The sequence below is a fragment of the Pteronotus mesoamericanus genome, unplaced genomic scaffold (assembly GCF_021234165.1).
Source record: "Pteronotus mesoamericanus isolate MK-2021 breed Mesoamerican mustached bat unplaced genomic scaffold, CSHL_Meso_final contig_65, whole genome shotgun sequence".
Lineage (NCBI taxonomy): Eukaryota > Metazoa > Chordata > Mammalia > Chiroptera > Mormoopidae > Pteronotus > Pteronotus mesoamericanus.
This window is the reverse complement of record NW_026555228.1, coordinates 10,707,567-11,275,031: the sequence shown is the minus strand read 5'-3', so window position 1 is coordinate 11,275,031 and position 567,465 is coordinate 10,707,567. Positions and strand designations below refer to the sequence as shown.

Below are 567,465 nucleotides of genomic sequence, written 5' to 3'. Positions count from 1 at the left end.
TAAGAGGAGCTCTGAAAACCAAGTAGAAGTTACCCTTTTGTAAGAGACCTTTACATTTATAAAGGGAATCTTCATTTGCAAAGGCATCTCTCTCTCTCTGTGCCAGGAAGAGTAGGATGAATAAATATCTAGAAACGTTATCAATGGAGAAGGCAAAGACTTAAATCTGCATAACAACCTTACCCTTGTTTACTGTGCCTTCCATAACTGGCCTCCTCCTCATGCCCAACATCTTTTCTCTTCAGCTGGAGGTGGTATTTAAGGTGGTGGCTTCAGCTATTTTGGGGACTTAGTTTTATTGGCTCTGCAGGTTATTAAACTTTTGATTGTTTTGTTCCTGTTGTTCTGTCTCAGGTCAATTTAATTCTTAGACCAGCCAGAGGGACCTAGAAGAGAAGAGGAAAAAACTTTCCTCCCTGATTGCGCTTTATCCATGCTGTCAATTAAATTAGATTCTTTTCTCAACCTCTTCTATTAAAAAAATTTAAGATTGGTGTTATGGTAAAAAAAAAAATGGAGTTCCAGACATTTTAATATGTTTTTATGTTGACATATACTTGAGTATATACTGACCTGGTGTAGTGGGTCTTAACCTTGGTTGTGCATAAGGATCACTAGGGGAATTTTAAAATTACTTTTTAAAATTTTGGAGCCCAGAGCAATTGAATTAAATTGCAGAGCAGCGTGAAACCCACACATTAGTATTTTTTCTTCCCAAGAACTAGTATGTTTTTTTCAAACCCAGAAGCTGTAAAGTAAAATATTGACTATATGACTATATTAAACATTTAAGAATATAGAGTAATATATATTTAAAAAGTTAAAGGACAAATAATAGAATGGGAAGGTATTCACAACACATTAAACTAAAATAAGGTTAATAGTTTTTTGTGTTTTTTTTAGGGAAAAAATTCTACATTTAGTCAAAAAATGGATAAAGAATACCAAAAAGTCATTTAAAGCCTTTTTAAAATAATAGAAATAGGTAAGAAATATATAAAAGCAGGTTTAGTTTTAACAAATAACAAACACTTAAAATAAGATCATCATCACAATCAGTTTAGTAAGTATTAAAAATATTGGTAATATCAAGTATTGGTGACTGTGAAAGGAACTGGGTATTCATAGACTCTTTTTCTTCATCTTCTTAAAGCAGTCCCTTTAGCATATCTTGCAATGCTGGTTTGGTGGAGGTGTATTCTTTTAACCTTCTTTTGTCTGGGAAACTCCTTATTTTGCCTTACATTTTAATTGAGAGTCTTGCTGGGTAGAGCAGTCTTGGTTGCAGGCCTTTGCTTTTCATGACTTGGAATATTTCTTGCCAGTCCCTTCTGGCTTGGAGTGTTTCTGCTGAGAAGCCAGCTGCTAGCCGTATCGGGGCTCCCTTGTATGTTACTACCTCTTTCTCCCTTGCTTCCTTTAGGATTCTCTGTTTGTCTTTGATGTTTGCCATTGTAATGATGATGTGTCTTGGCATGGGCCTCACTGGGTTCCTCTTGAATGGGACTCTCTGTGCTTCCTGGACTTGTGTGACTTTTTCTCTCCTCGAATTAGGGAAGTTTTCCCTCATTACTTTTCCAAACAGGGTCTCTATCCCTTGCTCTTCTTCTCCTTCTGGTATCCCTATTATATGGATATTATTACGTTTCAGGTTGTCTTGCATTTCTCTAAACACCTCTTCATTCTTTCTGAGTCTTTTCATTTTCTTGCTCTTTCTGGGAGCTTTTTTCTACCTTATCCTCCAGCTCACTCATTCATTCCTTGGCTTCATCTAGCCTGCTTCTACTGTATTCTTCAATTCAGAAATTATATTCTTCATTTCCTCTTGTCTCTTTTTGATAGTTTCTATGTCCTTTTTCATGCTGATATAGTTTGCAGTAAGTTCCTCGTAGTTTCCCTGTAGTTTTTGGTAATTCTCTCTGAGCTCACTGAGCTCATTGAGTTTCCTTAGAACCATTGTTTTGAACTCAATATCTGATAGTTTACTTGCCTCTATTTCATTTAGTTCTTTTTCTGGGCATTCCTCTTTTCCCTTTGACTGGGAGGTGTTTCTTTGTCTTCCCATTATTTGTGAGACTCTTCTCTTTTGCTTCTGCTTCTTAAGTTGATCTGTCTTGATTTCCTGACTTTGTGGTGTGAACTTCTATGGTAGGAGACTGCTGTTTTTTCTTTCTGGATCTGCCTCTGATGATGTCAGATGCTGACCCTGTCTGACCTTAGGCAGTCTCTTTGAGACTTCCAGGAATCTACTGTCTGTGGCTGTCTCCTTTGGTTGTTATTCTCTATTTTTTAAAACTTCTTATGTTATTCTACTGTGCTGCCAAGATTGAAAACTACTGAACTAGATGGTCTCCAATGGGAAGGAAAGCTAATATTTATGAAGTGTTTTTCTGCATTCTTTTAATGTCCAAATCTCTAAAAGTTATTTGTTTTAACTTTTCTGGAAAAGCATCATCAATAAAAATACTAATACCCAAATACTGAGAACATACTACTGTCCTAAGGACAAGTATCCCAAATAAAAATGCACTTCCAAAACATCCTCTAAAGTAAAAATAAAGTGTAATACTAGAGACCTGTATTACAGATATTGCTAGTTTGTCTCATTTTCCATACTTTAACTAGAGTTTTAATAATTTAGCACCATAACTCTCTAGCTTCAAGAACCCTTATGATATATCTTCTTGTATACCTGTGTGTATATGTGTTGTTATAAACTGTTCTAATTTATTTTGGACATAGCTTGGCATAAATTATAAGAGTTTATACTCAAGCATCCTATGATTCCCCAGTTTTCCATGTATAGGTGTTCCAAAGGCCTCAGTGCAGTTTTAGGCTTTGATAATTTCAGAAGTATAAATGCTATATACTTAGAAAAAGCCTCACCTGAATGTTTACTTAAATTTTTTATACTTAGTCACTTTGTGAATTTTGAATATTTTCATTTTAAAAATATTTTATTTATTTATTCTAAAGAGAGAGGAAGGGAGGGAGAGAGAGAGGGAGAGAAACATTGATGTGTGAGAGAAACATTGATGTGTTGCCTCTTGTACACCCCCAACCGAGGACCCAGGCAAGTGCCCTGCCTGGGAATCAAAACGGTGACCTTTGGTTTGCCAAACAATGCCCAACCCACCAAGCCACACCAGTTAGGGAGAATTTTGAATAAATTTCAAATATTTAGGCCCCCTAATTGAGGATGTTAAACACTGGCTGAAAAAAAATTGAAACATGTTTACTGTTCAAAAATTTCTAAGATCAAATAAGGATGAAAGAAATTTAAATAATTTTACTTTCAAATAATGTTTTGTATAAATTTGTAGAATTTGTACTTCTGAAATTATTAAAGCCTAAAACTACACTAACATTATTGGTACACTATTGTATTTGAACTGACCTTTGCTCTTATATAATTTCCATTGTTTTTAATACTGTTTTTCCCTGGGAGGAGAACATTAATTTAATAATTGAAATGTCTTTTGTTACCCTGAGGCCTTGTCTGGACCACTTGCTGGGACAAGTACCAGCTGCTATGTGGCTATCTGATTACCCAAAGCATGTAGGAAATAAGTTGATTGGGTTTTTCTGTTCAAAACCTAAAAATCTACTTATTCAACTGACTTGGTGTTCTCATCAGGGACCCAGCAGTCAAAACAGAACACTGAATTGAATCCTGCTGGTTTCTGGAATTCAGCAGTAGTGGAAGCCAGCTGGTGGCAGCAGAAGAGACAAGATAGAGGATGCAAGATGGCAGCAAAAAACATGCCTGAATTCCATAAGATCAAGGTGTTCCTCCTCATGTAAGTATTTTAAGTAAAGGGCACATAGCCAAGCTTTTATTCATATTACTTTTATTTAGTATTTTTTAGATGGGCAAATAAATATACATTTTGGCTGAATGCAAAATAGCTACATATTAAAGATCAATATTTGGCTGAAGCAGAATATCACCATCTTATAATAAACTTCTAAGATACCAGAATCAACATGAAATATTAAAATTAGATATTAATTTTAAAACTTATTACAATTTCACTATTAAAAGATTAATATTCAGATTTTTAAGGTTTCACATTCCATTCAGGAATATTTATTTCTCATTGATGTAAGCTGGTAGTTTGCTCCCGGGGTCACTATATATTATGACACTATGAATAAATTACACCAGTTTGGATAAGCAGGGTTATGTTTGGGAAACCCTAAAATCCCAGTAGCTTTAAAAAACAAAGATTTATTTTTTGTTTGTGCTATGTATCCAGCAGGGGCTGGCAGACTGTTAGAGACCACCATCTTATCATGCCCACATCTCAAAATGAAGTTCAGGGTTCATTCACTGCTGCAGAGAAAGAGAGGACTAGAGTGTTTACTACAGGCAGCAAAATGCTATGGCCCAGATATTCAGTTATTTCACTCATGTTTCATGAGCTCGAAGCAGTCAAATAGCTGTGTCTAATTTTAAGGTCAGAAGGAGTGTGATTCTTTATACCTATGCATAGAGAAGAATATACCTGGAAGTAAACAGTAGTGTTTTCTACCACATAAATAGATGTTCTGTTTTGAAAAGGCTCAGAACAGGCCTCCCCAAAGATGTGCTTCTTTGGCATTTGGATTATTTTGAGCTGAAGGCAATCTAGCGAGACCCTGTGGGCTTAGAGAAATTTTTGCCTCTCCCTTAAAGAATTTAAATTAGGGGTCTTGCCCATAATAAGAGTTATTACCAGAAACAACTTTTTATGACCAGGGCAAATTTCTAATTACCAAACATCTACTCTTCTTATCTGTCTTCAAGTGACTCTCCTCCCCTCTGAAGCCTCAGGGCATCTTACCTCATCCTTAGCTCAGGATGCCATATATGCCACATTTTACTTTTCATTCATGAAACCCTCATGTATGTGGAGTTCCCATATATACATGTGTAATTAAATTTGGTTATTTTCTCTTGTTAATCTGTTTCACGGTGATTATTAGACCAGCCGAAAGAACCTAGAAGGACAGAGGAAAATTTCTTCCTCCCCCACACTTTCACCTACAGAGGGCAAAGGAGCAGATAATGTTTGGTTAGTGCTGCCATTATGGAATACTGGTATTTTTGATGCTGCCACAAAATTATTAAGCTTTCCTTTCTCTTTAATAGGAACCAATTAAAGTAATATTGATCTCCGTTTTGGTTGCTGATGATGGTACGGTTTGGTTGAAGCAGTCCCTCAAATGGAAGCGTCTAGCACCAGTTGAAGAAAACATTTTCTGAATCTCTGAAAGTATTGTCCCCACTTATATTTTTATGCCTAATATATTTGTGTTTTGCCCGCAATTGCTGTTTACACAGTCACATGAATAAAATTTGACCTTAAACAGTGGTTCTAACTATGTGGCTTTCAAGAAACCAATCATCTTAGTTTTTCCACCTGCATTTCAGTTTTATTTCATGTACACCTAATCAGCATCTTCCTGAAGTAGAATGATAAGAGAATCTTTTCAGTAGCTATCCTGTAAGAAATGCTTGCACTCTGAGAACATTGGTTTTTGTTACTTCTTCCTCAGGTGCCAGCAAACAAAGTACTTTCTTTGCAAGCAGTTTTAATAGGTGCAGATATATTGTTTTCATTTAAAAAGTGTGTTATTGTGGTTTTGTTCAAGGTGGCTTTTAAACATGCAGTGGCTATTATTTCATTTTGTTTAAGTATCTTGTGAAATATATGATGAGGCAATTCCAAAATCTTTGGACATAATGTATTTTTGTTTTTGCCTGAAGTAGGATGAAGTGGTCCACTATCCAGTGTACAGGCAGTTATAATTGCCTTTGGATTACAGCAATGAAGGGTATATGAAGAAAACATTGTATTCTTATGATTCCCAAATCACTCTTAGTCTTTACTATGTTTCTGTTATTGATAACAATGGACATGTTTAAAGGTTTTATTTATTTATTTTTAGAGAGAGAGGGAGAGAGGGAGAAAGAGAGGGAGAGAAACATCAATGTGTAGTTGCCCCAAGCGCACCCCTCTCTGGGGACCTGGCCCGCAACCCAGGCATGTGCCCTGACTGGGAATCAAACCAGTGACCCTTTGGTTTGTAGGCCGGCACTCAATCCACTGAACCATACCAGCCCAGGCACAATTGATATGTTTAAAAAACTGATTTTCCATCCTATAAATAGTTCTTCATTCAGACTGTATTATACTGATACTTGTGTGAGACCACAACAATTTCTCAACAATTAAACAGAAGTAGAGTCTAATTCATTGTTAATTTACCATACCACCAGACTTAAATGACTTGTAGTTGTTTTTGCATATCCAAATGTCTGATGTCCAAGAGAAAGTATCACATTTAGTAATATCAGAGCTTTTCTGTACATAGCAGAATACAATTTAAGGAGTGTTTTTATAACACATTTTCTAGAATGAACTTAATAATAAGGATTTATAGCTTCAGTAAATATGAAAACTCATCTTCAGCTACTAAAAATAGCCCAGTCTATAGTAGGTGTTGTAAAATATGGCCTGAGGATCAAATCCAACCCTCTGCCTGTTTTTTAAATAAGGCTTATTAGAACACAGCCATGCTCTTTGGTTTGCACTATCTATGGCAGCTTTGCAACACACCAACAGAGTTGAGTAGCTGGGAGAGAGACCTAATGGCCTCCAGAGCCTAAAATATTAACTATCTGGCCCTTAAAAGAAAAAGCATGCTGGCTTGTGGTCTATAGTAATATCAATAAGGTTGTTCTTTAAATTTTAGCTTCCCTAGACAGAGAAGTATAATGAATTCTCTTGTACAAGCTTTCCCATAAAGTCTACTATTTTGAAGTTTAATAAGTGGGAATAAAATTTTGATACCTTGCTTTGCTCTAACACTTTAATCTTTTTTTATTGTTGTTCTATTACAGTTGTGCCAATTTTTCCCCATTGCTCTCCCTTGCCCCGCCTACCTTCCTAACACTTTAATCTTATACTGTACATTTTTTATTGCATCTAAATTGAAGATGATTTATCAAGAATGCTGTTGAACAGGATCTTGGAATTTTTCCTGCTTATGAAATTTTCAGGTGGCAAACTGACATTCTGCCATTAATTTACCCTTATAAGATGTGAAGAATTTCCTAGAGGGACTCTTTCTTGTAAGGCTTATAGCCTAAATGGAAGTACATAACAAAAAATTAAATACAGTTCTTTATTTTAGAGTTTGTTGCCACAGCATAACCTAAGAAAAGCCAAACAATGCAGATTCTTAATAATTGGTTTTCTACATAAACTTAATAGTTTTAAAATCATAATTATTGCAGCATTTTACTTTTCAGTAATGGGTATAGATCTGTTATTCAAGTGAGAGATTTATACTCAGAAATCAAGTAAAAAAATTCAGCTTAAATTACTTTAGAATGCTATGTATATTTGAGAGAGTATATGAAAATATTTTCAATACATTGAAGTGACACATTTATTCATGTTATTGACATTATTTCTTTAATTATATATGATGATACCTACTGCATCATATGTTCACTGGTTGTGCAAATTTTCAGGGATGCTGGAAATGATGTTGAAATAGGCAGTTGGCAGTGTTGGGGAGGAAAAACAATTTTCCCTCTGTTATTCTAGGTTCTTGGCTGAGACACCATTGTAATAAAAAGAAAGATTAATAGGAGAAAAACAAACAAAAGTTTAATAGCATTTATACCTCCTGTGTTCATGTGAAATACCCAGGAAGACTGAGTAACTCTTCGGATGGCCCAGGTCACCACCTTAAATACTGTCTCTGGCTACAGACAAAAGATGCTGGGATTGGGAAGGGGTGAGGGAAGCCAATTATGGGAGGTGACCAGAAAAATCACAGTAAACAAAGGTAAGGCTGGTATGTAGATTTAAGCCATTGCCTTGTGCATTGTTAAGAGTTTCTAGAGATTTACAGTCATCCTCTTCTTCCTGGTACAGAGAGGAAAATGCCCTTACAAATGGAGATTTCCCTTATAAGTATGAATATTTCTTACAAAATGATAATTTCCACTCATTTTTCAGAGTTTCACCTGTGTCTGCTGTTTCTTAAAAGTAACCAGCTTAAAATAGGCCATATACCAAAGGGACATATTTTGGGTTCATATATTTCACTCCCCTTCTGCCACTTTGATTCCAGAGGCAAGGCTCATGGGCAAACCAAATCCCAAATCCCAAGTCCTGAAGTCTAAACTAAACTTCAGTTCATCCCTGTTATTTAACTCAGTGGGCTTTACAATTAATCTCTTTTCACTTGCCTGAAAATATCTTGATTTCTCTCTTATTTGTAGATGGTAGGTTCATAGGGGGTATAATTCCGAGTGGAAAGTTGTTTTCACTCAACATTTTGAGCATGTTACATATTTTCTGGCTTCCATTGTTGCTGCTGAGAAGCCTGTTGTCAGTCCAACTGTCACTTCTGTTAGGAAATCTGTCTTCTTTCTAGCTTCTTTCTAGTATTCTGAGTTTGACTTTGGTGTACTTAGGATTTTTTATTTAACCTGATTGGAATTTGGTATGTGAATCAGGTTCCGGGCAGGGAAACAGAAACCATGCTAGGCACTTTAAAACAGAGAGGATTTTATAAGGGAATTGGCTATGCATATATTAGAAGGTTAAAAGAGGAACAAAGGTGAGGAAGCCAGGAAATTAGAAAGCAGAAGGTAGCTAGTACATCCCTCGGGCTCAAGGCACCAGTGAGAGGAGGTTATGCGATGAGAATCCAGCAGGGTGGGCGTGGGGGCCACCATTTCAGGAATGGTTGGGCTAATGAGGCTGGATGGTTAGAGGAAGTGCTGTGGCTAAGGGTATGGAGCCAGAAGGAGAAAAAGAAAGAGAATGAAAAATGAGAAAAAGAACTCCTGCTATTATTCTCCTCCTGCCTGTTCTACGCTTGACAGACATTTATTTGGGGGTTTCCAGTGTTCGGCTATTATGAATAATATTGCTATGACCATTTTTTGTATGTTGTGTGCTATTGCATACCAGTGCCTCTTATTTGTGGAATCCAGGGGGTAGCCAGCTGCTAAAGGAGGCTGGGGAAGTATTGCCGATACCCAACCCTCATGTTGCCTTGCAGGGAATAGAAGGATGGGTGTGGAGCTGAAAGCTATGTAAGTAACCAGCGCAGTTTAGGTTCTTGAGTTTTTAGATTTGTCATCATCAAACAAGACAAATTCTCAGCCATTCTCTCTTTGAATGCTCTCTCTCCCTTGCTCTTTTAGCTTGTTTTGAAAGGCCAATTAGATGTAACAGCTCCTCTATCCTCCGTGTTTATTTTCCTTTCTTTAAAATTTTCCATCTCTTTAATTTGCTGAATTCTGGGTAACTTTTTGAGATCTATCTTTCAGTTCATTATTTCTTATTTCAGCTGTGTCCAGTCTGCTGTCTTGAACAATCTTTTGACTTTCTAATTTCAATTACTTTATTTTTCGTTTCTAGAAATTATCTTTATTTTTGTTTCAAATATGACTTACTGTTTTTAACTCTCTGTTGTTTCTTAGTCATATTTTAATTATATAGATTAAACATGCTTATTATATACATAATATGTATCTGATAATTCCAGTATCTGTAATATCAGCAGGTCTGATGCTTTGTTTTTGCTAATTGTCTCTCATGATGACTTGCATTTTTTCTTTTTTATTACATACTCGTGTTTGTTGGAACTCTACCTGGTAGAAGTACTTAATGCCTGAGCTTAAGGTGAGTTACTCCAAAGAGGATTGGCATTTACTTTTACCAAGTACCTAAAGGCCTCACTAACTTGGGGTCACTTAAACCTAAATCATTAATGTCCGGTATTTTAGGTTACAATTTTAGGTTATGGATTAGAAGTGTGGTGTCCAGTTGTGGTAGGTTGCTTCTGAAACGGCTCCCAATAATCTCTGCTTCTTGATAATCATGCCTTGTGTGGGCTGGACCTAGTGACATGCTTCTGAGAAACTGAATATGGCAGAAAAGATAGGATGCCCCTTCCATGACTAGGTTATAAAAGACAGCGACACACACTCTCTCTCTCCTCTCACCTGCTCTGATGAAGCAGGCTACTATGTCATGACCTGCCCTGTCTAAAGGCCCATATGACAAGGAACCAACAGCAGCCTTCAGCCAATAGCCAGTGAGGAACCGAGGCCTTTAGACCAACAGCCTGAAGAAACTGAATCCTACCAACAACAGCATGAGTCTACTAAGTAATAACTTCTTATTCTCCCCTGCTCCCAGACCCTGGTAACTTCCTATGGGCCTCTTCTAAAGGGATAGGTTACTATAGATCTTTGAGACAGTATCTGCTGAACCTCAGATAACCTCAGACCCCAGGTTGAGGAAAAAAATGGTCAAAGACTATAAATTTAACATTGGGGACTTACTCCAGGGAAGTGTATTGATTGCCTGTGTGCTCTGTGCCCATGACCAGTCCCTTTTAAAGTTGACATGTGCTGCCAATATTCATATTTTAGGAAACTGCAATTTGGCTCTTCTGCCATTCTCTAGAAGCCATGCTGCTTCTCAATTTTATCTTTAACCGTCTTCAGCACAAAAAAAAAAAAAAAAAAAAAGGCTGTATGGAATTCCTGGTATAGGCTAGTAGATATTGCTAAGAAGAGAAAGACAAAAACTTACTGCATTCTAGGTGTGGAGTCACTTGTTTGTACTGGCACCCACTATCATTAAAAAGAAATAATGACTCAGTGGCATCTTTTCCCTAGGAAAGTTCAATTAACTTCATCACTGAGGGTGTGTGAGAGGACAAGATGCATTACTGGCCATGCCTTCTCTGCTTCTCTCCCTGTGACTCTAGTAAAGAGAATTTTGTCTATGCTATCTTATTTGAGATCTTTCAGGATGCACATTTGGGAGAATGAGATAGATTTAGAAAGATGTAGACCTGAGAGGTGGTGGGCAAGAGGAAAGAATTTAGTAAAAAACCAGGTCAGACATGGGGTAAAGGTTGAAATAAGGGAGAGATAAAGGAAAAAAAATACCTGCTGAATGTCAGAGAGAGTTCGAGGGTGTGGTCAGTGAGAGGTACTGTAGCAGCTATGTGTGCAGGGGAATTGGGGAAGAGAGGAAAGCTGACTTCAGGGCTGTTGCTGTCAGTTATGATCTGGATCCACTTTAATATTCTTTGTTGATTTCACTTTCTAAACATTCTGAGATGTTATTCATGTACAGTGAAGTACACAAATCTTGAGGGGCTTGATGAAATTTTTTACCTATGTCTACACCTAACTACACCCAGATCAAGATATACAACATAACAGCACCCCCATGGCTTCCTCATCCCGTCCCTAGTTCACACCCACAGAAGTAATTACTCTTCTGGTTTTTGTTACCATAGATTTATTTTCATCTGTTTACTTAATTTCATAAAATGGAATTGTGTGATGTGTACTCTTTGTCTGCCTTTTTTTCCACTCAACATTACATCTGTAAGATTGATCAATATTGTTGTAGGAAGCAAAAGCAGATTTTATTTTTACCACTGTGTAGTATTTCACAAATTATTTATCTGTTCTATACTCGACAGACATTTATTTGGGTGTTTCCAATGTTTGGCTATTATGAATAATAAAGCTATGAACATTCTTGTATATAATATGTCCTGGTGGACATAATCATTGTTTTATGTTGGGTGTGTATCTAGGTGTGGAATTCCTGGGACATATATAGTGATTGCTACCAAATAGTTTTCCAAAGTTCATGGACCAATGTATATTCCCACCAGCAATGCAAGAGAGCTTGCGTTGCTCTACATCCTTGCCTGGGCTTGATATTTTAAATTTTATTAATTTTTTTCCCAGCTTTGTTGACATATTATTGACATACAAGGATTTTCATTCTTTTAGTCCCCTCTAACGTTATTTGAAGGGCATAAGCAGAGATTAGAACTCCTTTTAAATTGTTTTTGTTGTTACACTCTGCTTCAGTATAAAGGATTCTGTGAACAGACTGAGTGCATGAAGCCTTAGAAATTATCAGGGTCACAGGAGACCTGAGGTTTTGGGTTTGTGCAGATCCAGTTCAGCTGTTGAAAGAAGCACATATTTCAGAAAAACTAAACATCACTGTGCTCTTGAAGGCAAAACTTGATTCTGTAAAGATAGAAGGGTGGCTCTTTAAAGATGGATGGTTCAATAGAAACTGTATAAAGTTGGCAAAGTTGTTAGAAGACTGGATGAATGTACCTTCTTTTGTGTGTGTGTACACAGTTGTTAAACTCGAGTGTGTATCAGAATCTCTTGGAGGGCTTGTTAAAACATAGCTCGCTAGTCCCACCCTGAGCCTTTCTGAGTCAGCGGGTGTGGGATTTGCAGGGCAGAGAATCTTCATTTCTAACCAGTTCCCAGGTGATTCCCATACTGCTGATCCTGAGTCTACCCTGTGCCATGAGAGCCCCCGAGGTCCCTTATTGCAATGTCCCAGGGAGAGGCAGTGGTGAAGGAGGGAAAGTATTTGGATTTGGAATATGTTTGGAGGGACCTAGGCAATAAAACTTGATATGAAACATTATTGTCCTAGAATGTTCCTTAAGTAGGGCTCTTGCTTGTGTGCTTTTGCTTTTTAGTTTTTAAAATATGAGTCATGCAGTTTTGTGGTTACAAATAGACTCTAGAATTAGATGGCCTGCGTTCAAACAGCAACTCTACTACCTATCTTTCAAATTCATTTCTCACTTGAACAATGTGGATAATGTGAGCAGGGGCTTCTTGCAAGGAATAAATGAGATGCCTCACTTAAAACACTTACCATGGTACGTAAAATATGGATTTGTATTTGGTCCAGTTTGGGACAAGTGCACACTGTTTTGATATGATAAGGAGGATTGTTAAAATGGAGTAACTGAAAACATAATTCTGCATTTATTTTCTGACATTTTTGATAGCCAAGAAAATTGCCAGAAAATTATTTTTTTAATTTCAATTTGTATTACTTTTATACAAAACATAAGTTGTGTCAACAATAATTTTGATAGGTGACTCGAAAAATCTAGTTTGTACCTTCTATACAAACTCTGTATAATACGCTCTACAATATTTCACAGTGGCCATTTTATCCATTTGGATTTAATGGGTTTTGGTGAGAACTGCAAACTAGATAGCAGCTGTACTTGGTACTTGGAAGTTTTCATCTACTTACTTAGTTATCTTATCAGTGACATAATTAAAAATTGCTTTATTATTATCCAGTCAGCTAAAAAAACTTCCAAAGGTCAAAATCTCTGATACTGATTTTCAGCATATTGCCAGGCCAAAGCGAATGATGCAAAAGTTTTAAAACGTTTTCATAGCCCAGCAAAATTGTGGCCAACGAAAGTTTTCATGCAGGAAACATGATGGAAACATTTATTTTTTTTCTTACCCTTTCAGAAAATGGAGTTGTCCACTATATAATAATACATAATTCCAACATACTTTTCTGCATTCAATTAGCTATAAAAAGAACTAACCATCAAAAGGCAATCATCTGTAGCAAAGGCATTTTATCTTTGTAGATGCCAATAAAGATCCCATTTCTTTTTAAAAACAGGCAAAGATTATTTTCCTTTAAAATATAAACAGCCTCCTTGCATGATATAATTGATCCAGGCTTGTTATTTTCTGTTTCAGCAGCTCTTAAGTGGATATATACATCAGAATCATTTGGGGGTGGGAGGGAGCATTTTCAAAACAGCCCCGGTCGTGACCCTGGCTGGATGCAGGGCGGGGATGCCCTGAGGCCGGGGTGTGGACATGCGCAGGCTCTCTGGGCTACGCTAGGACTTTTTTCAGGCCCTGTAGCAGTTTGGATAGCCTGAATGCCTTTCTGTTATGAAACACCTAGAAGTGCTGGATAAAATGAGGTGAGCATTCTTTAAAACCCATAGTAAGGGTAGTTAGGGAAATACTTCAGGGCCAAGAGCAGAGCAGCACCTACTACTGTTCCACATGGTCAGCAGCTGCTAATATTTTGTTTCCCCTGGAAGGGAGGGTACTCCAATCTTTGGAACCAAGTACTCCTGTCTTTGGGCTTGAGTTTTAAGTGCTTTGTGGGTCTGGGGAAAAGGCTATGGGTGCAGATAAGATGGGGAATTGGAACGAAGAACCTTGTACAGACTTGGGACCCTGATTGGGCTACAGTGGAGCAGAAAGCAAAGCCATTCAATCAGCTGAGGTTAGAAAACAAAACAAAACAAAACAAAATATATCTATGTATCCATCAGAATTGATAATCACCACATTTCCTCAGGTGGTTTTCGGTCTGAATTAACAGTATCTGGGCAGTCTGGAAGCCTCGAGCTAATAAACGAGTGTAAGAATTGGTCCCAGGCTGGGACACCTGCCGGGCTCCTGGCAAGAGCAAATGCAGGATTCTATTGGGGGACACACTCTCAAACCAGACCAGACTGTGGTTGCAGGGGCTCATGGGGGTAAGGGAAGTAGAGCCCAGATGCTACTGGAGTGTAGAGTGGCTGAAGCCAGGGTGGATTGCCTGACTTTGGGCAGTCACCCCACTCCCTGCAGACCCTTGCAGCTGATGGAGACTGCCTCCTCCAAGTGCTGCTTCTTCTCTGCAGCTCAAAGTACCTGACCCAAGAACTTGCTCAGTGGGACAAAGTCAACAGGTGACTATTTCACCGTCTTGTCCCCAGCACATAATATAGTTTGGGTCTTGCTTAAAGACTTGTCTATTGGGAATACTTTTCACTGCTTCCCTTGAACTTTGGAATTGACCCAGATTATGGGCTGGCCTTTAGCCATTGCCTGTAGATATCATGAGGCCAAGTAGCCAGTACCTCCATGGAAATATGAGTTCATAGGCCAAAAGAACCAGTCATCTGAAGAGGACAGATACCTCGAAAGAAAAATGACAGACTGGAAACCATGTACCAATTGCATTAGAAATACTAACAAACCAGTCAGCCAAGGATTTTAAATAAATATGGAAGGACTTCCCCTTCTAGTTTGGAAATAGAAAGTTGGAAGACTGTTCTTCTCACCCTCCCAGGTGATTCTGAAGTAACTGCCCATTGAGAATTGTTTCAATAACTGGTATAGCCCACAGGCTAAGTGTGATGAATAGTGATCTATGGTGATGTTGTTTACACGCTTGTGCTTACATTTTAGAGCTGTGTAATTTCTTTTTTTAAAAAATTTTTTATTTATTTTTAGAGAGAGGGGAAGGGAAGGTGAGAGGGAGAGAAACATCAATGTGGGGTCGCCTGTTGTGTGTCCCCTACTGGGGACCTGGCCTGCAACCCAGGCATGTGCCCTGACTGGGAATCAAACCAGCGACCCTTTGGTTTGCAGGCCTGCACTCAATCCACTGAGCCACACCAGCCAGTGCAGTGCCATGTCGTTTCATTTTGAAAAACTGGTTAGTCGATTAAGAGATAGTTGGAGGAGATGCAAGGTGTATATACCACTGACAGAGTGATTTGTTACTCTGTGGTTCATTGGAAGACCAAAGATTGTGCACACGAACAGTTGTGAAGTTTTTCCCAATTAGAATCAGTGTGCCAGCACTGTGGTACTACAACCAGCTTTCTAAGAAGAGCCACCCAAATTTTAATTTATTTATCACTACTTCACTTGTTTTTTTTTCCCTTACAAATTGCATTTGTGTATTCAACCCTTTTGTATTGAAACATTCCACATGGGAGAGCCCATGGCCGAGCTTCATGGCCCTGATGCAGGGAACTGCCTTCAGAGGCTTTGTGGAAACTCAAGTGTCAATCAGAAACACGGATTGGCCAGCACTGCAGCCCTAGATAAAAGCAAGGTGAGCGAGGTAAACATGGACAGTACCTATCTAGCCACTGTCCTGGAGAAAGGGTCCCCTGTGAGTCTCAGTAAATACCCCAAATGCCTGACACTTCAAACCCTGAAATTATGTCCGACTAAGAAAACCTGATTCCATTTATACATCTACACTCTCTTTCTTTGCTCTAATTGGATATACCTCAAGCCACCTTCAAGTCATTTTCTGATAATTAGACATTCTGTACAGCTTGTTTAAAGGAAAAAAATGTACTGGTTAACAAAGTTCACATAATAATTGTATTTCTCTAAGCCAGGGGGTGAAAGACAAATACCATATGATCTCACCTATAAGTGGAACCTAATCAACAAAACTAACCGGCAACATTGAAAGAAAAAAGAAACCAACAGAATCAAGAGGGAAGGAGGGACGGGGGTGGCGGGGAGGGGAGTGGGACTGGGAGGGTCAAGGGACATGTGTGACGGACACATGGACAAAGCCAAGTGGGAAAGGATTGAGGGTGGGAGGTGGGGGTGGGTGGGGCAGGGGGAAGTAGTGGTGGGAAAATGGAGACAAATGTATTTGAATAAAAAAATTTTTAAAAATTTGTATTTCTCAATTGAAATTAATCATGGAGCATATTGGTGTGTAATACTTATTCTCTTATCAGGATCTCTGAGAAAAAGCTCATCATGGTATAACTGAGGGGCAGACTTAGATCAGCATTAATCCTTTAAGGTAAAGACCATTAAGGTAGTGGCCATCCTGCTGGCCCTTCTTGGCTGTGTACCTTCCTTCCCATATCCCCAGTGCTTGTGGTGAATATTCTAATCCCCACTGATGTAGAGCTTAAAACCAAAAGAAGCAGGATGAGGTAGCTTTGGTTGACAGTGTGCTTTGTTACCCAGCACTCCATTGAATATCAGCCCTCAAAAGTTAATAGCAACTTACTGGTGGCCCAATGCAGTGTTTTCTCTGTCTTCACCCTACTCTCTCTCTGTGACTTGAAACTACTGGCCATCATCATAGTGTGTGGGGATCCTATCTGAGGCAGTCCAGACCGAAAGAGAGAAAAGGGTGAATCTGAGGCAAAGTTTGAAAAATTAAGCACACGATCCAAATATTTATTAGGCACCTACAAATTATGGGTGCTAGGCATTTTCTTTTAGGTACCTGAGGTATATCAGTGAATAAAACAAAGACTCCTGCCCATAGGAGTGAATATAAATGTCTCCAGGAACAATAATAAAGGACCATATTCTCCTTTATGTTCCTATAGGTTTTATTTTCACTTTTATTACAGTACTTCCACCATATTCTTGCAATTATTTGTTTGTATGTCTGTCTTTCCTTCCTGGACTGTGGGCTTTGGGATGGCAGGGAAGTCATATCTTATTATTCTGACCCATGGCAAGCATTTAATAAATGGCTGTAGAATGAACAAATGAAGCTGGACTGTTAAACAGGCTGTTGAGTTCTAATGTCTTAGAGAGATTGTGCTTATCTTGGTCTTAGAGGAAAGTAGGGTTTACATTAAAATGAAAAAAACACCCATAAAATAAGAACATTATACTAAAAGACTAGGAATGAGTGCTTCTTTCTGTCTCCTACCACTGATGTCCTAGGCAAGACCACCATTAGTTCTCTCTCGATGAACAAAACCATCTCCCAACTGGTCTCTGCACCTCTTCCAACTAGTCTCTCCCTCAATCCGTTTTCCATAATGGAGCCAGGGAGCAATGTAAAATACAAGTATGACCTCGTCCTTCACCTTGGGAAAATTTTGCCATGGGTTTGTATTTTGGTCAGTAGTTGTTGTAAAACAGTCCCCAAATCTCAGTGGCTTACCAAAGTAAATATTTATTTTCATTCTCTCAGGTATGTGAGTTGGTGGCAGCTTGGCTCACTGAACCTGGGGTAGAACCCCAAGATTCTGGTTGGGTAAGGTCTGGTTCATGGACTAGACCCAGGGCCTAGACTAAAAGTGAGGCTAACTACCTGAAGTATATCCTTTTCATAGATGATCGCAGGGGCACAAGAGGACAAGAAGGCACAGCTTCTCCTGGCCTTTTCTGCTGACATTCCATTGGCCAAAGCAAATCATGTTGCTAAACCCAAAGTCAAGGGACAGGGACATACACTCTGCCCACCATGAAGCCAGGGTCTTTTCTGTAACATGAAGGGAGTGAAGAATTGGGAGCAATTCAGCCAACCCCATTTTTCCTTGACTTTATGGTTAAGTCCTACATACATGACAGCCTACATACAGGTGACCCTAGTAGTTTGAAGAGAGACTTTACCCTGTGGCTATAATAAAAAAGACAGAACTGGGCTGATAATGTTTGCAGCTATTCAAAGGATGCAGCCAGAATAATGATCAGCTCTGGTGGCTGATTAGATGCCAAGGGACAAAGGCATGCCCCCCCCCAAAGGAATAGTAGGATCTGCCTTTGTAAGATACACTGCTCCAAGTTATTTGTTTATAGCCAGAAGATTAATTCTTAATGGATGCATTTCTGAGTGAAAAGCCCCAGATGTTGCATGCTAATTTTCTTTTTTAGAGTGTGTCGATTTATGCAATTCTGGCTTGAGGGCTGGGAGAGTTAATCAGTCACACCTGACTATGAGCTTTGCATGAAAATATGAGCAATAATGTTTTGTCTCTGGAATTTGAGGAGGAAAATGTCATTAAAGACAGGAGCCATTCCTAGTCCCCAGTAAAGGGCAGATAAGAAGGATTTGAAAGTGATAGGCTGGTAGGTGGGGTGGGGTGGAGGTGCACATAGGTCGGATGGGAAAAGTCATGGAAGAGACCCAAATCTTCCAGAGTCCCCGCAGATGGATTTCTTGACTTTGAGAGGTAATTGCCAGCTGAGGCCTGTGTTCTTATAGCTCATTTTGAATTCTGCTGATAGGGAAATTATTCCTTTTTCTGATGATGAGAAATCTGATCCAAGTTGCATAGGCTTAGAAACATCTAAGCTAGTAATCTGCTAGATTTAAGTATATAGGATTTCACAATTAGATTCTCATTTAAGAAAAGCCACCTTGCTTATTTAGAGAATTAGTCTTTTATTAGCCAAAATGGATTTGCTTCTGAGGCCTAAACTACTCGGACTCATTTTAGGCAATGTTTTCTAAGAGCCGAGTTCTTAAATTGAAAGAGAAACATAAACCAACATAATAACATATTTAATGATCTGCACGAGTGCCTTGGAGAATCCCATCCTGGCCAAAGAGAACAGAAATCACTACCAAAGGTGCCGAATAGCTTCCATTTCCCCCAAAGGCCCAAATCATCTTGGTCACAGTATAGACACATGCCTTTATTGATTTTTTTATTTCCTGAATTTCTTGTATGAAGCCTGATTCTTTTAAAATGTGGCTTGATTTCCCTGGCTAACTTAAGGGCATGCTTGGCAATGTCAAACTAATTGTTTCTCAGATGAGATCCTGACCCTTTGGGAAGAGTGGGTGTGTCCACATGTGTGTGTCGGGGAGTGGTGGGAGACAGCTATGAAGAGACTTTGGAAACAACACTTTACACGCCCAAGCAGGAATGCGGATTACTCAAGGTTCTATGACTAACCTCTTCGTAAGTGTGTAAGAGCTCCCAGTCTTTGACTTGTGGCCCTTCATCTCACAATTATTTCAAAATGTGCCCTGAAATTCTCAGCATAGTTGTGTGAACTTAACAACAGCCTCGAAGACTTTCCTTCGTGCCAGTGTGTCACCCACAGGACAGTGAACCTCTCAAAGTGCAGAAGGGACTGTTCTGGTGGCTACAGAGAGGAGCCCAGCAGGCAGGGCCTGGGTGAGGGGTGGCGGTGAGGAAAGCAGGGCTGAGGGCTGGAGGGAGGGTGCTGTTCTGGGATCTGGGATGCTGGAGTGTCATGAAGTGTAGGGTGAAGGCATAGCTGCTCAAGGCACATGTTTCTAAAGTTCCAGAAGGAGAATGTTCGTGGATGGATGATCTGCTGACCATGCTCTTCAGACTAAATGTGACCTTTGGCCTTGTGATTCTCTCATGGGTGATGCTGCCACCACCAGCAGCACTCTTAGAGCCCTAGTGAACGAATCTAAGTCACTGTGGCTGCTTAGTCATCACAGGTTCTTTGGTAATACTTAACCATCAGAGACAGATGAGAGTTATGGGCTTCTTCCCCATAACCAGGCGGGAGAGCACTATAAAAGCAAGTCGCAAACCAAATTCTGCCAAATGCACAAGTACTTAGAGTGAACAGTCACCAAACAGGCAATCTGTTCCTGTGAGTTCAGTGGCCTTACTGTCAGTTTCTTAAGTGTTCTGATGAGTACCTGGCCCCGAAGGTTTGATCCAAGGTGGGATCTGCACTCTTTCTGAAGACAGGTGAGCAAGCTTTTTAGTTAGAGCAGGCCCTTTTCTCCTTCATGAAGGCAGCAGGTCACCGGATCAAAGGGAGTGCTGTGCCGCCCTGTGAGGCTGCTGGGTGTGCTGGATTCATCTTTTCTCATTTACGCAAGGGCTGCGAGGCTGGTGCGCTCTTTCTGGCCCATCACATATCTCGAACACTACTCATTTCACCAGTGAGAAATCATTTCTAACACCCCTTGAGTTAATATAAAAGCTCCAGGGCAGATTCAAATGGCCGTGTTTGCATAGCTATCCTGGAACGTGGATTACCGATTAGGGCCCTTCCGTGTTCACTGACTGCCCCTGGGGTGTATCATTTTCACTCACACACTTAGCAATTCCTGTGTCCTCCTCCCCACTCTAATCCCCATAAATGATATTGTAAACATCATTCGTGGAAATAAAATAACTCAGTGAAATCCCTGTCACTCACAGTAAAGCAGTGTGCAGGTTATTAAGCCATTGTTTCTCAATTCCAAACTGTGATGCTGCGGCAGAGACTCTGCAAACATTTGTGCTTCGCCAGCTGTCCCTGTTAGGCTCTGCCTGGAGGGGCACTGGAGAGAGACCACAAGTCTGAAGAAGAAGGGGCTGCTTCTTCCTGCGTCCAGCATTAGCCGGACATTTCATTTTATCAGCAGTAGAGGGTTCCGGCACCAGCTGGTTTCACTTTCCAGGTTGCTCTTAGCATTCCTGGAAACAGCCTCATCATGGTCTCCTCAAAGGTGTGGGTCCCGGTTCCACGAGGCCACATCCTCGTGCTTGCAAGGCACCAGCACCAGCCAAGCACCCTGCCCCCCATGAGAAGTCTGGACCCCCACTCTGTGGGGTCCCTCCTCTGAGCTTCTAGACTCTGGCGACTCTTCTTCCCTGTGTCTCCTGAGGCCCAGGACTGGTAGCTGCTTCCTGCAGTTACTGTCTTTGTGTTACCTCTGTGTCCCTCTTTGTTTTTCTGACCCTTTAACACCTGATTAGTTTAATCCCTATGTTAAATTTTTTCTGTTAAAATAACTAGTCTGGGTTCTATTTTCCAGACTGGATGCTGAAAGATACAGTTAAGATATAGAAATAAGAGCTGAAAAAATATTCGAGGAGCTTGACAAAGAAAATTTCAAACCAAAAGTTTCATTTATAAGGAAAGGACTAGTAGCACATGATTATCTTTGGATACCAAGGTCTGAAGTGTCAGTATGGCAGGTTGGATAGATAATTGGAAGGTCTGACAGCAGGTATTGCAGAAGCAGGCACAAGTGCCCAGGAGTCATACACAGTTTGCTAGCTAGTCTTCCAAGATGGCCGTAGTAATTCCTTTCCCCTCTCTATGCACATGCCACTCTTTACATCAAGGGTAGAACTTATTTCCCCTCCTTGTGGATCTGGGCTGGCCTTAGGACAGGCTTTATGCTAGCATTCTGGGAATTCTGAGCCCAGTCATTAAGAGGACAGGCAGCTAATGCTTCTTGCTCTTGGGTTGCTCATTCTTGAGACATCCTCACTCATTACCCAGTCACCATGCTGCGAGAAGCCTGAGCCACATGGAGATGTCACATAAAGGAGAACTGAGGTACACTGGTCAACAGCTCCAGTTGAGATACCAGGGGACAGCCAGCATTTACTGTCAGCCACGTGAGTGAGTCATCTTGAATGTTCTAGACTAGTTGAACCCCCAACTGACTGCAGTCCCAACTGACATCATGTGGAACAGGAGAACCACCAAGCTGAGCTTAGTCAACCAAGGGACTGGTGAAAGAAAGTGAAATGGTTGTTTAAGCCCCTTAGTTTTGGAGTGTGTTATATACAATAATAGAGAACCAAAACAGACAGGAAGCCCAGCTCCCAGATGCTGGGAGGCTAAGATCACTGACAGGAAACTTGGTGACATGGTTCCTAAGGTTGGTCAAACCCTTCCTAGCAGTACTATTTGTACTGCTGCCAAATGACTTCTTTTAATCTAGCAGGGTGAAATTTTGATTATATCAGCTGCTACTAGAGTTTAGGGGAGGGCCTAAAATTCTTTGATAGGCTGTTTGGGAGATGGAAGATGAAGCACTTGGACACTGAATGGAAGGAGACAATGAAGGTATAGGCAGAATGGCCTGCATAGAAATGGATAGGAATTGCTGGAGTGATCGAAGATGGAGGGATGAGGAGAAGGGGATGTGGGACTTTGAGAGCAAGTGAGCAAGTAAGCAAGGCCTAGGGTGACAGTGAGGCTGAGAATGAGAGTGGGCAGGTGAACAGGCCATACAGCAGGAGGCTGATTCTTGAAAAATTTCCAGTAGTGAGAGGGTGGAGGATGCTTAGAACAAGGCTGCCCAGTACTCAGTATTTACTGTAACCTATGCCTTTTTGGAAGGTTTTCGATTGAAATTGACATGGAAACGAGACCGCAGACTCAAAGTTTTTTTGAAACTGAAACATTTGACATTTACTTAAAAATATTCATGCAGAAGAAAGGGGGAGAGCAGCTATAAGACCAAGCCAAATGTGAATTGGCCTCAGTTCTTAACACATCAGTTCTTACCATTTCCCTTATGCATGAGTGCAATCCAAGGTGCTCCACCCTGCTCCTCCCATCCCTGTCCAGAAATTGTGTTGAGATCCACAGGGAATGGAGACTCTTGTATTCATTAACAAACTTATAAAACTTTGAAAAGCAATTCAAGTATATGTTTTGAAAGCAAAGGAAGTCAAAGTAATTAGAATGAGTATTCACTTGGAAAAAGATTCAGAAGACTATTTGAAAAGAAAGAGAATTACAGTGTTCACTCTGAAGAAAAGAGGGATTAAACGTTGAGTGATCTATTTTGTTGGATTTTTATCTTTTGGGACACATGACAGAACTCTTTTGCTTTTGGGATAGTGGATCTCCCTCAAGTAGATGAAGGATGAGGAGCTGCATTTCCCACCTGGATAGAGACGAGATAACAGAATAGAAAAAAATGTGTGAGTGAGATTCAGCCAGAGCTGGGAATCTTCTCAAGAAGTGGTCAGGAAATCATGAGCTTCTAGGAATTTTCAGACATTTGGGGAAAGTACTGAATTTCTCATAAGGTTTGGGGAAGCTTGAGCTGAGCTCCTCCAAATCCAAACAACACACAGATGCAGGTGACAATTACAGGAGAGTTCCAAGAGAGAATTAGATCCCCATGTGCTGTGGGCATCCACTGTATGTAATGAATTAACTTATTTCCTGCGCTTCTAGAATGGTACTTGTTATCAGCTCTTATGGAGAGAACTGAGAACAGAATCACTCAAATCCCCTTCTGTGTTCTGGGGTTCAGACATAGAACCCCAGTTGAGACATTAGTCTTTTTAGCCCAAATAACTTACTTTCTGTTAAAGTCAGAAGAGTTTTAGAGTTTTTAGAGACAGACTTTGGCGGTATACTCCAGGTTCTGGCTGGTAAGAGGACCCATCGTCTAGCTATCAGGAACCTCTGGTCTCTGAGGTAGAAGGCACCTTGAGAGTCATGGAATCCAGTCCCCTTATTTTCCTGATTGTGAAGGTGAAGCTCAAGGAGGGGAAGTGACTTGTTCAAGGTCCAGAGTTGGTTAGGTGGCAGGGCGGGAAGGGGAACCCTGGTTTTGGACTCTAAGCCTAGAGCTCTTCTGAGAAATAATCCTATGACTGAAGATGACTTGGAGCAGAACTGTAGTGTGAATGACAAATTCCTCATGTAGTGTGAGTGACAAATACCCTTCGCTTTCTGTAAACCACTGAAGTTTTGGAGTTGTTTTGTTACCACAGGCTAACTTAGCCTATCCTGACTGTTACAGTTTTCTTCTACCTTGTAAGTAGGCCCTCTGTCAAGTTGGGGAATTTATCATCTATTGGTTTACCTGGAAACCACATTTCTATTGTAAGCTATTAATTTGGAATGCTGCTACAGTTAATTTCATGTGAGTCTTGGTTGCAGTGTCTGAATGGATCTAATTGACCTGGATAACTGAAACATCAGCGCCAGGAGTTTAGGAAAGAGATGGCGACCTTGAGCCCTGCTCTGACCACCCCTTCCTCCACCAGAGAGTAACTCAGGGGAAGAGGCAGGAGAGTGAGGAGAAGGGGGCCAGGCCAAGGGGGGTCCATGGGGGATTGCAGGGAGGCAAAATTTCTTGACTGCTTATTTTTGCGGAGGGCCAGTCTTGAGAATTAGCTCTGTACCTGAGCCCTAGAAGGCTCTTCCTTACGTGGTACCATTCTATGCGGCCCACTCTCTCACAGAGGGCCAGTCCTCATCCTTAATCAGGGGCAGAAAAAACTTTGAAGATGGTGGCTTCTGGGCTGCATTGAAAGTATCAAATTTCAGTTTCCATCTCAGCAGAACAAAACAAAGTCTTCATTTTACAGTGCTCATTTTTTTATAATCAAGTTTTCAGTGCTCTAAGAGGCTGAATTAGGGTAATCACTGGTGACTATTTATTACATTATATCATTAATGTCACCCATTGTGTGTCATTGAAGTGAATCAGCTTAAAGTGAGGTAATGGGGGCCCCAGAATTGGATTATGTCATTAGAGAGTTACCCTTTGGATGAAAATATTGTATACTTGCCCTGTGATTCACACATTAGCTAGGAGCATATCCCAAATACCCAACTTAGGTAAAATATTATTTTTGAGCTTTTTGAATTTTGGCATTCCCCTTGATGGAGGCCGAGTTACTTCAAGGTGTTGCCAAAATCAGAGAGTGATCCAAACGTCAAAACACAAGGTCATGAAACAGTCTTTATATTTTAACCCCAATTTTATGAAGTAGTGAATAACCTTTAAAAGGAGCTCCTCCAAAGGGAATCCATGTATATAAAAGCCTTCTTAAAATGAATTTTATATTTGTTACTTCACAGACGAAAAAAGGGGCAAAGCAATTAAACGGGAGCAAGCTTTGTGTTTCAAATATTGGTACGTCATGACTCCGGCAGTTAAGACAAAAGCTATTTTCCCTCAGCATTAGGCGGGCAGCCATAAAATGTCTCTGAGGTAAACAGCATGTTTTGTTTATATATTGTAAAAAGTTCACAAAGGCTCCATTATGTGGGAATGTTAAGTATAACCCAAGTGACAACTCCATCCTCACATAGATCTGTCTGATGTTGCCTGGCTCAGAGCAGTCCAGGTATGGGGACTGTTCTTTGCACAAATATTTGGATTATGTGCTCCATGACCTACCACCACAGCACTGGGTGAAGGCACCAGGCCCTGGGCGCGCTTCCTACTGCCTCTGTGAGCTGCATTTCTGTGATGTTTCATTCAAAGCACTGCAAAGCTTACTTGGATAAGAGGCAATGAAGTAGTTAAGAGCATTGATTCTGGGGCACATTGCCCACCTTCAAATCCTGGCTCTGCCATTGACTATCTGTGTGAACTTGAACAAATGCCTTAACCTTTCTGTGCCTCAGTTTCCTCATCTATAAAATGGGTGTGATGATAATAGTACCTACTCACAGGGTTGTTGTGAGGATTAAATGGGTTTCGATGTATAAAGGGCATCGAACACATTCCTGGAGCATAGCAAATGCCACATAAGTGTTAGCTGTGACTGCTGCCTCTGCTTATAGTTGCTGTGATTTGGAGTTGCATCTATCAGGAGAAGGTCCCTTTGGTTTATTGGGACACTTAGTTGCTAAGACACTTAAAAAGCCTATCACAGGCACTAATTTGAGGCTCTGGACTCCCAAGGGGGTACCTGAGGAGGCCAGGGTCTTAGAGGGAAGTTTCACTAAATTTTGTCACTGGGTGGGGTCAGGGCAGGCCCAGCAGTTCCTGACATCCATGTAAAGATGGAGAGTAAACTGGTGGCAGCAGCCAAGCTCCTGGAAGGGCGTAACGATGGACTTCACCATTATTGCGCATGTGAAGAAAGCATTTTACGCATGCAGTTTTAGTTTAAGACCACTGTTCCAAAAACATGTCTGTGCTAAAGACCTTCAATGGAAGGTTTACTCTCATACAGATCCTGAGCCATCTGAACAAGAGTATTAGAAGCCCATCCCCACTAGCAAATGAGGGTCTGGAATTGGTCTGGCTGCCCAAGCCTGGTGTTTGGGATGCTTGGAGGACGGACCCTGGGCCCCAGAATATCCCATCAAGCTGCTGTGCCAGATGCTGTTGGCTGACTATCCTATAACCACTCCTCTTTTTTCTTTGCCTACCTCTACCAGTAGAAGTGCAAAGTCAAATACTCCTGGTTCTTGCGGATAGTCATTTGACATAGCTCTGTCCAATGAGACACAGGAGAATGGATCTGAGAAACACTTGCCTCTACTTTCTGCCTTTGGGGACAGTTATGTGAGCAAATGATGCTTATAGCTATGACAACCATTTTGTGACCCTCAGATAGCAAGTCCAAGGGCAAAGAAGCCAATATGCTGAGGAATGGTAGAGGGGAAGGATAGAAAAAACCTGCAATCTTGATGTCCTTGTTGAGCTGCTGAATAAATCCTAGGACTACATATCTCTGGACTCTTCATTAACTAAACAACAAATGCTTGGAAGGTTTATGCCACTGATAGCTGTTTTTCTCTTATTTACAGCCAGAAGTATTCCCAAGTTATTCCTTAACTCTCATCAGAGTGTCTAGTTAGTGTGCCTGAACTGCTGTCTGTTCTCTGCATTTGCACACCCCTTGACCGGGAATCAGGCTCCTGTTTGATCAGGCTTTGAGAGCCTTCCCAGCTCTTGCATATCTCTCCTTCCAAGGTGCTGGAGTTGACTATGTTCAGTCACTGGCTGAGACCCAAGGATGCCCTGCACTCACCTGCACTCAGACGCAGAATCTGGCCAGCAAGTCTTACTATGGAGTCCCAGTCACTGAATTACACCCCTTCTGTGTTGAAGTCTTTTCAGACCCAAGGTCTCCCTATTATTTGGAACACTGTGATTTGAACTACAGGCCACCCAAAATAAGGCCAACTACCCTAGTCCCAGGCCTGACTAGTTCTACCTTCCTCATGACTCCCTGATAGGTCTTCTGCTGAGGCTGTATCCCAACATGGCCGCTAGCTGGGCCCACACTGGTTGGGACCCACACAGCCTGGGAGTTTAGGACCCAGAAACAGTTCCTCTCAATCCTGAAGATTTTGAGTTCTAGGTGCTTTATCCCTCACTCCTCAGATGTTCTCGTGCTGCTGACTTGTCTTTTTGACCTTGGCCAAGAAACCTGATCTTAATTCCTGCATTGCATCTGTTCAGGATGGTATTTCGGAAAAGAGGCCTGGATTTTAAGTTAGGAGGTTTTGGCTCCAGCCCCGTCTCTCCCACAAACAAACCAAAACAGGCTGCTACTGTTCCCTTCTGGGCTCCTATTTTCTGTGCACAAAATGGAGTGCTGAGCCTTTGCCTGACACGGCCATTTACATATTTCACAAAGCAAATTTTAAACTTAGAGACGCAATAAAAATTATAGAGTACACCCTAAAGAAATGACTTAGAGCACAGAGATATTTCTCATGATTTTTTTTTTTTTAAATTTTGAAGTTTGGGGAGTATAATGGAAATTTCACTGGAGCCAGTCTTATTTTTTTTTTAAACCACATTAATTTCTCCCCTAGTGTTGTCTAACACACCAGAAATAAATTACAGAAAGGAGAAAATAAAGCACTAAACAGTAATTCTGCCCAGCTGTAAACCTTGCTTTTCATGTGAATTAAGTCTTTGATCCCTAAAAATCCATTTTGCCCTTGGACGAATTCCAGAGACCACTGTTCTCTTGGGGAAGCAACGGTGCCAGGGACAGAATGGCTGTTTGGAGACAAGGTTTCTCCCACGACTGCGATGATCTAAGGAAGGAGCTTGAGGAGTGGGGGTAGGTTGCGGGGGGCTGCGCTCAGTGTTCCCGCTTCCTGGCATGTGCAAGGTGCCTTCCCCCTCTTCAATGTATTCTCCTGCTTCTCTCTGCCATCTTAACAAACGCAGTCCCTGACTCTTTCCATTAGAAGTGCATTTGTCTTTGTAACCTTTCAAGGCCGCGCCAGTCCTGCTGATTAAACTCTGTTGGAAATGATGAGGCCTTTGGTGTATAGTCAGTTCTGTCCTTATGTAAGCTCATCTGTTTTTCACATCTGAGCACTTCTACGTGCCAACTACTGCCCGCAGATGCACCGAGAGTCAAAGTGGGTACAGGGCACCATAAGAAGACAGCCCCTTTGGGGTAACTCATACTGTGCTGGTAATAGGCACTTTTTTTAAGTTTTAAAAATTGTGGTAAAATATACATAACAATGTTTGTCATGCTAAACATTTGTTAGTGAACAATTTAGTGGCATTAACTACATTCAATGCTGTGTACCCATCATCACTATCTACACCCACAACTTTTACATCATCCCCAACATAAACTCTGTACCCATTAAAGAACAGCTCCTCATTCTTTCCTCTGCCTGCACTAGCCCCTGGTAACCTCTTTTCTGCTTTCTGTCTACGAATTTGCCTATTCTAGAGATTTCATATAGGTGAAACCATATAATATTTTTAATTTTGTGTCTGCCTTCTTTCACTTAGCATAATGTTTTCAAGGTTCATCCATGCTGTAGCATGTGTCATTATTTCATTCATTTTTATGGCTGAATAATATTTTATGATATGGACATACCACATTTTGTTTATCCAGTCATCTGTGGATGGGCACCTGGGTTGTTTCCACCTTTCAGCTGTTGTGAAGAGTGCTGCTGCAAACATTTGTGTACAGACATCAGTTCATGTCCTTGTTTTCAGTTTTTTTGATATATGACAGGCTTTGTCTGCAAAAATTCCAGCCATTGTTAATATAACAAGAATGGTTTGCGTGACAGTGATGCAACCTGTCAGTCAAGGAGACTGGACTGGTATGTGTATGTGTGAACAATGACGACTTCATTGTACTAGTCAGTGAGGGTGGTAGACGCTGTCGAGTGAGCATGTGTGCTGTGTGGCTGTCACATTCAAAATGACTGAACAAGTAGAGCAACAAATCTGCATCAAATTTTGTGTTAAGCTTGAGCATTCCTATGTGGAAACTTTTCAGATGATTCAGAAGGCCGCAGCTATGGGCAATGTGTGATTGGCAGCTTCATCATGACAGTGTGCCCACTCAGGCATCACATCCAGATCAGAGTTTTCTTGGTGAAGCATCAAATCACCCAGGTGACTCAGCCCCGCTACAGCCCAGAATTGGCACCCTGCAACTTCTTGATTTTCCCAAAACTAAAATCATCTTTGAAAGGGAAGAGATTTTAGACCATCGATGAGATTCAGGAAAATACAATGGGGCAGCTGATGGCAATCGGGAGAACTGTGCGAGGTCCCGGGGTGCCTACTTTGAAGGAGAAAGAGGTGTCATTGTCCTATGTACAATGTTTCTTGTAACTTCTTCAATAAATGCCTTTATTTTTCATATTACATGGCTGGATACCTTCTGGACAGACCTCGTATACATACCTTGGGGTGGGACTGCTGAGTTACATGGTTTTTACATGTGGATATGGTGTCATTAGTTTCAACACAGGCAGTGGGGGTTTGCGAACACAGGACATGTCCAGAGGGCTGAGGTAGAGATCAGAGCCAAGTGCAAGGAGAAGAATGGGTTGGAAGAGATGTACCATGCAGTTTTATAAAATGCTGCAGTTGGGCAGAACCAGGGACCACAAGCCAGGGAACTGTCTCTTTGTCAAAGGGTGTCAAGAGCTCTAGGGAGGGTGGGGCAGAGCAGACAGACAGGGAGACTGAGCATCCAGGAAGGTAAGAGTCAGAGGGTCAAATGGCAGCCAAGCAGTAAAGAAGCTGAGTCCACAGGAACCGAGCAGCAGGGCAGACTAGGGGACAGGGGCCAAACAAGCTGTCCAGGAAGCAATAGGACCCTGGCAACTAACAAGCCTTTATCCTTTGCATATTCCTCCCAAGCCAGAAAGCCTCTTACAGCCTTCCTGCTGATACAGGAAGAAAACCTGATGACTCTTGGTTTGTGAAGGAGAGTGTACAGATAAGGGCTGATCCTGACCCAAGCCTACCTGTGGATCTCTGAAGCAATTCCGTTTTGGAGACGAAAATTAGCAGCTAAAGAACCAAGATGATCCATCATCCTGGATACTGTACGAGCAACGATTACGAAACAGCACAGTTTTATTGTATGTGGCACACAAGGGTAAGTATATTACATGTGTACTGAGCAAAGTTTTCTGTTAGGAGGCCAAGGAACTCACATATTAAATTTGAGGTGATGACTAATTCCCAACGACTTGGCTTAAAAACAACAGCAGGGGGGGAAAAAAGAAAAAGCAGAGGCCATTCCAGGCCACTGTGGTCAGTAATTCCGTGAGGCACAAACCAGGTGGCATCCTAATCCCCCGTCCTACAGCCTGCTGGGAAGGGAGTTTGTACCTCATCTCTAGGTTTATCCCTGGAGCAGAGGCAACAGTGGAAAAGGTCACCTAGTGAAGACAGCCAGGAGAATGGCTGCCCAGGACAAAAACCAGGGGAGGTGAGCTCTCAGCCCAGAACTGTACAGCTATCCAAATTTGGGCTCACCAAATGAAGCTGCATGAATCTTGGATGGCGCAAAACCTGCTTGGCTGGAAGGTTCTCTTCTTCTTCCACATCCCAGCCACAAAGAACTGCACCAGTGCTACCAGTACACACACCAACACTGCTGTGAATTTGTCCAATGCACAGCCCCAGTGGGGAGAATCCCTATTATGAGACAATCAAGTTCATGTCCCTTCCTCAAGTGTTCTAAAATAGGCCTTGAGAGTAACAGGCCCAACTGTAGCCATTCCGACACCTGAGAAAGTCCCGTGCTTTCTGGACTCTGACATGTTCATGTTCTCTGGCCCTTTCTCTGGTGCCTCACACTCTCCATTTGTGCCAGTCTGAGCTCCTCCAGGCTGAGCGGTGCCTTTCATGAAGCCTTTCCTGGGCTCTCTTGCTGCTCCCATGAGCCTCTTTCTCTTCTGAAAACCTAGAGTCACTTTCCTATTCTGTTTTGTGTATATGAAAATCCCCTCTCCAATATAGTCAACTGCCTGCGATGACATTTTTCCATTGCTCCCTTGTGTCTTGCACTGAAGAGGCATGCAACAGATATTTACAGAGATAATTAATGAGTAACCTCATGAATATAGAAGTGAATTATATTTAGCACAACTCTGGAATCTCTAACCCATAAAGTGGTACAGTCAGTATATTTGTGGGATGTGTTCCCAAGTATCTCACCTAAGTTCCCAGTGTTCCAATGTATCTATTTTTTCCTGTCTATGTCTTAGGAGAAAAAGCACTATCTGCTACATAGCATTACTTAACTAATTAAGTGATTAATTAGGTCCTAAGTGCCTCTGAAGCTCCTCGTTTTTCAGGCTGGCTAAGTCCCATTCCATTTGTCCTCCATTTTCTACCACCTGTGCCTTCATTTTCTCAGCAGCAAAATAGGTCAGTAAGCTAGTCACCAGGCTGCTGTTGTGAGGACGAAAATCATACAGAGATCTGGAAATGTTTGGAAAAGCGACTGGTGCCTGGTGAAGTGATACTGGAGTAGGAACTTCAGCATCATCGAACAAGTTATTAGTCATAATGAGCTCTGGGGAGACTGTGTGCCATGGGATTCTAGAGAGGACTGGGCAGAGAACAGGACTAAGGACATTTCCTCCACCAATCTTGGTACCCAGAACAGAGCTCCCCTGTGTACTCAATCAAAACAGTGCACCTTCCTTCCAAAGCAGCCAACACCTAAAACGCATAGCACATTATTTCAAAGTCACAGCAGTTACCTTCCAGAAGAAGACATTCTATTAAAAACAAATAATGTGCATTCCTTCCTGGAAAGAACGAATCAATATGCCCCCCCGGCCCCCGCCTGCCTTGGGCCCAGTGCCACACACCAGCCTGCGCACCGTGGCTCACTTTCATCCAGAGGGAGGCGACAGAAAGGACTGCCTTGCCTTCCCTTCCTTCTGGCTCACCCGTTTTGCAAGGAGTGATTTTCAGTTGAAACCTGGGCATGTTTGGTATTATGTTATGAGATGCTGGATCTGATTTAAAGCTTCTGTTTCAGCTGGCCTCTTTTGGCATCACTCTGGCAGGGAGGAGGGAGGGGTGCTGCCTTGTTACTCAGTGGACATAGAAACCCAGGTTTTCCCTTGGCCTCCATTGACACCTGTGTGGGGAGGCCTCCTTATTGCTGCTGCATTGAGGTGGGAGTGCAGGTTGCTTCCCTACTGGGCCAATACCTCCCTGACTGGGAGGAACAAGGGCATCTCTTTACTGTTCCCCACATGGCTTCCACTGGTACTATGGGTGGGAGGCCTCATTGTTACCGGGCTGTGGGAAAGTCTTGATTCTACACTAGGTCCCTTCTGACACCCTTGCAATGGGGGACGGATGCCTCATTACTGCTGAGTGGGAATGGAAGTTTAGGTTCCCCCATGGTCTCCACTGATACTGAGAGGTGGATGAGCCTTGTTACTGCCCGGCTGAGATGCAAGTCCTGGCCCCTCACTTGGCCTTCCCTGGTAAACACTGTTGGGGGCTTTTGGTGCCTTGTTATAGCCTGGCGAGTGTAGAAGTATGGGTTTCCCACTTGGCCTTTGCTGGCGAAGACAGGGAAGCAGTATTATCTATGATGTTTAGCTGGAGTAGAACGGTTATTGTCTAAAAGTTTTCTGTGTTGCTGGGCTGTCCCTTTTGTGGTTCTTTGGCTAGAGAGGGAAGACTTTTCTTGGGGCTTTTTCTTGTTTGTGCCCATTGGAGTTTCCAGTTTGACAGTTTCTCCAGTACCCAGACCCCCATATTTGAGATAATAACAAAAAGAAAAGAGAGAGAGAAAACGAAAGAAAGAATGAAGGGAAAGAAGGAAGGAAGGCAGTTAAGGAAGGAAGGGAGGAAGGAAGAAGGAATCAAAAACCAGGAACTCACCGCCATGTTGTTTTTCAGCCTCCAAGTTCTTAGCTTGTCTGCCTTCTTTCTACCTATGTGAATCCTCTTATATTTGTTTCATATATTATGTTCAGAGTTTTTAGCTGTATTCAGTGGGTGAAATAGGAAAAAGGACATCTACTCCATCTTTCTGAAAGCATAATTCCTTTCGGAACAGTGTTTTTTTAAAATTTTATTTATTTTTAGAGAGGGGAAGGGAGGGAGTTACAGAGGGAAACATCAATGTGTGGCTGCCTTTCACGTGCCCCCTACTGGGGACCTGGCCCGCAACCCAGACATGTGCCCTGACTGGGAATCGAACCAGCGACCCTTTGGTTTGCAGGCTGGAGCTCCACTGAGCCACACCAGCCAGGGCTGAACAGTGGTTTAAAAATACTGTTTCATGGGGGTTCTCGGTTTCTAGAATGCTACTCCAGAGCCCTTACTGTGATATGATAGAGCAGCTTCACTTTTGTTGATTTCATGTATTGGAGATTCTTTCTAAGATCTCAGGAACAAAAAGTTTCTGCTGCTTCAAAGAAGTTGGAAACCACTGTCATAAACTATTGAAATTTCCTCAAATCTCAACATTTTGGTTTCCAAATGATGTCTCTCTCACTGTCTTTCACACCTGAAAGAAGTGAAAAAATCTTTTGCCAAAAACACGTGCCTATGTTTTTAATTTGGGCAACATGGTAACTATAACCATATGCCATGAAAGCAAAGTGTCTAGGGAAGTCCCAGATATTTGCACACCTAATGCAGATGTTCTATTTTGCTGATTTTTCAGGTAGTGGTACAGGGGAAAGGATTCAGTTTAGGGTCTAAATGCCCAGACTGAGCCTTCACTAATTCCTAGCTGTGTGATCTTATATGAGCACTAACTTCTCAGATCCTCCATGTCCTCATCTGAAAACAGGGATCATAAGGTCCAATGTATGTGATAACTTGTTCAGTGCGAATGGACCAAAACAAAATATAATCATTTAAAGGGCTGGCTTCTGCAATGCTGTCCAGTACTGCAGCCACTCGTCACATGTGGTTAGTGAGCATCTGAAGTATGACCAGTGCCACTGAGGGACTGAATTTTATTTGAATTAAAATTTAAAAAGTGATATTTGACTCATTTACTGGAAAACTTTGTAGTATATTTGGAACAACTTGAGTATGGAACATTTGTAAATGTTATGAAATCTAAACACAGGTCAAGAATTTCTAATGAAAATGAAATGTCTGAGTCGCAATGTGCTCTAAGTGTAAAATGAACTGGATTTTGCAGGCAGTATGAAAAAAAGAATGTAACATATTAATAAGTTTTTATATTTACTACATGTTGAAGTGGTAATATTATACATATATTGGGTTGAATAAAATATTATTAAAATTTATTTCACTCAGTTCTTTTTATTTTTATTGAGGCTACTAGACAATTTAAAATCATGTAAGTGGCTTATATCACATTTTTATTGGACAATGCTGCTCTAGAGTGACACATACAAAGTAGCTAAATTAACATCACATGCTTTTAACTTTGGTGAGACTGAGTGACTCCTTTAGTTTTATCTGCTTAAGCTATTAAAATATATTTGCTTAAACAATTATGCATCAAAGGAATATGAGGTCTTTCCAGAAAGTATCCAGCCATGAGCTATGAGAAATAGACATTTCTTGAGAAGACACCAGATACAAGAAACACTTTACATAGGACAATGACACCTTAGCCCCCTTCGAAGTAGACACCTTGGGACCTCACACAGTTCGCTGATCTTTATTGATTACAGCCCACACACGTTCAACACTCTCAGGTGCTCTGCTTGTTGCAGGCCTTCCAGGACGTCGGTCATTTTCAACAGATTCTCGACCATCTTTGAAGCATTTGTGCCACACTTTTATTTGTGCTGCACTCACTGCATTGTCCCTGAAAGCCTTCTGAATTATCTGAATAGTTTCCATGGAGGAATGTTCAAGCTTAATGCAAAATTTGATGCAGATTTGTTGCTCTCCTTGCTCAGTCATTTTGAATGCGATGGCCACACAGTACACAAGCTCACTCAGTAGCATCTACCACCTCCACTGATTAGTACAGTGAAATCATCACTGTTCACGCATGTGCACGCCAGTGCACTCTCTTTGGCTGCCATGTTACATCGCTGTCATGCAAACCATTCTCATCATATTAACAATGGCTGGCTTTTTTTGGACAGACCTCATAAGTAGAATTTTTGCTTAAAAGTTAGCCAACTGATGTTATAAGTTATAATCTCCTCTCATTAGTGGTGGGAATGCAAGCTGATGCAATCCTTACCAGATGACCAAGAGGTAGTTCCTGAGCTTCTGCTATGTGCCAGATCTTCTGCTATGTTTGCAGACACAGAGGTAAGCAGATATAAGATGCCTGACCTTGTAGAAGATACTGGCTATAAGGAACATCTGTGTTAAGTGTGCACATAGCTGGGACTTTACTGAACATTTTGCTTTCATGTCATATAGTATGGATACCATGTTTCCCAAACTAAAAACATAGGCACGTGTTCTTGAATAAAGATGTTTACACTTCTTTCAGACATGATTGGAAACCAAAATGTTGCCACTTTCTGACTACTTGGGAAGTCAGTGATTTGAAAAATAATCACAAGAATAGTCATTTAGTTGTACTTGTGGTAAGTTCTACAAAATAAAAATATCCTTTAAAAAGCCCTTTTAAAATAAACATGACATTTGTGCAGAAACTTCCCTGCTAGGAATTTATCCTGGAGAAATAATCACAGATGTGTCCGAATGATGTAGAGGGATGTTTCCTGAAGTATCAAAATAGCCAAAATACCTAGAAATAACCCAAATTGTCAACAACCTGAGATTGGCTATCTAAACTAACCACTTGATGGAATACTATGCAGCAGAAGAATCATGTTGAGAAAGATACTGAATGACTTTGAAATGTGATCATGAAAGCAATATGTGTACTAGGATCCTGATTAAAACAGAACAGTACAGGAGCGATCTTCAACCATGTGTTTGTTTCTCTGGTAGGGCCATGAGTGACTTTTCTTTGGTCTTTGTGAATTTTATACATTTCTCTTACAATGAACATCCATTAGTTTACTATCCAGAAGAAAAGATAAATATGATTTTTAAAATGAGTGAGCTGATTGAATCAAACTACGTATCATTTTATAATTGTGTTTAGTTGGGACAACAGACAGGAAATGAAAAATGGGAGTCCTGTAGGATTTAATAGTTAATTTAAACAGTTAGGCCATGTTTACTTTATATTCATTGCCAGTTTGGATTAATTAACATTAGGGCAAAAAGACATTTAAGATAAATAAAACAAGATAGCCACCTTAGCAATTTTGGTGAACAGGAAATGATCATTTCTTCTATGCTTTGGGTTGCCATAATGAGCCAGGTTTCCCTGTCTACCTTGCTTTCTCAGGAGTCACATCTTATAAATTTGGGTGCTTCACAAATTCACAGTAAAGGTGTTTAACCAAAGCTGAGTTTTGTTTTATTTCCCAGTGTAAAGTTCCCCTCTAACAAAACAGAGAGTACTTCATGTATAAATAGACTACAACACAAGAAGCAGCCTCCATTCTCACCACTCTCCTGGTACCGTTTGGCTCTCCCCCACTGTACGTGCTTGTTGGGCTGCTCCTGGCATTGCCCAAGCAAAAGGCTGCACAGTCCTGTCTAGAACAGAGATTTGACCGCACCACAATCTCTGAATGCAACTGCCTGAGGACTTTGTCTTAAGCAATAATCCCGCTGCCTTACTTCAGATAAAAATACATGTATTTAAGCAGTGACTTAAAGGAGGTTGGTAACAGTTAAACAGTGCCAATAAATTCAATTTAAAAAAAAGTGCAAGTGGAGGGGAAAGAGTGCCAAAGGGATTAAGGAAAGAGAACTTAGAATGGGGACCAAACCAAACCAGCTTTCGTAACTGCTGTTTCAGGAGCATGATGCACACCTCTAATTGCAGGTCATGTGCCCTGGGGTGAATAACTACGGTCCAGAAAACCTGGCCAAATAGTCGACCTCTAGGGATTTTGAGATAGTGAGTGGGGACTGGGATCAGTGAGGGGAGATCATGAGTCCTGGGCAAAGAAAAGCACACCAGTAGCAGTAACTACTATATTAATTGAATGCCTACTTTGAGCCACACGCTGGCCTGGGTATTTCAAATAAGTTATTTCATTTGTAAATTTATTCTCAAAACCCTTACCGAGTGGGTCTTATTTTTCTCATTTACAGGTGAAGAAAGCGAGGCTCAGAAAGGTTAGTAATTAATATTAATACTACTGCTACTTAATGACTGCTGGCTGATTTTATTGAGCAGTTGATATGCACCAAGCACATGGTCTGTATTTCTTTATCTCATTAACTCAGTGAAAGAGGCACCAGAGCACACACCTAATAATCTGAGATTCATATCCAGGTGTGTTTGACTTCAAAGTTCATCTCTTTTCATTGCATCATGTAGTGTCATTCACAACTGAGTGTCTCTAAAATGGTCATTTAATGATAGACATGACGGATAACTGAAGAATAAAAATTAACTTGATTTTTCTCCCAGTTCTAAATTTCATGTGGATTTCTTTTGGGAGAATACTAATATTTTATACATGCCGTTAATGCTTTGTCTTCCTCTTTGAGGAGATAAATTTTTGGGGACTTGCATTTATTACAATGTTAATTTCCATCCCATCCATTAAAGCAAGAACCCTTGGCTCCTCACTCACTGATGATCCTTGGGGTTGATTCTTAATCTATTCCCATGCTGAGTCTCCCTGCCAACCCATTCCTTAACAAACATTGACCGATGTTATTATTTTCCTTAAAAGCTTGTCCAAAGTTGAACGAGAAAGTATTTTTCACCTTAAACCAGGACAATAGAGATCCTGGCGAATAAAAGCCATCTAGTCTATTGGATTTGTCCTCAGTGAGGTAAAAGGAACTCCCAGACCCAGCCATATGTTCTCTTAGGCACATTTGTTCTGTTCACTTCTCTTGCAGATATTGTAGATCAAATGCTTATAAAATTATTTTCTGAACCTGAAAATACTACATCATGCTGAGATCTAAAGACTTCAAGATTAATGAAGAACTTTATTTAATACTCAGCTAGCTTTTTATTTCTCCCCCCTTTCCCATTCATTTTCAGCTACTTGCTCTTACAAGCATGCATTTCTATCCAGTCCCCTGGTCACGATACCAAATATCAGAGCAGCACAAAGCAGGGCTTGGAGGGGCAGAAGAGGCAGGAGACAGATTCTGCATGTTTATAATTGTGTCCCTGCCACTTCTTGAACAGTGTCCTTGTCCCTTCAAGGCAGTGCCTCTCAAACCTGGCTGCACGTTTGAATCACATGGGGAATTTTTATGAAATACTAGGTGCTCCCAAACCCCATCGAGATCAGCTAATTAAGAATTTCTGCGCGTGACCTAAAGATTGGTTTGTTTGTTTTTAATCTTAGGCGATTTTAATGTGCAGCCAAAGTTAAAAACCTCTGCTTTAAGTGATCTATGGTTAGATTCTTTTGTTTCATCTCTTTCAGGACTTGGCAAGTTTCCTTTTCATCTTTCCTGCCTCTTGTTCTAGTTTTCATATTCACTTTTGAACCTTTCACTTTTCCATTGTCGTTTGTTTCCTCACATCAAATTTCTTTCTAATTGACACAATGGGATGAGGGTTCAAGTGCAAGTAATTTCTTTGGGAAGTGATCCTATGAAATTCCAGTTGGGGAGTGGGAAAGTAAGACAGGGAAGGGAAGGCAGCCGATATTGGATGCGATATCACTTTGGGCAACTCTTGCTTAATCTGGTTGGGGATGTAAAACACATATCTCAAAGTTATCCCATTCAAGGGATACATAGTGCTCATCACAAAATATCATAAGTATTAATTTATGTGCTGGTTTCCTCAAATAGAAGATACATTTTAGGAAGACGAAAGTGATTTCTCTTTGCATTCCTTCCCCAAGTGTTGTATGAAAAGTTTGTGTTCCAAAAACATTTGTAGGATTAAATGAAATTCATGTTGAGTTGAAATTGATTTTGGAATATGAAAACTGCTTTACAGGTGTGTTAAAAATCACATTATGGAAGACATATCTAATTGACCTAGTCAGAGAAGTGAGTTTTGGGAATTGTCCTGATACCAGAGGAGTAACAATAAAAGTTAGGAAGTGACTGAAATTTGAGGAAATATATTTATCTACAGCCAAACTACACCTTGGAGGACAAATAATGAGAACATTCATTATGTTAGAATCATTGTCACAGTGCACAATTTGTTTATTATTTGTATGATAAAAATAGAACATCAATCAATGGAACACCAGGTACATCAGGCATAATAGCTTTCCATATAACAACAAGGTGGAGGTGGTAGAGAGCTATTGCGGGGGGCGGGGTGTCCTTTGACTGAAAGAATGGTGTAAAAGGAGATTCTAGAAAGGAAGTTGAGCTCAATTCTCCATTGAAATGAAGCTATTTTCATTTCAGTCTTGTCCTATAATTTTGCCCACCCTAATTTAATTGTCAACTCATTTAATAGGAAACTTTTCCTCCCTGAGATGTCATTTTACTTTTGTCTTTGTATTTATACATTTTAATTTCAACATTCTCGATTCAGGAGGTGGAAGTTGGAGGGGGTTGGGGTAGGGGTTCAGAGAGGGAATGTTTTGTGTTGGCAAATGGTTTGAAGGTGGACCAAATAAAATTTCAGGATGCGCTGATAGATCTACAATTTATGAGTTGGGAAACTTTTTCATATAAGGACTAGATAAAACATAATCTCTGTCTTTCTTCTAATTGAATTTATTAGTTACTTTAACCTTCTCCACTTTAGAGTAAATAAAATAAATTCCTTTATTGTTTTTGGTGTTATTTATTTATTTACTTTTAGTTTTAAAAAAATTAGAAATATAGAAAATACAGAGACCAATATAGTAAATACCTTTGTACCCATAAGCCATAATTGCTAATCATTAACATCTTATCAAATTTGTGTTTTTTATACTTTAATGACTTTTTAAATTATTTTTCTATGATGCTTGACTTCTGGTTATATGAAACAGTGATATGTGTATTTGTATGTATTCTTGTGTGTGTGTGGGTACACATGTAATTTTTATTTTATTTTTAAAAATTAAATCTTTATTGTACTTTTTAAAATTTGTTTTTAATATATAGAAGTAATTACTTGAAATGTCTTTCCCCATTTTTTCTTCCCTTCCTAAAGGCAGTTATTTTCATGCGTTTTATATGTACTATTCTCATTCAATTTTTTGACTAAAATAGTTAGGTTTACATTTCAATTTTTTAATTAATTTTGTTTCTGGAACGTTCTATAATCTCAAAGCTGGAGTTTATTCTTCCAGCCTTCTTTACCTAGAAATCTCCTACTCATCCTTCAGGACTCAATCCAAAAATTATTATTTCTTTGAACTCTTTTCTTAATCCCTTAAACAGATTAACAGTGAGTTTCTCAGTATTTTCACAGCATTCAGTTCCTGCCTCTATTACACCACCTGTCTGGTTACATTTATCTGTCCTTCTCACTCTGAGACCATGAGGGATCAGAACACTCCTTATTTATCATTGCATCTGCAAGTCTAGTTCATTGCCCATCAGAGAGGAGGGTCTCGGTAAATATTTGTTGAAAAAATACATGGAAGTTTAGGATATTTGAGCAGCTAAGGAATGAATAAAAAATGCTTTTACTAGAGGAAAAGAGACCTTATCTAGTGGGAAGAAAGAATTTATGTGCTAGGTAGTCTTCAGGATTGGGACTCATTTGACTTAAGTTTCATTTGAGAATTAAATATGTTTACACAAAAATCAGTGAAGAAAACTAACTGAAGTTTGGTAAAAACTTACATTACTTGTTTGCAATTTACTATGCCTTTTTCTTCCGTGACAACATGAAAAATTTAAGATGTTTCCATCTAAGGGAGATGTGTAAAAACAGCAATAATAAAGGTATTATGAATATTCATGAGGGATTAGTACTATATTAATAGAAAAATGAGCCAGGCCCAAATTTTGTTCAATCTAGGTCAGAATAGCTCACTGATATGAAGAGTGAGCTCTAAAGTACACCTACATTATAATTTTCATGAAAAAACATTATCTTTCAAAATATTTTAATTAAAACTACTCAGGTAAATACTTAAAGCAAATTCAAAGTTTTTTCCTCCTTTTTTTCTGGTGGGGTGGTCAGGAAGAAAGCAGGTCAGCAACAGCTCTGAGATGAAGGACAGCGTGTCTCGTACTCATGGACACAGACAACGGAGGGGAGACTGACTGGTCAAGAGGGGTGGGCTGGGTGAAGGGGGGCAAAAGGGAAAAAATTGGGACAACTATAATAGAAAAAACAATTTCAAAACAATGTCAATTGCAATTAACATCTTGCAAATCACATAGTTCACACTGTTGGCAAATGATTTTTTACAGCCGAAATTTCATATTCCAAATTGTTCCCTAAAATGCATTATTTCTACTTTTCAATGAGATCCTTCCTTTATTAATTCTAAGGGTGGTTTTATTAAAGATAGGAGTACAAAACAAGAGGCATTGGGACACAGAACCCGAGTTTCACTGGCTTCACAATTTGGCCTTGGATTTAGGACAAGGATCAGTCTATTTTTGTGGAATCAGTGCCTTTGCATACAAGTCTGTCCATTGCCTTGAAAAGCAATGAGTCTCTCTTACTTATGTCATAGATTTCTTTTGTAGCTGATCTAATTACTGTTAAGGACATACAGACTCTTTTCTTATGGATCCCTTGTCTTAAAAGCAAATAATTCCTGCCTCTCAGAATTATAGCAAGCTTTTAAAAAGATGGAAAACCCACAATTAGAAAATATGATAATTGAGTGCTTCTAATGATTAAAATCAGTTTCCTGAACTCCTGATCCTCAATGTCTTTAAATAACACTTTCTTGGGTCTTTTTAAAAAATTACCTCCCATTTCCCACAGATAGGAGAGAAATGAAATATAAATGTGTATGTGCCAGAATGTTGAGAGGCTGTGTCCCCACAGAGGGGACAATGTGTGGACTGTGGAGTTGGGTTTCCTGAGCATTTCTTCTGCTCCACTAAGACCAGCACTTGGCCTTGGGCAATTAACCCAACTTCTTGGTGTCTCAGTTTCTACAATCATAAAACTGGGGAAAGTAGCAGTACTACCTACCTTAGAAGATTGTGCTATTGAATAATTAATATCACTAAATCACTTACTACACTCAATGCAGGAAATATTAAATATGTTTTAGCCTTATTATGGGTACGTTCTTTACATTTTATTCATGTCTCATGAACTTGGTAGTAGCCAAAATCTCCAAAACCCTTCTCTTTCACAAAGTTGACTATTAAACTTTTGCTAGGATTCTTTTATTACTTTAATTATACTTTTTGACAGAGAGTTTGAATTAATTCATATTTGAGAGTTCTCTGGCTAGGTGAAACAAAACTCTTTAAATACAGAAATTTGATGGGTCCTTGTATATTTACCGTTCACCAGGAAAAAAATAACGAAACAGGAATCGAGATTATAAACTAGAGGTAATTATGCATATCGTGATTTAGAAAAGTATTATGTAAGTATTCTGGTTATTTGTATTTTGAAACTAGTGTCTCTTTTACCCCCAGATATTACATTCATTCTAATGCAATGATGGAATTAATGCATTGGTTTTTATTTACCAAAGAACTTTAGTTTGGAAGCCAGAAGTGGAACATTAATAGGCCAAGAAATAGCCACTTTAGTAGAGGGACGGAAAAGTGAACTAACCATGACTATATGTAGGAACACTAACTTAATACTGAGTTTTCTCCACAGTGGCCTGCAGAAGGAGCGAGCCTAGCGGGATGCCCTGCGATCTGGAGTGGTGCAGTTAATAGACATGTAGATGCTGACTGAGACTCTAATGGGGACCCTACTGTATAGATTTGCTAGGGCTGTTGTAACAAAGTACCACAATCTCTGGGGCTTAAGCAACAGAAATTTCTTATCTCACAGTTCTGGAGGCTAGTAGTTCAAGATCAAGGTGTTGGCAGAGTTTCTTCCTTCTGAGGTCTGCGAGGGAGAATCTGTTCCATGCCTTTCCTCTAACTCCTAGTGGTTTGCTGGCAATCTTTGGCATTCTTTGGCTTAAAGATACATTACCTGGGTCTCTGCCTTCCGCTTCACGTGACATTCTCTCTGTGCACATGTCTGTATCCAAATTTTTCCCTTTAAATAAGGACATCAATCATATTGGATTAGAGGCCCACCTTACTCCAGTATGACCTCAGCTTAACTGATTACATTTGCAATGATCCTATTTCCAAATAAGGTCACATTCTGAAGTACTGGAGTTTAGGATTTCAATATATGAATTTTGGGGCACACAAGTCAATTCATACTACTAGGAAAAGTACCAATTATGGCTTTAAATCTTCACTGTGCCTCAGGAATACATTGTTAAGGGGTAAACCCTTCAGAAAAAGAGTAGACATAAAATATATTCAGAATCAGCAAGAATCTTTCTAGCACCTTACTCTATCTAAACAGGAACCTTCCTTCCTTTGGCCTGAAGACATATCCTCACATCTACTTTCCAAAATCTTCTCATGTTAATGCATATGTGTCTCTCTAAGGCATTTCTTGGCCTAGACTGCTTCTTCACTTCTAGTTTTGGACAACATCAGGTGACCTAACATTCTCCAAACCACTCAATGGATGGTGATTAGAAGGAACTATTAGAAGAAAAGTTAGGGACTTGGGGAGTGATGTGTCCAAATGGCAATAATGAAGAGGACTGTGAATATTTAAGTATGACAATCTTTGGGATTTTCAAAGTTGACATTTACCTAATTCTAGGTATTTCTTTAGGGCCTTAAAAATGGTTTCTTAAGGTCTAGTAAAAAAAAATGAAGGCTTTACCTCTCTAAAACCATTCAAATGTGAAAGCATAGCAAACCTACTCGTTCTAGGTGAAGTGGTGATTTTTAGACTACATATTAAGCACCACTTGGCAGGGAAGAAGAAAGTTCATGCTGTCATTTTGGTTAGGCCACATGGCTGTGGCTGCAGGTTTCTGATGATCACAAAAGCATACATGGGATTAATTCAATGCTAAATAATATCTTAGTTTCTCAAAAGGGTTTTCACTGATGGTATTTGCTATATTCAAAGATTAAATGGTAACTGAAACCAACCTTGGGTCTAATGCAGCTGTCCCAGAGTTATATTTCAGTGTTTGTGTGGGCCACATTCATAATACACTTTGTAAGAGCTTAATATAAATTCCTGGAACTCAGATAGTACCTCTATGTCTATTAAAAGAAGTTAGAACTTTGGGATTTAAGATGAGGTTGCTTGGCAATAACAAAACAGAATAAAGTAAGTCACTTAAATACAAAGCAATTATTTATTCTACAAGACAGATTCTGAGAATTTAAGGGAAAATGTTTTCATCTAAGACCTGGCTAGTGTGGCTCCATGGATTGAGTGCTGGCTTGCAAACCAAAGGGTTGCTGGTTTGATTCCCAGTCAGGGCACATGCCTGGGTTGCGGGTGCATGAGAGGCAACCACACATTGGTGTTTCTCTCCCTCCCTCCCCCTCTCTAAAAATAAATAAATTTTAATATCTTTTAAAAAAAAGAAAATATTTTCATCTAGAAAAATAGCAAGTTACTACATGTAGAATACACCTTTTCATTTATAAAAGGAAAAATTTATCTCTAGTAATTCAGTGATATATAAAATAATAAAAATACCTGTATTCTGTGTTAATTTTATTAATATGTCACTATAATTATATACAGGTTCTGGCACAAATAGCACTCCTTTTCATTATAAAATCTTTTACTACAAAATCATAAGCATGTAATTCTGTAACATAACAAATATGACATTTTAGGTGAAGTGTTCAAATTAAAACTATAAATTATTACACCCATATCATTACTCTACCAACCACACTCTAAGGCGTTATTTCTGCCAGACCCTGTATATTGTTGGAACAGTTAAGAACATACCATCCCGTATTTTTCACATGATTAAAAAGAATCTGTTTGAACAAGGGTGATTGTTTTCACACAAGAAAGCAAACAATTTTTCCCTACAGGGAAAAGAAAGGAGATTCCCAATTGAGTGACCCAGGAAATGCCTGAATGACACTATAGACCAGAAGTTGTCCAAACTTCTGCTGTAAAGGGCAGGTAGTAAATATTTTGGGCTTTACAGGCTATGCCATTTCTGTCACAACTACTCCACTCTGCCTTTGTAGGGGGAAAGCAGCCACAGACAGTATGTGAATGAATGGGCCTGGCTGTGTCCCAATAAAACTTTATTTACAAACACAGGCAGCAGGAGAAAGTTTGCTGAGCCCTGCTTTATATCATCAGGGAGACCAGTATGATCAAGTAATAGTGAAAATATTAGTATAGAATTTGGTGCTTTATAACCCTTCAAATAGTTCCGCATAAATTTTCCCATGGGCTCAATCCATTTTTCAACTCTTCCCACCACTGCAGGGAGAGGTTTAACGAACGCTGTCTGAGCGTCCCTATCAGCTGTGAGTTCCTTGAAGACCATTTCATCTTATTTTCCAGTGCTTGGCAGCGTGTATTGAATCAGCGCATTGCCTGTGAACTCAATGCACACATTGTGCTTCCCTGCCTACTTCACATTCCTTGCCTCAAGGTTGCATTTTACTCTTTCAAGCAGCTGTTCCCATGACCCTTGTACACATTTGGATCTTCCATATTTATGCTGTGTATTTATATATACTCCTAAAGATATTTCTGTTGCCCTAAAGAATTAGGGTGGAGTCAAAGGTTTTTCCTCCTTGTGTCTAACCCTCCTGTGCGGATGAATGTAATTGAGCATCCAGCACCGGATATTTAAAAAGGAAACAAGGACTTTTCATGTGGGCACAGTGGACAAAGGAGGAAAAGGTAGTCAGTCTCCTACTCTGCTATTAACCTGTCCTTGGGAGCGAGGCAGGATGTTTTCTTGGTTTGACCATAACCTTGAGATGCAAGAGGCTAGACAGGATGAGATGTTAGTGATTATTTTTGGACAAAGTTGTGACTGCTGCTGATCCCCACTTCGAGTCACTTACTCCTAAGCAGGAAGTATTTGAACTCGCTAAATTGGATCTCAAAAGCTTCATCTAAATGAGAAGGTATATACTGCTGCAGTTTCCTAGTTATCTCACCAAGCCTTCCTATTTTTTGCCTTTATGGTAGGTTGAAAAGCATGGACTTACTATTTTGCATCTTCTTCCATCAAGAGGTAGGGCTTTAGGGCAATGAATTTTCCTCTGAGTGTGCACTGTTTTCACTACGGTTAATTTATAAAGGGCATTATAATTTTGATTTTTTTCTTTGATCCCCAAGTTATTTAGAAGAGTATTTTAGTGTCTTCTTAATAGTTCTATTTTTTTCTTTTTGTTGTTAATTTCAATTTTTTTAGCATCTGGGTCAGAGTTTGTGGAATATGAAATTTCTAAATTTGGGGATTTAAAGTTTTCTTGGTCTCATAATACCTTAAACACTTCTGTAAATATTTTGTGGCAGTAAGAAATGAAAGTTGAATTAAAAATTTATGTGTGTGTGTGTATATATATGTAATATCATGTATTATGTATTATACATATATGCATAATCATGTATGTGTATACATGTATATTCCATTATTTTTAGTAACTGTAATATTACAGTCTTTTATATCCATTTTTAGGTAGGTGGTTTCCCAAATTCTAAAGAGGTGTTTTGTCCAAAAAATGTTTGTCTGTTTATAATACTCTCTTCTCTGTATATTTTGACAAAATGTGAGTACTTAGAGATTCATGATTGATATATTTTGGTGGCTTATATTTGTTTTTCTTTTTAGTTATAGACAGTTTATATTTTTATTTTTATTATTTTTTTGGTGGCTTATATTTGTATTAAAAATACTCCTAACTTACAAATATTTAAAAAAATCCTTGTATATAGTAAATGGATGAAAGAGGAAGTAAAAACTGAAATTACACGCTATTAAAAAAAGTAGTAACAATAAAAATATTACATATTCAGATGAAAATTGACTGTAGTCTCACTTGAGATTTATGACCACAAACCTTAATTAGGCCTCAGGAGCTGCCCCAGTCTCTTACTATGTTTTTGGAATGATTCCCTTGCCCTTTCTGAGAGAGCTATTTTAAACCTTCTCAAAACTCTAAAACTTCTTCCTCACATCTCATTCTCAGATGCCAGCCTTGCTTCTTATTTCCCTGAAAAATTATTCTCAATTGGAAGAGCACGGCCTCCCCCACCCGCCGCAGGCGGACCGACCTGCTGGTCTCTGCCTGCACATTCCTTCCCTCTCCCTCCTGGGGCAGCGTCAGACCGTCAGCTGCCCTTGCTCCTCCAGCGGCCAGCCCCGCTGTCTGTGTAAATTGGATCCCCACCACTTGTGGCTGCTCCAAATTATAATCAGGGCGAGGTAGTTTTAAACATGGCCAGAAATTTTGTGACACTGCTCCGGTAGTGAGAGGGAGAGGTCTATGTCCCCTTGCCTTGAATCTGTGGGGTTTGTGGCTGCTTTGACAAAGAGCGCAGCAGGAGTGGTGCTATGAACTTTCCAAGGCTAGCGATAAAAGGTCATGCAGTTTCTGTTCTCCTTACTGGATCTCTTGCTCTTGGAACCTGAATCACCAGGTAAGAAGACAACTACCCTGAGGCCACCATTATGAAGAGGCCTCATGGAGGTATTCTGGTGGCCATTCCCAGCTGAACCAGCCTTCCAGCCATCCCTGATGAAGGGCGCTAGACAAAGGAGGGAAGCAACGATCTTGGAAGCGGTTCCTCCAGTCCCAGCTGACCCAATTTCCAAAATGAGGGCAATAATCCCTTGGATAAGTCAAACAACCCTAGACAAGCCCACATTTCTGTAGCTTTACATAGTAAATATTTCTCACGCATATCAGAGCCTGATGTGGGTCCCGTGATCCTGTTCCATTGTGTAGCTACGATATCTAGGACCACTGGCTTCTAAGGTTGCCTCAGGAAGGAGGAAAGATCTGGATTGCACAGGATGTTTTTAAGAGCCAAGCCCAGAATGGCTTACAGTAGTGCTTCTTAACCTTTCCAAGGACCAAGTTTCAAAAAATGTTAATCCATCATAGTCCAGTATGTTTATAAGAATGAAATGAAAATGAATTATTACAAAAAGGGAATACTGCTTGGATGTAGGGGCAATGTCAAATTGACATAAAAGTCCCTAATTGCTCATTTTTAAATTCTTCTATTAGCTCATTGCAAACTGGTAACAAACACTTTGCAAACGGGCACTGCTGCACGGACCACACTTTGAGTAGTACTGGCATACAGCAATTGGGCCCACATCCCATTGGCCAGAATTCACTCACATGACCCCTATCTAACTGTCATGGAGCCTGGAAAATACAGCGCTGGGAAGCAGAGATGGGTGTGCTGAACTCAGAGCGCTGCTCGGTGACATGCTTTACATTAGGGTTTTATTCCTCCTTTCTCTCTAGGAGGACCCGGTTGTTCATAGATCTAGTTTAGTTAAAAAAAAAACAAAACACCAAACAACTATATAGGGCAGGAGGAAAAGGAAACTGGACAAATTGCCCTGCTTAGTGTGTGCTGCAATTGTGATACTTCCCAGTTTTATAGATCTTGATCTTGGGTAAAATTCTAGTTGGGGAAGACATTTGTTCACGGCTCACAGGCCACAGTGATATTTCTGTTATGCTCCAGATCTCTGGCTCCTGTGCCAGGTAGTTACTGTTACTCCTTCAGACCCTGGAGGAGGACCCTCATCCATCTATCTGCCTGGTGTTACCAAAGGGATTACAGTTACCTCATTTTTGAAAAAGAGCCAGGTTATAGAGATCTTGTGTGACAATGAAGGAAAATATAATTTTAAATACACTTATAGGCCATCAAAACCCTGCAAAAATAGATCACTTCAACACTCATTAGAAAATGACTAATAAGATAGGTGGTCAAGATGGCGGGTAGGTAAATGTGGTACTGGGGGCCTCCCACAACCGCATCAGAATTGCAGCTAAATTATGAAGCAACCATCATTTAGAATGCTTGAAACCTAACTGAACAGAAGTCCTACAACTCAGGATATAAAGAAGTAGCCACATTGAGACAGGCAGGAGGGGCAAAGATGTGGAACAGGCTGGTCCCACAACCATGTGTGGCAGATAAAAATCTGGAGGGATATCTCGGTTGTGGAAGTCTCCCCTGAGGGGTGAGGAACCCTAGCCCCACACCATGCCCCCTGCCTAGGGTTCCAGTGCTGGGAAGAGAGGTCCTCATAGCTCTTGGCTATAAAAACCAGCAGGGATTATGACTGAGTGAGATGGAGTCTGCTGGAGTCCCAATGTTTCTCTTAAAGGGCCCACACATGGACTTACTTGGACTCACTTGCTCTGAGTTCCAGCACTAGGGCAGCAGATTTAAAGGCGCTGAGGAGGTATGGGGAGGAAATTAATAGTTTGGCATCAGGGCGAGAGCGAGAGGGGCAGCTTTATCCCAGACAGAAGTGCTGGCAGAGGCACTGATCCTTTGCTGAACTCTCCCTACACAAAGCCAGGAGGTGGGCGCCATATCTGAGACTCCATCAAACTGGCTATCACTGTTTGCCCCACCCTGGAGACTCTCTGAATCCCTGCCCCACCCAACTTGCAGGCCCAGCCAAGCTGTTTCCAGTGGCTTTCCCATCCAAAGAACCTCTCTTGGCTCATGCTTCAGGCTTTCCTAAAATCTCTCAAACAAGCAGCATCTGGTCTCTGTGTGCCCTGAACCTCTCGTTAAGCGGTCCCAGGACTGGCACTAGAAGTAGCCGGACTTGGTTTGCAGTTTAACCTTTCCTGGGCACCTCCAGGCCTAGCACAAGTAGCAGCCAACTGCAGATCACTTTGTGGCTCAAGCCAGGTGGCCTTGGGCAGAACAGGCAGTGTCTGACCTTGGCCTGCATCTCCCAGGAGACCCCAGAGCCAGACTACCTGGTGTCTAGCTTCTTACCACGTTGAAGCACCACCCAACCTCCTCCCCAAGGCACACACTCAAAGGGTGGACTCAGTCAGCACCAAAGCCCCACTAAAGCAAGTCCTCTGCGAGGTCAGCCCCTGCACAGTACCTCCTCTGCTGTAATTGCAGCTAGTCCTTGAAGCTTATCAGCCTGGGGGACAGTTGATCCCTCCTGGTAACATGCCAATAGCAATCAAGGCTGACCTACAACAGGACAGTGCACACAGCCCACACAGGAGGCACACCTGCAGTGTCCAGCTCGGGTGACAGGGAAGCTGTGCCACTGGGCCCTACAGGACACCTTCTATATAAGGCCAGTCTACCAAGTCCAGGAGATGTAGCATCTCTACCTCATACATAGAAACAAACACAGGGAGGCTGCCAAAGTATGGAGACAAAGAAACAGGTCTCAAATGAAAGAACAGGAGAAATCTCCAGAAAAAGAAATAAATGAAATCAAGGCAAGCATACTACCAGAAATAGAGTTCAAAACAATGGTTATAAAAGTCAAGGAACTTAGAACTTCAATGACATAGAAAAGGACATGGAAAGCATTTTAAAAAGCCAGTCAGAAATGAAGGATACACTAACTGAAATGAAGAATAAATTACAGAGAACCAACAGTAGAGTAGATGAAGCAGAGAATCAAATCAGTGATTTGAAATATAAGGAAGCAAAAAAACACCCAATCAGACAGCAGAAAGAAAAAGAACCCCCAAAATGAGGATATTATAAGGAACCTTTGGGGCAACTCCAAGGGTACCAACATTTACATTATGGGGGTGCTGGAAGGGGAAGAGAGAGAGCAAGGAATTGAAAATCTATTTGAAAAACTAATGACAGAAAACTTCCCCAACCTGGTGAAGGTAATAGTCATACAAGTCCAGGATGCACAGAGAATCCCAAACAAGATGAACCCAAAGAGGTCCACACCAAGACACATCATAATGAAAATGCCAATAGTTAAAGACAAAGGGAATATTAAAAGCAGCAAGAGAAAAGCAGTTGGTTACTACAAGGGTGTTCCCACAAGACTGTCAGCTGATTTCTCAACTTTGCAGGCCAGAAGAGAGTGGCAAGAAATATACAAAGTGATGAAAAGTGGCAAGGACCTATAAGATTCCTCTACCCAGCAAAGCTATAATTTAGAATAAAAGGACAAATGAAGAGCTTCCCAGACCAAAAAAAAAAAGCTATTAAAGTTTATCACCATCAAGCCAGTATTATAAGAAATATTAAAGAGTCTCCTTTAAGAAGAAGAAAAGAAGATAAAAAATATGAATAATAAAATGGCAATAAATACATAGCTATCAACAATTACTTTAAATGCAAATGGATTAAGTGTTCCAAACAATCGATATATAATGACTGAATGGATAACAAAATAAGACTCTTAAATATGCTGTCTACAAGAGACTCACTTGAGATCAAAAGGCACACACAGACTAAAAGTAAAGGGATGGAAAAAGATATCTCATGAAAACGGAAACAACACTAAGAAGAAAAAAAAAAAGCTGGATAGCAATACTTACACCAGACAAAAGAGATTTTAAAACAAAGGCTATAACAAGAGACAAAGAAGGACCCAGCAATTCCAATTCTGGGTATTTATTGGAAGAAACCCAAAACACTAAATTGAAAAGAGATGTATATCCATATGTTCATTGCAGCATTATTTACAAAAGCCAAGATATGGAAGCAACCTAAGTGTCCATCAATCAATGAATGGATAAAGAAGAAATGGTGCATATATACAGTGGAATATGACTCAGCCACAAAAAGGAATGAAATCTTGCCATCTAAAACAATGTGGATGGACATAGAAGGCATTGTGCTGAGTGAAAGAAGTCAGAGAAAGACAAATTTCACATGATTTCACTTATATGTGGAGTCTAGAAAACAAACAAAGAAGCAGGACAGAAACAGATGCATAGATACAGAGAATAAACTCATGCTTGCCCGAAGGGAGGGACATGGGGGACTGGGTGAAAAAATGAAGGGGTTTAGAAGTAAAATAAACTTCTCTGTTCTAGGAGCCCATTGTTCTGGTGGAGAAAACGAACACGTAAATAAAAACATGGTAATTGGATTTACTTGCTATTCACAAACTTACAGGAATTCAGAGAAAGGTGCCCCTTGCTCTCCCTTGGTGCTGAAGGCTTCACAGAGGAGGACGTGTTTGAGCTGAATGTCCTGAGCTTCTACTAAGTGTCAGCCCTGTTCTAGCATCATTGGGGAGAAAACTGTGAATAGGCCTGTTCCTGCCCTCAGAGCTTACAGTTTAGAAGGGGTTTGGTAGCCACAGGGATGTAAAGTTCAGCATTGGGAATACAGTCAATAATATTGTAATAACTGTGTATGGTGTCAAGTGGATACTAGATTTATCAGGGTGATCACTTTGTAATGTCTAATCACGGGGTGGTTGTACTCCTGAAACTAACATTGTACATCAAGTGTAATTTAAAAATAAAAAATGACAAAAAAGAAATGACTAATAAAAAAACAGACATATTCAACATTGCAGCAATATAACTTTGTAAGACTGTTTCAAATAAATTAGGCTTTTTAGAAACAAGATGCCAAATGTGGTTCAGAACAACTTGGCTGAGGTCTATGTGCCATAATGGATGGCTATGCTGGGGCAGACAACGACCATGCTCGGCCCAGATCCCCTCAGATCCCCCTTCCCTGTTTGCTCTCTGCTCCTGGCTTCAATGGGCATTTCCTTCCAACACTTTGGCTTGCTTTTGGAGGCCTGCCCTAGTGCTTCTGGAGCATACCTTTCCAGCTGGTAAGGAGAACCAGAAGCCCTGGGAATTTGTTGCCCTGCGCAGCCCTTAAGCAATGACAGATGGGTGCTGGTGTATGACAGCCCCGCTCCTTTCCCTGGATTGGGACAACTCTATGGCATAATTTCTACTCCCAAGCTCCCCTACAGGATCAGATGAAAGATTCCTTCCGTGGGACTTGAGATTGCGCCTTTGTCCCCCAGCTTTTCCTAGAAACACTTTCTTAATAAATCATGTGTACACAAATCCTCATTTCAAGATCTGCTTCTGGGGGAACCCAACTTGATGACAAGTGTTCTTTAGAACCAGCACCCGCTCCCCATGTCCCAGGCAGCAAGGTTTCCAGCCTCTGCTGGCCCCTTGGGCACCACCGGGCAGCATTTTCAGCTCTTCCTGTTCTCTCCACCCGATTTCCCCTTCGGGGCCCTCAAGAAGGTGAGGCAGGCTGTCGGTGGCCTCTGTTCTCCCTGTTTCTCCTCCCTCGGCCTCACAGACCTTGTTACAAACTCAGTTCTTGGGTAGGTGCTTCTCCGCCACCCCTGCCCCCGTTATTCTCTTCCCAGTCTTCTGTTCGTGTGTTTTCATATCACTTAACAATATTTATAATTATCTTGTTTATTTGTTCACTTAGCTTTTTCTGCCCGCATGACAGCCCCTGCTCCCTGTAAGCTCTGAGGCCAGGAACAGGCCTATTCACAGTTTTCTCCCCAGTGATGCTAGAACAGGGCTGGCACTTAGTAGAAGCTCAGGATATTCAGCTCAAACATGTCCTTCTCTGTGAAGCCCTCAGCACCAAGGGAGAGCAAGGGGCACCTTTCTCTGAATTCCTGTAAGTTTGTGAATAGCAAGTAAATCCAATTACCATGTTTTTATTTACGTGTTCATTTTCTCCACCAGAACATGGTGAATGGGCTCCTAGAACACAGAAGTTTATTTTACCCATTTTTAAACCCTCAGCATCTAGCACAGGGCCCAAATCATTGTAGGCACTTAATAAAGAAAAGTGATAAATAAATGTATGAATATGTGGATAAAATAGTATTCTCATGGCAAAGGGTACATTTGCTAAAAGCTGGGAGTGACTGGAAGATGGGTGCCAACAATTTCTCTGAGGACAGAAGAGCCGACACCATGTTTTTAGAAATGAAGGTCTGAATTCACTTCTGAGGCCAGAGAGCTCCTTTATCTGGCAGAGGAATATACTTTAGGGGAAAGAAAGTTATTTAGGTATATAAAAGTGAAACAAGGTCCCTTTTTGAAATGTGAGGTTTGTAGACAAGGAGATGTAAACTCTTCTGCATAATCATGTAAAAGTTATTTTCTTTGTGGGTAGGTATAAAACTCCGCACATTACTTCTTAGAAAAACTATTTTCCTCTCTGTGGGTCCTATGGAAGTCAGCTAAATTATAAAGAAGGAGAGGGAGAGAGAGAGACAGCCATTACATCATGCCCTAGGACCAGGGGCTAAGGAGAGAAGTGGCTTGGCTCATGCAATCACAGAAGGAAGTCAGTCATCACAATCACGTACCCCATGGGACAAACACAACTGGTCACCTCCTCCCCTGCATTAAAAGCAAGCATGGATTTGTTCCCAGTTACGGTGTCAAAATTTAAATTTAACATAGAGGTAAATGTTGTGGGAAAATAAAGTGTTTTCACTGGTTGTAGCTTAGTTGTTTTTTTTTTCACAACACTTTCTTTCTAGCTAATCATTCTTCATTTGTTAATTTTTCTTCTGTCTGTCACCATACACTTTTTTGGGGGGATTACATGTTTACAGATAATGTTACAAATAATTATCTACTCATTTATTTAAAAATTTTAATAATATGATTGATTTTACTCTCTACCTCAACTGTAGGTGGATATAGGGGAGTAGACCCAAGCAAAGAGGAGGCCAAAAGGAGCCTGTAATTTGGAGCTCAGGATAACAGTCCTGTCCATGAGGGCATTCGGGGAAGGGACAGTGGGATGGGCAGCCTGGTTCTCTGTTGGCTTGAGCATTGTTGAACAAGGGGAAACTCATGCAGTTTGGAGACTGAAGACCTAGATTACGGTTTTGACTAGGACACTTCTTAAGCATGTGACTTGACCTTTTCCAAGATATTCTGTCATTCATAAAATGGAGATAAAAACATCTGCTTCATAAAGTGGTGGGGCTAGAATGAGATTATGTGTGTGAAAGCACGTTTTCCACTAAACAGCTCTGTATGTACCTTGCCTACAGAACTGTCATTCCCTGTCTTCTTTGGTATTCTACTCTATTCATCCCCTGCTATTTTAAAAATTTTCTTAGCCTCCTTTGCAGCCAGGAGGCCCCATTTCAGCCAACAAGATATAAGGGGACATCTGCTAGGACCAAGAACAGGAAAGCCCTCTTTCCCACCATCATTACCATTTCTTATTTGAATACTAATGGAAGATCCTTGTTTTTGGAGCTGTGGCAACCATCTTGAGATGATGAGGTAAGAGGCATGAGGATAAAAAGCTGACTGTTGACAGTGGCAAAGTAGAAGAACTGGAAATTGCCTGGGTCTTTTTGACTTCATAAAATTTCTGAACTAATCTGGAACTTCTTCCTTTCAAATTTCTGGGTTTGTGAGATGGTTAAATGACTTTACTGATGGAGTCACTGCTAGTTAGGTATTGTTACTTGCAACTAAATGCATCCTAACTGATATTATACATATAGTGCTTAAACAGGGATGTGCATGTGAGTGTGTTACCTTGAGGTCATTGTGGTATAACAGGAGAGAGCACTACATATAAGAGTCAAAAGCTGGTGATAACTGGCTCTGAATTAACACTCTGAGCCTTGACTTACTGATCTATGTAATGGGAATAATACCATTCAACCCACAGAATTGTTGGGAGAACTAAATAAAGTACTATAAATGAAAATGCTTTGCTAAAAATGTAGAAGAATATGAGCTTATGGGAATGGCAGACATGCTAGTATCCTAATATTTTAAAGCTGGGGATCAAGAGACACCATATAGGGGTGGTGAACATATAACGTAATACACTGACAACATATGACAGAATCATATACCCAAAACCCATACAATCTCATCAACCAATGCTACCCCAATAACTCAACAAGTTTTTTCTTTTTGTTGAATTTATTGGGGTGACACTGGTCAACAAAATCATACAGGTTTCAGGTGCACAACTCCACAACATACCACCAGCACACTGCACTGCGTGTTTACTATTCCAAGTCTTGATCCCTCACCACTTATCCCACCTATACCCTCCTCCACCTCCCCCCACCCCCACTATCACTATACTGTTGTCCGTGTCCACGAGTTCTTTTCTTTTTTGCTCAATACCCCCACTCCACACCCAGCACCACCCCCCAGCTGTCAGCCTGCTCTCTATCCGTGAGTCTGTCACTATTCTGCTTGTTAGTTCAGCGTGTTCATTAGATTCCACATATGAGTGAAATCATATGGTATTTGTCTTTCCCTGACAGGCTTGTTTCCCTTAGCATAAATAGGTTGATTCTAAAAGTTAAAAATAGCCTTTTCAGAAAAAAAATGCTTTGTAACTCAACAAAGGCTATATAGGGTGTGTCAAAAGTAGGTTTATAGTTGTTCATATGAAAAATAATACAATAGTTAGTAAATAATAATACAAGAATAAACTCTGTCTCAGGTACTCACAGCTGTAAACTTACTTTTGCTCACTCTGTCTAGACCTAAGATGTTACTACATAGTCTCCTGCTGTTTGACTATAGTGGAGGAGGGATGAAGTCATGCAGGTAGGAATGGCTTAAGTGAATTTTGTTTTTGTCAGCAACCCCCTACCCTGTCCCTCTTTTGTGATCTCCACTGACATATTGCCGAAGGTCTCAAGCCCAGCACCCTCAATGACCAGTATCATCTAGCTCTCCACTTTCCATCCCAAAAGAGTTTGTGTTTCTTTTTCCTTCTCCTCCCATTTTGATCCCCCCAATAAGAAATGGACTCAAGTTGTACCCATCTTCTTGTGCTTTCTCTTCATTCACCAATCCGGTTATATGTTGATTTGTGCCTGGGGCTTCCTCTGTTATGTGGGAGCCTTAAACTGACAAAGTAACAATAGTAACAGAAATTTCAAGGGGCTCTGGTCAGGGGTCAAAGAAAAGCATTTGGCTTGTTGGTGCTTCTGGGAGACCAGTCGGGAAGGCTCCTCAGCTCACAACTATTCCTGCCTTTGGGAAGGACCTCATCCACAGATGTGCAGCCTAGTGGCTTCCTCTGTGCTGTGACCTTGCCCCAGGCCAGGAGTTGGGTGACTAAATCAGGCTGGGGCAGTCAGAACCCTGGGATTTTTCAACCTGGAGTTGGGGAACTCAATTTGGCACTTTCTAGTGAGGTCTGAGTTCTCTGTTCTAGTTATTTCTGAGGCCGCCTGCACCCCTGCCTTTCTTTCCACGATATAAAAGTTTACTAATGAACCCCTTTGTCTTGATTTGGGTCTCCTCAAATCCAGACAATGAAACAAGACCTTGGTTTCAGGTGGTCTATTTGGGTGCTGATCCTAGAGAACACAAGTGAGGGAGTGGGAAGTGAGACGGAGAAAGGAGACAGTAAGGTATAATAATGAGCAGGTTCCTGCTGTGGGTGACTGGGGCTCACTGCTGATGGGGACTTCTGGGACACTGTAGACTACATCTCAGAGTCATTCCACCAGAGAACAGTGAGACTTATCTTTGACTTTCATCCCCATTGTCTCAGGTTTGTCCCTAGGGGTGCCTGTTCCCTGGTACTTATGGGCCCCGCCTGCAGTACACCCAGGTAACCTGCCTTGGAGATGGAGAAAATGCCGATGCAGAGCAGAAGACAGATGAAGGCTTTTGACCTATGAGACTGGCAGTGTTCTGGGAACTGTCTTGGCTGACACTAGTTCACTTTGGGTTTCTGTCGCTTAGGACCAAAGAAGTCCTGATAATGCAGCTCACCTTCGGTCTTCACACAGAGGCAGCCGTGCCCATATTGGGTCAGCCCTGTGTTCCAGGTGTTGCTACCAGAAGCACTTCCTTTGACAATGTACAACACCAGTAGCTACTGAGGGATGATTGGGGAGAAAAGGACTGTGGCAAAATTTATGGGCTGAGTGCAGGGCAAAGGATCAGAAATGGCTCATTATTGTTTGTCCATGGAGTGATGTGACCTATTTTCTGGTGAAGAGCTCTGAACATATAGGAGAAGCCAGACATCTGGAGAAATATTAAGGTGTTCATTATATTTTCTCCCCCAGTGTATAAATAACTCACTTTGGGTGCCATATGATCTCAAAGCATGCTGTCTAAACTAAATTTTGAAGACACAATTATTTTAAATAGCACATGCATAGAACTTAGTAGTGAACCCCAAACTGAGACAAACCACAATGATCTGTTGACATCCTATGCTACTAGAAAGCTAGTATGCTTTTTACCCACCTGAAAACAAGGCAATTGCTTCCATTTGAAATGCATTCAGCTGCAGGGAACAAAAATCTGATTTCAGAGGCTCATATGACTCTGTAACAGTTCAGTGGCTGACCATGCAGTCAGGGTCTCAGACATGAAGTCACCTTCATCCAGTGGATGAATTATAAGCCTGTCCACTCTGTTTAATCTTCCTACTGAAATTGTATGTATAGAAAATTGCAGAGACTGCAGGAATAAAAAAAGAATTAAGTAGTGTTGAAAATAATGAGCACAAGAACCCCCCAAAAAACACACCCCAAAACAAAAAACTAAAACAAAAATGATGAGCATGCTCCTTAGGATTTGGCAATGTTCTGTATAAATATGTTTTGCTTCATACCTGCTCCTGGCCTTTGTCTTAGTTAAAATTGACATTTCCTCCCTGTGTTTTTTTCCTGTTATCTCCTGTGCTCTGAGGTCAAAGTCACCACCACCAGTAGAGGCAGTAGAGCAGGGAGAGCAAGGACTCAGTCCTGGAACCACATGAGTCAGTTGATCTGTGACCATTTTTGACCTACAAAAAGGGTGATGTTTTATAGTTCAACACAATATTATAATTATCATCATTTGGTGACTATTTATTGAATGACAATTATGAAATAACTTGAACAGGTCCTGAGTGACCAGGCTAGGACTCACACACGCTTTGAGGGCTGTGCCCCTGCGGAGAAGCTCAGTGCCATGCTGCCTCTCTCCTGTTCTTATTGAACACTCCTCATCTTCTGGCCTCCAGGTAATAAAGCTAAAGATAGAAACTTTTCCTACTTTTCAAACTTCACTGTGCCCCCTCAGAGTACGTGAGAAAATGCAGCCAGCATCTTCTGGAAGATTAGGAGGGCAGTAAGATTCCATAGCCACCTTCCGGCTGACATTTGAGCCCGGCTTTCAGCACGGTCAAGCCTTCTGGAGGCAGCCAGCGTATGGCTTGTATCAAACTCTATATTTAGGAAGAACAACTGTGAGCTATGACAGGAATTCTCTTTAACACTTAGCCTTAAACCAAGTTCCCCTCCAGCCCACAGCCAGGAGCAGCTCTCAATCCCGGGTGAGGCACCGAACACTTGAGCTATTTCAGCCACATGCAAAGCATCAGAATCGAGATCGCAGCTCAGAGGACACCGGGCATCCCTTTCACCTTCTAAGGAAGCTTGTATTCTTGCACCAGGCTGCCTGGGACTTTTCTTAGGCAGTAAACAAATACACAAAGCAGGTAAGCAGAAGGACCCAGCTCGGGCTACTGGACTTTCTGAAGGAAATTTCCTTGATACCTAACTTGAAGTGACTACTTATAACTTTGCAGGCTTGTAAGCAGTGGGTGTAGCTTCCTTGTAAATTCACTGTTTATGGGTGATGTTGCTGCTTCTGTTTTGTAAATTGTGTGTGTGTGTTGGAAAGAATATTGGACTAAAAGTAGTTTGTATTGATAGTGACAGTAAGAAAATTTTCATGGTCCAGGTATGATGACTGTGATCCTGAATATTGTGTCATTTTGATTCTTGTGGCCAGAGTTACAGTCAGTCAGCCGCAGACTGATTCGGGCTGTAAGCCTAGAAATTATCAGGAGAATTTGGGGCAGAGAAAAGCTATAATGCTAGCTCTTTGGTTTACCTAAATGCAAATTATAGCCAGAGTTGTTACACAGTTCAAGTGTAAAATGCTTTTCTGCTCTCCCTAAGTGCCAGGGTTGGCCTCAGTGACAAAGTTCTATCAATGTATAGATCGATTAATACTCTAGACCCATCTTTTCGAAAGTCCCACTTTTGTCACAGTGTTCCCTGTACCCAGCAGGGTAGAGGGCAACATTCCTGTCCCTTTGTGGGCACCAGGTTCTGATATGTGGGAAAGCTAAGTGCCTCTTCCCTCTAGGCGTATTTCAGACAAAGTGAATAAGGAGTTACTTCAGACAGCTGACCATCTTCCTACACCCTTCTCAGAATTATTTTTAGCTGCAGGATAGAAGATAATTCCCTTTGAGATTTCACTTTAGCCATTTAATTGACCTTTTAAGAGAACAAACAAAACCCCTTCTCTGCAAATATTGATTGACTTTCCTCAGAATCTACTCTTATTAAATTAGTGATATTAATGTTGACAAATTTTAGTAAGTGAAAGAGTCTTATTTAGAAGTCAGATACTCGATTCTGTCCAATGAAAAACCAGCAGAGACACTGTAAATGAGTCAGCATATAGACCATTAAAGGTGCCCAATGACTTGCAACTGCCAGGAAAACTCAACTGCGCTAAACTAGCAAGCGTTTTCACTCTAGCATAGGCTTTGTAAAAGTCAGTACACGCCATGTCAAACTTTCCATGTTTCTAAATTTTAGCCAGAGCCAGGAGACACAGTAAGAGAGTGCTGTAAAGAGTACCTCTTTGTATGAAAAGCAGTGGACCCGGTGTGAGTGGAGTTGTGCATCTAAGGCATAGCTTTCATTTTTGGTCCCAGGACGAGATGCGCAGATAAAGAAGGAAGATGCACTGTACACTCTGCATCCCTAACGGAGGTGAGCGCAGGGCCAGGGAAACAGCCAGGGAACACTGTCTATTTTTATTCATCAGTGTGCTTTGCCCTGATTTCTCTGCGAATAATGAGGACAGCAGGAACGGCTGCAGAACTGATTTACACAAATGTTATCTAGCCTGTTTGCTAGGAATGAGAGCTGGGATCTGACCAACTTTCCAGAGCTGTCTCTAATGCAGATTGACATATATGTTAAGAAGAAATTCATATGCAAATGAGATTATACCAAAACTGTACAGAAGATAAGGCCCAAGGAATACCCATCTCTTAAGCTTAGAGGTCGACAAAATGCAAAGCAATGCAGTTCAGTGGAAGAAACAAAATCAGCCTAATTAAAAAAAAAAATTCAATGCATTATAAATAGCACAATCATGCATTACCTGGTTTTTCTTTTACATTTCAACCCACTATTGTAATAACATAAAGAAATTCCCAATTCTCACATTTCAAATTGATGTACAAGAATTTTTTTAAAGTTCCCAAGCAATATTAGTTAAACTTCAGTTGTCCATGCATAAAGTATATTATATGCTGAGATACTTAAAGTCTGTGCAAATCATTGCTTTCCATGACTTCTACTAGCTTTTGAGGAATACAAACATTAAAAATTAAACTACCCTGCTTTTCCATTTGACATTGAGCTGTGTGTCCTAGATCCACAAATTAAAGATCCTTCATTGACTCTTTGACACAGCAGGAAAGACAGCAACCTATTTGAAATATATCATAGAACAAAATGCATTCTTGATTGTTTAATTTGTTGTTGCTTTATAATTTTTTAACCATATTGAAAACAATTCTACCTAGACCCATATGCACGGAGGCTATATTTCTATATTACTAAAACATTCAGGTGAAACTTTTTCAAAAATCTCATTGTTTTCATATATGTGGCTCTAAAGACTATATAGTTGGATATAATACTTATAGGTTGAAAAATATATAATTATTTAACTTTATATAATAAAGCCTAAGATTTTGAAGCTCTCAGAGAAAGTAACTTTTCACAGAATTGTGAGATCTTTATCTCTGAAGTATTGAGGGACATAACTACATCAATTCTTACTCTGTGCTTAAAGTTGTAGATCAGTATACGGTAGTCATAAGAAGTCACTAGCTATGGGCAATGGCAATAAAACAGTAAATATTTGTATCATGCTTTATAGTTTACAAGGCATTTTTGGGAACATTATGTCATTTTGATTCCTATCACAACCTGTGAGGCAGGTAAAATTTAAGAAAGTGGAAATGGGCCCAGAGCTTTTGAGTGACTTAGTCCAGGTTACACAGGACTTGTGGCCAATGGCAACACTGCTCTCTGGGTTCATTTTCTCCCCAGTTAGCACATACACTTACACCAATCAGTGGAGAAAAATCAGCCAACCCATTTTATAGTTTCAGTTTAAAAAGCAGCATATTTTTAATTCAATGAGTTTTTAACTTTTTCACTCGATTCTGTTGACATTTCATAGACCAAGTGATAACCACACTGATACACAGCTGGGCTCTCCCCTGCCCCCTGGCCCCCTGGCCCCAGTAAACCATAGTCACTGTGCTCTAAGTCAGGTCTCAGGAGCCGAAAGAGAGCCAAAATCCTTTGGGAAGGAAGCACTACTACGTCTTGGGGATCTGACATGGCCATGTAAGTCCTGTTTGCCTTCTGGGACGGTTTTGGTAAAAGAAAAAGAGGTGAGGCTTGCCAGCTGCCTGGCTTGCAGAGCCTGGGCTCTGAACACACAGGGAGAGATGCAGCCTACTTCCTCAGAGCGTTGCTCAGGTCACTGGGCAGGACAGACACGTGCACAGCAAGCAGAGAGCATCGCAGTAGTAAGAATGAAGCACAGGCCATTTCTTTCTGGATGTTCATCGGAGAGGGAGAGGAGGTGCTCTCAATTGACTGACGCGCAGCCCTGGCAACAACTAATTCAGATCAAAAGTTCAGTTTCAAGCGGAAAGCTTCCGAGGCCCCAAACAAAGGTGTTTTATTCCCACAGCCTCTTTGCTTAGCTGCTCTTGGCAGGGGGGCAGGAGGGCAGGGAAGGAGATGATAGCGCCTTTCAAGTTTCTGATGGCCTATCATTAGCATCAGGGGCGAGGCGTCTCAGCATTTCTGCTCCTGAATGATTTATCCGGGGCTCTCGTGTTCCCTCTCCCTGAGGCTTTAGGAAGGAGAGTCTCTAAGTAACTTAGGAAACTGAGACTGAAAGAATATATGGCCAGTGAAAGGGGTGACTGCCCAGTTGAATCATGACTTAAGTTCTAATTTATCAAGACCGAGAATCTGAATGCCGCCACCTCCAACAGTTTCTTACTTGTTTTTTTAGGGGTAAGACTGCATGAATATGTCGAAACAGCCAGTTTCCAATGTCAGAGCCATCCAGGTAAGTAGGCATATTTGTGTTTTAACATCAGCCCTGTGACTTCTAGCCTGTTTGCTTAATAAATCAGACTTTTCGCAGTTGTTCGACCCTAACTCATGATTACCTTTAAGAAGAAAAGAAAGACTCAGTGAAGGTGCAGTTAAGAAAGGATATAAGGCTGGTAATGGAGAAGGGAGAAGCTATTTTTGTTTAACTGTGCTGAATTGTAAGACAATGAAAGTTTATGAATGAGAATTAAATGATCTACAAAAATATAGTGTATATGTTTTTTCGATGTGTAAGTTTTTGATATGCTCATTGGTAGGAATTAAGAAATACAATTTCCATTTTCATATCCAATTGAGTTTGTTGATCCATCTGTTTAAAAGACACATTTCTGTAAATAATACCCTCTTCTTGTCAAGTGTTCTTCCCAAGGCGTGGGTATGTATCTTTTAAAGTACGTATGCTATTGTGTCTCATCAAGCCCTCCCAGCAAACAAATTCTTTGGTTCTTTAAACTGACTTACATGTCACTTACAAAAAGGGGAGAGGGAAGCAGGCATTTGGGAACATAAATATAATTATAAAGATAACTTTCAATATTTGTTTTTACCAATTTGTTATTTCTCTTAAGGGCTCTGTTTTTAACTCTCAAATGGTTCCCACACTGGGATGCTGGCCACCCGCTTAAGTGTAAAATTCCATCTTTCCTTTCCATCAGCATGGAGCTGTTTGTGTTTTCTCTAAAGGAACTTTTAGACATTTTTTCCCCTGGATTTTTCTGAACACTGCAGAGCATGTGGCGCTTCCTGAATATTTGGGGTCTGGTGCACCATGATGGCATATGCATACTCATAAGCAAGTGATGGTGTTTTGGAGGGGCGTGTGTATGGCCAGGTTGTGTGGTTAGAAATCCCAGCATATACCGGTGGTAGAGGTGAGTGAAGGGACAGATCTTCACCTGTGGTGACTAATGCATAGCCTTAAATGGATGGGTTTCTTAAGTGGCAAGGTCTGTAATGACCTCTGGAAACATGTCATAGAACAAACTGCCACGGAAGGGCCTGTTGGCAAGGATTCAACTTCACATTTCCACCTTTGGCCCTCTGGTGACCACCTAGTGAGTCTGGGACATACCCTGACATTGGTAGTGAATTTTATTTAGCCTCCCAGATCTGTGGGCCTCCTTGAGCCTTTGAACCCTCTCCTTGCCCAGTGTACATAGCTGTTAATGGCACAGGCTCTGAAGCCAGGATTACTGGAGTTTGAATCCCTAATCCATTTTGTACTGGTGTGGGATCATGGGAAAACAACTTTACCTACTATAACTCTCTGCCTCCATTTCCACATCTGTGAAATGGGAATAATAATAGTACTCACCACCTCTTACCACCTAGGGCTACTCGTACAAGATGCTTACAACAGCAGAGTAAGCCTTATTAAGTGTCAACCATTATCACAATGATTATCACTGAGGAATGGTCTATGTTACAGTGATGAGAAGTAATACAATTTAATAACTGAATTTGAAGCTCCCAAGGTGCTAAGCATAAATTTCCTTTTTATCTTGCAGGGCACAAAAACATAGTCATCTTGGGCTGCCTTTGCTTTCCTTCCTTTTAAAGCTAAAGTGTGTTATTTTTTCTTTCTTATTGCTTCCCTCAAATCTACAGTGAAAATTCATCAGTGTTTTATCTATTAATTTTGACCTTGATATATTTTTAGGTCTGCAATATTTAAAAGGTTGCTATCGACTGTTCTCAATAGCTGTTATTATACTGCATTTAAAAAGAAAATCCATCCACTCCACCAACGAAGGCAATACAGTGGTTCCTTATGGATGTGATATGGCCTCTTTCAATATATTTTATGCCACACAAAAACCTAATTTAATGCACCTTTGAATGAAATATTATTTCTTGTGGTTAAATAGGATCTTCATTATCTGATATTTTCCTTTTATCTTTGCATTAACCTAAAGTAAGGTCCATTTAAAAAAATGTGAAAACAGTTACACTATATAAATGGCTTATAGCAGGAACATTATCTAGGGTATGGTCTTGTCTGGTACAAATAGAAACCCCAATGGATGAGGAGTGCCCTGGTTGTGTAAATACCACTTAAAGATCTTAAATATTCTATTCAACACACTCCAGTTGCTTTTCCTTTTTTTAAAAATTAGGATCTTATGTCCATTCAGTACAACTGTGATTTCCTGGGTGCATATTTTGTGCCAGGCACTGCGCTACTGGAGGCTATGCAAAGAGGAATTGATCCCTGTGTTTGAGGAGCTCGTAGTCTCTAGGACTTACTAGCTGTGTGACTTTGGGCAAGTTATTTATCCTCTTTGTACCTTGGTTTCTTCATCTGTCAAGTGAGGAATTAATAACAGTACCAATCTCATAGGTTTTCTGTGAGGGTTAAATGAATTAAACCGTATACATGCTTAGGCCAGTGCCTGTCTCATTGTAACTGCTTAATAACTATTAGTGGTTATTATCAATCATTGTCATTGTTGTCATCATCATCATCATCATTATCATTATCATCTAGTTCGACAGTTCCCAAGGTATCTCTTGGAATAATAGTTTTACAGGATGTGGTTACCTAAAGGATTCCATGCTAAAGTGTTTGGGCAACATTATGTTGAGCAAAGTTGAATTAAGATCTTTGCTGTGGAATTTCTCAGAGTGCACAACTTGCTAATGGCTTTATAGATTCCCAGGAAGTTGGTAATGTATGCTATATTTTCTATATATATTGAACATTTTTCATGAGTACTTGCAGATTAGTATTTTGCAGTGCAAACTTCTGGAAGTAATACTTAGATCTCTATTTTGTCTGGAATGAATGAACCTTAGCCATTGTCAACCATACTTCTAATAGACATTTATGGAGCTCAATTACTTACTGCCCCTATGGGCATCAGAGAACTTGGAGCCAAATGGTTACAAATCTCTACCTGGCCACTCACTCTGTGATCTTAGTTCGCCCTTAGTTTACTCTTCTGCAAAATGGGGACACTCATACTACTTAACAAGATTGTTACAATGAATAAATAACATAATGCATGGAAAGTGTCTGGTTTATAGCACACAAATTCCTTAAGAGATGGCTTTTATAACTATCCAAGTAATGCATGGAACGGTGTTGCTTTTTCTGCAACTGGTTCCATTTCCTCCAAGCCCCAGAATAAGAGGGAGGCCAGAGCTAGACCCATCCTTAGAGGAGATGGACAGTTGTCTTTCACATCCATAATGAAGAAGAGATTGCCTTTGGATTGTAAGAGCATTCTATGTAATTCTACATTTCTTTCCTGTTGTATTAATGAAATCTTATTTATGCCAGGAACATAGATATATCCGTAAGAAGTCAGTTGATCCTTTCATAGCCTGGGGAGGGCCTCTGTCCCCAAAGCAGCTGATAAGGATATATACCAGATGTGGGTAAATCTTCTCTGTAAAGTACCAGAAAGTAAATATTTTGGTATTTGCAGAACATTGGGTCTCTGTTCCAACTACTCAACTCTGCCATTATAGCACAAAAGCAGCCATAGGCAATACATAAATGAATGACTGTGGCTGTGCGCCAAGGAAATTTCATTTACACAAACAGGTGGCAGGCTGGATTTGGCCCGCAGGCTGTAGTCTGCTGACCCTGGTTCTGTACTCTCCAGGCTATTAAACTCCGCTGTTGTTGGGAATGGAGTTGCAACCAAGGTAACAGCACACTAGGCATAGTGGGTCTAATCCCTTCAGATGAAAGAATTTGACGTGACAGGTGGTGAGGAAAGCTAGAACTACTGGGAAATCTAATGCCATCAACGATCTGCTTGGTGAGTCTCCCTAATGAGACCAAGTGACACTGGCCACTGGCAGCACCTATCTGTCCTTCCCCTTCCTCCTGAACACACTTTATTTGAAAATCACCATGGACCTCCCCAGGGCCTCAGCCCACCCAGAGCCAACATTTTCTTGGTCCTCATTGGTCCTCACTGGTCCTTTTTCTATACCACTGGTCAGAGTAAGCTGAGTATTATTTGTTCTCTCCCATGAGGTCTGAGAGCTTCATGGTTAATTGGAAAAGAGTCCTGTGCCCTAGTCTTAGCTCTGCTCTGTGACTTCACTCCCCTGGTCCTCGTGATCTGCAAAGGGAGGGTGTTTCAGTAAATGACCTCTAAAAACCTCTACCCAGCTTTTAATAGTCTATGGACTTCATGAGAATAACTTCCTAGGTTTATTATTAGGATGATAATAATAGTAACAATTTCTTCAGGGTTTACTATGTACTTGGCACAGTGCAAATGGGATTTCTATGGATTCTAATAAAAGGTTTAGAAAGGCAAAAAAAAGAAAACAACCCAATGAACCAACCAATCCAACAAAAAAACCTAACCCAGGGTCACTCATCTTGCAAGCAGGAGAGTCAGGACATAAACTCAAGTTGTGTGATCCCAAAGCTCATGTTTGGATCCACTCTGCAGCACTGTTTAGCCTCCTTACTTACCATCCCTGCCTTGGCACAGAGAGTAAGGATAGGATAATCATAAGTATTAAGGGTATTTAAGGGACAATTACCATCTTATGGATGCTGGGTCCTTTCTTTTAAAGAGCTAAACTGACATTCAGAAAGTGTCAGCATTTCAGCAAAGAGGCTAATAGGCTACACTGATTAAAGTCATCTTAAATGTAAGTTGGTTAGGAATAAAAAGTACAAAGTAAAGTGACTCAGTGACAAACACATTCTTGAAGTACAAATGACCATGGCCACGGAATTCCCACCTCTCTGCTTAACTGATTTAATCAAGCTCTTTGCAAAACTAAACCTAAATTCTTTATCATACATTTTAAAGCAATGATTATATGAGTCCTGTGTCATTAGTGAGTGTGTGGCTTCTTACCATGGGAAGTTTTCCATTGTTACTCAATCCAGGTATAGAACAGAATATCTTGATGTCCCGACTTTTAGTACTTCTTTCCCTTCCTCACCCATTATCATTGTTCTACTCTCGGCTGCTCAGGGCATAAAGGCCCCATGGAAGAATAAAACAGCCTGACCCCTCCACCCCCCCACAAAAGAAAATTACAGACAGGCTTTAGGGACTCTAAGTGTTTCCATTCTAGGATTTCCACTTTTAGAAAGATTCCAGGGGTGTGACAAGCCTTAGTACAAAGGTACAGACTATCGTCACCCATGGTTGGTCAGTTAATCCAATGCATTGATTAAACCAAAAATGATAATAATACATACATACGTTCATTTAATATTTCACTTACATTTAAAACATAAACAATATACTTTCCTTTGCCACTTGTTTTAATGTAGAGTTAAGGCCTTTTCTTTGCACATGCATCTACTGTTTATTTCTTAGGTAAATTACTATAATGAATTGTTTATGATTTCTAATGCTGTATTCTTTAAAGTGTAGCCAGAACACGAGTGTAGCAGTCTGATTCTAGTGGTTCAGTATTAATTTCAGTTGGTAATCTTTGCTGCTCTAACCAGGGCGCCATATTGGTGACATGAGACAAACAGTCATATACTGGCTAAAAGATGCCATTTTTTTGAGGCTGACATTCACATGTACTTCAGAAATATAACTTGTGTCCAACCAATTGTTCACATTAGCTGTATATCACATTTTTGAAGTCTGCTTTTCCCTGGATGACAAGACTACAGTTGAGTCATTCAGGAAATTATTGAAGAGAACAAAAATTGTTGAGAACAGAGAAAAAAAAGAATGAAAATCTTTCAGTGTGAAACATCATGGGTGAAGAACAGTGTCTGAGTGGGAGTTTCTTAAGTTGAGTCAGAAAGTTTTGTGTATTCTGGATCCATTCCACATTTCAAGGATTTCTAAAGACAAAGAAGTTATATATTCCATTCTACTTATATAGAATTTTATTTTAAAGTAGGTTGGACTATATTTTAGTTGGTATATGTATCTGTCTCTCTTAATTTAGGCTAATATGTCAAATAAGAATCTCATTTTCTAACGAGTTATTGAGGAAACACACCGCTTTCTGCAAGTCTTCTGTGAAAAATGCTAGAAATCTCAAAAGGCCATATCCTGCTCCATTCAGAGAAGGATGTGGACTTGAAGACTTAGGAAAGCACAGAAAGAAATACTGAAATACTACAAAATGTAGCCCTATATGGTTTCCTCTGTCCACTCACAGGAGAATGGCAAGGGGGAGGCTATAGATTCTGGCAGGAGCTGCTGGGGACCTTTGAAAACTAAAGATAGAATCAGTTGCGGGGGCGGGGGGGGGGGTGGTCATCTGAAACAAATGTGCAAAGGGAGGAAACTCCAAAAGCCTTAGCATTAAAAGGAGAGACGGAGTGGGGAGATATGAGAACAATGACCATGGAAAGAAAGTGGGTTGGGATTGTCAGTACCCTGTGGCTGGGAGCTATCAGAATCCAACCCACAGGGGAAAGAAGATGTCATTCCATTGTAAGTTACACAGGAGTGGCTGTGGAGGGAATATTGTTGTTTCCAGAATCCTTGGGCTTGAGGCCTGGAGCCAAGCAGAACAATACAAATAATTAAGGGAGTAGTGGAATTAACTTACAGGGAATTCTTTCTGCTTTTCTTCACCTGGTGAGATCAAGTGTAGTATTCATTTCACATCAGATAGGTCTATTATCAGGGAACTGTATCCTGTTCTGGCAAAAGATATCTAGTAGATTTTTTCCATTCCCAACTTCGAGGATGTAACAAATTATGTATAGCTTGGGAAAGCAATGCATTGGGTCTGCTGTGTTAGGGACATATTTAAAGATATCTAAGCTAAATAAACCCCAAGGAAGGAGAATGTATAAAGGATCCATGGACAAAGACAACCGTCGGCGGAGGGGTTGGATTGAATGCGAAAGATGTGGGGAGGGTAGGGCAGGGGAGAGTAATGGGGGGAAAAAAGAGGACAACTGTAACTGAACAACAATAAAAAACTAAAATAAAAAATAAAAATAAAAATATCTAAGACGAATAAACCTCAAGGATGGAAAAGAAATGCAAGGAGATGAGTTACAAAAACAAACAAACAAACAGTAAAAACAAAAGACTGCTTCATTTACATTTATACAGTCTATATAGAGAAGGAAGTCTAACCTTATATCAACTCCAGGCCATCAATGTTAGAATTTTTCTGTGTTTATTATTTCATTAAAAAGTAGCTCATATCCAAAACTAATTTTTAGTGGCAAACACCACACCTAATTTACAGATGGAAAAACTGAATCATTGGGAGGTATTTTATTTGCACCAAACAGAGCAAGTCAGTGAAAGAGACAAGAATATGACTCAATTGTCTGGGAGATGGAATAAGAACAGAGAACTACAAGTATATGTATTTCTTCAAATTCAAGTTAAAGGAATTATTCTTATGGGTATAATTTAGTCTATAATTTGTCCCTCAAATATCACCACCCTACAATTATATTAATGAATCATCTCTAACCATTTATAAGCACTTCTCTGACACTTCCTTCAGATGTACATTAATGACTGGATATTTGACATGTTCTTAGGCTCTGTGGATCCTGTCAATATTTGCTGTCAAAAACCCATCTAGGTTCTTGTTTTCTTAAGTGATGGCTCAAAGATGAAAAAGCATCAAGCCAGTGAGTTAATGGCTCATTTTTCATTGTGGCTTTCCATTGACACCTATTCTGGAATTGTCCATTTGCATGCCCCCAGGCCATTCTTAAAGTGTAAGCCTGCAATTTTAGAGCAAGTGTAGAGAATTTTAGAGTGGCTAGAGCTTTGGTCAAGTGAAAAGAGCTCTTCAGAGAAGGGTATGATAGAGTCAAAGTTCTATCTACACAGTTAGGCAGCTGTGCTTTAGAATCCTGGCTTTTCCTCAAACTGTGAGACCTCAAGAAAATCATCTAATTTTTTTGAGACTCAGTTTCTTCTTCATCAGTAAAATGAAGATGATAGTCTAAACCTCAGAACTTTGTTGTGAGGATGTCGGTATTGTGAAGACTAGGCTAAATATTGGGGTTTTGGGGTGAATTAGGTAGCTTGTAGGAGATGGGCATGGGGGTGTAGTTTCTGTCCCACAACCTCACCGCCTGGTTAAGATGAAAGCTAGTTTCAAACCCAACTCCGCCCCAACACAGGCATTTGTTAAACACATATTCATTAGCTAGCAAGCAAGCAAGCATGAAACCATTTATAGTCTGTTTCTGAGCTTGATGAAGCCTCAGTTCTTTTTCCTTTAAGTACTCCAAATAACTGCCACTTGCAGAAAAGGTTCACGTGAGGCTGGTGGGGATTCTGTTGCCCTTGGTTGGCAGCAGCCAGCTGGAAATCCTCATTATCAATGGCTGGAGACAGGCCTATTTCAGGATCACCTCTCGAGCTCTGTCTCTGAAGATGCAAGCTATAGGCAACAGATTCTTACACTCTGTTCAGCTGGGTGTCTCTAAAATATTTTAGCCAGCCTCCATATCTTAACCTCCTCAATTTCATGAATAAACACCATTTCTAATGCTCATTCCATTATTTCACTTGTTTTTTACATTTCTTCAAGCATTGAGGCCTCGGGGGCTGGTGGAGATATGGCTAACAGGAGCACCCGAAGCCGCGATCCTGGGAATGTCATCTTAGTGATATTTTGCCACCTAGTCACCCCAGGAAGATGAACTAATTAGAGCAATAGATATCCCCAGAGTTGCAGTTTAAACTATATAAAACATCACACTGTCTATGTTAAAGTAGCTTAAAATACATTACAGACATTTTCACAATAGACAGAGCAAAGATTTTTAAGTATATGTCAATACTCATCCACTTAGGGATAACCTCTTTCAATGGCTGTCAGATTGGCTCCCCAAGTGCCGAGGAACTGCTCATGGCCCAGAGCTTTAGGGAAGCAGATGGGGTTCTGGGTTCACTACCACCTCAGCCAGAGCAGCTTCATCTCCACCTAGTTTGCATTTTAGATGTTCTCACAATACTTGAAGGAAGGGTTTCATGGCTAAAGGTTTGAAAACCATTGGTGAAGCCTAACATTCATATTACAAATGGGGAAGATGAAACTCAGAGCAGTTGGCACTTCTTCAGGCACAGACAATCTGTAGGAATTCCTAGCATTGGGCCCTTTTCACTACCATAAGCGATCCCTGCACCATGAAGAGGCTACGTCCATGGGCAAAATCAGTCTCTGAGCAAGAAAAGGTGGTATTCTCATAGCATGTCTTACATTATCCTGGATGATTTTCACACGTTCCTTTACTGAAAACTGCAACCTACTATAGAGACACACACTTGATTAAATGGGTTAGTTTAGCAATCAAATATTTCAGAAACACTGTTAACTAGAACTTGTAGACACAATAAATAGGTCAGTGTAGCAGTGATCTAACCAGTTAACTTTCTCCCAAATAGTCCCTATATCGACTTTTCCTCTCTTTCACCCAAACTGTCTATAGTAGCAGAAATAGTTATTGGTTCAATGGAGATCATGTCCGGTGGATCTTATTTATGTTGTTTTGATCTTATTTCAGGACCCAAATGACGTTTCGTCCAATCTGTGATACTCAATTATAAAATACTATTATTTTATGTCCTGCTAAGAAATAAAACAAACATGCCAATTAAAATGTTAAGATACCACTGCTGTGAAGACACATTCTGATTTCAGAGATATTAAAAGAGCTGCATCTTGGAATTCATGGAGTATACTACCATATTTGCCACCGTATAAGACATATTTCCCCCTTATGCTCTCTCCTCCTTCCACTCTAGGCCACCTGATATTTCTATTAAGCAGAGGAATAGCATAGAAGGATCAGTCTTAGGTTTTCCAAAATGCTTCCCTCCAAAATAGTGCTGCCCTTATGTTTTAATATGTACGGTATATACCGATCAAAAATACTTTTTGGCTTCTAGGCCCTAGGAATGGTGATCTACCTCTCTTCTTAGCCAACACAAACATTTTGGGTCTGTTTCCTTTCTGCGGGATCAGCATTATTCTAGTAGGGAAAGGAGTTTTAAAGCCACTAGGTGGAAAAAGTCACTTCCTGCTTTCAGGAGCAGAACAGACCCACCATGTTGCCTGGACATGGACACTGGATACTCCCTGTGTCTCGAGTGAAACATTTCTCTAGCAACAGAGCTCATATCAAGCAGTTCCAAATGGATCTTACCACACTTCCTAATAATTTTGTTTGGTATGGTACCAAAATCATCCAAACTGTGTCAGAAAACAAAATAGTTTACTCTCCTTGCTCAGGCATCATTTTCATGTATAACATCAAAGTGCAATTTCAACTTTTCAAGCTCACATATCCAATGACTCATAGGGCAATGAATGCTTCCTCTTAAGTGGAAAAAAAATATGTTCTACCTTAACACAAGTTTTAATGCTTGTTTGATATGAGTGATACCTCTGCTTGAAGATGTTTTTAATCTGCATGAAACATTCTTGCCTTTTAATATCAGATGAAATAGGGACAAAAGTCAAATGTGCATATCTCTTCCCCAAGTTCAAATTACTGTGTCAGTATATTCCTTGCATAATTTAATGTTTGGCATAGTTCATGTTTACTAGAAGGTATTTTTGGTTTACTGCAGATGGAGATTAGTACGTTATTTTAATGAAGGACAAGAATCTATGAATTGTGATACCAATAAACTTGACTGTCCAGCACTCTTTTTTACACAATGGTGTGCTGGGAAGAAGGTAGAAAGCTGTTAATTACAGAGACTTAAGGAAGTGCTGAAGAGCCCTAGGATGTTATGGAAAGGAGGAGGGAATTTAGGAGGTATGATTGCTCCCCTCTCATGGCAAATTTGAAGGAACCTGAAGGAGGGCTCAGGTATAGGATGGTTTTTGTGGATGCTATTTCCTCCTTTCCTATCATTATGTGTTCCATCCTCATCCCACAGAGAGAATAATATTAAGCACCACAGGAGGGCAACAGCCAGAACAAGCTCTCTTCAAATTCTTTCCTCGAGTGGAGAATTGTAAAATCACTGCACAGACCTAAGGATGAGTACCAGAAATTTGTAATAAATGGAAGTCAAATTTTCCTTTGCTTATTTTTGTACTGTCATTACAGCAATTTTCTTGAGGTAAAAGCTTTGAAGATGTACTTTTCAGATGCACTTTTCCTCACAGCAATTACTGTCTCAGGATGTCATTACAACTTCTTACTTTTCTTGAGCTCAATCTTCCCTGTTTTCCCTTTTAGGCAAATATCAATATCCCAATGGGAGCTTTTCGGCCAGGGGCTGGGCAACCCCCTAGAAGAAAAGAATGTACTCCGGAAACGGAGGAGGTAAGGACAACTTAGCTGGCAGAGCTCAGCATTGTCTTTCTCCTCCAAAATCCTGGCTAGTGTGGGGGCAGAGGTATGTCGAGGGCTGGCTCTCCAGGGCAAGGGAGGGCACGAATGGAGCCATCACATAGTATATACATTCCTTTGATGTCTTGCTCAGTCAGCCATGAAGCACACTGCCCTTGCGTTCCTTCAGCCAAATTTAAGTGCCTGGCACAGTTATTTGATGATGATGAGTTTAACATGTAGTTTGTTGCTTGATTGTGTGTGTTTGTGGTGTGTGTGTATGAGGGGGTAAAGGAGCATAGCCTCTCTGATGCTCTTGGTCCACAACAGTCACTAGTTTGGTAAGTTTTCACTCTGAAGCTTTTATCAAACTAAACATAATGCATTTAGTACAGCATCGGATGAATAATGAACTCCACAGGGAACACAGGTAATAAGTGCATTAAATTACTTGTGGATTAAATAAAAGCTCCAATCTCTGAGTATTTCCTTGCAAAAGAGGACTTTACAAAAAAATCTATCAATTTCTGTATTTTTTCCTCCCTCTGATTCTTTACCTTTCCTCCAAATACAAATACCTGGTCTTCTAAAATGGGGGCTAAAATTAACAATGAATATAATAAGTACAGAAAAGTTTCTTCCCCAAATGTTTATATTTCATCCCCAACTGTGACTTTTCTAATAGAACCTGGAAGGTCTGATTCATAATTAAGGTTTTGGAGCATGTCATTAGCACAAGACAAGGAACACGGAATTAAATGAAGCCATATGATGTAGCAAACTGTGTTTTATCTTTTTTAAGGGGCGAAAAGGCGGTTTTTACCTTTTGTAGGTGACATTTTTGGTAATTGCCCCAAAAGAACACCTATCATCATTTCAAAGTTTCCTAATAACACTTTGGTTGTCCCTCATCTAACCCTTCTTTCCTCCATAAATAATTTCTAACACTGTCCAGAGTTAGTGGTCCAGCCTCCTATCAATAGAAAGATAATTTTTGAAGGAGGAGATGGAGTATTTGAGTGATATCACAAAATTATGGAATTTCAGCAGTTAAATCACCTTTGATGAGTAAAATTTTGAGCATACAAGTTGAAAGGATCCAACCCTAACCTTTTTCTTATGGTGCATAATCTCCAGCTCCGATGCTGCTAACTTGGCCATCCAGTTAACTCATGATCATGAGCTCTTGCTCTGGGATTTTGGTCAAGTATTTCTGAGTCTATGTCTGCAAAATACGATCCCCTCCATTCCTTTCAGGGTCACTGTGAGGAGAGAGTTGGTGATATGAGAGACATGGCATAGCCTAGCAGGTATTCAATAAATAATTGTTCAATCGATCTGTTTATCCAATTTTCATGAAGTACTCCTAGGCCTATTATTTTGCATGTTGTAAGAAAAAGGCATGGGGAGGCAGAAGGGTGGGCAGTGAATTTTTCCTAATTGGATTTTCTTCCTGTGCTTCCTCTAAAGCTGTGACTGTCACTTCCGTGGTAATCACTTGGAAGGGAGATAGACCTTATCTCACTAAATTGACGGATGTAACAGTTGTTTTGGAGGCTTACATTTCAGATTCCCTCTGTGGTACAGATGGCCTTCTCCTCCATGTGGCCCAGTTAGTGGCTTGGGGAAGCACTGTGCTCTCACTCCTACCTTGTCCCCAATATGATGGTTCAAGCACATTGTAAAATAGCCAAAACTGATACAACCTGGTTTGTGAACTACTTTATGACCAGCCACATATACAGGTGGCCAACCAGTATTTTTTGTAGGATGGACAGGAGTGAGGTCTCCACAGAAAGCTCAGGAGTGTTTCATGAACTGAGCTACACCTTTCTCCTGGGACTCATGGGCTGGGAGGGTGGAATTAGGGGTTATATTCCCTCATTGTAAGAGCAGAAATGATCTCTCAAGACTTTTAGGGTCTTAGGGAAGGGCAGAAAGTAATGCCTCAAACTCTGGGCTGGATCGTAGAATAAATTTCTCACAGAAACAACAGTGGAAGGGGAGAAGTTAGGTAGCTTGGCTTGGCTACAAGGTGTGTTTAGTAGGATTTTGTGAGCTTGCTTGAGGCCCCAGTCACTTTTTTTTTTTTTTGGACATAGTTTGATTGGGAAAGTAAAATCCAAATTCCAAATAACATACAGGCACATTTTTTAGTATTATCTAGTATGTAAATTTGGAATTGCTTGCCTTCTTAGACTTGGGATTCCTTACCTAGCCTTTCATTATGATAATCACTGGGTAAAGCAGAGATCATAAGATAAAATCCCTGAACAAAGAGGCTACCTCTATCACAGCCTGTAGTTTCCCCATCTCAATCCTGATACCATCTCAGCTGTCAAGAAAAGGACATACCCCAGCAGGAAGCCAGGACCAGCCTTTGGCTGGCTGACAAGGCCTGTGAGCACTGGCTAGGTCTCCAGGCCCACATGGTCTCTGAGAGCCCTTTCCTCTGCTCTCAGAGCTGGGGTGCACCCTCCATCTGCTTGGCCTGGCCAGAGTTTGGCATATGCCTGACACAGGCCTAACAGCCAAATCCTAATAAGCATGGCCGGTCTTTTCCATAAGACAAGGCAGTTGCTTGCCTGAAGTGATTTGAAAGGTATTGACAAGCCCTACTCTGCCTCCCAAGTCTCTCTTTTGACTGAAATGCCATCACTTTTAATCCAGAAAATAGCATGCTGTGATTTTCTGTTAATTACTTCCCTCTCCATCTGGTCCCTTTACAAGATGCAAATACACTATTTGATTCTGGTTCCACCACATCCTGGCTGCGTGGACATTGTGCCTCAGTTTCCTCAACTGTAAAATAGGGATAACAACAGTACCATATTTATAGGTTGATGTGAGGATTAGATGAGTTAGTATGTGTAACTTAGAACAGCCAGCAGTGTGTTTGCTGTTATTATTAAGTCTGCAGTGTCGGAACATGAAGGAGCACATCAGACTGCATTGTCCCACACAGGAGAGTTTAGGGAAAAACCCAGTATGGCATCTGGTCTCGAGGGCCAGATAGTTGGAAAATGGTTCAGCATTGTGCCAAATTTTAAAAATACTTCATCACCCTCAAAGGGACTATCTCCCTTGACAATAGCCATTCCTGAAACTGGAAATGATCTGGGGCTGATAAACCTTCTTTCCAGCTCTTTTTTTATCTAAACCAAGCAATGCCTTCCATGTCCCTTCTCAATTCAAATATCTACTTACAAAAAAAGGAGGAAAATGTACTTATTAGTCAAATGGAGCCAACTGGAACCCTGTTTGTTCATGCCTTAATCTATTATAATTCTTATAGTAACAAATTCATAGATTGCCATTATTTTTAAAAGATGAAAGAAGATTCAGTTAAGAATATGCATCATCACTAAAACCTTTCCTGAATTAATATCATATCTACTTATTAAATATATCTACTTATAATTTTCACTGTGTCACCTTAGCAAATCAAATACTAAAAGTCTTACCTTGATAAATAAAAATCACAGTGCACTGAAGTTTTAATAACTTGAGAGGAAAGTGACTAGTATTAAATATTTTCATCCTGTATGTGTATATTCATATAATAAACTTTTGCACATAGACACATAACTATAAACATTGGCTTTAGGTGTTAAATGTGTCAATACAGCATAGTTTGATATTACAAAGACAGTGAATGTGACTTACCTGGGAACCTAACAGAAGGAATTGGGAATATTTTTCTTCTTCATGCTTCTTTATTAAGATTTATCCACGTAAAAACCATGGGAACATTTATAAGTGAGGAAACATTTTTCATTTCACTGCTACAGATATTTAAAAAAATCTAAACATTTTATAGCCTTGTTTAAAATTTTTGAAAAGCTTAGCAAAGAACATTTTGGAATACTTGATCCTCCAAGTGGAGGTTTAGCAGCTTTAATTATTGCTTCTAAACCTGCATTTATAAATGATGAATGTGTGTGCGTGCAAGGAAGCTGATCCTATGGCTCTGTACATTGACCCAGGGGAAAATATTTTCTAGATATTTACAGCAGCCACAGTCTACACTGAATTACTTTATCATTTTGTGCAGCTGACATGTTAGCTAGTTCATCACCACTGTGCCAGAGTCAAAGAAAATGACTCTAGGAAAAAGAAACCCATTAGCCCTTCATAGAAGAACAGCACCTCACATTTTAAATTTCTACTCCTCCACTCAAACAAGCGATTTAAAAGCACTTCCATAAAGGACATGTCTACCAAGTAATTGGTTAGGGTTTGAGAAGGTTGAACACTTTTTTCATTTCCCGTTAGGGTCTAGACAATTTGAGAGCTAGATGTAGGAGCCAGATGGATGCACAGCAGCAGCTTTAATATCCAAGTTACAGGGATGCCTTGTTAGCCTGGCAACAAACATGCGGTTTCTTATTCTTTTTCCCCGGAACTGGATTGGTTCACTGAGTTGTTCGCCTAGCAGATGGAGCTCTGCCAGTCTCACATTGGGACTGTGTTAGCTTGGGCCCTCAAAGAAACACACCCAAAGATGAGATTAGACATGCAAAATATTTATTGGGGAAAACACTTGTAAGGAAAATGGGGGGCGTTGTCAGACAGTGACGCAGGTGAAGAAGAGTGGGACAGAGGGTTGGGCGGAAGCATCTCAGACAGTGCTGCTGTAAGGAAAATTCTCGAGCTGAAGGTCCCTCCCAGAGGAGTCCAAGTCTCCCAGGAATGGGCCCGCCTTAGGATCCTGTGGCACTCAGTCATTGGCCAAGAGTAGCCGTGGGAAGAGTGACCTCAGCTTGGTTTCAGGACAAAGCAGCTTGGGCCATCATTCAATTACCCTCCCAGAGGAAAACTGATCTGAGAGGCGTGTTCTCCTGGCTGCCACGGGTGCTCAAATGTTCCTCCGACACTTTCCTTCCAGAGCCGCAGAGAATATCCGCCTGACCTGTAGCAAATTGGAGGAAACAGCTAACAAGCAACTTTCTTCTGTAGTAAGGAGTTAGGGTCCTAGGAGCCACACACAGCAACTGATTTTATCGTCTTACAGTCACTGTTAATATGTGTGTGTGGTGTATGTACATATAGATATAGATTTGTCACTATGGTACATTCTCGGGATTAAGCAACTAACGAACAATCAACAAGTATGCATGTACACTTCTGCATCTAGTGTTAAAGGAGCCACAAGAAAAATATATAGAATGTGGTCCTTCCCAAAAGCTGCAACAAAATAAAAACATAATGTGATAGGAAATTTAAAATACTTTCTAAAGAAGGAGGGAAGAGCCGGGCCCCTTCTGTTGCTCCATCTCAGCCCACCCATATTCAAAGAGGTTTTGCTTATATCAGTTTCAGTTTGTTTATGCTTCTCAGAGACGTCACTGGAACAAAGGCTGGCAGCCAGGGCAGCCCCAAGCAAAAATTTGAAAACTCCTAGACTGAGGCATTGTTAGAGCCAGCTACGCACTAACATTCTACAAATCTTTGCTGTTCAGGCATATCATGACCACATAGTATCAAATTGAATTTGATCCTGTAGGATGCTTGTCTTGGAAACATGAATCCTTCCAACTAGTGGTAATTTTTATTGGTAATCAGACACTGAACAGTACTCTAATGTTTTCTAAGTCATGTGGAAATTGCTTGTTTTCTTTTTCCAACTTTATTCACCATTCCTCGACAAACTTCAGGATATCTTCTTAAAACTCTGAGGGTATCTCAACAGCTTAAGAAAAAAAATTACTCTGCTAGAATTACACTCTTATATTATCTGGCTTTACTTTTTTTCATGTCCATGACCCAGAGAGACCAAATTTCTTTTTCACTGAGCTGAATCTCCTTTCCTTTCTCTTCAGGGTGCTCCTCCTACCTCAGATGAGGAGAAGAAGCCAATTCCAGGAGCAAAGAAACTTCCAGGACCTGCGGTCAACCTGTCGGAGATCCAGAATATTAAAAGTGAACTGAAATATGTCCCCAAAGCTGAACAGTAGTTGGAAGAAAAAAGGTGAGTAAAAAGTTATTTTCTTTGTCTCAAAAAGATGGGATGGTTTAAGGAAACCTTCCATGGGAGGAGTCTGGAATTCCAGAAGCATTTAAGTATCAGGGCTTTCAATTTAGACCAGTATTTCAGGTGCAGAGGTTTTCTGGCATGTAAAGCTGAGCTTTGGGGCCTGTTTGATTCTGTAACCAGTCAGAGAGCTACTGAAGATGCTCACCTGCTGTCCTCTTTCTGGTCACCTTCTTAGCTGGGGAAAGACAGGGCTGGGAGAGGAAAGATGCATCAGAGGGGGTATTGAAGAGCATTTCATCTTGGGGTCCAGGGTACACTCCCTTATTTCATGCCTCAGTTTTCTCACCCAGGTGCCAGCAAGAGCAGTGAGCTATTTCTGTGTGGAGGATCAGAGGAGCAAGGGGCTGAGGAGATTTAGAGATGTAAAGAGGGTAGAGACCAGGAGTTGAGGCCTTGAAACCAGTAACCCTTTTGAGTAAGAGGCAGACGAAGAGGACTCGGTAATAACTCTGAATGTGGACGAGAGAAGGGTAGGCTCAAAACTCTATCTGCCACTCACCAAGGCACTTCAAGCAGGGCCTGTGACCTTGTTTTCATTTTAATTGGATTTGGTCAATAAGGATCCCCTAGTGAAGGTTAAGCTTTGTCCTGCATTTGCAGACCTGACACCTGCTGACTGGTTTGGGAATTCTGCCAGCAGGGGGCAGGTGGAATTGGCCCAAGTCATTCCTCTGTCTCCTATGAGACAATGACAGGAAATCTACTTTATCCAACATTACCGGATCCCACCATGCACAGTCTGTTGCATTTTTAAGCAGTTTAGGTTTAGAGGAGAGGAAAGTATACTGTGAACATAAAACAGGTATTTATCTTGCTGATTGTCCATTCATTTGTTTGTTCATCCACTCATTTATTCAAACAATATTTATGATTGTCTCCTATGTGCTGAACACTAGAAACATTTAATCATTTACCATATGCCAGATACTGTGTGAAGAGCATTATATCCACTGTTTCTGTTAAGCCTCATGATACCCAATTATTGCTCCCATTCCTGACATGAGTCATAGAGACGCTGATTTCCCCATCTATCGTGTATCCTCAAAAGGGGCCTGACTTCAAAGTTAGTGCTATCACCTACTTGTTATACTGCTTCACCCCTTCTTCCCACTGCACTTTACAGAAGGATTCACACTCTCTGTGGGTGTCAGGGTGAGATCTTCTGACCACATAGATGATGAAAGCGGGCACAGCAGTGGGGCGCTGCTCTGCCTTCTCTTGTAGAGATAATGAAGAACAGAAATGTTCTGTGTCACAACTCTATGAATAATGGCAATGTTACTTGTGCCACACTTATGCAGACTTTCTAGGATATTTGCAAGTTAGTTCTACTGAAAGAATTTCCTTATAATGTAGACAGACAGGAGGCATTTTGGGTTAAAATAACAAAACAGTATCTAGTGTTTTCAATACAGTTGCATGAAAGGACAAAAGAGTAAGAATAAAACACAAGGAATTGTATGACAATAGAAATGAATCACAGGAACCTGGAGAGGACAAAGTGACATTAGCAGGAACTGATCTGAAGCGTGGCTTCTTATTATTTATGACAGAATGCAACCAACTGATGACAGAGCATCATTATACTCAGTCCTGCTTGTGTTGCCAAGCTGAGCTGAAATATTCCAATATGCTTGGGATGAAGCTACAGAACTTTCTCGTAAGAAGGCCCAGAGAAGGGAAATCAATTTTTTGTTAATATTTATTATCATCACCCAACCTAAGCTGTTCAGTTATACAAGTGAATTTTTAATGCACACTTTAAAGGGTTTTTGCTTTTATGAAATTCATGTCGACCTAAATTTAACTTCGGTTTTAGTTTCAGAAGAACTTGGTTTTGAAGAATCAAAGGAAACCTGTTTTAAAATTAGCTCCGAGATGATCTTGCAGTGTTATCCAGCACTGAGGATGATTTCGTAGTCTCGAATCTATGGTTACAGTAACGGGGAACAATATACACTCAATAAAATATAAAAAATGTACCAGAACAACTTTTTTTTTTGTTATTTGATTTTCTCAGAGAGGAATTTAGTGATTCTTCTGTCCTGAATATATTCTAATAATGCAAAGCCACTTAGGCCGATTTGTCCTTATTCTACAGGAATGTGGAAACTTAAGTTGTCAGAGTAATTGATCTGAATGCCAAGTGAGTACAACATTGTTTTAAGCCAAGGAATGATTTTTATTTCTTGTAGAAGTATTAAGCTGGTTTGCCTTTGACTCATCAATTCTTCTTCTGCAAATAAGTCAGATTATGAGACTTCCATGGTCATGGTTTGTGTTTAGAGAGGGAGAGCACTTCTTTACATTGACTGATTCAATGAACTCATAAGCAATACATACCCTAGACCAGACATCATTTAGCCCTTCACTGGTTGGACTTATTTCCTCCTTCTTGGGCCACCACTTTGTCACCTATCCTCACCATCTGTTGTTCAATGATTTGATTGTTCATTGTTTAAAGATTGAGTGAACAAGTCCATAGTGCCAAACACTGGTAAAACTACAAGATCCAAGGCTCAGAGTCCAGATTATACCTATTATAGTACTTTAGACATATAAGATGGAGTAGCATCTCCTTCCAGCCAAGATAAGTACCTCTTTTTAAGTGAGGTTTTAGATTATTTCCATGCTCTGTGTCATGGCTAGAACTGTTTGTAGAAATCAATTAAAAACATGGGACAAGAACCAGAAATACCAATGGACTAGACAGTTAGGAATCAGGACTCATGGCTCGTGGCAAAGGACTTATTGCTTGGACCCAATCAGGAACCAGAACCAGGCCACATGGAGACAGAACACACTGAGTCAAGACCAAGAGACAGGGTTATCCCAAATGGGGTTCCAGACCAGGCTGGAACAGGCACAGGGCAGGGAAGGAAGGGTGTTTTAGCCACATACCTCTCAGGATTCTCCTGGCTGTGATTTAAGGTGGTCAGATGGTGATTTAAGCAAGTCCAGATGAAGAGATAGTGCCAGTGGCAATGCTGGAAAACCAAGAGCCCTCCGATGCTCCCATGCTTGCTGTTTGTTGCATGATCAGGAATCCCTCATGTTTACCATCAGAAGCCACTGTTGACTTGTTTGCTTATAGCTACAGTAGATGCTAACTCAGACCTCATAAAAAGGACTCTGGAGAACATGGAGAACTGCTAAGAGCTGTTGTCTAATAGACTCTGTGTCCACTTCTGCCCTCTCCTAACCTTCATAACAGATCACAGGCAGCCAGTAAAGAACCTCTGTAACTAGCTTCTGTATCATAGACTCCTTCTTCATTCCATGTGAAGATATATAGATGTCAAAGTGGGTCCCTGCTCTCAGGATACTTAAGTCTTGGTAGAAAAATAAAATAAAATACTTCAAAAGGTAGATAATTCAAGAAATAGCAACTCAGTGATTCAAGGTATCCCACAACAGTTTATGGCCCACTAACACATAGACAGTTGAGTTAAACAATGTTATGACTTAAGAGAGGAGGACCTCATGATGATTTGGGGTGATGGATAATTTTGAGGATGTGATGGGAATGGAAGGGTTTTAAACATAGGCTCAGAGATAGCTGGATGTATGGTATGTCCAGATCATCACTGGGGTACCAGCTAGGTGAGACCAACCAGTTCCTCTAGGGCAATACTTAAACTTTTGGGGAAGAGCAAAACAAGATGCCACGACATGCCCTCACCATCCTTCTCTTTTTCCAATGATAAAAGAATTCAGTGATAATAAATTGGAGAGCAACAAAATAAACATCAAAGTGGTAGCTATGCAGTAATTACAGGCAAAATGATTAACTAAGGTAAACCATAGGAACAATTCTACAATTATATTAATGAACATAAAAATAGCAGCAATTGAAAGCCTTGGGACTGATGAGGCACTAGAAAGAAATTGTCATTCTGAAGTTTCAGGAATTCCTCCTATCTGTGTTGGACATTGCAGCATGGCCAAATGTTGTGTGGCAGCCAGACTTCATGATTATGTACTAGACCATGGTTTCAGAAAGTGCAAAATTTTAGTGATTCTTACTAAATCACTCAGTAGCTTTTGGCCATGTATAAAAGAGAAAAATCTATGGAATTAATTACCATTTGCCTTTAAGAACTGAGGAAAACTTGCATTTTTGTATCAGGAAGTCTTCTGGGGATACACAGTGGGTGTTGGACCATATTTTGAGAAATTTCTATAGGTCAATAAGTGAGATTGAGTTAGAATGATCTACAACTCCTGTGTACCCCCACACAGTCCCATGCTCTCAAGTGAGCCTCCATTCCATACCCCACATCAGCCAATCAGCCCTGAATCTGTATTCTGTCAATCTGAAAAGGACCATTATAATGGCCTGTTGGGGAAGGTGTGCTTTCTCTCTCGAGCAATCTGCCTCATCCCTAGCATCTTCTGTTCATGCTGTCACAATATTTACCATAGTGATATATTGGTTTTCTTGTTTATATGTTCTTCATAATGCCAGAATATAGCACCTTAAAGCCTGGGGAACCTCTTGAGCACACAAGTTATGTCTGTAGAATGTTACTGGTGCCTTGACACAGCAAGTCTGATGTCCCTGAGGAATGTGTTCTTGTAGATAGACTTCCTAAGTACTTGTATTCTCAGGGAGAGTACTACTTTAAAGCAAGACTAGCTTTTCTTTCAAGGGCTGAAGGTAAGCTTGTTGATCATGATCAGTAAAGGGCTCAGAAGTATGACTTTAATTCATTGATAATAATTTTGTTCTTCTGGAAAAATGAAAAGTTATGGAAAATGTCAAGTTTGACTCATATTCCTCAAAAGGGGATAAAAACCTGTAAAAGCATTTAATCACTTCATTTTCAAGAATTCTTTGACTTTATTTTTTAAAGAACATTTATGTCCAGATTAGACATATTTACCAACCAGTAATCCACAGAGATTCCATCTCTGATCAAGGAGAACTTAAGGTGCTCATTAGTCTTAAATGTTAAGCTTTATGCATCATCATCATTCCTGCTGATTCAAGGGCTAATTTTGAGAGTGTTGGCAGGAGGGAAAATTGATATACTCAGACACTTAATGAAAAGTACTCTTAGTACCTAGCAACAGACCCCCAAAATACATTAAGTAAACTGACAGAATTCAAGGGAAAAATAAACAATTCAACAATAATAGAAGGAAACTTTAATACCACATTTTCAACAATGGAGAGAACAAATAAACAGAAGATCAACAAGAAAGCTTGTAGTTCGTTTGGGCTGCTATAAGAGAATATCATAGACTGGGTGGCTTATAAAGAACATAAACTTATTTCTTAAAGTTCCAGAGTCTAGGAAGTCCCATATCAAGGCTCTGGCAGACCTGCTTCCTGGTTCATAGATGGCCACCTTCTCATTGTTTCCTTACATGGTGGAAGAGGCAAGGGATCTTTCTGAGATCTCTTTTATAAAGAAACCTCATGACTTGAACATCTCCCTAAGCTCCCACCTCCAAGTACCATAACATTGGGGGTTAGGGTTTAAGATATGAATTTCAAGGGGACATAAACGTTCAATCTATAGCAGAAATAGAAGACCTGAACAACCAATCAACAACAGTGGAGTACCTATTCTTCTCAAATGCACATGGCACATTGCCCAAAACAGGCCATATGTTAGGTCATAAAGCAAGTCTCAGTAAATTTAAAAGGATCGAAATCATGCCAAATACATTCTTGGATTACCAAGGAATGAAATTAGAAGTCAATAACAGAAGGAAGTTTGGGAAATTTACAAGTTGTGGAACTTAACACACTCTTGAGTAACCAATGAGCCAAAGAAGAAATCACAAAGGCAATTAGAAAATAGTTTAGAGACAAATGTAAATGAAAATACAACATAGCAAAATTTGTGGGATGCAGCAAAAGCAGTTCTTAGAGGCAAATTTATAGTTGTAAATGCTTCTATTTAAAAAAAGAAGCTCTCAATTCAATAACCAACCAATCAAATCAACGTGAGCAACTTCATATTTGGGAAACCTGCCCTTGGTTATCCTGGAGTAAACAATCTATATCTACATAAATGGCAGATGATTAAGTTGTATACAAATGAAAATATTATCCTTTTCAAATGTTAAAATACTAAAAGTTTAAAAATCTATTCACATAAACATTATAAAAATGTAATAGAAGCTGGGAAATTAAGTAATTGCCCGTAAGATCACCATTTTAGCATAATCCTCTTAGCTTCCCTCCAGTCTTTTCCTCTGAGCTTACATACGGGATGAAATACAACAAAATTGCTAACAATATGGGATCTGGGGTCTTGAAGACTTGGTCTCATTACCTTCTACCTTTGCAACTTTCAGCTCTACATTTCTATTTCCTCATTTCACTAAAAGCAGAAAATAGCATTCCCCTCATAGGGTACTTGTGAAGGATTAGGGAGATGTATTTTAAAAATTTTATCCAGGCACTGCTCCTGGGATGGATATACTTTAAATATTCAGTATATGGGAAGTGGTTCTCTTTTTACTTTTTTCTTACATAGCATCATCCGTAGCACTTATGTGGTTTCCTGTCTTTTCCACTTTACATTTACTATAGAAGTATTTTTTATGTTGCTTTGCAGCCTTCAGAATTAGGATAATTAATTTCTCATAGTCTTTGACTTATCATGATTTCATAACCTTTGCCTTCTGCCAGAAGACAGAGGATGTATTTATTGTTTTCCACAGAACTAAACTAAAAAAAAAAAAAAAAAAAAAAAAAGAAACTAAAAAACTTCTCCAAATGTCTTCTCTCTGATTTTTTGGAAATTTTTTTTATCCTCAATTTTGAAATGCTCCCTGCTTTGACCCAATTACAGAAGCTCTATTCACTTTCTTCAAAGGAAATGTTTTTATGCTGAGATTTGCCACTCTCTAATGAAGCCACATTTCTTTTGATTTGTGATGTTTTTTTTTTCCTGCTCCCCACTTGATTAGGATAAAGATGGGTTCTGCAGTGTTTCTGAACTGCATCAAGGCGTTAGTCATTTGTTTTTCTGCCTGGCAAAGTTGTTGTTCTAGGCCCTCGTTATTGCCTGTGTGGCCTCAAATATTCTTGAGTGTGACTGTGAGGGGCTTTTAAGCTGATTGTGGTAGCTGCTTTAAGAGCCTCTCCACAGCAAACACACAGAAGCTACCTGGATGGTTTCAGGGGGAGTTGGAATTGGTGAGAGAGCTTTTAGGGAGTATACCCAAGATCAGAGAAGTATATCTACTCCAGCCATCTTGGTAGAAGGCTTAGGTGACTCAGGACCCAATTCTGTAGAACCTTGTACACTGGCACGTAGATTTTCATGGGTTAAAGGACATTTACAGCTGGCACTTGCCCTGCTGCCAATGCAGTGTAACTCATTACCCTACCTCAGTGGTTGGTGGGGGGTGGAGGAGGCCATGTCTGGAGACAGCCTGAGGTTTGAGTTGTCACAACTGGGGCAAGATACGAGCTACTACTGTCATCTAGTGGGGAGACACCAGGGGTGCTAATAGGTGACCCACAATGTGTAGGACAGCTCCCCACAACAAAGAAGTATATAGTTCCAAATGTCAGTAGTGCTGAGAGTAGGAAACCCTGATTTATCTCCTTGAAAGGTTGATGTCAGGACCAACTTGTTGTAAATTTTCTTTTCCAAGAAATCAATACATTGCATTTTACTGAAATCAAAACATTAATATAAGAGAATAGTAATTGATTGCCCAATATTTATAACATCTTCACAGTAATCAGAATTAGGAATAAAGCACTCTTAAATATGACTCTTTTGTCAGTTGGTAAACTAAATATATTTATGGTATAAGTCTATATGGAATATTCCTGGGTTATAGTATTAGGCCTTAAACCCAACTATTTTTTGTAGGTTATTTTATCTCAAATTTTCAGAAAGTAGTAGGTTACCCCTGCATCTCGAGTCTTTTAAAATATTAATGTTAAGCAGTAGTAATCATCAGCCCCAGCATCAATGCCATCATATTTATTGTCATCATTAGCATTGCCATTTAGTATGTGCTCATGATATGCCTGACGCCTTGTCTTGTGTTTCACTTACTATTTCATTTGTTCCTCATGCCTACTGCATGGAGTATATACTACGATGCCCATTTCATTTATAGGAGAAAGAAGGCCAAGCGAATTGATGTAACTTGACCAAGTTCACCCAGCTTCTAAGTCACAGAGATGAGATACAAACCATCATCTGTCAGTTCTTTCAATCACTGTAACCCATTGCATTAAAAAAAAAAATCTTTTAGTTGTAGTTTTCCAGGCTTTGCAAATGCTTCCCTGTGTTAGGTCAGAGAAAAACAAGTAAAGGCTAAAGAGACTGCAAAACTGTCACCTCCATAAAGAGGTGATACCACAACTCTGACATGTTGGTTTATTCGTTCGTTCATTCGTTCGTTCATTCTTTCATTCATTCTTTCATTTTTCTTTCTTTCATACATGCATTCATTCATCCAGTTAACATCTATTAAGCATAAAGTATGCACCAGGCATTGAGGATGCCATTTTTGGGGATACACATATGAACCAGGGTTCAGTTGAATAGGCAACACATAGCATGGAAGCACAAATAACTTGCTCTTTTTAAGAGTTCTGAAAAAAGGGTTAATGTCCTTAAATGTCAGAGAAAGCATGAAAGAGAGAGAGAATGAGAGAAAGGCAAAGGAAGAGAAGGAAAGGAACAAAAGGGGGAGGAGAAGAGGGAAATAGAACAGCAGTGATTGTGGCAGTGCTAGGGGTGACAAGGACCTGGTCCGATGCTGACAAAACTGCAGCAGAGAAATACCAGGCCTCTGAGCTCTGTAGAGCCTGCTTTTGCTCTTGGGATGAGTGGGATGAGCAGGATGAGGGAGGGCTTGGCAGGCGGCTCTGTGTCATCATGAGACAGCCGTCTCCTACCCATGAAGCCTTTTCTCTCATTCCTGCTCACGCTGTGTGCAGCCCACACAGCAAACCAGAGAAGTAAATTCCAAGCTGTCTAATCAGGCTTGGCAGCATCGTGACAATGCTGCTTGTTTGAACTCCCTCCACGTGTTGTGGCATTTGAGAGGGAGAAGGAATCAGGAGGAGCAGATTGAGACTTGCACATTTCACTTGTATTCCCTTGCCACCGCTCCCTGCCTGTGAACTGATCATCCCACACCCCCTGGTTTAGGGCTTTTTGCAGATGGTGAGGTGGTGGCTGCTTTAATCCCAGGCAGGAATGGTCAACTGGCTTCTCACCGAGGGAAATTTCTATTTAGCAGTCAACAGATTGGAATCACTTTCATCCAGGCAGGTGGCACAAAGGCTGCTCAGAACCCTGTATCTTCACTGCGGAAAAAACATCAGAAAGCAAGCATATCCTACTGCCCAAAAGTCATTGGATGCCTTCTGTAGGAAGGATGGTGGCTCTTCCTTCCACCCCAAAAGACTTGTCCTGATGTGTAGCAGGCATAGCCAAATCCTTAACAAGTAATACACATTTTACTGCCTAGCTCTTGCCTGATTCCCCATTTTGTATATAAATGATAGCAGTCACGGCTGCCCTTTAGTTCCAGAGGCAGCAATTAATTCCTGAAAATGTACCAAACAGGTTTATTAAATTCTGAGTGTTCAAACATACATTTATTCAGCCTAAATTAATTTTTACTTTCTAATCATTTTGTACATGAGCTACTTGGAACTTACCTTGGCCGAATTAACCTTTTTCTTCATAAGGCAAGTTCACAGCATGAACTAGATTTGAATGGAAAGGATTAAAGTAGTGGAATGAATTCACTCATTTAAGTGAACATCTATCTGTGCACCCGCTATATGCCAGGCACTATGCCTTTAGAGGTAGGTGATATAGGGGATGCAAAACAACCCCACTCGAGGACCTCACAGTCGAGCTGAGGATGTGAGAGGGGACATCAGTACATAATGGCTGCAGTGGGAATGAAGAAGAAACAAGACACAGTCTTTGGAATATAAGTGATGGAGATTCTACATGGGGTGTTGGAAAACAGATAGTCTACTGAACAAAGGTTGAAGAGCATACAATTTAGAGGCGATTAAGGTACAGGTTCATGTCCTGGCTTCGCTATTCCCTTGGTCTGTGATATGCCACAATCACTGTTTCTTTTCCTGAAAAATGATAAAAATAGCCACCTCACAGGGTGATTTTGTTCCCCACCCTAAGGGACATTTAGCAATGTCTGGAGACATATTTGGTTGTAACACCTTAGGGCAGGTACTACTGGCATCTAGTGGGGACAGGCCAGGGGTGCCAATAAACATCCCACAATGCACAGGACAGTGCCCACAGAAAATGTCAACAGTGCTGAATTTGAGAAACACCAAATTACATAGTGTGTTTAAAGTCCTCAGTACAGTGGTAGCTATTATTATTACTAATGATAGCACATTACTATTGGAAGGAACTTAATGTATGACAACAGGCACTGGATGTGCTGGATAGAGTGGACACACCTATGCTCTGCTTCCAGCTATGTCTGTGTCCTTGGACAGGTTCCTGATCACTTTGAACCACATCTATAAATGGGAATGATAACTCCAATCTTGACAGGGAGCTGTAATGAGAGCGAGTTGACTCAAATGGGGCATCTGGCATAAACTGACATCCAAAAAGTGTTCATTCCCTTTGTTTTCCCCACAACTTGCTGATGCCCTCTGCCCTTTTCTTCAAGGGCTGGGGTTGTTGGTTTTTGAAGGAAATACTCTCTAAAGAATAGCTCTACATGTTTCTCCATGGGATATGAAAAAGCTCACCAAAAATGAAAACCCACTAATTGTGACTAATATGAGCTCACTGAGGCATGAAGCATCTGGGAAGATCTCTTCCTCAGTCACCACCTACCCGTGAATCCTTTGAGCTTAAGCCAGCCATGAGAGGATTGCTATCCTGCAAGTATACTCTTTGTCCTGGAGGAGGCACTGCAGTCCCATTTTTGAAAACCTGCAGCACGTAACTGTTTCCAAAGAAAATTGGTAAGAAATATTTGGAGAGTAAAACTGGTATTGTCTTCCTATCACAGAAAAGTGAAACAAGCTATTTCAGACACCATTTTACTGAGCATAAAGAGGTATCTCATCTTTTTAGCAATTTTTTGTACATAGACTATGTACTGCTGGAGAACTAAAACAAGATCCATGTTGATCAAAACATCCAGAAGTGCTCTTGATGTCTTCTGTATGACATTTTGTCCTGGTTTATGCCCCATTCACACCTAATTTTCAACTATTATTACTCTCCAGAATTGTCTTCTCCCTTGTTTTGGTGTTACATAATTTGATAATTAAGTTATGTCTGCTTTGCAGTATACAGGTGTCAAAGAAGATGGTGGCTTGGAGACCTTGTGAAATGGCCACTTAAGGATGCATCATGAGCCAATCAATGAGGAAACAGAGACTTATTTGGAATTTTGTGGCAAAAAACAAAATCACATCTAACTAGAGGCTAATCGAAGCAATATTAACAAGCCCTTGCAGTTAATTTTAAGAATTCCAAAGTACTTCTGTATTCATTCTCTCAAGGCTCACAATAGTTGTCTCACACAGGTAGGGCAGGAATTGAATTTGCAGTTCATTCTTATGTGACTTCCAACTTCACCCAGGGTGGAAGATTGTGAGATGTATCCTCATCTCCCTCCAGAGAAATTTTATTTTAAGACTAATTATTAATTAAGCCTAGTTAAGTCCATCTATTAAAAATGAGTAAGATCTTTTTTAATCAGAAAAGTGAAATCACCATGTAGTCTATAGTGGTGCCAGGGTGCGCTTAGTTACAGCCTGTGCCACGGTCCAGAACTGAACAGATAATGTCTCTGCTTCTACCCAGAAGGGCTTTTCTCACTGACATAGAAAGATAGCTAGGATTAATCTACCCTCTTCTATCTATAGATATATTCCAAAGGAAAAGTACTATCTCAATTCACATCTCTATTTACTGTTTTCTTGCTGCCTAATTAAAAAAAAATTATACCATGGCCTTTATACACATACATATAAACACACACACACACACACACACACACACACACACACACACACACAGATTTGATCCAAATTTGAAAATCACATTGAAATGTGTTAATTTCAGAAAGACCAGGCACCAAACAAATGAGCTTGGGTAAAACTTCACTTTAAGATACCCCCAAATCATCACCCTAAAGGTCAACTCTTCTGGAAAGCCCTCCATCATTACCAACAGCCAAGAAATGGCAGCCCAGACTCCCTGCAGAAGTTGACTGCTGGTTATCTGCTGGGAGAGAGGGAGCCTGGGAGTCATTCTGAGCCAAATCCAATTCAATTACAGGTCAATTATACATCTGCTTTCACTGCCTGGAGCAGGCCACACCACCGACTAGGCTGGTCTAAGAGGCCCTGGCTGGCAGGGGCTCTCAGTGCATGGGAAGAAGAGCCCAAGACCCAGATAAGACAAAGCAGCTGATAATGTTCAGAGACCAGCACAGGTGGCAAATGCAACTGCATTAAATGACCCCTGGACCTCCTCACCATCTCACGTTCCTCCCCCCATAATTGACTGCAGATTCAGATTTCCATCCTTGGTGGCACCCTTTCTCACTAGCCGACATTATGAAATGACATGAAATTGCTCCTGTACTTGGGATCAATATGCTTCAATCCTGTAGTCTCAGCCACAGTGCTACCAAGGAACACAGTGCCTAGATACCCATGTCGTCCTGGAAAATTGCACTAAACATGTAGGAATTCAAATGCCAAGAAAGTTGAGTTAGAAACTTGTGTTAAGTAAAAATAAAGCTATCTCTATTAAAAATCAAAGCGAGTTTATGAATATTGGCTGGGACTTCCAACCAACTGAGATCATTTCTAGCATCCAAGAGTGTAGTTATTCCTCCAGGCTGGCTTTGCATGTTTGATCTGCCAGTTTAAGAAGCAAGCTCATCCCTGTCTTTAACTGAGATTTTGAGAAAAGTGGGGACAAGGCAGCACCAAGGACAGCATCCTGTGGGGTGGAGCAGTGGAAACTCTTTAGATTGGCCTACAGCAGTGGTTCTTGAACTTTCCTGTGCATCAGCATCATCTCTAGAGGGCTTTTGGAAACTTAGACTGCTGTCCCCCAACTCCAGAATCAGAGCTTCTGAATCAGTAAGTCTGGGGTGAACCTGAGAATTTGCACTTCTGACAAGTTCCCAGGGGCTGATGCTGCTGGTTTGGGGGCCACACTTCGATACACACTGACCCAGGGCCATTAATCTAGATTGTTTAGGTCTGGACATTAAAAATTCTCTAACTATTTCATCACTTGGTCCACAGTTTTATAGCTGTTATCCAAAGGTATAGTGAGCAACTTGGTCAAATTTCCTTGCTGAAATTCAGATATGAAATATCAATAAAATCACAATAATCAATGCTTATAATTGAGCTTCCAAGGGTCAGGCACTGTCCTAAGCACTTTACCTTGTGATTCTTAAATGAGTTAGTACACATAAGAGCTCCATTTTACAGGTGAGATAACTGAGGCACAGAGAGGTTATGTGATTTCCCCTGAGGTGTCACAACCAGAAAGTGGGCCAGCCAGGATTCATATCTAGGCTGCCTGCCTCTTAATCATTTTCCCAGGTTGACTGTTTATGTAGCAGGTGAGAAAAGCTGCATGGGATAAAATGTGCTGTGTAAATTATGCAGACAATCCTAATATAATGGATGAAGAATTCTGCTAGTGACATCAACTTTTCTACCAGTCACTTAAATGTACTGATACAACATTAATTTCTGTAACTGTTTATTAGGTTCTGACACTGCTACAGTCTAAGAGTTGGCAAACCAGAGCCCACAGGCCAAATGCAGCTCACCACATTTGTCAGAAATAATACAAAGAGATCCCTGGATGCAATGATTGGGCAGAAAGAAGAGGAATCACTTTTCTAATCTCTATGTAAATATTTCCAAGGAAAAACTTGCCAAATTTTAAATATATGCAGAGACCAAAAGCTGGGGTTGATAATCTTCATTCAAGCATACTGTTATAGATGTCCAGACAGTGGAAGCAAAACACAAAAAAAGGGTTCTAAATTTGAACACTTTTCAAGTCCAGTACAAAACAGGACCAGGATCACAACTATTTGGCTGATTAGGAAGCAGCTGTATAGCTTTTCTCAAATATTATGACATAAGAACTGGGGCCAGTTTCTGAAAATCTGAGTTGCCCAGCCTTGGGCTTTGGATGACCCATATTTTTATTTTAGTTAACTTAGTCCTGGAGTCAGGCAGCAGCAAATTGCTGGATACAGTTAGGCCCATGGTCCTCAGCACTAACTGCATGCTAGGGCCACCTGGACCTGCCTGAGCCCCACCTCTGAGCAATTAACTCTTTGAGGTATATTTCATGAGACTACCAGATGAGCCTAAGGACTTGGGTAAGAAGGGCTGAGTTAAAGGATGTTTCTCAGATACAACCTGGACAAGCCAGAATGAAATTTTTCTTGCTTGGAAAAGTATTTCTTTGGTTGAATGCCAATGTTGTTGGGATGAAAGTGTCTAAATGTGGAAAACAGCTAAGCATTCTTGGAAAATCATGCAGCATAGAGGTACATTTACTCAGAGGGTGATCCACTAGCGAGCTGCAGCCTCTGCTTGGGATAGAACATGGGGAAGAGATGCTAAGTTATCCAGACTGCCATATGAGTCAAGAACACTAGCCATATTAGGCTGAGAAGGAGCTGAGGACACTCTGGTCCCCAGTAATTAGTATGTTGTGCCTTGTCAGTGTTGTGATATGTGTCTAGCCACCAATATGTAGAGTCACATCCTCATAGGTCAGAGGACCATCGATGTCACTTAGTCCAACCAAGACACAGCCTAGTAGGTCCTCTCTATACCCCCTGCTTTCCAAATTTGTCCCCTACCCTGGGGAGTCACTTGGGTTTGACCATGAACTCAGTAACTTTTAACTCCTATCGCAACATTCTAAAAGCTGCCAGGGCTGCTTTCTCACCCTTTGGAGTGACTCATTAAGTGGAGAGTCCAGGGAAGTCCCCATTCCACTGGAGTTTCTTTTAAAAAGTTCAGTCTTTCAGTGTAAACATAATATAATTGGATTTTTTCAGTGTGATATGCTAAAGCGTAACTGATAGGTCAGCTAGCTATGTTGGCCTGCCCCCACAAAGCTGGATCCATGAGTTCTCAGGATGCCAGGCCTCTAGGAGTTGGCTAGTCACCATTTCAGAAATGCCTGAAGCCATGTGGTCCTACCCTAAAGCTAGGATCTGGTTTTGAACATAAAGGAAACACCAACTTTTTATGATTCTGACCAATAACACCTATTCATTAACATAAATGATAACAGCTGGGCTTGGTTTAAGGCAACTGTATTAGTTATAGTTTGCTGTAAAACAAATTATCCCAAATCTAGTGGCTTAAAACAATAATAAAAATTATCTCAGAGTTTCTGTGGGTCAGGAATCCAGAAGTGGCTGAGTGGGGGTGGTTCTGGCCTGTGGATCCTCATGAGGTTTCAGTTAAGATGTTGGCTGGGACTGCAGTCATTTAAAGCCTTGACTATGACTGGAAGGTCCACTTTCAAGATAGTGCACTCATGCCACTGGCGAGTTGGTGATGACTGTTGTCAGGAGGCCTTGGAGCATTCCCATGTAGACCTCACCATTGCGCTGCTTGAGTGCCCTCACAACATGGCAGCTGGCTTCTCTCAGAGCCAATAATCCGAGATACAGCAAGTCAAAAACTGTAATGGCTTTTATGACCTAGCTTTGGAAGTCACACTCCATCATTTCTGTGATATGCTATTGATTATGCAAGTCAGTCCTACTCAGTGGTGGAGGAAACGACACAAAGGTGTGAATACCAGGAGGCAAGACTCATTGGGGGCCAACTGGAGGATGTCCACAGCTGTAGTCTACCCCTCTTTTTTTTTTAACTGATGAGTAAACTGAGGTCCAGAGAAGTGAGGTTTGCCCAGAGCCTTAGCATTTCAGTATGTGCTTTTCTTTCAACCCCACTGATCTTCACCACCCACAGTTTCTTATATTTATTTTAAACACCAAATGTTGTTTATCTTTGGGGAGATTAGAAAGGTTATTTCCAAATGTGAAGCCAGTTTCCTTAGTGATTTTTACAAAGGAAGCCTTTATAAACTAAACAATCTATAAGCAAAGTGCATACTCCCAACACTTGGGAAAGGTTTTTCTTCACTTGAGTCATTAGGGACAAGGTGCTCCAAAAGGAGAGAAAAGAAACCAGAACCTCTTAGGGAAGGCAAATCCAGCGTTTTAGGGATAAATTTTAGCTTTTGCACACTGTTTCCTCTCCTTGGCTTGTTCTGAGAATGAAAACAAGAACGACCACAAGAAAAAAAGAAAACAAAAACCAAGAAAAAGAGCAAAGAGTATCACCAAAAATCAAACCAATGCAAGGGCCACCCTCCTCAGAACTTGCTGTTTTATGAATCCCAAATGAAAGACACTGAGACCCAGCCACAGGGGCTGCCTATGAGAAGCACAGGGTTGTTGTTGTTGTTGTTGTTGTTGTTTTCCCTGAAAACACACACAAACAGATATGCACATACCCCCACAGATTTTTAAGTACAAAGCTCAAAACTGTGATAAATGTTATCAGTTCTTTTCTTTTCAGGATCCTCTCTGAAACAACCATCTGAGAAGGGCAACAAGAAGAAAGAAACCCCTTGTATGTTCTCTTTGCCTTTTCAATCAGTTAGAAAACGACAAGGCCTGTCATCTCTGATCAACGTAACCAGTCAGGAGATATGATGACATTCTCCCTGCCTGACCTATTTCATCTAATGGGGCCCACTCCTTTGCCCTCTGACAAGTTACCTTCTCTCCTGAGTTCCATTTATAGCAAGCCTTTATTAATGGTTAAATCATTAGGAATGGATCCGTCTCCCCCCTATCCCCAAAATTTACTTTACTTGTTCAATAAATTAAGCCATGAGATTGGACAGACTGTCCATTTCTGCTTTATTTAAGCTCATATTCTTCCTAGTCCATAAAGTACTGTAAATTGACAGGTGAGAACAGTATGAGTCCCCACTGCCCACCCAGCAGTCTGTAATCACTTGTGATTTGTCTTGTATTTAGTTCTCCAAGTAATGCTTGTGTGGCCTGTGGAAATTTTCCTAAGTATCTGATGGCAGTTTGAGATCTGGAGCTAAAATGCTTCAGTGAGGAGCCCCTGGGCCTTTCCTAATGGTTGAGGGACCTCCTATTTTAGTCCTCAGGCAAGAGCCCTTGGCCAAGTGCTATGAATTCTGATGTTTGACCCCTCTGTTCATCTTGAAAGGTTTGCAAACTCCATTTGTCCACTGTTCTTGTTGCTGTCACACAGGTGACCTCAATGGACAACTGAAGCATTAATGGCCCAAAGCTGTCAAAGTGACTTGTGCACTTCACTCCTCAAAGCCTTTTCTTCTTGTTTTTTAGTTGCCAGAGCCCTGCAGTCAACAGATCTTTCGAAAAAAGAAAAAACACAGAAGTGATAATGTCACTGCCCCGTTGAGCATCCTTCAGTGGCTGCCCATTACCCTAAGGGCCTGCATTAATGGGCTCAGACTCTCCAGTTTGTTCCCATCTAGCATATCTCCCCACCCAGGGCATTCCTCGCTCCAATCCTAGTGAATGTCTCCCAGTTCATGGAGGTGCCGTGCTGACTCTAGGCTTTTACACATGCTCAGAGTATTAATTTCCAATTTTCCCTCCCCTATCCATTAGCTGGCTAACCCCTACCCATCATTCAGGTCTCAGTTTTAATTCTATTTCTGAAAAGCTTTTCCACAGCTTCTTAAAGTGGAGAAAGTGGTCACACTTCCTGTGTCTGTCCCATCGCAGCAGTACCCATCACCATGGAGGAGTGGATTGTCATCACTTACTTTATTGTCTGCCTTTCCTTCTAGATGTTCAGTCCCAGGAAGGGGGATAACTTGTCCACTAGTATGTCCACAGTACCTAAAACATTTTCTGGCATATAATGCAACCAAAATAATACCAGGAATTCGGTTTCCACCTTTAAGACCATTTAAACACAGAGCCTCACCTAAAAGAAACAAATTGATAGCCAAAAATGGCCCAGCAAGGAATGTAAAATCTTTACTTAAGAGATGTTTACATTGTACAACACACAGTAAAACTACCTAAAAAGTCTCTTGATATCAGCCCAATATTTCCTCACCCAAAACAGTACAAACCTTTTTCCACTCCTTCCCCAAAATCTAGTTATCTGCTGATGGTCCCAGCCCTTCTTCCTTCTGTAATTTCAACTGCATTCACTCCTTTCAATTCTCTTTACCCATGTAGAGCTCCACCAACCACCAGCTTGAGGCCAAGATGACAAAGACTGAATTCTGCTTGGATGGCAGAGGGGGAGGAAGGGATGTCTTGACTTACAAGCTTTTTGGGGTCTTCATCTCAGAATAAAAGTAATAATAAATGCACACTTATTGAGTATTTACTGTGTAGGAGGCATCTTACTAAAGGTTTGAATATATTATCCTCACACCAATCCTGTGAGCCCAATACTAATGTTTTCCTAGACTTCGGAAGGGCACTTGCTCCTGGTGACACAGCTAGGAAGCAGGTGAGCTGTGATCTGAAGGCACAGCCTGTGCCAAAGTGTTTCCACAGCAGACACTCAGTAATGTTGAATGTACAGGCAGGGTCCCACCTAGGCAGCAGCTTCGAGACTGGCAAGGCAAAGCTTATTGCAGCAATTTCTCTGATGAATTGATTGTAAGAATATCCTGAAGCTTTATTTCAAAGTTGCTTCAAGAGGCTTCAAAAAGCCAGTTCAAAAACTTAGAATTGGAAAAAAAAATGCGGTTAGGTAACATTGGTAGGCCAGGTACAAATGGTCATTAAACTCCATAACAAGGCTTATTTAGTAAGGCAGGTAAATCTAATTTCCCAGAAGGGACTCGATCTCATTAAAGTTGATCAGAAAATTTCTCATATATTTTATGAGAAATGCTTCCCAGAAGGGGCCACTCTTCACACCAGAACACACAGCTCTCCCATTTAGGGTTTGGGATATCTTCTTTTACAGAAGCATTTCTCAGTCTCAGTGCTAAAGACACTTGGGCCAGATAGCTCTTTGGGGTGGGGCTATCCTAGGTACTACTGTAGGATGCTTCGAGCAACCCTGGCCCTCATGCAGAAGATGGTAGTGGCACCTTCTCCTCCTGGTTGTAATAACAGAAAGTATCTCCAGGTATTGCCAAATATCCACCAGGGGGGCAAAATACCACCCACTGCCCCCTACTGAGGACCACTGCTCTAGACCCTTAGTCCTCAAAGCATGGTCCATGGATCGATAACAGCATCCTTTTGCAGGTTTGCTAGAAATGTACAACCCCAGGTCCACCCCTGACCTCTTGGCTCAGAATCTGCAGTTTAACAAGACATCTGACAAGTGCTTGCTTTTAGGCCAGTGATTCTCAACTGTGGCTGCACATCAAAGGCCTGGAGAAGTTTTAAAAAATACTGATTAAAAATTACTGATCCAAGAGCCAGAGGCTGTGATGTCATTGGTTTGGGGCAGCCTGGGCTTTGGGAGTTTTAAAAACTCCCTAGGTGATTCTAATGTGCAGCCAATTGGACGGTGAAATTCTGGGTGGTTAAAAAAACACCCTACAACTTTGAGAGTGATTTATAATAGCCTATAAACTAGACTCCACATTTTCAAAGTGATGCTTCTTTCTTTTCCATGAACATCTTTTTTGGATCTTCTATCACTTTTTAAAAAATTTATTGATTTGAGAGAGAAGAAAAGAGGAGGAGGGTGATGAAGAAAAAGAGGAGGAAGGCAGAGGAGGAGGAAGAGGAGAATGAGGAGGAGAAGGAGAGAAGAAGGAGGAGAAGGAGAGAAGAAGGAGGAGAAGAAGAAGAAAAGAGGAGTTGATTCTTGTATGTGCCCTGACCAGAGGTCAGGACAACACTCTAAGCAACTGAGCTACCTTCCCAGGGCAACCTCCTATCACTTTTAAGATGATAAAATTAAAGCTCTTTAATAATGCCTTCAAAAGTTGATATTTGGCTATAACTAACTTTTAAAATAATGGTGGGAATGATTTGGGGGAAAAAAATGAAGTCATTGATTAAGCTTCCCCAGATAGCATTTCAAAGAATTAAGAGCTATCGAAACCATCCCACAAAACCTTACTAATTAAAAAAAAAATTCTGTACTTGAAAAAACATTAAATAGAAAACTCGATCAAGAAAATTGTTTTGCATGAAATGTACAATTATGTAAAGAGCCCATGCAAATTGAGAAGCAAAACACTAACACCTTAATAGATAAACAGATAAAGGAAATGAGCTCACAATTCTCAAAAGTGGATGTGTAATTAGTAGAGAAGCATGAGAAAACATACAGCCTCACTAGTAATCAAAGGGATGCTCAATGAAGCAGAGTTATCAATTTTCTCTTTATAAAATTCACAGAGATGAGTGGGAAAATGATATGAAACAGACACTTGCTCATTCTCTCAACAGATATCGAATGTCCATTGTATAAAGCAGGTGCTATGTTGGTCTGGATGATGAGGGCAGGGGGCTTTGTAAATGGGAAAAGGCCTAACCCACTTAGGCCTTCGCAGAAGCCATCCTAAAGAAAATATCCATGTGGAAAAGTTTTGTTAATTTATGATAGCGCAATGGATTAAGAACCTAAGTGTCCAATAAAATGATTTGATTAAACTAAACTCTGGTGTATCCATCTGATAAAACAGACTATATGTGATACGATGAATGACAAATGAAAAAAAGAATGCAAACAGTAGAACACTAGAAAAAAATGGTTCAGCGATTGACTGAATTTTGAAAATTTTTCATGGTATTGTATCCACACACATCACATAACATGCATTTGGACATTTAAAACTCTGAGGAGCCCTAAAACTAAGAAAATGGTTTATTTTTGCTTAGCCCAGTATTTTTCAACTGATCTGACCATGGAAAGTTTCTTTTGTCCCCTCTCTTCCCCTCCCTTTCTTTTAAAAATGAAACTTGTTTTGTCATCACTTGAAACTAGTTTTTCTCAAACAAACAAAACCTTGAGGATATGCTGGCATATAGAGTAGTATTTAAGAGCTATGTAAAAATGAAAGCTTTACATAGGTATATACACATGAAAAAAATCATCAAGCTGTTCACTTAAGATTTGTGCATTTTACTCTATAAATATTAAATAGAATCCCTGCTAAAGTTGGGGAAGACATGACATTTTAAAAAATTAAATTTTGGTATTCATTAGCACAAGTACAAGAATGTTAAGTCAAATTATTGACACACTACAGATATATTTCCATGTATCACTTGTTCATGCAAGGTACTCTAATGTCCTGTCAATATGCACAGATTACTTATGCCTGCTTTATACGAGAGTTGAAAGAGTTTAGTATAGGGGAAAGAGCTCCAGACAGGCTTTAAATCCTGGACCAGCCATTAAATAGCTATGTGACCTTGGACAAGTAGCTCAACCCCCTGGATATTAATTTCCAAATTTCTAAAATGAGAAGCAATACTAAAGCTCTAGTTTCATTTATCTTTGAAAATAGTTTTACTATTTTAGAATATTGTAAAGCTTTATAGTTAGTTATATTGTTGCCTGATGGTACAAGGCCAGGTTTTTATCGGATTCTGAGTCTTTGGGTTACTCACTACCATCGTTGTTACTATAAAACCAAATAAACAAATAAGCAAAGTCAATCAGCTGTAAGGTGATCACCATGACAATATGCTTTCCAGGATGCCTTATTGGAGAGGGAGACAGGGAGGCCCTACATTTGTTTCATAGGTTCTGTTAACTTTATGTCAAGGAATTGGTTTTCCACTTGGATGTTCCAGAACCATTGGCTGCCACAGACTGTTGCTAGACAGATTTAAGAGGCTGGGTATTTTTTATCTAAGCACCATTGTCTGAAGGCTTCGATTGCACAGGCCTAAACAACATGGGAGGGTTTCACTGTCTTCAGAGACTCTGATAACTTCCTGGTTAAGAAAGCAATATGCTTGGCTGGTTTATCACTTTGTCTGCATCTGGGTGTTATTCAGCTCTGCTTGCTAGGGAAGTCTTGGGTTAGTGTTTCCCCAGGGAAGCCAGTGGCCCCTTTAGAAACAGGGAGTCCTGTGGTCTGATGGAGGGAAATTGACCACAGAACCAGGGTCCATTAGTGATCTTGATTATGCCTCTTTCTCCAACAAGATCTCCCAAATTCAGTGTTGTCTGAGCCACTGGCCCCCAACTCTGTCTTGATGCCCAATACAACAAATTCTCAATACAATTGGATTAAAAACTTTTTGAACTTATTTTAATGAAATTTGACTTGGACATGTAATTTGTCTTTGCCTTAAAGTGACTTAAATTCTCCACACCTAGCACATTACACTACTTGAATATCAATTTCAGGTGCAGAATCCCCTCCCCTCAAAGTCTGCTCTTTGTGACTCTCACACCTTTCCTGTTTTTAGTAGGTATTGGTTGAAACATTTCAGTTTTTATGTTAGCCACCGAAGTCTTCATGTGCACAAAAGCCAATTTTGGTGGATATTTTATAGTTTAAGAAAAGTGTTTAAAGTTTTTACTTGGAGCTTTCTTCCTTTTACTTTCTGAGTGGCTATTTGGGATACCAGAAAGAGTTCTAAGTTTGGAGTTGCCTGGGGGCAAATCCAGGCTGTGCACTTCCTGCCTTCTGACCTTGGTGCGTGAGGTTCCAAAGGAACCTTATTTGTAGCTTGCTCTGCTGTCCTCATCATGTGGTCATGATGAGTGCATGGGACAGTGCGTGCGAATGTGCTCCACAAATGTCCTCTAACAAACTCCAAAGCTTCAGCCAGCCTGCTCTGGGTGCACGGCCGGCCGTTGCATATGGAACTGGACAGAACATGAAGCACAGTCTTTTTCTTGACTACTTTTAAGTGTCACTGTGTTTATGGCTCTATGATTTAGCACCATGTAAGAGGAAATAATCATTGCACTGCCCCCGAGAGTCTGGTGAAAGGACAAAATGCAGACAAGTGTTGAGTGGAGTCTATTTCCTAAATGATACATGTGGGGCCATGGCTACTATGAGTAACCCAGCTATAAATGGGTCATGGCAAGGCATAAACATCACATGCTCCTCAGCCTGGACTTAGGGTGACATAGACAGGTATTGGGTGTATCATCCCTGCACCAGCCAAGGTGAGCCTTTCCCAAACTAGAAGTGGGGCTTCTGAGTCCTTTTGTTTTGGGTACAAAAGGTGTCTGGGGTACCTGGAGAGTGACTTTTCAGCAGGGTGTCTTGCCTCCCCCTTCATTCTTACAAACGTCCCCTATGGTAGAACAGGACACAGGGGAATAGCTGACAGCTGGTGTCTAGGCAGCACAGCAGTGTGGCCTGGGATACTGCCCAACACACTTGCATTCCAACAACCCGACAAACAAGTAAGCTTTCCAGCCTGAGCAATTTTAGCTCTGGATCCTTTCCCATTGTTCCCGTTTCTAAATTCGAGCCCTGACCCAGGTCTCTGGATTCCTGGATTCTTGTATTTCAGTAACATACAACCAATCTGAGTACACACTGAGTCCCACAAGGCCAAGGAGAGAAACTCTGGTCCTCTGGGGGACTTTGCACTTCTGGAAGGACCCTGTGTGACCTTATCCATCAGCAGTGTCATGTGTCCAAGGTTGTTGGGCCCTCTGGAATTCTACTGGGACCTGGAAAGGACAGGGGAGCTGGGGGGGGTGTGGATACAGGGTGGTCTGCAGAAAGTGAATTGCAACGACTCCTCAGTTCCCTCTGCTGCCTCCTGCCTGGCTCCTTCTACAAGGAAGAATCAGGTTCACTTTATAGATTAAATGAGGTAATGGTGCAGTCAGTGGTGGCATGCTTGGCACATAGTAGACACTCAAAGCCGGCAACATCACCATCAGCTAGCTGTTCCTCCACCCCCACACAGCACAGGCTGATGGCACTGTCCCAGCATCCCCCTGTTCAGCCAGGCTCCCCAGGCTTCCTTGGCTCACAGGCACATTGAGCAAAGGGGAAGAGAACTGTCCCTGAGGCCAGTAGGGCAGCAAGAATTCCATGCTTTTGTTTTTTTCTGAGCAATACAGCCACCTCGGTGGTTTGGGCAAACTGGATAAAGGGTTCTCTGTGTTTTTGAAACTGTCTCAAAGTCAGGGAGATCCACCAGCTGAAGCAATCATGAGGAACATCTCAGGGCTTTTAAATAGTCGCTGAAAAGTCACTGCGAATGACTCATCCTAAATTTCTCAGTATAGCCATAAATTCACTACCTGGGATAGATATGTGCTGGTCAAAGTCTATATCAAAGCTGTTATAGAAATGGTTCCCACTTCTGGGTTGCAGATGGTGCTTCACAGTCTGGTCACTTCTCAGAGAAAAACTACACCTCATAGAACATGCTTAAGTGACAATTTGCAATGAATCATCACCCCTCCCATGCTGCTCAGAGAAGCTGACGGAATGTCTTGGCTTCAAGGGCAGCTTGTCTTGGCCTCTCACTTAGCCTGACACTGGCCATATGTCACCCAAGACAGTGACCATAGCAGTAAAATGGCTTAAGTGTACACATAGCCATGATGAGGCTGTGGCTGGGGCCTAGGGCAGACCCGACAGCACTGTGGGGATGTGGCACATCCAATCAACACTCCTGATTTACTGCACCGATGGCCCTTTGCTCATTCCTGCTGCCTCACATTGGGGAATATGTAACTCCAACTCCAGTTCTTGTCCTATTCTCACTTCTCCAGTGTTCCAACTCATCAGCCCTCAGGCCCCTGCTAGGTGTCAGGTGCTATGATAGGCAATGGAATGTAAAAATGAATAGGACATGTTCACACCCTTCAGAAGGTCACAGCCTAGTGGCAGGACAGCTATGGCAGGAAAGCTGTTAAGGAGAGAGATTATGCCTATTGGTAAATGATTACAATACAGCATGGAGGAGATCTTAGTCAAAAGTTATAAGCAAACAGGGAGAGGCCTGAAGGTTCTTGTCATGTTATAGAAGCAGTAACTGACCAGCAAACTCAGTGCAGGCTGTATGAGAGAAAGTGGTCAGAGACAGGCCCATGTGGTGGGCTGGAATGAGGCTGTGGATTTGCCGTTCAACAAAATGCATTTCACCTGGAAATTCTGCACAGGGAAGGAGGTGGTATCTTGCTTCCTCCTGGTTACTGGCATGGAGTAAAAACTGAGTTTCTAAAAAAAAAAAAAAGCTAGAGAAATATATAAGAGTCTGTGCTAACTGCTGGTGATAATGTTTTTCAGTTCTGCAATCATTACCTTCCTACCTTTCCTTCTAGTTTTAGAACCATCCAAACCTTCCCTGTTAGTGGAGTGGAAGGAGCCCAAGCTGGGGCACGGATCTTGGTTCAAATCCTAGGTTTTCTACTTACCAGCAATGAGACTCTGAGCTACTCACTTTGCTTTTTGAATCTGTATGTATTTCATCTCAACAATGAGTATATATAACACAAACTGCATCACAGCAATGCTGCTAAATGACACAATAGGCTTTGTAGCATCTAAAGAAATACACAGGACAGCAAAGCTTTCTGAAAGACCTCTGCTGTAGAGTACTCAGGGTTCAGTGGCCAAAACTGGGTCCCATGCTGCCCTAGCTATAAGAGAGCCTGGGAAGTATAGTATTTGGTGACTAGTCTTTGTAGTAAAGAGCAAAGGAAAAGGTGACTGTGGGTGGATATGGAGAGAGCCATACCACAGTGTCTGCCACAGCAGGGGTGACACTTGTCTGTGGAGTTTTCTTTCTTCAGCCATTCATAATAAAAAAAAAAATGTGAGAATTCCATTTCTTAGAAAAGTTTAAACCCAATCACATAAGGAATCACACACAATGAATAGACACCAAGAAAAAAAGGGAAAACAAATGTGTAAATAATGTTCAATGATCCCTGACTATAAGAGCTTTGTAAAGAAATGGCATACCAATTAGCTATTGCTGCGTAACCAGCCACCCTCAAATCCAATGGCTTAGAACAAAATCATTTCTTATTCTGGCTCATACATTTGGGGCTCAGCTGGTCTAGACTGAGATCACTTGTGCATCTCTGGCAGCTGGGGGCTCTGGGCTAGATGGGGCTTGGTTGGGACACGTTAGCCATGGTGGCTCTGCTCCACATGTTTCTTGTCCTTCTCCTGGGATCAGCAGGCAAGCTTGGGCATACCCTGCTCATGGCAATGGCAGAGGCACAGAAGAGTAAACAAAAACATGTGATACCTCTTGAGGCTTAGGCTCAGAACTGGCATACCATCCCCCTGGCCTCATTCTGTTGGCTGAACAAGTCACGAGGCCAAACTCAAGAGGTGAGGAATTATACCCCACCTACAATAGTAGGACACTAAAAAGTGCCATGGCCATAGGGATGAATACAGGGAGGGGTGGAGAACTGGAGCCATGATTGCAAATTGACCACAAGTCACTGAAGGTCTTGCAAGTCATAAAAATAAGGTGAGTATCACACTCCGATTCTTTAGAAGGAAGCCATCCTAATTTAGTTTGGAATTAATTAAATCAATAGAGCCAAAGTTCATGGTCACACTCTCTACTCATAATTCACTTTACATTCATGGACTTGAGAGATGAACTGTCCAAGTTTGATTTTGACTTGTACCTATCGTACTGATTTTAAAGCTGCCCCTAAAAATATCTCATGAAAACTAACGCTTCCTTTGGTTTCTCTTTTGCAGGCTTGATGTGAAGAATTGAAGAGGAAGAGAATGGATTAAAATGAAAATAGCTCACTAAAAATTTTATATATATTTGTATGAAGATTATGAACCTCCTGAATGCCCAAGACTCTAGCAGAAATGTCCTGTTTGTACATTTATATCTCTTCCTTCTAGTTGGCTGCCCTTCTTACTTTAATTTACCTTCATGTTTGGCACCTTGAAGAACAGATAGCTCAAGAATTCACCCCTTGGAAGGTGTAGTTTTGAGAAGGGATATGATTTTATGAAGAAGGATATGGCAATATGCATAACAGCAATTTTGATTGGAAGCTCTCTAAGCTACTTCCCACACTATTTTGGTCATTATTTGGAATGTATTTTAGCTCTTTACCTTCTGAATTATGTCAATAAACTTTTTATGAGTTCAAATAAATATGCAAGTAAATATAAAATATGAATCAAGACTAAGTTAATTTTTATATCTTTAGAGAGCTACATATTTCCCCACATGGAGAGAAATGAGATATCAGAGCCAAGCAAACCTCACATTGCCCAAGTAGGGGCTGCTCATTCTGAATTATTGGGTACCATGGGTACAACTATAGCTGATTTATCGCTGCAAATGAAGTTAAGTATTGCCTGAGGAACTGGGCATCATTGATATTCCTCCTCCAAGCATGAACTTTATGGTGACTGCATTTTAATTCTATAGAGGCTCAGAAATTCCCTCTTCCCAGATGGGATATAGAGTTCACCACAAGGCACAATAAAATAAAGCTGAGGGATTAGAACTAAAGAGACAGACAGATCATACCTTAGTTGTCCTAAGAAAGATGAACCATGTCTTCTGCTGCTAACATGGAGAGTCTCTATGAAACTTAATCAATGGCCAACATGGTCACAAACCAAAAGGAATCACCCATGCCCCTCTAGAGTCTTCTGATCTTCCCAGATGGCCAGGCAACTTCACACGATGAAGATTTGAGAGACCAGTTTCTCAGGACCACAGTGTTTTAAACACTAGTGTGTCCCCTGCCTGGTATACAGAGCCCCTAACACCATGACTTTCTTCCTTTTCTCAGTGCCTGCCATTAAAATAAATCAGATGTACTTCTAAACATCCCAAGCAAAAATGAGTCTTTAGCTTTTTTTTGTGTCATAGAGTTCAGCTTCCCAAAGCAGGACTATCACTGTACGCATGTGACTGACTGCAAATTCAGTGATGCCTGAAAGGTTCAGGTTTTTGTGAGCGGGCGCCAATTTAGTCATGGGTTCCAGACATCCCACTGGGATGTGGCTTAGCCTGGTGATCTAAATCTAATATAGGTATACAGGGCAGGGAATATCAATCAGAACGAAATATGGCAGCCTGATCATCTGTCGGCAGAGCAGGTTCTAAATACTAGGGTATTGGTTGCCTTGGGCCATTCTGTGCCTCCCTTACGAAGGCAGTTGGGTAGGCTTACAAAATTTACCTCAGTGTTCCCTTTGTTTATATATATATAAGTCCATGTTCAGTCTCAAAATTAAATTCTGGCTTAATGTTATAAAAACTATCCTTATATTTTAATGCAGTCCCCCAAGTAAGATTTGCAGCGTAGTATAGACCAAAATAATTAGACAAGTTAAATGGATTTTTGAGAGTTTTATATTTAATATGGTTTTTTTTGTCATTAAGGCTTAAATTCACTGTGTCTGGGATTTAACAAGTTCTGTAGCCCATCATTTGTTGGACAATGCACATAATATATGAAAAGGCAGAGTTTATTTTTAATGAAGTCATAATTCTAAAAATTCATATTTCATGCAAAATGGCTCTTTAAAAACCCATACATCATGTTGAAACAGCCTGATTTTTCTTATAGGCTTGTAAACAACCAATTATTATGTAACTTTTCTTTGAAGAAAAACAAGGTACAAATTGTTGAAATTTCATTAGGAGAGAGAGACAGAGTAAACTATAAACAACATTGGTTTGATTATTTACAGTTAGACATAAGGCACAACAGCCAGTTTAGAGCGCATGTGCTGTAACCAGCACCAACTATAAGATGCTCCACTGACAGGTGAGGATCTGAGTACAATATGACAGTCATTCCACCCACACTGCTTGCCCACCTTCTCTGCGGCAGGCTCTGTGCTGAGGGCTGGGAGGAATACAGCACATTCAGCCAATCACCTTCCTTCAAACACCCCCACCTTCCTTCTCCACCTCTCCCACAATCTCCTCCCCAGCATGGGATTTTCCTATGTTGTGCTTGAGGTACCAATGAAAGAAGAAGGCCCCAGAGGGTTCAGAACTGCATGGGGGCACGTGAAAAGCTTCTCCCTGTGGAGCGGAGGCCATCTAGAACAAGCAAGTCTCTCCAGAATTTCTCAACCACTCATATTTTATGATCCTTACATTTCAAGAGCACCAATTGGAAGGTTTGGCTTTCCTCTTCCTGAGTAGATGAATGACACAGTAGAATTTTAAAAGTTAGGCCCAGGGCGTAGGGGATGATAATTACCCAAATGCATCCCCCATTTTTCACTAGAGAACTCAGATAACTTACAAAAGTCCTCCCATTACGATTAGATCCATATAAGGACCACCATTAATTGAAATGTACCATCCTGTGAACCCCCTTCTCCTACATCTTTGGGCTGATATAGAATTAGGGCACTCTCTTTGAGCTAAAACATAGAAAGGTTTATGTGGAAGAGAACAGGGCTCATTGGATTTTAAGGTTGATCATTAAAACTAGTTCCCTTTGCATATAGCAAGGACTCATGGACAAAACCAAAGGGGAAGAGTTGAGGGAAGGACGGAGGGAGGGAGGGAGCAAGGGAAAGTGGTGGGGGGGAGGCACAGACAAATGTATTTGAAAAAATAAATTAATTAATTAAAGAAAAACTAGTTCCCTTTGAAGGCCTGTGGCATTATCTCATTGCTTGCAACCTAGCTTGAAATAGAAGCTGCCTTTATTTTTTTTTTTTCTTTAAATTTTTATTGAATTTATTGGGGTGGCATTGGTTTGTAAAACTATACAAGTTTCAATGTACAACTCAATAAAACATCATTTACACACTGCAATATTGATGAGTGGATAAAAATGCTGTGGTACATCTATACTCTTTTTTTTTTTAAATTAATTTATTTACTTTTTAAATACATTTGTCTCTGCCTTCCCCCCCTCTTTCCCTTGCCCCCTCCCACCTTCCCTCCCTCAGCTCTTCCCCTTTGGTTTTGTGCATGAGTCCTTGCTATATGTTCCTTGACTTTCCCCTTCCCTTCCCTTTCCCTGCCCCCCCTTCCCTCTTGTCTCTGTTGATTTCTTTTCCTTTCAGTGTTGCTGGTCATATTTGCCTTGCTTCTTTGCATTGTTGGTTAGGTTCCGCTTATAGGTGAGATCATATGGTATTTGTCTTTCGCCCCCTGGCTTATTTCGCTTAGCATGATGCTCTCCAGTTCCATCCATAGAAGCTGCCTTTAATTTGGTAATGAATGCCCCCTTGGAATTTTTAACTTGATGCTCAGTATTTGCATCAGTGTGGCCCACAGATAGTTCTTTGCCTCACAGACCTTTAATGAAAAGTGCTTCTCCAAAGGCAAGGATTTACTGTCATAACATTCAGACACAATCGTGTGTTCAATCAACAAGCCATGCTCAGAGCAATGACTAAGGATAATGTGACCTGCCAGCCTATCACTAGGCAAGGAAAACCCTTAGAGTCCATACAGAGACTTTCTCTTTTCCCTAAGCAAATGGCTAAACCTGCTTAGATCCCACACTGAAGGCAAATCACACTGTGAAAAACATATGTGGGTTATAAAAGAGGGGATTTTGCTATAAAATAAGATTACAGTCGTAACAACACCATCACCGAAAGGTATTGTTCAGAGGAAGAAAAACAACCTCAGTTAAGCAATCAATTTCGTATTCTTGGCCTCATATCTTTCAATCCTATGCTTGTTTATTACAGGAGAAAAATAACTCCCACAACATTTGACTTCTCTGCAAAATAATTCAGCGCCACCCCTAACTAGGAGATACCATGGAATCAGATAACAAGGTTTTTGTTTTTTGTTTTTTTAATTGCCAGCCCTTCCTTGGTTCAGTGAGGATATATTCAAGATGCAGATTCCAGAAGGAAAGGGGGATTTTTCCCCTTGGGCTTCAGGTGCTTGCAGAGGAGCTGCACAGCAAAAGCAGGTCTGCCCCCTAAACTCTAATTTTCAAATTTGATCGCAAGGTGGGTAGAGTGGTGGGGAGAAGGTACAGGCAGGATTTCATGACATGTAGTCCATGAAAACCCTGGTCTCTGGCAAAGGTGGGGGCAGAGTGGGCCAGAGACACCCCAGGAGAGACCGCGGAAGGAGGCCCAGGGGAGAGAACTGAGAGAGCAGCCAGAGGGATCCCAGAGCCGACCCACCCCCCACATGGCAGAGCCATCTTGCTCAGGCAGAACCTATTCCTGCCCCTTAACATTGCTCACGCATCTGTGGCGCAGAAGACAAGACAGGGTTCTGGAGGAATTTCTGTTCAGAAGCATTTTGGAACAGACAAACGTTCTGTCCAATCGCCCACACAAGCCACATTGCTTTACAGCTAATGGCAGGATCGGGGCGGGGGGAATGGGGGGGGAGGCGGGGGGAAGGTTTTATGCTGTACTTATAGTCTCGTTTTGCTTTATTTTACACTTTGCTTTCTGGCTCCAGCCACACACAGAAAGATTCTTGGGCTTAGGCGCTCCTCACTCTCCTCACCTAGCCAGAGCTGAGTTTTTCTGCATTCGGTGGGAAGTGATGGACATTTGAAGAAGCCAGGGGATACATCTCAATGTCTAGGGCGCTGGATGCCCAGCAGGGCACAGACATTCCTATACAGTACTGGAAATCAGGCCTTGGTTAGTGTCCTAAAATAATATGGGTGAATCCAACCTTATTATAATTTCTTTAAAATGGTGCATTGCATTCATTTAATTTTGCAGGCAAGGAAATGGGCATAGCTCTTTCCAGTGACTAAATAGTACCTGTGCATAGACCAACATGCCTTGAACCTTAAAAACAAACCAAAACACCAAAAGAAAACCCCACCTCAAAGTTTTTTTTTTTCCAAATCTCGACAATGATGGCTGAGAAAGGAAAGGCTGGAACTCCATCTGTAGTCCAGGCAAGTCATACATACATAGGATGGGGTATTTGGAAGGTGGAGATAGCCAGGAGAGATGTCCCTTAATGAGGGACCCACTGGGCTCCAAACTCTGTAGTTAGATCCTAGTCAACTGCTGGGACCCCCAACCCATAGACTCAACATTTTGGCCCTTTCTCACTTATTGCTTGCTTATTTCCCTAGACTTTTCTCAGCATGTTTTCTTTACCAGCTTGGGAAAGGGACTCCCCTCCTCCTGTTGCTCTGGAACCTTGCTGCCTGGATAACCGGACTCTGGCTGTAGATATACCAAATTGACTGTGCCTTAATTTCCTTGGAGAGCATATTTCCACCAGAGGCTTTACCAATATCTGCTACCCTGGAGTCATTCTTTCCATTTGGCCCTGGTTATAAAGGATAATGCCTATTGCTGGCTGGAAAATAAACGGTGGGAATTGGCATGTTTTTCAATGAGAGGTCATAGAGAACAGCAATGGCAATGGCCCATTGTATCCCCCAGAACTTTCGTTTAAAGGCCAAACAGAGGCAATGATCTCTAACAGATGCGCCATTAGGCAAGACCTACATCTGAAAGCTTTGTTGATTCAGACACTCAGTAATTAAGTTGTGGGCCAGTGAGCACATTATCTGCAATCAAACATGTCCCTGATCAGTGATTAGACAGGCAAACATGTGACCTCATTGTCTCCGCCGAAGGATGGTTATGTAACAATCTCTTGGCCTCAAACATCATGGTTATTTGCCAGCTTTTGATCCCAGTAAATATTTAAGCTGAAATCACTTGCTGTGCTTCTGGGAATCAGATTTTTAGGACAAGTGATTCTTCCTTGGGAGGCCTGATGCATTTGACCCAATTATTGATGTGCTGGGAACTCTACAGAGACCCAGACGTAAGGTGGGTGGGCCCATGAGAGAGAGGTAAGAGCTGCAAAAAATGTCTGAGGGGCAGCTCTGTGTCACATGACTTTACCCAAACAGAGACATGTCAAAGAGTGTCTGTTTTTAAACTTCAGAGCTTTCTTGCTGCATAAAATGTGGCAAAGAGAAAGGTGTGTAGGAGGGAAAGAGAGAGGGAGGGAGGGAGAGACAGAATGACAAAGAGAAAATGAGAGGGGGAGAGAGGGAAAGGGAGAGGAGGAGAGAAAGAGCATTTGCTCCTAGAGCCTGTGGGGTCACTGAAGAAGATTCTGTGGCTTCTTTCTGTTCTGACTGAGCAGGGCAAGCCTATCTGTTTCATGCATAATCAAACACTCATCATCTATTTTCTCCTGAAGGATAAGGAGGATGCATGAGGGCTTTCAAGTGCATGTGGCCTGGCCACACAAGGACGATAAGATAATCTGGCTTGGGGTGACCTGAGTCATCTAAATGTCACATAGTCTTGATGCACATGTGACCTGGAACTGCCCTGAGTGACTCAGGCACCAGCCCTTTCTTAATCCCTTATTTGCTCTCCTTACTTCAGCGAGATTAACACAGCCACAGCCTGCCGCAGAACGGCTCAGCAGCCCTCCCTCCGCATGCAGTTATGAGCTTGGTCTCTGAATTCAGACTGAGCTGCCTCTAAATCCTGGTTGCTCTATTAAGATGAACAATCACTTAAAATACTGTATCTGCTTTCAAAACTAAACCTACAGCCAAATCAATAGGCAATGAGCCTCGATCCAGCAGAGGGCCAGACATTATTGGAGGAGAGAATACTGACTGCATTGTGGGGTCGCTTCCCCCAGACACTTTCAAAGCTGAGTTTTGATGGGTATGTTTGAGGGTCATATTTGACCAGTATAGGGAGAGCTAAGCAAAAATTACCAACAATGATTTAAAATAAATCTATATATCTAGTGATTTAAACCATGATTCAAATCATTTTGACTTAAATTAAATCCTACATAATCCAGATTCCTCTATCTAAATCAGAAGAAATGATTTAGGCAAATGTCCAGATGCTAAGCACATTAATATGCTCTTTTTTTTTTATTTTTTGGTTTGCTTCTGTCTTCCTTTCTTTTCCCAGCAGCAGACTCTGAGACAAGGATTCAAATAAAGGTAGCTTGTTTGGGCAGAGAAGGAAACACCAGCACAGGACTGGGGAGGAGAGATAAAGGCAGAAGGCAGAGGTTGTGTAGCAGTTACCACTATGAGTAACTGGCCCTCAATCCCAAAGAGGAAGCCCTGGGAGTCTGAAGAGAGCACATGCCCCAGAGTGATTCCTGTTCCATCTAGGGAGCTGGGGTATTTATGTGCCAACTCCCCCCCCCCCCCATCGTTGATTGAGGGCTGCGTGCTGCACCAGCAGGCAAAGTACACTTTTCAGGGAAAGCCCCGCCCCCATCCCAACAAAGGAATGCAGTGATTGGCAGGTTGGAAGCTGGCTCACCTGTGCTGAAATGTAGGAGCCAAGGGAATATGGGTGAGGTGTAGGGCCCTCACTGCTTCTGCGCACAAGTGGCCAAAAAATAAAAGTAAAAATAAAGTTCTTATTATAGCAGATCACAGGTACGTTTTCTACTGAAGATGTGACTAACTAAATATGCATATTTACGTTAATTGAGAAAGTGAATCATTCTTAGTATTTCCCCAATAAAAATAAGCGAGGGGCAAAATATTTGGATGTGGAAATGACATCCTCCCCCCCAACCCTCACAAGGGTACCCATTTTGAAACAGGGTTGGTAATAAAAAATAATTTAAAAAACAGAAATTCCATAGGACATCCTATGCCAATTAATTTCACAAATATTCTCCCCTCCTGCTCATTTTCCAAATTACACTTTCATCATAATGACACAGAGATAAAGCCAGGCAGGTATATATCTATATATAGTAAAGAAATATAGATCTATATAAGTAAATGTGTAAATATATCTATATAAACATAGACAATACTACATGATTAATATTACTTGCTCTCCATATATAATTAATATAGAAGATTATCACTATAAAGGCTTGTTTTTATTTTTAAAATAGGTGTGTCCCCAGAAGACCAGTTATTCTGATCCAGATACCACTTTTCTTAAAAGCAGCATTTTTCCATCTATTAGGATTTTTTAAAAAACTGCAATGAAACCACATCATGGTTAAACCCTATGGCCCAAAGGCACCCTAGACTTTCTGTCACTGTTGTTTCTTGTAAGCCATTGCAAAACTGCACATGACTTGGGGCTTAGGTATCAGTTCAATAAGAAAGCATCCTTGAATAAATTGATAAAAAGAGTGAAAGAGAAAGAGGACCTAAAGATAATATGTAATCAATATCGATGATTTGGTAGATTGCTAGGTAGGCTCTGCAGTGAAAATGGAAAATGAGGTAATTGCATTAAGAAAGAATAGCAAATGGAAGCATCAGCAATGGAAATGTGGTTGAATAGATCATTACGTGCTATCCTGAGAAGCCCTGACATTGAAGGGTGGCAAGCAAGTCTCTTCCTTTGATTGGCTTCCGCACCACAATGACTTGGGGGTGATGAGAGCACAGAAAAGGTAAAGGCAGGTTTCCCCACTGGAAAATGTAAAAATGTCTTGAAAGTGGCAGAGAGAGCTAGGTGCTCCCCAATATTCATTCTCCCCCACTTTCCTGAGTAATAAAACTTCTAAATGTTAACCAGCTTTACATCCCCTCCTTTTGCCGCTAACGGTGGCCCAGTAGGTAAATTCTGGCTAAGATTAATTAAGCAAAAGCAGTGTTTATGATTCCTGGTAAGTATCCCTGAAGGCAGAGGTCAGCTACTTCTTTCTTCCCTTTTCCTCTTCCCTTTTAGCTGCAATGCAGATGTAATGGTTGGAGCAGGAGTCGCCATCTTGGAACATGAGGTAAAAGCTGCATGTTGCTAAGAGCCTATGTCCATAGAGCCATCACACTAGACTTGGACTGCCTACATTTCTGAGGGAGGAAAACAAAACCACTTTCTTGCACTTTAGGGTTTTTGTTACCCATAGCTGAACCTTACTTTGACTAATATAAAGGCTATTCTTCCACAGAAATAAATGTGGGATCCTGTGAGTTATTTGCAGGAATAGATTTTCATTTCTGACCAACAGCTTTACTTACTTCTTATGTTTACAGGTTCAGTCATTCTGTATCTCTTCCGGCCTTCCCTCACAGAAAGGACAGATACTTACCCCCATGCAGAGACAGAGCTTGGGCACGTGAACTGAAGCAGGCCATTTCAGTATGGGAAAAGGAGCAGTGGACAGTTAAAATGTAGTTAGAATTGATTCCAGATTGATAGTAGTGGCCTGCCCACTTAAATGGGAGCAGTGCCTGAGGCAAGACTCAGTTGGCGTTGAGCAGTGGTATGCTGGTTTCCTAACCACACTTCTCTATGGCTTGATTTGGTGATAGTTTTGCCACATTTACTCTTTCCCCTCGAAGCCTCTTTCCAAGCTTGTTTCTCCAGCTCTCCCGCTGAATATGTGAACTATCCAAAATCTACTGCTTACAGTCATAAACCTTGACTCATAGGAATTGCTATCTGGGCATGAGTTGCAACAAAGAGTCTCCTAGTTGGGGCTGAAGGCAGTGTTAAGGGGAGGACTTGGGCAGCCACTGGTAAAACAGAAAAATTAAATAAAATAATCATCTATAATCACTCAGAATAATATATTCTTGCAAGACTCCTTGTTCCTTGGACTGCTACATCTTCCTTGGCAGGGTCAAGAGTGAAATCCTCACTCATGAGGCGGGATCATTTGTCTCCTGGCAGGAAAGAAACAGCAAGCGGCTGCTTCCCTCACCTTCCCCCAACACACCTGCCGTCACCATTACCTGCCTTAAGACCACTAGGATTAAGGTCATGGTGTCCTAAACTCCCTTCATTCATCACAAGAAGCCTAGCCCACCATGTCACCCACATCTGTGCTTCAATTCCACATGGCTCTGCATAGCCCCTATTCAGTTCCTAATTCCCAGCGCTCCCTAACTCCTTTGAAGAGTTTTATACACCCCTCATTGGTAATGGGCTTCCTATTATAAATATATTAGGAATATCTAAGAGTGACAGAGGCTAGGGATTGCTGCTTCACCACCAGAAGTAAGGTGTTCATGCTTACCAGAGTGGGAATCAGAAGAGTCTGAGCCACAGGGGTCTTTGGCAGTAATGAATTGATCATGAGACCGCCAAGTCTGAAGGTGCTAGGTAGTCTACTAAGGTCCTGTTTGACTTTTACAGCAACAACAACAAAACTCCCTATCTTGTTAACAGAGGTTTGACATGTGCCTAAAGAAAAAAAAATACTGAGTTGAGGCTTCTCGCCCAGTTTTAAAACCTGAGCCACCCTACTCCCAGACCAAAGCTCCTTGAATGAAGGGGAGGCTGTGTGACCCAAGAAAGGACCCTGCAAAGGCTTCCCTCAGATACATCCTGGATCTTCCTTCTAGCTCTCATCAGAGAGACTCCATTATTTACCCCAGCAACTGTGCACTGGGTAAAGGGAAATATGTACATCTATGGGGAATTGTTGGACACTGGCTCTACAATAACTAAGTCCTGAGGACCCTGAAAGTTACTGTGGCCCATTAGTCAGATTGGTCAGATGATTAATGGAGGTTAGACAGGAGTTCACCTCATGGTAAAGCCTGTGGGAAATGAACCCAGCCCCAGGTTGTTTCCTCAGTTCCTGAGTATTGATTAAATATGTTCTCAGAAACTTGCTATGGCAGATTGTATTTTCCAAAATGGCTGCAATGATCCCATGATCCCAGTGGTGTTCTAAAATGCAACCTTGTGTCTCCCCCAGTGAGAGGTAGAGTGATTCTCTACCCCTTGAACCTGCAGGGCTCTGGGACTGCTTTGATCAATAAAATAGGGCAAAGTGATGCTGTGCCAATTTTAAGTGTAACGCTTAACTGGCTGGGCAGTTTCTACCTCCTGAAAGGCAGCTGCCCAGTAAGGAGAGCAACTACCTTGATATCACCATGCTGTGAGAAGCCCATGCCAATATGAGATGCTACATAGAGAAAGACAGAGGCAAACTGATTTGACCAATTGGTTTGACAATGAGGATATCCTTTCCAATATAGATGAGACATTTTCTGTAACCTGGATGAGCTAAAGCTGTAGTTTCAAGCTTTTGATGGAAATGTAATTAAAGCATGTGATAATATAAAAGTAGTACTTTATAAATAATATCGTAGTGACAAATACCTAAAAGTATTTGCTAAACTTTTCTAGGTATAAATAAATGACGTTCGATCATATATCTTCATTTCTTTTACTTGTTAATGCAAACAAAATTATAATCTGATACCCACATCAGAACTACATGCATTAGTTAATGGCTCAAACAACTTCTTGGTTGAACTGAATAGACATCAAGCCTTTATTTGTAGTCTGGTATTTGTCAAATGATGGTTGAACTACAACCACAGGTTGGTCAAAAAAAAAATAAATAAATAAAGCACCAACCTTTGAGAATTTATTGGCTATATGGAATTTACAATAAAGGGTATTGTATATTTTATTACTAGTTGTAATTTGTGTGCTAAACATCCTTTATGTCAGTACAATTTATAAGGAATACTTTTTTTGGAGAGATTGTTGGTAAACATTTACCAGCATACTTCTGCAGCCAGCCAAGATGGGGCTGAAGACGATGGGAATATGGCATGAGTAACACAGGAGGGATGTTGTAAATACCTCATCATCATCTGTACAAACAAGGACCATAGCCTCTACCCATATTCTTTTTCTCACTATACTGTGTATATATTTACACATTTCAAGTTATTGCCCTTTCTTTCCCTTTTCTTTACATCATTATTGAACATAGATTGTGTTGGAGCTTAAGGAGGGATGATGGCAATAATAGATCTCCCTCAGTTAGGAGAAGTGACTGATGGGTTGTTTTTTTTGGGAATAGGGTCGGTTGCAGTATTTGATTTGGGGCATTATACATATATATTTCAAATATATATATTTTTAGACATATGAGAAGGTGAGTTTTCAGTGATGTTTGACAGCCAAAGGGCTGGAGAGCTCCACCTTGCACCCTTCCCTGTGTCTGGAGAATAGTGCACAGTGTAAGTCTTAGAGGGAAGAGCAGTCCTGCCTCCTACTAAGGAAACTAAACTATGTGCTTTTCCCAACGCTTGCTGACTGCAATTTTTTTCATATTATCTAAACTGAGAAAAATTAAATCCTTCCACTCGGGATTCTGGATCTGGAGACAGAAATAGGAAAGAGTTTAGAACTCTTTGCAGCTATAGGCATGGTAGCCAGCCTCCCGAGGTGACAGAGTCGTGGGCAGCATGTGCAGCTCAGAAGATGCTTCTTTAATCAACTCTTCGTGTGGTGTAATTTTAGCAGTGGATTGAACTGCCTGGCTTCTGTTGTTTTCTGCCCATTTTCAGAGTCGATTCTCCAACCTTCCTGTTAATTCTATGAGCTGTTCCATAAATTATTGCAATACAATCATTTTCTGCTTAAGGTAAGTAGAGTTGGTTTCTGCTGTTGGAGTTAATAAAATATGCCCAGAAGGAAGCCTTTTAAAGGATCATGCTGAGATTCTAGAATTCAGGCATTTCCTAATGAGACCCCTGGTTAGGAGGTAAAAATCTGTTGCTGGGAGATTGAGAAGACCATAAAGGCTGTGGATGTCCCAGCTGCTAAGCATAACATCCATGGCGGGGGGGGGGGCGGGAAACAAGATAAGCTGCTCAGGAGTCCCTACTGTTCTCATAGGTCTATTACAGGAGACAATTGTCTTGATGATAGTTAAGCCTCTGTTCCAAATCATATGTTTCATTTGACTTTTTTTTTTGCAATAGTCATAGTTCTGTATCATATTTTTACAACAAGCCTGTCCAGGAATCATAATTTCTAACACTCATCAGCATTTCCTTTTATTGTCTTTGAGGACTTTGTAGAAAGGAACATAATCCAAGTTGTCACCATCACAACTCATCTTCGGAAAGTCAACAATTAAGTTAAACGTTCCAGGAGTAAATTGACCACCAAAACTTGACAGGTTTTTCATCTCTCAGCTTGTGGTTTGTGTTCAACAATCAATGTTAACGTCACTAAAATTGTTTATCAACAGGATAAATAGTTCAAAGCATGCCTTGATAGTTATATTAGTTTTATGTGGCTGCCTTTAAAGATTACTACAAATTTAGTAGTTTAAAACAATAGAAACTTATCATCTCATAGTTCTGTATTTTAGAAATCTGGGCACACCCTCTGCTCCTCTGTTCCAGGTCTCACCTGGAACAAAAGAGCTCTGGCCTGAGCTCTTTTTTCAGAGGTTCCGGAGAAGCATCCCTTTCTGAGCTCATTCAGGTTGTTGGCAGAATCCAGTTCCTCATAGTCACTAGGGTCCTTTGCTGGCTGTGGGCATCACTCGGTGTGCTGCCTCCTCCATCTTCATTCCTGTGCTGGTGCACAGAGTCCTGCTCATGCTTTGAGTCCCTCTGACTTGCCCTTTGCAACATCTTCTCAGCCTCCAGCCAGAGAAGGTTCTCTGCTTTTAAGGACTCCTATGATAAGATTGAACCAACCCAGAAAATCCAGCATAATCTCCCTATAAGACCTGTAGCCTTAATTACATCATCAAAGCCCTTTCTATCATGTAACAGACTCACAGGTTCCAGGGATTAGGGCACAGACGTCTTTGAGGGAAAATTCTGCCTTCGTGGTAATTCTACTATGGCAGTCCTGTCAGTCTTAGCCCAGGACCCCAAAGACCAGGTATCCTACTACTTTTGTTAAGCTCTGGCTATGTGGGTTTCCAGGGGTACCTAGAAGACACTGATCATTTTAATTTACAGGTTCTCAGGAAATTGTATAGTGGTATGGACTGAGTGTTTGTGTTCCCCCAAAGTTCATAGGTTGAAGTCCCAAGGCTTCAATGTGATGGTGTTAAGAATGAGGCCTGTAGGAGGTAATTAGGTTTAGATGAGTTCACGAGGGTGGAGCCCTCTGATGGGATTAGTGCCCATATAAGAAGAAGAAGAGGTCCCAGGGCTTCCTCTCTTAGGCATGTGAGGACACGGCAAGAAGGGGGCCATCTCTATGCCAGGAAGAGAGTTCTGACCAGGAACACAATCAGCTAGCATTTTGATATTGGACTCCATATCTCCAGAATTGCAAGCAAGAAATGTCTGTTGTTTAAGCCACCCAGTCTACGGTATTTTGTTACAGCAACCCAAACTGACTAAGACAGATGGGTAGCATTTTTTTACTGCCATGTTGTGAAAGTAGAATCAATGGACTTCTCTTGTTTGGCCAAAATAAATAAATAAATAAATAAATAAATAAATAAATAAATAAATCTTGAATTAAGCTTATGAAAGAGTGAAATGTCTTTGCCTTCCAAGCTTTAGTTTGTTCCTCTTTCCCTGATGACCCAGAGAGCAGTGTCACCAGTAAAGGTAGCTGCAGCTGAGACCTCCATCCCCGCTTGGAGACTTCTGACTCCAGATGTCTCTTCCCACAGTCTCTATGGAAGCGCATTGCACTGTGGACCCCTCTGTCCATTAGCTCTGTAGGGTCCAGACTTTAATAGGCATCTGGGCACAAGGAGTGCCTGCTCTCAGCAGTGAAAGGGAAAATGCCCTAAGGCAGTGCTTCTCCAATGTCACTTTGCCAATACCTGGAGCTCTTGAAAAAAGCACCCATGCCCAGACCCCTATGCCCAGGGGCTCTGATTCAATCGATCTAGAGTGGGGCCTCAGTACCTGTTCTAAAAACCCCCCACAAACTTTGTAGCTGCTGTTAATGTGCATGCAGGGTGGAGAAGCACTGCTTTAAGACAAAGAGTTGCAGGTTGTCCCTGGGTGGCTCTGTTTAATAGATGAGTAAATTCAAGCTGTCAGGAACTATGACATTATCCATGTTGAAAGAACAAGAGGGAAGGAATAATTGTTAAAGCCTGACATTTAGGCAGGGAGCACAAAATAATCTCAATACTTCTGTTATTTTGTATGCAACTCTGCTTCCCTTAAGAGAAGGCGTTACCTGGGATAGGAACTCTGATGATGGGCTGAGGATGGCCTGACGGAGCCAAGGTAAGGAGACAGCTGCACACCTTGTCCAGCATGCAGAGGGCCCTCCTGTGCCATCAGCTGGCAGCTGGGCATTCATTAAGACAGGCTGATATAATGGAAAACTCACTAACCATTACCTCTGATGTCTGGTCTAAGTAGTTTAGTTAACCTTGTAAGGACTCACCCAGGCCACAAATGAAAGAAGCAATTCTCTTGTTACCATACTTACTGAAAGATAATCAGTCTCAAAAAGGATAATAATAATAATAGCTAATTTTTTGAGAATTAACTGCCATAACAATTTACTGTGAACTTATAGGCTTAACACAACTAAATGTATCATCTTACAGTTTTGTAGGTCAGGGCTCTGGCACAGTTCCCACCAGGCTAAAATCAAGGTTTTGGCAGTGCAGGGTTCCTTTCCAAAAGCTCTGGGGAAGAACCTGCTTGGAGCCTATCGAGGCTGGATGCAGGATTCAGTTCCCAGTGGTTGTAGGGGTGATGACCTGTTTTCTCAATGGCTATCTGCTGAGGCAGTTCACAGCTTTAGGGGGTTCCTGCATTCCTTGGTTCAAAACCTCCTTCCTTTGTCAACAGAGCCAGCAATGGCAAATCAAGTCCCTCGGCACTTCGACTCTTTCCTGCTTCTTTTTCCATCATCATGTCTCTCTGAGCACTTCTGCCTTCCTCTTCCAATTTAAGGACCCAGGTGATTACATTGGGCCCACTTGGGATTCCAGCATGCTCTACCCATCTGAGGTCCATAACCTTAATTCCATCAGCAAAGTTCCTTTTGTCATTTAATGTCATACTTTCACAGATTGCAGGGAATAAGACATGAATATTTTCAGGTCACTGTTCTGCCTACCATGGAACTTACCATGTTTTCCTCCTACTTCTGTGATTAGTCATTTTCATTCTTGTAGCCCAGCTGCTCTTCCTCTAACGCAATACCGTGTTGTCTTCTCTTGGAGCTCAGTCCCACCCCAATTTCTCCTCCCTGAACTTTGTCCCCAGGTGATCACTTCCATTCCCTAGGCCTTACATAGTGTCTGTATGCAGCATCTCTAATTTTTTTAAAGATTAAAAAAAATTTTATTTATTTATTTTTAGACAGAGAGGAGGGGAGGGGGAAAGAGAAACAACAATGTGTGGTTGCCTCTTGTGTGCCCGTCACTGGGGACCTAGCGTGCAACCCAGGCATGTACCCTGACTGGGAATTGAACCGCAACTCATTGGTTGGCAGGTTGCCGCTCTGTCCACTGAGCTACACCAGCCAGGGCAGCATCTCAAATTCACATCCTCTCTTCCATGCCTCAGAATCTTTTCTGCAATGGCTTAGGTGCTTCAGATGCATCTTCACAATTACTGAACTCTTGGACTCCTTTCCCCATTTCCAGCCATTTCCAACCCCCTCTTCCTATCTCCCTAATGACCTAATGACAGCACCATTGCCCATTTGATTATGCCCAACACTTGGGATTCATCCTACTTGGTTCCCTCTTATTCATCCACTTAATCATCTCCAAGCCCTGTTGTATCCCAAATCCTTTTCCACCTTTCCTTTACTGCATAGCCACAGTAACTAGACTGAACCAGGCCACTCCTAGTTATCCATTAAATGCACTTCTCCTTGCAACAGTGAACTAGATATTTTACAAGCTTTAATTGGAAGTAGCAATGCCACAAAGCAAAGAGGTTATTTCTGGATGGTGGAAATGTGGGTGGCTGGTATTTTCTTCTTGGCACTTTTTTGCACTTTAAACATTTCCATAGAGAACTTAAAACAAAATGTTCTATAAAAACAAAAACAAAATGTTACCTTCTCAGAAGGGCTCTCTCTCCCTACATTATTCTCTCTAATAGCATCTGCTGTTTTCCTCTCCATCTTTATCACCATTTGCAGTGGTTATACATTTTATTCGTTTGCTGTTTATTGTTTCTCTCGATAGCTCTAAGGCCATGAGGGCATTGCCATATTTACTGTGTTAATGACTATGTACCCAGACCCCAGACCTATGCCTGATACAAAGTAAAGGTTTAATTCAACCCGGTATCCCTTATTATCTGAACTCTTATGCTCCAACTACTCATTAAAATGACTTGCAAAAATGTTTATTCCAGATTTATTGTCTGAATCGAAAACCTGCTATTGCAAATCAGCAAGCAAACACCAGAAAGCCTGTTTAAGTTGTGAGTCCAGGTGAGAGGATGTATACTGTGTTGCAGTTTTATCTCGGTTGCTTTCTGGTAAAAATACATGTTTAAATGTGTGCCATCAACATCCAGAATCAGGTTTCCAGCCATTAAGTGAAAACGCCTTGTCTTCTCGGAAAGTATTACTCACTGAACTTCATGTTCATCATCATTTGGAAGAAAGGGAAAAAGAGGATCCATGTGCTGAATTTTCAAAAGAAATTATAGATCACGTGCTCAAAAACATTGCTGCAGCAAGTGTGACCATGAGACTGAAGGAAGCACAGCGCTCCAGAAATGCAATGACAAGCCCTGTCTTCTGCTATCTGGGGCTTCATATCCTTAAGCAAAGAGACTGTGAACAGATGCTCACTTGGAGAGCTTTCGTTCCCTTTGCATTGTTTTATCCACAGCTTCAGATGACAGTTCAGAGCCACACCCACTTTTGGAGTCTCGCATGCCAATCAGAGAAAGCTGTCCCCCAGTTCCTTGTATTTGGATTTGTGGGATGTGAGGCATCTACCTTTCCACTCAATCTTCCACTCACCCCCAAACCCCAACCATGACTGAAGCTATCTCCTTCTTCTGGCCACCAGACTGCTCAGGCAACTCTTCCATTGGCCAATGACTAGTATTTAAAAATTAGGTAGTTGAGTTTTTAAATGTTTTTACATTACATGGAGATCCTTGGTAGATGATTATAGAGGGCTTGGATGGTATTTTAGCAGTATTTGAGAAGACTGGTTGTGGCTTTTAGATGAGCTTCCTTTATCTGCATATTTGCTACCCAACATGCTTTCAGGAATAGATTAGATTCAGATAGCAATGGAGTTCTGCATTCATATAATGAATATTCAGAGTTTCAGAGGCATCAGCCAAGAATTCCTTCTAAGCATTTAGAATCTGTCTGGTTGAAAGCTTCCCCTTTTCTTGCCTTGCTTGTAACTGCCTCATGACAGACACGTTCATGGGCCAAAGGGGAAAAACCATGGGATGGCAGGATGAAATACTTGCGGAAATACATGGAGGTTTTTTAGGGTGTTAAGAAAAAAAGAGGTCAAGGAAACACCGAGGGAAAAGTCAAGGCTGTTTGGAATGTCAGCTTGAATTCTCATTTCAAAAAGTAATGATGGAGAGAGAATGGCAATTTGCAATCAGAAATGATGTAAACCAGATTCTTCAAATAACCTATTTCAGCAGCTCACCATTAACCACAGCCAGTCAAGGACAGGTCTAAAGGAAAACAGAGTACCACTTGGCAACTTTCCACATGCAGAAGCCATTAACGGAGTCTATACTCAAGCCTTCCATTTGTCACAACGGTCATGAATCAGCTCACTGACTCTGTTCAAAGAGAGTCAAACAACATAGAATGGTCCAAGAAGAGAATTCTTTGTGGATATGGGTGATCTGGAAAACCAGCTTTACCTTTCTATTTCAAATATACATAGTTCAAAACACGCACATGTTTTCTTTAATTCTGAGAAAATCTCTGTAAGAATAACTTACAACTACCTATCCAGTATGGGTAAATTACATCTGGTCTGGAATACTCACAAAAGGACCCCAAATACATAACACTGTATTCAGAGAATTTGAGGCAGAATAATGCTTTTATTTAGGCATTTATAAAACTTGGTCACGACATTTATCCCATGACCATATATGTAGCCCTGAATGATTTCAAAATTCATTCAACATATACTGAGTTACTAGAGGGAACCAATGTTAGGTAGCAGCTAGGAATGCGCGTCCAGAGGGGAGGTAAAGGCAGGGCTCTCGCCATTACAATCTATCTAACAAAGAACTTAATGCAGGAGGCTGGAAGCAAAGGAAGACAAGTCTCACCAACTGACTCAGCAGTCCTGAGCTCAGTTTGATAAGATTGCCGGGTGTCCAGATCAGTACAAACTAGCACAGGAGGCGGGGAGAGTCCTTGAGCCTGTGCTGAGAAAGGGGCTTCTGTAACAATCTCACCAAGATTGCCCGGTGTCCTGAACTTCACAAGCAGGAATCATACCGGAAGCGGGGGGGGGGGGTAGTCCTTGAGACTCCGCGCTGGGAGAGGGAGCTTCTGCAACAATTTCACTGAGACAAAGAGCCTTGACTAACTGAGAAAGAAAGCCTTTGTAGCTGGACATTGTTCCCAAAGGGGGGAAGAAAGGGGAACCTAGAAGCCAGCTGAGGTATATTACCTACCAACCCCAATAGTTGGCATACTTAGATTAGCTAAGTATCCACTTGTAGTCTCTGCTCAAATGTATAGAACAAATTTAATAACAAACTATTAACAACTTTCTTTCCTCTATATGCGGGGCTTTTAGAATAGCCGGGTGCCGGCTTGCAGATTTGTGCTTGTATGCATTTCATAAATAAACTTGCTATCTTATTTCCACTATGTGTATTTGTTTCTCACTTGAATTATTCTCTTGCAGACAAGACAAGAACTGAGGCGGGGGAGGAAGGCCTCTTGACTCGGGTCTCTCCCTGTCTGTAATACCAGTAGGAACTTTAAAGTGGAGATTATACTGTTCAGCAACTGTATCAATAGCTGTAAAGAATGAGGTAATGTGATGCAATTCTCTTTGTTTATCTCTACCCGAAAAGTCTAGCTGTTCTAAGATTTCTGGACGTGGGTGGAGGTTAGTCCTGTCATAACAATTGAGGCCATATGTCTTGGTATTGACACCTTATTATTTTTTCACTGGATATATACAATGGAGGCAGATGATTCTACAAAATTAATATATGAAACTATGTATTTTATAAAGCAGTCCAATTCTTATTACAGTATGGGATCACCACTTTGTTCTATTAAAATAAACCTAACTCTATTCATAAATACAGAATTTTTATATCTGCACAGTTACCTCTCAAATTATTTCCCTTATTTGGAATACCTTCCACCTTCTTTCTGAGAATAGGTATACCTTCTCTTTCAAATCCTTTGAAAACTTTTTTCTTAAAATCATCCCACACTAAAGTTAGTTGGTCTGGTCTTGTCAAAACATATGTATTGGGAACTCACCATGAGGTAGGTGCTGAGCTGGTCTCCAGGATGGGTCAGAAAGTCCCAAGATTGGCTAGATCATGGGAGACAGATAATTTAGCAAGAGTCACATGGTGTAATGGCACTCAGATCCAACAGCACAGGGGCTCTGGGAGCGCTTGAGAAATGCACTTAACTCCATGGAGTCTAGGACTTCTCCTGATGTCCTAGAGTGTTTACCATATCTATTCTGAAGACAAGACACCAAGTGCCCTACATTCTAAGGTCAAGGAATTTTCACAGTCTAGGGACAGTCACCTCAGGACTTGCTGAGGGACATCAGTTCAGACTCACTCTATCCCCCAAGTGTGAATAAGATGACCAAGAGTGTAAGATTTTGGAGCCTTTTGTGTTAGCACGGTGCTCAGAAAGAGAATAGTGTCTCTCCTCTATGTGTGTCGAAGCCAAGAGAATGACTTGCACACAAAGTGTTGGCAAGAAAGTTGGACTGACATTTCATCTCTGGTTGGATACAAGCTTAGCCATTGGACTTGTCAATCAGCCCCTGGCTTCCCTGAACAAGAAGAGCAAAGAGAACAGGAAATAGGTGATAGGGCTAAAAAAAAAAAAAAAAAAAAAAAAAAAGGACAAGGTAGTAGACCTGCTTGTTTATCCACAATTTAAGGTAGGAAACAATTTGGAGATTCCTGTGGGTTGAGAGGACATCTTGGAAGGTAGCTGGGCTTGAGCCATGTTTCGGGTCTCCCCCACCAAAGGGGTGCTGTGCAGTAAGAGGCTTAACAAGAGGTACACTTTTTTTTGTGGAGGTGAGAGGTGGGAGTGAAAGTGTCCAGGTGAAGATTGGTCTGCCAGGGTAGGGAGAAATGCAGTGGGGAAGACCCACACTGCTCCTCTGACGCACCCACATATATGCTCTACGGGCCTCAGCTTGAGAGGAACCTGCTGAAATGAGCATATGCTGTTGGCTTGCCAGGGCTGGCCAGAGAATCAGGGGAAACCAAAGGAGAGGAATGTCACCTTAATCAGTAAAAAGAAGGGACATCTGCTGATTTCCTTCACCTATCCTCTGCCCTAACAACTCGGAGAAGCTAGTCTCAACAGTAAGGAGGAAGGGACTGTGTAGTAAGAGACTATGCACCATCCTGGGCATAGAGAAATCAGGTGAATTTTAAATTGACCTTGAGATTGAAATTTGAGAATAAAGAGGACTAAATATTTAAGCTGGATGGAAATTGTTCTGATAATCAAGAGTGACTGGTCAAGATGTTTTTAAGGAGAAGGGGGAGGTGGTAATTGCACAAAACCCAGAGAAATAGATTCTCCTTAACAAACCAGCTCCATCTGTTTAGAGGGCAAGGGAGGGTCTCATGGGACATGTGGTACATTGTGAGAAATGTTAGTGCTGCTTATTGATAATTCTGGGTTTTGTCACTCTTGGCATTTGGAAAGATTTTATGTTTCTGTCCCCTTGATGTTAGGCAGGGCCTTGGCCTGGTGCCTATTCTGCTAATAGATTGTGAATGCAATTGACACCTGTCACTTCCAGGTCAGAACAAGCCTGGCTGGTATGAGACTCAGCTCTTCTTTCCCCTGCCTGCAGTGGCTGTGGAAGCCCATGCTGACACAGGTGCAGTCTCAAGCCTGCCTAAGGAGGAGGACTGTGCGGGAGCGGGGGCTAGGCCTGCCAAGGACTTTGTGTGAAACAGAAACAAACCCTTGTTGTTTTAAGCTACCAAGATGGGATGTTTGCCACTGCAGCATGACCTTAACCTGGCTGATCCATAATTTAACTGAGACCCAAAAATCAGCTGCTGGAACAAGGAAATGAGAAGAGTGCTGCAAGCAGTGGAGGTAGTATGTGGGAAATCTAGGAGGTGAGAAAGAGAACGGTACATTTGGTGACCTGAGGGAAGTACAGAAAGCTAAATGATGGTGGGCATGCGTGGTTTGGAGAGATGAGACACCAGGAACCAGATTCTAAAGAAACTTGCCAGCCATATTTCAGAGTTTGGGCAATTTTTAGATAATAATTTCTGTAAGGGCCAGGCTGCAATTTATCCTCCCCAATGAACTCACTGTGGAGTTCAGTGTGGGACAAGCAGCAGCAAATGCTGTAGATGGCTTGGCTCCCAAATTGAATCCTAACATTCAGTTTTTTCATGCATAAAATTTTACTTCCCTTACTAATTCTTTTTAGGGTTCAAGGAAGGGCATCAGAGATACTTGAAAATTGGACTTTAATAAACATAAAGTGGCTTGCCCACTAGTAGAGACTTCATGAACATTTTATCAAATGAATGAAAGCATGAATAAATACAAGGCTGTTCTAATACAGCCGCTAAGCTGAATGCATCTCTTGGTTTCAGAAATACAAGTAGAGAAATCTCTATTATTTTGATTTTGATTAATGGCTCCAACACTGTGCTTATTAAAGCAGGGTCCACATGCTATATACATGCTCCAGTAATTCATGCAGTTCATAAGAGATTAATAAACAGTATCACATCAACATCACCATAATTTTGCATAATTATATTGAATTGCTCCTCACTACAGTTGATATTCGTAATTTCATCAGATTTCATATTCTGTTGACCTTCATACCCTGGTTTGTGAAATTACCTCATCCTCTAAACAAATATAAATGAGCAAGCTTTAGTCCTTCAACCTGGAAGTATTACTCAGACCCACAAAAGCTAAAAATAGAGAACTGGCCTTTTAAGTATCAGGAGCACCAGATACAGGAAGAAAAAAAAAACATTAGGCCCATGGCTGAGAAATTTTATATACATTTAAAAGTACAAACTAGAAAGGAGAAAATGTCAAAAGAGTGATTATTACACAAAGTTCCACGGTGCAAGTTATTTATGATGCTGCCTCTAAAACTTCTGACCCTGGAATCAATTTCTAAATCAATTGGAAACCAATCTCATCTGGAGTGCAACTCATACATTCTCATTCAGAACTGGCTGGTATCTTTCCATTGTTCTCCAAACATCCTCCTGGGGATAATGTTTCTGGATGTGGAACAGGAAAGAAAGGTTTGTCCCTTCTTATTTGTCTTCTGCCCAGGACAGTTTTTAAGAGACACCGAATCATCCCCATGGTTCAAACCAGTTACCCATATCAATTCTTTGTGATTTTTTTTCTTTAAAAAACTTTTTAAATGGAAATAATGAAAATATGTACCAGGCAGAATAGCATAATGCACCCCCATGTACCCAACCCTCAGCTTTACCATTACCAACTCATAGCTGATATTATTGCATTTATATACCTATACTGAGCTCCCCTCCCATAAAATTTTGAAGTGAAATCCACTTAATTTGTGGATATTTCAGAATGTAGACGGTTCTTCTTTTTGGATAAAAAATTCACCACTCTTCCTCCCAGTTCTCTCAGATGGGGACAACAGCAATTCACCTGGCCGTGTCATTTAAAGAGTCTGCTCTTTGCAGGCTGCTCTGAGGCACAAACCTTGTCACACTACCCATGTGACCCATCTTAGGAGCTCTACTCCTACTTGGCAGGCAGGAAAAATGTTGACCCACATGCACCATTCAGCCAGTCTTCTGGTCCATGGCAGAACCATCATGGACCCAAATGCTTTTCATGTTTTTGCTTATTTTTCTCTCTAGGTATACCTCTGTTATTGGTTTCTTTTTGTTTGTTTGTTTGTTTGTTTAATCCACTGTAGTCTAAGAACTTTCTCTGTATGATTTCAGTCCTTAATTTATTGTGACTCATTTATGCTGTGGAATATTGGTCTATTTTGGTTAATAGTCATGAGATTTCCACTTCTATAAAAGTCGGTTAGGTCGTGTTAGTTAATAATGTAAAGGCTTCCACCACTATCCAAAAGCAGAATGTTCCTATGAAATCTTTACTAAGCTGAAATGGCGTAAAGCAAAGAAGCAATTACCATTAATTGATAGGGAAAAATTGTGAGTGTTTCCAGACCCCAAAAATAACCTACCAAATCATGCCAAATAACACATAATGCTTAAAATAACATTAAAATATAGTAAAAGCAGGGACGATATGATAAATACACAGCCTGCATGAAGTAAAAATGATGAATGCATAGTGTAATGTCACTTAACCAGAATTGGGAAGACAGACAGCACGCTGGAAGGCTGGGATGTGGTGATGATGATGTGTCAGGCTGCGTCACCAGATGGGGGAATGGTGGGAGGTACAGGAGACTGGGGTGTAGGAAGGAGAAGAAGAGGGTCACCTATTAACACCTAGTCATCTCAATCCATCAGAGCAGGCAGATCACTAATGCCTACACATTCTTCTGTGTCTACCTGCTTTGAGGTCCAAGGTTGAGTTTTGTCGCCTGCCATGGCTGATATGAAAGGTTTGAAATACAACAGTATGCTTGACTGCTTAGCCTCACACATTTTTCTATCATACATTTCTTTGTAGGCACTCAAAACATCCTGAAAACCTGCATGTGTAAAGTAGAATGTGCCCTTTCAAGATTAAAGTCACACTTTTCTGCAGTCATTGCAGCCATGTCAGTTGTAGCGAAAATTTCACAAAAATGCTTCATGTTTAGTTCCTGGATGACTTCACCTGTCAATCCACTCAAGGAATAGACCTTCCATTTTACACATTACTAGATGCTAAGAGACCACCTCGCTACTAACAGAACCAATAGTAACTTTGGCAGCTTTCAAGATTCTCTCTGCATGTAAATAGTATGAATAGTGGTCCCTATTACAAAAAGAGGATTGTCCTCTTTTTCTCTAGTGATAATTCTTTCCTTAAGGTCTACTTTGTCAAATTCATCATCACACACAATGCCTTTATTTTATTCACTAACATAGAAAATGCTCAATTACATCTAGTTTTATGCTAAGCCTAACACTCTTACAAGCTCGCTTAGGCTTTTCTGATACCTCAGGATGCATCTTGCTAACAGAGGCACAAAGTAAATTGAGATGAAGCATAGATACTCACAGACACAGTTCAAAGTGAAGGTGGCTGGCTGCTGAGACGTCGAGTATAGGTCCTGAAAAGGCACTTGGTGGCAGGGCCACTCTTGCTGCCGGGGTGCACGCTGCTTCTATAACAGTTGGTTTGCTGCAAAACAAATGCTGAACATTATTTTAGGTTTTTGCCCATTTTTGTAAAAGCAAAAATCCTCTTCTGATTTCTTTCAGTTAGCAAAAACAGGTACTGATGTCAGCCTTTCATAAAAATGAAGCAGCATAAAGTGAGCATTTGAAAAGTGGGGGATACTTGTATTTAAGTTTTTTTTATATCTGTGCTGATTTCTTCCTACTCATTTTAGCAATTAATGAGAGAGAAGTTTAAATTTGTGCAACTGAGATTATTGCTCTCTTTTTAAAATTTTTTTATTGTTGTTCAATTACAATTGTCCCCATTTTCCCATTATTTTCCCCTGCCCTCTACTTTTAGTTCTGTCAAGTTTTCCTTTATATATCTTAAAGCTATGTTACTAAAATGTATTCATGTTTAGATTACTATGCTTTTCTGTTGTGATCATTCTTTATCATTAAGGATTGTCCTCTTTTTCTCTAGTGATAATTCTCTTTTATCATTAAGGATTGTCCTCTTTTTCTCTAGTGATAATTCTTTCCTTAAGGTCTACTTTGTCTGGCATCCATATGAATGCCAGAGAGTTTTCTTTTCGGTATTATCTTTCCTATTCCCTTATTTTGAATTTTTCATGTGGTATCAGTTTTTCCCAGAGATCCTAAGTTTGATCATTTGTTTAAGGTGGGGTTCATCATATCACTGTATCGTAAAGATATATTTTCACCTTTGAAATTAGTAAGTAATCTGCGAGGTGATACGTTGAGATTATATGAATATCTTGTTACCCAACAACTTCTCACTCATTGGCCTTAGAGTCCATTGATGACTTTTGCTTAAATCAATTATTACATTATTGGTTGTAAAATGGTGATTTTCGAATTCATTCTATATGTCTAAGCTGACATTCCTTTCTAAATAAGAGCTTTCCCTCCTCCCGCCTTCCCATGTAGTATTACTGTGGACTCACTGATACCCTTTTGTTGTAGTCCATTAGTGCCTTTACTTATTGCAATCCTCAAATTATCCCAAATTTGGCCAGGGGAAGTCCCTCCCAGCCAGCCCGTGTCCTTATGATGTATCCCCTTTGTTCTTTGAGTACTTCCTTGCTTTCTGCACCCCAGGCTGCTCCAGGCTCACCTTGTACCTTCCGTGCCCCATGCCTGGAATGAACCATTTTTCCAAGGAGAGAGGTGACCTTTATGGTGGCGCCTAGCAGTCAGTAGTGCACAGGGTGCCCAAGGCCCAGGGGCAGCACTGATGATGTCTGCGTGGTTCGTGCACTGGGGTATGATTTGGGGCATTTGTCCTGATTGCAGAGCCTCCCAAGCTTTATTTTCTGGCCCTAATGGGGTTTTTATGAGCCACCAGATACATTTAATCATTCCTTGTGCATTTAAATGAACCAGAGTGACTGTTGCTTATAGCCAAGAAACTTGATTGATACAAGTACCAAATGATTCAAATAATAAGCCTCACCTTTATGTTCTTTGTGTGGCTGTGGATAATCCAGAGCCTTTGTAAAAGCGTGAAGTGATAATGACTCACAAGAGCAGACTCGATAAAAATGATTTTAATAGCACTTTTCAGTTCTTTGGTACTTTAAGCATCATCTTCAATACTCTGACATGTTTGAGAGACGTATTGTTTTCCTCATTTGAAAGATAGGAATTTGAAGTATATGTTATAAGAACGTGTATTAGAACTGAACTGTTTGAAGATAAAGATATCTTTACTTGAAAACTCAAGTAAAAAAAAATAGAAAAATATATCCAAATAAAAAGTTTTGGATGTCACATCGAGAAGCCAAATCAACAAGAGCATCCCGATGTTACTAGAACTGTTTTAATTGCCCCTGACTGGCAATTTATCTGTAGAGTTATACATTGAATTCATGAAGCTATTCCAGCAATGATTGAAATAAAACTGTACTGAGAATGTAGTATGAAAGTATGGAGTAAAAACAAATAGGTGTAAATTACTGAGGTAGAATGTTAATTTTAAATAATGGTAAATAATTAATTAATGGACTTGTCATAGCCAACTGAATTAAAAATCTGATCTGCATTAACTTTACTCTCTCTTTGTAACCTCCCTATAACTGCTCTTAACATTCTCACATGCTTTGTCTTGGCTCAGTGATTCCCTATGAGGGTGAACTGCCTGGAGGTGGTATGTGTTAGTATATGCTAATCCAAGTGTATTAGCTATCACTTGGTGTATAACAAATTACCCCATGAATTAGTGGCTTAAAACAACACACCTATATGGCCTTATATTTTCTGTGGGTCAGGAGTCTGGGCATGGCTTCATGGTCTTTTATGAAGTCTCAGTAAAGTGTTGGTAGCCAAGGGTTTGCAGTCTCTTCTGGATGTGCATTAGGGAAAGCGCACTCTGCGGTTGCCCACATTCTGGTCCAGGCTGACTGTTGGCTGAGGCTGCTCTCAGCTCCTACAAACATGGCCGCTTACTCTATCAAAAGCTGCAAACTGAAAAGTCAAGAGATATTAGCAAGATGGAAATCACAATCATTTGTAACTTAATCATGAAAGTGACATCCCATCACCTCTGCCATATTTTTTTTGGTTAGAAGTAAATCAGAGGCCCCACTCCTACTCAAGGTCAAAGGATTGCACAAAGGCATACACAGCAGGAGGCAGGGAACATTGAGGGCCATCTTAGAAAGCAGCCTAACACATCAAGGACGCAGTTCTGAACAGAGCACTGGGGCAGTCCTTGAAAAATGAGAGGTTCCCAGTGAGATGGAAAACAAATCTTCAGAATACTGTGATCCAAGGTATCTAGGGTAGGGCAGGGAGGGTAATGGGGGGAAAATGGGGACAACTGTAATTGAACAACAATAAAAGAATAAAAATAAATACTGTGATCCAGGGTATCTGAATTATTCTTTCTTGACTTTCTAAAAAGTGCTTTGAGGAAATTGGGATTGCTGAACATTTTTGTTATTTATTTTTGAGGACAGATATTTCTTAAAACAGACATTTAAATAAGCCAATCATCATTTAAAAATAAATTAGTTTAGGGACTCTTATTTTATTCGTCCCAGAACCATGTGTACAGGGAGGTAGGGAAGAATAGAGAAATATCCTGGATTAGTTTTTGCTGTATTGAAATATAAAATATTCATTAGCTTAAAAGCATTGTCTCCGATCCTCCTGGGACTCCTTTCCACCATCCCACTGCCCCATGTTCTGTTTTTTATTTTCATATTTTCCTGTGACCTAACACCTAAAATTTCCGCCAATGAAGGGCTTTGTAGCCTATCGGGAACCTCTTTCATTAGGTACATTCTTTGCTTTTACTCTTTGAAATATTCCACACACTTTTCCTCAGCCATGTTTTTCTTATCTTTTATGATGCTATTTCTCTTTAAAGGGATAAGCCCCACTATTGTGAGTTATGGAAGGTGCCAGAAGGAAAGAAGGCTGGGACTTCCAAAATCCGGAAGTATGCTTTATCTCATTGGGTGAGAAACATAAGCTACTGGTGGGGGATATGTCTGGGAAGTAAGTTCCCCTCATCCTAGGGAACTGTCTCCAGTCTACCACCAGCACCCAAGGGGCCATTGGTAGCAGTGCTAAGCCGGCTGGAACTGGGGGCTTCAAGGACACATGGGAGGAGGTGGGAAGCACAGGGCCTGGGGCAGGAGCACCAGGAGCACCAGAAATCCAGGAGCATTCAGGAAGGGTTGGCTGTAAGACTTCACAGGTCAGCCATGATGAGTAGGACGAGAAGGCTCTACATCACAAGTGAGAAAAGAATAATATAACACTGGACACTGGAAAGTGGCAAAAGAGAAGAGTGAGGTAGTGCGAAGTATGAGCACCCTCATTGTTCATAGCTGGGAGTCAATACTGCCTAAAACTGGAACAGGTAGTTAAAAATTCCAACTCCAACCACTTCATGGTAGTTTGGAATCCTTTTTTCCTTAAATTCAAGGGTCTCCTAGGAAATAATATGATGTGGTGAATAAATATCGATTAGGAATTTTTCAGTTTCACTTCAATTTAGATTTTTTCCATGGTACTAAAGTAAAATTAAAAGTCTCATTTTAATTCAAATCACATTGAACTATTTTATTCTTATTTTAATTAAGAAGCAGCATTTTCCTAAAAGTCTACCTAGCTGTGTATGTCTATCTATTCACTTATCTATCTTTTTGCATGAGTCTAGGTTGTTGTCTGGAACTCCCCTATTGTCAGTGAAAGTTGCTTCTTGATGGTGTTTTGTGGGTGAATGTCAACTTAACTTTGTGCTTTTGAAAACTATTTGAATTCTTTTTTTATTATTGTTCAAGTACAGTTGTCTCCATTTCCCCCTACCACTGTCCCCTACCCCACAGACCCCTATTACACTAAGTGAAATAAGCCAGGTGGTGAAAGAGAAAAACCATGTGATCTCACCTATAAGTGGAACCTAATCAACAAAACAAGCAAGCAAGCAAAATAGAACCAGAGACATGGAAATAAAGAATAAACTGGCAGTGACCACAGCAGAGCGGTAGGGGAATACTGGGGGAAAGATGGGGAAGGGTTATTAAGGAACATGTACAAAAACTATTTGAATTCTTAAAAATAAACATGTATTATGTTGACAAAAGAAGGAAAGTTTTTCTTTAGGTAAGAAAAAGTAAGAAAGACAAAGGAAGGAAGAGAGAGAGAGAGAGAGAGAGAAACAGAGAGAGAGACAGAGAGACAGAGAGAGAGAGAACACTCTGGAAGTAAATATGCCAAGATATTAACAGTTTATTCTGAATGCATAAATGTGGACAATTTTTATTTTCTCCTTTATGCTTCCTTATTTTGTTTTGTTTAGATTTCCAGAAACAGTTGTGTGCATGTGTGTGTGTTGTCAAGGACATGGAAACTTTTGATCTTTTCTTCTCCCAAAGGACAATTGTGAACAGGACCATTATTAAGAGAGGGGTTGTAAAATGTTTTGACTTTGCAAAACGATCTTCATAATGAAAGGCTGGGGATGAGTCCATGACACAGCCTCCTTTAAACTATTTGTGCAGGATCCTGAGGGAGTCGTTGGGTAAGTTTTATGGGACATGGGTGTAAATAATTAACTGTTCAAGGCGTTGCTTCTCATGGGTGAATCACATGCTGGGTATGTGACTCACTCAATATGCTTCCCCTGGCAAGCAGGTGGCCACCTGGGGTATTAACCCAGCGAGGCGCAAAGGATTTGAGCATATTGACTTAGAACCAGTCATCTGGACATGCTTCTATTTACCTGTGAAAATGCAGTGGCCTTAAGTTTTGCTTTTAAAGTTACCCTTTGAGGTTCATACCTACAAAAGTTGAACATATTCAAATGTAAGCCTTGTGTAAATTTTAAATATTCCTCTTGTAAAAACTAAGTAAATGTCAACTCAGAAGTTTCTGGTATTGTAACATTTTCTTTGGAGAAATGTCAGGCTTATCATAAAAGGAATTCTCAGGAGAAGAAAAACCCAACTCTGTACTTTTTTGAAAGGCCACTGAAGGCTGTGAAGGGGCTTTTGGCTTCGACAGATTTTAGGACATAACAATTGAGAAAGAACCCCTTATTCATGTTTCCAGTTTAACACCTCACTCCACTGTGGGAGAATAAATCAGTTAATAAATAAATAAAATGCATCAGACAAATAGAAATTTATTTTGTAAGATCCCAAGACTCAAATCAAAGAGAGAGCAGATTCATTCATGAAAGCTGATCAAGGGTTGATTAAATGACCAAAATGTTTGGAAATTTAAAATATCGCCAGGAGAGGGGCCAGGGAGCTGGAGTCTGGGAAGCCATCACTACTGTCATCTCATCAGAATGCTGGACCTGGAAGGGCTTCCAGCTGAATAACAGAGGATAAGAAGTTGCTTCTCACTGTTAACGGATGGGAAGACTTAGGACAGCCTGTCCTTTGGGCAAGGCCTTGTGGGAAATCTTGGGTTTCCACATAATGGGCGATAAGTTTCTAAAGTTGAGGAATATCTCCTATTTCCTATTTGGTGGAGGGAAGTGGTTGTGGCAATCCAGATATCTAGCAGTTTTGAGAAACTTGGTGTCAGCTCTAAATGCATCAAAAACCAGTGAAGCAAGACCCAACTGGATGGTTTTGGGGCTGATTTCCTCCCTACTTGCAGGAGTTTAGGGATAATCTGGCTCATTCAGTCTAGTTAGCTCAATGAAAAGACAAGCTGATACCAGCTACTGGGTCTGAAGTCTTCCTCTTTCTTTTTTAATATTTTATTGTTTATGCAATTACAGTTGTCCCACTTCCCCGCCTTTGCTCCCCTCCACCCAGCCTGCCCTCCACTTCCATAGTCAATCCCCATACTGTTGTCCATGTCCATGGGTCTGAAGGCTTCCTCTTTCTAATGAGGCAGCTCATCTACCCAGGAAGCTTCCACTATGTTACACAGTCGGATTGGTGTCCCTTGGCCTCCTGACCCTAGAAATACATTATGTGGGGCATCCTGGGAAGGGAAGGGCCCTGCCTACTGGAATGCTGGCCATGGCAAGCACTGGGATAATGCAAGTATGGGGGAGCCTGCACATGCTTTACAACTTTTTGATATCTTTTCCCTCAATAAAAACTATTTTTTCTTGCACCATGTGTCACTAGTGGTGTGTATCCTGACAATGGTCAGAAACTTGATTTTTATTTTTAGAGGTTCATCTCACAGATACATTTATTCATACCATGAAGTAAATGGTGCTTATCTAAGTGTACAGCAATGTTCCATGTTCCCATCTAACAAAGCTTGCTTAAATTTATAGCCAGGCTAATGTTCCATCTGATGTATAATCCAAGTAAAGCTAGCTAATGATGACCATGAGCAGCCTTAGGACTTGAAGCTTCCAAAGCTTTATTTCTTTTATCTGCACATTCCAGGCTGGTTGCTCACAAATGTATGACCAGCTAAATTTTCCAAAAGTCTAGTCAAAGAAACTGTCCCTGAATATTTTAATTACACTTTAAATTTTTCTGATTTGTTACAGTTATATAAAGGAAAGATTCTTTGTAATTATTGATTATATTTTGATACAATTTATAATTTTCTCCCCCAATAAAATATTTGTCATTGTAGAGAATTTGGTATATGCAGAAAAATACAAAGAGAAAAAATATCTCTTGTATTAGTTCCCTAGATATAATTACTCTTTTCATATCCCTCTAGTCTTTTTTCCCCCAGATTTTTTAGTGTGTGCAGATTTAATTAGAATAATACTACAACTACTTTTTGTAGCCCGGTTCTTTCATTTGATAATAACATATATGGGCATTTTCCATGTTATTAAACATTCTCCTAAAATAATTTTAAAAGTTGCCTAGTAGTCTACTATTTGGATCTTTCTTGAATTTCACATATTTGAAAAAATGTTTATAAATAATATAATAAACATCCTTGTATGTAAATCTTGTATACTCGTCAGATTAATTCAATTAAAAGGGTATGTATATCTATATAGCTACTTGAGAATATCCCCATGACATATGATTAAGGGAAAATTTTAGCTTCAAAACAGCACATGATATGATCTCATCCATGCAAAATTTCTTATCTTAAATTCACAGGAATATGTATATACTCCATTAAGCAACAACCACCATTGATAGTAATGGTTGTTATTGAATGGAAGGAACTTCAGGTGTTTTTGCTTTCTTCATTATTTTTTTCTGTTTTGGTCAAAAGTTTGAAATTTCTATATGTTTGAAAAGAGATGGGAAAAATTAACAACGTAGTTTATTTAAGGGGAAATTGTGTAAATGAGGTCTGTTTGGAAAAAAGTCCAGCCATTGTTAATTTGTTAATATAACAAGAATAGTTTGCATGACATCGATGTGACCTGGCAGCCAAGGAGAGTAGACTGGAATGCACATGTGTGAACAATGACAACTTTACTGCACTAGTCGGTGTTGGTGGTAGACACCATTCAGTGAGCATGTGTGCTGTGTGGCCATCACATTCAAAATGACTGAACGAGCAGAGCAATGAATCTGCATCCAATTTTGCATTAAGCTTGAACATTCCTCCATGGAAACCATTCAGGTGATTCAGAAGGCCGCAGCTATAGGCAACTGGTGATTGGCAGATTCATCCCGACACCATGCCTGCTCATGCATCACACTTCATGCAGTTTTTTGCATGAAATCACCCAGGTGATTCAGCCCCCTAGAACCCAGATTTGGCACCCTACAACTTCTGGCTTGTCCCCAAACGAAAATCACCTTTGAAAGGGAAGATATTTCAGACCATGGATGAGATTCAGGAAAATATGGGGCAGCTGATGGTGACTGGGAGAACTGTGAGAGGTCTCAAGGTGCCTACTTTGAAGGGGACTGAGGTGTCATTATCCTATGTACAATGTTCTTATATTTTGCATTTTCTTCAATAAATGTCTCTATTTTTCATACCACATGGCTGGATATCTTCTGGACAGACATTGAATGTTAGAAAAAATGCTAACAGTCTTTACTATATATTATTATCCAATAAGGCAATTGTAAGAAATGTTCCATGTCCATAATCTGAACAATGACATAGAGTGTCGTTATAGGCCACCATGGCTTCAGGTGGACCCTCCAATTTATACTCACAGGCTTATATGCTGTACTGTGTTTACAATGTCCATTTGTAAAACTATTCAATGTTTACTGTCTATTAAACATCTCTACTACACAAACTCATTCCTCAAGAATTTGTGGCTGAAGGAAGTATTTTGCAAAATTCCCTTGTGCTGGTTATTTTTTCAAATTATACTTCATTGTTTATGTTATTACAGTTGTCCCAAATTTTTCCCCTTTGTCTCCCTCCACCTTGCCCTCCATTCCCTCAGGCAACTCTCACACTGTTGTCCATGTCCATGGGGTGTGCATGTGTTGTTTGGCTACTCTGTTCCTTATGCTGTACTTTACATCCTCATGACTATTCTGAATACTACACAGCAGAAAGAAAGAAGGAATTCCTACTTTTTGCAACAGCATGGATGGAACTGGAAGGTATTATGCTAAGTGAAATAAGCCAGTTGGTGCAAGACAAATACCATATGACCTCACGTATAAGAGGAACCTAATGAATAAACTAATGAACAAAATAGAACCATGGGCATGGAAACATGGAACAGACTGATGGTGACCATGGGGGAGGGCGCATAATGGTGGAAAGAAGGGGGAGGGACTAAAGAACATGTATGTGCTGTTTATTTTAATCCAAGAATATGATTGCAGGGACAACCTCACTTGTTTTTCCTGTTACAGCACTTCCGAACACATTGCAGAATCCTACTCCTGGGGGCTCTGAAAACCTGAGTTTCCAGGCTGCATTCTTCCCCTAAGTAACTGTGAGTACTCTTGAGCAAGTGTTATGAGGGGGATCCTGGGTAAAGTCCCATTGCATGGCATGAACCTACTGGTCCCTCCCATGTAATGATTTCTCCTTCCTACAGGAACATAAATTACTAATGGATGGTGACTTAATAAGTTATATTGTACCAATCACTCTTTGCTGTTAAATACCATGGTTCAAGGGTAGCTCTATGCTTTTTTTAGAGATGTTTGTATATTTGCACTGAGTGAGAATGAATAATATAGGTAAACACCCAAATGAAAGTCATTTTCCTAGGTTGGCGTATATTTCCCTAAAGTATTTAGGATATTTATCTATGTTTATTATTTATAACATACCAAGTGCTGTCATGAATTAACACACTCCTCACCTATGTACTTAGGCAGGCCCTATGTACTTTTAGGATGAAAAAGCTGAAACTGAGAAGACACGTAAATTGTCCCAAGTTAAATGGCTTGAGAATGGTAAGGCCAGGATTTGAACCTGGGCATGTTGCCTCCAGAGCCCACACTTTTAACACTGTACTAAATCTATCTCTTTCTGCAGGCAAAAACCCATTGGGGTGAATTGCTATGTAGCCAACTTGTTGCTAGGCTCAGGGGAATAAGGAATAACAATGGGGAGATAAGGACAGACTGGGATGAGAGAGAAAGAGCAGGGCGGGTCCATGCAGTCATCCTAAGTCTTATTTGGACAGTATGCCCAGGGCTTGCCATCCTTCAGGAGCATTTGTCTACAATGTCCACCTGAAGAGTGGGGGGTTGGGGGATGCTGGTTGATCACTGCCCTAGTGGATGGACAGAGAAGGAATGAAAGTATGTTCCAACTTCCCTCACAGCACCTGTCAACCTGGTGCTGTGATTCGTCTATTTACTAATCTTTGGGCATCGGAGCAGTGTCTCTGGGTCGTCAGTGCTTAGCCATGTAGCCCCTGAGGACAAGTCTGTTCACTGCTTAATGGCAAACAGGTCTACCCAGCAGCATCTGTTGTCAAGCATTATCTGGGTAAAATGCGCCTGATCCTCAGGATATCATCAATAGCTGGGATTGCTGGGACCACAGAAATACCTGTCCAGTCTTCTCCTGGGCAGGAATGCTGGGGTCTTAGAGCCTCCCGAATTGTAAGCAGATGTTCCTCACCTTCTGTTAGTCTAATGTGGGCACAGCAGATGCAGTGAGTTCCCCACCCATGCCCTTGGCTCCTTTTACCATTTTTGTGCCCACTTGCTTCTGGGGGGAATGTCTCCATTCCCAATATCGAACACCTGCACCTCCTTGCTGGAGGCCTGACCCTGGATGCTGGCACGTGCTATGCCTGTGTGAAGAGAGAGCTGGAGGTACCCCATGGGTAACTTTTGACCGATGACTGACAATCCAGGAGTAGCAACACTCCAGTCCCTGTGCTCCTGATGGGGACAACTCTGAGATGTGACCTCCACTGTCCCCAGAACTCCCTCAGAACCAAGCCCAAGTTACCCTCTGCGTGCTTTGCTGGCTGCTGCACCCCTGCTTGGCCTCCTTTACTTCCCAGGCCCTCTTCATTTCTACTTCAGTTGTTTTTCCTGCAACGCATCCTACAAAACTACCTCTATGCACTGGGAGTCCGTTAAAAACTCAGACATATCTAAGTCTGCTCTGTTTACTTTCTCCCAGACTCCTACATCTCTTCCGTCCAGTGCAGGCTCTGTCAGCCAGGGACTTATGTATAAAAATGCCTTGGAGGCTCCTCTAAGTGGGAAAGGGCAGGCCTAAGACACAATCATGGAAAAAGCAAAGATGCCTGCATTCTCCACTTCTATTTGACACGGTATTGGAAGTTGTAGCCAGAGCAGTTAGGCAAGAAGAAGAAATAAAAGGCATCCAAATTGGAAAGAAAGAAGTAAAAATATCTGTATTCACAGATGACATAATCTAAAAGCCAAAGGATTTTTACACACGAAGACATGCACGCTGTTAGAACTAATTAATGCATCCAGCAAAATCACAAGATACAAAATCGGCAGGCAAAAATCAGTTGCATTTCTGCACACTAACAAAAAGAAAATCCATAAAAAGAAATAAACAGAAACAATTTTACTTACAACAGCATTAAAAAGAATAAAATACGGGGGAATCAAGATGGCAGAGGTGTGAGTAGCAGTCACACCGACCTCCTCCCAGGGCCAACCTGGAATTACAACTAAATTGTGGAGAAATCACCTGGAACAAACAACTGAACAAGAGCGAGAGGAGCCTTGTAACTTCGGAGACAGAAAAATTGGCTTGAGCGCAATCTAATTGGTAAGGAGTGCCGTACAGACTCAAGAAGGTGGGCGGGGCGCCTACGGGCAGCAGCACTAGAAGGATATTGAAACGGCCAGTTGGATCCCCCAGAGAAGAGCGGGGTCTAAATAAAAAGTGGGGATCTCTAGCCCACAGCACCAGAGTCCAAAAAGTACATAGAAAACAGCCAGCTGCAAAAAGCAGCAGGGTTGTTCTCTGCCAGAGACAGGCGGTTGGAGAGGCAAAGAACTGCTTAAAGGGCCAATGCATAAATTTTTATTTGCAGCCACTTACCCCGGTCTCTGGCAAAGGCGGGGCAGAGTGGGCTAGATTCACCTGAGGAGAGACTGGGGAAGGAGGCTTTGGGGAGAGAACTGAGAGAGTAGCCAGCGAGATCTTGGTACTGACTCATACCCCATGTGGCAGCAGCCATCTTGCTCAGGCAGAAACCACTCCCCTTGAGCGGCACCAGCATCAAAGGACCCAATAACTCCGCCTCCCAGTGGGATTCCACTCTGCCCTGTGCTGTCTAAGCTGCCTGCTGAGTGCAGAGTGGCAGCCACAGACAGTAGATCCCTAGATAAAGGGGGTGCAGAGAGGTCTGGTGACAGTTGAGGAGAGACTGGGGATGGAGGCTTTGGGGAGAGAATGGAGAGAGTAGCCCGCGGGATTCCAGTGTGGACTCCTCCCTCATATGCACCAGCGTGAGAGGACCCAACAACCCCGCCCCCAGTAGGGACTCTGTCCTGCCCTGAGCTGTCTGAGGTGCCCTGCTGAGTGGAGAGTGAATAGATTAACAGCTGAAGGAGACAGCCAAAGACAGTAGATTCCTGGAAGCCTCTAACACACTGCCTAAGGCTGGACAGGGATGACATCTGACATCGTCAGAGGCAGATCCAGAAAGTAAAAGCAGTGGTCTCCAACCATAGAAGTTCACACCACAAAGTCAGGAAATCAAGACAGGTCAACTTAAGAAGCAGAAGCAAAAGAGAAGAGTCTCACAAATAATGGGAAGACAAAGAAATATGCCCCACTCGAAGGGAAAGGAGGAATCCCCAGAAAGTGAACTAAATGAAATAGAGGCAAGTAAACTATCAGATATTGAGTTCCAAACAACGGTTCTAAGGAAGCTCAATGAGCTCCGTGAGATCAGAGAGAATTACCAAAAACTACAGGGAAACTACGAGGAACTTACTGCAAACTACATCAGCATGAAAAAGGACATAGAAACCATCAATAAGAGACAAGAGGAAATGAAGAACACCATTTCTGAATTGAAGAACACAGTAGAAGGAATCCAAAGCAGGCTAGATGAAGCTGAGGACTGAATCAATGAGCTGGAGGGCAAGGGAGAAAGAAGTTCCCAGAAAGAGCAAGAAAATGAAAAAAAGACTCAAAAAGAATGAAGAGGCGTTGAGAGAAATGCAGAACAACCTGAAATGTAATAATATCCATATAATAGGGATACCAGAAGGAGAGGAGGATGAGGAAGGGATAGAGAACCTGCTTGAAAAAGTAATGATGGAAAACTTCCCTAATTGGAGGAGAGAAAAAGTCACACAAGTCCAGAGGGCCCCATTCAAGAGGAACACAATGAGGCCCACTCCAAGACACATCATCATTAAAATGGCAAATATCAAAGACAAACAGAGAATCCTAAAGGAAGCAAGGGAGAAAGTGGTAGTAACATATAAGGGAGCCCTGGTAAGGCTAGCATCTGACTTCTCAACAGAAACACTGCAAACCAGAAGGGAATGGCAAGAAATATTCCAGGTATTGAAAAGCAAAGGCCTGCAACCAAGACTGCTCTAATTAGCAAGCCTCTCAATTAAAATGGAAGGCGAAATAAGGAATTTCCCAGACAAAAGAAGGCTAAAAGAGTACATCTCCCCCAAACCAGCACAGCAAAATATGCTAAAGGGACTGCTTTAAGATGCAGAAAAAATTTCTATGAATACCCAGTTCCTTTCAGAGTCACCAATACTTGATATTACCAATATTTTTAATACTCCTTAATCTGATTGTGAGAATGATGTTATTATAGTTGTTCCTTTACTATTTGTTGTAGCTAAACCTGTTTTAGTATATTTCTTGCTTATTTCTATTTTTTCTAAAAGAGCTTTAAATGACTTTTTGGTATTCTTTATCCACTTATCGATTAAAGGTTTGTAGACCTTTTTTCCCTAAAAACAAACAAACAAAAACAACCTATTAACCATGTTTTAGATGTGTTGCAAATACTTTTCTATTCTATTTCTTGTCTTTTAACTTTTTTTAATATGTATTTTACTGTATAGTTAAATGTTTAATATAGTCATATTGTCAATATTTACTTTCTAGCTTCTGGGTTTGAATATTTTATTTCAGGTCATGAAAAATATTAGTTCTATTTTCTTCTAAAACTCCTTAGATTCTACATATTGATTTTTAACTCACCTGAATATTTTTTGTATAATGTGTGAAATAGGGTTCTATATTTGTTTTATTTCAAGTAATAGTGGTCCATGCACCTTATTTGTTGAATAAGACTTATTTTCCCCATTGGTTTGAAATATCAACTTAATCATATATTACATTGTTAGACAAATATATATGTTTGTCTCTAGAATGTTCATTATATTTCATTGATCTGATTATTTCTGTGCAAGTGTCATGTTGGTTTAATTGGTGAGACTTTATAATGGTTTTAGATTTTTTAAATATTTTATAATTAACTTTTACATTTAAAAAATAAATAAAATCTGCATTTAAGAAAGAAAGAAAGAAAGAAAGAAAGAAAGAAAGAAGGAAAGAAAGAAAGAAAGAGAGATGGAACTCCTACCTTTTGTGACAACATGGATGGAACTGGAGAATATTAAGCTAAGTGAAATAAGCCAGTTGATGGAAGACAAATACCATATGATCTCGCCTGTAAGTGGACTCTATTCAACAAAATAAAGTAATGAACAAAATAAACCACAGGCACAGAGACATGGAGCAGACTGAAAGTGACAAAAGGGATGGGGAAAGAGGACAATGGTGGAAAGAAGGGGAAGGGACTAGACGAAGAACATGTATGAATGACCCATGGACATGGACAGCAGAGTGGGAATGGACTGTGGGACTGGGGGGTAGGGGTGGGGTGGGTGGAGGGGGGTGAAGAGGTAAAAACTGAGACAACTGTAATAGAATAAATATGATTTATAAATTAAAAAAAGATTAAAAAAGGAATAAGATACTTAGAAATTAACTAAGTTGGAAAAAGATTTGTACACTGAAAACTACAAACACTGCAGAAAGAAACTAAATAAGACACAGATAAATGGAAAGATATGATGTGTTTATGGATTGGAAGACTTAATATTATTAAAATGTGTGTACTACCCAAAGCTATCTACAGATTCAATGCAATTTCTACCAGAGTCTCAGCCATGGTTTTTGTAGAAATAGAAAACTTTATCCTAGAATTCATATAGAATCTCAAGGGACCCCAAATAGCCAAAACAATTTTGAAAAAGAAGAACAAAATTGGAAGGCTCACACTTCCAAACTCTAAAACTTAAAACAAAGCTGCAATAAAATCAAAATAGTGTGCCCCTGGCATAATGGCAAACGTATACACAATTGGAGTGGTATAGAGAGCCCAGAAATAAACCCTTGCATATATGGTCAAATGATTTTTAGCAAGGGTGCCAAGACCATTAAAAGGGGAATGGACAATATTTTCAACAAATGGTGCTAGGAAACCTGGATATTCACATGCAAAAGAATGAAGTTGGACCCTTATCTTATATACAAGAAGTAACTCAAAATGGATCAAACATCTAAATGTAAGAGCTAAAATTATAAAACTCTTAGAGGAAAACATAGTGGAAAATCTGCACGACTTTATATTTGGCAATGATTTCTTGGATATGACACCAAAGTTATAAGCAACAAAAGAAAAAATAGATAAATTATGCTTCATAAAAAAATTAAACCCTTGTGGCATCAAAGGGCACTATTAACAGAGTAAAAAGGCAACCCACAGAATGGAAAAGACTATTTTCTAGCCATGTACCTGATAAAGGATTTAATATCCAGGAAATATAAAGTACTCCTACAGCTCAACAACAAAAAATCAAGCAACTCAATTCTAAAATGGGCAAAGGATTTGAATAGAAATTTCTCCAAACAAGATATATAAATGGCCAAGAAGCACACAAAGAGATGCTCAACGTGACTAATCATTAGGGAAGTACAAATCAAAATCACAATGAGATACTACCTCATACCCATTAGGATGGCTACTATGAAAAACAGAAAACAGTAAGTGCCAGTGAGGATGTGGAGAAACTGAAACCCTTGTGTACCTCTTGGGGTGGATATAAAATGGTATTGCCACTGTGGGAAACAGTATGGTGGTTTCTCAAAAAATTAAACATAGGATTACCATATGATCCAGCAATTTCACTTCTGGTTATGTACATAAAAGACCTGAAATTAGAGACTCAAAGAAATATTTGTACCTATGTTCATAGCAGCATTATTTACAACAGCCAAAAAGTGGAAATAACCCAAATGTCCATCAGTGGGTAAATGAACAAACAAAACATGGCCTATTCATATAGCAGAATATTATTGATCCTTAAAAAAGAAGGAAAAACAGACACATGCTACAATGTGGATGAACCTTGAGGACATTATGTTAAGTGAAATAAGGTGATGCAAAAGGATGAATAGTATATGATTCCACTTATATGAGGTAACTGGAATAGTCAAATTCGTAGAGACAGAAAGTAGAATAGTGGTTGGCAGGAGATGGGGAGTTATTGTTTAATGGGTAGAGAGTTTCTGGACAACCATGTAAAAGTATTTAGTATCACTGAAAATGGTTAAAATGATAAATTTTAAGTTATGTATACTTTAAAGCACATACACATACCGTGTTCAGTCTGGCCAGGCAAAACTGCCCAGGAAAAAAGAAATCTGAAGTGTTTTGAACAATGGAATGGCATATATTGAAATATTTGGGGTTTCTGGGAGCACACAGGAGGTAGTGGGGGTGACACAGAAGAGACGGCAAGGAGATAAAGTCAGCAATATGGCACACTGGCCTGTGGGAGAATAAGCTGATAGGTGGGCAATTTTAAAGACAGGAATAGTTGTGGGTCCTATCAGCCACTTTATGCTTTGCTTCTCTGTTCCTGTCCTACCCACGTCTTCAGTAAAAGTTTTTGTAGTCCCTCACAGGTTGCACGAGAAATCAAGGGGCAGTATAAAGGCTTAGAGACTGTGCTCTGTGTGTGGGTGGGTGCAGGGAGGAGAGCAGAGAATTCCAAGAGGCAAAGCATGAATGAGACAAAGGCATCAGCAGAAGTAAGAATTGAAACAAGGAGTTACTAAGAGAGTTGTAAGTCCCTCAAATTTACTAAAAGTTATTGGGTCAATACTGGGTATTCCTGCCATCTTTGTGAAGGGGGCTGGTGCCATTTTTACTGAACAGTGAAAGGAAACTGAAAGGTTCAGGTGTCCTGAGGTTGGTGTTATGCTTGCTGCCCCTTGGAATGGTGGTGAGCAGCCCTCCTACAGTGGGAAGGCTCTGGAAACACTGCTCTTGCCCGTGTCCTCATATTCTGGCGGCAATGTGTTCTGTGGAGGGTGATAGGGGAGGGCAGATCTGACTGCTTTAGTGGGAAACGTCTCCTGCTTGGAGTGCAAACTGAGACTTACTGAGTGATGAAATTAAACATTGCTCAGAGAACAGTCACTTGTTTAATGACCATTTCTCGCCCATGACTGCAGAGGTAACTCTTAATACAGAGTTTTGTAGAATCTTTCTTAATAAGTGGACAAATGCGACAAGATTTTTGAGTCTGTTAAGATTATGACTACCTTTAAGAAGATTACAAGCAGCTGAGAGCAAATTATCCTGTAAGCTTCCCTCATTAGCAAATCTTGTGTAGAATTTTTCCGTTAATCACTAACCAGCATCATTAGAAAGGGGTTTTGAAAACAGCAGAAATAATTGGAACAGGTAACATGTTGGCCATGTATCAGACACACGGTAAGTTCAGGAAAGAATGTAGTATCTCTACAGAAGAGTGTTGCTGTTATTTTAAAGCATCTGAAATCCCAGGTTCTATGACTCCTTAAACAGGCATGGGTGATCGAAGAAATTTACTAACACCCCAAAGGGGTTTCATGATTTTCTCTCTGGTTGTGCTCAGAAGACATGGGTGAGCCACTTCTAGTGTATGACTTGGCTAGTACTGTGCAGCCATTTTGAAAGATGCATGAGATTCTGATGTTGATGTCAGAGTATGATTTCATCCTCCTGAAGAAGATCCAATCATCACGTCATAGCTTTGGTTGTCTGTATGCCTCTGTAAGTGGATGACAGCTGGCCCTTTGGGGTCAGATACTAAGAGTCAACCCACTTCCTCATGGGCTGATTGTGGACCTGGAGCAGGGTGACCTCAACTGACATGGTCTGATCCACCCTCCTCTGGGAAACAGGTCAGCCAGCCCCAGCCTGGACCTCAGTGACAGTCACTCAGGAGCTGGCACTAGATTCTTCTACTTACGCAGCTTATCGTTTAATGAGGTTGGAAATGCAAAGACTTCATGAAAGGGATCAAGGAGGCTAAATTTTCTTGGAAATCTAGAAGACATTAAAGCACCAACATGATATGAACTCCATTAAGACTTTAGCTCTTACAGGGCAGGGTCTCAGAGTGATTTGCTCATCATTGCACCCTCTGTGTCTAGCACATACCTAAAACACATTCATTTTTGAATGAATGAACTGAAATTCTACAAGTGGTTCTTGAACTTCAGGGCAGTGCTTTGCAAACCTTAGCATACATCAGAATCTCCTGGAGGGCTTGCTAAAACACAAATGTTTGGGCCCCATAATTTCTGATTCAGCTGCAGGTCAGAGACTGGGCCTGAAGTTTACATCTCTAACAAATTCCCAGGCAAGCTTAGCTGGGGTTAGTTGTGGTTAGCTGACCACAACTGTAAGTAGCAGCTCTTTAGAGTGAGTGAGAAGTGCCTGGGAAGCTTGTTAAATAGACTGATCTCCCTGCACCCAAACCCAGAGATTCTGATCCAGCTGGTCTGGGGCATGGCCCAGGAACCTGCATTTTAACCAGCTCTGCAGATTCTGGTGCTGGTTGTCTCCAAGAACATGGTCAGAACCACATATGGTTCACATCTCTCTTGTGGAGAATGGTATTAGAGTCCCCGACTGCCCCTTTGGAAACTGAGTCAGGTGAAAAGCTCAGTGGCAGCCAAACCCTAGCAAGCCACACACATGAATGCTGATGAAAGGGGGAGCTTGAGTGTGAGCTGTTGCAGAGTGAAGAAATGAACATGAGGCTATACCATGTAGGAAGGAGAAATATTAGAAAAAAGCACCTGGGCACAGCTCCAAGCCGTGTGAGGTATGGATGGAAGGTAGGGTGGTCAGATAGAGCAGTGGGAAGCCACTGACCTGAGGTGGGGGGGGTACAACACCAAAGAACCAAATGGATCCCCCGGAACAGAGACTTAGGTAAAGCTCACATTTAGATGGCATCTGCAGATGGACCTTCAGGGGTCAGTGGCTTTGAGCTGTTCCGTGCTAAGTTTGAAAGGACTCTGGAATTCACTTAGGTCTCCATAAGAGCCCTGAAAGCCCCCAGGAGTGGAGGGAAGATGCCCAGCCTCAGTATCAGGCTGTCTGGACTTCCAGGCCCCTCTGCCACCGGGCACATAGTTATCCGTACACCACATCTGCTGTTTTCTGTACCTGTCTGCAAGTGGGTGATGGATGGTCTTTTGGGGACATAATATGTGCCACCCCCTTCTGAGAAACCCACCGGCTGTATGTCTTGGGCTGGGTTCCCCAGAGGCAGGCAGGGATTCCTTCTGAGATGAGGATTCCTGGGAAAGTCATTTATTAGGAAGTGTTTCCAGAAAAGATAGTTGTGTGTATGGGGGGGGGTGAGACTAGGAAGGGAAGGAGGTCAAGCAAGTGACACTAAGCAGGGTCCCGTAGAAGGTAACTATGGCTCAATCCCATAGGCAAGCACCTGGAAAGGGAGCTGCCACCCTGCTTGTCAGTTGCTGGGCGAGGGTAGCCACTGGGATTGCAGGTGCTTCTGCTTTTGTTCACATGCACAAGCCAGGAGGGCTCCAGGGTCCCAGGGGTGTCTGCCCGGAAGGGGACGCAGATGGAAGTGAAAGTGACTGGATGGATATGCACAGAGGGTGTTCTGCTAAACTGTCACTTTGGGGGCCCTATCTTCTCCAAGCCTCAGGTAACTCTTCTTATGGCCTGCCACATTCTACTTCTACTTGTATGGTTTCTTTCAAGACCCTAAATTGCTAGAAGGTCCTTATTTGTGCTGTGGCAAACTTTCTTTGTAACTTCTATGTACTAGTCCTGAGTCTACCTTCTGTGACCACAAGAATACCTCTGCCCACTTCTGAAAGTTGAAAATAGTGATCATTTAACCTCAAGAGGGTTATTTTCTCTTAGCCTAAAACCTCCAGCCACTTCACCTGCTCCCTACATGAGAAAAAAATGTTCCCAGACCCCACCTCCTTCTGGTTGGCCTCTCTGGGCATTTCCTGATTTATACAAGAGCCTCTCAAAATGTGCTGTCCAGATAGGAAATCGAGGCTACAGGTACCTTCTGATCTGAGTATTGAATCAAGTGTTGTCTGGGAAAATTTGTTGGTTACCAGTGATCTGCTATTAATAACATCATCTTGTGGGGGGACAGAAGGTCAAACAAGCCCACAACCTAGTTTTGTTAATATGACCAGTCATATTAACATGGGGTAGAGGCCACTAATTTTTCCCATCTGAGTCTCCAACCTCTGATCTTTTGGAGCTAGGGAGCTTCCTCTTTTTTTTTTTTTTTTGGAAGATGTTGACATCACATCTATAACAAGTCATTACTGAGAATAGTAAATTCAGGATGTAGCAGGAATTACTAACAATCCTCTGTCACACTTTTCAGTGCATGAGAACCACTAGGACTGCTTGTTAAAGCAGATTGATGGGCTCCACCCTCAGAGTTTCTGATGTGGTAGGTTTGAAGTGGGGCCAAGAATTTACACTTCTTAAGATATTCCCAGATGATCCTGCACGGGACCACTGAGAACCACTGCTCTGTTAAATTTCCTGGCTGCTTAGGCTCTGGTGTTATGAGTGTTCAGAGGGTTTTAGCCAAAGGAGGGAGAAGTAGGAAAAACTCATATCTGTTGTGGGTACCTGTGCCAGGAGCAGTCATATATGTATCTATATATAAATAATATATATATATTATATATCTAAAAATATATATAAAATTATAAATAATAAATATATATTAAAATTATATATAAATAATATAATTTTAACAATGCTATGTGTAGAGTCAGTATCTCCTTTTTAAAATAATGACACTCATAGGATTTAAGTCACCTACTTAAAGAAACATGGCGCAGATCTGAAATTTGAGCCCTGGTGTGGCTGACCCCAAAGCCCAGTCCTTCCTTGCCCACCACCCTGCTCCTTAAGCTGTCAGCTGGGTAAAAATATTAAAGTCACTCATGATTAAAACTCTCCCCTTGAAAGTCTTTTACTTGAACTGCATGTCACAAAGAAAAAATACATTTCACATAAACAAAAAAAGGTCTTGGAAGAGGGTGAAAATAACATGGGATTTGTTCTCTACCACATGTCTGTTATTGTTTGTAATTATATTTTCACAATTAACTTAGTTAATGTGTCAATTTCTAATAATAGGCTCTCCATGAAGGTCACCAGAAGCTGTCTGTTGGAAGGAAGCATAAAGGAGCCAGTAATGATAGATGATAAAAAGTTAACCTGCCAAAAACTGTATCCTAAATCTCAAACAGGCACATTTTAGAGTTTTATGGTTTTGAGAAAAGGTTCCCAATACTATTATTATAGATAGTATTTTTTGTTCCTCAAAAGTGTATTACATGGATGAAAACTTGAAAACATTATTCTAAGTTAAAGTCAGTCACAAAAGACCAGTATTTACTGTATGATTCCATTCATATGAAGTACCTAGAATATTTAGAAATAGAAAGTAGATTCATCGTTGCTTAGGGGTTGGGGGACTGGCAATGATAGTTAAAGGATATGGGGTCTCTTTTTGAGGTGATGAAGATATTTCAGAACTAGGCTCTGGTGATGGTTGCACAACTGTAAATGTGCTAAGAACCACTGAACGGTATACTTTAAATGGGCAAATTGTATGGTATGTGAATATATCTAGGTAAAGCTGTTACAAAAAAAAAGCACATTTGCAGAAAATATTTTAAGTGCCCATTACACATGGACATTTGTAGTTTTGGATTTTTTCAACTCATAGAATTGTTTCAGAGGTGCAAACTATGGAGTTTAGGTTTAGCTAGGTAGGGCCAATTCAGGGAAAGTGGAGTGGCATGGCGAACTAGCAGTGCCACTCTGACGTGGGAGGTAAGGTGGGTGTTTGGAGGACTTTAGTTCTAGGTTCTGTCACAGGAGGTGCAAATACATGGAAGGGATCGCCGACAGCAGGTCACAGTCCTGACAAGTGGTGAGGGGTTCAGGACAAATTGCGGGGTCCCAAAAGCCATGCTAGAATATGAAGCTGGGCCTTCGGCAGAAGCCCAGCCATACAAACTGTGGTGCAGAGGGCCTGCTGGGGCACCTAGGGCCCTGCGCCTCACTGGGTGCTGAGAACCACATGGAGCTGGTCTAGGTAAAGGACTTGGGCTGCAGGGCAGCACCAGGTTGCAATGGTGGCTGGATGAGTGGGTCTGGCCTTTTCAGAAGAGTTGAATCCACCTAGATTCCCCAGTTAGGGGGCCACCCTGTCACCCACTTGATTTCTAGGGATGTTAATTCATGGCGTTATCAGAATGTGTCTTCAATCCCCACTGTATGAAGGGAAGAAAGAGAACCACAAGGATGTCATTGTCCCAGCCAAGTCCCTCTTAGTAACCCTTTACTCCTCCTGATGTTGTCATTCCCTATATCTGTTTAACTCAACATTACTTGAGCCCAAGACCATGAGAGGGGCCGGAGATATGAAGACCAAGAAAAAAAATTGCCTGCCCTCAAGAGGTTGATAGTCTAAAGTGGGAGGGAAACTCATAAAGATCATTTTCTTTTTAAAAAATTTATTTATTTTTAGTGAGAGGGGAAGGGAAGGAGAAAGAGTGAGAAATATTAATGTGAGAAACATTGATCGGTTACCTCTCTCATGTGTCCCAACTGGGGAAGGAATCGGAAACCTAGGCAAGTGACTGGGAATTGAACTGGCGACCTTTTGTTTTGTGGGACAATGCTCAACCAACTGAGCTGCACTGGTCAGGGCAAATATCATTTTCAACATAATGATCAAATCCTGTCACATCTGCATATCACCCTGCATTCACGTTGGATTGTAGGGCCTGCTTCTAAGCGACCCAACTTAAGATGCACACTTACCACAACAACTAAAAAAGCACAGACTGAAATGTTATTCAACATACTTAATATTGCATAGAAATTAAAGTATTGATATTTTCCATAAGCATTACTCAAAGGACAAGAATGTTCTTGGATGAATTGACAATACATTTTCTAAACCAGACCTTGTAAACACATCCAATATGCACATTTCTTCAGTTAACACAGTTGTTCATATCCTCAATGGCAAAACATGTTAAGGTGCCATATTGGGCCAGCAATGAACACATTCTTGTTATGTAAAATTGGATTGTTGGTATCAAGAGTTTAAAGTCTTCCCTAGCATCTTTATTCTCAAGTGTGACATTTTGGATTCATCCTGAGTGCCTGGTGATGGACAGACATAATCTGATTTTTGGGTTAAAAATATGCTGTTTAAATATCTGTATTTCAACTTTATCATTTTGAAATTGGTTTCAGTAAATTGTGTTGCACTATTTTATTTTTATCATACCTGAGGTCACATAATGTGGTGGGGAGGGGGGAAGACCTGGATTCCAGTCCAGACTCGGTAATCAATATCCAAGTCACTCAGGCAAACTGTACTCTCTCTGGGACTCATTTGCCACAATTGTTTAAAAAGAAAATCAAGAAAATGCAGAGTAAAGGGAGAGGGTTTAGCTAAATGATCTCAAATATCCCTTATAACAAATTCTATTAGGTTGAGTAAAGGCCATTTAATTTCACCATAGATATCTGTAAAGAGTGAACCAGACTGGTATTTTATTTTTGAACTAAGAATTTTAGTACTTAAAAAAGAAAAATCAACCACGAACCCATCTGTATCTCTAACATTAGGAATTCAAATTGGAGTATATTTAGCCTCTGGAGTTTTAAGCAAGCCCTTAACCTGAGCCCCTGCCCACATTTTATAATTTGGTTAATTTGTCATAAAGTAGCTTCATCTTTGACAAGAAGGCAAAATCATTTTACTAATATTTTTATGCACTTCCAGAATTACCTCTAATTGGAGACCTTGTAAGTACTGATGGCATATCAGGCAGAAAATGATAGAATTTTAATCTTCCTTGGGCTTTTTTTTTCCTATGAAATATAACCCCAACTGTTAGAAATGCAAGTTATTTCAGACACCCTCAAAAGGTTCACTTAAACCATACTGCTATAGGGGCTGCATTACAAAATAGAAAAATCCATTCTAAATGAAAGTAAAGCAAGGAGCAGCCTCCAAATTGGCAAGAAAAGTTATAGTGATCATTTAGTTATTTAAGAGCAGAATGGAGGAGATGGAGAACTGTTTTTCTAATGTCTCAAGATTGAGGTGGTTTTAGTCATCATTTCTGTGCTGGGTGCATCTTATAAAAATATATTCATGAGGAGGGGCCCTAACAAAACTCCAGCCTGTATAGAGCTTTGCAATCTTGCTGCCCATTATCTCGTTATGACATTGAAGATCTAGCAGGCTAAATCATTAGATCAGAGACTGGGAAATCAGGGAGAGAAACTGGAATGAAGTATTTTCTTAAAGCCAAAGGTAGAAAACTCGAGTCACCTACAATCTCCTCGTCCACTCTGCCAAGGGATGGGCCGGAAAGGGTCCAGGAACAGGCAGGGAGAACTCAGCTGGAGTTGGGGAACGAGAATTGGGGCAAATTCCCGAATGCAGAATCTGAGACAAGCGGGAAAGGCGTACAGTAGGTCAACATCTCTCAAGGTGAGTCCAGGTGTGGGGAGTGTTTACCTAGCGCCGCTGGCTGGAAGCCCGGATTCACCTGGGCAAGGTTCCCGCCAGTGGCTCCTCTGCGCACAGCGGCCTCTTGGGTGTCGGCGTGCAAAATCGCCGCTTAATCCCCGTTCCTGCCGGATTAATTAGGGACTCCTTAAAACAGAAAGTTGGGCGCCGGAGGCTTCTTTCCTGGAACACCGGGTGGTCAACACTCCAGCTCAGCCGGGCACCCGTCCCCAGACACTATCAGACACAGGGGCCGGGTAGACATGAGCGCCTTTCTCCAAACCCCAGCCGGGTTCCCAGGACCCCCTGGTGATCGGCGGATGTCCGGGTCAACCGAGTCAGGTCCCTGCCCTCAGTTCAGGGCCAACGGCCGGGTTGCGGGGCGGGGCGCGCAGGGGAGGCCGAGTCCGCGCGCTATTCCTGTCGCTGTGAGCTACCGGCTTGTTATGTGCGGCGCCCAATCATGCCTCCGACCCGCCGCGTTGACCCGCACCCCCCTCCCTGCCCTAATCCCCCAGGCTTTGATTTGATCCTCCGCGCAGAATAAGCTCACCACCACCAGCCCCGTAGCCAGTTGTCCCAGGCCCTCGCGGTTGCCCGCAGAACCCGTCCTCCTTGTCTACCCCCGGGACGTCAGAGCCCTCGCCTTGTACTCCCCGGACGCCCCGAGCCGCCGGGCCACATCTGCGCACCTCGGCCGTCAGAGATTCAGCACCCCCGGGAGTCGGTCCCCTCGCAGGTCGGCCCTTCCAGGTGATGGTGCGAGGCCCCTGCTGCCCCTGGCGCACAGGTGTGGGCTCCCCAAACAGGGCCGGGGAGGGGGCTTTGGGCAACGTGCCGGCAACCTCCGCAGCCGCAGAAACCCTGCATCCCCTCGGAAGATTCCAAACTCTGTGCCCTCCACTACCAGGGGCTTCTGGAAGCCGTTCCACGAACGAATTGGCTCTGAGAGGGATCCGGGGAGGTCTGTGAACCTGGATGAAGGAACCCCCGGCTTTAAGCTGAGCAGGGAAACAATGGGCCTCTGTTAGGGGCCCCCTAGACTTGTGCATAGGGCCCGAAGATGCCTCCGGAGGCTCCTGGCTGGCCCAAGCACCCGCCCAGCCGCTTCCCGCCCTGGGCATCATGAGTTACTTCCTGTCTTACTGCAAAGCTCATGGCGGCGCACTGCTCACCGGCTACCAGGCCCTGCGCGCCGAGGGCTTCCTGTGCGACGTCACTTTGGAGGCCGAGGGCACCGAGTTCCCGGCGCACAGGTCTCTCCTCGCATGTTCCAGCGACTACTTCAGGGCGCTGTTCAAGAGCCACACCCAGGAATCCCGGGCACGTGTGATCCACCTGCACGTGCCATCGGCAGCTGGCCTGCAGCGTTTGCTGGACTTCATCTACACCGCCTGGCTGCCGCTCTCTATGGACACCGTGGAAGATACGCTGGAGGCCGCCAGCTACCTGCAGGTCACCGAGGCCCTGGGACTGTGTGGCCGCTACTTGGAGCGTCTGCTGGCCCCGGAGAACTGTTGCTTCGCTGCCAATGTGGCGACGCGTTTTGGTCTGATGCATACGCTGGACGCGGCCGAGCGCTATATTGTGCGTCACCTCCGGGAGCTGTTGGCGCGGGGTGTGGACTCCGTGGGTTTGCTGGAGCTTAACCCCGGGTCGCTGAAGGCCGTGCTTGGTGCCCCCGACGTGGCGCGCGTGCCAGAGGCCCGGCTTCTGTGTCTGGCACTGGCCTGGCTGCGACAGGAGCCCAAGGCCGAACGCCTGGCCCACTGTACCGCGCTGCTGGAGCGCGTCCGCTTCGGCCTGGTGCCTGCCAACGTGCTGCGGCGCGTGTACTCGGGCTCCGGCCTCGTGCTGCCTGCCCGTGTCAAAGGCCTCATCATCCAGGCCCTCAACTACCATACGGCGCCCTCTCGCCAGCCGCTCCTGCAGGGCGTGCAGACCAGCGTCCGGAGCCCACAAACCCGCATCTTATTGGTCGGGGGTCGCAGGGCGCAGGAGGCGGTCACAGAGGAGGTTGTGGTCCCTCAGGGGGCAGCCAGGGGCAGGGGAGCCGCAGTGGAGCCAGAGGAGGAGGAGGAAGAGGAGCAGTTGGAGGAAGAAGAGGAGGAGGATGGCGAGTGGGAGCTCACCGAGGACGTGGTGGCTTTCGACGTCTACAATCACCGCTGGCAAAGCCTCACGCGGCTCCCCGCACCGCTTCTGGGGCACAGCGTGTGTGTTGCAGGCAACTTCCTGTTCGTCCTGGGCGGGGAGAGCCCTTCTGGCGGCTCATCATCTCCCCAGGCCGACGGCCCGCGGGCAGTCACCGGCCAAGTGCACCGTTATGACCCACGCTTCCACACTTGGACGACGGTGCCCGCTATGCGGGAAGCGCGGGCCCACTTCTGGTGTGGCCCTGTGGCCGAGGGGCTGCTGGCCGTCGGGGGCCTGGGCGCGGGCGGCGAGGCGCTGGCCTCTGTGGAGATGTACGACTTCCGCCGGGACCGCTGGACCGCGGCTGGGGCGCTGCCGCGGGCCCTGCACGGTCACGCAGGGGCTGTTGGGGACCGCGGGGTCGTGTACATCTCCGGGGGCAAGTCAGGGAGAGGTGAGGGCGGCGCGAGCAGCCTCAAGGACATGTACTCCTTGTGCCCCGGGGAGCGGGCCTGGAGTAGGAGAGCGCCGATGGGCACAGCCCGCTTCGGGCACCACATGGCTGCACTTCGCGGTGCGGTGTTTGTCTTTCTGGGGCGCTATGAGCCCTTCTCTGAGATTGAGCGCTACGACCCCTGCACCGACCAGTGGAGTCGGCTGCGACCGCTGCCCTACGACCGCTTCTGCTATGGGCTGGCAGTGGTGGAGGAGACAGCGCTGCTGCTGGGGGGCGTCAAGTGGCGAGACTCGCGCCAGGTGCCTACCCGCAACGTGGTGGGCTATGATCTCGACCTGGACCGCTGGGAGGACATTGGCTGCGCGCTGCCCTGGGCCTGGAGCAGCCTGCAGTGCGCAGTGCTGCAGCTGCCTGAGGGTGGGGACGAGGAAAGGGAGGGAGAGATCGGAGAGGCTCCAGATTTAGCGTTGGGCTTAATGGGTTAGGGCAGTCTCAGGTCCAGGGAGGAGAAAATCATGCTCGAGCAGGTTTACAGAGCAACACGTGGGCTTTTCCTAAAAATGAGACTTTGGGAACTGAGTGGCTTCTAAAGATTAAGGAGACAAATAAGGGTTTGGTCAAAGAGGCATATTTCCCTTTAAGCTGAGAAGAGGAGACAGCAGGGATCAAATAGAAGGGTATGTGAATCAGCTTCAGTGAGCTGGGGATTTGTAGAAATTCTCGTACTGGGCTAGACATGGACTTCCAAAAATAAAATATGACCCTATTTTCCTTCATATTGTTAAAGTGTTTCCCTAAGCTCTAAACAGGGATTACGTTTGTGCCAAACAAATGGCCAAAAAATGTACCATAAGAGGTATACACAAGCCCCAGAAAATCATTAGCTATAAAGGCTGTAATAAATAGTCCTAGAAGACGGCATTATCTGAATAAATAGTGAAGGGAAAGTGCCTTGGTTAAATAGCATTAAATCATTGTAAGGAGAATAATGATTATATGGTCCAGAACAATGGTTCTATTCTGGTTTAATATAAATAAGGAACTCAGAGGGGAAAAGATCTCTGAGGGCACCTTTAATTTTTTAATAAAAATAACCTGGGCTGTTTTTTTTGTCTCTCATCCTTACTGACCCATGTCTGCTTTTGCCCTGACTTTAGGCAGCACATTGTTTTTAAGGTTTTTTTTTTCCCCTCAGCAAACTTAGCCATAATAATCAGGCTCCTTGGTTAAGTGGAACATCTAACAAAAACAAAATCCTATTTCTTTTATCCTCATTAAATATTCATTCTGCAGACATGCTGTAGGTTATATTTAAAAAAAATACAAACTTATATTTGCTGGCTCCTCCCTCCCTCGATTTCCCCAAAGAATCACAGAGAAAGGAAAGAGGAGTAGGTGAAACATTCAAGTGTGCATCAGGGAAATGGAAAACCAGCTTGATTTTACAGGGACTCAGAGAAGATGCTTGTATACTGAACAGGTGCTTCTTCTGGCTTGTACCACCAATGGAGCAGCAAAGTTAGAACCTGTAAGGGGGTGGGGAGCGTAAGGAGGGATGGTGGCTGTGTGATTGCATCACAAAGAAATGTGGTGAGGACTCTGTATGAATAAAGTAGGTGCTTTATAAGGATTCGTTAAGAGCTGAATTTATTTGACTTCAATTTACAGTGCTGCCTCTCTCCTAGATTTGAAACTAATGCAATAAAATGTACAGATATATAGTGTTAAAAGGTCTCTTTCATGCTAGGCTAGCCACAAGTCTTTTAAAATTCATTAGTTTAATTTTTACCATTTAAAACAACAGAGCAGACTTTACAAAAGGAAAAGCTGCTTAGTAGCAACACAGCTAGTCTTTCCATCAACTGCTTGCTGTTTACAGGGCACAACCTGCCACTGTATCCATGACATATCCATCAGGTACAGATATTTTTAAGTGAATGTACACATTTGGTCTAGTAAACATCAACAAGTCTAAATACCTTTAACAAGCACACTTCATTTTAGGACAAGAGGATTTTTTTGTTCGTTTTTTTACATATACAAAATCCCACAAATTTAATGTGCATCAATATCCATGCAGTAAATAAATGTTTTTACAAATAGTTTTTTTAAATGATAAAAATATTACACTGGACCCAAAATTCCATACAAACATTAACGTGATTTCTCATCCATTTTGACTAAATATAGGATTACTGAAAATGTGCTGTAGAAAGGCCACTTTCCTGTACAGTTGTGCAAAGTCTGCAAAACGATAGTGATTCAATGGTGGTTTCAAAAGCAAAGAAAAAGATCCTCGCTGTGGAGTTCTTACTTTCTCCTTGACAGCAAAAGTATTCACTGGCATGTATCTGAACTCTTAGAGATGAAAGTACATTCACTGAGCTGTACAAGCAACAGTATAAAGCTGATTAGAAGTAGAGTTTAGAATATAGAATAGTAAAGGAGGGCCCCTTCCTCCTCCTAAAAAAAAAACAACAGCAAATTGTGACTTGTACGTTATGCAGCCAGACACTAAAAAGCAGCACAGTCATTAACATGCTGTGATCACTTTCAAAAACGAGATGCTCATAAGTGGAAATATATGAAGAGGATTTTTTCACAGACTTCATCCACTCTACATAACAATTCATGAAGTCAGGAAAAAACCTCTATAAATGGTTTCTCTCATATAAATCAATGTAAAAGATCTCTGAATGACCATCATCCTCTTGTTCCTCAGGAGAGAGGTACATTTTTATGTTTCAACATTGTTTTCTATATAACACACATCAGCCTATAACTAAACATTTTATTTCCCTGCCTGAAGTATAATTACATGAGTTTAATAAATGGACTAGCAGGAAAATTGGAAACTAACTGGAACGTTGATTCATTCCAGTTTATACCTTGTAGTTTTTTTTTAAGAGTTGGAGTTTAAAAACATGAGTTTGGGCTGAACTTTTATATATATATATATGTGATCTGTTAGCTGCCTTTCTGGGTGATTTAAGTGTGTTTTAAAAAATCCACTCTCAAATTCCTCTGTACACAATCAGCATATCATCACTACAAAAATAAAGGAAGATTTAAACCAAGAAAATAAAGCAGCTCTATCTTCAATTTTGGTCTTAGTTACAAAAACATCTTACAAAGCTTTGCCCTGATACACCATTAAGTGTCCCCATAGATTTGGAATAGTATTCCCATTAACCAGCTTTCACGAGTTAATAGACTATTAAGACGAATATTAGATACCTGAACTTCTCTTATGTTGATGCTCTTCTATTTTGCTTAACTCTTGTAGGCGCATCTACATTTCACAAAAATAAAACTACAGCATTAAACTTTGTGCAATGTTTAAGAAAATTCTTAGAACATTTTAATAAATATAAAAAAGGTTTAAATTCTTTCCCACCCACAAGGATGTCTGCACCTGAAAAAATGTGATTTACTTTTGAAGTCTTGTTTATATAAAATTAACTTAAAGGGAGAAAAGATGACCTTAGGTAGAAAACTGCCATTTTGTGTTTTTTACTACTTGAAGACCACTTGTCTTCAGAATAGTCTGCAAAAGTTAATTTTAAGTCATTGAAGACAGTTGATTTTGCACATGGTAAACATAAGCTGAGCACTAATTGCATATAAAATATACAAATGCTCATTAAAGACAATGGTATTATGACCATATATGGTTTGTTTCATATAGTTTGGTAACACTGAAGTATAGCTTGTCAAGTGTCCCACGCATTGATATAAAAACTACCTTATATACTTGTTCAAAGTACTAGAAGATACCAGATGGCCTGAAGGCAGAATACACTTACACGTGCGTTTCAATGTATGAATGGGTGTGTGTTAGAGAGGAAGTGATTACATCTACTTCAGAAGAAATACTTAATGGGTCATTTGAGGTGGTATTTTGACAGATATCCAAGAAAAGATCAAGGTACATCTGCTTCCATTGTTGGAATTCTTTAGATGTCAAGTCTGGATTGTCTAGGACTTTATCGATAATGGCTACTTCCCCTTCTCGGGCCTGAAAAGCAAAAGGATTCAATAGTTAAGATGTGGACAAACTTTTGTTCAAGTTTGAAATACAAAGTTAATAGGCAAAAAATTAAGCCCATAGGCGATGGCTCTGGTATATCTAAACTCAGCTATTTAGACTCAAACCCTAGTATATGTTTTTCTACCCCCAAGATATGCTTAGTATTGCCCACTCTCTGTACCTTTTTCTCATTTATGATCTCTACCTATGGAAACCTTCCTCTTTTTTAAGATCCAGTTCAAATGTCTCTCATTTCTTGAAGCCTTCCTTCATCAGTTGGAAAAAATATTCTCTCCCTCATAACACGTTACTGTTGCCATTGAGTAGACTTCTTCTGTCTTGAGTTACATTTATACTGTTCTTTCTCTTCTGTTAGGTGGTCAGTACCTGTCTTTTATGGGTCCAAGGAAGGGGCAGGGACATCTAGGGGATGTTCTGCAGGAAGCGGGAAGGCACACTTCCGGGCTGGCCAGACTTGAAAGGGAAAGACAGTCATGTGCCTAAGCGGTTGCTCTGGTCCTTGAGGCCTGACAGAGACAGCAGGGTTGGAACTAAGGATGTTTTGACTCACTCTGTGCTTGTTGAGGGGCCTATTACAATTCTAGGAATGACACACATCCAGGGTTGCCTGGGCTGTTGTCCTTCCCTAATGGGAGGTTTCCATTTCCTATTAATTTCCCACACTAAAAAGTGCAGCGTTCTATAGTTCTATAGTTTTTACCAATGAGGGGAATTTCTTTTTTTCCCTTTTTTAAAATTAAATTTATTGGGGTGACATTGGTTAATAAGATCATATATGCTTCAAATGTACAATTTTATGATACATGATCTGTATGTTGCATTGTGTACCCACCGCCCAAAGTGAAATAATCTTCCAAGGCACATTTCTTTACAGTGACTTTTTGTCATCCTTCTTTGCCTCAGAGAGCAGAACATTGTATGCCAGGTGAGTCATCAATACTCATTGAATGGAACATACTTTTTGCTACAGAAAGAAAACTTTTCTTTTTTTCTTTTTGGAATCTACAGAGCATAAAAGATAGGGACGTGCCTTGGCTGGTGTGGCTCAGTGGATTGAGCACTGGCCTGTGAACCAAAGGGTCGCTGGTTCGATTCCCAGTCGGGGAACATGCCTGGGTCACCGGCCAGGTCCCCAGTAGGGGACACGTGAGAGGCAACCACACATGGATGTTTCTCTCCCTCTCTTTCTCCCTCCCTTTCCCTCTCTCTAAAAATAAATAATTAAAATCTTAAAAAAAAAAAGGATAGGGGCAAGGGGCTGAGAGAGAGAGATGGACAGGAGCAGGTCTTTAAAATATGTGAGCTTAAACTGCTTCAAATACCTGCCTGCTGCCCCAACCAGGCAGTTTGGACCTGAATGGGGGGGCGGTTACAGGGTGGTGGTCTAAAGATATCTTTGTTAGGTGAGAGGCTAAAGGTATCTTTGGAGTAAGACTGGTCACTAGAATTATTCTTAGGAATATTATAGCTCTTTTTAAAGTTCTAGCCTTAGTTACCAAAAGACCATTAGGCTGCAACACAGATTTGCAATAGTATCTGCGTGAATACTAACTGAAAGCTATTTGACTGAAAACTTGACCGCCTGCTATGGGGAAATTTTTTCAAATAATCCATTTTCTATTTTATCTTTTTGGTACTCATCTATGTTCCAAAATCACAAAACCTCAGCAACATACTATGAATCTGATATACTTCCCTAAGGAGCCCTTTGCCCTTTTGTTCGGTAGCATAGTTCTTTTCTGTTTTTGATTTTTCCAGGGTGCAAGGCCTGCTTGCAGGAGAGTTTGTGTGACAGGTCCTCTCCCTGCCAGACACACACAGAGAGGGCGCTCACTTTTCTGCCTCCTTGGACTTCCTGCCTCTCAGCTCCCCTCCCCTCTCCACCTCCTCACCAATCTGGGGGTGGCATAATAAGAAGGCCACAGAGAATGTAAGCACTTGTGGAGATGTATAATGGGAAAGTAACATGTGAATTGGGAACTAGTAGTGTAAACAGAACAATTATAAAATTTCTACATGGAACATGAATCACTGTGGCTTCACTCCAAATGCGCTTCAGGAAATAGTCCTGAAATATCACAAACCCTTTTAGCACCCACTACTGCGTTCTGCATGCATGCTGTGTTCTTCTAATAACTATATTACTTACACTACATGGCACATTTGTCTTAGGAAACCAAAAGTCTGAGTAATAACACCGGCCTTGCATTTTTGGAAAAAAAAATAATTACATCCTGTTTTCTCCTAGAAGTAAGTCACATAACATTTAGTCAGTGCCTTGAGATGTTAATGAGAAGTTAAGATTATTTCCTCTTTACCAATACCTTTATTATGCTATAAGAACAGCTCAGCGCCAGGTTTTTCCTGTTTACCGATCCTGCCTAACCCACCCCCTCCCATCCTATTTCATATTCCTTCACCTAGAGTATCTGGTAATTGCCTTTGAAGTCAAGGATGCATCTCTTGAACACAAATTTCTCCTTCTATTTCCTATCTTACCTTTAAAGTGCTTTTGAGAATTCTCAGCCTGTGTAGTTTTTCATTCATCACAGGATCATTGCATCTCTTTATAAATGATAGCTTGTACTCCATTTTGGTTGAAATGCGATGTTCTCCCAGCGGTGACAGACTGGCTTGTTCCAGTGCCCTGTATAAATCTTGCAATGAGTCTCCTAACTTTTCTTCCCCACTTTCACCTGCAATGTCCAAAAAGAGAGAGAAATGAATCCAGTGCAATAAACAGGTATTTGACACTCCAAAAATCTACTAAAAATCATCCAAAATACAGGATAATGAATAATTGGAAAAACACTCTATTACATCAAAAAAAAATCCCAACAAACCCAGGGCTGCTAGTTTTACTTGGTAAGATTAGCTACAGGCAGCCAATTGTTTTAGAATGATCAAATAATAGGATGCTTTGAGTAACAAAATATTCTCTTAGTAGCAAATCACTGTAAATATCTTGAGTCCAGTAAGTTCAAAGAATTAGAGTACAAAGGGTACACAACACAGAAACAATCCTGCACATAGTTTAATATTATAAAACATTAATAAATAGCCCTTATTATATTGGTAAGCATAGAAATGCTGATTAATAAAGACCTCTCCTGGTTTATCAATAAACTGATTTCTTACATTTTTCCAGACTTCATAGAATGGAATGGCATTCACTGAAATCTATTCGATTATAAAAATCTTTCTATAATGTGCCATTGAGGATTATTAGGTTTCATGTGACTGCCATAATAATGTCCGCCACATTGTAAATATACTAAATGATCATAAATTATCAATAATAATGCTTTGATTACATAAAATATGGGAATATGTTTACGTGAAAATTAAGGAGAAATCTGGCACATACTAAGAGAAGCTACTTAGCATTTGTAAGACCTGGGAAGAAAACACTCCAATGAAATATTTTTGAGAAAAAATCTTAAAGAGTGGTTCAGGAAAGGACCTTAGATCTATTGAACAAGTCTAACTCTCATCTTGTTCTTTAAATGCTTGAATATTGGTGTCATATCTTTCTCAACAATAATAAACAAAGATGAACTTGGATTTCACTTGCGGTGGTAGATAGGATTAGGGCTAGAACATGTTTCCACTGTCTCCATTAATAGAGAGCCAGAGTCCTATCTAAGGAGAACTAATTGTATTGGCCCAAGGAATAAAGGCGGAATGTTGTTCATTCCATCATGGTCCATGTGGATATTTTAGGCTTTCTGACATAGTTCAAAAAGACTCTTTAATTGGCAATAATAGTAGTTAATATTTATATGTGCCACACAATAGGGTAAATGCTTAATGGTCATAATCTCATTTAATCCTTCCAACAAAGCTAAGAGTAGATGCATTTGATTTTAATTTTACAGCAGGGAGGTACCTTGTTCGAGGTCACAGTAACTGGTGGAGCTAGAATTCCAACTGGGCTGTGTAACTCCAGAATTCATGATTTTAATAAGAACTTGATACTGCCAATTTTGTCAATAATCATTTGAACTGTGTATTTAACAATAAGTGTTAATGAATTTGTGAGACTCCCTTTAAAATGCAGCATTCTTAAAAACTTTTTAGAGTGTACCTAAAACCACCCCAAAGCCACAAACACAGTAACTTAACTTAAAGGGATCACTTTTAGTATTAAAAAGTAGCTTCATTTAAGTTTCATATTTAATTTTTGGCTCTGATGTTGAGGTTAGCAATTATTGGTAAGTATGATTATTGAGTCCTTCCACTGGAAAGTTCCTTATCATCAGCATATACTATTCCTAATTCCATGAATTCTAACTTCCTAATCATGTATCTGTGTTAGAACTATAATCTAAAAATACAAACATCCCTTTAAATAACAGCTTTAAAACTTTCTGTTGGCTCATTTTTGAATGTTGGCAACACCTAGAGAATTTTGAGGGATGGATGGAAAGAGGACTGTAAAAAGGAGAAACTGCTTTGTGGGTTAAGAGCAAGAATGAAATGTGTTAAGGAATTTTAATTGAGAATGGTTTGGAGTCAGGCAGGCACAAAATCATAAGGTCATTCAGAGAAACTAAATGGAGTTGTAAAAACAAGGATACATTTGAACAGCATAATTCCGTTTCATAAAATCATAGGCCAGGGAAGAACCCCTAAGAATTATTTGGCAGTTTTTCTTTTAGCCTCAAGGCAAGACTGCATCTAAAACTTGATGTAATTTCATAGAGCAGAGAGTGAGAGAGAAATGGGAGGCCTACAAGTGAATTATGGTAGTTTAGGTATCAGGTGTCCTAATACATCATTAGTTTTGCAGTTTTTGAAAGAAGGCGAAGAAAAAAAGGGATTCAGATTATAGCTTTAAAATTTAAGGGAGCAGAGTGTTTTTACGTAGTAAATTTTTATTTTACAAATAACCTTCTTCCATATTACCTAAAACTGTAGGGAGTACATATTTTGTTTAAGCAAACATTCTTACCCAGTTTTCTTTCTCTCCAGTTCTTAAAGTTTGTGGAATACTGGGCCAGATGATTTTTTTAAAAAATAAAGTTTCAATGTAGTTTTACTTTTAAAAGGATAACTAAAGATTTAATATAAAAGTGATAAACATAGCTATTAAATAAATAAAAACTGAAAGTTTCCCTGTTCTTTCTGTTAAGGGGGAATAAAGGAATTCAACCAAAGGACAACATAATTCTACAAAGAATCTGGTTTGACATCTGTAAGAATAATTGAGTATAGATTTATCTCTGGGCAGCACATATGAACAAGAAATCACAATGAGACGGAACACAGAAACATTTCCTAGTAATGGAATAGCGTGGCTCCTATTAGAGATAAGTAAGGCCCCTCCCCCCACCTCTACACATCATACACATATACAACATCACAAGACACAGCAGTGGGATGAGGAAGGATGAGGGATTGAGATGCCAGGCTACCACAGAATGCCACCAATCACTGAACATTTTAAGACTAGACAAAGAATCCTTTTATTTTCAAAGGAGGGGGGTGAGGGGCAGAATCACATTATAAATCTGAATCACTGTGCTCAACAGTCAAAACAACACAGAACTCAACATTCAAGACAAAAACAGACCTTTATTTTCTTTTATAATTTTCAATTGGTTTCCTTGATTTTTTTTCTCAGATGAATGCCAGTTAAGTCAATGGGGGCTACTGTTGCAACTGAAAATATGAAAGCACCTTTATTTTCTTCTCTTTCTGCCCTCTTCTTCTTTGTCTCCTTCTCACTTCTCTTCTGGTTTCTCTCTTTTTTAAACCCTTGCTTTTCTTCTTCTAGAAGAGGCTTGCTTTGGAAGTGCAGGCAAGCACTTGGTGAAGTCTGCTTCCTGATTGACTTCCTTTCAACATGCCATTGGAGCACTGGCGGAATACCAGCTCTTTTGCAATTTGAATGTTTCTGAAAGTTGGCAAAGTGGAGAAGACCACATGCAAACCAGAGGACATATTTTGGAACCTTCAGTGATTCCTACTGAGGAAGTGTATTGCTGCTACAATAAACTTTTAATTGGTATCTAATTTATTCAGGAATTCTGGGTCTTTGCACAAACAAATTCCCTCCCACATTATATTTATATTTACAACATGTAAATTAGTTCTCTGTCAGATGACACACTTTTCCAATTGTATCAAAGCAAAGAGAACACAGAGTTTTCTTTACGATATAAAATTTCATTGATTGATAGATTTGAGTATCACAAAGGAGTTATTTGTAAATTAACTTGTATATGTGCCAAGGGAGGGTCATTTCTGGCTGTGTCAAACATGGCAGGGGCAAAAGAAGATCCTCTATTGCTTCATCGATAGTCTAGCTGCGCTATGAAATATTGTGACCCTATTCCTACGTGGTGGGCATCACAGCAGCTCATTGTTTGGTGCTTCCAGGTTGCATATGCCCACCAGGTAGTGATAAAGAAAAGGTCAAAAAAAAAGATTAGCTAATGCAAAACAGTAGTTTGTTGGAACTTTCTTGCAAATGGATTATTAGCAGGTGATAATGCATTTCTCAAATACTGAGTGGTCTTCAGTTGACGTATTTCCTTACATTCATGCTCAGTGGTTTCCAAACTTTTGGATTGTGTACACTTCTCATTTAAAACACTTCTGCTTTTGATAACTTGTATACATGTAATTCCTCTATAGTAATAGATTTGCATGTTATAAAACAGACACAGAAAAGAAACTTGAAAAAATGAGCTATAAAACCTGGGGAGAAATTCCAATGTTTTTTCTTCCTGTGCCTCAATGGCCCCGTGTGCACCCTCCTTAAGACCTAGACTGTGACTTTCCTTGACTGGACAACCCCCACTCTCCTCTGCATTTCCCATTCTTCTATTTGGCACAGTGCCTCATGCGCCCAAGGTTTAAACTGAGTGATGGTTTCCTCTACTTTATACACAGAGTATATATAAAGCCCAAAGAGGGCTCCCTGTCAGGTGAATGCAGTTTTTATGACAGTCTATTATTGTACAATTTTGTTCATGTTCCTTTGTTGAAGATTAAGGACAGCAGAACGCAAGCTTGGTGACCCAAAATTTCTTTCTGGTGTCCTCCCCATTTCTCCATGACTGTGATGACAATGTTGAAAGATAGTAAAAAAAAAAAATGACAAGAAAACAAAACAAGTATACCAACTGGGCTTGTGAAGAGCCAAGCCAACAATGGATTATCAATTTTGGTACGTGTTTTGGAAGGGAACTGTGCTCTTTTATAATTGGACAATGATGTCTTCCTGGAAACAGTGGTTCCTTCCACAACACAGCTGGGTAATGAGCACAGAAAGCTGGGAAAGGCTAAGTCACAAGGGGGAGAGAAGGCTGGACATAGTAGCATTAGTCACCAGTCAAATGTGAGAGGCATTCCTTCTTGTACAGCCACAGAATGCCTAAAGTCTTCCAGGCTAATGGTGTCACGTATGTGGAGCACTATTCTTGTCATGAAGGTCAATTAAACATTTGCATTGAGACAACGGGAATATTTTCTGCGACTACTAATTTACTAGTGCACCATGACGAACAACTTATTTTTATGTAAGGTGACGATTAAACTTTTAATGGGTTTAATGTAGATAGGTTTAATGTTTATAGGTTTTATGCTAAAGATGATTATGTATTCAGTGTTTTGAATTGTCTTATAATTAAGTGTTACCTCTCTTTATTCATGCTTTTATATAAGTCAGCTACCTGTGTCTAGCATTGTAAAGCTGGGGGGACAGCAGTTGGTTATATCTGAAAAAAATGATAAGATTTTAAAAGCTGGCTTTTACTCATTGCTTTGTAATCAACTAAACTTTTCACAATTTAAAGTAATTTGTTTTTTCTCTTAGTCAAAATAACAAGAATTCTCTGATAAAAATTAATTTTAGTGAGGAGAAAACCCTTCTTTTAAAAGCATAGCTTGAGTGAACACATTAGTATTTCTAAGTGTATTTTTAAAGAACATGTGAAATCTATCCCTGTATAAGAATGACCTTGTGCCTCACCAAAATCAAGTACAGTCCATACTAGTGTCTGTCAGTTTTTCTGCACAACAGTAAAGCTTACTTCTATAAAGATGTGACAAAAGAGACAGAGTTGGAGTTTATTCTATACTTCATTCTCTAGGCATGTCATTGTTGCCAAATTATGTGGTTTCATGCCACAAATATATGGCAATAGTTGAATTTCCAGGGTACTACAGTAGTTTTTATGATGAACAGTCCAGATGGCAAAAACTTGGTATGCTTGGCATTGATTTACTGACCCAAAGGAAATGTTCTTTGAAGGACAACCACAGACATAAATCACCGATTCTACATCTACCCACAGAATTTAGAACATTTAACTAATAGAGACATGGAGGTCAAGGTACCTAGTTCTTAGGCAAGAATTCATAAAGGGGGCAGTTTAAAAATCAAAGCTAAGAGATGATTATGTTTAAAAATCAAGGTGGAGTCACCAGAGTCCTTAATGAAAAAAAATTCTTCATATCACAAAATTTCACTATAACAAACAGGGAGAATGACCCAAGACAATTCCACTAATGTTAAATACCAACAAAATGCTTTTTGATGGATTTCTATGTACCAGAACCATCCTTTTTATATAGACTTAAAAAACACATTAAAACGGTTAGAGCACAGAGGCAATTGTAAGGCAGATCAATGTGATTTTATTCACAACACAAATTCCATTTGTGAGAAAGAAGCAAAGATTACTTCCTTTAGAAAGATATTCACTATCAAGCATACTTAGCAAATTATTGAGCTATCTAAAAAGATCTGATACCAATTGGTCATATTTTTATTTTTAAGTAATTTATATTTTTACAGGTATTCACATTATGCAATACCACACACTGCGGCGACAGGAAGAAAAAACATTTCCAAATACAATGTTAAATTATCTGTTCATTGCACAGTATGAAATATCCATTAATTAGCATTGAAATTATTACAGAGTATCTTATCCAACTAAATAAAGGAAATTTCACATCCACTACAGAAGAAAAAATAAGCAATATTGAGCCATAAGGGACCCAGTTACATAATATTAAATAATATCTGAAGCTAGTTTGAAAGACATCCAGACAAAATACTTTTTCAAAAGTGAAAACCACAGCCTATAGATTCGGAAAATTTTACAGAAAAGAATAGCTCATGCCTGTCCTATGAGGCAACACCATTTGTATACAAGTGCCAAGAAATAAGGAAAAAGTTAGGATTTTAGCTGAGGAATCTAATAAAGCCTGGCATGAGGAATCTTCTTCATTAGTGTTACCAAAAGCAGTCTCTGTGTTGCACCTGAATACACTTTATAATAGAATAAACATAGTAAGTTTCAGAGCAGATTGTGTATACCTTGCCTTAATAGATTACACTTAAATTTAGTACAATACAGCACGTCAAGTTTTAAAAATGCAAAGTACACTTAATACACAGAATTTGCTTCCTCTGCTTTGCCTTAAAGAGGCCACCAAAGAGTCCATTAAACAGCCAGGGTTTTCTAGTTATCGGAGCTGATCCCTCTCCTTTCCTGGTGTCAGGAGAACACAACTGAGGTGTCACCACACAGAGCCCTTGCCCAGTCAATACCCTTCCCCTTCTGTTCTCCCACAGAAATGGCAGTTTTCTGTCATTGTGCTCCATCTTGATTGGCTTTGATCTTATGCTAGTTCCAGTGTAGAAAGCTTGCATTCTTCTTAAGAGTGGCCTGCCCCTCTTAATATCCCTTTAGGGAGGCCCCCAATCCAAAACACTTGATGATCTAAGCTTTTTTAAAGTCTGTTTTCTGTTTTAAACAGCAAGGACGAGGCCATTTTAGTTGCTTGCAAGAGGTTGATGTTGAGTCTGTGCCGTGCCGACTCTCTCCGATCTAAATTCTCTAAACATTAGCTTATCAATCTGTGAGTCCAATGGGTTGAGTGCCAACAGAAGTGGATCCGATTTGGCATGGAGAGGTTCTACCAACTCTCGCAGTGTATTAGCCTAATATGATAAAGCAGTGATACAATATGATGAAAGACCTGCGAGTGCCATTATTTCTAAAGCATATTAGTATTTGTATTAGAAATACCATCATGCAATACCCATGAAGAGAAAAGAGAAAAAATATGGCTAGAATTGCATATGGTTTCAATAACATAATGTCTTTCTGTTGGCATGCAAGTCTATTTGGCCATAAATGGGACACCTTTTGTTTTAAGCTTGGTTATTTAGAAATGCCAATCTTATGTATACAAAATAATATACAGCTCAGATAGACCTTTTCCCACCTCTATACTTTTTTATGCACATCTGTAATTTTAATGAGAAAAGTTAGTTAAAAGTATTCTCCATACACATGTAAAATGATCAGTCTTTCAAGAAAATTAAACTGTATATCTATACGGGGTCTTTCCTCAAATCCGTCCAATGAAGAATTATGAGGAAAAGCCTTCGGGTCTACCTTCTGACTACACTAATATATATTTGTTACCACATGCTAATCAGTGAGATAGCAGAGCCCAGGTACTATGACTTCAATGAGGAGGCCAAATGCTGACCAACACAAAATGAAGAGAAATGAAAAGCTCTAACAGGGTAAATGTGGTGAAAGGGTGACTTTATAACTGAACATGACCCACATGCCAAGGAATTAAGAAATTAGAAGAGACTAAAGTTTCTGAAAGACCTGGGGAACTAAGAACAACTGGGATGAAATAAACTGTAGTTTCTTTCAGTTCATTTTATTTTGGATTTTGAGGAGTCCAAATATTGTCATCAGGCACAGGTTCTCTTTCTGGCCTAGGGCAGATTTTTTATCTGCAACATCTTGTAATAGCTTTTGAGTTGTATTAAGAAGGAACAAGGTGAGAAAGTGTATTGGTCATTACTGCCTCTCCTAGAAAACGGAAAGGGTGTGAGTTGCCTGTAGCACTGTATCTAGAAAACAGGATGCAGCATAGTTCAGAAACCAACAGAACTAATTTTTGTTTATCATATCATACTGTTCTTTTATAGAAAAGAATCTAGGAACTAAATAATATTCATATGTAAGTCAAATTAAACAAAAGACAGTATTTAATTTTAAAAGAAATCATAATACTGGAATGCTAGCTCTGGCTTCTACCACTTTGTTTCATAAGGGTTGTGGAATTTCAAACAGAAAAATCACAGGCAATCTATCCCTGGGCACAAGGTCATTTCTAAGTTTGAGCTTTTCCTAATTTATCTATGCAATTCAAACATTTTGTAAGTTGTTATGAATACACCCTTCACTTCCCCTCAGAAAAAAATGTTACATGAGTAGTTTAATTTCTAGTGTGCTTACCCCAAACTAAACCTGAACTAGAACCCTGGTCATCAAGTCATGTTTAATTACTTTTAGTATGTTGTTTCTATAAGAGTGCTGAATTTGATCTTTGAGCTTGCTGAGTAGACACCGTGAGCAAAATCTCACCCGAGTTAAGAAAAATTATGGACAAGAAGTTATCAATGAAATTAAATGGTGGCAGACATGTCCAAAGAATATTGTGGGATTTGACCCCTTTATGAAGGGATCTTATGATAGATGAATGTGTGGAGATGGCAACTGGTGGGCTACAGAACAATGTTGGAATGGCGGTAATGTGGAGAAATAGTATCATCATGTTAGAAACCTTGGGACGAGTATAAAGAATGGCTGTGTTCGCCAGAGAAATCAACTGCGTCACATGTCCCCTCTCCTCAGCACTTGTTTTACTGCAATATAAAAATTGAGTCATGTACATTTTCACATTGAACTTCTGTTAAATAAACTTTTGTATTGGTGAATTAAAAAAAGATTGCTGAATTCTACTCCAAGAGGTAGGAAACACCTCCTCTGTTGAATGTCTTGCCAGAGTGCAGGACGGTGGGGGAGGATTGCTGTATCAAAATGACTACAGTGAGGTCTCAAACTGTATATACAGAGCGGGGCAAAAGCAGGTTTACAATTTTTTGTATGGAAAATAATACAATAATTAATAAATAGCAATTCAAGAATAAACTGTGTTTCGTGTAGTCACAACTGTAAACTTACTTTTGCTCTACCGTGTATTAGCATAGAAGATGGTAACTCCCTAGGGCAAGGTGTCTCTTCGACTAGTAATGCTCAGGACTACTGGCTACCAAATCTCAGGGGTGGAGGTCTGCTTGTTAAACACAAATTTCTGAGCCCTATCCCTAATCTACTGAATTAGAATTTCTGGATATGGAACTCAGGAATGTGCATTTTAAGAAAGCAACCTGGGTGATTCTTGTGCCCATTACAGTTTGGGACCTGCTTCAGGCCAGTCACATTGGGGTGAGCTACACTTTGGGTAGGGCTCGTTGGAGTAATGCCAATTTTTGTACTACGTGTACAGATAGTTTATAAGTCAGAAGCCTGTAGTTGGGAATATTTTTAGTTCAGTCACCAGTGTAACATTGTATTACACAGCTCAAATAATTTCAAGGTTTTTGCCAAGGAATCTGATGGAAAGAGTCTACTGAGAATACAGTAAAATGAAGGAGTCCTTGGCAAACTTCTTGACTAAATTCTTTAGAGTTATAATTTTATGTAGTATTAAATAGTTCCTCTTTATTCTTAAGGCAAACAAAACAACTATAAAGATACTTGCAGACTCATACCCATTAAATCAACTGTATATATTGGTGTGTGTATTTGCAGGCCACAAGGGTAAGATATAATGGACTAGTATATGGTTAATCTACATGAAATCTCTAAAATACAAAAACAAACCTGCTTCATTATGACACTGTTACATGAAAGCCTGTCTTTGTCTTCTTTTGTGAATCTCATATTTATGTCTTTTATTTTTTCAAGTCCCTTTATGGTTCTCAACACTCTCCTTTTCTCTACCTTAGTGTTTTTGTTGGGCTTTTTTGCTCTTGATAACTTCCTTTATCCACATACAAATGGTCAAAATATTCAAATCAGTTAAATTATTTATTATAATGACAAGACTAATTTTATTCCTTTTTTTTTAAAGAACAAGTGTAAATCGCATGTTCCTTGAAAAACAAAACCCCACCAATTTTATGGCTCTTGATTGTTTTGTTTTGGCCAATATTCTAACTATAAAAATATTCCCCACTTCCTGCTATTAAAATAAACTTCATTATTTACCAAGCCTTTAATCAACTGCATTTTGAAATACCAGCTATGCTACCTCCAAGAAAATTAGTAATGTTTTTATTTGGCATACTACTTAACAAATATTTATTGAGCTTTCACTCATCACTGAAACCTCCGATTGTGAGGTTACCAACCCAGCTGGATAAAAAGAAACAGGTCCTGTTTCCTTGTTACTAAACCCCTTGAGATCTGAATGGTGAACCCAGATGTAATGCCGAGTTGAGTCTAGGATGACTTATTCCAGGGTGGATCCACTTCCCATGCAAGCTCTTCATAGATGGAATCTGTGAAAGATATGCTGAGGAGCGTGGTTCTTTTCATTTTTGTTTTATGAATTTAAAAATCTCTCCACTAAGGGCCACTCAGATAATAAGCAGAAATAAAAGTTCTACAAATGTAATCAGGCTTCTAATAATGTACCTGCTAGGAATAGCTGATGATTCTAAATCAGATGCCTGAGAGTTTGATTTATAGGGTAAGGATGGAGGCACCAATATTTGCAAGAGAATGACTGAGTTTGAATATAAAATAGGTGAAAAAATTTTCCTTAATGAATGAAAGGGAAGAAAATATGTGAAAATGGAAATAAGAAGTCCTTAAGCTGGAATAGCACTTTGAAAGATTCCTATTTCTGTCCGAGTTCTAAGAGGAAACTTGATTCCATTTATTCACTTCCACAATCAGTGAGTTTAAGAGCAAATTTAAGGTCACCAGCAATGAACATCCAAGCCTATCAAAAGAAACATTTGCATAGCTCCTGGGAGAACAGACTCTTTTGTGTGCTTTAAAAAAAGGGATCTGCATAACATCATTATCTGGACACTCCCCTTCTTCTAATATATGTGTTCACATTTAAGTTTTACTTTTTGAAAAACTGGAATATGTAACACCATGTATAAACATCAGTGATAATTACTTTTCTCAGTGTAAGTATTGAAAACAGTGGGCTGATACCTTGGTTCATAATGTTAGGACCATGAGAGAAATTTGTTAATTGTGGCTTGAGTAGCATCTGTCTGAATTTTGAGGGCCTATTTTCTTGTAAAGTTTGAGTTATCAGATTTTAAAAATTTGTTTGTTTGCATATTTTTAAATTTAATACCATAGGGTAAGGAATTGACAAGTCTTTATTTTTATTTTATGAATGAGGAGTAAAATTTTCATGATAAAGTATTCTTTTTCAAAATGGAGTGGTAACTAGTAAAAAGTAATATAGTTTGTGCCTATACTTATAAACTTACGGAGATCTTTGATTAGCAATTCCAGGTGAAATAAAATATTTGATGAACCTCGCCATAGGCAAAACAGATAAGTAAACACTCTTTCCAGATAATTAGAATGTTCTTCTAAATTGCCAAATCACAATTCCATCCTCTGTGTCTAATTCACAGGAGAGAGTATTTCCTTATGATAGTAGTATCTCATCATCATATGTAGCTACTGCTATACTCTGAACTTAGAGTGCCTTTAGGATTTAATTAGTTATTATGAGTATATCACACACTCTGGCTTTTTCTATCTGCATTAAAAACTACTATTTTGAAATAAAGACACACCTAAAGTACACTTTAAAAAAAGCTTATATATTTGCAACAACTGAAAAGGTCTTTTATATTTAATAGTTACAGAAGAACATGATATATTAATTCAATATACCATCAGTTTATTTTCAATTAAGTGCCTATAGATATTTCAGAAAAATGTACTATGGAATTTTGCCACATTATATTATCATCTCAAATGTCACCATTCAGAATTTAAAATAGAAAATGGGAGGAATTTATTTTTGTAGACATGTATTGTTCAATAAAGACAATGGATACCTATAGGTATCTATACTATATCAAATATTAGGGATAATATACAAAGATGACAGTCTGACCTCAAAGAGTTCATAGTATAGCTGTACAACCCCTTCTGCAATTTCTATCTTAAATTTTGTAGTTAAGAATTATCATTAAAATAAAGCTCTACTTTATTAAGTACAAACTATATATGCATATACATATACACACACACAGATACACAAACACATAGATTCAATTATATAACTAAAATGTAATTATAGAAATACCCTAATAATGTGTATTATATGCAATTACATTAATAATGTATGACTATATTCATTTTAATTAAACATACATAGAAGTGAAAATATTTGAAATTCACAGCAAATTTGAAGACAAAAATGAATGTATATATGTATGTGTATATGAAATATAAAACAGCTCAGTTCTGATGCTTACAGTAGACTTCAAACTGAAGGGGATCAAGATATGCCACCCCAAAATATGCCACTCTCATATCAGGATTATTTTCAACTGAAGGTAATTAAGAAGCAGCAAACATAGAAAAGCACCGCCAATGGGTGAACAGGTAAATCACATGTGACACAATCCTTCATCTGTAACTATGTCTGGTCTGCCAAACATATCTTTGGCTGCTCCCTTATCTGCCTAAAAGCAGGACATTAATTTCCCCTTGTGAAGGTGCTCCTCCTCTCCTTTTCCACACCAGAAGAACAAACCTTATCACTGGATACAGAAGACTGACATTGAGATGGGTCAGCACAAGTGAACATTATTACAATAAATCTTATCTTATGTTAGTTTCCCACATATATCTACTTTTCCACAATTTAATGCCCTAGAAGCCTAACTCCCTTTTCCTTTATCTTGTCACTTCTCTACAATTTATATTGCTTTTTGTTCAAATGGTATTTAAGGCTCCAGGTCTGATTACTTCTTTGGGTCTTCAATTCTTTTCTATGAAGGCCTGTGTGTTTGTAAAAATTAAAATACTAACATAGAATAAAATTCATATGCCTTTTGTCCTGTTAATCTTTTGTCAATTCAATTTGTAGCCCCCAGCCAAAGAACCTAACAGGCTAGAGGAAGTTCTTTTCCCTTTCCTATAAAACATTTAAATCACCTCAAGCCATTTCATCCTAATTCATGCCTATTTTTAAACATTTCACAAAGTTATTTTGAGATTATTAACAAAAGAATCATATCAAACTCCAACGAGATAACCTTAGTAAAAAAAATAACCATTCCTGGTAAACTTTTCTTTCAGCAGCATGGGTAGATAGCAGTTTATTAGCAGAATGGGTTGCTGTTGTAAACTATTTTATGGTTAATAATTACTTATTTTAACATAATCTCTTTAAAATTCTCATTTCCAAATGAAATAGTTGCAAAGTTAACATAGCTAAAGTCTGAGACATGAACACACTATGGGAAATAGACTTTTCTATCCACTAATACTTTAGAGCTTAACAATGCATATTTTTAATTTATGAACATTTTTCACCTCTGTTACTACCTTACATGGTTATATTTAAAGGATATAGTTAAATAGATCACATTCTGCCTGGATGATAATTGGTGTGAAGTAACCCAGTGACGAGAACTGCCAATGGGGTGAACAGGTAAATCACATGTGACACAATACTTCATCTGTAACTATGTCTGGTCTGCCAAAAGCAAAAGGCAAATTGGGACCAGCTATCTCTCACTTGTTTTCTTGACTATTTCTTTCAATGGGTTCTTTGATCTTTTCAACCCTACTAGGACATTCTCTTTCCTACCTGATATGTGCTCTAAACAGCAGTTTAATCTTATCTGGACCTTAAACCACTTACAGGAGTGTATGGTAAAAATGATTCTACTTTCATGACCAGAGCTATTTAATTTGTCCATTGCTCTTGACCTGAATTCTCTAAACTGGATATTCTGGTGGTATAACAAATATAGGGTATCTATACCTGGGGAGTTGGGGTTATAAAAATACATTTAGTATGTTCATCAAAACCTATTCATACTAAATAAAGGACTTGGCTCTATGTCCTGTGTCAAGTTGCTGATTCACAAAAATGACCTGTGATAGTAAATTTTGATGCTATGCAAATTGTGCTTTTACTGCACGGTTTCTTTAGTAAGTATACAGTCAATGGCACAACTTTTTAGTTCTTGAAAATTTGATCTAAAATAAAGACATATATTTCAAAATAACAGTAACATAGATCTTTGTGAACCTTTGCTGTATAGACTCAACCCTATTCTTACTCTGAATTCACATAGTATTCTCAAAGTACTGTCATTCTGAGTTTGGTGGAATTACTTTTTTAAAAAAATATCATTCATTATTAGCTTTAGTAATGTGATATTCCTCCAGATGAAATGAGGGGAAAACATAGGTGTTGATCTGCAAAAGTGACAACTACATACTAAATATTACATACTTTTCAACAAGAGTACAACAGCGGGTGTGTGGGTGTGTGGGTGTGTGGGTGAGTGGGTGTGGGCTGAGAGTAGAGTAAGAAAAGGAGTGATTCTTGTGCTAAAAATTTAAAGACATTATTTCCTCTCATGCTGTAACATTGTTTATAATTTTAGAAGCTTGAGATGAACTTCTGCTTACTCCTTCTGGCTGGGCTTACAATTTTACAAAAAATACAGTATTGATTTTCTCCCTTCAATAACTTCTAAATGTTAATGCCTTATTAGTAACCTCCTTGGCATACCAACCTGACATTTGGTATCATTTGCTCATTAACAACTCTGGCAAGGAGGACCTACTTTGGGGGCACTGCCAACTGAATTTCTTAGCAATATGGACAACAAAAATACCTCCCCTAGCAAAGCAAGTGCCAAGAAAGGTAAAAAGAAAAATTCAGAGATGTTTGTGAGAACCCCAAATTGTACCTTAAGTGTTACTTATCAGAATTAATATTTTTATTTACTTTAAATCTGTTATAAGTTTAATCTCTCACTTCAATAACATTTTCATATTCTCTCTTATTTTTCAATCTATAATAATATCATAGATTATTCTCATAAATCTGCATTGTTAAAGCCACTTGCATATTGTAATATTCAAATTACTGCATTTTTATGTATTTTAAATGTATTATATACATGACAAGAAGAAAAAAATTTGGTAAAAATCACTATAAAATCATGTGTGTTAGAAATATACCACGGATGTAAGCAAACGTTCATCTTTGCAAAAACTCAGAAGTTAGAATAATGAGTATTCACATTTAATCTTAGTTGTTTTGAAATTATTGGTAATTACATTTTGGATCAGCAAACTCAGTTTGCATCTGGGATGGAAAACTATGGAATCTAAGAACATATGAAGAATATATTTAAAAATGGCCTATTATTTGAGTTTCATTTTTCCAATTTGTATAGCACTGTTCTTTTTTATTTTTTTAGAAGTATTTTATTTATTTATTTCTATTTTTCAGTTACAGTTGTCCCCGTTCTCCCCCCACCACTGCTCTCCCGTGCCCTGTCCAGCTCCTGCTCCCAAAGAGAATCGCCGCCCCATTGTCCTTGTCCACAGGTCCTTTGCACATGTTTCTTGACCTGACCCTTCCCTTTCTTTCCCCATTATCTCCCTCTCCCCTCCCCTCTAGTCACTGTCAGTTTGTTCTACCCTTCGCGACAGCATGGATGGAACTGGAGAGCATTGTGCTAAGCGAAATAAGCCAGGGGGCGAAAGACAAATACCATATGATCTCTCCTATAAGTGGAACCTAATCAACAAAACAAACAAATGAACAAAAAAGAATCAGAGACATGGAAATCAAGGATTGTTCTTTTAAAGTTTTACTAAGGCGTTAGTAATATGTTGACTCTCAAGGTTCTATGGAAAAGTACAAATGACTATAGCTACTGCAAAGGGTTTCTAGCTATATCTGTTTTATATTTAGCATCACATGTCGTATTTCACACTCACCAGTGTAATTACAGAAAACTAGAATCATATAGGAACTTCTTTAGGGCAAGAGTTCCTTTTGCAAAATTCAGATGTTTGAAATGTCAGAAGGTTCTCTGTATGATAAACTTAATTTGTATTCAAACATAGCAATGAATTGCTAACTTCCTGCTAGTGAACAAAACAAAAATTCCAATTATATTAATGAATTTGCTTTCCATTTGTAAATTAAGTTACAGCAACTTTATGGTGCTTATTCATAATATCCTTTAAAAATCAAGGTCAATTCCATATTTCATTGAAGTCAGGCATTTTGGAATTCCTAGTGTATTTGTGTTAAGCAAGGACTATGTTGCTTTTCCTAGGGTGAAAAAACACCACCATTAACCTAGAGATATAAATTTGTAAGGATGTGCAAATCAAGGAGTGAATTTGGGATTTTCAAGTTCCACTTAAGAGTTCTTTACCATCTCTTTTTGATTGGTACCATTTGCATGTGTGGCAGGGGGTCAGGAGCGAACAATGATAACAGCTCTGGTATAGTTAGTATCTTCATAACAAATGTGAACATGAAGAACTTTGTAGAAATTTTGCTCTTTTTGTTATACTAATGCACATGAACACATTACTACCACAATAAAATAAAATTTAGAAAAAAGAACACATTAGAATACAGTTGGACTGGTATGTACGATCTTCCACAGATAATTCATCAGCTATAACTGGATTTGTATAGTTATGATGAAGGTTCTAGAATAACTTTTCTCATACTGATTTTAGTGTGAGCAAGTGCAGAACTAATCTAAACTACACCAATACTGGATTTAAAGACAAACTTAGACAATCCTAAACTAGAATTAAAAGTAGCATTTTAAGACCACTGTGAAGTGTACACTGAATGTGTTTACTACTATTTAGGAAAACTGTGACACAATTTGAAATGAAACATTACTCCATAGTGATTGACTATGCAGAGTATATATCATATTTACACACAAAACCAGAACCTGACCAAGGAAAATGTCATGATGACATTTTCTCTCCTTTTTATTGTAAATCTCCAGCATAGAACTAAAAAACCTGTTTTCTTGTTGTGGAAAATGAATAAATACTTCAAAAGCAGAAGCAGGAACTCTTCTTTAACAAAACAATACACTTTAATTCAAGGTCTTAGTTTTAGCCATACTAGGAATGGTTTCAGGTCTTAGTTGTGTGGGTAGATCTCATCTCCATGGCAATGAAAAAGTCAGCTTGGGAAGTGCAAAAAAACTGTGGTACATTGCTCCCTCTAGAAACAGACAGGCTGAAATCAAATGCAGCTTCTGTATTTAGCATCAACAAAGCAGGAAGCTCCAGTGAGCTGGTACCATACCTCAGAAGTTGCCATGGCAATTTCCTAAGAAAGGTGGGTTACAGATACTCACATCAATTACTATTGAAATGTCAAATCAAAAGCCAGAATATATGAGTTAAAAGTAATAATTTATTCACTATTTCCGAATTTGGTTTTCTTAAATAGGATCTACGAGTTTAATAGCAGCATTACTGTTTTTACAAAATTCATATAATCTATTTTGCTTTCTACTTTAGGAAGTGCTTTTACATGCAGTGTCTTGAAAGAAGATGCAGAAAATGTGAGAATTTCACTAGAGTTTACTTTGATAATGAACTTTCATACTACATATTGCATAACACAAGTGAGAAATTTAAAGTTGGAAAGAGATGAAAGTGTAAATGTTGCATTCTTAAATAGTTCCGTTCAGGGCACATGAATCCACTTCTCAGATTTGTTAGAGGTGATAGGAAGTAATGTTTTATCAGGAGAGAAAACATAGTCACCCACAGTACATCAGATTTAGCATCTGTGAGTAGGAACTGGGAAGATCAGTGGCATCTCCCAATTTTACTCTTAAATCTGTTGCTTTTCTATATCCTAAAAGATTAAAAAATAAATAAAAAGATCCTTTAGCTGATACAAAAAGGGCAGAAAGGTTTGGACTCTTTCAAAGAAGATGGATAAGGTGGGACTGGGAAGGAAAATATAAAATAATAACTTTGGCCACCACATGAAATACTTTTCAGATTGATCCCAAGACATTCTTGGGATAGAGCTTTTTTTAAAAAAAAAAATCCCAATATTAACTTGGCACAAATTAGCTATAAAAGGAATCATGTCAAAGCATAAAATACTAAGAGTTTTGACTCACGTGGTGAAATTGTTTCACTGTTTATATATATTATGGTACATGGTTTTTGGACACTAGTTAATTACACTAATTACAATTTTTAATAATAAAAAATAAAGTGGTGAGCAGGTTTTTGTTTTACTTTATAGAGCATATTAGTGGTGATCTTGACCTGCTATGATAAAAATGTGAAATTTTAGTTTCCTTTATATACATTTAATACATATAAATAAAAATGAAACTTTTTTTGCTAAATTTTAACCTGAATTAAAAATGTTAGATTTGAGTGGGCAATCTGTGATTGGGAGCATCCACTCTGCTGTCAGAATATGTTAGTCTGAGGCTCCTATCTGCTTTTAACTAGCTGGGAGTCCTAGATCATATTATTTAAATTAAGTTTCCTCATCTACAAGATAAGGATAATAGTATTTACCTCTTAGAGTTGTTGTGAGGACTGAATGAGTCCTGTTATGCCAGGACCTTAGAATAGTGCCTTAGAAAAGTTAGCAGTCATTTAAAAAGTTAGCTACTATTTGCAATAGGTTAATGGGTTCAATAAACCTACAGGATTTAAACAAAGTGCACCATACTATAGATGTGTTGGCTTTCCCTTAAGGAAGGCATTCCTTAAAAGGTATCTTCTCTCTCTACATGAGAAAAGAATGAAAGATTCAGATTTATGGGCATGCCTAGCTTTGCAGATTGCATCTCAAGTCCAGACTATATAACATATCTTTATAGAAAATATAAATCACCATAATGTCTTTCAGTCAATGGACAGGTACAGTCCACAGGAAAGATAAAAAGTTTTCCTGAGACAATAGTGAAAGTAAAAGGACAAATACATATAATTCAATCATTCTATTCAGAATGTCATTGAAATCATATTTAAAATTAGTTTATTCAAAGACTGACTAGTTAATGATACTGTAAACTTGACCGAAATGAGCTAATTGATTTACTTTAGAATGGAGGTAGCAAGTTAAAAACCTTTAATTTTCACTTTCTTATAATTTATGTTCATTGAATATATTCCACTAATCAACTGAAATATATAATAAATCATTAGTATAAATTGGTTTTATTTTCCATATCAATGGATGTTTCCTTCTTGCCATTAGAGAGCTTATCTTATACACTAATGTGGCAAAGTGTTCCAGAGTTTTTTTTTCTTCTTGAAAATACAAAGATAAAGAGGGATATTGAAGAGTTGTTTGGGAATATAAGTGCCTTTCTGTTGTGATCTTGCTGTCGAATCCAAAAACTTCACACATTTCTGCTTGTCATCATGGCAAACCATGATACCTCTGAAGTATTACAACTGTCCCTGATTGTAGCTTCCCCTCCTTCTATTTCTTCCACTATGTCTAATCTTTGATCTCATCAAGAACACAGCCCCCTCCTGAATTCACTTCCTTTCCAATCTATACCACTGACTAGACCCCTCAATTCCCTGTCTTCTTGCATATGCACCGCACGTACCCTTTCCAATACTCAACCATCTGCTTTCTTATCCTTGCCTGACCGCTGAGCATTACTAGAGAAAACTGTATATCCATGATGATTGGCACTGTTCTAAATTTGTGTTTTCTGTCTTTTGATCATTCAGTACTACTTGGAATACCTCTTATTAGTATGTGGTTAGCTCAGTTTCCAATTGCCCACTGAGGGTGCTCCAAGCTTCCATAAAACTCTCCAAGACCCTTCTATACCTGTGGAATTCCTTTGGGTAGATAACTTTTTGCCTCCACATTTGCAGAAGATAAAACACTTCTCATCTGAACTACTGAAATAGTTTCCTAACTGGTATCCTTACCTCACTTGTACTCCTCGACACCAGCACATCTTCTACACTGCCATCAGAGTGACCTTTCTGAAACTTACATCTGACTATGTCACCTTCCTACTGAGATATCCAGAGGCTTTCCATCATGAGGGTTTGTTTTTTTAATTTTTAGGATACAATCCAAACTTATGAATACGGAATACTAAGACTTTCATATTTTAGTTGTAGGATAGTTTTTTGTCTCAGCTGTACCTATTACTATATGTCATTTTTCTATAAATTATTCTTTTTTTTTTTCATTTTTGCGCTTGCTGATGCCATTTTATACCACATAGAATGTAACTTCTTTTCTTTTGACCCTGGTGAAATTTTGCTTGTCCAGCTTAAATGGCTGTGAGGCCTTGTCTGATTTCACAAGGTGGAAATAATCAAGATCTTTTAAGTGCTTTCGTGAAACTTAGCATATTCATCTTTTAAGACAGTTCATGTGCTGCACATTTGTTGCAAATAAATTACATTTGTATGTTATTCTCTCCAATTAGATGAAAAAGTTATTCTGTGATTTTTAAAAATATTTTTTTAAAGCACTTAGCAGAGCAGGTACTCAGGAGGTTGTGGCTGCTTCATAAATATTACTTGAATTGAATTAAATCACTAAAATACATTTTAATTTAATGCCTAAGTATGAGGTCCAAGCTGAACATGGAATAAAGAATTCTATTAAATAACTAGGTAAAATGGTTTACCTCACTAGATTTTTTTATTTTAGTAAGATCTACTCTAAGTCTTTGATATGAAATATGTGGCAGGGGGGAACCTTAGGAAGGTAAGTCATTGAGGTCAAAGAATGCTATTTATGGCACTGTTAGGTCAAGGAAGAATGATCTAGACCTTATGTGAAGTGATAGTCTATCTACTGCTAAAGGGTGTTTTCTTTGAAAGTCCTAGATTGCCAAGTTAATAAATATAGCCTATGAATACACTGCCTAAAGGTCTTCTGTTAACAGAGGCTGATTAGAAGGGACTACTGCAAAAACAATCTGATCACCTTGTTACCTTGGGGAGTTGTTGGAAGGGTTGCAGTCAAATTGCTTGATATGGTTTTATTGCTATGTCTAAAGTTTAGTCCTTTAAGAAGATTTTGAATGACTAGGTTTCTGTACTACATGGATCAGACAAAATAGAGACCATTATGACATAACCATTTGTTACTGTTTTAACATTTTAAAATGCCATATTACATGTCTATTCATCTCCGTATTTCCATAAAATATTGAAAAAATAACAGAGTAGTCAAAATTTACCCAAAGATTTGAATGATTTACCCATTTATTCATTTCTTTTTAAACTTTTATAATATAACATGCTTTTAATAATCTATTTTGAAAACTGAGTTAAATTGTTTTAATTCTAAATAAGCTTCTCCAATAACTAAAAATATCCGATTTCTTATAATATCAGTGGATTAATTAAGTGGATTTCCTAAAGATTCAATCATTTCATTAGAGACAGTTATAACATGGGAATTAGTATTCTTTTCTTTTCTCAAATCTAATGACTTATATCACACTTGCATTTAATTGGGCAATAACCACCTGAATTATGAGCTATTGGGGGTAATGTGGAAGCGTGTCAGATATCTGCAATCTAAGATAAGCTCTGATTTTAGAAATTGAGCAGTGAATAGAATAAAAGCTTAGTCAGGTAGATAAATGGATGCCTCATAATTCTACTTAACCTGGAAACAAACCAATGGAACAAGTCACGATAGAAAAGGTAAGAGCAGCCTATTCCTTTTCGAATCAGAGAAGGATTCCACATTGCTCCTCATTCTTTAGCCATAAGAATATAACTTTATAGGTAGTTATTTTAACTCTACTAATCTCAATTGCGAATACAATAAATAAAATGTTCTTGAGTTTTTATTCTTTGGTCAGATATATGACCCATTGAAACATCTAGTTTATGATTATTTTTAATATTTCACCTTTAGGATGATAAAACAAGCCCCAATTATCATGCTTTTGATGAATGTCAAAACAAAACAAAACAAAACAAAACAACCTCAACAAACTGCTACGCTTTTTTCCTTCTTTTTCTTTCTTTTTAAAAATTAAGACATAGAATGAAATAGAATAGCTTTATATTTTGTGAAAAAAGTTTATTAACTGACTTAAAGTTCCTAGTCAATGCCAATCATCTCAATTTACTAAAAAGGTAGTTCTGAACATTAGTAATGCATAGGACTTCCTTACGCATTTCAGAAGCTGAAGGCTGATTTGATGCCACCAGCAGAAATATTTTTGATGCTTAAACAGTGAGTCATTCAAGTAATTTGGCTGTCTCACTATCAGAGCTGGGGTATATCTATTAAACTCTAAAAACCTGAAAGTCATTTACAAACTGATTGCTCATAATAATAGCTAGAATTGCTAAATTTTAGCTGCAATTATAGAAGAATAGTTATTCCATTATCTTTTTATTCTCCATATTATAATTGATCAGAAACCAATTTTTTGATACCTGTGTCTTTCTTCTTTTAAGAGTATGCAATATTTTATAAGCTACGAAACCTCCAAAATAGTTTTATTTAATACTTAAAGAGTCTTGGTTCCATGACAATGAATTACATGCTATAAACTTTGTTTATTACACACAAGCTCAGTGACCCATAGGCAAGTCATTTTCTGAAGGGCTAAATCTAGTTTGTTGGCTTGTTTGTTTTTACCATTAGCTAGGCTAATTATTCAGTTGGGAGAGGTATATCACTAGCTATGTGTAAAAATCTCGAGGAACATGGACAGTGTAGTTCAACACTATTTTTCATTAAATCATACATTATAAAATCTTACAATGTATCCTCTAAAATTCATAATAAAAGAACACCTTCAAGAAAGATTGTTTTTTATAGACTGGCAGCACATATCTAGCACTGGATACATTATAGCAAGATATTTAATAAACAGAAATAATCAAATGTCACCCCATAACCTTTTTAGAGCAGAAATTGGTAGTACAGTTTTTTTAAAAAAAATACTGATCATTATTTTATATAAGAGGGCTTAACATGAAGAGATCTGAATGCAACTTGTTTCTATAATTTGAAGTCATAATTTGTAGGAATGTGAGCTGGGTTACAGTGTAGAAATAATAACTCTTAGGAACCACTGAAAGCCGTTGATCAAGGAATATGGCTAATCAGGAAGAGGACTCTGGTCTAACAAATAAGTTACTAGAAATCTTTGGTACTCTTATTTCCTTGCCCTTACTAGATTTTGTAAACATCTAAGGTCTGTGTGATTCCAATATTCTATCCTGGAACATTCTGATATTCACTGAGAGATGTAAAAACAAAGGATCAAAAATCTTGCAAATTGTTCTAATGAAGTCACCTAATTTTTATAGCTCCAGTTTTCCCATTATTTGCAGTCTAAAAACTTGCAGATCAGTTTCTATGAAACTTTATGAAAATGAAGTAATATAACATGATATAACCTGAGCTCCAATTTTTTTCTTGTCACCAATATACTAAGTATAGGATTTAATATGTTAAAATGAGATTAATTCATGTAAGTAATTGCTGTGTACATTAAAACCCTGATAATTTCATGTCTCAAAACTATGAAGAGATAAGTAAAAATCTATGTGGTATCTAATATTGAACAACAGAGAAGAACCAAGTGGCACTCTAGACATGAAGGGGACTAGAAGGAATTCTGTAATTTTATTTATGTTTTTCTAGTGGCAAGGAGAGAAAACATAGTCAGATATGGACTCTAGATAAGAAACATGATTTAAAACTTTAAACAATCAACATGGATTCAATTCAAATTAAACATATTAAACTTTTTTTTCCTGAACAGTATCTCTAGGTTGGGAGACAAGAGGAAAGTCACTGGCAGTGTGTTTTGCATATGATTACATTCTGCACAATATCCTTATGAATAAAGTACTGTAATATCAACTGAATGATATTACTATTAGGTGAATCCAGACAAGGACTTTGAATGACTGAATAAAATTTCAGACTGAATGCTGTAAAGCTCTGTCATTGCTCCTTTTTTTTCTTTAAAAACATTCCTTAATCAATAAAGCAGGGAAAACAGAAAGGATGCCTAGAACATTGGAGGGTTATTTGATAACAGGAGGGATGATTAACATCATAGATGATAAAACAGACTCCCGACTTTCTTATCAGAATTGAATAGTGCTGGGTGAAACCTGAGAGATCAAAACTTTAACAGAAATAAATATAAATAGTTGCATTTAGGGTAAAACATAAAGTAAATAAGTGTGGGATGCTATTTATGACTTGGTAACATTAAAGTATTATAGGAGCCAACAGTGAGTAGGTTAAACTGATGTATTTAAGTAAACAAAAATAGGGTGTCCAGATCACTGCAATAGTTCCAACACACTTGGCATAAGTGCCCCAAAAGGAAACAAGATGTATAGATGAGGGTAATCAGGGTACTGAGTTATCTAGAAGTTGTATAATAGGTATTAGTAAAAGTGATTATATGCATCCATCTCAGAAATCAGTCAACACAAATTATGTCTGATAACACAATTCCATTGTATAGTTCTAGACATGTATGCTCTTCAGGGCACTATGGTGAGAGCAAAGGTGAGGTCGTTATGCTGAAGAGAACCGTAAAACCTTAGAAGAAGCTGCCTAGTTTCAACTTTTCCGCCAGCTCAGGGAGCCCTGACTGGTAGCTGGTTTCAGCCCCTTCTTAAACAATGAGTAACAGGGAGGCCACTAAACTGACAAGGTCATTTATTCCACTCGTGGGCAAATACAATCACTGGAATGTTTCCCCTCGTATCAATCTAAAATCAACCTCCATGTACCTTCTATCTATTACATCTTCTGGAACTTCAAAGACTACCTTATCCCTCTTCTACATGTCAGCCTTTCAAATACTCGGTCTGTATTTTTTCTAATTTGCAATGTCAAGATGCATAAGTAGAAATTTATAAGAAGTCAGCTTTTGTACCCAATATAAGGAAGAACTTTTTAACTAGGGCTGTCCAACACGGAATGTTCTTCCTTTGTGGGCAGTAAGCTCTGAGTCCCTAAAATATTCAAGCAGAATCTCAATAACAATTTTCCAAATATATAAAAGGTATTTCTGTATTAGGTGAGAGGGTGAATATTTAATATTCTAAGTTCAATGGGGGCTAATTATTATGCATAGTTACATACAGCATAGCATCTGTTACATGCCTACTCCAATAAAAAAGTTTATCTATTAAATGAATTCTTTACCTTAATATAAAGAATTTAAAATGGCTTCTATTATTTACCAGAGAGAAACCACTCATAGTAACACATACAAAAAAAAGAAAAGAAAAAGAAAAGGTGTTACACATTCAAAGAAGCATTCAAAGTTAAGATTAACTTCTTGATTAGTTACTTAGTAAAGCTATTTGGCATTTGTACAGAATTGGAATGGCAAACATCTTTCCTATTTTAGTGCTGAGGCATAAGCCTTCTAATTAGGTTAATAAAAGATCATGGCACTTCGAACCTAAGATGCTAAATTAGAAAAAAATGGCTGCCCAGCAACCACATAGAGTGTAAGAAGACAACAGAGTCCCCAGTGAGAGAGGGGGCTTATTACTGCCAGGATTGGCAGGTTTGTATTAAAGACACTGATTCCAAGATGTTCCTCCTCCCTGTTCTTTCTGGGAAAGGCATGAGAAACCTTGTGTGTTTGTATTGTTAAAGGACAAGGAAAAAACAACTGACATGCTTGAAGGAAAAGGTAATTTAAGGAAATTTAAGTTTAGTGATGCTGAAGTTATGAAATATTTTCTCTCACCAAGAATTTAAAAGTGAATGATTGCTTTAAAATATGCATTCCATAAGTTACAAATCAGACTCTAAGTTAGTCCAACAAGAGTAACAATTTAAGGAAAAAATTATAGCTAAAGGAACCAATAAAATAATGGATTAAAAAAATTGGAGGTCTTAAATGAATAGATCTTAGGCATTAAGTCAATATAGTATGAATGATTTATCAAAAGAGAAATAGCATAATATCAGATTCAAAATCATGGAAGACTAAGGATTATAAATGTGAAAAAGTATAAAACTCTTTAAAATGTTAATGTTCAAATTTCCCTAAAATAGACATTCAAAATACAGTATAATTTTCTGTATTTGTCACTTTGCTAATATCAATAGTTTTTCAGATAATCAAATTCAATATTAGTTGTACTATAAAATTAGGAACATCTCAATCATCAAGAAATATTAATCTATGGTCAGTATATTATGTCAATATAATATTAAGGCCAATATTACATTGTATTGAACATAGATTAATATTTATTTGATGATTGAGAAGATGCTTCCTAATTTTATAGTAGAAATCAATTAAGATTATTAGACATCTGATTTGTGTTAATTGGTACAGCTGAGTAAACAGAATGCATTTTCCCCAACCATTATGTTCAAGAAATGAGCCAAATCAGAAATAGCCCTAAAAGTGATCTCATCTTATTCTAATCAGTTCTTTAAACTTTGCAGAAGTAATAGTGCACTAAAATAAACATAATTTCTTGTGCCATTTCTCAAAGAATCATTTTTATAATATTATAAATTGGTTACTAGAGAAAATCATTGGCACAAGGTAGCAAAGATGCTGTACACTTTGAATTATTTGGTGTTTCATGTTATCAGAAAGAAAGATATTTCTTATTTCTCAAAGACAATTTACCAATTTTTATCGTAAGTAGACTTACAGAAGAACTAGATATATCTTAACATGTAGTAAATAAATAATGTCTATTGAATAAATAAATATGAGTGAATGAATACAAGCTTAGAACTAACTGGATTATATATTGATACAGCAAATCAAAAGTACAATATGGAGGTTTAGTTTGCACTTTACTAGGTTAAATGTATACATTGAAATGTTAGGGAATCCATGACTAAGAATGTTAAAGAATTTATAGCTCTGAAATAAACCAATAAGTTTGATAACTGCCTTCCTTATTTTCAAGTATTCTACAGTTTCTGAAATAACTCAGAAAGTTTATTTTATTGGCATACTTTGTGTTTGCAATAAAATATATACAAAATTGCCATATTGCATTCCTGAGACAAGAATCTTCTAGAAGTCCTCAAGTATGAGGTTTAAATATTAAAATATTTTGATGAACAACTGTCACTTCTGCACTTAAAATATATAGTAATAGGCAATTTTTTTCTTATTGGATGACATATTAGTGAGAGTATTTTTCCATTAAAGGAAAAATTTCAGCATATAATACTTTGAGCTACTAAGACCAAATAATAGGACTAAAATCTGCCTAAGGCTAAACATAAAGTCTGAGGGGCCAGGAGAATGGAACTTATGAGAACACTGCAAAAAAAATAAGTAAGGGAGATGCTTTAGTACAAGGTTTAGTGTTTTCTCACTTAAAGTTAAAAGCCACAGGTAAACTCTGACTACCAGATGGAGTGGTTCTGAAGTCCATCCATGAATTCCACATTCTTGCTTTTGAAAGTTAGACTTGTTATGGTTTTTAGCTGCCTGGCTCCGGCTTAGCTGTTTTCATCACAGAGCTTTGAAATAAGCTGACATTACTGAAAGACCTCCGTAAAGAAGGCTGGCCAAAAGCCATATGGCACCAAAGCATGAGGCAGGTGGGCAAAGAGCTTCTGATGTGTATGGGTGTGTGTGGGGTACATGTGTACATGTACTCATGTGTGTGGGGGTATAAGAGTACATGTACATCCTTTGTCATTTCTTTTCACAGTTCCTCTTTCACCATTTTTGAAAGGATCAGCAGGTCACTGCTGCATTTTTTACAGTAATATATGATGGGCTTAGGGCTGGGTTCTGAGGTGATGTGTAAGTTATCTCACAAGACTGTTGCCAATTATAAACTAAGGCCACATAAAAAAAAAACTGCAGAGGAAAAACTTGAGCTCAAAACCAACTAAACCATACCATGCCTCTCTACTCACATTGGGGTTACAGGAAAAAGGTACATGAGAAAAATAAATTCATACAATAATTATATTTTAAAACCTTAATTTTTAACAGAAGTTATTTCTACAGAGTAAGAAGAAAAGGTTGCTTTTTGTTTGTCATTGTTTTATGTCTGTCTATCCGTATGTATGTATTTGTTTATTTAGCAATAAGCAAGTTAATAATTTTCAAAAGGAATATTACAAAACTTCCAATATATGTTTTATGGTACAATCCTATTATGTTTTAAGCTAGCATCTTCTGGTAGTTGGTAATCATACAAGGTGGATTTAATATGTTGAGGGGGAAAAAGGAGGCATTGGTGACTTTAACTTTCTCTGGCAAGGGTGACCAAGGTAAAAGGTGACAGAACATAGGGCTGGTCCCTGTAAAATAAGCTAAACAGTGCTCCACTGAGAAATTGACAATATGCTATTAATGATCTGAAGAAAATTGGTTTGCTTTTTGGATGTGTGAAAACAGTAACAAGTAATAGTGTAGCTGAACCCAATCATCTTTCTTGGTAAAACAAACTGTAAATCATAACTTGCCTTTTTATAATCATAACTTGCCTTTTTATACTAGTGAGGTATTTGCCATCTTTTTATGTGAGCTTTAGTTCTTCTCTGGCCACATCTGCTATGCAACTTTGTAGCATCTAGAATTCATCCTTTTGCCTTTAAATCTAGCTTCATTACTTATTAACATTTCTGAGATTATTTCCCTGGCTGATGCAGGGCTATTGGTTGTTCACTGAAGTATAGGGTCCAACTTCAACATGTTTTACAAATGAATCAGGATGAAGCTAGATGATTGGCGACTTCCAATGGAGCCAGCTGGCCTTCCACAGGCTGCAGATTTTCGTAGGAAAACCAACTACCTAGGGGTGCTGGAAGGCATGGTTTCTAATGAACTAGTTATCTCACATGTCATATTCTTGTGGACTTCATATTTCAAATGGGGGTGAAACAGGCAGGAAGAGAAGGGTTTCAACAATAGAGAAGGTGACTATAAATGAGTCATAATACAAAGAGCAGTAATTCTGGTTATTAGCATTCCAGCTTTGTGGTGCCCAGCATAAAGCCTGCAGAGCACATGTAGTCCTGTCCTTCCCCTCGCAAAACACCCCAAATGAAGAATTTTACAATGTTTCGATTTCTGTTTTACGTCACACAATGGATAAAACAATAACTTTAGCTTTAACTATTATATAATTAATCAAGTGGAAACTAATTGGTGGCAAAAGGGGTTAGCTACTATTTTTTTATTCACGCAGTCACTCATTCACCCACATATTCATTCATCCAATAATGCCTGGCCTACGATGGGCCATATACTATCTTAGGCACTGGGCGTACAAGATAGGAATGAAATCTCTGCTTTTAAGAAACTTACATTCTGGTAGGTAGAGGTGAAAAGTAAATCAGCAGACAGTATTTGATATTATACTCATAGTGATGTAGCCGTGCAGACTATAAAACCGAGTAGCACACTACAGTATGAATGATGGTGGTGGTGGGGAGACATCTGGGTCAGGCGTTAAGGTAGAACTCTGAGCGGAAAATATTTGAACTGGGGCCTGAGTGGCCAGACCTATAAATACATATTTCAGTAAATATATATGATAAGGTTGGTGCTATTTGGAATACAAGGTTTCTTTTGAGTTCCTAAATGTCCAATGTCAACAGGGGAAGGAGTAGTGAGTGATAAGAATGTGAAGTGAGGTACATTTTTATTTTAGCTCCTAGAATGTGGCTAATATATTGTGTTGAAACATAAAAAATTGCTGATATGTCATCGTTTTGACCTACAAAAACAGCTGAAACTGAACAAAGTTACGCCATATAGTCAGGTAAATGTTATTTAGTAAGTGTGGCCAGGACCAATTCACTATTTAAGTATTAGAATTGCCGTCTTTGCCTAAATTCAAATCTGCATAAAATCTATATAAGTCACATAATTATAAAACAGTTATTGGATAGACTTACAGTGTGTCAGATATGGAAACTAAGTGTCTTTTGGCATTACCTCATTTAATTCTCATCCAACCTCATCGATACTGGTACCACGTGATTTAACAATGAAAACATCAAGGTCTAGAGGTGTTAAATAGCTTGATTAGTCATATTGCTTGCAAGTGGTAGGGTGACAAGTGGTAAGGATTTGAACTGAGGAACACGTCCACAGATTGTATTCTAAGTTCTGACCATTTAGTGTTTGTAGGAAAACACGCTTATTCATTTCAAAAGTCAACAGTAATTATATCTAACTAGCTATATGTTCAGTTTTATAATATCTATCCCCTTTCAGATATCTAGCATTTTGTCAGTGCCAAGACTTAAATGATATCACGTGATCTGGGGTATGTGTTTGCTATATATTTTTTCAAAGAGTGAAAAACTGAACATATCATTTGAGGATATTATATATATAACAAAAAAGAGGCTCATATAGATAAATAGCTTGGTGCATTCCTTTTCTTTAGGATCTTAAAAACAAATCAAGGTTAGTTCAAACTATTCATAGTCGTTCCATTTCCCTTGTAATTTAGGCATGGGCATGTGGTGCAACCCTGGTCAATGGAATCTGGAGCTAAGTCTGCTGGAAGGATCCAGGGAATTTTCCTTGATATTACAAAAAGGACTAAAGATAGAGCCTGTGTTTGGCTTTTTGGATGCTATCTTGTAAGAAGTGATGCTTGGAGCTGTTGTCATTACAGAAAAGTTAACTGAGATTCCTGACACTATAGAGCCATTCAGTCCATTCCAGAACAACTCCACCTCTGAATTTTCTATAACTTAAGATGATAACCTTTTCTCATTACTTAAGCAAAAAAAAAAAAAAAATGAGGGAGGTATGATTAAAAATCCAACCTATAATGAATGTCAGAATTATGGTGATTCCATTTAATCTTTAATGTTTTATGTCTGTGTAACAGTCTTTAAATTCAGACAGTAAGGAATTAAGAGAATATTTGTTTACTATATTATAGATTTTCTGTGTTCTTTATTTATATGTATTTGTTACAGAACTAGCGAAGAATGGTGCCCTTAAATTAATAAAAGTGGCATATTTAAGGTTCTGTGCTATTCTTTTTCAAACTTTAATGAATGTCTTTTTATTCACAACGTTTATATATCTTTTCCACCTATTACCTTTAGACCCAAACTATAATTTAAGATATTACTGGTGATTATACTCTTCTGAATTTTTTGTGTTTGTGCATAATTTATCTTGAAAATAAATTAAGACTTATTAAAGTAAAAAGTACTGTAAAATTATTCTTTATTTTCAACTTGCTCCTTTTTTTCCTTTAACATAATTTCATACACTAAAAATATCTTCCCCTTGCCTACACACTTCCTACCTGAATGTTCTTAAAAATAAAATTCATGGCTTTTAGAAACTCTTCAGGAAACCACTCTAGGACTCTTTAAAATGATTGAAGAGGATTAGTCTTTTTGTGCCCTGAATTGGTCGTCATTATCTAGCCTCTCTGCTAGATAATTTGTTATTAGGCCACTTAGCTGCAATGGTGTGCAAAGGATGTTAGATTAAAAAAAATAACTTTAAAATATGTTTCTCAGCTGATTTCATTTTGAAAGCATCAATAAATATCTTGACCAGATAACCTGAAGTGTATTATAGGTATAAGGAAACAGATTTTATCTACCCTCTTCCTCCTCCCCACCACAAACCTGCTAGGTTTTGCTTTAGATTTCTAAGACCAAGCTAATAAATGTGCAAATTAAGTGAGAATACTGGTAGACTATTTCCAAGACAATCAAAAAGAGAACATTATAACTTCACTGAGTATAAGGAGGCACCGAGAACATAAGGCCAGTAAAGAATACTCTTATAAATGGGCCAGGAGGGAAATCAGCAGGATCAAGGGATACAATTTTTGAAAACCTCATTTAAATTGACTATGGCAAAGGAAAGAAAACTATTTCAAGCAGACTTCAAGCTGCATTAACCAAAACAGTATTTTAGTGTTATGGCAGAGGATTTCTGAATGAAATAAATCTTTACATTTTTGTCCCACGCTTTGACAATTTACACTCCTTAAAACTTGCATAGGCTGACATAATTTATAATTTAATTTAACTGAAGTATTATAAGTCCCTCACCTCAGTAAGCTTCAAAACTGCTAATTGGGATAATAGGAAATTACTTGTCTTCTCCCAAATGCCAGTGAAGTAGGTCAGGATAATTAATATGCAAGCTGACTTTTCAGTCAAAGGAAAACAAGACAGGTCTCATTTGTGTACTTTTAATATCATCCATTTTAGACTAAAATGAGTTCAACCTGAGAAAAAACCAGTATGACTTAGTTAAATAACTGAATTTCAAAAAAAAGACAAAAGGTAGTTCAATCATGAGAACATACTGACGTCTGTTCTAAAGAAGGCTAAATTTACACTTCATAAGCAGGACCAAAATGAACATATAGGTCACAGATTTAGGTATATCTCATTTCATAGATTGCTTTGGAAATTCATAAACACTATATCATGTATGTTATATAAAGTCAAGATAAATATAAATGATAAAAATAGGGTTTGGTTGATGACATAATTCTTTACCCTTAAAGCAGAACACAGACTATATGTGCACGTTTTCTTCCATTACTCCCTTCTGCACACACTCCTGACACTTCCTAGTTTTGACTTCCTGGCACACTAAGAAAAATGGTTGGAGCTGAAGATTTGAAACTTAGTTCCTCTGCAGGTCTGTACTTGATTAGTGCAAATTCACTTTAGTAGGTCAAACTGAGTGCTGGCCTCGAGCAGGACAGTTAGAAACAAATGGTTGTCGCACTTTGATTCTAACAAGCACAGTTGCCTGCTGACCCATGCAGTAGCATACTGAGTGCTCTGTACTGGGGGGCATGCCATATATCTGAGGCTGATGGAGTGGCCACAGCTTCTTCCTCTGGTATGATTTTTACTCTGTTGTTAAAACACCAAGCAGCTTGATTTGAATAAGCAGCCTGGAATATGCGCTCCTAATGGTCAGCCCAGGGCAGTCATGAACACAACACCCCTTAACTGGATCTTAGAGATTCTCTTGAAAACACTGATTTTAGAGCTGATGTTTCCCAAATGAAGTGTTCATCAAATTGTACACTCTTAAATATTTCAAATGGTAATGCAGAAAAAGCATCATTAGGGAGGCGAATATACATTCCATTAAATAAGAAACATCTTCTATGCAAGCATGAAAAGCACTGCTCTGTTGAGAACAGTTTGAAGGACACTGAGACATCAAGTGGCAAGATTTATGGAAAAATACCCAGAAAGAAATGGGGCCCTGAAAGATAGTACAAGGCCAGCTTTAGTGAAGCAGGGCTGACTGAAATAGCATGGACTGCCCCACAACTTTGAACCATAAAGTTCAAATGTGCAATACCAAACCTATGGACACGTGTCCTGGGGCTGTTCTGCCTCATCACAATTATTCCACAAAGAGAGAGCCCACTGAAAAAAGATGGAAAGTAGACCCGAATTATTGCCACTTGACTTATTTGGTAACCTGAAGGAAAAACCCACCGACTGAAGAGGGTGTCTACATGGTTAAAAGAAATCAAATCAACAAAACAGCAAAAGAAAAAAAGCAGCACTAGGAGAAAAAAACCCTCAGAGCCATGTACCTAGAGACGCTCTACGGGCTACGGGAGCCTGAAGGAAGGGTGGGCACAAGGCCTGGGTTTTCCTTTCAGGTACTAGCACATGCTTTCTGCTTTGTGGTACTGAAAGAACCTAACACAGTTATAGTAGCTGCGTAGTACCCGGCTGACAATCGAAATAACGTTTTTAACTCATCTTTAGATAAGCTTTACAAAAAAACTTAATAATTTAGATAATGATATTAAAAACGTATTATCATGTTTGCCAGAATTCCTACAGAGGCCTAACATAGCTCCTAGATATTTCTCCCACTCTTCCATAATCGTTAATAAATGTGAGTGTTGACAGGGTTTGGTAGGTAATAGATGGTAATTACCTTTCCTGCACCAACAGTTCACCTTTACAATGCTCCTCACGGAGATTATGGCTAAAATATCATTTATGTGGAAACTGGTTTAACCTATGAATTTTATCATAAGCAACTCATATTTTGATGATGAGTCATAATTTAATTCTCATTAAATAATGCAATGAAGATCCGTACCATTAAAGGAAGTTCACCATACTTTCTTTTTAACAATCACCAAAGGACCCTCATTTGGAACGAGCCAAACTTGACATCGACAGGAGGATCTTGGCCTGCTGGTAACCTGTGAGCTTTGAGTTGTTTTCAATTGTAATGAAGTACTTGCACAAATATACCCTGTAATGAAAGTCTCATATACTCACAAAATGGGCTGAATGGTAAGGTCTTTTTGCATCCATTAAAAAGACTGGTATAACGCCCTAGTAGGACCAAACCAGGAACTGTGTTTCCAGCAGCATTGGCTCAGGTCATCTGCACTAACTGGCCTAGACTTCGTTTTGAATAAAGAGATGTAAACTGTTTAATACTATTTCTTCTATACATTTTTTGTATTTAACATATGACATTTATAGGCAGACCTAGATTTTATTTTTAAATAAAATAACTGAATTATTACTGTTTCCTTAAACTAGCCTGGGTTTCTGAACTGTTGTATCACTTTAGTTATAAACAGATGCTTGGTATGGCATGGTGGATAACTTGATAACTAGTAAACATGTTCTTAATTCCAATAAACTAGAGAGTTACTTAATTGACTTGTCTTTCTTAAGAGTTAATTCCGATAAATTGAATTTTGTAATCCATGTTGATACTAAAAAAGTAAATGGATATTTTTGGCAAATTGGTTTCCAGACATAAATTTTGGTATTTGAAGTTGATAGAAATACTTTGTGATTTTTTTTCTTGAAAAAACTCTTGGATTTTTAAGTTGCATATGTGTCTGTGTGTGTGTATTCACTTACTTTTCAACCAAGGTTCTGCTAACACCCTCCTTGAAGCATATATAGTTTCTTAACCCAAACTCAGGGGGCAATAATCGTGGACCAAAGGGATGATGCATGCAAGTGAGAAGAAAGTGGCCAAGAGCTGGGAGAGAAAGAGATGAATACCATTAACCTTAAAAGGCTAATGGGTAACTGGAGAAAAAAGTTATTTGCTCTAGCTATGGGTATCCTGGGATAGAGGTTTCATTACTCATCTTTCCCCCAAGTTACTTAAGTTCTGAAAGTAGGACACCAAGGGATACCTAACTTCCTATGCAGCAAGACCATTATTTTAAGGGGAAAAAAATTCTATATTCTTAAAATAAGAAATTTGAAAGGTTAGGACTCTGTGTACACAGGCTAAGAAGCTCCATCAATATACTTACTTTTGTCTCCTATGTTTTCCCCTGCTGCCTCCCCTTCCTCCTCCTCCTCCTCCTCCTCTTCCTCCACCTCTGTGGGCTGCACGTCATCCTGCGGGTCACAGGCACTAACTGGCGCATTCAGACAGCAGTGGTTGAACCCGCTATCCCGAGGCAGAGTAAAACTTCGAGGCTTGCCCCCATTTCCATTTAACACTTGCATCCTCTCGCTCTCGGCTAATGGGTAAGGCCCATAGTGATCCTGGAGGTGGCATTTCTGAGTCGGAAGGGTGGACTGCCGCCTGTGCTCTGGGGACATGGCCGCGGAGTCAGAGAAGACAGAATCTTCCAGGGGCAGAGTCTGAAGATAGTGTAATCCTGAGCTTGTCAGGGGCGTCTCAATTAAATCCTGCCAGGAGCGGCGCTGGCTGGCTGTCTTGCGAATGGGGGACACTGCACTGCTCCCAGTCACTTCCTGACGAAACTCCTCGTGAGATGACTGAGACTGAGAGGTCTCCGTGGAGGACAGCCGGCTGTGTTTTGCTTCCACGTAAGGACTGGCACAACTCATCTGTGGAAAGGAGCCTCTGATGAGTCTCTACAGAAATAACGGACTACTTCTATCACCAAGAAACATGTTTCATTTCCACCAGGTAACATTTGCTAGCTGAGAGTTAATGACTAGTCAAGTTTCCAAACATCTCAAAGTTAGGCCCCAGCTGACATTTTATGAGACTGAAATGTAGATGTATTGAAATGCAGCTATACCAGGTTCTCATGAAAAATCTCACATATTAATGCAAATGTTTACAACAAAAGTACAAGAAAATGTGGGCACCTATGTAACAACTATCGAACAACTAAGCAAATAATTGAAGGTTTTAAAATCTGTACATATTTAGCCTTGGCTGGTGTGGCTCAGTGGATTGAATGCCAGCCTGCAAACCAAAGGGTCACCAGTTTGATTCCTAGTTGGGGCACAAGCCTGGGTTGCGGGCCAGGTCCCTAGTAGGGGGCACACAAAAGGCAACCACACATTGATGCTTCTCTCCCCCTTTCTCCCTCCTTCCTCCTCTGTCTAAAAATGGATAACTAAAATCTTAAAAGAAAATATAATCTGTGCACATTTAAAATCCTGAAGAATTGTTGCCAAATTTCTATTTCCAGAGTTTATAGAGCCTGGGCATGAGAGTAAGGAGAGAGGCTTTGGGATAGTGCCTATGTGCCTAAAACAAAGTGCCTATGATCAGACAGAACCCATCCTCTCCTTCACAGTTGAATGTCTGCTCCTATTGGTGCCAAGGAGAAGCCTGATGGCCTTATGGATTCTGTGGCATTTTTTAGAGTTAAAAATGTAGGTAGCATGAGATGATACCCTGGTGGGGATTAGCATTTCCCTTGAGTACAGGCACTTCAGGGCATATAAACACAAAAGAAAAACGGAATATTTTTATCCCTGGAATTTAAAGCTTGGGAATATGTTACAGCGAAAAGCACAACCAAGCTAAGGGACTACTGGCGGCAAGCGAGCGCTGTCGAACACTTGCAGGCCCTGCTCCTGGGACAAACCTTACTCGAGCTCTGGGGGCCAGCAGACCAGCCCAGGCTCTCTTCTGGCAGAAGCCAGATTTGTTAAACGTGATCATCGCAAATGGGGCTGAGGACAAGCCTGGCTGAAGGGAAAGTGCATGCTGCCCCTCAGGGTAAAGGAGAAGTTACGTGGCATTTTCTGTGGGCAGTTTATTTTCTCACGTGATACTAGTAATTGAAATGGAAATTAACCTGTTGTTATGATTAAAGAGCTGTGTGGTGAAGGTATGGGTTCTCTTTCTTCCTCTTTTATGAATATATTAAAGGAATTACTCAGACCCTAATGTTTCAGGGAAGATATGATATAAACTATATGTTGTCACTGACTTCACTATTTCATTTCTCTAGCTCATCCTTGCATTCTGTTGCACCTGGTAAACTTCAGAATTTATAAAGGAAATGTGCATACAGATAGGGACAGTTCTGCAATTTTTTCACTTTTCTCTTGTTCTCCTTATGTAAGACATATTGTCTTCAAACATTTTATTGAAAATGTGGCCCTCCCTGGCTGGTGTGGCTTGCTGGATTGGGCGCTGGCCTGCTAACTGAAGGGTTGCCTGTTCGATTCCTGATCAGAGCACGTGCCTGGGTTGTGGTCCAGGTCCCCTGCTGCGAGCATGTGAGAGGCAACCAACTCATCGGTGTGTCTCTTGCAATGTTTCTTTCCCTTTCCTTCTTCCTCCCTTCCCCTCTCTCTGAGAATAAATAAATTAATTTAAAAAATGTGGCTTCCCTTTTAGTTATCAGTCAAAAGTTCCCATTTGTTTATTTCAGAAATATTTATTAAGCACTTCATAAGTAAGTGCCAGTGCTGAGCTAGGCCAGAAAATGTGTAGATGAATAGACTATTCTCAAAAACTTCCCAATCCAGATCAGTGAGTTGTGTGCAGGCCTAAATATTCTGATTTGATATGTTTGCATTGGGCCTGAACATCTGCATTTTTAAAATGTTCCAGAGGTGATTCTTATCCACAGCGAAGGTTGAGAAGGCCAAGGCCTAGAATGATAACAACATCTCACATAGCACCTTCCTTACTAAAAATCCCCTAAAGTACTGTGGAGGTTTGGTGCTGTCACTTAAATCCAGCTTCCATTTCCTATGTGGACGACTCAGTCCCAAGTCAGGCAGAGTTGACTGTCATGGTACCATGATCACGCAATGTATTGTCTAAAGTGGGACTCTACTGAGAGACTATCACTAATTCTGGGGGAAATGGGCATAAAGTGAGATAGTCCCAAGCAAAGCAGAAGAGTTGTTTACCCTAGTAAAAGATCAAAGTATAGTTTATACACAGAGTAATTTACACAAGTTTAAGAGGTCTGGAGTGTCATATAAATATATACATTAAACCAGATCTCATGGCATCTCAGAAAGCCAAAACATGGGGAATATAGAAATAATCTTAATTTTTATGAGTTGATTTTAAAGGACATAGGAATGAGCTTTATTAGTGTGAAATAGATAAGGTCAATTTATATAGCTTTTCCAATGAAAATATTTTTTGTTTTTCTTTTCACAAAAGCTACTCTGATATAAACAGTATGTTTTGTATGTTTGCTTAATAAAACTGGTCAGATGTTTATTATGCCCAAACTCTGTGGTTACTATTTCTCCTGATTAAATATTCTTTGCATATTTCATATTTTCCCCTTATGGTGTTTCAACTCCCTATTTTCTTTCCCCCTAAGAAACTGAGGACTGACATGCAATTCACCACATATCCTTTTTTTTTTTTAACATGCAAAGTGATGTTGTAGGTCAAAGAATCTGATGCTGTATTAAGTACATTCCTGTTGACAACTTACAGAGGGAGGCCGTGGGTATGTATCATAAGGTGGTGGAGGGCTGTCCTGTTTGGGTGTTGATGGAGTATCTGCTTCTTCCTTGTCACTCTCACTCCAGTAATCTGAAAATTCACACGCATGGACACATCAACATTCTGTTCAATGATTCTAGACATATTTTCAAGCACACACAATACCAGCTAACAAAAGGAAGTGTAAATTCCACTCCTACACCCTGCTCCCCAGGACCCCCTACCCCAGGCCTACAAACTTTTATTTTCAGCTGGGTTTTAAGGATGAAGGAAGTGTACAAATGCCCAATTCCAGCCTCCTTTTAAAGCAAGCAATTATACATAACCACAATTTTAAGGAGTTAAGAAAAAGACATTGCATAAACCAAAGCAAGTTTAGGGTGTTTCAGATTCCAGACCAAATTATCCTGTAGCTTCAATTAATGACACCACATGATGCCGCTTTAAAGGTATATCATTTTATCCTAAAGGAAAACAATGAATATATTGCTATAGATGCCTACAGATATAAACACCTCCAAAAATAATGTTCTCAATTCTCCTTTTTGGCTTCAATTCACTAGTTATCTAACAATCACTGTTTCCAGAGTCGTGCTGGCATCAATCTCTTTAACACCATACTCCCACCTATGCTTTGAAACACATGGCAAACCCTGATTTTTGCCAATTGCAAAAGGGCAAATCTGCTGATGTGGGCTGCAAGTTACAAACTTCTAGAACTACTTAAAAGGGTAGAAAATGTAAGCTGCTAGACAAATTGACTTGTCTTATCAGGCAAAAGGGAAGGGGAAAAACTCTGAGAGATACATAAGATGAGTAAATAAAATACAGTAAAAAGGCCAATACTCAGAACCTGTTCCAATAATAAGACTTCAACTACCCTGTCACTGCTGGGTTAATTCTTTATGTTACTTACATGGGAAAACCCAGAAGTACTATTCATATGGATTTCAGATGATAAAAGAAAAGGTATTAAAACAAAAGTTTCCTTATTATTATGAAAATCTAAATCAGAAAAGAACCCTAAGAAGGCTTGACTAATATTCAGATTTTGGTGAAAAATCATGGCACATATTTTTTCAGGACTGCCCTCCCCCAGGAATTCCCACATTGTAGTATTTTTTATGTCTTTTCTTTGTGCTGCTGATCAATATTAATAAGCACAGCTAAAATGTATTGGGTACTTAACTATATGCTGAATAGAAAGTAGCAGAAGTAGGATTTGAACTGAGAACTTGCCTTGCTCTAAATCTCAGAGGGCTAAGTCACTGGGACTCTTTTGTATGACACAGTGGGAATGTTTGATGTGACATATACCCACAATCCTTTAAGCCCCCTCTTTCTGCTGCTCTGTAACTCTGGCTATTGAGAATAGAAATTCCTTAGCAATAGAGATTATTGTATTTAGGCCTAAAAATACAAGGACTCTGAAAATTCTATTTTTACTGTAATTATTCCCTTTAAGTAAAAGATAAGCAAAGGCTGGTTAATCTACATTTGCTGTCTGGTTTTTACATTGGATTGCGTTGGTGATGGCCAGTATATTAAGCCTCCTGCAAGTATGAACTGACATAGTTGCCCAGAGATGGACCCAGCAAACACTGGTGAGAAAAGCATGAGCAATATACTCAGACAGGTGTAGGTTCAATTCTTGGCTGTGACACTTACCATCTCTATAGTCTCGTGATGGTTAATTAACCTCTCTGAGTCTGTTTTGTCATCTATAAAAGGGGGCTTACAATAACTGCCTTTCCGAGCTGTGTGTGTGGAGGTACTAAATAAGTGAACGTACATCAAGAGCCTTTGCCCTGGCCAGTGTGGCTCAGTTGGCTGGAGCATGGTCCCATTAACAGAAAGGTCACTGGCTTGATTCCCAGTCAGGACATATGTTTAGGTTGTGGGTTCAGTCCCTGGTCTGGACATGTACGAGTAGCGACCAACTGATGTTCCTCACTCGCACTGATGTTTCTCTTCCTCCCTCCTCCTCTCTCTAAAATCAATAAGCATGTCCTCAGGTGAATAAAAATATAAAAAAGAGCCTTTGCACCTTGAAATCACTCAACAAATTTTAGTTAGGAGTCTCTGGTTCTCTTTATAGGTAGCATGCCAGGACAGTCTGACCCAGCTCACATAGGAGATAAATGCCTGATGTTCAAACTTCTCAGACATTAGTTTTTTCTTATAGCAATTTCTAGCCATGAAAAGGGAATTCTTGAGCTCTGGAGCCTGTGTTGGATACTTTTGTGGGAACTTTAAATACTATTGGAAAGTCACTGCTGGAGGTGAAAGGACTGAGCACACCCCCCGCTCCAAGCAGTGGGCTTGCCAAGATCACTCTGCTTTTACCCTTCCCACTATTCTCACAGAATGGCACCTCTGCTAAGTTTCTCTTTGACCTTTGCATTCACACCTTGGTGTATTAAGGAGTGAGCACCTCTAGTGGTCCTTATTAGCACACTGAGAAGGAAATGATCACCATTTTATCAAGATCTCTATAGCTATCACTACAAGTGACATATTTGGGAGAATCTTTTTCTATTTTTCCCCCTAAGCTAAATTGGAAAGAATTTTACCTCACTATCTGATGTAATTCTTGGTTTATTAAAAAGCACCACCAATCTAAAGTGCTCTTGGGTTGCCTAAGAAAAGACTGAAATATCACTTTGCAAATTAACTTCATTTCTCATAATAAGCTGTGTGTCTTTGAGAGAGCAATGCCAGAAAAGAGGCTACCCAGAAAATTTAGCCAGGCTTTTTTGGGTTTTGTGTGGAAAATTACAAGCATATTGTTGCTCAGAGGATGAAACTAGTCTGATTTTCATTCTAAGAGCAAATTAATTTTTTTAGCTCTCTATTTAGAGAAAAATAAATGGATACTTTGAATGTCTCTTGTAGTGAATTCAATTTTATAAGTAACTAATCATGAATAAACAGTGCCATCACTAGAACAGGAAAATTTCTACTTTACTTCTCATGTTGATACAAAAAGATAATTTGAAAATAATTGACCTTTTCATCTAGAACTATTAAACAAACACAATATATTTCATTCATTTTTATGTAATTAAAGCTCTAAAAAGACCTAATATGTGATTGAAAATAATGTGTTATGAATGTCTGACTTGAAGCTGGAAAAAATATAGAAAAATGATTAGCAGATAATTAGCCAAATTGTGATCTTGTCAGAATTTACTGTAACCCTGTTTTCTCTAAGTACAATGATGAATAATGAAAGCGAAACTCACATCCTTTACACTTGTGTAGTTAATGACAGTAATTCATTAAACTTTTATTTAAGTCAATGAAAGAGTCACTTCTAAGTTGCACTGAGCATTTAAATAGATACAGTGTTTGGCAATTATTCCTTTGCATCATTGTGAAATATTCCCAATCCTCAAACAGCTGTATTTTGTATGAAGTTTAACTTTGGTACTTAAGAAGTGTCAAATAACTTTATAGAAGTATGGAGTAGACACATGTATTTGGTAGTTTTCTATACAGAATATCATGAGACCTACTCGTGTAGAGGCAGGAGATCAGTGTTTCTGATCTATGTTAGAGTGCCTGAGGAATGTACACTCTAGGTGGAAATCCAAATTATTTCAGATTCCGCTTGCACTGTATTGCCGAGAGAGACTTGAGTTGTAGCTACTACCTTCTGTTTATGATTGTCTACCATACTCCATTAGGCACTAAAATATATACTCACATGAGAGACCAGGGCAGCAGGAATCCATGGAATGAATACTTTTTAGAGCCTGCATGTACAACTTACCAGTTCTTTCATCCGTAATGAAATTTGGTCATATATACCAAGTACAAAGGAAATTCACTAAAATCAAGAACATGCTCAGCTTCAAAGTTATGTCCAGTGATAAAATACAGAAGTTAAGCCTGAAAACCCAAGCTTCCATATTCACACAAATGGACTTTTTTTTTTAAAGATTCATTTTCCTGTCAGTACATTGCCCACACTTCTAATTCTTGTATCTTAAAAAGATTAGAAATAAATCTATATGTATCTTCGAAGAACGGTTTTATGCCTTTTAAAGAAATTGGAGCCCTGGCTGGTGTGGCTCAGTGGACTGAGTGCTGCCCTGTGAACCAGGAGGTCACCAGTTCGATTCCCAGTCAGGGCAGATGCCTGGGGTGCGGGCCAGGTCCCCAGCAGGGGGCACACAAGAGGAAACCAGTCTATGTATCTCTTGCATACATATGTTTCTCTCCCTCTCTTTCTCCCTTCCTTCCCTTCTCTCTAAAATAAATCAATAAAATCTTAAAAAAAAAGAAATTTGAAAAGGAAGGCTTGCATTTGTTAGCACTGTCACCACCATTTTAGGCCTATAAATTAAGTTGAAGCATGAAGGTGGGGAATAAACTTCATTAATATTTAGTTTTACTTTTATTTTTAATTGAATTTATTGGGGTGACATTGGTTAATAAAATGACATAGGTTTCATGGGTACGATTCTGTAATACATATTGTATTGTGTGCTCACCACCCCACGTCAAGTCTCCTTCCATCACCATTTGTCCCCCCTTTACCCTCTTTTACTTCCCCCCACCTCCCTTCCCTCTGGTAATCATCACACTGTTGTCTTTGTGCAATAAACTTTTAACAATGAAGACCAGTGGCTCAATAAATGGCCTGACATTCATAGTCCTGGCTGCGGTTTGCCTGTGCACACGGATTTAATGAAGACGGCTTTCACGTTATTTGTGAAAGTACCCATGCTGATTCTACTGCAGGAATGTTTTGTTTTGTTACTTCCTTGATTCCACATTTTTCTCATCCTGCGAGAACCAGTTCAGATAAAAGAGCAAACATAAAGCCTTTCCTCACTCTACATCTGGAAGGAGTCTCCCCATTCTCATACTTATGAAACTTGATTTGTACTTCCTCGCATTTCACTTTCTGTATTGTACTAACAGTATATTTTCTACTAGAATTTGACATAATTTCAGGAAGGACGGGTGCCTATTTCACCTTGACATAATTAGAGTGCTAGCTGAAGGCCTTACACAGAAATACTTATTATTGGATCAAATATCTTCTCTCCCTCTCCATTGCTGACTTTATATGAGGCTCACTGGTCACTTTCTCCAGCAAGTATTTCTTCATTAATACTGTCTCTCAAGCTTGAAAAAAGTTTTGCACCTACTGAACAAATTTTTAAAATCACATTATACAAAAATTACTACTGATTTACGTTATGTTGCTCTCTAATTTTTCTTAAGCAATTTCAAGTGTGCATTTTTGAGATCCTCAACAAGATGATGAATTCCCATTGGCAGGAAGCATGTTTGGCTATTTCTTTGGAATTTCCTGCCCTAACTCCTCATCCTGCACCTCTTCACCCACCCCCATTCCCTTACTCCATGGCCAGGGGTTGCTAAACTATGGCCTGCAGGCCAATGAGGCACTCTGCATGTTTTTATAGGGGCCTGTGAATCAAGTATGGTCATTACATTTTTAAATGGTTGAAAAAAGTGAAAGAATATTTTTGAAACGTGAAAAATGATATGAAATTCAACCCTGCTGCCCATAAAGAAAGCTCGATTGGAGTTCAGCCACGCCCCTTTATGTGTTTACAGCTCCTTTCCTGCTGCAGCAGCAGAGTTGAGTAGTTGTGACAGAAACCTTATGGCCTGCAAAGCCTAAAATACTTACTATTCGGCTCTTTACAGAAAGTTTGCTGACCTCTGCCCTAAACATTTGCTGACAAATTAGTCTTAGGATCGGGTTATCTCCTTTAGATCTCTCTAACCTTCAGTTTTCAGATGTTTTAAAAAGTTTCGACTATGGTTTACACTCTGAGAGGAAACAGAAGGTCTTTAGAGTCTCCGTATCAACAAACACGCTATGCCCACTGGATACACAACTAGGACTATGTTTGTATATGTATCAATCTGTGAAATTCTTTCAACTTTAGGGTCTCAGAATTTTCAAAAAACTATTCATGCTTCCAAGTGATGTACAGCAAATACTCTTTGGGAAATGTGACGCCACTTCAGAATGGTGATCACAGCTTTCGTTGAGATTTCAATTCTGCATCATGATATTGTTTTTCATAAATCTGAGGTCAATACCAAGGTGAGTTCCATAAAAATCATAGAGTTACACAGTGATAGAATTGAAGAACAAAACCAAATAAGATAATTTATGGAAGAAGGGATCATTCATCTGAGCTCTTAGCATAAAAGGCCACTTAAATATCTATGAGACTGCTAAACAGAAAAAAAACAACAACAACTGACCACCAAGGACCTATAATTGAATTAATATATAGAACCAATTAAAGATTTTCAAATTTTTAAGATATTTTTCTTCCATAGGAAACAGACTGAGGGAGTTGGCAACAAACAGAAGAAAACTCCACATTAGCTGTTCTAAAAATTTGAGAGTTTATTCCTTATCTGTTTAATTTATTAAACTTTACCTATAAGATACAATGGTTTGGATTCAAAGTACTCAGAAGAGAAATAAGCACAAAGTAATGCATGCATTTTCTCTCAAGTGGTAAGAGTGAATCACTGTACAGAGTAACAGCAAGAAAAAAGAAGTATAACACAAGTGTAAAAAAAAAAGTATTCTTTTACCTTGTTCTTGCTTAATCCTCTCTCTTTCTGCATAACCTGCAGTCAGCATATTAATTCTGTTAAGCCACCTGAAAATACAAATATTAAAATCAGAAACATTGCAAATTACTTTCTTATACTTCTTAGAAATATTTATTTTAAGATGCCTAAGAATACATGGATTAATCCTACATAAAAGATGTGTTCTTTGCTGCTTTTGGCACATGGAGACTTCAGTGAGCTGTGATTTGTTGCTGTACAAATTGCTCCCACACCAAAGATGATCTGTTTTAATAGAAAAGTCTTGGGCAAACCTGTTAATGTCTGTAACATAGTTTTGAGATAACCAAAATCCTATTAAATCTGTTATTCCAATATAGAAGCATTCCAGCTACTTTTGTTGTTTTGTTTCTTCAGAACAAATGCTCCTTTAGAGATATTTAAATAATATCACATATAATTTGTCCCAATAAGGGAAAAGGTTGCGGACCTTCCCTGTCAAAATAAGTTGTATCATGAAATACTAGTGCTGATGAAGCTTTTTTTTAAGTTTAATGATCCAATGGGAAATGCATCTTGGGAATACTTAAGAAATTTGTCTCTAAATACAAGGGTATTGGGTTTTCCAAAGACAAAATGAGCTTATACAAACTTAACTTCCACTGAGATCCCCCAAATTTATTTCCATGAACAACAGTGACTTAAAAATAAATCTTAGTTCTTTCCTATTTCAGGAGTGCTGCTATCACCAATATTGGGCACTGCCTGGGGCAAAGCCCTGTTTCAGTCTCCATCTTTTGTCCCACCAGGTCTTTCCCTGTGCTCATTATTCCAACCATTTATTCTACATGAGATCAGCAAATCACAAAATCTTTAAACTGATCTGACAATTTCCCATTGCTCATTATGAGCTATGATCCATATACTTTCCAAAATCAGAAATTAAGGAAGAACCCACATTCCAAACTAGTCTGAGTAAGTTTGGAATCACTAGTACAGCTAACCTAATGTCATTTAATTGTGGAATAATCTGATTGAGATAATTTTTTTTTAAAGAAAAGGTTGTGTTTGAGAACTTTCTCTCCGAAGAGCTTATCTCCTTTGTTAAGTGGAAGATGGCATTCTTTGAAATGACTTGTATGTTTCATCATTTATGCCAAGTGGTGTTAACTGTGCATCAGATACTTATAATATCTTGAAAAGGGAGGAAAGTTGTGTCTCTAATAGGCAAAATCACATTCATGGAAATTTCAGCTTTAATTTTAAGAATAAGTCACTTAAAACCCAACTTCATTTAGACAAAATTTACGATGCTATTATCACCTTAAGTATGTTTGGGAGGTGAAGAAGGGACTGGAGCAAATGGAGTAAAATAAAGATTGATCAAATGAATTCAGTACCATGATAAATGCACACACAGTCCAGAAAATTCTAAAGCATAAGTCAAAAAGTAAACATCATGACAAATAACCTTTTAAAAATAACTTAATCATGGGCAAAAGGTCAAAATTAAAATCTGGTCTATAGGTCATTTGTAGTAACAAAGGGTTTGAATTTGTAGTATAAGGCAAATCTTAGCACTCTAGGGAGACTGCTATGGTTCATTTTGAGTGAAAATGATGGTAACACTACTAGAGGACTATTTATTATTGAATTTTAATTCAGTACCTCATATTTACTACTTGTTAAAATATCACTGAAATTTCATTTTATCAGAAGTCCAAAGTACTTCTTTATGAAATTGATCAGGAAACTAAAGAAGTGGCTTCCTTATTTTTCAATTCACCAATGTTTATTATGTATCTGCTATCTGCTGAATAGTGAGTTATGTTTTGGGGGTACAAAATGAATAAGACATAATTCTAGCCTTCAACAAACTACAGAATTGCTAAATTTCATAAGACAGTTGAAAAATTAAACTACTTTTATGAAGAAAACTTCTGCTCATAAGAAACACTCCTTAGAAAAGTGTGTAGATAAACTCAGGCCACTGCTCATAGCCACAGTAAGCTGAACAGTACACAAATGTTGGTGCAATCTTAGATAAACTTGTCCTTAAGACCTCATCTAGAAGATGCTAACGTATACACTTGCTGCAGTTATGATTTGGTATTTACAGGCTCCTATCAATAGCAGATATATATGCATTAAGTAAGTCAAGAAATGTTTATTCGGAGCCTATATGTGCCAGGTACTGTTCTAGGTACTGAGGAAACAAACAAAATAAAGCATTTGTTTTCATGATGCTTGTATCTTAAGAGGGAGACAGGCAATGAGCAGGGATACAAAGAAACCTATGTTAAGTAGTAGCAAGTGTATTAAAAAAGCAAGGTAAAATAGAATGGCAAAGGTGCCAGGGATGGGGGGGCTATTTTAAAATAAGGAGGTCAGGGGTACGGTGCTGAATTAAAAATATTTTCAAACATATTGATGGGGAAGTTCTCTATATTAGGTCTAAATTCAGTCAGTAACTTACCATATCACCAATTCTTTAGAACAAGAAGATATAGGTAAGGGGATATTGGACCCCCACTGAGCAATCCAATGAGGTTGTCAATAACTGACAGAGAATAATGTATTGAGAAAGAAAAAAGAATATGAACCATGGGAGAAATGTAGAAATAATAATCACCAAATAGAAGTTAATGAGTCCTCACAAGTACAAAGACATTATGTGCTGACATGATGAGAAATATATAGGCCAAATGAATTCTGTAAATAAGTCTTAGAATTGAGAAACATGATGTTTTGTTTTTTTCTCACTTTTTACACAAAGTGGAAATTAAAAAAAAGTTTCAATACTCATTTCTGAGGGCGGAAGAGATGGATGGTGGAAGAGTGCTTAAAAGTGTTTTTGCAAATATCTCACAATCAAATTTATGCTGAGCAAAAAACAGAAGGTGAGATTTTAATATTCATAAGTATACTTATGAGATCTGTCCAGAAAAAGTCCAGCCATTGTTAACATAACAAGAATTAGTTTGTGCAACATCAATGTAACCTGGCAGCCAAGGTGAGTGGACTGGATTGCACATGCATGAACAATGACAACCTCACTGTACCAGTCAGTGGGGGCAGTAGATACCATTGAGTGAGCATATGTACTGTGTGGCTTCTGCATTCAAAATGACAAATTTTGTGTTACGCTCGAATATTTCTCTGTGGAAACTATTCGGATGATTCAGAAGGCAACTGGTGATTGGCAGCTTCATCAAGACAATGCACCCACTCATGCATCACGTCTCATGCAGAGTTTCTGGTGAAACACCAAATCACCCAGGTGACGCAGCTCCCCTATAACACAGATTTGGTGCCCAGTGACTTCTGGCTTTTCCCCAAACTAAAATCACCTTTGAAAGGGAAGAGATTTCAGACCATTGATGAGATTCAGGAAAATACGACAGGGCAGCTGATGGTGAATGGTAGAATTGTGTGAGGTCCAAAGGTGCTTACTTTGAAGGGGACTGAGGTGTCATTGTCCTATGTATAATGTTTCTTGTATCTTGTATCTTCTTCAATAAATATCTCTATTTTTCATATTACATGGCTGGATACCTTCTGGACAGACCTCATGTGTATATATACATACATCTGGATATATGTGTACATAAGTAGATATGAATATATGTATATATGTCTGTATATCTACATATATACATATATAGTATATGTGTGTAGATATATGTATAGATATACACAGGTTTTATAGAAAAAAATTAAATTTAAGGATTATATTTTCATTCCAATTACTAGATCCTGTCACAAATAGCACTATATATTTTAAATACATATGATAATGCTTTAGAAATTATGAAATAACAAGATAAAGCATATATTTATAATAATTGCTAATTACATAATTATAAGTCTCTTGAAGACTTAGGTAGATGTCTTTAAAAGGGTACATATAGAACAAACAAACGAACCAACAGCCAAGTCATCTTGCTGTTATGTAACAAACTGGTTATTGAACAGAGTTGTTGGAGGGTATCTCTCCCCGTCACTAATCCTTTGTGTTTCTAGCACTGACTCTTCCATTTCTATAACAAGTAATTTTAAAAACTTTGCCTAATGAAAGTAAACATAATTAATATGCTTATAAAAAAGCAAAACAAAAAAAGTCCATCACACTAAAATTTTAAAAAAGACTTAGTATTTCAGAACAATTTAATTCTAACTAAAATGTGTGATGTGGAGATAATATATTTGATTAGATTCATTTTTTCTTTGACCCATTGCTTAGAAAAAGTAATAAAATGAAACACATGGGTTTGGTTTAGTTTCTGTGGTATCCTGAAGCAGATACATGCATAGAAGTATTAGGGAAAAGTAGTGACATCACACACTTCTGCAGTTATTGCTAAAACAGGGTAGGGAACATAGACCAAGAGGAACTCTTTAGTTCCTAAAAGTGCATTTTTGAGTAGATCAATTTCTAAGCCTAAGAAGACTCTGATTAGCTTGTATCATGAATGATGAAATTGCATTAAATCTTAGATGTAGGTGACTGTGTTCAAGTGTATCTAACTTGTAAGATAGGATATGTTCTTATATGCTACTTATTTTCAGAATCTGGCGCATTTTTGGTAAATTTGACAATGAGTTTACTTTGATATTTTAAAATGCTGTTCTTTAAAATTAGGTATGGCTACATTTTATTTTAAACTGATCAATCTAGAAACTTCAGTGATATTCTGTAGGTATTAATGTGGAAAACTTACTTTGTAAGTACTTTGAAATTTAAATACACTTTACCTGTTCATATCATCAAGATGCTCAGCAGCAAAATAAAAGCTTTTGATTTTAGGATGACAGGCTTTGAATGCACTGCAAAATAAAAAAAAATACATTTATTTTATTTCAAATTGGGAAATAGGTTAGAACAAAATCACTTTTAAGGGTAAAATTACCTCAATATCTAACTTGAGTTCACATACATAATGACAGAAATCAGTAAAAAAAATCCAATTTTCTGTCCACAAAATGCTTTTTTATTACCTCAATTCAAAAGCATTAGACAAGCAACCTATAATTTAAAAGCTAGACAAAATTTTTAAAGTGTTCCCTCTTCTCCCTCTCCCCAAATAAAATCAACTTACTATTTCTTGCGGCATTCACTGGCTCTATCAATTTTAAATTCAGGCAGACTGATAAATCCTTCCGCTTTTTCATCCTAAAGAAGTAACATTCTTGTTTAGGATATTATGTACAACAGTTTGAAGCTGATGCTATATAACTAATGCTTTAAATGTCTATACTAATAAATATGTTCATTTAATTCCTTAAATATGACATTTTAGAGATTAAAATTCCACTCTTATCTGCTATATTCCATTAAATTAAAGGTATATTTTGAACATTTAGAGTACTACAAATTAAAATATGCATAGAAAAATTTAAAAATACTTTTTACATTAAAATGAAGATAGAAAATTCTTTAATTCTCAAAGTGAAACATGTTTTGTAAGTAATTTTCTAATCTGAATGTTTATACACTTTTATAACATATAAAATAATTTTAGTCCACATTTAAAATCCACAATTTTCTCTTATTTTTAATGCTCAGATGTAAAATGTAGGGGAGTTTAGTAATTCAATTCCTTTTCTGCCTCCAAAAAAAACTATCAAATCTGAACTAAAAAATTATTTCGTGTAGTCAATATTTCACAAATGAAATATGTTATTTTAATCTTCAGATATCTGATTTGGTATATATGCTACATATAAAGTTAATTTTCACTTGAAAAATTAAATGAAATAGATAAAATCCTCTTATCTCTAATGAGGGATGAAAAGACAAAATAGAAGAATTATCCAAAACCTTACATTAGAAACATGTTATCCCAATTATGCTAAGACTGACTTTGGCTAAACCCTTTCATTGTTGTTGTCCCTTTCATGGTCATGACCAGGCTCCCCAGACTTTTACTCTCCCAAACTTTGATCTGTGCTGTACTGATGGCTTCTTATATCTCAAGTTCAAGTGAGATTGAATCCCCATTTGTTATCTCAAAGAAAATACAGAGAGTGTCAATTATTTTATTGTGTATAATTTACTGTGTGTATTTTACATATGTATATATGTAAAACTTAACAAAAATTTGATATTACTGATAGTGGCTAAAATGTTTGTGTTATTAAAATACCAGTATTAAAATTTTTTTTAATATATGAGTTTTTTCTTCCAATCTTAGGGTAAATACAATAGTCTCAAATCTCTGAACTTTGATTTCTCTTGTTACCATGATGCCTTTAATTTAAAATGTTTAAATTTTGAACCATTTAAAATATTGTGGGTATAATTATTATCTTCCCATAATAATGTGATGAGGGGCTTTTACATTTCTCCTAAAAAATGTCACACTAGGATATTTCTTACAGTGTATACTGTGTAATTATTCACTCACTTCTCACAAGGCTAACACAGTAACAATAACTCTCTGATGGAAACTTAGCTACTGTTCAATAAAATGAGGTCACAGTTTTTGATGACTTAAACTGTGAAAGATAGAATATAATTTAGCATAGAACAGATAAATCTACAAGTGACCTTAAAATAAAAAGAGACAAAGCACCGTATTTTGATAATGCTTGATTGGCTTATTAAGTGTATATACACAGTATATGAAAATGTAGGTAAAATTATTGTTTGTTTACTACATCTAAAATAAGACCTATGAAATTATCTGATTGCCAGCAAAAATATTGAAAGTATAGTAAATAACCAAATCCTTCTATATAGATAATATAGACATTTATATTAAATAGCAAAATAGTAATTCAAAGAAATAAGATGTCAATTTGAAAAATATTATGAATAGCATATGTTTATCGAGTACTTAGTATGTACCATGCAATGGTATTAAGTGCATTGATTCATTTTATCCATACAAGAGCCCATTGACCTAGGTACTATTATTGCTTCCTTTTTTGCAGATATAGAAACTGAAGCAAAGTAACTCAGGCAGTGTTAAGAATACTCTCTTAAACACAACCTAATATAATATAAAATAACAACATAACTGCCTGTGTAGGGAACACAAAATTCTGTGTACTGGATGTTATAATCATAAGCATAATAATGTTAAATTACATTTCAAAAATTAATCTTCAAATGCAAATTGAATGTCATAACACAATATTGATATTATTCATATGACTATTTAGGCAGAATACTGCATTAAGCCGTATACATTTTTTTGAGAAAACAAGTTAACAATAGAAATTATTGTTAAAAAAACACTTAAGGTGATTTGATAGGTGGCTATGGCAAAGGAATAAAAGAAAACGTAGTGTAAAGGGATTATCAATGAGTAAGGTATACTCTTGTGTATCTTGTAATGTGTGATAGGTTATGATATATTATTCTGGATATAACTCTGTTTACTGCAAATAAAATCATGAGAACAATTTAAATGTATTTTATACACCTTACTCCCCAATTGTGCCAAGTGAAATGAAACTTGCAGATTTTCAAAACTAGTCTACCAGTTCATGTTTTTGAAAACACTGAAATAAAGTCTAGTGATACTAATTTTCTTAAATTACTAAAGGACTTCCCCCCAAAAAATTAAAACTTTAAACAAAAACAAGACATTTAAAAATTGATATCAAATTTCCATATATAATCCTTTAAATTAAACTATTGCTCTAATTGGGTTGGTATTTTTAATTAGATATACAAAAGTTTACCGTACTTCATCTGTGTTTCAGATATGTTGCTACATTAAAATAAATGACACAACTATCTTTACAGAACCCCAAAATGCAACCATTTTAAGAAGTCTTAAATATTTTTCTTGTGAAAAATAACTAGCAGAAATCTTCTGAATTAGCCTTGAGATGATTACATGATTTTGTAAGTCTCAAAAGGATGATTTTTTTGGTTAAAGATAATGGATGGGAAAACAAAATGTGCTTGTCTTACCTCCTCATTAATATACCAATATAGGGATGCATCCTTAAGGACAAACCAATATTTCTTCCATTTCTGTGAAAAATAACTCTTTGCATCCTTCTTTTTCCAAAGCCAGCCTTCACAGTCACCACGGCCAAGATCTTTGCAAGAAATTCGTCTTTTGCTCTTGCCAGCTATAGGACCTAAAGATAATAATAGTGGGTAAAAATGCTCTTTAAATTTTATACATGTGTGGAGGTAGAAGATTATTCATAGATTACAAAAAAATCAGTCTGGGTTCTTAACCTTAAAAATTCTTATTTATAATTTAGGCAAATATGGAAATCTTTAATATCACTGCTCCCACATAAGTGGCATACAATTTAATCACAAGTGTGTAATCTGATTCAAGATGGCAGTGGGGTAGGTGGAAGTTACACTCAACTCCTCCCAGGACTATATCAGAATTACAACTAAATTATAGCACAAAACAACAGGACTATATCAGAATTACAACTAAATTATAGCATTGTTTATTGTATTAATAAACAATGGGAGACTAGCTGAGCAGAGAAGCCTTTTAAATAAGGATTTATAGAAGAAGCCATATAGAGACAAGTAGGAAGGGCAGAGAAGAGATGTAAAAAGGGCTGGCCCTGCACCCATGTATGGCAGTTGAGAATATGGAGGGATATTTCAGCTGCAAAAGTTACTCCTGAGAAACAAAGGGTCTCAACCCCACGCCAGGCTCTGCAGCCTACAACACCAATGCAGAGAACAGGGGCCTAAGAGGGAAATTCATAGCAATACAGGCCTATCCCCCCAAAACCAGAAAAATGACAAGTAAACAATCCTACTTTATACCTAAAAGAACTTAAAAAAATAAAAAAAAAACAAAGCCCAAAGTAAGTAGAAGGAAGGAAATAACAAAGATCAGAACAGAAATATACATAATAGAGTCTAAAAATGCAAAAAAAAAAATATTCAATGAAACCGAGCGCTGGCTCTTTGAAAAGTAAGATTGATAAACATTTAACCAGACTCATAAAGAAAAGAAAAAAAAAAGAGAAAGAGAGAGGGCCCAAATAAATAAAATTAGAAATGATAAAAGAAGTAACAACTGACACCACAAAAATACAGAGGATTATAAAAAATATTACAAACTACTATGTGCAAACAAATTGCACAATCTGGGAGAAATGGATATATTCCTAGAAACATACAATTTTCCAAAACTGAATCAAGAAGAAACAGAAGATCTTAACAGACCAATTACAACTAAGGAAATCAAAACAATAACAATGAACTCCCAATAAACAGAAGTCCTGGACCAAATGGATTCACAGGTGAATTTTACCAAACATTTAAAGAGTAACTAACATCTACCCTTCTCAAACAGTTCATAAAAAAATTAAAAATAAGGGGAAACTCCCAAACTCATTATCATAATTCCAAAAATAGCAAAATACACCAGAAAAAAAATCATAGGCCAATATCCCTAATGAGCTTAGATGCATAAATCCTCAACAAAATATTAGCAAACTGAATTAGGCAATACACCAGAAAGATCATATACCATGATAAAGTGGGATTTATTCCTGGGATGCAAACTTGGTTCAATATACCCAAATCAATCAACATGATACAACACATAAACAAACTGAAGGATAAAAATCATTATGAGCATATCAATGCAGAAAATGCAAATGCACTGGACAAACTCTAACACCCTTTTATGATAAAAACTCACAGCAAGGTGGAAATACAGGGAACATACCTCAACATAATTAAGGCCATATATGACAAACCCACAGGCAATATCATACTCAATGGGGAAAAACTAAAAGCATTTCCCTTAAGATTAGGAGCAAGATAGGGATGTCTGCTTTCACCACTCTTATTCAGTGTAGTACTGGAAGTCCTATCCATAGTCATCAGACAAGAATGAAAAAAAGGCATCCAAACTGAAAAGGAAGTAGTACGACTGCCTTCATTTGCAGCTAACATGATGCTGAATAAAGAGATCCTAAAGATTCCACCAAAAAACTACTAGAACTGATAAATGAGTTCAGTCAAGTAGCAGGATACAAAATAAGTATTCAGAAATTGATTACATTTTTATACTCGAGTAATGCAGTATCAGAAAGGGAAACTAAGAAGGCAATCCCATTTACAATTGCATCAAAAAATAACTGGGAATAAATCTAACCAAGGATGTAAAAGATCTGTACTCAGAAAATTATAAGACAACAAAGGAAGATACAAATAAATGGAAGTGTATATCAGGTTCATGGATAGAAAGAATTAGCATCATTAAAATGTCCCTACTACCCAAAGCAATCTATAGATTCAATGCAATTCCTATCAAAATACCAATGGAACTTTTTTTTTTTTTTACCAGAACTAAAACACATAATCCGAAAGTTTATATGAAACTACAAAAGACCTCAAATAGCCACAGCAATCTTGGGAAAGAAGAGCAAAGAAACCATCAACAAAACAAGAAGACAATCTCCTGAGTGGGAGGAGACATACATCAATGATACATCTAATAAGAAGTGAATATTCAACATTTATAAAGAACTTACATAGCTCAACACTTAAAAAATACTAGCAATCCAATTAAAAATTGGCAGAGGACCTGAACAGCATTTCTCCAAAGAGGACATACAGATGGACAACAGACATATTGAAAGATGTTCAACGTTACTTATCATCAGAGAAATGCAATTTAAAACAACAATGAGATATTACTTTGCACCTGTCAGAATGGCTACCATCAATAAATCAACAAACAAGTGTTAGGAAGGATGCGAAGAAAAGGGAACCCTCATGCACTGTTGGTGGCAAAGTAAACTGGTGCAGTCACTATAGAAAACAGTATAGAAGTTCCTCAAAAAATTGAAAATGGACCTGCCTTATTACCCAGCTACTCCACTTCTGGACATACAGGGTCTGGCACAAATAACACCCCTTTTTTATTACAAAATCTTTTATTACAAATTCATAACCATGTAATTCTGTGACATAATATACTTAAGCATGCCACATGAAATTTTAGGTGAAATATTCAAGACTATAAATTATGATTCCCATATCATTACCCTACCAACTACACTGAAGCAGACATTATTTCTGCTGGACCCTGTACATCAGAAGATATCCAAGACACTAATTTGAAATATTGTAATATATGTACTCCTATGTTCATTGTGGTGCTATTTACAATAGCTCAGATATGGAAGCGACACAAGTGCCCATCAATATAGGAGTGGATCAAAAATGTTGATGTGTATATGCATAGATGGAATACATATATGTAATGGAACATTACTCAACTATAAAAAAGAATGAAATATTACCCTTGCAACATCATTGATGGAACTAGAGGATATTATGTTAAGTGAAATAAGTCAGTCAGAGAAAGAAAAATACAGTATGATTTCATGTATGGGATGGGAAAAAAAGTAGGTTTACAGTTGCACTGTGATTTTTTTTGAGTTAATAAAGCTATTATAATAATCATAATCTGCATATGTTTTTCTATATGCACAACTATAAACCTAATTTTGCCTCCCCCTCTGTATATTTGAAATCTAAAGTCAAAATGAATGAACAAACACAATAGAAACAGACTCATAGACACAAAGAACAGACTGATGGTTGCCAGAGGGGAGGGGGTTGGGTGGCTGAGGAGATGAAGGGATTAAGAACTTCTGATTGAGACTCACAAAATACTCTCAGGGATGTAAAGTACAGCATGGGGAATATAGTGAATAATAGTAACTATGTATGGTGCCAGGTGGGTGCTTGAAATATCGGGGAATCACCTTGTAAAGTATGTGATTGTGTAACCACTATGCTGTACACCCGAAAGTAATACAAAATAATATTGAATGTAAACTGTGATTGAAAAATAAAATAAAAATAGAATCAAAAAAATAAAAAAGAAGTGTGTAATCCCAGTCTCAAAATCTGTTGAGACCATTTTTTGGTAAAAGGCTCCTGTATCACAATTGACTTGAGGGAGAAACTGGTCTCCGCAGCGTTTGCTAGGGGGTTGTGCTCTTCTATACCACACTGGTTTCAGGTAGGAGAGGACTGGTGAAGTGCATTGGTGATAAGCCTAGTGCAGACCAAGCAGGCAGATGTTTCATTTCATTTCCATTTCTTACCTTTGTTTTTCTTCTTTGATTTATGCTGCAGAGAGGACTGCTGAAATGTCTGAAATCAAAGATAGGGAAGAATGTTATCTGATAGGGTACCATCTGGAACACCATCATGGTGTGCAGAACTCTCAAGAGCTGAATGATAACTCTGAAACCCTATCCCAGAAACTACTTTCTTTTTCCAAAGTCTCAAAAAAAAAAAAAATCATATGTATCGTGCTGCTCAACTTTCTAGTTCCCTGGCAAGCAGGAGAGGATACTATCTGTGTCTTTATTTTGTAGTAGAGAAATCTGGGCACAAAACAATGGTAAAACTAAGCACTCTTATATATGCACAGTCCTGCTTTGTACCTTTTAAAGGGCTTTATTGTGCTTTCTTAGGCAATATCTCATTTGATTCTCAGAAAAATCTTATTAAGTAGGCAGGCAAATACGACTATTTTTTGTTCCTTAGAAGTTCATTCTATTACATACGCCACTATCACTTTTTGATCTCCTAGGTACCCCTCCTCGGCCACTAAGTATTTCAGCACTTGGGTCATTATTTTCATTTCATACCCACTTCTCTCACTATTATTGGTGACTAATCTTCATGTAGGGGATGTCAGCACCTTGGCCCCTCAGTCCTTCATCTCCATTGATCTTTATTTCTCCAATCCTTAGCTACCCATTGCCATGACCGTATATTATCTGGAGCATACTCCAACCACTGCTTACATTATCTGTATCTTACATAGTCTAATGCTCCCAACTCAGCAATTTTTAGAAAGTCTTCCTTTGACATGTCCAATTCATTGACCTCACCACCCTTTTGTGCCTTTATTTCTTTTCTTACACTTGGTTTCCATGGGACATCATTATAATCATTCCCTTGATTCATGCTCCCAGCATCATACTCATCTGGTTAAACAACCATTTCAGTTAAGCCTATCTGTGCACTCCATGCTAAGTGCTGCGACAGTTTAATGTCTGAATAGAAAACCCCACAAATGCATTGACTGGTCTAGCCTTCAATTAATGACTCTAAATCACTGGTTCCAATAAGGTAGTATAGTAAGCTATCTTGTTCACTGGTGTAAATAAGGTTAATTATGTTCATATGATTAGCTAGTTAACACAGTCCATAGATAGCATGTGTAATTTTAATTCACAGATAACGCTTTAAACTGAATTTTAGGTAACGGGTTCTTCTTTTCTTTTACAAAGGTATGTCTATAAGAGGCAATTGGATTTTGTTTACAACAAATTCACTGGTCTTGGTTTTATAGAATACATTTGTATTCCATGACATAACATTCTTATTGAGCATCTTTGCTCATAAAATAACAGAATAATATTCTCATATAATAGTTTTCTTGTGTTTGTATTTGGTTAACATAATTTTAATGAATATGATATTATTAATGGATACCAGTGCTAAAGATAAGGATCCGATGGTTTGCTGCCATACAGTATGACCCAGAAATAATCACCCAAGTGTCAGAGCACTGTGTGTGTATGTGCACATGCGTGTGTATGTGTGTAACTTGGAAGGACCCAAGGCTACAAAAATCCATTTTGGAGGGAAAGCATAAAAGATAAAACACACACTGTGCTGATTTTCTTGAGTGCGCTTTGCTTCAAAATAATAACTCAAATAATAACTCAGGCTAGTGTGCTTACGTATAGTTAATTTACATGTAGTTATTTCCCCTAAATTGTTTGGCTGTAAAATTACTGATTGGATTTCTTTTTTCCTTTTGTGTTTCCACAAGTAATCATTATGATTTTACAGCTCATTATTTTTAAAAATGACAAAGATGGGGGTGGTTTGTTTTTAGGAAGCTACATGGATAACAGACAGCTTGAAAGAATTGAGTTATATAATGTACCTCCTATGCTCTTTGCAGCTATTCTTTAGAACCTGGAGGCCTACTTTAAACTCTACACAAAAACATATTTTATGCTCTCCAGGTTTTCTTTTTTAACAAGATTATCTTTTCTTTCCCTATAAATATATTCTCATACTGATTGTGGTTGCAGAGTATAAGAAGTATACATATTGTTGAAGCCTAAGAACTCTTGGGCACACATTACAGATTTCTCCATCATTCAGGGAAGCAAAGCCTCAGATGTCTTTTGTAAATATCATAAATATTACAATGCAATTATCTTAAGAGAGATTTCATTATTTTTCTAAGTAATGTAACATTTTCTAAAATGAAAATTATAATTGAATTACATTAATTAAAATCATATAAGTGAATTATATGTTTTGAAAGTAACAGCAAAAACAATGAAAGCTACAGTCAAGGAAATAGGTCTCTGTGCAGAAGAGTCACTGTAGCAGGCCTGAAGCTGCTATCTTAGAAGGACCTGTTTGCAAGGTTAACTCTCGGCTGGCATCTGGGAACTTGGCTGGTAAACAGTTCCCTTTACTGATGTGAAGCTTCCCTAAGTGATGAGGTTTTGCCCACCGGGGGACTAAACACGTGTTTTCATTTGGGGTCTGCAATTTTTATAATTGCTAGGCAGGGGGTCCTTATGTAATCAATCCAATAAAATCCTTGGATGCTGTTTTTTTCAATGGCTTCCCTGGGCGGAGACACTTGACCTATGTGAATGCATTTTTGCTGCTGTGGGTAGAATATACTCTGTAGGGGAGGGGGGAGAGAGAGAGAGAGAGAGAGAGAGAGAGAGAGAGAGAGAATGCATAGGAAGCCTACACATTAATTTCTCTAGACGCCATGGCCATGGTTTTATATTATTGCTGTGTCACTGTAATAAATTTTAGCTGTGAATAGAACTATATGCTGCTGAGTCTTATGAGTCCTTCTAAGGAATCACCAAATGTGGGTGATCTTGAGGACCCTTGAAACAGCCTCATTATTCAAAAAATTCCTTACAAACTTATGCTAGAAATTCTTCACTATTCATATACATAAATAAGTGCCTGACAGTGAAGATTTTCTCATGTCATCAGCAACAGTGTGATGAGTATTCCTGAAGTGCAAATTTATAATCCTATGTAGTCTTTACTAGTCAAACTAAATGAATTATTCCTTCTGGGTGATGGATATTTAATTGTTATCATTTCTTTCAGTTTTGAATGATATCATGAAAAATTTAATAAGAGCAAGACATTAAGAACAGACACATGACTATAACAGATAGCACAGCAGATCATATAAGGTGCTATGACTAACTAAAGAAAAATGCCTGGAGTCTTTGCTTTCATGATAATGAATGAAAGTAAAAACTTCTATTTTATTTCTATTTTTCTTATTAGCTTCAGACCACCTGTCTTCCAGGTTCATGCTCAAGTAAGTCTGTCCTCTAGAAGTTCTTTCATAGCAGGTCTGTGAATGGTGAACTCTTCAAGGTTTTAATGTTTGAAAATATAAAAATCCTTCACTCTTGAATAATAGCTGGGCATAGAGTTTGGAGCTGAGGATAACTTTCTCTCAGCAATTTCAATATATTACTTTGTTTTCTTTTGACATCTATTGTTGCTCAAGATACCTGTGGCTAATCTATCATTCATTATAATTTGCCTCTAGTCTCTGTAGTTTTTAAAATGTTTTTCTCTTTATCCCTGATATTCTGAAATTGTACTATTATGTGTCTACATTATGATTTAGCAATGAATGCTACTTAGTAGTCATTGTGTTGTATTTCAAGGCATCATTTCTTGAATTCCAAAAATTCTCAATCATTATCTCTTCAAATGATCTTTACCAGTCGTTTTTTCTCTAGATATATGCTGACACCTCTCAATTTATCATCCATGTATCCAGAAGATCTATGTATCTTTCACATTTTTTATCCTTTTGTATTTCTGCAATGCTTTTTATGTAAATTCATTCTACCACCTTCCAATTTCCAAATTTCCTGACTGTATGCAGTCTGAAGTTTATCCTATCTATAGTGTTTATTTAACTGACTATACTTTTACATATCCAGGATGTCTAGTTGGTATTGGCTCTCTTGAATATCCACTGTCCTTAATCATCCTGTTATCTCAAAATTTATTTTAAGAGCTTTTGTGGATTTCCAATAATTCACATTTAGTAATGGAAAAAATCACCTTCATACATGTCATAGCTCTGGTCCCTAATATCTTTATTCAACCTCCTTCCTGATGGGTGAGGAAACTGCCTTCCCAGTTGGTTTCATCCAGAGTAAATCTTCAGCTTCCCAACATAGCTGTGGTCCATTTGTTTTCTCATAACTGCTAGAGTAGACCCCCAGTTATCTCTACTTCTTTCTGGACTCGGAGCCTACCAGGTGTGTGGCTTTGGTTCTCATTTACCACTGGGAATTTTCTTTCTTTCTTCTTGTCTTGGAAACTAGATCTTATTTTTTACCATGATTATCTTTTCATGTGTTTGGGGTAGAGATGCATGCGTGTATGTGTGGGGGTAGGGGGGAGCAAGAGAAAGAGAATTTAAAGCATAAGCTCATATTGTTTAGTGATGATCAAAAATACATCCCTTTGGTAAGCATTTATGAAGGTAAATTCCCTTTAAAAATTATTTTTACTTTATTTCCTAAATAATCATTAAATAAAATCTAATGAATTCATATGCTTAGCCAGGACTTCTGGGCTGAGCTGTATAGGCCTAACTCAACAGATTTTATACAAAACTGAGCTCATGATAGTCACCATCCTTCAACCAAGTCTGACCCTATCCTAGTCTTTTATACCTTAGTGAATGGTAATTTCATTTTCCACCTCCACCCCTTGCCCCACAGGCTTATACCTAGAATCTTGGAGTAAACCTACTCTTTTCTTTTTATTACATCTCATAGCCAATCCACCGGCAAGCTGTATCAGCTTCATCTTAAAAATATGTTTACAATATGACTTTTTTTTTTACTACCTATACTACTAGCACCCCAATCTAAGCCATCATCATCCCTTACTTGTATTACTGAAACATCTCCTCACTGTTCTTCCTACTTCTGCTCTTACCTCCTCTGTTTTTAAGACAAGAGACAGGATGATCCTTTAAAATATGGTTCAAATATCATTCCTTTACACAAATTCTTCAATGGCTTCTCGCCTCGCCCTGAATCAAGGCTCAGATCCTTCCAGTGATCTTGAAGGCCCTGTATAACCTGGCCCCTGTTATCTTTGCCTCTTGTCCTTACCCTTACTAACTTTGCTTCAACTGCACTTGCTATTTCTAGATCATGCCAATTATAGTACCACCTTAGGCCCTTTACCCTTGCTATTCCTTCTGTCTGAAGTGACCTTTGCCAAGATATTGTTGCAGCTTCCTCCCTTACCTCCTTCAGGTCATTATTCAAATGCTTCCTTTTCAGTAAATTCTTCCCAGGCTTTCCTATTGAGAATTGTTATCCTCATTGCCCTGAACACTTTCTACTTTCTTTCCCTGCTTTGTTTCTCTCCTTAGCACTTAACATTTTCAAAAGTACTTATATTTCCTTATATTTCTTGTGCATTACCCGGCTTTCCTTCCAAATATAACTGCATGAAAGAAGAGGAATTCTGTCTATTTTATGTACTGTTTTAATTTATCCTCTGCCTAGAATGGGGCCTCACTGAGAGGAGATGCTCAATCTCAATAAATACTGGTTGAATGAATAAAAGTTAAGCAAACCAAGTAAAGAACATAGCATGCAGTCGATTGTTTTTAACCTGAAGAAGTCCTTCAGCAGACAACAAACAAGCCAGGTGTCTTTGATCCAGTAATGAATGTACAGAATATTACTAAAAGTTCAGTTCTTTAGCAGGCCGTTTCTTTCAGGAGATAATAAAAAATTCCTTTTTTATCCAACCTCCCTTAGCATTACTTGCAGTAGGATTGTCTTAGTGAACTTAACAGTTTAAATTTGAATTCAAGATGGGGCTGGCTAAAGTACATTAAATCTGTGTCAAAAGATAATTATGCAAATAATTATATGATGAATTATGAATGGATGCGTTGAAATCATAATTCTATCCTCAAAAATAGAATGTGCTAAAATAAAAGGCCATTATGAAAGTATTGTTGATCCTCTTGTTAACTATGGCAATGCATGCAATGGTATTCTGTTTGGCTATAAATGATCCCTTTTTCAGACATTTGCCTGAAAAGACCATTTGTATTTTGTTTTGTCCACAGATGTTCTGTTCAAACTCCATTCCCCCCTCTTCTGAATGAGGAAGTATGGGGGAGGGTAATTTGGGTCATTCTTATCCTGAAACTTTCAGAAGCACTTATTTTAATTGTGGAAGAAAATGACAGTTTCTGTGTTACATTTTGAAAGCTCAGCTACTATTAAACTCTTCTCAAGTTGCAAATTGCCACACTTACGGGAAAATTTGCAATCAAAGTACTGTCTTGTTGCAATATAGCAACTTCCTTTTACTGTAATTTTCTGCGAAGTTCCAAGATTTCTTCAGTGACTAGTCAAACCAATCGTTTATTTCTTACACATTACAAAAGAAGGTGCTTAGCATCTGAAACACTTGGGGAAAAAATGATAGTTACTTTCACATATTTAATTTTTTAATAAACAAACAAAGCCTTTGAGATTTAAATATTTCACACAGGAATGTATTTTCCCTTACTTTCTAATTATTGTACATCAGTAGAATAAAAGTCTAAGTATGAGCAAGTAATGTAAGTAAGATGCTAACGGGGATAAATGTTAAATCAAAAAAACTTCCATGTACAAGAACTAAGAGCACAGAACTGAACAAGTTTGCTGTTGGTGGCGGCCTTGCCCATTCTGTTGCACAAGAGAGGAACTCTGGGCTCCAGGGTGTGAGGATGAGGTGCTGCATTTGTACTGGGCCTTTCAGTACAGAGGGGAGAGGTTGCTCTAGATTCTATCAATAAAGTTAACCCGTGTTATGCTGACTCAAAATGGCTCCATACATGCTCAAAAATAAATGAGCATGTTTTTAAAAACAATAAGCAGCAAATAAGAACAAAAAGGAAATAATTGAGGAGAATTTAGAGGTCAGTTAGACTCATTAGGTTAGACAGAGTTAATTTTTCATCAAAAGAATATCATGCAGATTAGAGTCTGAATCAGAGGAAGGAGGTGACCGAATTTTATACAGGACCCCATGAGGTGATTCCTTTTATCCTATGAAGTAGTAGAGTAGGAAGAAGAGGAGGGGTTAGTGGTGAGGAGCTGGAAAGGGTAACAAGCATCACCATTCTTGGGAAACAGGAACTCTCAGTCTTGGATCATAATAATTATCATTTACTGAGGGCTTATGGGTCAGGCACAGTATCAGGAAATTTACATCACTTATCAACCTTAATCCTTACAATAAATCCTTATGGCGGTTATCATTAACCCCATTTTAAAGAAGCAAAAAACTGAGACACAGAATACATCACTTGCTGAGGATCGCAGAAGTAGTGGAAACCCAGGTCTGTCAATCCCCAAACCTGTTCTTCTACCTACTCTACAATACTGCCTCCCAAGGAAGCATTCTGTAGTCATAGTAACAATGTGAGGAAAAAGAAAAACTGCTTCTGACACAAAGACATCCATTAATGCAAATCTCTCATGACATATAACTACATTGCTGTGTGGAAAGAAAGGATTCTATAAAACAGAAAGATATTAATGATAACACTTTATATTAATGGAGATAATTCAAACCAGTAACATCTTAAGAAGCTCCAATTTTCATGTTTTTTTCAATTTTATTTTAATTAGAAAGCTACATTGATTTGTGGGTTAAAATGATTTGCAGGTTTTTGGGCAATTATTAATTATAATCTTCACGAAAGGAAGGCTCCTGTTAGCATTTTAATTTTGCAAATGTGACAGACACTAAGGTACAGAAAGGTAATAAGGCTCAGCCAAGGAGGACAAGGATGGGACTGCAATCACATTTTATTCCAAACCTATTAACACCGTTAATTGAACTCAGTGCAATTAAAAAACTCTATGTCAATACTGATGAGGAAATCAGTGATCCAAATAAGGCAAGCCTGCCTCTCCACTAATTCTCTGCACAGGAGAAATCTCTTGGAGCTGATTCATCATGTTATGCAATTTTTTTTTAACCTGATACACTGCTGATTATTATGTAATGCCTTAAAATTATTTGGTTTACTTTCTCAACTGGTTTTTAACTGCTGCATTAGTTCCTACAAAGGCAGGAACCATCTGCTCGGCTCACCACTTTATATTCAGCTCCTAGCACAGGACCTGATATATAATAATCTGTAGAAAGCATGAATCACTTACTGACCACCTACGCGTGCAGGACACTGAGGCTATGAGTTAAGGCATCTCATATGCAATCTGTCAATGCATCCTGTCTACTCTTCAAAACACATCCAGACCCAACCCCTTCTCACCACTTCCACTTTAGCACCCAGGGCTAAGCTGCTATCATCTCTCACTTGAATTGACCAGACCCTATCTTGTCTCCCTCCTTCCAGACTTACTTCTACCCCTCCAGTCTATTCTCAATACACCAGCTAGAGTGATACACTTCAAATGTTCATGCTTCAGCAAAAATGGAATGCACAGTACTGTGGAGCAACACTAACAGAAGTCAGGAGACCTGACTTCTAGTTCTCTCTATTCCAGTCCATATTCCAGCTCTACGACTGTGGTCAAGTCACTGCACTACACTTGACCTCAATTTCCTTGTCTGCAAGATCAGGGATTTGGACCAGGCGCTCTTAGACTATCTCACAGAGCACTAACTGTACATGACCCTGACAGAAAGACAAAGGGAAAAATGGCTAGTCACCAATGTACATTCAATTACTGATGTTTTAGGAATTATGTATACCCATAATCAGCGTCACTCTTAACACGTAATGAGAAATTATTTATTGAAAGGCAGTTAGTTTATGTTCAAGCTCTGCTGGGTATGGAAACAATGTATCACAAGCCATATTAGATACAGCTATTTGGGGTGTTTGATTACTGTGTACAATTCATATAGATTTGCATATAGAGGCAGAAAGTTCGAATAGGTGAAAAGCAGCACTAGGGAAGTTCCTGCTCCTGTCACTTTTTTTTGACAAACTGGCCACATCTGGGTGTCAGAGAAATCAGTGCAGGCTCGCCTATCTTTTGTGACAAAGGAAAGTTTATGACCAGAAATAAACTGGGAGAACCAGAGTTGCCTCTGGAAGGCTACTTGATGACAAGGAAATAAATTATATGTAAAAGAAAACAGAGAAACAAATAATATAAAAACAATCACCTCTAATGAAGAATGCACAAATCCTAAGAACCTCAAAGGGAGTCACAGTATATGACACGATAATTTTCTCAGCAATGATATGATTAAACCATAATTAATAAAAAATTATTCTGGCTATTGAATTAATAGCTTTATTTAAAAGAACCTAAAACTGAACAATTTTTGGTTCCCTTTATTTTTAGGTTTGTGGCTGTGATATATTGTACATATTTTCTCATCACTGAATTTTTGTCATGTCAGCATAATTTGTTCCAAGAATGTGAGCTTTTATCTAAATACATTTACGGCTAAGAGTATGTTCATATCAAGCTCTTATCTTGAGATTTTTTTTTATTGTAAAAATAGATAAGCTCTTAAAGAATAGACAAATGGTTGTCCCTCAAAGACAATTGCTTCAAATGGTTCTATATCTGCTACTTTTTCCACAGCATTCTTGATCCAGAGATATTTTTTTTTCTTAACCAAAAGTCTCAAAGAGAATACTGGATAAAAATAAAAGTTTATAAAGTTTTAAAAGCCATTATATGAAATTCATTTTATAATAAAATAATTGAGAGAGGTAAATTGTATTCTTCCTTCTTTTCCACACTGAAACACCTACTAGGACATGATTTTAAGATAAAAAAAGCAAAATTGGTTTTTATCTAACATAAGGGAAAAAAGGCCTTGATGGGAAAATTTTTTTAATTCTGTATTTGCAGCAAAAATCAAATCATTATGTTGTCAATTTAGAAGGCACTTTCCATAGTCTCCTCTGCAGTGCCATGCTCATCTTGTAAATGAGAAAACTGAGTAAGAGAAAGAAAGCAGTTCCTACAAGTGTAGATGTGGAAAACAAAGTTTCTGCAGGGCCGGATGTCTGCAGCCACTCTTCCAGAACTGGTTGCCTCAAATGCACCTCATTTAGGCTTGGCTTGTTCTCAGCCTTCTGGTGAGGACATTCTGGTCCTATGGTTGGAAGAAGGATGCTAAGAATATTGGTGTACTACCATAGTGCCAGATGCTGTACCAGATACTTTATATACATTGTCATTACAGGGAGTGAAAGCTTTTACCCAATTATAAAATTATATATGGGGACAAAAAGGATTAGAAAATATAATATCTTCAAAAATATTTTTATACCAAACAAGCAGATTTTCTATGGCTATTTCTTGTAGCAGCTGTCAAATAAAAATTAAGGACATGATGCATAAATGTCCTTAAATGTGCTAAGTAAAAGAGATTCAGCAATTAGCTAAGGCTACATGGTCTAGGTATACATTTTCGGGCATTTTTCTTCAGGCAGTGTGTACGAAGAAATTCTTTAAGGATTTTTCTAATGTGTTTTATTAAGTAGAAACCTCTTAGGTATTAATAAATTGTACATTTTATCTTAATTATTACTTATATTAGTCAATCTCTTCATTGAAGATCAAACACAATTTGAAGTCATGTGCTTTGGTAAATTAAATAAGGAGGCTATAGGGATGATACCTTCATACAGGTGGGCTGCACCTTGAGTCCGCTCCAGACTTAGAATTTAGAATTTTTCACTTTACTGCTGATCCTCATACAGATGATCACTAGAGAATTTTTAAAGCAGGTTTCACCTGATAGGCACCTGAAGTGCAGGCAATGTGGTACTTTCCTACTGTGTCAGCTTAGCAAAGCTGTAACAGTGTATCTCAGTATTCCCTTCCCTATATTCTAGTTAGGGTTAGCCACAATGGAACTTTGTGTGTTTTTGGAGAATACAAGTGAAGCAGTATCTCTTTTATTTAAAAAAATATTTTATTTCTTTATTTTTAGAGAGAGGGAAAGGGAGGGAGAAAGAGAGGGACAAAAACATCGACATGTGGTTGCCACTCATGTGCTCCCTACTGGGGACCTGGTCGGTGACCCAGGCATTATTTCCTGACTGGGAATTGAACTGGCGACCCTTTGGCTCGCAGGCTGGCATCCAATCCACTGAGCCATACCAGCCAGGGCTGAGGCGGCATTTCTTGTGCTCTGAAGGTCATTGCAGGGTGTCAGTCACTGCTGCAGCTCACACACATTGTCACTTTTCTGGTGGCTTGCTTTTTTTGTATGGGCCAATAGCCAGGTTTGCAACTCCTCTAAGTCCTGTGCAAGGAGCCTAAGAATCTCCATAGCAGAGGGCTCCAGCTTTGTCATTGAAGTTGGAGGCAGGGTTCCAGTTTGTGTTCATGGGTTCTAGTTTGTCTTGCACTCCCTGGCTTCACATCTAGATTTTCTTCATGACCACTGGCTCTGCAGAGGCATCTTCACTAGTTCCTCAATTGACTAATAACTAGTCCTTTATTCCATGTCACTTAGAGCTTGTTTTCCTGATTGAACCCTAACCAATATACTCATTAATACCCAATGTGCTTTAGTGCTAGAAGGCATCCTCAATTGCTTACCAAGAAGCAGATTCCCTTCCATGTAAATGTTAATTTCTCTTTTATATGGTGTTAAGAAGTGTTATTATTTGCCCAGTACAGTGGAAAACTTTATACACAACGTATGACTTGGTTCTGAAATAGCACGTAAGGTATTATTATCCTCTTTTTACTCATGAGAAACTGAGGTCCTAAACATGTCTAGGTTTAAAGAGCTGACTTAAAGCTCATGTTCTAGAACTATGACGTTATTCTTAGCTATCTTACTGAAGAACCTCAGAAAAGACAATTCTCTTCTTTAATGTTGAGCCCTTTTACCTAGATGTAGTTAGATACAACAATAATTGTCTCTTGAGGCCGCTCCAAGTTTATGATTAATAAAAGAATACATGAGGAGATAGCTTACTTCTCTGTTTTCTATGGCAGGAAAGCTTGCATGCAGTTAATCTAAAACCATTGGCATTTAAAGAATAGGGATTGAAACACTGATGTATTTCTCAATGTTCCATATTATTTTGGGTTCAAGACCACTAGGATTTTGCTCTTGGTTTAGCCTGATACTTGTAGCGATGTTAAGAAACAGATTTAGCAGTATCATTTAGAATAGAGACTCTCAATTGAGCTCATGCACTTTGGTCACTGCTGGTTGCTGTCTGAGCCAAAAACCAATGAAAAGTCCATGAAGGCTGCAAACAATTTAACACAGTTATTGGAAAATTTATCTTCAAGAAACTAGAATATAAAGTAGTCAATGATTGTAACTTAAACTTCATTCTCACATAAGATCTGGGCCAGGAGACCCAAGCATGTAATTTATTAAGGGAAGTCTTTGGATGAGATTTGGGTATATACAGCAGACCATTAGGCTTATAGTTTTGTGAGATTTAGAGGATGCTGTCAAGGGAGTAATATATTTTAGGAGTTTGAGTGAAGAAGATAATTTGATAAGTTATGGTCCTTCAATGAGAAGAGGCTTTAAAGAGTTCTAGGGGTAAAATAATTTTACCTGGAGTTTTATTAAACTTGAGATGTTTCATTAAATGAGTTATCGCAGCGAGGTAATATGGATAAGGCAATTATAGGAGCAAAAGAGGCCTCTTGCCAACAAAATTTGAGGAGGTTTTCTGAGGCTATAAAGAATGGGGGGTGTTTTTCTTTAACTTCTCTGTTTAACAGAGCGGTATATCCCCAAATATTTCATAATTATTGACCTTAGCAACTAAATCTCTCATCGGAATTTGTTTTATTTTCTCAAAGGCAACAAGGAATTTGTAATAAGATTTAAATTTAATAAATTTCTACTTAATAAATTCCTAATTCAATTCTTCTGTGTCCTGTTTTGAATGATGCATCACTAATTAAGCCAGATTTTGTGTTTTGCTTCCTGGCAGCCATTATTTAAACAGGAACTAGGAGAATGAGACCCACATTTGTTCAAACATGAAACTGAAAGGACTGGCTTCAGTTTATCAATAATCTATTTTATAACGTGTGAGCAGAAATCTCTCTCAAACGTGAAGGCACATTAGTCAATCTTTTTATTTTGTTTGTGTATAATGCTTTATTGAAATTCAAAAATTTATGAAACAAAAGTTTTCAAACATTGAAACAATATTTTCACAATTAATCGAATGTATGAACTTAATCAGTCTCTTAGGAGTTCCATTATATCACATGTCCTATACGTCAATCTTCTATGGGCTGCCAACACTACAAGCACCACAGAACAAAATAATAAAGCCAAGTGCACTACTGCTGCACTCAACCAACACAAAGTATTGGTGCTACAGGTTTGGTTCTTTTTTCAGTATTTCTAGACTTATTTTTAGAAGTCTTTTAATGATTAAATTTCTTGAATAGTTATAGGATTATTTACATCATCTACTTGATCTTCAGAGAGTTTTTGGTAGCTTGTAGGTTTTGAGGAATTGGTGCATTTTATCTAAACTGCTAAACTTATTTGCACAGAGTTGTTCGTAGTATGTGCTTCTTAATCTTTTAACATCTATGGAGTCTGTAGCAATAACTCCTCTTTTATTCCTGATATTTGTAATTTGAGTCTTCTTTTGCTCTTTGTTGCTAGATGTTTATAAATTTCTTCTTTGATTTTTCACAAAAAACCCACAGCTTTTGGTTTGATTTTTCTCTATTGTTTTTGTTTTGTAATTGCATTGATCTCTGTTCTTTATTGTCTTCCTCCTGCATGCTCATTTTGTTGTTGTTGTATTTTTTTCTAATTTTTCAGGTGGGAGCTTAGATTATTGATTTGATACCTTCCTCCTTTTCTGATATAAGCATTAGTGATATAAATTTTCTCCTAAGCACATATTGTATTTTCATCTTCATTCAGTTCAATTTTCCTTGGGACTTCCTCTTTTATTTATAGATTAGTTAGAAGTGTGTTCTTTAATTTACAAGTGGTTGGAGGCTTTCTTGCTATTTGTTATTGATTTCTAGTTTGCTTACATCATGACCAGAGAACATGTATTCTGCGGCTGTTGGGAGTCAGAGACTATTTGTGGGTAGTAGGGTAGTTGTTCAGGACTTCTGTATCTTTGTTGAGTTTTTGTTCAGTGGCTCCAAAAATTACTGAGAGAGGAGTGTTGTAGTCCCCAACTATTGTTATAGATCTGTCAATTTTTCCTTTTAGTTCTTTTGGACTTTGTTGCCCTTTTCCTGGTCCTTTGGCTAAAGATAGCATGCTTTCTTGGGGCTCTATTTTGCTTGTGCCTATCAATATTTTAAGGTTGCAGGCTTCTTTAACACCTGGGCCAGGGTATATTGCAGGGAAGAAAAAACCCAGGAAACTCACTGCTAGGTTGTTTTTCGGGTGTGAAGAGCCTTAGCCTGCCTGCCTTCTTCATCTACCTTTCAGAGTCTTCTGGTAAGTGACATGTTTTGTCCAGGGGTGGGTGGGTAGCAGGGGGGTGTGGTGTGTGTGTGTGTGTTTATTGTGATTTATATGAAAAAAGAAAAAAGAGAAAAAAAGAAAATGGAATGTGTGTTCTACCTTGTCCAGAACTGTAAAATTGTATTTTTGAACCTTTAAATCCCTCAAAAGTATTTCTACTTTTAACCCCCTAATCTAGCCAGTTCAATGATTAGTATACCAGTTGGTGGTGAACATGAACATTGAAGGGGAAATTGCTAGTAGTTGATTTTTTAAAAAAAGTCTTTATAAGTATGGAGGCAAAAATAACTATTAGTATAAATAGGTCGGGAAACACAAGTGAATTTTCCTTCTGGACTTCTTCATAGACTGCCATTCCATAAAGTGTTTCCTATGTATAGGCAAGTAAAGGCAAGATTTCTTTTCTTCTTTTCTAAAAGCACTTATCTATACCTAGGGCAGGAGGTCTCAACAGTTTTTTATTGTCTTCCCCTAAGACAGACCAACAGACGCTGTGGTCCATTTGTACCCACTTTCCAATGAAAAAATAACTCAGCGATACCAAGAGAGTATGACTGTACAAGAACGGTTGGGTACGGATGATTCATAGTATCATTTTTAGAAAATTGTGGGTAATGTGAATCATAGCATTCCATAAGGTAAAGCAGGGAACCTAAAACTAACTAAAATCAATAGTGATGCAATCTAATGATAATTTATAATTAAAAAACCCACAACTGAAAACAACAGGTAATGGAAAACTATCCTGATGAGCTATCAATATAGCATTCCTCCTGAAAACCACGGGAACTCAAACTCTCCACTCTTGTGCTTGTGCAATGGGAGCTGTATTGTCAGATGCATGGATACCAGGCTTCATGGAAAAAAACAGCGAATTCAGATATTCAGTAAATTCTGCCAACACATTGTTTTATGGTTATTCAATTCGTAACCTTTTAAAATCACTTAGTAGGTTACTCTTAAGCATTATTTAGTCCCAAGTGAGAAAAAAAAAAGGTCCATGAAATTATGTGTTATTTGCCCATAAGAACCAAAGAAAGGACTGGCATTTCTGCATCAAGCCTCGGCCCCCAGGCGCTTTTAGCCAAAGACAGTCCCTGCTTTGAGAATCACTGCTCTAGTACAGTGGTCCAACGGGAAATACTTTTCATAGTCCAGGCTGTTCCCCTGTAGGACTTTGCCAGTGCTACTATGAATTTGGCATTAACACTCTAGAAATAATAAAATCATCCATAGAAATCAGAGAGAGTATATACAAATATGAATACAATGGTATTTAGAACGGATGCCCAACATGTCTGCATGCTCGGTGGTGAGGAAGAAGATTGTATCACACTGTTCTATGACTGTCATCTAGGCAAATAAAGTCTAAATGTGGAGAAAGTACTTGCTATAAACAACTGTTAGCTCAGAGATGGCTTTCTAGCCACTAAAATGAACTGTCCTTTTGTTTTTAGTTTCACTGATGCTGAAGCAATGCACCTAAGCCAGGCAACTATTAGACAAACCAAAGTTTATCACTGCAGATAAACTTAATTATAAATGTTTATATGCTGACAATATAACATATTTTCATCTTTGTGATAGTAATGGTTCTATCTCCGATAATAGATGGTAAAATCCTTATGAATGGAAATGGCTTTATTCATCTAAAAATGTGAATTTTGCAGCTGGACTGCCTGGACTCGTATTTCATGTCTGCTACCTTCTAGCTGTATGGCAATGAGTAAGGTGAACTGTTTCAGTTCTGCAAAAAAGCTATAATAGTGGCAACCTTGCAAGGGCCAATTTGAGAATTCAATGAGTGCATTCAAACTGGTGCATTTTACCTAAACTGCTAAGTTCTTAGCATAGAAATTTAGCAATTGGTAAATGCTATCTATCATTCGTAGTAACAGTGGCAATAATATTATTACTTTATACATATTCCACAGCACATATTGGGCTTTGTGCATGATTGAGGCTACTAGAATCATTGTTGGGTTTCTGCTAAATTATGGTTTCTGGTTTTTTTTGTTTTTTTTTGAGGGGCAATACAGTGTGCTGACTAGGAGACAGACAGCCAATGTTCCAATCCCAGCTCTACCTCTTACAATTTACTTAATCCATGTGCCTCAGTTTCCTAATTTGTAAAATGGGGATAGCATCAGCACCTTTTTCATAGGGTTGCTATGAGGATTCAATGAGTTACATTTTGTAAATTACTTAGAATGGTGTCTGTTTCATAATGTTTATTTACTTGTTAAATTAAAAACAATGTCTTTTAACAGCTCTCCACCTCCTTCCTCCAGGAGCTCCACCAAAAATTCCCTTCAAAAATTGGTGAAAATGGCTAAAAGTACTTCTCAGAACCAATGGAATGTTTTCAGTTATATCCCAAGTATCTAAGATAAGCCACACAAATGTTGAAATGTTATGGAGAGAACTGTCCAGATTTTTGAACACCTACTCAAAATCTGTTTTAAACAAGCCATCTAGAATCATATTAGTCAGTTTATGAAAGTACAGTTCCATGTTGCCTGGATTCGTAACCAAATTTTACTTGTTCTGGCATCTCAGCATATAGATTTAAAATAAATTATTATCTTGCTTATTGATTTAATTTAGCAGCTTTAATGTGAAAGCAAGTTGTCATATGTATATTATAGGAAAAAAAGGTGCAGAATCTAATCATTCTTTATCTAAAGGCTTTCACCACTTCATCTGAATTACACACACACACACACACACACACACAGAGCTTGCTGTGTGCCTTTCTTTCATGTGCTCTCAGGTCAGACGAGGGCTCTGGCAGCCAACAGCTCCCACATTTTCAGGCAAGAGAATCAGTGAGTATGTAAAATAAAGTTAGACTGTTTTGAAAAATAGCACAACATTCTTGGTTGACAGGCATATTGCAACGTGCATAATGAGAAAGCAGTGATAGGAGGGAAGTAAGAAGTAGCTGGAACTGAAACTCTGAGCTGCAGTCGAGGAGGTGGGGCAGGGGCTCAAGGGGAGAGAATCCTGATGCGCTGGTAGCCTCTGTGGAGCAGAGAAGTCTTGTAAAGCACCCTGATCAAAGGTACAGACTGGGACCTGCTTTGATAGGGAGCTCAGCATGGTGACTGCAAGTTACTGGGTGCTGCCAATATTTCTTAAAATAGGTGGGTGGCTAGGGATAGGTTCCACATGCTCCGTCATCTGGAGCAGTAAGCCAACCAGATGCTCCTTGGAGAAGGGGTCAATAAAGGCAGGGTTCCAGCTAAAGTGAAACGGAATATTAATCAATAAAACAAAGTTGAATTGAGTCATATAAAGTAGACAAACATGACAAGACATTCAGAGCCCTAGGGCTCTCCCCGGGCACATGGGGCATGAGTCTATGGTAGTAAGTTTCTGGCAATTCCTAGTATGAATAAACTCTAAATGAAGGCCTGCTTGTGCTGGCCAGGGTTGACCTAGGACATGGAAGTGCCTCTGTTTGCAGGCTGAGGACATCAACTGAGATATCCTGAGGACACTGAAGTTCCTGTCACATTCACTCACTCATTCATTCATTCAAGTATTCACACTTTTTATTGAGCACGTATGGGGTACTATACCTATAATAGGTGCTGAAATATAGAGCTGAACAGAATTGAGAAACTCTCTGTTCCTGTCATGGACATGGACATGCCCTCCCTACCAAACTCAGGGGAGAGAGACACTAAGCAGGTACTCACATAAATAAAAATATCATTACAAAGCATAAGAAAGGTTTTGAAGAAAATATACAGAGTGCTAAGTCTATAACAGGAGAAAGTGATTTAGGTTAGGGAGTAGTGGTTAGGCAAGTCTCTCTGCAATTTCAGGTTTAGGAAGGAGTCAGCCAGAGGGAATTGAGTAAAAGCATTCTAAGTAGAGCGACTGGCATGTCCAAAGGAAAGAGGTGGCAAAGACTGGTGGGTGATCAGGGTAATTAGTGCACAGTGAATGATTTCCTTTTAAGTAAGTTTAAGAAAAAATATATAAACTGGAATAACAAATATATGGAATTAATGAAATTGTATATTTTACGATATCATAAGCTTCTAAATCTTCATTATTATAGAAACATTTCTACTCTAATTGCTAAGAGGAATGAGTCAAACACTAAAGCTAAGCTGTGTTTTTATTGCTTTGTGTATTTTTATTATGCTGCTTTCAAAAACAGACCAATGGGTTTTATAATCTAAGTCTGCTCGTAAGGAACACCTTACATACACACAGATGAACAACTTTAGTAGATTGTTTAAGGGTATTTAATGCTGGTATAATCCTGCTATTAAATTCAACTAAATTATCTCTAAATCTGAATTCATTTTGAATTTGAACTCAGGTCACATGGAGCTAGGATTACAGCAGAGACAGCAGCCTGTGAAACTCAGTACTTAATCTTCATAGTTCTCTTCCACTTAAGTCTTATTCTATTAAAATTGGCTGAGTTATCCAAAGAAATAATTGAATTGGTAAGAATGAAGATTAGTTGTTCATCATGAAGGTGATTGGATTACATATTATATTGTTCTTGTCCTTCAGGAAATGTAACAGAAAAAATTTTTTTCATTTTTAAATAAGCATGTATAAACAACAAAAATAAAACAAGAATTCCTGTGAAATATAGGAAGCAATCATTTAGGTGTACATTGTTTTGCCTCTGAGGTTCAGGCAATTCTAACTATAATACTCTAGTCTCAGCAAGAGATCATGCTGAATAACTACTTGTGCTTTATAATACCAGTAGCTCTGTATGTTTATCCAAACTTCATGAAAAAAAAAATAGTAACAGAGAAAGAGAGAAATCTAGATAGAAATCAATCCAGGTACTGAAGATGTTATTAAAATCCATGAAGGCGCATGCTTCTTGAAGTCAAACTTTTTAAAAAGTTACTCATTTAGTGCCTGCATGGAGTACCAGGGTAGGGTGTGGAAAGATCACTGGGGTAGGTGATTTGGGTTCTAGTCTTTACTTTTACACTTTTTTTTTTTTTGCAGTACAACTTTGGGTAAATCACTTAATCTTTCTGAGTTTGAGTTTTGTAATTTGCAAATATGGTTGCTGTGAAGTTCAAAAGACACAACAAACATGGAAACTCCCTTAATAACAGGGAAAGTACTAAGCAAGTTAAGGTCTACAAGAGAACTGAGTCTCTAGTGAAAAACCCACCAAAGAATGTTCTATTTTTGAACACTGGTTAGAAACATCTAACATGCATGTTGAGGCTAACAATTCTTTTTCCTTTTAAACCAGAGAATAGAGTTAGAAAGTGTCCAGCCCTCTACTGTGGGATTAGCAGGTTAGTGTTGCATGGGAAGACTTCCCCCATCATTAATAATATTCCTTACTCTGTGATGTTCCTCTGTCAAAAATCAGTTGGAATAATTATCTATCTGGGAAATGCCACATTACACATTTGGGACACGTTAATTAAGGTAGGAGGCCAAAGTAGATCCTCTGATTTCTTTCCTGGAATAAACTTGTAGAAGTGAAGTTACCAGACCAGGTTCTCGATACATATAACTAAATAATACTCTTTAGAGCTGAGGGAGGGAAGGAGGGAGGGAGCAAGGGAAAGTGGTGGTGGGTAGGCAGAGACAAATGTATTTGAAAAAATAAATTAAAATGAAAAAATAATACTCTTTAGGAAGGTGGCAACAATTTATACTCCTAGACAATACTCACAATCTTTCTGATTACCAGTTTGACTCACCTTTTACTATTTTCTGTAATTTAATAACTCAAAATCTTCAAGACTCATCTCTCTCTTTTCCTTCCTCACAGTATTCTACTGCCAGGATATGCGTGATAGGATGGCACAGGCTGAGTGTTTCAATGTGTCTTCAATGGTTTACCACTCCTCTTAGGATAAATCCAAGCTTTAATAGTTTACATGCTCTGGGTAAAGTGGCCTCTTCTTCCCTCTCCAGCCCCATCTTTCACTACCAACGTCCCTCTTAAACAGGCCAGCTGGCTCTTATCTTTAGATTTTTTTCAGGCTATTACTTGTGACAGGAACACCAGATTTTAGAGAGAACTCGATGTTCAGACAGCATTTCTGACTAGTGATAGCAAAAGTGGCCCCTTTCATCCAGCTAAGAGTATTTATTTCAGACTAACTGCAAATACCTGTGGAAAAAATAATAATTTGATTTGTCAGCCATTCAAAGGAGCAGGTTTTGATAGGGGTGCTATTCTCTTGAAGAGGAAGAGGCTTGGCGGTATGTAACTGGGGACAGGGGAGGGTAGAGAATGAACACTTATGAGTGTGACGTACACTCCTACTTCGACCCAAATAAATGAAAATGTTCTTCTATACTCTAGTTTATGAGAGTTATAAAATAAGTATATGATTTTAAAAATTTTCTAAGAAAAGCAACTCCAGTATACGTTATTAACTGTTTCACATTTTGTATACCTAAATGATACAACTTCTACAGTAGTGACAGATTAAAGTTTTTGATACTCTGGGCTAATACACAGTTGTTCAAATTACTTAAAAAGTGTAGTCAATGTTTTTCAAGGGCTCCTAATAAGGAGCTATAGTTCCATTGGTACAACAAACTCCCTTTTAGCCAAGATGATAAAAATGGGTTGATTTTGTGATTGAATGTTCTGGTTAACAAGATTCTCAGCCCTTACACTGCTATTGTCCTAGTTTCTCATCATCTTCTGGCCAGGCTTAATGGCCCTGCCTTTGGCCTTATACTTCTTGATCAATGCTCTGCACCAGAGAGATAAACAGGCCACTGTCATCACGCAAGTCCCTGGCTCAAAATTCTTCAATAACTCTATCACTGCAGGAAAGTGCCTAAGCAGTTTATCACACAATTCCTGATCTAAGCTCGCCTACCTCGCCGGGCCCATCCAGTGCCCCTTTATCACATTCTTTCCTTAAATTTTATTTAAGCCTCCCCTGAGGACGTTGTTACTGATTTTAGAGAGAGGGGAAGGGAGGGAGAGAGAGAGAGGAGGAGAAACATCAATGTGAGAGAGAAACATTGATTGGCTGCCTCTCCTACGTGCCCTGACAGGGGACTCGAACCCTCAACCCAGGCATGTGCCCTGACTGGAAATCGAACTCATGACGTTTCATTTTATGGGACAATGCTCCAACCAACTGAGCCACACCAGATAGGGTGCTTTCCTTCAATTTTTAACAAATCACTAATTCTTAGCCATGTGAGTTCTCCCCATTCTAAAGCCTTTTCTCACTTCCCCAGAAGGCTAAGGCCTTCCTTCTCCCATGTTCCTCCTATATTTCTTGCACCCATCCATTACAACAGTCAAAATATATTGAGACTCTTGGAGTGTCTTTCTCCCCATATAATGGTATGCTATGCCTTCCCATTTTTACCTTGAGTACTATGCTCCAAGTCTAGTAGGTTCTCATTTTTAAATAAAATCATGCATATATTAAAAATCCTATCTTTAATGTTGGATTTTACAGCTAATTTGCAGTGTAATATTACACTGATGATTAATCTATTATTATGCTCAAACAATTCTATGCACACTAGGTTATTTCATTAAAAATCTAACCTGCGATGACATATGAGCTCATTGAATATATCGACTGAAGAACAAATCAATAAGGCATTGTGTGTTTTTTAAGGGCATGAAGCTCTAAACTTAGGCTCTTTTATCAAAATCTGGCAAGAAGATAAAAGTAAATAATCTGGAACTTAGTCAAAAAAGTCTCCAAATAAAAACTATATTACAGAGTCTGAAAGTTTACTTACATGGTATAGTGTGGTCTCTGGCACAGGTGTGCCCATGATGTCTTGTCTCAATGTATCCATTTGCAAACTAGGTAGCAATGAATAGTGGGTCGGGCTATTACTCTTATCACCCTTCTTTTTAGACTTCTTCCCCGTGTCTTTTTTGCTGTTTCTCTGAAACATGTATTCTTCTTGAGCAATTTTTTCGTTGCTCATGTATCGGAGTAGAGAATTTTCTATATAAAAAGAGATAAATATACCAATATAAATATGCAAATATTCCAAATTTACTATTTCCTAATTGTGCTATTAGATTTTATTTCAGAAATGGAACTTGACTTAATTTATAAGATACATATGTAGTGGAATACAGAGAACATGATTATTTGGGGTCATAGGACAATAAGAAATCAATAGCATATACATTATAACTCCTAGTTTCATTTCTGGACCAACTATATCAGAGTCACCTGCAGAACCTAAAGCAGAAGCTCCCCCAGGGGAATTCTGCCAAAAGTTGATGACGAAACCAACCTATGGCAGGCTAGGTAGCATCCTTGTAGAAATCAAAATCCATATTCTGAACCAATACTGAGGAAACCTAGTTTATAAAATCTATGCTTAAATTGATAGCCAGCACTTAGTACTTCATAAGGCTTCCTCCCACCCCAAAATGTCACTGTCATATGAAGTTCTAAAAGAGTGACTCAGAGATGGCATATGATAAGCACTTTGATTTTTATATTTTTTCTTGCTTAGTTCTATAAAACAAATGAGATTAGAAACTGAAGTTTAGAAAATGGAATGAATACATAGATGTAAAGGAATCTGTCAATGTGCCTGTATTTTGCAACATTTTCAGAAACTCCTGCTCCATAAAACAAGTGTTAAGAAGACGAATGAAGCAGATATTCACGCTTGCTTATCCCTGTGTGGTCTGTGGGTCTGTGAAGTAATGAAATAAATTCTGTACCTTGGCTAGAACTAACAGACAAATGGGTTAAACATACTCTGATGGAAGCTTAGTGAGCTTAGGTTTTATGAATCATTTTTGCTTCATTTAGATTTGTTTTATTTTTCATCTACAATTTTATGGCTGTTGATCTCAGAAAGTGGAAGTAGCAGCATGACCCACTGGGCCCCCCATGTCTACACATGGTCGAATCCCATTTAGTAGTGTGACTTTCAGTTGTTCTCTTTACTGCTCACCTCAATGCAGGATAAGTGAACATAAAAACTTACTTTTGGTAGATACTTCAAGTGTAGCCCACCCCCAGTAAGAAGATAACCCTGAACAGCAAACAGAAGAGAAAAAAAAGCAAAGAAGTTTTTTTCCATTTTTATATGGTTTTCATTAGAGTCACTGGCCCAGTTTCCATTAGCTTTTATCCATGTGCTCACTGCTCATTTTAAGGTTGTATTAATATAAAAGTGGTAAGGTTGCATTGCGGACCAATGGGGACTGATCACAAGCTCTATTTGCTAAACTTTTATGCAGTTTCACACTTCTGACCTTGTTTTCCAAATGTTAACTTTCGAATAACAATCAGATATTCATTTTCACACTGCACTTATCTACCCTGAATCCCTTAGGAGGCATTCAGAGAAGATATCTACTTAGTAACAGATCAAGATCGTCAAACGTTGGTCTGAGTTCGTTTGGGTGTACCATAACGTTAATGAGAGAATAAAAATTTTGTACTGCAGCCATAACATCCTATTTAAAGAACATTTAAATTTGCTTTTTGTTCCAACAACCCAGCCTACACTGAAATTCTAGAACACTTACCTCTTCTACTATCTCTCTTCATCTTATTTGGATCTTCATAGTCCCCCACCCAATTATATTCCACTGGCATAGAAATAGGTCGTAGCTTGCCTAAACACAGAGAACAAAATTCACATCACATTGTTTTTCTTCCCCATGTCCGCTTAAACTTACACTAATTTTTAGCTACAGTCTGCAAAACACACTCAATCATATGCAACATTATGGTTGGCATTTGTGTAGATGAAAAATGTGTGTGTTTTGAGCCAGAAGGTGAAACTGCCTGTGGCAATTGGCCAGGTGATAATTCAAACATAAAGTACTTTTTGTAAATAAAAAAAGAACAGCCTAGGTTCGCTCTCTAGGAGCTCCAGACTTTGAGGGTGGTCCTTTACAAAGAGGATCATTATTTTAGTGAATTTACTTCATTTTCAGTAACTGGATCTCCATCTTATTCCCCAATGCCCTTGTGTCTATATCTTGATAGCCAATCTCCGAGATAGTAGCCCCTTGTGTTTAACTTGCATTCCAGGACATTAACCCATTGTTTCATGTTGGGACACCACAGTGCTAACTTCCCATCTTCACTGCCTCCTAACTCCGAATACTTTCTGGATACTAACTCCTAATATTTTTTGGATACTCTCATGCTTCAGCAATATACCTATTCAGCAAATAGGTTCTCTTTTGATGCTTATAGCTGGGTCTGCCCCAAGCTTCTCTTTTGTTACTGTGAACAAGCAATTTTAGTTTCCAGGTCCAAGTATTCACTGCTTTGGCCTGTCACATTTCCCTCTGGATCTGTATTCTTACTAATCAACATTTTACTTTAGCAAGAAGAACTTATGTCATAGACTTCAAGGATATCTCTTTGGTGAGGCTACAGTGTATTACTTTTGATCAACTTGAAATCCTGAAGCATAAAACAGCCAAAAATATTATACAAAAGTTAAAGATGATACCTAGCACAATGCGTGGCATACAATAGCTGCTTAATAAATCTTGAATGGATAAAGCAAAGAACCACACAGGCTTGGATAATAATGATGATGATAATTATGATAATCGTGATAATGATACTAATACATATATCATTTACCATATGTCACATAATGTCTAAGGGTTTTATAAGTACTAAATTGTTTAATTCTCGTAATTATGAGAAATCTATATTGTTATCCTCATTTTACTAGATAAATAAACTGAGATAGGTAATGTAACTTGCTCAAGGACACACAGTTGGTAAGTATGTAGCACCAGGGTTCAATCTCAGGCACTCAAGTACCACTTCTGTCTTAATTCTTGGTGACTTGAATATTCAGTTTCCGATAATCTGGCCTCAGTTTCTTGAGGGTTTCTCACCTACCCATTCCTGTAGTCACATACTTAAAATTAATCTTGTCATCTGCAAAGGTTGTAATCCCTCCCCGTATCCCACTTTCCAACTACAGCCTTCTACATTGCTAGTATACCCCTATAGAACTCCAATGATCCTTCCTCCTTTAATCACAAATCTTCCCACCTTCCAAAACTTCCAGGTCACCGCATGTCTTCTTCATTTCCCTTCTTGTGCAGCTAAATTTCATAATCAATTACTATAACCATTCCATGTATTTAAAAACATTCTACTAGAAGACTTCTAATTCTGTCCTTAAGGAAATGTGCTAACCTTATGGCTTTTTATTATGTACACTGATACAGTTTACTTAGTATATTTTGCTAAGCTCTTTGAAAATCTGACAATGAACTAGACAGGGGAAAATTATTAATGAGCAAAAAAAGGGCAGTGTTAATTTAATGGCTTCCTTTCAAGATGTGCAAACCACTTTATAAACAACCACCTAAGATTCTAAAATTCTCGTGGAGTAGATCTTTACACTTTGGCAGAGGAAATTTGGGTGAGTTGATGCAGGTTCATATACCCTGCCCAATGAGGGGAGGGGTGAAGGTTTTAGGAAAGGTCTCCTTTTTCCATGTCTATTCAACTTCTTTGCAGAATTAGTCCTCTAGATTTTCAATGTTGTGCGTGTTGTATTTTCAAACATTTCTTTAGAATCTGGTTTTTAAAATAAAACCAGATTTTTCAGCAGTTAACAGCTCTAACACTGTTTCCACATATCACCAAGAATATCCTTGAAAAGTGAGCTATTCAATAAATAAGCCATTTTTTTTACTTGCTCTATATGTTACGTACACATATCTACATATATAAACTAATTGGATACTTTTTGAAGAATCGATTGGTTGTTTGGACTCAAACATGTGAAACGTGCACAAAAAGAACAAGAAACATTTCACACAGAACATGAAATACATAAGTGTGTTCATTGTATTTAGGTCTCTCTTCTCTGAGATTTTCATGGATCTAAGGTATTGAGGCATGTAATTCAGACTTTGATATGTCTGTTTATGTCATTAACTATAGGAAAAATTTGTAGAAGTTTTAAAAACTGACTTTTCATGGGATAAACAGAAGTATGCCATACTACTAATACAAAATTGAGGAAAATATATTGAATTAGACAAAAAAATGACATAAGAAGCTTTTAAAAATATGTATTTTATTGACGATGCTATTATAGTTGTCCCATTTTTCCCCCTTTATTCCCCTCCATCCTACAACCCCTCCCTCCAGCATTCCCCCCATCTTAGTTCATGTCTGTGGGTCGTACACATAAGTTTTTTGGCTTCTCCATTTCCTATATTACCCTTAACCTCCTCCTGTCTCTTTTGTACCTACTATTTATGCTTCTTATTCCCTGTGCCTTTCCCCCATTCTTCCCCGTTCCCCTCCCTTCTGATCCCCATTTCTGTGATTCTGTTCCTCTTCTAGTTGTTTGCTTAGTTGGTTTTTGTTTCTGTTTTTGTTTTTTTTAGGTTCAGCTGTTGATAGTTGTGAGTTTGTTGTCATGTTACTCTGCACAGTTTTTGACCTTCTTCCTTTTCTTAGATAAGTCCCTTTAACATTTCATATAGTAAGGGCTTGGTGATGATGAACTCCTTTAACTTTACCTTATCTAGGAAGCACTTTATCTGCCCTTCCATTCTAAATGATGGCTTTGCTGAATAGAGTCATCTTGGATGGAGGTCCTTACCTTTCATGACTTTGAATACTTCTTTCCAGCCCCTTCTTGCCTGCCAGGTTTCTTTGGAGAAATCAGCTGATAGCCTTATGGGAACTCCTTCATAGGTAACTGTCTCCTTTTCTCTTGCTGCTTTTAAGATTCTCTCCTTATCTTTAATCTTGGGTAATGTACTTATGATGTGCCTTCACGTGTGCTTCCTTGGGTCCAACTTCTTTGGGACTCTGAGCTTCCTGGATCTCCTGGAAGTCTATTTCCTTCGCCAGATTTGGGAAGTTCTCCTTCATTATTTTCTCAAATCAGTTTTCAATTTCTTGCTCTTCTTCTTCTCCTTCTGGCACCCGTATGATTCAGATGTTGGAAAATTTAAAGTTGTCCCAAAGGTTCCTAAGCCTCTCCTCATGTTTTTGAATTCTTGTTTCTTCACTCTGTTCTGGCTGAACGCTTATCTCTTCCTTCTGCTCCAAATTGTTGATTTGAGTCCTGCTTTCCTTCCCTTCACTGTTGGTTCCCTGTGTATTTTTCTGTATTTCACTTTGCATAGCCTTCACTTTTCCCTCCATTTTGTGACCATACTCAACCAATTCTGTGAGCATCCCGATTACCAGTGTTTTGAACTGTGCATCTGATAGGTTGGCTATCTCTTCATTGCTTATTTCTATTTTTGGAGCTTTGATATGTTCTTTCATTCGGGCCATATTTCTTTGCCTCAGCACGCCTGTTACATTGGAAGGGGTGGAGCCTTAGGTATCCACCAGGGCGGGGCAACCCAGGTCACTGTGTTGTAATACTGTATGTGGAGGAGGGGTCTGAGAGGGAACAATGCTCTTGGCTGGGCTCTCCGCAGGCATTCAGTCACTTCCCCCACTACCCATATGCAAATTGGGCCCTTCTGGTGCTGACTCCCGGGTGGGTGAGTTTGTGTACATTCTAGGACCCTGGGGGGCTCTCCAACAAACTCTCCTGTGAGGCTGGGAGTTTCTCCTGCCGTGGCAACCCCCACAGATTTTTACAGCCATAAGTTTCAAGGCTTTCTTTTCCTGCACTGGAGCCCTGGATTGCACAGTCTGTCTCACTCTCCAGCTGATCCTCCCGGTTTATCTGCACACAAATGTGGGACCACTCCACCTGCCAGCCACCACCTTGCCTGCCTGGTCCTCCCACCACCACCTTGCCACACATCCTCTCTTCCCTGGCTGCCTGTCTCTGCCCCTCCTGCGGATCTGGATGAATGTTCCTTGGCTGTCAAACTTCCATACAGTTCAATTTTCTGGCAGTTCTGGTTATTTTTTGTTTTTAAATTTGTTGTCCTTTTTTCGGTTGTGTGAGGAGGCAACGTGTATCTACCTATATCTCCATCTTGGCTGGAAGTCTTGACATAAGAAGTTTTAGTTAAAGTTTACTGTTGGAGGACATCAAGTTTTTACCTTTACTAGTTATAAAGTTACGAATTTAGCAATGTAAATAAAAGTGTTTAAAAAAGTACATATTTGTTTAGTTATAACAAATAATATTGCTTATAAGTATTGCCCCTTTTATATATTTTTCATTGTAATACAATGTCAAAACAAACTTAATAATACAGTTAAAGTAATAGCATCAGTACCATTCTGATATAAATAGCAGTCATTGGCAAATTAAAAAATAGACAATGGCTTAAAATATATCTAATACCAAATATACAGATCTTTGCAGCTTAGAAATGTGTGCTACTACATGTATTTAGTAGCATTTTAATTTCATAAGATAGCAAAGTTCAAATGGAAAAATGAACTTTATGGTTTGATGTTGTAGTACTGTTGGTAAAAAAAAGAGTAGTATAAGAATTACTGTTAGATTTAAATCAAGTATACAATATCATTAACACATGCTAAGTGTATTTAAGACTCATTAAATTAAATACATGTGACTCATTCCTATTTAAATATACATAATTTAATAATATATCTCTGAAAAGTAATTTGGAAAATTTAAAGATGTCTCTTTAGGTAGTAACACTAATTCATGATGAAAATTTATAATAGTCAAGAGCATAGTAAAAAATAAAGGTAAGGCCCCATTTAAAATTTTGCTGACCATTTCCTCTTAAAGTAATTTTTTTATTCCTCTAAGCATAAAACATTTATTAACTGTTGAATTCATTTGATGACCTACCATAAGCCTTGTGATATCTCTGTGCTAGTGCCTCATAGTTAAACTATTATTTTGTTACTTGGCTTTTCATATCTGTTGCACATCTGCAGCTTTCTAACTGGGATCTCCACAGAGGCAGGAATTGTGTGCTGTTTTTCTTACTGTATCCTAACAAATGCAGTAGGGGTCAGAGATGAGTATTTCTTGATTTTGTTTGAATTTTATTCTGATATTGATGGCAAGTAGCTTCTTTATTATGAACTATATACAAGGTTGGGAAAAAGTAGGTTTACAGTTGTTTCTATGGAAAATAATATAATAATAAATAATATAAAGAATAATACAAGAATAAATTCTGTGTTTCACGTACTCACAACTTTAAACCTACTTTTCCCCACCTTGTATAGCTGCAATTAAACACAAATAGAATACTAAATGTAATTTTAAGAATTTTGACAATGATGGAGTACCTTATAATGATCTATCTAAAAATACTGTTTTAATATGTAGTTACTATGTTTTAATACTAGTATACATAATTGCTTGAAAATAAACATTTCCTTAGATAATAAAGTATCTTTGGTGCTATTGCAAATGCTACAATTCCCTTCAGCACATGTAATTGCTCACTCTCCTGAGCTCCCTTAGCTCTTTCCTAGTGCCTTTGCTATATATGATCCTGATTATACTGTATTGTATCTGTTTATAGGTTTTTCTACTTTTTTGGCAGAAACCAGGTCTTATATCTTTGTTATGAATGTTCCTGGCAAACTGCTCTGACCCAGAGCAGTTATCCACTAAATTTATTTTGAATGCCTCAATGGAAAGATGCTAGACATTAGAGATATCCTAAATACTAGGTTGTTCGCTGGATCCTCATCCTTCTTACCTACTTAAGGACACATCTTGAGCAATCTTCCCTTCTTTCTTCTGCAGCATCAATTTTTCCCTTTCTACCCAATGATGCCCATTAGCATACAAACATGTTGCAATTTCTCCTATCTTAAAAACAAACAAGTCTCTTCATCTCCAAACTACCGCCCAACTACCACTGTATTTCTTTGCTTACTTTTACAGAAAAATGCCTAAAAGTGTTATTTATATTCTCAGTCTCCTTCCTCTTCTCCTCCTCTTTTTTCTACATTTATTAAGGTATGATTGACAAAAATGTCACATATTAAGGTTGTACATGATTTTTAAGGTACACAATGTGATTTTATACACATACACAAACACATTGTGAAATGATTACCACAATGAGCACCTCATCTCATATAGGTATCTTTTTTTGGTGTGTGTATATGTGTAGTGAGAACACTTAATTTTTACTCTCTAAGCAAATTTCAAGTATACAATAGAAGGCATTATGGAGGTTCCTAAAAATTAAAAGTAGAACTATCATGTGACCCAGCAATCCTACTTCTAGGTATATGTCCAAGGGAAATGAAATTAGTATCTCAAAGAAATATCTGCACTCCTATGTTCATTGCAGCATTATTCACAATAGCTAAGATATGCGAACAACCTAAGTATCCATTAATGTATGAATGGTTAAAGAAAATATGGCATACAGAAATAATGGAATGGTATTCAGCCAAAAAGAATGGAATCCTGCCATTTTTGACAAAATGGAAGACCCTGAAGTACATTATTTTAGGTGAAACAAGCCTGATACAGAAGGACAAATGCTATATGAGCTCACTTATATGTGGAATCTCCTCCTCCTCCTCCAGTTAAGCTCTATTCCTCCTAACTTCACCAGAAGGGTTACTGTCAAGGTCACTAGTGCCTCCATGTTGCTAAACCAGCAGACATTTCTCAGAACTCTTGAGTTTGTTTATTTATCTGCAGGATTTGACAGAGAATTACTTCCTTCTTGGAACACTTTCTTAATCGGGCACCCAGGACACTGTCTTCCTTTGCTTCTTCTGTCCTCTTCCTAAATTCACACGCATCCTTCAGAGCTAAGTAAAAATGTCATTTCCCCAGGGACTCTCTCCTTGACCTCTTATTCTACATTGGGTTTCTCTCTATTTGCTCTCAATGTAGTTTTCCTTCATAGCATGCCAGTTGTAATAAAAAAAAGTATATATTAAATTAGTTGCTTAATTTCACAAGGGGAGAGAAACTTCTATGTTGTCTGCTGTGGTATCTCCAGCACTTAGTGTAGTGTCTTAAACATAGCAACCATTCAATATTTGTTGAATTATTACTCGTTAAGAAAGTAAACAGAGAATCTTCCTCATACAATGGACTCCAAAAAGTGCAAGATGCTGCCAGTTTCTATTTTCATAGTTTCCTTCTCCTGCTTTCCTGTCAACTTTCTGTTCTCCTCCTTCTAACTTTCCCTTCCCTTCCTCTCCCTCCCTCCCTTACTTCTAAGGTAGCATGTCAAACTGACCAACCCCCTACATTTTTTTTCTAACAAATTGAGCCTTAGAAAGCTGTTTGAAAGCAAGTCAGAACTACGTGAAATGCCTCCTGATTTCTTACGTAGAAACATTCCTTTATTAAGCTACCTATGACATTTGTTGAACACTACTGAATTGCTGCCTTTTTCAATAGTATCCTTTTTAAAAACTCTCTCCCAAAACATGGTAAAATCATTAGGTTTCAGGGCGATAAACAGTACCTTAGAAACAATCTTTTCTTTTACAGTTGCCAAAGGTCGAAAAAGACTGCAGAGAAATTTCTTAAGTCTGACATATCCTTTAATGCTCACAAAAAAAGCTTTCTCTACAGTCTAAGAAGAAAAAATATATACACATATGCACATATACACATCTGTTCTGAATAATTTAGCCAATATTTTGATGAAAATGAGTGTAGTAAGGAATGTTAAGCTATAAGCATGCCACATACACCCATCAAACTTCCCACATTCCAGACAGAAAAATTACTTTCAGATGGTTGACTGCATTTCTAGGAAAACATCCCAAGGTTATTTAAGGTAGAGAACCACACATTTAAAGAAGAATAAGGCTGAATTAAATGGAAAGTCAGTTTTTTTTAAGGATAAAGGCAACAGGAAACGTATCTTGAATTAATAAATTAAGTAAGAATGGGCAGTTTTGATCTTTATGGACATATTTTTAAAACTTCTACAAGTTTGTGAATTTTCCTATTGCTTTCTAAAAGTGTTCTAGACTTTAAAAGAGAAGTAACATAAAAAATTGTTGAATGGGAAAATTTTGAACTGCATCAGAAATTAAATGGACCTGGAGAACATCATGCTAAGTGAAATAAGCCAGTCAGAGAAAGATGAGTACCATATGATCTCACTTATATATGGAATCTGATGAACACAATAAACTAACAAATAAAATAGAAACAGACTCATGGAGAACATATTGACAGCTGTCAGGGTGGAGGGAGTTGCAGAGCTGGGTGAAAAAGGTGAAGGGATTAGGCAAAAAAACAAAAACAAAACTCATAGGAACAGACAACAGCATGGTGATTACCACAGAGGAAGAGGGGGGGGTGAGGTATAAGAGGATGTAGAGGGGATAAATGGTGATGGAAGGAGACTTGAGTTGGGGTGCTGAACACACAATGCAATATACAGATGATGTATTACAGAGCTATATACATGAAACCTGTGTAATTTTATTAACTAATGTCACCCCGATAAATTCAATAACAAATTCAATAATTATATGGAACTTTTAATATTTGATTCCATGACTAATTATATTTCGAACCAACATACCTTTTGTAAAAACTCTACCAAGAGAACAAATCTGCAACACATATTGTAGTATGGAAAGAAGTTTTTCTTAGCTGAAATATTGCCACTATGCATAGAAATAATTCTACGTTAGAGGGCTGTAGGAGGACTGAGAAGGATTCAGATGATTTAAATACCATCTAAGCTTGGCAAAAGAGTTCAAGGTCTGCCTCTAAGTGGGTGATAAAATGAGCCATGCTAATGTACTTTCGCCTCTTGCTGTGCTCAGCAATAGATGTGGGCAGGAAAGAGGACAGGGGCATGTAAATATTATTTGGCTAAAAACATCCTCTTTTCAAGTTAGATAACTACAAGTTAAAGCAATCTGTTTTTAAAAAATCTTAGTAAAGCAGTGTTTTGAAAATCTTATCAACATATGGAAGATAGTCACCCTTTCTCATGAAAAGTAAAAAAGACAAGGATTAAGACCATTAGCTGAAGACTCTCAATTGAAATAAACAAAATGACCTCTTGTAATAACTTTATAATTCCTTTCACAGATTTTTGTCTTTGGGATCATGCTAGTCAGTGAAGCTAGCAAGAATGGTAGAGATGAAAAACTTAAGGCACACCAAAGTTAATTTCTCAGGATTTAACTGATAATCAGTGTTGGAGTCAGCCCATGAATAAACAGATTTCCAACTTTCTCTCCTAGTGCTCTGTTTACTACATCGGTTTAACTTGGTGATTAATTCAAGACCATTGCATTTACAGAAAAATCCAATTCATTTTCCTTCAAAAATAATTATATGACACGTATGATTACTGGTTGTATTTTTTTTTTTCTGTTTAAGTGTCCTCCTAGTCAGTTTGCAACTCTTGCAAAAAAAATTCTTAAAGGCTAGCTGCATAGCTCACGGAGGATTAGAACATAAACTATGGATGTAACTTTGTATTTGTTGTCCATCCCTTAACAAAGATGGTAAACAAGTTGGTTTGACATGATGTGTTACTTCTAAAATGACAATAGGTTGTCATACGTATACTTTTAAATGGCTGTATATTGTTTTAATTATTTGTTCTAAAGTCTTCAGTCATTAAGGTAATCAGTGTGCAATTTTTAGTCACCTCCTCTTTAACAAGATTAGATGTAACACCTGACATTTCCTATCCTCGGGGTAGGAAAAGAGATAATTTTTCCATGATTTCTGGCGAATTGTTTTGTAGTAGTGATACCAGTAGTTCTACAAGGAGCCTGGGGTATAGAACACCATGCACGAATTCTTCCAGTTAGTATTTATTACTTTAGTTGGGACTTTTATCATAAATAAGATTTACTCTAGAAAATTGCTTTTCTGCAAGATAAAGTGAAGATGACATTTAACAAACTGTCTGTTGGGGCAGGATTCAATTTAAGAATAGACATTTCTCCAAACGCTTATCAGTAAGACAGTTGATTGGAACTTGAAATACAAAGAAAATTTATCATTGGTATATGGGTCTTTAAAAGAAGCTGCAAAACTCTATTTCAGCATTTTCCAAAATATATTCCCTCAAGCATTAGTTCCATTGAAAGGCTAATAAGTATTTTATGACTAAAACCAAAAAAGATTCGATGTACAAATACATTTGGGAAACAATAAGTTAACCCAAATTCAATAAGGCTTTCAAATCTTTTAGTATGCTAGTGTGCACTTATTAATCTCCAAGAGGGGGATAAAATATGCACAGCTTCTCAGTCTTATTTAACCACACAATCTCTTTCTTTCACAAAGATTCACTTTCAGAATTAGTAATCTGAAGAACATATTAGGAAAATGCTGGTTTATTTATACCACATTGTGCTTTGAGAGCTAACATTAACTACTCCATTGAAATTTTACCTAGCTGCCATTTATTACATTTTTTCCATAGAGTAAAATGTATTCTGATTTCCCCTGGGACAATGGGTCCCCTCCTGTTTCAGGGTTTGTAATGATTAGGTTTTCTATTGCAGAGCAGGGTAGGTCATCCCAGACACTTACAACCTTATACTACTTCTGCCCAGGGAATATGCTAAGTGTGAATACAAACGGGTCTATCTTCTAGGGCAATAATTTCCTGGATTCTTTGAATAAAAACAGAAGGGCAACTGGCCCTGTGTCATACAAGGGCTCTTTAATTTTCTAGTCATATTGACCTGTGTCTGTATTCAATTTGTCTGCACTTTATTCTTCTTAAATTAGCTAGGATTTCTCAAGAGCAGCACCATTTTGGATTGAATCATTCTTTATTGTTGGGAGCTGTCTTGTGTATTGTAGGATATTTAAATGACATCCTGGGCCTCTACCCACTAGATGCTAGCAGCACCTCCACCCCCAGTTATGGTAACTACAAATGTCCTTGAAAATTGCCAAATGTGCTCTAGGGGGCAACAGTAACCCCTGTTGAAAGCCACTGAGTGAGATTATTCCTATTCTTGGCTTTCCCATTTTGTCTTTAAGGGAAACACTATTTCACCTAGTTCATATCTTTCTGTTGATTAATTTATTTGAAGAGTTTCTATTTTCCTCTGATAGCTGCATTGGCTTTGTTGATTTGGCTTGCTAATATTTACACTTTGTCCACATATAATACTCTGGAACTTTATTAAAGGTTCTTTTTCCCCCCCTTTATCTGTTTATTACCTAGTGTCATCAATTTTTTTTCACGGTGATCTCTTCTTGCCACGTGTCATTTCTTTGAGGGACTCCAACTATTTTATTTATATTACATATTATTCTTTCTCCTCCTATCTCTTTTTAGCAACTAATCTTAAACTTGAACAACATGTAGGGTCTGAATTGTTCTCAGAATTCTGATGCCATAAGGCTATAATAAGGCCCTTCTGCCGAGCATATGAGCTAGTAATTTCCAAAATGGAACTTAAAAAGAAAGACTTGTAGCAAGGCAGTTTCTAGTTTTATTAGCTGTCTGAATGCCCTTCTTTCTACTTTTCCAAACCAAATCAAAGAAAGAAATGAACCCTATTCATATTTTGAATGGCTAGTTATTTGGTAGGTAGAGAGACCAAAACAAAGGGCTACTTATAGAGCTTTGTCCTTTACTAATCTCTTCCGTAGGAGAGGATGAGATGTTAATTTGATTCATCAACATTTGGTAATCTTTTACACATTTTTATTTATGAGCAGCAGTAATTTATTATGGCATTTAGGCATCATTTCTTGAGTGCTTTCTATGAGGCAAGAACAGTGCTAAGTATTTCACATACATTATATCTCATTTAATCCTCATAAAAACACTATTAGTAGTATTGCCATCCCATTTTACAGATAAGGAAACAAAAACATAATGAGGTTAAGGCTCAAGTTCAAGGACAATCAGTTATTAAAGGCCAAGCTGTGACACCAAATTCAGGTCTATGTGACCTCAAAACTCATGCTCTGCTATTTCTATCAGTAAAATTTCACAAATTAAGAAAGAGTGCCTTCCCTAGGTGGTTACTCTAATTTTTACATTAGGAACAGACTATTTTCTGTTTCTATGCCAAAATATTGCTGAACTACTTTTCCATCAAATACATGGTCCCTTGTCACCATCAGCTAGATGTTCAAAATTATTTTGTGAAGCTAACCAACATGCAGTCTTTATGAGATATGATAAATAAGTAAAAAAGAATATAATTCCTATAAGTATAGTACACATCTCCTATTTCTGCATTTATGATTCACTAATTTATATTTCTATGGTTAGTTCTGCTTTGGAAGTAGTATATTTTACTTGAATACAGAAATTTTCTGTGGTTAGAATCCTATTTTCTCTTCAGCATAACTGATAAATGACAGCTGAACTTTTACCTAGTAAGGAGGGTATTTTATATTAAAAAGTCACAGGAAAGAGAGTGGGCTTGTATCAGAGATAAATAAGTGTGAATGTATTACATATACTTGATACTTTAAGAAATATTTGAAACAATACTATTAATTATAATTTAACTGCCCAAAAGGTAGAATGAAGTTGTAAGACAAAAAGAAAGGAGTTTTGACTGATGTGGCTCAGTGGGTTAGGCACTGGTCTGCAGACTGAAAGGTTGTTGGTTCGATTCCCAGTCAGGGCACATGCCTGGGTTGCAGGTCAGGTCCCTGGGGGTGGGCAAGAGGCAATCGATTGATACTTCTCTTGCACGTCAATGTTTCTCTTTCTCCCTCTTCCTTCCCTCCTTCCTTCCTTCCTTCCTTCCTTCCTTCCTTCCTTCCTTCCTTCCTTCCTTCCTTCCTTCCTTCCTTCCTTCCTTCCTTCCTTCCTTCTTTCCTCCCTCCCTCCCTCCCTCCCTCCCTCCTGCCTCCCTGCCTCCCTCCCTTCCTTTCTCCCTTCTCTTCTCTCTAAAAATAAATAAATATTTTTTTTAAAGAGAAGACATTGGTGTATGATAATATAACCTGGAACCTACAGAAATATCCTCACCTCACACAGATAAAATTCAGTTTACAGTGTCATTGCCCATGGGACCTCCATATGTTGCTGTAAGTCATTTCAAGCCATTTGCTAGTCATGCGGAAAGAAGGGGCATAATAGTACATGATTTTTGAGTGGAAAGTGTTCAGGTATAATATTACAGAAATTAACTGTTCTCAATGCACAATGTGCACAAGTAACATTTACGAGGAGCATTTCTAAAATGCTAACTTTCTGCCTGGCTGGATAGCTCAGTTGGTCAGAGCATCATCCTGATACCTCAAGGTCCCCAATCAGGGCACATACAGGAATCAACCAATAAAGACATAAATAAGTGTAACATAAATTGGTGTTCCTCTCCCTCTCCCTCTTTCTCTAAAATCAATAAATAAAAAAATAAAAACATAAAACACTGGCTTCACATACATTCAAGTGTTTCTTTTTGTGAGGTTTTGGATTTTCAATAAATCAGAAAAGGTCTGGATTCCTTCAAACCAATACTATTCTGTGATATTATTGTAAAAAATATGTTTTATTCTTATAAAATATGACTACTCATGGCCACAAAGGGACTCAGCCAACTTTGTCTACCTTTTAGGAGGTTTTTATGCATAGAAAAATGTGCTATGATGGAATAGCAAGGGCAAGGAGTGCCTAAACAATGAAAAGGGAAAGCTGATGGAAATATTACCATACTGAAAAGTTGCCAAGCAACTGATCTCATCAAATTCGAACCTTTGCCTTTGAAAACTGAGCAGATGAAACCAAATAGTTAAAGTGATTTAATGCTATCATTTCCTCTCTTTTTATTGTCACATTAAGGTTTCTTTTTTATTGAACTGTTTATTTTTCCCATCCTATTCTTCAAAGAATTTAAAATGGCTGATATTATTATTAATATTATTTACATGTGGAGATCGTTAAGTTTATTTTCTCCAGCTTTACTGAGGTATAATTGACGAATAAAAATTTATGCATTTAAGGTATACAACGTGATGATTTGATATACGTATCCACCGTGAAATGATTACCACAATCAAGCTATTTAACACATCTATCACTTCATATAGTTATCCTCTTTTTTGTGTGTGTGAGAGCAGTTAAGGTCTATTCTCCTAGCAACATTAAAGTTTCTATGTAATATTAACAATAGCCAAAATAAATATGTAGCACATACTGGGCACTTTCTAGGCAATTTACAATGTGCTATCATTAAATTCTCACAAAACGTCTATGAGGCAGATATTATCATCTTCCCTTAACAAATGAGAAATCTGAGGCTTAGATGGACATCCCTGGGTCATACTGGAGTAATTAGAAGGCAGAAAGGATTATCAAGTATGGCTGATGTGACAGCCAATGCTGGGAACCCCTAATCTAGGTCGCCTCCCCTACTGTATTTCTGTTTCCAGAAATTATTCTCTATATTTTTAGGAGAGTAAAACTTACTTTATGCTCTCTGATTTCAAAAGGAAATAACACATTATTGCTAATTTTACTTCTCGATTTAGCCATCTTTTCCTAAGATCTATCAAGGCCACGTCTATGTAAATGCATATTTATTATAGTGAAAGTAACTACCAAACAACATACACAAGAACATACAAAATCAGACCTAGTTCTTTTTGCTTGAAGTCAAATGTTTGAATTTGGAAAGAGTAATACAATTTTTGGAAATTATCTTCCTACAATTTAGTAAATTATTTTCATCACATTTAGTTAGCTAATACCACTGGGAGAATCAACACATATCCATGGATACTTAATCCAAGCTCTACCACTTACTAGATGGGTAGTTATTTAACCCATCTGTAAAATAAGGATTCCATTCATTTTTACCTCATAGTGTTGTTGTAAAAGTTGAATGGGTTCATGCCTTTTAAGAGCTTACAATAGTTCCTTTTGCTTAGAAAAGCTCAACATTATTTACTTACTTTCTAGAAGGGCCATCCATTGTCTATTGATATTGTACTTATCTAATTGCATAGGGCAAGTAATTTTTCTTTAACTCACTCTTAGCAATAACTAGTGGGTCCATGAAATAAAATGAGAACCTTGGTTAAATAAGGTTTAAAATATACAGGGTGGGGCAAAAGAAGGTTTACAGTTAGGAGTATGTGAAACACAGAGTTTACTCTTGTATTATTTATTAATTATAGTATTTTCCATACAAACAACTGTAAACCTACTTTTGTTCATCCCTGTATTTTAAATTTAAAATACATTTTAAATCTCATAATTAGGATAGTTTCAAGTATTTTTCTTTACATTTGTTTCTTTGTCACTTTGTCTAATAACAGAGCTTCCCTAAACATTTTTATGTTATATAGCTTACTTTAAAATATGAACATACTAAGAGAATATAGTAAGTGCATATATATTTAAACAAAAGCACATATTAGGCACTATATAGTGTTTCTCCTTTGCTTCTCAAAATCCTATCTAGACTCTTATAATCTTAATTCTAAAACTCTTTGAGAAATATGGGAAGTTAACATTGTATTAAGAGTAATGATGACTAAGTTTACATATTCATGATAAGAGTATTTATGGCTAAGAACTAAGTTGAACATTGTAAGACTAAAGGACTTATATATTGCATTTTCAGGCATCATGCAAGTACTAACAAGTTAAGTTACTGTCATTTCTAGAAAATATCAATTGTGAACTCTTTTTGTAGGTTTTTTTCTGCAATATATTTCAGCAGGATCATGTATTTTCATTTTTATTATTTTTAAATCCAAGAGAACTTTCTCAGACTTGGGGGGGTCCATGTTAATGGGACCACTTTATGGGTTAAAGAAGTTGTCACCAATTGTTGCTTATGAAAATCTGAAGTTGTTTGTATTAGGGATTTTAACATCTGGGCTGAGATTTATATGAACTCTCAGATAGCAGACCTAGGTTTGAGAAGATGTCAGTATTTGGTAGGAATAAGTAGCATTTAGAAACCCTGCATGATGACTATTCATACTTTAAAACCAGCATAAATGCTACTTCATTTATGTGATTTCCCAGGCTGACTCTAGGGCTTCAGCTCCTGGGCTACTACAGAAGTTTGTTTATACATTCCTACTTACCTGAAGTGACTACAATGCATCTCTTTGTTTTCTTCACTCTGGGTTATGACTGCCTTTTTAGGGAAGACTTATGTTTTATTCACCTTTGCATCCCCAGTGCCTGGCTGATTTTATGTACACAAAAAATATTAGCTGAATGAGGTAACAAATGAACTAATCTTTGCAAAAATTATGGTCCTAATTCATGTGTGTGACACATTTTATTACTTAAGATCTGATTTTTTAAGAGGCAAATACATTAAACTGCTTGTTACCTGTAATGACCTTGAGGATGTGCCAGGAAGTCTCTACTGAAGTATCTATAAATATCTCCATTGAAGGTTAAGATTATATTTCAGGTTCAAAGGTTAAAAAAATACTTTCAGGATCAAAAGTAAAAGAACTATTATTTTTACTTCTTTATCCCTCTTTCAAGCATATATACATTTCTTTTCTCCTAAGTTGTTTAGAAAATATATGAAATATCTGTAGGATATCTACATTTTCTAAAATTTAATGGAATTCTATTGTATTGGGAGAAATATGATTTGTTTAGACTGTAGCATAAAGGGAGTAACACTTTTTTATAAAGCTATCAGTAATCAACTTTACCTGGTGACTACAAGTGCCTCCTAAATTAAACATTCTTATCTTTTTAACATAAGTAGAAAGTAGCCAGAATATTCTGGAACATAAAAAAAGAAGAGTCGATATATATCAGTGACTGCGTAATAACATGTATTCAATAAGTACTTGTGGAATGAATGAATAAAAATAAATATCTTATGTGATGGGACAGGGGTAGGGATAATAAAGATGGCAGGCTTCTATACAGCAAAGGTTTAAAATATAGTGGGCGAAAAAAGCAAAGCTGCAAATACATTCAAATTATGACAATTCAAAATAAGTGCCACCAGAGTAGAATAATTGAGAAGTTATGCTACAAATTATCATTGCTTATCCTTATGACAGAAAAGCACATGCACAGAGAATAACACAAAGGAAGATAAGCATGGTTCCTATTCTTCAAAATACTTTTGAGCAAATCTTTTCATACATAATTATTATTGAAGAGCTGTAAGGAAATAGAGCATGTGTACTAAGGTAAGTGATGGCCAATCCTTTCGGACCAAGGGGGAAGGCGTTTGGCCATGGTGTACAAGTAAGCAAGACAGGTGGAAAGAGAAAGTTACAAATAACTTTCCTCCTGCTCAGCTCCCACTGATTAAGTCTGGACTAACTAGCAAGGATCATGTCCTTCCCCAAGTATAAGCTCCTCACTAAAAATGATTAGTTTGAAAACTAGAAAGGGAGCAGTATAGACTTTCAATTAAATCTATTCATTGTTGCAATCGAACAAGAGACTTTACTACTTTAACTTTAGGTAACTTTCTCTGCCAATATTTCAGATATACTATATCAATTTTAAATGTTTGTGGCTGGGTCACTTTCTTGATCATGAATGCAAAAATAGGACTCAGAGCTAAAAACACCCTAGCGACATGGTCACTCTAGGTCTATCTTTACTTTAAATACAGTATGTCCTTCCTGTTTAAAATCTACTTCCACTCAAGTCTTGCAACTTCTTCAAAAAATAAGTTTTCTGGGAAAAGCCAATCTAAAGATTTTTTTAATCCCAGAAGAATAAAGAGATAATTTTATTTTAAATAAGCCATGTTAACAGTAGGTTTTCATTTTTAAAAAAGGAAAAAAACCTTGAATTATTTCAATTTGTCAATATCTGACATACAAAAATTATATGTGACTCATAAAGGTTTCCATACATCATTACTGAGCTGAAATTCTGCCTAGTGTACTTGCTTACCTTTGGAAAATATAGAATAATTTTAACTGCATACCTCACATTGCTGAGATTTCACTTAGAAGCACATGACAAACACAGATCAATTATAAAATACAAAGGTATCAAGTAATTTTTATAACTCAAAAGCCTATGAAAAGAAATTGAGATTCCCATTCCAGACATGTTCTTAGGTCAACTTAAGAACTCTTACCATAAGTCGGGGTGCTTTCTCGTCTTCCTTGACTACTTGATCTTCCTTTTTCATATTCATAACAATACAAGACAGTATCTTCCTCAACAATATTAAACCTCTTTCGATATTCCTGATCCAGAAACGAATTTGGTGATTCAGATCCCTTATGAACCGGCTTGCCCACCATATGTCCTCTGAGGTCTTCACAAGGAAGGTTTCCTTTTTCATCCCTAAAGAAAGGGCGAAGAAAGATGTAGGAAGGTGTTAGGGTGGTAGAATGCCTGAGAGAGTCTAAAATAGTAATAATATCCTTCCCATGCAATATGTCTTCTCATCTTTCCAAACTTGGAGGTTGAGAGAGCAATTTTTAACTATTCCTATTCTGTAGGAAAAAAGATGCGGAGGCTCAGAGAGGTTAAATTAATTGCTTAAAGGTCACACAGCTAAGAAATGACAGCTAGACATGGGTCATGGATCTTTTTAACTCCTGCTCTAGTCCATTTTCACTGCACTATGTTATATAAAGGAAATCACCTTAGCATATAAATTGCTTTTAGTGTTCAATACAGTAAGTAAATATTAACAATCTAACTTTCTTTTGGCAGTTTACCTAATTAAATTCATGGTAATATTTGCACTGCTTAAAAACAAACATGTGTTTAAGAACACCTCTGTAAGGACACTGTGGTCATAAGAACCAAATTAATTATAAATAAACTGATATTCTAAGAATGCCAGTTTGTTATTAATTTAAAATAAATCTTAATGCAGAGAATTATTCTCAGTATTTAAACTCCATGTATCTCTTTTAATAGTAAAAATATATATTCACAGAATTCATTCTAACTGGATATATCAAAATTTCCTTACATATCAGCCACATTCCTATAGGAGAGAGTGGGGAAACCTGATAAAATATGGAGTTTAAGAATGGTATTTAAGGTGACGGCAGGTTATGAACCAATGTCACCCCAGTAAGTTTAATTAAAAAGCTAAGTATAAAGCAATGTTTGTGCTATGCTCCTTTCTTTTTGTAAGAAAGATGAAGGGGAAAATTAATGTGAATATACAGTTTTGTTTATATTTTCAAGAGGAAATAATGGAAGGATAAAGCAATACTGATTTCTGTGGGGGAGGAAAGGGGAAATGTGGATAGAGCCGGGATTAAAACATTTGCCTTAATGTATCTTTTCATAAAGTTTTGAATTTGGAGCCATATAAATGTTTTACATAACTGAAATTTAATCAAAAAGAAAAATAAGACGATGGCAAGTTCATCTTTTTCTTCTATAGAATTCTAAAAAGAAAGTTCTCTAATAATTTATGGGATCCCTAAAACTGATCACACAGCCTGGGTGATTGGGCCCATAATGAGTGGTATTTTGATAGAAATATTTCCTTTGGGATTTGTAATACTGAACCTTGTTTATATTATATGTTTCACTGACTAGCTATGACATTTTTGTTAGAAAAGCTTGTCTTTTAGAATAGGACTAGGAATGTAAATGAAATGTTTCTTTTCTCATGGATCATCAACTTTATATCTTCCTAATTCCTGTTTCCAGTTTTACACTAAAGAGTGCTATGAATGCTATCAAATAAAATTTAAATTTATATCAAGCCCAAGACTTGAAATCTTAAATCAACAGATTAAATTCAATTATAATAATACAGATAAAAATAAGAGATTTGTAATCGATATCTTGCACCTTATAAGATGGTGATGAGCTTACAAATCGAAAGTCAATTATAAAATATGAGTTTCAGTTCAGCAAAATATTACACTTCTATACTATACTATACTATACTATATTACACTATACTATAGTCCTATATCTGCATGCAAATATCTAGATCAGGTTTGTCCAAAAGAAGGGAACTATAATCCTAATATTTGAAATATGTAGAAAATAGCAAATAATATTCTCAAGGCTTACTGAATCGGCAAGTTTCCTTATGTATTTAACACATCACAATGTTAACTGCCCATTTACATTGCCATTCACTTAGTTTTTAAAATAAAGCATGCTTATTACCAAATTGTAACTATATAGCTTAGTTCTTAAGCAACCTAAAGAAAATAAATATAAAATCCAGGTAGAATTTTATTTTAAGCTTGCTACATTTTTTTTCTTCACAGATTGCCTGGTACTTTTGTTATTGTTAGCCCTCTATCAAAAGAAATCAACACTGCAATTAGTTTAGAAATAGCCCTAACAAACTCATGGTGCTAGAAGATGATTATACCTATCTATAAATGGGCAGACTTCTCTATCAGGCCTGTGACATAACTGTTAAGGCAGCTTGAGATGAGAGGGTGATTCAACCCTAGTTAATACACTATGTTCTATTTATATGGCTAACCCCTGTGGCCAAAAATTGGAAGGGCTGGTACTACTTACTCTATAATGATATGAAAGAGGGGCCTTATACCAACAAGGAAGATTTATTAAACATGTCTCTATGTAATTCATTTAAATAAAGTTCAATTAAGTAAAGTACAGATATGCCTAAAAAGTATGTAATTATGAATGCTCTTTGGCTGACAGTATAGAATCATTTTTCATGGTTTATATTTGACATATCGAACTACTCTTTTCTCCTTGTTCTTTGGGGGTTTTTTTTTTAGCTCTTTCCCTCATTATTTCTTAAAAAGGGATCTATATTTTATCTGGTTACAGAACTATTTCTACTATTTAAAAATCTGAATTACTATCACTTTGACATGAAAAGCTGAATTTAGAATAATACAGGGTTTGTCAAGAAATCTGTAAATCAGTCACTAATGTTATAATAACTATGCATGAAGCTAGGTGGGTACAAGATTTATGAACAGGATCACTTTGAAAAGTACATAAATGTCTAATAACTATGTTGTACACCTGAAACTACTGTATGGCAACTATAATTTAAAAATAAAAATAAATAAATTAAAAAATAAATCTTAAAAAGTACAAACTGCAGAAAAATGATACATGTATTTCATAAATAAATGTGGGTGCCTGTATTTATATCCACACCATGAGCCCCTGAATAACTCAATGTGTTAATTCATTTTGCTGGAAAAATTTAAAAAACTTTTTCTTAATGTTAACTGTCTATACATGTATGTAATAAATCTGTATTTTTTGCTCTAAAAGGGATTTAATAGAATTGAAAAGTTAGAGTACAGCATTAGTGGACTTTAATGGCTCATTGTAAAATTCATTAAGAGAAATTAGTGCTTGAACTTCACAACTGTGCAAAGACCTATAAATTCTTGATTTTCATTTTAGAAAAAGAAATCTGGTTAAGTATAAAAATTCACTATAGAGTATGATAATGAATCTTTATATAGTCATAAGACATATAATAAAAACTGACAAAAAGATAGCCCTAGCTGGTGTGGCTCAGTGGATTGAACGCCGGCCTGTGAATCAAAGTGGCACTGGTTTGAGTCCCAGTGTACAGCACATGCCTGGGTTGCAGGCCAGGTTCCTAGTAGGGGGCGTGCAAATTGCAACTACACATTGATGTTTCTCTCCCTCTCTCCCTCCCTTGCCCTCTCTAAAAATAAATAAATAAAAATCTTAAAAAAAAACCTGACAAAAATTCTCTCACCTCATATACATGAGTATTTCTCTTTTAGAGATAAAGCGACTTTTGCAACCACATGTTTTCTGGAATAAATGCGTTCAAATGATTAACCATATGAAAAAAATTCTACCTAATTTGACAACTAGGCCTACCATTTTTAGGGCTTTTTTCATTTTAAGATGAGAAAGTATTTATTATTGATTATTCAAATAAACACCAAAATGCCTATCCTACACAAACAAAAATTTTAATACAGAAAAAATGTTCTGATGAATTAAATTAGGTGAACCACATTCATAATCAAAATGAGAAAATGAAAAAAAGTGCCAAATTTGTAGAAATAAAAAGAATGACAACTGCAAAATCTTTTATGACTATTATTTCAAGTCAAACCAGCAACTGCAGATAATTGATACAAGGTGGTGGTATAAAGGTACTTGAATGCATGGATTGTTCTGACTATGCTATATAAAACGATTGTGTGACTGGGTAACTAATAATTTGATTAAAAATATACTTAGAGTATTCTGTTAAATTACACACCAGACTACAAATCAATTAAAATGAGATACTATATTTTAATTACGAATTTTATTGAAAAGTATGGAGCTTTCAAAAAATATTGATGAAACAAGTATCATGTTGATACTTCAATCTCTTACATTCTCTAGTTTTTTTCAGTAGCATGTTCAAGTTTTTTATTGATTTCAATGTATTTCCTTAATTGTATTTATACCACACTCAGAAGAGGGAACTGGATCATTTTACTCTTTTGTCTCCTTAAGTGTATTTTAAATATGTTTTGTCTAGGAAATATGTTCTTTTAAACAAGTTTCTCCCTATCCAAGAGAAAAAGAGAACATTTAAAAACTGCAGAGATTTGATTAAAAAAATAATCTTCTGATGTTTATTTGTACATGTAGCCCTTTGAATGTGGCTTCTTAGTCATTTTCAGTAAAATAAAAATCTCTTCTATTTGAAACATGCATGTTTTATTGTTTCTCATGCAAGAGCAATGCAGGAAGTCTGACTCTATCTTAACAGAATTAAAATGCACCTTAAGTTTGACTAGGGTATCAGATAGACTTTTACATCTGATTGTAAATTTAACATAAGACTGTAAATTATATGTTAGAAATATTTGTGAAATGACAGCATAGTAAATTATATCTTATAATAAACTACTTCCCCACAGCTACATTTAAATCTCAGGAATGTGAAGCAAAATGTTTATAAAACTGACAATAGCTTTATTACTAAATGACAACACAGTATTTGCAGACATGCCATGTTGTCATGTAGCATTTAGATCGTAAAATGTCAGTACCATCGTATCTAATAGAATGAAACATTAAGTGTACTAAAGGATAATAGAAATTAATAAAAACAAAGTATTTTCATTTTTTTATACCAAAGAAATTTAATATTAACTATGGCTTGAAAATAAGACACCTTATATTATTGTTTTTGAATGACTGCAGAATTAACTTAAAAACTGAATCAAATTCTTTGTGATTGGTATTAATTATCCCCACTTAGTACTGGTCCTTTTCCATAATTTGTGTATTCCAGAGGCTGGATGCAAGAATGCTTTTGGACAGAATGCATTATAGCACCAAGGTCTATTCTTCCACGTCTGCCAGGAATTTCAAGTAGGAATTTGGAAGTGAATTGGGGATACCACCTCAAGAAACCTAGGACATAGACTTTAAAAGCAAGTCATTTTCTTGCAAGCTCTCTCTAACTTTCTTATAGAAACATTAATGAAGTAAATCAAGTGGAAATTATAGATAGAGAAGTATCAGGGGGAAAAATCTCTCATCTTCATCCCCCCAAAACCCTCCCTCATTACATACATTTAAAAAGTTATTAAAGCTATCTATAACATTTTCTCTAGGAAAAAAATGTATGAGATTCTTCAAAGCAACCTGAGATTTCCAGGGGCTTCTTCATCAAATAGCCTCACTTATTTTTTACTTACCAAAACAATCCTAATTGTTATTTAATAGTACTTTCTTATTCTTTCCTATTGTAGAGAATGTTTATAAGATACTTAATCATAGTGTTTAATACATATTTAGTTTTTAAACAAAGCACATTCTCTGTAATGCAATGGTTTTCCAGAATGTGTTCAAAATTTCCAACTGAGAAACTACGTTCCTTGAGAATTTACTTCACAGTTTACATGCAGTTAGGTTAGTCTTTGGATAGAAGCTGCCTAGAACAAGATGGTTAGTTTTATACCTGGGAATATATGGTTCTGCAGGAGGCGGGGGGATGTAGAGATCCTGGAGGGCAGAACTGTCTCTTTTGGTGGGTGTACTGATGGTGCTGGAAGGCGTGGCAACGCTGCTTGTGGGACTTCTAGGTATAAGAGGCTGGTTAAAATGAAAAAGAAAATACATACGCACACAAACAACACACAAAACAACAACAACGACACATAGTTATCATTTTAAAATGATCTATTTCTGCAAAGTGTTTGAGCTTGGCTGAAATCAAGAAGCATGTTATTTGCCACATGGATATTCCTTTGAATCTCCAAAAACAGGTAATTTATTACTTTAGAGGTTTCCACTTGGTTCCCAACTCACCTTATTCTATGGTATAACCACATAAAAGTTATTTATATAGTACCACAAAGTGTTTCATAATGGGAAGACTTATCTCACTGTCAAAAACTTATTTAAATTTAATTTGCTTTGTTAGAATCCCACCTTTGAAAGATAATAAAGAGTAACTTTCAAAAGAATTAGCTCATTCACATCTTAACTGATATACAAGAAAGATATTTCAGACCTTTTCCCCCAAAAGATACACCATACTCCTAAGTTAGCAAAATGTCACAGATTCTTAGAAAAGGTTACAAGGATGGAGCATGAAAGGCCAATAACAAGAGAGTATTGTCTAGGAAAAAGCTGCTTTTTTTTGGTAAATATAAACACAATTATCTGCTCAAAGTCATTTTATGGTACATCTTCAAAAGTATGGTGATCAGTGTGCCATAATCATTTCCCCTTTCATAGGTACATGCGTTTATCGTTGTTTAAAGTAAACTTTAGTTGCCTATCTATAGATCTCACTTTCATGCCTGAATTTAAGTATGAAATAAGTGTTTTTAAAAATTAAGATGGTATAGACACTAAATTGAGCAATACATCAGGATGCATTAACTTAAGAGCGCTCCCAAATCTGAGCTTCACAATGTTCAAACTGATCCTGTGGTTCAAGAAATTGTCCTAAAGAGAAACTAAAATTCACAAATTTTCGTGTTTTTCGTACAGGTCTTACTGATTAGCTAAATATAAATTAATATTAAAAATAAGCATTTTAGTGCAATTGCAAACACAAAAATAATGATCACGACATGATCTGTACCTTCAAATGACAAGATGTTGCCATTTTAGCCAGTATGGAAACATTTTAGCATAACTATATAAATCCACAGTTCTATTACTTTAACACATATTGCTGGATACTCAAAAATGGCATAATTACAATTATTTTATATTGTGACAATACTTTTGAACAGGTAAACAAAATATGTTTAAGAAAAGCATAAATACAATGCACAATGTAGATCACTAGGGTACGCTACATAGTTTATGATTCAGTGCACAGTTTTTACCTTCCCTGCTACACAGCTCACCTTAATACCTTGAAATCACACACCCCGCCAAAATGACAGGTAACTTTTAATCTATGTAAAATAGAAATTAAAGAAAGGAAAAAATATTTGATCATTTATTTTGGGACTCTATTAATATTCTATCTCATATAATATAAAAACTCAGAACCTATATATGTTGAGAAATTGAGATGTTATGAAAATATGCAGTATAGACTGTTATATTTAACTATGCTTATTTTGGAATACTGTCCAGTCTGTCCCTTAGAAACAAAAATCTTGGAAATTGGAAATCCTGAGATTATATAGGTAGTCACCTGTATGAATGAACACCATGAAACCTGAGGAAATAAAGAATTGTATTCTAGGGATAAATTTCATGCCTCTACAACAGATCTTTGAATGATGGGTTCTAATTAGATCAAGTATTTAGATTTATTATGTATGTATAGTCATTGTGATGTGACTCTGTATATAACTGCTTCCCCTCTGTCAGGACATCTTGGTATTAAATATAGATGACATTAAACAATAAGGTGGACCAAAATTTCCTCATTATAGAAATGTTAAGAAAACATTCATTAAACAGTACATTACTTTCCAAAACTTGCCAACAGATGCACTGTAAGAGAGAAACTTATATTCAGGATGCTTTCTAAATGCTCTAATATCTCTCTTATTTTAAAATATCCTAATACAGCCAGTGAACTTAAGCTAAAAGTTCTAAAAACATAAGTACTAAAAAAAATAATATAAGTTAAAATTTTATTCTCTTTCTTTTAGGGTCACTATTTTTATTTTGAAGACTTCTCTCCTTTTATTTTATCATCTATAGAACTAAAGATATTTCTTTTGGTTATTATCTGTCCTTTACCTCCCCCAAAAAAGAGGGAGAAAGGAAGAAAAAAGGAGAAGTAGGAGTCAATGGTTACAAGTATACTTAAACACCCCTGACATCTAAGGTAGGATTAACAGAGTATTTAAATCTGCCTGGACTATTACCAGGATTGTCTACATAGGGTACTTATGCCTTTCCCCCTCCAGGAAATTTAAAGATTAGCCTTGTCAACTTCCTTCAAATTACTATTTTCCTAGATTTTTATTTTTAGCAAGGAGTTGCTACTAATGTCATTGGTTGATGTGATTAGCTAAATTAGCAAATATGTAGAAGAAAAACACTCTTAAATATATTTAAACAGATAATAGATTTGATTGTGCCAGCCTGTTCAGTTAATTGAACTGGTTGGAAAAAAAACAAACTTGTTCTTTCAGAGAAAAAAGAAATTAGTCCATTCTGTTATTTAATTAAACTTGCTAGTTATTTTATTAACTGGTAAATCATACAAAACATTTCAACTGGTTTATCATACATATATCATCTGGCTAATCAGTACACCCTGTACCAAGTAAAATGCTTGGTAAATATTAAATATGTTCAGTATGTTTTTGTCTACTAATTGTACTGTTTTGTCAAGCTAATCCAAGCTAAAAAGTAAACAGTCTTCTTGAGAATCTCATTTTAAAAAACAGCCATTAAGCAATGGAAAAATAAGTATGGTAAAGTAGAAACTTCAAGGGAAAATGGAAATAGCTACCTAACCCAAAACGAGGTCTTTGTAATAATCTGAAATTGTACTTCGTTAAAAATTTTTCTAACTTTGGACAAAAATTAAAAGAGTAAAATATTAAATGACTAAAAGAATGAAAAAAGCATTTAAAAACATTAGAAAGATAGGCAAAATTTGACTAAATCAAGTACAGAATAAATGATGCTATTAGATAAAATTAGCAGTAAGAAATTCTTAGTTGTAACAAGTGGCATTAAAATCACATCTACCACCAACAACCATTTGAGTGGAAATATACCTTGTGACAAGGAAAGCTTCCCTCAAATAAAAAAAAAGGTGTTTTCTCAGTATTCAATTCAAATCTTAATAATATTCCTTAGTTTCAGAAAAAAAGTCTAAATATGTAAGTATAATAATGCAGAAGGATAGCTGCTATCTGGGCAACATTCATTTTCAATCATTTGAAACATAGTATAAGAAAAGCAGTTCTCATTGTACCATAAAAAACTTTCAATTTACAAAAAAAAAAGGTAGAAATAAAGAGTAATTTTTTTATCTTGTCATTTTGATTCTCTTATATTGGTAAAATCTGTATGGGAAGAGAATTAACAACTGTCATCACATATGGATGAAATACAAAGGTTTTTAAAGACTTTATCTGTTACTGGAGTGAGCATGGATCTTCAGTATAACTTGATTCCACTACGGTACACAATCTGGTTTGACATGGATCCCAGTCTGCATTCTACCCAAAGGGGTTTATTTCTAGGAAGTACCTTGTCATAACATTTAGTTTTCAGATCTAAATTGTTCTTCTGACATAAAGCTCTCCTTCCATATTCAGTGAGGCTCCAATAGCGAAGATGCATTTGTGTATATGTTGTTACTTTTCTATAAGAGATCTATTAGGTATTTCTGGTGGCACTGGCAGGCATCTTTTGAGATATTCAAATCACTAAATAAAGTGATCATATGCACTTATAACATTAGGTCAATTAATGGTAAGTTACTACTGTTAAAAGGACTCAGAAATCTACTAGGTAAAATGTATACATACATTTTCATATTGTCAGTTTGAACCATATACTTTCAAATTGTATCTAATAATATAATATGGTACAAATCTTCCTCTGAATCATGAATGATACTTCAGTAATAAGATCTTACTCATCCATATTAAACATCATTGGAAGATTGTGATTATTGTCGAATAAAATTTTCAGCTTTTGTAAGGTATTTTCCTTGTGTCCCCAATTCTACAGCTCTAAGGTAATTGAACACATCTGGAAGATATCAATGTACCTCTGAAAGCCATAAGGTCTTAAGTACTATAGCAAAAGAACTTCCATATAAAGAAACTACATTTGACATTGAGGTTTTACTTGAAACAGTTTACATTTTAAGAACTTTGGCAAGTATATCTTAATTGAGTTGTCCCCCTGGGTCTGGTCAGTGACCCAGCATTCACAGAGCTATAGAAAGTCATGATGAAACCAATAACAAAGAGACAGCCCCAATGTTAAAGATTAACACAGTGCATTACATTTTATGTAGTTACCTCTAAAATTCACTAATGCAAAGATCACAAAGAGCTTGCTCCGCTTTCCAGGGGTAAAATACCCACTGAAGTATGAATGATTACATCATGTATAACACCTGGCCATTTATTTTATTCACTCTTAGGAAAAAGCACAGACTCAAATGCATCAGAATACCTCATTATTCTAGCACAAAACATTTCACACAAGTCCTTACTCAGTTCAAACACATTTTTATTGTAATTCTGAACACAAGTACCAGGATACTGTTTTATGTTAGCAACTGTCTTCTTAATCATCTAAACAAATGCTATAGAGAAAATGTATTCTGGATTTTGGGAGTTAAGACATTGCATACAATCTTGTAAGTGTCTTGACCACATAAAGGAGTGTTAGATTTAATTTGGAAAATTATGGGCATCCTTTTTCCTGGGTAAGGTTTTTAAGTAGTAAATCATTTGAAAAGGATGTAGGAGAAACACATGTATTCAAAATTCTCTCACTCTCATTTTTTTTCCACAGCTTTTTCTAGAATACAAATTTATAAAAATAAAAAGAGCCTTCTTTTATAAGCATGTAGTCTTCCCTTCCCTATCAGACTACCAAGAAAACAACATGTTCTTTTTTTTTCCTGACCATGGATTTGATCAGGAAACTGAATTTGGATATGTTAAAAATACAGACGTGTGCATAAAAAAATGCATGTAGTTACACAATATACAACTAAAAGAGACATCAGAGTCACGTGACAAAATGGCTTTTCCATTGAATCATCATATTTTGCACACTCTACTATGACTACCACTAGGGTGTTTATTCTTGTGCTTGCCAGTCTTATTGGCATAATTAATACTGCAACATTAAAACTAGACTTTAAGTTATTTCAAATTACAGCCAAGCTCAAATTTTAGAATAGTAACTAAAGAAAGAAAGGGAAACTAAAGAATAAAACAACTAAAAATAATTTTTATTGCTTGTGTCAACATTTTGCACGCATTTGGCTGACAACACAATTGTGATTGAGAGCCTTTAATTAATTTGCTTAAACATTGGTGACCAAAAATTTGATATGAGAATTGCTTGCAGCTATTTATTAATTTGAGGATGTAAAACACATAACTGTTTTTGCCTCTGAGTTGCCACAATTATATTTTTAGTTTACATTTATTTTCTTTTCTAGTGTCCTAATATTAGTTATCTACCTCTTCAAAACATGCTTTTAAAACAAAACTTTCAGAAACATAAACTCTGTTAACTAATGGTTTTTACAGTCACACCGACCATAACTTTGATATTAAAATAAATTTTATTATTGCTTATGCTTTTTGATTTTTACAGAATGACTTCAATGATTCATATCTATATTTGAAATACAACGAAATCAATTAATGTTCTTCAGTTGTTATACCAGTTGATAGAACAAAAATCAACTGCTGTAATTGTTTTCCAATTTCATTTCCTGCTCAAAGTTAAATATCCTGTAAAAATGCTAAGCAATAAAGTATTAAACGGAAACACAAAACCACACAAGAAACTATCACAAGATATAATAAGATTTATGGACTAGAATACAGTTTAGGAACATAAGTCTAAAGATACAGTTTGATGCTATTTTATATAAAAATGTATTTAATGAAACCTATATCAGTATGTTGAATTCCAGCATTGATTTTAGTGGTCATATCTGAGATGTATTCTCACCAAAAATGCCGAGGTCTTAATGTTTTAAAAAATTGTTGATTCCCAGTGATGATTTCAATCAACATTATTGTCAGTGTCCAGCTATACATGTCTTTTAAGAAGAAAATGACACCACCCATGGATATTTGTGACCTACATGCCCTAATTTAAAACCATAAATATCAAAAAATATACCTTGAGTTTAACCCATAGTTGCCTGAAATTTTTTCACTGAATTAGAACTTGACCATAAGCAATCACCCTGCTTACCAAAATCCAGCACATTAGTAGAGGATGGTACTAAGGACATGGTTTTAAAAACACCTCTCAAAAAACAGGGAATTCCCAGTTTGCTTTCTTAGAATAAAATATTCTTAGGTAAAACATCTCTACTATTTGTAAATGGATGAAGATGACAACAGAATTCAATTCCAAGTTAAATATGTTTATAGTATTTGACTCAGGCATCTTGCAGTTCTATTGTAAAATGTTTGAGAAATCAAGAATTTAACAAAAGGGCTGCCAAATTTCATGAAATGTACTAATGAAATTTCTCTGTGAGCATAAAGCTGAATTGTATGCTTTTGTTTATTTGGTTATAATTCCATGAAAGATTTTCCAAAGAAATTCCAAGTCAAAATTCATCATTATGGTTGATTAATAATAGAACTATCTTTTAAATATATTTTTAGAAATAAAGATTCTTTCATTAAAACATGTGATATTCCTTAGTCTTCTACCTTAGGGTAGATAAGGTCATATTTTATTTGTGTAGGTACAAATTATTTCCTTGTTAGTTTAAAAAATAAGTAATCTTTCAGTTATTCTAACAGTTGTTTAACATGCATGTATTAGTGTATAGCTCAATGCTATAAGACTTTGCCATATTTTACCTGAAAATGCTAGTAGGTAAGTAAAACCTGGTATAGTATACCAAAACAATGAAATGAACATATTGAGTTATATAAATGTCACAAACTGTTTATTTTTGTAACCTCTACTTTAAATAATTCTTACTAGACTACTGGTATACCCTATGATAAAAGAAATGATCTAATGTCTAATTCTTCAGGTTTGGACACTGAATATTTATATTTAGATGAGTTAATGGGCATTTTAGCTCTAACATATTTGTACACATACCAGAAACAAGAATATAATAAGAATGATACTTGTGTCTGCACAGAGGATTAAGTACTTTTTCCACATCCGAGGTCCTTTCTCAGAGAATAGGAAAATTATGTGGCCTTAGGCAAAGTCACAAGAGTCCAAGACTACCTGCAAGACTTTCATCCCACTATTTCTTTGAATTTTCCCCCACTGGAGGCAGTCTACCTTCAATTTCCAAATCTTGGCAACCTCAGGTTTTGTCCATCTTTGGTTGTATCAAAATCTACATTATATACAAATTCTGGCCAGAGAGTTTCCATTACACTTCTAGTGTCTGTGTTTCGGCACAGGCCAAAGCCTTAAGATCAAGAAAGAACTCTGGTGATACAATGTCAAGTCTTCAAAATAGAATCCAGGGAGATCTGGTGGTGCTGGTATACGTTAGAGGACTTAACCATTGCCCTTACTCCTAAGATCTGGTTTTAACACCACTAGGGAGTATTTAGTTGCAGTGTCACCCCAATAAATTCAATAAAAAATAAAAAAAATAAATAATCTTCCTTTTGCTCTATAAAAAGTCAAGCTCTGAAGCAATTTTCAAAGAAGTAGAGAGCAGAACTCTCCCTTGACGCCCAAGGGCATTGTTCATCTATAAGGGGTTGAGCTTAGACAATACATATTAAGTGAACTAAATTCAGTTGAAATAACAAATTAATTAAAAAGTCAATACATATAAGCACTTACATAAATTCTGACTTTCTTTTATCTGATGTCAACATTCTGAAAAAGTAAACCTCCAAATATACTCAGGATAACTGAATAGTCAATGAGGAGTAATTATAATTAGTGATCTGATGAGGCACATTCCTTGGCATTTGGGAATGGACCTAGAAACAGGGCCTTGAAAATCTGTTATAATTAAGAAATGAGGTGAGGTCGTTTTAAAAATTAAAGTCTTTATTCTCCAGCTTTGAATACACATATCAAATATATATGAAGCAGAAAAGAAATGTTGGTCTTTCAATAATTTTAGCATTTTATATAAAAGTGATTCTTAACTGGGTACTGCCATTACCTTAATTCTCCAGTTTGAACTTGTGCAAAAGAATCTAAAAGTGGGCCAAATTATCAATTTATTTTCTAGAGATACTCCCTCAGAGTTCATGGACCGACAAGAAGCTAATGTCTTTTGGGGGTTCAAAGTGAAACAGAGACTAGAGAGAAAAACTTAAATTTAACTATACATATATTGAGAAGAAAACCTAAAAGCTGAAAGTATGGGCCTCTTCTTCAGGATTCCCAACTCTCAAACTTTGAAGAAGGATCTTTAGAGAAGACATATCAATAGAAAACTACAGATTGGAACAACAAAGCAACTTATAATGCAGCAAGAAAATAAAATGATGTGATGGTAAAGTCGAATCTATTATTCTATGGGTTAATGAGTCAAACATTGAATTCTGAACTTCAATGACCATCAAATCTCTTTAATAATAAACATATTGCAAGTCAAATGTATTTGGATATATTAACACAGTTTTACATATATTCTTTTGAAAATTAGAAAGTTTCACATTAAAAATTTAAAGACCTTACTGTTAGAAAATTTTATATGTTTTATGTTATTTATGCATAATACAAATTTGAGGACAATGAGTAGCAAAGTTTTAAATAATTAGAAATCATTATAATTGATAAGGCCATTTCTGTGTAATGGAGAATTTAGGATTTTAGGGAAGAAAAATCTAAGAATGGTATACGTACTAACAGCACTTAATAACAATTTACACAGCAGTGACAACAATGGGATTTTTACATATTGCTTTTCTTTTTAATCTGAGTGGGCAGTGTTCTATTGCAATTGGCAATTTAAATTTTTAAAAATTAGACTTCTAAGAAAGGTAATAGTCTCCTATTTTATAAAAATTCATTTTTTATGAAGAACAAAAATTTCTTCTATGATGTATTTAAAGATTATATCCTGACTGAAATGGAAGAAAATATATTGCTTTCTTGTCTTTCATCAACCAGAATTCTATATTTATAACTTCCTAGATATCTCAGCTTCTTAAGGAATATAACTTAACACCCAGAATAATATTTAGAGTGATGTTTCATGGTGAAGAAAGATGCAGAGATCCTAATGCAACAATTTCTCTATTTTTGCCACCCTAGAGAGTGGAAAAGAGAAAAATGGTCAGTCAGGAGGAATGTAGTTGGTCCATTTTAGTAACTATCTAAAACTTCCTTTACCTACTGTTCATAAATAACTATTACTATCTTATGACCTGATTTAAAAGAACTCTATAAACTATCATCTAGGTTCTTCAAGAAGTGTATGTGGGTATAAATTTTAAATAGAAGATTATATTTAAAAAATGAAACCTCTCATTTTTATTTCTATCCATATTTTGGTTTGAAATAACTTGTGGTTTATTTGGAATTATGCTTTTACATGTTTATAAATTAAGGCCGATTTCTTTATTATTTGGGCTTTAGTTATAGAAACTTTCATATTTTATCACAATTAAGCCTATTAGGATAAGCTGTGAAGAAATCATTTCACAAACAAATTTTCAAAAGCATACAAGATTAATCCATATGCTGCTGAGATGAGGCACAATAAAGAAGCATTACTGAGATAATCTATGGCTAAAATGATGGTGTATGACTTATGATTAAGCTTCATTACCTGCAGAGCAAGGGGCTTCCATCTCATATTTTTCAGTAAAGCTGGTGCTGAGGTAAGCATGCTCTGAGGTCGCTTTTTCAAAGTTAAGATAACACCACTCGGGTCCTCTCGTAGTGCATTCACCAAATTTTTCAACTGCCACCCCACCTGGTAACCAGCAAAATCATTACAATAAAATTGAGGTACAGTATTCAAAAATTTAATGTTTTCCCCCTTTAATAAGATTAGTAAAAAATGAAAATCACATAATTGGTGTACCATCCTACCAATTTTCAGGAGATATATACTTAAGAAATAAATTTTATCTTTGAGTTGATTAACCATTTTATTGCATTAGAGTCCATATCATTATGAGATCAGCTAATGGACATTTACCACGTCAGAGACTAAAACGGTATCCTACCAATGGAGTAATTTAGAATTTAAAGAAATTATGTCATCATTAATGGTGTGCAAGTTCTAGTTCCAACCTCTGTTCACAAGTACAATTTCAAAGTCCACATGCCTATAAACAAGGATTTGGCAATGTCCTGAGCTTACAAACTACACATGCTTTCTCATCACCATCTTTTAGAGATATGTAGTACAAGTGTCTATAAATTAGAGTGATATTACACTACCAATAGCTGGTACTGACACACCAAGGCAACACTCTTGATGCATGGAAGATAGCATCAATAAAATACACCCTTTACCATGCTGTAAGATAGAATAAAAAATGATAAGGTAATACTACTCCAATGCAGCAGCTATTGAAAGTGTGTTCCAAACCACTTTATAAACTTAAAATATAATGTGCTATATTTAATGAAGCCATTCTATTTGAATATCACCTCAAAACATATTGTATAATTAAACTGAAGTACTTGATAAATGTCCTAAAACCTGACTCAACTGTTATCCATTAAATTCTGGTACTCATCGTCTTTTTAATATTTTGAAAATAGAATAATTTTTGTTAGTTTGCTTTTAGGATGGACTAGTTATGCAGTTTTCAGGTAACTGAAATCCTAGAACTTTGCTTTAAAGAAACACATTCCAAATACCTATTATTTCAAGGATAAAAAAATACACTTAACATTTAAAAGAAAGAGACTTTTATCACAACTCTAATGTATTAGATTTTTTTTCCAGGATGTGTTATATAAATGCATCAGGCCGAAATTTATCCTAGGTTACAAAGAGGATTTAGCAAACGGTCTCAACAGTGATCTAGTTTCTTGCTAAGCAATCAAGTGAAAGGGAAAGGGTGCCTTTGTCTGTTACTCATGTTTTCACCTGGAAGATAATGCTCAAGCCGGAAAGAGTAAGCATTTCACCAAAAGAAGCATAGATCCCCGGAGACTATGATGAACAAGTACTCTGAACCACATCCACTGTAGAATAATGGGAGACTTTGGTTTATATAATGAATGAGCATTCATTTAAATTCTACTATAGCTGAACTGAATGATGGTGAAGAGAAAGAGTTAGGACAAAATAGAAGCAAGATCTTATAATATTTAAAATCTCAAGGTTTTTCAGATATGAATCAAAATGATCATTAAGACTCTTGCCTAATATGAATAAGAGGCTGCCAATTTTTAAAAAATAAAAAGTCACATTAGTGCAGATCAACTAAAGTAATGGAATTGGTCAAATGTCTGCCATTATAGATAAGTGGGATTATTATGTACACAAAGGTATATTACATTGATTCTGTCACTCTCATAGCTAAGCAGTGTCCCTACAGACACTTCTGTAAGCCAAGAGTCAAAGCGAAGTGAATTCAAACCAAATTATTCATTCTGCTTGCCAAAAAAAAAAAAAAAAAAAGGTGAAGCAGATTTTGTGTTCCAAATTTGTTTATACAAAGAGTTTATGAACAACTTATTAATGATAGCCACACTTTTATCATTTATTCAAATAATTGCTAACTACATTAAAGCGGTCAATAAGATGATCATATCTTTCAGCATATTTATTATTTTTTAAATTAATTAATTTACTTTTTAGAGAGAGGGGAAAGGAGGGAGAAAGAGAGGGAGAGAAATACCAGTGCTAGACAGAATCATCAATTGGCTGCCTCTCGCACATGCCCCAACCAGGGATTGAACCCACCACTCAGGCATGTGCTCCAACCAAGAATGGAACCAGTGACCTCTTGTTTTGCAGGATGATGCCCAACCAACTGGGCCACACTGATCAGGGCTCAGTATTCTTGATGAATTACACATTGATTTCTATCTACCAATTTCTTTCATTTTATTCTATGATTATAATCATTGTGACTAGTTCAAAAAACTTTAAGGCTAGAGGGTGTTTTCCTATGTAACACTCAGTGCAATTTGGTTTAGCCTATTCCTTCACACCTTCCTATGCCTTCTTTGACATACAATTCCAAAAAACAGAATTGTTTTTCTATGAGTAAGTAGAATTGTTTTTTTTGGGTGAGAAAGTAATAATTTGGTCAGATTTTAATTTTATAGCTGAATGTTATTTAATGGCAGAAAATTATATAATTTTACTGCTTTTTAATTAGCCTTCCAACTCTCACTGAGATAGAATTAGTAATGTTTAAAACAAAGTAAACAACTATGTATCAAGATACATATGAAGTATATATCTTAGGCTCCCAAATTCTACTTCTACTGCTAGCACAAGGAAATTATTGGGTAAAAGCACAGAGATGTGCCACATACATGTTGCAGTACTATTTAAGCCAATCAAGAACTGTAAATTATGTAAATGTCCACTAGTAAGGGCTATTAAAATTGTTGTGTGGAAAAATTAAGTTCCAAAATAGCAAATTTAATTAAATTATACTTCTGTAAAAAATTATATATAGAAAACATAAGGTATTAATATAGGGTTAATATCCAAAATATATAAAAACAAAATATATAAAGAACTCACACAACTCCATACCAAACAATCCCATTAAAAAATAGGCAGAGGACCTCTCCCAAGAAGACAAACAAATAAATGGCCAACAGATATATGAAAAAATGCTTAACTTCACTAGCTACTAGGAAAATTCAAATCAAAACTACAATATGATACCACCTCACACCTGTCAGAAAGGCCATTGTCAACAAGACAAGTAATAACAAGTGTTGAAGAGGTTGTGAAGAAAAAGGAACCTTTATTCACTGCTGGTGGGAATGTATGCTTGTAAAGCCACTGTGGAAAACAGTTAAGAATAGCATTACCATATGACCCAGCAACCCCTCTCCCGGATGTCTACCCGAAAAACTCTGAAACATGTATTCACATAGATATATGCATCTCTATGTTCATTGAAGCACTATTCATGGTGGCCAAGATGTGAAGACAACTAAAGTGTCCTTTGATAGAGGATTGGATAAAGAAGATGTGGTACTTATACACAATGGATTACTACTCGGCCATAAGACAAGACAAAATAGTGCCATTTGCGACAATATGGATGGACCTTGAATATATTTTGCTAAGTGAAATAAGTCAGAAAAAGCTAAGAACTATATGACTTCACTCATATGTGGGATTTAAAATTGAAACTTATGGACATAGACATCAGTGTGGTGGTTACTGGAGAGGGTGAGGGAGAGGGGATAGAGGGGGCCTAATACATGTTGATGGAAGATGGTTTGTCTTTGGGTGGTGGGCACACAGTGCAATATACAGATCCTGTATCATAGAAATCTACATTTGAAGCCCATATGATCTTATGAACCCATGCCATCCCAATAAAGTTAATAAAAATAAAATAAAAATAATTGTTTTATAAATCTGACTGCATTATTTTAGCTTCAATAAAAGTGATACAAATTCTCAAAAATAAAAAAAGAAAACATAGAAAGATATAGAACATCATTAACAATGGTTACATTAAAAGGGAGTAAAGAATATAATATATATTTTCTTCTTTGTAATTTTATTCTTGAACTTTTGGCAGTAAACATGAGCTATTTTTATAAACAGCAAGATGAATGATACAAGTGGACCTATTCCTGAACAGTAATATTTCAATTAGAAAATCATGAATTTTATGAATTACCTAATTAGGACTATATGCTATGGATGGAAAATGTCAGAACCAGAAAGACGTTATTTAAAACAGTAAAAGGTAGTGACGGAGAAACCATATCTACTCTGTGCATTATACTTCATGATGATTAATAAACTAAAAACAAATTTATTATTCAATTGTGTTGAGTAACTCAAGAGCTATGTTATCTATTGATTATTGATTCAATGAATGATGTCAGTAGATACCTAAGTGTTAAGTCAGGCTCACATAAAAACTACTGTATGAGAATAAAGCTGGTTGAGTAATTCAGGCTTAGTGTAACACTTTTTTTTTATTGCTGTTCAGTTACAGTCGTCCCAATTTTTCCCCCATTGCTCTCCCCTGACCACCCACCCCGCTCCCGCTCCCTCAGTCAATCCCAGTACTTGTATAAACATAAGCTACCAGACCTCATGCTTCTTATTCAAATAGTGCTTTTTCCAAATAGGCCTTTCTCAGACTTCCTAATTTGGATCATTTCTTCATTACTTTCTGTCTTCTCTATTACATATAATTCTTAACAATTGTCCCCATTTATTGGATTGTATCATGTTCTTTTCAGGGACAAATATGATATGGTCCCAGAGTTCCAGGAAAAACGATTCCCAGCTCTAGTTCTGTGATATCCTAACATATCTTCAGCCATATAATGAAGTGTAGAGAATTCTTGAAATTAATTTATTTCCCTTTAAATGTTATTGAGATACTTACGGCTGACAGATTATAGGGGGGCATGAGTAGATGGTATGATAAAGTGAGGGAAATATGTGTTATAACTTTAAGAAATTTGGGAGCCTCCATTTAGGAGATAAATGTAATGGTATACACACATCAAAAATAAGTAAAATATATCAACACATGTTGATCATTTTTCAAGATTAGCTTTCAATTTTCTCATTTAAGTTTCTGGCTATAGTTATTAAATATTAGGCATGATAGATTTGAATTTGAAACCATGGGAAGGTATTATATAATAGTAATATGAAAAATAATTTTAAAGTGTTTACATTGGCTGCAATGAAAATCCGTATTAGGAAATAGAGGGAGCTTTGAAAGAAGGAAGAAGGGATTCTAGTGGACATTAATATAGAAGTATAATTCACTAATATGGGAAGGAATTAAATAAGTAAAAAATCTTAAGAGATAATGGTTATGGATATATATAAAAATAACAATCAAAGATTCCAAAAAGGAATTGGTTAATTTATGAAATAATGAGCTCAACACCAAAAAAAGTTTTCAATAGTATTGCATGGGCTAAATGATTAAATGTCCAAAGTCACAACGCATTCTGACTCTAATACACAGAATGGGTAGGAAAACTCAAATACATGACATGACAAAGTATTAGCTTAAGTAAAGGAATGTGGTCCTGGTATATCTCTTTTTATGTCCTCCATCTTTTATTCTTTCTCACAACCAATAAATGTAGGTATTCCCTCTGGGCTAGGTATTAGATCCCTTTCTATTATTTCATGTGGTCTTCTTACAATAATCTCTTCCCTTCCCAGAGCTTCTACTAACAACTTTTTGCATGTGATTCTCAAATCTTTTAAAGCATCCCCGCTTCCTATAAAGAACTCTAGTGACATACTTCCAACAGTTCACCTCATCCATACTAATGGCTACTGGATAATAAAGTACCAACAATTCAAGATACTAGATCTTGATATCTATATTACATTCCTTTTATTTATAAGTATCTTCATTCTTACAACAGCCCTATGAGGTAAACTATTTAACCCATTTTATATGTGAAGAAACTGAAGCAAAAAGAGATGAAGTTTTCTTAGTCAAGATTACAAATATAGTAAGTGGAAAAGCCAGAATTCACATTCAAGTCTGTGTGATTCTAAAAGCACAAGTCACTATAAAAGCAAGCATCCTCTCCTATATATTCCACTGGTAGTTCAAATGAGTGTAACACTTTAAAGTCAAACTTATTATCCCTACTCTCATTCAACAGCAGCAACAACAAAATGTTCCCCATTACCTTTTCAAGTTTGGAGTATAGACTCACCTATGTCCCCTCCCCTTTTAAATCTATGTGTCCTAAAGAACAGATCCTAGCAACTAATGTCTCTTCTCACTGCCTTAGTTTTGGTTTGGGTACCTGACTGCTAGACTTAAAAAAAGAGTCCTAAATGGTCTTTCTGCTTCTACTCTTTTGCAGTTCCAAAAGGCCATTACAGTGTAAGTGCTCTTCCTTTCAAGCCACCTAAAAACATCAATTCCTCAAATAGGTCCTTCATCAATATGGTCATAGCTGTCTCCTATTGTTTCTTTTTAATGTGGTTCTCAAAATTTAGTGTGTGTTAGATTCATCTGGAAGGCTTGCTAAAACACAGATTGCTATGTGAACCTCCAGAATTTTTGATCTAATACGTCTGAGATGGGGCCCTATAATTTGCATGTTTTTTTTACAAGTTAGTAAGTGATGCTGAGGCTACTGGCTGGGAACCACATTTTGAGAACCACTGTACATACATGATGTACATGAACATCTTGTAGGCAGTGACTCACTCATGGCTAGGATATTTTAGGTGTTTAACATGTGAAGATCAGGCATTATAATTTATAATTTATAAAATCAGTAAGTCTTGTGTGCCTTCCATGCATTACATGTAATATGATGCACACAGCACAGTCTGTGCCTCATTATTGAGTAGAGGGAGAGATGAGCAGGTAAATAAACATTTACAATAAATTAAGAGAAGTACCTCAACAGGGTGAATACAGGGTGCAATTGGATCCTCCAACAAGGGCATCTAACCAATCCTTGAGAGTTCAGGGAAGGTTTCACAATAGTCTAAGCTGAATTTTTTAGGAGTGGGACAGGGAAGGGTGTGTGGAGGATGAGGGAGCAAAGAAAGCAATGAGATAAAGTAATACTAGCTTGAGCAAACTTCAGTAGTTCAGTATGAGTGGAAGTGTTTGTGGAGTATGTACAATATGCGTTCTCCTCAAACACTGTGCAGTTACCCTCAGTGATGTCTTTGCAAAGGCACTCTTCCTTCTGCCTGCAATTTTTCTCCTATCTATAAAGTCTTACTTATCCATAATGGCTCATATTATATGCAATATCCATTATAAAGCCTCTTACAGCTAGAACCGTATTTTCCTCATGTGAATCTCATAGCACACTGTATCTCTCTAGTGGCATTTTTTCACACTATTTCTTATTAAAGTTGTATACTTTTCCTCACCCCCCCAACTCCTCTCCACCTACCTTCACAAACTGGATTTCGAGGGTTCTTTTTATTTTTTTGAGAATAAAAATTGAGTCTTATTTGTCTGGATAAACCTGCAATGAATAAAGTGCCTTAAAATGGTAGACACATTATTTGTTAGTAATGACTACTGAGATGATATGGACACATGAGAATGTACATGTTTCAGAGACAATAAAGTGCCTTGAAATGCAAAGGACGTTTAGTTTTGTATGTAAAACCAAGATGTAGTATTAAATTTTTCTTTAAATGTAATATAATTGATACTAAAGCCACAATAGACATCCTTTACTCCAAATTACCAAATAAACTTTCTTGTAAGTGAATATTTTAAAAAATAGTATTTATGTCCTGAATACTCCAGACCTAAAGTCAGAGTGATGTGATTACGACAAGGAATATAGAAGTGGATATAGTTTGCGTTCGTTAAAGAATAATTCTACTTTATTATATATATTACGTAAACACTTAAAATTTTTTTCCCCAGAAAAAGATATTGTAGTGGTTGTAAATAGTCCAAATTTCTCTTTTTAAATATTTAATAGACTATTTCATTTACATTGCATTCATGGGCTACAATAAACCTTTTAAAAACCACCATATGCATCTTACACATAATATGTCTTATTAGCTATAGATAATATGTTTGCCACATATGCTCAACTACTAATGATATCTTCCTTACCATCCAAGGTAGCAAAAGTCTCTAAGCAGTTATTAGTTTATCACTTACTAGTTTACATGTTATTCCCAACTTGTACATTGAAATTTATTTTATATACAACACAACTGGATTAAAATTTCTCAATAAAATCTTTAAGGTTATCCCAAGTGTTAAAAGCCAAAGGCATTCTGCTTCCTTGTGGGTGGGGCTTGCAATTTTTTGATCAGGCTGAAGCAGACACCACAGGTTCCCAGGTGAAGGGTAATAAAAGTGGGCAGGTCCTTGGACAATGGGTTGCCTGGATTAGATGCAGAAGAGGCTTTTTGGGTTGGTGCTGAAGAGATGCGAGACTTCCTTTCCTCTTGGTACATAGAGGGAAGAAGTTGTCTGTGACCCCTTTAGGACTCGCCCTAGCTTATCTGACTTCCAAACAACAGCTGGTGAATTATTTGACCAACATATGAAAGGAATCTCTACTCTATGGTCCCAAGTAGACAAAGTTATAAATAAGCATAAAGGTAAGAATTTAAGCCTATGAACCCATGGTAGTTTGAGATCAAGAAAGTACCTCTATACCTAAAGGAAGGAAGATATGACATTTCTTAAAATACTTTCAGAGTTATTATCCCTCACAAGACAAAGTATCAGGTTCATTAACATTTACACATGCTCCTCTGTATTCATACTCTTACTCATATGTTGTAATTTATAAATGATACCTCTTCACAAAGGAAATTTCAGAGATTTGAGATGTGCCTATATGAATGCCTGATGATGAGTTACACTATATACAAACGTCCTTCTGCTCTTTTTAAAAGCACTGAAGAGACTTAATTCAATACACAACCCATCACACTGTGACTAATGATATTGTCTTTGCCAAATCTTTTGGTACCAAGATATTTATTAGTGTTATGTTCCTTTGCATTACTAAAAAGTTATTGAAGTATCCAATGAAGTCAACATTTTATGCTGATGACTGCCCCTTTCTTTACCGAAACAAGCTATGTGGAAGAAATGTCATATCGTTATAAAGATTTCAGCAGTAATGAATTTTGATACACAATATCTTTAAAAGATCTTAGAACTACTAAATTTTAAGTACCAATCTACAGACTTCACCATACTTAAAATTTTCCCACAAAATACAAATGAGAAAGTCTTAAAATACTATCCTATAGTTTATTTGGAGATATCCTAATTTTGTTACTCCACAATCATTTATTCACTGAATAGAAATAGAGAATTACCCATGGTTCAAATATAAATATAAGCTGAAAGGTATGCATTTGGTTAAGTACACATATGTAAAAAAGTGACTTTAAATTCCGGCCAAGTAATTTAAACAGGTAATTCAGAGTATTCAGAGATGTTCCAAGGTGTCTCTATTTTAAATAAAGCCTTAGTATTGATATTTTTACATATATGATTAGAAGAGATTACCTTAGGAAATGATAAAAGGAACATGCATGTGCAAAGAATATGGAAATTAAAAGTTCTATTTTCATTAAGAAAAAATCCATTATTTTACATCTTTATTCATTGGGCCACTTTTCATTTCACATCCCCCTTAACTTTAAAAGGCACTTATCCAGTGAAATAAGAATACATCAAAGCATTTTGAGGTATTTGTAAAACGTGGCTTAATTTTACAGTAAAACCTGGACCGGGCTGAGCTATGCACAATTTGAATTTACATGTTTTAGTAATTAATATTTCCATGTGAATTGCATATATAGTCACATATATAATGTATGTGCACATTATACTTAAAGAGGAAGGAGAGAGGACAGAATTTCTCACTGTTACAAATGGATAGGGAGTCCAAGAGAGAAAGCAAACTTAAGCCCTACAACAGCTAGTATTTTTTCACTTATTGCATATTATCTTTCCGGAGTCTTTTTCTCCACAGCCAAGAAGTTCTGAGGGTTAAATCAGAATTTTCTGATGGACTCATGAGGAAACCAGTGGAAGAAGATAGTAATCATAATTTTTTCCTTTAAGTTTTATGAATCACCCACATAGTTTTCACTAAAGATGATATATTTCCATATCCTATTACTCACATTATCTCCTGTAACCTATCACTTAGAGCAACTGCAGCCTTTCTATCGCTGATGTCTATGCATCTGTGTCAGGCGGATTAAAAAACTGTGGGTATAGTTTAGGATCTTCAACACAAGCTCTCTTTCCTTTCTCCCATTTCAGTAAGACATTTATTAATGTTGCAATCTCTGAAGACAAAGGTTTATTTTGGGGCCTTCTAGGTTTACATTTGTACATGCTATAGAAAACTAAATAGAATGTGATTTTCTTTTCCTTTCATCATCATTAATGGTGTACTTTAACTTCTTCGAAAGATAAAATTGAGTGAGTCTGAAAGCCTCTGCTAGGGAGATGTAGGAGGAAGACAATCAGATCAGAATGAAGGCTGCAGGAGCAAATCTTTGATCATACCACAGAACCTCATTCCCCAACCTCCAAAATAAATAAGATATTTTAAAAGAACCATAATAATACAGTTTTTAACAAAAAATTTTATGATGATATTTACAGGGGTAAAATTTAAAAACAATTTTGGATTTGCATATACTTGGACCATTACATTTCAGCCATTCCTTCCTATATTTCATTTTTGTTCTTCTTCCAAAGATATAGAAATATATATATTTTAAAATAAAAAGTAGAGTCTTAGTCACCAAAGCTAAGGGATGAAACAAAGCATTGTTATCTAAAAATCTACATTTCCTATTAATAAGAATTCTGAGAGAGAATAAAGAAAATGTTCATACTTATTTTAAAAATCATGTTTAAATATAATTTAGGAATCTAAATGAAAAAGTAATTAAAATTAACCTAAGCCCTAGTATTCACAAAGTAACATGCTTAAAAATTTACAACTTTTTGCTATGAGTAATCTTTATAATGTCACGTAATGTTAGACAATTAACAAGGATATGTTTATTTGAGAATATTCACAAATATTGCAATATAAGTCTGTATTTATCAAAATAAAACCAAAGCATGTGTTTATATGCATATATATAGCTAAATAACAACATTCTAAATCTATATTAATAAAAATTTTAGTTTATGAGCTTCCATAATGACTATAAATACTTTCACTCTAGAAGTTATATTTAAAAGTCATTTTACCAGAAATCTAATAACTCACAAATCTAAAAAAAGGTAACTCAATGTCCACTGTAAATGGGGCTATAGTGAACTCTCTCTGCCATTTGCTCCAATTAAAAAAAAAATCCCTTGGTGCCCAGTATTGAGGTTAATCAGGTGAAAGGAAATGTAAAAGTAATCAGTGGCTACATTACCTAAAATTTCAGCCACCATGCTGATTAGAATGTTAATTTAGTGGGGGAAGACAATACTAGAATCATAGGGCTAAATGACATAAAATGAACTGAAGATTAAGTATTTAAGAGTTTGCTTGAATTTCCTATTCTACAGTGCTGTAAGGTGTTTCCCTTTCACGCAATTATCTTCATCAGGCAGTTAAATGTTATCTACTAATTGGACCTCCCTTCCCCCAGGCAGCAAGTGGATTAGGCAATTAAGGCTGGCCGATTTTTTGGCTTTTTGGTAGGGGTAGGAAAAGGGTTGCAGTTACTGATGCTGACTTGCATACTTAATAAGCTGAAGTAGGTAAGAACATCAGCCAATAGATACATATTAAACACATAAAACAATCACTTATAAGGAAACATCTTTAAAATTCCATGTAAAATAACTAGATCACATTAAATGCATACGGCCACTGAAAGATGTTGTCTAATAATAAAAATAAATCAAAGTAACCATTTTAAAAAGCAATTTCTCTGTTCCTGAGGAAGCTAGTAAGAACTACATAAATAAGAAAAAAAATCAGGATGCAGAGATCTGCAGAGAAAATAAATTGGTTAATAGGAAGTTACCATTATTAAGTCATCATACAACTTAATCTCCTCCATATAAAAACTTAAGATAATAAATTTCAGTTTGATAAGAGAAAAATCATAAAATATTATATTGGATAATAAAATAATTGATTTCCTTAGGCAAAATAAAATATATAGTTTATATTAATATGTGGCACTTCAAAGCCAGTTTCCACACATTTCCATAATGTCCACAATGTTCAAGTAAAAGGAAAAAAATTATGATCATCTCATAAACTACTCACTATATAAGGTAAAATCAGAAATAAAATATTACTATGAAAAACTAAAATCTATAATGCACTATTTCCTTTTTTCTTTTCTAAAAGAAAACAATTCACTTGCTGTTCTAGAATACAAATTTCTTAAAATTCTAAGAGTTATTTTAGGGTATTATCAAAACTACTTATTAGGCAATATGTTAGACACCATGCTAATATAGTTAATCTCTGTGTATTTAATACAGCAACATCTTGTGTTTGTTTACTGGAATAAGATGCACCAGAAATACTGCTATTTGAGGTCTCCGTTTTCAATATTTTGGGTATCAAGAATAATAAGATAAATACTTTCTCCTTTAAGAAAGGAGAACAGAAAAGTAGGCAAGAATGAAAAAAACTGAAGAGAAATAGTTAAGTGAGAAGAGACAAGAGATGTTAAAGGAAAAGGGAAGACAATGAAATTAGAAGAAAAATCTAAAAAACAAAGATGACAATGTAGTAAATTAAAAATAGAGAGAGAGAGAAAGCAAGCACCTCTGCGGTTAGCCAGTATCATCTATTGATTCCATCAAAGGACTACTTCTCCCGAAGTCTAGGACTAGGGTGGTACGGTGACAGGGAAGGAAAAGGAGAACTGGGCTTTAATAGGTCATCACACTCTCCATCCATTCTGATTATGTTGGCTTTCTCTTTAATCAATACTTAACTGTTCTGGGGTTGAAGGAACAAGAGGGAGAGGACAGAGTCAAAAATGGGAGACTAGAGTGACAATGACAGAATAAAGGGGACACCTTTGAGAATTATATAAATGAAGTTAGAATAACCCTTCCAGATGACACAATAATCCTTTAATTTGTTCCTTCCCAGACCCTCCATCCCAATCCCTCTGCCATCACCAGTTTAACTCTTGGTAAACAATGTTCACTATTTGGGGCTTATGAGAACCACTAGCTTATAGTACTCATCTTCCTCCTCTCACTAATCACAGCCCAACATGCTATTTGCTACAGCCTGTCTTTTTCTTAACTATCCCAACCCGGGTATTTTCCATTCCAGTAGCCTTTATAGCCACATCTATTAAAACATTTTTTTTGACAGAATGTAGTCACGAGGTTCCAGAAGACCTTTCAGAAAAATAGGAATATTTAAAAATATTTACACAAAATAATAGAAAATTTTTCCAAATGCTGGATTCAACCATCACATATCCCACTCTTTTCAACTGATATTCCTAAGAAGAAAATATCTGTTTTTAGTATGGATAGAAGCTTTAGAACACTTACACATGAAAAAAGAGGATTAACATGAAATTTAACAAATTTATTAGGAATATGCCCAAATAGATAACTATAAATATTAAATAGTCTCATCAACTAAAAAACGTGTTAAAAGTGCATCATGAGGGCAGAGTTGCTGAGTCAAACTATGCCGAGGTATCTCCCAGAGAGAGGGATGTAGTGACAGATGAAGTGGAAAAAATCTTGGGAGATTCCAGCAGCCTTTGAGGAGTTGGATCTTCACTGGCGGGGAAGACATACAATAGGACTCAGTCTGCTTTGCTTGGATGTTCATGATTTTTTCTTCTTCCTACCTGGCAGCCACAGTTTCTCAGCCACAGAAGTATGGTCATTTGAAAAGCTTAAAAGCCACTTACAATAAAAAATATAGCAACATGAAAAAGGACATAAAACTTCCCATTTCATTTTAAATAAGGAAATATACTTTTTTTAAAAAAAGCATACTTAGAACATACACATCTAATTGTACATCTTGAAGATATACCATACTAGCAATTTCAAAAAATAGTACTTGAATTCCTGTGCTTGATTCAACTTTCTCAGACTCACAGAGAAAAAATTCAAATTGCTTTTCTAGATATTTAAAAATAAGAATAGTTATCAGATTTTTATATTGTACATTACTACCTGTAGCAGTAGAAAATTTTGAAATTACAGAAAAATACTAACTTCTCACTGGGCTAATAACATTCAAAATATAATACTAAATATCACTCTTTTCATTATTGAGTCTAAATTTGTATGGAATAATACTAACAATATCTCACTATTTTGATCAATTACTGGATTAAAATATTAGATTTGTATTTCAAATGAATTAAGCCATAGTTTAATGTAATTATTATATCATAACCAGCGTGGTAATAAATGTAGGAATAGAAGGGGTAACTGTAGACTACAAATAATATATACTTGTTTCCACTAATTTATCCACCTATCAAGTCTTTCAGAGTAACAAAACCCAGAAAAATTGCATTTCACCACCTGTGTATACTGTGTAGTAAAACAATTGAAAGCACTATACAGACCAGAATGCATGCTGCAGCAAGAAAAAGAGGGCAGAATAAGCTGCATTTTATAGAATGCACCATTCTTCCACAAATATGCCTCTCACTTGAACACAAAGACCTGGTAATTGATCACAATATTAAGGAAGACTAGTGTCATGGAATTCAACATGTTTCCCTATCAGAGACTGCCTTTATTGTTATCCAAAGTCAGTTTGTAGGTTCTAGTAGCAGTCTTTCAAGAAACCGGACTCCAATGGGCTCAAGTGTCGTAGCAGGTAAAAGGAAGAAAAAAGGAGGTTGAAAGTTAACTTTTATTGAGCCACTACTGTGTGCCTGGCATTGTGATAAGAGTTTTACATATCTTATTTATCTGAAGGAAAGGAGTGAGAAAGTTAAATTTCAATACCATTTCTAAGTTTAGTTTTGCTGATCCTACCCCAGTTATGTAAATTCTCACTTCCTTTCCTCTTCTGTCCTTGGCCCCACTTAATCTCTCACTGAATCCTGAGATTTACTTACATGATTGTTACAACTCTTCCCTTTTTGTTTGATAATGTTATAATTTGAGTTTGGGGAGGGAGTATAATAAAACTAAAGTAAGAGCATGGGCCTTAGACTCAGAGAGCTTTGTATTGTGGGTTAAGTTAAACAATCATTCTGAGTCTCAATTTCCACATACACCTTCTTTGTAGGATCACTGTAAGGAATAAATGAGATAAAATAAGTAAAGTACTTAACATTTTGCTTGGCATACTATAAGAACTCAGCAAATTTTGGCTACAATTATCATTATAAAAAGGCAAAATGATGCTTCAATAGTTACCATAACTCACTTAAAGCCATAAGTCAATTTCAGAGCAAAAACTGGAAGCAAGTTTCCCCAACCATTATTCTGTATAGTTTTCAATATTTTAGAATATTCCTGTGATGCAAAGATATATTTACACATTCTCAGAGTATGTAAGTATCATCAGTACATATAGATTTATTAGCTCACTTGTAGCTTTTAAAGATTTTCATATTCATTTCATAAATATGAGAATCTTAGCTCCACAAAGAGTATCCTTTAAACAATTTATCTTTTTTATTAGAGACTAATTTCTATCCTCTTAGAATTGAACAACTGGAAATTAGTCCAACTATCCAACGGATCTCATGTTTGTTAAGGTCATGTTGGAGAAACAGAAGCAACTTGAACACTAGAAGAGGGAGAAGCTGCCTGTCTAATGAAGCAGCTGCTTTAGCTCACTATCCAAATCCCCATCCTAGGGGACAAGAAACTTTAGTCAGGACAACCACTTTGTATAGTTTCTAGTAATGAGAGCTTAATCATCATCAAAACTGTCACAGCGTGCAAAGGCTTTTTCGATTACCAACATTCTGCATTAATCCCTATTAACCTTATACCTACGTGTTTAATTTTTAAACTTACATTAACTGTTTTTTACTTTATAACAACATTTATTCCGATGCTTAAACTAGTAGTACTATATATACAAAATGACAAATATAGGGAGTAACCAGCTTAGAGGAAGTGGCCAACAACTGTCAGGAGCAGGTTGCTGAGTGTTAGTTCCAACCATTCTTACATTAACTTTTATTCACTTAGATAATGAACTCATTGAAGAAATACCATAACTTTAATTATCAGTGTTCAGCAGCCTCTCCAAAATATCACAAACTTTTCAGTTTATTCAAAGCCAAAATTAAAATGACTTCTGCCTTAAGGTCAGAATCAGAGAAAGATCAGACTTTTCACCCGAGTCTTCTAACCTCCCAAATTTGGCCTTTTTAAAAAAAATGTCTTCTATGACTGGAACATGCAAAAGCAAATTTAGTTAAAGGTACAACAGGAAATACTCATGCTGAAAAATTAATGAGCTCTAAAAATATTTACCACAACAAAACCATTTTTCTCAGTTGAGAATTATATTAATAATCAGATTATTTTACCTTCATTTTTTATAACGATATATTCTATTTGGGCAGAGACATGAGAACAAAGTGAATCAACTGAGACAGAAAATAGCCTAAACTGAAAATCATGTGATGTTCATTTTCTATATCTGAGATTAAGAAAAATAGACCTTGAAAACCTAGAATAGGCACAGAATACCACTGTCATTCTTGGCCTAGGAAGGGATTTGTGAGGTTCATAAAGCAAGAAAATTTTATGCACTTATTTAGTTCAGCGCAATAGTTTTAAGACTAACACCATAGTCCTGTTTTGGGAAATGAAGAGCTAATTCATCTATTAAAGATTATTTTTTTAAAAAATCAACATTTAAAATAAATCAATATACCGGAGAATTTAACGAACAGATCAATCTTAAAGTAGATGAATGTATGCTGTTATACAAGATATCAACTAGGTAATTCAAGAATTTGTAAAACAAAACTTAAAAGTTGTATCAAGAAAAGGATAAATTTGTATGCTTTGTGACTTTAATTTATATTCAAAATTACTACCCCAGTTCATGAAGTGCATAATGTTACCCTGCAGCTGTCATACAGAAATGCGTATCTAACCTCAGTCACCACCCAAATTCCTCATGTTCTTTTAAAACTATGCCTTACATTCCATCAAATAATTAAGAAGAATAGCCATTCAATTATTTTTTTAAAAGGTTCTTCAACTATTTTCTACACAAACAGGTATTTCATTTCATTGATTTTCTTAAAACTTTAGCAAATGCTTATATTAGTTCCTCCCACTGACTCAGAAGGTAATTATACATACCACAGTCTGATGATTAACTTGAATCACTTCATCACCAGCATGGATTTTTTTGCACCGATCTGCAGGTGACTGAATGTAACACAAAGGAAATGATAAAGAACATAAATTTTATCAGTCAACTCCTCTCTCTGAAACACTATAATAAGTTCACCTCCTTAAATTAGATCAATAATTTAATTATCATCTTCTAGGAATTAAGAGTACTAGCATTTAATATGCTGTTTGCATGATATGTATAACTAATGATGAAAAGTAGAAATGTAAAACAACATATAGATATTTATGTTATAAAAGACTAATATGTTTCTGAGAGCATAAAGGGGAAAAAATAATTGGTATTACCCAGTACAAACTTTATACAGACAACCCTACAAGGCTCTACTGGGCAAATGGTTCAAAAATGCATTTCAAAACACTATCTTTTTAAATTTTATCCTTTCTATTTAATGCAAATAATTCACATTAACTTTAGCAAATAAATATTTTCAAGTATATACTTATGATCAGCATCAGAACTCTGTCAACTGATGATTAAATTCTAATTTATTTCATTACTAATACCATTGATTCTGAGTAACTTAGAAAAGGAAGTTAAAAGTTACATTATGTAACATCCTGTATCTAAACATATAATTATAAGAACATACCATTTCTTATGTTTCACACAGTGTAATATATTGGCAAACAAAACCACACTAAATAAAACTAAAATGCCTGCATTTCCACAAGAGGTAACAATTTCATCACTTTTTAAAAACTTTTCATAAGATATTAAAAACAAAAGCAAACAAGCCAAAAACAACTTTGGTGAATTAATGTGACAAGTTTATGAAGTTTTTAGACAACTAAAATGATATTTAAGATAGAAATTTTATAATATTATAGGTATGAGTAATGCACTTAAAATACTATTCTTTATTTTCCTTTAGTGACCACTGATTATTAATTCTAATATTGCAATGTGTATGAACTCTTGAATGTACAGAAAATGTGTTTTAATGAAAAATATATTTATGTATTTATGTGTATTAACTTATCTATCAAACATAACTATAAATACTGTAATGTTTATTCATTAGTATCTATTGAAAGCTAATGAAAAATGATATGGTGATGGAATTGCAAAGTAAAATGCTACAATTGAGACCCTGGAATAGGATTTACCTTAAAAGTGATTTCTAGTTCCTTTATTTTTTATCCATTTCCAATTTCCAATTGTAAGTCAAAACAATATTAACTTCAATTTTAACAAATTTTAAAATTCACAAAACATTATTTGCCATAGACTACAATTCAAGTTAAGATGATAATCATAAGGAATTCTAGTTTGAAGTAGACTATTGAGAGGATAGTTCATCTAGAAAATTAACCCAACCCTAAGAATGAGGTCATAACAAGAAAAAATTGTATTTATTTTACAGCATCTTTAGGAGGTAAGTATATTAATAAATCAGACACGTACCATATAACAATTCTGAAAAGGTCGTAAATCATTACTTTAATAGAGCTGTAACTATAGTCAGTCCTTGCACTGTTTGTTTCACAATTGATCTTTTTAAAGGATAGTATGAAAGAAATATATCAAGCCAATGGCTCTAGTTATGATGTAAAAAGAAAATGATAGTTGATACATAAAATTCAAAGAAACTGAAATGACTTTTTTGCACAGATAAGTAAAAAAGGGACTAAGTCCTATAAATTATAGACTTCTAGTTTTAAAAGGGAACCTAAAGATCATTTTGTCTAAACCCCACATTTTCCATATGAGAAAACTAGGAAACTAGGGTGCAGTGAAGCAAAATAACTGACCCTCTTTAGTGAGCAACTGTACTAAGACTCAACACAGACCTCCTAATGACAAATGACTGAGGGTACCAAAAACCAGTAAAATATTAAAAAAAAAAAAGAATGAAGTGATGGACTAAACCAGGTCCATCACTTGAACCAAGTATTAATAGTCCATCACCTATAAATGGAACCTAATCAACAGAACAAACAAGCAAGGAAAATATAATCAGCAACATTGAAAGAAAAAGAAACCAACAGAAATGAGAGGGAAGGAGGGAGGAAGGTAGCAGGGAAAGGAAGGGGAAGGGTCAAATCAAGGAACATGTATGAGGGACACATGGACGGAACCAAGGTGGGGAGGGATTGAAGGAGGGAGGTGGGGGTGGAAGGGGCAGAGGAAAGTGGTGGCGCGTAAGTGGAGACAAATGTATTTGAACAATAAAAAAATTTAAAAAATAAAATAAAATTTTAATAGTAATAGCTTAAAAAATCAAATAAAAATGTGAATACAAAAATACTTGGTTCATATCTGAACTACTCACAGAATCAATCTTTCTTTGATAACTTGTCCACTTACCAAATATTACAGAGTAATTAATATGATCAAAGCATAGTGTTCAACTTTTTTTTTTGACAACAGACAATATAGGAATGAAGTTCCTCCCAATTCTTTAAGATACAGTTCAAAATCACAATTTCTGTGATTCCTTCTCTGATTTCACTTGGCAGTATTTACTATTCTTTCCTTTGTCTGTCTATGCAAAGTTCACAGCCTGTTTACACAGATAAATGCCTACTTGCACTTTGTAGAAGCAACAAGCTAATTTAATTTTTAAATTCTTTCAATATCTAGCCCTGTGCCTGAAACATAGAAGATATGAAAAAAGGTTTGTTAAAATGAACAAATGAATAAATGAATGCTCAGAGTGATATGCAAGTATATGAGAATGATCAATTAATGAAAAATTTATAGTATACAGTATCTCACTGCATTTAAAAAATTTAAATAGTTCATAACATGAATTTAAATGATATTCTTGGTCCTATATACTTCTCATATCTAACACCAAATGTGAAGTCAGTACAGCAATACAACTATAACATTATTATTATGTGTTTCATCATTCACAGAAACCAAGAGAAGTGGGGAGGGGTATCAATAAATAATTAAAGTAATAGGAGAATTAGATAACAATGTTGATTTTTAAAAAGAAAATGCTAGTAAAATCGTAAGGTAAATAATAACTTGACATTAATTAATTCTACCTCAGTCTCCTTTGAAGGAACACAGCACAAACATGTAATTTGTCAGAATTTCTAAAAGAAAAACATTCAAAGATCTGCACCTCCTTAAAAGAGTAGGAAGTAAATATGGGGGAACCCAATGCAGGAATAACAATTTATTATATTATTCAAATCCATTATACTGATAGTATTAATGTCCAACACAATGACTTCACATTTCTGTAGCTTTACAGCATAGTCTTTCACATTTATTAACTTCATTTTTCACAACAACCTAGTGAGGTGTGTAGTGCAGGTGGTATTATCTCCAATTTATAGATTAGGAAACTAAATTAATGAGAGGGTAAGTGACTTGCCAAAAATTACACTGCTATTAAGCTGAGAACTGCTTGCAGGACTGGGGCCCAGGGAACTCACTCTGACCTACTGCTTGCAGTAATTCTCACAGGCTGGTCTCCAGGGTTTTTGCCTAGCGGGTGGGACCTAAGAATTTGCATCTCTAACAAGTTCCCAAGGGAAGCCGATCCTGCTTGTCCAGGGAGGCCCTCAGTGAAAACCAGTGAGCTATATCATGCTGCCTTCACTAAATTAAGCTGAGTTATACAGAAAGTACTCAGAAAGCATGACTTATCTGCTGTTTATTTCTTATGTGTGAGCAAGGTTCTTAGCATAAATAAACTATCTGACAGACGGAAGTGGATTATTTTAGATGTCACAATAACTTGTCATGAACCAGAAAACACTTAACAAAGACAAATCTCTCCCTGAAAACAGAAAACATCTGATTTACGTTAAGTAAATAGCTATTCTAAGCTAAATAAACTGACTGAAATTCTCCCTAAACCAGCAGTTACTAACTTAATATATTTTTAGTTTTATCTCCAAATTAGTTCATACCCTCAGAAGTCAACTGTAGTTATGCGTGATATATAGGTTGTTTAACAATAAAAGAAAAGAACATACTCCAAAATTTGAAATGTTACAATACTTACATTTTCTGTAGTTCCAGTAATTACGTGGAGGCCATCATATGTTGATTTAATATACATACCCTAAGAAAAAGACAGCATCAGAAAATAAAAGTGAAGCAACTGGAATATTTCCAAGTATATTATTTACAAAAAATTACTCCATAAATTATTTTGTTAAAATTTTTTAAATGTTATTTTTTAAATTACAGTTTATATTCAATATTATTTTTATTAGTTTCAGGTATACAGAATAGCAGTTAGACAATCATACACTTTGCAAAGTTTTCCTTCCAATATTTTCAGGACCCACCTGACACCATACAGAACTATTACAATATTGTCGAGCCCTATCAAATTAAAATTGCCACATGCCCCAGGGATGAATCTATGATTCAATAATGCCATCTTTAGATGGGTAAGAAATTCCTACCTGAATGTGCTGGCTTCTAATGTTTGCCTTAAAAAAGCTGTACACAGCTTAATCAAATTACTACTTGGGAAATGAACTGCCTATGAAACTTGTAAAATGCAGCATCATAATGCAATACCCTGAAGAAAGAACACACCTCGCTCCCGTCAAAATTCATACTATATGTTCTGTGGCAAAATAAAAGTTACAATGCAAAATTGAAACACTGGTATGTAGTTAGCTTATTGTACTTGACACATACTGCACAACAATAAGTAGGCTTTTGTAGAGCCACTACAACTACAGCTAACTAGAGATAGAAGAGTGATAAAATACTGTTAAGATAAACTGTTTTTCTCCTGCCCTTTTGTGGTATCCTGCATTTTCTGCCTTTATTTCTTATTGATGAAATTTTAAAAATTATATACAATCATCTCTGTATAATTAATTAAGAAGTAATGCATGGCAATGCCCCCTCCCAATAAAGAGAATGAGATTCCATTTTCTATTTAAATAAAGCCATTATAGAAAAACTTCATTAAAATGTAAAGATTATCCAGAAATCCTGAAACGGAAGCTTTTAGAGCAAATAAAAACTTTAAATTATGGATAGTGATAGGACCTTAAAAATATCACAAGAAAGTATTCACATTTTAAATATTAAAATATTTTCATTTAAGTAATTCAGAAAATAATGGATGATTTAGTGAACTGCCTTTTTTCCCTTTCTCAGAAAGATTATGTTACTTTTAATTTTCTTTGGGGAAAAATCACCTGGGCTTTACCTATAAAAGTGCTTTGCGTTTTGAAATATTGATTTAAAAAATAAAAAAATACTAAATTTAATAAACTTGAAGTCTGAAATATAAGGGACTTAACATAACCAACAGTATCATTTCAGAAAAAGCATATATTTAAGCACTTATGTTAGAAAGTTACTATAATGTTAATTTCCCAAGCCCTATGTGAGTTATATATTTAGATACCTGAATGTACCTTTATTTTCATTGAAAATAAATAAAAAAAATAAACAAGAGGTAGTAAAGTTGATGGTATGGCATTGTTAAGAAGTCATCATGTCGCTTTTAATTTTGAAAAGTCATTTCAATAATGTCATTGTATCCAAAATGTTGGCATCATTCCCCAAAATGGCTGAGCCTGGATCTCTAATGTGAAACAAAATGAATGTAATTTTAAAAGATGTTTACTTACCTGTGAAATCTAGTTTCTTAAATGGAAGTTCATCAGTATATAAAATAAATTACTAATCTCAACACAAGTACAAATAGAAATTAATTAAGAAATTGGCTAGTAGTTCTTGGCTATGACCATATAGTAATATTCAAGCTTACACTGGTGACAAGTGTATAACATACCTTTGAAGCTGACATTTATTCCAGTATTTACTGGAAGACAAATATAATGGTGCTATTATAGAACTCAGAAAAGGACAAGATTCTTGAAATCATTCCCCCTCACTACCCTCAGGAATTAACAAAATTACATCAAATTAGTAAAGGATCTTAAAGTATATTTGTAGAGCTAAACACTGAATTTTGTTTTAGTTTTGTACATAGAAGGATTGTGAGAAAGCAAAGTGGAAAAGGACAGTGAAAGAAACAATGTAGATTGCTTGGACATACAAAACAATCATCACTAATATCTACTTGTTATAACATGGCAGAGACCGCTTTAAGTGTTTTACATTTATTTCACAATAGTCTTTGTGATAGGAACTACCATTACCACTGTGGTAGAGATAAAGAAACTGAGGTAAAGAAAGGCTAGGGAGTCTGCCCAAGGTGGTAAAATCAGTTTTCAAGCCCAGGCAGTCTGACTCCAGACCATAATCTCAACACTAGGCTCCTGATTTATTGACTTATTAACAGTTAGGAGAGTTGTATAACTTCACATATCAGAATATTTGGAAACTATAGATATTACAGTCAAATGTTCACTGTTTAACATCTACTCGAAAATACTAAGAACTCCAGTACACATGTACTATGTGCAGTGCAATTATAAATGTAGAGTAACTGAATTTAATATTTTACAAATTATTTTAATCACCCATCTCTTTTGACAACTGTAAGCCAAAGTTGATTCTATTTCTCTCACAATTCTTTCAATACTGTGCATTACTGATTATGGATTAAGGTGTTTGACAAGAGCTCTCAATAATCTCATAAATGATTAGATCATAGAGAAAGTCTGGTATCCTAAGAGAAATGTTTACAAAAGACATTATGGTTATTGGGATAATAAAAACTTATGGAGATAACCTAATTATGACTCTGGAGATAAAATCTATTTGTAATTATTTCACATACCAGAAACTTTAAAAATGGCAATTTATAAGCTAAAGCAAGTATCTATTAAAGTATCTATTAGTTAGGATGAGGATCACATCATTATTTACTTATAATTAAATGTTATACAATTTATATTAAAGCTATTTTTTTCAGATGGATAAAAAATGTTTAAATGCTTAAATAAAGAAGGATCTAGCTATGTATACAGAATACAATTCCAGCAGCTTCATAGTTATGAGCAATAGAATAGAAATAAATCACACTCTAAAAATGCACAAATAATGAAGGCATTTTGTTTTATGCAGTATTTTCACTTTTAACTTCAATAAATCATTTTCTGCAACTGCTTTTAATAGGGGGAATAAATGGTGATGGACAGAGACTTGACTTGGGGTGGTGAACGCGCAATAGAGTATGCATTGCAGGTGATGTGTTGTAGAACTGTACATCTGAAACCTGCATAATTTTGTTAACCAGTGTTACCCCAATAAATTTAATAAAAAAGAAAAAATAATCAAAACTAACTTCATCCTTTTGATCTCTCTCTGGTAGTACTAATGAGAAAAATGGTCAAAAGTCAGGGTCCAAAAGAACAAGACGAAACAAGTTGCTTGGATGACCTTTGAACTAACCAACTTCTGAATAATGATGAGTCCACAGAACTACATCGGATCACTTGTTCACCTCTGAGAAAGGGTCAAATAGCAAGAGGACATACGCATACCATTCAAATGGCTCTTTTTCTGGAACTGAGACAAATCTGGATTTCCATTTCATCAAAACATTAATTCTCCCTTTTTTTCCTAAAACCAATTAATTAATTCTGGAGCTGATTTGAACAGTTCCCTCTCTTCCACTCAGCTTGCCAAAATGACATTTGCTTTACTCTGTCTCTGAACGTTGGTTAACCAATAAGAGCCAAAGGAACCTCACAGTCAAGTCAATGAAATAAGGCATATTTGGAGATGGTCCAAGTGTCTAAACAGCAAAAGAACCCTCTGAAGCTAAGGGGCTTCCCCAAGGATGCCCATCCCCCTCAGCCCTTTATTCTCTATTCAACTCATTTCTTGGCTCTGATCCAGTTAGATATGTTTAGCTCTCATTTTCTTTCTTTAATTTTCAGCTAGTTGATGTTGTTTAAAAGTATTTTAGAAACTTGTTTTATATTTTTAATCATAATTAAGCACGTTTCCCACCATTCTGTATAATGCTCAGGATTCTCAAATCTAACAAATCCTAGGAGATTTGATCAATTAGATAGAAAGCTGATGAACAATTTATCAAGTTTATCAGTGGAAGAACACAGCAGCTACCTTCGGCCTATGAGAGATGCTCTGTTTTGAAACTGGCATAAGACCTTCTGCAGATGTTTCTAAGCTAATTAAACTTCATTAGAGCTTGTTATTCTCCTACCTTTTTCTATTTCTTTCCTTCGTTTTACCATTTATACAGCTCCTATGGCTAAACAAAAGCTAAATGTTACCCAAATCCTCAAATCTATTCAAACATGACTGAGTAAACTTAATTAAAAGTTGTTTAATTTTAAAAATGCTACCTTATATAAGTCATATAAAATTTCTATTTAGTTATCTCCCCTTTAACACACATAGTTTTGTAGTTAACTCTTTTATGAATATTCAAAATTTTAGTTTTTTTTTTCTTCCCTCTGAAATATCTTCCCAGTGAAGTGCTGCTGACTATTCTTCAAAAAAAGAATATCTTTAGCCCTGGCTGGTGTGGCTCAGTGGATTGAGTGCCAGCCTGCGATCCGAAGGGTCGCCTGTTTGATTCCCAGAGTAGGGCGCATGCCTGAGTAGCAGGCCAGGTCCCCAGTAGGGGGCGCACAAGAGGCAACCACACACTGATGTTTCCCTCTCTCCCTCTATTCCCCTCTCTCTAAAAATAAATAAATAAAATCTTTTAAAAAAATCTCTTTAGATAGGCCAACTTTAAAGGTATTCTCCTAAACTCACACCCCCATTTAGAAATTCCAAGTTTAAACGCAGGATAACGGAACAAGCTTTGTTTAGATGTACAAATGTGTGATATAGGGCAAAGTGGTAAAGATCTGTGATTCAATTTTGTAATTTGCAAAATGAAAAAATTAATACCTATTCTATAGAGTTGTAAGAAAAATACCTGGCAAATGGCAAGCACTCATTTCTTCTCTTTTTTTCTTCTAGCTCTTTCCCAGACTAACTGAATCTGCTTCTTGAAATTTTACATTTATAACTATTCCAAAGAGCAGACCCAGATCTACCTCTTTCAAATTAAAAAACTAAAAGGCCTTAGCTTCATTTTAAAAATTCAAGATTTCATATAGTTCATTAATTAGCATTGTGTTGAGTCATTTCACACAGCAATCCCACCCCCATGATTTCAGTATAAATTAGAGGAAAAATATCAGACTTTGTTCTCAGATCAATACCATCCTTAGAAATGGAGACTCATAGAACTCAAGAGAGCTTTGAAGATTATCTAGTCCACCCTTTCTGCTCCCAAAGGTCTACAGATGAATAGAACAAGGCCAAGGAAGTTAAATTTACTACCCCAACCTCCCCCAGGTCACACTCACAACATTTATGTAAGTGATTTATATCCAGGTGTCCTGATTCCTAGTCTACTATAACATAGTAATTAGTTCATAATTTCCCACTCTATAAATCATGCTTATTAGACAGGTTCCTCTCTTTCATAACAACTGAAAGGGGAGATGTAGAAAGGAAAATCTTTAATACTATAGGTTGAAAGGTGTTTTAAATAAAAATGGGCTAAAAGGAATAGTAAGACTTTAAAATTACAAATATTACTTCAAATACTTATATAAACATTACACATAAGCTCTTAAAACTAATCAATGTTAGATATAACACATAGTTTACAATGATGACATGCTTGCTGGCTATATCTGATATGCTGATTTCCATCTTCTCAGGAAGAAACCAACAAAAACAACAAAAGCCTGAGGGACTACGGTTACCTAAAAGTAATTTTCCAAATATTAGAAGAAAAGTCACTCTATAGAAGAGATAGCTTCAAACTGAAAAATCACTGGTGGCCAATGAAGGGTTTGCCCTCTGAAAGAGTTATATACATATACAATGTCTGTCCAGAGAAAGTCCTACCATTGGTACTATAACAAGAACAGTTTGTGTGACATCGATGTGACCTGGCAGCCAAGGAGAGTGGACTGGAATGTGCATGCATGAACAATGATGACTTCACTCTACTAGTAAGTGGGAGTGGTAGACTCCACTGAGTAAGCATGTGTGCTGTGTGGTCATCACATTCAAAATGACTGAGCAAGTAGAGCAATGAATCTGTGTCAGATTTTGCGTGAAGCTTTAACATTCCTCTGTGGAAACTGGATGATTTCAGAAGGCAGCAGCCATGGGCAACGGGTGACTGGCTGCTTCATCACGACAACATGCCCGCTTGTGCATCACATCTCATGCAGAGATTTTCTGCACAACATCAAACACCAGGTGACTCAGCCCCGCTACAGCCTAGATTTGGTGCTCTGCGACTTCTGGCTTTTCCCAAAACTAACATCATCTTTGAAAGGGAAGAGATTTCAGACCATGGATGACATTTAGGAAAATATGACAGGGCAGCTGATGACAATTGGGAGAACTGTGTGAGGTCCCAAGGTGCCTACTTAGAAGGGGACAAAGGTGTCATTGTCCTATGTAAAATGTTGCTTGTATCTTGTATCTTCTTCAATAAATGCCTCTACTTTTCATAGTACATGACTGGATACCTTCTGGACAGACCTCATATATTGAAGAAGAAACACCACATAAAAAGTTAAACCTGCTTAAAGATTTTTAATAATATATAATCTGCATTAAATTACTAATGCTAATTTCTAAGATATCTATTTTCTAAAATATCTTTAATTGCATCCTTAGAAAATTGATCTACAAGGAGAAATTAGAAATTTTGTAGCACCAACCTAACATGAAGTAGTTATGTAAGATGTTCTCTCTAGCTAGTTTCTTGCTTTTTTAAAATCTGTCCTGAAACTGGCAGCAGACCTTTTGTAGGTGTCTTTTGTTTCTCCCTCATTAATATTGATTTTATATGCTTTCTTTCTAGAGTATTAATAAAGAGACGTTCTCCCTTAGGTTACATTTAGAAGCAATACAGTTTTTAATAAGGTGAACAAAATATAGGAGATGATTACCTTTATTATTACATAATAAAAGGTACATCTCATGGATGTTAGCCTAGTTTTCTCAAGATCTACCAGCTTACTCACCCTTATAGGAAATAATGGCTGTCAGTTGTAAAGAATATCACATTTGTTTACTTTATCTACCCTAAGGGAAGGGAGACCTATTAACCAAAGCAAAATGAAGAAAAGCAAAACCAAAGCAAAACAAAGAAAATACCCACTCTCATGGGTGTAACATTATGGTTCTTATAAAACTCTTAACTTAAACTTCCTTTAAACCTAAGGAACTTTTGCAGGAGGTGAAAGAATGCAATAAAAACTAAATTATTAACAAAGTAAACAGGGTAATTCAGAAATCACCATGTTTAATTTTCTTTCATTTTCATTTATCTTATGACAAAATCCCACTACATTAGCTCCTTTAGAAAAAAATACCAAAATGTTAAAAGTTTCCTAAAACTCATGGATTTCCAATTTCAGAGGCTGCTTTGCCTACAACTTTGGCTATATGCTGATGGAGGACGGCTTTGATAAACATGGTATATCTTACCAGCCCTTCACTTGGTTTGATGTTTGCCAGCTGAATTACTTCCAGGTGGGCTGACTGTGAAACCAGAGGGTCCGATGACAGGGATATGATGTGGTCACAGACTCCAGAAAGAGTTTTACACTAAAAGCAAAAAAAGAAAAAATATGATAAACAAATGTAGGTAACACATAAATCATGTTTTGTTACAACCTTCTTTTTTTAACAAGGAAAAAAAAAGAAACAGTAGAAGTAGTTGGTATTTTATTCCATAAAATTTATATTTAAAAGGTTTTCAGGTGAAAAAATATTCACGCACACAACATACCTACATTCTAAATTATGGAAACAAGAACTAGACATGAAATATTCAAGGAAGTTATGGTAATGTGCTAGTTCCATTATTTGATTAATCAGGTCTAAAATACAATGATTTTTCTAAACAATCTAAACAATCTGAGAAATTCTTGATAATAACCACTGGGTTGAATTGAATTCAATAATTTAAAAAACCTTGCTGTCTTTTACTTCATGATCAGAATAGTTAAAAAAAAATTTAGCCAAGGTCCAGGGAAGATATGTCTCCCAAACATGCTTGATGAACTCCTCCTACTTATTCATCTAAACTTGTCTGCACAAGATTACCTTTGGATAAAGTTTTCCACCTCATCCAGGCAAAGTTTGGCACTCCCTCAATCCTGCATTCTCAGCATTCTATGAACAGTCTAAAATTCCATGATAACTGCATTCTGAAGCCCTCGTGAAGCAGAGACCATGTCCTACTCATCTCTGACTTCGCTTCCACCCCCATCCCCACCCACTACCCACACGAGGTAGACAGATCCTAGAACGTATTATATACTCAATAAATATGAGTTGAATAAACTGGAGAGCAAATGAGCTTCAACATGAGTAGAGTGGCGTGACTGAGGAAAGAAAGGTAGTGCTTTGGTTAGAGCAAATTTATTCATATGATATAGAATAAAAGAGTTAAAATAGGGTACATCCATGATGGTATGCTTAAGACTTAGACATCTAAACTGATGAAACAGTGGAACGTGAGAGCAAAAAGCTTGGATACAGTCTTAAAATACGCTGGCCCTTAGATGCTTCAGACACTCACTCATTGTACTTAAAGAAGCCTGGCGTTGCCCTGGCCATGTGGCTCAGTTGGTTGGAGTGTCGCCTTGTACACCAAAAGGTTGCAGATTCGATCCCTGGTCAGGGCACATACCTAGGTTGCAGGTTCGATCCCCAGTCTGGACGCTTATGGGAGACAAGCAATCAATATTTCTCTCTCTCATTGATGTTTTTCTCTGTCACTTTCTTTCTGTCTCTTTCTTTCTCCTCTCTCCCCCCTCCCTCCTCTCTCTCTCTAAAATCAATAAACATATTCTCAGGTGAGGATGAAGAAAAAAAACCCCTGGTGTCCATCATTTGAGGGGTTTTTCCCCCGCCTATTGCAGGAGGAGCTATTCTTTAGTGGCAATCACGGTGTTACCGTCTATCCATCTCCAACATGTTACATTGGTTCTGTGACTGCTGCATTACCTTACTATAAGGGAGACTATTTTTTCTGGTCAGGATAAGGACTCTCTTTTTATTTACTGCATTCTGTACTTGGTCCATGGTCTCAGTCTCTGCAGGGTTCAGCTTCTTCACATGAGAGAGACTGCCAGGCTAAATTTCTCTCCCTGTTCACACTCCTGCTTTTTGCATCTACCTTTCAAGGCTGCGCTTTTATTGTGGACATCTGTCTGTAAAGACAGACATTAGCTGGCACAGTAGCAATACCCATGGAAAAAACCTGGGCTTCGTACGAAGACAGGTGTGGGCAATCACCACACTGCCAGCTACCTGCTGTGTGACCACGACCAAGTTATTTTATATCTTTGAGACTCAGTTTCCTCATGTAGAAAATGGGGTAATGAAAATTATTTTCTATGGCTTATATGACACATGGGGATAATTTATTGAAAAAGGAATGTGATATGGTTCATATCAAAAGAAGATACTAATAAATGTTTATTCTCTTCCTGTTGTTTTCTCTACCTTCCAAGGATTCAATCCTTACTTCTGGGACAAATCATGTCATTATTCTTAACTCCACAACCTTGTTGATCATCTTACAGTGACCAGCAATCACACTGCATGGTCACGATGGCAAGTTAACAGCTCTTCTCTCTTTCTCATGTTCTAGTCTCAGTGCTCTCAGGTAGAAAGTATGCTGAAGAGCTGCTAAGCAAAGTGCCAACAGGAACACCCACTTCTCCCACCCAAAGAGGGAAGTCTCAAGCGCCAGCTTCATGAGCATGTGACCTGTGCAGTTGCACAAGGTCCTGCACTTAATACTGTGCTATGCTGTTGCCCTCTTGGAATTCTTGTTTTTGAACAAGGGCCTGTATGTTTTCATTTTGTGCTGGGTCTCATGTATGAAGTACCTCATCCTGGGATCCCAGTCTTGGTGTGGTGTTTTGTTTTGTTTTTTAACTCCTCTTGAAAATATTCATCAGCAGCCATGGGAAAAAGGACAGAATGGCAGCAGTTTACATGTAAAAATCGGCTGCAGTTCACATTGCTGCTCTTTGACAGGAAGATAAACAAACACCTTTGGGTGAATTTAAATCTTTTAACTATTCTTTTCCTCCCATATGTGGTTACATCTTCATTTTTATTTTTGCTTTATCCCAGGGGGGGAGATGGGATTAATTCTGAAGGGTTTCTATATAGGATACTTGGATTGCATAATAATCTTAAGGTTACTGTATTTGTATGCTCTAAAGGACCCTTTGTGGTGTCTACAAATTGAACCATATTTCAAGAGTCCAATGTATCAATAAATAGGAAGGTAATTGAGGTATATAAATGGCTTAATATGTGTGCATTACAACAGTTAGGGCCTTATATGACACACTGGTGATGAGCAATAGTAGCTCTTATTCACACACTGGAAGCACTTAGAAGTGGGGTAGAAGGAAAAAAAGAAGAAATAATAGACTGTAGACATTTTTACAAAAAAGAAAATACCACTTAAATCCACTGTGTTTAGTTGCAAATCATTTTTTCAGATTCCTTTTCTTGAGTAATTCTCTTTGCCAAATACCTGCTGTGTGCTAGGTCTGCTGGGAATACAAAAGATCTGTAAAATATTGACTTTACCAGCAAAGCCATCAGGATTTACTAGATTAAAGATCTTGGAAAATAATAATGGAAAGACTTAGAAAAGAAATTCCACTAGAACCTTACTGCCTATTTTAGAGATAACGCACTGAAACATTTTATATTGCAGCATTTGGCAACTGACTAAAAAAGCCAATTACAAGGGGTATAAAATGGCCTGGCTTTATATGCTAATTCTATACTCATTACTGCAGCACACATCAAGCCACTGCAGAAAACCACGTTGGAAGAGGGTAAAGGGGGGATAAATGGCAATGGAAGGAGATGTGACTTGGGGAGGTAAACACACAATACAATATACAGATGATGTACTGTAGAACTGTATACCTGAAACTTATATAATTTTATTAACCAATATCACCCCAATAAAGTCAATAAAAAGACTACAATGGCAAATTTCCAGGGAAGTTATTTACCATGTTTTTATAAAAAGTAATTTTGTTAATTCATTCAAATCATGTGATATTATGTTATTTTAAAACAAAGTATTATCTATTGCTACTTAATAGTGTATTCTAGAAAAAAATTAACTATAACATAACAAGGAAAATATATTTTTTCATTATTGTAAGTTAACATCAGCACTATAGAGCACCTACCATATATGTGGCACAATGTTAAATACCTCATATTCATTATTTCATTCATCCTTATAACAATTTCCTGAAATAGGTATTATAGCCAGTTTAGCAGATGAAAAAGCAAGGCTAAAAAAATAGAACAAAGTCATTTCCTTGGTAGAAGAAGGACATGATTTCTTAATCATCATGCTTGCCATCTTTTATTTTGATCCTTAAATCTCAACTTGTTATTGATGAATTTCATTTTTATTGTTAAACTTTTATGTCTGTATTAAATGGATATTATATAATATGTTTAAACTACATAGTATGATGCAATATAAGGTGAGCCTGCAAGCATTCTTCCCCTTTAGAATGCGGTTTAGATAAGGAGTAGTAGAACTGAGACTGTGCAGGACAGCCTGCGGAAACTTAAAGCAATTTTAGCAGCAAAAGGACCACTCTATTTTAGATAGAAGATGACTGATAACCACTGGTATAAAAGGGATTCTTCTGCTATTTCTGCAATATTTATAACAAAAGATTTTACATTCTATTTATCTTTAGTTCTAAAAACATTAAAAGCCAGTCTTACTAAAATAAATAAATAAATAAATAAAAAATAAAAACAGAAGAAAAATTTGAATCTAGAATTAAAGCCTAGTAAATAATATGTCTTTAATAATGCTAAAGGGAACATAAAAGGGCAATAGGTATCATAACTGACCCTCTAGATTCTGCTGTAATCTACCTAAAATGGTGAAAAAAGAATTAGTGAATGAATAGAAGTTATAGATAGGGCTAGCTCTGACTTAAGAACCTTTTAAAATGGAAGTGTGTCACAGGATGGGTTTAGTGGTACTGTAATTTTTTCCTCTGCAGTTGTTTATATTAATTTCAAATAAAAATTAATATAATTAATACAGCACATTTTAAGAAGGAGATGGAAAGTTTTTATAGTCTGTCCTATGTATAAACATTATATTTTATATCTATTTGCATATGTGTACATTGTTGGTTCACCCAAATCTAAAGGTTCTAAAGGGGAAAAAGATCTGAGCATAGCATGTTTAGTATAAAATAAGTAACAGTTCTGAAACAGTTGTAAAAGCAACATTTAGTCACTATGCAGATAAAAAAAAAGCAACCCTACATTAATATATTAACCAATAACAATAGATAGCATTCTTTCATTATTTCTGAACAGCATTCTTTCCTTATCACTGAATTTATCAGATACTACTTTTTACTTTTTAAATTAATATGTGAATTTCAACTCTTGTATTTTTTAAAAAATAGTATAATTCAGTATTATATATTATAAAACTGCACTAATTTATTATTTGCATTGTATTTGTTGAACAAGAGAGACTTTGTTTTTACAAAATATTACATATTTGTTCTAATATTAAATAGTGAGAACTCTAAGTGATATAAGCTTCATTTAGAGATATAGTATTCTTAGTATCTTAGTACTTGCCAGATCTCTGTGGAGCTAGCAATTTTATACCTTTGATTATGATGGTTCGCCAACAAGATGTAAGGAATGAACAATTGTAGATAAGAGTAAAATTCACAAACAGAAATTAAGCTGATATTCCAAAGTATTATTGTATATACATGTCCCTTAACACAAGAATTTCTTGCTCATATAAGAGAATTGAAGAAGAAACAATTTTTAAACTTTAAACTAATATAATAGAATAAAATTTCAATCTTAATCCAATGTGAAAATTATACCAGTATACAGCAAAGATTATGAGCTTCAAATAGCTTCAGAAAGCAACTGCAGTTGCGAATAAATAAAGATAATATGAATCTTATTCCAACAAAGCCTAGAAAACTTTGAAATCCCTTTAGGTTTCAAACTCTGATGGTGAGGGAAAAAACACAGCAACACAATTAGCAAAGTGAAAAGAAACCACTGCTACCACCATTCCCACTGCTCTCCCTATCACCTCCGCTAGGAGCCACCACCATCACCGCCACCGCCACCATCACCGCCATTACTTCATTAGGCCATTCATTCAACAGTCACTAAGTATCTGCTACACAATTTAAATGCCAACTACTGTGTTTAAGGATTTCACAGCCTGGGAGAGTATTTCTGGTAGCACATTTGGCTTTGTCTTTGACATCACTGACATTAAGCATGCAGCCCTTGTGTACCTGATAATGGAAAAGAAGCAATAACACTTCAAAATAATCATCATCTACGAATGATAAGGTCAGTACCAACCAGTGAGAGACCATGAATCCCAAATCTGTACCTACATTTATGAGCAAGAAGTGGACCCTTGGAACTCGTAACTTACTTCCAACTACTGTCCTTAGACATCTTGGTCTGATCTGAAGGTGGGACAAGTGACTCCAGCATTCCTCTGATTTCTCTTAGGGAAATAGTCAGCTGGAAACCAGAACTAGATCTGGGAAAAATCTCCATTCTATTTGCTTGCCCTCTCAGGAGCAGGAAACAGAGCGAGGTAGGTTTGTAATGCTCCCCAGCCAGATGAAAGAGCACTCATTAGAGGGCATGCTCCTTTCTGAGCTCAAGATTAACAAGAGTCTAGACATATCAGTGACTCAACTAAAATGTAGGTTGTTAGGAAGATTATTTCATTTAATTTCAGGTTCAAATAGCAGGAGTGAAGCGGTTCATTATAATTGGATGAGCTTCTGAAAAATCCAGGCTCTATATACACAGTTTATGGGCAAATAGGGAACAAAAAGTAGAGACCTGGGAGCAATGTCTTCCCTTATAGCTGAGAAATTCAAAGTTTCCATCTGTGCTTTCATGGAGAAAAGAGCTAAATTCATCGTGTTGGTTACGAATTTATTGGCACTTACTGCCATATACACCATTCAGTGCTTGCTCTGCATTAATGGACAAGCTTTCAAGCATTTTTGCTTTACAGTGAGCACAATGTTAAGTTTTTGTCAGGAGAGGGCGCTAGAGGGACATTGTAGGGGGAAGGAGACCTCTCCTCCAGGTTCCCTTGTACTGTGTTTTGCTTTTTCTTGCTTCTTGTCCATGATCCATCAGTGATGCATGTGTGGGGGGAATTCAGTGGTTCCCAGACCATGCAATCCCTCAGTGACCTTGCAGCCTCAGCCTGGGCTCTGTGACCACCATCCTATGGACCTCTCAAGCCTCGTACCCAAAGCTTCACCCCACTTGCTCTGTGAGCCCACCTACTAGTATCCTAGAAGGTTGTTTCCTGCTTGTCTGGCAACTGTGGGCTCTGACTTAGGCAACCCCGTGAAGCTGCAACCCTACTGCTCCAATGAGTTCTGACATCAGCCTGGGGAATAGTGTCCTGTCTTAGGTACAGTCCTAGGGCATGCTTTACATATGTATAGGTACTCTTCTATCATAGTTTAATAATTATTTCAACTTCCTTTGTTATTGCAGGATTTCTATCTTCAGATGAATTCAATTACTTTATTGAGGAAATCTTTACATTTACAGTGACTATAAATGTAATTTAAAAAAAAATCCATAGTGTCTTTGATTACATAAAAAATGGTTTCATGGTCTCAGATGAAGACAGTCCTTCAATTTACGTGAATTCACTGTTTTCTACTGATTTTGTGAGTTAGTCACCAAAGGATTATGGCATTTACCCCTTAGAAACCACAGATGCTTCAATCCTTCAACTTAATCAGAGAGGCTAATTTACTTTACGCACAGCTGGTAAGTGATAAAATGGGGTCAGGACACCAAATCCTTTTAAATCTCAAATGGGTGCACTTCTACTACATTACTGTTGCCTCCAACTCCCCAACAAAAACAAATACTCTTTGAGAACACAAACTGTACTCTGAGTCAGTATGAATATAAAAGCATTTAACAAGGCATAATGTGTTTAGCAAATGTAATGTTAGAAAGAACACCGATATAAATATACCAACTTACATAGGGTCTAACCAAATCATAGTAGACGCACTAAAAACAGATTATTTCAATTCTTTATGTGTGACCACATTCCCTTTAGTATATACACATCTTTCTTTTTTTTTTTGTCCCTGCAAAGACAAACATTTTCAACCTCCATCATACTCTATCTGGATTTCTTCTTTCTTGTATGAGACATTGGTTGTGGAGAAGTTAATTTACAGTTAAAATAATTTATAAGGCAATTAACTACCAAAGTGTCAAAACCGGAAGATAATATAATACAGCACAAAGAGCCAATGCCTATTTCAGGAATAGTGTTAGCACCCTTTTTAGGTTGACAGCAAAGACAGTGAAGGGGCCCAAGATAGAAGGGTGACTTTATCTATAAAAATAAAGAAGCATCTTAATGCTTTCAATGTACAAAACTCAGTATTAGAAATCACATTTTACTGAGATTGACCACAATTTGTATGCAAAAGTTACAACTAAAATGTCAACCATACAAAAAAAAATCCAGTTTGCAATGGCCTAAGACCACAGCTCTAAGAGAAGAGTCTAGCTATAATTGACAAAGCTGCCTTTCCACAGCTTCAGGGACCTTCTGCAAAACCATGTAAAATTATTTTTATGAAGTTATTAGAGTACCACTGTTTTCAAGAAATCACTAAAGATAAAACATTAATATGATCAATTTTATTTTATATTATGGGGTATGCTGTTACCCTAGTACTTCTATCTTCAAGGTTTGGGATAATTAGGAAAGGAAAGCTATGCTTACATAAATGATTTGAAATAAGATGGCATGGCAAAGTCTAAAATGAGCTCTGTATTTTTCTCCTTCAGTCTTTTTCTCTTAGACCTAACTACAGGTTCTGTGCCGTTTCAGCCATTTCTAGTTTAGACAGCAGAGAAGGCACAATAATCTGAGCCCAGATAAAGTTTAGGAATAAAGGACTCACATATTTAAAAAAATTTTTATACAGAATGTTTATGAAATAAAACAAATAGTTAACATGCCAAAATAAGCTTAACTCATGATCAAACCGAAATAAGTAAAGAAGAAAAATAGCCTGGAGAGAAAAGAGGAGAGTGAGAAGAAAGAATATTTATGAGAATGCCCTGTAAAGTAGTATACAAATAGAAGATAACACTAAAACCAGAAAATAGGCATCCACTGTATTTATTCCTCCCAATATCTTTATTAAAATGATGGGGGTAAACTGCTAGTACACAACAAGTGTTATATACAAGACTAAACTGTTGGTTAATGTTAAAGGTGTACCTGAGCTCAGTACAATCTGATTTAAATCTCTTGACTTCAATGATCATGCCTGTCCTGGGATTTCTACTAGTTTACTGAAGCAGACGAGTATTCCAGGCTCACCAACGAGAACAGCAGGGCAGTGACAAGCAGAGTAAGACTGCTAAAGCACAAGGTCTGAAATGGCTTCTCAGGAGTGTTTCTCCACATTCAAAGACCGTGGTGAATGTTGAGATGCGATGGTAGAGTACAGAACTGAACAGAACTCTATAATGGATTCTCTATAATGGATTTACTATATAAGACAAGGCTCTGTACAGAGCAAAAACAGATGGGCTGCAACATGCCAGGGAATTTGTAATAGGGACAAAGCCTAATGGAGAGGGAAACATCAGATCAATAGAGGTGAAATATATTACTATTTATCCTTAGTGAACAATCACTCAGATACAGAGTACATCAATTATCTGCATTTTCTTTTGTCCTTTATGGTTACACTCAGTTGTCTGTTCCATTACATTTAATGACAAATTCCAAGGAAATCCAAGCTGTTCAGTCTCTTTTTTTCATTCTTACATTTCATGCTAACAAACATCTCTGTCCACCACTGCAACCAATCAACCCTCTTTTTTTAAGCTGTTTTGGTCCTCAGAGTCTACTGCTTTCTAATTTTAAGCATAAACAACTCTCCAACTTTTAAGATAAGGAAGGTGAACAGAGAACCTAGTCTAAGCGTTGTTCAAGTCACTATTGACTATTTTGCTATGTGTACCATTAAATTACCCATTATAAGCTATCGGGATTATAACTATAATAGAATAAACATACAATTTTAAATTTTTTTTGATAAAAGCAATGCAAACTAAAGAAAATTGGGAAGATATTTGAAACAAACCAAAAAAAAGATATTATCTTACCAGGCAAATGCAATAAATATTAATATAGAATATTTCCTTTTTCAATTTTCAACTGTGATGATTTATTCTGCGTTTATAATGGTTTTAATCTGGTTTTTACTGAACACTGTCATTCAGAATCCTTCAACATTGACACATGAATATTTCAGGTATGTTTATAAATATACTTTATCCATAAATTATATGTTTACAAATATCATTTCAAAGAATAACTATGAATAGTAAATATGTTTCATCATGTGCATGTACCACAGATTACTGAAGCATTAGTTTATATTTCCTATTTTTCATTATTATATATAATGTTACTACAAGCAAATTCTATAGAAAATATTATTGTGTTTTAGAATTTATTTTTAGACTAAGTTCCCAACATGGCATAGGAATATGAACTCTGGACCCAGATTCCCTGAGTTAAAATCCCATCTTAAGTCCTTTCCAACTGTGGCACTTCAGGAACTCTATCTGACCTCTTCATACTTCAGTTTCCTCATCTGTAAACTGGAGATGACAGTAATAATACATATATCATAAGGTTGTTATGAGGACCAAATGAGTAAGTTTACATAGAGCACTTAAAATAGTGCCTGAGGCATATTGTAAATCCTACGTAAATGTTAGCATTAATGTTTTTGAGCCTTGAAATTGCCTAAAACTTAAATGTACAGGCCTAGTAATAAGGTATGTCCATTGTAATTTCAACAGATTTTGACCAGCACTTGGATATTTTTACTGAGTGCTAATTGTGTTTGTGCATTTGTTTACAAATTGATAGGTGAAATTTGGCATTTCATTATTGTTTTATACAAAACCCTTATTTTCTGAGAATAATTGACACTGGAAAGTAATAGTAGTTTTTGTGATTTAATTTAGAGATGAGGAGCTCGTCTTTTACAAAAATATATAAACCTGCTGAAATTTGCATTATCTTTTTGATTTTCATTAACAACTCTCATCTAAAAAATAGTAGTTAACACTCAATTTCTTTTTTATTTCTTACCATCTGTTATATACTCGATGTTTGTGTCCTTCCCCCTCGCCAATTTATATGCTGAAGCCTAATCCCAGATCTGATGGTATTTGAAAGTGGAGCTTTTGAGAGGTGATTAGGTCATGAGGGTGAAGCCCTCTTGAATGGGATTGTGTCCTTATAAAAGAGAGCTCCCTAGCTCCTTCCACCATGTGAGGACCCTCTATGAAGCAGGAAACAGGCCCTCACTAGACATGAAATGTGCTGACACATTTTGGATTATCTTGGATTGTCGAGCCTCCAGAACTGTGAGAAATGTTTGTTGTTTAAACCACTCAGTCTACGGGATTTTTGTTATTAGCAGCATGAAAGAACTACAACACCACCTCATCTGGTTGTGTTTCATCTCTGGTCCTTTGCTACAATAAATTTCCTATTCTGGAATTCATCTTTTACTTCATTTATTTGGTAAACTTATTCAAATATATTTTTGAAAAGAGGCATTACTGACCTTGTTGATCTAGAAATATCTTTCTGTTGCTTTTACACATGAATAATTTAGTTAGATATAAACATTTTCGGTCATTACTTTTCTTCAAAATCTATGGATATTGTTCTATTGTCTTCTGGCAGTTATGGTTTCAGAGTAGGTAACTGATAGCAATCTAGTTTTTGTTTCTTTGAAGTCAAAACCTCTCATTTATTTTTCCCATTGGTTGAATGAGTGTAGAGTTTATTCTTGCCATAGAAACTGAAAAATGTTACTAAAAATATCTTGAAATTGTTATCTTTCCAATGAATTTTCTGAGTTTGCTGAGTAATCCAAAGTTTGCAATTTCCATTCCTAAATTATTCTATTACATCTTTGTTTCCTATTGCTTACTTCCTCAGAAAATAACAATTATTTGAAGGTGGGTTAACCCTAATTGATCCTCTATAGTTATAATCTTCCTTCATTTTTTTTTGCTTTTTATTAATTTACTAAACATAGGAATATCATTAAAGTTTACTTTGTATCTCACTGTTTTAATTTTCTGCATTATCCAGTTTGCTTCTTACTGCTTTCAGTATGGTTTAACTTCTACTTCCATATTCTTAGTTTTATATACTGTTTTCCTAGTTCATTTTATGCTCAGTTTATAGTGGCCTTACCTTCTTTATAGTATGGTATTCTATTTTAATACAAACAATTTTCTTTTGATTCTTACTGAGAACATTAAATAGATGTTATTAATAAACTGACTTCATGGGGAAGGATTTTCTTCTAATATGAGAGAATCCTTTCTCTGCTCTTTCCCATTCTTTTTCTTTACTCATCCTTAAATAGAGATCTATTTCAGGAGAAGACACACCTCACAATTGTCCTGAGCTGCCAGAGCTTGCCCAGGTGTTGAAGAGTACCTTTATGCTTGGGTTACCCATGAAATTCCTAGGATATAGCAGGTTTTCATAAGTGGTAAGTTCTCCTTCCTGTTTACAATTGCCTTCCCTCCCCTTCAGACAAAAGAAAGACATAGGGATTGGGCCTGGGATGAGGGAGTTGATTCTCAGATGATATTCTAATGCATATTGTAATCTCTACTCAGTTGTATGAGTGCACATAGCCAAGTACTATAGAAATAAGGAGAATATTCAGACTAACTTGCAATTTGATTTTAAATAAGTTATATCAAAACTCAGGCTTTTTATTTTCTGGTGCATAAAGGAAGAAAATGAAAAAAATCAAATAGCAAAATAATGATAAACTATTGTACTTGGAAGATATTAATATCCTCATTTTACACATTAAGAACAAGGTCTCTTACAAATATAGAATCATTATGTTGCACACCTGAAACTAATATAATGTTATATGTCAATTATATTTCAACAAAAAATAAAATTGTTAAAGTTTACCTTATGAAAGGGCAGAATCAGAACTTCTGATCAAGAGGGAGGCGTAGGTAGACACACTTCACCTCCTTGCACAACCACAAGAAGAATTACAACTAACCTCCAAACAACACCCAGAACTGCCAGAAGATCAAACTGTATGGAAGTCTGACAACCAAGGATTCAAAGAAGCCACATACATTCAGATGGGTAGAAGGGGAGGAGTTGTGGAGTCGGGTGGAGAGATGAGGAGACACAATGTGGCCTGAAGAGACAGCAGTAGCGGAACAGGAGGTCCCACATTCGTTATGTTGAGCACAGCAACAACATAAAGGAAGAAATGAAGGCTACACTAAGTGAAATAAAGAAAAATCCACAGGGGACCATCAGTGAAGGGAAGGAAGCCAGGATTCAAATCAACGATTGGGACCATAAGGAAGAAATAAACATTCAACCAGAACAGAAAGAAGAAACAAGAATTCAAAAAACAAGAGAATAGTATCAGAAGACTCTGTGTCTCCCAAAGTGCCAATATCCACATCACAGAGATGACGGGAGAAGAGGAAGAGCAAGAAATTGAAAACTTATTTGAAAAAATAATGAAGGAGAACTTCCCCAAACTGGCCAAGGAAATAGACTTCCAGGAGATACAGGAAGCTCAGAAGAGTCCCAAACAAGTTGGGCCCAAAGCGGAATACACCAAGGCACATCATAATTAAAATGCCAAAGGTTAAAGGTAAAGAGAGAATCTTAAAAACAGCAAGAGAAAAGCAGACGGTTACCTACAAAGGAGTTCCCATAAGACTGTCAGCTGATTTCTCAAAAGAAACCTTGCAGGCAAGAAGGGACTGGCAAGAAGTATTCAAAGTGATGAAAAGCAAGGACCTACAGCCTAGATTACTCTATCCAGCAAAACTATCATTTAGAATGGAGGGGCAGATAGAGTGCTTCCCAGATAAGGTAAAGCTAAAGGAGTTCATTGTCACCAAGCCCTTATTATATGAAATGTTAAAGGGACTTATTTAAGAAAAATAAGAAGATCAAAACTATGAACACTGAAATGACAACACACTCACAACTATCAACAACTGAATCTAAAAGAATACACAAACAAACAAGCAAACTAAGCAAACCACCAGAACAGGAACAGAATCATTGATATGGAGATCATTTGGAGGGTTGTCAGCTGGGAGAGGGGAGAGAATGGGGGAAAAGGTGCAGGGATAAGAAGCACAATTGGTAGGTACAAAACAGGGGTATGTTAAAAATAGTATAGGAAATGAAGAAGTCAAATAACATATGCATGACCCATGGACATCAACTAAGGGGGGGATTACTGGAGGGAAGAGGGGTACTAGGTAGAGGGGGGCAAAGGGGGAAAAACTGGGACAACTGTAATAGCATAATGAATAAAATATACTTAAGAAAGGACAAAATCTCAAAAAAAGTTAAATCACATGACTAAGGTCACTGAGATAAAAAGTGATAGAATAGGATTTTGACACAGTTCTTAAGACTCTAAGTGATTTCTTTTATACTACAGAAAATAAAAGCACATTTTAAAAAAAATTTTTGTTTAAAGAAAGTATTCCAGCATCATATACCAAATGGTATAGTATACTATTTTATTGTTGTTTAAAAAATTAATTCTTATTGTGAAAAAAGTAACACAAAAGTACACAACCTTCTAATGAAGGCTGAGTCATCATTACATAAAAAGGTCAAGAAGAAAAATGGAATGAAAACATGAAAATACAAATATTTTCTGAGCTGAATTGACTGGTCAAAGCCACCCACTGTCTTGAACATCATCAAACAGGATCTTTAAATTCTCACTAACTGGATTGCAAAATTGCCGAAGTAAATATATTGCATTCATTTCTAAACTTCTTCAGTGTTATTATATATGCTTTCACTCATTTCTAATAGAGTTGAAGAAGTTATTAGGGCAGATGAGCATCAATCAAGAAATGGATTTACAAGGAAAAACAGCCAAATGTTCATTAACGAGAACATACCTTTCTACAAAGTATAATGTACTCATACTCCATTGCTAGTAGTAATGTATCTGCAAAGTCATTAATTGATTTAACAAATACTGCCAAATTAATATTTGGAAGCTTGTTTGGTGGGCACAGAGTCAGAGCAAAGGCAGTTTGATTGTTTTAGGAGTTATTTTACCCAAATGATGATAGAGGTGAATTACCCCTGTTATACAACCAAATACTTTTCTTTGATCTCTTGTGACAAATCAACCATGAAGAATTTTGATTTCAAATTCTCTTTTCTCTAGATTCTTTGTTTTACTATATTTCAACCATGCTACACCCTACAATCTTAAAATACTGTATCATATTTTTATTCAGATATATAAAATGATTATACTATAGCTTGTTTTGATTCTTTTGTACTTTTCCTATGAAACAAACATGGCTCATTTATTTATAAGCTGTAGTTTTTCATTAATTACTAGTTAAACAAAGATATATTTCCTAATAAAGATGAAAATAAATCCAAGTATACTTACCACATGAAGAATTTTATTCTCTGTTTCATATACAGTACAATCCTAAAAAAATAAACATAGACATTAGTTTTGAGAAAAGTCAAGCATCCATCCTAAAATACTTGCTTAGGAATTGTACTACAATTTGAAAAAGTCTTGACAATTCAAGCAGAAGCAGCAATAATGAGAAACAAATCTGGAATGCTATATGCCAACATATTCATAGTGGTTACTCTGATGATCAGTTACAGGGATATTCTCATCTTTGCTTAAATGTGTTTTCTATTTTAACTAATTTTATTTATTTTTCCTGAATATAATGCCTTTATTCTTTTTTAATTGTTGTTCAATTACAGTTGTCCCAATTTTTCCCTCGCTGTTCTCCCCCATCCTACCGACACCCCTGCTCCCACAGTCAATCCCTGTCCTGTTGTCCATGCCATGGGTCCTTTATATATGTTCCTTGACTAGATCTTTCCCCTTCTTTCCCCTGTTTTAAATGCATAAAATAAATGACAATTTATGTTAAATAAATGTAAAAACTAACATTGGAAAAATTTTTGTAACCATTTTCTATTTGAACTTTTACATGTGATAAATGTACTTTCGTTGAAATATTTCCAACATTTCAAATAATAATTTATTATAGATTGGAACAATAAAAAACACTAATATTTATTTCAATAGTCATTAAAATCTCAAAAATACTTTTATATTTGTAACTGTTACAAGCTATTAAATATACTTTATATTATGCATGGAAATTGGTACATGTTACTAATAAATACCAAGTTTATTGTTCTTGCCTGAATTTGAGTCCCTGAAATTATTTTAAAAATTATTTTTAAAAAATCACCATTGTCTTTTTACTTGCAATTGCTACACTTAAAATTACCAGTCGGTAACAGAACAAAGTGATCTCTGCTTAGAAAGTTCACATATCTATAGCTCTGTTTTTCTCAAGGAATTTATGAAATGGACATGATATAGAAACCTAGTCAGGGAGTTGTGAGGATTAAATGAGAAAATGAGATAAATGGCTTAGCACAGTATCCGGCATACCGTAATTGATAAATATATATTTTAACTGTGAATTACTGCTCTGCATCTTTAAAATTTTTAAACTAAATATTTTTACTTCAAAATATAAAATTAATTATTATTTGGCTATATAATTTTGAAAAAAAATCCATATTCCACCATACTGCATATTTCAAGGAATAACAGTCCTTTTCACTTTCCCCTGAACTTAATTTTAACAAAAAGGAATCTTGTTCAGCATAGTTTTTCATAATGCCAATTCACCACAACACCTTGTCAGAAGAAGTACATATTCTTATCAAGGGCAGAATTTTGTAAAAATTTTTAAATCACGTCTATTCTATTACAGCTGTCTCAGTTTTTCCCCCTTTGCCCTCCTCCACCCATCTCACCCCACCCCCGCTCCCACAGTCAGTTCCCACTCTATCGTCCATGTCTATGGGTCATTCATACATGTTCTTTGTCTAGTCCCTTCTCTCAAGGGCAGACTTTTTAAAGTTAAATTTAGGTCTGATTCATTTCACAAACTAACAGAAATATTTAAGGATTGGGCCTTGCTATCCTGAGGGCTCCTGTGCCAAATAAGTTTGTTACAAATACAGTCATATCTATGTCTATATTTCTACATAAAGTCAACTCTTAATAATGAAGTATGAATTATGTACAGAGGAGCCAAAGTGTAGAGAAAACATTGATATTTGGAAAGTGCATTTGTACTCTCATCTGAATTTGAAGGGTCTAATTTTACAAAATTAACTTCAAACAAAATTATATCAGGAAAAGATGATTTGGAAAAAGCTGGGCAGTTGTCCAGTTTCCCTATGCTCTCTTTACAGCTTGTTTCAGCTGTATTGGATGCAAGTTTCATTATTTACATACCTTGCTAGAATTGGAGAATGTGACTAAATATTGAAACTTCAAAGGGATTCTCCTCAAGGAAAAAAGTAAATATGGTCTAAATGTATACCCTGCTAGTGATATAATACTCACACAGAATATTTCAAGTCTCTTTAAAATATAATACTTTACTTGTTCATCCCTAGTGTAATATAACCGAAAGAACTGTGCATCAGCATATACTATTTTCAGCAATCATATAGTTTGTTGGTAGTAGTCTTGTTATTCTATTGTTTTGTTAAAACTGTTGTATTTTATAGGATGAAGCAATTGAACAATTATGTGATACTATTATTTTATCACTGTTGGTGTCATTGGTAAGTAATTTTAGCATGGGAGAAAGCAGATACATATACAAGAAGAAAAAACCTTAGAGCCTCTTGATGTCTTATGTATGTATATACATGTATGTATAAACATGTCTGTTTTTCTTAGTTCTGCCCACTGAAAAGGGATAGAAACAATAACTAAACTAGTAATAAAAAGTTCTGCACAGTCAGTGGTCTTCAATTGCCATTTCGCAGGCCTTCTTGGAAAATGGCTGATTCCAGATCTGGGATAGGAAATGTACAAGATGAGCTTGGATTATATTGTGCACAAGATAGAAAGAAGTTATTAAAGACTATGAGGATTGTGTGAGTAGGACTGAGAAGTCAATATAAAGAAATTCTCAGTAGTCAAAGACTGAGCAATTTGAGCATCTAAAAGGATAATAATTGTGATGGATGAAACAGTATTATTAAATATTAATTATATTAATGTGATACTGAATTTTAAATATATTAAATAAATCCAAATATATAGTTTAAATATATTGAATATTTGAATGAACTGGACCATGTATAACTGATGTACTTTTCTTCTTAATTCAACAAATATTAATCAACTGTGCTAAGGATGCAATAAAACATGGTCCCTGACTTAGGGAAGAGAAGTTTAAGGAGATAAGTATTCACACAAATAAGTTAAAATATGTAGAATTCCAAAGTCTTCATGCAGTTTTAAGTTTCAATAACTTTAGAAGTATAAATGTCACAAAAGTATACAAATCAACATGTGAAGGGTCATTTTAAAAATTATTTAAATTAAAAAAATGTTAATATATTTTTTATTAAAATTCAACATGACCACTATGTTGTGTTGTACGTTACTCAAGTCAAATTTCAAACTTTGCAAAAACTTTCATCAGCTGCTGGTCCTCAGAAACAAAAAGACTACGTTTGTAATCTTAACCTTACAATCATTCAAAGAATGAAGTACTGATGCGTACTTGGCAATTTTGATATGACCCCATTAGACAAAGTCTAAGGGAGATAAATCAGTTGACAGAAGTGGCTGAGTTTTTCCATCAGTCTAAAAAACTGTCACATACAAATGTTAAAATTGAAAACTTAGTATTTGAAATAAATATAATTGAAAAAAGAAATTGATATAATTTTCAAATTATATTTGTAGCATATTTATGCATGGAAAGTTATCAAATTAAATCTGCACTAAAACTTTTAGAATAATCACAATTACTATAATAAAGGCAGGATCATAGGGCTAGGGTTACAGAGAAGGGAATGACTAATTGTCTTTTAAAAAAATCAAGCAATTTGGCTTTTAATTGGGTCTTAGAAAGAAACAGGTCTTCAGGCAAAAAAGGCATTATTACAGAAGCAATGGAACTACACTCAAACACAACTACTGCAGCAATTTTCAAAATATGTAAGCATCACCTAGAGAGTGGGTCAAAATATAAATCCTCTGGTTTGTCTCCAGGAATACAGATTTAGTAGATTCACAGTGGGGGCCCCCAAGATGATTTTGATAAAGCTGGTGTTTTGAGACACGTTCAATATTTAAATCTATTTTATAGGACATCATGTTAAAGAAGAATGCCAAACTAAACCAAACAAAAAACGATCAAATATATAGAATCCATAAACCAGTGAATGGGATTTAACAGGAGTATCAGTTGGTTTACCCTAAACGGTTCTCAGCTCCTTCTGTAGAGCTATGTGTTTGATTACACATTCACCCAATTTATTGATTGGGATTTTTCATTTTAATAAACTTACTTCTTTCTTTAATAGCTTACTACTTTGAATAACTGCTTGTACTTGATTGTATCTCTTTTTTCAGCCAGATTGCCCTGGTCATTACTGAAAGCCACAGGCTTTCACAAAGAGCAAGACAGAGCATAATAAAAACCAACAAAACCAAACAGAAAGTGCATATTAATCTGCTACTTTATATTAGGAAGAAGAATAGAAACTAAATGACTGTGTTCTGTTTAGTGAAGCTACAATTTTATGGAGTTCATTTTATCATGCTAAATATTTAAATAGCCCTAGGTACTTTGGGGGATTCATCTTGTTAGGAAGTTATTTCCATCCAAATGTGATTTTTAAATATTTTCTTCTCAAGTGTGGGTTTTATTAATATTTATGGCCAAATCTTTCCCCCAAATATCATAACCCAAGTTTTAAAAAGAAAATAGCACCGAATATGGAAAAATCTACATTTTATGAACCTATTCATGCTATGGAAAGGTACACCTTTGACGTTCTATTTATTTTTAGGTTAGAATTAAATTTAGATTTTTAAAATTGGATTTAGAGCTATGCCACTGTATACTCTCAGTTCACTTCGGTAGCTCACACTGTCTCTTACTGTACATGCAAAATAACACTTGCATTTTTCTGTACCTTTTTCCATATAATGCATCTAAAAACCATCTGATGGACATTTGAATGTACCAAGTTCCTAATAAGACAATATTTATAAAATGAGGAGTGTTTCTTCAGTTTTCATCACTTTTCTTAGAAAAGTAAGTATGTGCATAGACTCTCTCACACACACACAGGATCATAATTAGTTATCTTTTCTGTGACACAATGATGCAATTGTTATACTGAGGAGCATACACAGAAAAAATTCTATCCTATATGTTACTGTTGATGCTCTATATTTTGGCAACAAGTTTTAAGCATGTGGGGGTCATAAAGCTCAGTACAAGTATTATTAGTTATCAACTGTGTGTGTACACACACACACACATACACAATTGATAAGTAATAAGTTGACAAGTAATATATATTCATAAGAACAGTACATAGGTTATTAACACCGAATGCATAGAGTGAAGAAAAACAGTGTATGTCTAATGTAATATACAATTATATTTCATGGAACTTTATAATTATAAACACTATATAAATTTCACTTTTCGTATATATTATAGTTGTGCAAATAATATAAAAATATTGTTCTGCTTACAAGTAATATTTAGATGATTTACCTATGCAAACCTCTGATAATAGAAACTTTATACTGAATACTTCACATGTTCATTTGAAGCTACCAAAATATCTTCATATGGTTATGCAATTAATTCCCATAATGAGTTAGTGTTACATTCTCATTCATTCATTCATTCATTCACTCACTCAAGTCACAATTCCATTCTCCAAAAAGGTTTTTTGGGCATCTTCTATATGCAAATCACTGTCAGGTAGTATTGGGTGATCACAGACAAATTAAATTTGGTTCTTGACCATCATTATTTCATTATATAGTAGAGGACAAAACATTCAACTAATAACAAGGTAGACAACATAAATACTAACAATATCCCACAAAAAAAGAGACAAATTCTGACTTGTTAACTCTGGAGTGACCTTATGGAAGGGATGATATTTTAGCTGGCATAAAATTTAAATCTGGAAATTTGGGGTTCACGAGGAAGGCCCATTTTAGATTGTACAAACACATAGACAATGAACAGTACAATCAGAAGTAAGGAGGCCACTTGGCTAGAACATAAGGTAAGTGGGGTGAATGTAGTGGGAAAGAAAGCCTAGAAAATAATGTGAGGTCATATTGTGGAAAACTACAAATGCTAGGCTGGAGAAATTTTTGTTTGTTTTAAAGTGAATAAGAATTTTATTTTTCTGTAACAATTCATTTTGAACCCCACTTCTGCCAGGGTAGCAGAAACTTATCTCCGTCAGTTGACAATTTCTTGTGACTTCCCTTCATCAGGGGTTAAAGTCAGTGTAGCCTAGCGCCATGGTTGGTGTGTAACAGCAATGTGAATGGCATGTGTGTTGGGGGGTGGGTGGGAGTGGAGTTCAATCTCTCTGGTTTAGCTAACAACTCCCATAGCTATCTCTTGTTCCTTTTCTCAAGGTTCCTTTCCTCTTGTTCTTTTCCTTTAGTTACAAGAGTAACTTTGATGCCATGTCTCAGGGTATTTCTGCAAAGCTATGTTATCTCCCAATACATGCCATGTAGACATTTCATCTCAAAGGAAGATGGAGTGTGCACTTTACTCTGATACAAGGGAGTGCTCACAGATCTCTGAATATGGAAAATATGTGATCAAATACATGTTTTATGAAAATGATGTGGAAGAAATTGTGGATTTGGAAGGGAGAAAAACTGGAGGCAAGGAGATCAGTCAGAATATTCTTTCAGTAGAAAATGTGTATGTAATCAGGGCTTGAATTGAGGTTATGAAGGTAGAAGGGGAGATAAGAGGTATATGACATACATGTAGCCATGAATGAGAGAACTAGGTGGCTGATTCATTAGATACAGAGAACCATGGGGAGGGAGAAGTTAAATATTGTTCTAGGGATTCAAGGCTCAGCAAATGGATGAATGACATAGCAGAGATGGTAGGAGGAGAGAATTTGGAAAGAATAAAATAATTTTGGGCATGTGAAATTAGAAGTGGCCGAGAGACTGGAAGTATTATAAAAAGCTGTCCAGCAAGCAGCTGAAAAAGCTCAATTTGATGTAAAATAGGGCCAGATCTGGGAGATCTGTCATTGAAGTGACAGTCAAAGGTACAAGAAAAAAAACCCCAACACATTCATGAAAAAACAGTAAGTATCATGAGAAGAGAGCTGAGGACACAAGCTCAGACAATGCTTGTGTTTAGTAACCAAAAGGAGGAAGAGTTAGTTGTGTGGCCAGAAGTAAATGGAGAAAGTGGTGTTTCAGAGACACATCTAATAATAGCAATAATAGAGTTACAATAATATGCTCTATTTCTGTGCTGCCTAATTGGATAGTCATTAGACACATGTGGCTATTGAGCATTAGAAATGTGGCTAGTACAAATAGGACGGAATTTGCAATTATACTTAATGTTAATTAATTTAAATTTACATTTCAATTGCCATATGCAGCTAGTAGTTACCATGTTAAACAGCAGCACAGGTCTAGAGAAGTATACTATAGTCTATCCAACAGTTACAAAATGGTTAGACATTAAGCATTTCAAACAAATAACACTAAAAGCAATATTTGAGAAGAAAACGAAGGGATTGTGTTCCCAGTTATTAACCAGATGCTTCATTTTTTTTTCCCTTTTGCAAAGAGCAGATTCCAATACATTATGACATCTATAGTAGCAAAACAGTACAATGAAACCAATTTTCTCTGGAAGGATAATAGATGGAAAAGAGCCATGAAGAGGTACTCAAAGTACCCATCATAGAGCTTTGTGGGCACAGAGAAGCAGTGCCAGGGATAAAACATTTGCAATGGATGGAAGGTAACAGTCCGAACTAAATTTATATTAATCAAAGACTGAAAGCTGTCTGAATATACTGAGTGCAAAGACCATCCACAGTGAATACACAGGTGCCAGCATTCTTGAATATGAAATCAAAATGCCCTTGTTTAACTCTAAATTCACATATATAAATGTCCTTGGCAAACAAGTTAGAGCTAGAATCACCCCACAGATACTCCCTTGGCAATTTCTTCATCATTTTGACTGGTTCAATGACCACAAACTTACTAGTGGTCCTGCTGTTGTTTTGGGAATGAGAAGAGGAAGGTTCATGGTATCTATTGAAGTTTTAAAATGGCCATTTCTTGAAAGAACAGGTTAAGGTTTTCATTAGGTTAAATAAGGTTATGAATTGTAACATAAAATGAGCAAGAAACAAAGAATGGGATGCAAATGCGGGTGGGCATGACTTTAATGGCTTATAGTCTCTGTGTTGGCAAACAGTCATATTATCCTGCACCTTGCATCATATTCCTGTTCAGAATTCTACTCCAGTTATTCCCCAGAAAATTATCTAAACTGAAGCACCCACTTGGCTCTAATCACTCCAGTATTTCACTTGAAAATGAAAGATTTATGTCTCAATAGTTGAATGGACATCGAAACTAATTTTTTAGCATGTAGAGACTTAGACTTAGAGGGTTCAGGCAGAAGTGAGGCTGGTTGCTTTTTCAGCATCCAAATGGCTCTTTAACATATCCAGAACTACTGAGGCTTTTCAAGAGTGAACTGTCAAAATGGAATAAAAAGTAAAAATGTTAAGTTAAGGTACAAATGACCAGAAACTCATTAGAGTGAGACTGTGATCTCTGTAACTTTAATGGCTTTGTTTTGATGACCTAAAGAGGCAGTGAGCCAATCCCCATTATGAACTAAATATGTTTATTCTCCATGTTTTGAGTCAAGACCTAAAGGGTTTTCAATGGCCCATCTGATAACTAACTGTACCTATTTTATTTCTATCAGTTATCTACTTGTTAGTCTCTCCCATTAGATTGTCAATATTTTGAAAGAAGAAACTCTATATTCAGCCGCACTGTCTCTTTCATTTCTCAAGGTGCCCTGTAAACTCTATTAATATAATCTGAATGTATCAGTTACGATTTTTTTATTCCACTGATTCTCTATTTTCACTTTCTTTTTAAAAAGATTTTATTTTTATAGAGAGAGGAAGAGAGGGAGAAAGAAAGGGAGAGAAATATCAATGTGTGGTTGCCTCTCTCTTGCCCCCTACTGAGGACCTGGCCCAAAACTCAGGCATGTGCCCTGACTGGGAATCGAACCGGTGACCCTTTGGTTCACAGGCTGGCACTCTGTCCACTAAGCCACACCAGCCAGGGCTATTTTCACTTTTCATAATAAACATTTTACATTGGTTTTACAGATGAGGTATAAAAATGAAACTTTTAAAGCCATATTTAAAAAAAGTTTAATTGCTGAATAAACTAGTACAGTACATTTAGTTTCTTCACAATTGTATTTTATACAAAGATAAACTGAGTTTCACAGTTTTAAAATCATATTAAATGTGAGTTTGCTTTTAAACAATCTATATGATCTCAGCAGATATTTTCAACATAAATAACTGGAACTTTCTTTGCATGAAGATTCATATTATATAAAAGATAACAAGAATTTTATACTCGTACAATGAAGCTAACGGTTGTTCATAATGCAAAGCCTCTCTAGCTTCCAGATGTTCAAGTTACTCATTGTAATGACCATCTAATATATCACAAGGGAAAGAAAATGGAATCTGTAGTCTGTGATTGTCTAACCACTATGCTGTACACCTGAAATTAATACAAAATACATTGAGTTTATACTGTAATTGAAAAATAAAATTTTTAAAAAGAAAACTATAGGGTCTAAGTGATGGGAGACAATTTTCCCCTTGTGACAAATTCAAGTGAAGAGTCCAATCAAAGATAAATGCCATGCCCCATATAAATAAAAATTTAAATTAAACATTAATTCTTCAATTCAAAATCATCCACTTGGCTGCCAGAAAATTTGTGGAAGTTATGGTATATTTTAAACAAATTCAAGTTGTAGTTAAAAATTTCTCACCCTATATATCTTTGTCCTTTTTATCTATTTATATTGCATTTTCTTGGACAAAAATGGAACCAATTCTTTTCAGTAACTGTGTACAACATTTGAAAAGTGCTATTTGTACTCAGACCCTTCACAAATATTTTAAGATCACTGACAATGTAAAGACACTTAAATCCTAATTAATACTAAATTGTCCAGAATAGTACTCGCTTAAATCTTGGCTTAATTTGGTATATCTTCAAAAGAAATATGACACAGAATCAGTACCATTTAAGGTTTCCTAGTAGTAACACTGAGTGACTATAAGGCAGATTTTTAAGCTTTGAAAAATTTTCAGAGATCTTCTCCCTCTCCCCAAACCTACCACCCATATTCCAGTCGATTATACTCAAAATACCAAGACACACATGAACACAAATACATCCTTGAGGGGAGAGAAGAAATACTTTAAACTTTATCAAGCTTTTTTTTTTACATTTATAATTTTGCCACATAATTTAATATTATTGTCTCTTTCCTTATATTCAGATAAACATTGCTGTTCTTAAAATTCAAGTATAATGTTATACAAGAAGTCTTAATGGATTCATGGCTGTGGCAGATTTGTATTATGATGTCTAAGTATACAACGTCTGCTAGAAAAAGTCCAGCCATTGTTAATATAATGAGAATGGTTTGCACGGCATTGATGTAACCTGGCAGCCAAAGAGAGTGGACTGAATGCACGAGTGAACAATGACGACTTCACTGTACTAGTAAGTGGGGGTGGTAGACGCACTGAGTGAGCTTGTGTACTGCATGGCTGTCGCATTCAAATGCCTGAGCGAGTAGAGCAATGAATCTGCATCAAATTTTGTGTGAAGCTTGAACATTCCCAAGTGGAAACTATTTCAATGATTCAGAAGGCTACAGCTGTGGGCAACTGAGATTGGCAGTTTCATCATGACAACATACCCGCTCATGCATCACGTCTCATGCAGAGATTTTGGCGAAACATCAAATCACCCAGGTGACTCAGCCCCACTACACCCCAGATTTGGCACCCTGCAACTTCTGGCTTTCCCAAAACTAAAACCACCCTTGAAAGGGAAGAGATTTCAGACCGTTGATGAGATTCAGGAAAATACAATTGGGGCAGCTGATGGTGACTGGGAGAACTGCATGAGGTCCCAAGGTGCTGACTTAGAAGGGGACTGAGGCGTCCTATGTACAATGTTTCTTGTATCTTTTAACTTCTTCAATAAATGTCTATTTTTCATATTACATGACTGGATACCTCCTGGACAGACCTCATACACATCCTTTTTTAAAGGTAAAAGCAAACTTCCTTGAGCCACTAAAGTCAGCCATGGATATGCGACTTACTTTGTCCAATGAAATGTAAGCAGAAGTGCTGCTGCATTTCCATGCAGAAACTTTAAGAACCAGGACACAGTTCACCATGCTCTCTTTTCCCTCTGTCATGATGACCAGTGGTGTTTAAGAGGCTATTCTGGGTTTTGAAGTGACAGGATGTGGAGTAGAGCTCTAGAGACGCAGGATGAATGTGAAGCATGAGCACTGAACATGAGTGTTATTACAAGCCACTAATATTTTCAGGTTGTTTGTTACTGCAGTATAATATAATTTACCTTAACTGATACAATCCTCCACCAAATATGAGCAGAAAAAAATAGAACACACATGCAAATGAAAGGCTAACCAATGCAGAATTTAATGCAGTAACTATTCATGAATTTTACAAGCTGTATCCCTTTATTTTAGGAAATTCGAGTGCTATTTTTCAGAGGTGCTATGTCACTCCTCACACACTGTAATCCACAATCAACCTCAGATTGCATTCTGCTACCTTGATGCAAATCTAGTATTTTCCAATCTTGTATTTATAGATAATTTTTACCTCTATTTTATGTCTAGTTTATGCTCACTTGTCCTAATTAATTCTGACTGGTTCTTCAACCTGCCTCTGTGAATTACAATTTCAGTCCATTGTTTCTCTTGTTTTATGGCCCATCTGAATTACCTATCTGATGTTGGTGGCCATCCTGACCCAATTCAAGAGGCCTTGGTTATTAAAAATTTACTTTGTCAGCAGCGGCAAAATGCCTTAGAAAATCAGTGTCTACAACTAGGAACTCTATATTTCCTTTGTTTTGTCATCTTATATAGGTATAAAAATCTATGTCATAGATTTTTGTAAAGATTTAATGATATAATACATGTAAAGCATAATATGAATAATAAATGCTAAAAATATTTAAATTATCATTATTCCTTCTTGTTTTACTAACTGTATTTCCTGCCCCTGCCTACTGACACCACATTAATTACTAGCACTGATTTTCCCTTTATTACAAAGGCACAATAACTGTTTTTATTAACTTATATTTGATGTTTCAAAGACAAGTCTAATCCTTTGGGTTATGCATTTATGGCAAAGATGGACTATAAACAACAGATAACTACAGTTGTAAATTATAAATTTTAGCCTCTTTTCTAAATGTGAGGGTGATGGACTGATAACATTTATAAGTAGTTGAGCCTCCTGATCAATAGTTCTCAATATTCAGCCAATGGTGAAGTATGGGTAATATGCATTTTTAACAAGCCTCCCCACATGAATCATGGTGCATAGACCATGCTTTGGGAAACACTGCTCTTGATCACATGTATTTTCTTCCTACCTTGCACTCATCTCATATGAAACCAGTAAAGTATGAGTGCAGCACAATGATCATCAACTTTGGCTCCATACTAGAATCAATTGAAGCATCATTTAAAAAGACTGATGCCAAGACCCAATGCAGAGAGTCTAATTTAATAGGTCTTGGCTGGGGCCCAGATAGCAGTGTTTTTAAAAAGCTCTTTACTTGATTTAAGGTAAAGTCAAACTTGAGGAGCGATGGGCAGAAAGTGTTGAAAACCACATCAAAGTGCCTGGATCTAAGTCCTGGCCATGTCACTTACTGATTTTGTCACTTTCTCTCTCTGAAATTCTACTTACTTACAAAATTGAGATTTTGACATTTGGTCTACCTAATTCACCTGGTTATTGTGAAGAATAAATCTGACAACATGCTGAAAAAGTACTTTGCCAACCTCAAAATAATGATATTATTCCTGCTTATTAACTTTATATAGCCCCTTTTTTGCTAATAAATTTTATGGCATTAGAAATAGGGTTTATCCATATGACATGGTTTGAGGGAGGGGTCACAAAAATGAATAGAATAGTGCAGAGCAGAATATATTTTCATTGTACAAGGCAGTTCAGAATCCTTCTGGGGAGACGGGGCAGGAGAACGTTTGTGTAGATAGTTTAATGCGAAGAAACAGGAAGCCTAGTGAGGTGTTCATGGGGTGAGGAGGGCTGTGGAAAACTGGGACATTAAAAAGGAAATTAATAGTTATGGTATTAATAACTGCTGAATAAACACTAGGCTAGACGTTTCAAAAGCCATTTAAAAACTTTGGGGATAGCACTTAAATAGGAGCAAGATACACAAGAAAACACTTACGGAACAAGAACTAATACAGGTACCTAATCAAATGTTTTGATTTTCCTCACTTAGGTACTTTTATAACTCCCACTCTGGTATTGTGTAGTCCAATGTCATAATATTCTAAATTTCTTTTTGTCTCAGGATTCCAAATTTGGTAGCAGATCAAAATTGGAAATTTTAAGCTACAAAAAAAAAAAAAGCATTTAAATGATACTCAGAAATTAATACATGGATTTAATTGGGGAGGGTGGGAAGCAAATTGGACAGTCATGGGAACCTCTTCTAGTTCCAAAACCACACCCCCTCCCCCTACCCCACAGCGTCTGGTCCCCTCCAAAGGAATTTGTTCCCCTCCCCTCCCCAGTGCATCAGTGGAGACTGGTGCTGTCACCATTGTTTCCCCAATTCCTCTCCCTGTAATTTCAAGAACAGAAGGAATAGAAAGAAGCAGCATTAAAGTTTACATGCCTAATTTTGTATTTGTAATAATCATAATATACCTGGATTTCATCAACTTTGAAAAATTAGTATTTTCTGTTACTTCTCTTGTAGGTCTTCATTGGCATCAGAGTGAGTTACAGCAGCTACATTTAAAATCCGGTGACTTTCATATCTGCTTCTGCATTCGGTCGGTTGAAATATGTTGTTAGTTCAAGTATATGAAGGAAATATGGTCCTCCATTGATATGTTGTTGAAAAAAATATTTTAAGAGGTTTTTCAGATAATTAGGTATGTTTTTCTTTGTAATACTATGCCAAAACTTGAGAAGTGGAAGTTTATTTAATGTTAGTTACAGTGTGGAATCGGATACTGAATAATGAATTTTTCATCCTCTGTTACATTAAAATCTGTTGGCCTAAAAAAAAATTGGTAACATATTTGGGGTGAAATTTTAGGGAGATGAATCATTTCACTTTTTCAACAAACTTATTTGCCAAACACTAGAGACACAGAGGTGCATGAAGCAGAGAACTGCCTTCTCCAAGTCTCCCACAGCATATATTTCCTTAAATGGATTCGTGTTACTTCTGGCTCAATTTCTTAAAAAAGAATAATTATAGTACATTACAAATGGTAGTATATCAGGGACTTTTTTCTAAAGTTTATTTTATCACCATAAGGGTTAAGAATCACCTAACCCATCTTTCTATATCTGCTTCTGTAACAGGGTGCAGCTAGGGACCCCCGAAGGGGATTTGTAACAGGGTCCAGAACTTGGAGTGTCCAAGGAAAATATAGGATATTCTCCCCCTCCCCAAGGGGAGATGTTGTGGAGGATGGGAGACAGGGCGCAGGGCCATTAAGAGTCATTTTGCATGTCAGTAACAGGCTGAGGGCCATCAAGAGTCACTTTGCATGCCAATAACAGCAGGATAGCTTCAAACCTCATATTTAAAGAGGGTTATTTTGCATATCAACAAGGCTCACCAGGAAGGCTTGTATAACTTTAACCCAGGATTTAACTGGGCGGGAGGCTCGGGGTTACTGCGTGTGTACACAAGAGCTCGGAGACGGTTTGCTCCATTTCTTGAGAGAACGACGGGAAGACCAGGTAGGAAGGAAAGGGGAGAAAGGACTCTTGCTAGTGAGCCCTGAGAAGGTGCCACGTGGTTTTGAATTAAGAGCTGGAGTTGGAGGAGACACAGCTCATGGTGCTGGGAACTGCAAGAGGCCTGCCTAGCTGACCTCCAGATTTCTGTTCTTTTTCTTTTGAAGGATGGTACCCCTGACTGGCCTGACAAAGAAGGGGGAAAGGCAGGACTGTGTGTGTTGGTGGGTGTTTTAAGGGATTTCGAGATTTAATGGCGACATTTAGCTGTTATCGAAAACCTGTATAACCTCTGGATAAATAGTTCCTATCCTTTTCACCAAACTCTGCCATTGAGAGCCATAATTTTTAAGGGCGGCAGGCAAAGAACCTAGAACAGAGGGACCCTGGGGAAGGGGGAGGCGTTGTTCTGGTAACAGCATCTGGGGCTCCCCCGACAATGGGTCCACATTCCATAACATTTCTATATGCATAAAATAGCAGTAATGGTAAAAGTTCTATATTTTTAGGGTCTTCGTGAGAAAATTTTAAAAGCCTCTTGAAAGGTGGACTGCATAGTAAGAAAGATGAAAATACAGTAATTCAGAGAATAGGAAAATAATGAAAGTACATTACATAAGCAATAAAATTTTGAGAACAGGATGAGGTACAATTGTAATGATGAGCATGTGCATGCAGTATAATCCAGCAATTACGCTCCCGTGAACTCGTATATACTTAATTGTAGGTATATACCCAAATGTCTGTGTCGGGAGAATGGATAAACATACTGGAGTATATATAATTAAGTATTACATGAAGTGAAAGGGGGGTGGTGAACACACAATACAATATATAGATGATGTATTACAGAATCGTACACCTGAGACCTATGTAAGTTTATTAACCAATGTCACTCCAATAGATTCAATAAAAAGAAAGTGAATAAAGTACAGTAACTGAACAAAACATGAATGAATTCAGAAACAAAATATCAAGTGAAAAAAGTAATGTGCAGAGTGATATTGTTTATACAAAGCTCAAGGATGATACAATTAAATGAGATGTTTAGAAATGTATATGAAACTATTTTAAGAAAAAGATGAAATAATAAACTCCTTACAAAGAAGCAGGGTAATGAGATGGGTGAGGAGCCTAACTGTAACTAAAACAATATTGGTAATGTTCTAGTTATTAAATTAGATGGCAGATTCATGAGTATAATCATGCTTCAGAACATGCATTCTACTGTGTATGTATATATATAATATTACATAAATTTTAAAATGTAATACACTGAGGAAAACAGAGTATTACATTTTAATACTCTGTATTAAAGTATACTTTACTATTACTTTAATACTTTACTATTAAATACTAAAGTATTTAATACTCTGTATTAAAGTAAATATCGAAGCAATAGTATCCTGCCATTTGTTAAAGATTTTGATCAGTACTTCTGTTATTAATGATGATATTATCTACATCTTTAAAAGTGTTTTGGCAGGATGCTCAAAAAACATGCAAAATAGGTTTGTAAAAGAATAAGCCTTTAAAAACAATCTATTTCAGCATTTTTGTATAATATACAGTAAATTTTTAAGTTTTTGTTCACAAGTCATGTCAGTGACAGAAAGTTGGGAAAATAATAAATTATGTCTCAATGTTCTAAATAGTGCTTACCTAAAGTCTTAATTAGCATGTAATAATCCCACCACTCTTAATTTTCCTTTTCATTTTGAGCATTCATAAAATTTGCAGCTACCAATATCATTTCATTTTTTATACCAAGAATGAGATTTCTGTGTACGTGTTTTTATCTATTCTGATTATAATGCTCTATTCTAGGCCTTTGGAGAAATTTAGGCATACACATACAATCTCAGCTTTGCTAATTCGTATACTTTTAGTTTTATATTTGTTCTCAGAAAAATAGTGTTCATGTTATCTGGGTACTATGTCTAATTGTACATATCTAAGTTCTGATTCACCATATTAGAACTATATAGGAAAGTTTAAAAAGATCTTGGTTTTGTTTCTTCATGATCAAACTGAAACAGCTGGAAACAAAGGATTAATTTAAGTATCTGAACCACGTATATATTGTGTGTTTAAATATAAAGTAAAAAAAGAGGATCACCTTTCATATTGCTTTCAACAGGTATGCTAAGTAATATAATTCATATTGTTTAAAAATCACATATAAAGCTTGCCCTGGTTTTTGGCCTGAAATGCCCCAGTTTCAATCCCAAGAGTCCAGTCCAGTTTTCAGGTCACCTATAATGTCTGATTCAGGGAGTTTGCTGAGACACTAACTCTCAGAATACTGAAAAAACAGTATTGAAAGTTGTGCTTGAGATGAATGAGAGCCTATCCTGGCTGGGCTTTTATATGTTTTAATACTACCTGAACCATAGAATATATGTTTTGTCAACGGCAGTATAATTTATGGCCATACTTTAAAACTTCACATGAATTTAGCTACCACTTGAATCTTAATATCCTTTTTACAACATACATTCTGTATGACTAAGTATTATGCACTGGTCTTTTATGTTTACACATTTTGAGTTTTCCATTTTCAACTCTAGGTTATTTGAATATGTAAATAGAAATGGCAAGTTCACAGGTAATCAAAATTAATTTCTGCATTACATTTGAACAGGGATGTTTAAAAATATCTTCCAAAATACGCAGCACAGTAATCAACTTGCATTAAAATCTAAAGAATACTCTAAATTCAATAAAGTATTTTTTTAAATCAGTCATTTTATAAATAGGTAATTCTTCATTGCCACTAACTACAAAAATTAAGCAGAGCATCACTCCTTTAAAATTTCTGTAGAGTAAAAAACTAGCTGAGTTTAATTTCCAGACATTTTTGTTCTATAAGGTAACAAGAATTGCCATTTATTAAGCACCCACTAAATGCCAGGTTATCAGCTAGATCAATTACAATATTCACAGCAACCCTACAATCAAACAAAGTGGTGGTCCACTTTTCCAGAAAAAGAGTATTAGAGATAAGTAATTTGTCCACATTTATAAGATTGTCGAAAAGCAGAGCCAGGATGATGAATTTGAACCTACTTTATGTCAAAGTCTACACTATTTTGCCTTAAAATTAAGAGTAAATGATAAAAAATTTCAACTAAGGATGTTAAGAAGGTACTATTCATATAGAATAAATATAATAAAGTAAAATATAATAGCTATTGTCAATAAACTTATAGGCCAAATTTCCTTGCTAAATCCTTAATGAAACTTTAAACATCACTTCTAGGCTATTCATTTTTATAAAATTCTGTAATTTTTTAAATTTTTACTCTTATAACATCTACAAATATGCTCTCTGAGAATGTATAACACAAGTACCAATTCAATGAGTCTTAGAAAAGCTCTTATTTTCTTTCTGGTATTTACTTTGAGTAAATAACCATCTGGTTAAGATAAAACAGGTTAGATTATATTCAAGCAGAAATACATTTTTAAAAAGGGCTATACACTCAGTATGTTCATTTATATTTTTTATTTAAAAAGCATATTTATAATATAGTTCATAAATTATTTTAGTTATTTGTATTTAAAATGGTATAAAGGTAACAAAAGTGATTAGAAAGCATACGCATAATTTAGAGGAAGTTGTCTACCAAAAATAAACATTTTCAGAATTGATCTTTGAAGAATGTTTTTAAGTTTTCTAGAATAAAGATTTAAAAAAGAAACAAAATATATCTAACAGGTAAATGTGGCACAAAATCAAACAAATGAACTGTGAAAATGTCAGAATAACAACTGAATGACATTCACTTTAAAAAAGACCAAAATGGTAACGGTTGTTTCTGGTGCTTAGGTTTGGATGAGTGTAACTATTCTTCTTTATAGGTTTCTATATATTTTTAAAATTAATGAGAATGATTGTTTTATAATCTTTTTTAAAGGACAAAAACTTAACTTGAATTATGCAGTAAAATTTTTAATTACTATGGCATAACACTAAATGAAAAAGACCATATTTAAAATATATATGTGTATGTACATGAAAGTGGATGAAATAAAATAGGCAAAATAGTACCAGGGGTTTTCTTTGGGTAAAAGGATTACAAGCAAGGTTCTTTTTTCTTGGAATTATTCCAAATTTTTTCTATAAAACAGATTTTATTACTTTTATAACTTAACAGTAGAATGTAATTAGAAGAGTAAAAAATGCACTACATAAAAATCTTTACATTGATGCATACAATAAGCCAGGACCATAAAAACTCCCTTTTAACATCTAAATGAACTTCCAGTTTTTGGTGATGATTCTCTAAGATTTTTTGAACAGTAAATGCTATTTCTTCAAATTTTAGATGGTGGGGAAGCAAAGTGTTAACTATGCAGTAGGCAAAAATTGCATTCTTAAAATAGATTGGTGTTTTAAGAAAGGTCTTTAGAATTTCTTTTTTCTTTGCATTTTCTCCTCAGAAGTTATTTTACAAAAATCTTATTTGAGAAAACTACTGCTCTTGTTTCCCCCCAACATTAACCTGGGAATGGTAAGGGAAAGTAATATGCTTCGAACACTATTCAGAAAACTAGCGATATGCAAACACATGGAAAAAATGGATCTAAAAAGGTTGAAAAATGAGTAAGCCCATAGGAAAACAGAAAGACATTTTAATTCACACAATTTAAATGGGACCATTCCAGGTAAAAGTATATCATCAGAACTTGAATTTTAAAAGGAAGTTTTCACTCTGTATTTAACATTTCAAAATCTGATTTTAAATGTTTCACATGTTGAAATTCTTCTCTAAGCAGGTACTTCAGGTTTCAGTGTACATGCAGCTGAAGAAAACTAACACCAAATGGAGGGGGGAAATATATGTACAATAATCATTCAGAACAAAGTTGTTACTACAATTTCTTTTATGTAGTCTCTATTTCTCACCCATTTTATAAATAATTTCTTTTTGTTTTTCACTTTGCATTTGTGAATCATTGGAATACATCTTATTTTATTTTCCAATCATAATATAGAATTATTTGTTTACATAGATGGCACAAGCAATTACATAGTTTGTTCAAGGTGAAATAATTGTGAAGCAAGTAGGCTAAGCCTCAATCTCTCAATACCCTGTCCCCACAATCTCCCTTGCCCCAAGCGTTCTAAGTTCCACCAAGGCTTTTACCTTGCAAATTCATATTTTGTGCCCATTTCTTAACTGGTGACAATCTATGTAATCACTTTTGTGTTTGAAGTGGAAAATATAAAAATGGTACAGTAGGAACAATTTTAGGTTAAGCTGATACCCATTAGGGCAGGCATCATGGCAATTATTTCAATGCTGACAAGAAATGCGTGGGTACCTGTCTCATTTTTCTGATTCAGTTGCTGACAGTGCTCTAAATCAAGCTTCAGTTCTTTGTGAGAATTCTTTCCACTTAAGATTTTAAAACCGATTTCTTTTTTTCCCTCAAATGTATTATTATATCCAGTCTTATGTGCTGGGGAAAGAGTTGGGTGGGGGGGATCTCTTTAAAAGACTTCAAATATAACTATCTAAACCCATCACAACTGGAAATAAGTAAAACAGATAGAGTAGATTAAATAAATTCTTCCAAATGGAGCTTGTTAAAAGGAATTTACATTACTTTTCCCCTCAAACATTAGCATTACTTTAAATGTAAGTAGCCAATATCAAGAAGCACTTTCAACTTACTTCATAGTACCACCTCTTTGAGTTAAGATTGGAAAAAAGGCTATTTGTGACAGTTTATTTTTAGATATTGATCATCTCATCTTGCTGCAAAGGGAATAAAAATAATTAAAGATGAGTGAAGAATAATTTGAAGTACAGTATATTTCAAAGCATAACCATCGCCATAACTGTTCAGATGAGAGTTCTTGAAAGCCTGGTAATAAATGCACGCCCTAGATATTTTTTAAATCTACACTTTGTTAGTTCAAACTGGCCTCTTTTACTGGTAGCTAAGTTTAATTCACATCTTCAGGTACTGCATAAAATTCTAAGTGAAGGTAGTGATTAGTGTGTATATAATGGCTGAATGAGACCATTAGATGGGCACTGTTTGTAAACTATGTAATTTATTTTAAACTATGAGTATTTGTCTATGCTGTTCTTTCATCAAAGTAGTATTTCTTCCATACTCATTGCATTCTTTTTCTGTTTTTGTTTTTCTGATAACTCAAATTCATTTTTAAAAAATTTGGAAAATACAGAAGAGTGTAAATAAAAGAAAATCACCCACAGTTCATTATCAAGAAACAAACACAAAAATTTTATTTCATTATTTTATCTATCATCCTCATTTCTATATATTTTTCTTTTTAAAAATTTAACAGGCTTTGCCCTGGCTGGTGTGGCTCAGTGGATTGAGTGCCAGCCTGTGAACCAAAGGGCCACCAGTTCAATTCCCAGTCAGGGCACATGCCTGGGTTGCGGGCCAGGTCCCTGGTAGGGGGCATGCGAGATACAACCACACATTAATGTTTTTCTCTCCCTTTCTCCCTCCCTTCCTCGCTGTCTAAAAATAAATAATACAAAAAATCTTTTTAAAAAATTTGACAGACTTTATTTTTAGCCCTGACCAGTGTGGCTCAGTTGGTTGGAGTGTCATCCAGCAAAGTGAAAGATCACCAGTTTGATCCTGGGTCAGGGCACATGCTTGAGTTGCAGATTCATCCCCCTGGTTGAGGTGCATACAAGAGACAACCAATTGATGTTTCTCTCTGACATTGATGTTTCTATCCTTCTCTTTCTCCCTTCTTTCCCCTCTCTCAAAAAATAAATAAATAAAATCTTAAAAAATAATATTTTTTACTTTTTTAGACTATTTTAGATTCACAGAAAAAATTGAGACGGCATGGAGATTTCCCATGTATCCCCTTCGCCCACACATGCATATCGTCTTTCCTATTGATAGATATCAACAGACCATAGAGCCCAGAAAAACTTGGTACCAAAGATAGGACACTATATAACAGTTGAAAAACAATCAGTAGATGATTTACAAACATTAATATATCATGCCTGTATTTAAGTTTCCTCTAAAAATGTTTTGTTAGCATTATATATTTGTATAGTGTTTTAGAAGTTTTGACTTCATTCTCGCATTGGAAAATGGTTATGAAGATCAAAACTCCCATTTTAACCAATGAACAAACTTTGAGATGTAAACTAATGGGTTTCTATGGATTATCTCTGGTGTTCTTACATGAATAGCAAGGACAACTGTAGCTTCTACATAGGAGATGAAATAAAAATGAGTAACAATTCAAGTATTTAATTTTAAATTTTTCTTAGAAGAGTACAGACAACAGGTGCTAACCTCGGGATAATTAGGGCTCAGGTCAATTTATTTTAACAAGTATGTAATGAGAACCAAGTATATATGAAAATGAGCAAGACACTCTTCCTATCTTCAAGGAGTTTACAGTCTAATGGAAGTCAGATAAATATTATTCACTGCAGAAAACAACAGTCAGACGAGATGTGAAATGCTATGTAAAGTAAGTTTAAGGGATTTCTACCTCTGCTCAGACAACAAAGAATTACAGCTAATAAATCAACAATAGGAACAAAATACAATCATAAACTAATTGAAAAAGTATGGAGAAAGAAAGAAGAACTGATTATATTAAGTACAAATGCTCAAAGTAGGGGGGAAGTACTAACAGTTGTGTAAAAGTTTCATGAATGAGGTAGCGTTTCCTAGAGGCCTTAAACATATGACATCATTTTAACAGGTAAGGATAAAAAGATATATGGGGTATGTTCTGAGGAGGCCTCATAACATAAAAAGATGAAAATGCAAAATCTACTTTATGAACAATTAGTCATGGACATGAACTAGAATACAACTGAGATACATGGTAGTACTGAAAAAATAAAACTAAAATTATGTTAGGCCTATATTTTGAGCCCGTTGAATTTCAAATGGAGAGGTTTGCAATCAAATAGGAAATCTGGAAGATTGCAAAATGACAAAATTGGAGCTGGGCTTTGAGATGACTAGTCTGAAAGTGATCGATTCTATACTTATAAGTAGATTAAATCAGGATGCCATGAAGATATTGTTTTTAAAAGATTGTATTTATTTATTTTTAGAGAGGGAAAGGGAGGGAGAAAGATGGGGAGAGAAGCATGGCTTGGTTGTCTCTCGCATGACCCCAACCAGGGTCCTAGGTCACAACGCAGGCATGTGCCCTGAGCAGGAATCCAACCAGCGGCCTTTCAGTTTGCAGAAGGACACCCAACCCATTGAGCCACAGCAATCTGGGTAAAGATATTCTTTATTAAGAGAAACTTCATCTAATATATCCTTTAAGGTATAATAGAAAAGACCTAAAGTAGATGGATTAAGGTATCAGGTCAGGAAGAATTTGGGATAGGGTAAGCAAAGCAAGGCAAGAACCAAGAACACCCACGCGTAGAGGTTTTTGTTTGAAGCATCTTAAAGGTGACATGTGAAACAGGACATGTTACAGGAAAATGAGAATGGAGTAGAAGGAACTGCAATACGTGTTATGAGCTACTAAACTTGAAAAAAAAACCAGAAATAGATAATGTTAGAGCAAAATGTCCTAAGAAGGGTAAGACATCCTCTTCAAAACAGTATACAGTGGGTGGAGGATATTGGAGTATTTCAATTATTTGAAGTAATTTCATGTTTGGCCAAGACAGAATGTACTTTAAAAGTTCAACGTGTAAGCATCTCTTTTTATTTTATCTAATGTTTCCTGATCTGTAAATAGAAAAACTTAAACTCATTATGTCTTGAAGTAAGATTCCTAAAGAGAATGTTGAGTCAAATAATGTAGCTGTCAAAAGGTCCTATTGAGAGCACCCACAAAAATCTGGGGCAATAAAAGAACAGCATGTATTTTCTTTTCTTTTCTTTTTCTTTTAAAGCCTGGTAAACAAGAGCAAGATATTTTTGCGTTTTTTTCCCCTTAAGATTTTATTTATTTATTCTTAGAGAGGGAGAAAGAGAGGAAGAGAAACATCGATGTGTGGTTGCATTGTGCACACCCTGCTGGGGACCTGGCCTGCAACCCAGGCATGTGCCCTACACTGGGAATCGAACCAGTGACCCATTGGTTTGCAGGCCCAGTGCTCAATCTGCTGAGCCACACCAGCCAGGGCAGAATGGCATGTATTTTCTATGAAGTAGTTGTCAATAGGTGTTCATACATTCTGGAAACAAAAACTGAATCACTTGTTACTTATATGGTAAGTTTTTAAAATAGTGGAATCGGTGGGTTAGTCATATCTGACACAAACGGCACTTCTACCACTATACATTTCTCTGTAGGAAATCTTAATTTACTGAAGATCATTTTGGATATTCTTCTCAATGGAACATCTAAAGGTGAGAGTGACAGAAGTTTGTTCAGGAATCTTTGATTTCTAAACATGGAAAACTCCATTTCTTAGTTTTTTTAAAATTTTCATTGAATTTACAGTGGTGACATTGGTTAACGCTATTTCTGACCTCACTCTATACATAAAAGTTAAAGGAAAGGTAACTTTTTTCCCAAGATCACTCTGTTTAACCCATCTTGATATGGGAAAACATTAGGTATGTATGAATTAAGTGAAAACGAATACAACTGAGTACCCTCCTTCAAGATTTTCAAGAAATACTATCATAGTTGCCATTTAGGATTGCAGTCTTGGTTTATAAGGTAAACAGAGAGTTTTGGCCTATTACTCAAAAGTAAACCTTAAACTGGCCATCCAGATCCAGATGTTTGGAAGCGACACAAGAAAAATACCCACTTTCTGTCATAATTATTCTGGGAAATGAAGTTATTTTGTAAGTTTGACATGAGATGGACTGCATTCTCATAGAACTGACAAGAAGTATGAGTTTCTCAGGTATGAAAAGTTGAGAAAATAAAAAACATATACTGAAGCATTTAAATCTATATTAATACAATTTCTTATTTGTTTGACAAAGTACAGGCAATATAAGAAACTCTTAATTATCCCTGGTGATAAAAGATAGGGAGTAGAAGGATAAATTAAATCACAAATTTCCCCAATAATCTTTGTATTGTCACATTTCATCCTCTGCGTTCCCTGTTTCTGCATCATTGAATAGCTTAACAAATAATGACACCCTGACAGCAGCAGCAAGAGGCCGACATCAGTCGGACACAGAGTGGTGGCTTCAGGCCTCAAATCTCTCAGAGGTGTTTTTGTTATTAGATTTAAATAAATGTTTGCAGGATATGTACTAGCTAATTAACCCCTCTACCATTTCTCCATATCTTATGCCAGGCTTGGTTTATACATTTTTATATTAGCTATTGCAAGCCTGAAGGCACTGGATTTGGGGATCCCTGACTAAGATAATATTCAAAGTAAAAAAAATCAGGTCAGGTAAGTGGTTCATGTGCCTTTAAGGCTATTGTGTATATTTGTTTGTATGTTTACCTATATAAGTGAAACTAATAATTGTACTAATAAGGAAATAATAGTGTCTCAGAGGAAAAGTCTCAGATCATTATCCAAATGGGGCAATTTAGTGGAGGATCCAAGATGGCTGCACAGTAGCTGGAAGCTCTGTCCATTTGCTCGCAGACCTGGACTGGTCTTGCAGTTAAACCACAGAGCAATCAACTCGAAAATCTAGTGGGGAGAGAGAGAGCATGTCTGCATGAGTGGGTATGTGGATGAGAGTGTGGAGAGTGTATGAGTGGGCAAGTGCCTGCCTGCCTGCAGGGCACCTGGAAGCAGGCAGCCGGGGCTCTCCAAGCAGAACAACTGCCGCCACTGCTGCCCAGCCCGGTGCTTCTGGCCACAAATTCAGAGTGGTTGTGGATTGGCTCAGGAGCGCTGAGCTCTGGGGGTGGATAGAGGTTGCTGGCAAGGTGCTGGCCCCAGAAACAGCAGGCGGGAGCAGGCGCGCCCAAGGCTGAAACTCTCCAGAGGGAGCGGGAAAAGCAGCCCTCCGCTGCCCCATGTTATAGCGTCACTGCAGGACTGTTTCCCACTGCCATCCAGGAGAGATCCAGAGAGAAACTATATCTAAAATGTCAGAGGCTCTGACAAGCAGTGGCCAACCATAACCAGGAGAGACTCTGTCTTTTGGGGAGCAGGAGAGCGTGGAGAACAGGCCGTCCTCACCCACCCAGGGCTTGATGCTGTATCATGGGTGCCACACAGAAACTCTTTTAAAAGAGGAACTGAGGCGAGACGTGAGATTTGGCAGGGATCCAGTGCTCGTGTGCACGTGTGCACATGTGCACATGCAAAGCGGCTCTGCTAACAAAGAACTCAGAGGGGTAGAGTTGCTGAAGGGACTGTGGGGCCCAACCCAGCATGACTGGCAAGCAGGGGACTGTTCGGAGTGGAGAATTCAGACCTGAGCCTCCTGCAAGAGAGCAGAAGGCTGGGAAGACTGGATGGCCGGGTGCTGAATGCCTGAGATTTGCTGCAGTCAGGCAGGTCCACTCACAGACAGGTGAGCCCAGCGCTCACCTGTGGGACTACAGACTCTGCAGATCATTGAGGCCCAGCTCAGGAGCCTCCTGACTGGTGCATTTCCACAGGGAAAAGGAGAAAAGGCTCTGAAAGGGGCTTTTACCAGACACTACGAGCTATGCTATTCCTCTAAACCCAGCAGAGCAGAGAGGTTAGAGACAGGTGCAACAAGGGGGGGTCAGGGCCCTGCCCAGCCTGAGCATCTAGACAGAGCTGCTGTCTGCACCAAGCAGGAAAGAGATACCCCTTTCACACAGACTGGCCCCTCTCAGGAAACGGACAGCTAATTCACCAGAAACTATACAATATTGGAAAGAATGTGGGACAGACCAAGATGTGCGGTGAAGGGACAAACACTCCAACCTTCTTCCCTGAAGACTGAATAGTGCCCCCCCGGGGTGACCCAGGGTTCCCACCCTCACAAATGCACTAGAGGCCCCCTCTGAAGGCAGGTGGAGAAGGTACTGTCAGTCCTCTCGGGTCATTAAAGGAACCACTCCAGGGCCCAGGGCTGATGGAAAACTGGCAGGGCAGAGCAGGGTGTCCAGCCAAACCTGAAGGATGCAGCCACAGACTGTGGATCGCTTATACTCTCGGACAGGCTGCCTAGTGCTAGCCTAGGACACCATCTGACATTAACGGGGCATATCCAGAAAGAGAAGACTTTCTTTTTCTCTTCTTCTTTCTCGGGGCAAACACTAGATTCAATTGAGACGAATTCCATCGCGGTCTTTATGGATTTCGTTATTTGCTCTCCTGCATAGTTTTTTAACATTCATTTCTTTTCCTTCAAGTTTGTGCCTATTATGGCACTAGTTTTTATATTTCAGTTTATTTCAAATCTCACAGTTTGCTCTTCCCTTATCTTACTTCATTCTACCTTCTTCCTTCTTCTTATTTTTGTGTTAAATTTTATTTTTTCTCTCCTACAACTTGTTTCTATCCCACACTCTTACTATTTCTCCTGACTTCAGCCTCTCGAAATCATTTTTCTTGTCATTAGTCATCTCACATTCTTTGCTCTGTTCTTAAAATAACCTTATTCTCTCTCCACCTCTATCAATCTTTGCTTGTTGGCTGTGGATATGGTGGTGGTTGTTGCATTTGTTCAATTTTATTTCTAGGTCCTCACTATTTTTGTATTTCAAAGTTTACCATTCCCCTCTCTTACTCCATTTTGCTTTATTCCTGCTCTTTTGTTTTTGTTTTAAATTTTAACTTTTCCTTGTCTTAGACTGGTTTTCATTCCTCACCCTTAGTATCATTCTCCCTGTATCCTCTCAAAATCACTTTTTTCCCCCTCTAGACATCTCTTAAGCTTTTCTTTCTTGTTTCTCTCTTATTCCCATCCCATCTATATCGATCTTTGCTCATTTGCTGTCGATACTGCATGGTAGATGTTTTCCTCCAATTTGGTTCCTATTTTTTTCAATATGCATTTTTAAAATTCTTGTTTAAACTTAATACTATATACTTCCCTTCTCTTACTCCATTCTGCCTTCTTCCTTCCCTTTTTTTATTTACAATCTAAATTTTGTTTTCTTTTTTTTCTTTGCCTTGTTTCTATTCCCTACTATTATTATTTCTCCTCCCTCTACACTCTCAAAATCATTTTTCTTTCAGGTAGTCATCTCATTTTCCTTTCTTATAATAGTCTTAATCTCTTTATACCTTTATTAATATTTGCTCATTTGCTATTGATAGTGTGGTGGTGGGTGGGGGTCATTTTGGTGGGTGTGGGTTTATTTCCTGGGTTTTTTGGTTTTGTTCTGGCAGTACCTTTACAACAGCATACAGGACATGGTGGGTGGAGTGACTCTCAGTCAGCCGGCCAGAGGGAAGGACTCACCAAAGAATGACCCAACACCAACCAAAACCCAATTACAATGTAAGAGTCCACATAAAAAGCATAAAGGGCATCCCAAGAGCATCAGTCTCAGGAGACTGAGGAGACTGTATCACTGAATTCCACAGGTCTCCTACCACAAAAGGTCATACCAAGAAGACAGGGAGTCAAAGCAGATCAATCTAATATGCAGAAACAAACAAGAAGTCTCCCCTAAAATGGGGAGACAAAGAAACAATCCCCAATCGAAAGGAAAGGAGGAATCCCCAGAAAGGAAAGAGTGCTAAATGAAATTGAGGCAAGCGAACTATCAGACACTGAGTTCAAAATAACGGTTATATGGATGCTCAAGGAGCTCAGTGAGAACTACGAGGAACTCCATGGAAGATACAAGGAACTTACTGTGAACTACACCACATGAAAAAGGACATAGAAACTATCAATAAGAGCCAGGAGGAAATGAATAATACAATATGTGAAATTAAGACTATGTTAGAAGGAATTAAAATCAGGCTAGATGAAGCAGAGGATCGAATCACTGAGCTAGAATGTAGGAAAAAAATTCCCAGACAGAGCAACAAAGTGAAAAAACATTCAAAAGATCGAAGAGGGTTTTAGGGAGCTACAGGACAACATGAAATATAATAATACTCGTATCATAGGGATACCAGACGGAGAAGAGGAGCAAGAGATAAAAAACCCGTTTGAAAAAGTAATGACAGAAAACTTCCCTAACTTGATGAGAGAAAAAGTCATGCAAGTCCAGATATCACAGAGAGTCCCAATCAAGAGGAACCCAAAGAGGCTTACTCCAAGACCCATCATAATTAAAATGGCAAAATTCAAAGACAAAGAGAGAATCTTAAAGGCAGCAAAGAAGAAACAGCTGGTAACATACAAGGGCGCTCTGAGAAGGCTATCAGCTGATTACTCAACAGAAACACCACAAGCCAGAAGGGGATGGCAGGAAGTATTCCAAGTCATGAAAAGCAAAGGCCTACAACAAAGACTACTCTACCCAGCAAGGCTCTCATTTAAAATGGAAGGCAAAATAAGGAGTTTCCCAGACAAACGAAGGCTAAAAGAATATTCCTCCACCAAATCAACACTGCAAGTGATGCTAAAGGGACTGCTTTAAGAAAATGAAGAAAAAGAGTGAGTTAGAGAGGAACATAGGCACAAAGGGGGAAAAACGGCAATGAATAAGTACCTATCAATAATAAGCTTAAATGTAAATGGATTAAGAGAAACCAACAGCCAGCATCATGCTCAATGGGCAAAAGCTAAAAGCTTTCCCCCTAAGATCAGGAACAAGACAAGGGTGTCTGCTTTCACAACTTTTATTCAACATAATATTGGAAGTTCTAGCCACAGCGATCAGACAAGAAGACATAAAAGGCACTCAAATGGGGAAGGAGGAAGGAAAAGTGTCATTATTTGAAGATGACATGATAGTGTATATAGAAAACCCTATAGGCTACACCAAAAAACTCCTTGACCTAATAAGTGAATTTGGCAAAACAGCAGGATACAAAGTCAATATTCAGAAATCAAAGGCATTCTTGTAAACCAACAATGAAATATCAGAAACAGAAACTAGGAAAAAAAATACCATTTACTAAAGCAACAACAAAAATACAGTATCTAGGAATAAACTTAACCAAGGAGGTAAAAGACCTGTACTCATAAAACTATAGAACACTGATGAAATGAATTAAGCAAGATACAAATAAATGGGAGTATACACCATTTTCATGGGTTGGAAGAATTAACACCATTAAAAGGTCCATACTACACAAAGCAATCCACTATAAAATATAGTGGTATTTTATATAGGCATATTTCACAGATCTAGAACAAATATTTCAAGAATTCATATGGAACCAAAAATGACCCTGAATAGTCTCAGCATTCTTGACAAAGAAGAACAAAGTAGGAGGGATCACAATACCTGATATCAAACTATACTACAAGGCCACTGTAATCAAAACAGTCTGGTACTAGCATAAGAACAGACACATAGATCAATGGAACAGAATAGAGAGCTCAGAAATATACCCAAGTCTCTATGGTCAATTAATATTTGACAAAGGGGGCAGGAGCATAAAATGGAGTAAAAATACTCTTCAATAAATGATGTTGAGAGATATGGATAAGTGTATGCAAAAAAGTGAAACTAGACCATCAACTTACACCCTACACCAGAATAAACTCAAGATGGAGAAAAGACTTAAATAGAAGCCGTGACAACATAGAAGTCCTAGAGGAAAATGTAGGCAGTAAAATTTTAGATATCCCATGTGGCAATATTTTTGCTAATATATCTCCTAGAGCAAGGGAAATAGAGGAAAAAATAAACAAATGGGACTACATCAAATTAAAAACCAGCTAAAGATAACATCATCAGAATGAAAAGGGATCCAACTGTGTGGGAAAAAACATTTGCCTATGATACCTTGGACAGGGGTTTGATCTCCAAAATATATAGTGAACTCATACAAATCAGTGCCAGGAGGACAAATGATCCAATTAAAAATGGGCAAAGGACCTGAACTGACACTTGTGCAAGGACGACATACAGATAGCCCATAAACATATGAAAGGATGCTCAGCATCACTAGCCATCAGAGAGGAGCAAATTAAAACCACAATGAGATACCGCTTCACACCAATCAGAATGGCCATGATAAACAAATGAACAAACAAATGCTGGCAAGGATGTAGAGAAAAGGGTACCCTAGTGCACTGTTGGTGGGAATGTAGACTGGTGCAGCCATTGTTAAAAACATTATAGAACTTCCCCAAAAAACTAAAAATGGAACTGTCTTTTGACTTGGCAATTTCACTGCTGGTATTATACCCTAAGAATCCTAAAACACCAGTTCAAAGAACCTATGCAACCCTATGTTCATAGCAGCATTATTTACAACAGTCAAGTGCTGGAAACAGGGTAAGTGCCCATCAGTAAATGAGGGGATCAAAAAGCTGTGGTACATTTACACAATGGAATACTACGCAGCAGAAAGAATGAAGGAGCTCCTAACTTTCAGAATAGCATGGATGGAACTGGAGACTATTATGCTAAGTGAAATAAGCCAGTCTTTGAAAGACAAATACCATATGTTCTCACCTATAAGAGGAACCCAATGAACAAAAACAAACGAGCAAAACAGAACCAGAGGCATGGAGATATGGAACAGGCTGACAGTGACCAGACGGGAGGGGGAAGGAAGGATAACGGCCGAAAAAAGCGGAAGGGACTAGTCAAGGAACATGTATGAATGACTCATGGACATGAACAATAGTGTGGGGACTGACGGTGGGTGGAGCAGTGGAGAACAATGAGGGAAAAATTGTGACAACTGTAATAGAATGACAATAAAATATTAAAAAAATAAAGCTACCTGGGATTTAAAAAAAAACAACAAATGGGGCAATTTAATTTTGTGAAAAGCAATACAGTCAACCCCACTGAAAGTATGAAACTAAAAGACTAATTAGGTAAGATCTTATTATAATGATACTTCTAGAGGTTCAGTTTAATTTTACATCCTCTGGTAAATACAATCTTTGCTTATTGGGATATATGAATAATTTTCCAATGAACTATTACATATTTGGTTTCTTTAGAACCATTTTTCTTTGACTAAGAAAATGCCAAACCAGTATCTTAAAAAGTCTTAGTAAATTGGAATACTTATCACTGATAGAATATGAAAGAGCCAATAAATTAACAGAAGGAAAGTTTGTCTGCTAATACCTGTTGCACGATTGTTGTCAATTCCAAGCAGAGCTGTATGACATTATTCCTTGTAACAGAATAGTCTGTGACAGCAGCAAATGGTGACCTATAAAGGAAAAATAAAATCTGTGATTAAGAGGAACAATTTTTTAAATGTTCCAAAAAGTACAATAGCCTAAAATAAGATTTTTAATAATATGAAGTTGTTTATGATGTTAAAAATATTTAGGACATAGTTAACAAAATGAGGGAAATTCTTGGAAGAAAATTAAATTCAAGAAACATAATGTTTGTTTTTCCATCAAATTTCTCTCTTTTTTTAGTTCTTAATATTTAGAAGTTCTGTGGTAGTTCTTACAAGGTCTCTTTACTATATCTAAAACAAATCAACAAAAAAGAGTATATTGGTAAAAAACAACATTTTAATTTACTTTCAAATATCAAGTGAAGATTTTGAGTACAATATCTTTTTGAAATACTCACAATTAAGGGTTAGTAATGATAGCTAAAACCTACTGAGGATTTAGCATGTGTCAGGTACTGTTCTAAATGCTTTACATGTACTGAATAATTTTCACAACATCTTTTGTAAGATATGCACTATTACTATTCTCATTTTACAGATGAGGAACCTGAGGTAGTAAAAGGTTAGGTGACAACTAGTACATGCTGAAGCTCGTATTCATACCCTGGAATTCTGGCTCCAGAGGCCAGCACACATGTACTAAGCTACTGCCTTGATGAACTCGCCTAGATTTTATCTTGTACTAAACCAATAATATGTCACTTCACACTCTTTTAAGAACAAGTTGATATATAAATAATAAATATATACTGGCATAAAATCTATATTTTCAAGACTGTTATAGACAGCAGCAGTGTTTCCTAGCAAGTGGTTTGCCATCAAATGAATTCACAGTGGTTTTACATTAGTCCTTATCTTCTCTCTTGCCTGTGAATGCCAATCAGGTTTTTGTGAGGCCAAAGCTTATATGATTTGAGAGGCCTAGTTTATGGGAAACAAACACAATCACAAATATAATATAAGTTATGGAGGTGAAATGTTAGTCACATTACTGGAATCTTAATGCTTTGCATCTCTATTAATCTCTCTTTAGGCAATTTACTAGAAATGTTTATATAGAACTATTTTGTGGTTACAAACAGATTTTTTTAAAGGATTTCATTTATTTTGAGAGAGAGGAAAGGAGGGAAAGAGAGGGACAGAAACATTGATGTGCAAGAGAAACATCCCCAACTGGGACCGGGCCTGCAACCTAGGCATGTGTGTTGACTGGGAATTGAACCGGTGACCTTTTGCTTTGTGGGATGACACACAACCAAGTGAGCCACACAAGTCATGGCACACACTGAATATGACTCTCTTCTATAAAACTCTACAACTCAAGCACCTCCCACTGTTACAAGTGTCCATATAAGAGAGGGGTCCGTTATTGGTTATATATTTTAAAAACAGATTTTTCATTTACATTTTTAAAGTTTTGGTCATTCTAGTATCTATGTAGTGGCATATCACCACAGATATAATTTGAATTTCCCTAGTAGTTATATACATTTTCATATGTGATACATTATCTATATCTATCTAATAGTTATCAATATTCCTCTAATAAATTTCTAATCAGTAACGATGCTGAACATCTTTATTTGCGTATCTGCTGTGTATATACTCTTTAGCGAAATATATGCTCAAACCCTATGGACATTTTCTATTTGGATTCTTGGTAATCTTACTATTGAGTTTAGGGAGTTTTAAATACATTCTGTATGCAAGTCCTTTGTGAAATAAGCTATCTATAATATTCCTTCTTAGCCAATGGCTTGGCTTTTCATTCTCTTAAACAGGATCTTTAGCCAATCAAAAGTTTTCAATGACTTTGAATTTATCCATAATTTCTTTCCTGGTGTTATACCTAAGAAACCTTCACTGTAATGTAAGTCATTTTTTCTTCTAAAAGTTTTATAATTTTATTTTTCTACATTTGGATCTATGGTTCATTTTTAGTAACTTTTTTATATAAGATGTGAGGTTGGGTCAAGGTTTACTTTTACCTAAGCCTATCCAAGTGTTCCACCACCATTTGTTGAAAGACTATCCATTCTCCACTGCGTTGCTTTTTTGTCAAAAATCAGCTAGCTGTACTTATAAAGGTATAGTTCTGAATTTTCTATGTGTCTATCCTGCTACCAATACCACAGTTTTGATTGCTGAAGTTACATTATACTTAAAAAATCAGGTAAATTAATTTCTTTTCCTAACTATTCTAGGTCCTTTGCTTTTTAATATAAATTTTAGAATCGTATTGTACATAGTTATAAAAAATACTGCTGGGGTTTTCATGTGAATTTCCTTAAACCTACAGGGAAGCTTGAGGAGAACTGACATCTTTACCAAGCTGAGTCTTCCAATACATGAATACAGTATATCTCTCCATTTATTTAGGTCTTGTTTGATTTCACACATAAATGTTTTACAGCTTTAATATACAGATCATGTAGAAATTTTGCTAAATTTATATGTAGTCATCTCATTATTTGGGGGGTAACTATAAATTGTACCATGCTTTTAATTTTGGTTTCCAATTTTTCATTGCTAGAATATAGGAATATCATTAATTTTTGTGTATAGACTTTGTATCCTACAATTTTGCTAAATTTACTTACTAGTTCTAAAAGATATTTTGTCTTGGAATTTTCTCTTTTTGGTAATTCAATTTTAATTTATTTTCATGATGTTTTCTTCATGATTCAGATATATTAAAATGCAAAGAAAATGAACTTCCCACGATATGTCAGGAACTGGCACTAAAAAAATTTTCAGACTGCAAATGAGTTATACAAATGAAATATCAAATGGAGATCCAGTAATCAAAATGAAAGTACTCAACATATTATAAGTTCACAATTATTTGTTTAGAGCACATAAAAAAAGTCAGCTTGATTTAAAGAACTATTGCAGATATTTGAAGAAAATTGATTGCCAATTTATAAAGATTGAAGAGCTTGAAACAAATATTTATAAAAAATGTGTGCCTTTATTAGAATGGTGTTAGGCTTTAAATATACAAATTTTGGTTATCAAATCATTTTTAATAAGAAATGACACTACGTAACTGCAATACAGGTATAACAGTCTTGTCTTTACTTTTCCTTTAAAGCAACAAACAGAATGCAAGTAATCAGAAAGCAATATCAGGCATCAGTTCATCCGAGATACTAGTTTCTTATTTCCAAAAGCACTTGCAAAGAAAACCATTGGGGCAGCACAGGGGGATGGCAGAAATTCATAATGACTAGAATCCCATGAGCATGTGTGTATGTCAATATCTTGGAATTTTCTACACACAGGCACATATTACCTGCAAATAGGGAAAGTTTTATTTTTTTCCTTCCCAATCTCTATGCTTTTTATTTCCTTTTCTTGCCTACTGCACTGAATATTACTTCCAATACATTCCTACATAGTAAGGGTGCGAGTACACAGCCTTACCTTATTTCCATTCTTAGGAGGAAAACATTCAACCTTCCACAATGAAGTATAACGTTAGCTGTTGCTTTTTATACATGATTTTTATCAGCTGAGGTATTATCACTCTGGGTATAGGATTCCACCAAATGCTTTTTTCACATTAATGAAAGGATCATATGATATTTGTTCATAAGCTCATTGATTTGGTGGAATACACTGATTTATTTCCAAGTGTTGAAGCAGTCTTGCATACCTAGAATAAATCCCTCTTGGTCTTTGTGTAAAATTCTATTTATTTTCAGTTGAATATGATTTACCAATATTTTGTCAAAGATTTTAACATGTAAGTTCATTAGAAATAGACTTCCAGCCAAGAAGGAGGTACAGGTAGACATGCTTCACCTCTTCGCACAATTATAAGAAGGAAATTTTCTTCTTCATTTACAGCCAAGTAGGATTCCATTGTGTAAATGTCTTATAGTTGCTTTATCCACTCTTCTACTGATGGACATTTGGACTGCTTCCCTACCTTGGCAATTGTAAATAACACTAAAATGAACAGTTTTCTGCTCCTTTATCATTGTTATTGGCTCCCTTCTGCTTGCTTTGGGCATATTTTGCTATTATTTTCTATTTTCTTTAATTTTATTTTATTGTAAGAATACTTAACATGAGATCTACTCTCAACAAAATTTTAAGTGTACAAGACAGTTCTGTTTACTGTAGGTACACTCTACAACAGATGTCTAGAACATATTCATCTTGCTTAATTCAAACTTTATGCCAGTTGATCAGCAAATATTTTTTATATTTTCTTGACATGGAAGGTTAAATAATTAATTTGACATTTTTTCCTGATATAAGTAATTGGTGCTATATATTTTCCCTTCAGCACTGTTTTTGTTGTGTGCCACACAAGTTATTTATTTAATTTTCATTCTATTTAATGTATTTATTTTTATTCCCCTTGAGACTTCCTCTTTTATCCATGGATTAATAAGTGTGTTGTTTGATTTCTAGTTTTATTCCGTTATTGTTAAGACATTCTGATTTCAATTCTTTTAAATGTAATGAAGTTTGTTTTATGATGCAGGTCTATCTTGGTAAATGTTCTATAAGCACTTGAAAAGAATTTGTATTCTGCTATTGTTGGATCAAATGCTCTAAAAATGTCAATTATATCATGTTGTTTGATGGTGTTGTTCATCAGCTCTAATTCTTACTGACTTTCTGTCTAGTAGTTTTATCATTTCTTGAGAGTGGAGATGAAATAGCCAACTATAATTGTGAATTTATCTATTCTGGTTCTGTCAGTTTTTGTTTCATGTACTTGGAAGTTCTGTTGTTGGGTATATACAACTTATCAGCAATATTTGTTTTTTCTTTTTTGAACTGTCATATGATTATCTATTACATTTTGGTGTTTTTTATTTTTAATTTAAATGTAATATTCACATAATACACATTAACCCTCAGCTTTTCATATCTGTTTGTTGGAAGTATTTTTCCTAGTTTGTCATCAGTCTTATACTTTGTCATGTCTTTCAATTTTATGTTGTCAAAGTCAAACAGTGTATTTCTTTTATTTTAATCCATGTTTTAAAGTACTTAATAAGTTTTTTGAATCTAGAAGCCATTTTTATCTATATTTTCTTCTATTTTTTTCTGATAAATTTGTTTTCCACTTAAGTAAATGATACACCTAAAATGATTTTAGTGATCAGGCAGTGTTCTATCATTATTTATTTTCCAAAAGCTTAATGAAATGTCACAGTACCATTTATCAAATTACCCTTTCTTTTTCCAGTGATTTTAACATACTGTTTTCTAAATGATTCTGTATACCGCAATCTATTATGGGCTGTCTTCCCCTAATCTGTTTATCCTATTCCAAAACTCAGTATATTTTTACATGCCTATATTACTGTCATTTACATGTATTACTAAAACAGAAGACATTATGAATTAAATAAAATTAATTATAAAAATATATGTAATTTATCTATGATATTAGTTTAAAAAATTAACTTGTTTATTTTAAATAGGACCAGCTTAAAAAATCTATCTTGATGGAAATAAAGAACAAACTGACAGTAACAAGAGGGGAGGAAGAAGGGAGATAATGGGGGAAAGAAGGAGCAAGGTTGTCAAGGAACATGTATAAAGGACCTATGGACAAAGACAACTCGGGGAAGGGATTGAATGTGGGAGGTTGGACTGGATAAGGCAGGGGAGAATAAGGGGGTAAAAACGGGGACAATTGTAACTGAACAATTGAAAAAACTATCTTGATGGAAGTTTTCTAAACCTGAATTGTAGAGATGGTTGCATACCTGTATCTAAATTTACTAAAACTCATTCCACTATATACTTAAAATGAGTAAATGATATAGAATGCAAGTCAGGCCCCTATGCCACTATTTTTAAAAATGATATAAAATAGAAGCACTTCTAGGAAAAACCATTAATTAAAAATATTACCTGAAGACCATTTTTTTGCTGTATTAAAGCATAAAAACTGTCATTTTAATTAAGAATTCAAAACTGTCTCTGGCATTAATAGAGGGTTTGCATTTCTAGGTTTGAAATGGTAAAAGTTTACTAATAGAATCCAAGAACTTCCTTCAAGAGTGTGAATTTTCCCATAAATACTTAAAAGATTCTTATTTGTTCTTAAAAATACGCCAAAAGAAAAGTAAATTGATAATTGAATACCTATAGCAAATTGAATTCCAAAGCATGTTTATCCACTTTCCTAACCATTTATATTTCAAGTAGAACAAGCTTCTTGCTCAGGATTAAATGTCGAGAAGACTGGGAAAAATTAAAACATATACCTAGGGCTACACTGATTTTTTCTTGTACTGAATTCCCCTAAAGTTTTCATTTTAAAGACAAATCATATACAACCATGCAAGAACCATTCTTAGCCAATAGATGCTATTGTTTGGTGTGGCAATTCTGGCTATATTCACAAATTTAAAAAAAAAAGCTGACAGACAGGGTTCCAATCTCTGTGAGGTACCAAAGATGATCACCCAGTCATGACTTCATGGTCATCTGTGAAATAAAGGAATGAATCTCAATAGAAGAATTGAACATAATCAGCTCAAATACAAAGCAAAATAAAGAGAGGAATTTGTTCTGAACTGTAAGGAAAACCTAGGCTGGAGCTCACGCTACTTACAAAAAGAATACAGTGACTTTAAAGTAAAGGAAATTAAATTCCATCAGTAGATGAGTGGATAAAACAACTATGGGACATTTACACAATGGAATTCTACTCAGACCTAAAAAAATAAGAAAAATTTACCCTTTGTGACAGTATTTATGGACCTCAAAAACATTATGCTAAGTGAAATAAGCCAGTCAGAGAGAGGAAAATACCATAGGATTTCACTCATATGTAGAATCTAATGAACAAACTGAACTAATAAGCAAAATAGAGACAGACTCATAGATAGAGAGCAGGATGGCAGGATGACAGCTAAGGAGGGGGAGGTTAGGGGTCGAGGGATCAAGCAAAAAGGAAAAAGGACTCCTGGACATGGACAGCAGTGTTGTGATTGCGGGGGTGGGGGGAAGTTAAACATAGTATAGGAAATGGAGAAGCCAAAGAACTTATATGTACGACCCATGGACATGAACTAAGGGGGGGAATGCTGGATGAATGGGGGTACTGGGCAGAGGGGGATAAAGGGGAAGAGAAAAGAATGGGACAACTGTAATAGCATAATCAATAAAATATACTTAAAAAAGATAAAATCCTTGGCTCATCAATAAATGGCTGTTAGAGAAACTATCCTATTTAGTTCTTAAAAGTTAAGCAATTTTCTTAAATCACATGGACAATACAATGCTTATACCTCTTTCTAGTGTAAAGGTTTATTGTCCTATAAGAAATTATTCTTTGTATGTTTTCAAACAAAAGCACTACATTTATGAAAGGGTTACTGATTGTTAAGAAATACTAAAGAAATTAGAAGCTAATAAAGAAAGACAAAATGTTAATAAAGTTAGTATGAAAATTGGAAAGACCTCACTGTTTTTCTTCACTGCTAAACCTGAAGGGCAGTTTGGAACAAGAGATGCCCAGTAAGAAAAATGAGCGTTATGAGAGGAAATAAGACACGACAACAATGAGCAGCAGTATCTAAGAAGATAATAGTTCAATCATTTTCTGATGTAAGGCAAAAGACTTCACAGCAATCTTATATTTTTCTCAAAGAAATATTTTTTTCTTTAGCACCTGTTAAAGAAGTAACAATAGACCCAAAATGGAGTCACTTGTGCTAAGTCCCATATCAACAAACCAACACAATGGTGGTTTCAGCCTCTCCCAAGAGTGGAATTTTAAACCGATTGCCTGGAATTTTTCTGATCAACACTAGTGAGGTAATCTGCCAGATAAGACCTCTGAAGTCCCTGGCCCCTAAGGAAAGGTGACCTTTTCTGAAATAATTCTTTTGTTTGTAATTCCCACCCCCCACTTCTGCCCATAAAAGCCTTTCATTTTTACAGCTCCTCTGAACTCCTTGCTGCTTGCTCAATGGGATATTGCCTAATTCATAAACTGTTCAATGAAGACAATTAGATCTGCAAATTTATTTAGTTGACTTTTTTAATATACCCTAACTCTTATGCCTTAAACACTTTAAAAGATTTTCAGTAATATAAAAAGATATATCATTAATCCCATCAAAATAGAATGGTCTTGAAAGGTATTTCAGGAACAATCAGAATTAGGAATTTATGCTAAAAATAAGAGGAAAGAATAAACTTTCACAATAAATAGCAAAATAAACTTCTATAAATTATGCTTTTGAATAACCTTAATAATGTTACTGTACAACAAGATATATAAAGTGACCTATAAACCGCCAAGTATAGACTGATTTGGCAAAGCCATATAAAACTGCAAGAAAGATAAGGTGTGAAAAACAGCAGAATGTAGGTTAAAAATAGGCAAGTAAACCATGCATTGAAAATAAACAGTAGAGCTACCAACTGTGATTCATCTCTGAGGCTTTTCCTCTGGGGAAGTCTGCTGTTTCATTCAAGTCAATATTTAAAATTGGAGGAAAAAAGGAATTTTGTTAGACTTAGATTTTATTTTTGTTAAGAAATGTAAGGAGCTGGTTTTTTAAAATAAATCTTATTTGAATGGAAGCTCCATTGAAATTGGAGTTTGTATGAATTGTAAACATTTTCCCTAGCACCCAACCTCTTAAGACTTAAACATTCAAGGTTTTCAATGATATTAAAAGATATTTCATTGATGCCTTCAAAGTAGAATGAGAAATAAACTTTCAATAAATAAAAATTCTATATAGAAATTAGAATTATGAAGGACAAAAACAGAAAAATGGTACTCTTCAGAATTTGAAGAGAAATACCAACATGCAAATAAATGCTTATATATGCTTCATTCTTAAGGATCACTTCCTCAAAATCCTTAATAATTAGTCAGTATTCAATAGGAGATGTAGCAGGACAAAGGAACATGGTAAAGGAGAAATAAGAAGGGCTTTAGTGTCAGACAAAAATAGATTCAAATTATAATTTTCATACTAGATGAAAGACTTTAGGGAAGTTACTTAAGATTTCATATATAAAACGGGGATAATGATACTTGCTTTGTGAGATTTCAATGAGCTGACATGTAAAGTATCCAGTTCAGTAACCACAGTTAAAGATTTTTACTTATTTTCTTTTTGCTTTCTCCCCATTTAAGTAACAAAAATAAAAATTTCAATAAAATCCTATCATATTGTTTTGCATGCAAGTTCTCTCCAAAATATAATAAGATTTTTAATGCCAAAAATTATCACTTAAAAAATTAAGCCAGTTGTTTTGCATCAAAATAACCATATTTAACTGGCAGAATTATACCATACTATATACCAAAAGAGTAAACTAAGGTTATAGACAATGCTTGGCAATATTTGATTGCACTGGCCATTTTGAACACTCCAAATTAAAGCAAATCTATACTGACAAATCAGAATATTAAGAATTATGGTCAACAGCATGTCTATGGAACTTTAAGTACTTAAGTTCTAAATTCTCCAAAAGCAAACAAATATTAAAAAAGACAAAAATATTCTTAACCTTGTATGAAGAGAACATAAAGATAGATTAGTTTTTGTTCTAGAACTTAAAATAAAACACACAAAAAATTTAAATTTATCTAGAGAAGAAAAAGGGACTTAAATCATGATTTTACAAGTCACTAACTAGTTTTGTTAGGGTTTATCCTTTGAGATTACATAAAGGGAAATAAATTGTGCATACTCATTATGTAGCTTTTGTGAACAAGGTCAATGAATTATAGAACATTAATGCTTCGAAGAGAATTTCAAATTCTATAGATCTTATAACCTTATTCTAAAAAAATAAAAATAAAAAGCAGAAGTGAAGTTCAAGGTTACCCAGGGCTTGAGGCAGAGTTGAAACTCAACTCTTTCTCAACTCCCTGCTCTTTATATTACTGCAAGGGTGTATTTCAGCAGGAACTCAAGAATGGTCATGGAGAACACTGCTTTTTTGGTGTTTTTTTTTTTTATTTTGAGACCCTCTAAAATGTATATTGGTCAAAGAGCAGTTAAGATAGTTATACAATGCATGGCAAGAGGAGGAAACCAAGTCAAGCTCCCAAATATAGAAGTAGCACTCATCATTTTCCTTTGCTCTGTTCAATCAACCTCTAAAATGTTAAGAATCTATGCAAAGGGGAAGTTAATATGATATAGACCTCTCCAGAATAACAAAGCATTTCACAGAAAAATTTCTTCAAAGAGGAGTTCTCACTTACCTTTAACTTGCAACAAATTTGTACATTCCAGAATTCATGAGTTCTAAGTAAAAACACTAAACTGATGCTGGTAAGTTCACACACTTTCAGTCCTTACCCTAACTAATCTCAAAGCAGCACTTGACCCTACTGACCACTTCCTTTTTTCCCTAAAACTCCTTGCTGCCATCTTAAATGTCCTTCTACACACACACACACACACACACACACACACACACACACACACAGGAATTATGTGAGGTGATGAATGTTTTAACTAACCTTATTGTGGTAATCATTTTGCAAATCAAATGTGTATCAAACCATCACATTGTACACCTTAAACTTATACAATGTTATATGTCAATTTTATCTAATAAAATTGAAATACTAAAGTGACACTAAAATCTCAATAAAAAGACAATGAACCAACAATTTTTTACTGCCTTTGCTTCCATGAAACCACTCTCAACTAATTCTCTCCTACCTCTCTAGTTACATCTTATTTTTTTTTCCATAGCTGAACTTCTATTCATCCTTCAGTTTTTGGTGTCCACAGAGTTCATTCCTCACCTCAGTTCTTTTTAATTCACTTAAAAGAATTTATTGAGTATCCACTATAGGAACTCTTCTAAATAGAGATATCACTGAACAAAGCAGATGAAAATCCCTACTGTCTTCAAGCATATGTAACATAAAGAATAGTTAGACAAAAACATTAGGAATAATACATAAGTAAATTAGGTTGTGTGTTAGAAGGATTTAAGTGTTATGGAAAATAAGTAGAACAGAGCAAGAAGAACGTATAACTTTCCTTAGACTACCATATTGATATATCTATGACTTTAATGATTACCCATATTTTAACTATTCCCAAATTTCTATCAACCATATATCTATTATGAGCAGCAATACTCTACAGACCTTCTCACATAAATATTCTCCAGCTATCAAAATTTATGAAGCCCAGCACTCAACTCAACACTTGTCTTCCACCATAACCTGTTTCTCTTATTTTGATAATGGCACTACCATCCACTAGTTCAGCCAAGTCATATAACTTTTATTTAATATCTTCTTTTCGGTCAGTCTCTAGATCTTACTTGTCAACAAGTCGTACTTATCTACATAAATATCTCCAATATTCTTCCATCCTCACTGCTGCTTCTCTAATTAATTAAAAATCTCAATAAATAGCAGTGAAGAGGGTCAATTCTGTAGTCAGATGTCTGTATTGAATTCTGGCTCCACTGCTTACTTGCCATTTGGTTTTGAACTTAACCTCTGTAAGTGCTAGTTTTCCTATCCTTAAAAAAAAAACCAGATAGCCCTTCTGTGGTTATTTTATTGAGTGTGGCTGGAGGTATTAATGTCAGAATCACCAACAGTAGCAGCAGCATGATTAGTTTCTAAAATAATCTCTTAACTGGTTTTCCTTCTTCTAGCCTTATTCCTCTCTAATCTTTCCCAACACTGTAGACCAAGTAATCTTCAAAATTCACAGATCTGAACACAAAACCCTAAATAGTCCCCCACTGTCTTCAGTGTTAAGTCCAAATTCCTGAGCATGACAAATAATTTTTTCTTTTTTCTTCATCTTCATCTTTCCTTTTAAAAACTTAAACTGTTAAAAGTATCCTCATTATACGCAAGTTAGCTTGGAGCTGAACTTTTCTGTGAAAGATCTTCAGAATATAAAGCTCAGCTTTCTTTTTTCAATTTACTAAATATCTCAGTTGAAGATTTTAAAGTTATCACAAGGCTGTCTTTTTTCCCAACAAGTACGTATTTCATTTTTATGGCCAAAATGTTAAATGGCATTTGATGTAATTGTTCACTGTGATATAACACAAAATAGGCATTTTGAGAGTCTTTGCAGCAATAGAAGCCAAATGATTTAAATTATCTCCAGGTTTTTTGTCACATTTCATCTTCCTATGAAACAAACATAAAACACCACTGAGTGACTTCATGGATTGCTATGTGTGTGTTTGCATGTACTTTTGTGTGTGTCTTTACCTGTCCAATCCTTTTACAAGAAAACATGAAATAATGTTGTATTCATTTAGTGTCCAATAAGAGTTACTTAGGAAACTTTGGGAAGATTTTTACCTGTCCAACCAGGCAAGAAGACTCTTGGCTGCTCCAATCAGATCCACAACTGAAGTCAGAAAATCGTTTGGCAGTTTTCGACTGGTTCTCCCATCATAATGGCCACTCCTTCTCCTCCCTGTTATAAAATTCTGTAGATTTTTGGCAGATGCATTCAACTTGTGAGAAAGAGTTTTTAGATTTTCTGTTTCCAAGCCATAGTTCTGAATTGTGAAAAAGAGAACAAACATATATAAAGTCAATTTTATTCATTCATTAAAATATTTACTAAGTACTTTAGAATGCACAGGCATTGGAACCAGTCTTAAAAGTTACAAATGAATTAAGATAGGATTCCTGGTCTATCAGAACCCACAGTCAAGTGAGGATTTGGTGAAATGTCAGATAACTTACAATAAAATGTGTTAAGTACTAATATGAACATGGAAAGATGAGGGCATTATATCTTGGAACTATATCACCCAAGACAGAAAGATTATAAGCATTCATAAGTGTTTTTTAACCCAAACCTGAGTTCATTTACTTGTGAAATTCATTATTGTCAATAATTATTTTTGAATATTTATTAGCATGTACATAATCATGACTGCAGGTACTAGGAAAAATTCTGCTTCCTCAAAGTGAGGAAAGTAAACACAACCCAACAATAAAAAGAAGCAAGAGGTAGGCTGTAATATACTTTTTTCCATGTCCCGTCTATAATGATTCACAGTTTCTTTTATAATATGGCACCAGGAAATACTCTGCTTCCTCAGACAAACCAATATATTCTCTCCTTTTCATAATACAGATTATGAAATTGAAGTCATTTTTATTTTTGTCATGGTCGCATTACTTCACAGTCAAATGTGACACACATCTAAGGCAACCATAGTGACTTTTTGGTAATTGTATTTGTTTTCTCTTTTCCCTTGGTCTCACTTTTACATTTCTAATAATGTTTATAATTTTACCTAAAATATTTTGTCTACAAATTATTTCAGAAAGTGGTTTTAAGAATAAATGCAAATAAGCGTTTCTGTCATATTCATTAGGAAAATATTATAGGGTCTTCTCAAGTAAACTTTAGGGAAAGATTTTGTAAGTTACAATTAAATTTTAAAACAGCTAATTATGAGTTGTAAAACCCCTCTAACAAAGGCTGATTACCCCAATCAAAAGATGACCTTGGTGAAATTATTTAGCAACATATACATTACTGATCTGTGTAAAATTAAAAATATTATCCCTTCACAGAAAATTCTAAGACCTGAAGAATGTTAAAAAGCAGCTCAGGCCCAAACAAATGCTAAGTTTGATTTACCCTCCTTTTACAGTTGATGACAGTGAGGCACAGGAGATTATCTCATTTGCTTAAAGAGCTCAGAGCTTAGAGCACAGTTCAGAATGAGACAAGTTACCAGGCTGCCTGGTGACAACAAAGAAAGCAAAATAGAAGATAAAATACTGAGGGAGTGAAAAGGGAAGCAAATGGCACATGAATTTAGCTATATTATTAAGTCAACAACCATTGGGTATCTACTTTATATAAAATTTAGGCTGATGTTTTCCCATAGTAATTTAAGAAAAAAAGAGCACTTAGAGGAGATGAAAGAACTAGAGGATTTAGATGCCTAAATATTAAATACCCCATTATGTTAATTAAGTATGTTACCACTAATGATTTAATAGTGATAAAAGTCTAATTGTTCTTGCTGAGAGTTTACATTTTTATTAAAAGAACACTTTTTTGGGACCATGGATTTGTTTTTTAAATCATAGTATATTACATTTTCACTGCTTAATCTAAATTGCAGTGTTCTTTTCTCAAGTTAAAAGGTTAGGCTTGCACAAATAAAACAACATTCTACTCAATGTTGTTTTTGAGTAGAATTTTATTGCATCTGAGCATGGATTATCTGTGAAACCTTTGAGAGATTTCATTTTGTGCAGTTTGTCACTATATTAAGAAGGAAATCCTTTTATAAGTTTATAAAAGATACTCTCTAATGACTAGACAGAACAATTTGTAGTTCTATCAACTAAATGTAAATATGAGGTCTGTCCAGAAAAAGTCCAGCCATTAATATAACGAGAATGGTTTGCATGGCATTGATGTTATCTGGCAGGCAAAGAGAGTGGACTGGAATGTGCATGTATGAACAATGACGCCTTCACCGTACTAGTCAGTGGGGGCCACTGAGTGAGCATGTGACTAGACAGAACAATTTGTAGTTTTATCAACTAAATGTTGTATATCTGAAGTCCTTAAAAATATTTTCAGAAGTTTTTTTCTGAGTTAAAGCATTTCCCCTGAAGTATAACAGTGTCTGCATTTTTCATTTTTGTGTATTAATATCTTAATGAGGAAATGTTTATATATAATCAAATTATAATAATTTCTTAGAGAAGCTCAAATTATAATAGTTTATTAGAGAGGAATCTAATCAATCAACCAGGTAATGGTTTTACACTGTAGCCACAGCCTCCATAAAAAGCTAATTTTTTAGATACATTATATATTTATCTAGAAAATGTAAAAATTTTAAAATAATACAAATCTTCTTATAAATAAAAATCTGAAGGCAAAGTAAAACATACTTTGAAGCCTTCTAAATTTAAAATAATATTAAAATTATTTTTAATATAACTGAATAATTAGGAAATAAAAAAATCTTCTGGACAAACCTGGAAGGGTACCCTGCAAAGGCCTCCAAACTCGGAAACCTACTGAAAAAAATATCCTATGTGGAGTAGAGGTGGAAAATTAAGAGGACAGAGAAATACGGATGCAAAAGAGACAAAAGATATGTAGTAGAAAACAGAGAAATTCTTAAAACTCAACCTAGTTAACAAATATAAGTAGTTAAATTGATAATTCAAAAGCATTTTTTAAATTCAAGAAGAGTTATAAAAGTAGGTTAGAAGTCATCTGCATATAAAAGCATTTATGTGGTACTATTTTAAGAAAAGGGATGGATTAAGTGATCTCTTGAGTTAGTTTTATCGTCACAATTCTCAATTCTAAGTAGCTCAAAATCAATTACTGTCAACACAAGTATCTTCTTGTTATTCCTTTCATGAAAGGTGATGGCTTGTTGTGACTCACTAAGTCAACAGTAAATCACACTCCATTGCCTACCATGTAAAGAAGTGTCAAGTAAATGAAGCAACCCTTTGTTTTTGGCCAGAGGTATGTACTACCTCAACTCTGTAAAAAATGAAGGTTTATACATTACAGACTGGCTTTTCACTGGATATGCCTGGGAAAACTAGGCATTACTATTCTCATAGAAAGGACTACATCAAGAAAACAAAAGCTTGGGCATACAATGTACTCAGCTATTTTCTTTGTGTTATGTTATCTATTTGTTCAAATGCTTGGCCAATTACATGTCTGCCAGGAATCAGTTTTAACTCTAGACTAATTCAACATAGCCTGTCTAGTCTTAAGGAACTGGTGCTAAGTCCATACTGTTCTTCTCTTTCAATTGTACGCATGCAAAAACACATACAAGAAAGAAATAAAGGAACATACTGAACATTTTAGAAAATGGAGGTGGCTATATCTTCACAAGTGGCAAATTCTCATTAAGCACATAACTAAAAAACTCAATATTGGTACCACACATTTTACAATGTCAATGCTATTTTATTCAAAGCTCTTCATTTGAATGTAGCACATAGTAGGTGTTTAGGTTTTATAATACATTGCTTTATAAATGAATAAGTCCTAAAAGGATTGCTCTAATGAAGTATTTTTTAGAAATAAATTGAGATAAATGAACCAAGCAATTATGTTGCAAAGAAACAAATCCTAGCAATTGCAGACATCAAAATTTTCCTGCAAAATGCCTCTTAAATGAAAAGTACATGAAGAATGAAATGAAAATTCTAGCTCATCATAAATAATTCACTATACTTCCCAATAAAAGGTGTATTGTCAGAACATAAATTAAGGGCTATACATTAAACTATATACATTTTATTTATGCTTTATTATTTCAGTTAATACACTCTGCTTGCTTTTTAAGCATATTAAATGATAACATAATAGCTTGAAAGAGTTACTACACCTCCAAGTCATGAACAAGTTAATTCTTTCTAGAATAACATGACATAAACAATATAGTTGGTGTTTAATAAATGTATTTTTAATGAATGAACAAGTTACTGAATAGACCTTTTGTTTTCATCAGCTGCCATACATTTATTTCCCAGCAGGAATAACTTTAAGACAAGGCAGATGAAAATATTACACAGCTTAAAATAAAGAAAGGAATTTGGTAATTACTCTGTGTCTTCCTTATACTAGGAACAGAAACTTCAGAGTCAGAGGCTGTGTAAGCAAGAGAAAAATTAACAGTTCTCTGGAGAATGGCAGAGAAATTCATTCAGTAAGATAACATTAATTTAATATCCTATTATGTGCTAAGCACCGGACAGGCAGCATATTGGAGGACCAAAAAATCTAAGCAAAGATTTAATATAATGTGGTACAAAGTTTAAGTTGCCTTTCTTCCCATAACTTCCTACTCTGCACCAGCCAAATCAAAATTCTCATTTCTCTCTGAACACTCCCTACTCTTTCACAACTGTGTTTACATATGATATTTCTTCTGCCTAGATAAATTCTCCCCAACTTTTTTGTCTGGTGAACATTTCTTCATCCTGAAAGTCCCAATGCAGACCCCACCTACATTTTCTGGACCCCTCAGTAGTATTCATCATTTCCTTATACATTCCCCTGGGGTGGTCTTTAAATCTATATTATCTCTTTTTCCTGGTGTTTGAAATTCAACGGTGTTTTATTATTTCTCCAAGTAAATGAAGTGACATTTTACAGATTCTTTTTATTGTTGACACTATTACAGATGTGGGGAATTGGGGGACCTGGAGAAAAGAAGATAAAAAGATTAGCCAAAGAACATATATGCCTAGCCCTTGCACACAGATAATAGTGTGGTGAGTGCCATGGGAAGGGGGTTGGGGGCTGGGTGAAGGTGGGCAAAGGGCAGGGAAATCTATTATTATCTTTTAATGACTATTGTTTCCTTTATTAGACTGCATACATTTTGAGACCAGACTATACATTTTTTTATCTTTGTATTCCCCATGATAGCTCTGTTTGAACATGAATATGTAAAAGTTGAAAGAACAAATAAATACAGTAGATGTAAAGAAAATTACAAAGGCCAGTAGAGACATTACAGTGTCAAGGAGACAAGACATAGTTCCCCATGCCTAATAGCAGAACTTCTGGTCTAGTCACCTCAGCTTGTTGATGAGGGAATCTCACCTCCTGATTTTATAATGGTATGTAGAAATAAATCAGAATTCACAGCTCAGTAATTTAATTTATATTCACTGGAAAACATCTGTTGCATAAACTGGAAGATATCTCGCTTCGAACTTGCTGGTGTACAACCACTAGGAAGCAGTGAAAAGGAAGTTTAATATTTGACCTCTCTGGGGAATGTGAGCAATTTATTGCTGAATAAACACAGAAGAATGAATTTAGTGTTTTGATTTATTTTTTTTGTGTGTGTTAACTTCCAGAACAGCTCAACCACATAATGAAGTTTTCCCAGAAAATGATGTAACACTACAGTGCTGAAACCACAACTGCAGAGGGATTAAAACGCAGCATGTGAAGGGATTTGCCATAGTTCCATGGCTCAAACATCAAAATGGTCTAGATGTATGCCTTTGATGTCATCCTTTTAAGTAAGTTTAGGTCAGCAGATCTTGTTCATGGGCCAAACTCCAAAGCCTACAGGTCTAGACTCTCTGTAGGTAACACTGCAATCATCAATCTTTCTTTCTTCGAACTGGCAGAGTAGCAGCCTAGTACTTGAGTGGTTTGTCTATGTGGAGCCCTGCTTATGAGACACACACCCTGGGCTTCAAACTCTTACACACCTAACTATTGCTGTTATAGAAGATGTGGCAAAGAGGGGACTGCTAGATTAGTTGCTAATTTCCAACCCTCTTCTATTGCACCTTCATGGCCTTTCTGACTTAGATTTGGAGAGTACTATGCAAAAACACCGTGGACCCTTATCTTACCCCAAGTACTGGTTTATTTCAAGTATGATTTCTGTGATTTCATCCATATAATAGATAGTGTACATGTATGTTCTGGTCTGAATTGACTTCTCTCATTTCAGGAATAGGAAGATAAAATAATCCTCAAACTAGCATGTGAAAAATGTGTCAAGTCTCTTTTATCACCACTTTCAAAAAATATTTATTCAGCATCCAGTCTTGCCAGGCATTTGTGCTACATGTTAGATGTTCAATAAAGATAGTCACTTTTCCCATATAGTGCACAGTCTAAAGAAAGAAATAGACATTAAACTGATAAACACACTTATAAACATAATTACAAGATGACATGAGGGTTAAAAAAGAGAATAACAATGGGGGGTTATTTTTGGACCAGACAAGGGTGAGGGAGTGATCAGGAAACATCTCTTTGAGGAAATGACAATTAAAGTAAAACTGAAATATTTAAGTGAGACGTACTATTCAATCAATATAGTATCAGATTCTACTCTGCTTTAGAAACTCCTTTCAGTCAGGTCTTTTTTTTTTTCTTGCTTATTCTATTAGCTTTTTGTTAAATTTGATGACACTTATTGATGTTCCTTAATGAAAATAATACTCCCTATAACTTTTGTGACAACTCTTTTATGGTTGTCTTCATGCTTCTCTGACCCCTCTATAAGCCTCTTCTGCAGCCTCCTCTTCCTACTCAGCTCGAGTGTCAAGCTGTGTCCTTTTTTCTTAATATTTTACAGGCCCTCCTTGGATGATCTCTTCTCCATCTATATATTCAATTCCTATACCCTTATGACTTCAAAATCTGTATCTTCAGCAACTTCTCAACTCCAAATTCATTGATTTCTCTTGTCAAATTAGGCATTGCTCTTTAATATACAAAAGTAACCATATAAGGTACAATATTCATTGGATGGATACATAAAGAACATGTAAATAATTTGATTATTTTAAGGGTGATTTTCCTAAAATAGGATTGTTATTTGCGATCCTCAACCAAAAATTTTAGAAGGGAATGGATTTTATAATTGATTATATATAATTGGATATCCTAAGTGCTGCTATGAAAATTCCTTTGGTGAGCTCCAACTTACTTTTTTCAAGTCGCTAAATGTAATGTCAGCAGCTGAGTTATAAGCCTCTTTAATTTATAATTTGGCACTATATATTATAGCAAGTTCAGTGAAGAGGGAAAATACCACACCAAGTAGGTTGAGAATTAGGGGATTTTTTCTACTTGTATTTAAATTAGTTTTAAGAAGAGAAGAAAAGAAGGAAGGACACAAAATGAGGAGAAATTAAAAAAATTAAATGCGGGAAAAAACAAGAAAAAAAGTGAAGTTTCCCTTGCTGCAGTTTTGTGTCCTTACCAGTGCACACAGAAGGTCAACTGCTTCCAAGATCAGTTCCTGATGGCCAATGCGGCTGACCCCCAGATCTTCCAGCTCCTGATGTGTAATGCGCAGCAGCTGGTCCCCACTGATCTTCTCCCTCTCAAAGTTCTTAATATACTGCTGCAAACAGTCATCAAGACCTGTAAAAGAAAAACATGGGAGACCAGAATGAAAAAAAAACAGCTGAACCAAACAAATAGGAAATATAAAACAGGAAAACCACTACACACAAGAATAAATTCAAAATGGCTCTTTCTGGGTTCCAGCCAAGATGGAGGTGTAGGTAGAAACACTTCACTTCCTCGCACAACCAAAAGAAGGATAATAAGCAATTTAAAAACAGAAAACAACCGGAAATGCCTGAAATCAAACTTCATGGAAGTTCGACAACCAAGGAGTTAAAGAAGCAACATTCATCCAGACTGGTAGGAGGGGTAGGACGGACAGCCGCGGCGGAGAGGACGTGCAGCAAGACAGCAGCTGGCGGACAGGATTTCCAACATTCGCATGTGGATAAGCCAGAAGGAACAACTGGGGAGTGAGACAAACCTCGCAATCTAGGGTTCCAGTGTGGGGTAATAAAGCCTCAAAAACTCTGGCTGTAAAAATCTGTGGAGGTTGCAGTGGTGGGAGAAACTCCAAGCCTCACAGGAAAGCCTGTTGGAGAGACCCACAGGGTCCAAGAACATACACAAGCCCGCCCACCTGGGAATTAGCACCTGAAAGGGCACAATCTGCTTGTGGGAAGCGAAGGAAGTGACGCAAAGTGGGACGACAACCTAACAAGCTAGCAAGTATCAGTGTTCCCTCTCTGACCCCTCCCTCTCATTCAGCGCCACAGTGCGGCGGAGCAGGTTATCCCACCCTGGAAAATAAACCTAAGTCTCTGCCCCTTACAACATAACAGGTGCACTAAGACAAACAAATACGGTCCAAATGAAAGAACAGATCAAAACTCCAGAAAAAGATCTAAGTGACAAGGAAACAGACAACCTATCAGATGCAGAGTTCAAAACATTGGTAATCAGGATGCTCACAGAAATTATTGTGTTTGGGTACAAAATGAAGGAAGCAATGAAGGCTATACAAAGTGAAATAAAGGAAAATATACAGGGAACTAACAGTGAAGGGAAGGAAACTGGGACTTAAATCAATGATTTGGAACAAAAGGAAGAAATAAACATCCAACTGGAACAGAATGAAGAAACAAGCATTCAAAAAAACGAGGAGAGGCTGAAGAACCTCTGGGACAATTTTAAATGTTCCAACATCTGAAGCATAGGGGTGCCAGAAGGAGAAGAGGAAGAGCAAGAAATTGAAAACTTATTCGAAAAAAATAATGAAGGAAAACTTCCCCAATATGGCGAAGGAACTAGTCATGCAAATCCAGGATGTTCAGAGAGTCACAAAGTTGGATCCAAAAAGAAACACACCAAGACACATCATAATTAAGTTACCCAAGATTAAAGATAAGGAGAGAATTTTAAAACTAGCAAGGGGAAAGGAGACAGTTATCTATGAAGGAGTTCCCATAAGACTATCAGCTGATTTCTCCAAAGAAACCTTGCAGGCAAGAAGGGGCTGGAAAGAAGTATTCAAAGTCGTGAAAGGCATGGACCTCCATCCAAGATTCCTCTATCCAGCAAAGCTATCATCTAGAATGGAAGGGCAGATAAAGTGCTTCCCAGATAAGGTCAAGTTAAAAGAGTTCATCATCACGAAGCCCTTATTATATGAAATGTTAAAGGGACTTATCTAAGAAAAAGAAGATAAAAATCTATTAACAGTAAAATGACAACAAACTCACAACTATCAACAACTGAACCTAAAAAAAAAAAGCAAAAACTAAGCAAACATCTGTCCTGGCTGGTGTGGCTCAGTGGATTGAGTGCCAGCCTTCAAACCAAAGGGTCGCTGGTTCAGTTCCCAGTCAGGGCACATGCCTGGGTTACAAGCCAGGTCCTTGGTGGGGGTCACACAAGAGGCAACCACACATTGATGTTTCTCTCCCTCTCTTCCTTGCTCTCTTCCCCTCTGCCTAAAGATAAATAAAAAAAAAAAAACCTAAACAAACAACTAGAACAGGAACAGAATCACAGAAATGGATCACATGGAGGGTTATCAGTGGGGATGCGGAGGAGGAGAATGGGGAAAAAGGTACAGGGAATAAGAAGCATAATTGGTAGGCACCAAATAGACAGGGGAAGGTTAAGAATAGCATAGGAAATGAAGAAGCCGAAGAACTTATATATACAATCCATGGACATGAACTAAGGAGGGGTAGAATACGGGAGGGTGGCGGGGTGCAGGGCGGAGGGGGATAAAGGGGAGAAAAAATTGGGACAGCTATAATAGCATAATCAATAAAATATACTTAAAGAATAAATTCAAAATGGATCAAAGACTTAAATATTAGACTCAAAATCATAAAAGTCCGAGAAGAAAACACAGGCAGCAAAATCTCAAATATTGCCTGTAGAAATTTTTTATCAGATATATCTCCCCAGACAAGGGAAACAAAAGAAAAAATAAATAAATGGGACTACACCAAACTAAAAAGTTTTGCACAGCAAAGGAAATCATCAACAGGATAAAAAGACAACCCATAGAATGGGAGAACATATTCACAGATATCTCTGATATGGGGCTAATATCGAAAATTTATAAAGTACTTACAAAAATCAACACCAAAAAGAACAAACAAAGGACCTGAATAGACACTTCTCCAAAAGGGACATACAGATGGCCAATAGACACATGAAAAGACGCCCAACATCACTAATCATCAGAGAAATGCAAATTAAAATCACTATGAGATATCACCTCACACCTGTCAGAATGCCTATCGTTAATAAATCAACAAACAACAAGTGCTGGTGAAGATGTTGAGAAAGGGGAACCCTAGTGCACTGTTGGTGGGACTGCAGGCTGGTGCAGCCACTGTGGAAGGCAGTATGGAGATACCTCAAAAAATTAGAAATGGATCTGCTTTTTGACCCAGTGATCCTACTTCTGGGAATATATTCAAAGGAACCCAAAACACTAATTTGAAAGAGCATAAGCATCCCTATGTTAATTGCAGCATTATTTACTATCACCAGATATGGAAGCAGCCCAAGTGTCCATTAGTAGGTGAGTGGATATAACAACTATGGGACATTTACACAGTGGAATTCTACTCCGCCATAAAAAAGAAGAAAATTTTACCCTTTGCAACAGTATGAGTAGACCTGGAGAACGTTATGCTAAGTGAAATAAACCAGTCACAGAAAGACAAATACCATATGATTCCACTCATATGTGGAATCTAATGAACAAATTGAACTAATAAGCAAAATAGAGACAGGCTCATAGATGGAGAGCAGATGACAACTAGTGGTGGGAGGTTAGGGGGTGGAGGGATAGAGCAAAAAGGAAAAAGGACTCCTGGACATGGACAACAGTGTGGTGATTGCTAGGGGGTGGGGGTATAAGGGGACTAATTGGTAACGGAAAAAATACAATAAAGATTAAACTTAAAAAAAATAGAAAGTAAATTTTCATCCATACTCTAAACCTCACAAATTTACCATGAAGAAAATTGTGTACTTGTCAATTGAAAACATTAAATAAACTATATACTATTTTATCTAAGAGCATGTCTTAAAACAGTTGAAAAGAAGGCTTGAAATCATTACTACAACATATCTCTGACTTTTCCAGTAAATTATATTGCTTTCTGCCATCTGCAAGGAAGAGGAATGAACAAAAAATCATGGATTTAAAAAGAGGTTCTAAAAATAATGAAACATTTACAAAACGGTGACATTTGAGAGATATCCTAAGGATGCACAAACTTTCAGTAAATCGATGATATTATTGAAGAATAATGAAATAAAATGAATAACTTCACTAGTGTGTGGAAGATATGAAATATGCAAATTATTATAGTTAATGTTCAAAATCTTAAAAACCTGCCCTGACTGGTATGCCTCTGTGGGTTAAGCATTGTCTGGCAAACTGAAAGGTCACCGGTTCGATTCCGGGTCAGGGCACATGCCTGAGAAGCAGACCAGTTCCCTGGTAGGGGGCATGCGGGGGGGCAATGGATCAATGTTTCTCTCACACATTGATGTTCCTCTCCCCCTCCTTTCCTCCCCCTTCCCCTCTCTCTAAAAAATAAATAAACAAAATATTTTTAAAAAATCTTACAAACCCACTTAAAATAGGTGTCAGAGGATGTCTATTGATAGTTCAGGAAATTTTACTTTATACATCATTCTATATATAGCATATGTACTCTTATCTAAAAATAGAACACCCTAATATTTACAGCAAAAACATAAAAATATAAATTCATTCTTTAGAGTTCTGTTACCACTCACTATTTGCTGTAAAGAACAAAGATCAGCATATGTGGATTTGTGAGGATTTGTGTCCCTTCCACAAGGTAAGGTTAGGAAATTAAAACAAACAGGCATCAATACAATATCCTTTTGCTTCCTCAAATACATGAATAATTCAAGGCAAAAGATCTTACATTTAAGCTAGTTTTCAGTCCCCTTTTTTCACTGACACTGCTTTTTTTCCAGATCATCAATGACCAACAACACCGTATTCAACTGCCTCAATTCCAATCTCATTCTCCCTAAGCAAATTATTTCTCTGTATTGTACCACTGTTTTTCCCAGTCTCAGAACCATCTTGAATGACTCTCCAATTTAATCTCTTATCTTGTCAGTTAGTGAGAAACATAATTTCTTCATTCAAAATAGCTCTTGCTTTGCCCTTTCATTTCTGATCTCACTGTCTCCAGCTTAGTCATGCTGCACAGTCTGCTCTGATGCCTATGTGTTCCTCCTGACATCAGTCTGCCCAGCCTATCACTGTCACATCTCTAAATATGCTCTTTGATCAAGTCACTTCCTTATTCAAAACCTTAAATGGCTCTTCCTGCCAAAAGGTTAAAATTCAAAGATCTTTAATTTTTTTTAACTTTTAAGGCTTTTTGGGGGGACGGGGAGTCTTGGATGTCAACATAAGTAGCATTCAGGTATTAATTGCAACATCTACCACAGACAGTAAAAGAATTTTCTATAATAAAATCAACCAGAAGGCATATATAACCATGCTTTTCTACTATACATAGGACAGTATATAATGATCAATAACCTAGTATTTAAGATCTTGTGGTTCTTCCTAAACTATCTGAAAATGATAAAATTATATTTGGTAGCATTTCAACAATGAGGGAATTTTACTGTATTCTGATTATTGGAAAACTGGCCAACCCATGTAAATGTACTTAGATACCCAGAATATTTAATAAATCAAATTCCTAAAGAATTCAAGAAAAATTAGATTTTGCTATAGAACCTATGTAGTTAAAATTTTCTTTAACAATTCCTACATAGTTCTGGGGTGATATAGCCATGTAAATTCGTGATTTAATTCAGAGAAGAGCTGGCCATCATTCTGATTTTTACTATACTAATCTTTACATTTTGTTCAACCAAAAAAAAATAAGAAAAAGTTTTCTTCAAAATCATCTGTGTTACTGGACAATTCTAAATTCCAATAAAAATAGGCAGTATCTGCTTTAACAAGTGAGATATAATGTGAAAAAGAATAACAAACTGTGGGGCATCCATACTCTGGAATACTGTTCAGCAATAAAAAAGGAATTATTGATATGTACAACTTAGATAGATCTCAAGAGTATTATGCTAGAGAAAATGGCCAATGTGAAAGAAGTTATAATGAATCATTCATTTATATTACATACTGAAAAAGGCAAAACAATAGCAACAGAAAACAGATCACTAGTTGCCAGGGACTGGGAATATGAAAAGGTTGTGACTATAAAGCAGCAGGAGGGACTTTTGGGGGTGATGAAACCGTTTTGTATACCAATTGTTGTGTTGGTTACATAAATCTATACACGTGTTGAAACTCATGAAACTGTTAACACCCAAAAAGTCAATTTCATTTGGTTAACTTAAAGAATAAAATTTTAAAAATTACAAAATGAATTATAGGTTACATAACATTTGTAAAATGCTATTAAACTAAAAATTTCCCTCTGACATTATTTATCATAGTGTTTGACATAAAAGACCCAGGCCAGGGAAGAATCGTTTCCAGCATTCCATTCAGCAACTATTTATTAAGCACGTGCTAAGTTTTGGGGCTGTGTGCACTGATGCATTTAACTACCTTTGAAAAGACTCCTTCACTCTGCTGATTGGCAAAGCTCAGAGGCTATAAACAGAATTCTGTCTGGAAAACTGTATATGATGTAGAGTGTGCAGACCAGTGCATGTAGTAGGAAACCAATCACTGCCCTGTAGTCTCCAGAAGACTTACTGGAAGGCCAAGCCCCATTATACTTATCATCACCATTTCTATTCTTCTCAGATCTAATTTTTTCTCTAACAATTCAACGTTGTCTTTCAGACAGAGGAAAAGAAAAACCTTGACTGGATGATAATAGGTCAATTGTTCCAGTTTGCAAAACAATTCAGCTTCCCTACAATTTGTTTCTGGTTCTTCATTTTAAACCAGAGTAAATTTTATCTGGTTTAAAACTCTCCTCTCCTATTAAATGACCCAAAGAAAACAAAAGTAAGGAAGAAAAATATATCAGCAGTGAAACTAGGAGACAGTGCCAACCATGTAGCAGATAACATTCAATGTTAAAAAGTAAAAAGTACCAGAGAAAACTGTTGTTCTGTATCAAACCAAACCAGAAACAGTAAAGAAAAAGATAGATTTGACTACATAAAATTAAGTGTTTGTTATGACGAATCAAGTCCGAATAGTCACCAAAAAGTTACTTACAATATACCCAGTGGTATACTATATCAATCAAGGCCAACTAAAGAGGGCAAAGCAACCCATTGACACAATATCAACTTTGTTTAAAACCACTCAGTTTTAAAATAGTGATATGTGGTAATAGGAGGTAGCAACCTTTACAAAGCAGTGGCACATTACAAAAAAACAATGCTTTAATGGTTTCATAATTTTGTAATTTTTTAAATTTTGTACGTAGAATATGGTAAATCAGCTGGACAGTTTTTCTCAAAGTGATTTTCAGGATAGCTCACAAAAAAAAATTTAAATACTCTTTAAAGATAATATAATTGCTAAATATTACATACAATTATTCTGCAAATCTATATTTTAATTTTTAAAACAAAGTCTAAAATAATTTTAATCACATGTTTAATGAACAAAGTCTGTCTGCCATTACCATGGAGGTTAATGCTGTTATATACTTAAGAATTCATATACAATATTTTTCAAAGACCATCCTTTCTCACTCAAATTAATATTCAGTTGCAGAAACAGTTTTAACTAAAACTGAAATGGTTTTCTTTTTACAAGTCTTCACAGTCCTTACTAATAATATTTTATTAACAGAAAAATAACTTTAATATAAATCATAGTTACAACGAGCATAATTACTTGCAAACTTCGGGATTAGTGATGTCTTTCATTTTACAACTTAATAGATAATCAATTTTTTTGCTTGTTTGTTTAAGGAACCTTAAGAACATCTAAGCTTTTCATGTTTTATTCTGCCATTCAAAGACCTCCAAATTCAGGCCCTAACCTATCTTTCTACCATTATCTCTCATACATTCATATATCCTAAACTGCAGCCAATTTGAACAACTCAACTCTTTACTTAATGTGGTTCCCAGTACCCAGAACACCCTTTTCACATATTTAGTTGCTGAAATCCTGTCTTGTCTTGCACATGGAATCGGACGGACCTCTCTTCTCTTAATATCTATGGATTTTTACACTCAATGGTATTTATTACCTGTGCTGTTTCTTTATAATCTTTGCATTAGTGTCTAATTCCAATAAATTTTAGAGTCCGAACTCTTCCACACAGCACTAAGCACAGTACGTACCTGATACATATTTAGTCATTCATTCATTTAACCAATATTTACTAAGGTGATTACTATGCACTAGGCACTGGGAATCAAATGCCTAGCAAAAACTGACATGGCCATTGACTTTACGGAGTTTATACTACTATGTTGAAGACAACCATTAATCATTTAATTGCCAAAATAGATGTATAAATACAAGCTGTAATAATTGTTACAGAGAAAAAAATACACTGTGCTATGAGAGACAAAAATGGAGACTAAGCTTCTACTGATGTGGAAGTCAGGAATGGAAGGCTTAATTGAAGGTCTGATGATGGTACTATGACCCATAAGCTCAACTGTTAACTAGGCAAAGGGGAGGGGTAGAGAGGGAACAGTATACCCAAAAAACAACATATGCAAAGATTCTGTGCTACAAAAGGAACAGTGTACATTTGAAAAACTGAAAGAAGTCTGTGTGGCTGACATGCAGAGATAAGGAAGCGACTAGCACAGGATGGGGTTAGAGGAATGGGTCAGGAGCGAGATGACGCAGGGTCTTGCAGGCCATGTTCAGAATCCTGGTTGGGAACCTGAGAGAAATGAGAAGATACTAAGGGGTTGGAAATAGATAGCATGTAGACTATTAGATTAAGTGAAATAAGCCAGGCAATGAAAGACAGATACTGTATGATCTCACTTATACCTGGAATCTAAGGAACAAAATAAACTAATAAGCAAAATAGAATAAGAGGCACAGAAACAAGGAACAGACTGACAACTGCCAGAGGGGAGGGTGGGTGGGATTGGTTGAAACAAAAGTAAAGGAATTAGACAAAGAATATATATACATCACCCCTTGACATGAACAATGGTGTGGGGATTGACTGTGGAAAGGGGGTGCTCAGGAAGGGAAGCAAAGGATAAAATTGGGACACCTGTAGTAGCAAAAACAGTAAAAAATTTTTTTTAAATATAAGTGTTTTGTGAACATTGCTCTGGCTGTAGTATTGTAAATGGATTGAAGGCTGCCTAAAAGGAGGCATGTTGGGTGGCATTTGAAATAATTTAAATGTGAAATGCTGGTAGCTTGTCCAAGGATAATGTTAGGAAAGAAAGAGAAGAAATGGATTGAAAAGAAGATAAAATGTGCAGGAGTTAGTGCTGGATTGGGTATGTGAGGTAGAGCAGGTCATGGGAAAAAAGATGATACCTCCATTTCTAAATCAGAGAAATGGAAAAATGCTGACATTATTCACAGACAACAGAAACACGAAAGGAGAGGTAGTTTCCTTCTGAACATACTAGGATTACAGTTCCTTTGAGACAGCCAGGGAACAATGTTGAGTAGTCAAAATTAAGGTCTGTTCTGGAGACGTATTTGAAAGTCATTGGTAGAAAGGCATACAGGTAGAAAATTGAAGCCACAAGTGTTACTGAGTCTGACTGGGGAATATGAGTAAAGAGAGGATTTAGAATTGAATCTTAAAAAACTCCAAAATGTAAAGACTTTGATAGAAGCAAACCTGCAAAGAAAACTGAGGAAGTACAGCCAGAGAGAAACGGAACTAAAGCTTTGTAAGATTAGGTAACAGTGTAAGTATACACAGTAAGTAACTGACTGGCAACATAAGAATTAAAATGTAGTCCCAGAGGGTTCTGAAGCCCAGCCTGTTTTGACAACATCAGACCATTTCAAGACTGAAAAACAGAGTTCTCAGCAGTAAATTGGATTTACATGCTTGCAAAAAAGAAAGGGGTAAATGGAGCTGATAGAAACACAGAGCTATTATAATGAAGAGATAATATATGAAAGTGGTTAATAAAAATCACACTCTTCCAGACCTATGTGAAAAAATATTACTTAAACCTGCTAAGGACTGAATTCCATGCTAGGATAGTCTGATGAATTGCATACGTTGCAATTGTATGACATTATTGGTCGGCATTCTATCTGAAGCCACTTTCAAATGAATGAAAGGAGAAACACTGAAGTTTCTAGATATCACTGAAACCAATATAATATATGCTGTCTTGAAAACTCCTCTTAGTTGTGTTCTCCAGTGCCATCCTTCGATTACCTCCTTCTACAAGCAAGTGTTTGCTCTTTAACAAAGAGTATATGACTTCTTTTCACAGGGAATACCAAGCAAACCAAATAAAACAGAAAACGATTGAACAATTTTATTTGAGCTTATTCTCACTTACAGTCTTAATTTCTTTTAGAAAATGCTGAACTGGGCATAGTATTCCATTATTTTGGAATTGAAGAGTTTATGCTAATTAATAGTAATCTCTTCCATTTATTTTTTGTGCTCACTGTATGCCAACCACCATTTAAAGTGCTTCACAAATATTTTCTCATTTAATCCTTAGAACAATCTGAGGAATTACACATCATTATCTTGATTTTATAGAAAAGAAAACTGAAATTTAGAGACCATGTTCAGGATCCCATTACTTAATAAAGAATAAGGGAAGGTCTAAATCCAAGTCCCTCTGACTCCACATTGTTGTCCTTTCAGCCTACATTATATTTAGAAGGAGTCAAAGAGGGGTGAAGAGATTGTTCCCAAACTGATCATCTGGGCCATACCAGAAGTCATACCAAAAACATTTTTCCATTTAAAATTTTAAAGACATTGTTTTAAAATATATTCACCATATTTAAATCAGATTTTGTATCAAAAGGGATTTAAGTACATTATTTACACATACACAACCACACAAAACTCTGCAGGATAGCACAAATTAAAAGATGAAAAAAAATATGGTTAAGGGAACATATAATTAGTCATAAACTAGGAGCCAGAAACAATGGAAAAAATACAATAAAAAATCCATACCAATGAAGAATGTTAGACTTGCTAAAGTGTGGGAGGAGCTAGAAGACTGACTATTAATGGTCTAGAAGCTAATGCAGAAGAAAACAGGATGAGTACACAGTTAAAAACATTCATACTTGACTTGTGGTGGTGAACACAATACAATATACAGATGGTGTATTAGAGAATTGTACACCTGAACCCTATGTAATTTTATTAAACAATGTCACCCCAGTAACATCAATTAAAAATAAAAAATCATTTAAAAAAATTAAAACAAAACAAAACAAAAAAGAAATACAGAGTGAAAAGCAAGCCAGTTTTTCAGAGAAACCCACCCATTCTTGGCACTAAAGGCAGAAAAAAAGATTTCTCCTGGGAAGAAATCCTTGTGTGATGTAATGAAAACCACCTTCGATAAACTCTTCTGATAAATACAACTTGTCATTGAACTGTTTCTTACAACAATGCTGAAATATATTTTTCCAAAAATTATACTGTATATCAAATAATAGCTGGTTATCATGAAGATAGAAAAATATTTATATTTACTGGCTTTAAAGGTGTTACAATTTATCAAAAGATATTTTAATTCTGTGGAGAAAATCACTTACAGGGTTTCTCTTTTATAATGGTAAAAATGAATAGGTGGATTGTATTTGAATCATCTTTGGAAATTGATAGTTTGTCAACAGGTGCCTAAAATATGTTGAGGTTACACACTATATACTCATTTAATTTAATGACAATTTAAAATGAAGGACTCCTTTGTCATACTTCTTGTCTTGAAATACATGTTTACAGACTTTTCACATAAAAAAGTGTAAGTCATAGGCAACAAGAGAAAGAATAAATTGAACTTCATCAAAATTAAAAAATTTGCTCATCAAAGGACACTATAAATAGAGTGGGAAGGCAACCCACAGAATGCAAGAAAATATTTGTAAATCGTAAGGGATTAATATCCAGAATATATAAAGAACTCATGTAACCCAACAACAACAACAACAACAACAACAAAAAACCAAATAACTTGGTTTTAAAAATGGCAGAAGACTTAAATAGACATTTCTCTAAAGAAGACGTACAAATGGCCAATAAGCACATGAAAAGGTAAACATCATTAACCATTAGGGAAATGCAAGTCAAAAACACAATGATGTACCATTTCATCCTCATTAGGATGGTTACTATCCAAAGAAAAAAATCAAAAGAAAACATAAAACATAAAATAAGTGTTGGCAAGGCTGTGCAGAAATTGGAACCCTTGTGCAATGTTGGCAGAAATGCAAAATGTTACATGTAGTATGGAAAACAGTATGGTGGTTACTAAAAAAATTAAAAACAGAACAACCATATTACACAGCAATTCCACTTCTGGATATAGATCCAAAAGAATTAAAGCAAGGTCACAAAATGATATCTGTCCACCCATGTTCATAGCAGCATTGTTCACAATAGCCAAAAGGTGTCTATTGAGAGACAAATGTACAAACATGTGCTATACAATGGAATACTATTCAGCTTTTAGGAGAAAATTCTTACTCAAGCTATAATATGGATGAACCCTAATGACATTATGCTATGTGAAATAAACCAGTCACAAAAGGACATGAGTCCACTTATTTGAGGAGCCTAGAGTAGTGGAGTCCATAAAGACAGAAAGTAGAATGGTAGTTACCAGGGACTAGCGGATGGGGGAAATGGAGAGTTAGTGGTTAATGGGTACAGAGTTTCAGTTTTGTAAGATGAAAACAGTTCTATGGATGGATGGTAGTGATGGTAGCACAATGTGAATATTCTTTACAGCACTGAACTTTACACTGAAAAATGGTGAAGATAGTAGATTAGATGTCATATGCATTTTGTAATTAAGTATTTTAATGGTGAAAAATGATAAACCTTATGTGATGCACATTTTACCACAAGAAAAATGTACAAGTTAATGGGTTAATTTTAAATAGCCTAAATTTGCTACTTTCAAATATTAATAATTAGATTTAAGCATTTGGGGAGGTGTATGGGTATATTGAAAGCCACAGCTCTAAGTTACTATTTTATATCTGATTATTATATGTACATATGAAATCAAGTTTCTCTAATAGAAACACAATTTTCCTTATATTGACTATAAAGAAACTACAAAAGGCAATGCTTTACTAAATTCAGTATATCTTATATGGAATTCATCAACATAATATCTCACTCAAGGTAATTAATTTATCATGAAAAAGTAATTTGCCTAATCACAATGGGACTTAATATGGCTTCCATCCCTTTTAATATTTTCATTTAATGTGTAAACAATATTATCGGGTAAGAGACATGCCAAAATTGTTTCAGCAATGTGCAAATCTTACTAGAATCTGTATATTAGACATACCAAGAGGGAAAAAGTTTTATATTCAAGTGCCATGCAAATAAATTTGGAAGGAATAGTAGCACAAGAATAATAATTCATCTTTGTCTGCATGCTGGGATAGATTCCCTTTTCCAGGGAGGACATGCCTATAAGCAGCAGGGAACTGTCTCCCATGGTGAGGCGTGGGGTGGGGACTACCCTTGAGTCATGTCACTGAAAAAGGCAAAACATGTTGATTCAACTTTTTTCTGTAGACACATCCAATCTTGGCTTATCTCAGCCTCCGGCTTCCCTTAATACTTTTGATTTCTTCAGATTTAAATCCAGTTCTTAAATCGATAACTATCTATTCCTTATTCTTCCCCCACAGCCAGACATCTAGACGATTTTTCTCTAACCAGCTAAGGAATCCTTGTCTTTCTGTCCCCAGGATTAGGATCCTCACCCTACTGCTTTTCCAATTCCTGATACCAACTTCCATTTGTTCATTCAACAAATACTTTTCAAAGTTCTAGTTATGAGCTAGGCATTATTCTAAGGAGTATGAACAAAAAGGTGAGCAGAAATAGACAGAGTTCCTGCCTTCATGGAGCTAATAGCTTACTGGGAAAGAAGCACATCAAGATGAGAATCACCCAGGCAACCCTGAGAAATAAATTGAAGTAAAGGAAAGGTACCTTTGCATGGTGCTCCGAAAGCTCATAATAGGGTGATTTGACCAAATCAGAGAGATAAAGGGTAGGTTTTCTGGAAGAAGTGTGGGAAGAACTGAGGTCTAGATGAGTGGGAATCAACTAGGCTGAGGGAAGGAAGAGCACTGGACCCTGGAAACAGCAAAGGCCCAGGGGTGGGCAACAGGATGGAGAGTAGGCACTGAAAGGCCAGCATGCCTGAGGGTTGTGTTCAGACTTGTGTTCTGAAAAGATTTCTGGCTTCAAAGTGTAGAACACTGACTTCTGGCCAGTTTGCCTTTTGTTAAAGAAAGGATCATCTCTGGTAGGAACTAATTTTCCTGCTCAGCAGTTTCATTTCATTGACACTTTCAGCCACATGAGTTGAAGCATACCACTTTCCCAAACATGTCGTTTCATTGGCCATGTTATCCTTCTGTGTCTATCTATACCCCACCCTTACTCTCCTCCTTATAAAGGAAGGAAAAGACTTACAAGTAAAACCTAATCCATATGTCATTTAGAGCTATATCCATAGTCACCTGAATAACACATCAAAATCAACAGAAAAATGTGATAAAAGGTAGAAACATCTTTTTAAATGGTGATTCTAGAAACACTATGGTAATAGGTAAAAAAAAAAATGCCTTTAGAACTTAGTTCATTTTAATTCAGATATATGCAACTCATTAATTCTGACTGAAATGATTTCCACCAAAAAATAATCTCTAGCATAAAAGTAACTGCAGAAGCAAAGGGCACCATCCACTACTAAACCTAATCTCAATACATCTCCTTGATCCTTCCCTAATACAAAACAAACTTTATTCAGCATTTCATATTCACTGTTTGGAGTCTCCTCCATTGTTAAACATACACACACAACACACACACCTCTCTCTACTATAAATGAATGTCAGCATTATTAAGTATTCAGTGATTTCACAGGGTCAAGCAAAAAAGAAACCTGTGGTGTTTTTAAATTTTTATGACTCCTAAAACAGGTTCTTAAATATTAGGTCCAATTTAGTTTTCAGTCAATGTGTATTTTCTATCTAATGTTTATATCACCCAGTTTTACTGAATATCAAAATTAAAATAAAGCTATGACTTTTGGCCTTTTAAAACAAAGTTAAAATGTATTCATAAGGATTTATTTTCAAGATAATAAGGATCCTACATTTACCCCACAGCCATTTCTGGATTGTCTAAGAAAAACTTAAGTGGTGATATATTGAATTTTATATTTGTTTTCTTTCATGTATCAGAATCAATACATGATATCATAAAACTATATTAAAAGCCAAACATTTGTTTTTAGCCTATGATGTAAGTTTTGCTTGACCTAGGCAAATAGATGTTTTATAGGGGCTAATTTTTTCTCCCTAAAATTTATTAGACCTCTTCAAAATAATTCTTTTTAAAAATATATAGTTTTTATTGTACTACAAAAATAATTTTCTTTTTAGGCAATTAATAGGAAGAGTGCACCCCTGTGTTCATTGCAGCGTTATTTACAATAACCAAGATATGGAATCAAAATAATTCTAATATAACTCCAAACAATGTCAGTTTTCCATTGCTTCTTGAACTACATGTGCATATAAACATCTGGGTATCTGATTAAACTGGAGATTCTAACTCAGTTGGTCTGGTGTGGGGCCTGAGGTTTTGTATTGCTAATAAGCTCCCAAATAATGATGGACATCACTAGACCAATGCTTGTCAGAGGCAAAAAGAGACTTGATTTTTTCCAACAAGTTATGAGGTCATTATCAAAAAGGACAATAATGATGACTGGTTATACACATAAATAAATGCAAGTAGGCTTGTGTTGCTAAATATCTAGTCATGTCCTTTATGGGCTTAGCAGTCTGAATTAGGAAACATATTTATAATGATACTCAAGGATCAATGATAGTCATTATAAATTTCTAAACTTCAAAGGATCAAATTTCTCTTAGTGTGAGCTAGACAAATTATTTTAACTAAGTGGAAAGAAGAAAAGTTATGCCAAACTAATTGTAATTATGCTGATTTGAATAAATCCCTAATTGCATGTTTTAAGGATAGGTATTTAGAAAACTTCCTAATTTTCTAAAATGTGAAGTCGTGGAGAAATTCACCAACCTAAATGAGCACAATTAGTTACATCCTTCACAATACTGTTATCAATTATTAAAGAGTGCAGTGGAATGTCTTCAAAATAATAAAAAGCAAGCACAAAGAATACAAACTCATGTTCCTTATCATTAAGCATTTCTTGAACAGCTCCTAAAATATGAGAATCTTCTAATATTTCTCATAATTCCCCTAATTCCCTCTGCTCAGAAAAATTATCCTTCATTTTGATAGCATTCTACTTCAATCACAGTCTTTTAGGGAAGTGGGGTTTCTCTTCTTGCCAATCAAAATGGAAAAGGGTGTCAGTAAGCACTGCTTCCCCCTATTTTCCCCTCCAGATGCCAAATTCCTACCCGTGAGTCAGAATCAGAAATACTGGAAAATTAGAAAGGAAGGAGGAAAAAGTTCTACAGAGATGCATATGAATCAGCAGAGGGGTGAGGAGAGGAAAAGGGGGAGGAAGAGAGGGAGGGAGGAGGAAATCAGAGCCTTCGTTAATACTGTGTCAAAGAAACAATTAGATTAAACCCACTTAAAAAAAAAATCTTGCATTCTATACTGAAGAGACAACATCACTTCTCTATTCACAAATTAACCTCCATAACATCTTAACAGATGACATTTGCAAAGATCCAAGTTATAATTTAATCCTAGTTTCATATTGTTGTCGACCCAACAGTTAATGGAGCTTAATATTCTCCTGATTTTCCTGATTAAATTACTGCTCAAAAGCCTAGTTTCACAGATGGCAGTTTATAAGAGAAAGATATACAAACATCATCTTAACTCAGTTCTCGGAATTTAAAAACTGTCTCACATCAAATGTAACTTAAGATCACTGGACACTGATGTCATAAGAGAAGACAATTTTTTTTAGTTACCTTCACAAGACACAAAGAATAAACAATCAGCTCTTCTAGGGAAAGGACACCAAGCTAGAAGGAAAACAAAAAAAAAAACCCCAGAATGTGGGTCTTAGGGAGGTTACAGGAAGGTGCAAAGACCCAACACACATAGTGATTTTATATTATGCAAAGTGCCACCCAAAAACTTTTGAGCATAGCCCAACAAGAGCTTATTCACTGACTCTCCTATGAGACTTCGGTCACTGCCTGAAAGCAGCTGTGCGAACAAACTTTTAGCAACCTTTTATTTCAATTCAGTTCCAAATCTTTTCATTGGTAAATTTTCAGTGAAAAGACCTGAGATACGCAATATTTGCATATATATGAATATACTACCATTGACTGCAACACAAGCCTCTACCCAAGACAGCTGTAAATCAACCTGCAAAAGGAACCAAACACTTACCAAGAGTTATCTTGAGTAGCCACAACGTAAGAGCTGTTTCCTGTACTGTTTTGCAAATCTTATAAATATAAAAATTAAAACTAACTGTGATAAGCATTACAAGTAATCCTGGTGAAAGCTATAGGAATATTGGTAGACATTTCTAAATGTATATGAGAAAGATTCACTTTGTCTTTCTATTTAAATTGTATAGTAGAGTCAAAATTGCTCCTTCCCCAAAGGCAACAGTTCACTACTCACAACTTTTAGCAGAAGACCACTGAATTCAAGGTATTTTTCCATAAATGGAAAAAATTTTAAAGGAACCTAGAGTGAATAAAAATTTTCATTTCAAGAAGGAAAATATGAAATACATTAAAATATGTAACAATCCAAGAAAACCTACAATTGCTCTTTAGGGTCAGCAGCCTCCTAAAAGTACGTTCTCTTTGGTAGAGCATCACAGACAAAAAGTCCCTTTGGAAGAGTGTGTTTGATCAATAATCACAAAGGCAAGTTTATTCTTAAGTTCCAAGTTTCAGACACCTATAGTTATGATCAAGGCACAGTGATCCTGAATCCCCAGTGCTATAATCCAAAAAAAAGATAAAGAATTCAAAATGGAATATTGCTTTCCTATTCAAAACTCAGTCATGTTACCCCAGTAAAGTTTTATGTATAAAAAGAGTTGATTTCATTGCTTTTCATGGCAATCCCAAATCTTCTCAAAAAGGAGGAGAAAAACAACCAAAATTACTTCTGCTTGAGTAGCAGGGGTCTGCAGTTGGTGATAATCTTGGTAAGAATACAATAATAGGGGGAAAAAAAGGAAAAACTAAAAACTGATAAAAGCCAACCATAGGAAACAAAATACAACTAATCTGGAGAAACTGCCCCTTTCTGGAAGGAAACATGGCCCCTGTGTGTCTATGATAAGCACCCCCAATGCTTGACTATGGCATCTCTGCTCCAACACACACAAATAGAGTCCAGCCTCAAGGTCAACTAGTTCAAACTTGGGGAGCTAATGAATACATAAATTAGAAGTATTTCTTCTGGGGGCGTTTCTTCTGGAAGAAAATTTTCTTACTTTCTCTCCCTTCCCTTCCTTTCCCTTCCCTTCCCTTCCCTTTCCTTTCTTTCTTTTTGTTGTTCTATTACAGTTATCCCAATTTTTCCCAGTTGCTCTATCCTTGCCTGCCTACCCCCGGCTCCCACAGTCAATCCCCACCCTGTTGTCCATGTCCATGGGTCATTTATACCTGTTCCTTGACTACACCCTTTCCCTTCTTACCCCCCTTAGCCCTCTTCACTCTCCCCTCTGGTTGCTGTCAGTCTGTTCCTTGTTTCCATGTCTCTGGTTCTATTTTGCTCATGTATGTTTTGTTCATTAGGTTCCACTTATAGGTGAGATCATAGCAGCACTATTTACAATAGCCAAGTGCTGGAAACAGCCTAAATGCCCACAAGTAAATGAGGGGATCAAAAAACTGTGGTACATTGACACAATGGAATATTATGCAGCAGAAAGAAAGAAGGAGCTCCTACTTTTCACAACAGCATGGATGGAACTGGAGAGCATTGTGCTAAGTGAAATAAGCCAGGTGGTGAAAGACAAGATTTCTTCATCCTTCATTTCAACCTCCTAATAATTTTTAAGAGTATGATGTTGCCCTAACTGGTATGGCTCAGTGGACTGAGCACTGGCCTGCGAACCAAAGGGTAGCCAGTTCAATTCGCAGTGTAGGGCACATGCCTGGGTTGCAGGCCAGGTCCTCAGCTGGCAGTGCGTGAGGTGCAACCACACATTGATGTTTTACTCCCTCTCTTTCTCTCTCCCCCTCTCTAAAAATAAATAAATCTTTTAAAAAAAGAGTATGACATTAACTACAGTTCTACACTTGCTTCAAAACACATTACAGCTCTTAGATTTATTTTAGAAATAGAAGTTCTTATCCATGTTCCACAACTAAAAGTCTTGGGAGGGTCCATCAAGTGGTAAAAGAGTGGTGTTACAATATAACTATGACATAATAAAGCCATAAAATCAAAAAGTGTTACAGTGAGGAGCCGAATCAAGGAAATTTTAATTTATGGCTCTTACACAATTTGAACATTATGAAAAAATAAGAGGAGGATGTGGAGAAATGGGAACCCTCATGTACTGTTGGTGGGAATGCAGATTGGTACATCTACTATAGAAAAGAGTACCAAGGCTCCTCAAAAAAAGTTAAACACGGAACTGCCTTATGACCCAGCAATTCTACCTCTCGGTAGACGAGATCTGTCCAGAAAATATACAGCCATGTAATATGGCTTTATTGAAGATACAAGATACATTGTACATAGGACAATGACGCCTCAGTCCCCTTCAAAGTAGGCACCTTGGGACCTCACACAGTTCTCCCAATCACCCTCAGCTGCTCCATTGTATTTTCCTGAATCTCATCAATAGTCTGAAATCTCTTCCATGTCAAAGATGATTTTAGTTTCGGGAAAAGCCAGAAGTCAAAGGGTGTCAAATTGGGCTATGGGGGGCAAAGTCACCCCCAAAATCACCCCACTGGGTGATTTGATGTTTCCCCCAAAAATCCTGCATGAGAAAAACTCCGCATAAGACATGATGTGTGAGTGGGCATGTTTGTTGTGCTGAAGCTGCCAATCACCACTTGCCCATTGCTGAGGCCTTCTGAATCATCCAGACAATTTCCGTGGAGGAATGTTCAAGCTTAATGCAAAATTTGGTGCAGATCCACTGATCTACTTGCTCAGTCATTTTGAACGCAATGGCCACACAGTACACATACTCACTCAATGGCATCTACTGCCCCCACTGACTAGTATAGTGAAGTTGTCATTGTTCATGCATGTGTATTCCAGCACACTCTCCATGGCTGCCAGGTTACATAGATGTGGCGTAAACCATTCCCATATATTAATAATGGCTGGACTTTTTCTGGATGGACTTTATATATCTGAAGAAAACCAAAACACTAATTTGAAAGGATATATGCACCTCTAAGTTGAATGCAGTGTTATGTACAATAGCCAAACTATGGAAGCAACCCAAGTGCTCATCAACAGATGAATGGATAAAAAGTGGTGATACATATATAATGGAATATTACTCAGCCATAAAAACAAATGCAATATAATGAAGGGACCTAGGGTGTATTATGCTAAGTGAAATAAGTCAGTCAGAGAAAGACAAATACCATATGATTTCACTCATATTTGAAATCATATGAGCAAAGTAAATAAACAAACAAAATAGAAACAGGCTCATAGATATAAAGAACAGACTGATGGTTGCCAGAGGGGAGGGGGTTGGGGGAGGTGAAAAAGGTGAAGGGACTAAGAAGTACAAATTGGTAGCCACAAAATAGTCCTGGGTCCCTGGCTGGGTAGCTCAGTTGGTTCACGTGTTGTCCCGATACACCAAGGTTGGGGGTTTGATCCCTGGTCAGGGTACATACAAGAGTCAACCAGTGAATGTATAATTAAGTGGAGTGGAATGACAAATTGATGAGCACTCTCTCTCTCTCTCATATCAGTAAATTAAAAAGAATAGTCCTTGGGATGTAGAGTATAGCATGGGGAACATAGTCAATAATATTGTAATAACTATGCATGGTGCCAGGTGGTTACGTGATATATCAAGGGGACTATTTGTGAGGCATATGATTGTCTGACCTCTATGCTGTCCACCTGAAACTAATACAAAATAGTGTTGAATGTAAACTGTAATTGAAAAATAAAATTAAAAGAACAAATCAAACACGATGGAACAAAAAATAAAAAAGAAGAATTAGAGGAGAATAACACAAATAATACTTGCCTTTTGCTTTTTAAAAACAGGCCTTACATTAGCAACAGGATTTCCTTGCACATTTGGAAGACCTCAAGAAGTTTGCAAGCTTGTATTTCAAATCACTATTTCTATAAACTGAACACATAACACTGACTGCCCTACTACCATCTCTTCTCTTCTTGACCCAAAGAAATGGACGGGGAAATTAGAAACTATGGAATCCTCTGGTTCAGCTGGGAGTGGTCAAATGGTCTTACCTCTCCACTTCATTATTTTCAGTGGCTTGCTTTATGAATTTCCAGAAGAATATAAAAAACAGTTTTCAGGAATTTTTAAAATAATAATGGGGGAACATAGTAAAGTGCTCTAATGGCTCAATAATTAAAATGCTAATGATATCATCACTACATATAAATAAACTGATATCAACTCAAAGTTGATTTAAACTTTTTACAGGTAAAATTATATTTTTATTATGAAATCTGAAAGCAAGTTACTTTAAAAATGAAGTTACTAAGTGAAAATATGTAAAAAATCATCCTCAACATAAATTTGCTTCCTCTAGAGGACAGGAAACTGAATCCATAAGGCTGAGAGACCACTAATGATCATTTCCTTAAAATAATTTTTCTAAACCAATTGTTAGGATTTATAAAAATATGGGATATTTTTAATTATAAATATAAAAGTTAATATATCAATTAACCAGACCTTGTTAAATTCAGAAACACATTTAGAACATTCAGAATCATATGATCAACATAAAAGTGAACCTCAAGAAGTATTCTAAGGTCGAGACTATTCAACCTTGAGCAGTGACCCTAGTCAACACAAAACACAAGCCATAAAAAAAGTAAGAGTTACCAATATTAAGAGAAAAAATTATTAACATATGTATAATATGATTGTTGACTTAGAAAATTCAAGAAAATCAACTGAAACACTCTAAGACTAATAAGCAAATTAATTAAAGTGGCCAAATACAAGAGCAGTATACATGAACTTCCCTCTACACAGCAAAGACAATCAGAAAATGTAATGAAAAAATTCCATTTACAATGAGACAGTATAGGTCTTGGGCCCCAGAATGGAAAAATACTGGGTGGCCAGGAAGCCAAGTTAAGACCAGGTGGCCAGAAGGAATGCTGGATACACTGACCGCAAGAATGTAACCACCCCTCCACTCCTTACTCAAAAACGCAGAGGTAGCTAATTTTATCTTCCTTCTAAATGCCTGCTTCCTTGCAGATGTTGAAACTACTGACCGACATGCACAGTTGATCTAGGCTTGACCACCATACAGCCTTCCTGGCATGGCAGTAGTGAGCTACACCACCATCTTGCCCCCATAGAGCAGGCATGGACACAGTCACCAGTAAAGGAAATCACTGGACCATGAAATGAAAAGTTCTGCAAGCCTGCCTTTTCCAAAAAGCCCATCTTTTCTTGCAAGTCGGCTTTTCCCTCAGCTTATAAAAGCAGCCAAGCAGAGCCAGCTCCAGACAGCCTGGAGTACCTTCCTTTCCTCTGTGCTGTCTCCTTTGTGCTTGAGCATAAGCTTAATAAAATCTGTAAATTTCTCTCTGGTTTCCTTTTGATTTCTATATTGGTGAACCCAAGAACCCCAATGCCAGTTACAACCATAGAAATAAAAATAACAAACTACCTAGGAATAAACTTAACAAGAAATGTAGATGACATCATTTTTTAAACGTATCAAATTTCACTGAAGAATAAAAGAAGATTCAAGTAAATGAAGAGGGGGACACATCTGTTCCTGGATGAGAAGTCACGATAGTGGATGGATATTATTTTTCCCCAAATTAACCTGTAAATTCAGTGCAATGCTAGTCAAAATCCTAATGGGATTTGTGTGTGTGTGTGTGCGCGCGTGTGTGTGTGTGTGTGTGAGAGAGAGAGAGAGAGAGAGACTTGACAAACCGAGCCTAATTTCATATGAAAGGAAAGTAAGCAATAAACAATAAATATTTGGAAAAACATAACACACTGAGGGAGATGACTTGCAGTCTAGATAGCAAACATCCTATAAAGAAACATTAATTCAAAAGTGCACTGAAATGGAAAATAGATAAATGAATTTTAAAAAAGTACAATTCAGAAACAGATGTATCCATGTTAATTTTAGCTTACCTGATTGAGGTTTATTGTTTTAATTTTTCATAAAGTTGGTATTTTAAATAACTGGGCAGAATAGAAAGACTATCCAATAAGTTGTATTAGAACTACCGGTTATCCATTAGGAAAAATATAGTCAGACCCCTTACTTTATATTGCATATACTGTATGTATTTTAAAAACAGTTGAAAGAAACCAACAGAGACAAGAGGGAAGGGTGGGGGGCAGAGGAAAAGGAAGGGAAGGGGAAAGTCAAGGAACATATAGCAAGGTCTCATGGACAAAACCAAAGGGGAAGGGTTGGGGGGTGGAGCAAGGGAAAGTGGTGGGGGAAGACAGACAAATGTATTTGAAAAAATAAATAAAAACAATTGTTCATATCGAAAAGATAAATTAAGGTTTAAAAAATGAATGTATAGGAACAAAATATGGGCAAATATTTAAGAGGAGTGGGACAGAAAAGACCTTCCTAAGCAAGATACAACACCGAGTAGCCAGTAGGAGGAAAAATGATATATATGGCTACATTAAAATTTAAATATTTTTCTGATAAAAGATGGGACACTTTCAAACTACTCACATGAACCCTAACTTCTGATAAAAATCTCATTTTCCCTCTTACTCCTTTAAGAAGCTAGGTTTTAGCAAGCCACTGTTTTTTATAGAATTGTTACAACTCTTGCATATGTATCCCTGAATTGATCTTTTTTTCTTTTAAATAAAATTCTGTGAAAGGTTAGTAATCAGGTGCCCTGATTCTTTCAACTATGTAAGCTATTTGTGCAGTCTGGTTTATTTTATGTAAATGTTGCTTCATGTTTCTATTCATGAATATAGAAACTGCAGTGAAAGACCCTATGTGGAAAAGTATGTTACAAAATGCTATTTTCTGGAAGTGGCTATTTAAAATGTGCCATAGCTTACCCTTTGTAGTGACAAGCAGCATGTGGTTTAAGTGAAATATAATATAGAAGCTACATAAAGAATAGAAACATAGATTAGAGTCAATATAATGACCCTTAGGATAAGATACTATACTTAGTTTCAGGTACTTAGTAAGACCAGCTACAGGACTGTATGTGTCACTTTTTGTATTTCCAGAACAGAACTTAGCTCACAGAAGGTATTTAATATGTTTGTACAATGAAAGATATCCTTTGCTTTAAAATTCAACAGAATTGTAAGTTAATTTGGTGAAGTTTCTTTAAATTTTATGTAAGATTTTCTCCTTCTAAAACCTGTACATAGCAAATAATCACCAGTTAACTCCTTTGTCTTTATAGCAACTTTACACTTATCAGCCATAGACATAGTAGAATTTAACATTCTTCCCCTGTCTTCCATGTTGGAATATGAGTTGCCTTTGATATTTTATGCAGTTAGTTGATACAAAGCTCATGTAAAAACAATGAGGGCAGAATTGCCAACATATCACATGGTCATTGTGAGTGACTCTATTCTTAAAGAACACCAGTATGAATTCATAGTTTAGGTCATGATGTTTTTAAAAAGGGAATAGAGGTTCTGGGTATAAGACTGAGTACTGAAGGAAACCTGATTACCCTTTGCCTGCTACCTGTGAATGATCACATCTGTAAAATGAAGGGGTAAATGTACCAATTTAAAAGGAAATTTCCCTCCTGTTTGAAAATTTTAAGAATGTAAATTGAGGTTAAAATCTTGGGTTTTTCTAATACTTCTGTGGTTTCATTTTTTACACTTGGATCCCTTATCCATTGGGGTGTTATCCTTGTGTATGGTACAAAGTATAACTCTAATTTTACCTTTGTCATATAGTAAATTTCTGTATGTGCTGGGTGTAATTTGGGGCTTATTTTATTCCACTGGTATATATTTGTCTATTCATGGGCCAGCACCACAGTGTTTTTATTACAGAGGCTTCATAATGTTTTAATGCCTGGTAAAGCTAATTCTACCTTCTAGTTTTTTCTTTTTCTTCTTTTTATGGGTTTGATAGGTTTATAGATTAGGTGATTGATATACTCAATCATGTGCTTAAGGATTCAACACGTTAAAAAATTATGTCCTAAACATAATTAGACAGTAAACCAAGCACAAAAATTTAAATTATGTTAAATAAATATATGTTTCACTGTCTACTATTTTAGTGTGATCTATTTTATCATAAATATTGAAGAGCTATTTTTTATTTTAGAGTCAACTATTTTCATGTTCTGAGATACCTAAAATGTGCTTTTATTTGTAAGATGTTATATTATACTCTATATGCTCATTTACCATTAAAATTTCAGATTAGTTGCTAGATTAAAAATGAAGAAATCATATAAGCATATGTTTTCTTTAAAAATAATTAAATCTGTTAAGTATCATCATAAATTCAAATATAGCTCTTGGCATAAATATTTACATTACCTAATCTTAATATGAAAATAAACTAAATCATTCTAAAATATTAATGACTTATTCTAATTTTCTCGATTTTATTGGATAAGTAAAATTAGGAATTTAAAAAAATTTATTTTTAGAGAGAGGGGAAGGGAGGGAGAAAGAGAGGGAGAAAAACATCAATGTGTTGTTGCTTCTCGCACACTCCCTACTGGGGACCTGGCCCCCAACCCAGGCATGTACCCTGACTGGGAATCGAAAAAGCAACCCTTTGGTTCACAGGCTGGCATTCAATCCACTGAGCCACACCAGCCAGGGCAAAATTAGGAATTTCATGAAGTTTCTTTTTATTTGCACTAGGTTTCAAATCCATGTTTTTACATATCTGAGGACACCACATAGAGTTGTGCAGGTTGTGCACTGTAAGCTTGCATAACCATACATAGTGAAAAGCTACACAACTTAATGTGGCAGCCCTGTTTTTTCCTTTTTTGTTATCAGAGAAGAAAAGCACTTCTTCAGACTCAGCAGGGTATCAGATAATTCAACTCAACTGGATTCTGACACTGTTTTCCTGGAGATACCATCAGACTCCACATGAAAAGGGCTCAATATCACAAAAGTGCCCTCTGCTTCTGAGGCTAATATCAATCCCATATAGCTTTACCTGTGCTTTTGACCAACCAGTTACAATTTGGATGTTCTACTGAGCTCCTCCAATTCAGGATGCCCACCAGAAATCCTGGTTGTTACTTCTACTTCTGATCAACTGGTTATAAATCAGAGATTCCCAAAACCTTCTCCTTCTTTGGGTTTGATTAATTTGCTAGAGCCACTCACAAAACTCAGGAAACATTTTATTTACTAGATTATCAGTTTATTATAAAATGAGATAACTCAGGAACAGCCAGATAGAAGACATGCATAGGTCCGGGTATGGGTTTGAAAGGGCGCAAAGCTTCCAGCTTCAGTGTTCTCTCTCAGCGGGCCTCTCTCCCCAAATCTCCATGTGTTCACTTAACCAGAAGTTCTCAGAAGACTTCCTTTGGGTTTTTATGCAGGCTTCATTACATAGGCATGATTTATTCAGTCCATTACCACTGGTGATTGAACTCAATCTCAAATCTCCCTTCCCCCAAAGTCTCAACCCTCTAATCACCTGTGGCTCCACTGGCAACCAGCACCTGCCATCCTCTCCATTCTAAGGTGTGGTCCAAAAATTCATCTTATTAACAAGATACCTTTATCACTCTCATCATGTAGGAAATTACAAGGTTTTTAGGAACTCACAGTCATAAACTGGAGGAAGACCAAATATGTATTTCTTACTATATATCACAGTCCTCAAATCTACAAGTGATATTTGTCTATCTTGACAAAAGCCAAAATAAATGATCTCTGAGGCAGATCTTAGTAGCTCATACCATCACCATTTTGGTTAAATATTTGTAGAGTTAGATAAATATCAAGAAATATGAACATATGTTATTTTCAATTAAAAAATTTTTTTTTCTTAGTACAAAATGAAGTCAAAAGGCTGCTGTCTATCTACTCTTAGAAATTTCAGCTATTCCAATACTGTCCTTTTAGTGGAATATCCAACCTTCTTACTTTTTTCTGATCATATCTTAACCCAGTTTTCTAAGCTCATTCAAATACTATTAGTATCATCAACACCCTGGCTTATACCAGAATTCTTAATTTAATAAACCACTGCACAGAAAATATACACCTTGTCCAAAAGGAGCAAGTTTGAACAAGGTATGGCTATATGTTTCAATTCCAGGGTGTTTTTAAAAAGAAGGACTACTGCTGCAAGGAAGGAAGGAGTGAATAAAACATAGAAAAGTTTTAAAGCATATTTTTCATTCAGCTGTTCCACTCATTCATAATGAATCCTCTAAATTTAAGTGAGTTTGCCCCAAAATAATTTTTAAATGTATTAATTTAAATGTATTCATTTAAAAATAATAGCCTTTATGTATTTTGATCTGGTTTTTCAATCGAGCAAAAAACTGAACTTTTAGCTCATAGAAGAAAAACTTTCAAAAATGTTTAATTTATACAAACAGATAATAAAAGAAATCTCTACTCTTGAAATTAAGTAAATGTATCTTAGGTCTTAAAAGGGAGAAAGAGAAAAACTACTCCTGGCTCTGCCCATAAATTTACATATGAGACAGCAGTTTAAGAGTAGTAGATATTTTGTATCAGGATTTATTAGCTAGGGTGATTTCATTCATTCATTCAACAAAACATTTTGTACTAATGTGCCAGATTATACTTCTATGAAGCCTTCTGAAACTCAGATATTGTTAAGTCCGAATAAAATATTACATATAACCAAATAAAGACAGGTAGATTTCTGCATCTCATAAGTATGTTTTTAATGGTTAGAACAGGGTTATCCAAGTATATTAAGGCATGAGCTGCATAACCAGAAATTTTTGTACCAGTAGGCCATGTTGAGATCAGTGGTCCATTCCCAGCAGCCTTGATTCTGACTCAAATGTAAACCAAGTTCTTATGGGATCTTTATATTTATTTTCATCTTCTCTATCATCTTTTATTTTTCTCCAGTTTTATTATATAATTTCAGTGAGGTTAAAATGGAGGGGCCCAAAAAATCCTGATTATATACTGTCAATTACAGTAATAAATTGTCTGTAGGCTACTGGCATGATACCTGGTACTAACAGTAATAAGTATTTCAAGCAAGACTAAAAAGATATATCTCTAAAGTATTCTTTTCTAGTTCCCACTATGAACTTTGCATACATTATTCCCCCCTCGACACATACATGCACACACACATTACAATCTTCTTTTGTAAGTAGTGTTGTTGTTGGTAAGAATGATAATAATAGACAAAGTTCATTTAAAACGTACTAAATATCAAAGACTGAGCATAGATTACTTCATTTACAGCTTAATGCTCTTTAAAGTAGATGTTGTTTCCTCCTTGTAAAAAAAAAAAGGAAACAAACTCAAAGGAGTTATTATGTGCCCAAATCCATTCAACCAATAAACAGCAAAGCTGGGTATATTTGGCCTCAAATCCAGGTGTATTTTGGCTTCAAAGCCCACATTTTTCTCACTGTAATATACTGATTACTGGAGTAGTTTGTGCAATATAGGGATCACTGGAACAGATTACTGGAGATGGTTAGTTATACAATGGTGAGAGTGGGCAGGGCTGAGCAGAGTTCAAATTACTATGATTACATAATATAAAAAAAAATTCTGACAAATTAATTAGAATGGGCACATTCTAATCACCTTAAGAAAATAACCGTGCTATCCTCAAAGGTTTTTATGGTAGACTTCGATGTTTGGAGCAACTTTCAAAAATACCTAATTATATTTATATATTATAGATATATAATATCTATAATATGTATTATTATAGATATATAAATAATATCTATAAATATATATATCTATAATTACATTTATAAATCTATAATATATAAATATCATTATAGATATATAAATAATTATATTGCAACATGCTGTATTTTCCTATAATTATATTGCAACATGCGGTATTTTCCTATAAAAATATTACCTAAACTACTGAATTAGCTGTTATAATTAGGAAGTTATGTGTTTCAAGTAAGACTATAAAGAGACATCTCTAAAACAAATTGTCTTTCATTTGAATATACAATTAACCTTCATATGAGTGTGTGTGTGTGTGTGTGTGTGTGTGTGTGTGTGTGTGTATGGGGTAACAAGGATGTACATTCAAAAAGAAGTCATCCAATTAAAGGTTTTGGTTGTTTTTATATGGTACTTACTTAACCAAACAGACATTGAAAATCATATTGGTAAAACACTCTAAAATAGCATTTATGATTTAAGGTTCTTTTTTGAGTAAGTAGAGATTGACAATTGCTGTGGTTCCACATTTTGTTGGTATTTATCAGGACAGTCAACCAAGTTTTCTAATATTGTATTACTGTTCTGCATAATTGCATAAGTACTTGAGATACACATGTAAGTTAGAAGTCCAGCAAATATTTAGGCTAAATTAACAGCTGTATAACTACTGATGGTTAGGAAAACATTAAGGGTAATATTTGAGTATTGTCTGGGTTGTGGAGACTTGTTAACCCATTTTTAAAATATAGAAACAAGTGTCAATTCCTTAGGTCTTTACTGTCCAAGGTGCTTTTTAGTTTTACCACATCAAGTTATAGTATAAATTTAGTTACATCAAAAACAATGACAGAGACAAGAGGGAAGGAGGGGGGGTGGGGGAAAAGGAAGGGAAGGGGAAAGTCAAGGAACACATAGCAAGGACTCATGGACAAAACCAAAGGGGAAGAGTTGAGGGAGGGAATGAGGGAGGGGGCAAGGGAAGGTGGTGGGGGGTAGGCAGAGACAAATGTATTTGAAAAAATAAATTAAAAAAACAATTACAAACTTGTGAAACAAACATAACTAAAGAATTTAAAACTACTGATCAAAATAAGTCATATACTTCAGTTTGATTTTTCCTGGGACTTAGTCATTTGAGAAACATTCCAGTAACAGCATGTGTCAGTTTGCCATTTGTCATGGAACATGCAGAGTCCAGGTGGCTGCCAATGATGTGAACTTTTCCTGCTGGCCCCAGCAGTATGACTAAGTGCTTGTCCTGGGGTGACCACAATTCTTACAGTGGCAGAAAAAGTGTTATTATTCCATCTTTGACAGCAACTATCAGAAAATGTGCATAATGCCACAGTTCATTCTCAAGTGATTAAGTTACATAATATTGCCTTTCTTAAAGGATGTCAAATAAAAAAATACAATACCTAAAACTTAACATGTAGAAGAAGGTATTCCTAAAGGGCAGTAAATGCTATCAGAAAGAAATTTAGAAAACACACAATGGCATTTCAGGGCTGAAAGATAAAGTATGTTTTCATCTAGTTACTGAATACTTAAGAGCACACATAATACAAGATACCTACACATATTAACCTTAAAAAATCCGTATTATTTTTGTTTCCATTGTGTTAAATACTCTTATTTATTTAGTCAATTCTCCCTATTTGTCATCCATATATTTATTAAAAAATTATTACCAGAAATCTCACTATGGTCATGCAATTTACTTACCTTATCAAACCACTAATAAATGCAGATGTCATACTGCTTCAGTTACTCTGAATTTTAAATAAATAAATAATCCTTTCAAATCAGAGATTTCAAATGCTGAGGCTTTAACATGGAGACACAGGAATGTTGAAAAGAGGAAAGGAGAACAAAACAAATGATGCACTATCTACTTATAGGAGGATTTTTTTTTTTAAACGTAAAGGAGGACATCACAGTAAGTAACCTCTATGAACAAATTTTAAAATAATCCATTGCCCTTGATCTTTGAAACGCTTTATTGATGTATCAAGAGAGCTGTTTGTACTTAGTAGGGACCAAATTATTCTAATATACAGAGAGGGGGGCAAAAGCAGGTTTACTGTTGTGAGTACATGACACAGTTTATTCTTGTACTATAATTTATTAATTATTGAATTATTTACTTGTATTATACCCATCCAAACTGTAAACTTACTTTTGCCCACCCATGAGTTAATTGCTACAGTATGAATGAGGTAACTTAAATACAGTAATACAATTAAAGAATATAGGGTCAAAATTATTCCACATTTGGAGTTTTAGATGGATATATGTTGTTCATAATTAAAATGGCAAATTATTAAAGTAAGTAAATTGTGATAGATGATTCAGCATAGAAAACCACTTATTGAGCTCTAAATGGACCTCGAAATCTACTGTGTGTTTGGATTGGGGTTTAATCTTGTTGCACTGGACAACAGCAACAATCTGCGAAGCCTTAGAAAATGACATTTAAAAATCACAGAGTCAGAGCACACAGAAATTAGAAGACCATCAGGAAAAGTTTTTTTCTGGCAGTTAATAGCATTTTAACTCCCTATAAATGGAGTTTGGCATCCTCAGAATCTTATATTTGATTATGATAAAATAAAATCTAAACCAAACATTCTTAATGAGGGGATTATTCTACAAAGTAGGCTTATTGCATGTGTTAATCAAGACCTGCTCTAGCTTTGACACCAGTGATTAAAAGAATTTATTCTCTTTTGTTGCTAACAGAGATGTCCTTATAACAATGAAAAGATCTATGCAATATACTATTTCTGAGCTTTCATATTTCGGGTTCTTTGTCATATTAATTTTGCTACTAGAAAGATACTCAAATTTAGTCTTTTAACATCTCTTGGCTCAATTCCTTACAGGTAATATGATGGCACAGTACCAAGGGATTTCTAAAAGTTCTAATTTTAACTTTCTATCAATTAATTTCACAGAGACCAAGAGTATCAGTGTGTAGAGAAACCAAGCATCTTCCTTTTATAGAAGAAATGCTAAAAACTATCTTAACTAGCCCTGACTGGTGTGGCTCAGTGGACTGGGTGCCGACCTGCGAACCAAAGGGTCACCAGTTCGATTCCCAGTCAGGGCACATGCCTGGGTTGCGGGCCAGGTCCCTGGTTGGGGGCATGTGAGAGGCAACCACACATTGGTTCTTCTCTTCCTCTTTCTCCCTGCCTTCTCTTCTCCCTAAAAATAAATAAACAAAATCTTCTAAAAACCTCTTTTAACTAATGTGTTTCAAAAACACAAACAAGAACTGTATTTGTGTTTCAAATTTGCCTATCAAATATAATTAAAACCACAAATGTTAAAGGTCTGTAAAAATAGCTGTAAATTTTGCTAAGAATGTAAGAAATGTACTTGTACTACATCCACAATACAAATTTGTTTGATGATTTGCCCATATCCTGAAGTTACGTATAGAACTGTTACATTACACAGACCGTGATTTTTTTTTAAGTTATAAAGAAATACTTTACTTTTTCCTTTTTAAAAAATATTTTATTGAATTTATTGGAGTTACACTGGTTAATAACATTATATAGATTTCAAGTGCACAATTCTATAATACATCATCTGTATAGCGTATCATGTGTTCACCGTCCCCAATTCAAGGCTCCTGTTATCATTTACTGCTGCTTTACCCTCTTCTACCTCCCCACCCCATTTTCTTTCTGGTAATCACCATACTGTTGTCTGTGTCTATGAGTTTTGGGGTTTTGTTTTATATTACTTTGCTTAATCCCTTCACCAGTTTCACCCAGCCCCCCCAAACCCTTACTCTTGGATAGCTGTCAAGTCTGTTCCATGTATCTGTGTCTCTTTTTATTTTTGTCTTCAATTTATTTTGTTCACTAGGTTCCACATTTAAGTTAAATTTTATGGTATTTGTCTTTCTCTGATGGCTTTTTCACTTAGCATAATACTCTCCAGGTCCATCCATGCTGTCACAAAAGGTAAGATTTCCTTTTCTTTCATGGCTGAGTAGTATTCCATTGTGTAAATGTACTACAGCTTTCTTAAAAATTTTTTTTAATTTTATTTATTTTTAGAGAGAGAGGGAGGGAGGGAGGAAGAGAGGGAGAGAAACATCAATGTATGGTTGCCTCTCACGCACCCTCCCCACTGGGGACCTGGCCTGCAACCCAGGTATGGGCCCTGACTAGGAATGGAACTGGTGACCCTTTGCTTCATAGGCCAGTGCTCAGCCCACTGAGCCACACCAGCCAGGGATATACAACAGCTTTTTTATCCACTCATCTACTGATGGGCACTTGAAATGCTTGCAAATCTTGGCTACTATAAATAATGCTGCAATGAATATCGGGATGCATAGATTCTTTCAAATTAGTGTTTTGGGTTTCTTTGGATATATTCTCACAAGTGGAATTGCTGGGTTGTGAGGCAGTTTCATTTTAATTTTTTGAGGAAACTCCAAACTGCCTTTCACAATGACTATACCAATCGGCATTGCCACCAACAGTGCACAAGGATTCACTTTTCTCCACACGCACGCCTAAATATTGTTTGTTGATGTATAGATGATAGCCATCTGACAGGTATGAGGTGATATTTCATTGTGGCTTTAATTTGGATTTCTCTGATTATTAGTGATGTTGAGCATCTTTTCACATGTCTATTGGCCATTTGTATCTATTCTTTGGAGAAGTGTCTATTCAGGTTCTTTGTTAATTTTTAAAAATTGGATTGTTTGCTATTTTAGTGTTGTGTATGTTCTTATAAATTTTGAATATTAATCCCGTATCAGGCTGAATATGTTCTCCTATTCAGTGGGTTATTCTCTAATTTTGCTAATAGTTTCCTTTCCTGTGCAAAAATTCTTCATTCGTTCTATTAATCAATCAATTATCTATCTATCTATCTATCTATCTATCTATCTATCTATCTATCTATCTATCTATCTTTCTATCTTCCCAAGGGGAAGACAGAGAAAGAGTGTGAGGAAATAGACTATCCAGGGGCCTAGAAGTATTGTCTCAAAGGCTGGCTTGAAAACTTGTAAGTTAATGTTTTTGGTGGCGAAAGGTATAGGAAAGGAGATAGATTTGTAACCTAATATCTTAGGAATTTGCCAACCAAATTTTGTAAAGGTAATCTGGCACTGGTGGCCTACACTTGGGGGATTCAGATTTACCTAAAACATTAAAAATATACCTTATGCTTTTGTTACATAGCAAGTCTTACATAAAGCACATGAAGTTTGTGCCTGGCATTTAATTCATAGGACAGAATAAAATTAAACTTTCTAAAAATTCAGAAGGTCCAACTGTCCTTAGGAGTCACTAAATTAGATACAAAGAAAATCAAGAATGGCCATCATTCATTGTTTCTAAATCAAATATGAGAATGAAAAAATTAGAATCCAAGAATCTTAGAGTGTTAAAAGAGAACATATCACCCAACTTTCTTTTACGGCAAAAGATTTAGAAATCCAAATTACTTACCCTAGGTGACTGATGGAAGTAAAGCTGTCTCAGTCACCTGCTTGCATTTTTTAAAAAGGCATTCATTAACTTAAAATTTACATGATTTTAAAAAATGAGTTATAAATGGTTCAGGGCCAACCTACCCTCCACCCCCAAAAATCCAAAGTTTGAATGAAAGAATAAAATCTGGCATGTTGCTGTCCCCTGTCATTTAGAAACATATCAATATAAAAATGATGGAGGAAGTAGCAATGACAACAAAATCATGGTGAAAGATATTTCTCAAAAGCTTTAAAAATCAACATTGTTACATTGTTACAATGATTAAAATGAGCTCTTAATCAATTTTTATATTTTAAAAATTCTTCTGCCAAACTTTATATGTGAGTTGACATCAGTTACACAAGTGCACCAATGTTGGATAGAGTACTTGTCCAAGGAAAATACAAATGTAGGTCAAAATGTGAAACCTAACAAGTAAAACAAAACTGCTAGTAATTTATTTAAAATGCCAGCATACTAGCTTTTGCAAAGTACACTGTTCAACAACCATTCCATACAACATTCTATACAACATGGGAACTAATTTGGAGGCTTAATGTTTCTCAATTGTCCTCAATTCAAATACCACTTGTGACACAAGAATAAGAAAAGGCATTGTTTTGCCAGTGATTCTCTCTTGTTTTCAGTGATCCAAGCTCAAATTGTTTCATTTGTATCTTACAATTGACTGTTTCTCTTATGAAAAGTCAATACATTCTTATCACTTAAATGGAGCTCTAGTGCTTATAAGTGCCTGTCATTTTCACTGCACAGATTCAGTGTTTAATAATTTTGATTACCATGTACATGACTTTTATGACAAAACTGTTACATTCTAATCTTCTGACAAAGCCTGAGAAATGAAATTTCAATGATCACAAACCTTTTGGTAAAATGATGCTGAGAAATACAAGGAATCATGATATGCAGGGTCTACTACTGAGATGAGATGTTTATCTACTTCAGACTTAGAGATGGCAGAGCCATCAACGTTATGACCTTTGTATTGAGTTCCCTGGCATGAAGAGTGAGAGATATCATTCTAATAATTAGACAGAATTACTTATATGATCCTCTAATTCAAATAAGAAAAAAACTGGTCTGTAGAGAAATGGTCCAATAAAGCTGATAGAGAGAGAAGGGGGTACACAAAAGACAGAAGTTACTAAGAGGGAAAGAGTTTTCAACAGAGAGCCAGACACCTGAAATTTATACTCCAGATAAAATTTTAAATCAATATAATCTTCTCTGTACACCATGTCTTAAGGAAAACATACATAATTTTTAAATTGTAATACTTAAAACTCATTTTCCATAAAGATTATTTTGAGTTCTGTTCAGTAATTAACAAACTATTATTTTGCCAGTGTGAAAATGTTATACTCAATTTCTACCTGGGCTGCATCTTGACTGATTCCATATAAAGCACATTTTCCTATTCCCCATTTTTAGACAAATAAACTGAGGGTTTGAGAAGTGATGAGTTCAACCCACATGGCAAATACAGGACAGAGTTGAGGAAGGGACCACAACTGGAGAGACTTGTAATTCCAACTCAATACTATAGACCATTTCAATTGTCTTCTACATACAGTGCTTCCTACTAGATATTTGTCCCTTTAACCTTTTTAAATTCATCTGTATGAAATGTAGAGGTGGAAGAAGAGAGGGGTAGGATAAGGAAGTGAGTGTTTTGGCATGACTACAGGTGATAAAGGTGTTCTTTGCAGCCTTGAAAAGCATTATCTGGCATTTTTACTTGGGAAAGTAAAATGCTAAATTCATGGCAGCTTATGAAACAGTGGTTACTATACGAGATTACCCTTAATTAACTTCACTGAAGAACTTGTGTCCATCTGCATTCTGAAGAAGCTTCCAAGTCTACTTCTTGCCATCTGTATTTCATAAGTAATGCAAATCACAAATTTTGCTTCTGACATTGTTTTTAATTATTAGAAAACTGTCTGTATTATTACAATAGCTAGTCATCCTAAACCTGTATAATTTTGTTAAGAAAATGTCACTGGAAAGTGGTAAAAATAACTTCAGTCTAAATATTGCCCACCTATTCTGGGACAGATTCTATCCTAGGACAGATACTGAAAAATCTTGAAAAGTCAAACCATCCTTTTCAGCCACATATTCAAAGATAGCTTCAAATCCTTGATATTTAATGTACAATATCCACAGGTTGTTTCTTTAAACTTTCTTTAAATGCAAAGTATTCTTACCTTACTAAAACAAAACAAAGCAGACAAATGAAACAAACTCTACTTCAATCCTGTGAGCATAACATAAAAAAATACTTTGTAGAAAAAGCAGAAGCATTTCACAGAGAACACATTAATGCATATCTATGCTGGTACTCACAGAGCATAAAGTCAAAAAAAGAAAAAGACATTCAGCAGCAAGCCAGGGAGACAATTCTAAGACATTCATATCATCAGCAGCAGAACTTCACACTTTTACAGAGGTGGATTAATAACAAAGAATCAAGTTGAAATTGTGATAATTATAACATTTCAATCCATTGTGGCAAAGAAGTATTGGGTTAATGCATTAAATTCCTAGTCGCAGTTTTATCTACTTATTATTACATACTGTACCTTTTATAATTTTCACTCCAATAAACTAGAAAACAAGAATAATCTTAACCAAAAAGATACAGGAATAAAGTACAAGTATTAAAGTAGTCCTGTTTTGAAATCTAATACAATTTCTTGGAGATGTGACCAAAGGAGACCTTTAGTTATAACCACACTCATATCCAAACTCAGCTAGTAAACACACTACATGACCTCATAATACAATGAAAAAAAGGTGTAACATATAATGACAAAAAGAAAGATGTTGACTTTCTTGCAGAAAAGCAATAAGAAAAGGTCATTTAGTTATGTTCAATTTCAGCATATCTACCCTAGGCAAATATGTGCCCTAAGTAAATGTGTGTATACATTTATTACACCTTTATATACTCAGCAGAATATCAATTATTATAAAGCCCAACATGTATTTGTTAAAAAAAATTTCATGGCTTGTTTAACATTACAACACATTGTATGCAGGAAACAGAAACTACAATTAGGAGTGTCGGCAGTCTGGCTTGGTTAACAAGGTTTAGAACAGCACACTCTTCTGTCCAAGAGTTTAACTGCAAATCTGTTAGCAGTGAGATAAAATAAGGGGATGGAGCTAACTTTTGGTGGTCTCCATCCTATTCCATGAACATTGTTTTCTTTTCTTAAGCACATTTCCTTATTAGGAAAAGGATAAAAAAAATGTATTCAAGTAAAAGATTAGTTTCAGTAGTAAGAAAACCAGGCATATGATTCATTCAATTTTATTTTTGAATAAAAATGATTTTATTCAAAATTATTTTTTCACATTGTGAAGAGCATGAGGTTTACACAGGAGAGGGAAGGCAGAGGGGTTCTTGAGGCCAGGACAGGGCCAGAATTGCTCCTGGGAACATTTTGAGAATTGTGAGGAGTTTGGGGTTACTGAATGATTGCTAGATCAATGGATACAACAGTTCCACACCGAAGAACTACTTGTATCCCGTGTGACTTTTTGGTTTGCGTTTGAAAAGACTTTATTAACACAGAGAGGAAAAACAAAGCTATTTCATATATGAAATATTGCTTATATTTTGGAATTACCAAATTTGAAATAAACTCTAATTTTTACCTTAAACGTTTTGAGAATAGCTTTAGAGCTACAAAAAAAGTTGCAAAAATAGTACAGATAGTTCTTGTATAATTCTCATCCATATTCTATTATTTCCAGCTTACATTACTATAATACATTTGTCACAACTAAAGAACCAACACTGGTATATTGCTAGTAACTAAACTTCACACTTCATTTTCATTTCACTAGTTTTTTTCCTAATGTGATTTTTCTTTCCCAGGATCCTATCCAGAATATCATAATACAAATACTGTAATCATCATGTCTCCTTTGCCTCCTCTGGGCCATAATTTTTCTCATATTTCACTTGTTTCTGATGATCTTGACAGTTTTGAGGAGTACCAGATAGGTGTTTTGTAAAATGTCCTTAAATTTGGGTTATCTAATGGTTTTCTGATGCTTAGAGTGGAGTTATAGGTTTTGGGGAGGAGGATCCCCTAGGGAAGTGCCATTCTCATCACTTCATATTGAGGGTACATGCTATCAACATGTTTGTCCACTGATGATGCAAACCCTCATCACCTGCCCAATGTAGTGTCCTTCAGGTTCCTCCATTGTAAAGTTGTTCCCCCTTCCTACTCTCTACTCTTCAGAAACAAGTCACTAAGTGCAGCCCACAATCAAGGGGTGGGGAGTTAAGTACCAACTCCATGAAAGAGGATTATCTACGTAAATTTTTTTGAATTCTCTATATGGGAGATTCTTTTCTCTTTTCTTTCTTCTTTCCTTCCTTCCTTCCTTCCTTTCAACAGTTGTTTACATCAGTATGGACTCATTAATATTTATTTTATACACTGAGTTATAACCCAACAGCACTTCTGTTGCTCATATTCCAGCTTTAGCCTTTGAGAACTCTTTCGTAATGGCTCCCAAGTCTTTAACGTGCCCTCTTTTAGCTCTTCCTTACTTTCTGGCACTACAAGGTGCTCCAGGCCCATTGTAAATAATCCCTCTCCAGGTCTAAAATCTGTCATTTCTCCAAAAAGCTGTGGTTCCTTCCCACATGACTTTTAATAATCTCTTAACAGGAATTATTAGGATGACATATCAAATGAACCTAGCCTGTACTATACCTAATACTCATTTTTTTATTCCAGTGTCTATCAGTTCATCTACTCTTTCATTTTCTTGTACTTATATGGAATAAACTCTGAATTTACTGATTTTCCTAAATCCAGATATGCTTGCTATAAATAGGCAAAAATATCAATTCCTTTCTTCTAGTATAGTCATATTGAGTCCTTATATATAGAAACCTATTTTATTTTTATACTTTCCCTTTTTATTAAAATAAAGGCATTACAGGTAATTTTTAAAAAATATGTGAGCAGGTAGGTTATATTATCTATTTCATTTCAGGAGCCATTACATAATTTCTGTTACATAAAGGGGGAACTGAGTCCCAAAGGTTCAATGTAGGAATTAAAGAATAAGGTAGACTACAATGTGTGGACTTTGTTTGGGTCTTGATTTAAGGGGAAAAGACTATAAAAATATTTATGACATTTATGAAATTAGATACTTGAAAATTTAGATATTTAAGGATATCAAGGAATGAATTTTAGTATGATAATAATGTTGTAGGGGTCAGTGTATGATGTATGAGGGGGACCACCCAAAAACTGGAATTGTCTTGAGGGTAGGCCTCCTGTAGTGTAGGGTTCCCCCACTAGGTGAGTGTTCTAGGAACCCATCTGTATCAGTGCACCAGCTGGTGTTGTTGTGAGAGGCTGCGTTTGGCTTTAGTGAAATATTTTTTTGAAGACTTTTTCAATGTCTTTGCCCATTTCATAATGGGTGATTCATGAGTGCACCTGCCCAGACCATGATGAGTATTCTGAAGTTCTTGACCAAAAATGGCATGACCCCCATGCCCTACCCTCGCTATTCACCTAATCTCACCCCACATGACTTTTTGTTTCCCCAGATGAAAAAGTCCTCAAAGTAAAATGTTTTCCTGATGTGGAAGAGGTGAAATGAAAAATGGCAAAAGCACTAAAAGGCATCAAAAATGACACGTTCAAAAACTGTTTTGAATAGTGGAAAAAATGTGTTAATAGGTGTATTGCATCAAATGGAGACTACTTTGAAGGTGACTGGAGTTTAAACACATAATAAATATACAATTTTCATAAATAAATTCTGCTTTTTGGGGGGCCCTCCCTCATATAACTTTTTAAGTATTTCATTTTTTAATTTAAATATTTTATTGTTTATGCTATTACAGTTGTCCAAATTTTTCCTTTGCCCCTCTCCATCCAGCCCGCCCCCCCCCCACTTCCACAGTCAATCCCTACATCATCATCCATGTTCATGGCTCACACACATATATTTTTTGACTAATCCTTTCACCTCTTTTCAACCAGTCCCCACCTCCTCTAGACCCTCTTGCACCTGTCAGTCTGTTCCATGTTTCTATGCCTCTGGTTCTGTTTTGCTCACTAGTTTCTTTTGTTCATTAGAGTCCACTTGTAAGTGAGATCATATGGTATTTTTCTTTCACCCACTGGCTTATTTCACTTAACATAATACCCTTTAGTACCATCCATGCTGTTGCAAAAGGTAAGAATTCTTTCTTTTTTACTGCTGCATAGTATTCCATTATGTAAATAAAGTCTTTCTTTTTTTTAGAGATATATACCAACCATAATTTGTGTGATCTCATTACTGGCTTTTGGTAGGGAGAAAAATGTTACTAGATCTTAAGGTATTATCCTGCTGTATTTATTTTCTCTGTGTGTGTTGGTCACAAGTATAAGAATAAGCTGGCAAAGTAGCCTCATTTGAAAAAAATATCAAAATTAGAAACCATTTCCTTTAAACATTTACACACATCTTAAAATGAAGATGGAGATCCATGCTATTACCAGATTTAAAAGTATATTTCTTACCAGACAACTTATTACCATAGGATGTCAACAATTATTTCAAGGAGAGGAATAAAATTCTCTAAAACATCCCCAAACAAAATTAATTTTAATTCATATGGATTTTAAGAAACAATGAATGCAGTATAAGAGAAAAAAGTGCTTTATATAATCAAATAGACAACGCTAAGGCAACTTCGAAACAGTTGATAATTACCACAGTTCACAGTTGTTTTTAATATCTATTTTCCTGGGTATTGTGGTAGCTTCCATGCAAAGTGAGACTTGAAATCATTCTCTCCACAAAGAACAATTTAAGTTGTTTTCAAATATTTAAAACTTCCAGTGTAAAGCAAACTCACCCAAAATCTATTAAAGGAAAACAAGGTGAAATAGAAAGTATAATTTTTGTGTTTTTACTTTGAATGACTCTGACTTTAAGTTCCTAAATATATGCTAGAATATATATTTTTTAGATACACATGCAAAACCATGTATATTATTTTCGATATGTATAATGTAGATAGAATTATACCTATCATTACTATTTTACAAGTACTCAACTGATCAAACATCTCTGGCTCAACCTGACCAATCCATATTTTGCATTGATTTCAAAAGGCTTTTTGACTGATTATGGTTAAATCTTCTCTAGCATTTAAGTTTCTTTTGTGATTCACTATGCTATTTTATTTCAGGAGACATTACATAATGTCTGTTACATAAAGGTGATATTGGGTCCCAAAGGATCAATGCAGGAAAATAAGAATAAGGTAGGCTACAATGCATGGACTTTATTTGGATCCCAATTTAAGGGAAAAAAACTCTAAAACTGTTGATGACATTTATGAGATTAGAAATTTGAATAATTATGATAATTTGAACTTTTATGATTAAAGTGTTTCTAAACAAAACAAAAACAATTTGAGGGTAACAATTACCTTTTAGGAAGTAGGTAATGGTTTCAAAACTATAGGAATGCATTGAATAAATTCTGCTATTCAAAGAAACACTCAGAAATGCAGATAGTGGTACTAATCGCTGCTAAGTAAATCTGAACAAAAGAATATAACAGAATCCATTATTTCTACTAAAATGTATGCTGCTTATGAACATCTATTATCAGGCACCATGTACTTCTATTGACAATCCTTTTAGAACCAAACATCTCAGCCATGGGTTGGTAGTGGCAGCAGTCTGAAGTAGATCTTTTGTCTAAATCTAGACTAAGCAGAGGAGAGCACTAAACTCCTGGGGTTCACATCAAAATAAGAAAGATATCCCCAAGACTGCAGTGATATGTGGCATCTTTGTCACTGGCTAAAGTCCTAATCTAAGTTGAAACACCTCACCACAAACACCCCCACCCCCACAATAGCCAAAAGGACCCAAGAAACGTAGCCCATCTTAGCACACACTAGGGAAGGTAGGTCTGATGGAGAGGACATTCACATCTTTGAAAGTATTCTCAGGATTCTTCTCCTGTCACATCTTCCTCTGGCAGAAAAAGGCAAGGTGGAAATATTTTATATATTTTGGAATCAGTTAGAAATATTTCAAATTCTGTTTCTTCCACTTACTATTTATTCATTTTTCAAAATATTTATTGAAAACCTGCTCAGTAAATATTTGGGCATACAGGACAGATCATTGAATGTTTCTAAGCAAAAATTTTTTCATCTGCAAAATAGGGAATAATTCCAACCTTTCAGGGTTATGATAGGCATAACATAATGCAGGGAAAGCACCTAGGACAATGCATGGTATGTAGTAAGCACTCAATAAGTATTATCTATTATTAGTTCTGTCTCTGAAGATTGCCAACAGAATGCAACCTCTTTCTAAATTAAAAAAAGGGTGACATTTATCATGCACTATGTGCCAGGCATCATTTTAGGCATTCCACAACCCTAAGGTGTAGTTAACATTACCATCCCCATTGTACAAAAATAGGAAAACCTGACAAACTACTTAAACTCTTCCTCCCTAAGAACACACAGCTAGGAAGTAATGGAGCTTGGATATAACTAACCCAGGCATCTGATTGCAAAGTGTTCTTTACCATATTCTATATGGTACCAATTTTTAAAGGATAGAAAATTCAGGAAATTTTTTTAAAAGTCAAGTTTGAAGATAATTATGTACAAACCTAAGCTGTTCTCCATCCATGAAAGTATAAATCCAATGCAGTAGGGAAAAAAGAGTTGATATTGAACCTAATTCCAACACTGAACAGCTGTACAATCTCTGTTTAGCTGCGTAACTTCTCTGTACTCTACCTGTTAAAAGCTGTTACTAACTTCTTTATTTCACTTTTAAGGATTACTAGTAATAGATGTGAAGTGAATGAGACCTTTCCGACTTAAGTGAATGAGGGAAAGAACCAAGCTGTATCACAGAATGGTTGCAAATATATTCCAAAAGTCAAAAATCATGATTCTAAGTGTGCAGAAATTCTAACTAAAAAACCAACTCATTTCTAGCTAGCATATTTACAGCATAGAAATGGATCCTGGCAAATCACAGTGCTTCCAGGTTAAACAATTTCTTTCCCATCTTGTTTGCCTTATTAGATTGATCAACAAACCCTTCCTTCACATATTTAAAGAGTAAACTTCAATTGCAGTCTACTGAAATTATCACACATCCCAAATAAATAGGATCTGAATTAACTTGTTTTTACCATAAATATACTTAAAGTATTATGTTTAGGGATACACTAGAAATAAAAATGACCTAGCCTAAAATATTCCATAGAGTGAGCTTCTCTGCGTGTTCAACAAATTCAACATCAAAACGAAAGCCTATTGTCTGACAGCTACAAGGCAAGGGAGCAGCATTCTAGATAAGGAAACCTCTGCCACTGATTTAATGAAACACTGATGACAGACTGCTGCAAAACTCACACCACGGAGCCATACGGAGGGACATGGGGAAGGAACACCTCACCCTGCCATCCACATGGGCCCTACATCACATTGAACTTGGTGTGCACACGGCCTCAAGCAAACAAGGAGGAAAACTAGCAACTGGACTACATAAAGCACCATTAGTAAAAACTCTCCAACACTTTGTATATGTTTTAAATAGCCTAGGGGCTTGTTTTGAAAGCCAAATACAAATGAATTGCACAAACTTAAAATATGAATTTTCTGCTCAGTCAGGAAAAAATAAACTCCCATATACACATATGAAACATACCAACATTATAACAAGAATTTAACTAATGTTGAAAGTAATCCTTCAACATAATTACTTATGGCAAGTATTTTTAAAGGTTTTTATTAATAAATTACATTGTAAGTCTCCCACAAATGGCTAGAAAATAGATTCTTTCATAATCTTTGGTAAACAAGTTGAAAAAACTAAAACCCAGAATTTAAGCCAGGCTTCCACCCATTTTTTGGTAGATATTACTTGAGAAAACATATTACAAGCCCATTTTAAAAACAGCAGATGTAGCTGAAACAAAACAAACAGTTCAAATAAACAGAAAAATAATATTGGGCAACACTTTAAAAGCAACTAACAATGTGTTTTTTTCTTATCTATCTTGCTATCAGAAGACTGTTCAACCCACCTAATAAGACTAATTTCCAAGAACATTAATGTCAAGTGAATATAAAACAGACAAGTGTGTTATATTTGATATTAGTTACATAACATTTTTATTGTGGTAAATTATAATACATTAATGTCCATGTGAGTTTTGGTTTATTTAATAAATTTTGGTTTTTAAAACAATTTTGTTGTGACAAATATTCAACAGATGAACACAGAAAACTAAAATAGCAGTTATTTTACTTTAGTAAAATTTAAATCCACATTTTTATGCAAATACCTAAACCCATTCTTTCCTAAAATTTCAAGAGTAAGATTAAGAAAATAAAAACTTCTATTAGAATAATTGTAATTTAAATTGAACAAGAAACTAAATACATCTTTAAAGTCCAAAAATTTCTATCATGTTAAATAGTTATTTGTAAGTCAAATCAGGGCACAATTGCAATCCATGCTTTTGCAGTACTAGCTAGAATATTCAAGCCTGGAAGTATTGTTTTATTAAGAGTTAACAGACTGGCATACTTTTGTTACAGTTTTCACTTATTGTAGTTTATATTTTAAGCATTCTAAATTTGGGGAGAAGAACATGCTTTATTAGGAAAATATCTATAACTTGCCTACTAGTGACTATCCAGAAGCATGTAATTTACTAAATCCGCAAGAGGCACCTGTATTCAACAAGTTAACACTTAAATAACTCTCTGCATAGGTTCTTAACAAGTGGCCTTAAAAAATTAGTCCAAATAAATTAATATTAGTTTAAAAATTAAAATTAATTTTTAAAAATGAGATGGAAAATTATATAAGAAATGCTGATTTGAGATATATCTTTAAATATCTTATTTTTATGCCTGTTAATAAAAATGTAACATCAGCATTAAATCTGAGATAATGGCTCACATTAAGCTAAAGGACTATTTTTTCCATTTTATCCTCCAAGTTAACAAAGGATATTTTCTTCTCACTGGAGAAAAATACATTTTAATTTCTTATATGAGCTTTTCTTTTACTTTTATAAGAGGATAAATTTAAGGCATTTTATCAATTTCAATCTACCATGCATTCCAAAATATACAGAGTTATTTCATTTTATTTATTTTTTTAGAGTTCTAAAAACATCAAAATGTAAAAACAATTAGAAAATTTGAAAGAATATATGGTAAATGCTGAAGAAAAGGGATGTTTTAATTTTGAAAGTAATGTTTGTCTATTGTGTTGGCCTGTTAAATATCAGCAAATACTATTTATAGTATATTTATAGTATTTATAGCATAAACACAGAAATGTTACAAATTTATTGACATTATTAATATTTCTTAACATAATGAATCTAAACCATGATTTAGATGACTGAAATGGCTAGAGTAATACAACTATGAAATATGGATAAAGCAACCCCACTTCTACTGTGTCTGGCACACAATATACAACTTGGCACTGAAGTGTATCCATTAGAGCATTATAAGGGACTCTACATGCATTGTCATTTAGGAAAGCAGATTTGCTGACAGATGAGAAATCTGTGGATAAAATTATTTACTTCATCACTCAACAAATATTTTCTAAGTGGCTACTTTTCACCATATATTTTCTTTTGCCTTGTTATGCAAAAAAAAAAAAAAAAAATCCTGGCCCCTGCCCTCATTGAGTAACAATACAAATTAATGTAAAAATAAAACTAGCGAAAAGGATAAAGATATATATGGCACTAGGAGAGCACATAACTGAGGATTTGATGTGATTTAGGGAATCCGGAAGGCTTTTCTGAGGCAGTGGAGGGGAGGCTTGAGGTCTGAAGGATGAGTAGGACTTAACCGGGTAAAGAACAAAGGTAAGAGAGAACATATTAAGTGCAAAGGCCTGGTGCTGGGCAAACAGAAAGAAGGCCAGTGTAGCTTACCTCACAGGCAATTGCCAAATCTTCAAGTCTTACCAGCCATTTTAAGGACTTTGATCTTTATCCTAAAAGCAGTGAGAAGCCATTCAATTTTTTAAGCTAATGGGGGTGAGAAGTGAAAAAAATATGGTCAGGTGAGAATCATTCTCAAGAAGTTCATCCTGACTACAAGTTTATGGATCAAACCAAAAAACAGAGTACAATGCTCTAACTATGATGACCTTGGCTGAAAATGTATTTTGCCACTTGTAACAAGAGAAAAAGAGAAAGCAGAGTACGTTAATTCTACCTTTTTTAAACCCAACCACCACTTCTCAAACTTTTCCACTGATGTATCTGTAATCCTGAAGGGACTCATAACTCTGGGAGGTCTGGGAAATGCAGCTTTATAAACAGCCTGCTGCAAGCCTAAAATTCCTGTTAAGCCTCTGGTCTCATCTTTTAAATGATGCCAGTTTTGCTTTCTACTACATGAATATAATATCTATGTTTGTTTTAATGTAAGAATAATGTTTTAAAATACTTAGCAAAAATCAACTCTGGCTTCTTTTGATATTTTGGCTTCCACAACCATAGAAATGTACCATTTTAGGGAGCACCAGCCTATGATTTGTAGGAATAATGTGAATCCACTCACTGAATGTTATTCAACACCATGATCCCGTATTGAAGACTACATTCGCTGTTCTTTCGCCAGACACTAAACCATGACAAAAATCATAAAAAAAAAAAGCTTCAGACTACATTTTTTAAAATTATGTAACCTCCCTTCCCCCTCCTTCTTATAAATTAGTCCAAATAATCCATCCTTCTAGTACTTTACAGAAGCTAATTCTTCACGTTTCACACAAGCCTTATGTGTGAGGTGCTATAGAGAAGTCATATAGAAAGCTATAAAAGTCATTAAGAACAAATTAAGTCCTAATCTGAAGTCACTCTGCTGTAAATGAAAATGATAATTTATCATTGGTTTGAGAACAGCATCAATATTTAAAAGCCTATATTAATTCTTCATATAAGAATTTGAATCAGTAAAATTCTAAATATCCAAAAACATAATGTTAATGATGTAATTAATCTTCAAAAAACTCATTTTAACATTATTTCCAAATTATTCCTGAGAAACAGATTTGAAACAGCTGTACCAATTCAATACACATTCTTTGTGGGCTTATTTTTGGCAGCCAAAGTTTTATAATGTGGTATTTATTTAAAGTCAGGACATGATGAAAGTTTTATTGTCTTTGTGAAATGCAGATTTGTTCTTGTACTTTTGTGCCACCTACTCATGGCTCCTCCCTCACTTTCCCTCTACTGCCCACCTCTCTTCTTCAACCAAACAAACCTAGACACAATCCCTGAGGTTAATAACCCCATCACAATTCTAGAGTCTCTCACTGTGCCTCTACATTTAGACTATATCCCTCTTATAATATGGCTTAATTAAATTGTTTAAACAGTTGATAAAACCCCACCTTCCCCATGAATTCCTTCCTGACTTACTAAAATCATCATCTTCACTTTCCATTGGTGCTTGTATACATATGAAACTTTACAATTTACCAAATGTACTACTTAGTGCCTGTCTCTGTCTTGGCATAGGTTTGTCAATGTCACTGTCATCCCTTAGGAGATTAATTTCCCCAAAGCAGGGAATAATTTATTTAAAATAATCCACTAAAATACTTCCATAAAGAAGTACCGAGTAAATAATACATAAGGACCTGAATACATATACATAAGTATACTTTTTTCCTAATCTGCACTAAATTGTGAGTGTTAACTTAAAGAGCAAATGTTAATGACACTGTAAATAAAATGATGTTTCTTGTGAACTAAACTCTACATATAGAAAAGGTAAATTTCATCTTTGCGTAAAACAACAAGAATTCCCATTCCAAAAATGTCAAGTCCAAAGTAGGCGATTATTGGTGACTATCTAGTCACATTGCAATTGAGAAAAAAAGGACGTGATAGGGCCAATTTCATAATTTTTTCTTGCAGTGTATACTTCCCAAGTTCCTACCAGAATTATTTCCGATCTCTCTCTCAAGCATGTTTAACTCAAAATTTTGACATTTTCCTTCATCTAATTAAGATATTTAGGTCAACCTCAGCTCTGGGTCCTATGAGGGGGAAAAATTACTAAAAAGCATTGTACCTGTCAAAACCTCTTTACCTTATCAGATACCTTCTTCTTTACAGCATTTAACTTTTATACTAAATAGACCTTATTTTATAACTGCATTTCCCTCTTTTTTAGGGTTATATGCAAAACATTGTTTTATCTTCGCTTTTTATACCTAAAATAGTGTATTTCATTTTCTTTCTTCTTCTTCTTTTTTTTTTTTTTTTGTATTTCATCTTCTATCCTCAAGATGGCTGAGTCATCAGGACAGAAATGAGAAGTCAGTGAATGCTTCTTAAAGAAAATGGTTTATAATAAACAGGAAAGAGCAGAGCAGTTAATTGTGGGATGGTTTGAGAAGGGGCTATCTGTAAAATTTAGATTATTTTAGGGATCACAATAATATAAGAATGAATATAGCTAAGTCACCGGGACCATAAAGGAAGAGCAGCAAAGCGGGGCCTGTTGGTTGACTCTGAAAAAAATATTCCATTTTATTTGATCCAGAATGGGATTAAGATCACTGGGAAAATGTCATGGAAGGAGCTGGTCCCAGAACATAGCTTTATCTTAGTCATGTAGATATTTTGAAAGAGTTTCAAAGTTGGAAAAGGTGTGAGACAAAAACTAGAATTACTGGGCGAGACATGGACAAGGAAAATTAATAATAAAATTAATAATAGGAGCCTTGAAGTGTTCAGAGGTTTTTTGCTGTATTTCAGAGGACAAAATGTAGACTCAAACAACTGCAGATTATGACGTATTTCCAGGCCCTGCAAGTGAACATATAGGAGCTGAGAAATAATTTTAGAGTAATGGATCGAGTAAAGATTAGAAAAGTTATTGGCCTACTTTTCTACCTATAGCTTTGTACAATAACTGCTTTGTTTTTATGTATTGTAAAAAAAGTTTACGTTTTAAAATTTTGCCAAAACTTCAAAAGGGCTGAATGCAATTTCCAACTGGAAAAAAAGCTGGTTTCAAATGCTAAATGATTTTGATTTTTCTAAAAAATATTTTTATAAAATTAATTTTTAAGGTCTATAAAACATTTTCCAATAGTCTGGAAGTACCATCAGGATGATCTAGAATGTAACTGCTTATTTTACTGACTCATGAAGAGTTCATATATTTACTGCAACCAACACTGACACTGTCACATCAAATTTTCATTGTCAACAGAAAATTCAGTGAGTACTGTATTTTACAAATAGCTGAGTTGGGGTGAGCAAAAAATGCAAGCATTTCCTGTATCTTTACCAATAAGTAATATGTAAATTTAATATCTGTGTTTCCCTCAAATATAGTTTAATAAAAAGTAACAGATCAAAATGAATTGCAATGTATAAATGATCCCTCATAAATAACCTTGAATATATGCTACCAAAGCTTAATAATCCTGTCAGTCTGTTTTTTCCCCTTCATTTCTCTCTCTCTTCTTACTGAGTTTCTATACCACTTCTATAAATTGTGTGGAAGTATAATTATATGGCCATGTTAGTCTTATGTGTTTAATGGTTCGTTTTCTAATTAGTAGAGAGAAAACTACCCTAGAAAGAGCATAAAGGATGTACCTTACTGTATGAAATTATAACTATGTATGATTGGGACAAGTTAAAAGCATATGCGATATGCTTTAAATATTAATGGTGATGAATCTGTCACCCTGAAGAACATGCTCTTTTTTAACTCCCACTATGTTGCAGTGGTTCAAAAGTCCTGTTAATTCTTTGGTATTGCCTTTATAACACTATATGTTATACAACAGTAACTGAGGTTTAGCCATTCGAAAGCTACAGCCTAAATTAGTTGACTTTTAAACGTTATTGCATCTGAGGAAAGGGTGAAAAGTAGTTTTTAAATGTGTTTTGTAAAATCTATTTGGGGAAAGTGTACGGAAGGAAAAATTAATTAGGTAACAGTGTAAGTTACAAGTTGAGGAAATGTTCCTTTCATCCAACTATCTTTTTAATCATGTTTTCTGAATATATATCAAATCAAATTTATATGAAGATTATGGAAATTTCATCAGTAAGCATTTTGGACTTGAAATATACATATAATGACATCACTTTTTCTTTTCCTGTCTAATGTGTACAAGGATACACAAAGTCCATCTTGGCAACCTCACTGACCTTTTCAAATAGCTCTAAAATGCGTCACCAACAGGTATGAAAATCAGTTATTCAACTTGAATATGACAGTCATTTAAAACCACAGCTACCAACATTAGCCCAACTTCAAAGAAGCTGCATTTTAGACTGGAGAGATTTTTAAAGGACGAGTGTACTAGAACGCTAATAATGTGTGTTAGAATATGTGCATCACATGTTCTACTTGGTTCAGTGGGCCTAAACTGTAGAGACAGGGGAAACTGCAAGAATGCGTTGGGAGGGTGGGAGGTGAAGAAGATGGAGTATGCAGCACTCACTACAAGCATCATGGGAATTTGTGAGAGGTAGTCTTGAAGGTAATCTGACTCCCATGGAGCCAAGACAGCTTTGCTTTGAGAATTTCAGTAACAGGCTCAAACTAAAGCAATCTTTTAGGCAAATTCAAAGAAAGGGTTTTAATTAAACATTCCTGCTTCTTGCATATACCCTCCTCTTTCTTCCATGACTGAGAAACAGAGAGGACAAATGTTTGTCTGTATCTGAGAATGGGGGGGGGCGGTGGTTGGTGGCTGGTGGGATTCTAGGAAAACAGAATTTCAATAGCAAATATGAGAAGAGAAGAAGAAACAGAAAAGATAAGCCACTGCAGGACTTTGTCTTAGTCATGGCACCCATGGCACCTTAGCACAATGCACCGCACACGGTGGGGGGGGGCAGTCAATAAATAATGAATTCGATTTAATTCAATACACTCTCATTTGTACTGTGCTTTGCAGTTACAAAGCACTTTCCACATATTAGAAAAGAAAAAAATGAGGGATAAATGGGCATATAACGGAATAGAAGGAAGCAAATGGATAAAGGAAAATCCACCAGAATAAGCAAGAGGCTGAAAAGGTTAGGAAAGGGGGGAGGAGAGAGAGAGAGGGAAATGAGTTTCTGCCTGTCGTTCTCAATCACTTCCAATCACCCCCACCTTCCATTCTAAAGTACCTCGATCTTGGAAAGTCTGCCCACGAAGCAAGCCCTAAGAAGGGACTCCCTCATTTTGGAAAATACATTTTCCACAAATGATAAGCCTTTAGTCCCTGACTAATCTACTTTGTTTGTGCCTAGGAATAACTACGAGCAAAGCTGTAATCTCCCAAGTGTGTCCAGGAATCATTTACCCAGTCCCATTCACCCCTTGTCAGTATTACCAAAATCTTAGGAATCTGAGGGATGGGAGGTGTGGGAGCAGTGGTCATGAGAAAGGGGGGGGGTCCTCTACAAGCCCCTTAACTCAGACAACAGAGGGAGATAGTGAGGCAGGAAAGCCCAAGGACTAGAGAAAAGCCCATGATTGCGACTAGGAGGGCCAGTGTCTCTAAGTATGGTTCTTAGAAATTGCCAGGGAAAAGAGGGGGAGAGCCTCCAAGATGGAAGAAATGAGGATTTTGAATGCACATCACCTTACACCTGGCGTCGAGCCCCCAAGCAAAAGCCCTGAGGTCCCAAGCCTCAACCGGCTAGAGAAAAGGAGGCAAAGGACGCAGGGGATGCGCTGGAGCGAGCCCACCAGCCCGGATGCGGTCCCAGGGGAAGCCTGTTTTCCTCTCCCCACAGTGGAGCATCCCCCGAGCATCCTCAGCCCAATCTGGAGTAGAGACGTTGCTTCCCGATCCAAACTGGGGCGGCCGCGTCCTGACCCCATTATGTGGGCTTAAAAGTTGCCGGGAGAGTTGCAGCTGGAAAAGGCACCTGGTAGGGGCGGCTGTCGTGGGGGCGTCAGGTTTCGAAGGAACAAAGGGGCTCGGGAAGGGGCGACCAGCGGAGCAGGTCCCTTGGGGGGTCCTCCCTAGGCGAAGAGGCAAGGGTCGCCACGGCCTCCTGGCCTGGGGGCACCAAGGGGAGCAAGAAAGCGGGCAAGATGCGCCGGGATTGCGCCGGGATACCGCCTCCGGGTTTCCAGCCTCCTATCCTCCCGCGCTCTCCGCGCCCCTCTCCGGCTGGGGAGCAACTGGCTGGAGACAATAGGAGACCGGGATCCCGAGCCCCTACAAGCCCCGGAGGACCCCCGCCTCCCCGCCCTGCGCAACACGATCAGTCGGCGGAAACCCCGAGGCGGGCTCGGCCGTGGTGGGCGCCCCTTCCCTCCCGCGAGCCGGGACCCCGCACCCCAGGGCCGCCTCGCCCTCTTACACAGCGAGTATTACCTTTCATCCAGTCCACTACTTGACTCGGAGACCATTTGCTCACCGGTTCCATGATCAGAGCCATGGGCACGGGGTCGGTTCCGCGCGGGGTGCAGAGCCGAGACACAAAACGAACTCAGCAGCCCGAGCCGCCCTCAGGTGGGGTCCCTTGCTGGCCGCTGCCTCGCTGGGCGGGCAGCTCGGAGAAAGCGGCTTTTGTGTGTCGGGTCTCCGCTGCAATGTCTCTTAGCACACGGCGGGCAGCAGCGGTGGGAGCGACGATAGGGAGGAAAACGCCCCGGGGTCGCGGCTCCTCTTGGTCCCTGATGAAGCGGTGGCTGCTCCGCCACTCTGTTGGGGTCTCCGTCCCTTCGGGGCTTCAGTTCATGCCTTGCACTGCCAAGGGTCACGAAGCTAAGGGAACAAACCGCCGCCGCCGCCGCCGCCGCCGCACGCCCGCAGCCAACTTGCCAGCTCTCCTCGCGCGCGGGAGTGAAGCCCCAGCACGACAAACTGCCCGGCGGAAATGACGAGGGGCCTCCTGCCACCCAAAATATCTCTCTGCAGCCCTCGGGTGCGAGGCGCGCGCGCCACGAGCCCCCCACCCGCTCGCGGCCGCGCGGTCCCGCCCCCGGGGCGGACTGCAGGCGCGCGAGGCGCGTGCGCGTGCGTGCGCCTGCACGAGGCCCGAGTCCGGGGTCCGCCTGTCAGTTAGGCAGGTGCGGGCGGCTCGCAGCCTCGCGTTCCCGCCCCGCGGGCCGCCCCGGGACAGAGGCGCGCAAGGAGCGCGTGCGCGGCGTCGGCGGCGTCGGCGGCGTCGGCGGCGTCGGCGGCGCAAGCCAGAGCCCGGGTCAGTCAGTCAGGTGCCAGCGGTGGGAGCGCGGTCCCAAAGGGCCTCGGAGCTGACGCGACGGCGGCGGGAATGGGCTGCCCACCAGTTGCTGAGGCCGCTGAGGAGGTACCTGCGGCCCCGCCGACGAGGGGTGGGGGACCCCGTTGAGCGCCAGGTTACAGCTGGATCCCGGGCTTTCCTCGCTCCCGTCTTCCCCGCTGCTGAGTGGGCTCTCGAGGTGGTTCCCGAGCCCCGCGCACGCCGTTGGAGGAGGCGTGGAATGCCGCGGACTGCTACTGGGCTCTGCCAGCCAGAAAAGCAGCGATGACGAGGCAGGAGAGCCGGTGCGCGGTGCCCGGGACCTGCCTGTGCGGTCGTTGGTGATACCGAGAGAGGTCGGGCCCACGTGCCTTCTGAAGGGCTCGTGTCGTCTTTTCGGCCAACTCCTCCAACGCTGAGCGCGCCCAGTACCTATTTTAGAGGATGTCCTTTTGTTTTCAGATATTCTTATGTAAGAACTGAAGGGGAACACTGGGATTTTAAATGAGTGACAAATTGAAAACGTGATTCTACAAAACTTATGTACTTCACTTACACAGGTTACTTATAAAGCCCTCAGTAAAGGTTCACCTAAAGAGGCTACACTTTAAACCACAAACAATCCTAGAAACTATAGATGCAAGTTTTCCACCACCACATAGATATTTTCTCTTTGTCATTCTTAAGTAGCTCCGGTGAATAAGCAGAGCCTCATTTTATTTCTACAACCATTTAAGTAACGTCAATAGGTTTTGCCAGTTCTGCAGTAGCCCGTTTTTTCTTAAGTTCAATTGCAGGAGATGCACAACTACAACTTTTCTCGGGTGACATGAATTGACGAATTGACGTACCCCACCCTACCTCACCCCCACACAAAGAACTGAAACCACAGTAGTTAATTTTCTTTTGTTTTTAGGTTTTAAGGCTAGTGATACAAACCAAGTAAAATTTAAGATGGCCTGTCTGTAGACTTGCCTATTTTTCTAAGAATCCAAACTTAAAAGCGTATGGCAAATTTTGTGCGTTTTTAAAAGGATGTACTTAGTTTTAGAGAGAAGGGGAGGGAGAGAAACACGGACCGTCCCACACCCCCCGCCCCGAAGTCAGGCCATTGAACTGGCGACCCTTTGCCTGTAGGATCATACCCAATGCACTGAGCCACACGAGTCAGAGAAGTATATGGCAAATTTTGGAAAGGAACTTAGAAAATTATCTAGACAAGTCTATGCTCAGAGGATACAGGCATAGCACATTTCATAATCTAGATTATGGTTGTGATTTGCAATTTTTTTCTTGGCTAATAAGGCATGTAAGGTATTTTGGACTGCTTACATTGAAATGGAGTCTCAGAACATTGCATCAGTATTTCTAGAAAAGATCATTTCCAGCATTAGCAATTTATAAGGTAGTTTTATGTTCAGAAATGCAATGGGATGGATGCATTGCAAATCGTTATAGCGGTTTCAGCTGTAGGGAGATGTTAAAAGTAATTTTATCAAAATAATACTGCTAATAATAATAATGAACATTTATTTAGCACTGTGCTAAGTACTTTACACACATCCTCAAAAGAGCTCTATCATTAGCCACATTATACAGATGAGAAAACCTTAGTTATCATCACATTCATTTCCTCTCCCCAGAACCTAGTGCACAAAGTTCAATAAATGTTGAATAAGCTAATAAATAAGGCTTAAGGAGGTTAAATAATTTGTCTGTCATCACACGTGATTTTAATACCAAGTTAAGGTGATTCCAGAATAAAAGCTTTTAAAACTAGTAAGAAGGGTTTGTATCACTGTCACAAAAAGAACAATACTTTGGAAGGGGAGGGCCCACTGAATGTTATGGGGACGTTAACTACAAAGGACTCTGAGAGTCTCTATGAATGTTCCTGACCAGTTACCTAACCAGCAGTGTAGGAAGTGATCAAATCTAGCTGAAACACCAAACTGCATATCCTGACTGGGCTTGCATGACAAGCAACTAGACTATCCATCATATTGCAAACAACTTTAAAAAAAGATGTTTACATAATGAATGGGATATCAATCAAAACAAATGCCAAAGAACAGGATGCAGTAAAAATTTAAAAAAAAATGTATTTTAGGAAAAGACCTGTGCCAATGAAGATGGGGGGAGGGGAGAAAGAGGATTTTGAGGAACATCTAGATCAGAATTAAGTTGTACATGTTCTATTTATGTTACAGTATGGGATTTATTTAGTCTACTCAACTGAGGTAACTATAAAAAGATCTAAAATCCAAGAATAACTGAGCCAAATGTGGGTGTGTAGTTATACTAATAGAGTTCACCAAGGCCTTGGGTATTTGTCCTAAACTCTCCTTTAGGTTTTTCCTATAAAACATGCAAAAATAAAAAATAAAAAAGTTGTCTTTGGTTTTGACAATATAATTGGCATTAATTATTTTACTTAATTTGTTCAGAACGTAACTGGCTTTTCACTCTAATACTCTTGGATTTCTTTTTTTACCTTTTTAAAAATCCTTGCCTGAGGATATATTTATTGATTTTATTGACAGAGAAAGAGAGAGGAAAGCGAGAGAGAGAAAGAATGAAAGGAAGAAATTTGTGAGAAAGAAACATCAATCAGTTGCCTCCCATATGTGCCCTGATAGGGGATAGAACCCTCAATGCAGGTATGTGCCCCGACCAGGAATTGAAGTTGCAAATTTTTTGGTTATGGGATAACATTGCAACCAACTGAGCCATGTACCAGGGCTCACTCTCATATTCTTGATTTGGGGAGAATAAATGTAAAAGGATTAAATCATCATTGCTTTTACACTTTATCCTTAACTCTAAATGACAGCTAAATATTTCCTGTATTTTCTTTCCATAACTTTGCAAATAAACTAGCTTTAGATTCTTTTGCCTATTATTTAAAATGTTAATGTCTTGTCCCATTTTTGTAAATATAATATAATGTGAATACATATAAACTTTGGCAGCTTAATTTTGCCCTATTTTTGTAAGTGTAGTATAGCGTGATTATATGCAAACTTCAGCAGCAGTTTAGTTTTGCCTTCTCTTAATGCATAATACAATCTGAAAGATTAGGGGTAAAGGTATGTTGTCATAAAATACATATCAAAACATAACATGCTAAATGACATGATGTCACACCTACTTCAACCCTCTAGATATAAAAGTCAAAATGATATTTTTGGAACCTGACTTGGATTGTTTTTGGAAGCAAGGAGAGGAGAAATATTAAATTAATTAAATTAATTGGAGACATAAAATTTGTGAGGTGTTTGCAACCATATCAAAATAAATTAATCATCTTTTAATTCAGTTGTTTTAGTTTTATCTTTTTCATTCTCACTTTAGATTTCAATAAAAATTAAAGTCTCTTGACAAAAATATTTCCAGTTAAGATTTTATAGTATATGTAATGAGTCTCAGTACTTAAGATATGGAATTTATAAAGGTCCTATGACTGGTGCTCAATGGATCTGTCTCTTAAGGATTTGGTCAGATAGGGAGGAGCCTTCCATTGGAACAAGGACTTTCAAGCCTTTTTCTCTTTGGGTCCAAAGATAAGAGTACATAATGTGAATGTTTCTTCTGGAGCTGCGAGCTGAATATCTCTAACCTCCACATTTTCCAACATAGGTCATTTTATAGGGGCCTTAATCTTCATTTCCCGTTTCTTCTGCTAAGAAGCTTGCTCTGCCTCAGATCTCAGAATTTCCATGAAAGATATATTTTAATGTTTTTAAATTATTTAACATTTAAACAAAATGTCTTTCAGAGTTCTGGCAATTTTCCCAGTTTGGTTATGTGGTGTTATTTTTTGCTATAGCTATCTGTTTAATTTTTAGTTTTCTTGCTTTTTTGATGAGCAATATTTTGTCATAAATTGTCTTTCTTTTATCTTTCATGTTTGAGTGACTAGTAAGAAATGACAAGACAGAGAAGAGTTATGAGGGTAGTCAATGTCCTAAAACATAGGACAGGATAAGAGCCCCCTTTTTTTCACTCAGTTTTGTCCAGACCTTTCCTATAATTTTGGATTCTGTGATGGACAAGTTATATACCTTGTTCAGAAACATTAGCTAAGAAATTCTGATAAGACTAGTAGTGATTAAACACAAGTTAGCTTCAAGAACAGTATGTAAAACTTGCTTGGAGAAAGCTTAGCAAAATTTCTGAAACAATGTATTTTATTTCCTTGCAGTGTAATTCAACTAACAGCTATTAATAAAGAACCAAAGCCTCTGATGTGTCCGATGACCAGGTAGCAATATCTCTATGCCTCTAATAGTCAGAGAAGCAAGAAGGAAGAGACCTTTGACTATAAATGGGCCTTCGGTGTGCTGCTCTGGGCTAAACTTCACTTTAGATTATCAGGGAAAAGCACCCAGAGACTATAATTAAATTAATAGAATCCTTTCTTTGCTGCTGTGCCTCTAGGGTAAACTGTATTAAATCAAGTCATGTCCTTTCCAGACCAGGATTCACAGCGATCATTGCTGGGTGAAAAAAAATTGGCTCAAGTTGAGGTTATCCCAACAGGATTTTCAAAGGCTCCTTCCAGGTATTCCCTGCTGTATAAATCACAGTCTAATAAAAATCCCAGAGCCCACCTAGATTGGGAAACCTGATTTTCTTAACACATTAAGCCCTAGCCCATCAGGGAATTTTCTGATGTACTTAGCAGCCATTAATGAAGAACATAGAAACTTATTAATCAGCGAACATGTTTTGAATACTACCAATGTGCTGGCCCAAGTTGTATCCTTTGACCAGAAAAATTAGCTTGATGTTGTGGCTGCTCATGACCATGATACTCATAGACTGGTAGAGGAAACAGAAACACTCAGAGTTAATTTAATAGAACAACGTGTTAAATGCAATAGATGTTTTCAGTTCTATGTGCAGAGAAGTACCTAACAGCTGGGGAAAGACTACATGGAGGGAACAATGCCCGTTTTAGGTCTTAAAGGAGGACAGCTAAGCAATAGTGCAGAAGAGAACTTATAGGCAGAAGGACAGTGTGAGCAAAGTGATAGAGGTCTATGAAGAGGTACCTGGATGGCTGGAATTGAAAAGCAAAGCAAGAAGTGACTAAAAATTAGATAGCGGGGTTGGCAACAGCCAGATCGGGGCGGGGGAAATCAAACTAAAAGATAACCAAAAAGATAACCAAAAAGATAGGAGCCATTGAAGAATTTTAAGCAGTGAAATGACTTGGTCATGTTTATATATTCATGTTTTATATTGACTGGCAGTCATGGAGAGCATAAATTTGAGAGGGACAGGATGGGAGAGGGTGTCACTTTGAAGGATATGGCAATAGACAAGTAAAGAGATGACTTGTATCAGAAATAGAGCAGTGGACGTCTAAGGCCATACCACCCTGAACACGCCCGATCTCGTCTGATCTCGGAAGCTAAGCAGGGTCGGGCCTGGTTAGTACTTGGAAGGGAGAAATAGAGCAGTGGAGGTGAGGAAAGAGAGAAGGGAATAGATTTAATAAATATGGGGGTAGGCAAAAGTAGGTTAATAACAATAAATAATACAATAAATAAAACAAGAATAAACTGTGCTTTGCATACTCACAACTATAAACCAACTTTTGCGCACCCCTGTATTCAGGATAACTTGGTGACTGGTAGGATATGAGAGGTTAGGAAAAGAGCAATATCAAGAATAATTCCCAAGATACTAACTTGGGTGAATGAGTAAATTATTTCTTCTACATCTAAAATAAAATATAGAAGGAGCATATTTGTGAGAGGGAAATAATCTGAGATATTAGTTCTGTTTTAGACATTCTAAATGTGAGATACCTGTGGAATAGCTGAGAAGGGATTTTTCATCTGCATTCACATATAGGAATGTGAAGTTCAGTATGTGCTGAAGATATGGATTTGAGAATTACTACTGAAACAAGAATATGAATGAGACAGGGAGAGTGTGAGATGCCCATGAAGAAAGCCCACAGAAGAGAAAGAGAAAATAAGTAAATTATAAGAAAAACCAAAAGAATGTCATGGTAGCTTAGTGAAAAAAAGATTTTCTGTTAGGAAGGAGTGGAAAATTGTGTGAAGTGCAAAAATTATGTTGTTCCAGTAAGAACTGGGAAGAAAACTTGTGATTTCGTAAGTTTGGATATCCTTCATGGCCTTATTAAGATCTGTGAAAGAACTGGACTTAGAATGCAGAGGCTTGACTATAGGGCATTAACTTTTACACAAGTTGATTTTCCTTCTATCCCACCTCACAGCCCACCTTAGTGTATATCTTACTCAGATGGGTCCACAATGAATGATAATGGTCCTCCAATATACTACTACTTGCATAATCTTCTGATGCAATCGCAGACACTAATGATCACCCTCACACTTATGATACTTTTGCCACTTATAGAATTATGGCACCTTTTAAAGTAGGCAATTCTTGAAATCCTCCCCTCCTCATCAGATTGTGGAACAGCTTTGCCATGGCACTCTGGTAATCTTGCACATCTTTATACAGGCCAGGTAGGCAAGGCTCAACTGCAGTCTTTGACACCTCTTGGTAAAATGCCCTGTAATCTTCTCTGGAACATGGCAAGACAGTCTTGTGAGGCTCTATCCAAAGTCCATTTCTCACCTCCCACCCCAATTCTAGTGAGGTGTGAGACTTTCCCCCTCACTCCAGCTTCAAGTACAGCTTCAGTCTATAGAGCTGTTCAGCTGTTAGTTTATGGCTGGCTCCTCAATGACAGTGATATACCACTTGTATCATCTATCATCTGGCCCCTCTGGTTTGATATCATCCTCTGGGGCTAGGAATGTGGAAATTGACACAATCCTAATCTTGAATTGTTGTCTTTGTAAAGAAGACTTTCTAAATCCGTTTGGGGTTGTTTTCGCCTTACTGGTTGAATCTATGGAAGTGTGATAAGCCAAGCTAGCAGCTGCCACCATGCTGCTACTTAGGTACTACTTGACTACTTGGCACAGATCTGACCTAGGAAGTCCATAAATGCTCTCAAAAGGAGTGAGTTCTGCTGAAATTCTGCCTGGATAAACTTGGCCAGTCCAGCTCTGCCTAATAAATCAGCAGGAGCAGCAGTAGAAAATTGATTTCAAATTCAAAAAGACTATTTATCCTTTCCTAAAATAATCCCATAATTTAAAAAATGCCCATGTTAATGTTGCAAATTAAAAACAAAACCTTGAGCTAAACTCTTTCTTCTAAGTTTTAATACTATTTATTTACAAAGCACTTAAATTTTAGGGTATTCTCTTCTTAAAGATGTTAGGTTCGTTTTCTTCTGAACACTTAGCGGTCTTACTTGGTAGTAGCAAATATGAATTGGAAAAATTGCTGCTAGATCAGTTCAGAGGTCCTGTTTATAAGTTAATTGGTACATCTCTATAGATCAAAAATTATAAATGTAAGAACACTTAATGTAGGATACTAATTGTTTAATTCTTGACTAATAATTGACTACAGAGGAATAAAGATGGGGAGTAGGATAAGAACACTGCTTTCTTTCTCCATATATTTTGTCTTTTTTTTTTTCCAAATGGGTATTATTTACTTCTAGGAAGATTGGCAAATTAAGGATGCTCATACCAAGTGGAACAAATCAGTATTCTCACTGACTAGGAATTGTATCTAGAAAGACAGAGAGACATGTAAGTTTGCCACTGCTTCTTGACATTTTTTTGATTTTGAAAAGAAACTTAGTTATTTTGGTGATCTAAGGAAAAAAATATTTTGGTTTGTTTAGTTTCTCTTATGAACTATTTCAAATACTTTGTAGCACAATGCAAGCTATCATTTATTGATTTTTTCAACATGAGCATCTGCTTTGTATAGGTCCTGTGCTAAGCACGTAAAACATAGTTGTTATCCTCAATACCTGTACACACAAAAAATCATACAAATAGATATTTTTGACATAATGTAGGAAGCAAAATGACAGATACATGCAAAAGTATCTTGGGTACTTCACAATATGAGAATATGAATGCATACCAAATGAACAAATAAGCATTTTTCTAGATTATAAGGTGGCAATGCAATTTTTACATTATATTTGTCTCCTTTTTTTTATTCAATGCAGATTAAATAGTTACTGTGTACCAGAGACCATGGATAAAAAAGTGAATATAATGAGTATGGCCCCTGACCCTATGGAGCTTATAATCTGTTGGGAAGCATATATATGTAAATAAGGGATGACAAATACACACACACATACACTACACATACATACATACATATATATTCAAGTAATGAAAAGTACTGGCATAATATATACAAAATGTAGAGATAGGGAACAATTGGAATAAGGGAGAGTAGAAACTTCTTAATGTAATCAGAGACAATTTTCTTGAGTAGGTGACTTTTGGGCACAATCTTTAGATATAAAGAGTCTACAGTCATGCAAAGATCAGAAATAGCCCATTTAAGAGAGAAGTAAAAGCATTTGTGAAGTCTCTGGGGTAAAAAATGTTTTGAGGTGATTGAGTAACAGAAGGGAAATCAGTGTGGCTGAAACATAGTGAAAGAGTAAGAGCATGAAAGAGACTAGAGAAATAGGCTGGAGTTGGAGAAAATCGGTCTTGTAAATCCATGTGGAATCTAGATTGGAATGCAGTGAAAAGACATTAAGACTTGTAAGCAGGTCAAAACATGTTTTGATTTACATTTGTAAATTAAGAATGGGGGATTTCATTCTAGAAAGATCAACTAGAGATACCTTTCCTTATTCCTCCCACTAAATTTAGCTAAAAGCCCTGAACATTATATATAAAACAACATAAGAAGACTTTGGAAGGCAGAAAGATAAAAGTACACCAGTAAGGAAACTCAGACCCAAGGACTGACACAGTTGTGAGTTCCCCAGGCTTTTTATGTTTTGCTAATATATCTCAGACTTAAAACTGAAGAAGTTAGCAATCTGGAAACACTAAGGGCACAGAAAAAATGTCCCAAGAAAAGCTTGCTCTCTCTAGCTAAGTGGCCAGGAAAGGGGCAACCTAGCAAAGCAGAAAAAAACATTGATGTAATAACCACTCTATCCTACCAAACACTACAGAGAAAACCCCCACCTATGCCTGAAAAAGCAGAGTAGGTCTAGATTTCTAACTTCGCTAGTATGTGCCAAGGCACTCCAACACCTCTGCCTTGGTAGTATCAGAGAAGGCCAAACTTGTATTTTCATCCTTACCAGGTAGTAATACCCTCCCCCTTTCCAGATTCAGTGGAGCCTGGAGTGCTATCTCTACCCAGCAGTAAAGGAGTATTCCCTTCTCTTCTGGAGTAGTATCAAAGGAGTCCTTGTGGAGAGTCAAGAGTTTGATCACTGCCTAGCAGTAATGAGACCACCTCCCACCCTATGATGTCAGCAGAGACCAAATGATGAGTCTAAGTACTGGAACATTCCTACCCCTCGCAGCCTTGAGGTATTAGTGGAATCCTGTAGGAAAATGAGAACTGTAGGAAAATGAGAACTCAGACCATGGCCCAGCACTAATGAGAAGCCCCAACTTCAGGTGTCAATAAAGGCCGAGTAAGGAACCTGGAGTTTTACATGTGGCTGAAAGAAGGCAGCACCCCAACTTCCTCTGCTGGAGTGGTGTCACAGTAAAAGAAAAAGGCTTACAAAAGATCCAAAGGCTCATAACATAATACTCAAAATGTCCAGATTCAGTGGAAATTTACTCAAACTAAGAACCAGGAAGATCTCAAACTGATTGAAAAAAGACAATCAATAGATGCCAACAAGATAAAAGAAATGTTAGAATTACCTGACAAATATTTTAAAGCAGGCATCATAAAAATGCTTTAATGAACAATTACGAACACACTTGAAACATGAAAAAAACCCCAGAAAATCTCAGCAAAGAAATAGAAGACATAAAGAAGAAATAGAGTTTTCAAGATGGCTGTAGAGTACGTGGAAGCTACACTCACCTCCTCTCGGTGCCAAAATTGATTTACAGGTAAATTATAGAGCAATCAGACTGAATGACCAACTGAAGGAGAGCTGAACAGGAGTATTATGTCCAAGGAATTATAGAAGAAGCTACATAGAAACTGGTAAGAAAGGCAGTGACATGGAGAGGACTGGCCAGAATAAGGCATTTAGTGAAGATACAAGATACAAGAAACATTGTACATAGGACAATGATGCCTCAGTCTCCTTCAAAGTAGGTTCCTTGGGACCTCACACAGTTCTCTCAGTCGCCATCAGCTACCCTTTTGTATTTTCCTGAATCTCATTGATGGTCTGAAATCTCTTCCTTTTCAAAGGTGATTTTAGTTTTGGGAAAAGCCAGAACTTGCAGGGCACCAAATCTGGGCTGTACGGGGGCTGAGTCACCTGGGTGATTTGATGTTTCACCAAAAAACTGCATGAAATGTGATGCATGAGCAGGTGCATTGTTATGATGGAGCTGCCAATCACTAGTTGCCCATAGCTGTGGCCTCCTGAATCATTCGAATAATTTCCACAGAGGAATGTTCAAAAGCTTCATGCAAAATTTGATGCAGATTTGTTGCTCTACTTGTTCAGTCATTTTTAATGTGATGGCCACACAGCACACATGCTTACTCAGTGGTGTCTACTGCCTCCACTGACTAGTATATTGAAGTTGTCATTGTTCACACATGTGCATTCCAGTCCACTCTCCTTTGCTGTCAGTTTACATTGATGCCACGCAAACCATTCTCATTATATTAACAACGGTTGGACTTTTTCTGGACACACCTTATATATATATATGACGTGTGTGTGTGCACCCGCGTGCGTGTGTGTATCTCATATAGACACAGACAACAGTATGGTGACAGCCAGAGGGAAGAGGGTGGGGGCGGTAGAAGGGGGCAGAGAGTGGATAAATGGGGATGGAAAGAGACTTTACTTTGGGTGATGGGTGCATGACACAGTAAGTAGATGATGTTTTGTTGAGTTGTGCACTTGAAACCTGTATGGTTTTGTTAACCAGTGTTGTTCGAATAAACCTAATTAAAAAAGAAGAAACAAATGAAATTTAAGAACTCAAAAATACAATAATTGAAATAAAAATTGAATATAGAGGTGAAACTGTGGAAGAGAAGGGACTGAGGAATGAATCAGTGAACTGTGAGATATAATAATAGAAATTACCAAATCTGTACAATAAAGGGGAAATAGACTAAAAAAGAAGAACATAAATTTAGGCATCTGTGGCACAAAAACAAAAGATCTAACATTTATGTCCTTGAAGTCCTATAGTAGAAGACAAGGCAGGGCTGAAAAAGGGCTCAAAGAAATGATGACTAAAAATTTCCCAAATGTGGCAAAAGACAAAACCCTACAGATTCAAGAGGCTGAATGAACGGCAGATAGTGTAAACAAATCCATACCAAGATAAGTCATGGTCAAATTTCTGAAACTAAAGGCAAAGGGAAAAAAATCCCAAAAGCAGTGAGAAAGAAACAACACTTTATCTTTAGGGGGAAGCTAATTTAAATGATAGGTGATTTTCATCAGAAACCATAGAGTCCAGAAGGATGTCAGCAAAATGGTCAGCTAGGAAGCTGCAGGTTTTTGTTCTCCAACAAAAACATAAAAAACAAAACAGCAACAACCAGAAATTTAAATGCTAGAAAATTAATTTGGACCTTTACCTTAACTCAAAAATGATCTCAAAATGCATCAAAGACATAGACGTAAGAGCTAAAACTATAAAACTTTTAGAAGAAAACACTGGAGACAATATTTATGACTTTGACATGATTTCTTTTACAGGGTGGGGCAAAAGAACAGTTTATTCTTATAATTTATTAATTATTGTATTATTTTCCATATAAACAACTGTAAACCTACTTTTGCCATATCCTGTATATGACAACAAAAGCAAAGGCAATGAGTGAAAAAAGTAAACAAATTGAACTTTTTGGACAGGGACAACAGTGTGGTGATTGAAACGGGGTGAGAGGAAGTGAAGGGGATATAAGGGGGATAAATGATAATGAAAAAAACACAACAAAAAATAAACTATTAAAAAACTTTTGTGCATTAAAGAACATTAATCAAAAGAGTGAAAAAACAACCCAAAGAATAGAAGGAAATATTTACAAATCATATTTGTAAATATTAATATCCAGAATATATAAAGAATTCCTACAATTTAAGAACAAAAAAACCCACTTAATTTAAAAAACGGACAAAGGACTTGAATAGACATTTCTTCCAAGAAGATATACAAATGGCCAAATAAACATAAAAAAACTTCACTTTTACTAATCATTAAGGAAATGCAAATGAACCACTTCACACTCATTAGGCTGATGACCCCAACCTAGATTTACCTCTTTGTTTCTAGCCATTCCTTTGAACATTTGTTTTAGTCACAGCAGAAAACAAAGCCTATTTTTCTTGTTATCTCTCTAAGTACCCTCCCTACCATCAACACCTTACTGAAATGTAATTTCCTCCCTGGAGCCTTTCCCAAATCAGTCACCCTCCGCCCCTAAGGGTAGCAGAATTATCTCTTTTCCAGGATGTTTTGTCTTTGTTACATTTTTATATACAATGGGTATACAATATATTTTTTTGAATTCTATTATGTAAATAGAAAAAAATCTGGGGATTTAAAAAAGGGACATTCCACATTCACAGGGGAAAAAGTAAAAGAATTGTGCCTGTAATAAGAAAATATAGGGACAACCACATTTTAAAAGGGACATTTGTTAGTAGGAAAGTACAGCTTGTCCCCCTGGCAATTCTAATGGAGCACATTTCATGACAACTCCACCTCTCTCCCTGACTTCTCGAAGATTCACCATATGTTTTCTAAGTCAGAAATCTTATTTTTAGAACAATGTATTATTCCTAAACTTGATTGAAGTAGCACATTTTTTTCTAGTTAAAGGAGATATACTATTCCCCATGTCATACAATTATAAGTTAACCCAATTTTCATGGGATTTGGAATGTGGTAGAAGAAACAGTAATCAGGTGATAATGAGACTCTGACAGCATTTTCTTGCTTCCCAAGCAAATAACTTTTTATAAAAGTCCTGTGTGCAGGCATAAGTACTAAGCCTTTTCCATTGGTGTATGGCTACTTTTAATAGTCTACAAAAACAGTCTTATTTTTAGTTTATTTCATGGCAGATTATGGCCATTAAGAGAAAGGTATATTTTTAAAAATGTTTCTTTTGTTAAAAAAAATTCAACAGAGCAAATTTTAAATATATTACTGGCTTTATTCAATGAATTGAACAGCATCCCATCTAGCAGAGAGAAAGGAGCTCAGAAGAGTTGTACAAAGTGAAAGGCTTATAGGTAGAAGGAGATGGGACAAGAAATTTATATTAGCAAAGAGCTGATTGTTTATGGCAAAGTCACTTTTCTGTAGGGGACAGCAGGGACCTTACCAGGCAGATACCTCACTAGTACTGACCAGGTAATTCCAGATTGACTGGTTTAAAATTCCATCCCTGGGGGAGGCTGAAACCATAATTGAGTTAGGTATTAAACTTTGGTTTAGTTACTTGGAGCTTAGCAAAAGTGACTCCACGTTGGGCCTGTTGTCTCCTTTTAAACAAATTCAATGTGTCCAAATTTTTAAATTGGTATTAAGGATTTGTTGTTCTGACACAATGATTCTTATGGTACCAGATGTCCGGAAATTTGGAAATCACAATTTGAGGCTTTCCATCTTTAGGTATTAATTTGCATATGCAAATTCAAAAGGCAAAGTTTAGGATGTTTTCAGTGGCATACCTCAATTTTTATTGAAGTAAATTTCCTCATCAAAATTATCTCATAGAGCAGCTGCATAATTATATTATTATGACTTGTATGAAAATAAGTTTCATATAAAATTATGAGAAAAATCAGAAGATTGCCAGAACATATGAAATTACAAAGCGATATGATGTACTTAGAAAGAAAGCTAAATTAGGAGTGAGAAGAGTTGGGCCTTCTGTCTAAACTTCAAGTTCAAGGCTCTGTAATATTGAGCAAATCATATAACCTCACTAACCCTTAGTTTATCATCTACAATATGGTGATTCCCATCTCTTAGAATTGTCTTGAGGCACAAATGAGAAAGTGGATTCAGAATCACTGTAAAGTATACAAATATAAGCTAATGTTATTCAAATTATATAGAAGTTATAGGACAGACTTCTAAATATCCTCAAAATTGATAACACTTTGTTTTAAAGGAAAACTTTGATAGTCAAAATTCATTTGAAGCCACGTCTGATTGGTAAGTCTGATGCTCCAATTAGCTAATACTGTCTTTGGTTAAGGAAAAAAATAGTTATAAAATAAACATTTTTAAAAACATGGCACATAGAATTACTGAAGGCAAGGTTTAAAAAGTTCCTAAAATGTTTTGAATTGTATCAGCATTTCAAAAATGTCTATTTTGAAAGCTTGACAGTAATTGATTATATTTATTTGGTTGTGTTTTAAAAAAACATGTTTATCTTTATTTCAGTAATGTTTCCATATAAGCTCTTATTCTATCTTAAATCTATATGTTTGATTTAAGATAATACTCTACAAAAGTTTAAAGTGGAGCAAAAATAGTCAAGTAACTTTATGCTTGTGAAATGAGACATATAAAACATTCAGTTATATCATGCAATTTTCCCCATGTGGGTACGGAAAGGTATATAAAAGATCAACTTTTGTAAATTATTCCTTTTGTCAGGATCATGAGTAAAGACTGGAAGGAGAATCCAGGGAATGGGGAAGAAAATGTTTTATTACTAAAGTACTACTTCACTATCAACATATTTAAATGAGTACCTGCATAAAAAATTGGCTTAAAAGTTAAACCTTGCCTTTGTTCTCTATATATGGAAATGTACTTTCTGTGGAATGGATGAAACTAAACTGTGGTTCAAGGTTGGAACCTAGATACCTATAGTTCCTACACAGCATTGTCAGCATCTTCACATGGCAGGATGAGGCAGAGGTAATAAATTTATTGCATGTATTTTTACTCAGAAAAGTATTGTGCCATGCTTAGAAAACATACAGCTTTTCTTTCTTAACAGTACAACTTCTGGTCTGTATAATCTCATGGAAAAAGAAGACTGACCTTATCCAAAACTTATTCCTGAACAGAAAGATGAAGTTGTAGCCAAAGAAAGATAAAAAAGATGATATCATTAACTAAATCCAACATTTAGTTTAAAAGTAATGCTCAGATATTATATTAGGTGCCTATTGTGATCTTGGTTTTTGGGGGAAGGTGTATTGTTTTCCTGTATGCAGTGTGTTTCTCTTTTATCATGGCTTTTTATATTATATGGATAACCCAATTTTCCTTGGACCATTAGAACATAAATATGTGAAAACAGCAAGCCTTTCAGTCTCTTTAAAAAATTGTTAATAACAGAAATGTTCTGTTAAGATGCAATGTACTTAATTTTTGGTATGAAAAATATACTTGCGCTCTGATGGGATCCTTTGCAGATTACATTCAACAGCCATGCAAAAATGGAAAATCTGTTAATACTCTTTTATCTGGTTTGATAAATCATAAAACAAGCAACCTAAAACAAACCTTCACACAAAGATTTCCTATATGTATTTGAAAAAGATGACCCCAACCGAAACCTGCCATTTATACAATTGTGTTTTGCATTTAATTTTAATACCTCAGAGAATTAAATTATTGGCTAACACTTTAGTTGTACTTTTTAGAAATTGGTTTCTCTAGATTTAACATAGATGCCAGTATCACTATAGGGGAGTAAAATAATTTCACCACTACCCTTCTGAGTTCTTAGTTGAGATTCCTGTAATCAAAGATAGATTAACTAAAGAGGTGGCTTTAGAATTCAGGACTGAATGCCATTTTAACAGGGATAGGGGAGGAGGTTGTTGGCCTCATAGGAGAGAGTAAATGGTTTTTTAGGAAAGATGAATGGGCCCTTAAAAGAATAGATGAGAGGTATGATAGTTTGCGACAAAGTTTGTCTGGGGGTGGTATGGACTTCTAGTCTATCCTTTGTTGAGTCAATTTTCTCTGGTCAGTGGAACTCCTGGGGAGGGGATTTATGGCAGTTGAGTTCCTTTTGGAGGATTTATCTTCAGGCAGATAAGGGGAGATCAGAGAAAACCTCTCACTGTATTTGCTATTTAAAAGTGCCTTGGAAGGATTGAGCAGAAAGGTAAAAGGACTCATGGACGCGGGCAACAGGGTGGTGATTGCTGCAGGGAAGGGAGTATCAGAAGACTAAATGGTAATGGAAAAAATACAATAAAGATTAAATTAAAAATATAGACGTATCCTCAGTTAAAAATAATCAATATACCAAGCAACCTATCTTATAGTGGCAATTTTGCTTTGTCACTTTATATATTATTCCATAGTCAAGGCCTAGAAAAAAATCTCTCAAGATTGGTAGAGAGTATCAAAGCTCAAAATAAGTGGAACTTGAGTCAAATTTTTCCCATAAACTGGTTAGAAAAATATTCTCAAACAAGGAAATTTATGACAATTTGACTTTGCTTTAATGACCTTTCTTTTTCTAGTGAATGTAATCAAAACCTATGTTTCTGAATTAATCAATTCATAATGACTTCCTCAGATATAGACATCAGCTAAGCTCTACCTTCAAATGGTTTAGGAGGACTAATATTATCAGCAGTCATTTGAATTGGAATGGATTGAATTATCAGGTACAAAACTTTGGTTGAATAGATTTGTGATCAAATGCATTGGGTGAATTCATATGCCTCAGATCTAAGCAACATATGTGGCCAAAACATTTTGCTGTTTAAGAGAACTGAGTGTTAGTGTGGTAACATGTTAGCATCATGAGCAATAGAAGGTTTGATTATTTCAGAAGAAAAACTTGTTGCCATAGCATCAGCATTCAAGAAAAATTTGTAACTACCTATAGAGACACATAGAAGAATTTTCCAGAAAAAAAAGCAAAATCATTAAAGTAGAAGGCCAACCTCCCATAGTGTTGTCACAATGAAACCAAATGCAAGGGATCATTGAAACAGAAGAAATCACCTTGCAATCTGTTCCTCCCTTGGTGTTTATCATATAAAGACTTTTTAGGAGGGAGTTGTACACATATAATTATTAGTGAAAAATGTTCATGAGATTAGACCCAAACTTTCAATTCAGTGTTAAGGTGTTGGAGAAATGAAGAACATAGTTTTCAATGAGTACATATCTTTCAGGCTGGAAAAACTCAGTTGTGATGGCAATGTGGAATGCCGGAATAGAAAAAGGGACATTAGTGGAAAAAATTGGTGAATTTTGAATGAACTTTGTAGCTTAGTTAATAATAGTTTACCAATGTTAATTTTCTATTCTTGATAATCAAACTATGGTTATGTAAAATATTAACTTTAGGAAGAGAAGAAGAGTGAGGGATAAGGGATACAAAGGAGCATTCTGTACTACTTTTTCAACTTTTCTGTAAATTTAACATATGCACATACAAAAAGAGAAGCTTTACTTTTTATATAACAAAGTAATTTCTATCTCAAGTGCCCATAAAATTTTATCTAGTGACATAAAAACTATCTCTATCTCAGAAAGTTTTATTTAGTCCCAACCAGGTGAAGTTGGTCACCTTTGTGATTTTCTTAGGGAAATTCATGAGTTTTGCCTTTTCCCCTTCCCTATGGTAGATATAAGGCTGTTTAAGTATTTGTTTAAATAAAATAAGTATTTAAAATTTTCCATAATATGGGCACATCTACTTATTTTATATTTTATTTTCATTTTGAAAGATTTTATTTATTTACTTTTAGAAAAGGGAAGGGCGGGAGAAAGAGGGAAATATCAATGTATAGTTGCTTCTCGTGCACCCTCTACTGGGGACCTGGCCCACAATCCAGGCATGTGCCCTACAATGGAAATTGAACTCCCAACCCTTTGGTTCTCAGGCCGGCGCTCAATCTACTGAGTCACACCAGCTAGGGTTACTTACTATGTTTAATGTGATTATGTCCAAAACTGACATCCCTTGTAATGTAACTCTTATCAGATCCTTGGGCCTATCCTCTGCATGCTGACATCTGCTAAAATCAAACTATATACCTTACTAGATCCCTGGATGTATATTCCTCTAGTTTGTTGGTCTGTAGTATCACCTATGGATCTCTTACAGGCTCATTAACCATTTCTCTTCTTAGCTACTATCTAATTGTCCAGGAACTTTCCATGATGCCCCACTGTAAATTCAGGGGATTTTCTCTGTCCCTCTCCAGTGTGGGCAAACAATAGCTGCTGCATTCATAATGATTTGGAGGACTTTTCTTAAACGTATGCCATTTCCTTGGTCTTCACCCAGGATTCTTTTCCCCCTCTTCACTCCCCCTCCCCACCCCTGCCCCGCTACTATATGTTGTTTTCTCTCTTCAAATTTTTCTTCCTGCCTTGCCCTATGGTTCTAAGCCTTTCATTTATTCTGGGGAGGAGAAAACTTACTTAGACTTAAAAGACTTTCTAAGTCTTTTAGTTTTCTATGTAGAGCTTGACATTTTCATTGAAGTGCAATTCAGATACAGCTAAATACTCAGTGTGTACTGTTCAGTTTTGACAAATACATAAACTATTATATTGCATACCATATTAAGACCCAAACATTCACATCACCACAGAATGTTCCCTTATGCCCCATCTTAGTGAGTGCCCCCAACAATAACCATGATCTAATTTTTAACATCATAGGTTACTAGTTTTGTCCACTCTAAAATATTACATAAATGAAATTATATAGTATGTATTTTTTTGTGTCTTCTTTCACTCAGTATAATGTTTTTGAGGTTTATGCATACTGAGGCATGGATCTGTTTGTTTCTGAAAAAAATCTCTGAAGAAGATATAGTAGGCATACATTGTGTTTAATTTTAGTTACTTAATTCATGAGTGAAAGACATATTGGTGTTTTAGTTTTACTCTATGAACTTAGCTGATCAATTTTGGTCTGTTTGTGGTATCTATATCCAAGAATGAAATAATTTCTTGTAATTTTGCACACGTAGGAAATTAGGGTGCACTCTTTTTATGGTCCACCATGTGACCATTGTCTATGAACCAATTAAAGGTTGAGTGTTGACTCTATCATAATTTTTATATGTTTCTGAAATATTGAGAAATAAAGAAGGCTTTAAGCAGTTGTCAGATAAGATATAGAGAAGCAGCATATTTATGTCAGCTGAAACAAAATATTGGGAGCCACTTGGCTGAGCAGCTGCTCTCATACTAATATCTTGCACATATAAGCATTAAAATGGTTACCAGTAAAGTTATACCTACTCATGTTTGGGAGGACTCCAGCTTCACTGGAAGACTCTACCTTCACTACATTCTTCAGCACCTTCTAGAAATCAATTTTGTATATTCTAATATCATCAAATATTAAAACCTTTAGTCCTCATTTCAGGTTCTTTACAAAATTGGTGAATTTTAAGATTCATTTTTAAATTTAAAAAATTGGTGGCCAATAGACAGTCTTGCCTCCTCCATAGAAAAAAATAGTTTAGCCCATCAGCAGCAGTTTTTCTAAATGTTCATCCTAACCCTATCAGTAGATTAAAGGTCAAAACACATAATAACCTCCAAAAATGTGCAGGAAAAGAATTTGGTAAAATTAAATATTCAGTCCATTAAAAAAACCTCTAGTAAAGTACAAACAAAAAATATCTTCTTAAAATAACTTTTCGGGAGAATTGTTATTCTAGCAAGACTTAATAGCTTGATTCCTTCCAGGTCCTCCCTCTTAACAACAAACAATCAGAGAGAGACCCTGAAAGATAGAACAAAGAAGGCTGACAGTCTAGTTACCTTGTGATTTGAGGAAAGACACATTGATGAATACCCTGGATTTACCTCTTGCCTTCCATATATCCTGGATACGGCATGGCAGAAGCCTCCAACCCAGAACTGCCAACAGGCAAATACAAGAAGAAAAGTCCTCCCCCCCCCAAAAAAGCCAGTTTTTACTCTCTAGCTAAAGGACAAGAAAAAGCATGGCCTAAGATAAAACAAAACAAAACAAAACAAAACAAAACAAAACTTTTTTGCAATACCCATTCTATACCAGACAAACAGCAAGGGAAAAAGCATACCTCATCTATCATGGGTTTCTGTGGTATTCCACTTGGTGCAAGTAAGTGTCACTCAGATTTTTCTACTAGGTGGTATCAACAAGCTGAGTGGGGATCTGAAGCAGGCAGCAGCAGTCATCTGATTGTCCTGTAGAGGTAGTAATGATTGGACCAAGTGGGCAGCCGATGTTCCCCATTGCCTGCCTGGTGGAAGCAGGTGGTGCTCGAATTACCCTACCTGGGTACTGTTGGTGGGACTGAATGGGGAGAGGACCTGTCATTTTGAGCAGAGTAGGCAGAGTAGGCAGTGCTCAGATTCCCCCAATAGGGTAGTTTCAATGGTGTTCAGAGGTGAACTGAGCTTCCAGTTGTACTAGCAGATTTATGCTCAACATAGTGGTGAGAGAAGAGGTGGAGCTTGTCACCACTAGCTTTTATCCCCTACCCCATGTCACAGGGCTCAGTGAGAAACTGAGCTTCCACCATACCTGGGATCAGTGAGACTGAATAAGGTGGTACAAGTCAGGGCTAGTAAACACTCTGCTTTCCACTGACCTCTTGTGTCAGCAAGTCCAATGCAGAGCTGAACTTCCATACTGACCAGTAGCAATGAGACTGAAAGATATGGTGCTAAGCAAGCCTAGACAGCACTTCTGTTCCTTCACTGGTAGTTTCAAAGGGTCCATTAGGAAGCTGAGCCTGTATCCACCTGCCAATGTTCTACTTTCACTGGGAAGGTGTCAGCAGAACTGAAGGATGAGCTGACTTTCTACCCCACCTATCTGCAATGAGGCATTGTGAGTCAGTGCTCTACTTTTACCAGTAGTATTAGCAAGACCTAGCAAGAAGCACAACATACACTCTACCTGGTATGGGAGCTACACCTCAACAGTGGACTAACTGATATAATAAAGAAGATTAAATAGGATCCATAGTCTCATAATACAATTTCCAAAATGTCAAAGATATAATAAAAAAATCACTCAGCACAGCAAGAACCAGGAAAATCAGTCATGAATGAGAACACAATATCTGTCAACATTAAACCAAATTAGTTGTTGGAATTATCTGATAACATTTTTAAATCAGATATCATAAAAATGTTTTAATAAGCAATTATGAATGCTCTTGAAATATTGAAGATATTACCAAAGAAAAAGAAGCTATAACAAGAAAAATTGAGGTGATAGAAGTAAAAATATAATAATCAAAATGAAAATTTCACTCAATGACTCAATAATAGATAATAGATATAGAATTAGTGAACTAGACTACAGATCAGTAGAATTTACCCAATCTGAACATCAAAGAAAAATAGATTTAAAAAGATTGAACAGTCTCAAGGACCTATGGGACAATAGCAAAACAGAACATTTTTATCATCACAGTTATAAAAGAAGAGAGACAGTGGGACTGAAATAGAGTCATGTGCCACATAACATTTTAATCAATAACACTTAACATATATGACAGTGGTCCCATAAAATTATAATGGAGCTTTAAAATCTCTGTCACCTAGTAACATTGTAGCCATTGTAACATTTTTATGCGTTGCATTACTCACATGTTTGTGATGCTGTAAACAAACCTACCATGCTGCCAGTCATACAAATGTGTACTACATACAATTAGATACAGTGCATAATACTTGAAAATAAAAATAAAAGACTATATTACTGACTTATGTATTTACTATACTATACTTTTAACCATTATTTTATAGTGTACTCTTTGTACTTACATAAAAAAAGTTTGCTGGAAGACACTGTGTTGTTTTACACTGGCCATGGTCTTTTACACCTTGTGTTTACTGAATTTTTTGATTGCACAGTTTTCTCTCATGCTTGATTTAACCTTCTATTGTTTTGTACACTAACATGCTGTACATGTTAGTCTTGTAGCCTAGGATTAATAGATTATATTGCATAGCTTAGATGTGTTGTAGGCTATACCATCTAGGTTTGTATAAATACACTCTATAATGCTTGCACAACAACAAAATTGCCTAATAATGCATTTCTTAGAACCTATCCTTGCCATTTAGTGGCGCATGACTGTATTATCCAAGGAATAATGCTTGAAAATGATCTACATCTGACAAAAGAAATACACCTACATATTCAAGAAGCTGAGCAAGTCTCAAATTAAAAAACCCAAAGAAGTCCATGCCATGACACATAATTAAACTTCTGAAAATTACAGACAAAAAAACTTGAAAGAATCCAGAGAGAAATGGTGCATTATTTATAGGGGAACACTTATTGGTATGACAGCAGATTTCTCAACTGAAATTATGGGGATCAGGAGTAAGTGGCACAACATTTTTCAAGCACTGTTAAAAAGAACTTTCAACAGCAAGTTCTGTATCTGAAAAAAAAATTCTTAAGGAATGAAGGGACAATAAAAGCATTCTGGGACAAAGGAAAATTAAGATAATTATTTTCTAGAAAACCTCCTATTAAAAAATGGCTAAAATAACCTCACTCATCAGTAAGGTGATGATAATAGAAGGTATGGAACTTCAGAAAAGAAAGAAAATTGCAATATGTAAAAATAGGGAGACATGGAACAGATTATCCTCCTTATGAGTTTTTAAATTATTTGAAATTTAAAGCAAAAATTATAACACTAGGTGCTGTGTGCTTAACATATATTGAGGACATACTTTAATCAAATATATTTCAAAGTCGTGAAGATAAAGCAACCTAAATTGAAGTCATGTCTCTAAACTTAAAGTGGTAAAAAGTTGAAACCAGAACATTGTGATGTTACATATGTATGTTACAATGCTTACAGCAAGTACTAAGAAAACTATATAAAGAAATGTATTTATAAACACTATAAATTTATTAGGAGAGGGTCTGTAAAAGTGTTTGAATATTCTACTGGAAAGTAATAAAATAGAAGAAGAGGAAGTAGAAACAGAGAGAAAACAGAAAACAAATACTAAAATGGCCAACTTAAGCCATAACATATCAATAAATAACTTAAGTGTAAATTGTCTATGTACACCAATTAAAAGAGATTCATAGAATGACTTTAAAAAATCCCCACAATCCTCTTCCAGTTACTGGTTCAACATGTAAAGAACTTGGAAGTTGTCATTCTCGTCCTTACAAGAAAAAAGCTGAAGAAACTGGAAGTCTACAACTCTTCTTAGGTCTATCAGAGAACTGAAGTCAGAGAGCAAACCACGGCCCCCAATATTGGAGAGACAGGTAAAATACAGGAAAGAGCTTACTACGATCACATCTTAAATATACAGTTATAAGAAGGTTAAAAGAAAAAGGGTTAAGGTCCTAACAATAACCAAAAGAAAGTTGGCCTAACTATTTTAATATTGCTAATAATAATTTTTGTATCATAATTTTGAAGCAATTTTATGTATACTGTAAGATAAAACAAATAAGTAAATATGTAATATTATTAGGAACCAAAATTTCTATTATACAGGAAAAGAGACGAATATAAAATTTAAAAAATTAAGAAAAAAACCTATAAAAAAAAAAGCTGCAGCTGGAGCCTGGTAAGAACACATAAGGGTAATTGACAAATTGCTGGAGACTGAGCATGGAATAGCTAGCTTGAGAGGTAAAAACTCCTAGGGACTCAGCCTCAGGAGACACTCATACTTTCATGACTTACATCTCCAGGAGCCCCACCATTTTCTCAGGGTGAAGATTAGAGAACAATCCCCTCTTGCTTTTGGCAAGGTGAGGGAAAAAGTAATTATTTTGAAATATGCCCAGAGCATTCTGTTCTCATTAACAAAGAACTGTTCTCAAGAGAAACTATTTTACCAGATCCTAATCCACATTGAATTTACCTGAGCTTAACCAATGTGGAAGAAGGGAAATACCCATCTCCAGTTCCCTTTAGCCTTCCTATTTCAATTAAGGAAGTGAAAAATAGCTGAGAAGCACTCACAAAGCTTGTAAATGGACCAAGTAAAAGATGAAGATTTATTTAATAGGAATATATAATGCTTCTCCTTCCCCCACATCTTTCTATAACATTAATAGGGCTCCTGCATACTAACAGGGGATTACAGCTTAAAAACACTGCAAATCTCAGACTATTTCTAAGAAAGAATTTATAGGGAAACTCCAAGATAACAGAGAAGACAAGTCAAGGACAGTGGCGGAAATCTTAGCTTCCGACATTTACAGTTACAGCAAACAATAAACACAGCGTAACTCCTAAACAGATAAATAGAAAACTTCACACCAAAGGCCTATTTACTCATTTTGTCAGTTGCTTTTCTAATACATTATGTCTTGTTCAATAACAACAAGAACAAGGCATTCTAAAAGGCAAAACAAAAACAAGAATTAGGCCAAGCATCAGAAGCAGACTCAGAAATGGCAGAGACTGGAATTATCACAGTGAGAATTTAAAATAAAATAAGAATTGTTAATATCCTAGGGGCTGTAATAGAAAAGTGAGTAACTTACAAGAACAAATAAGTAATATAATCAGAGAGTTGGAAACTTTAAGGAAGAATAAAAAGGAAATTGCTAGAAATCACAAATACTGTAACAAAAATGAAGAAGGCCTCTGTTGGATTCATCAGTAGACTGGACATAGCAGAGGAAAGAATTAGTGAGATTAACATGTGTCAATAGAAACTTTCTAAACTGAATATATTGGGTGATTATAGCTTATGAATAACTGAAATGAATGACAGCAATGTTATAGGGATGAGAGGGAAGAATTTGGTGATACTATGGTATAAGGCACCCATACTACCTGAGAAATGTATAATGTTATTTGAAAGTGTACTTGGATTAACTGCAAATATATATTTCAAACTCTAAGGCAACCACTAACAATTAAAGTCTGAGGCTCTCAATGTGCATAAAATAATAGGACCCAACTATATTACAAAAGGCAGAAAAAGAGTTCAAGACAAAATAGGAACAAAGAACACAAGTAACAAATAGAAAACAATAACAAACATGCTAGATCAAAAAATGATTGCTTTGGCCCTGGCTGGTGTGGATTGAATGCCAGCCTGCCAACTGAAAAGTCGCTGGTTCAATCTGCAGTCAGGATACATGCCTGGGTTATGGGCCAAGTCCCCAGTTGGGGACATGCAAGAGGCAACCAATCAATGTATCTCTCACACATCGAAGTTTTTCTCCACCTACTTCTCTCTCCCTTCTTCTTACTCTAAAAACAAATGAATAAAAATCTTAAAAAAATAAAACTACTGGAAATTTATTTTAAAAAATCTCTTTGAACATCAATGGTCTAAACACTTCAATTAAAATACAAAAATTTACAAAGTGGATCAAAAAAAGAGCTCTCTGACTGACCCCTGTTGTATTGGGTTTTTATGGAGGCTTCATTACATGGGCATGACTGATTAAATAATTGACCATTGGTGATTGAACTAAATCTTCAGTCCCTTTTCCCTCCCTGGAGGTGGGAGTGAGGGTGAGGGTGGGGGTGTGGAACTGCAAATTTCTACCATCAAATCGCACGGTTAATTCCTCTGGTGACCAGTCCCCATCCTCAGGTGACTTAGAGGCATTCTAAAAGTCACCTAATTGATGTAACAAAAGACATCTTCATCCCATAGGAAATTCCAAGAAGTTTTAGAAGGTCTGTGACAGAATGGGTGGATGAAGACAGAATATGCATATATTTCTTATTATAAATCATAATTTTCACCTAAATAAATGGAAATATACATCATGTTCATAGACTGGAAGACTTGATAGTGTTAAGATGTCAATTCTCCACCAGTGGATCTATAGATTCAACAAAATCTCAATCAAAATACCAGCAGTTATTTAATAGACAGAAAAATTCATATTGAAAGACACAGTAACTGGAATAGCCAAAACAATTTTGAAAAAAAAAAAAGGAATAATATTGGAGGGCTCACCACTACCTGATTTTAAGACTTAGAACAAAAACTAATCAAGAAAAGTATGGTCTTGGTGAAATGATAGACACATAAATCAGTGTAACAGAATAGAGTCCAGAAATAGACCCTCACAACTACAACAAACTGATTTTTGACAAAGGTGTAAAAACATTCAGTCGAAGGTGGAGAGTTATTTCAACGAATAGTGGTGTAACAATAGCACATCCATGTGCTTAAACAAACAAACAAACACACAAAAACAACAAACCAAACTTGCCCTAAATCTCACACCTTATGGAAAAATTAACTTGAAGCTAAAGGTAAAATTGATAGCTAAGCAATTTCTGGAAGAAAACATAGGGAAAAGTAGTATCACTTTGGATTAAGCAAAGAATTCTTAGATGTGGCACCAGAAGAACAATTCATGGAAAACAAATTGGACTGCCATTTTCTCTTTCTAATGTAAAATTCTGAAAAGTTTAATTCATTTCTACTTCTTCACCTATCATTTATCAATGAAGCTAATGTAATCAGCTTTCTGCTTTTATACCCTACTGAAATTCTCTATGTTCTATAAACTTGCTAATTATTAAGCATGACAGGGCATTTTCAGTTCTCAACTGGTTAAGTCTTTTTGCTGCCTGTTCATGATTTCCTCCTTGAAATTCCTTTCCTATTGTCTTTCATAATACAATTCGTCTTAACACTTCCTCTGTTTTCCCCTCAGCTCTACTCTCATGGTTTCAATGGCAAAAACATCATGGAGGGATACTTACATATTTAACTCTCTGATATATAATTGCAATCAGATGTCTCAGCATTATCTCAAATTCCACATGTTTACTTACACACTTCTTATTCTTCCCCCAAATCTCCTCCCTTTTTTTTCATTCTCTAACTCCTTTGTAAGCAGAACAGTCACTTATTTGCTTCAGTTAGAAAGCTGGTAGTCTCTCCCTCACATCTCACATTTCATCAGTCACCAAACCCTGCTAAATAGTTCTGGAACTCATCTCCTTTTTTTCTAAGCTCGAAGCCCTCAATATTTCACCTAGACTATTGTAATACAGTACTGTTTTCTCTATCTTCAATAGTATACTCCTCAAATTCATCCTCACCTCAATTCAAATGATCTATCTAAAGTGCAGATCTAACCCTGTCATTAATTAGAACTCTTCAAGTGCTCCCTTTACCTCTAAATTCCATAATATGGAAAAGTTGGCTCTCTGTTATCTAGCTACTGCTTGCCTTTTCTGCCATCTTCTTCCACTCCTTTCTTCATTATGCTTCAGTGGTACATAAATGTTCACATTTCCTCCCACACATGTTGTCTTTTCCATTATTTATGCTTTTGCTCAGGCCATTTTTTCTGCCTGACCTATACTCATTCTTTAGAACTCAGCTTAGGAAACCTTCTATGAGCCCTGGGGTTGGAAAAAGTGCATTCCCTCTGCTGTCTCATAATACCCTATAGTATAACTATCTTTCATGGTGGGAATCTTTTTGATCAACTGGATTGTGTAGTGTTTTAAGACTTGCATTTTTCTCTAATTCATTCTTGTATCCACCACATTTAGCACGCAACCTACTATTCAGTGAATGTTTATCAAATGCATTGAATGAGTGGTTGTTGATTTTAATTCTGTGAAGCTGATCTCTTCAAAGTACCTGACTGCTAAACAACTTTATTCTATGATAGGTCTCATTTCTTGGATGTTAAAGAGTATAAATCCTGATGTACTGGTTTTGAAATAAACTACCATTCCAAAATACAATAAGGGCAAGAACTCAACTAAGAAAGTATTTTCACCTTCTATATATTTTTTCCATGAACTTGGTTTAGCAACCTGGTCAAATAACTGACAATGCTCCATTGGTAATAGAACTGTGCTGAAGTTTAGGTGACCCACTGTACAAGCCAACATTTACTGAGTACACAGTCTAAGAACTGAGAATATGAAGAAAAGCAAGAGTAATTCTGAAAGAAGATCACACTTTCCTGGAACTAAAGAGAAATGAGCAAATAATTTGGAAGAGTGTCTTATTTTGGCTATGGGATAGGGAGGCAGAGTTGATAGATATTTTTCCTTCTGTATGCCTGTTTAGCATCAATCTGCTTCTAGCTACAGACTCATCACAACAAATCAATGCATTGGTCAGGAGGAAAAAAGCTAGGGACTATATGCATAGGTAAGGAATCAAATTTAAATTTCTACTAGGAAAACAAAAACAAACAAAACACATGAAACAAAAATACAAGCCAAAAATAAAAACAGGTTATCCTAAATGAAAAACAACCCAGGTGAGAATGGCTTATAGATAGTGAGTCAGTAATCGTCACCTTTCTAGATGAAGGGTAGTTCCTGATTGACCGGTGATAATGGTAAAGAGGTAGCTCAGTTTTGGCCCTGGCTGGGTAGCTCAGTTGGTTAGTGTCAACTTCATACACTAAGCATGGTTGCAGGTTTGAGCCCTGGTCAGGGCACATACTAATGAATCCATAAATAAATGGAACAGCAAATCGAGGTTTCTCTCTCCATGTCAAATCAATTTTTTTTTAAAGAAGTGCTTGTTTTACTATTAAAGGCCCTGAATTAAACTATTAATGGAGTCTCTAGTTTGGATTTTTTGGGAGCACAAGTTATTTTCTAGGGTTGAAACAATCATCATAAATTCTATGTACAAGAAATACAGATGATGGATAATTCTTCCACTCTCTTCTCTTTTTCTAAAAGACAATTATTCAGCTCTGTCACCAGGCATCACATTCCTCTTTCAATTAGGTCAAGTCATCTTTGCAGAGCAACCAAAACACATGTTCACTGATTTTGCCAATAAATTTGCAGAACGGTTGCATAATCTTTTCATTTTCTATTCTGTCTTAATTTGAAGAAAAATTATTATATATCAGATGATTGTTTTCCATTAAAAGGTATTTCTTTAGACAATATCATTTATGCAAAGTCAAACAATTTGTCTTCATAAAACAGGCAATTTTATTTGTGATGCAATTTTTTTATTAGATCAACCAACTTGAAATTTTTAATTAGTTCCAAATAAAACTATCAGGATTCTTTAAAAACTATCTCTTCTACATATGATATGCGTAATAAAATTTTAATGAAATCTCTTTTAAGGAAAAGGAAGGTTTAGTTCTGGTAACACCAGCTCCCCTACCTTCTATGTGTAAAGGTTAGCATTAAATCCCTGATCGATGATGCATAATTCCAAATTCCTATGCCAGTATATCAGAGTGTTGCATGTTTCCCTCCTCACCTGTCCTCCAAATGAACTGTCTCCTCCACTTGTCTTAATAACTACTTCTCATTTATAGAATGTGTTTTGTTTTTCCAAGCACTCATATTTCTATAAAAAAGAATTTAGAGAATGATATATTCTTAAAATATTTTTAAAAAATAGAAAATATATTCAGATGGCATAGAGTTCCAATGGTACTAACAAGTATGGTGAAAAGTAAGTGTCTCTCCAACCCTTCACCAGCCACCCAATTTTCTTTCTCAGAGACAATTGCCAATATTAGTTATTTTTTTCCCTCTAGAGAAATGCATGTATGAGCATACAGGTGTAAAAATACATCATGGAATTTTATTTTATTTTTAATTTTAATTATTATTTTAAATTGAGGTATAATTGGCATGTAATAGCCTATTAGTCTCAGGTGTAATTCATAGTGACATGTTATTTATATATGGTATGAAATGATCACCACAATGAGCCTAGTTACCAACTGTAACCTTGCAAAGTTATACAATTATTATTAACTATATTCTTTATGATGTACATCATCATGGAATTTTAAAGATAAGCCTTAGAAATAATAAATATGCCACAGTGTCTTTTCTCATCTATCTCTGTTATTCTGTTGCATATAGAACATTCCTTCCATTAGGCTACCAGTTTCTCACAAGCAGATACAGTAGTCTTACTCATCTGTCTATTTTTAATGTTCTATAACATTTTTCCATTATAGGAAATATTTATTCAATTAACATTGAGAGAGTTTAGACAAAGAAAATGTGGAGGATGGTGAAGGCTGACATCAAAAGCCAGGTTAAATGCTTGGCCATGCTTGACCGCTTGTATCTGCAAGGCAGAGCAAGCTGGCAGCTGGTGGCAGCCCAAGCCTGGGGGTGTTGAGAAGGGAGGAGATAACCACAAGTTTCAGCTGAAGACAACTACAACCTTTGCAGAAGAAAGCTTTATCATGCTTTAGCATAGCCTGGGAACAGAACATTCCGTGCCCACAGCCTTCCCTTAAGTCTGCAAAACTCCCTTGAGCTTTATCTGACCAACGCCTATAAAATAAACACAGAGACCATGGTCATTGTCATTGTCTCTCCCTCAGAGGACAATGCCCCACCTGGCCCTCGCTTTCTCTTAAACTGTCTTGTGTTGTGTCTTTGTGTTGTGTTGTCTCTTTCTCAGTCTCCCGTCACCCCCACTCAGGGACCACCACTCTGCATGGGTCGTGGCAGAGAAAACCTTATTGTCTAGCAATGTTTCTGAAGGCCAAGTCATGTAAGATAGTGGCTAGATATTTACCCAGTCCATGGTAGATTTAATGATGATACAAGACTGCATTTATAATAGGCATCTGTTTCCCTGTCTGTATTCCCACTGCTCCTATGTTATTTTGGGTCATTATTACACTTCACTTTATGTATGGTATCTGTCCCCATCATTTCTCCATTCTTCTCTCCATCACCTAAGTCTCCCATAAATTACTTATATACTGCTGCCAAGTTATTCTCCTAAGTCCACAGCTTTAGTCATCTTACTACATAAACCTATTCCTAAATTCCAAAGGCTCCTACTGTCTACCAATGTAAAGTTCAAACTCATTTGTTCAGCAACCAACTTGCAACATGACTTCAAATTACATTTTTAGTGATATCTCTAGGACTCATGTGCCCACTTCCATCAAATGAGACTATTGCATTTCCACCAAACAAAAGTTGTAAGGTCCAGCATTATATGAGAAAATATAATGCATTTTTTTCAAGAATATTAATTTCTCTCATGGACAAACAATATTTTTATAATTTCTAGTTTAATTTTAAGTGCCCGGTATTTCTTTTTTCTTTATTTTTTAATTTTTTTCAATTATAGTTTACATTTATTATTATTTTGTATTAGTTTCAGGTGTACAGCATTGGTTAGATAATCACAGACTTTACAAAGTGATCCCCTGATATTTCAAGTACCCACTTGGCACCATACATAGTTGATGTTTTTGACTACATTCCTCATGCTGTACTTTACATCCCCATGACTGTTTTATAACTACCAATTTGTAGTTCTTAATCTATTAACCTTTTTACCCAACCTAGCAACCCCTCCCCCCTCTGGCAACCATCATCAGTCTGTTCTCTGCATCTATGTGTCTATTTATATCTGTTTATTTTGTTCTTTAGGTTCCACATGTATGTGAAATCATATGGCATTTGTCTTTCTCTGCCTGAGTTATTTCACGTAGCATAATAGCCTCTAGGTCCATACATGCTCTTGTAAATGGTAAGATTTTATTCTTTTTTATGGCTGCGAATATTCCAACACATACACACACAGCTTTTTTATCCATTTATCTGTAATGAGTATTAGGGTTGCTTCTATATCTTGGCTATTGTAAATAATGCTGCATTGAACATAGGGGTGCATATATCCTTTCAAATTCATGTTTTGGGTTTTTTTGGATAAATACTCAGAAGTGGAATCACTGGATCAAAAGGCAGTTCTATTTTTAATTTTTTGAGGAACCTTCGTACTGTTTTCCGTAGTAGCTACACCAGTCTGCATTCTCACCAACAGTGCACGAGAGTTCCCCTTTCTCCACATCCTTGCCAACACTGTTTGTTGATTTATTGATGACGGTCATTCTGACAAGTGTGAGGTGATATCTCATTGTGGTTTTAATTTGCATTTCTCTGATTAGTGATGTCTATTAGCCATCCATATGTCCCCTTTGGAGATGTGTCTATTCAAGTCTTCTGCCCACTTTTTAATTGGATCTTTTTTGTGTGTGTTGAGTTGTATGAATTCTTAATACATTTTGGATATTAACCCCCTTATCAGATGTATCATTAGCAAATATGTTCTTCCATTTAGTAGGTTGTCTTTTCACTTTGTTGATTGTTTCCTTTGCTGTTCAAAAATTTTTTTGTTTGGCGTAGTCCCTTTTTTAAAAAATTTTGTTTTCCTTGCCCCAGGAGATATGTCAAAAAAAATATTGCAAAGAGAAATGTCAGTAATTTTACCTTAGCATTGTTCTTATCTTCCTAAGGTATAGCTTGGGTATCAAAGTCATTGATGGAAATGGAAAATCTTGATTCAGGAAATCTCAATATTATTTTTTTGACTTCTCAGAATTAGGTAGATAGCCCAAGCATTTATTCTAAAAACTTCTGACTGGTTTTCATAACTGATTTAAAATTTGGTTATGGTGTACATATTCTGAGCCAGAAGAGATCTTCAGTAATATCACAATTTTCATTTATATTGGTTATTGCTTATTTAAACTCTTTTAGTTTATGATTTACAGTAAGTCAGACTATATACTGCCTATCACAAAGTTGGCTCATCTCTTAGTATAACTAAAATCAGTCATATGAAGAGGGCTTACCACTTATTTTAACAGAATATTAAACTATACAGCTACAAATAAAAATGGTGCAGCAGCATAGCTCTGAAATATGAGACATCAACAGAGAAAGACAAATCTGGGTTGTAGTATTTAGACATGTAGAAAGGGTTTTGTTTGCTGGCTTGCTTGTTTGGGTATAGAATTCTAGGCTGGATTATTTTAAATATGCATTAAAAGCAGTGGGCCTTAAACTATTATATCTACCTTCAGTGAAAAACACAATTCCTCAGGAATGAGTTCAAACATTGTATTTCTGAAGGGTCAATATGTTTACTTTACGGCACACTGATGGCGAAGCTAGGCAATAAAAATAGAGAAAATGTGTAGCCCTGTTTGCTGACTCAAGGCATGCCTTCTGAATAAGTACTAGGTAGGTTGGTTAAGAAGACAGAGCTGTACATACCAGTCTGTTTTACATTTATGGATGGATTAGGTTAAACCTTTTTTATTATGTGGTCTTTTATACTCATCAAGCTTATAATAATGTATTATTACTTTCAGACTATAAAATCTATGAAGGGAGAACTTTAGCTATTGTTTCTGTCTGTACTTCATTGCCTGTCACATTGCAGTGTTTTGAGTATACACACACATTTATATTTTAAAATTCGATTATAGCTGAGGCACTGAAGGACAGTCTTTATAGACACTGGGCAAAGAAAAAAAAATGTTTGTCAAGTGTCCCTCACCACCCCCCCTCCAAATACTCCTCCCACCACACACTCTTGAAAACAATGAACATGATTATCATTCAGTTTAAAGGACAAGACAAAATACCCAGTTCTGATTTTTCAATGCTAGGAATGAATGAACGGTACCACGGGAAGAGCTTTAGCTCTGAGAGTGAAGGATTCAGTGTTTAAAACCAGCAAAGCAAAAGGTAACTCTAAGCACAAACTACTTTTCATTTCCAATCCCTAGATCTCTCACCATACGAGAAAACATTTGAAGAACATACATTTAGCAGCAAAGTAATTGCCATTTGGTTGACAAGGTAATTCCCCTCTTAGGCAAAATTTTAAAGTCATTTTGGGCTAAAGTAAATTACAATTTAATGTATCTGTTAATCTTCTTTATTTAAACACAACAGATAAATTATTGGCTTCATTTCCCCCCCTTCAAGATCTACTTCCTGCAACCCACTGTCCCCTTCTTCCTTATTGGCAGGTTTCTGGGTTTGCTGCCAAAGCCTCTCTTAAAACTCCCCTTTACCATCATCCTGGAAATTTTCTTCATTCCTCTCTTGTGTGGAATCATTTCTTTCCTGAAACTCATGCTTTCCTTTCTTGGTTTATTCCTTTTTTGGTGGTGCACATCCTCCAGTAGCTTTTCGATAATGAGGACATGAGAGGTACATTTTTTTCCTAGTTTTTACCTCTCTGAAAATGTCTACATACAACTGTCAAATTAGATTGGCTTTGTATAGACTTTTAAGTTGGAAATACTTTTCCTTCAGAATTTTGAAGGCAATGTCGTCTTCTGGCTTCCATTGTTGTTTTAAGTGCAATGATATTCTAATTCCAAATCTTTTGTAAGTGCACTGTCTTTTTTCTCTGGAAGCTTTTGGAATTATCCTCATATTCCCTGTGTTCTGAAGTTTCATTATAACATTGTTTTGATACAGGTCTCTTATTCATGGTGTTGAGCACTTATGGGGTCCTGGAAGAAACTCGTGCTCTTCAGTTGTGGGAAATTTTCTTTCATTATTTCTTTGACCATTTTTCTCTTCTGTTTTTTTTTTCCTTCTCTCTGTATCTTCTAATTCTCAGATAATAGACCTCTGCAATGAATCTAATTTTCTTGTCTTTTGGGTTGCCTGTTTATCTTTTTATACTTTTCCCCCTAGATTTCCTCAACTCTGTTTTCTAATTCTTCTGTTCATATTTTCTATTAAAGTAAATAGGATTTTTATCCATGCATCCAAAAATTAACCTTAAACATATACAATCTTATATTTTATTAAGATATAGTAACTCTTAATCAGATACTATGTATTTTAATCTTTACTTCTGAGTACAAAAGCAGTACATGCTAGATTTTAAAAAAACCTCAAAGAACACCAGGAATATAAATAATAGAAACTGAGACTCTAATCCCATTATCCAGTAAGAAACCCTTTTAATATTTTTCTGTGAAATTTAAATGTGTGTGTGTATGTGTGTAGGCACACCATAGATACTATTTTGCGACACAGAAACAATGTCTTGGATATTTTCAAAATCTTGATTTTTAAAATGACTGCACAATATTACATTTTGTGAATGTACCATTATTTATTTAACAATTTTGTTATTGAAGGTTATTTGAGACTTTAATTATTTTTTGCTTTTACAAAAATCCTGCAGTGAAAATCCATGTACATATATCTTTGTGTACTTGTATAATTGTATCTGTGAGATAATTTCCTAGAATTAGTATAAGTGGGGTCATTGATTAAAGTATTTGTTTTTCAACTGTGGGACATTTACACTACTCAGCTGTAAAAAATAAGAAAATTTACCCTTTGTAACAGTATGGATGGACCTGGAGAACATTATACTGTCTGAAACAAGCCAGTCAGAGAAAGACAAATACTATATGATCTCATTCATATGTGGAATCTAGTGAACAAAATAAACTAACAAGGAAAATGGGTATAGACTTATAGATGGAGAGCAGTATGACAGCTAAGTGGGGAGGATGTTAGGGAGTGGAGGGATTGAACAAAAAAGAAAAAGGACTCATGGATATAAACAACAGTGTGATGATTACTGGTGAGAGGGGATATAAGGGGACTAAATGGTAATGGAAAAAATACAATAAAGACTAAAAAATTTAAAAAAGTATTTTAAGTTGACAGTATACATTTAGGGTGTCACAAAAATTACTTTTCTTCTATAATTAGCATCATACTTACTCCTGATATCTTACTAAACAACAAGAAGTTGCAATCATTACCATCTTAATTGATTGTGAATTGACTGCAGAGCCTACAGAATATATATAAATAAAGGTAAAGATAGAACAAGTAAGCCATGGCATGACCAGCTCATTATTCTAATGGTATAAACTTTATTATTAAACATATGAAGTGTACATCTCCCCATTTAGATGCTTCATCGGCCTAGAAATAAAACAATGAGTTGTCAAGAGAATGGGAGTAGGAATTGTCTGTTTCCCACATTTCCCCTAAAGAAAGAATGTGTCAAAACTTGTGAATCATTTCTTTGCAATTTTTTAAATTTTTATTTTTTTAAATTATGTTTTATTGTTTATGCTATTATAGTTGTCCCAGGTTTCGCCCTTTGTCCTCCTCTACCCAGCACCCCCCACTCCCTCAGGCAATCCCCACATCCTTGTACATGACCAAGGGTCATGCATATATATTCTTTGGCTACTCTATCCCTTATGCTGTAATTTACATCCCCATTACTATTCCGTAACCACAGATTCATACTTCTTTTTTTATATTTATCTTTTAATTATTTCTTTTTAAAAATTATATATATGTATTTATTCTTCAAATATATTTGTCTCCATTCTCCTGCCACCACTTTCCCCTGCCCTACCCACCCCCACCTCCCACCATCAATCCTTCCCCACTTTGGCTTTGTCCATGGGTCCTTTATACATGTCCCTTGACTTGACCCTTCCCCTTCTTTTCCCCGTTACCCACCTCCCCTCTTCCTCTCATTACTGTCAGTTTGTTTTTCCTTTCAGTGTTGCTGGTTATATTTTTCTTGCTTGTTTGTTTTGTTGATTAGGTTCCACTTATAGGTGAGATCATATGGTATTTGTGTTTGTTCCTTGCAATTTTTTAGAAAGCTTGCTTTTTTCAGGGTGTTAAGGCACCACTCATGGACCAAAGGTTGTTCTTGATTCCAGAAAATCCTGGTCTAACTCAGGGATTTTCAGATAGATAACATTCTACATTCATGCCAGGAACTCAAGTCCCTGTTAATGTATTTTTCCATTTCTAAAATATGTATAAAGTGCTAAAGTAGTTATAGGTATTATTTAAGAAACAACTAATGAATATTGTTGCCCAATATGCTGAAAGCATAAAGAGCTATAAAAACCTAAATAAATTTATAAATAAGTAAATTTCTGCTAAATTAACCTTTATTATATTTATAGCATGTGAAAGTCAATTATTTAAGAATATATATTTTTCAGCACTTAGTTTGTGACAGTTTTCAGTAATGGTCATTGTTACACATTTATTGTGGTATTTAGAAACATATTTGAGAAAATTAAGCTTAAGAAATTAAAGAAAACTTTCAGAATCTCATTTAATATCAATTGAATTACATATAATGGGTAGCAAGTGTAATTCATAAGAGGTGGTAATGATTGAAAATGTATATAGATACCACAATGGTTAGTTACAATCAGTTTCTTGTTAGGGTAAACTGAGATTATTTGGGAGCATATTTCTTACATCTTCAGGATGATGACATAAAAATACCTAAATGTTTCAACTTATCTCTGCCAGAGAAAAGGTGCTATGCAGTTTTTTGAGTTTCGGGACTGAGCCCTTTGGCTATTTCTTTGTCTGACCATTTTCTTCATTTAGAAGAAATGACCTAAATCATTGTCATCCCATGTTTATTTGTTACTCTTATATAATGATCTAAAAAAGAAATCTCCTTTTTACTCCTTCCTGACATTTATCTTTTTTGTCTCTCTGTAGCGCTCGAAGGCCCAAGTTTAGGCTCTGGTCTGCTATTGACTTCTATTAGTCACTTTAACTCTCTAGGCTTTACTGCCCTTTTCCCTATAATAAAACATTTACACAAAATAATCACTATAGAATCTTGTAGTTTTATATTTTGAGATTATAAAAAGGTCAATTCCTCCATAACCCTTCAATGACTTTCTACTGTACTATAAATAAAATCAAAACCTCTTTCCCTTAAGTCCAGAAGGCCTTACACAATCAGCTCTGCCTATCTCTCTTTCTTCCATCTCTTGCGGCATCCTGTGCTCACTGCCAGCCAGCTATGTTCACTTCCTATCCTTTTAGGGATCAGCTCAAATATCTTCTCAGAAAGATTTCCCTTGACCCCTTTATTTAACTTAAGCCACCTCATGGAAGTTACTCTGGCACTATCATATTACCTATTAAATCTCTCTCAAACTCTTTATCATAACCTGTTATTAACTTCGTTTGTTTTTTTTCATGCCAGATTAGTATGCTCCATGGAGATGGTACCTGGTTAATCTTATTTATCCTTGTATCCAGCACAGTTCCTCGCACACAAAAGATGTTAAAAGATACTTGCTAAATGTTTATTATTGGAAAGAGACTGATAAGGGTAGAAATGATATATGAGGCAAGAAGCAGGGTACGAAAGAGGCCCCATGGTATATTGTGGTGTTTACAATTGTAAATGAAACCCTGTGGTCTACTTATAACAACCACACAGCCAAACAGTCAATCTAAATTGATGTCCTGGGTAGGTCTGGTATAAACCATAGGAAAAATATTGCAATAGTTGATGGCTCTTTCTCAGGAAGATAGTCCTGTTGAGAGGACTAAGAATGCCTTAGTGTACTTATAGGTCCCTGTTGTTCTCTAACCAGGGCTTTCTTCTTTTACCTCTTCTCAGATTAGGCTCCAGAGATAATAATATTAGGAAATCTAAACTGAAGTGGACCCTAGGGCAATTTCAGGGAGGAAAAAGTCAGGGTGAGGTTTGGATGATATCAAATATTTTATTACTTAGTTTTTTGTTGTTGCTGTTGTTGCAATAGTACTAGTGTTTAAGGCAGAGAAAAACTACTGGAAAAAAACCCAGAATTTAGGATTTAATCAAGTGTCTATCTGATTTAACCAAAATCCTAGAAACAGTTTAATAACTTTTTTTCAAAAGTAATACAAGCAAATTAATTTATGTGAAAAGAACATATCTATTAGGATCTTAGAGGCCCAAGTTTAGGCTGTACTCTTAGGTATTCCAACTCATTAGGTCTTAGTATCCTTATATATAATAATAATATAAATAAAATAATCACTATGGTCTCTCCCACTTTAATATTTTGTGATTTTGTGGTACAGATCAAGTACTAATATATGAACCATGATCATTGCCTTTTAAGAATTTGTCCCTTGAAATTATTTTGAAATGAGAAAGTATAATGTCAGAACTCATAATGGAGCTGGGTATTTAGAAAAAAATTAGAGACCATATTGTGTACATATTCCTTATAGTGCTTAACGCATAGCAGGCTCTGATTCTTTGAGTGCTACAATTGAATCAGGTTCCAGTCATGGCTTATTTAGGCCTATCCAACCTGTAATGATAGGATGCCTTTGGATAAGTATATTTTCCCCTAAAAGCATACCTACCACATGGACAATGTATAACTAAAATAAGATAATGATATCCCATTTATTGGAAAGAGAACTAAATGGTCACTGGCAATAGCTGGATTGATCCTTAGGGAGAAGGTCTTTTTCCTTTTTCCTTAGATATCGAAGAACAAGGGTTTATTTTAGTATTGCCTTTGTCACTATCTACATTTATATGGATAAATATGATTGACTGTTATGAAAATCACATCCCAGCTATGTGTTTGTACTTTGAACAAAGTGACCTTTCTCACTCATATTCACCTGCTGTCCTCCATATGTCACAGAGGAATCAACCACCAAGTGAGAAATGAGTCATCTATTCAAAGAAAATGCAGCCTGCTAGGACCCATTCTTCTTTTTAAAGATTTTATTTATTTATTTTTTATAAAGAGGGGAACAGGGCGAGAAAGAGAGGAAGAGAAACATAGATGTGTGAGATATGTGAGAGAAATGTTGATTGGTTGTCTCTTGCAGGCCCCTAACTAGGGACCTGGCTCACAACCCAGACACGCGCCCTGAACAGGAATCCAACAGGTGACCTTTCACTTTGCAGGATGACGCCCAACACTGAGCTATACCAGTGAGGGCAAGACCCATTCTTCTTTTACTTAACTCACATTAGCTTAGGAGTTCAACTATAGTGACTAGGTGGGCTTGTTTACTCAGGCAACATATACAGATGAATCTTGTTTTATAATGCTTTATGTAAATAAGTCATGTTAATTAAGATGCACTGCAAACTTTGAAATGCTTTGTGTTATACATGAGATGGACGGCATACTCATTGCATGCTTATCGACAGTGTCAGGAACCATGCTATGGTAGCAGTTGGAAGACAGAGGCAGCATAGTTGAAAAAAAAATCCCTAAACTACAACGGTGAACTGCAGAGCTAAAGCAGTCCTGAGAATATGACATATACAAATATGATATGGCTACACAGTGATTTGTAGATTTTAAAGTTTTTTTCATATTCATTCTCTCATTTGAATTTCATTACCTGGTGAGTTAGCAGGATAGGTATTATGATTATATTTTAGAAATGAAACAAGTATCTTGTTTTAATAGACTTAATCAGTGGTAAATAAAAGTGGAGGCATACTTGGGAATTTACTGATATATTTACATTATAACATAATTTAAAATATAACCACTAACTTATTTTCTATATACCTAGGTAGAAGGATGCTGGCCAAAAGCAAATAAATTTTGACACTGAATTTTCAAGCAGCATGTCATTATTAAAGTAGATTCTTCTCTTTTGGTATTCTAATTAACAAACTATAGTATTAGAAATTTTGTGTTAGCTATATAAATGCTTTATTACAAGAATAAAAGGTAGCTTTATGAAAATTGTTTAATACTGTATTTTATTGGTTTTTTTTGAGTATTGATTTGATGCCTGTTCACCTTGATTTGAAAGTTTACATTTTACTTTGTATTCTGCTCATGCTAAACTAAATTTAAAGTGAATGCAAGCATGGTATGGAGCATAAGCTATTTAAAAGTAAACCATTTGTCATTGGAGTGAAATTAGGTCATGGGATTTATGGCAACCATCAGTTCAATGAAATGGTGTCCTCTTATTGTATCTTTGAATCATTCCATTTTTTAATGTTAATATTTCCATTATGCATGCCTATTCCCATGTACTAGCTGCTATTCTGTTCCACAAAAGGGGCATAATTTTCAACTTCCTCTGATTTTATAAGGCACAATTTCTTGCACATCAGTTTATGAATAAAAATGATCAGTATTTATTGAAGTGAAACCAATACCCTGATTTATATTCCATTGTTAATTAGTACCAATTATTTGTATTCTACTAATAAAAATTCACTTTTCTAAATTCAAAAGAAACATTAGCACCTTTCTTTTATCATCTGTAAGCAGCTGTCTGGCATAATAATGATATTTTAAATTGGATGAAAATCTCATAGAGTAAAGACACCTAAATTTGTTAGTATTTCTTATATTGTAATGAAATAGTGTTAATGCCAACCCTCCACATTCTTTTTACATTTGTTAAGTCACTTTGGCCTTATATTGTGTGAAGAAATAATTATCATCAAAATATTGCCTCTTACTCAATATGAAAAACGCTCTAATTTAAATTTAATCAAGCAAGTATTGAGAATGCTAAGGGAATGAGATGTATCTGTTTTGTAAAGACAGTAAAAACTTCCTCTTTGCTGTGGCTAGGAACGCTCCATCCAGAGATGGTCCGAGAGACCAAAGAGAAAACTCAAGAAAACATATGATTTTAGCAGCTTAATGAAAGAGCAGAGCCTTTACTTAGGGACTATAATTATAAAGACCTATAATCATCCTGCTATATCAGGATAGGGAATTCTTAGCACCTCACGGTAATTATCTAAGAGTATGAGAGAACTAAGAACACCTGGAGGTTCCAGGAAGGTGCGTGACCTGAGAGAGGGTCAACTGCATGAGTGTTGGACCTATGCAGTTGCACAGAGCCCAGGGCTCGGAATAGTCCTGCACTTACTTTAATGCTCTGCTTTTTCTTCCTTGAAACACTTCAAAATTTCTGAGTAAGGAGCCAGACTTTTTTTTTTTTTTTTTTTGCTTTATATCCCACAAATATGTAGCCAGTCCTGACCTGAGGGCACCTGAGAGAACAACTTTTGGATGATATAGCTGATCAGGTAGTATGATAAATACCCCTGCTAGCAACTTTGCCTGTAATATGTTGAGTAAACTATAGACTAAACAGCAGTGCATACTGGGTCCTCCTAGTGGGGGAATATTAATTTGGAAAATAATGAACACTTTTGGAGGACTTGTGAAGAAGAAAGGCAAAAAGAAGGGAATGGGTGTTTCTTTTGATACCTTGCGTCCTACATTTTTTATTTTTTTCTTTTATTTATTTTTCAAATACATTTGTCTCCACCTTCCCACCACCACTTTCCCCTGTCCCTCCCCCACCTCCCTCCCTCCTTCCCTCCGCACTTCCAGCTTTGTCCATGGGTCCTTTATACATGTTCCTTGACTTGACCTTTCCCCTCCCCTTCCCTGCCCCCTCCCTCCTTCCCTCTTGATTCTATTGATTTCTTTTTTCTTTCAATGTGTCCTACATTTTTTAAAATGGATTTCCCAACTGGCTTTCTAGATCAACATTCTCCCAACATTTCTAATTGCCCACTCCTATCATTATAAAACGTATAAACATGAATCTCCCTAATACAGGTTTATTAGATTAAAACTTACATATTGTACTACTATAAAACTTATATGTCAGCATTGTCAAATCGAAATACAGTGTAAGCCACAAATAAGAGCCACCTGCATAATAATCAATTTTCTAGTGGCCAGATTAAAAATAAAAAGGAACAGGTGGAATTAATTTCTTTGATTTATTTCTTTTTTAAAACCTTTCACATACATTTGTCTCCATTTACCCACCACCACTTTCCCTTGCCCCCCCCAATTCATCCCCAAATTGGCTTCATCCATGTGTTCTTCACACCTCTTCCTTGATCAGACCCTTCCCCTTTCCCTCCCCATTGCAACCTCCCTCCCTTGCCCGTCAGTTTCTTCTTTCTTTCAGTGCTGCTGGTCATATTTTCCTAGCCTGCTTGCTTTGCTGATTAGGTTTCACTTACAGGTGAAATCATATGGTATTCTCTTTTGCCACCTGGCTTATTTCACTTAGCATAATGCTCTTCTTTTCCAGCCATGCTGTCGCAAAGGGTAGTAGCTCTTTCCTTCTTTCTGCTGCGTAGTATTCCATTGTGTAAATGTACCATAGTTTTTTGATCCACTCATTTACTGATGGGCACTTACTTTGCTTCCAGCACTTGGCTATTGTAAATTGTGCTGCTATGAACATTGGGATGCATAGGTTCTTTTGAATTGGTGCTTTGGCATTCTTAGGGTATAATCCCAGCAGTGGAGTCACTGGGTCAAAAGGGAGTTCCATTTTTTTTGCTTTTTGAGGAAATTCCAAACTGTTTTCCACAGTGGCTGCACCAGTCTGCATTCCCCCAACAGTGTACTAGGGTTCCCTTTTCTCCACAACCGCACCAGCACCCGTTGTTTGTTGATTTATTTATGATGGCCATTCTGACCAGTGTGAAGTGGTATCTCATTGTGGTTTAAATTTGAATTTCTCTGATGGCTAGTGATGCTGAGCATCCTTTCATATGTCTCTGGGCCCTGTTTATGTCCTCCTTGGAAAAGTGTCTGTTCAGGTCCTTTGCCCATTTCTTAATTGGATTGTTTGTCTTCCTGGAGTGGGGTCGTGTGAGTTCTTTATATATTTTGGAAATCAAACACCTGTCGGAGGTATCATTGGCAAATATATTTTCTCATATGGTTGGTTCCCTTTTCATTTTGCTGATGTTTTCTTTAGCCATGCAGAAGCTTCTTATTTTGATGGAGCCCCATTTGTTCATTTTTTTCTTTATGTCCCTTGCTCTAGGGAACATATTGGTGAAAATATTGCTGCGTGGGATATCTGAGAGTTTCCTGCCTATGTTCTCCTCGAGGACTTTCATGGTGTCATGACTTATATTTAAGTGTTTTATCCATCTTGAGTTTATTTTTGTGTATGGTGTCAGTTGGTTGTCGAATTTCAATTTTTTGCATGTAGCTGTCTAGCTCTCCCAACACCATTTATTGAAGAGGCTATTTTTTACTCCATTTTATGCTTCTGCCCCTTTGTCAAATATTAATTGAACATAGAGACATGGGTTTATTTCTGGGCTCTCTATTCTCTTCCATTGATCTCTGTGTCTGTTCTTATGCCAGTACCAGGCTGTTTTGATTACAGTGGCCTTGTAATATAGCTTGATGTCAGGTACTGGGATCTCTCCTACTTTTTCTTTCTCAAAATTGCTGCAGCTATTCGGGGTCATTTATGGTTCCAAACAATCTTTTTAAATGTTTGTTCTATGCCTGTGAAATATGCCATTGGTATTTTAATAGGGATTGCATTGAATCTATAAATTGCTTTGGGTAGTACGGAAATTTTGATGATGTTAATTCCTCCAATCCATGAACATGGTATATGCTTCCATTTATTTGTGTCTTCCTTAATTTCTTTCTTCAATGTTGTATAGTTTTCTGCGCACAGGTTTTTTACCTCCTTGGTTAAATTTATTCCTAGGTACTTTATTTTTCTTGTTGCTATAGCAAAGGGGAATTTTTTTTCCTGATTTCTGACTCTGGTATTTCATTTTTGGTATACAAAAATGCCTTTGACCTCTGAATATTAACTTTGTATCCTGCTGTTTTGCCAAATTCACTTATTAGGTTGAGTAGTGTTTTGGAGGAGTCTATAGGGTTTTCCATGTACACTCTCATGTCATTTGCAAACGATGACAGTTTTACTTCCTCATTTCCAATTTGGATGCCTTTTATTTCTTTTTCTTGTCTGATCGCTGTGGCTAGGACTTCCAATACTATACTGAATAGAAGTGGTGAAAGTGGACATCCTTGTCTTGTTCCTGATCTTTGTGGGAAAGCTTTTAGTTTTTGCCCATTGAGTATGAGGTTGGCTGTAGGTTTTTCATATATGGCCTTTATTATGTTGAGGTATGCCCCCTTTATTCCCACTCTGCTGAGTCTTTTTATCATAAATGGGTGCTGTACCTTATCAAATGCTTTTTCTGCATCTATTGATGTGATCATGTGTTTTTTGTCTTTCCTTTTGTTTATGTGATATATTACATTTATTGATTTGCGAATATTGAACCATCCTTGCGTCCCTGGGATGAATCCCACTTGATCATGGTGGATGATCTTTTTAATATATTGCTGGATGCGGTTTGCCAATATTTTGTTGAGGATTTTAGCGTCTATGTTCATCAGCAATATTGGCCTGTAGCTTTCTTTCTTGGTTGTGTCTTTATCTGGTTTTGGGATGAGTATGATGCTGGCCTCATAAAAAGAGTTTGGGAGTCTTCCCTCTTCTTGGATTTTTTGGAATAGCCTGATAAGGACAGAGATTAGCTCACCCTTAAATGTTTTGAAAAATTCTGTGAAACTGTCTGGTTCAGGGCTTTTGTGTGCTGGGAGTTTTTTGATTACTGCTTCAATTTCACCAGCTTAATTTTAATAATGTGTTTTAATTAAGCCTATATATCAGAAATATCATTTCAAGGTGATGTCAATATAAAATTATAATGAGATATTTTACATTTTTAAATACCATGTCTTTGAAATCTGGTGTATATTTTAAACTTTGAGCATCTCAATTCAGACTAACCATGTTTTAAGTGTTCAATAACCACCTGCGGCTATTGACTACAGTATTTGATAGTATAGTTTTATATATTTTAAAACATATAAAATATAAATTAAAGATGTATGAGAATAAATATTAAATATTATTATGAGAATAAATATTAGAAAGTTCCAACTTCTAATATTTTTCCCATATTTTAGTGGGTGGCCTTGCAAATCCTCTGGGGTGTGTGAATCATACATTGAAAACTAGTAGTCTAGATTTCATGATTGGATTTACCATTTTCTAGATATGATAGTTCTGAGAAATAAAGTTTTTTTATTTCATGGTGTAGCATTGGTTCAAGTATTTACACACACGCATGCACACTCATGTATTTCAAGAGAAGGGAACATAGAGCCTGTCTCTTGCTCAGAGAATTGTCAACTTTCACATTTAACAAGAGTGTATGGGATGAGATATACAGTATACTAGTCGCTGTCTTTGGAAAATATAAGTCTGCCACAATTTATTTTTCTTTTTTCTTTTTTTTAATTGTTCAAATGCATTTGTTTCCATTTTCCCACCACCACTTTCCCCTGCCCACCTATCCCTACCTCCCTCCCTCAATCCTTCCCCCACTTTGGCTTTGTCCATGGTTCCTACATACATGCTTCTTGACTTAACCCTTCCCCTTCCTTTCCACATTATCCCCCTCCCTCCTTCCCTCATATTACTGTCGGTTTCTTTTTTAATTTCAATGTTGCTGGTTATATTTTCCTTGTTTTGTTGATTAGGTTCCGCTTATAGGTGAGATCATATGGTATTTGTCCTTCACCCCCTGGCTTACTTCACTAAGCATAATGCTCTCAAGTTTCATCCATGCTGCCGCGAAGGGTAGTAGCTCTTTCTTTCTGCTGCATAGTATTCCATTGTGTAAATGTACCATAGCTTTTTGATCTACTCATTTACTGATGGGCACCCTGTTGTGTAAAGTTGAAGCTCTAGGAAACTGCACTATACTGATATTGTTCCATATGTCTGGGCATGTACATATTCCTCTTTGGGAAGCTCAGAAAGAAATATGAGAAACTGGAGCAGTAGCTAGGATATATCAGGTCATGGAAGACTTATTTTATCATCCATTGAGCTTGACCTTTATCTCATTGGTTATTTTTCAGTGGGGGAATAGCATAGTCAGAGTTGTGTTTTTAAATAGGTTCCTCTGACTGCAGTGGGAGGATGGATTTAAGAGGCTAAGACTGAGCCTAGGGCAAGTAGAAAGCAAACTAGAGTATTACAGCAACGTCTCACCTTACTCACCAAATCTCATCAGATACACATGCTTGCTTATTTAGATGTTCTACTTGGAGCACTGGTCAAGTGAAGTTCTATAAATAGTAACAGTTAGAAAAAAACAATTGAAAAACATGTTAATGAAAATGTTAAGTGAAATTGAAAGTGACAGTGAAATGTTAAGTGACTTTAAGCTTATGCTTAAGAGTGCCCACTCCTATATCCTTCTCCACATTGCCTTTTTGCTTTCCCACAAATCCAAACATATTTATCTTAGATCAAAGTTCTCTTTGTGAAGCTTTCTAAGTGAAGACACCTTCATCTGTCCCTATGGTATTCATAAACCCAAAGAAGTCAAAGGCCTGGAGAGTAGGAGTGGAGATGGTTGATATCGGGGCTATAATAAGACAGTTGAGGAACATTCCACAGAAGAGTTGATCTATATTTTTCAAAAACGTCAATATTATACAAAATTTTAAAAAGAACAAGGGATTGTTTTAGATTAAAAGCAATTAAATAAAAAAGATTAAAGAGCTATGGTAACTAATCACAATCCTGGATTGGATCCTGGATTGAAAATATTTATTCTAAAGGACATTATTGGGAATCACTGGAGAAATTTGTGGACTGTGTATTAAACAATAGTATTGTATCAATGTTGCATTTCCTGAATTTGATAATTGTAAAATAGTTATGTAAGAGAACACCCTTATTCTGAAGAGATGCATACTGAAATGTTTCAAGGTGAAGGATCAGGATATCTCCAATTTACTCTTACATGACTCAGCAAAAAATAATTTGAATATACTTATGCATATATTTATATAGTGTATAGAAAAAGAGAAGTGTGGCAAACAATGTTAGCAGTTGGTAATCTTGGTAAAAAAGTACAGGTATTCACTGTGCTATTTTTAAAATTTTTCTGAAGATTTAAATTTTCCATAAAGATCTCTTTTAGAGATGTAGTTAAATACTTATAAATATAATGACATAATATTTCAGATTTGCTGCAGAATAATGGCAGGTGGGGAGTGGAAGTTGGTGGATGTATAGATGGAATAATTAGCAAGTTATAAGTTACTGATTCTGGGTGATAGGTATATGGTGTTCATTATACTATTCTCTCTACTTTGGTATATGTTTGAAATATCCATGTAAGACATTTAAAAAGAAAACAAAGACCCTAAATGAAGAAGAGTGCCCCACCCTCATAAATAAGTATATAAAAAGAAACAATGTTAATACTAAAGGACAGAATTCCATATTAATGGTAACCTTGCCAATTCTATTTCAATGTGGGGATGGGAGGTGAGGGGCTGGTGGGGTGGGTACAGATATCAAATATCACAGTCATTCATAAAGAGGTTATGGCTACTGTTGTATTGGTGTCCTGGCATATACTTACTTTATTTATTAGATAATGCAAGACTGGTTGAGTTAAGGAGAGGCATTAAAAGGAAAATTAGGGAACTGCATAAAAGATTTATTCTTGTTGAAAAAATTACATGATAAAATGAGAAACTTCCAGGAGGGTCTCTGTTATTTTCAGACCTTAGATTGTACAAGGGTTGATCTGTATGAAGCTATGAAGTTAGTTGCTAAAAGTCTAAATACTCCTGTGTTTTTCTAATCGTTTAGAGGCTAAGAGGTTTTTAGCTCAACTGTTTTTCTTTCATAACCCCTTCTAACTCTCATATATAAATGTTTGTCTGCCAAACATGTGTCAGAAATAATTCATAGAAAATCCCAAATTCTTGATAAGATACAAATTCTTGTTTCATAGTTTGGCTGTTTTTCAAAATTCCCTAGGTGACTCTTCTCTAGATTTATAGGAAAATGAAAATAATTCTGCCAGAATTATTAGTTCTATTATGAGTTCAGTTATAAGGCCCTTTGCACAACATACAAAAACAAAGACCATTTTGTGTTACCTTATGGATTATTAAGAGGATTAACACTGGGAAAGGACTTTAACAGGGGCAAACTGTTGTGAAACACACCACAGTGAATAGATACTTTTTTTGTTCATTCCAGTGCTTAAGAGATTTACAGCTATCTTTAAAAGTGAAGTATCTACACACTAGTATACATTCTCTGTTCACATTAGAGAATTTTATGCAATATTAACAAACCCTGAACACTAGCATAGACTGTTGGTATTCAAATAAAATAATGTTTAGGTCATGGTGTTCAGGCCTTACCTATGTTACACAAAAATTCCACTCAGTGACAAGGTGATTTGGAACAGAATCAATTAACATCAGCAATAGGTAGGGAAGCTTCAGAGTATATAGAGAGTACATAAAATCTGCTTAGCTGGTTTTACAAGTATTATTTTATAGATTTTAGTTCAATAATTAAAGAAGCAGTTAACTTCATTGGAGAAAATTTAAATCTCCTTAGAAATATAGAATATGTTTTTGAATCTTAACAGGCATATAAACACAGATTAAAAACTACCTGATGATATGATAAATTCTGACCAGACAAATGATATTATGTATTGTGAAAAATTTTAAATTATTCAAATATAAAAATAAAATTAAAGTACCTTAAACATCTCCTTAAGTTATTGTTAATTATGAATATAAAAGTAATTGTCAAAAATATAGGAAAATATATAAACTATTTTATGTTTCTTTAAAAAGGGGAAATTTCATAAGCATATTAATAAAACACTTTACCACTTATAGATATAAAGTTGAATCAATAAATTAGAAGGCATTATAGTATTACTCTAAACTATAAAATCATAATAAATACCTACTTAGTGTGGTAAATACTAAATAAGTTAAGATGAACCTGTAACATGGATTGAAATAATTAAATAAAGATGCAATGTATATATGTGAAAAGAAAGCTGTTGTAAACAACTAGAATAAACAATTCCAAATACTTTAATATTAGTTATGATAAAGCTTCTTTTAAATTATCATTCTGTTCTTTTTTTATTTTTTATTGTTGTTCAAGTACAGTTGCCACCATTTTCTCCCCACCACTCTCCCCTGCCCCACACACCCCACCATTCTGTCCTTTTAAGTCATCCTAGAAAACTCTTGTTTTAGTTATAGCCCATTTTATTCCCCCCTTTTCTTTTGTTCTACATAGTTATTGTGATTTAATCAAATTACAGCTAAAATGTAATGTAATATTTATTGGCAGAGTGAAAATATCCCAAATATTCTCAACTGAAGGATTAGCTACAATTTCAATCATTTGCGCTTATTTTTCAACACTGGGCGTAGCAGGTCCTTTATAATAAAATAGAAAAAACCCCAAAACACAGTAAGTTGAAGGGTTTTTTTCCTACTACATTTGCCATTGTGCATTATTATATGCAACAGTATCCTAGGAATTTGGATTTCAAAGTACATGAATAAAATTACTCATGCTTATAGTATGAATTATGGTGTATTGTTTTTGGTAAATCAAAGCATTTGTGTTTATACATACATACACATTTTAGATCTATACATGATTTTAAAATTCATAAAAAGGACAAATTCTTATTTTGCAGTTGAGGGAAGTGAAGCTTGAAGAAGGCCTTGGGGATGCAAATTTGAAGTGCATTCCACGTGTTTCCTGTTAGGGTTCCAGGTATATTTGAGCCCCAGTTATCTATGGCCTTACCTAGCTCAGTAAGGTACTCTTTGATTGGCTTTCCTTTCTTCCCTATTTCAGTCTTTTCATATCCCCCAAATAAACCGCCTGAATGTAAGCCCTTTCATCAGACTATGCTCCTTTAGGGAACCCAAGTTAGTATATATAGATTTCAGAATACCACTATTATTAAAAAAAGAAAATTTGATGTATGGCATTAAGCAAAATGAATTTGAAAAGCAAAATACCTCCTAAAGTTTTTATTCCTTTCACCAAATAATACAAGTAATTTTAAAAAGTAATATATGCAATCGCTCTTCATGTTTTAAAATTTATGTGGTGTATAAATCTAAGAGATTTGTCTTAGACTAATATTATCCCCATGAAAAGAAACAATGAAGAATGCATGTCCACTTCTTTCTTCACTCTGTCTCTTTGAGTTCCTTTCTCTGGAAAGCTTATGAGGCTATGTGTATGTAACACCAGAAGATCCCATCAATTAATTTTAAATCATCATGTGACAGTGTTATAGCTATATTGGTAACCCAACTGTGACAGTTACAAATTTCCTGCTAAGCAACAGAAGATCCAACTTAAATGGATGTAATTGTTTATTATACCACAAACTGTAAGACTGGAGGTAGCTTTTTTTGTGTGTGTTAACAACATTTAACATAAGATCTACTTTCTTTGCAAATTTAAACTATCCAATATAATATTGTTAGCTGTAGGCACTATGCATTATAGTATATCTCCAGAAATTAATTCCGCCCTCTAGAAGTGTGGTTTCCAAAATGTGGATTGAAAATACAGTTGACCCTTGAACAACACAGGTATAAACTCCAGTGGCCTGCCAAAGACACCCAGCACACATAGGCTATGAAGGGGAAGCTCCTATACAAGACCATTTTTTCAAGACCAGGAGAGGTTGCCGTTTTACCTATTTCATAAGAAACAAATACAGAGAGACAGTCAAAATGAGGAGACAGAGAAATATGTTCCAAATGAAAGAATGGGGAAAAAACCCAGAAAAAGAACGAAATGAAATGGAGACAAGCAATCAACCAGATAAAGAGTTCATAACAATGGTTATAATGATGCTCAGTGATCTCAGGAGAACAGATAAACCCAGTGAGAACTTCAACAAAGAGATAGAAAATATAAAAAGGAACCTATCAGAACTGAAGAATACAATTACTGAAATGAAAAACAAAATATACTAGAGGGAATCAATAGCAGATTAGATGATGCAGAAGAATGAGTCTGTGAGCTATAAAACAAGGTAGTGGAAATCATCAATTCAGAAAAGCAAAAAGAAAATAAGAATTTTAAAAAGCGAGGATAGCTTATGAAACCTCTGGGACTACATCAAGTGGACCAACATTTGAATCATAGGGACTCCTGAAGGGAAGAGAGGAGACAAAGGGAGAGAAAACATATTTAAGGAAATAATGCCTGAAAAATTCCCTAACACGGTGAAAGAAGCAGACATCCAAGAGAGTTCCAAACAAGATTAAACCAAAGAGGCCCACACCAAGACATATCAAAATTAAAACACCCAAAGTTAAAGATAAAGAGAGATCTGAAAGCAATAAGAGAAAAATCAGCTATGTAAGTACAAGGGTGCTCCCATAGTCTTCAGCAGATTTTACAGCAGAAACGTTGAAGGCCAGAAGGGAATAGCATAATATATTCAAAGTGAAAAAAGGGAAAACATACAACCATGCATACTCTACCCAGCAAAGTTATTATTCAGAATTGAAGGAGAGACAGTTTTCCAGATAAGCAAATGCTAAAGGAGCTCATCACCACTAAAATGGCACTACAAGAAATGTTATAGGGATTTCTTTAAGTGGAAAAGAAAAAAAGGAAAATAAAAATAAGAAAATATAGGAAAAAATCTCAGTGATAAAGACAAACATTTAGTAAATGTAGTGGATCAACCAATTATAAAGCTAGTAGGAAGGTTAAAGGAAATAGTAAGAGCATGTGTAGCTATAGGGGTACACACACACATACAACAATGCAAAGTGTGATGTCAAAAACACAAATGTGTGGGGGTTAGTAAAAAATGCAGCGCTTTTAGAATATTTTTGAATTTAAGTGACCATTAACATAAAATAGCCTGCTATAAATATAGCTTGTCATAGATGAATCCCATGGTAACCACAAATGAAAAAGCTATTGTATAATGGATACACAAAAAAATTAATAAAGGGCCTTGGCTGGTATGGCTCAGTGGATTGAGTGCTCACCTACAAACCAAAGGGTCACTGGTTCAATATCCAGTCAGGGCACATGCCTGGGTTTCAGGCCAGGTACCCAGCTAGGGGCATGCAAGAGGCAACCACAAATTTATGTTTCTCTTCTTCTCTTTCTCCCTCCCTTCCCCTTTCTCTAAAAATAAATAAATAAAATATTTTTAAAAATTAGTAAAGGAACTTAAACAAATCAGCGAACAAAGCCATCAATGTTCAGTGATAGGTTTTCTGTCCTTTTGTTTCCTCTCTTCCCCTTTAAAAGCCCCTATGGTTCAAATGTTTGTACACTTAATGTAGTCCCAGAGGTCTCATAAGCTATCCTCTCCTTTATCATCACAACAAAAGAGAGCAAGAAAAGAAGAAAGGAACAGAGTAGAGCTGCAAATACAATCAGAAAACAATTAATAAAATAGTGATAAATACATACATATCCGTAATTACTTTAAATGTAAATGTACTAAATGTTCCAATCAAAAGACATAGGATGGCTGAATGGATTAACAAAACAAAACAAAACAAAAAAGACTCATGCTTATGCTGCCTACAAGGACTCATTTCAAATTGAAAGACAGAGACCAATATGAAGGGACAGAACATATACTTCATGCAAATGGAAATGAAAAGAAAGCTGAGGTAGCAATACTTATAGCAGACAAAATAGACTTTAAAACAAAGACTGTAAGGAGATTCAGAAGGGCATTACATAATAATAAGGGATCAATCCAACAAGGGTATATAACACTTGTAAATATCTATGCACCTAACATAGGAGCACCTAAATATATAAAGCAAATACTAACAGACATATAGGGAGAGATTGACACTATTACAATAATAGTAGGGTAAGTTAACATCCCATTGACATCAAAGAATAAGTCATCTAGACAGAAAATCAACAAGGAAACAGTGGCTTTAAAGGACACATTAGATCAGATGAACTTAGTAAGTATTTACAGAACATGTTATCCACAGACAGCAGAATATACATAATTTTCATATGCACATGGAACATTTTCCAGGACAGACAACATGTTAGGCCACAAAACATGACTCAATAAATTTAAGAAGGTAAAAATCATATCAAGCATCTTCTCTGATTACAACATTATGAAACTAGAAATCAACTACAATAAGAAAAGTGGAAAAAAACATGTGGAGGCTGAAAAAACATGCTATTAAGCAGTCAATGTATTAATGAAAAAATAAAGGAGAAAATAAATATTTTGAGACAAATAGTACCTTTATTTTAAAGGGAGATAAATATTGTCAAGTCTTGAGAAAGAAACTCAGTACTGTTTTAATTTAGTTTTTATTCCATGAAGTATACTAGTAATTAAATTAACTATAAATCATTAAATTACACATGGACCTCTTTTGTTATTAAAAATGTGGAGAAGCACTAAAATCTCTAAATTACTGTCACCCCAATAAATGTAATAAAAAATAAATTTTCTAAATTATAACACTACTTTTTAATGAAAGTACATTTTAAATACCACAGGACTGCTGTCTACAGGTAAAATGTTAAACTAATGATGAAATCTTTCTGCAGCAGAACAATTAATTATCAGAAAGCTCATGAATAATACAAAAGAAAATGTGTTCAACCATTCTTTCAATAAATTGGTTACAAATAATGTTTTGGGTAGTGACAAAAACAAATAAATAAACAATCCTGGAGATGTCTATAAACAAACACTGAATTTGGGGGATGTTAATTATACTCCTTTTATATCTTTGCTGTCTTCTATTTTTCAGCATGAAATTATTCTCTAGGATAAATGTGGGGCCAAGGAGAGTTAATTCCCATCACAACATTGCCAAGCATGACCTAAAAGTAGTAAGACCATGACTTAGAAATAATCAAGCAACTAAGGAAATACATTTTGGGTAGAATCAGCTGTCTTTGCCTTGAAAAAACATAGCACTGAAATAGGCAATATTCTGGGGTAGGATAAGGAAAATGCTTGTAAAAATCCTGGAGAACTTATAGCACACCCAGAAATAAATTTTTAAAAACTTGCTGAAGACACAATTTACAATAGCCAAGTGTTGGAAGCAACCTAAATGCCCATCAGTAGATGATTGGATCAAAAAATTATGGTACATTTGTGACTGGGTTCTTCCACAACATAATGTATTTAAGGCTCATCCATGTTGTAGCATCTTCCAGTACTTCATTTTTTTAAAATTTTATTTTAATTTATTTTTTCAAATACATTTGTCTCTGCCTACCCCCTACCACTTTCCCTTGCCCCCTCCCTCCTTCCCTCCCTCAGCTCTTCCCCTTTGTTTTTTTCCATGAGTCCTTGCTATATGTTCCTTGACTTTCCCCTTCCCTTCCTTTTCCCCGCCCCCCCTTCCCTCTTGTCTCTGTTGATTTCTTTTCCTTTCAGTGTTGCTGGTCTTATTTTCCTTGCATCTTTGTATTGTTGGTTAGGTTCCACTTATAGGTGAGATCATATGGTATTTGTCTTTCGCCCCCTAGCTTATTTCACTTAGCATAATGCTCTCGAGTTCCATCCATGCTGTCGCGAAGTTTAGTAGTTCTAAGATTTCATTTATGTGAAGTGTCCTGAAGAAGCAAATCCATAGAGATAGAAACTAGATTCATGGTTGCTAGGGCTAGGGGAAGAGTGGGGTTGGGGGGTGATTGCTAGTGGATATGTGTTTCCTTTTGGGTTGCTGAAAATGTTATAAAATTGATTTTTGATTATGGTCACACAACTGTGAATATACTAAAAACCATTGAACTGTACACCATGAATGGTTGAAATCTATGCTATATGAATATTTTTAGCTGTCAAAAAAATAAGCAAATATATAATTTATTCCCCTGGAAAAAAAATTATGGTACATTTACACAATGGAATACTATGCAGCAGAAAGAAAAAAAGAGCTACTAAACTTCACGACAGCATGGATGGAACTGGAGAGCATTATGCTAAGCGAAATAAGCCAGGGGGCAAAAGACAAATACCATATGATCTCACCTATAAGTGGAACCTAACCAACAATACAAAGATGCAAGGAAAATAAGACCAGCAACACTGGAAGGAAAAGAAACCAACAGAGACAAGAGGGAAGGAGGGAGGGGGGGCAGGGGAAAAGGAAGGGAAGGGGAAAGTCAAGGAACATATAGCAAGGACTCATGGACAAAACCAAAGGGGAAGAGTTGAGGGAGGGAGGGAGGGGGCAAGGGAAAGTGGTGGGGGGTAGGCAGAGACAAATGTATTTGAAAAAATAAATAAATTAATTTTAAAAATAAAATAAAATTGACTATTAATGGGTAAAAAAAAAAAACTTGCTGAAGAAATATTCTCCAGTGGGTGATGTTTACATGATTTGGCCTTCGAAGGGCTTCATATTCATAATTAGAAGATTCAAATAGGGTTGATGTAATCTAAATATCGATCTATAATTTTGGAGGTGTTTTGTAATTCTACACTTTGTGGATATAACAAAGGGGTTGTTGAAAATTATTGAACCCTCAAGATGACATGAGATTGATGTATATTTCTTCAAGTAATAAATTTTAACATAAATGTAAACAATAAACTGTAACAGATATGTGGGACTAAAAGGGGAGGTTTTGGTATAAAATTTTAGATCCTTTTTGGTAACTGGTAAAAATTATTTGCTAGGGTTGCTAGGGAGTTTTGTGTTTTCTGGTCTGGCATTGATTCCTGGAACATGGCATACTGTTCTTTGCTTTTGAACCTGAGCTCGTGCTATCAACTCTTTCTGAAATGCTATCAACCCCTTCACCCTAACCAACACTTCCTATTCAGTACTGTACAAGTAATGTGCATACCTAAAAATGTAGTTATCTGTTTAAATATTTTATTCAAATATTTATTCAAAATATCTTTGTAATTCCAGTGCCTAGGCAAAGCAGTGTTCAACAGAATGCGTCCACTGTATTTGTAGTAAATTTCTAACATGGTGCTAGATGGCCTGCCTACTTAAACGTTTCATTTTATGGTAGAACATTTTGTCAGAAATAATTAATTATAAAGCTACCAAATAAAACCTATCTTGCCATTTGAAAGCCACTAAAAAAGGTATATGCCTTTTAAAACTAGTGAAGATATTGTGTAAGGAACCAGTGTAATATAGGCTATGTATGAGCACTTTCAATTCTGTAATCCTTTTCTTAAAGGTTAGGCATTTTCTTTGGTTTAGTTTTGGAATGACTGTGTAGGAAGGGGAATAAATAATCTAGTAGCCAGGTCTGAGTTTTGTAGCAAGAGGCTATTGTTGTCTATATCTACATCTGACTCTTGAGTGGCTGAAACTAGGATTTGAGAAATTCCAAAGTAATTTTAAAAACCTGTTCTTCTTCTTATTTTTTTATTGTTCAGGTACATTTGTCTCCATTTTCCCGCCACCACTTTCCCCTGCCCCACCCACCCCCACCTCCCACCCTCAATCCTTCCTCACTTTGGCTTTGTCCGTGGGTCCTTTATACACATTCCTTGATTTGACTCTTCCCCTTCTTTTCCCTGTTACCCTCCCCTTCCCTCTCGTTACTGTCAGTTTGTTTTTTCTTTCAATATTGCTGGTTATGTTTTCTTTGCTTGTTTGATTTGTTGATTAGGTTCCACTTATAAGTGAGATCATATGGTATTTGTCTTTCACCCCCTGGCTTATTTCGCTTAGCATAATGCTCTCTAGTTCTATCCATGCTGTTGCAAATGATTGTAGCTCTTTCTTTCTTCCTGCTGTGTAGTATTCCATTGTGTAAATGTATCATAGTTGTTTTGTTTCTTTTTTGATCCACTCATTTACTGATGAGCACTTAGGTTGTTTACAGCCCTTGGCTATTGTAATTGTGCTGCTATGAACATTGGGGTATATAGGTTCCTTTGAATTGATATTTTGGGATTATTAGGGTATAATCCCAGCAATGGCAATGGAGAGCATTATGCTAAGTGAAATAAGTCAGGTGGTGAAAGACAAATACCATATGATCTCACCTACCAGTGGAACCTAATCAACAAAACAAGCAAGCAAGCAAAATATAACCAGAGACACTGAAATAAAGAACAAACTGACAGTAACCAGAGGAGGGGAGGGGGATAATGGAGGAAAGAAAGAGAAGGGTCATCAAGGAGCATGTATAAAGGACCCATGGACAAAGCCAAAGGGGGGTAGGATTGAGTGTGGGAGGTGGGGGTCGGTGGGGTGGGGGAGAGTGATGGGGGGAAATGGAGATAGCTGTACTTGAACAACAATAAAAAAATAAAGTTCCTCAAAAAGAATTTTCAAAATATTACAAGAATCCATATCTTTTTGCTGCATGGTGATAGGCAACATGAAGATAATTGGTATGTAAGACTTGCAAATGTTCTGCTTACTACTTTTCTTTGTGGCCTCTTAGATTTCTTTTTTATTTCTTTTCTTTTTCAGCATTTTTTTTTTGCCATTGTAGAAATGCAGTGCTTCATCAGGATATCTTTAAGAAAAAATGACCCCCACTGATGTGGCTCAGTAGAGTGAGTGCCTGCCTGAGAATCAAAGGGTCGGTGGGTTGATGCCCCGTCAGAGCACATGCCTGGGTTGCAGGCCAGGTTCCCAGTGGGGCCACATGATAGACAACACATTGATGTTTCTCTCCCTCTGTTTCTTTCTTCCTTTCCCTCTCTCTAAAATATATAAATAAAATCTTTTAAGAAAAGGAAAAAATGAATATATCATTATTGATGCTCAAAAATTATGATAATACAAATAAAAATCACTGAAATTTAAGATGGTTTAAAAGAAAACCATCAGAAATACAGAAATACAGAAAACTGCTTTTATCTGTATTTTAGGCAAAATAGCTTCAATTCATGTTTGGGGAATTTTCTATATCAGATTTAGGCTCGTTCTTTATAAATTTATGTAAAACTCCCATACTCCCTATGAAAATAGTGATGGTAATTTAAATCCAGATAGTTAATCACTGTCAACATTTATATCACCAGCTGCCAAAAATACTTGTGAAGAACCTACCTTGTCATTTTAAAAATAGAAGAAGGGATTTGGTATGAACTTACAACAGAAAAAATTATTGAAGCCTGTGTATTACTTATCTATTGCCCCATAACAAATTACTACAAAAATTGATGCCTTAAAACAAAAACACCTATTATCTTATTGGTTCTGTGGGTCAGGAATCCAGACATGGCTTAGCTGGATTTTCTGGCTCACAGCTTCTTACAAGGCTGCAATCAAGGTGTTAGCAGAGGCTGCAATCATCTCAAGCTTGACTGAGGAAGTACCTGTTTCAAAGCTCACTTAAGTAGTTTTTGGTAGGATTTAGTTTCTCACTGACCATTGAACTAAAGGCTTAGTTCCTCACTGGCTGTTGGCCAGGGGCCGTTCTCAGTTCCTTGTCACATGAGCTTCTCAAGAGAGCGGTTCACAACATGGCAGAAGTCTTTTCTCAAAGCAAGCAAGAGAATGAGAAAGGAAAAGCAAGATGGAAGCCAGAACTTTATAAATTCTGATCTTAGAAGTGACATACCATCGCTTTTGCTATATTCTGTTCATTAGAAGTGAATGACAATGGTGGAAAGAACAGGAAGGGACTAGACAAAGAACATGTATGAATGATCCATGGACATGGACAATAGTGTGGGAATTGACTGTGGGAGTGGGGGAGGGGGTGGGATGGGTGGAGGAGGGCAATGGGGAAAAATTGAGACAACTGTAATAGAATGATTTCATGTAAATAGAATGAAATCATGTAAAACATGATTTTTTTAAAAAAAATTAAAAAAGAAAAAATTTAAAAAACATTCTCCAAAAGAAATCTGAGAAAATTACCAAAGGTGACTTTTATAAAACCACTTTGGAGAATCTGAGAGTAAAATATTCTCATTTTCCAGATAAATAACCATTTTAAATATATCTTTAAAAAAAGCAGTGAATGACTCTAAAGAATGAGAGGATTAACAAGGGTATGGATAGGATGCAGGGATGATTTGAAACCATCTTAGAAGTTGTCTGCCACACTGCTTTTATGGAAAGGCCTCTTTACCTAGGCTAGCTGGTTGGCAGAGGGACCACTTGAGACCAAAATGTACTGTTAATGTTTTCTTTCAATTAAAATATATTAAAGATTAAGTTAAATGTGGCAACAAGTGCCTGAGACTTAGAAATTGAGAAGGGGATCAAATAAATGCAGATAGTCTTCCTTGTGCTTTACTCACAGTTATGTTACATTTTCATTTTTAAATTTCACATGACAGATAAGAAAAAGCAAAGGTAGACAAGGTTAATGACAACTGTCCATTGGGAAGGATGGAGGGAAATAGATGTTTCATTGAAAGAACCAGAATTAGGAGCAGGGGGCCTGAGGGATAGAAACCAAATCACAATCTTAGTTTTAGCATTTTGTTAAAAGACTTTTAAGAAACTATACAAACCAGGCATAGTAAGTACATTCCAGGAATAAAGTGTGTTAGAAATCCAAACACTTTCACTCTTACAGCTTGATGTAATAGCATAATCCCATATTTTTATTGAGCTTTCCTCCGATAGGGCTTATAGATAGTTCAAAACTATGTTATAATTTTAAGATCATACCTGTAGGATTGAAATTTGGAACTTTTCACAGCATGAACTGCTGAAGTATGGTTAATAGGAAATGCCATGTTATGTTTAGCTTTTATAATTTGGTCTGAAAATTTTTTATATAAGGACTCAAATAAGAAATGAGGTTACAACACTAGTCCAAAAGGATTTCTGTGATGAAGGTATCCTTACTGCTCTAAACCATGACTCCCATCTAGCTGTCTGGTTTCAGAGTTAAGAGTTGTAGTAGATGCTGTGTCACTCAGATCCTCTTCACTGAACTGATGTATCCATTTGCCAGTTGCTGTTAATGTCAGGTGCTGAAGGCTCATAGCTGTACCCCTCTGGAAGGAATTAACCTTGACAGAGGGGAACTGCCTTGCCTGGGAGACCAGCACACCTCCTTATGGGGTGGGGAACAGCCTGCATCCAATTACTGACTGAAACTGAGGTACCAAAGCCTGGCCATCTTATCTTGAGGTTAAATTCAAAATTTGGAACTTCCAAGGGGATCAAACTGAAGTTAGTCTCCAGCTGACACCACATCTTTGCTTAGCTCTTCCCCTGCCCTATCTTGGTTCTTTCACTCCTTTACAGAATACTTCTGAGAGCACTCCCTCAATAAATTACTTGGACAAGAATTTCTATCTCAGGCTCTTCTTCTAGGAACCTGATCTAAGACATGGGACACTTGGAATCAAATGGGAGACTGGCTGTTCTTTTCAACATTAGAGAGTAATAACCTACTTTTCTTTTAGGGTTAGAGAACTCTTTATCACTGGAATTATCCTCTTGTATGGAACTTACTCCTCCCATGTAAAATTAGCGGATTGAAAAATAGTAAAATGATTCATTGTAATACTTAGCCTTCCTGGGAACCAACCTGTCTGCCTTCCTTCTTTCTCTTTCCTCCCTCCCTTCTTTCCTTCCTTCCTTCCCTCTTTCCTTCCTTTCTTCCTTCCTTCCTTCCCCCTCTCTCCTTTTCTCCCTTTGTCCTGTTCTCCCTTCCTCCCTTCTTCCTTTCCTTCCTTTCCTGACTTCCTCCACAAAATATTTAAGGTATCTAAATTAAAATATGGGTAAAAATGGAATATGGTAACAAGGGTACCCAGAATTCTCTTCACAAAACCCTCTAGGCCAGTATCCCCTATGGCAAATACTGAATTCTTCAATCTATACAGGAGGAAGAAATTGTCAAACCCCCTTACTGACATTCTTAGTGCAAGACGATTGAAAAATAATTAACAGAAAAAAGATAGAACTTTCAATTCCATATGTTTCACAAATCCTCTACCCTTACTTCATGTACCCCAGAAAAAAACCCCACATTTTTAGAAAAAAAAAAAACAAAGGGGAAATGGTCATTATGGAGGACCTTCTGTTCTGGAAGCCAGAGGCTGTATACTACTGACTGTTGAGCTGCTGGGTCCTTGTTCTCTTTTAGTTTGTGCCTTTTAAATTAAGTTCTAACAATTGTTGACTTGCTCCCAGATACAGGAGATATTCTACATCAAACTAAAAAGCTTCTGCACAGCTAAAGAAAACATCAACAAAATGGAAAGAGAACCAACCATATGGGAAAACATATTTGCCAATGATACCTCAGACAAGAGTTTGATCTCCAAAATATATAGAGAATTCACATGACTCCACTCAAGGACGACAGACAATCCAATTAAAAAATGGGCAAAGGGCCTGAATAGACACTTCTCCAAGGGCAAACAGAGGGCCCATAGACACACAAATAAATGCTCAGCATCACTATCCATCAGAGAGATGCAAATTAAAACCACAATGGGATACCACTTCATATGGATCAGAATGGTCATCATAAACAAATCAACAAACATCAAGTGCTGGTGCGGTTGTGGAGAAAAGGGAACCCTAGTACACTGTTGGTAGGAATGCAGACTGATACAGCCACTGTGGACAACAGTGTGGAATTTCCTCAAAAAACTAAAGATGGAACTACCTTTAGATCTAACAATCCCACTGCTGGGACTTTAAGAATCCTGAAACACCAATTCTAAAGAACTTATGCACCCCAGTGTTCATAGCAGCACAATTTACAATAGCCAAGTGCTGGAAACAGCCTAACTGCCCATTCATAAATGAGTGGATCAAAAAAACTGTGGTACATTTACACAGTGGAATACTATGCAGCAGAAAGAAAGAAGGAGCTCCTGCCCTTCGCAGCACTGTGGGTGGAACTGGAGAGCATCATGCTAAGTGAAATATCCAGGTGATAAAAGGCAAATATCATATGATCTCACCTATAAGTGGAATGAACAAAACAAATAAGCAAACAAAATAGAACCAGAGACATGGAAATAAGGAACAGACAGTGACCAGAGCTGAGGGGCATAATGGGGGAAAGAAGGGGAAGGAGCAAGCAAAAGAACACAAATAGAGGACTCATGGGCACAGACAATTGGGGGGGTTGTCTGTGGGAGTGGGGAGGCAGGGTAGGGGTGAGCAATGGGGGAAAAGGCAGGACAACTGTAACTGAACAATAGATAAAAATAAAACTGATATTTTCATGGTCTGTGGGTTTTCTTTGTTTGTTTTGAGAACAAATAGTTACTTCTAATCTTGGTACATTTCTGAATCTTGGTACATTTCTGACTGCCCCTTGCTTGCTACATTTCATGCTTTTTCCTATCATACATACTTTTTCATACCACAACTCCTTGTTTTTTTTTGCTGGAGTGGTCTGGTAAAAGCAACCATGGCTAAAACAGGTCACTTTATGTTTCACTTATAGTAGAAAACCACTCAAAAACAAGAACACAAAAATAAAGCTTTCTGCAAGAATCAAACAAGACTCTTTAGGTAAGTTTAAAATAGCTGTAATCATCTGACAAATACTCTGTGATTATGATATATCGAAAGTTCTCTGTGAGAAGAACTTTTTAAGGTCAAAGACTGAATCTGATGTCCTTTTCATGGTTTCTGTTGGTTTCTGAAAACTGATTACAAAGAGCCCCAAAGCTTGCTCAAGAGCAAAAGACATTTACATTTGTCCCTTTGAGCCACAAGAGAAAATAGATTTCTACTGCCAATGGGTTTTCTTGTCTCTTCTTCCCCAATAGCAGCTATGCCATCTCTCTTCTGGATGAGCAGCTTCCCTAAGTACCTTCATAACTATAATGTGATAAAAGGATGGGTTATAAATTATATATCTCATCCTAAAAAATTAGAAAGGGCCAAAGTTTTCAAATAAAGAAGTTTAATTTTTAAAAATATGCAAACCAAAGCATAGTGATATGGGTGCATCCAAACAGAATTGCCAGTGCTTCCCTAAGGCAAAATTGAGATATAGGCACAGTTCATCTCTATCTTTCAGCTTTCTCTTTTCATACTGCTCTTTTGTCATTGGGAGTGTAGGTTCTCATGCTTTCCCTTGTCATGCAGAGTCTCTCCATTATATTATACAGTTCTGGCTTGCAGCCCTTGGACTCAGCCTCATACCTTATTTTCCCTTCTCTTGTAAAAAAAAAATGTACTTGGTCTGTGTTCTGTGCTTTACTGTAACAATTTGACACATTAATTTATTTAAGTTTGTGGACTAAAAACTGTTGATGATTTACTATTTTAACCTCTTGAAGTTATGTTAACAGTCACTCTGTGGAAGACAACATTTTTTTATTCAATGGGAGAACTGATACATTTTCAAGGCCTTCACTAGGTTGGTGGGAGCAAAGTCTTAGAGAGGGAGACCAGTGCTTTAATGGAGAGCTTGCCTGTGTTGTTTAGCTATTAAGGTTGCCCTATAAATATGGCCATCATTTTGGTAAACACAAGAGAAGCACGTTCAAGTTCTGTAAGTATATTGTATAGGGCATCTTCTGTCAAAAAGAAATATATGTTTTTGTTAAAAGAAACTTCTACATTATGTTCTTCTTTTCATGAATTACTTTTTCCAATGGGGAAAAAAGAAAAATCTCTTCCAGCTGTCTCCAGCTTCAGGACCAGAGTATACATTTTTGTTATACTTAATCAGCTCTAATCATTACTTTGAAAACCTTAAATTTGTTAACCTAGGTGCACAGCTCATCCTGCTGACTCCATGAGTAGTAAATATATCAGTTTACCATGTGCAGTGTGTAATGCTTTGTTGGTTGCTGCACGTAACTATTTTTTTCATTTTTGGCAGGAACTGGCTGACTGCTATTTTATCAAGGGAATGTGGTGGCAGCTTCAAGCTTAAAATATTTTGACATAATATAAGAGTGACTGTCTTCACTTGACTTCAAGGCTGTCTGTTCCTTAGAAATGAATTTACTCAGGGATATAGTTTTTGGGGTTCTGCTGAATGGGGATTAAGTCAATTATTTATGGTTTTTATGCATCACTGGCAAAATGCATCTATTAAATGCATGGAAATTTATAGTTGAATCAGAAGAAAATTGTCAGTGGAGCTAAAGCATTGCTTAATAGACATATTATTTTGTCACCATTACAGCTAATACTTCTGCCTTGCCTTGGCACTGAACAAGACAGAACCTACTGCACATGTTGAGACTGTAATATTATCTACCTTCTGTATTTTATTACCATTTTCAAACTTCTGTGTTCAGCCAGTATCTATAAAATATTATAAAAAACATTTGATGTATAAGCCATTAAAATGACATGATGAACACAAAACAGCTTTCCCCCCAAAAACCTTAACTAAATGGTAGTTATTAATGTCATTATTGTTACTATTATTATTTTGAGCATAAATCTAAACTTTATTAGTACCATAGGATTAATAAACAACCCAGTTTCACATAACCAGTTCTTTTTATATTTGGTAGCTAGAGACTAAGTCAGGGCAGACTCCATCTTTGTTGGCAGTTTCCTAAATATTTAAAAAATATCCTTTGAGCACAAATGGTATGTGTATGGAAACAGTGTTGGAAATACATGGATATTTAATAATACAGTTGTTAATTGAGATTTTATTTTATTTTATTTAAGAGCGGGGAAGGGAGAGAGAAAGACAGGGAAAGAACCATTGATGTGAGAGAGAAACTTCAATCTGTTGCCTCTTGCACACCCCCAACCAGGGACTGAAGTGGCAACCTAGGGATGTGCCCTGACTGGAAATCAAACCAGCAATCCTTCACTTTGTGGGATGATGCCCAACCAACTAAGCCACACTGGTCAGGGTGTTAAGTGAGTTTTAAAATAAGTTAATGGTGAGTGAATTAATAAATATGTGACTAAATGAATGAGCAGGGCATGTATATAGCAGCGTGTTCTGTGTACCAGGTTACATAACATAACATTCTTTTAGAAGTGACAGAAGAGAGTGACTTCCAGCCAAGATGGAGGCATAGGTGGAGACACTTTGCCTCCTTGCACAACCAAAGGAAGAACAGCAACAAATTTAAAAACAAAAAAAAAATAACTAGAACTGCTAGAAAATCGAACTGTATGGAAATCCGACAACCAAGGAGCTAAAGAAGAAACATTCATCCAGACTGGTGGGAGGGGGAGAGATGGGCAGCTGGGGCAGGGAGGACGTGTGGCAAGGTGGCCACTGGAGGTCCAGGAAGTCCCATATTTGTGTGCGGATAAATCATGAGGAACAGCTGGGGATGGAGAAAGACTGTGCAATCCAAGGTTCCAGTGTGGGAAAAGAAAGCCTCAAAACCTCTGGAGATAAAAACCTGTGGGGGTTGCAGCGGCAGAAGAAACTCCCACCCTCACAGGAGAGTCCACTGGAGAGGCTCACAGGGTCCTAGAATGTACAGAAAGCCACCCAACCAGGAATCAGCACTAGCAGGGCCCAGTATGCTTGTGGGGAGTGGGGGAAGTGACTGAAAGCTGGCTGAGAGCAGAGCAAGCAGCATTGTTCCCTCTCAGACCCCTCCCCGACAGACAGTGTCAAAACTCAGTGACCTGGGTTGCCCCACTCTGGTGAATACCTAAGGCTCTGCCCCTTCCAGTGATTTCCAAGGTGTGCCGAGACAAAGAAATATGGCCCAAATGAAAGAACAGATCAAAGCTTCAAAAATAGAACTAAGTGATGAACAGATAGCCAGCCTATCAGATGCACAGTTCAAAACACTGGTAATCTGGGTGCTCACTGAATTGGTTGAGTATGGTCGCAAAGTGGAGGAAAAAGTGAAGGTTATGCAAAGTGAAATAAAGAAAAATATACAGGGAACCAACGGTAAAGAGAAGGAAACCAGGACTCAAATCAATGTTTTGGAGCAGAAGGAAGAGATAAACATTCAACCAGAACACAATGAAGAAACAAGAATTCAAAAAAATGAGCAGAGGCTTAGGAACCTCTGGGACAACTTTAAACATTCCAACATCTGAATCATAGCGGTGCCAGAAGGAGAAGAGGAAGAGCAAGAAATTGAAAACTGCCTTGGCTGGTGTGGCTCAGTGAATTGAACACCAGCCTGTGAATCAAAGGGTCGCCAGTTTGATTCCCAGTCAGGGCACATGCGTGGGTTGTGGGACAGGCCCTCAGTAAGGGGCTATGCAAGAAGCATCCACACATTGATATTTCTCTCTTTTTCTCCCTCCTTTCCCCTCTCTCTAAAAATAAATAAATAAAAATAAAAAAATAAAAGATTACTGAGAATCTAAAAAAAATTACTGTTAATTAAAAATATATATTAAAATTTATAAAAAAAGAAATTGAAAAGTTATTTGAAAAAATAATGAAGGAGAACTCCCCCAGTCTGGCCAAGGAAATAGACTTCCAGGAGATCCAGGAAGCTCAGAGACTTCGTAAGAAGTTAGATCCAAGGAAGTGCACACTAAGGCATATCATGGTTACATTACCCAAGATTAAAGATAAGGAGGGAATATTAAAAGCAGCAAGAGAAAAGGAGACAGTTACCTACAAAAGAGTTCCCATAAGACTATCAGCTGATTTCTCCAAAGAAACCTTGCAGGCAAGAAGGGGCTGGCAAGAAATATTCAAAGTCATGAAAGACAAGGACCTACTTTCAAGATTACTCTATAGAGCAACGCTGTCATTTAGAATGGAAGGGAAGATAAAGTGCTTCCCAGACAAGGTAAAGTTAAAGGAGTTCATCATCACCAAGCCCTTATTATATGAAATGTTAAAGGGACTTACCTAAGAAAAAGAAGAAGATCCAAAATTGTGAAGATTAAAATGACAACAAACACAACTATCAACAACTGAACCTAAAAAAATAAAATAAAAAAATAAAAAACAAACTAAGCAAACAACTATAACAGGAAAAGAATCATAGAAATGGAGATCAGAGGGGTGGGGAAGGGGGAAGAATGGGGGGAAAGGTACAGGGAATAAGCAACATAAATAGTAGGTACAAAATAGGCAGGGGGAGCTTAAGAATAGTACAGGCAATGGAGAAGCCAAAGAACTTATACGTATGACCTGCAGGCATGAACTAAGCAAGGTGGCGGGATGCTGGGGGGAGGTGTTTGCAGGGTAAAATGGAATAGGGGAGAAAAAAAGGGGGCAACTGAAATAGCATAAACAATAAAATATATATTAAAAAAAGAAGTGGCAGAAGACCTTAAAGATCTTAGAATCTGTCTACTAATTTTGTAGATGGGGAAATAGGGGTGAAATCATTTGCTTGATTACAATGTTAGTTGGTGATGGCCCCAAACTCTTAATGATCCCCTCTTTCTATGACAAATTCGATGGGTTTTCTTGAATATACCTTAAGCCCTGAGAGCTTCAGAGGGTGTTACAAAGAACATGGGCTTAAGGGGAAGACAGACCTAGGTTTGGAGCTCAATTTTGCATTTTCTAGCAGTGTCTTCCTGGACAAGTTATTTAACCCGAATCTTAATTTCTCATCAGTGACATAGGATCTACCTCACAGGGCCATTCTAAATGATATAACTTATGTAAAGTACCCAGCAAAGAATAAACATGAATTGGTCTTTCTTTCCTTTTCCTTTGATGTAGCATATTGTAAAAGTTATATAAACAGAAGGTATCAGTTCACTGAGGCTACATAATTTACTTTTTAATTCTAAATTAACACCAGAGTTGATCTTACCATATCTGAAAGTTTTTAGAATTTTATTTCCCCATATAGGAAATCTCACTTCACATTTTACCATCTAAGAAAATACAGATAATACATTGGTTATACAATAGGTTGTTATGGATAACTTGAATTGTCCTATCTACTTGAATTCTTCCATGTTAAAATGCATGAGAGCTGGCAAAATTATCTGTCATCAATGTTAGGCATTTTGAAATTTTCTGAGAATTTTTTGTACTCCAATCATATGTAAGTAACACCACTGGCTTTACACCATTTATCCATTTGCTCTCATTCTCCTGTTCGCTAAGATTCAGTAGGAGATGCTGTCACTAGGTACTGAGAGTGCTGAAAGCAAACAGCACTCTCTACTGCATCCTAGAATGACTGGTAATCCCCTAGAAAAGGAGATATTGCATCTGGATCCAGGAGTTATAGATATAAATTAACAAAATTAAAGGCAAGATAAAAGACCCAGTCATTAATCATTTTTGCCAGTATTTTTTTTTTTCTGGAGAAGTGGATTAAATCATTCCTCCATGTTGGTAAATAAAACGAATAGCAGTGTGACTTTTGCTCATTATATTTTCTTAATCTGAAAGCAAATTAAAAATCTTGATGATAAACTGACTAAAACAAGAGTTAGTTATTGATTAACATGTAGTAGGGACTTGGGTATTATTGTCACAGCAGCCCTGTGGACTAGGGAAACAGAGCTTAGACAATTCAATTGTTTACTCAAGATCATACTCAAACCCAGGTGTACTCTTAATCCTGCTTAATATTGTCTGAATATTAATCAGCCTATGCATGTGGTTTTAAAACCACAGTGAAAAAAGAGAAGTATAGTTAAAATACAGATAGATTTGCCATGGTGGTTATTACCCATTGGAAGCAGGCTGATTACTGAAAATCAATTTACCAAATGCCATTTGGCTTACAGCTAATGCGTCAAATAACCATTTCACCAACTTGTCTATTTTCCAAATTTATAAAATTTAGCAAGTTACCATAAGAATACATTAAATTAATATACTTATGACTATTTCTCTATTAATATACTTCATTTGAGAACATATTTAAATTATTCTATATTTATAATTATCTTTCTTATAAATATGTTGATAAAAAGCATAGGTTTGTAGAAAAGTATGCTATTTTATGACCATTAGATTTTAATCAACTGAACATTCCTTAAAATCCTACTAAGAAGAATATAATTGTTGAATATATTAATTAGATAAATTCAAGACTATCCCTTAAAACATGCTTTTGGTAACATGATAAATTTATAAAATTTGGTGAGGTGGTCATTCAAACTTTCACGTGAATACAAATCACCTACAGTGGTCATGTGAACCTCAGTGTGCATTATTTGGGGGTCTTATTAAAAAGCAGATTCTGAGTCTGTAGGTCTGGGTGGGGACTGAGAGTCTGCATATCTAGCAAGCTCCTAAGTGATGCCCATGTTATTTATTTTAGACTGTGTTATGAGTAGCATACATTTATAGGGAATTAACTTTCAGTGAGTCAATATGGGATGAACTGAACTAGAATCTCATACATCACAATTATTTCACTCCCTCAACTGCACTGACCTTTGTTTTAGACTTCCTGCATAAAGAATATTTTGCTTAGCTATTAACATGACTAATGTTTAAACTGATACAGATTTGGATAATGAGACAAAATCAAAAGATTGCTTTATTATTGTGTCAGTAATCTAAACAGTTTGAGGAAATCCACGGTACCATCTGCTGTCCTGTCTAACCCTGCATAAGCTCTCAGCATAAAATATGTCCATATAATGTTCAGCAGTTAGAAACATGCATACTTAGAGTTATTGCAAGATGGAGCATTAGCAACTCACTGACAAATTGAAGTATTTGTTTTTTATTAATACTACATTTAATGAAATATGTCCATGTCAAATTTTTGAAAACCAGGATAAAAAAGAGATATATAAAACATTGTAGTTCTTTGACCTAAATTATTTTAATAAAATGAGTCATTATTGAGTTCAGGAAGAAAATGTATATTATCATCTACAGCTGTGAAGAATATTTTATTATGCTGACAGAATTGCTTTTGCTTTGAGAAAAGTATCTTTCAAATAATTCACTTTAAATGTGTAGTTAAATATGCTTGGTAAATAGAGCTGAGTTGTAGATTTTGTTTAATGCAATAGGTATCAAGCGTGGCTGATCTTGGAATCACTTGGGGAGTTTTTAAAAAAAAATCCTAATTTCCAAGCCACTCCTCAAATTAGCTAAATTTTAATCACTGCTATGGATTTTTAAAAAAAATCTCCCCAGGTGGTGCTTCTAATGTATAGCCAGGGTAGTGATACCTTTCTCAATCTCTGAATTTACGTAATTGCCCCTTATTCTTTTTTCCTGAGCATGTGATTATATAGAAACTCAGTGATACATACTCTTCCAATTCTTTCTGTTCTTTTGGTTATTTACATGTCCAAACATTTGTTACTATGGCATAATTTTTGTTTATAAAATGGATGAAGAGCAAAGTTAAAGAGATATACGAATATATATAGGTACTCTTTATAAACCTATTATTTATTTTATGACAAAACTGAGATCCCTTAGGCAATAATTATTATCTGGACCTTATATCTTTGGCCTGGGTTCATCTATAATCAGCAAACAACAAATAAGCAGAGAAGCAAAATAATAGAAGTTGAAGTGATACACATAAGCAGTTCAACACATTCCATTCAACAGTATCTCCATGGCATAAAGTTTCATTTAAAAGTGCTCACTTTGGACACTCTTTGTCCTTTTTAAATTTTTAAAGGTTCTATATAGCAAGGACTCATGGACAAAACCAAAGGGGAAGAGCTGAGGGAGGGAAGAAGAGAGGGGGCAAGGGAAAGTGGTGGTGGGCGGGGAGGCAGAGACAAATGTATTTGAAAAAATAAAATTAAAAAAATTTTTTAAAGGTTCTACTGAGTTTCTGAAAGTGTTACTAAGAACTTGAAAAATATGCAAGAAACTAATGTGCTGATGTGTGGGCTTTTGATGACATTGTTATGTGTACATATACTGTTGTCTTCTATTTGTGGTTAAGAAATGAGGGTACAGATTGGTGTAACTAGGAGAATAAACCCCTTGAAAGCACAAATGGAAATTATTAATTTTTACCTCCTTACCACCCAGTGCTTGACATTTGACCTAGGAAATAGTAATAAATCTGGATGATGTAGAGGAAGATAATTTGGGGGGAAACCCAAATACGGTGAATCGGCTAGAATAAGGATGCTTTATTCCCAAAGCACTGATCTTAATCCAGAGGATCACAAAACTTAAATATTCAGTAAGAAAGAAATAGGACCTCTTCAGAAAAAGGAAAAATAAGTCAAATATAACATTCAATAACAGATGAATAGAAGGAATGAAAGAAGAAACCAGAGAGTCTACTCTGTTAAGCACTCATTATTGTGGAATTAGTTATCTTCTTGACAAAATGCATATTAGCTCTTGGTTTTTCTGAAAGATTTTTTAACACATAATGATTAGAGCTAAGACGTGAGTAAGATGATAATGGCTTAGAGAAAGGAAAGTGTGGAGAAAATGATTGGAATCAAAAAGCATTTTGTAGAAAGCATATTTGGGGGAAAAGATTCTTGACACTTGAATTCATGAACTTGAGGATAATCTAGACATTTATGAGTATTGTTTCATTGAATTTCATTTCACATATTCACCATGCTAAATTATTAGACAAGCATCGATACTGACTATACACAATTTCTAGAGATGGAGGAAAATAAACAGCAGGATGGCATAGAGAGTGAGTTCTCAAACCTATCAAAATCAGTGTTTCCTTTTTATAAAAAATAATTTTGTAGGCCCTATTTATTACCCTGAAATTAAACTCATATATAATATAACCTACTTATGCAGATAAGTTTTTAAAAAGCAATGCGATATCCAAATTATAATGTAAAGGAGAAATAAAAGGTAAGTAATTTATAATAAATGTGTTTCAGTGACGTGTGTTGTACAGCGTGCAATGTGTTTCAATAATGTCTTATTACATATAGTATTTTGCATAGAAATATGTAACTTATAGTGTTTTAATATGCATTGAGGCATGACTGCACTTAAACATGATGTCCATTGTTTGCATGCATTTATTATAATCAGTGTGAATACAGCAGGTATAACTGCAAACCAATACAGGTGTGTTGTTTTAGTAACTCAAATACATATACAGCTTTGCCCTAGGGATGTGGTTTTTCTGAAAAGTAAACAACTCTTGGTAAAATTCCAAACAAAACTCATGAAACAAATACACTCTTCCTTTGATTTATATAGTGGTTGTGTTTCTAGAAAATTCAGTGCAAATTAACACCTTGACATGGAGTTGAGTCCTAGGTGTAAACACTTATAAGTGGGGTTTTCTATGTGAATACTGTCTGGCAAGATATTAGAAACTCATGTGGAATATAGAATAGTTTTTGTTGTATATCAGTGTCCTGCTCACTGTAAGATATTTATCATCCCTAGCCCATCAAATGTCAGTACCATCTCTAAATCATTGTGAAAATTAAATATTCTTCCTCAAGTTTTCAAAATGCTCCTTAGTGGCAGTTCTGACCCTGGGGAGTGTTGGGAATCAACCACAGACTTCAGACAGAGTTTTGTGTTACCTCCTACACTAATATTCTCTGATTTAGGACAATACATTACATCTTTTTGAATCTCAGTTGAGAAAATGGAGGGTGGTGACTTAACTAGGAATGCAGAAAGGGCATTTTGCATTTTAAGGTGGAGAGAGTCTCTTCTACTGGAAAGTGTATCAGTCATATAGCAGCTTTCAAGACTTCTGAGCTGCTAGTGCTTTTGAGGAATCTTGCCCAATATTCTTCTGGGGTTCAGATCTCATTGTTCACCTGGTTCACATGGTTCAAATTTTTCTTTCCTTTTTTTTTTTTTGGTGACTCTTGATATATTAGACCACCCAGTCCTTTTTAAAAATCCAGGCTTGGAGAACTCTCAGTGGTACTCATCTCCTTGTACTACCTGATCCACATCCCCTACCCCAAACCCTACATATTCTTACTGGACCTCCGCATCAGAGCCTTTTCTCACCTTACACCTTGGAAGCATTGGGATGTCAACACAGGATGTTTGATCAGGCCTTTGGAGTCTAGGCAGGGAGAAAGAATAAAGAAGTCATTGGAACTGACAGCAGATTTCTAAAACCCAGTTTCTCACTCTCCACCAAGAAGGTGAAAAGTAAAATGCCTTCAACTTTTATTGGAGTAGTACTAGTTGCATTTACTTTTTTCTCTTTATAGGAATAAGCAGAAGTGATAGTATTATTTGTTTATCTTCATTCCCTCCCTGACCTTGCCATAGATTCCCCATGTACAAAATGTACTTTCTTGATCCACTAATATTTGGCTTGGTCATATGATTTGCTTTAGCCAATGAAATATGGGCAAAATTGAGAGTATAACAGTTTTCAGTTATAGGCCTTAAAGAAATATGAAAAGTTTCTGCCAGCCCTCTTGCAAGCCTATCCTCTGTCATGAAAAGCACATGCGCTGTTGAACAGCTGTTGGTTCCAGAATCAAGAGATGTTCAAAATTGTCATACAGCTAATCATAGACAGGAGCCAAACTAGGCAAGCCTAGTCAAGTACATTTGACCAACAGCTGACTGGTAGACCTGTAAGAGAAATAAATATTTGTGGTTGTAAGCTACTGAGAATTGGAGGGGAGAGGGTAGGGAACAGTCTTACTTAAGTAGCATTAATGTTGTAAACCTGACTAATAAAGTGGACCAATTTCATAGGAGGTGCCTCTCAATGTTATGAAGGAAGACACCACACATGGCACAAAGGAAAAAGACTCATGGGCATTGTGGTCAACAGCCAGGTTTGCCTCTTGAAAAAGAACCACTGACTTGGAGATTCAGTAAGACATTTGAGTTTTTTGGCAAGGAGTGGGGATCAGGTAGTAAGAACAGATGAGTACCACTGAGAGTTTTTCTAGCCTAGATGTTCTCAAGAGACTGGGGAGTCTAATAAAGCAATATTCATATGAAAAAAAATTGTACTGTATCAAGGGTAACACTTGAGAATGGTAAGATCTGAGCCCCAAAAAATATTGGGTAGGATCCCCAAAGCATTAGCCACTAAGAATTCTTGAAGCAGCTATATGAATGATACCTTCTCAAATCTCTTAACACTTTAAAATTTAATAGAATTATTCCTGTCAATTATTAATTGATTATAAAGGTGTGGGTTTATTTCTGGGCTCTCTATTTTATTCCATTGATCTATGTGTCTGTTTTTATGCCAGTACCATGCTGTTTTGATTACTATGATCTTATAGTATAGTTTGATATTAGGTAGCATGATTCCTCCAACTTTGTTCTTCTTTCCCAAGATCTCTGTTGCTACTTGGGGCCTTTTGTGGTTCCATACAGATTTTTGAAATATTTTGTCAGTTTCTGTGAGATACGTCATTGAGATCTTGGTAGGAATTGTGGTGAATCTATAGATTGCTTTGGGTAGCATGGGCATTTTATTGATGTTAATTCTTCCTATCCATGAACACAGTGTGTGCTTCCACTTATTTGTATCTTCTTCAATTTCTTTCTTCAGTGTCATAATTTTCTGAGTACAGGTTTTTACATCCTTAGTTAAATTCATTGCTAGGTATTTTATTCTTTTTGAAGCAATTGTGAATGGGATTGGAACTGCCTTATGACCTAGTGATTCCACTTCTGGGAATTTACAAAAAAAACAAACCCCAAAACACTAATTCAAAAGAGCATAAGCACCTCTATGTTCATTGCAGCTTTATTTTAATCACCAAGATATGGAAGCAGCCCAAGTGTCCATCAGTAGATGAATAAATAAAAGCAACTCTGAGACATTTACACAATGGAATACTACTTGACCATAAAAGAGAAGAAAATTTTACCCTTTGCTACAGCACGGATGGACTTGGGGAACATTATGCTAAGTGAAACAAGACAGTCAGAGAAAGACAAATATCATATAATTTCACTCACATATGGAACCTAATGAACAAACTGAACTAACAAAAAAAATAGAGAGAGTCGTAGATAGAAAGCAGAATGACAGTTATGGGGGGTTAGAGGATATAGGGAACAAGCACAAAGGAAAAAGGACTCATGGGCATGGACAACAGTGTGGTGATTGTGGTGGGGAGATGGGCATAAGGGTGATAAAAGGTAATGGAAAAATACAATAAAAATAAAAGCAAAGGAAGACAAATAGAGGACTAATGGGCACTAGAGACAATGATAATGGGAAATAGAGACAATGGGGGGCATTGACTGTGGGAGTTGGGGGGAGGGTAGAGATGAGCAATGGGGAAAAAGGTGGGACCACTGTAACTGAACAACGATAAAAATAAATAAAATAAAATACATTAATGGAATGAATGAAAAAGAATTTCAAAGGAAATTGGTAGGGATAGTGCTAAAATGACACTCCATGTGTCCGAAAAAAAAAATTGAGGAGAAAAATCTTAAGCAGATAGAAGCAGTATGGTATGAATTGTAATGGAGCCCATATTGGAGAGCTGCTTTAAAGTTAATTAGCACTTGGAGACTTGGTAATGAAACCTGAACAGTTATGTTGGAATGAGGAGCATCATTTACACAGCTGAAGGGAATGCTTGGATTGCCAATGCAAGTTACCATGGAGAATGTTATTAAATTAAGCCTAATGAAGGAATGGGGTGAAACACCTCGACTATATTTTCATCAACATTTTAAATTTCATAGGATCATAGAATATATTCAAGCTGTAAGGGATCTTGGGATTTGGTGTAATGTTTTGATTTTTACCAGGAAATTGAGATGTGGAAAGATTGAGTAGTTCTGCTCAAACTCATAGATAAGTAAAAGCAGATTTGATACTAGAGTTGAGGATCCTGAGTCTACTGCCTTTTTTCATCTTTCGTTCTATGTCTGTTTTAATTCTAAATTTCAATCATTGAATCAAATTGTCCTAGGAAAAAAGAGAAATGAAAACAATTTTCTTAAAACTGCTTCCTTATCTTTTCCTTGGAAGTTTGACATTTTGCTGGGAGAGTATGGGCAATGAAGTTAGATCCTTCTTTACTCTCTACTTTAACAAGGTGTTTGAAGATACTTTTCTTTCTATTACTATTACTTGGAAATTATAGTACTTCAAAGTCTTATGTGCATTTCACTTCCTAGAGGAGGTTCTGGCAGAACACAAGTGGCAAAACAAGAGCTTTTTAAAGTTCTAAGGATATGTACCAATAAAAATACAGGTGTCTGTTTAAGGGAGGATAAATAATGCCTAGATTATTTCCTGCTTGTATTCAGTGGGTTCTGTGTGGCCTTCTCTTTTGTTAATAGAAAAATGTCAATGAGATAATTGTAGATCACCTGCAGTTGTTAGAATATTACAGAGAAATCCAGTGTACCCTTTACCCAATTTTCCCAAATGATAACATCTTACAAAACCATATTACGGTATCACACAGGATACTGACATTGATATACTATACCAATCTAATTCAGATTTTCAGTTTTACCAGTATTCTTGTGTACATGTGTATTTAGTTCTATATAATTTTATCACGTATGCTCACACATTCACTATTATAGTCAAGAAAAAAAAACCAGTTCTGTTATTACAAGGATTCCTTGTGTTGCCCACCTCTTTCTCCCCACCTAGCCTCCATCCTGATGCCTAATCTGTTCTCCATTTCTATAATTTTTTTGTTTTAAAATGTTATGATAATGGAATTATCCAGCATATAACCTTTTAGGATTGGCTTTTTTCATTTATCATACTGCCCTGAAAATTCATCCCAGTTGTTTTGTGTATCAATAGTTCATCCCTTCCTATTGCTGAGCAGTATTCCACTGTGTGGATGTAAAATCGTTAGTTCAGTCACTTACTGTTGAAAGACATCTGGGCTGTCTTTCAGTTGTTTCCAGTTAGTTTTTATGAATAAAACTGCTAGGAACATTTGCATGTAGGTTTTTGTGTAAGCAAAAGTTTTTATTTCTCTGAGATAAATATCAAGAGTATAATTGCTGGCTTGTGTAGTGATTATATGTTTGGTTTTTAAAGAACTTGCTAATCTGCTTTCCAGAGTGGTTGTACCATTTTATATTCTCACCAACAATGTGTTAGTAATCCACTTTCTTTTAATTTTATTATTGTTTTTTAATTGTTGTTAAATTATAGTTGTCACCATTTCTCTCCCCTGCCATACCCATCCCTCACCTCCCACATTCAATCCCCTCCTCATTGTTTTTGTCCATGATCTTTTACAGGTTTTCCTTGATTTGACCCTTCTCCTTATCTCCCCTGTTATGCTCCCCCTCCCCTCTGGTCACTGTCAGTGTGTTCTTTATTTCCATGGCTCTGATTCTATTTTGCTCGCTTGTTTGTTTTGTTGATTAGGTTCCACTTATAGGTGAGATCATATGGTATTTCACTGCCTGGCTTATTTCACTTAACATAATGCTCTCCACCTCAATACATGCTGTTGCAAAGGGTAGGAGCTCCTTTTTTTCTGCTGCATAGTATTCCATTGTGTAAATGTATCACAGTTTTTTGATCCACTCATTTACTAATGGGCACTTAGGATGTTTCCGGTACTTGGCTATTGCAAATTGTGCTGCTGTGAACATTGGGGTGCATAAGTTCCTTTGATTTGGTGTTTCAGGATTCTTAGGGCATAATCCCAACAGTGGAATTGCTAGGTCAAAAGGCAGTTCCATTTTTAGTTTTTTGAGGAAATTCCATACTGTTTTCCACAGTGGCTGCACCAGTCTGTATTCCCACCAACAGTGTACTAGGGTTCCCTTTTCTCCACAACTTTGTCAGCACTTGTTGTTTCTTGATTTGTTTATGATGGCCATTCTGACTGGCATGGAGTGGTATCTCACTGTGGTTTTAATTTGCATCTCTCTGATAGCTAGTGATGCTGAGCATCCTTTCATTTGTCTCTGGGCCCTGTGTATGTCCTCCTTGGGGAAGTGTCTGTTCAGGTTCTTTGCCCATTTTTTAATTGGACTATTTGTCTTCCAGGAGTGGAGTCATGTGAGCTCTTTATATATTTTGAGATTAAACCCTTGTCCAAGGTATCATTGGCAAATATGCTTTCCCATACGGTCAGTTCTCTTTCCATTTTGTTGATGTTTTCTTTAGCCGTGCAGAAGGTTTTTAATTTGATGTGGTCCCATTTGTTATATCCCTTGCTCTAGGGGACATATTGGTAAAAATATTGCTAGGTGGAATATCTGAAATTTTCCTGCCTATGTTCTCCTTGAAGACGTTTATGGTGCTGTGACTTATATTTAAGTCTTTTATCCATTTCGAGTTTATTTTTGCGTATGGTGTAAGTTGGTGGTCAAATTCCATTTTTTTGCATGTACCTGTCCAACCTTCCCAACACCATTTGTTGAAGAGGATATCTTTACTCCATTTTATGCTCCTTTCCCCTTCATCAAATATTAATTGACCATAGAGACATACGTTTATTTCTGGGCTCTCTATTCTGTTACATTGATCCATGTGTCTGTTCTTATTCCAGTACCACATTGTTTTGATTACAGTAGCCTTGTAATATAGTTTGATGTCAGGTATTGTGATCCCTTCTACCCTGTTCTTCTTTCTCAAAATTGCTGAGGCTATTTGGGGTCATTTATGGTTTCATATAAATTTTTGAAATATTTTTTATATATCTATGAAATATGTCATTGGTATTTTAATAGGGATTGCATTGAATCTGTAAATTGTTTTGGGTAGTATGGACATTTTAGTGATGTTAATTCTTCTGTTCCATGAACACACTATATGCTTTCATTTATTTGTGCCTTCCTTAGTGATCATGGTATCTCCCCCACCAGGTAAGTATTTATTTGTGTCTTCCTTAATTTCTCTCTTCAGTGTTTTGTAGTTTTCTTTAAGAGAGTCATTTCCTTGTTTTTAAAGATTTTATTTATTTATTTTTAGAGAGGGGAAGGGAGGGAGAAAGAGAGGGAGTGACACATCAATGTGTGATTGCATTTCATGTGCCCTCTGCTGGAGACCTGGTCTGCAACCCAGGCATGTGCCCTATACTGGGAATTGAACCAGCGATCCTTTGGTTCACAGGCCAGTGCTCTATCTACTGAGCCATTCCGGTGTTCTGTAGTTTTCTGAGTATGGGTCTTTTACTTCTTTGGTTAGGTTTATTCCTAGGTACTTTATTTTTCTTGTTGCTTTGGCAAGTAGGATTTGTTTCCTGATTTCTGATTCTGCTATTTCGTTGTTGGTATACAAAAATGCCTTCGATTTCTGAATATTGACTTTGTGTCCTGCCTAATTCATTAGTGTTTTGCCAAATTCACTTATTAAGTTGAGTAGGTTTTTGGTGGAGTCTATAGGGTTTTCTATGTACACTATCATGTCATTTACAAACAATGATAGTTTTACTTCCTCCTTTCCAATTCAGACACCTTTTATTTCTTTTTCTTGTCTGATTGCTGTGGCTAGAACTTCCAATACTGTGTTGAATAGAAGTGGTGAAAGTGGACACCCTTGTCTTGTTCCTGATCTTAGGGGGAAAGTTTTAGCTTTTGCCCATTGAGTATGATGTTGGCGGTAGGTTTCTCGTATATGACCTTTATTATGTTGAGGTATGCTCCCTCTACTCCTACTTTGCTGAGTGTTTTTGTCATAAATGTGTACTGTACCTTATCAAATGCTTTTTCCACTTCTACTGATACTATCATGTGGTTTTTGTATTTCCTTCTGTTTATATGATGTTTTATGTTTATTGATTTGCAAATATTGTACCAACCTTGCATCCCTGGGGTGAATCCTACTTGACCATGGTGTTTGATCTTCTTAATGTATTGCTGGATGTTATCTGCCTATATTTTGTTGAGGATTTTATAGTCTATGTTCATCAGCGGTATTGGCCAGTACTTTTCTTTCTTGGTTGTATCTTTATCTGGTTTTGGCCCTAGGGTGATACTGGCCTCATAAAAAGCATTTGGGAGAGTTACCTCTTCTTGGATCCGTTTGGGATAGTTTGAGAAGGACAAGGGTTAGCTCTTTCTTAAATATTTTGTAAAATTCTCCTGTGAAACCATCTGGTCCAGGGCTTTTGTGTGCTGGGAGTTTTTATTTATTTATTTACTTACTTACTTACTTATTTTATTACTACTTCAATTTCACTAGCTCTTATCAGTCTGTTCAGGCTTTCCGCTTCTTCTTGATTCAGTTTTGGAAGATTATATGTTTCTAGAAATTTGTCCATTTTACCCTGATTTTCAAATTTCTCGGCATATAGTTGTTTGTAGTAATTTCTTACAATCCTTTGCATTTCTGTGATATCAGTTGTAATTTCTTCTCTTTCATTTCTGATGTTATTTATTTGGTTCCTATCTCTTTTTTTCTTGATAAGTCTGGTTAAAGTCTTGTTAATTTTGTTTATCTTTTCAAAGAACCAGCTCCTGCATTTATTGATCCTTTGAATTGTTCCTTTAGAATCTATGTCTTCTAATTTCTGCGCTGATCTTGATTATTCCCTTCCTTCTACTTGCTCTGAGCTTTGTTTATTGTTGTTCCTCAAGTTCTTGTAGATGTGGGTTAGGTTGTTTATTTGAAATGTTTCTATCTTTTTTAGGTAGGCCTGTTTTGCTATGAAATTCTCACTCAGGACTGCCTTCACTGTGTCCCATAGTTTTTGGGCTGTTTTGTGTTCATTTTCATTTGTTTCCAGAAATTTTTTTGATTTTCTCTTTGATCTCATTACTGACCCATTCATTGTTTAATAGCATGATATTCAGTCTCCATGAATTTAACTGTATTTGATATTTTCCTTGAGGTTGGTTTCTAGTTTCAAGCCCTTGTGATCAAAGAAAATCCTTGATAAAATTTCAATTATTTGAATTTGTTGAGACTTGTTTTGTGTCTTATTATGTGGTCTACGTTTGAAAATGTTCCATGTGCATTTGAAAAGAATGTGTATTTTACTTCTTTGGGGTGAAAGGTTCTATATATATCAGTTAAGTCCATTTGATATCTTCATTCAGTGCCACAATATCCTTGTTGCTATTTTGTTTCAAAGATCCATCTGTTGACAGTTGAGTGTTAAAAATCTCCTACTATAAGTTCATTGCTGTCTATATCTTTCTTGAAGTCCTCCAAGACTTTCTTTATATATTTGGGTGCTCCTATATTGGGTGCATATAGGTTTACAATGTTTATGTCTTCTTGATAGATTCTTCCATTAGGTGTTATAAAGTTACCTTCTGTGTCTCTTTTTATGGCCTTTGTTTTGAAGTCTATTTTGTCTGATATAAGTATTGCTACACCGGCTTTTTTTCCCTGTCTATTTACTTGGAATATTTTTTTCCAGCCCTTCACTTTTACTCTCTGTAGGTGTTTTATTGGTAGGTGGGTCTCTTGTGCAGGTTCTGTTTTCTTGTCCATTCAGCTACCCTTTGTCTTTTGATTGGAGCATTTAATCCATTTAGGTTATTATTGATAGGTACTTATTCATTGCCATTTTTCCCCTTTGTATCCCTGTTCCTCTCTATCTCCCTCTTTTTCTTCATTTTCTTAAAGCAGTCTGTTTAGCATCTCTTGCAGTGCTGGTTTGATGGAGGTGTATTCTTTTGGCCTTCTTTTTTTCTGGGAAACTCCTTATTTCACCTTCCATTTTAAATGAAAGCCTTGCTGGGTAGAGTAGTCTTGGTCATAGGCCTTTGCTTTTCATTACTTGGAATATTTCTTGCCTTTCCCTTCTGCCTTGCAGTGTTTCTGTTGAGATGTCAGCTGCTAGCCATATCAGGGCTCCCTTATATGTTACTACCTCTTTCTCCTTTACTTCCTTTAGGATTCTCTGTTTGCCTTTGAATTTTGCCATTTTAGTGATGATGTATCTTGGAGTGGGCCTCATTGGATTCCTTTTGATTGGGACCCTTTGTGATTCCTAGACTTGTGTGGCTTTTTCTCTCCTCAAACTAGAGAAGTCTTCCATCATTACTTTTTCAGACAGGTTTCTATCCCTTGCTCCTCTTCTCCTTCTAGTAACCCTGTTATATGGATATTATTACATTTCTTATTGTCCTGCAGTTCCCTTCATCCCTCTTTTTTCTTCTTGAGTCTTTTTTTCTTTTCTCTTCTTTCTGGGAATTTTTTTCTTCCTTGTCCTCCAGCTCGCTGATTTGATCCTCTGCTTTATCTAGCCTGTTTTTCATTCCTTCTACTTTGTTCTTCAATTCAGAAGTTGTATTTTTCATTTCCTTCTGGCTCTATTGATAGTTTCTGTGTCCTTTTTCACGCTGATGTTGTTTGCACTAAGTTCCTTGTAGCTTCTCTGTAGGTTTTTGTAATTCTCAGTGAGCTCACTTCCTTAGAACCACTGTTTTGAACTCAATATTTGATAGTTTACTTGCCTCTATTTCATTTAGCACTGTTTCTGGGGATTCCTCCTTTCCTTTCAATTGGGGGTTGTTTCTTTGTCTCCCCATTCTTGTTTGCTTCTGCTTCTTAAATCAATCTGTCTTGACTTCCTGACTTTGTGGTGTGAACTTTTATGGTGGGAGACCTGTGTGATTCAGTGGTGCAGTCTCCTTGATCTCCTGAACTTGATGCTATTGGGATGCCTTTTATGCTGTTTATGTTGGCTCTCTGGGTTTAATTGGGTTTTGATTGTTGTTGGGTCATCATTTGGTGGGTCCTTCTCTCCAGCTGGTTGACTGAGGGACAATCCACCCACCACATATTGTATGCTATTGTGAAAGTGCTGCCAGAACAAAACCTCAAAACCCATGAAACAAATTCACACCTGCAAAGATAACTCCTATGCATAATCCCACTATCAACAGAAAATAAACCAGTATTAATAAGGTTGTAATGACATTATAGCAATGTCTCATGGACAAAACCAAAAGGGAAGAGTTGAGGGAGGGAGGGGAGAGGGGGCAAGGGAAAGTGGTGAGGGGAAGGCAGAGACAAATGTATTTGAAAAAAATAAATTAATTAATTAAAGAAATAAAAAAATTGCACATGTATAGGTAACAAAAAAAAATACATTAAGACTATATAAGAAAGGAGAGTGAATATGAAATTAACCTCCTGAAAACAGGATGGTTTTCAGAGGGTAGAGAGAGGAGCACTGATGAGTATGGGATTGGAGCAATGCAAAGACAAAAAGTGAAATTTACATCATAAATTAAAAAGGGAATGAAAAAGGTGACATGAAGAAAGAGAAGGAAAGCATATAGTATTAGGTTTAATCATACATTTTTAAAAAATAAAGTGAGAGAGAGAAGGAAAAAGGAAATAAGTAAATAAATAGTAAAAATAGGAACCAAATTGGAGAAAAAGATGCTCCACAGCACTATCAATAACAAATGAGATAAAATTAATATAAGTCAGATGGGAATAAGAGGGAAAATAGAGCCCTGGCTGGTGTGGCTGAGTGGATTGAGCAACGGCCTGCAAACCAAAGGGTTGCTGGTTTGATTCCCAGTCAGGGCACATGCCTGGGTTGCAGTCCAGGTCCCCAGCCAGGGGCATGTGAGAGGCAACCACACATTGATGTTTCTCTCCCTCTCTTTCTCCCTCCCTTCCCCTCTCTAAAAATAAATAAATAAAATATATTTAAAAAGAGGGAGAAAAAAAGAAAGAAAAGCTTTAGAGATATCTAGAAGAAAGGGAAAAAATTTTGAGATGATAGATGGAAAGGGAATACGAAGAGTGAGAAATGAAAACTGGGCTAAGAAAGGGAAATTTAAAATTTGAATTAAAAAGAAAAAAAAAGGCAGGATGAAAGGGAAAAAAACAGGGTAAGAAAGGCAAAAATAAAATTTGAGACAAAAAGGAGTAGGAGAGGGGAACAGTAAAATTTGAGATTTGAAATACAAAAATAGTGATGATTTAGAGATAAAATTGAAAAAAATGCAACAACAACTATCCTATCCACAACCAATGAACAAAGGTTGCTAAAGGTGGAGAGAGAATGCAGATATTTTAAGAGCAGGAAAAAAGAATGTGAGGTGACCATTGACCAGAAAATTGGTTTTGAGAGCCTCGACAGGGGAGAAATAGTAAGAGTGCAGAATGGAAACAAATTGTAGCCAGAGAGAAAACAAAATTTAAAACGATAATAATAAGAGGAAGAAGAAGGTAAAATGGGGTAAGAGAAGGGAGGGGCAAAATATGTGAAGTGAAATAAACTATAACATAAAATCTAATGACTTAATATGCACAAACTTGAAGGACAAGAAATGAATGTTATAAAGCTATGCAGGAAAGAAAATATCACAAATCATGGAGAAGATCACGGTGAATTTCATCTCGATGGCATTTAGTATTTACCATTGTTTTTTCCTTCCTGGATCCACCTCTGGTGATGTCAGATGGTGACTCCATCTGATCTTAGGCAGCCTGCTCAAGACTACCAGAGACCCATTGCCAGTGGCTGACTCCTTCAGTTAATCTAGTCACTCTGCACTCAGCCATCAGGCTTAAACACCACAGGTGGTGCAGAATCCCTCCTGGGGGCAGGGTTATTGCTTCCCCTCAGGCAGCTGCCACTTGGAGGGGAGTGGTCTGCCTGAGTAAGATGGCTGCTGCCATATGGGGGATGACTCAGCACAGGGATCACAGCTGCTGCTCCCTCAGTTTTATCCCCAAAGCCTCCATCCCCAGTTTTTCTGCAAGCATCTGTAGTCTACTCTGCCACTCCTTTTTTGCTGGAACCCAGGGTAAGTGGCTTCAAATAAAAATGTATGCATTGGCCCTTTAAATGGCTCTTTGCATCTCCAGCCATCCATCTCTGGTGTGAAGAATCTGGGTACTTTTCGGGCTGTGGTGCTCTAGGCTGGGGATCCCAGCTTAGGGTTTAGACCCCACACTTCAGGGGGATCCAATCAGCCACTTAAAAATCCCTCTAGCACTTCGGCTGCCTCCTGTGGGCACCCAACTAGTCCTCTCAAGTCTCCACTGCACTCCCTACAAGTCACATTGTGCTGAAGCTGTTTCTTCTGTCCTAGGTTAAAAGGCTTCTCTCTTGCTATTGTTCAGTTGTTTGTTCCAAGTGATTTCTCAGCAATTTAGTTGTAATTCCAGATTGGTCCTGGGAGGAAGTTAGTGTACCTTCCACTCACTCCTCTGCCATCTTAGATCTCTCAGTAATCCACTTTCTATACACCAACACTTGGTGGTGTCACTATTTTTTTTATTTTAGCCATTATGATGGGTATATAGTGATATCTCATTATGGTTTCAACTTGTATTTTCCTGATGGTCAATAATGTTGAACAAATTTTCATGTACTTGATTTGATATGATTTTTTGGATAAATTTCTCTTTTTTCATGGATTATTTTTGGTGTCAAGTATACAAACTCTTCACCTAGCCCTAGATCCTGAAGATTTTCTGTTATGGTTTTCCCTAAAAGTTTTATAGTTTTATGTTTTACATTTAAGCTTATTATCCATTTTGAGTTAATTTTTGTATTATATGTGAGAATTAAGTCAAGATTTCCCCTCCATTTGTGTTCACTTGCTCCAATAATGGTTGATGAAAAGGGTGTCTTTTCTCTTTTGAATTTCTTTACTTATGCACCTTTGTCAAAAATTAATTGAGCATATCAATGTGGATCTTTTTCTAGGTTCTCTATTCCATTACACTGAACCTATATGTCTGTCCCTCTGCTCATACTACATTATTTTGATTATGCAGCTATACAGTAAGTCTTAATATTGGATTGAGTGATTCTTCTCACTTTATTCTTCTTTTTCAAGATGTTGTAGGTATTCCAGGGTCTTGTACTTTCTACTATCAATTTTAGAATAGTAATTTTTAAAAATATTTTATTTATTTTTAGAGAGAGAGGGGAAGAGAGGGAGAAAGAGAGGGAGAGGAACATTGATGTGTAAGAGTTACATTGATCTGTTGCCTCTTGTATGCCCCCAACTGGGGACCTGGCCTACAACCCAGGCATGTACCCTGACTGGCGAACAAACCAGTGACCTTTTGGTTCTCAGGCCGGCATTCAGTCAACACTGAGCCACACCAGCCAGGGCTAGAATAGTAATTTTATATCTACAAAAATATTGCTGGAATTATGATAGGAACTATATTAAACTTATAATTCAATTTGGGGAAAATTGACATATTTGCTATGTCAGCACTTCTTTTTTATAATTCCCACTTCTATTTCTTTATTTATTTTAAAAAATATTTTATTTTATTATTTTATTTTTTAATTTACTTTTATTGTTATTTTTTTAATTAATTTATTTTTTCAAATACATTTGTCTATGCCTTCCCCCCACCACTTTCCCTTTCCCTCTCCCCCCTCAATCCTTCCCCTTTGGTTTTGTCCATGAGACCTTGCTATATGTTCCTTGACTTTCCACTTCCCTTCCTTTTCCCCCACCCCCCTGCCTTCCCTCTTGTCTCTGTTGGTTTCTTTTCCTTTCAGTGTTCAGCACTTCTAATATATGAGCACAGTATGTCTCTCCATTTTTTTAATATATTTTTTATTTATAAATAATGTTTATTCTATTACAGTTGTCTCAATTTTTCCCCCTTTACTTCCCTCCACCCATCCCACCTCCATACCCCGCTCCCACTGTCAATTCCCAATCTGTTGTCCACGTCCATGGGTCATCCATACATGTTCTTTGTCTAGTCCCTTCCCCTTCTTTCTACCATTGTCCTCTTTCCCCATCCCCTCTGGTCACTTTAAGTCTGCTCCATATTTCTGTGCTTGTGGTTTACTTTGTTCATTAGTTTATTTTGTTAAATAGAGTCCACTTATAGGTGAGATCATATGGTGTTTGTCTTTCATCAACTGTTTTATTTCACTTAGCTTAATATTCTCCAGTTACATCCATGTTGTCACAAAAGGTAGGAGTTCCATCACTTGCTCTCTTGCTTTCTTTCTTAAATACAGATTGATTTTATTTATTTTTTTAAATGTCAAAGTTAATTAAAAATATTAAAAAAATTTAAAACCATTATAAAGTCTCAGCAATTAAAACAACATGACACCAGCACAGAAATAATCAAGTAGATCAATGAAATACAATAAACATTTTAGAGACGAATGTATATATCTAACAGTGTAATATATGATTAAGTTGATATTTCAAATCAATGGGTAAAATAAGTCTTATTCAACACATAAGGTGCATGGACCACTATTACTTGAAATAAAATAAATTTAGAACCCTATTTCACACATTATAAAAGAAATATTCAGGTGAGTTAAAAATCAATATGTAGAATATAAGGAGTTTTAGGACAAAATACAAAATAATATTTTTCTTACCCTGAAGTAACATATTCAAACCCAGAGGCTAGAAAGTAAATACTGACAATATGACTATATTAAACATTTAACTATATAGTAATATACATATAAAAAAGTTAAAGGACAAGGAATAGAATAGGAATGTATTTGCAACACATCTAAAACATGGTTAATAGGGTTTTTGTTCTGTTTTGTTTTTTAGGGAAAAATGTTCTCCAAACCTTTAATCAATAAGTGGATAAAGAATATCAAAAAGTCATTTAAAGCTTTTTAAAAAAATAATAGAAATAGGAAAGAAATATACTAAAACAGGTTTAGTTTTGACAAATAGTAGAGGAACAATTACCACATCATTGTCACAATCAGATTAATGAGTATTAAAAATATTGGTACTATTAAGTACTGGCAACTCTGAAAGGAACTGGGTATTCATAGACTCTTTTTCTTCATCTTAAAGCAGTCTCTTTAGCATATCTTGTAGTGCTGGTTTGATGGAGTTGTATTCTTTTAGCCTTCTTTTGTTTGGTAAAGTTCTTATTTTGCCTTCCATTTGAATTAAGAGCCTTGCTGGGGAGAGCAGTCTTGGTTGCAGGTCTTTGCTTTTCATGAATTGGAATATTTCTTGCCATTCCCTTCTGGCTTGCAGTATGTATGTTGAGAAGTCAGCTGCTAGCCGTATCGTGGATCCCTTATATGTTACTATCTCTTTCTCCCTTACTTCCTTTAGGATTCTCCCTTTGTCTTTGATATTTGCCATTCTAATGATGATGTGTCTTGCAGTGGGCCTCATTAGGTTCCTCTTGAATGGGACCCTCTGTGCTTCCTGGACTTGTGTGACTTTTTCTCTCCTCCAATAAGGGAAATTTTCCATCATTACCTTTTCAAACAGGTTCTCTATCCCTTCCTCCTCTTTTCCTTCTGGTATCCCTATTATACAGATATTATTATGTTTCAGGTTGTCCTGCATTTCCCTCAATGCCTCTTTGTGCTTTTTGAGTCTTTTTTCATTTTCTTGCTCTTTCTGTGAGTTTTTTTCTACCTTATCCCCCAGCTCACTGATTCAATCTTCAGCTTCCTCTAGCCTGCTTTGGATTCCTTCTACTGTGTTCTTCAATTCAGAAATTGTATTCTTCATTTCCTCTTGTCTCTTATTGATTGTCTCTATGTCCTTTTTCATGCTGATATAGTCTGCAGTAAGTTCCTCATAGTTTCCCTGTAGTTTTTGGTAATTCTCTCTGAGCTCACTGAGCTCACGGAACTTCCTTAGAACCGTTGTTTGGAACTCCATATCTGATAGTTTACTTGCCTCTATTTCACTTAGTTCTCTTTGTGGGGATTCCTCCTTTCCCTTCAGGTGGGACGTATTTCTATGACTTCCCATTATGTGTGAGACTCCTCTCTTTTGCTTCTGCTTCTGAAGTTGATCTGTGATGATTTCCTGACTTTGTGGTGTGAACATCTATGGTTGGAAACCACTGCTTTTACTTTCTGGATCTTCCTCTGATGATGTCAAGTGTTGACCCTGTCTGACCTTAGGCAGTCTGTTTGAGACTTCCAGTAATCTACTGCCTGCAGCTGTCTCCTTCAACTGTTAATCTATTCACTCTGCACTCAGGAGGCCGCCTTACACAGCTCAGGGTGGGGCAGAGTCCCCCTTGGTGGCAGGGTTATTTGGTCTTCTCACACTGCTGCATATGGGGGAGGAGTGCACACTGAGATCCTGCCGGCTACTCTCTCTGTTCTCTCCCCAAAGCCTCCATCCCCAGTCTCTCCTCAAGTGTCACCAGACCTCTCTGCATCCCCTTTAGCCAGGGATCTACTGTCTGTGGCTGCCACTCTGCACTCAGCAGGCAGCTTAGGCAGCACAGGACAAGGTGGAATCCCACCTTTGGGTGGGGCTATTGGGTCCTCTGACACTGCTGCCGCTCAGGGGGAGTGGTCTCTGCCTGAGCAAGATGGCCGCTGCCACATGGGGCGTAAGTCAGCACCGAGATGCCACTGGCTGCTCTCTCAGTTCTCTCCCCAAAGTCTCCTCAGGTGTATATAGCCCACTCTGCCCCTACCTTCGCTGAAGCCCAGGGTAAGTGGCTGCAAATAAAAATATTGTGTTGTCCCTTTAGAAAGCTTTTTGCATCTCCAGGAGCCTATCTCTGGCAGAGGGCAACCCTGCCGCCTTTTGCAGCTGGCTGTTTTCTGTGTACTTTTTGAGCTCTAGTGCTGTGGGCTAGAGATCCCAGCTTTTGGTTTAGACCCCGCTCCTCTCAGGGGGACCCAACTGGCTGTTTCAATATCCTTCTGGCGTTGCCACCCGTGGGCTCCCCGCCTGCCTTCTCAGGTGTGTATCACACTCCTTACCAGTTAGGTTGCCTAAAGCCGATTCTCCTGTCTCCAATGTTACAAGGTGCCTCTCTTGCTATTGTTCAGTTGTTTGTTCCAGGTGATTTCTCCACAATTTAGTTGTAATTCCAAGTTGGTCCTGGAAGAATGACTTCCACTCACTCTTCCGCCATCTTGATCTTCCTGTCTCTCCGTTTATTTAGATCATCTTTGATTTTTTTTTATCAGCATTTTGAAACACTTAGCATCGAAAACCTGTACATGTTTTGGTTAATGTGTAACTAAGTTACTTTTATTTGGAGTAATTATAAATGACATCATTTTAAATTTTATTGTTAATTCTATACATTATTAGCATATAAAATACAATTGATTTTTGTGGTTGATATTATATATTGTGACCTTTCTAAACTCACATATTAATTCTAGGAGTTTTTGGAGATTTCTTGGGATTTCCTAAATCGAAAAATTATGGTATTCACGAATAGGGACAGTTCATTTTCTACTTTTTATAGTGTATGTTTTTCTTTCTTTCTCTTGCCTTATTGCAGTGGCTCTGCCTTAAAGTACTATTTTGAATAAGAGAGTTAAGAATGGCCATCTTTCCCTTGTTACCAGGCTTAGGAAGAAACATTCAATCTTCCTTCATGAAGTATGATGTTAGGTGTAGGCCTTGTATAGATGCTCTTTTTTAAGTTGAGGTAATTGCCCTCTGTGCCTATGTTGCTGAGAGTTTTTTTTTTTTTATTATGAATGAATATTGGATTTTGCCAAATGCTTTTTCATACAACTTGATCATATTACTCTTCTTCTTTAGTCTGTTTGTATGGTGAATTACATTGATTTTCAAATGTTAAACCAGCTTTGCAGAACAGAAATAAATCCCACATGGTCATATAAAAAGATTTATATGTGGTATAAATCTATTTTTTTGTAATTGCTCAGGTAGTTTGCTAATATTTATTTTTGATAATTTTACACTTAATTTTATAAGATATGTTCTTTTGTAACTTTTTGTGCTATTTGATTTATTTTGGTATAAGAAATTATAACTATAAATTATAGATTAAATTTCCTGACTAGAACAATTCTAATGATCTATTTTATCTTGGTTGAGTTTTGGTGGGAATTGGTGCCATTCTTCTAAGTTGTCATGTTTATGAACATATAGTTTTTTAATATTTGTATTAATTTTCTAGGGCTACCATAACAAAGTACTACAAACTGGATGACTTACTGGTGACATGACCATGTTCTTTCTGAGACCTGTAGGGAAGGGATCCTTCCTTGACTCTTTCAGCCTCTATTAACCCCAGTTGTTCCTTGGCTTGAGGAAGCATAATTTTAATCTCTCCTTCCATGTTTACATGGCATTCTCCCTGTGTCTCTTCACATCATCCCCCCTCTGTGTGTTTCTCTGTCTATATCCCAAGTTCTCCTTTTTATAAGTACACCAGTTATTTTAACTTGATTACCTCTGTAAAGATACTATTTCTACATAAGGTCCCATTTGAGATAATAGAAGTTAGTACTTTAACATCTTTTATATATACATATAAAACATATACATATATGGTGTCTACTGGTATTAACATTTTACCACTTCTAGTGACATGTGAAATCATACATTTATTATTCTGTTTACCATTCCATTTATTCCTCCTACTTTTAACTATGAGTGTCTTGAGTATCAGATGGTATTGTAATTTTTGTTTTTATTATTAAATGTAATTTATAAAACTAATACAGAAAATAATTTATTTTATATACCCGTATTTTTGCTCTTTTCATTGTTCTTCCTTTCTGATGCTCTAATATTTCTTCTTTTATCACTTCTCTTTTGTTTGAAGAAATTCCTTTAGGCAATCTTTAAGGGTGTATTTGTTAGTGACATATCCTAGTTTTCCTTTATTTGAGAATATGTTTATTTCCCCTTCATTTCTGGAGGATAGTTTCACCAGATATAGAATTCAAAGTTAACAGTTTTTGTGTGTGTGTGTGTTTTTTGTTTTTGTTTTTTTAGTGCTTGAAATACTGTTGCTACTTCCTTCTTCACCTCATGGTTTCAGTTATCACTGTAATTGGTTTCCTTCCAAGGATAATCTTTTGGTTCTCTTGGTGCATTTTAAAGAGATTTTTTTCTTTGTCTTTCGTTTCCAAAAATTTAAATATGATGGGTCTCTGTGGAAATTTTTGGATTTATCCTACTTGGCCATCACTAAGCTTAAGTTTGCAAGGTTCTGTCCTTGCAAAATTTAGGAAGATTTTAGTTATTTTTTCTTAACTGTTTCAGCCTCATTATTTTTCTTCTTGCTTTCTATGATTCCGATGATATAAGAATGCTGAATATTTTATCATTGTCCCATAGATCTCTGATGTTCTGTTTTTCTTTTTGAAACGTATTTTTCTCTCTGGTTTTCATATTAGGTAAATTTTGTTCATTTTTCCTCCAGTTTACTTATTTTATGTTGTGTTATCCCAACTTTATTACTGAGTCTGTACAGCTGGTATTTTTAAAAATCTTATTGTATTTTTAAATTTTATATTTCCATTTTGTTCTTTTATAACTTTTTTAGCTGAGATTTTCTACTTTTTTCTAAAGGAATTTGTAATTGTTGAAATATTTTGTATGATGGCTGCTTTAAAATATTTCTCTGATAATTCCAACATTTGATTTGTACTGATGTTGGTATCAGTTGATTGTCTTTTTCTAAGCAAGTTTGGTTTTCTTGCCTCTTGGGATTATGTATGATTTTACACTGAGTGCAGGACGTTTTGCTATTGTGTTAGGAGACTCAGAATTCTATTTAAATATTTTATTTTAGCAGTCAGTCACCTTACTTAGATTAAGCACACAGACCTTGGTTTATTTTTGTGGGCTTTGGTTCCAATGGGTTTAATTTTCAGAGCTTTATAGTAATTTGTCTACTTGGTTTATCTGGTGGCCACCTGGGGAATCCCACCTGGTCTGTGCTGGTGCTGCCTGAGGAGGTAGAGCATTTCCCTGGGTTGGGCTGGCCAGTTTGTCTTTTTTAAAATTATTTATTTAATTTTTCAAATACGTTTGTCTCCATTTACCCACCACCACTTTCCCCTGCCCCAACCACCCCCACCTCCCTGCCTCAATCCTTCCCCATCTTGACATCATCCATGTGTCCTTCACACCTGTTCCTTGATCTGACCCTTCCCCTTCCCCTCCCCGCTACCACTACCCCTCCCTCTCTCCAGTCCCCATCAGTTTCTTCTTTCTTTCAGTGTTACTGGTCATACTTTCCTTATCTGCTTGCTTTGCCGATTAGGTTCCATTTATAGGTGAGATCATACGGTATTTGTCTTTCACCCCTGGCTTATATCACTTAGCATAGTGTTCTCCAGTTCCATCCATGATGTCGCGAAGGGTAGTAGCTCTTTCTGCTGTGTAGTATTCCATTGTGTAAATGTACCATAGTTTTTTGATACACTCATTTACTTATGGGCACTTAGGTTGCTTCCAGCACTTGGCTATTGTAAATTGGGCATAAGAACAGACATATAGATCAATGGAACAGAATACAAAGCCCAGAAATAAACCCATGTCTCTATGGTTAATTAATATTTGACAAAGCGGGTGGAAGCATAAAATGGAGTAAAAATAGTCTCTTCAACAAATGGTTTTGGGAGAGCTGGACAGCTACAGGCAAAAAATTGAAATTTGACCACCAGCTTACACCATACATAAAAATAAACTCAAGACGGATAAAAGACTTAAATATAAGTCATGGCACCATAAAAGTCCTAGAGGAGAACATAGGCAGGAAACTCTCAGATATCCCACACAGCAATATGTTCACCAATATGTTCCCTAGAGCAAGGGACATAAAGGAAAATAATAAACAAATGGACTTCATCAAAATAAGAAGCTTCTGCATGGCCAGTTTGTCTTGATGGGAGGAGAAGAGTCAGTTTCAAGTTTATAGGGATAAAGAGGCTTCCTAGGTTTGGCTGCTTTCTTTGGCAAAATATTTCTTGGTTCTGCCTGGCTGGCCTAATACATTTTTATAAATTTTTCAAGTTACTTCATTTTTTCTTTATTAATTAATTTATTAAAAATACATATGAGGTACTAACTATAAACGAGTCTCTGTCATTCTTATGACTTTCCAGTTGTTGACAAATAAGAATTCTTTTTAAAAATGATTTTAGAAAAAGATGGCAGAGGAGTGAATGGGAGTCACGCTGACCACCTCCTCCCAAGACCAAACTGGAATTGTGACCAAATAGTGGAATAATCACCTGGAAAACAATGGAACTACAGTCGGAGAGGAGCCTTGGAGCCGCGGACAGACTGGATTCAACTCTCACACATCCCGATGGGTGAGAAGTGTGGTGGAGGCTCGAGAGGGTGGGTTGGGTGCCCATGGGCACTAGCACCAGAGGGACATTGAAATGGCCAGTTAGCTCCCCCCCGAGAAGAACGGGGTCTGAATCATAAACAGGGACCTCTAAACTACAGCAGCAAAAACCAGGAAAATACAGACAAAACGCAACCCCGAAAAGCTTAGGGGCGCTCTCTGCCAGAGACAGGTGGCTGGGGATGCAAAGAGACATTTAAAGGGCCAACGCAAAAGTTGCAGTGGCAGCCACCCTCCTTGATCTCAGGGTAGAGGCGGCAGCAGGGTGGGCTGGTGCCTGGGAAAAGATTGGTGAGGAAAACTTTGTGAAGAGAACAGAGATGGTGGCCGGTGGAGCCCCGGTGATAACGTACCTCCCACTCTGCAGCTACCATCTCACTCAGGCATAAGGGAAACAATTAACCAGCCTTTTGTGCGCTCTGCACATAGCTTATGCGTGTGTGAGCTGGGGGGCTAAGTGCAGACTGGCTGGGAGAGCCCTGAGGAAAGACTGGAGACGGAGGCGTTGGGAAAAGAACGGGAGGAGGAACCGGGGAGTCCTGACTGCCTCCCCGTTCCATAGTCTCCATTCTGGGCAGGCAAGGCGTGCCCCCAAAGAGGCAGAAGCGGGGCGCGCACGAACCAGACTGCCCGTGATTGAAACAGTCTGCACAGGTGGTGGATCCTTGGGCGAAGAGGTCACAGAACTGCCCAGAGACCCCTGAGGAGAGACTGGAAATGGAGGCATTGTGGAAAGAACGGGAGGAGGAACCGGGGAGTCCCGACTCCTTCTCCTTTACCTAGTCTTCATTGTGCAGGTAAAGGACACACCCCCAAAGGGCCAAAAGCCGAAAAGCACACAATAGAAAGCCCAAAACCACCCAGTGCAGGCACGCACAGTTGCTCCGAGTGGCCGGCAAGGGTTGGTGAGTGTGTGTGCACCTGTGCGGGCTGGCGAGGGCTCGTGCGGGCTGGCAGGGCTTCCCACGGGGTGGCACTGATAGGGCCTGCAAGGGAGTGCGTGGATCGGCGAGCGCAGGTGTACGTCTACCTGCGCGGGCCGCGAGTGCAGAGCAGGCTACAGAAATAGTGGATCCCGGGCCAAAGGGGTCACAGAGCTGCCCAGAGTCCCTGGAGGAGAGACTGGAGACAGGATTAACCGGAGAGTCCTGGAGCTGACTTCCTCCCATTTCCGTAGTCTCCATTTGGCGAGGGCAAGCAACATATCCAAAGAGACAAAAGCGGGGAAAGCACACAATAGAAGACCCTAAACAGACCAGTGCGGGGGTGCCTGCCGGCCTGGGGGGCCAGACGAGTATGCGAGGTCACGGAGAGGCCCCCTGGGCTGGGGCCGGGCGCGCATGAGCCCAGGCTGGTAGGGGATCCTGCCGGGCCAGGGAGCCTGATCAAGGAGCCCGCAGGAGAGTGCAGAGCCATCCACAGAAATAGTGGATCCCTGGCCAAAGGGGTCAAACAGCTGCCCAAAGCAGGAGTCAGACACAGACAGTAGACTCCTGGCAGGCTCAAACAAATGACCCAAGGCCATATAGGGTCAACAACTGACATCATCAGAGGCAGGCCCAGAAAGAAAAGTAAAGGAAATAAACAAACAAATAAATAAATAAGACCCACCTATTACCATAGAATTTTAATCCACAAAGTCAGGAAATCTAGACAGCCCAATTGAAGCAGAAGCAAAAATAAATAAGTAAATTACTTAATAGACTCTCACAAAAATGGGAAGAAAAAGAAGTTCCCCTCAAATGAGTGGAAAAGGGGACTCCCCACAGAGAGAGCTAAATGAAATAGAGACAAGGGAACTAGCAGATATTGAATTCAAAACAATGGTTTTAAGAAAGCTCAATGAGCTCAACCAGCTCAAAGATAACTATGAGAAACTGCAGAGAAACTATCAGGATCTTACAACAAACTATATCAACCTGGAAAAGGACATAGAAACTATCAAGAAGACACAAGAGGATATGAAGAATACCATTTCTGAATTGAAGAACACAGTAGAAGGAATCAAAAACAGGCTAGATGAAGCAGAGGATCGAATCAGCGAGCTGGAAGACAAAGTAGAAAAAAGCTCCCAGAAAGAATAAGAAATGGAAAAAGGACTCAAAAAGAATGAAGAAGCATTTAGGGAAATGCAGGACAACGTGCAACAATATCCGCATAATAGGGATACCAGAAGGAGAAGAAGAGGAGCAAGGGATAGAGAACATTCTTGAAAAAGTAATGATGGAAAATTTCCCTAATTTGAGGAGAGAAAGGCTCTCATGGATCCGCGAGGCAAAGAGGACCACACTCAAGAGGGACTCAAGGAGGCCTACTCCAAGACACATCATCATTAAAATGGCAAATGTCAAAGACAAAGAGAGAATCCTCAAGGTAGCAAGGGAGAAGGAGAAAGTAACATACAAGGGGGCCCCGATACAGCTAGGGGCTGACTTCTGAACAGAAACACTACAAGCCAGAATGGAATGGCAACAAATATTCCAAGCCATGAAAAGCAAGGGCCTACAGCCAAGGCTGCTCTACCCAGCAAGGCTCTCCATTAAAATAGAAGGGGAAATACGGAGTTTCCCAGACAAGAGAAGGCTAACAAAAGATATCTCTACCAAACCATCACTCCAAGATATGCTAAGGGGACTGATTTAAGAAGATGAAGGAAAAGAATGAGAGAGAGAGGAGCACATGTACAAAGAGAAAAGATGAGTAAGTGTCTATCAGTAATATCTCTCAATGTGAATGTAATAATGCCCCAATCAAAAGACACAGGGTAGCTGAATGGATAAGAAAACATGACCCACACATATGCTGCCTACAAGAGACCCACCTCAGAGCAAGAGACCTACACAGATTGAAAGTAAAGGGATGGAAAAAAATAGTCCAAGCAAATGGGCAAGAGAAAAAGGGCGGGATTGCCATACTTGTAATCAGACAAAGTAGATTTCAAAACAAAGGCCATAAAAAGAGACCTAGAGGGGCACTTTATAATACTTAAAGGAAGAATCTATCAAGAAGACATCAACATTGTAAACTTATATGCTCCCAATATAGTAGCCCCCAAGTACATAAGGAAATTGTTGGACGACTTCAAAGAAGATACAGACAGCAACACACTGATAGTAGGGGATTTCAACACCCCACTGTCAAAAATGGACAGATCTTCCAAACAAAACATTAATAAACATATCGTGGCACTGAATGACACACTGAATCAAAGAGACTTAACTGACATATATAGAACCTTACATCCCAAAGAAGAAGAATACACATTCTTTCCAAATGCTCATGGCAGTTTTTCAAAGATAGACCACATGATAGGACACAAAGCAAACCTCAGTAAATTCAGGAAAATTGAAATAATACCAAACTTTTTCTCAGACCACAAGGGCTTGAAACTGGAAATCAACCTCAAAGAGAAACTTCAAAAACTTGCAAACTCATGTAGACTGAACAGTGGACTATTAAACAATGAATGGGTCAATAATGAGATAAGAGAAGAAATAAAAAAATTTCTGGAAACAAATGAAAATGAACAGACAGCAGTCCAAAACCTATGGGACACAGCAAAGGCAGTCCTGAGCGGGAAGTTCATGGCAATACTTTTTTTACCTAAAAAAGATAGAAACATTTCAAAGACCTAACACTTTTTTACCTAAGAAAGATAGAAACATTTCAAAGACCTAACACTTTTTTACCTAAAAAAGATAGAAACATTTCAAATAAAAGACCTAACACTACAACTTCAAGAATTGGAGAAACAACAACAAGTAAATTCCAGAGCAAGAAGAAGGAAGGAAATAGTCAAGATTAGAGTAGAACTGAATGACATAGAGATGAAAAAAACAATTCAAAGGATCAACCAATCCAGAAGCTGGTTCTTTGAAAAGATAAATAAAATTGACAAGCCTTTAAGCAGACTCATCAAGAAAAACAGGGAGAGGACCCAAATTAATAATATCATAAACGAAAGAGCAGAAATAACACTGATACCAAAGGAATACAAAGGATCTTGAGAAACTACTATGGACAATTATATGCCAAGAAATTTGAAAACCTTGATGAAATGGACAAACTTTTAGAAAAGTATAATCTTCCAACACTGAAGGAGGAAGAAACAGAAAGCTTGAATAGACCGATAACAGCTGGGGAAATTGAAGCATCATCAAGAAACTCCCGGCACACAAAAGCCCAGGGCTGGACGGTTTCACAGGACAATTTTACAAAACATTTAAGGAAGAGCTAACCCCTGTCCTTCTCATACTATTCCAAAAAGTCCAAGAGGACGGAAGACTCCCAGACTCTTTTTATGAGGTCAGCATCACCCTAATCCCAAAACCAGATAAAAACTCTACAAAGAAATCTACAGGCCAATTTCGCTGATGAACATAGATGCTGAAATCCTCAACAGAATATTGGCAAACCACATCCAGCAATATATTAGAAAGATTATCCACCATAGTCAAGTGGGATTCATCCCAGGCATGCAGGGATGGTTCAATATACGCAAGTCAATAAACGTAATACATCACATAAATAAAAGACAAAAACCACATGATTGTCTCGATAGATGCAGAAAAAGCATTTGATAAGGTGCAGCACCCATTTATGATCAAAACACTCAGCAAAATGGGAATAAATGGGGCATTCCTCAGCGTAATAAAGGCCATATATGAAAAATCTACAGCCAATATCATACTCAACGGGCAAAAACTGAAAGCTTTCCCACTAAGATCGGGAACACAACAAGGATGTCCGCTTTCACTGCTTCTTTTCAACATCATATTGGAAGTCCTAACCACAGCGGTCATACAAGAAAAAGAAATAAAAGGCATCCAACCAGGAAAGGAGGAAGTAAAGCTATCATTGTTTGCAGATGACATGATAGTGTACATAGAAAACCCTGTAGACTCTACCAAAAAACTCCTCAACCTAATTAGTGAATTTGGCAGAACAGCAGGATACAAAGTCAATATTTAGAAATCAAAGGCATTTTTGTACACCAGCAATGAAATAGAAAAAGAAAAAATCAGAAAAAAAATACCATTCGATATAGCAAGAAGAAAAATAAAGTACCTAGGCATAAATTTAACCAAAGACGTGAAAGACCTGTACACAGAAAACTATATAACATTGAAGAAAGAAATTAAGGAAGACACAAATAAATGGAAGCATATACCATGCTCATGGATTGGAAGAATTAATATCCTCAAAATGTCCCTACTACCCAAAGCAATTTATAGATTCAGTGCAATCCCTATCAAGATACCAATGATGTGTTTCACAGAAATAGAACAGACATTTCAAAAATTTATATGGAACCATAAACGACCCCGAATAACCTCAGCAATTTTGAGAAAGAAACACAAAGTAGGAGGGATCACAATACCGGACATCAAACTCTACTACAAAGCCACTATACTCAAAACAATCTGGTACTGGCACAAGAACAGACCCATAGACCAGTGGAATAGAATAGAAAGCCCAGAAATAAGCCCGGGTCTCTATGGACATCTAATATTCGACAAAGGGGGCAGAAGCATAAAATGGAGCAATAACAGCCTCTTCAACAAATGGTGTTGGGAGAGCTGGACGGCTACATGCAAAAAATTGAAATTGGATCATCAGCTGACACCATACACAAAAATAAACTCAAGATGAATAAAAGACTTAAATATAAGTTGCAACACCCTCAAAGTCCTAGAGGAGAATATTGGCAGGACACTCTCAGATATCCCATGGAGTAATTTTTTCACTGATATGTCTCCTAAAGCAAGGGACATAAAGGAAAGAATAAACAAGTGGGACCTCATCAAAATACGAAGCTTCTGCACGGCAAAAGAAAACATCAGCAAAATGAAAAGGGAGCCAACCCTATGGGAAAATATATTTTCTAATGATACATCAGATAGAGGTTTGATCTCCAAGATATATAAAGAACTCACTCGACTCCACTCCAAGAAGACAAACAATCCAATTGAAAAATGGGCAAAGGACCTGGGCAGATTCTTTTCCAAGGAGGAGATACAGAGGGCCCAGAGGCATTTGAAAGAACGCTCGGCATCACTAGCCATCAGAGAAATGCAAATCAAAACCACCATGAGGTACCACCTCACACCGGTCAGAATGGCCATCATAAACAGATCCACAAACAACAGGTGCTGGTGAGGCTGTGGAGAAAAGGGAACCCTAGTCCACTGTTGGTGGGAATGCAGACTGGTGCAGCCAGTGTGGAAAGCAGTGTGGAATTTCCTCAAAAAGCTGAACATGAAACTGCCTTTTGATCCAGTGATTCCCCTGCTGGGACTATACCCTAAGAATCCCAAAACGCCAATACAAAAGAACCTATGCACCCCAATGTTCATAGCAGCACAATTTACAATAGCCAAGTGTTGGAAGCAACCTAAATGCCTATCACTAGATGATTTGATCAAAAAACTATGGTACATGTACACAATGGAATACTACGCAGCAGAAAGAAAAAAAGAACTACTGAGCTTCACGACAGCATGGATGGAACTGTAGAGCATTATGCGAAGTGAAATAAGCCAGGGGGCGAAAGACAAATACCATATGATCTCACCTATAAGCAGAACCTAACCAACAATACAAAAATGCAAGGAAAATAAGACCAGCAACACTGAAAGGAAAAGAAACCAACAGAGAGAAGAGGGAAGGAGGGAGGGGGGTTGGGGGAAAAGGAAGGGAAGGGGAAAGTCAAGGAACATAAGGCAAGGACTCATGGACAAAACCAGAGGGGAAGAGTTGAGGGAGGGAGGGAGGGGGCAAGGGAAAGTGGTGGGGGGTAGGCAGAGACAAATATATTTGAAAAAATAAATAAATTAAAAAAAATAAAAATAAGAAATATGATTTTAATTGTATTTTCTCATTACCATTTAGTCTCTTTATATCCCCCTCCCCACCATAATCACCACACTGTTGTCCATGTCCATGAGTTGTTTTTACTTTTTGCTCAATATAGGACATTTACACAATGGAATACTACTTAGCTGTTAAGAAGACGAAAGTTTCACCCTTTGCTACAGGATGGGTCAACCTGAAGAACATTACGCTAAGTGAAATAAGCCTGTGAGAGAAAGACAAATAACATGTGAATTTACTCATGTTTGGAATCTAATAAACAAACTGAACTAACAAGCAAAATAGAGACTGACTCATTGATGGAGAGCAAATGACAGCTGGTGGGGAGGGGCAGGTAAGGGGGCGGAGGGATTGAGCAAAAAGGAAGAATTCTTAAGTATTGAAATGGTTATGGGAATATAAATTCTTTATTTTTCAGAGGTGTAGCTAAGTAAATAATGTAACAAAGGAACACAACTCAAGATTATTACTCAATTACATGTTTTAGACTCCTTGTTTTACACTGTCAGTCTAAGTATCAATTTATCTTTTAGTGGATATTATTAGAGAAAATCCTCATCTGTCAAGATGATACTCAGGCTTCTTTGATTCCTGCTAGGTTTGATTTGTTGTCTTATTATGCTCTATGCACTTGATATTATGGTGGTTGCAAAAATGGCCCTAATCCTCCACTCTTTCTTGCATTCACAGCTTTTGCACTGTTATTTGGCTTCTCCTCCCATCAAGAGATGGAGCCTATAAAATTACACTTTAAATCTGGGTTGGCTTTGTGACTTGCCTTGGCCATTGAGATGCAGTGGAATGGCAGTGGGCCAGTTTCAAGCTTAGTGTTCAGGAGCCCTTATGCACTTCTTTTTCTTTTGCTCCTCTGAAAACTATCAGTGAATATCCAAGAACTATCTTTAGCTAGGCTCCTGGAGGATAAATGAGAACAGCAAGCAGCGATACAGGGTTTCCACTAAAACTTTCATAGACCATAGACACCAGGCCTGCAAGTTCACTGCATGTTTATCTCATCCACTAGACATGAACTTTTGTAGAGTTGGGATTATTCATTTCAATATCCTTTGAGTCTGTGGAAGTTCCAAGTGCATAAAATGTGTTTAGGAAAGTGCTAATAGGAGTATAGCTAAGCAAATGATCAACATTGATGAGATGAAAACCAACAGGGACCAAAAATATTTTGTTGCACTAAGACAATTTATTGTCAATAAAGAATTAAGTTTAGTCAGACAAAAGTAATGTTAAAATATGTGATTAAACTGTGAGAATGAAATAATTTTTTTCAACTAGATTGAATTGACATGGTTCTTTTTTTAGAAAGACTTAATTAGAATTAAGGAAAGACCATCTCTTATTTCTCCAAAGAATGTGTAGTCTTCCTTAAATAACATCTGAAAATTAAAGGGAGAGAAAAAGTATTATTTAGCCTTGATTTAGTGAAAAACCTTTGATTGCAAAATTCTTTTTAGCCTTGATATTATGCTTTTTGGTTTGTTTATTTTTAAGTGTATAATAATTAGCTAATCTTGACAGTATCCTTGTGAATGTCAAGAGCTATTAACCACATTGCACAGCTAAGCAAAGTGTTTAAACACAAATAAAAATTCTTGGTAATACAAAGACTATTTAGAAAGGAAGGCCTTGATGCTTTGCAATGACATGAGAGAGGACAGAAGGTATTGTCAGTTTTCTCAGAAAATTGCTAGTGGACACTTTCATTCCACTGTATTTTTGTTATGGCAAGACTTAATTTCTTACTGACATTTTTTCCAGGAAAGTTCTGGATCATTTCAGCAATAGAAGATTATAATATGGTGGGTGGCTGCTGAGACCTTTTTGCCACAGTGAAAAGGGGCAATAAGAAGTCATAACATACTAACAAAGGGTTTAAGAATAACCAAGAGATAGAAAAGCTTGAGAGAATTTTTTTCATCATATCTATTTTCCATGCACTCCATGACCTCTATATTTATTGTGTTCTCTGAAATGTAGTGCTACATGTGTAATTAAGAATGGGTTCTATGTGTGCTATCTACTTGCAAACATGTGGTTGCTTCCATGGCAACAGTAAAGGAGCCAGCAGAAGACACACTCTCTGATTAATGTAATTACACAGAAAGCTGTATAATACCCTTAAACACCATTTATTTCTGCATGAAGAAGACATTAAAATGGGTATTATGTTCAGCAAGTTAACATCCTCAAATTCTTTAGGATCATGTGATTTTTATGTCATGGTTAAGATAATGTTTATCTTGTACATTCAAGATCATAGCCTAGAAATAGCTATGTTGTATTTTAGTTCAATTGTACTGCTCAGAATAAGTACTGAGTGCCAGCTATGGGGCAGGAGCTATTTAGGCCTGTAAAACATTACAACCATGTATGTGGTATGATCCCTGCTCTTGAAGACCTTACAGTCTAATCAACTTAGATTATTACCCAGTAAATACGATTTTTTAAAGCCTTGAATGTTGCAGTAGAATGGAAAAACACTTATTTCTTGTGAGCTGTCAGGGTATATTGTATCAGTCAGGATCTCTCTTGGAAACAGATGGCACACTCAAATTGGGTAATGGTAGAGGTACTATTTACAAGATGTGGGCAGGGTACAGGGAAAACACAGGGTTAGTGGAACACCTCAGGAAATGGTCACAGCAAGTTATCATCACCACTGAAGGGACAAAGGAAGAGAGCAATGACTGGAACCTGGGCAGAAACATGGATTGCATGACAGAAATTGTGATTTTCAGTTGAGGTGGCCAGCCATAATGAATGTTTCTGCAAGGAGAGTCAGAAGAATAAATATCCTGACCTCTTTTACTGCCCTCAGATCTTCTGCTGATGCTCCTCCCATTGTCTGAATCTAACAGGGAGCCAGAAGGTGAGGAAACCCATTGATGTGATTTAAATAGTTCGGGCTCCCAGAATACAAAGCAGGTAGAAAAGAGTGGAGAGTGAATCTGTGTGGGATTTGGAGAAAGTTAATGGAGATATTCATGTGTGTGTGCGTGTGTGTGTGTGTGTGTGTGTGTGTGTGTGCATATTTACCTAAGGCATGCACACGTTCCCCAGATGCACAGATCTATATAGCCAAATTTTTATATCTGAATGTAGTACTTATTAATATATCCTCTCTTATTTTTGCTGCACATATCTCCAGACATTTTTATATTTAAAAGATTCATGAGATCTAAGATCATTTCTGTCTACAGCACCCTATATTAGAAGCTGAATTAATTTTTAGATGAGGATGAAATGCCAATAAATGTGACCCCATGAATCATTTTTCTCCTTAAGTGACAGGCATGTGGACTGAATTATTTACATGTTAAGTGGTTATCACCAGACGTTTCTAGACCACATCCCCACCAGAGTACGATACTACTGGAAGAAATTTGAAATGAGAATTCAGAGATGACCATTCAACAAAGAATTTTGAACATGTACTGAGTTCCTGAGTTTGCTTCATTGACTCAGCTAGAGTCAGGTACCAGGACAAAATCACAGGACACGAAGATAGAGAGACAGATTGAGGTGTCTTTTCCATGTGCCAACATGCTTCATGCCTTGGATCTGGCTGCAGCTGAGTCTCTCCATGACTCCAGCTTATGCTTGGTGTCTCCTCCTCCACGGTTTCAGCTCTCACTGGTACTTGTAACACTATTTCTTGCCCTGTCCTTCAATGCTAGGATTGGTAATGACTTGCAGCTACAACTTATCTCTGGATGCCTCAGCCTTCCTTGTTGTTTCCCTTAAACCTATTCATGCATCTGTAAGTAGTCCTCTATTAAAATCTGAGTAGAATTATATATCCTTGCCAAAATCCTGAATGATACACTTTTTTCTTTCTTGAAATTGGGAAGTTGCTTAAGTTTATTAGGAAAACACATCTAAGAAGAGTCTATTAGTCACTCTTAGCCTGCTTTTCATTCTCTGAAAGCTATTAGTGCAGTGTTTGAACATGCTTAAGTTTAATTAATACCAAGTGAAATTTGGGAGCACTTAGCAGCAGAGACTCAATTCCTAAATACAAGCTCTCCTCATTATGTAAAGAATAATTTTGCCTTTACAGATGATAAAACATACTCTTTTGGAAGATATTTGATAGTGTCAAAAGTAAAATGCCATAAAACATGTGCTATGTTTCTGTAAAGCCATTCAGTTAAGCTTAGTTCAATGGTAGAGTATAGGATGGAGAGTGGATTGGAAGTTAAAATTCATTTTTTTATTATTGTTCAACTACAGTTGTCCCCATTTCCCCCCATCACTTTCCCCCACCCCACCCATCCCCACTTCCCACACTCAATCCTAACCCCTGTTGTCTTTGTCCACTGGTCCTTGATGACCCCTCCCCTTCTTTCCTCTGTTACCCTCCCCTCTACTCTGGCTACTGTCAGTTGGTTCTTTATTTCAATGTCTCTGGTTATATTTTGCTTGCTTGTTTGTTTTGTTGATTAGGTTCCACTTACAGGTGAGATCATATGGTATTTTCCTTTTACTGCCTGGCTTATTTAACTTTGCATAATGCTCTCCATTTCCATCCATGTTGTCACGAAGGGTAGGAACTCCTTTCTTTCTGCTGCATAGTATTCCATTGTGTAAATGTACCACAGTGTTTTGATCCATTTGTTTACTGATGGGCACTTAGGCTGTTTCAGCACTTGGCTACTGTAAATTGTGCTATGGGCATTGGGGTGCATAGGTTCTTTTGAATAGGTGTTTCAGGATTCTTTTCTCAATTAAAAATTGCTACAAACTACCATGCAATTGAAAAGTAATTAGTGTCCATTCCTGATATAGGAATGGAAACTGTCAGGAAATGAGGCTTCTTTTCTGTCCATAGTCCTAGGTCTTAGTACCAGGAAAAAAAGACTTTTTCCTCCTCTGTAAAATTTGTAATAGTGGTGCAAATACAGCTGATTCTCTAGTTTCTGGGATATCAAGGATGCCACAAGCTATTCCTGCATACTCTTACAAGACTCAGAATGTGAGCAAAATGTGACCAATTAATTTTTCTCATTGTGTACTATTTAGTAGCACTGATTATTTAGTAACTAATAAAAAAAGAAAATATTTGTAGTACTTAGTTCCTGGTAATATGCTGATATGAATTAGTTTATAGAAGCCATGGATAAAGCTACTCTTGGAGGGTGAATAATTACTCTCAAAGACAAATTGATTCTCCTTGAGCGTCAAGCATAGCTACCATGCAGCCTTTCCCTTCGATTAAACTTGTTGTTGTTTTTTTAACTTCATAGTGGTGATACATACATTATACTGTACTCTTGTTTACCCAGAGAAGAAATGCTCTAAAACCTGTTGGTCTATATGAGATTCCAAGTGTTAGTAAATTAGTTTGGCCGCAATGAAACAGCTTTGTTGTCATAAGGTTAACACCAGTGCCAAACTAAACAGATATGGAATTGTTGTGTCTATCAAGACAGTGACATCAGTAACAACTTCTCTTCATACTCTTGCCTTATTAGAAGAAAAAGAAATTAAGTCTGAAAATGGTGATTATACAGCTAGTTAGTTGGTGAGCAAGGGCAATGACTCAGGCCTCATAACTAATAGCTCATGATCCTCTCCCATACCTAGAACCTGCCCAGAATTCAAACACTCATAATTCTGAAAAATCAGTCATTTTATGATTCTATAGCTTGGCTAATCTCTTTTAGAATGCTTCTTGAAATATGCAGTCCACTTCATTGTGAAGCTATTATATTTCTGCATGGCTTTTTCTTACATTGATTCAGATTTGTCTTTTGGAAGCTAGCACTAAGTTGCCCAAGTTCTGTTTCCTGAAGTCATAAAGAACAATTCAAATCCAGCCTCCATGTGATGCTGCTTTAGATATTTAAGTTTAATTATCAAATGTGTCCCCTTGCCTCACCTTCTTTTCCAGAGGTTAAGCCAGATTCTTTAAAGTGTTTCCCATGTGGTATGGTTTTGAGTATGTTGACTTCTAGTCTGTTTGACTCCATCCACAAGCTCAAAGTATGTCTCTACGTGCTTATTTATTTTTTATTAGATTTAATACGGTGACATTGGTTAAATAAAATTATATAGGTTTCAAGTGTACAATTCTATAATACATCATCTGTATATTGTATTGTGTGTTCACAAAGTCAGATCTCCTTTTATCACCATGTATTTCACTTTCTTTACCCTTTACTACCTCCCTCCCACCCCCTCTTCCCTCTGGTAAGCACCACACTATTATCTGTGTCTATGAGTTTTTGTTTGTAGTTTGTCTTGTTTACTCATTTATTGCTTTGAGTTTTATATCCCACATGTGAATGAAATCATATGCTTCTTGACTTTTGCTAATAACACCTCCAATAAGGGGCTGATTTCCAAAATATGTGAAGGACATATACAATTCAACAACAACAGAAAATAAATACCCAATTAAAAAAATGGGAAGAGGACCTGAACAGACACTTCTTGCAAGAAGACATACAAATGGCTAACAGAGTTTATTCTAGTGTATGGTGTAAGTTGGTAGTCTAGTTTCATTTATTTTGCAAGTACCAGTCCAGTTCTCACAACACCATTTATTGAAGAGACTGTTTTACTCCATTGTATGCTCATGCCCCCTTTGTCAAATATTAAGTTACCATAGAGACAAAGGTTTATTTCTGGGCACTCTATTCTGTTCCATTGTTCTTATGCCAATACCAGGCTGTCCTGATTACAGTGGCCTTGTAGCATAGTTTAATATCAGGTATTGTGATCCCTCCAACTTTATTCTTTCTCAAGAATGCTGAAGCTATTTGGGGTCTTTTATTTTGGTTCCATATAAATTTTTGGAGTATTTGTTCTAGATCTGTGAAATATACCTTTAGTATTTTAACAGGAATTGCATTGAATCTATAGACTGTTTTGTGTATTATGGGCATTTTAATGACGTTAATTCTTCCAATTCATGAATATGGTATATGTTTCCATTTATTTGTGTCTCCCTCAATTTCTTTCTTCAGTGCTCTATAGTTTTCTGAGTACAGGTCTTTTACATTCTTGGTTAAATTTACTCCTAGGTACTTTATTTTTCTTGTTGCTATAGTAAATGGGATTTTTTTCTTAGTTTCTCTTTCTGATAACTCATTGTTGGTGTACAAGAATGCCAACAATTTCTGAATATTGGCTTTGTATCCCACTACTTTGGTGAATTTATTTACTAGGTCAAGTAGTTTTTTGGTGGAGACTATAGGGTTTTTTATTTACACTATTATGTCATCTGCAAATAATGACATTTTTACTTCCTCCTTCCCAACTTGGATGCCTATTCTTTCTTTTTCTTGTCTAATCACCATGGCTAGAACTTCCAATACTATGTCAAATAAGAGTGGTAAAAGCAGCCCTGGCTGGTGTGGCTCAGTGGATTGAGCACTGGCTTGCGAACCAAAGGGTCACTGGTTCGTGAACCAAAGGGTCACTGGTTCAATTCCTAGTCAGGGCACATGCCTGGGTTGCAGTCCAGGTCCCCAGTGGGGGGCATGTGAGGGACAACCATACATTGATGTTTCTCTCCCTCTCCTTCTCCCTCCCTTCCCCTCTCTCTAAAAATCAATAAATCTTTAAAAAAAGAAAAAGAAAATGATTTATTAAAAAGAAAAAGAGTGATAAAAGCAGGCACCCTTACCTTGCTCCTGGTCTTAAGGGAAATTTAGTTTTTGTGCATTGAGTATGATGTTGGCAGTAGGTTTCTCATATATGGGTTTTATTATGTTGGGGTGTGCTCCCTCTATTCCCACTTTGCCGAGTGTTTTTACTATAAATGGGTGCTGGGATTTATCAAATGCTTTCTCAGCATCCATAGATAGGATAATGTGATTTTTGTCTTTCCTTTTGTTTATGTGATATATTATGTTTATTGATTTGCGAATATTGTACCATCCTTGCATCCCTGGGATAAATCCCACTTGATCATGGTATATGACCAACTTAAACAATACAGCAGAATAAACTCAAAATGAGTGAAAGGACTTAAATATAAGTCATGATACCATAAAAGTTTTAAGAGAAAACATAGGCAGTAAAATTTCAGACACCCCACATAGCAATATTTTTGCTGATATATCTACTAGGGTGAGGAACATAAAGGAAAAAGTAAACAAGTGGGACCACATCAAATTAAAAAGTTTCTGCACAGCTAAAGAAACCACCATCAAAATGAAAATGGAATTGACTGTATGGGAGAAACTTTTTGCCAATGATGTATCAGACAAGGGTTTAATCTCCAAAATATATAAAGAACTCATAAGATTCAACCCCAGGAAGACAACCCAATTAAAAAACAGGCAAAGGACCTAAATAGACACTTCTCCAAGGAGGACATACAGATGGCCCATAGACATATGAAAAATTGCTCATCATTACTAGCCATCAGAGAAATGCAAATTAAAACCACAAGGAGTTATCATCTCACTTCTGTCAGAATGTCCATCATTAATAAATCAACAAACAAGTGCTGGCGAGGTTGTGGAGAAAAGGGAACCCTAGTACACTGTTGGTGAGAATGCAGACTGGTGCAACCACTGTGGAAAACAGTATGGAATTTCCTCAAAAAACTAAAAATGGAACTACCTTATGACCCAGCAATTCCACTGCTGGGAATATACCCTAAGAATCCTGAAACACCCATTCAAAAAAACTTATGCACCCCAATATTCATAGCAGCACTATTTACAATAGCCAAGTGTTGGAAACAACCCAAGTGCCCATCATTAAATGCATGGATTAAAAACTGTGGTACATTTACACAATGAATTATTAGGCAGCAGAAAGAAAGAGCTACTACCTTTCATGACAGCATGGATGGGACTGGAGAGTATTATGCTAAGTGAAATAAGTCAGTTGGTGAAAGACATTTACCATATGAACTCATTTATAACTGGAATCTAATGAACAAAGTAAACCAATGAGAAAAATAGAACCAGAGACATGGGAACATGAAACAGACTGATAGCTGTGGGAGGGAAGGAGGGAGGAGGGAATGGTGGAAGGAAGAGATTATTCAAACAACATGTATGAATGACTCATGGACGTGGATAACAGAGAGGGGATTGTCTGTGGGAGAGAGGGGTGGGCTGGGTGTAGGGGGCAAAAGGGAAAAAATGGGACAACTGTAATAGAAAAAAAAGAATAAAAAAGTAGAAAAAAACAAATTTCCAACAGATATAAGAAAAGATAATTTTATTAGCTATTAGGGAAATGCAAATTAAAATTACAGTGAGGTACCACCTCACAACTGTTAGAATGGCTATTATATCAAGATAAGTAATAACAAGTGTTGGAGAAGTGTTGGAAAAAGGGACCCTCATTCATTACTTGTAGGAATGTAAACTGGTACAGCCACTGTGGAAAACAGTATGGAGGTTCCTCAAGAAAATTAAGAATAGAAAAAATTAAGCAACCCCTCTTCATGATACCTACCTGAAAAATTTGAAAACATTTGTTCATAAAGCTATATGTACCCCTATGTTCATTGCAGCATTATTCACAGTGGTCAGGATATGGAAACAGCTGAAGTGTCCTTTGATAGATAATTGGATAGAGAGATGTGGTACATATACACATTGGAATACTACTCATCCATAAGAGAAGAGATGAAATACTGCCATTTGTGACAACATAGATGGATCTCGAGACTGTCATGCTAAGCAGAATAAGTCCATGTGCTTATTCATGGCTGTATCAGCTGTGGCTTCCAGTAATCTGCTACTTCTGTCGTTTGCTGGGGAGGGGCTGTTTTGACAGTGAATGGTAGATCTTTTTGTACTGTAACTTCACAATGCTAGAAGAAAAGGCAGTGGCACTGTATGGAGAACATGAATGCAGAAAGAATTAAGGATCCTTGGAACAAGTTGCTAATGGGACCTTCTATACCTCCCTTGTATTTCCAGTGCTGAGACTGAAAATATGTATCTCCACAATAGAAGATAGGGATGTCAACAGGATAGTTTATGGTTTTTCTGTCACCAGACTCTTTCATGAATTATAACACCCATAAAAATTACTGTAAATATAAAACAAATTTTGAAAAATTCCTCAACTAACATGAGCAATGATGAAATTGTAATTTATTCATATTTTTTATGTTTTAATAACACTTTACATTTAATATTATTTTGTATTAGTTTCAGGTGTATAGCATAGCGGTTGGACAATCACACACTTTACAAAGTGTTCCTCCCCGATGTTTCAGTACTCACCTGGGACCATACATAGTTATTACAGTATTATTCACTATATTCCCTATGCTGTACTTTACATCCCTGTGAATATTTTGTAGCTACTAATCTGTACTTCTCAATCCTTTTACCTTTTTCACCCAGTTTCCCAGCCCCCTTCCTTCTGGCCCCCATCAGTGTGTTTTCTGTATCTATGAGTTTGTTTCTATTTTATTTGTTCATTAGATTCCACATATGCATATAAGTGAAATCATATGGAATTTGTATTTCACTCACTGACTGACTTATTAGCATAATATCCTCTAGGTCCATTCATGCTGTTGCAAATGGTAAGATTTAATTCTTTTTTATGATTGAGTAATATTCCATTGTATATATGTACCACAGCTTTTTTTATATACTCATCTATTGATGGGCATTTGGGTTTCTTCCATAGACTATAATTTCTAAAGCTCCCTGAGCATAGTTTCATAAAGAGCTAACAGGAAAAGTACAACTAGTAAGGGCAGCAAGATATTCATTTCAAATAAAGCTATTAGGTTTTTTTCAGATGATAGATTATTATACATATATAAAAATTACCTTTTTACCTTTGCTTTCCTTTGAGTTTTAGCTAATAGTTATTTTTAGTTTTGCATGGTTTTGAATTTTAAATATATGAAATCATACCTCTTAACCTCTTTTGCAAATTCCTTCATTCTGTGATTATTATGTTTTGGAGATTCATCCAGGTTGTGGTGTGTAACACTAGATGATTCATTTTTACTACTCTATAGTATTCCATTGTATTCATTCACTATAATTTATGTATCCATTTTACTATTGAACATTTGGGTTATTTAACTTTTTGATGATATGAGAGCACATTTCCTGCTATAAACTTGTATGTGTTCTGATGCACATGTGCAGGAGTTTATCTAGATTAGTCCATTCATTTATTTTTATAATTTTTTTCATAATACAAATTTTTAATCCCTCTTTTTCAGTTCTTGGTACTAAACTGCTGTATGTGTTGTTTAATACCAAATAAAGAAAATAAAATCTTGATTGATTGACTGTATGGTTCTCTGTGTTAGGCTGTGCACATTTAACCCATAAGGGTATTTAGACTTCAACATCATGTGATTGAAACAGAGTTAAATTATGGAGAGCAAGAAGGCAGCTCAACTATTGATACAGATTTATTTTATGTATATATTATCATTTACTAATGTTAAGTTAGTTTATGGTATGCTAGCATGGGTTACCAACTACAATTTTGTATCAGTATCATCAGTGTGGAGTTATGTTTTGTGGTTCAAACAGTGACCAGCAAATGAACTTTTTTAAAAAATTTATTTGTATGCAGTTGGGACTTGGGTGTCTTGAAGTAAAGTAGGTTTTCACTTCAAATATTTTTAGGTTCCTGATGCCCTTGAAATGTACTTTTGTATTAACTAATCCAGATTCATTAAAAACTTTCATCGAAAAAGAAAAAGAAAAAATCAAACACTCAGATAATAGTAAAGTTACAGAAGTCTTGAAAAATACATTAACAAGCTTGATCTAACAGTTATAGAACCCTTCCTCCAACAATTAGAGGATACTCATTCTTCTCAATCCCATGTTGGGCTATTACAAAAATTGACCTCATATTAGAAAGGCCATAAAGCAAGTCTCTATAAAGTTCAAAGAATATATATGAAATAATTCATATTTTCTAATCACAATACAATTGATTCAAAAATACCCAAAGCAAACAAACAAAAACACTTTTAAAATGCACATCACCAACTTTTAATTTTTAATTAAAAAAATTTCAAACTCACAGAGAAATTGCAAGAATAAGTGAAGCTATATTCATAACTGTTATGTTTGCTGAATCATTTGCAAGGAAATTATAGATGCAATATCTCTTCACCCCTAAATACTTCAGTATGTATCCCCAAAATAAGACATTCTTTTATGTAACTATGACACAATTATCCATTTTGGGACATTCATCATTGATACAATAGTATTATCCTCTGTACCATCTCATTCAAAATTTTTGAATTGTCTTATTGATGTCCTCTAGAGCATTTTTTTTTCTGATCCAGGGTAATTTGTTGCAATTATTTGTCAAGTCTACTTAATTGGGAACAGTTCTTCAGACTGACTTTTACTTTCACAATGTTGTTTTTTTGATTAATAGAGTCCAGTTGTTTTGTAAACTATTCCTTAATTTAAATTTGCCAACTATTTCTTCGTGATTAAAGTTAGCTCCTTTCTTTTTAAATTCTCTCCTTTGAAGATTAAATTTTATATGTGAAATATTTCTAACAAAGAGTCCTCTTAATACCTTCTCAAATTATATAAAACTCAAAATTGACTGTAGATGTCTAATTAAACAAGAGTGGATATTTCTAAGTATCATTCTTGCTGACATGATAGTTTGGAGAATAAAGAGGAACAAAATGATTTTTTAATGGTAGATTTAGATTTTAGATTTTTACATGTGCTAAATGATTTAATTTTCTGGAGGATCCTGATTAAGAATATGTTCCTATGGTATAAAATACTGTAATGATACTAACATAGTGGTCACCTCCTAGCAAATGGACCAGAAATGAAAACACATACAACAGTTTTCTAATGCAGCAGCCAACTTTATCTTTTATCAAGCCTGAGATCATTTCCTTCCCAGCACTAATATTGCCCTGAGCATTTGAATTTGCTCACATTTGCTAATTTGAACTGCCATCCTATTCTGGGAGTTTTGTTTTTAATTTGCTATTTCTTGGTATCTAAACTATTCACTAGATTTTAATTCAACAGATATTTATTTAATATCTACCATGTGGTAGGAATTGTTAGGCACTAAGGGAAAATGATGAAAATGCAGTGTCTTTCCCCTTCAAGCATTCATGATTCAATAGCTGTGTTGTGTCTATACAAATGATAGTAAAGTGAGATAAGCACCTTGACAGCATTATGAATAAAGTGTGGTAGAAACACAGAGTAGGGAGCAGCTAACTCTTCTGAAGGAGCATCAGGGTTGACTTTTGAGCTAAATCTTTGAAGGTGCTTAGGAGATCCCTACACACAGAAGAAAAGACAGAGACTGTGTGGTAGGCACAACTCTAGATACTTTGGGGGGAAGTCTTATTCAAATTTAAAAGAAGACATAGATGTAAACTATAGTGAGAGACAGTCTGCCTGCCAGTTCTACTGTTCTGTAAGTACAAAGTTCAATGAAAAGACTGAGATGTTGAAATTAATTTTGATGTGGAGGAGTGAATGGTAGGGGGTGTGCATTTTGGCTTTCATGACTATACACAATATTCCTGTACAAAAATCTTTTTGTGTGGTTCCAAATAAGATTTAGGTCAGTAAATTCCCTCAAAGAAGGCTTACCAGAAAGCAAAACTCTACTTGGATTGTAGGATATTAAGAAGTCCTTCAGTTCTACATTTTCTTGTATGGGAAATATTCAGTGAATCTCTCCCTCTATTAACTTGGCATAGACAGATAGCATCAATCCTAAGAATTCAATGAAAAGTCTAGTGAGGCAGTTTTATTTATAGTCCACTAAGATAACAACATATTATTGTGTTCTTGTCAGGTTCAGTAGAGACAACTATAGGCCTTGATTACTTTGAAAATCATTCAGGCCCAATAGTTACTCTTTCTTTTTTTCCTTTTTATTTAATTTATTGGGGTGACACTGGTTAACAAAATTATACAGATTTCAGGTGCACAATTCCACAACACATCATCCGTACAGTGTATTACTTGTTTACCACCCCAAGTCAAGTCTCCATCCATCATCATTTGTCACCCCTAGACCCTCTTCCACCACCCTCCCTCCACACTGCCACTGCAATCACAACACTGTTGTCCATGTCCATGAGCATGTTCTCTCTCTCTGTCTCTCTTTCCTCAATATACTCTCTATTTCTTAAGTAAGTCAGATTGCTCACTTTGGGCTCAACTTTCTCATTTTTCCTCTTATAAGTGCCTAATCATAACCTATGAATACTTTTTAAGCTCCAAAAATCTATTTTGACATGATTTTAAATTTCTGTCTTACAAGGAACTTTCTTCCTAGTTAATAATGCCTTATTCAATTAGAGTTTGGTGGTTTATTCAAAATGTATTTATATAGAATTGACTGACTTGTATCTATCTTTCTACCTAGTCATCCATTCATCCACCCATCCATTCTTTCATCATCCATCCATCCATCCATCCATCCATCCATCCATCCATCCATTTATCCATATGCTTTATCAACCCATGTATTTATGTCTTCATTAATCTTTCGCAATTGCACATGTGCATAGAGAGCTATCCTCTGGTTATAGCATATCTAGGAGAACAATCTGACCCTATTTTTGGTAATCATACATTATTCAGGGTAGATGAAAGAGGTTGCCTTCCTGGTCAATGCCCCTGTTCTCATAAAAGAAACAAAAACAAAACAAACTTCAATCATCTAGCCTTTCCATCATTAAAGCAAAATGGGCTAAACCAGCTTCTTCCCTTTCATATAATCCTTGAAACCAAATGCCACCATTTTTGACATTTTGTCACCTCAGTGATTTTCCTTATATTCGTTGTAAACCTATTTGACCTCAATAAAAATGTATGGAGTAGGGGTACAGCACAGGGTTTGCCTTCCTACTACCAAGTCTCTGAGTGAACTACACACCTTCCTCTATTTTTTCACAAGCATTTATAGAGCTCTTAGGCCTAGGGACACTGAGAGGAGCAAGTGGGTCTCTGTTTTGAAGGGCTCCAAATTCTAACAGAGGAAGCCCAGCTTTTATATTCTCAGAGGATATTATGAGAGAAGAGAGAAAAATGGTTGTGGCCGAGGAGACTAAGTTTGCAGAAAGAGTAATTGGCCTGGCAGAAAAGGAGCATATACAAAACTTACTATCCACTTATAAAATTCATAGTGGTGCAAGAGAACAAAGGAGTTAAACTAGTAGATGTGCGTGGCAAGATTATATTCTGAAATATTATTCTTTGTTTCTTTCCTTAAAATTTCCTACTGCTCATACCAAACCCCCATTAAAATATGGTAAGGGTATTACTAACAGATTCTGTTGGAACAGAATTTTCAGAAGTAACTAGGATTTTATGCTGCAATCCCCCACCACTCTCTCTCCTTTCCCTCTTTTTCCAATGGGCAGCTCTTAATCAATGACTGATGGAATGAGAGGATAAATATTCCAACCCCTTGCCCCTTGAAGCAGAACACTTTGAGGAATGACCTCTATTGTATCCAGGAATACACTCTGGTATAGAGTGAAAGTTCCCCTCTGCAGGACTTTGCTTTATATTACATCCTATCTTGGCCTCTTTCCTTTTTTTAAAAATTCTTCTTCATTGCTGCCCTGCTGGCCTTTTAGGGTAATATGTGCTAACAAACTATTTTTACACAAATCCTTATCTCAAGGTCTGCTTCTGGATTCCCAGCATGGGAAAATATTCTATACTTACTGCTTTCAGGGTATAGTTACTGATGCTCAGCCTTTCAGGCTCAAACAGCCTTTTATGAACTCCCAGAAGAGACAATAATTTTGAGAGTGAAAATTTTTGAGTTGCAAGAATAGTATAAAGAGTCAGAGCCCTAAAGGATTCAGGACACAAAGTTTATGGCATGAATAAAAGGCATGGAAAAATACAAAATCACTCAAGTCAGTTTTTCCCATTTTCTTGCATTAGATAGTGTTCTCACAAGCTGCTATTAAGGAAAGGAGGATCATGAGATGTTCATATTAAAGTAGACCTTGTTGTGTGTTCTGAGAATGGATTTTTAAGACTCCATCCCAGGCTGCTGAGAATAATGCAAAAGGAGCTGAGCTGAGTGAGCATAAAATATTTGGGAGAGTCATGGGAAGGAGTATACCGATTACTTTGCATGTACCTGACAATTACAGACTAGAGGGAAGTGTGGGTGCCTCAGAATTTACTAGCAGAGCTAGAAGATAAAGACTGTAAATAAGTGGAGCCTTATTTGTCTCAGTGGATGCCATCTTGGATAGATTATGCCACCTGAATATCATCTACACAGTGGTACATCACAGCTTTTCTCCTGGTGTGTACTAGGAAAATTTTGTTTCCCATACAACATGCATACATATTAAAGAGACAAAAGGGTGACACATAACTATGAAGAAGATTCCTATGAGGAAGAATCTGTAATTCTAGAAAGGGAAGTGAAGGCTTCCCTGAAAGTATTGGGATACTAATAGGATTATTTCAAGTCAAAAAGACTAAATATGTTAATATTTATTATTATGTCAAGAATATGTTAACAATCCTGGCTGGTGTGGCTCAGTGGACTGAGTGCCCGCCTGCGAACCAAAAGGTTATCGGTTTGATTCCCAGCCAGGGCACATACCTGGATTGTGGGCCAGGTCCCCAGTAGGGGGTGCATGAGAAGCAACCACACATTGATGTTTCTCTTCCTCTCTTTCTCTCTCCATTCCCCTCTCTCTAAAGATAAATAAGTAAAATCTTTTTAAAAAGAATATGTTAATATGGGAAACAACAACAACAAAAACAGAGGCTTACAGACTGGAAACATTCCATGTACATCTCAATATTCAAGAAAGGAGATGCCAAGGAGTGCAGATGGGACCATTGCCCTAATTTCCCACTCAAGTAAAGTGATGCTCAAGGTGATGCAACTAATGCCAGATGCTCAGGCTCTATTCACAAAAGAAAGAGACACTCAAGATCTAATTGTGAGCATTCATTGGATACTGGAGTGCTCCACAGAATTTCAGCAAAAGGTTAGTCTATGCTTTATAGAGCACAATAAAGCCTTTGCATCAATCACGAAAGGGAATGGGTTGCTCTGAAATAAGTGGGCATGCCTCAGCACTTGATTGTACTAATGCATAACTTAAACTGTGAGCAGAAAACCACTGTCCAGACAGAATATGGAGATAACAGAATGGTTTCCTATAAGCAAAGGTGTTAGAAAAGTGTCCATTTTATCTTCCTATTTGTTTAATTCATATATAGAACATATCCACAAAACTGGGCTAGATTCAGAGGAAGGAGGATTGAAAATTGGTGGAAGAAATACCAATAACTTAATATATGTAGATGACAACATCTTACTGGAAGAAAGTAGGAATGATCTGAAACAACTACTGGTGACATTGAAATAAAAAATTGCCAAAAGAAAACTACATTTGAACACCAATAACACAAAAATCATTACTACATAAGAAATGCAGAACTTTAACATAGGCAATTAAGACATTGAAATTGCTAAAATTTTCCTTACCTTGGTTCAGTAATCAATTCAAATGGAGACTACAGCCAAGAAATCAAGAGAAGACTGAGACTCAGAAAGGCAACAACGGAAGAATTAGGAAAGATCACCAAGAGCAAAGATGTGTCATTAGAGACCAAGCCTAAGACCATCCACGTCCTCATATTCCCAATTACTATGTATGGATGTAAAAGACAGTGAAGAAGGCTGATAGGGGAAAAATTGATTCATTTGAAATATGGTGTTAGAGGGAAGCCATAAGGATACCCTGGGCCACCAGAAGGATGAACAAATGGGTCCTAGAGCAAGTTAAGCCTGAAACATTGCTGGAGGGCAAAATGGCAAAACTGAAGCTGTCCTTTGGGCTTATCATGAAAAGGTAGTTTTCTTTGCAAGAGGCAATAATTCTGGGAAAAATGGAAGGCAGCAGAAAAAGATGAAGACAAAATATGAGATATATTGACTCAAAAAAAACCCCAACAAAACCCCATATCCATGAGTCTACAGGAAATGAGCAGGGTTGTTGAGGACAGGACTTTGTGGACACCGCTCATTCATCAGTCCATGAGGAGTTGAAGCTGACTCAAAGTCATGTAACACATACCACCTTCTTTTGACTACCCTCAGATATTAACCACAACTCTGATGGACAGTTCTTGTGCATACTCTCAGCAAAGTGCCCCAGGCATGCACCTACATTTTACACTTTACTGTCTTAGGACTTTTCCTCAAGATGTAGGGATTTGCTTAACATGCATGCAGGGCAGTCAAGAAGTACAGAGCAGTTAATCCCCCCCCCCCCCCCCCGAGAGGAAATATCAACCAATGAGGAATGCAAGTTGGAGGATAAATGCTCCAGCATCCTGTTTTTCAGAGACAATTAGGAATTGCATTCTATCTAGTTCTAAAGGAGCCACAGACAAATAGAGCCTCAGTTGCCCACAGCTCAGTAACCAACTCTTTATAGGTTTTTCCTTCTTCCATGTTTCACTCATTTTGCTCTCTCATTCTTGGTTCCAAAGTTTACTTCTCATGTAAACTACAAAAATCCAATTCCTAATATCAAATGCTGTCTTTAGGGTAACTAAAACTAGGACATGTAGAAAACTAGTAAGGGAAGAAATCTTATTTGGGTAAACCCTGAATTGATTGACTTACCTTAAATTAACTAAGCCTAGCTTTTGGCTATTAACAAAATAAAGTTTCAAGATAAGAATTTAGTTCAGTTATAGAGAAAAAAGTTAAATTTTTGCCTACACTGATTCAAAATATGTAATTATCTTATCCACTATACATACTAGTTATGGTCACTGACAAGCCCATTTTGTCTCTTTGAGGGGAGTCATCCAACTCAAACCTCAAACGCATCTTGGCAAAGAGTAGCCACTTAATGGACTGGGAATGAGCACATGGTTCAAGGGTTGCCACTCCTGGTTGGCTGGCTGGTAAAATATGAGGGATTTGTGGCCAAAAAATGTACCTAGAAAAGAAGTAACAATTAAATGGGTTAATCATAGGTTCTACCTTTGACATATGAGCAGGAATAAGGGAAAGAATCATACGATTGGTAGTAGAAAGAGAGATTAAGAGATACAGAAAGAGAAACAGGGAGTTAAAAAAATAATGGTGAAACACTATTGCAAAGCACCATAGAATCTTGCTGCTTAAGAGTTGACCAAATGGCTTGATGCCTTAGGTCCTGAATTACAGCTATTCCTGGTTTTATGTGAGATTCTTTATTCCTACATTAACATAAAGTTTTACAATAAATCCTGACTACCTTAGATAGGTGGATTAAGTCTCTGTTTCATGTAATCTAAAGAGTCTAACAAACCTGTGTTCAAGGAATCTAAGTAGTTCAGTAATGGACTGAAGTAACATTCAAGAGGTAAGAGCAGAGACTTGAGCAGAGTTAAAATAACTATAGTGAAGATAATAGGGAGATAATGAAGAATCTTAAACAAAGGAATGTTTTCCTCCTAATTCCCAAATACTGAATTGAAAGTTGGCAAGACTGAAAGTGGAGAGAATATCTTAGATATTCTCCTGACCCCCTATAATCAGGTCAAGAAGCAAGGAAGGCCTGAAGTTGAAGTTATGGCATGTTAGATTGGGAAAATTATGAGATTAATTTTAGATTATGTGAGTTTAAAGTTTTTCTGGTACATTCAGGTGAGATGTCTAGTGGCTGTTGGATTATAGGTATGAAACGCAGGATAGATATCTGAGCTGGTGACATAGACATTAGTCATTAGCATTGGCCAAATACATGACTGAAGATAGGACCTTACAGAAAGATTATCGAGAGTGAAAGGTGAGGAGGAAAGAGTATAGATTCATGGGAGCAGCCAAATACAAAGAGGAGGGATGAGAAGGGGACATTTACAAAGGATATTGAAGAGTTAGCCGATAAGTAGGATAAAAAACAGAGATACTCTCTCTGAGTTATATCAAATGCATACTTCTGTTACTGAATGCATGTCCCACCAAATCCTTGGAACATATTTTTTAGAATATATAATTAAATTCATTAACTTGGTGAAAAATACATAAGTTTGCCTTTGTTATACATGGTGGACATATTAAATGAGTCCAACGCAAGGCACAAGTGAAACACAGAGGTTGTCTTTTAACTCACTCATGGTGGTAGATGTACCACACTTAGGCTCACAGCCCAAATGACTAGGTTATTCATTACATACAGCCCATGCACCCATTCCACAGTCTGTTGCCCCAGTCAACCACATATTTATAGCATCCATTCACCTTTCCAGTACTTATTTTTAAATGAAAACTAATTGTAAGCTTTCATATATTTATAAATTATAAAATGTTACTTCCATCTCCTCCATCTCCTCCATTCCTGTATTTGCTCTGTCTTCTCTATTTACATTGGCATGTGACATTGCCCTTATCCATTTAAAATGGGAATATGAATTTAACCAGTTAGCCATCTCAAAAATAACTGTATTCTACTCTTTTACAGTTACAACAAATATAACAACTGCAGAATGAAGTGTAAATTCACAAGTCTTAGTGGTTTGGACTGGTAATACATTTCTATCATGAATTTACCAGTGGAATGTTTTAGTGTCAGGTTTTTTTTGTGTTGTTATTGTGAGTATTATTATTTCTCAGTGAGATCTATCCAGTTGGTATAATTGTGTCAACTGAAATGTACACCTAGAAAAGTATGAAATGGAAGATACTCTCCTTTTCAGGATAGGTTCAATGGTTAGATGCACAGGAAGTATAATGAAAATTAGGTAAAGTAAGGATGCATATAAACCTACTCATGGGTAGTGTACATAATTGAAGGTTCCTTCTTTTAATGTTTTCTTCTGGCCATGGCTTTAAAATGTATGGGGACAACTGTAATAAAACAATAGCAGTTATTTTTAAATTGCAGAGCAAATGAAAAATAGTCAAAAACGTATTAGCTTTTATTTTTGAGTTAAAACTCAAATATATGTTCACTATAGAAAACTTTTAAAATACAGAATACCATAAAGAAGGAAGTGAAATCATCTATAATCTCACTGCCTCTTGCCATTTTTATAATAGTTGAAACAAAAGACATTACATTGTTTACATAGTGTTGTATCATAAGTTCTTTTATGTCTTATGCACATTTCCCCTTATAACACATATTTTCAGTTATCATTTTTATGGCCTTGTGATTAGCCATGACATTGACTTACCATGTTTTACTTTCTCAAGATCTGCTATGCCAATGAATATTCAATTAATTAATTATTTTACATTTAGCCATTTATTATAAAAGATGTAGATGAAGAGCAACATAAGGAAAGGTCTAGAAGGGTCCCAAGTGCAGGAGCTTCATTCTCCATAGAACAGGAGTGTGCCACTCTCCTGTCATGTGGATGCATTCACCAACTCAGAAGCTCATCAAATCTTGTTGTTCAAGAGTTTTTGTAGAATTTTAGTCTCCAGAATGCACCCCCTTCCCTGAGGTCTGTGAGTGGGGGAAGTTTCAACCCTATAATAACTTGGTCTTTTTGGTGTCCAGTGCCATCCTGAGGCTATGTAGGCATGCCACCCTAAGCTACTTCATTAGCATAACTTCAGGTGTTTTTTTAAAAAAAAATTTATTGAATCTATTGGTGTGACATTGGTTAATAAAATTATATAGGTTTCAGGTGTGCAATTCTATAAAACATCATCTGTGTAACGTATTGTATGTTCACCACCTGAAGTCAAGTCTCCTTCCATCAGTATTTATCCTCTCTTTACCCTCTTCTGCCTCTTCCCACTTCCCTCTGGTTCTCACCATACTGTTGTCTGTGTCCATGAGTTATTTTTTTATTTGCCTAATTCCTCCACCTTTTTCAACCAGCTCCCAACCTGCCTCCCATCTGACAACTGTCGGTCTGTTCTCTGCATCTATGAATCTATTTCTGTTTTGTTTGTTTATCTTATTCATTACATTCCACATTTATAAGTGAAATCATATGGTATCTGTCTTTCTCTGACCGGCTTATTTCACTTAGTACAGTATTTTCCACGTCCATTCATCCTGTTGTAAAAGGTAAGATTTTCTTCTTTTTTGTGGCTGAATAGTATTGGATTGTGTAAGTGTGCCACAGTTTTTTTTGATCCACTTACCACCTGATGAACATTTGGGCTCCTTCCAAATCTTAGCTATTGTAAACAGCACTGAAATTAACGTAGGGATGCATATATTCTTTTGGAATTAGTGTTTTGGATTTCTTTGGATATATTCCCAGAAGTGGACTTGTTAGGTCAAAAGGAAGTTCCATTTTTAATCTTTTGAGGAAAGTCCATACTGTTTCTACAGTGGCTGCACCAGTCTACATTCTCACCAACAGTACACGAGGGTTCCCTTTTCTCCACATCCTCACCAGTACTTGTTTGTTGATTTATTGAAAATAGCCATTCTGACAGGCATGAGGTGATATCTCATTGCGATCTTAATTTGCATTTCTATGATAATTAGTGATGTTGAGCATCTATATATCCTTTTTGGAGAAGGGTCTATTTAGGTACTGTGCCTATTTGCATGAATATTTTAAAGGGCAATGCAAAGTTGTTACTTAATTGTTCTATTTGGCACTACAAAATGACATAGCACTGCAGAGGATCAAATGAGGATAATGCATGTGGACACTTTGAAAAGGCATAAAATTGACTCTGAAAATTTTCTTATAAGTGAATCAGAAAAGTAAGAAAGACAAAGTGGAAAGGAATAGTCATCTACAGTGTCCTGTAAGTGGGATAAACACGCACTAAATTTTCCAAGACAGTTCTGGCTTTGTATATTTGACCTTGTTGAACCTCCATTAACCATCAAAATGTCCAAAATTCTCAATATTTAAGCAGTCAAACTATCTCTTGACTGCGTTTTTTTTTGTATCTGTAAACAGCACAAACACCAATGGATCTTAACAATGGGATTAGAAAATATGATTTCCGTATAGGTATGAAACAGTCCAAAGTTGACTGTGCTCCTGTCTTCCTTAGATTGTAGGTAGGTCCTGTTTAATGTTAAAAGTAATTCAGAATTATATGTAGTTTTAAATTTTCTACAATGATTATATATTGTTTGTGTAATTTTTAAGTTATATATTGTCCAAGGCTGTATTTTCTAATGATGGTCACAACAATATTCTCCATTCTACATTCTCTTCCAATAATGTAATTTGCCTCTCCCTCATTGAGAGGTGGAATCTGTGTTCTCTCCTTCCGAAGCTGGGTGGACCTCTTTGAATATGTAGAGAAACAGAATGTAGCAGAAGTGATGCCATGTTACTTCCAAGGCTATGTCGTAAACGGTGATAGAGTTTTCATCTCGCTTTCTCTCTCTGGGATGTTTGCTCTTGGAGCCTAACTGCCATGTTATGAGGGAACCCAGGCTACATGGAGAGACAGTATATTCACATTAGCCGAACAAGTTCAGCTGAGGTTCCAGTCAGTGGTAAGCATCAACCACCAGGCATGTGAGTATAGAAACTTTGAGATGAGTCCAACTACCTGCATGCAGCCAAATGAGAAACTCTGAGCAAGAAGTATGTAGCTGAGCCCAGTCAACCCCAGAAATGTGAAAGATAATAATGATAGTAATAATAAATCATTTCTGCACCACTAAGTGGGGTGTTTTGTTATGTAGTAAGTAATAGGCAACCAGAAGTTACATAAACAGGTAAATTTTAAAGAGGACCATAAAATGTGGTCAGTATCTCCTCGTTGATGAAATGTTTATGCTAACCAGTGCAACTGTACAGTGGTCAGCAACAGATACTCAAACCCCTACTGAATGGAGAACTGCAGTAACAACAAACTGAGGAGGAAAGGGAGCTTTTAAAAAACTCTCCGAATCACAACTGCAAGAGAGGACTGCATTGCTAGGCATAGCTGTAAAACACTAGCAGCTGTTGGACAGGGCTGGCAAGAATCTTAAGGGTACAGGAGAGCCTACTTTGAACAATAGCTTAAGGACAACAGCATCTCTGAGAAGCAAGGTAGACTCTGCAAGTGACTCTGCAAACAGTGTCAGAGCAGCAAATCCAAGAGCCATTTTCACATTTGGCCCTTGGCTATATAATAGTCATTTTTTAACACTCATGCAAATGAGCATGAGGAGATAGTCTGTTATCACTACTTGAACCAATACTTTGAACGTGAACATTCATTATGCATTTTTCATTAGTAGAGTGGTGCTCCGCATAACCTTATCCACATTTTTTTTCTTCTTTTTAACTGATAAAATAAATGGTACAGCCTAAAATGAGTCAAAACTGTTTTTGAGGGATCAGGCATGTATGAGGGACATTCTGGGAACTGGGTCATAAAGGGTCTGTTACAGGAATACTGGTATTCAGTGATATTAGGCTATGAGGGGGAGCCTCAGTGACATTAGGTAACCTTCAGTGACATTAGGCTATTTGTCTATCTCTTCGTCCCTATTAAATTTGGCACTAAGTCTTTTGTAAGGCTAGGGATTAGCTTTTAAAAGGCATGTCTTGGTCCCCTTGTTGTCAGAACCAGGCTAGGCTTTCTTTGAGTTCATTTAATGGTAGATTTCACATACTTAAAAGTCTGTTTGTGGTAGAATGAGGAATCAGGTTGATTCATCTATCCACACTTTTTCATCTCATGCTCTATCAGTATGAGGAATTCACTACTTGCTTATTCTAATTATAGAACATTGTAGAGGACTATTGTTTTCTTAAAATTTACTTAATTTAAAGCTTTATGGCCACTTTGCCTTCTTTTTGATATGTTTGCTTTCCTGATTCACTTACAAGAACATTTTCAAGTTTCTTTTATGCCTTTTCAAAGTGTTCCACATGCACTACACCTTGAATTTAATATTATTAACCACTTTTTAAAAAGATTTTATTTATTTATTTTTAGAAAGAGGGGAAGGCAGGGAGAAAGAGAGGAAGAGAAACATCAATGTGTGGTTGCTTCTTGCATGCCCCACACCAGGGACATGGCTTGCAACCCAGGCATGTGCCCTGACTGGGAATAAGACTGGTGACCCTTTGTTTTGCAGTCTGGCACTCAACTATTGAGCCACACCAGCCAGGGCTATGAACAATTTTTTTAATTGCTGGGGACTGAGTGATAAATGGGCTGCTATGAGGCCTGGCAACATAGCAGATGGTCAAATACAAAGTGTACCGTGCACATGGTAGTGATGAGACATCAGGTTGACTGCTTAGGCTCCCTGGGAAGTAGATTCTTAGAGAGAAATTAGCATGTAAAAGGTTTCTTGGGGAGTGCTCTACAGATCAACACCTGGAGGGTAAGGGGAGGAAGTGTACTGGGCAGTGGGAGAAGTTGGATGTAAATACCATCTCATCAGAAGCTTCTACCAGTTTCATAGGGAACTGAAACTGGGACAGTCCTTCAGGTTGCCCAGCATTACAAAAAAAGGGGCTATGTCTTTGTACTTCTCCATTATGCTCATTGGATGCAGGTTGCCCCTGGGAAAGACACTTGACCATAAATGAAGTAGCCCTTTCCAACCAAGGACAATTTCTGGAGAGGGCTGATAGCTGATGACTGTCTTTTGGCTACATTACTAGAAACTGAGGGATCTAGATGGCAAAGCACAGTATTTGCTTTGCTCAAAATGGGTCCAAGGACCCACCTTCAAGTTTGTGCCAGAGCTGTTTGATACATTTGACCTGAGAACAAGTGCTTGGGAGGAAAGGGGAAGCAAGGAAAGCAGTTGCTGCCCTGACTACATTCTTTAAATACTTGTCAAGATATAGATATAAGTTGAAAAGACATTAGAGGAAACAGTTTGAAATATCTGATTGAAATACCAGTGTTCAGATCATGAGATGAGTGGAAATAGTAGTCAAAGGGAGGTGCCTCATGTATGAATGATATGTAAAGGTGAGATATTAGAAAAGGAGAGGTGAGAGGACATGCACAAAAGAATGATGTTATGGAAACCAATGTAAGAGATAGTTTTGAGAAGGAAAGTAATCAGTTGTGTCACATTTCAAGTAAGAAAATAATAAAAAATGGGGTGGGATAGGAATGGGGACATCTATAATAGTGTCAACAATAAAAAGTAAAAAAAAAATAAAATAAAAAGGAACCAAAAATGTGAAAGGGCTTAGAAGTAGGCAGGGGGTGGTCACTTTGGAAAAAATCATTTCAGGCGAATGGTTGGGTCAGAAGTCAGATTGCAGGGGATTAAAATGTGGGTGTAAAATTGGGAAGGAGTATCATGAGAGCAAATCACTTTTTTTTTTTCCAGGATACATGAGGAAAGAAAACGTGGGCTCATCACTGTATTGAAATTTTGGTCTGAGGAAAGCTTTCTTTTGAAAATCAGAATGAAGTGAACATGAGTACAGACTGAAAGGAAGGAACTAAGGGAAAGGAAAAGTTGAAGATAAATACAGTTAATGACAATTAATGAGTTTGGTCTTAAAGCTATTGGGAGGCAATGCAATCCATGGGACACAAGTAAGAGTTAGGTTTGGATGGTGAAGAAATATCCCACTTCATCAGGAACAAGACAAGGATGTCCACTTTCACCACTTCTATTCAACATAGTATTGGAAGTCCTAGCCACAATGATCAGACAAGAAAAAGAAATAAAAGACATCTAAATTGGAAAGGAGGAAGTAAAACAATCATTATTTACAAATGACATGATAGTGTACATGAAAAACCCCATAGACTCCTCCAAAAAACTACTTGACCTAATAAGTGAATTTGGCAAAACAGCATGATACAAAATCAATATTAAGAAACTGAAGGCATTTTTGTATACCAAAAATCAAATACCAGAATCAGAAATCAGGAAAAAAAATCCCCTTTGCTATAGTACAAGTAAAATAAAGTACCTATGAATAAACTTAACTAAGGAGGTAAAAGACCTACATGCAGAAATCTATACAACACTGAAGAAAGAAATTAAGGAAGACACAAATAAATGGAAGCATATACTGTGTAAATGGATTGGAAGAATTAACATCATCAAAACTTCCATACTACCCAAAGCAATTTATAGATTCAATGCAATCCCTATTAAAATACCAATGACGTATTTCACAGACATAGAACAAACATTTAAAATATTTATATGGAACCATAAACAACCCCAAATAGCCACAACAATTTTGAGAAGGAAAAACGAAGTAGGAGGGATCACAGTACCTGACATCAAGCTATATTACAAGACCACTGTAATCAAAACAGCCTGGTACTGGCATAAGAACAGACACATAAATCAATGGAAGAGAATAAAGAGCCCAGAAATAAACCCATGTCTCTATGGTCAATTAATATTCAACAAAGGGGGCAGAAGCATAAAATGGAGTAAAAATAGCCTCTTCAAAAAGTGGTGTTGGGAAAGCTGGACGGCTACATGCAAATAATTGAAATTTGACCACCAAGTTACACCATACACAAAAATAAACTCAAGATGGATAAAATACTTAAATATAAGTCATGACACCATGAAAGTCCTAGAGGAGAACATAGGCAGGAAACTCTCAAATATCCTATGCGGCAATGTTTTCACCAATATGTCCCCTAGAGCAAGGGACATAAAGGAGAAAATAAAGAAATGGGACTTTATCAAAATAAGAAGCTTCAACAACACTGAAAGAAAACAGAAACCAACAGAGACAAGAGGGAAGGAGGGAGGGGTGCGCGGGGAAAAGGAAGGGAAGGGTCAAGTCAAGGAACATATAGCAAGGACTGATGGACAAAGCCAAAGTGGGGAAGGATTGAGGGAGGGAGTGGGGAGGGGGACAGGGAAAGTGGTGGGGGGAAGGTGGAGACAAATGTATTTTAAATAAATAAATAAATAAATAAATAAATAAATAAATAAAATATATTTTAAAAAAATTAAAAAGAAAACAAAATAAGAAGCTTCTGCATGGCTAAAGAAAACATCAGCAAAATGAAAAGGGAACCAACCCTATGGGAAAATATATTTGTCAATGATACCTCAGACAGGGGTTTGATCTCCAAAATATATAAAGAACTCACATGACCCCACTCCAGGAAGACAAACAATCCAATTAAGAAATGGGCAAAGGGCCTGAACAGACACTTCTCCAAGGAGGACATAAACAGGACCCAGAAACATTTGAAAGGATGCTCATCATCACGAGCCATCAGAGAAATGCAGATCAAAACCACCATGAGGTACCACCTCACACCGGTCAGAATGGCCATCAATGAACAACAACAAACAATGGGTGCTGGTGCAGTTGTGGAGAAAAGGGAACCCTAGTACACTGTTGGTGGGAAGGCAGACTGGTGCAGCCACTGTGGACAACAGTTTGGAATTTCCTCAAAAAGCAAAAAATGGAACTCCTTTTTGACCCAGTGACTCCACTGCTGGGATTATACCCTAAGAATCCCAAAGCACCAATTCAAAAGAACCTATGCATCCCAATGTTTATAGCAGCACAATTTACAATAGCCAAGTGCTGGAAGCAGCCTAAGTGCCCAGCAATAAGAAGGTGGATCAAAAAACTATGGTACATTTATGCAATGGAATACTACACAGCAGAAAGAACGAAAGAGCTACTACCCTTCACGACATCATGGATGTGACTGGAGAGCATTATTCTAAGTGAAATAAGCCACGGGGCAAAAGACAAATACTGTATGATCTCACCTATAAATGGAACCTAACTAACAAAACAAATAATCAAGGAAAATCTAACCAGCAACATTGAAAGAAAAAAGAAACCAACAGAATCAAGAGAGAAGGAGGGAGGGGGGTGGCGTGGGAAGGGAAGGGAAGGATCAAGTCAAGGAACATATATAAAGGACCCATGGACAAAGCCAAGTGGGAAAGGATTGAGGGAGGGAGGTGGGGAAGGGGGGCCGGGGAAAGTGATGGTGGGAAGTTGGAGACAAATGTATATGAACAATAAGAAAATATATGAAAGAAAGAAAGAAAAGAAAGAAAGGAAGGAAGGAAGAAAGAAAGGAAGGAAGGAAGGAAGGAAGGAAGATAGAAAGAAAGAAATGAGCTACTACCCTTCGTGACAGCATGGATGGAACTGGAGAACATTATCCTAAGTGAAATAAGCCAAGCAGTGAAAGACAAATATCATATGATCTCACCTATAAATGGAACCTAATCAGCAAAGCAAGCAGGCTAGGAAAATATGACCAGCAACATTGAAAGAAAGACGGAACCAAGGGAAACGGGAGGGAGGGAGGGAGGGAAGGAGGGAGGTGGGTAGCAGGGAGGGGAAAGGGAAGGGTCAAATCAAGGAACAGGTGTGAAGGACACCTGTATGAAACCAAGGTGGGGAAGGATTGAGCGGGGAAGAGGGGATAGTTGGGGCAGGGGAAAGTGGTGATGGGTAAATGGAGACAAATGTATTTGAAAAATTAAAAAAATAAAGAAATAAATTAACAATAAAAAGAAAGAAATACCCCACTTCAGAGACAAAAGAAAAAGAGGTAAATGTGATTGTTTTTTAAATACTCATGAATGATAACACAACAACCTCTTATTTATTAAGGAGTAAGTAAGAAAGACTACCATACAACAAGGACAACCTTTAGCTTATAAGAAGCCTGTATGGCTGTCTCATGGTTCCATAAACTCATTTAATAAGTAGATGACTTATTTAGGATTATCATTGAGATGTGTACACTTATCATCCATGTGCTTAGCTGAAATATTATTTATTATTAAAATTATAGAAATTAAAATTATAGAAATTAAAGAAGAAATCATTTTAGGCAATGCCTCATATTGGCAACTATAACCGTAAACATAAGATTTATTGAAAAACAATGGCCTTAGGCAGTTTCAGATACTGAGATGACCTGGTTCTCTACCATGTGATTCCATAACTCCAGTCTCAGATGACTGGCCTGTGAACAAGATCCATCTCTAAAGCAGCCAAACTACAGGCTTTCTAATGGTCTAGTGGCTTAGAGATCCTTGTGGTCCTAGTGGCCCATGCAAACATTGTCCAACAGCGGGGATAGTGATGCATTGAACTAATTTAATCTTCTTCAGGTAATTGGAGTAAGAAACAAAAGGAAACAGCAAGCAAATTGTTAGTGGCAGCACTAGCTGAAAGGTATGCAAAAGCTGGTAGGAGAGGCCCTGAGGCAACTTGGACTGTGAAAGACTCATGGATGAGAGGGATCTAGGAATAAGGAGGAGCTGAAAAGAGGGTCAAGTCAGTGAAAGTTTTAGTTTTTGGTCCTAGGTGACAAACTTAGTGACTAGCAAAAACGGAATCAGAGCACTTTTTAGAGTCTTTTCTTTCTGTTTCTGTAACAAATGAATGCCTTTGACTGATCCCCAGAGTGCTTTCCAAATCTGGATGTGAATCAGAATCAACTGAAAAACTTTTGAAAATACATAACTGATCCCTGGGCCTCAATTTTGGAAATTCTTCTCCACTAAGTCTGGCTGTAGCACTCTGTGTCTGTACATTTGATAAGCTCCGCAGGTGATTCTGATGTGGGAGGTCAACTGATGTGTGTCTGGGAATCACTTTCCCAAAACATAACCCTGTGCCTAACTGCTGTTAGTTACTCATTTTAAATTCATGTTCAGGAAGACTTCATTGTTACTATGGCAACAGAGCAGGCGTTAACAGGAATATTTATATTACTAAGATTGGAAATGAAGGGAATTGCGTTACCGTTGTAGCAATTACTCTTTCCTGGATTGACACCAAACCTAGAAGCTCCTGTTTAGAAAGCAGATCATGCATTTCTTCACTGAATCTTTAACAAAATGACTAGGCTTGAGCTTCCATTGCATTTTTTGTGATTTTTCACATCTTTGTAAGCATACCTGTACATAGAAAACTTTTTTCAAAAGTGCCCGCAAGAGACTGAAGTCTTAATGTAATTATGTTTGGAGTTCATGGCAAATATATGGGGTACATCAGAAGATGGACTGTGCATATGGAAGATATTTAAAGAATAAGATACTTAAATAATAGAATTTTTTATTTTTGGCATTCTGTATTTTTTATATTGGCATACCTACTCAGCACAGTCATAATTCAATAAATCTATTGTTGATTAATTGATTAGAACCTCAGGGCGAATTCATGGTACTCTTTTATTTTCATCTCCTCTTCACCAATATCCTTCACTCTTCTTCCTTCGCCTCCAAATAAAGTGGAAATTTAATAAACCAGTATCTTGTAATTTGGGGATCTCCAAGTAGTCCTTCAAGTCCTCCAAGTAAGGCATGCCTTCTCAGTGGAGGTGACATTACACCCAAGGGGTCAGAAAACAGTTCTTGGTGGAGCAAAAAAATATCTTAGATATTATAATGATTTGTGGCACCACAAAGGGTCACACAGTACATAAACAGATATAAAGTTATTCTGTAGTATTAAAATTCATGGTATGGGGAAGTTATTTTGAAAAGTATATGCAAAAAGTCTCCTTAGATGGTGTGTGATAATAAAAAAAAGGTTGAGAAATACTGGTTTTAAGGATTCTACAAAATCCTGGCCACCTAGCATCTGGGCTTTGTCTCAGTGGACAGATTGCTATGAGGAGTTTCAGTGGTGGATTGGCATAATGAGTCAGTCAGGAGGGCTGGCTCCCTAGTTGGTCATTAAAGCCTAACTGGGTAGTATCACATTAGGAGCCAAGTATTCTTTTTGAAGAGTACTTGAGGAGTTAGCACTCTTTGGAGGAGCCTGAAGGATTTAATGTAATGAACACGATTTCAAGGGATGGTTGGGCTTTTATACATGGAGGCTTCTCATTCAGTTCTACAACAGGAAATGGGAATCAACTGAGAGTAATGGAGGCATTACAGTAGTGGAAGAGCCAACTTGTGAATGAGTTATTTAAAATGTTATTAACCCAGAGATGTGTCAAGAAATGGAAGAGAGACACAAAAGCCTAGAAGTAAATTAACCCAAACATCATGACTTAGTTGAATATATTGAGTCCAAAAGTCAGTAATGCAGCAGAAATAATGCATCTAGATAGTGTTTAGAATCATTTCTATCCAAGAAAAGTTTCCAGTGGAGCACTTATTTGATTATTAGTTAACTACATGATCTACAATTAAGTGAACATTTTGTCAAATAATTGATTTTTTTGTATTCAGAACTAATTGTGGTGATATGAACAATGCATTAAAGTTATAAGCACTACATAAACAGTAAAATTTGAGCGATAATGAAAAGAAGGTAAAGATTAAGTTACAAATGTGTTTGAATTTTTCAAAATGTGTTAATGTAGATTCAGAATTGCACATTAATTTCCTATGACAGATGACACAACAGATTATTTTTCTTCATATATGTCCCAGTATGTGCTCTGGGATGCATCAAAACTACAGACTACTGCTCTTATAATACAGTATACTGCTTATTATATACAGGCAGATCTCAGATTGTGGGTTCAGTTCCAGACCACCACAATAAAGTGAGTATCACAACAGAGTGAGATGTAATACTTTTGCTGGTGGAGGGTCTTGCTTTCAACTTGTAAAACAAAGGAATATCTGTGAAGTGCAATAAAGCAAAACACAATAAAATGAGGTATGCCTGTAGATTACTTAAACTATTATATTCATAGTATAGTACATGCTGTATTAATCTTGCCTTTCACATTATGACATGATAAGATCTTGGCATTATCATTAGAGCAATGTCCAAAAACATCCAATGATGAAGCAAGGCTTCTAGGCTGACTGACTTACATGTGCCCCTTTTATATCCTGTATTCTTGTGTCATTCTGCCTGCTACTCTGAGCCCAGGGAGGCTGACTACTTATTGTAGGCTGCCTCTGCAGGCCTCCTTGCTTGCCCTTTGGCTTCTAGTCTGACCAATGGGAGAAACCTGCAAGAAATAGAAAGATAGGAGGAGTAAGAAGAGGGTGTTTTTCCCCTGGCTCCCTTTCTACCTGATCACCAGGATTTCACTGCTTTCCTCTAACCCGAAGTCCATGGCTGTCTCCATATAGATACTCTCCCAGCTTCTAGTAATGGATCCCTCCCCTTATTTTTTTAGGCCTCATATTCCCTGATGTTGCAAGCCCTGGGGCACTGCAATAGCCCATGTTACTTTCTCTAAACTCTGCCCATACCTTTATAAATTGTCCAAAACTTAAATTCTCCTTTAATGCCCTATTTGAGTGTGCCATCTCTTTCTATAGGAATGTGTACTGACACCACTTTATAGTGGACTATAAGATTATGTCAGATCATTGATCTTTTATTGTATTATGCTGTCTACAAGCTAATTTCCCAGAGAAGAATATTTGACTTTCTAAGTGCCAAGTATCAGTAAATGAATTAGTTATAGCCCAGCTAAGAAGGCTGGAATGATATGCAAAGGTTGGCACTGCTCTAATTAGGAAAACTATCGTATGCCAATAATCAACAAAACTATTGTAGACAAATCGAGGCACCCATTAACTGTGAAGAAGGGTTGTTGGTAATACAAACATTTTTACCTCCAATTTGAGATAAACAGAATAAACAATAGACATTTGCAAAGTACTATCAAAACACTGGATCCCAGAGAGTTTTGCTTCTATTGCTAAGAAAGTTAACAAAATTAGTTTCCTGAGGAGACTGAATATATTTTATTACTTCCCTTAAGCCAGAATTAATAATTTAGAATGGTTTAAAATAGCCTTAAAATATCTCAAACTTGGTGTGGACTTATAAAAAATATTCATGTCTACCTATCAATATGCAAGTTTTCAAATACAGAAAATACAATAGGAGTTTATTTATTTGCACATATAGATAGCTCTAAAGCTAAAAGACTAGTGCTAATTCAGGTTTGCTGTTATCCTGAAGAGTGTACATGGGGCTACCAGTGACTGTCTGCCACTAATAAATATTAAGTAATAAATTTCAGAGCAAAGGAAACTTAGAAAATTGTCTTCAATTCACATTTGGAAATCTTTTAACTCAGCTTTTCTCCACAGGAAACTGAGAGGATATTGTGTTATCACTTTATGCCTTCCTTTTTGAAATCAGTTTTATCTAAAGCTAGTAGCCAAATGCATTCTAACTATCAACATTATTCTTCTCTTTTTTGCAAAGGAAAATTAAATGTGCATATTTTTTTCTATAGTTAGGATAGTGATTTGTTGACATCCTCTAAACGTCTTATTACAGAGAGCTCTATAAAAAGGTCCTTGGCACAGGCAAAGGCAGATCTCTTGGACAGATGTACCTCTTACTTATGCTAGAATTCCTCTAGGGTCATATATGTCTACATAAGGCAGATGGCTTAATAATTACTTCTGAAGAGTTTATGAAGACCAGCCATTCAAGGTCAGTGGGGGTGCTGGAAATTTCCATATTGATGAATACATTCCACACTAGAAATATGGGCAGAGGAAGAGCTTGTCCTTATTTGCTCCCCCACACCCAGCTGGGCCTAGCTTACTCTGGACACTTGATGAAGATTAATATTAATTGAGGTAGAAATTAATTGAAACAATGAACTCCCAATGAGAGAGAAGGACAAGGAATTGAGGGCATGTTATCAATTGACTTGTAATAGGTTCTCCTTTTCCCCTAGAACCCTAGAAGAAATATAGATTCAAGACAGTCATTTCCCCCTACTGGCAGCTCCATCTGGCATCCACATAAAGAGGTATGTAATGCAACATTGTGTTTTGTAGTGATACAGAATCTGGCACTAGGTTTCCATGGAGGTTAGTCAGTGGAGAAGCCCTCCAAATGGACTCCCACTGATAGAGTGGCAAAGAGCCTTTGCTAATCTTTTCTCGTCTCTATGGGTTTAGCCCTTAGAATTATGGGACCAAGCCACAACTCAGCATGCAAAAACCATAATAATGATGATTTCATCTCAGGCTGTTTGTAGAACTCTGACTCCCCTGTGGAGTATGAGAGTTAGGGAAAAGACAGGTTACATAACAAGGAGAAGTAAACACAGATTGGCTGGCTGTGTTGTATCTGGGATTTCCATTGGTATGAATAGAAAAATATTTGTTCTGTGAAGAAAAGCAAGAGAACCTTTTTCATTTATGTCATTTTGGCAGTTTCTGCTGAAGTCTTTTCTAACACTCAAACTATTACTGTCACTTTTTTCCCCCAAAGGCAAAAAGCATTGTATACGCTCTCTCTTTTCCTCCCTCCCTCCCTTCCCCGCTCCCTTTATTCCTTCCTTTATTCCTCCCTCCCTCTTTCCCTCCCTCTCTTCAACTGCTTCTTGGGTATATTTTGTGATATATAGGTTCCCATAATATTTTTATTATATAGTCACATTTTTGTCCTGTAGTCCTATATTTCACATTATAGCATTTTTGACAGTTCTTAAGCATGTTTTATAGCCATTTATTAATAAGCTATATCATCCCAGCTGACCCTGACTCAATGTGCTGAAACATATAGACTCACCTAAGTATCGATTTTGTGATGATTCCAGTGAGGCATTTAATACTCCCACCCTACCTCCATCCTATGATGTTAACACATAATTAGTAATAAAACAAAGTTTGATACATAAAAGGTACAGAAAATCTTAA

At 37.0% G+C, this 567,465-nt stretch overlaps 3 protein-coding genes and 1 pseudogene across 8 annotated transcripts; 3 read left to right on the top strand and 1 right to left on the bottom strand.

Moving 5' to 3' along the window:
- Positions 1-59,283: 59,283 nt before the first annotated feature.
- Positions 59,284-107,656, top strand: SMPX (small muscle protein X-linked). Of its 2 annotated transcripts, none has more exons than XM_054581139.1 (5): positions 59,284-59,517; positions 63,153-63,209; positions 74,397-74,483; positions 80,312-80,460; positions 97,130-97,478. In XM_054581139.1, exons 2-4 carry the CDS (start codon positions 63,165-63,167, stop codon positions 80,444-80,446), a joined length of 267 nt encoding a protein of 88 aa, XP_054437114.1. In that variant the 5' UTR covers positions 59,284-59,517; positions 63,153-63,164; the 3' UTR covers positions 80,447-80,460; positions 97,130-97,478. The 2 variants fall into 2 exon arrangements, with proteins under 2 accessions (XP_054437114.1, XP_054437113.1); XM_054581138.1 differs by lacking the exon at positions 97,130-97,478 and adding an exon at positions 107,223-107,656 and having other exon boundaries at positions 59,290-59,517.
- A 50,852-nt stretch (positions 107,657-158,508) lies between these two features.
- KLHL34 (kelch like family member 34) lies at positions 158,509-160,633 on the top strand. The gene has a single exon (XM_054581204.1). It carries the CDS (start codon positions 158,509-158,511, stop codon positions 160,459-160,461), a length of 1,953 nt encoding a protein of 650 aa, XP_054437179.1. The 3' UTR covers positions 160,462-160,633.
- Positions 160,634-161,633: 1,000 nt separating this feature from the next.
- Positions 161,634-430,797, bottom strand: CNKSR2 (connector enhancer of kinase suppressor of Ras 2). Of its 5 annotated transcripts, XM_054581133.1 has the most exons (22): positions 430,395-430,797; positions 377,565-377,728; positions 370,153-370,355; positions 357,776-357,863; positions 326,093-326,134; positions 310,932-311,051; positions 303,505-303,564; positions 299,480-299,548; positions 282,355-282,501; positions 272,383-272,516; positions 266,581-266,792; positions 248,211-248,300; positions 246,443-246,657; positions 224,233-224,281; positions 220,088-220,260; positions 217,260-217,333; positions 216,916-216,987; positions 212,182-212,249; positions 205,571-205,671; positions 202,199-202,745; positions 166,527-166,723; positions 161,634-163,994 (listed from the first exon to the last, which is right to left on the bottom strand). In XM_054581133.1, exons 1-22 carry the CDS (start codon positions 430,456-430,458, stop codon positions 163,779-163,781), a joined length of 3,105 nt encoding a protein of 1,034 aa, XP_054437108.1. In that variant the 5' UTR covers positions 430,459-430,797; the 3' UTR covers positions 161,634-163,778. The 5 variants fall into 5 exon arrangements, with proteins under 5 accessions (XP_054437108.1, XP_054437109.1, XP_054437110.1 ...); XM_054581134.1 differs by lacking the exon at positions 248,211-248,300; XM_054581135.1 differs by lacking the exon at positions 282,355-282,501.
- Positions 175,426-175,659, top strand: LOC129076936 (small nuclear ribonucleoprotein G-like; annotated as a pseudogene).
- Positions 430,798-567,465: the final 136,668 nt, after the last annotated feature.

What these genes read in the sequence shown, in the direction of transcription:
- CNKSR2 (XM_054581133.1), bottom strand. Translation starts at nt 430,458, where the DNA reads ATGGCTCTGATCATGGAACCGGTGAGCAAATGGTCTCCGAGTCAAGTA. An exon ending in AGAATAAAATTCTTCATGTG is followed by an intron (nt 311,052 to 326,092) that starts GTAAGTATACTT and finishes TTTTGCTTTTAG; the next exon opens with TGTAAAACTCTTTCTGGAGT. An exon ending in CAGAGACCACACTATACCAT is followed by an intron (nt 224,282 to 246,442) that starts GTAAGTAAACTT and finishes CTTTGATTTCAG; the next exon opens with ACATTTCAGCAGTCCTCTCT.
- SMPX (XM_054581138.1), top strand. Translation starts at nt 63,165, where the DNA reads ATGAATATGTCGAAACAGCCAGTTTCCAATGTCAGAGCCATCCAG. An exon ending in CCAATGTCAGAGCCATCCAG is followed by an intron (nt 63,210 to 74,396) that starts GTAAGTAGGCAT and finishes TTTCCCTTTTAG; the next exon opens with GCAAATATCAATATCCCAAT. An exon ending in GTACTCCGGAAACGGAGGAG is followed by an intron (nt 74,484 to 80,311) that starts GTAAGGACAACT and finishes CTTTCTCTTCAG; the next exon opens with GGTGCTCCTCCTACCTCAGA.
- KLHL34 (XM_054581204.1), top strand. Translation starts at nt 158,509, where the DNA reads ATGAGTTACTTCCTGTCTTACTGCAAAGCTCATGGCGGCGCACTGCTC.